At 39.9% G+C, this 554,654-nt stretch overlaps 6 protein-coding genes, 6 long non-coding RNA genes, 1 other non-coding gene and 3 pseudogenes across 90 annotated transcripts, besides 21 other annotated features; 6 read left to right on the top strand and 10 right to left on the bottom strand.

Moving 5' to 3' along the window:
- Positions 1–28,171: 28,171 nt before the first annotated feature.
- On the bottom strand, positions 28,172–188,237 carry CEP350 (centrosomal protein 350). 27 transcript variants are annotated; one of them, XM_047435376.1, is made up of 41 exons: positions 187,629–187,825; positions 156,793–156,878; positions 155,761–155,807; positions 152,426–152,540; positions 150,826–150,985; positions 145,872–146,494; positions 139,760–139,873; positions 136,480–136,593; positions 130,972–131,118; positions 128,542–129,200; positions 127,077–127,198; positions 122,038–123,098; positions 120,199–120,349; positions 118,465–118,628; positions 111,553–111,727; positions 108,965–109,185; positions 105,958–106,121; positions 101,799–101,909; positions 101,245–101,385; positions 99,855–99,991; positions 98,874–98,996; positions 94,342–94,511; positions 90,731–90,823; positions 89,881–90,077; positions 89,113–89,297; positions 88,545–88,632; positions 80,681–80,827; positions 77,775–77,932; positions 69,139–69,261; positions 67,826–68,025; positions 64,373–64,584; positions 62,386–62,530; positions 58,869–59,029; positions 55,330–55,469; positions 52,251–52,333; positions 48,431–50,433; positions 47,117–47,524; positions 46,863–47,009; positions 44,062–44,184; positions 31,852–32,050; positions 28,172–30,610 (listed from the first exon to the last, which is right to left on the bottom strand). In XM_047435376.1, the coding sequence occupies exons 2-40, from the start codon at positions 156,863–156,865 to the stop codon at positions 31,886–31,888; spliced, it is 9,570 nt and encodes a 3,189-aa protein (XP_047291332.1). In that variant the 5' UTR covers positions 156,866–156,878; positions 187,629–187,825; the 3' UTR covers positions 28,172–30,610; positions 31,852–31,885. The 27 variants fall into 27 exon arrangements, with proteins under 27 accessions (XP_047291332.1, XP_047291343.1, XP_047291334.1 ...); XM_047435387.1 differs by lacking the exon at positions 69,139–69,261 and having other exon boundaries at positions 187,629–187,824; XM_047435378.1 differs by lacking the exon at positions 90,731–90,823 and having other exon boundaries at positions 28,172–32,050; positions 62,386–62,557; positions 118,465–118,625; positions 155,761–155,804.
- Positions 68,067–68,267: a silencer, noted in NCBI's record as "peak480 fragment used in MPRA reporter construct". NCBI's record gives its function as "represses an SCP1 promoter by STARR-seq MPRAs in K562 erythroleukemia cells {active_cell/tissue: K562}" and the evidence as "EXISTENCE:reporter gene assay evidence [ECO:0000049][PMID:32103011]".
- On the top strand, positions 142,208–142,609 carry RPS24P5 (ribosomal protein S24 pseudogene 5; annotated as a pseudogene).
- On the bottom strand, positions 173,466–174,452 carry RPSAP16 (ribosomal protein SA pseudogene 16; annotated as a pseudogene).
- Positions 187,803–188,252: a silencer, noted in NCBI's record as "silent region_1591". NCBI's record gives its function as "represses an Ori minimal core promoter by ATAC-STARR-seq in GM12878 lymphoblastoid cells {active_cell/tissue: GM12878}" and the evidence as "EXISTENCE:reporter gene assay evidence [ECO:0000049][PMID:35858748]".
- Positions 187,803–188,541: a biological region, named in NCBI's record as "H3K27ac hESC enhancer GRCh37_chr1:179923641-179924142".
- Positions 188,040–188,541: an enhancer, noted in NCBI's record as "H3K27ac hESC enhancer chr1:179923641-179924142 (GRCh37/hg19 assembly coordinates)". NCBI's record gives its function as "activates a minimal SCP1, AML or CMV promoter by ChIP-STARR-seq in primed H9 embryonic stem cells {active_cell/tissue: H9 hESC(primed)}" and the evidence as "EXISTENCE:reporter gene assay evidence [ECO:0000049][PMID:30033119]".
- LOC101928933 (uncharacterized) lies at positions 190,569–216,876 on the top strand. The gene is made up of 4 exons (XR_241158.4): positions 190,569–190,781; positions 201,166–201,263; positions 216,151–216,252; positions 216,380–216,876. It is a non-coding gene; the product is annotated as an uncharacterized LOC101928933 (long non-coding RNA).
- Positions 190,632–190,741: an enhancer, noted in NCBI's record as "active region_2158". NCBI's record gives its function as "activates an Ori minimal core promoter by ATAC-STARR-seq in GM12878 lymphoblastoid cells {active_cell/tissue: GM12878}" and the evidence as "EXISTENCE:reporter gene assay evidence [ECO:0000049][PMID:35858748]".
- Positions 222,971–260,762, bottom strand: TOR1AIP1 (torsin 1A interacting protein 1). 2 transcript variants are annotated; one of them, NM_001267578.2, is made up of 10 exons: positions 260,070–260,762; positions 258,278–258,355; positions 253,678–253,737; positions 242,880–242,921; positions 241,659–241,745; positions 239,025–239,081; positions 235,183–235,224; positions 234,374–234,442; positions 228,993–229,049; positions 222,971–225,595 (listed from the first exon to the last, which is right to left on the bottom strand). In NM_001267578.2, exons 1-10 carry the CDS (start codon positions 260,542–260,544, stop codon positions 224,808–224,810), a joined length of 1,755 nt encoding a protein of 584 aa, NP_001254507.1. In that variant the 5' UTR covers positions 260,545–260,762; the 3' UTR covers positions 222,971–224,807. The 2 variants fall into 2 exon arrangements, with proteins under 2 accessions (NP_001254507.1, NP_056417.2); NM_015602.4 differs by having other exon boundaries at positions 253,678–253,734.
- Positions 234,009–234,211: a silencer, noted in NCBI's record as "fragment chr1:179877971-179878173 (GRCh37/hg19 assembly coordinates)". NCBI's record gives its function as "represses an EF-1alpha promoter that drives an FKBP-Casp9 reporter gene in an ReSE screen in K562 erythroleukemia cells {active_cell/tissue: K562}" and the evidence as "EXISTENCE:reporter gene assay evidence [ECO:0000049][PMID:32094911]".
- On the bottom strand, positions 242,483–242,785 carry RN7SL230P (RNA, 7SL, cytoplasmic 230, pseudogene; annotated as a pseudogene).
- Positions 259,796–259,895: an enhancer, noted in NCBI's record as "active region_2157". NCBI's record gives its function as "activates an Ori minimal core promoter by ATAC-STARR-seq in GM12878 lymphoblastoid cells {active_cell/tissue: GM12878}" and the evidence as "EXISTENCE:reporter gene assay evidence [ECO:0000049][PMID:35858748]".
- Positions 260,056–260,815: an enhancer, noted in NCBI's record as "active region_2156". NCBI's record gives its function as "activates an Ori minimal core promoter by ATAC-STARR-seq in GM12878 lymphoblastoid cells {active_cell/tissue: GM12878}" and the evidence as "EXISTENCE:reporter gene assay evidence [ECO:0000049][PMID:35858748]".
- Positions 260,056–260,857: a biological region, named in NCBI's record as "NANOG-H3K27ac-H3K4me1 hESC enhancer GRCh37_chr1:179851325-179851862".
- Positions 260,199–260,493: an enhancer, noted in NCBI's record as "tiled region #13766; HepG2 Activating non-DNase unmatched - State 1:Tss, and K562 Activating DNase unmatched - State 1:Tss". NCBI's record gives its function as "activates a minimal TATA promoter and a strong SV40 promoter by Sharpr-MPRA in HepG2 and K562 cells {active_cell/tissue: HepG2 | K562}" and the evidence as "EXISTENCE:reporter gene assay evidence [ECO:0000049][PMID:27701403]".
- Positions 260,320–260,857: an enhancer, noted in NCBI's record as "NANOG-H3K27ac-H3K4me1 hESC enhancer chr1:179851325-179851862 (GRCh37/hg19 assembly coordinates)". NCBI's record gives its function as "activates a minimal SCP1, AML or CMV promoter by ChIP-STARR-seq in naive H9 embryonic stem cells {active_cell/tissue: H9 hESC(naive)}" and the evidence as "EXISTENCE:reporter gene assay evidence [ECO:0000049][PMID:30033119]".
- Positions 260,654–260,731, bottom strand: LOC139427322 (uncharacterized). The gene has a single exon (NM_001436163.1). It carries the CDS (start codon positions 260,729–260,731, stop codon positions 260,654–260,656), a length of 78 nt encoding a protein of 25 aa, NP_001423092.1.
- Positions 260,836–260,945: an enhancer, noted in NCBI's record as "active region_2155". NCBI's record gives its function as "activates an Ori minimal core promoter by ATAC-STARR-seq in GM12878 lymphoblastoid cells {active_cell/tissue: GM12878}" and the evidence as "EXISTENCE:reporter gene assay evidence [ECO:0000049][PMID:35858748]".
- Positions 260,836–261,396: a biological region, named in NCBI's record as "NANOG-H3K27ac-H3K4me1 hESC enhancer GRCh37_chr1:179850786-179851324".
- Positions 260,858–261,396: an enhancer, noted in NCBI's record as "NANOG-H3K27ac-H3K4me1 hESC enhancer chr1:179850786-179851324 (GRCh37/hg19 assembly coordinates)". NCBI's record gives its function as "activates a minimal SCP1, AML or CMV promoter by ChIP-STARR-seq in primed H9 embryonic stem cells {active_cell/tissue: H9 hESC(primed)}" and the evidence as "EXISTENCE:reporter gene assay evidence [ECO:0000049][PMID:30033119]".
- Positions 264,910–265,269: an enhancer, noted in NCBI's record as "active region_2154". NCBI's record gives its function as "activates an Ori minimal core promoter by ATAC-STARR-seq in GM12878 lymphoblastoid cells {active_cell/tissue: GM12878}" and the evidence as "EXISTENCE:reporter gene assay evidence [ECO:0000049][PMID:35858748]".
- TOR1AIP2 (torsin 1A interacting protein 2) lies at positions 265,244–303,071 on the top strand. Of its 12 annotated transcripts, NM_001349935.2 has the most exons (8): positions 265,244–265,354; positions 265,674–265,808; positions 277,193–277,611; positions 286,877–286,989; positions 290,236–290,415; positions 291,684–292,202; positions 295,411–295,512; positions 296,219–303,071. In NM_001349935.2, the coding sequence occupies exons 5-8, from the start codon at positions 290,382–290,384 to the stop codon at positions 296,974–296,976; spliced, it is 1,413 nt and encodes a 470-aa protein (NP_001336864.1). In that variant the 5' UTR covers positions 265,244–265,354; positions 265,674–265,808; positions 277,193–277,611; positions 286,877–286,989; positions 290,236–290,381; the 3' UTR covers positions 296,977–303,071. The 12 variants fall into 12 exon arrangements, with proteins under 12 accessions (NP_001336864.1, NP_001336863.1, NP_001336866.1 ...); NM_001349934.2 differs by lacking the exon at positions 265,674–265,808; NM_001349937.2 differs by lacking the exon at positions 277,193–277,611.
- LINC02818 (long intergenic non-protein coding RNA 2818) lies at positions 306,459–323,221 on the top strand. 2 transcript variants are annotated; one of them, XR_001738312.3, is made up of 3 exons: positions 306,459–307,248; positions 313,232–314,652; positions 322,598–323,221. It is a non-coding gene; the product is annotated as a long intergenic non-protein coding RNA 2818 (long non-coding RNA). The 2 variants fall into 2 exon arrangements; XR_007066758.1 differs by lacking the exons at positions 306,459–307,248; positions 313,232–314,652 and adding an exon at positions 317,446–317,800.
- LOC124904463 (uncharacterized) lies at positions 320,258–321,788 on the bottom strand. Its single transcript, XR_007066759.1, has 2 exons — positions 321,512–321,788; positions 320,258–321,414 (listed from the first exon to the last, which is right to left on the bottom strand). It is a non-coding gene; the product is annotated as an uncharacterized LOC124904463 (long non-coding RNA).
- Positions 323,542–324,527: an enhancer, noted in NCBI's record as "H3K4me1 hESC enhancer chr1:179787655-179788640 (GRCh37/hg19 assembly coordinates)". NCBI's record gives its function as "activates a minimal SCP1, AML or CMV promoter by ChIP-STARR-seq in primed H9 embryonic stem cells {active_cell/tissue: H9 hESC(primed)}" and the evidence as "EXISTENCE:reporter gene assay evidence [ECO:0000049][PMID:30033119]".
- On the top strand, positions 323,629–328,752 carry LOC105371634 (uncharacterized). 8 transcript variants are annotated; one of them, XR_007066756.1, is made up of 5 exons: positions 323,629–324,061; positions 324,958–325,055; positions 325,173–325,679; positions 326,520–328,148; positions 328,453–328,752. It is a non-coding gene; the product is annotated as an uncharacterized LOC105371634 (long non-coding RNA). The 8 variants fall into 8 exon arrangements; XR_007066754.1 differs by having other exon boundaries at positions 324,735–325,055; XR_007066752.1 differs by having other exon boundaries at positions 324,655–325,055.
- Positions 326,849–415,271, bottom strand: FAM163A (family with sequence similarity 163 member A). 21 transcript variants are annotated; one of them, NM_001329714.2, is made up of 7 exons: positions 415,202–415,271; positions 400,535–400,692; positions 335,159–335,249; positions 333,601–333,722; positions 330,916–330,937; positions 329,857–329,971; positions 326,849–329,268 (listed from the first exon to the last, which is right to left on the bottom strand). In NM_001329714.2, exons 6-7 carry the CDS (start codon positions 329,947–329,949, stop codon positions 328,858–328,860), a joined length of 504 nt encoding a protein of 167 aa, NP_001316643.1. In that variant the 5' UTR covers positions 329,950–329,971; positions 330,916–330,937; positions 333,601–333,722; positions 335,159–335,249; positions 400,535–400,692; positions 415,202–415,271; the 3' UTR covers positions 326,849–328,857. The 21 variants fall into 21 exon arrangements, 18 of the variants coding, with proteins under 18 accessions (NP_001316643.1, NP_001316645.1, NP_001380350.1 ...); NM_001329716.2 differs by lacking the exons at positions 400,535–400,692; positions 415,202–415,271 and adding exons at positions 337,389–337,419; positions 412,630–412,859; NM_001393421.1 differs by lacking the exons at positions 400,535–400,692; positions 415,202–415,271 and adding exons at positions 337,274–337,419; positions 399,624–399,756.
- Positions 329,728–329,953: a silencer, noted in NCBI's record as "fragment chr1:179782229-179782454 (GRCh37/hg19 assembly coordinates)". NCBI's record gives its function as "represses an EF-1alpha promoter that drives an FKBP-Casp9 reporter gene in an ReSE screen in K562 erythroleukemia cells {active_cell/tissue: K562}" and the evidence as "EXISTENCE:reporter gene assay evidence [ECO:0000049][PMID:32094911]".
- MIR12116 (microRNA 12116) lies at positions 339,022–339,123 on the bottom strand. Its single transcript, NR_162130.1, has one exon. It is a non-coding gene; the product is annotated as a microRNA 12116 (primary transcript).
- Positions 354,210–354,757: an enhancer, noted in NCBI's record as "OCT4-NANOG-H3K27ac-H3K4me1 hESC enhancer chr1:179757425-179757972 (GRCh37/hg19 assembly coordinates)". NCBI's record gives its function as "activates a minimal SCP1, AML or CMV promoter by ChIP-STARR-seq in naive H9 embryonic stem cells {active_cell/tissue: H9 hESC(naive)}" and the evidence as "EXISTENCE:reporter gene assay evidence [ECO:0000049][PMID:30033119]".
- Positions 397,767–398,459: an enhancer, noted in NCBI's record as "H3K27ac-H3K4me1 hESC enhancer chr1:179713723-179714415 (GRCh37/hg19 assembly coordinates)". NCBI's record gives its function as "activates a minimal SCP1, AML or CMV promoter by ChIP-STARR-seq in primed H9 embryonic stem cells {active_cell/tissue: H9 hESC(primed)}" and the evidence as "EXISTENCE:reporter gene assay evidence [ECO:0000049][PMID:30033119]".
- On the bottom strand, positions 400,350–412,859 carry LOC128071543 (uncharacterized). Its single transcript, NR_138090.2, has 2 exons — positions 412,630–412,859; positions 400,350–400,692 (listed from the first exon to the last, which is right to left on the bottom strand). It is a non-coding gene; the product is annotated as an uncharacterized LOC128071543 (long non-coding RNA).
- On the top strand, positions 412,987–452,506 carry LOC105371635 (uncharacterized). 2 transcript variants are annotated; one of them, XR_922329.3, is made up of 3 exons: positions 412,987–413,039; positions 430,998–431,056; positions 452,462–452,506. It is a non-coding gene; the product is annotated as an uncharacterized LOC105371635 (long non-coding RNA). The 2 variants fall into 2 exon arrangements; XR_922328.2 differs by lacking the exon at positions 452,462–452,506 and adding an exon at positions 440,890–441,013.
- Positions 433,206–433,275: an enhancer, noted in NCBI's record as "active region_2153". NCBI's record gives its function as "activates an Ori minimal core promoter by ATAC-STARR-seq in GM12878 lymphoblastoid cells {active_cell/tissue: GM12878}" and the evidence as "EXISTENCE:reporter gene assay evidence [ECO:0000049][PMID:35858748]".
- On the bottom strand, positions 451,775–551,434 carry TDRD5 (tudor domain containing 5). Of its 11 annotated transcripts, none has more exons than XM_047447750.1 (18): positions 551,222–551,434; positions 550,200–550,445; positions 549,180–549,587; positions 547,229–547,419; positions 524,365–524,448; positions 521,956–522,012; positions 512,127–512,280; positions 508,418–508,590; positions 507,160–507,380; positions 502,996–503,208; positions 502,602–502,668; positions 491,980–492,180; positions 490,850–491,008; positions 488,685–488,846; positions 480,761–480,943; positions 479,556–479,699; positions 473,643–473,853; positions 451,775–452,351 (listed from the first exon to the last, which is right to left on the bottom strand). In XM_047447750.1, the coding sequence occupies exons 2-18, from the start codon at positions 550,429–550,431 to the stop codon at positions 452,104–452,106; spliced, it is 3,108 nt and encodes a 1,035-aa protein (XP_047303706.1). In that variant the 5' UTR covers positions 550,432–550,445; positions 551,222–551,434; the 3' UTR covers positions 451,775–452,103. The 11 variants fall into 11 exon arrangements, with proteins under 11 accessions (XP_047303706.1, XP_005244991.1, NP_001186014.1 ...); XM_005244934.2 differs by lacking the exon at positions 551,222–551,434 and adding an exon at positions 550,888–551,215; NM_001199085.3 differs by lacking the exon at positions 551,222–551,434 and adding an exon at positions 550,922–551,215.
- Positions 544,257–544,316: an enhancer, noted in NCBI's record as "active region_2152". NCBI's record gives its function as "activates an Ori minimal core promoter by ATAC-STARR-seq in GM12878 lymphoblastoid cells {active_cell/tissue: GM12878}" and the evidence as "EXISTENCE:reporter gene assay evidence [ECO:0000049][PMID:35858748]".

The following is a 554,654-nucleotide window of genomic DNA, read 5'->3' as shown; positions in this document are numbered from 1 at the left end:
TTGCACAAAAAAGTATATCATGGTAAAGCGTGAGAAGGTAACAAAGAAGAACTGTGGAGTGCCGGGGGTGCAGTAATAGAGAAGGAGTCAGAGAAGCTTCCCTAGGCTGAGAGCTGAAGTTGGGGGAGTAGGCAGCAGTTAGGCAGGGGAGGGGATTCTTTTTTGAGACAGAATTTTGCTCTGTTGCCCAGGCTGGAGTGCAGTGGTGTGATCTTGGCTCACTGCAACCTCCACCTCCTGGGTTCAAGTGATTCTCCTGCCTCAGCCTCCCAAGTAGCTGGAATTACAGGCGTGTGCCACCACGCCCAGCTAATTTTTGTATTTTTAGTGGAGATGAGGTTTCACCACGTTGGCCAGGCTGGTCTCAAACTCCTGACCTCAAGTGATCTGCCCGCGTCAGCCTCCCAAAGTGCTGAGATTACAGGTGTGAGCCACCACGCTCAGCCAGGAGGGGATTCTTAATGCTTCTGCTGCACTGTCACCAGAGTTCTGTGCCCAACTCAGATCTGAAGTAGGTTTCTAGGACACAGAGAGGCAAAGAGGCTGTCCTAGCCTGTTGGTCCCAGAATTCTTCCTGGTCTCTCCCCTCTAGAGTCTTTCCCAGAGCACCTCAGTCCCTGCTTAAAACTTTCCAGTGACTTTCCATCCACTTAGAAAATTCACATTCTGTGTAGACCTACAGGTACTGCCTGCCTCTCAGACAGGGTCTCCCACTCCCCCTGCCCTGCGCTTCTCACGCCACACCACCAACCTGTGACCGCTGGGGTGGTCTTAAGACTACCATTGGCTTAAGTAGTGTTAACTTGGTAGCCCCTCCCCCATGTCATATTCAAATGCACTATCATCTTTCAATATTTTTTGCTGAATAAACTCTTTGGAAGCAATGTTTAGAATTTTGCTTTGGAAATTAACTTTGAGAAACTCCTTTATTTTATAATTGGCTATGATTTCTCAGCAGTTACTTTGCACATGGAGAAGTTACTACAGAGCCAGAAAGTCTAACCAACAAATTGTGCTCAAATGTAATGCAATTTTTTTATGATTAATACATGTAATAGGTAGTAAGGACTTAATTACATCTAGACCATTTAGATAGACGTTTATTAATATGAATTTTGTGAGATCATTCCCTCTCCTCATCTGCAGGTATGTTCTGAAGGCCTAGGAAAGCCCACTGGCCTGGGTGGTGTGGCCGCCATGCCTACAGGATGTCTCTGCTGGCTCCTGCCTCAGGCCCCCGTCCCCGCTGTTCTTTCTGCCTGCATGCTCTTCTTGTGGCTCCTTGAAACGAGTCAGGGAAGGGGAATGCTAAGTGGCCCACTCCCCTTATTTACTCTGTTACTCAAATAGTTTCCTTGGGCTGCCCTTAACAAAGTACCACAAACTGGGTGACTTCAACAAGGCCAGAAGTTCAAGATGAGTGCTTCAAAAATGTATTTGCTCATAGGTCTGGAGCCAGAAGGCCCAAATCCAAGTGTCTTCAGGGTTGGCTTCTTCTGAGGGCTGCGAGGGAGGGTGTGTTCAGGCCTCCCTGGTAGCTCGGGCTCTCTCTTAGCCTCAGCCATTCCCTAGCTTGCAAACACAAACTCCTGGTGCTTCCCAGCACCTTCCCTCTGTCTCCAAAGTTCTCCTTTGTGTAAAGACACTGTCATATGGGATTAGGACCATCCTAATGACCTCATCTTAACTTGATTACCTCTGTAAAGATCCTATCTCCAAATAAGGTCGCATTTTGAGGTATGGGATGGGGTTAGTATTTCAGTTTTGTTTTTTATTTTTGAGGCAAGGCAGGGTCTTGCTCTGCTGCCCAGGCTAGAGTGCAGTGGTAAGATCATGGCTCACTGCAGCCTTGAATTCCCGGGCTTAAGCAATCCTCCCGCCTCAGCCTCCCAGGTAGCTGGGACTACAGGTGTGCACCACCATGCCCAGCTAATTTTTGTATTTTTTGTAGAGGTGATATTTCACCATGTTGCCCAGGCTGGTCTCAAACTCCTGGGCTCAAGCAATCTACCCACCTTGGCCTCCCAAAGTGCTGGGATTACAGGCATGGAACACCGGGCCCCAGCCTAGGACCACAACATCTTTTGGGGAAGTACGATTCAACTGATAACACGTTTGTTTATTTGATTTTACAATTGGCCTTCTGTTCTGTACCCAAGGATTCAACCAACCATGGACTGCAAATATTCAGGGTGAAAAAATTCCACAAAGTTACAAAAAGTAAAACTTGAATTTGCATGTGGTGATTACTACACTAATTCCACATGAATGAAGTGATGTGGAGGCATTGTAATAGGTACTATAAGCAATCTAGAGATGATTTAAAGTATATGGGAAGATGTGCATACGTTATGTGCAAATACTATGCCATTTTATATCAGGCATTTGAGCATCTGTGGATTTGGGTATCTTCAGGGATCCTGGAACAAATCCCCCATGGATAGAGAGGGACAACTGTATACCTCATTAATTAGGTCTTAGTTCAAATGTTCTCTCCTGAGAGCTTTTTGTCACCAGCCTCTTTAGAATCCCCTTCCTCCTGCATTACTATATCTTTTCCTTAGCAATGTCATTGTAACAAGAAGCCTCTACATTGGTACTTATAAACTTCTAATTCCATGTTCAAATAAATATATTTCCTCCCTACACTGGCTTGAAAAATGTTTATTCTGATTTTCTGTGTGTTGTTTTCTTTGAGCCATGAATTATTGAGAAATAAATTATTTAATTTCCAAATGTTTGGGATTTTCTTAAATATCTTAATGTGATTAATTTCCAATTTAATTGTATTGGGGGTTATTTTATTTTGTTAATTAGTTTATTTTAGAATCAGATTCTCACCCTGTCACCCAGGCAGAGTGCAGTGGCATAATCATAGCTCAGTGTAGCCTCAACCTCATGTGCTTAATTAAGCGATCCTCCTGCCTCAGCCTCCCAAGTAGCTGGGACTACAGCAATGCGCCACTACAACTGGATAATTTTTTTAATTTAGTTTTTGTAGAGATGGGGTCTTGCTGTATCACCTAGGCTGGTCTTGAACTCCTGGCCTCAAGTGATCCTCCCGCCTTGGTCTCCGGAAGCATGGGGATCATGGGCATGAGCCACTGCATCCGGCCTGAAGTTGTATTTTAAAATGTGTATAGTTTTAACTCTTCTCAATTTCTTGAGCTTTGTTTTTGTGGTCCTGCATATGGTCATTCTTGGTAAAGATGCCACACTCACTTTAGAGTGATGTGCATTCTACAGTTGTTGAGTGTTGTGTTCTGTAATTATCAGTTAGGTCAAGGCAATTGACAGTGTTGTCCAACCATCTTGTCTTTACTGACTTGTTCTATCAATTGCTGAGAGAGAGAGAGAGATTAAAAATCTCTTACTGTAATTGTGGGACTGTCTTTTTCTCTTTTGTTGATTTTTTTTTTTTTTTTTGAGACGGAGTCTTGCTCTGTCACCCAGGCTGAAGTGCAGTGGCGCGATCTCAGCTCACTGCAACCTCCACCTCCTGGGTTCAAGCGATTCTCCTGCCTCAGTCTCCCGAGTAGCTGGGACTACAGGCGCCTGCCACCATGCCTGCCTAATTTTTTGTATTTTTAGTAGAGACAGAGTTTCACCATGTTAGCCAGGATGGTCTCGATCTCCTGACCTCCTGACCTCGTGATCTGCCCGCCTCGGCCTCCCAAAGTGCTGGGATTACAGGCATGAGCCACCATGCCTGGCCTTTCTGTTGACTTTTGCTTCATGTATCTTAGTCTCTGTTATGAAGAAGAACGCACATGTTTATAATCGTTATGGCTTCCTGATGAATTGATCCTTCTATCATTACAAACTGCCTGTTTTTATCTGTGGTAGTACTTCTTAACCTTGAATTCTGTTTTATCTGTTATTAATATATCCATTATTTTATCTGTTATTAATATATCTATTGCTGTTATTTATCTGTTATTAATATATCCATTGTATTGCTGCTAAGGAGGATATATATATATGAGGAGGATATATATAAAGGAGGATATGTAAATATGTATACATATATATACCCCACATATATATGTGTATATATACATATATACCCCACTTATATATATATATATACACACACATATATATGTATATATATACATATATACCCCACTTATATATATATACCCACACACATATATATGTGTATATATATACATATATACCCCACTTATATATATATACACACACATATACACACATATATATGTATATATATACATATATACCCCACTTTTATATATATATGTATATATACATATATACCCCACTGCAGTCTTCTCAATCTTTTACAGTTTACATGGCGTAGCTTTTTCTATTCATTTACTTTCAAGTTATTTATGTCTTCATATTAAAAGTATGTCTTTTGAGACAACATGTAGTTGGGTCTTGCTTTTTCATTCATTCTCACAATCTCTGCCTTTTAATTGGAGTATCCAATTAACTAACAATGCAATATTGATATGGTTGGACTTATGTCTTGCTTTGTTATCTTCTGTTTTACTCTCTGTTGTTTGTTTTTCCCTTTCCTGCCTTCTTTTGGACTATGTGAATCTTTTCTAGAATTCCATTTTAATGTATCTATTGGCTTTTTGGTTATGCCTCTGCAATTTTTAGTGGTTACGTTAGGTCATTGGTTCTTACAAGGGGGGCAGTGGACATTTACCCCTCCAGTGGACAGTTGGCAATGTCTGAAGGCATTTTTAGTTGACACAGCTAGGTAGGGTGGCACTACTGACATTTAGTGGGTAGGGGTAGAAGCCAGAGATGCTGATAAACATCCTTCATTGCTCAGGACAGCCCCCCACCACAAAGAATTATCTGGCCAAAATGTGAATAGTGCTGCTATTGAGAGACACTAACTTCTCACAGTCCACTTAGAGTTAATATTATACTTTACATAAACTCTTCACAGTCTATTTAGAGCTAATATTGTACTTCACATAAAATGCAGAAACTTCATAATTGTGTAAGTCCATCTGCTACCCTGCTGCCTCTGTTCTTTATAACAGTGGTTCCTGTTATAAAGAACAGTTCCTGCCTGCTGCATATTTTGTACATAAAGTTTTATTGGAACACTGCCACGGCCATTACTTTTGGTTTTTATATGGCTACAAGTGGCAGAGTTGAGTCTTTGTGACAGAGATTCTATGGCCCCAATCCAAATATTTCCTATCTTGCCCTCTACAGAAAATGTTTGCCAACCCGTGCTTTATATTATAGTTGTCATATCTATTAATTATATCTACTTATAAAACCACCCACAAAAAATATTAGTTTTTAAAATTCAAATTGTAGTCATATATTTTTAAAGAAATTAAGAGGAAAAATAGTCTTTTCTATTTATTTAGATAGTAACCATTTTCAATACCCTTTATTCTTCCTTGAAGATCCAAGTGTTGATCTGGTATTATTTTCCTTTAGCATGAAGAAAAACTTTATAATTTCCTGTAGAGCTCTGATGGCAATGAGTTTTCTCAATTTTGTTTTATCTGAAAATGTCTTTATTTGCCCGCATTCTTGAAGGATATTTTCATTAGCTATAGAATTGAATGTATTTTTTCTTTCAGCACTTTAAGGATGTTTTTATGACTATTGATGAGAAATTAGCAGTCATTCACATATTTGTTCCTTGTATGTAATATGTTGTTTTTCTCTGACCGCTATCTCATTCATTTTGCTTTTCAATAGTTTGACTATGATGTGCTTAGACATGGTCCTGTTCATAATTATTCTGCCTCAGGTTTATTGAGTTTCTTAAATCAATAAATTTATGTCTTTCATCATATTTGGGAAAGGTCCAGCCATTATTTCTTCTAATATTTTTTGTTACATTCTCTCATTCTTTTCCTTCTGTGACTTCAACTGTAAGTATGTTAGACACAGGTTCCACAGGTTCCACAGGTTCCACAGATTCCACAGGTCTCTGAAACCCTTTTCAGATTTTTTCAATTTTGTTTTTCTCTCTGTTCTCAGATTGAGTAAGTTCTATTGACCCAACCTCAAGTTTATGGATTTTTTTCTTGATTCATCATCATTCTGTTAAGCCCATTCCATAATTTTTTCTTTTAGATCTTGTAATTTTTAGTCCTAGAATTTTACTTAATTACTTCTATGATGTCTATAGAAACTCTTGTAGATTCTTCTGAGATTCCCTACTTTTCCATTTATTGCAGGTATGTTTTTTCTTACCTCATCAATCATGCTTATATAGCTGCTTTAAAGTCGTGTTTCCTGATTCCAGGATCTGAGTCATTTTGTGATTCTTTTCCGTTGAGAATAGACTACATTTTCCTGGTTCTTTATATGTCAGATATTCTTGGATTTTTTCTAAGACATTGTCAGTGTTATGCTGTGGAGACTTTGGATTCTGTTGTTTTTTCCAGAGAGTTGGCTTTTTGGTTTGGTTTGGTTTTAGGAACAAGCGAGTTAACTTGGCTGGATGTTAGCTACAAATGCTGTATCTTGGGCAGCAGCTCAAAATCAGTTCACGTCTTCTAGCTCAAGCTGGGCTGGTTTGAATGTGTACCACATATGTGTGATCCAGGGCAGCCAGCAATGTGGGCAGTTTATGCACAGAACTTGAGAATTCCCTTCTCTGACTCTCACTTCTGGGATTCCCTCCTCATTTTCTAAATGGCTTTAGGTGCCCTAAACTGTGTCTCCTGGTCTTCAGGCCAGAAAATATTGCTAATTTCCCACCAAAGTTTTAGCTGCTCTACACACAGTACCAACTGCAGCCTGCCTTCAAATTAACTGTCATAAAAATGGGACACTTTATTTTATATTGTTTCCCTCTTCCAAATGTTGACTCTGCTTCAGAATCTGCCTGCCTTTTTCACTCTCCAGTGTCTGTATGCAGTTTGTGTGTGTGTGTGTGTGTGTGTGTGTGTGTGTGTGTGTGTGTTTTCCAGAGATTATATTTTGTATATGTGAGAGGATGAATTCATAGGAAATTATTTGGTCATAGTGAAAACAGAAGACCAGATTTAAACATTTAAAAAATGTGTTTTTATATAAATAAGACTATAGCAATAAACAGAGCTTGAAATAAAAAAATAAGTTATCCACAATCTTTTTTCAGCTCATCTATAGTCCCTTCCATGTCTTATCTTTATATTCATTTTTAACATTGTTATGACAATGGTACACTTATAATTTTGTATCTTTTTTATATATACCACTTACCAATGGTGTGCTGGAAAATGTTTTAACAACTTGCTCTCTGGGGATGGGGTAAGCCCTAATTGGTAGTGTTTGCCAATTTCTCTCGTGTAAATACTCCCACCATGGCTGATTTCATGCTACTGACATGACATCATGGAATGCAGAGTTGGGAAGAATGCACACAATTGGCTCTCTCAAGCCAGTATGGGCTGAGTCCAGCACACCACTAATTACAGTGGTTGTAAAATATTCTGCCAAATGAGTGGGTAACAGTTTACTCCATTATTTCTACAACATTGAATATTATGGTTATTTTTAATGTTTTATAGTCATAAACGTTTATGCATATCTTTGGTGTTTATCTCTTTTTCCTCAAAAAGTTCATTAGGTCAAAATATATATGAAAAATTTTGTGGTTCATGGTACAAATTGTTGTGGACAAGAGTGGCTTTTTTTCTTTTGAGACAGGGTTTTGTTCTGTCCACCATGCTGGAGTGCAGTGGCATGATCTTAGTTCACTGCAACCTCGACCTCCTGGCTCAAACGATCCTCCTGCCTCAGCCTCCTGAATACCTGGGACTGAAGATGTGTGCCACCATACCCAGCTACTTTTTTTTTTTAATAGAGATGAAGTCTTGCTATGTTGTCCAGGGTGGTCTCAAACTCCTTGGCTCAAGTGATCCTTCCACCTCGGCCTCCCAAAGTGCTGAGATTTACAGGCATTAGTCACTGTGCCCAGCCAAGAGTGACTTTATTTTAAATGCTAATCTACCTGACTAACTTCAAGTCCAGGAACAAAATGTCTAGTTGATGTATTACTCTTTCTGTGGGAATACCTCTTCATTTCAAGTTTTGCTTTTCCTCCAAAGCAACCCTTGATGCTGTTGCAGAAATAGGCTGTGATGCTGGTAGCCACCTACACTTCCCAGAGCACGTATACTTCCAGATACATTATATTCCACATACACTTTCAGAGCACATACACTTTTTCCCCGAGATAGAGGCCCTGGGTTTCGGGGGTTGCAGTACAGAGACCTACGTATCTCGTGGCTGCCCAAGAGCATGCTTCTGTCTTTAAGTTGCCCTAGTAAGTGACCTAAAATCAACAAACTGGATTTGACAGCCTCCTGCTTTGGTTTCTGGACTTCTTTGACACTTGGGCATCACTCTGCGTAAATGGCCCTTTCACGGAACAATTGTAATTTCCAAAAGTATTGTGCCAATTGATATGACCACAGCTCTGTACAAAGGTACCAACAATTTTTTGAAAGGGTGCCAACACCTTTTACCAGGATCCCACTGTAAATATAAAATAAATATTATCAGTGTATTCCTTCTCTTCTCATTTCTGTATTAAGATTCTAACATAAAACTCTGCCAAAGGAACGTTCTGGACTCAACATTATGTTATTCCCCAGCTCCTTTTGGGAAACTTGGCCTTGAACAATGCAACAGTAAGTCCATAGAGCTGCCACATAACCAGCTTATGTCATCTACAAATATCACAAGTGGATAAAGAGCAGAAGTGAAGCGTTTGGCAAAATCCCTTGGAGGGGCTATGTGCTTGTTTCTCTTTATATACCTTATCCAGTTTCTTTCCTATGCCTTTCTCCTCCACTGTTTGAATGTTTCTGTGAGATCAGAAGGAGTTCCATTTCACTTTCATCTCCCTAATAGTTTTTTTTTTTTTTGAGACAGAGTCTTGCTCTGTCGCCCAGGCTGGAGTGCAGTGGCACAATCTCAGCTCACTGCAACCTCTGCCTCCTGGATTCAAGCAATTCTCTGCCTCAGCCTCTTGAGTAGCTGGGATTACAGGCGTGCACCACCACGCCCAGCTATTTTTTGTATTTTTAGTAGAGACAGATTTTCACCATGTTGGCCAGGCTGGTCTCAAACTCCTGACCTCGTGATCCGCCCACCTTGGGCTCCCAAAGTGCTGGGATTACAGGCGTAAGTCACCGCGCCGACCTCATCTCCCTGATAGTTTTATCTCCTACTTTCCATTTCGGGGAAAAATGGCATTTGGGGACTGAGAGGAGGAGGAGAGAAGGTATTTGGAGAGGAGAATGTAGTATCTACTTGTGCTGTTATTTTCCTGATCCTTTTATCTTTGGTGACCAGGATGACATGTTGAACTCAGCATGGCTTTCAGCCAGAGCATACCTGTTTCCCATAGACCTCCGATTGGCAGGGGTTAATCATGAAACAGCCTCTTGGCCATCTAGGGGTGCTCCTTCCCCCGACTGTGAACTGCAAAGAGCAGGACCCCTGGTAAACAAGTGCTTGGTAAATGCTGGCTCCTTCCCTCCTCTTCCCTTTGCTGGGAAGCAGGCAGGCTGGTTGGATCCAGGGAAGCAGTTTCGTATGGTAGAATAAAACATGAGCTTGGAGTCAAGTCAAACTAATTGGATTCCTAGGTCCTCAGCTGACCTGTGTTTGATCCTGGACAAAGTCCTTGAGCTCCCTGACTCCTGCTTTTCACTGGGAGAACACTACCTCTCTTTGGTCACAATGAGGCTTATTGATCTATTTTTGTTTTGTTTTGTTTTGTTTCTAGATGGAGTTTTGCTCTGTTGCCCAGGCTGGAGTATAGTGGCACAATTACAGCTCACTACAGCCTTGACCTCCTAGACTCAAGTGATCCTTCTACCTCAGCCTCTTGAGTAGCTGGGACAACAGCCACAGGCTACCAGCCCTGGCTAATTTAAAATTTTTTTTTGTAGAGATGGGGTCTTGTTATGTTGCCCAGGCTGGTCTTGAACTCCTGGGCTCAAGTAATCCTCCCACCTTGGCTGTCCAAAGTACTGGGATTAGAGGCATGAGCCACCCACCCAGCTTATCTGATTTTTGTAAAGTTGCCCCTTCCCAAATCACCTACACAAAAAGCCCTACGTCACCAAAGAACTTTTACAGGAAACTCACATTGGAAGACTTACTGCTTCTTCTTGGGCTACCCTGGAGGGTGACATTCAGCAAATGGCAGGACAGCATCAGGCCCTGGTTTCCCTTCCTTCATCTAGCCAGATGACAGCTGCAGACACTATGGCTGGAGGAGCACCCCATGGGGACCAAGCCTCTATGTGGATTCATATTACTATTGCCCCAGGAAAGTAAACCCAGGCTGGGAGTCTGTCAGGCCTCTTGGGGACCGGGTGGAGGTGGAAGTTACTGCTTACGCTTACGAAGGAAGCGATCTCAGAAGGCAGAGGCCATTGCTGCGAGCTAGACAGACGCTCTCCCTCTGTGCTCATCTCTAGCTTGCTGGGGATCTCCTCACTGGCCAGGTATTACAGGATGGACTCCATCCATAAGGAAAAAACCATGACTCCCACTCAGACAGCGCCTGACTGTCCATGCAGCACTTGCTGCCTCCTTTGATGGAAGTAGGCAGGGCAAGCATGACTAAGATGATGGTGGTGAAGAGACCAAGGCTATAAAAGCTGCTTGGGTTACCTGCCTAGTGAGTAAGAACATACTCCACAGCCCAACCTGAACCCAGCAGACCACCCCCAGGACCGCGCCAGGAAGGTGAAAGAGGCAGCAGAGGCCAGTTCCTTCCTGGGGCAGCGGGCTCCGCTTCTATCATCAGGTTGCTTCCCAGGCTCCAGGGTGAGCCATTCTATACCCTTTTCTCGCTCCTCAAGCCTCCAGCATGCTTTCTTCCCCCTTGTACATTCACACAAGACCTCACTTCGGTCACTTTGATGACAAAATAGAAGCCATCAGACTGGAACTCCTTTTCCTCCCACCATCAAGCTAGAAGCCACCTCGCGCCCAGACTCATCTTCTGTCTTCCCTCCTGCCCCTTCCTCCCATCAACACCGGCCCCTCCACTTGCACTCTGGATCCCACTTTGCTGCTGGTCCCCCAACCCCACTCGCAAATCTCACTTTTTCTCCCCCACAAGGTCAATTCCTTCAGCAAACAACCTGCTCTCTGTCTCTCACTAAAACAAAGTGGAACTCTTGTATGAACATACACCCTTCTCCAGATACTGCCCCATTTCCTCCCCCCTCTTCAAAACTTGACAAGAGTTGTCTGTCTTCACTGCATCATCACCCTGACCTTCATGGCCTGCCCCACTCCCGTCTGCGTTCTGATCTCACCATTCCACTGAAACTGCTGGTCGAGGTCAGTGGCAGTCTCTGCGTTGCCCCATTCAAAGGTTATGTCTGTCTTCCTCTGACTCAACCTCTCAGCAGCTTGCAACACAGCTGATGGCCCCCTCCTTCTTGAAACACGTTCTTCCTTCAGCTTTTAGTTTAAACCACATACATTCACTGGCTTGCTGCAATAACAGATTACCACAGATTTTGTGGCTTACAACTATGCAAATTTATTATTTTATAGTTCTGTAGTTCAGAAATCCAACATGGGGCTCACTGGGCTAAAATCAGAGTGTTGGCAGAGTTAGATTCTTTGCCAGAGGTTCTAGGGGCAAATCCATTTCCTTAATCATTCAGTTTATTAGAAGAATTCAGTCCTTGCGGCTGAAGGACTGAGGTCCTGTGTCTGGGCTGGCTGTCAGCTGAGGGCCGTTCCCAGTTTCTAGAGGTCACCTGAATTTTTGGCTTCTCCATCTTGAGAGCCGGCAGTGGTGGGTCAATTCTTCCTCGTGTTTTACATCTTCTGAGCCCCTTTCATCATCACACCTCTCTGACTCCCACTGCTGCCTTGTGTATTTGTAAAGAATCGGGTGGTTAGATTGGGCCCACTGAGATAATCCAGGATAATTTCTCCATCCCAAACTCCTTAACCTCAGTTGCACCTGCAAGGTCCCTTTTGTCACCTAAGGTAACATATTCACATGTTCCTCAGATTAGGGTATGGACATTCTGGTGCCCACTGTTGAGCCTACCATGTCATCTGCTTGTTCTCTTCCTACTTCCCCAGCAACTCCTTCTCAGTCTCCTTTACTGGCTCTTAATCATCCCACAGCTCTGAATGTGAGAGGCCCTCAGCCATCAGCCTTCAGCCTTCTTATCTCCTACATGTTCTCTGCAAGCAATCCCATCCGATTTTGTCCCTTGTAAATACCATCTGCAGGCTGGCGTGGTGGCTCATGCCTGTAATCCCAGCACTTTGGAAGCTAAGGTGAGTGGATTGCTTGAGCTCAGGAGTTTGAGACCAGCCTGGGCAACATGGAAAAAGCTGTCTCCACTAAAAATATAAAAAATTAGCCAGGTGTGGTGGTGCATGCCTGTAGTCCCAGCTCCTCAGGAGGCTGAGGTGGGAGGATGGCTTGAGCCCAGAAGATGCCACTGCACTCCAGCCTGGGTGACAGCGAGACTCTTGTCTCAAATAATAATAATAATAACATAAATAAATAAATACATCTGTGAACCACTGCTCCTAAATTTATATTTTTAGCCCTAAATTCACTCTTGAGTTCAAAATTCATGTATCTGACTCAATATTGCCATTGGAATAAATGACTGCCATCTTGAAGTTGACATGTCCTAACTGAAACTGTGGGTTTTCTTTACAAACTCTATTTCTCCCCTAGTCTGGACTCATTCAGTAAAGACATCACACCAGCTTGCTACTCAGGCCCCAGACCTAGGAGTCATGCCAGAGCCCTGTTTATTTTTCTTTTTTTTTTGAGACAGAGTCTCGCTCTGTCGCCCAGGCTGGAGTGCAGTGGTGCGATCTCGGCTCACTCTAACCTCCACTTCCCCAGGCTCAAGCGATTCTCCTGCCTCAGCCTCCCAAATAGCTGGGACTACAGGTGCGTGTCACCACGCCTGGCTAATTTTTGTATTTTAGTAGAGATGGGGTTTCACCTTGTTGGCCAGACTGGTCTCGAACTCCTGACCTCAAGCGATCTGCCCGCCTCGGCCTCCCAAAGTGCCGAGTTTATAGGCGTGAGCCACCGTGCCCGGCCTCATCAGCCGTTTTCTTGAACACCCTCTCCCTGATTCTTACACAGTCAATTCCTCCACATTATTCAGGTCTCAGGTTTTTTGTTATTCGTTGTTTGTTTTCCCCGCTCAGGTCTCAGTTTTACAGTTGTCTCCTGAGAGAGGTCTTGGCAGTCCTCCTGAGAGTAGTTCTTCCCTTCTGCCTGGCCCAGCCTGCACCCCACCTTCCTGCAGAGTCATTCTCTCTTGATTTTCCCTGTTTGATTTCCTTCACTCCCCTTGTCTCCATCTGGAATGATAATGCTTATTTCTTTGTTTCCTTGTTAAATATCTTCCTTCTCACCTCCCACCCTGACTGCTGTGCCAAGAAGGTGCATGAAGGCAAGAATCGCCGTCTGTCTTTCTCACTCCTGTTACCGGGGGCCTAGAAACATGCCTCCCTAGTGCATGTTTTTTGGGTGGATTCGCAGCGAATGCCCCACGTTCCCTCTATCCCACTCCCTTCTGCTCCCTGCTTTCCCACACTTTCTCTTCCTTTACAAGCTCTGGCCTGAGAACGGATGAGTTTTTTATTTTTTTTCCAGCACTCAATCTGTTAACGACTTTGAAGATCCCTGACTAAAACCAAATAATAATTACACTAATTACACTTAATTGTGAGCATTTATATCACACTTACTATTTCCGAGCACCGCCATAAGCACCTTACTCATCCTGAATAGGCACGCTGTTCCTCGGTTATTCCTCACTGTAATCATCTCCATTCACAGAGGAGGAAGGCGAGGCACAGAGAGACTAATGTGCCCAAAGTTCCACAATAAGGAAATGGTGGCAGCAACCTCCCGAGAGCCAGGCCTGACGGGCCTCTGCCAGGGCCCCACGCTTTAGATGGCCTGCTCTGGCCTCTGTCTGGCGGTGCCCTCCCCACAAGGCAAGGAGCCCTCGGAGCCAAGGGGAAGGCTCACTTCCTGCTTGTGGACTACACTTGGGAGCACACACTGTGGAATTCCAGCCCACACAGCCATGAGGCTGCTGCCAGGGCCTCTCCCCAGGCCTGTCTTCCTTTGGGTGCATGCTGCCACCTCAGTGGGCCCAAATGGTGGCCGCAGGGCAGCTCTTTATGAAAAGTGTGGACAGAATTTGAACCAGCAGTCTCACTGTCCACACGTGGCCCCTTTGAAGGTGTGACAGAGCAGGGCGTGGGAAGAGGAGGGCGAGCCATGGGCCTCCCCACACTCCCTCCTCCAGACACAGAACTGTGTGGAGCCCCAGAGTTCTGCATTCACACCTGGCCTTCCAGGTCATTGAGAAGTTTATGTGTCAACGTAGGAGGGTGGAGTGTATTCTCCTTATGTCTGTCGGCTTGACTGACAGCTTTAAAGTATTTTAAATATTTAGACATGTGGTCTGTGGCCTCCTTCCATCCTCCCCTCTGGGCCCACAGATCCTGGGGTGGGTCTGAGTGGCAGAGCTAGGCGTGGACCCAAGAAGCCTGGCCCGGGCTCCCTCCCATGCTGCACCCGGGAAGCCTTTGTGTTCCGAGCCACGCGCCTTCCCAGAGGATGCCCTGCACCTTGGCTGTCCAGTCCTGTCCCCCATTTGCTTCTCCCCTGGGAGCTCAAATATGGGTCATTCCCACCGTATCCAGCAAACTGCACGACGCTCTCTCATGGGAGGCCTGCTCTTGCTGGCATCCTGAGCTGGTCACCAGTGATCCGTAGAGTGGTTCGAAGCGTATGTTTTGGGTTTGAATGCCAGTTCCACCACTTATTAACTGTGACATCAGGCAAATTATGTAAGCTCTTAGCCTATTTTGTGTTCTGTTTTCAAGGATTAAGTGGGAATGTCTACACATTCAGTAAATGTTTGTCATCGTCATGGCACTCCACCATTTGCTCTGCGGTCTGGGGACAATGCCCTGTGGCTCAGCCGTTTCTCCAGGAAGCTGCCTCAGGTGGACGCCAAGCACAGAGCTGGCAGGAGCAGGGACTAAAATAAACAGCCACAGAGTCCCCAGTGGGAAGTCCTAGGCCCTGGGCACAGCTGAGCTGGAAGGGATGAGGTGACCCGTTTTCCCTGCAGTGCTCAAAGTGGGATTCTTATGAGCTGCTGGGAGCCATGCAGTCCTGGAACGTGGCAGGCACGTCACCACCTTGAGGATTCTCTATGTACTTCCCTGCAAAATTCTTCTGCCTGTGACATGTGCCACCTGCCATCTTCCCCTTTGCTAATAATGATTGCACCACACACTCAGACACAAACACACATTCACAGACATGCAAATTGTTTTCAATTCTTTTTTTTTTTTTTTTTTTTTTGAGGTGGAGTCTTGCTCTGTTGCCCAGGCTGGAGTGCAGTGGTGTGATCTCGGCTCACTGCAAGCTCCGCCTCCCGAGTTCACGCCATTCTCCTGCCTCAGCCTCCCGAGTAGCTGGGACTACAGGCGTCCGCCACCATGCCTGGCTAATATTTTTGTATTTTTAGTAGAGATGGGGTTTCACCGTGTTAGCCAGGATGGTCTCGATCTCCTAACCTCGTGATCCACTCGCCTTGGCCTCCCAAAGTGCTGGGATTACAGGCGTGAGCCACCATGCCCGACCTGTTTTCAGTTCTTTTTAATAGCTAAATATAAAGCATCCCTTGACAAGAGTTTAATTTGTCATATTGAGAAATGAAGGCTGCCTTTCAACTCACTATGAAACCTACCTTGAGCAAAGTATTACAGTGGGTGGGGCTAAGGAAGAAAGCAGCAGGGATTTCTAAAGAACAGGATGTTGAGGCTGACATTCTTTTGTTTACCCTATTTGGGAAGAAGTGGGGTCTGAATTCATGTGGCAGAACTGAACCTGCGCCGTCCTAACCTGGGCGCAGTGGCTCTCAGAAGGGCGTGGTCCCAGTGCAGGCTGCAGACCCAGTTGGTTTTCTCTTTTCTCTGCTCCAACACCTGGAAGTCAGGCCTGAGTCATCTGTTTTCAGCAGATACAAGCTTTAGGTCTGAGATGTGAACCTGCTGGGCGTCTGGGGATAGACGTGACAAATGGTTTCCGATCCAGCTCCACCACTTACTAGCTGATGATATTGAGCAAGTTAATTACCCTCCTGGTGCCTCAACCATCTCGTCTATTAAATATGTCTACTAACAGTTTCTGTTTCACAGGGTAATTTGTGGATTAGGTGAACAAATACTTGTAAAACAAGTGACTAGCAAGAGTAAACAGTCATGTTGCTTATCATCGCTATTAACAACGCCAAGAGACCAGGCCAGAGGCTGGGGAAATGCCACCATATTCGCATTTTCAATAGCCCCCAAGTGATCCCGACGCTGGCCTGAGGAGGGTGTGTAATGGGGACGTGAGCCCAGGCTGTGGGGGGCGCCTTGCAGCCCACTAGGGGCTTGGGTTCTATTCTGAACAAATGGGGTGGCATGTAAAGATTCTAGTTTTGCCATGGAGAGTCCTTGGGGTCTTTTCTAGGATGTGGTGGTCTGGCTGGCGACTGAGGGTGTCCACTCAGAAGTGCCAAAGGAGGAGGTGGAACGTGTTCTGAGGCCCGAGGAAGATGTTCCAAGAAATGGAACAATGGACGAATAGAAACATAGGAGTAAAGGCATCTGGAGAGGGCCTGGCTGTGGGAGCCAGACAGACCCAGGTGAGGCCAGGTTGTGTCACTCACAAGCTCTGTGTTCTTGAGCAAGATCCTTAACCTTTTTAACTTCAGTTCCCTCACCTGTAGAATGGGGCTGACCTCAGAAGGTGGTCATGAGGGCTGCATACGATGATATATGTCAAGGGCTCCCACGAGGTAAGCTTGGCGGGCAGCCCTATCTGTTGTGAAGGAATTTTTTTTTTTTTTTTTTTTTTTTGAGGCAAGAGTCCTGCTCTGTCACCCAGGCTGGAGTGCAATGGCGCGATCTCGGCTCACTGCAACCTCTGCCTCCCGGGTTCAAGCGGTTCTCCTGCCTCAGCCTCCCGAGTAGCTGGGATTACAGGTGCATCCCACCACATCTGGCTGATTTTTGTATTTTTAGTAGAGACGGGGTTTCACCATGTTGGCCACGCTGGTCTTGAACTCCTGACCTCAGGTGATCGACCCACCTCGGCTTCCCAAAGTGCTGGGATTACAGGTGTGAGCCACTGTGCCTGGCCTGTTGTGAAGGTTTTTGTTGGGCAGTTGGAGAAGTGAATGTGGCGGCTGTCAGGGTCAGCATTGTCCAGGAGGGAGAGAGGTGGCATGGAGACAGGAGCAGCCCAGGCATGAGTGGGAAGAGAGGATTTCCCGGGCCCACCATTCCTGGGTGAAATGCTCCTCAAGACTTGGCTCCATTTCTGTGCTAACCAAACTTACCACCAATTATTGCTGTGCCTCGGGGGATAGGCAAGGGGAGGGGCGTGGCTGTGGAAAGAGGATGGGGCAATTGGGATTCACTCTGAGTTAGTAAGATGGCTTTCTGGCTCATTCTTCCAATTCACGTGACTTATTCTGACTTCTCCAGAGGGCCTGCTCATCTGTGGGAGCACGGATGTGTTCTGGTTTCTAACCCTATCAGGTTGGGGGGCAGACCCTGGTGGTGGCAAATTGTCCCAAGTAGTTAAGGCCCCTCAGTGAGGCCTCTTGACAGTGGCCAGTGGACCTTACCCCAGCCACCTGCCTCCCACCACTCAGACGTTCTTCCCTGCCAGCACAGCTGTCACTGTGAGGTTGCTGAAGAACTGACAGGAGAAATCATTTGTTAAATGCAGCTTCAAATGTCCATGGTGTAGTCCCATCACACCTCTCCAGCCCCATTGCCCCAGCCTTCCAATCAAAACAGCCTGCCTTTCTGCTTCTGCTCACACCTCCCTCCGCATGAAACACCCTCCTAGGCCTCCTCTTGAAAGGGCTCTTAGTACCATAAGCCACAGTTGTCTTTCCCACCGCGGAAGACCCTGAATCTATAAAAGCCGTGAGGCGGCCCAGCTCCAGTCTTCCTCATCTCCATCAACGGCACACCAGCCACCACGATGCTCAGGCCAAAGTCCTCTTTCCCTCACCACCCATATTCAGTCCACGCTCTCTAAAGACAGCCCATCTCTCCATTCACAGCCAACTCTCTAGCCCAGTTACCATCATCGCCTGCAATAGCTTCTTAATGCATGTTCTGCTTCAACACCTGCCCTATTAAAATCCATTCTGCACTCAACTTGGTCATGTCGCTCTCCTGCTTACGACTCGCCAAGGTGGAATATTGTACCTCGAATAAATCCCAAACCATCCTGTGGCCCATGAGGCCCTGTTGGATCCTGGCGGATCTCAGTGTCTACCACTCTCCCTTGCTCACTGTGCTGTGGCCGCACTGGTCTTCTTTCTATTCCTCGTTCCATCTTAGAGCCTTTGCACTGGCCGTTCCCTTTGCCTGGAATGCTCTTCCATCAGATCTTTTCGCAACGGGCTTCTCATCTTTCAGGTCTTAGCGCCAGTGTTAGCTTCTCAGAAAGGCCTCCCCTGACCTTCTTGTATAAAGTAGCTCCTGGCTGGGCGCGGTGGCTCACGCCTGTAATCCCAGCACTTTGGCAGAATGAGGCGGGCGAATCACGAGGTCAGGAGATCGAGACCATCCTGGCTAACACGGTGAAACCCTGTCTCTACTAAAAATACAAAAAATTAGCTGGGTGTGGTGGCGGGCTCCTGCAGTCCCAGGTACTCGGGAGGCTGAGGCAGGAGAATGGTGTGAACCTGGAAGGCGGAGCTTGCAGTGAGCCGAGATCGCGCCACTGCACTCCAGCCTGAGTGACAAAGCGAGACTCCGTCTCAAAATAAATAAATAAATAAAATAAAGTAGCTCCTGCCCCCCACCCCCTATTTTATATCATCCGTTCTAGGTGCTTCACAGATCTTACCACTGTTCTGTTTATGCAGTGGCTTACTAGCTTATTGTCTGTCTTCCTACACTGGAATGTAAGCTCTTTCAAGACGGATCTTGATTTCTTGTTTTCTTTTGGGATCCACAGTGCATAGACCAGTGCCAGCAAATAGTAGATATCTGTGGAATGAATGAATGAATGAACCCAGCCCTGGATGGGCATTACCTAACGGTGTCCTTTACTTATTAACACGTGTGTGTTTTGTCTACACAGCCTGATCATAAGTCATGCTAGGGCAAGGACTGCCCTCCTGGGAAATTTGAAGACCTTCTGGCCAATGAATGAGGTCAGGAATGATGGCTTCTTCTCTGGTGATTTAGGCTGGAGAAATTGCTCCATTTGGGGGCTGTTTCACATGCAATTGTGCCCAAGGGTGGAAGGATGGAAAAGATGAGTGTTCAAGGCCCTTCTGGTCATAGTAGAACATGCGGAAGGGTGTTGGTGTGATGATGCAACAGGTCGGCAATGACTACTCAGTTACACCTTTATTTATTCATAAACTCATGATTTTGCCAAGAAAGTCAGCAGCTTAGGATACATTTATTCATTGGCAGACACTGCTGGTTGTGAAATTGACAGCTGTTTCCCCACTCTTCTTCTTTACCCAAAGAACCTACCTTCTACTTTTACAGCCCAAAGTTCTAGACACTTGCTCTCTGAGTCTCCCTTATGATTTGTGGTGATCATTCGTGAGCCCCATTCCTGGCCAATGACACATGAAGGCAAGTTTGCCAGGGACTCCTAAAAACATTTTTTTTAATTTAAAAGAATTACTTTTTAAACTTTTTTGCTCTTATGAACACTTTCCTAACACAGTAATTTTAATGTTATTTTTTAAATTGTCCATTTTTAAAAAAATTATTTGATTTATTTTAAAGGTGTAATTTCTCAGAATAATTTTACTCTCTGATGAAAGGAGGGAATAAGGTAACGAGATGTTCCCTCCCTCCCTTCTCACATTGGACCTTGTGTGAGGACGGGACACTGGAGCTGCTGTGGCCACCTGGACCAAGAGAATCAAGGAGGAGCTGACCCAAACCCTGATGCTGCAAAGCCATTGGCCAGCGCTGGCATTGTCCGCCTCTGGAGTCCTTGTTACAAGAGAATTATAAACTCCTGTTGTTGAGACTTTGAGGCAAGTAACTTGTTTCTTACAGTTAAATGCATATTAGCTTGCCCTCAGGTCTTCTCAGTAATTTACTTTTCATAATGGTTATTTCACACATTGAGATCCTTAGCTTTTTCATTTATTTATTTATTTGAGAAGTAAAGAAACAAGAGAACGACTACTCTATAGGCAGAGAAACCCTTAGCTGTTTTTATAAACAAAGAGATAGAAACCGAAATGATCTTGTTTCCATTTGCTGGCCCCTCTTTGAAGAGCAAAACCCTTCAAGGGTTCAGCTTCTTCATTGGAAACCAGCAGATCCTCCCATCTTCTGTTCTGGGTCTCCCCAAATCATAAAAATCCTGCAAATACCTCTTAAACCCTCATGTTATGTATAGTTTGGGAAGTAGAATTAACAAGATAATGATCTCTCAAGTCAGAAGCAGGGATAATACAATCTTGCAGCTCCCAAGGAATTCTTTATTTTTAATTTTTAATTTTTTTGAGGCAGGGTCTCATTCTGAGACCTCATTTGAGGCAGGCTGGAGTGCAGTGGCCTAATCACAGCTCACTGCAGCCTCGATCTTAGCACCCACCAACCCCAGTAGCTGGGGCTACAGGTGCACACTACCAAGCCCAGCTAATTTTTCTTTTTACTTTTAGTAGAGATGAGGTCTTGCTATGTTGCCCAGGACGGTCTTGAATGCCTGAGCTCAAGCAGTCCTCCCACCTTGTCCTCCCAAAGTGCTGGGATTACAGGTGTGAGCCACCACTCCCAGTCAGAATTCTTGAGTAAGTGCCTTTTCTACCCCTTTTCTCTAAGTGAAGAAGTTCAACTTTGAGACTTGCAGTAGGAATTCAAAGTTCTAATTCCATTTGGCTCATCTAATTGTTTGAATTAATTTTCTCAAAACAGTAGCAGTAGCACTGACAGACCAGTTGGGGAAGTTATTTAGATGATAATTATTTTAAAAAATATTTTGACTGTATTTAAAATGGGTCATCACACATACCCGTTTGTGTTGTGGAAACTAAGAATCCTGTAACGCATTTAGAGTTAAAAGACTGGTTTTGATTTCCTGACATGTATTCTTCAGGTGAAAGGATAAGTTGCATAAAACATATTTTCATGTGGTACCCCTTTTTTTTCCTTGAGACAGAGTCTTCCTCACTGCAATCTCTGCCTCCCAGGTTCAAGCGATTTTCCTGTCTCAGCCTCCCGAGTAGCTGGGATTACAGGGGCGTGCCACCACACCAGGCTAATTTTTGTATTTTTTAGTAGAGATGGGGTTTCACCCTGTTGGCCAGGCTGGTCTTGAACTCCTGACCTCAAGTGATCCACCCACTTTGGCCTCCCAGAGTGCTGGGATTACAGGCATGAGCCACCATGCCCAGCCCATGTGGTACTCTTGTTCAAAACAGAGGCGCAAGAAAATGTGATTCATACTCACAAAAGGTGCCAGTATCACAACAACAAAATATACTTTAATAGAAAATAGAGTTACAGGCCGGGTGCGGTTGTTCATGCCTATAATCCCAGCACTTTGGGAGGCTGAGGCAGGCAGATCACATAAGGTCAGGAGTTCGAGACCAGCCTGGCCAATATGATGAAACTCCATCTCTACTAAAAATACAAAATTAGCCAGGCATGGTGGTGGGTGCCTGTAATCCCAGCTACTTGGGAGGCTGAGGCAGGAGAATCGCTTGAACTGGAGGTGGAGGTTGCAGTGAGCCAAGATCGAGCCACTACACTCCAGCCTGGGCGACAAGAGCAAAACTCTGTCTCAAAAAAAAAAAAAAAATTAGAGTTACAGAACCAAGAGAAAGAAATCTTGGCCTCCCTGGTGTAGTTCTACACAGATTGACACACGGAGGCTGCTGGTTAGTGACACAACCTGACAATTCTTTTCCCTATACTGTCTGCCTACACCAAATGCACATCTTTTTCTTTTAATACAAAAAAGCACTAAGAATGCTTGAATTGTGTTAAATATACCACTTAAATTATGCACAACAGCAAAGCTTTTTAATTACTTTGAGTCTAATTTATACTTGAAATAAAAAATATTTTGTTTAAAAAGCCCCAACCCAAATTTAGCTTCTTAATTTCAGCAGATAATAGAATTGGAATAGTTTTTAAATTATAAAAGGGAGTATAATTTTATCTAAATGTGCCCCGTGCAGCACTTAGCAGAGAGGGAAATTAAGACATGTGGAATATGTCCTCTTTGGTGATGCTTTGTTATTTGGGAGAGAATATTAATTTTTATTACCAGATGATACTTGTACATAGCAAAAAAAGGTTTTTACACACACACACACAACATACACATACACACAGACACACACACACACACACACACACACACACACACACACACACACACTGAGTCAATTTCAGCCCCATTCCTCTCATCATCATCCCACTTGCCAAGGGCACACATTGTTAACCATTTCATTTTAACGTCTTTGTTCTGGTGTTCAACTCTGTATTAAATATATATATATGCTGACCAGGCACGGTGGCTCACGTCTGTAATCCCAGCACTTTGGGAGGCTGAAGCAGGCAGATCATCTGAGGTCAGGAGTTCAAGGCCAGCCTGGCCAACATGGTGTAACCCCGTCTCTACTAAAAATACAAAAATTAGCTGGGTGTGGTGTAATCCCAGCTACTTGGGAGGCTGAGGCAGGAGAATCACTTGAACCTGGGAGGCAGAGGTTGCAGTGAGCTGAGATCAGGCCACTACACTACAGTCTGGGCAATAGAGCAAGACTCCCTCTCAAAAATAATAATAATAAATAAATAAAATAAAATAAAAATTAAAAATATATATGCTGACTCTTGAGTTATTAGTTTCAGACTTTAGCTACTGACTTCCTGTATTACTCAAGGTTCCCCAGATAGTAGAACCAGTAGGATTTGCATGTGCGTATACATATATGTGCATTTGTGTGTGTGTGCACATGTAAATTGGCTCATGCAGTTGTGAGGGCTAGCGAGAAGCAAACTTGCAGAGCAGGCTGGCAGGCTGGAGACCCAGGAAAGAGTTGATGTGCAGCTGGAGTCTGCAGGCAGAGGCCCACCACATTGTGGAGGGGAATCTGCTGTATTCAAAATCTACCCATTTAACTGTTAATCTTACCTGAAAAATATCTTCACAGAAACATCTAGACTGATGTTTGACCAAATAGCTGGGTATTGTTGTCTAGCCAAGTTGACACATAAAATTAACCATCACACTTCCTAATAGGGTAGATGCAGACTTAGCTGATACTTCCCTTCCTCTGTCTTCCCAAAGTAGTGACATCACAATATTCGATGTTTACATTATTGTAACTATAAATATTGTTCATTGCTGAGCCAAGAAGCACACCATGGTTGTTCCTTACTTGTATGGTGCTTTGTTTTTCCTTTTATTATTATTATTTTTGAGACAGTCTTGCTCTGTCACTCAGGCTGGAGTGCAGTGGCATGATCTTGGCTCACTGCAACTTCCACCTCCCAGGCTCAAGTGATTCTCCTTTCTCAGCCTCCCGAGTAGTGGGGACTATAGGTGCCCACCACCACGCTCAGCTAATTTTTGTATGTTTTGTAGAGATGGGGTTTCACCATGTTGGCCAGGCTGGTCTCAAATCCTCATTTTTTCATTACTCGCTCTTCTTGGAATCTAATATTAAGTCTTTCCTCACTCTTTTTTCCTCATGTTGTTAAAAAATGAGTATTTGCTCCCCTCTCCTCCTTTCTTGCGGGAGACCTTCCTTCCTGTTCTGGACTGGACTGCTGGCTCTCTAGGCCTGCCAGACAGCGGTCATCCTGGGAATGTCCCTCACCCTCACGCTTTTCCCGGGTTGGATTCCCTGCTTCTGGACCTCCAGTCTTTATGCTTCATGGTTGATGCCCTCTGAGAAAGGATGCATGGGAAGCATGCTTTTCTGAAAGCATGCATTTCTGAAAATGCCCATATTCTACCTTTACACTGGATTCACAGGTTGGCTGAAATAATTTTTACTGTTTTTGAAAATGTTGCTCTATTTTCTTAAGTCTCCAATGCTGCTCTTCAGGGCAGTAATGACATTTTATTCCTAACCTTTTACATGTGGTGTTTTATTTTTCCTCTTTAGAAACTTTTAGGATTTTTTTTTTTTTTTTTTTGAGACAGAGTGGTCTCCATTGCCTAGGCTGGAGTGTAGTGGCGTGATCTTGGTTTGCTACAACCTCCTCCTCCTGAGTTCAAGGGATTCTCCTACTCAGCCTCCTGAGTAGCTGGGATTACAGGCATGCACCACCATGCCTGGCTAATTTTTGTATTTTTAGAAGAGATGGTGTTTCACCATGTTGGTCAGGCTGGTCTCAAACTCCTGACCTCGTGATCCACCTGCCTCAGCCTCCCAAAGTGTTGAGATTACAGGCGTGAGCCACCGTGTCCAGCCGGATAATTTCTTTACCTATGGAGTTGACATTTCATAATGATATGTCCTAGTGTGGGTTTATTTTCATCTATTATGCTGGGTACTCATTAGACCATTTCCAACTGGAAAATCACATATTTAAGTTCTGGAATTTTTTCTTGTATAGTTTTGTGTTTTCTCTATTCTTTTTAGATATCCAGTTAATTTGACATTGGATTTCCTGGATTGGTTCGCTAATTTTATCTATTTTTTGTTGTTGTTTTACTTTCCAGATTTCTTCAACTTTATTTTCAGACTTTCTATTGAATTTTGAATTACGGTTGCCTACTTTTAATTTTCAAGAGTTTAATCATGACTTCTGACTCGTTAATCTTTTAGGGCATCCTAATCCCATTTCATGATGCAATATTATTTCAGCTGAGGATTTTAATTATAGTTTGAAAATCTCTTATGAGGTTTTCTTCTGTGCCATGCAGTTGTTTCACCAGAATCCCTCTTTTTTCTTTTTGATTTGGCCTATTTCATATTGGTGCCTTCCCTCTGAAGTCTGGAGATGGGTGGCTATTTGTTCACATATGAGCGATGTGCTAAAAATGTGATGAGCAACTCAGTGCGCATGGGTGGGGCTTTTTGGCTGGTGGATTTCATGGGAAGGAGATTGGGGGCAAGCCAGCTTTTTCTTTGGAGACCTCTCCAAATGACAGTAACTATAGGCCTTTCCTCTGTGGCCAGTTTTTCCAGAGGAGGGTCCTCCAGTCTCCTTCCTGTGGGAGAGGGTTGTGGCTAAGCCTGGCTGGGTCCCTCACTCCATCCATCAACTTTAACTTCATCCTTATCTTCAGTCTGTTGCCTGACTTCCATGCTTCATTGTGTCTAGAGTCCTCAAGTTCAGGACCTCTGTGGTTTAACTTCTCCAGAGAATTACTCACCTCCTGAGAGCACTGAAGAGAGCACAGGCAGTCACCTGGATCCGCTGGGAGGGGTGGGTACCTGGGTGGTCTAACTGTTCCAATCAGACTTGCCATCAACTTCTCTATTTTCTTCCCTGTTGGGAAAGGCAATCGTGTGCAGCTTCCTGCCCTTGCACAATCACGTGAGAATGGGCCTGGAACACTTCCTTACTGAGAGATAAGAGCACTACAGCCTGTGCGGGGCTTATCTCCATGAGCGGGAATATCTTGTCCTACTGCAGACTCAACGTGTACTCCTTTGTTCTGCTTAAGCTCATGTGTCAATGGTCCTCATACACACCCAGCTTTCTGCCTTTCAGACCCCATGGCGGAGACGGAGGGTCCTTCCACTGCAGCACAAAGTGGGGCACTTGCAGTCACATCGCCTGTGTTCACGGTGGAGCGGATCTACTGCCCTTGTAGGGCTGATGCATTGCAAGGGGCTGAACCTCCTGCACTGTCTCCTCTTGGTGTAAATAAACACTGTGCCACCTGAGCCTGATGTGTGTGTTGTCTGTCCTCAGTGACCTTGAGTCATGCACTGGTCTCTTCCCTGGGAGGCACGTATCTGCCTTTTGACCTTGGCTGCACAGCCTGGACACCCAGCGAATGGTGAAACAATCTCCGTGTTTTGCACCTTTTACTGTGGCAGCCAGTGCCTCCAATTCCTGAGCTTTGCTGGGACTTTGTAGGGCATTAGCTGTTTCTCCTCAGCAGAGTCATGCATGCTTAACCACTGGGATATGTTCTGAGAAATGCATCGTTAGGTGACTTCATTGTTGTGTGAACATCGTAGAATGCACTCACACAAACCTAAATGGTATAGCTTGCTACACACCTACGCTATATGGTGTAGTCTATTGCTCCTAGACTACAAAGCTGTACAGCATGTTACTGTACTGAACGTTGTAGGCAGTTGTAACACAAATGGTAAGAATTTGTGGTATCTAAACAAACTTAAATATAGAAAACAGTAAAATCACAGTATAAAAGATAGAAAATGGAATGTGTATATAGGGCACTTACCATGAATGGAGCTTGCAGGACTGGAGGCTGCTGTGGGTGAGTGGGGAGTGAACATGAATGGCTAGGACATTACTGTATACTTTTATACAACTGGCAGCACAGTAGGTTCGTTTACACCAGCCAGCGTCACCATAATCTCGCGAGTAATGTGTCACACTACAATGTTACAATGGCTATGACCTCCTTAGGTGATAGAACACTTTCAGCTCCATTATACAGAATCTTCCGGGACCACGCTGTACATACGGCCCATTGTTGACCGTTATGTGGGGCGTGACTGGCTTCCCTCCTGGAGACATTCACCACTGTACTTCTCCCAGTGTTGGTCTCATTGTTCTTGGCTCTGCCATGTCAACTGCCATCCTCTTGACTGCCACTTTCATATATTTTGATTCAAGGTTACAGGTATTTGGTCTTTTTTCCAAGATTCTATTTGTTATTACTATTGTACTATTGTGTCCTCAGCACCAACCACAGTATCTGGCACATAGTAGGGACTCAAACACCTGGTTTCTTTTTTCTGAGACAGGTTTCACTCTGTTGCCCAGGCTGGAGTACAGTGGCATGAACACGGCTCACTGCAGCCTTGACCTCCTGGGTTCAAGGGATTCTCTCACCTCAGCCTCCCAAGTAGTTGGGACCACAGGTGTGTGCCACTGTGCCCCGCTAATTAAAAAAAAAGTTTTTTGGAGAGATGGGGCCTCACCCTGTTGCCCAGGCTGGTCTCGAACTTCTGGGCTCAAGGAATCTTCCTGCCTTGGCATCCCAAAGTGCTGGGATTACAGGTGTGAGCCACCATGCCCAGTCTCAACTATCTGTTTTATGAGAGGAAGAATTTCTTAGGACCTACTGTAATTTGGGGCCAATCTTTTTCTGAGAATTTCCGAAATGTTCATGGTTGTGGTAGGGATTAAAGATATAGCAGGGATGGCCATCTGGGGGAAACTAGAGGAATTCAGGTAAGATGATGGTGGTTACCACTTCCGATTTGTCAGACCAGAGACAATTCATTATCTTGAGTGCTGTACACTTCCATCCTTGGATTGTTTTTATTCTTCTATCACTTCAGCTTCATTCTCCTCCAAGCTCATATTTCCAGAAATAAGTTACAGCCTCCACACCTGGGCATCAGCTGGTTGCACTTCTTCTTTGTGGTCCACTTGAGTGTGACTCTTCCATGTGTTATTTTGCAAGGGTTATCAAAATTTAGGTCATTTGGGAGAAATGGCATTTGCCATGAATTAGAAGGAAGAAGCTCATAAAACAGTTATAATTTATCAGAGAACTCTTCCCTGACTCACTCTACCCTTGTTGGGTCCTTTTATTAAGATATTCTCAAATCTTATGTATGCTTCCTGTGCAGCACTTGTTAGAACTTGTCACACAGGTTTTCAAAATATCTTTTGGTGGCTTTCATTAGACATTAAGTTTCTTGAGATCAGGGACCATGTCTGTCTTTTTTGCTATGTTTCCAGCACTCAGCACAGTACTCAGAACACAAAGTTGCTCAGTGGCTATCTGCTGAATCAATGAGTGTGGGAGCAAAGCCCAGGCTGCTCAAATGTATGTGCTGATGGCATTTATGTGCAGGTAAATAGCTCTTATCCACAGCTTACCTGATTGTACTGTCCAAGCATCAGCACCCTATGACTAAATAAGCAATCAGATGTATTTTATGGGGACTAATTTTCTGAAGTTGGCTCAGGAGGGAAAAAATGGAGACCTGACATGAAATTAATTTATAAATCAGTTTATTTACAGATTTTATCTTTCTTAAAGTATATTTCAGTTAACAAATCTATTTACACAGGTATACATGGGAATTCATCCCAGTTATTTTACAGATCGTACTTACAAACCACACCCTTAAGTGTTCGGTGCAAAATTGCACTGGATGTGACTATTGGCTGAAAATGGCCTGATGACCAGGCTATTTACACGCACACAGTAAACGGGTTTATTTTTTCATGTCTGCACAGTACAGTACACACAAGGAGGCTGAACCTCCCAGAGAATGCTTTGCAATGTGTTTGCCAAGAAGGCTTTGCAAAGTCCAGAAGGAAAAGCTATTAAACATAGGTTAATTAAAATGACAGTACCTCCTTTACATCAGTTTACATTTTTTCTTCACATTTTTATAATACAAAGATATTTTATTGAATTGCTGCACAACCAGTTGAAGATGATTTGTAAACATGTAAATTCCTACAATTTGCATTAAATGTCATTGTAGTTTCTATAATTTGCTCTTTGAATTAATGTTTTATTCACTAGTATTCTTAAGGTAGTAAAAGGAAGATGTAAGTTTGTATTTCTTGCAGAAAAGTTATGAGTCTCTAATGCTGTGCTACAGAAATTCTTTTGCGAGTACACACTTTATTCAAGTATTGCAAAAAGCTAAGGCCACTTTTTTTTCAAGACAAGAAACTGAACAAAATTGTTTTTATCAATAGGCCACAACACTCTTATGAGCAATGAAATCTCTTTTGAAAGATAATTTCTCAGAGACCTGTAGTCACAGAAGGAATTTTCTTTTCTTTTAGGTAAAAGAAAAACAAATTACCTTCCTTATTAACTACGTTTGAGCTCTCCCCACTTTTCCCTATGGTAAAAATTCCTGTGTAGACCTGAAGAGGGAATCTATACCCTGTACTTGTTTAACCCAGAGTTAACTACCCTGGATAGCACAAATTGTTTTGGACTCAGAAGTAAATCTGAAGCCTGTATGTTGGTTTACTGCTAAATTCTGATAGTGCTATTCTAAAAGATATTACTGCTGATGCAAAGATATTTTTCTTAGAGGAATTATGAAGGAAGAGTGAAAGAGGATGAGGGTGTAGGGAGAAGGAACAAAGATTAGAAAGAGGGAATATTTAGGTTCTTGATTAAGAGGCAGAGCTGATTTAAAAAGATACCAATATGGAACGAGTGGCTGGGTATCCACATCTATCTTTCTTAATCCTAAGAATAAAGCCATTTCAATTAGATCCAAATAGTTAATAAGAAATCTGCTAATTATGGATTCTTTTTTCTTTTTTTTTGCTACCAAACTACAGATAACCATTTCTAGAAAAGAATAAGACTGATCCATTTCTGCCTCTCATGTGGAGCCTAGGATTCTTCAGATAGTAAAGACAGTTGGAGTCTGTCAGGACAGCTACTGCCACATTCTTGGCAGCATTTCTTACCAGATTGCTGATTCCATGACTTGTATTTTTTTTTTCTTTTTCTGGAGTCATAATTTCAGAAAGAGTAAAGATAAACTTTCTTATTAAAAACTGGTTTTAGGTCCAAATAATGAAGATGTAGAAAAACAACCTACAGTCCCATTATAACATTTTGAAATTCATTTATAAAAAATTTACAGCAGCTGTAAAGTTTCAGTATCGTAAGGACAACGTGATCCTACAAACAGCCAAAGGATGTAGACAAGATGTTTTTCTGTCTTCCAAATAACACAAACTGAAAAGAAAAGCCTTTGCTTTTCCTTGGCCACATAAAACTAGTATTTCCACACTACTGGTTAATAACCCCAAGAAACCTTTGCTTCTCTTAGTCAATTTGCTCATTATGGCTACAAGACTACAGCTCAACATCACAAGCCCAGAAGAAATGCTGGTAAGACATCAATCTGAGCATTTCCCGAGACCCAATCACAACATTTCAGTGCTTTCCTTATTTGTCAAGAGCTATCATACCAGTCATTGTGCAAAATGCAAATATTCCAATGATTATTTCAGTACATTTCTTAAACGACAAGATGAAACCCAAGAGGAATGGGAGTGTGCATAGTGAAATATTTAAGATGCAAAGGCAAGTTTGGAGGGAAGATGCAGAAATAAACGAACGTGCACACTTAAAGATTATACCATCTTTGGGGTTTTTCTAATATACTTTGAAGCTATAACATTCCAGGATATTTGTAAATATGAATCCAGTAGATGTCTTGTATCATGCTTCTAACCAGGACCTTCAATATTAAGGCATTTACATTCACGCCTAAGAGTATCCACATTCTTCTAGATTACTTGAAGAGGGACAGGACTGATGAACGGAAACCAGTCAAGAAGGCAGGGTACTGAGGTCCCAGGAGAGCATCTCTTATGCTCTAATGTAGCAGCTGGAGTCTATAGATTTTTTTTCAGATGCAGGTAATAGTTGTGAGAAGCAATGCTGCAAGAGAGGCAGAGTTAAATTGTACAGTGTTTTTAAATCATTTTATCCCACTGCTGCTATTGCAGGTGATCTGGAAAAGCCCATCTTCGTTTCACTGAATTAAAATGACTTCTTCAATATGTGTATTGGTTTGTTAAAACCACAGGTTCCTGTGCAAAGACTATGAACCATAGAAGCTTCAAGATGGAGGTTTAACTATTACAAGATGAATCTTTCACTTCTGAATAGGGACACACATTTTCAACTTAATAATTTATCTTAAAATAAATTAAAAAATGTTCCATAGCGCAAAACAAGCACACAAACAATAGACAATATCTTTTTGTCTTTGGTGCACACACTCATTTCCTAAATCATTCAAGTAACAGCATCTCTGACTTCTTGGGGAAAGATGGGAGTTGAAGGTTTGCAGGCCAAAATGAATTATTTCCACTTTGCCATGCCTGGATGCCTGAGATGGTCCTGAGTATCTGTGATTCTGGGAGCAGCTGGTAGAGATTCAGAATGAGTAAGACAAGTGCAGGAGTAAACCAAGGGGTAAAAGAACCAGCCCTGCATTGGTCCTTTGAGCCCAGTCTTCAGTAGGGGCATTTCTTTGTTTTCATGCCCACACAGAGAACACTAAACATAATGCAGAGGTTTAAAATTCTTTAGATGGTGCTCAGAAAGCAAGGCTACCACTTATTCCTGTTAGCCTGACAGTCCACTTGGTGCTGCTCAACTACAATAATGGAAGAAAATGGTCTTCAAAAAGAAATGAAATAAACTCCAGAATGTGAAGTTGGCAGACATTATTGAGCTTGCCTATTTTAGAAGTGGTTAAGGGTTTAATACTGTTTAGAGACTATAATGTCCATTTATGACTTCCATGGTATAGACCAGAATTACATTTCAAAAGTGATGTGATGCATTTATCTATACCTCTCTCACTTGACTTCAGACTCAAAGAAGTGATACCCTAGTCTAAACTCAGAGGTAAGTCAGGTGTTTCTGGCCCTCTGGGACCTAGTAGGGGTGTTAGCAAAAGGTGTAGGATTACACTGTGCAACCCTGCCCACTGAAAATAACCCATTAATCCAGTGGATAGTCTCGAAAGGCAAAGGCTGTAATACCAGGTGTACCACATTGTCCTATGAACTCCATACTGGTAGTCTTTAAGAATAAGTACAAGGTCCAGAAGCACTCTTGCTATGATGGCGATGGGTGTACATCAGGAGGCAGAAAGGCCCAGGACTCACATTAGCACTCAGCGTTCGATTTATTTGCAAGATGTCACACAAGTAGCATTCTCCCCTGCTTTTCACTGATCTGATTCAGAACATCAATAGTATCTTTGATCAGGGTCTCAAAGATCCCGTCGGCTAGCTGCATTTTCACACACAACTCATCCTCATCATAGTTCACCCACTGTGCCTCCTCCTCATGGAGCTCCTGAACCTAGGATTTAGAAGACAATAAGGTTAGAAAATTCCTGTCATACAAAAGCTAGAAAATATAATTGCTGACTTTGTAGTCCTATCCATAGGAATACAGCCCAAGGAAATAAACCAGAGAAAAAAGATAATTCATATGATATCAATACCCCTTTTAAAATTGCAAAAAGTTGAAAAAACCTCAATTGCCAAATATCAAAATGACTTCAAAAATAACATTTGACAATATTCAAGTATTTCATATATATTAAAGATTACCAGTATGTTGTCAATGTCAACGTAAGGGAATATGTATTCCATAAGGAATTCCATAACATAAGAGAATAAGGAATTTAATGGGAGGAAAACACAAAATATTAGACAGAAATGTTCCTCTACTTACAATGGAGTTATGTCCAATAAATTCGCAGTAAATTGAAAATATCATTAAGTCAAAAATGCAGTGAATACACCTAACTTACTGAACATATAGCTTAGCCTAGTCCATCTGAAACATGCTCAGAGCATGTATATTGGTCTACAGTCGGGCAGAATCATCTGCATCACAGTCCACAGGAGAGTATCGGTGTTTACCCTCATGATGGTGTGGCTGACTGCAAGCTGTGGCTCGCTGCTGCTGCCCCCATACCACTTATCACTGGCCCAGGAAAAGATCAAAATTCAAAAATCGAAGTACTGTTTCTACTGAATGTGTGTTGCTTTCATACCATCGTGATGTTGAAAAACAGTAAGTCGAACCCTCATTAAGTAGGGGACATCTGTATATGGATTTACAATTATAAAATGCATATATCGAAAGACAATACTGAATGTGACTCTGGGGTATTATAATAAATGAATAACACTTGTTATAAATAAATTTAACCTTAGGGTATTTTTCAAATGTAATATTGCTGAAGTTTATTTTAAAGTCACTGTTATATTAATACAATACTATTTTTGCATTTTAGGATTCTTATTAGGTAAATAAAAACTAATCAAGTAGAAATAACCTCCCCAGATTTATTGCTTGTTTATAATACATGGGAAAAAAACCTACTTTATTCTAAAAGAAACGCATTAGATTGGCTGGGTGCGGTGGCTCACGCCTGTAATCCCAGCACTTCAGGAGGCCTAGGCGGGTGGATCACCTGAGGTCAGAAGTTGGAGATCAGCCTGGCCAACATGGCGAAACCCCATCTCTACTAAAAATACAAAATCTGCCAGGCATGGTGGCACGCGCCTGTAGTCCCAGCTACTAGGGAGGCTGAGGCAGGAGAATCGCTTGAACCCAGGGGGCGGAGGTTGCAGTGGGCCAAGATTGCGCCACTTCACTGTAGCCTGGGCGACAGAGTGAAACTCCGTCTAAAAAACAAACAAACAAACAAAAAAAACACATTAGATTTGCTATACAAAATGACATTGTGAATGGGATGGAGGCCAGATAAGGAAGTGAACCCTGATCTCAAGTTACAAATTCAGCAAAGTTAATTGCAGTGACAGGGGTCTCTAACTAGAAGTCTTACTTGGCAAAAAAGCCAAGTGACAACATGCTCCTGGCTTGCCCTGATCATAGTTTCATCTTTAAAAAAGCAGAGAAAGTGGGCCGAGCGCGGTGGCTCAAGCCTGTAATCCTAGCACTTTGGGAGGCGGAGACGGGTGGATCACGAGGTCAGGAGTTCAAGACCACCCTGACCAATGTGGTGAAACCCCGTTTCTACTAAAAATACAAAAATTAGCCGGGTGTGGTTGTGTGCACCTGTAATCGCAGCTACTCAGAGAGGCTGAGGCAGGAGAATCGCTTGAACCCGGGAGGCGGAGGTTGCAGTGAGCCAAGATTGCGCCACTGCACTCCAGCCTAGGCGACAGAGTGACTCCATCTCAAAAAAAAAAAAAAAGAGAAAGTGAAGAGGGGAACTTGTACTCTGGTTTGCCTTATAAGGAAACGAGAAGACCCTAGCAAAAAAGAGACTACATCATCCTGAAGCTTGAGAGAGTAAGAGAGGGGAAGAACAGTATTGTCCAACATATATCCTTGGCTGGAGTTGACAAATATGTAACAGGGTGGCTGCCACATTCTTTCTCTTTTAGAAAGGTTGTTTGGAGGATATGTAAACATTTATTCCTCTGTTCCCTAATGTACCACCAAAAAGGGTTCTATGGCCAAATAAAGTTTTGGAGAACTCCCTCTGGGAGAGTTACATTGTACTTAAGCCTATGAGACAGAAGCCCACCAGCAGTAAAGAAACTTGTTTAACTCAGCGTTTCCTATATTTATTTGACCACAGAATCATGGGTATCTACGAAATACTTGTCAACCTACCATGGAATTGGTGTTCCTCTCTTATGAAGGATGCTATAATAAACAGCCTAATATAAGACTTCTTGAACTTGTGCTGAGGGATGGTCTAGGTGTGTGCACAAAAAATTTCACATCCCCAATGAATTTGTTATTCAAAGTTGCGCAGCTTTCCTTTCTATAACAGTTCTTTTAGTCCCCCACCCCGCCCCACTTTTTTTTTGAGACAGAGTCTCACTCTGTCACCCAGGCTGGAGTGCAGTGGCGTGATCTCAGCTCACTGTAACCTCCACCTCCCGGGCTCAAGCTATCTAGCCTGCCTTGGCCTTCCAAAGTGCTGGGATTACAGGCATGAGCCATGCTGCCCAGCCTCTCTTGGCCTGTAATATTAAATCTGTTCTTTGAGCAATTTCCTCCACAATAACAAAATTTAGGAAACACTAAGGAAATCTTTTGTGCACTTGCAGTAGAAATATATGCTCATGACATTTTTTATTCTCTCTCTCGGTGTAACCTCAATGCAGCCCCCACTGAAATGTAAGATTTCGGTGTTGGCAAAAGCTTTGTTCCCACTTAAGAACAGGAACTATTTCTCTGTCAGTCAGTAAGAACATGAACTTTTCCATTTCTCTTTGGCCTTTAGAAAGCTCAGAGCCCAATTTGGATCTTCAACTATAACAACTGGGGGATCTCATAGCCTGCAAATTTGCCTCTATTTTTTTTCCTTCTGATCTTCAGAGTCTATTATATTCTATGACTCATTTCCCCGATCCTGCTCCTGAAGATATATGTATGTATATGTAAAAATTAATACATTTAAAATATAAACAGCTTAATTAATTACATCTAAAAGACTAACAGTTTTTTGTTTTGTTTTGTTTTGTTTTGTTTTTTTGGGAGCAGAGGAGGGGACAGGGTATTAGGCTGGTGGAATAGAGAAATGTAGTAAATAGAATGTGGCCCAATTTCAGCAAGCAGATGCCAGGGTCTTTCACTGTATCCTTGTGAACAAGTTGGGAAAAAAGAGACAGGTTAGGTGGATTTACACTTGTTTGAGACGGGAGTCTCGCTCTGTCACCCAGGCTGGAGTGCAGTGGCGCCATCTCGGCTCACTGCAACCTCCACCTCCCGGGTTCAAGTGATCCTCCTGCCTCAGTCTCCCGAGTAGCTGGGATTACAGGCATGCGCCACTATGCCCGGCTAATTTTTGTATTTTCAGAGAGATGGGGTTTCACCATGTTGGCCAGGCTGGTCTCAAACTCCTGACCTCAGGTGATCCATCTGCCCCGGCCTCCCAAAGTGCTAGGATTAGGTGAGCCACCGTGCCTGGCTAATTTACACTTTTTTGATTAAAGGACAGCTCTCAACCTGCAAGGAAGTTTCTGCCTCAAAGACTCGGAGTTTTTCCTCTGTGCTCCCATTCTATCTTCTTCATATTCCATTACAGCAATTATCATGCTAAATTATATACTGTGTATCTGTTTTCCCACTAGGCTGTGAGCTCTTAAAGGGCCATTTCTTTTTATTTATGATTCCCTCATGACTAGGACAGTGCAAATAGAAGGTGCTATATAAATATATGGCATATAGAATAGATAAGTTTTGTGAATGCTGAAAGGCTGTCTTTAGCTCTACTTCATTGTTTTTAGCAATGACCTAGATGAAGGCAGGTACATCAATTTTAGAAATGACACGAAGCTGGGAAATATAATAATTATGTTCAAAGAAAGAATCAAGAAATGTGGTGGTAGCCTGGAACAATGGGCCACATTTAACAAGATGAAGGAATAAATAAGGTTCTGTAATAGGGTCCAAAAAAATCACTACAAAAGCACAGGTTGAGCACAGGTTGGTCTTGGGGTTTTCCTCAGCTCCTGTAAGTACTATAAGTAAGATACAGGTAAAAAAAAAAAAAATCATAAACTGTACTAATCAAAATGTACTATCTAGAAAAAAATAGGTTGAATGACTACTAATTAAATAATACACGAGGCTGGTCGCGGTGATGCATCCCTATAATCCTAGTGATTTGGAAGACCGAGGCAGGAGGATCCCTTGAGCCCAGGAGTCCAAGGCTGCAGTGAGCTACCATCATGCCACTGCACTCCAGCCTGGGTGACAGAACAAGACCTTGTATCTAAAAACAAAAACAAAACCATGAAACATTATAAGGCTAACTCTGAGCACTGTATTTAAAGAGGGACACTGACAGAGCTACAGTTGATGTTGAAGGGACTCAAAACTATATCAGACAACAGGAGACAATACTAATGTTTTATAAGGAGAAAAGACCCGGGTCAAACATGATAGCTATTTCAAAAGGGTGTAGAAAAAATTAAAGTTGTTACGTAAAGCCCCAAAGCTATAGAAGCAAATTGTAATTAATTGTGTGAAAGCCAACTTAGGCTTAATATGAGAAAGACGTAGAGACAGGAGGAACTCAGGAGTGCTGAGTGTCCTTCTCATCAGTTCCCAGGCTATAAAGGAGACTCAATCATTAGCTAGGTGGTCCTACTACAAGATTTGTCATCTTAGGTGCAATTCTACCTACAGTACGGAGATTTTTCAAGGCTACTGTACATAAAGGTTATACAAACGGTGCTCTAATTACTTGCTACTCATTCCACAGCATCTATACTTTGAGAATGTACTGCTAAAAATAGCTCAAATTCTTAGCTAACCTAAGATATAAATTAATCAATGCCTTTGTGAAAGAAAAAGGGGGAGTGAATGAGAACTAGAGGTGAAAGAAAGATTTCTCATTTGGCTAACAGAGGCCTTTATGTCTAAAAAATTATTTGCATTTTATTCACCTCAAATAATGCCTGAAGACACAAATATAGTTAGATTGATTAGGGACATCCTCAGCCCAAGCAACAACTAAAATATACATTTTCTTAAATTGGAAGAAGCAACTGTTTATTATGAAATGTTTAGTAAGATAGTTTATCATGTTACAAATGTTTTAAAAGGGGGTAATTAAGATTTTGATAAAAGAATCACCACAATCAAATGGGATTTATTGCATACACAATCAATAAATATGATACACCACATTAACAAAATGAAGGCTAAAAATCAGAGGATCATTTAAATAAATGCAGAAAAAGCCTTTGATACCCTTTCATGATAAAAACTCTCAACAGATTGGTATAGAGGAAATAATACCTCAGTAGAAAGGCCATGTATGACAAACCCAGAGCTAACATAATTCTCAGAAGTTGTTTTGAACATGTGAAATTTGAGATGTCTAATAGACATCCAAATGGAGATACTGAGTAGGCAAATGGCTATATGCATCTGGAGTCAAGCAAGAGTCCTAGGCTGGAGATATGAATTTGGGAGTGGTGAACATACAGATCGTAGTCAAAGCCATGAGACTGAGAAGGAGTGTAGACAAATAAAGAAGAGGTCCGTGGGCGGATTCCAGGAGCATGCCAACATTTCAAGGTGAGGATGAACCAACAAAGGAGACCAAGGAGCAGCAGCCAGTGAGGGAGCAGAAAGCCAGGTTTCAAGGAAAAGGGAGGGATCAACTGTGTTGAATGCTGCTGATGGGTCAAGTAACACAGGAACTGAGATTTACCACTGGGTTTATTAATCCAAGCAGATTTGGTGGCATGGATGAGGTAAAACCTTGACTGGAGTTTGGTTTCATGAAAGACAGATTAGGGAGTGTAAAAATGGACATATTAAAGGAGTTTTATTGTAAAGGGAAAATTGGAGGGGGAAGTGATGACAAAAGAGTTATTTTAGCTTTAAAGAAATATGAGTTGGTATGCTAATGGAAAAGATTCAGTAGAGAAAATGTATAATGCGGGGGAAGTGACGGCCTATGCTTATTATTAGTCCAAGTGCTTTTGCCTTCAAGAATGCTGTATCAGGTGGCGGATTAAAACTGCTACACCTGAAATAGCTTTAAGTGCAAGGAAAAAGTTACTGTGAATCAATGAAAATAATTATATTAATAATATCTAATATTTTTGAGAGCTCCTTAGATGCCACTTAATACATATTAGATCTTGGTTAATCATCCCAACTCTACGAGGTTGCTACTTTAAAGAGCGGGAGACTGAGAAAGAGAGGTGAGAGAACTCACCCAAAATCACAATGTTAATAAGTGGTAAAGACAAGACTGGACACTTACAAGCTGTTTGATTCCAGAGACCTTGCTCTTAACTGCTTATGCCATTCTCTCCATTTATAAAAGAATCCCCATGAGAGAACTTTGGGGTTTATTACATGCAAAAATACTGAAGGAGGCTCAGGAAGATTCAGAAACTTTTAAAACTAGAGATCCTAAGCAAAATTCCCAATAGTCAAAGCTCTAGAAAAACAATAAAAAAAATCCATTTTATAGGAAAAGGTGACTTCATTTTATCTATAGTATTGGGCTGTCCAAAATATTAACCACTGTCTTCTCCTGCTCTTTTGAACTACAATATCCAAATATTAATTATAGATAAAATTTGAAAAACTCTTGGAATATATCAAAAAACAACAAAAAACAACTCTACAAGAAAACTACAGCTGTCAAGAATCAGTTCCAGCAGAAATGGTAAAGATAATGCCAAAAAAGTCCTCATATAAATATGTAGATGTATTAGATAAAATATAACAAAAATATTTGTATATTTAAAATATATATATTTGTGTATATTTAAAATATATATTTGTATATATTTTGTATATATTTTAAAATATATATTTGTATATATTTTAAAATATATATTTGTATATATTTTAAAATATATATTTGTATATATTTTGTATATATTTTAAAACATATATTTGTATATAAAATATAAATTTGTATATTTAAAAATATAACAAAAGAAATTCTAAGAAAGGAGGGAAAATCCTAAGTAACAAATAGTGATTTAAAAGAGGGGCAAGCGCTATGACTAACTAAGGGAGGAGTTACGAGCCATGGAAAGAGAATTAAGGCCAAAGATGTCTAAAGAAGTTCCATAGAGAATTGGGAAAGCTGGAAGAAGCATCTTTTAAAAGACAATAGCTGAGAATTTTCCAGAACTGAGTAAAGATATGAATCTATAGATTCAATAAGCACAAGGAGTCTAAAGCAGAATAAAAGCAAATCCACATTTAGACATATCCAGAAAAATTACAGAATACACGCACACACACACACAATCTTAAATGGAAAACAGAAAAGACCAATTCCCCATAAAGAACTGTCAGATTTCTCAAAAGCAACGAGAGGTCAGAATGATATAAAAGTTAAAAAAGAAATTACTTAAGCAGATAGGGTAAGGAAGTCCTTGGTAAGGTTTTCCTTTTAATGAAAAGCAGTCCCCAAATGATTTTTTTTTTTCTAACGAAGAGCAGCCTGTAAAATCAAGCTGCAGACACAGACAAACAAGCTGGAAGCTTGCACAAGCGAATGCCGGCAATTGTGCCAATAGAAAAAACTACCTGTGGAATAGGCCTGTTCAAAATGGCAGCTCCATCTTCTCTTCTCTTTGCCACATGCACAGTAAGGAGCAGGCAAGATGGCACTGGCCAAGTAGAAAATCTATTTGCATAATAAGATTAGGGTGGGGTGACCAGCCTTCCCCACACACCAGTAAACATCACACCTGGTGGAACCAATCTGTGGGCCCTATGTAAATCAGATACCACCTCTTAAAGCCTGCCTATAAAATCTGCTGCGGTCCACCGCTTTTCCTTTTTCGGAACACCTCTCTTTCATAAAAGAGAGAGCTGCTCTCCTCTCTCATTTCTTCTGCCTATTAAACTTTCCACTCCTTAACCCACTTCATGTATGTGTGTCTGTGTCGTTAATTTTCTCAGCTCGAGACGACGAACCCTGGGTATTCACCGCAGACAATGATGCTGCTTCAAAATTATAATGAGATATCTTCAAACTGCTTAAGTAAAAAGAGCTATCAACTTAAAATTCTATATACAGCTAAAATATAACTCAAAAGTAAGAGCTGAAATAAAGACATTTTAAAGACTGAGAGTTTACATTAAAGGCCTGAAGTTAATGAAATACTAAGTGTGTACTTTAGGTAGATGCAACCGAGCTCAGAATGAAGGAAAAGGATGCAGAAACAATGCACCTATATTATTTTCTATTCTTTTTTATACTTTAAAAATATTTCATAATTAAACATGTAAAAGACTTAGAAAAATAACCAATAATGGGTGAAAAGTGTAACAAAATCATAGAGCAAAATAAGCTCATTCTTTTAGTAAAAACTTAAAACATGGCTAATAATTCCCATAGCCCTTGTTATAGTCTTGTTAAAATGTGGGGGGTTGGCCAGGTGCGGTGGCTCCCGCCTGTAATCCCAGCACTTTGGGAGGCCGAGACAGGTGGATCACCTGAGGTCAGGAGCTTGAGACCAGCCTGGCCAACATGGTGAAACCCCATCTCTACTAAAAATACAAAAATTAGCCAGGCATGGTGGCATGCGCCTCTAATCCCAGCTACTCCGGAGACTGAGACAGGAGAATTGCTTGAACCCGGGAGGCGGAGGTTGTAGTGAGCCGAGGTGGTGCCACTGCACTCCAGCCTGGGTAACAAAGCGAGACTCTGTCTCAAAAAAAAAAAAAAAAAAATGTCAAGGGTGTTAGGCCTCAGTGGCAGGCCCGCCCTCCTTTCACTCTAATGTTCCCCTACCTTTCTGACTGTGGGTCTTAAGGCCCTCCCATGAGAGGGTCCTACCCAATACCTTGGGGGAAGGAATGCTGATGTCATGAAGCTTTCAGAAAAACCCAAGAGGAAAGAGTTCAGGTAGCTTCTGGATAGCTAAACCTGGAGGTTCCTGGAGGGTGGCAGCCCAGGGAAGGCATGGAAGTTCTGTGCCCCTTTCCCATACTCCACCCTATGCGTCTCTGTATCCTTTGCAATATCCTTCCTAATAAACCAGTAAACCTAAGTAAGTGTTTACTGAGTTCTGTGAGCTACTCCATCAAATTAATTAAACCCAAAGGTGGATCTTGGGAGCCCCAACTTGAAGCTAGTCCATCAGAAGTTCTGGAGGCCTGGACTTGCAACTGGTATGTGTGTGTGGAGGGGGCAGGGGCAGTCTTGGGGACTGAGCACTCACTCTGTGGGATGTGACACTATATCTGGGTAGGGAGTATCAGAACTGATTCAGAGGATACCCAGCTGGTGTCCACTGCTTGGTGTGTGGGGGAAAAGTCCACACACATATGGTCACAGAAGTTTTCTTGTGTGGTGATGATTGTTGTAATGTGAGAGTAGAGGAAGTGGTTTGAGAAAACTTTTACGTGTTATTAAAAAATTGTTTTAAATCTCAATCCCCCTAAAATGTAAAAACATTAGAATCTGCAAATACAAGGTTTACCAAATCTAATTATGGGAGAGGAGACTAGTTCATTTAGCATTTCTTGTTAATAATTAGCTCAAGAAGCTGACAGTATCATTTTGTTAAAAAAAAAAATTAAGAAGAACGAGCTCATGCAAAAAGTTATATAGGTCAGGTCTCTCTGTAGGAAGCTAAAAAATATTTTACAACCAGCAAAGGGGATAGTCACATAATATATACTTTATTATTATTGTTTACCAGTTGCTAAATTGCTTCAATTCTTATGCACAGTACTCCCCTCACCCAAGCTATAATAACCTTACCCCTGCAAAAGAAATATTTTGTTTAGTATTTGAGAATTTCTGATAACTGTTAGAGAGATGTCTGCTTAACTGACCCTGTTTGGCACCTACTGGAAGCCTCTGCTGTCAGGGTACTGATATGGTTTGGCTGTGTCCCCACCTAAATCTCAACTTGAATTGTATCTCCCAGAATTCCCACGTGTGTGGGAGGGACCCAGGGGGAGGTAATTGTATCATGGGAGTCTTTCCCATGCTATTCTCGTGATAGCAATTAAGTCTCACAAGATCTGATGGGTTTATCAGGGGTTTCCACTTTTGCTTCCTCCTCATTTTCTCTTACTGCTGCCATGTATTCATCTTTAAGATCTGAGCTCAAATGTCACTTCCTCAGAGAAGCCTGCCTTGACCATCCTCATTATATCAGCTTCCTGTGGTTTTAACAGCTCCCTATTCTTCCATTTTTATGCATAACTTACACACTTGTGTGTAAACGATATATTAATGGCTGGTTTCTGCCTTCAAACTGGAAATCTATGAAGGTGGGGTCTGTGTCTGTTTTGCTTACTATTGTTAACATCAGTCCTTAATTAGCACAATTTTTGACTCAATGTATATACAGAGGTGATTTATAGGGGATATCATCAATTTAGCTGATAGGTTAGATGAATGCCTCTTAATATGCTTTTTTCTTTAATTCCTAAGAAGTAAAGGAAGTAACAACTTGGAAATTAATAACAATTCAGACTTTAAGACATGATAGAAATAGGAGAACAAATTCACTTTCTTGAGATGTGAAGATCTATGAAGAATTAGTTGATTAAAATCTCGTCTCTTATTTTACTGGGCAAGTCACTTAACATCTTTGAATCTAAATTTCCTCATTTGTAAAACAAAGAATAACATTAGTCCTTCCTACCTCATGTAATTATTGTGAGGATCAAATAAGGCGTAAGACACCTCATTTGTAAAACAAAGGATAACATTAGTTCTTCCTACCTCATGTAATTATCGTGAGGATCAAATAAGGCATAAGACACTGGGCGCGGTGGCTCATGCCTGTAATCCCAGCACTTTGGGAGGCCAAGGCAGGCGGATCACTTGTGGTCAGGAGTTTGAGACCAGCCTGGCCAACATGGCGAAATCCCATCTCTACTAAAAATACAAAAATTAGCTGGACATGGTTGCAGGTGCCTGTAATCCCAGCTACTCGGGAGGTTGAGGCATGAGAATCACTTGAACCTGGGAGGCAGAGGCTGCAGTGAGCAGAGATTGTGCCACCACACTCCAGCCAGGGTGACAGAGCGAGACTGTGTCTCAAAAAAAAAAAAAAAAAAAAAAATCAAATAAGGCATAAGAATGATAAACTATAAAATACTAAGCAAATGTTATCTAGTACAGTTATTACTGAGTAAATGAAACACTAGAGAGGTACATACATGAGAACGGTGATAAATTTAAGTATTACACTTTTTTTCATTATATAAATGTCAATATAGATAAAAGGTCCAGAATTAAAATGTTTAGAGTGAAACCTGAATTTTTCTTTTTTTCTTTTTTGATAAACACTTTCCTAATGTTACAGAAATATATTGCAAAACCAAATAAATCCTATCCAGGGAATGTTCTGGATAATGATAATAGTGATGATGATGAGGTAACAGCTATTATTTACTGAGTTGTATATGAGGAACTATTCTAAGTGCTTTACACATATACTTATTTAATTTTCTTAATAATTTTATCAGGTAAGTACTATTATTGTTACCTTCACTTTGCACAAAAATGTTAGACAAATTTGTCCAAGATTACACATCAAGAGATTTAAACATGGGCAGTCAGGCTCCAGAGTCCACACTGGTCTCTTTTCAATTCACTACCTTAAACTTTGCTTCCATTTGAGTAAATTTCTCAAGTTCTACATAAAATACTATTGATCAAGTTAAATGTTCATCTACTGAGTACAAAAGAAAATAGTTAACAAAACTGAGGGGTAGAAATGCAGCAAGTAAAGGCTTTAAGATTTTAATACCATAGATTTAAGAATAAGTCTATCCCTTTTCCTTTTAGAATCTAACTGCATTCTGAGTTTAAAAGATATGGTCAAAATAAAAACAGTTTGGTTGTATACACTGACCAGGATATGATCCACTCGGTCTCTTTTCTTTCTTCCAAATTTCATCATTTTCTGCCAATCTGTTTTGTGGTTTGGCTCCTTTTTAAGACTGAACAACTTGAGTACTTCACTTGCTATGAAGCTCTGTGGAAACAAGACAAATACACGAAACACAAACAACAGAAATTCCTGAGTTTCATGTGTTTACAATGCAGTAAACAGATTCACGATAAGAATATAATATTTACAATAAAATTATCATACAAATTTCTTCCACTTACAGTTCCACATAGCAATTTGAAGGGAAAAGCATTCCAAATGCTGAGACTTTATTCACTTACGCAACATATAAAAGTAAAACCTAGCTGGGCACGGTGACTCACGTCTGTAATCCCAGCACTCTCTGAAGCCAAGGCAGGAGAATCACTTGAGCCCAGGAGTTTGAGACCAGCCTGAGCAACATAGTGAGAGACCTCATCTCTACAAAAAATATATAAAATTAGCTGGGCATGGTGGTACATGACTGTAGTTCTGGCTACTCAGGAGGGTGAGGTGGGAGAACTGATTGAGCCCAGGAGGTCCAGACTGCAGTGAGCTGAGATTGCACCACTGCACTCCAGCCTAGGTGACAAAGCGAGATCTTATCTAAAAATAACAACAACAACAACAACAACAAAGTAAAACCCACTGATTAATCTGCAAAGAAAAATCACTTTAGAGTTTACTTAAGAACTACCATGCTGGGTGCGGTGGCTCACGCCTGTAATCCCAGCACTTTGAAAGGCCAAGGCGGCGGATCACCTGAGGTCGGGAGTTCGAGACCAGCCTGACCAACATGGAGAAACCCTGTCTCTACTAAAAATACAAAATTAGCTGGGTGAGGTAGCGCATGCCTGTAATCCCAGCTACTCAGGAGGCTGAGGCAGGAGAATCACTTGAATCCAGGAGGCGGAGGTTGCAGTGGGCTGAGATCACGCCATTGTACTCCAGCCTGGGCAACAAGAGTGAAACTCCACCTCAAGAAAAACAAAGAAAAAACAACAACAAAACTACCATTAGCTAACTTCAAGCTGGCAAAACTACTAAAGAAAGCATAAAATAAATCTCTGAATTGGAAAAATCTCAAAGAAATTTTTGGGGACAATGTAATGTGAGAAAAGCAAAAGACTTTGGGATAGTTTATTTTGAAGCACCAAAACTCAAATATGTTAAATTAAAAAATATCAACACTTCAGTATGAGAAGCATAATAATTTTACTACTAACAATATTTGAACTATCACCCTTAAAAACTTTACAAAATGTTATGTCAATATTAAAATTAGTGGGCATTTATTGTATGCTATATTGATGCATGTAGTTTGATTGTTGGTATATATTATATATCTTGTCTTACCTCAACTTAATGTTATTAATAATTTATTTTGTTACTTTTATGGTTGTTCTGTTAAAAAAACAATGTTCTTAACAGGGGAAGGGACACATTTATGAATCAGAATCACCTGGAAAGATTCTCAAAGTACCAACGTGCCCGGAAATTCCATCACTCCCTACCTGTTCACAGACACACATAGCATTCAAGCATTTTCAATTGTGAAAGGGTAGAAGGAATGGAGTATACAATGTGTTTTTAAAAAGCTAGTTACTTTAAGCCAGGGGATGGCCAATTTTTTCTGTAAAAAATCAGACTGTAAATATTTTAGGCTTTGCGGGCCATGTGGTCTTTGTCACAACTATTCAATTCCACTGTTGTAGTTACATGTAGTTGTAACATGTAAACAACTAGGTATGGCTGTGGTCCAACAAAACTTTATTTATAAAAACATACAGGGGCCTGGATTTGGCTTATGGGCCATAGTTTGCCAACCCCTGAGGTAAGCATACATCCCATCTCATAAATATCTGTTGGTGTTCTATAAGTATAAAATATTTTTAAAGGCTTTCTGTGATCAAATAAGTTTGGGAAATACAAGTTTAAAGCTTTGCTACTCAGCGTGGTCCTGGGACCAGCAGGACCAGCAGGACCAGCAGGACCAGCATGACTTGAGAGCTTGTTGGAAATGCAGAATTTCAGGTCCTACTCCAGACCTACTAAATCAGAATCTCCATTTCAACAAGATCCTCAGATCATTCACATGCACATTAAAAGTTGAGAATCACTGCTCTGGAAATATAACCTTTGCCGTAAAGAAACATGTGACTAGGCAGAGCAGATTGCCAGCAATGTGACTTTAAAGTTCATAGTCCTTGTAGCTTCTGGACAAAGGTTTACAAAGGTTTCTTAGATAACAAAATAAATATTTTTACGTATCACATTACTATCCTACATAGTTCAAAACCACATTACCAATTTGAAACCTCCAAAGTCAAAGATAAAGAAGTTAACACCTATGTGTCCAGGGCTGGCATATTGAAAAGACATATATATGACACGTATTCATATGTACTTTTAGAACATTATACCTATCTCTAAAGCCCCCAAAACTTACCTAAAACTCCTATTAGTTGCAATAATTTATCTCCCTAGGTATTTCCTAATTTTTCTTAAATATTATAATTATGTATATAGAGAAAATGACTGGTAAAAGAATTTTTTTTTTTTTTTGCACAAACTTGAGGATTCAGCCCTTTCACTCATTCCAATCCCTCCACTGTTCATGGATTCAGTAAGTCAACAAATCTTTATTGAATACCCACTATGGAACAGGTCCTGAAGACACAAAGGTTAATCATACAGAAGAGCACCTGCTTTTACAACATTTACAGATATGTGTAAATGAACAGCAAGTCAAAAAAGAAGACACTTTATAGTTTGCAGTTTACCTTGATTTCATCAAGGTTATTTGGATTTTTCACTCGTCGGAAATAACTAGAGTTGATTCTACATGGCTTCATCCAGACAGGTTGATTTAAGTTGGGATCCTCAGCAAATATTTCCTCAAAAATCTCTTTTGTTAAATCAAAAACCGCCTTGATAGAGAAAAACAAAACAAAACAAAACAAAATGGCTAAGAATCCAAATTTCAGACAATGGGAGAAAAGTTTAAAAACTAAAATTATCCTTTTATTTCACCTACCTGTTTGTAGACCCTTTTACTAGTGCTTTCTATATCTAGACCTTTACTGGCACAGCCAAGCAGTTTTGTAGGAATACTGATGCTATGAAGATCGTGGCCTAATTCTTTCCATTTCCAAAGTTCTTCTGCTGCATTATGTACAAGAATCTCTACTTCTTCTGCAGTATGGGGGACTGCCAATAATGTTTCACATGGTTGTTGGGTTACTCTTTTAGGTTCTGCCATTAGAGGTACAATGGTTTCTTCTGCCTTATTTTTTTGGATCTTGTGAGAAGAGCTCAAACCAAAGTCTTCATCAAACCAGTCTTGATCATCTCCTAACGCGCTCAGGAACTCCCGGCTGAGTTCAAGTTCAGCAAGTCTCTTAGCAAGTTCTTCCTGCCCACTGGCACCAAATACTGGGCTCTCCTATAGAAATGGAACCATTCAAACAGAGCACCATTTAGGGACCTCATATCATTTTTTTTTAAAAAAAGACAGAGTAAATGCATTATTTATATATCTAATATTTCTCTATAAGTAAGCAGAATAAAAAACAATATGGTGGCTACTAATAAACAATCTAAGAAAAAGTTATCCTGTTCCCTCAATTCTACTTATATAAACCTTGCATATAACTGAATTTTTATAAAATGTTTATTGATTAGGGCTCTCCCCGCTTTTTGTATTATCATTATTCTGTTTCTAAAGAACTGTCTATGGGATATGGAAATGGGATATAAAATTTCTCACCTCTGGTGACCATCTGGCTCAAGTTACTCAAAGTCATTACTTTTGCTCAACTGTCCATGGGCAACATAAACAAGCTGATGGTCTGAGTGCATGTCATAGTGGATCTATTTCATTTTACCAGAATCAACATCACAACTGCTAACCTCTGCAGGCCAACCATGACTGAGTAGATATGTAAACAATTTCACAGGCAAAAAAGAATTGGGTGGTGAGCCACTGGAAAGCTCCATGGAACGAATTTGTTCAGTGAATCTGGAAGGAGATGTAATCTATGGACAGTACAGGGGTTGTCAACTCAGCAGTTTAAATGGATGTTTTAGTTCCCCAAAACCTGCCAGTGCTTGTGACAACCCTATATTGACTACTCATGACATAATAGAGGACAATTACACTTCAGCCAGGAAAAACAGCTACAAGGCCTTTAAAAACCAGTACAGTGATCCTTCTCTAATAAACAACACGTCAAGGGAAAAAAAACCTATCAGGAGTCACAGAATTAAAATGTACTATATAGGCAAGGTAAGTTGCCTTGTTAAAAGTGTCAAAAGGTATACTGATACTTTTTCTAGACGAAATACTCACCGGTCTGGGACACATATCTGGAGAGGAAATCTCTTCTTTTTCATCTTCCAATTCAGAACTTAAGAAGCAACCTGAAATACTTGGCGACTGTTCCTCAACATTTTGGGATAGGTCTTGGGGTGTTACTTTCTTTTGGTCATCACCAAGAAGCTCCTGATTGCTAAGCTGGATTTTCTCATCCCTGGTTTTTTTGATTTGTTGTAGTTGATTGACTGTGTCCTTTACAAAGACTTTTAGTAAACTGTCTGTCAGTAAGCTGATTTTTTCCAGTTGTTGTTTTGACTTTTTTTCCTCATTTAGTGATGACTTCAGCTGGGCTTCCAGTTGGTTTTTTTCTCTTGTTAAAAGATCCAGAAGTGGTGTACAAAGCTTTTCTGAAGCTTCAGCATATAGGTTGTCTTCCTCTTCTGTAAACTGCTGTTGCTTCTCCAATTCTTCGGAAAAGGTATTGTCTAAAGTGTCATCTTCTGCAGCGATGGAAACCTTTTCTGTGGCATCAGAAATGAGGTCTTTGTTTTCCTTTGAAGAAATCTGTGAATCCACTGAAGACTGCTGGTGAACATGGGCTTCAAGTACCCCAGAAATGTCCTGTACATTGTCTGTTTCTATTTTAAGGCTTCTACTTCTATTAACTGAGGCTTCTATATCATTCACACTAGGTAGGGATTTCTCATAAAAATATTCACTGACATCCTTTTCTCTGTCTTTTGGACCCTCTGTATCATTTTGCTCTTGATTATAGCACTGATATCGTTCATCTGAGTAACAGTCTTCATCTTCATTAATGTCTACATAGTCATCAAAGTTTTCTGGAATGTGAGATATTTTTTGAGGAGGAGCAAAAATACCATGCTTTTCTTTGCACTCAAAATATGCAATACCATCATATGTTCCATTGTTATTTCCTTCAGGTTTATCTAACTCCACTCCGGCCCAAAATCCTTTAGCAAAACTAGTCTCACCTTTGAATCGAAGAATTCCTGGCTGAACATTTCCAATCAACACCCTATCACCAATGTGGAAATCAAATAACTCGTCTGCAGTAGGAACTGAAGCCAAGGAAGGGGATTCAGTAACTTGCTGTTCATGCTCCACATCACTGCGCTCCTTACTTTTCATCAGCTCAGTAGGGGACTTGAGTTCCAACAGCCTGTCAGAATGAACATTGCTATGGATAGAAAGGCTTTTCTCACTTAGGCACTCACTGATTTCCTCATTACTACCAAAGCTAGTGGCTCCACTTGTAGAGCTCCTCATTGGCTGTGGCTTATCTCTGCAAGACTGAGAGTCTTTCCTGAGTGACAGCAAAGATGACACCTCAAAATCATCTTTGTACAATTCAGCTGAAATTTCTTTCTTGAAAGAAGACACTTCAAAATCTTCAGAGTATGGTATCTCTTTAGGAGCAAAAAGATGTTCTGACCAAGACAAATCTTTTTCCTTTGTGTTCTTTTGTTCGTGAATGTCTTTTCCTGATTGGATGTTTGGACTATGATTCATATCTTGATCTGACTGTCTCTCTTTCAACATTTCCTCACTTTTATGGAGATTTTCAATAGCTAATCCAACTAGGTCTTTCTGAACATTTTCAGAATCTAAAGGAAGATCTTTCTTTGAAAGAATTTCAGATGAATCTCCCTGTTCTAGGACTAATTTCAGTAAGACATCAGATTTACCTTCTTTAGAAAAGGCATCTTCAATCTTACTCTTCTTCAATTTTGTATACTCTATTTCTTTTATTTCTGATTTTTTACTAGATTCTCCAACCTTGCCATCTGACATATCAAGAATTCTACTAGTGGCATTTAATTCTTTGAGAAGATGTAATGCAGGTACATTTTCTAGAGAATCTCCAGATTCTTCTCTGATTTTCCTTGATGATCTGAGAACTGGAGATGGGGTCTGAAAATCTTCTGTTCGACTGTCCCATTCATTTACTCTCTTTGCATATGCAGATAAAGACCTTTCTGATACTGATCTCTCAGAACCAGACAGTGAAGCATCTTAAAGAAAAAACAAATCACCACATCAAAATTATTTAATCACTATCTTTCAATTTTGTGAACCAAAGTTTAGAGAAAAGCCAAATTTTAGTGAAAAAAACCCCTCTAGTCAATAAATATGACCTGTTTTGGCTACTTTATAAGTTTTTCTTTTAAGAGAATATCATCTGTATCAACATTTAAAATTACTGAAAATTCTAAAGTTTGGAATAATTTCTTAAGCACTGTCTTAACTTATAAAGTGAAGAAAAATGTATCTAAGTTGATGGAACCATTGCTTTGCACATTCATCCTCAAATCATGCAAAAATAGAATTGTATGATGGTTATTACAAACATTTTTCAAACAGGAAACTAGTGAAGGAGAAACAGACTTCCATATATACTTCTAAAAGAATACATTTTCCTAGGAGCTTCAACTAAGCTCTTGAATTAAAAAGAAAATAGATCAACTATTTCTGCAAATATAGCACTTTAAGAGCTAAACGTGCAAAATATGATCAAAGTACAATATAGTGAGCTAACAAACCAAGAGTTAAAAGTTTTAAATTCAAATCGTTTTTTTTTTGTAAGAGCAAGAATCTGCTCTGTCACCTAAGCTGGAGTGCAGTGGTCACAGCTCCCTGTTGCCTTGAACCTGGGCTCAAGCGATCCTTAGCCTCAGCCTCCTAAGTACCTGGGATTATAGGCACGAGCCACTGTGCCTGGCCAAATCTCTATTTGTCACTGATGTTTCTTTGCACCTCAGTTTTATTTTCTCACTGAATTACATTTTTTTTTTTTTTTGAGATAGTGTCTCAATTTGTCACCCAAGCTGGAGTGCAGTGGCTGATCACAACTCGCTGTAGACTCAACTGCTTGGGTGTAAGCGATCTTCCTGCCTCAGCCCTGCAAATAGCTGGGACTATAGGTGTGCACCACCATGCCCAGCTAACTTTGTATGTTTTGTAGAGATGGAGTTTCACCATATTGCCCAGGCTGGTCTCAAACTCCTGAGCTCAAGTGACCTGCCTACTTCAGCCTTTCAAAGTGTGGGGATTATAGGCGTGAGCTGCTGCGCCTAGCCTACATTTTATTTTTAATAATTAACTTTCTTTTGGTTAAACTGAAAAATGTATACAGCTATTTAGCTAAGAAATAGTTAGGCTGAAAATATATATAACCAGATTAAAAATCTGGTTAGGGGAAATTCAGAGATGCAGATGATATACTCAGCTATTTAATCTTTATACTTTGGTTTTTCTCATAAATTTTGGACAATAAAGACTGATTCAGCTGAGTGTGGTGGCTCATGCCCATAATCTCACCACTTTGGCTGAAGTGCTGGTAATGTTCAACCAGGCTGAGGTGGGAGGACTGCGTGAGTCCAAGAGTTCGAGACCAGCCTGGGCAACAACGGTGAGACCCCCCCGTCTCTTAAAAAAAAAAAAAAGATGAGCTGGGCATGGTGGCATGTGCCTGTGATCCTGGTCCTGGCTACTTGGGAGGCTAGGATGGGAGGATTGCTTGAGCCCAGGGGGTCAAGGCTGCAGTAGTAAGCTATGATCATGCCACTGCACTCCAGCTTGGGTGACAGAGTGAGACCCTGTCTCGAACAAAAAAAAAACCCAAAAAACTAAAACAAACAAAAAGGATTCATATAATTTACACATAGCCAATAAATCACTTTAAAATATAAAAGTAACTTTAAAATGTTAAATAATCTACTTAAGAAATTCACTTTTTAATAAAAAAGCTATAGAGGTAGAATTTTGTAGGCCTTTGCATAAATCCTTAGACTATGTAGCTACAAGTTAATTATTTTTTCTAGTTACATACCAACATGTTCAGCAATAGACTCCAGGGATCCTCTGGAACGTTCTGACTCTGTTAGTGATTTCCAATTCTTTGCCGTTTCAGATCTGACGTGTAAAAATTAATGAGCAGAAATAAACATATTACTATAATAACTGGTAACAAAAAGCAGACATTCTTAGACAACTGCTTCTTTCCTCTTCTCTACAGTAGGTATGTCAATCTATGTCACTTTCATCAAGCCTATTTCTTTTTTTTTTTTTTTTTTTTTTTTTGAGACGGAGTCTCGCTCTGTCGCCCAGGCTGGAGTGCAGTGGCGCGATCTCGGCTCACTGCAAGCTCCGCCTCCCGGGTTCACGCCATTCTCCTGCCTCAGCCTCCCGAGTAGCTGGGACTACAGGCGCCCGCCACCACGCCCGGCTAATTTTTTGTATTTTTAGTAGAGGCGGGGTTTCACTGTGTTAGCCAGGATGGTCTCGATCTCCTGATCTCATGATCCGCCCGCCTCTGCCTCCCAAAGGGCTGGGATTACAGGCGTGAGCCACCGCGCCCGGCCTCATCAAGCCTATTTCTAACTCTCATCACTCTCACTAGATGACCTTGCCTTTGTCACTAGATGACAAAAACAGAGGCCAACAGGCATGAACTTTACCTTCAAACTTTTACATGCAAGTTCATCCATATTCACAGCCATCCTAACTGCCTTTCCTCCTGTCTGCAGGAAGAAAATTTGTCTCTCTCTTATTTGTTCAAAGCTATTTGCTCAAACCACCCCATATTACTGTCCTCTCTTATTCTTTATAGATAACAGAAGAGGCTACATTCACTCTATTTTCTTGACTTCATTTGCTAAACTGTAATACTTGGCTTTCACGTCCTACCTTTTTACAATGCCCTAAAATGTTGCTATTTTATCATCTTGAGTACCTGGCTCCCATTTATTCTCTCTGAATGCTATCTCCTCTGGGTGATTTATGGCTTCAACCACTATATATGTGCTTATCCTCCTCATATTTCTAACCCTGATAACTTTCCTCACGGTTTCACTTAAACAACAGGCACTTAAAATTAACACTTAAAACCAAAATCATAAGCCTCCCACAGAAAACCACCTTTTCCATTTAAATTAATGAAACCTTGACCCAATCAACTACCTAAGAGAAACCCGGGAGTCATCTTAGACTTGCTACCCCATCTAGCACTTTAACTTATCAAGTTTACTTTTTTTTTTTTTTTTTGAGATGGAGTCTTGCTCTGTTGCCCAGGCTGGGGTGCAATGGCGTGATCTCGGCTCACTGCAACCTCCACCTCCCGGGTTCAAGCGATGCTCCTGCCTCAGCCTCCTGAGTAGCTGGGATTACAGTCGCACACCACCATGCCCAGCTAATTTTTCTAGTTTTAGTAGAGATGGGGTTTCACCATGTTGGTCAGGCTAGTCTCGAACTCCTGACTTGTGATCCACCTGCCTCAGTCTCCCAAAGTGATGGGATTACAGGCGTGAGCCACCGTGCCTGGCTCAAGTCTACTTTTTAATCCTTCACTATCCTAAAATATGTCTCCTGTTTTCTATTCTTCTTACTACTGCTTACTTGAGGTCTGGCTTAGACTATTTTTCTTCCTGCTTCTAAGCTTACTCTTTTCTATCTTTCCTCTGTATTGTGGTCAGAAAGATCTCTGTAAACACAAACATGACTGTGTCACTCTCTGGTTAAAATCCTTCAGTAGCTTAAGAAAATTACAAACCCATTCAATAGCATATCATGTAGAAATTAAAATGTACACTTCATAATATAATGGAAAAATACATATGTAACAAAAACACACACACAAAATCTGAGCATAAAAAATCCTGGAAGGAAACATATCTAATTGTTGACATTTGCTATTGTGGGATAGTTGGGTATGATATGATTTAAACTTTTTTCTTTTTACTGCTTCCCTAGAAATAGTAACAATAATAATAATAATAGCAGCAGCTAATACACAATGCTTACTGTGTCCTAAGCCCTGTTAAGTCTTTTAACCCTCATAACATGTGTATTAACCAGGTATTATTCTTACCTTTATAAATCCCTATTAAAAAACTGAAGCACAGAGCGGTTAAATAACTTGCCCACAGTTACAGAACCAGCTAGAACTGGAGCCAGGATTCAAATTTAGGTAATGCTAAATTAATTGTAATGAGCCTGCCATACCTCTCTAACAAAAATGTCCCAAAATACTTTTTAAAGAAACCTTCAAAGGCTCCACATTTTCTAAAAGGTAAAACACAAACTGCTAAGAATAAATGAGTACAAGGTTTTCACTATTTGGCTTTTGTTTATTTTTCCTTCTGCTAACTCCAGCAATAACCTATTATGTTCAGCTTCTATGATATGCCAATGTTTTTTTTTTTTTTTGCTTTTAGTCATTCATGAATAACATTTTCTGAAATGACCCCTATTTCTCAATTGAACTGATCTAACCTTTACTTTTTGTTCAAAATTTAAATATGATAACCTGACTTCCTAATACACAATATTATATATTCTAATGTTGCAACTTAGTATCTTCTGTATTTGCTTACTGACTGCATACTATTACATCGCTTGCAGAGAACCGTCATTTACTGAGCTATTCATCCATTTTTGGCCATAAAAATTGTTTCCAATGTTTTATGAATATAAAGAATATAACGAATGTTATTATAAATATATTCATGCAAATAGAGATTTTCAGTACCCCACATTTTCTCAATTTAGACTTCCAGAAATAGGATTACTGGGTCAAAGGTTACAGACTTATTTTTGACTTCTGAAACATAGCCAAACTGTTTTTTTCAAAGGTCTACATCAACTTATGCTACTACTAGCAATGTTGGAAACTACCATTTTCATTGTACCCATCAGACTGCAGGATTAAAAATGTATTTTAAAATCAATACCTTATACATATAATTTTTAATTATAATATGTAACAATTTTAATTTACTGACACTAAAAATAGAAAATAATATTTTTACTTCTGTAATTTCAGTTACTTAAAGGGTAACTTCTACTGAAAATATTCCCTTATTCCTTTTTCAAACAAGGCAGAATACAGACAAGTTATCAAAAATTTCTACCTGTGTAGTGGTGTGAGGGGTTTGATCTTGGGTTTTTCAGAAGCTGAGGAGAGCGTTTTAATCTGAGGCTTGGCTGTTGGTGATGTTTCCAAATCTTGGCTAAGCTCGGCTTCAGTTTTCTTAATAAATTCATCATATGACTAAGTTTAGAAAAACCAGAGGAGTCACTAGGCAGAATTTTTAAAACTTATTTTAAATTATAAAATAGTATATTTTAAGGTAAAATGCTCAAACAGTAAAGAAGATGTAATATAAAAATCTCCCTCCCTGCCCCCCTCAGCATCATTCTCCAGAACTCTATAGTTATTTGTACATCCTTCTCAAAATAATCTATATATAAGCAAGATATATAATTGTAATTCCAGTATCAATTAAGAAATGACATTGCGAATCTACAGAAGTTTAATACTATGAAGCAATAATTCATACCTTGCCACATTAAAAAACTTCTTTGTATTCTCTAAAGAGTGTACTATTACTTTCATGGTATCTTTAAGAAGTTAGTCATTCTGTTCTGAGTTTCAATAGCAGTAAGTTTCTTATGGGCTAAGTACTTAGGGATACAAATTATGAAAAGAGAAAGATATAGTTGACAGTATGATAGTTGAGAATTACAAAAAAAAAGTTTCCTGGTTATTACCCATTCTGTAAACAAAACTTTACTAATTTATAATTTGTATGAAATATAAGGGGATTCCTCCATTTAATATATCATTCCTTAGTTTTCTGGGCTGAAGTCCTTACTTTTACAGCTCTCACTATTTCAGACTAGTGTTTTGTTCAACACTGTATGTCTGGTACGCAATGTCCTATTCACAATGCCTGGTCCAAAGTAGCCTATCAATAAATATTTATAAAATGAACTAATGGATGGATGGATGCTTGTCAACTGCTACGGTTCCCTAAAATCTGGACTGAAATCACTGTTTTACAACTCTCATCATCCATGTTACCTTCGTCTGAATTGTCAACATTTTTTGTTAAAATAACTCCTGGTATTAAACCTACACCACAGCTAGGTGTTCTAGCTCAATAGGTATATATGAGGACTATGACTACTAAGATCTGAAAGCTATACATATATGAGTGCAGTCCATTTATTAAATCTGTGATCAAATAAAATCCAATAGATTTTTATATGAACTGCTATGTATTTTATATATATATATATATATATGCATATCTCATATACTGTAATTTTAAAAGTTAAATACAGAATTTTCTTTTGTCTTTGTTTATGCCATTAAGTAGAATGCTGGAAGAGATGGATCGTATGGCACTCTCTAGAGGGCTCTTTTCTGACTGACATAGCTATTAAGGTACATTTTTGAGCAATACTATTCATTCTAATAGTACTTTATCTCCAACAGTTATTTCAATGACTCCTCATTAGTTGACGTATAAGATGAAATCCAAACTCATCAGTTTGACTTCTACGGTCCTGAATATAATCTGTATTTTTAAATTTTGTTTCCACTTCTTTCCAGCATGAACTCCTCAGTATGGTCATTGTATCTTAATCACTTTTCCTACTCTAACCATTGTGCAAGTTACAATCCCTATTCCATCTCTGTATTGTGTACCTGTTTAAATGTTTATTTTCTCCAGATCTATTAACAGGCCTATTTTCTGTGTGGAAGACAATACAATGGTAAAGCCACAGAATTTAAAATTAGAGCTAGATTAAAATCCTAGTTTCACCATTTATGAGCTCTGTATCCTTGGATAAATCATTAATCTCACTGAAACTCAGTTTCCTTATCTATAAAACAGGGATAATAATACTCACACCTTGTTGTGAGGATTAAATGAAAAATATGTGTAATTAGCTGAGCTCCTGGCACATAAATAGGCATTTGAATATTTGATGATTAAATTAATAACAGTAGGAGAAGCATGTGTTTGCTGTTACACAACAAGGACCAATGGGTGGAAATTAAAAGGACAGAAATTTTGGCTAAATACAACAAAGAGCTCTTCTAATACTTAGAGCACTTAGAGTCTAACAAGGAAACCAATTAGCTTGAAATTTTGAAAATTCCTATTACTGGAAGTGTTCAGGTAGAAGTTGAATGATGTTCTCTGGTGATGAGATGAGAAGGGATTCTTGCAATGAGTAGGAGATTCAATCTGATTCTACAATGAATGTCCTGTTCTAGGAACACCGGGCTGGCAGAATGTGTGTAATAGAGAAACAGAATGTGTGTAACAGAGAAGCAGAATGTGTGTAATAGAAAAGCAGTATGAGGCAGAACATCTAAGAGACTACGCAGACAGTAGAGGCAAGAGGTCATAAGGGCCCCAGCTAGCCTGGAAGCAGTAGGAATGGAAAGGGACAAACAAGAAACTTTATAGAAGAATCCATGAGAACTAGTGACTGAATTGGACAGGAAAGAACAGAATAAGGAAGACATCAAAATCAGGTTCCCAGCCTGGGACAGACTCAGAAAGGCTGCTACGGCTTGGGGGAAAATTCAAGTTAAGAGTTATCAATTAGAAGCTATTCAAATAGCACAAAGAAGTGTACTATTTAATAGGTTGTGTGGCATGAAACACCATTCTGTGAAATAAGGGAAGGGAAGGGGAAAGGGGAAGGGAAAGGGAAAGGGGAAAGGGGAAGGGGAAGGAGGAAAGAAAAGGAGAAAAAAAGGGGACAGGGAAGAGGGAAGGAAGAGGAAAGAGGAAAGGGGGAAGGGAAGCAGCAACAATTCCAAAAGCTAAAATTATTTATCTAATACTTCTCTGCTTACAAGGGTATAGACACCAATCTTTCTTTCAAAGGCCTAATCTTTCTTATTTAGAAAAAAAAAATCTAATACTTTATTTTAATATTTATTTTTTAGAGGTGGAGGTCTTGCTATGTTGCCCAGGCTGGAATGCAGTGGCTATTCACAGGTGCAATCATGGTGCACTACAGCCTCAAACTCCTGGCTTCAAGCAATTCTGCCTCAGCCTCCTGAGTATCTGGGACTTCAGGAACACACCACTATATGTAGCCAATTTTAATATTTAATACTTGTTATTTTAATATTTAAATTTAAAATTTAATGTTTTGGCTGGGCGCAGTGGCTCACACCTGTAATCCTAGCACTTTGGGAGGCCGAGGCAGGGGGATCACGAGGTCAGGAGATCGAGACCATCCTCGCTAACACAGTGAAACACTGTCTCTACTAAATATACAAAAAATTAGCCGGGCGTAGTGGCGGACGCCTGTAGTCCCAGCTACTCAGGGGGCTGAGGCAGGAGAATGGCGTGAACCCAGGGGGCGGATCTTGCAGTGAGCAGAGATCGCGCCACTGCACTCCAGCCTAGGCGACAGAGCGAGATTCCATCTCAAAAATAAATAAATAAAATAAAATTTAATGTTTTAAGCAAGAATGTCCTTGGATACCCTCAGATTTTTTTTAAGAGAATAAAATGTGGCACCACACTAATAATGAAGAATCCTAATCCATTACTTTATTAACAACATTAAAAACATTTTAGACGTCACATACACATTAGCCTTGATACTAAACCCCCTTCTTCCTATGTCTAACCTCTAACTGCTTGATCAGACTGGCTTCTTGGGCTTTCAGTCTTTCCTTTTGCCTTTTTTTCTGTTCCTTCTTCAGCTGGTTCACAACTGATTTTCTTTTCCGCAACTCATCCTTCAGAGCTCTGATCCTACCTTCAATATCACTCTGGTCAGATGTAGTTTCTGAAAGAGATACAAAATCTTTTATTTATAATTTTGACTTAAGAATAATGTTAACTCAGTAACTACTAATAAAAAGCTGTAATGTAATATTCCATTTAAATAAAGCCAATCTAATAATTAAAATATGAGCTTCGGAAGAAGATTTATTACTAAAATGTATCCCTATAATTCCCACCCTCCCCGCCGCCCGCCACATACACTTTATTTTTGGCTTGGTTCCTCCTATTTATTTTCACTTTCTAATTGTACTACTTGAAATTATAAATAAATCTTGAGATACGCTGTCTTGGTAAGACATGCAGCTGGAAGTTGAGAAATTTTTAGATTGATGAAATTTGGATATTCTGCAAGAAATTACTTCTGGTAACAAGATAATCATATTTAACTGTCTTTTGCCTTAGTTATTAATACATAATTTAATAGTTTTTAAGTCATATTAAAATCAAACTAGAGTTTTACCACTTCAAATTGCTTGTGATTCATTCCCTGATGGCTTAATACCACATTAAAAAGAGAGAAGTTATAAAGAAATAGACTCTGCTGTAATCTCTCTTTGAAAGCTCTCAAAATATTTAAAATAACTGAAATGAAGCTAGTTAAATCTTTTCTCTCCAACAGTTCACATACACAAGACGTCTACTCATAGCAACATCATGAAAAAGATATTTCATTATAATGTGTCATACACATGCTATGAAAACAAACAGGTATCATTTAAAGACACTGCTTATTTCACTACACATGGAAATTACATAGGATAGAAATTACTGTTCCTCACACCTCCCTCAATCACACAATGGTGTCATTTCCATATACTAATGTTGAGTGAGACATTTAATAGTCTTACAACAGAAATAATATACACAAATCTTAAGACTTAACATCACATCAAAAACCAGGATTTTATCAGTTACTTCAGATTAAACCGTGTAAGAGCTAGTTATGGAAGTTATTTAAATGCAAAAAGATTACAGTCTTTTTAATAGTGTGGTCTAAATGTCTGAATAAGAAATAATAAAATCTGAGTTCCTGTCACTTCTATGACACTGAGTTAAGACATACTAGGAAAGTTAGGCTTGTTTTATATTAGTGGTGGCATCATACTGAGTCCTTAGCATAGGCAAGGCTCAATATTTACTTATGTGCTTCCAAAATTATTATTATTTTGGTAAGATTTTGTACACCACTACACTCTTACAGGCTTAGTTTCAATTTTGCCCCCAAAATAACTATTTTAAATTAATATTTTTAAAAATTGTATATGCCAGCAGTGATTTTCAATAAAAAATATATTTACCATCTATGGTTGAAGATTTAATAGCAGGTGATGAAAAACCTGGGGTTTTTAGATGAAAGACCTTGGAAAATGTTTATGTTTTTAAGTACTAAAGAAACCAAATGCAGTCCGGGCGCACTGGTTCGTGCCTGTAATCCCAGCATTTTGGTAGGCAAAGGTGGGCAGACTGCTTGAGGTCAGGAGTTTGAGACTACCCTGGGCAGCATGGCAAAACCCCATCTCTACCAAAAATACAAAAATTAGCCAGGTGTGGCAGCATGCGCCTGTAGTCCCAGCTACTCAGGAGGCTGAGGCGGGAGTTTCTGATTATTTGACACACACTGATTATATTAGCTTGGTTGATAAACTCTCCCATCATTTAAGTAAAGGTATTATAACTCTACTACATTAATATCTACCACTTCTACAAATACTGAATATAAATAATGTCATCTTGAATAGGTAGTGAATCTGTAGTTTAGAAACCTCAGAGCTACTTTTCTAAAACCATTTATTCTTACTTAAATAAGTGTCACCAATAAAACAGTATCTTACAAATGTTATTATTAATCCTTGGTGCATAACTCATGCAAGGATGGTTGAAACATTATTCCATTGCTAACAAATGAAAAAGATAATCCAGTATTGGCAAAGAAACTTGAAGAAAGTCACCGGTAAGTAAGAGATCCAGGATAAGAACCCATGTTTCCAAGTATTCAAGTTTATGTCTACTGACATGTTATTCTCTTGGAAGTAATTTTTCACCAACGTACATAAAAGCAAATATATAAAAACATTAGTAAATTTCCACAGAGAAATATGAGACAACTTTCTTCAACTGGCCTGACTCAATGATTCTATTCCTAAGAATCTATTCCACACTGAAATATACAAAAAGAATTTTTATTATACATGATAAACACACACATAAATGATATATGATATCACATACACATGTGAGTCATAATATTTTTACTACACCTTTTCTATGTTTAGATATACAAATACTTAACATTGTGTTACAACTGCATATAGCATTCAGTATAGTAATATACTGTACAGGTATTACAGCCTAGGAGCAAGAGGCTATACCATATGTCCTGAGAGTGCAGTAAGGCTACACAATCTAGGTTTGCCTAAGTTCATTCTACGCAGTTCATATAATGATGAAATTGCTTAATGACACATTTCTCAGAGCATATCCTGGACGTTAAGTGATGCATGACTGCATACATATGTGTGTGTAAATCTTTAAATAAAGATGTTTATTATAGCATTATTTGCAATTGTGAAATATTTAAGAAAATCTAAATAGCCATCACTAGGGAAACAGTTAAATAAATTATGGTACATCTACTCTTTGAAATATTATATAGTTACTCAAAGAAGAAAGAAGAGCTGTAAACATGGGTGTAGGAAAATTCCATGATTTATAATTGTCTGACACATGGAAAACAAAAAGGTACAACACATAATTAATTACCAAAAAAAACCCAAAGAATAACAATTTTCATGTTTCGTTTACTAAATGTTTACTCTCAAAACTAAAACTGAATTCAAAAAGCAGTACAGTGGGCCGGGTGCAGTGGCTCACGCCTGTAATCCCAGCACTTTGGGAGGCCGAGACGGGTGGATCACCTGAGGTCAGAAGTTTGAGACCAGCCTGGCCAACGTGGTGAAACCTCGTCTCTACTAAAAAAAAAAAAATACAAAAATTAGCCAGGCGTGGTGGCGGGTGCCTGTAATCCCAGCTTCTCGGGAGGCTGAGGCAGGAGAATTGCTTGACCCTGGGAGGCGGAGGTTGCAGTGAGACAAGATCGCACCACTGCACTCCAGCCTGAGTGACACAGTGAGACTCTGTCTTAAAAAATAACAAAAAAAGCAATACACTGAATATGCCTAACTCGATATATTCAATATGGCAATATTCAATATGGTATTAATCTTCTTCACAATCCTACATAAACTCACCACTGTCTGTCTACATATGCTTCCTAAGGTCAACAAACTCCTTGAAGCCTTTTAGAGTAAAGGCTGTTCAAATACAACACAAATAAAAACTCCTCATGATTAGTCTTACCTGACTGTGTCATAGATAATGACTCATCTGACCAACTATAACAGTGCTGATGGGACTTGATAGGCAGGTGACATTGTCCTCCAGTCCTATGACTTCCTTTGCTAGACTCCTGCTTTGACACAGATGTGCAGCTTTTGGGAAGTGACTGTTCAAACAGAAAACCAAATGGAAACTATTTTTTGATATAATTGTAAAATTCTATTTAAAATTTGACATACTAGCCATATAAAGATAACATTTACAAAGAATTTAAGATAACTGTTAAGACATAAGTGAAAAAAGTTTACAAATTATTCAACCTGGGAAAGCTGATTTTTAAAAAAAGGTTACAAATTATATAAAGGATAAGACCTCATTTTTTTTTGAAGGCATAGAAAAAAATTATAAAAGAGCATGGTTTAAAAAAGTTTTACAATAAATTAGAAGTGATTATTGTGTCAGTAATATTTACCGCCCCCCTCCATTCTTTTAATTTTAAAAATACTCAGTATGTACTACTTTTACGGAAAGGAGAGAGGAAGGGAAGAAGAAAACAGAGCGTAAGAAGTTTGCCCACAAGAGAACAAAAGACAAAATTTCTATCCTGACATCAGGTGGAAGTGAGATGCCTGATTTGATTCCTAGCTACTATCACTTCCTATCCCTGTGACTTTGGGCAAATTTCCTAGCTTGGGGATTAGAACAGTATCTATTTTATAGGATTCTTGCGAGGGTTAAATGAGATAATCCACGTAAGGCACTTGGTAAGTACTTCGTAAATAAACACTTAATAAATATTAGCTTTTATTATAAAAACCACTTTAAGACATACTAGTTTTGATTTCCTTGATATATTTTCCTGTGAAAAAAGCTCTAATTTTTAATAGCCAGTTTGTGGCTATTCCAAGCCTCATCAATAATGATGCTAGGTAGAATCTAATTGATTTATAAGAGATAATAAACTTTTAAGATTGTATAAAGGCAGTTTGATTGTAAATTCCTCGAAGGTAGAAATTTACGGAATAAAAGATAATGCTATAAGTAAATTATCTATATAAGTCTAATATTATCATATAATAAGAAACCACTAATATAATTATTAAAAGCCTTTAATAACCTAAAAATGCTGATTTCAAGTATGTGCACAAGGACATTGAAATATTTTTTAACATAATATTTAATAGGCTCTTCAATGAATAAAATATGTTTTTCTTCTAGATCTTCTAGGTGCTGTAACACAAATGAACCTGATTGACTTTTCAATGGGGAAACAAAATTAATTCTTTCTATCACAATAAAAATGGAAGACTCCAACAAAGAATATTCCATTCTGAATTTGGGCAGATCTTTTTTTAAACATAAAGAGGCTTTAACAACATCTGTGTATACTTTAGTATACCACAGTATACTAAATATTTAATATTGTTATGCTAATTATTTGCTATATTAAAAAAAAAAAGAGTTAAGTTTCTATCTTGAGTTTTTACCAGCTAGTTTTTTTTTCTATAAAGTACACGATTAAGGACAATGTAGAAAATCTTAGTTTAATAATGGCCATCATCTTAATTTAAAATCAATAACTGTTTCAGAGCTGCCTTTAAGAGGCTAAACCATTACTTTTATTCTATGAGTTATACATAAGTTATTAATTCAGTTACAGTAAAGGTACTCTGGTGTGGTTTAAGATCTTACTGTTTTTGTTATGTGAAAAAACAAATTTCAGAAAGAACTTGTGTTGTTCCTACAAACTGTTTTTCATAAAGACTTTAGAAGTTCCTATTCCCTCAATATTCACAGACTTGATAGCAAATGATTTTATAACCTTCACTAATGCCAAAATTCATATATTTGTAAATGAAAAGCTTTATTTCTATTCAAATGTTATATCCTATATGTTACAAGTATGGTGACAGTTAACACTGTCATTAATTACAATAATATAACTGCTAACATACCTTTCAGTTTTTTTTCTAGAGAATCTTTAAGATATAAATATACATTAACTTACATGTTTACTAGGAGAGGTAGAAGATTCTAGTTCCTGTGAACAAATCATTTCTTCAGTAAGTATACTGTGATCTGGACTCCCTGGCTGCTCCTGTCCTATAGACTCGGATGGTACATATTCAACAGCAGGGCTGCCTAATTCTTCTGGAATGGAGCTTTCACTGTTTAGATGAGAGTACAGAGGTACTGGAGATTCCTCTTCACTTGCTATTTCTAGACAGAGAAGGTGAAAACAAGAAAAAAAAGATACAATCTTGGTCAATGGGAAAATTACACTAATAAACATTGTTTTTAGCATATTATTACTTACTGCATTTTTGTCTCCCACAAACAGGAGAGTCATAGCTTCCACAGATGCACAGATCTATTTCTGGGTTATCTATTTCACAGTCTATTTGTCTCTCTCTGTGCAAATGTTATTATTTTAATCACTACACCTTAGAAGTCTTGATGTATGGTAAAGTAAGTTTCTGCATTTTGTGGTTCTTTAGTAGTGTCTTTGCTTTTTGGTCCTTGTTCTTTCATGTAATTTTTTTTTTTTTAAGATGGCATCCCGTTCTTGTTGCCCAGGGTGGGGTGCAGTAGCATGATCTCGGCTCACTGTAACCTTCGCTTCCCGGGATCAAGTGATTCTGTTGCCTCAGCCTCCCAAGTAGCTGGGATTACAGACACATGCCACCACACCCAGCTAATTTTTGTCTTTTTAGTAGAGATGGGGTTTCACCATGGCGGCCAGGCTGGTCTCCAACTCTGACCTCAGGTGATCCACCCGCCTCGGCCTCCCAAAGTGCTGGGATTACAGGCGTGAGCCACCATGCCCAGCCTCATATAAATTTTTTAATGAGCTTGACAAAGGTTTCCTATGAAGAAACCTTGCTGGGTTTCTGATGTAAATAGTCTTGAATCTACAGATCAGTTTAAGGAGAATTAATATCTTATGACACTGAATCTGTGAATATGGAATAATGTTCCATTTATTTTGGCTTTTTTTTTTTTTTTTTTTTACTTTTTGAGACAGGGTCTTGCTTTGTCACCCAGGCTGGAGTGCAGTGGCACGAACAGGTCACTGCAGCCTCGACCTCCCAGGAACAAGCAATCCTCCTGCCTCTGCCCCCTAAGTAGCTGGGACTACAGGCCTGCGCCACCATGCCCGGCTAATATTTCTGTAGAGGCAGTGTTTGGTCATGTTGCCCAGGCTTGTCATGAACTCTTGAGCTCAAGTGATGTATGTGCCTTGGCCTCCCAAAGTGTTGGGATTATAGGTGTGAGCCACTGTGCCCAGGCTGTTTTGGTTTTAATGTCTCCTAATAAAATTCTAAATTTTTCTATATAAAGATCTTGTACACTTTTTGTTAAATTTATTCCTAAGTACTTCATATTTTTTGTTTCTATTATATATTGTTTCTATTTGTATCTTTTTTAAAAAATATATTTTTCTAATCAATTTTTGCTGATGTATAGATATGCAATTGAATTTTGTATATGAATTTTATAACCAGAAACCTTGCTAAGCTCACTTATTAACTGTAATAATTAACATGTAAATTCTGGATTACCTATGTGTATAGTTTTATTAACTGTAAGTAATGAGAATTTTGCTTCTTCTCACTCCTTATAGCTTTTAATTCTTTTTCTAGCCTTAAATGTACTGTGTAGGACCTCTACACAATGCTGAACAGAGCTAAAAATAAGCCTCCTTGTCTTATCTCCAAATCCAAAAGAACTTTCTATATTTTATCATTAAGTACGGTATCTATTATAGGTTTGGTTTTTTGTTTTTGTTAATACCTTTTATCAGGTAAAGAAAGTTCCTTTCTATGGCTACTATGATCTGAGGTTTATTTATTTTATCACAAATGCTTTTTATTTTTATTGATTCATTTTTTTGAGACAGAGTCTCACTCTGTCACCCAGGTTGGAGTGCAGTGGTATGATCTTAGCTCACTGTAACCTCTGCCTCCTGGGCTCAGGTGACTTTCATGTCTCAGCCTCCTGAGTAGCTGGGACCACAGGTGTGTGCCACCATGCTCAACTAATTTTTTTATTTTTGGTAGAAACGGGGTTTTACCATGTTGCCCAGGCTGGTCTCAAACTCCTGGGTTCAAGTGATCCACCCACCTCAGCCTCCCAAAGTGTTGGGATTACAGGTGTGTCTGGCCCACAAATGCTTTTTAAATTTTATCAAATGTCTTTCTGAATCCATTGAGATGATCAATTTTTCTCCTTTAATCTGGGTAAGGTAATTCACCACATTATCAACTTTTTAATGTGTGCTAATCCTACTCTGTCATTAAGTATTAGGATTTGCATATATAGTTGAACTTGGTGTGCTAATACATAATTCAGGATAGGTAAGATTGGCCTTTCCTTTTCTGATACTGTCCTTTTATGGACATAACATCAAACTTATATACTAGCCTCATAAAATGAGTTGAGAAATGTCTCTTTTTCTATTCTATGGAAAAGTAAAGAACTATAATACCAGGTTTTCCCCCAACTGCCGCCTTTAATCTAGTATACTGGTAAAGATGGATGAGGTCTATGTAAAAAGATGCTTAGTTACTGGGGTACAATTCCTTTACTGGTGAAAGAATCAGGAGGGTTCTCTTATCTTACTGAGTAAGCTTTGGTAAGTTGTATTTTTTAGAAGAATTTAGCCATTTTTTCTAAGTTTTCAAGTTTGTATTGGAATAAAGTTATTACAATTTTTTTTTTTCCTTGAGATACGGAGTCTCGCTGTTGCCAGGCTGGAGTGCAGTGGTACGATGTTGGCTCACTGCGACCTCCACCTCCTGGGTTCAAGCAATTCTCCTGCCTCAGTCTCCCAAGTAGCTGGGATTACAGGTGTGTTCCACCACACCCAGCTAATTTCCTTTGTATTTTAGTAGAGACGGGGTTTCACTGTGTTGTTCAGGCTGGTCTCAAACTCCTGAGCTCAGGCAATCCACCTGCCTCGGACTCCCAAAGTGCTAAGATTACAGGCATGAGCCACCGCGCCTAGCCACAATTTTTTTTTTTCTAATTTCTCCAGCATTTGTGGTTATATCATCTTTCTCATCATTTGCATCACCTCAATCATTTGCATTTTAATTTTATTTTATTTTTAGAGACAGAGTCTCACTCTGTCACCCAGGCTGGAGCACAGTGGGGTTGATCATAGCTCTCTGTAACCTTGATCTCAAGCAAGCCTCTTGCCTCAGTAGCTAGGACTATAGGCATGTACCACCACACCCAGCTAATTTTTTAATTTTTTGTAGAATCAGGGTCTGCTATGTCATCCAGGCTGGTCTTGAACTCCTGGCCTCAGGCGATCCTCTGGCCTTGGCCTTCCAAAGTGTTAGGATTACAGGCGTGAGCCACTGCGCCCAGCCTCGCATTTTTAAAAGTAATGAAATATATCTTTCAATTATGTTAGGCTTTAGTTTGTAGTGTGAACAGAGTTAGTATTTATTACCTTTCTGTTCTGTTCTCTGGTCCTCCAGTTCTTTCTTAGGAGTTTTGGGTTTTATTAATTCTTTGTCCCAGGCAGCCAAAGCTTGTTTTTCCATTTGACGAATTTCTGCTTCTTCTGCATCTAAACGTCGCTTCCACTCTAGGAGCTCCTCTGCATGTTGTCGCCGTTGCATTAATTTTTGCTCCCGCTTTGTCAGAAACCTATGGTCACACCATGAAGAACAGTTTGAGAGAAAAAACCTATATGCAGAGATCACTTTGAGAGCTCTATCACTCACCACCTTATCAACAAGCTGTGCAAAAGCAGAACATTCATACTACTCTTCTCTCTGAAAAAAGCTTGAGATAATAGAAGCTTTCATGAGTCAACTTGTTCAGAAAATGAGGGAATTTATGTTTTACTCATAATGGTTTGTAAAGTTAGCAAAGGAAAGATAACAGTATATTCAGGAAAAAAACCTTCAGAATATCTAGACAACCATAATTGATAATGTTCATATTTAGATATTCATTTTTTGTAGGTTATTCTTTTCCATAACAGAAGATGTAAGGAATGTATTCTGAAGGCTCAGACCAGAAAACACACAAAACCCGAAACAACAAATACCAAAAACAACAATAAAAAACAAACCCCAAAGCCCCAAAACAAGCAAGCAAACAAAAAACATGTTCATGTCCCTTTTTTACTTTTATTTTAAATTTCTGCCTGGCTTTGTTTCAGGTCTAATGAGTTTTGTTTCTTCATTACCTAAGAGATACAATGTCAAGTGGTAAATCTTTTTTTTCATGGAGAGAACACTGAGTACCACAGTCCATGTCTTATGCATATAAACGTAACTATTTATTTACTTGAGTAAAGGGATGCATCAAATTCTCAATTTAACCTGATTTCTGAACTTAAATAGCCAATGATATCTTAGGCCCAGAGGGTTAGGAGAAATTACTGAGTTAGGAAAAATTACTTAGTTTAGAGGCTACTAATAAACCATCTTCAAATGTAGATGCCACAACTAAATAAAATGTGGGCTGCTCACATTACTAGTGTTACATCTATAGTGGTAGCTAACCAAGAAAAATGCGTACATGTATCGCACAAACACTTACTAAAAAGCACAAGAAGAGCTGTCACTCTACTTCTTGAGCCATCATCATGTCAAATTAATGTGGAAACAAAAGGTAAAATTTATGGGACATTTGATAAGAGGCCTCCAGGCTATTAAAAAAAAAGAGAGAGAGAGAGAAAAGCAAACAAAACAAACAAAAAGAACAGAGCATGCTCTATCAAAGAGTGCACTGAAAAAGGTGCAAAGTTACCTGACCAACTGGTTGTAGATATACAGCTGGAATTTGGGATGAAGGTTGGGAAAACAGACACTGAGAGAGGCCCAGTGATGAGACGTAAAGACAGAGAAGAAGTAGTGAACAGGAGAGCAGTGTCTACAAAATAAGGAGGAAGATTTTAAAAACAAGAGATCAAGAGGCAGGAAGAATGAGAAAGGGAAAGCGTAAGAGCTGAGTGAAGAACTTTTAATATGCTTCCTGAAGAACATTATAAGTGACTCAGTTAAAGCAGGCATTACACTCTGTGTGACATTTTTAAAAGTGTATTTTTATAGATCTTACCAATGATTCCTGAATAAACATGCCTTTCTTCTCATATGTTGCTTAACCACCATCTATATTTTCAGTTAAATTTACTTATTTGTAAGTAAAGTAATAAGAAGTACATTGTGGGACTAAATTAGTTTTCAATTAAGCTTTAACAGACAGTACAACAATTATGGCCATGAACCTAGTATATCAGCAACTCTACACACATATGTAATCCTGAGCAAGTGATTTTTAATCTGTACCTCATCATGTATTTTAAAATACTACATTTGCCTTACTTAACCTTACCATCACAATCTAGCTTGAAAATAATACAATTTAGTAAACTGATTTACACAAAAATACCTTGTTCACCTCCACAATATAAAACTTACTGCTAACAGGACCTACTGGAGGTATCTTGCTTTATATCTAACAAAGGCCCACTTAATTAATAATATTGAAATACACTATCCATTCTATAAGATATCAGGATGCATAATTAATAAAGTGAGCTAGTCCCAATAAATAGTCAGTAGAAAAAAAAACCTGATATGGACAGCTCAATCATAAGGTTAAAGGTAAGAAGAACATTCCATTTTACAGTTATAAAAGCAGGAAAAAACATATTTTCTTCTTTTGTAATAATAAATAGATCCGTGCGTGTGTGTATGGATTAAAAAGTCTAGTAGTACCTTTGGAAAGGTTAATTCTCTTTGACAGAGCATGCTCCTGTTCACATGCACATGACAATAACTTGTAGATCAAGGCAACATTTATTGCCTTGGAAGGGCAAGGAGTAATATCAGTATGTCATAGAAGTGAGAAAATCTAGGTATAAATCCAGCCATTCACTTGGATTTGTAAAATTATGTATAATCTTGCCTATGTGTATTTTTAGACAACAGACTATTTTAATGTCTGTTTCCTCACATATAACTTAGTATTTCATTTCCCCTTCACTTACACACACATACACACACGCAAAAACACACATATTCATATCTGGATTGCCTTGATTTTCTGCACTGAAATTCAAGAAAAACAGTTTTGCTAAATTTCAAGTTAAGACATTACAATCTTCCTTGCCATTCTTTATGAACGTACAATAAACTTATTTTGATGCCAATTATCAAAATATTATGCAAAACAAAGGCACTTGGCAAAAGGCTCAAAAAATCTATTCATAACATTCAAATATCACCCACCCTCTTAAGTGTATAACTGCTAAATGCATGCATGACCTAGTACAAAAAGTAAAATAATATTGGAACACGTGAAATAAACTTTAAAAATAGACAATTTAAATTTTTTCTCTAGCCCAACACAGAGACCAATAATTTTCCTCTATTAAAGATTAAGCATATTCCAAAGCTCTAGTTTAGGAATGAGGAACGAAATAACTAATAGAAAATGAAAATAGTTTAAAAAACAGAGTAAGAAAAGTTTAACTTAAAGTTAGAACTTCTTTCCATAAACATGTTCCTTATTAAATATAAATACATCCTTATATAAGGAGTGTAAATATAAATACATTCCTTATAGGAGTGCTCTTTAAACGTTGAATAAAGTTGAGATGAAAGAGCATTACTTCACAATAGAATTAATAATCCTTCAAGATGCTACACAGGAAAGAAATAAAAATTGTGAATGATGGAGACATAAATGCCGACTAATACAAAATGCTTTTGATTGATGTCAAGGCATTTCCCCAACAAGTCCTCTGATGGTAACGGAACACTGGACAAGAATAAGATATACAACAGATTTAGTCTAGTATGGAAATCATTATGTTTCTAAAATGTTTGAACTTAAGGAATTAATGAGTACTTAATTCGCTCTTTTTTTTTTGAGACGGAGTCTTGCTCTGTTGCCCAGGCTGGAGTGCAGTGGCACCATCTCAGTTCACTTCAACCTCCACCTCCCAGGTTCAGCGACTCTCTTGCCTCAGTCTCTGAAGTAGCTGGGGTTAAAGGCACCTGCCACCATGCCCGGCTAATTTTTGTATTTATTTTTTTAGTAGAGACAGGGTTTCACCATGTTGGCCAGGCTGGTCTTGAACTCCTGACCTCAGGTGATCCATCTGCCTTGGCCTCCCAAAGTGCTGGGATTACAGGCCTGAGCCACCGCGCACAGCTTAATTCACTTTTTAAATTTTTTTTTTTTTTTTTTTGAGATGGAGTTTCACTCGTGTTGCCCAGACTAGAGTGCAATGGTGCGACCTCAGCTCACTACAATCTCCGTCTCCCGGGTTCAAGAGATTCTCCTGCCTCAGCCTCTTGAGTAGCTGGGATTACAGGCGCGCATCACCACGCCCGGCTAATTTTTTGGATTTTTAGTAGAGATGGGGTTTTACCATGTGGGCCAGGCTGGTCTTCAACTCCTGACCTCAGGTGATCCACCCTCCTCGGCCTCCCAAAGTAGTGGGATTACAGGTATGAGCCACCGTGCCCGGCTTTATTCACTTTTTTTTTTTTTTTTTTTTTGAGATGGAGTCGTGCTCTGTCGCCAGGCTAGAGTGTAATGGCATGATCTTGGCTCACTGCAACCTCCAACTCCCTGGTTCAAGTGATTCTCCTGCCTCAGCCTCCCAAGTAGCTGGGATTACAGGCACGCGCCGCCATGCCCAGCTAATTTTTGTATTTTTAGTAGAGATGGGGTTTCACCATGTTGGCCAGGTTGGTCTCGATCTCCTGACCTCGTGTTCTGCCCACCTCGGCCTCCCAAAGTGCTGGGATTACAGGCGTGAGCCACGGCACCTGGCCTTAATTCACTTTTAAAGTCACACTTTCACACTCTGAACTTGCTCTGTACAGCTATTCAACTCCAGTAATTAGCCATCTAGCACTTTGCTAATTTCAACAAAATACTATTTAGAAGGATCAGTTTCTAATGAAGATAACTTTAAGTCATCAATTTAGGTTTTAAAAAAATCTATGAGGTTGAAAGCAGATACGCTAACTTAACTTTGACTTTAGCTAGCTGAACTCTGGAGAACAGAGTTCTAGTTTCAGCTCTGCCATTCTGCTGTGTGTGTGTGACCTGAGGAAAGTTACATAAACTCTGTGGGCCTCAATTTCTTCATGTAAAACAAAGGGACTTTATTTTATGGCTTCCCTAAGAGCCCTTCCAATTTTAACATTTTATGACTCTTTCTCCGTTGGAATATTTCCACTTATTTTGTACCTCAAAAGACTGCCAGACCGTGTGACTGCTAGACCATGTGACGTTAAATGAGACCTTTTGTTGCCCACCGAGCTGATATAATTGTCGCCTGCATTCTAACAGATTATAAAATCATTCTATAATTTGAATAAAATTATAAACTAAATTTTAAGTGGAACTCCTAGGTCTAAAAATCCTTTCATTATAAAAGATATCGAAAACAAAATCTTAATACCTTCACAGAAGAAACATTTACAGTTCTATATTTGTTTAGGATGTTACTGTGCTTCCATTATCATTTGTTTCTCCATTGGAATACCAAGGAGTCCATGGATACCCTGGAATTGCATGTAAAGTTGTATATATGTGTGTACATACATTTTTCTGAGGCAAGGTTCCAAAACATTCATCTAATTTACAAGCGAACTCAAGATCCCCAAAAAGTTAAGAATCACTGCTCTATTTGTACTGACCTTGAAGAAAATTATTGCTGCTTTATTAGTGAATCCTTATGCAATGCTATGTATCCCCAAACTAGTGAGACTACCTAGCTAAACTAAAACACTACTTTTTACTCTTCCCAAAACAAAACTTACAAAAACTTAGTACCTTAAATCATTTTATTCCTTCTGGGTTTTTAATTCTATTACTGTTATAATTAAAAATGGAACATAGTGCTTTACATTTTAAAATGGATTCTTTTGAGTACTTTAGCATCTTTAATAATATAAAAACAGGAGGATAAATGAGGATACAGATAGTTCTGACTGAAAAGAAAATGTAGCTTAGGTATGATTTTCTATAGCAAAATCTATTCTATTACTTAAAATTATCTAATAATTTACATACACCTAAGTAAACAAAATAATACAGCACATGATTCCTGACCTAGGAATTCCTGCAGAGAATAAAAACAAAGTATCAGACTATCAGGATTTATTCAGCTACTACACATAGACTAGAATGTTGTCTAAGAAATTTCTATTCAATTTGAGGCAATGCTATTTAACATTATTATTTAAGACAATCTAATTAAAATATCTCCTTTAATGGAATATCAAAAGCCTTCTCTTGAAAATCCTTCATTTTTAAAATTCAGATTAATGGTGAAGATTTCGACATTGATCAGACACTATAATAAGTACTTTTGGACAGAGAAATGTCATAAAATATTTATTTGCTTAACTTTTTGATCAATCATTTAAAACCAAATACATTAATTTTTCTCCTTTAACAGTTTTGTAAGCCAACTGGGAAGTGTAAAAGGAGTATTTAAAATGTTTTGTGACTAAAGGCTTCATCTTTCTATGCTACCTCGGTCTGCAATGAATGACCAAACCAAAAAATAGCTAAATACTTTCTGCCCCTTCTTTTTATGTTTGAAAGTACTTACTAATTCAACAGTATATTTAACTCCCTCAGGAGGCTGAGTGGGGAGGATCACTTGTACTGAGGAGTTTGAATCCAACCCTATCCTGGGCCACATAGTGAGACTCTTAAAAAAGTACACTCATCCATGAAAATGTCCTTGACATATATCATACTGTCAGTAAGAATTTCTCTTTTCTGAACTTCCTTAACAATTGATCTAGATATACTTCTCTATGTGAAGCTGTCCTCATTCTTTTTTCTGTCTACACTCTAAGCTTGAGAACAGGGCTTAAGTCTGATTTATCTTGGTATCCCTCAGCACTTAGCATACTCACACATTAATCAATAAACAATTGCTGAGAGAGTAAGTGTATAATTAATAAATAATATGGAAGAAGAAGCTACTGTTAACAAATGAAAGAAAAAATGCAGTGTCCTATTTTAAGTAATGAAACACTTAAAGATGAAGAAAACTCCATTCTTTCAGTGTTTCACTTGTTCCATAAACAGGAACAGTCAATTGCATGGTGTTTTTTCATGAATATCTGTTTCATGTTTATAGGCAATCCACTTAAATTGTAAATAATATCCCTCACAGTAATAAAACTCAGATTTCACTTAACAATAAAACCAAAAACATTGAGAGCTATTCAGTTCATGGCTTAGATCTACTGTATGTCTTTTGCAAACATGTTTTCATTATTATTAATGTCTTTCACATTTTGAATATTATTTTTTGCTTTTTACTATACTGATAAATGGAAATTATATGACATTTATAAAATGTCTACTCAACAAAGAGGTCAAGAAAAGCCATATGTTAGGAATATAACATATGGTTTTTAATATTCAACAAAGGCATTACTGTCTCAGTAAAATATTAAAAAAGGAAATCTTTCACTATAGCCAAAAATGATATGATCACTTCAGAAAAATATCTGTCATATAATCAGAGTTCAGAAAGTTATAAAATGAAAAGGTTCCCACTAAAAACTAGCTAAACTTACTGAGAAGGACGACTACTCTTTGGTGATTTATAACAATAAAATAGGAATGACTGCCTTTGCAAATCTATGGAACAACTAAGTTCCTAGTCATGAAGTAGCAGAGGTTCAAATGATTTTGTTGTTCACGAAGTAGCAGAGGTTCAAATGATTTTGTTGTTAGGTGTCTACCATAGCGAATGACTATGAAATTAACTGACTTCCTATTTATTGAGCTGACACTCCAACATCATTGAAGGAGATCAAACTATGGTGCTCCGGTAATATAAATGGTATTTAAAAGCTAGTTTTCACATTACTTTGTTTCAGAGACCAAAAAATAGTATATAACAATATTCTTCCTTTCCTATGCACCACCAATTTCGGAAAATACTTTAGTTCATCCTCAGATTTCTTTTTTTTTGAGACTAAGTTTTGTTCTTGTTGCCCAGGCTGGAGTATGGCGGCATGAGCTCAGCTCACTGCAACCTCCCCCTCCCAGGTTCAAGTGATTCTCCTGCCTCAGCCTCCAGAGTAGCTGTGATTACAGGCATGTGTCACCAGGCCTGGCTAATGTTGTATTTTTAGTAGAGATGAGGTTTCACCATGTTGGCCATGGTTGGTCTCGAACTCCTGACCACAGGTGATCTGCCTGCCTCGGCCTCCCAAAATGCTGGGATTACAGGCGTGAGCCACCAGGCCCGGCCTCATCCTCAGATTTCAGCACCATCATTCAAACATTTCTTTGCCACTACTGCCTTTACTCTATTCCTATCACAAACACAATTTCATTGCCTCAAACAGATCAAAAAGTCACTGAATGCTCCAATGCCTATTCTCCTTGACAAATCTCTCAAAAATCAATTGCCATAGTTGTCAAGGAAAGGTAGAGGAATAATACAAAAATTCTAGGTGATTAATATTTTGGAGTCTATGAAAATAATTAACAAAATTTGGAACAAAGTCAATAAATCCAAACTTAAACTTGTTATTTAGGATTTTTAAAATTTTAAATCAAATCTGAAATAAATAAGCATCCCAGAAACTAACTGACCTCAAGGTCAGACTGGAATTAAGTTTTTTCTACAAAGGTGGTTAAATTAGGATATCATTCTTAGAGACTGGCAATGAAGATTTTACTGAAATAGAAGAGCAAGGGATCAATGAAGAAATCACCCTGACACTGTGTTCCCCCAACATTTACCATTCAAAGACATTTGTAGCAGATCTACAATGTCAAATTAGTGATAAAAATCTATGAGAGATTATTCTAATTTTGAATTCAAAGACTGCTGGAACAATACAGTACGCCCATATAGGCTACTGGAAAATTTTATCAGGAAAGGAAGAAAGCATCTTTAATCTAAATTTTAATAAATTCCTACTTGAAGAAGCCTTAATCAGTCTATCCCATGGAAATCATCCAAAAGGAACATTCATTCATATATTTGTCAATATTTGGTTTCACCTCTTATATTTTTAATTTTTAAAAACTGTATTTTCAAGACTTATTTTCATAATCAATTTAGGTATTTTTAAGTTATGAAATGCCGTTCTTGCAATGAAGTGCCAATATAGAACTGCACCTACAGAAAGTAAGGATTTAACTTACAACTCTTGACTGTTGCAAAACAAACTAAATCACAGATTGATTTAACATATAAACATAGAGCATTATTAAATTTGGTGATGTGTGGTATACTGCCAAAGGTTATCAAGTTAAAACTTAAATTCAATCTGCAGTAGTTCAAATTGCGAATTTAAAATGGTAGTCAGCAAAAATTTCTAATGAGTCTCTTCCATATTTAATGGGTTTCGAGGAAGCTAGATATGGGGTGGAGGTTACAGAGGCAAGAATAGAGTCCACAAGCAGCTAATTTTTAACCGTATTTAATTAAATATACACCCCAAAGAGTAAAGTCTCACATAAATTTCATTTTATATGGTCAACAATGATGTACAACTGAGCTATATCTAAGTTGGAGTAGCTTTCTTTAAGAGTCTTTACAAAATAATTCTTAGAACTATTTTAGAAGAATGTTAAGACTTTCAAATCAACATTCCTGGAAAATTTCAGCCTTTCTGCTTTCAGCTAAGGAACTCATACCTACTCACCAGGTTAAAATTTCATCTATTTGAATAAGCCTGAGAGATGCCAGAGAGTCACAGGATGAAACGTCAGGATATACCATTAGTTGCTTCCCCAAATTAGTAGAAAGAAATTTTATTGAAAATTTCTTTAATTTCTATAAAATTAAAATTTTATAGAAATTTTATTGAAAGAAATGCCTTTCTTTCAATAAAAGAAGGGAAAACTTTGTTATGGGTACATGTGCAGATACTTTTTTTTTGGGGGGGGACAGGGTCTAGCTCTGTCACCCTGGCTGGAGTGCAGTGGCACAATCATAGCTCACTGCAGCCTTGATCTCCTAGGCTCAAAGGATCCTCCCACCTCAGCCTCCCACATGGCACCATGCCCAGCTAATTTTTTTTTTTTAAAGACGGGGTCTCACTACGTTGCCCAGGCTGGTCTTGAATTCCTGGGCTCAGATGATCCTCCTGCCTCAGCTTCTCAAAGTGCTGGGATTATAGGTGTGAGCCACCACTCCTAGCCTTGTTTTTCGGTTTTTTAAAGTAAGAAACCTGCTCGTATTAAAATTGTTTTATAAATAAGATCTACAGTTAATTGGCTTCTAGGTTAATCTAACAATTCTGCTAAAATGCTACTGAATCCATAAAATATTTTGTCTCAATCTAATCTAGTGAAGTATTATTACAAATGTTATTTGTTGTACTACTTTCAATGTAACTAAACAAGAGATATTTATAAAAAACAAATACTTTTCATCCATGCGGCTTCTCATTTTCTTCAGTTTCTGCATAATGCTGCTAGTTTCACTGCTGGAGATTGAAATGGGAGAAGGACTGCGGGTCTCCAAGTCAGTTGGACCAGGACTGGTTGCCTTATTATCCTTTGTATCATCATCACTATGAGAGTCCTGCAAACAAAAAGAGGCAAAATTGTATTGGACTTTAATAGGACCTTGAAGCCATCATAATACTGTCAATTCAAAATTAAGTTTATCCACAATACAATGTTTATAACAATAGTTGAAAATAAGATAATAAAGGACAAAATATATCACACACTTAAAAATGGTTAAACTAGTACATTTCATATTATGTATATTTTTACCACCATTTATATATAGAGAGAAAAAGAGAATATCACAACATGTAATAATTTTAAAAAAGAAGAAATGTAAGAAATCCAAAAAAGCTTCTGCTATTAGTAATCTAGTATCTGCACATCCTCTCTGAGATTTCAAAGTTGGACCACTCAAAAGGAATAAAAAAATTAGACTATAACTATATAAAACATGTATGTACAGACACAAAGAATGACTGGAAGATGTAACATTTATTTTAATCATACTAGGGCATGGGTTTTTTCCTTTGAATATTCCTTATGCAAAACAGTGTTTTCAAAAATTAAAAAAGTTTGTAAAGAAAACATTTGGAAACTATTAATCAATACATTATTTCTGATGAGCAAAAAGTAAAACTTTAATTGCTTAGTATGTTTTCCCCACAAACAGTCATTTATTCTCCTAACTTTTCAGGAAGATGGGTAGCAACAGTAATGACTGTTTTTATTTTGTTTAAAAAAAAAAAGTAGAGCCCTTGAGCTTCCCTTTCTTCCTCTTGAACAGTTAAGTCTTATAGTCATTGGATGCGACAGAGCAAGGCGGGCATCTTAGGGGCTGAGGGACACAGGAGGGCAAGAGTGGGGTCTCAGAACCTGAGTAGGATGAAGAGGGCATCCAATGCAGGAGGGTGGCCGGTAAGGGAAATCAGAGCCCAAGAAGGCCAACAAGAATGTCACATGGAAGTGACCCCCACACACAACTGCAAGCCCAAGCACAGTGAGGATGGCCTTACCACAGAGAACTTCCTAGCACAAGAGCCAGAGTCCAAAGAGAGCAAGGAAGAGAGGGTGTGAGGAGATGGGAATAGCCCAACTTGGGGAGTCAGAGCCCAGGTGGAATGAGAAGGGCACCCACTTTCAGGTAGTCTGCAGATTAAGTGGTAGTAATGTATCAATGTTAATTTGTTGGCAACTTACTCTCAGATAACTCAGGATAATAGAATTTTTTGTACTGTTTGACATTTTTCTGTAAGTTTGAGATTTTTTCAAAATTTAAAGTTTACTTTAAAAATCAAAGCAGAGCATATTAGGAATTTTAAAAATTATACTGCTATACAGCCTGGGTTTTCTCACACTATAATGATTTTTTTTTGAGACAGGGTCTTGCTTTATCACCTAGGCTGGAGTGCAGTGGTGTGGTCACAGCTTACTGCAGCTTTGGCCTGCTAGGCTGAAGCAATCCTCCCACCTCAGCCTCGCAAGTAGCTGGGACTATAGGTGTATGCCACCATGTCCAGCTAATTTTTATATTTTTTGTAGAGCTAGGAGTTTCGCCCTGTTGCCCAGGCTGGTCTCAAACTCCTGAGCTCAAGCGATCTGCCCACCTAGGCCTCCCAAAGTGTTGGGATTACAGGTGTTTGAGTTACGGCACCCAGCCCTACATTGACATTTTATAGTACCTTAGAATAGGTCCACTGGACATGGTGGCTCACACCTGTAATCCTAACACTCTGGGAGGCTGAGGCAGATGGATTGCTTGAGCCCAGGAGTTGGAGACCAGCCTGAGCAACATGGCGAAACTCCATCTCTATAAAAAATACAAAAAATTAGCTGAGGGTGGAGGTGCATGCCTATAGTCCCAGCTACTCGGGAGGCTGAGGTGAGAGGATTACCTAACCCCTGGGAGGTCAAGGCTGCTGTGAGCTGTGATTGCACCATTTTATTCCAGTCCAGGTGACAGAGTGAGACCGTGTCTCCAAAAAAAAAAAAAAAAAAAAAGTTTCAAATTTTGTTTTTGTCTAATATCTCCTTTGAATCATGTATCATCATATTAAAGTTGGATAGCTAAAATGAGTATCATGTAAATAGTAAAACAGTCTCCCCCATTAATTCTGAAGAATTTGTTTGGATTGATAAATAAGAGCAAAGCCCTCTGTTCCAATTTAGTTTGTAAGTGAAAAATATTCTAAATTAAACTAATATTGTATAAGAACTATGTGGCCCTTTCAAAATTTGAATATTCCATAGGAAAAAAATAAAACTCTCACTATACATTAGGGCATTGCTACGGTTTGAATGTTTGTCCCCTCTGTAACTCATGTTGAATCTTAATTCTCATTGTAACATTAAGACAGTGGGAAATCAGACTATGGTATTTGAGAGGTAGAACTTTTGAAAGGTAATTAGAAATAGATGATGTCATGAGGGTTGGACTTTAGTGGCTTAATAAGAGAAGAAAGAGGGGATTGAGCTAGCACACTCAGCCCCCTTGTCATGTGATGCCCTGCATCACCGCTTGGGACTCTGCGGAGAGTCCCTACCAGCAAGAAGGCCCTCACCAGATGTGGCACCTTGACCTTGAACTTCTCACCTTCCAGAACTGTTAAGAAAAAATTTTGCTCCTTTATAAATTACCCAGTCTTAGGTATTCAGTTATAGCAACAGAAAATGGACTAAGACTGGCCCATCCATAGAACTTTATCCTAGTTCATTATTGTATCATACTGCTTGAATGAATATTATCTTAGAACATGAGACAGGGTTAGATACCGACAATCAAAATAAGACAGGAAACAAATAATAACTTCATGTAGTTTACCAATTTACTCTCCCCTGCAGACTTCAATTTCTCCTGTAGTTTTATGGTGGTCTGTCGGATCTTTTCTATCTCCTCCTGCTGTTTAAGAATCAGCTGTCTTTCCTTCCGAGCTGCCTTATTGGCTTCTTGAAGACGTTTTATTTCTGCCTAAGGTTTAAAGAGTTAAGAGAGGGATTAAGATTGGGAGAAGACAAGGCCAAAGTAATATTTAAAAAAAAAATCAGCACATATATTAAAAATAAATACATATAGTATTTTATAATAAAAGTAGTAATACTGAAAAGTTTAAAAAATAGTGAGGGAGGAAATAAATCATATATAATCCCACCATTCTAAAATAATTTAATATGATCTCTTAATTTTAAATTATAATTAGATTGATAATTTCATATCCCATTTTAAAACATAACATATATTTTACATTTTTCCATAATGCTACTCAACGTTTACACTTACTAGTTTAATAGCTGCTTATCAAGTAAACTAATTAATGTAACTATTATTCTATTGCTAAACTTTTAGGCCCCTATAATGTTTTACTATCTCAAATAATGCTTTAATGCCCATAGCTGTTTCATACCATGGATTAATTCTTTAGGAGAGATTTCTAAAAGTAAAATAAACAAGTCAAAGACAATGAATCATTTTATGGTTCTTAAAAACAGTTTTTAAAATTGCTTTCAAAAAAGGACTGCCCCTGTCTACAATGCTACCAGAAACATTTAAGACTACATTGTACCAATATCTCTCCACACAGAATACTGTTTTCAGTTGCTATGTGGGCAGAAGATAATACACTTCACTGCTAATAATTGTCAAAATTTAACAGATAATCCTTTTTAAAAAATAAATTTGTTTTAAATCTGTTTTCTTGGCTGGGCATGGTGGCTCACACCTGTAATCCTAGCACTTTGGGAGGCCAAGGCAGGCAGATCACTTGAGCCCAGGAGTTGACTAGCCTAGGCAACATGGTGAAACCCCACCTCTACAAAAGACACAAAAATTAGCCAGGCGTGGTGGCACTCACCTGTGGTCCCAGCCACTTGGGAGGCTGAGGTGGGAGGATCAACCTGAGCCCAGGAGGTCAAGGTTGCAGTGAGCCAAAATCATGCCACTGCACTCCAGCCCAGGAAACAGAGTGAGACCCTGTCTCAATCAATCAATCAATCAATCAATCAATGTTTTCTTATCAATAAAGCATAATAAACACATTAAAATTTGTTAGTTATAATTATTTTAATCATTGAGATTTTTCTGAAACTACCTTAAAATGCAAAAAAGTGCTTTATAAACATCTACATTTCCAAAACACCAAGTTAACAATTGTTAATATTCAGTTATATTTTCTCCTAGTCTTTAATCCTGTAAAGAAATAAAACATTACAGATAAAACTAGTCTGCAATCTTGTGCCCCAACTCCTCAGAGGTAACAACTATCATGGGTTTGGTATCTATCCTTCCAGCACATTCTTTTTAAATTATTCTAAAAATATTTGTGCTTATCTGCAAAAAAAAAGATATACTATTTGGTTTGTATGTTTAAAAATATTTTATAAATATCATATGTATATATTTTAAATCTTGCTTTACTAGATATCACTTTTGATATTTCACCATGCTAATTTACGCCTTTTAATGCTGCATAAAATTACAGTGGAGAACCATATATTTATCTCTTACCCATGTATGGTGGGATTATTTTTATTTTTAAAATTTTTTAGAGTCAAGGTCTTGCTCTGTTGCCCAGGCTGGAGTAGTACAGTGGCTCAATGCAGCCTCAAACTCATGGGCTCAAGTGATCTTCCCACCTTAGCCTCCCAAGTAGCTAGGACTACAAGCACGTGCCACCACGCATAGCTAATTTTTATTTTATTTTATTTTTTTGTAGACACAGGGTCTTGCTATGTTGCCTAGAGTGGTCTCAAACTCCTGGCCTCAAGTGATCTGTCTTTGGCCTCCCAAAGCACTGGGATTATAGGCATGAGCCACTGTGCCCACCCCATATGGTGAGATTTTAAGGTTGTTCTTTATTTTTCACTATTGTACAAACAATGCTGTAAGTGAAGAGCCTTATACATTTTGTCTTCTTGGGCACATTTATAAATTTTTCTGGAGTAGCAGTTCTCAAAGTGTGCTCTATGAAATCCCTGGAAGTCTTGAGACCCTGTTAGGGGACTCTGAGCATCAAACCATTTTTTATAACACTAAATACATTGTTAGCAAATATATTACTTGCTCTTTATTCTCATTCCCTAATGAGTATACAATGATTGTGTACATTTTAAAGAAAGTAACTATATTTTCCAAAACAAAAAATAATTTAGTGAAAAGAATGATATTTTAGAGTTTTGCAAATCTCTTTATTGTCTAGCTTGATTTTTTTTTTAACATTGTGCACTGGTCACTGGGAAAATGTTGGTTCACTAAGTTATGTGGATTTTCTAAATGTTGACACACTTCATTATGCAATATCAAACAGTTATACTCATGAATATCACCATTAATCTCAAAAGAAAAATTATTTTGGGTGGGCAACAGAAATTTTTCAAAATCCTGACTTTTGTGTGAAAGCTTGAATTTTATCATTGGCAACATATATTGTCAGTTATTTATTTGAAGTGACAGGGATACTTTCTTTGTTTTTAAGAAAAACATTTGTCAAACACTCAAATCCGAATTAGCACAGGTTGCCTTGAATCATTCTTTCAAGTAAAAATACTATTCCATGAAAAAAAAAAAAAGGCTCACAATTCAAACAAGTGCACAAATACTTCTTGAATTAATCACTATATTCTGGTATCGAGCAAAGATGTCTGATTATGGATTTCCCGTTTCTGTCACACAGAATACAAAAAAGACATGTACTCAAGAGTTCAAGACAATAAAATTAATAATTCTTACTACTCAATCAGGACATTCTAAATGAAACTTGCTTTTTTTAACTGCAAGTAAGTGGCATGAAGAATAAGAAAATTACCAATACAGTTTGGTGCCACTGACTTGTGATAAAGCACCAGCAGTTTTACTCAGCATTGTTTTCTACTATTTAGTACAAATGTCAACACAGTGAAAAGGGCAAATTCATAACAGAGTATCATTAAGAAAATAGTTTTGACCTTCCAGACCTGTGAAAGGGTCTTAGAGGCCAGAGTTTCACAGAGTACGTTTTGAAACTTCCACTAACTTAGGCCTGAGTTTCTGAACTAAATAATGTATAAATTCACCCAATTCAAGCCTAGAAGAAAAAAGAGACAACTTCTAAGGAATACTTGGGAAACAGGTTTGTCCCTCTTGTAAGAATAATTCATGAAGTTGTACAAATGAACTGTTCACTTTAAAATGGTGAATGGTGTAAGTGAATTATTCACTTTATTAAAATGGTTATTTTTATGTGTTATGAATGTCACTTCAGGGAGGGTAAAACGAATAAGACATAGGAAAATATGGTCTCTCTTTTTTGGATACGGTTGTACCAAATTGCTTAGAGCCAGCCATTTCACTATCAGTCAAAAGAATTCTTACTGCTACAGTTGCAAGAAATATCTTAGCACATATATTCTTACACTTTGGTTTTTTCAACATATAAGGCAACTTTTCAGGGGTAACCAATTGGATCAAAGAGTATATTTTGCATATTTACTTAAAAAATTCTTAAGTATTACAAAAAGAAAAAGTAGTCACTCATATCCCTACGACTGGCATTAAACATATTTAACAGTTTGCACATTTGTTTCAAATATGTTATTATCTATAAATAGATAAATACAGATGAAACCAAACTCCATGCCAATCTCTTCCTCCTTCCTCTCTTCCCCAGAAGTGTATCATTTCTATATGTGGTTTTTTGCTTTTGATGCATGAGTGGTTCCACAGAACATATACTACTAATTGGTTACTTTAAAAAAATTTATATGACTGGTATAATACTGTATATATTCTTTGCATCTTGCTTTTCTATTAAAAAGAACATTATGGTTTTTGATAAATGAAGATCTCATGCTACACTGTCCAATATGACAGCTTCTAGCTACATGTGGCTAGTAGCTACAGTATTGGACAACACAGATAAAGAAAATTACTATCATTTCAGAAATCTCTACAGACAGTGTTGATATCTAACACATTCAGTTTCCTGCAGTATTATACTTTCTTGCAAGAATATGTTTTATTTCATCTATTCTTTTATTGAAGAAATTAAGTTGTTTTCATTTTCCCTTGAACATATGTGAAAGCTTTTTTAGGATATATACCAAGACAGAACTGCTGAGTCATATATTATATATGTCCTCAACTGAACCAGGTAGTGGCAATTGCTCTCAACTCAAAGTGGTTACACCAGTCAACACTCTAACCATCCACACAGAGCCACAGTGACAAAACTAGGAGACTCAGGAGATCTCAAACTCACATTCTCCTCAAAGCAGTTGTCAAGTTCTGAAGTAGCACATAGAGGGCTAAGGAGTTAACCCAGAAAAGTCTCAAAAGCAGGGCAGAAATCCCCAGTCTCTTGTGCTGAGTAAAAAGTATTATCTGGGTTTCCAGTGAATCCCTGGAGAGCCCCAACCTAGGGATAATGCAGACCAGAAGTAGACTGAGGCTTACCAACTCTACAACCTAACCCTAACCCAGCACAATCTTTGAATGAATTAAGATGAACAGTTGATAACTCTAATAAAATAGCAAAAGAAAACTCTCATAAAATAGCAAAAGAAAGGATAAATCCTCTCTGGGGGAAGAGACCATCAGCTGGAGCCTTTGCAGTTATTTATATAACTGTGACTAGTATTCAACAAAAAAATTACTAGGCATGCAAAGAAAAGGGGCCATACGATAGTTTAAAAAAAAAAAAAGAAAACAGACAATAGTAATAATAGAGGCACACATGGCCACATACAAGCAGACAGGGAAGAAACAGCAGTCAAGAACATTAAAATAACTATGGATAATAAGTAGAAAAAGAAAAGTAGGCCAGGCACGGTGGCTCACGCCTGTAATCCCAGCACTTTGGGAAGCCAAGGTGGGTGGATCACCTGAGGTCAGGGGCTCGAGACCAGCCTGGCCAACATGGTGAAACCCCGTCTCTACTAAAAATACAAAAAAATTAGCTGGGTGTGGTGGCAGACGCCTGTAATCCCAGCTACTCAGGAGGCTGAGGCAGGAGAATCACTTGTACCCGAGAGGCAGGGGTTGCAGTGAGCCAAGATCGCGCCATTGCACTCTGGCCTGGGCAGGAAGAGTGAAACTCCATCTCCAAAAAAAAAAAAAAAGAAAGAAAAGTAGATTAAAGGGTAGAGAATTTCAACAGAGTCAAAATCTATTTTAAAAAGAATAAAATTGGGTATTATAGAACGAAAACAAATCGAATTAAGAACTCACTGGATAGACTTAGCAGCACACTGGGCAAAGTAGAGGACATACTAATGAACTCAAAGACAGGTCAATAAAAACTTTCCAAACTGAAGCACAGTGTTTTTAGTTTTTAATTTGTTTTAAGGAATGAAATACAAACAAGACAGAAGAGAGGGATGTGGCAAATGGTCAAAAGGTCTAACCTATGTCTAATTGAAGTCCCTGAAGGAAAGGAGAAAAAGAATGAGGTAGAAGTGACCAGGCACAGTGGCTCACACCTGTAATCCTAGTACTCTGGGAGGCCAACGTGGGGGGATCACTTGAGTCCAGGAGTTCAAGACCAGCCTGGGTAACATGGCGAAACCCCATCTCTACAAAAAATTACCTGGCACTGGTGGCGCACACCTGTGGTCCCAGCTACAGGGGAGGCTTAGGTGAGAGGATTGCTTGAGCCCTAGAGGCAGAGGTTGCAGTGAGCTGAGATCGTGCCACTGTACTCCAGCCTGGGAAACAGAGTGGGACCCTGTCTCAAAAAAAAAAAGGGGGGGGGGGAGGGGCAGAAGCAATACATGAAGAGAGAGTTTCTGAAAAACTGATTAAATAAAAAAACCAATACAAGAAGCTCAGCAAATCCTAAATAGGATAGATACAAAGGAAACCACGCCTACATGCATCATAGTAAAACTACTGAAAAACTGGGTAATTTTTAAATAATCTTAAGAGGAACCTTCAAAAGAACAAGATTAAGATAACTGACCTCTCCACATAAACAATGGAAAGCAGTAAATAATGGAAAATATCTTTAGAAGTGCTGAAAGAAAATAATTTTATGCCTATTAAAAATATCCTTCAAAAATAAAGGTGAAACAAATACATTTTCAAACTAATCAAAACAAAAAACATGTTATTAGCAGGCATGCAATAAAATACCAGATGTATCAAAATGAAAAATTTTATACTTCAAAGGATACTATCAAGAAAGTGAAAAGAAACCCCACAGAATGAGGGATAAATTTATAAATCTTATTTTTATTCTATTTTATAACAGAAAGCTATTGTGTAACATTATAGAAAGTTATTTACTTATTTTAACTAAGAAAAAATTTTAATTTATTTTAAAACCAATTTTTTGGATTAAAAAGACACAACTTATTTTTTAAAAAATAGAATTCAGGCCGGGTAAGGTGGCTCATGCCTGTAATCCCAGCATTTGGGAGGCTGAGGATGGCGGATCGCGAGGTCAGGAGATCAAGACCATCCTGGCTGACATGGTGAAATCCCGTCTCTACTAAAAATACAAAAAAATTAGCCAGGCGCGGTGGTGGGGGCTGTAGTCCCAGCTACTCAGGAGGCTGAGGCAGGAGAATGGCGCCTGGGAGGCGGAGCTTGCAGTGAGCCGAGATAGCGCCACTGCAGTCCAGCCTGGGTAAAAGAGCGAGACTGTCTCAAAAAAAAAAAAAAAAAAAAAAAAGATGGAATTCAGAATTTATTCAAATTCATATTATCTGTAATGTTTCCTGGGATAAACATACAACTAAGTAATAAGCCAATATATAATTCAGATAATTAGCTTCCTAAATCATCTAACACAGTAGCTAGCACCTGACAACAGGTTAATATGGGGAAAAAAACTGGAATCTATTGAATACTTACCAGGCACAGTGAAACCCACTTTACATATGTTACCTCATTTAATCCTCACAACCACTATATGAAGTATAATCCCACTCCTACAGATGAGGAAATTAAGTCTCAGAGAGTTACTTAAACTTTGACCATGATTACACAGTTTCAAGTGACAACGCTGGAATTCAAATAATAGCAACTAATATTTATTGAGCACTTACCATTGTGCCACAGTCTGCTCTAAGTTTATTTTATGTATTAACTCACTTATTTCTTAAAACAACCCTATAAAGTATGTTACTATTATTATCTTCAGTTTACAGATGAGGAAACTGAGACACAGAGAAGTTAAGTAACTTGTTCAAGGTTATGAAACCAGCAACTGGTAAAGTTGGGATTTTAGCCTAGGAAATCTAACTCCAGAGCCTGAATTCTTTACCACTACACCACCATGCTGCCTCTCCAGAATTCAAAACTGAGGTCTTTCTAAGTCCATTAAGCCAAAATATTTATCAATATGTAATTAATATGTCATGAAAGTCTAGGGAAACAATAATTTAAAATTTAATCCAAATAGATTCTTTTACACATATCTTAATTTTTAAAATTTGTATTTCAAAAGAGTATTTTCTTCTACTTACTACATGAAGGTAGAAAGTTTGCCTGTGTATTTTATTAATTTAGGAGTGACACACAATCCTCATTTAGGAGAAATACAGTAGATTACCAAGCAACCCCTATAATTATAGTAGTATGAACATAAACAGTGGAAGTATCAACTAAATCTCATTTAAGGCAATGATAAGGAAAAGAAATCAGGCAAAATAATAGATTCCACAAACTAACTTGCCTTATAAGCTGTCCTAAAGGGGTGCCTTCCCTAACATACCTTTTCTTGCTGCAACCTTAAAAGCAAACCACGCTGTTTCTTCCGGAGCGGGGGCATTTTATCATCCTCTCCTTTGTCTCGTAGATGTCTGCAAATAATATTTTTCATTGAGACAAAGATTTGATTAAATTTCTCTTACCTGAATAATGTCAAGAATTCTTGACTACTAAAAAGTCTACAAACCAATTTAACATTTTCAAATGTGAAAAGCAGTTGCTACATGTAGCCGTAACCATTAATATCCAAATAAGTATTTCACTGAGGTATATGCAAGCCCTAGAATGTGTCCTCTGGAGACAGAAGGACTTGGGGAAGTTTACAATATTGCATCATATGACAACATAAGATTACAGTCAGTTAAGTGATAAAAGGGGAATGCAAAGAAAATGTTACGTGGGTAGGAGGAGGTCTTGAAAGAAATACAAATCAAGTATGACTGCCGTTATTTCTAGCTTGAGAAACTGGGCTGCTCTAATCAAATGAAATGAGGAAACAAAAAAATCTTAAAATATAAAGCATTCCATTTTATGAATGAAGAAATTAGTGAAAACTGCTCAAAAGAACTTACTTTTTTTGATGCTCTAACCAGGCCAATTCAGCCTTAGTCTTCTCCTTCAAGGCCTTTTCACGGAGACGCAGGAGTGAAGACTGGTGAGCTGCCCTCATTTCTTCCTCTTTCATATACTGTCGAACCATCTCCATAGTAAATTTAGAAAAGCTATCTTGTCCTCCTGAGAATGGCATGTTCAGTTCCTAAAGTAGATGGTTTCTTTCTTGTTTATCATCATCTAACCTTTTGGTACTTAATTCCACTAAAAGAGGTATGCATTTACAAAAACAAACTATGTATTTAACAAGGCCACCAACAATGTAAGAGTATATTCTTTAAAAAGGCACATGAGGCAGATTAACATTCATCTGCTAATTTATTCAGCCAATAAAATTTTAATAAACTACTGCAAGCCAATTACTGTCCCAAGGATACAAAGTGGGTAAGAATTTGTTCCTCTTAACCAAGAGGATTACAATTTGGTAAGAACGAATGTAAATTTCTAAATGGAATAAAGTATTAGAAGAGTGAAGCAAGTACAAAAGCTAGAGAGATAATATTGGCTCAGATCCTCAAAGGCCTTATATATCATTCCAAAAAATAAGTTTGTATTGTACTTTGTAAGGAAAGTGAAACCAGATTTCATAGGAAAACTATAAAATAAAACTGATATCTTAGAAAAATCATTCTAGTAGCTGACAAATGAGATAAGTACAAAATGTTTTCTCATATCTTTGAGAGAACATATCCACAACCATTTACCTCCACAGATAAAGTGAAACACACCTTGGCAGTAGACAGTGTAGTTTTTTCTGGAGAAGCTTCTTCATCAGAGTCATCATGATGACCTCTTCTCTTTTCCATGTTAAATCTGCGGTGACTCTCTGAAGGTAGTAATGATCGAAATGATTGTTCTTCTATTTCATCTTCTGTCATGGATTCATCAAATTTCAGAGAATATTCTGTTGCAATAGACGTTGAGTCTAAAAGAATATGGAGAAAGTAGATTTTATCATTATAATTGTTCTCAGTAGGTATTCAATTAATAGCCCTTTGCCTCTTTATGGGACAATCCAACATAAATTCATAAAATTGATCACTAATAAATAGACATGAAATAATAAACAAAATTCATTTGCCTTACAAGCAAGAAAAAGCCTCTAAAAATACCTAGAAATATTAGGTTAAGACATATAAAGATTAATGTTGCAAAAAATTTAGAGAGCTCTTACAAATCAATTAGAAAACCACTAATGCACCTATAGAAAAATGAAAAAAGGCCAGATCAGATGCTTTACAAAGGAAATATAAATAGTAAAAGTGAAAAAAATGTTTAACATTACTATCAATCAAAGAAATGAAGTAAAAATATCTTTTTAAAAAACTCATTAATTCCAAGCTTAATTAGAATATGACAGCTCTTTCAGTTTGGTTCCTGTGTGCCTTTGCCATGGTCCTGCATCCTTTTTTTTATTGAATACTTCTTCCCTTTCTGGTACTACAAGATACTCCAGGCTCAAACTGTATTTTCCCTACAGCCCTAGAATCAGCTATTTCTACAAAGAGCTCTTATTTATTTTATTAAAGAATGATATTTAGAAACCACAATCTAGGGGCCAGGCACAGGGGCTCACACCTGTAATTCCAGCATTTTGGGATGCCAAGGTGGGAGGATCCCTTGAGGCCAGGAGTTCGAGACCAGCCTGGGTGACAGAGCAAGACCCCGTCTCTTAAAAAAAGAAAGAAAGAAAGAATTTGTAGGCACTAGTTGTCCTTGTTACTACAGTTGTATCACTGCTTCTGCACTTGCTCAGTGGACAGAGCTAGGTAATATATGGATGTATATTAATCCATGTATACGTGTGTGCACATAGTTACGCATACAATTACAATTGCTTTTGTACCCATCCAGTCAGCCAGCTAAACATGAATTCGTACTTATGTCTATGATCCAGTACCAGAGTTCATTCTAGTCTTCCTTTCTTGTGTATCTTCCCTTCCAACACTGAGAAACCTGGCTCTGACCATCCAACACTCGTTTACTTATTTGTTCAAACCCAATATATATGTAAAGAACTGTTAACCTGTACCCCTGTGAAAAACTATTATCCAATTAGAGTATAGGTTTATGTACCGTTCCTTTTGTATTAGGCTTATATTAATAGTTTCCACTCAAGACACCATTTTCCAAAGTTACTTACTTAGATCAGCTCTTTCCCCCAACCCCTTCAATGTTGTTATGCCATGTATCTGTAACACAGTTAGATCCATTTATTGCAGGCTGCGTTCCATTTTGGGAACTCCCAATATCCTGATTAATGTGTGTGTATGCATGATTAGTTCACAGATATTAAAATTTACTCATTGTGATACACAGTTTCAAGGTTTTGACAAATACATAGCATCATACAGAACATACATACACACAGAACAACTACTCTATGTAACAGTTCCTTCATCCTAAACGTTGCTCCGTGCATCCTCTTTGCAGTCAACTACTTCCTCTTCCCCCAATGCCTAAAAACCAATTGTTTTCCAACTCTTTAGTTGTGGCTTTTACAGACTGTCATATAAATTGAATCATATTATAATACACAGACTTTTGGGGCCTGCTTTTTCACTTAGTAAAATTCATTTAAAATTCGTCCATGTGTGCTCCCTTCAACAGTTCATCTGGTAGAGCGGAGGTCTGGTAGAGCGGAGGACTGTAAAATTCGTTCATGTTGCTACATGAATCAAAAGATTATTCCTTTTAACAGCTGAATAGTATTTCGTTGTATGGATGTACCAGTTTGTTTATCCATTCCCCTAGTAAAGGACATCTTGGTTGCTTCTAGTTCTTAGCAATTATGAATACGCTGCTATGAACATCAGTATATAGGTTGTTATGTAGACATAAGTTTTCAAATCACTTGGTAAATATCCAGGCATTTGACTGCTGGATTGTATGGTTAAGTCTTACAAGACACTATCTTTCACAGTGACCATATAATTTTCCATTCTCACCAGCAATGTATGCAAGTTCCTGTTGCTCTGCATCCTTGTTACCAATTTGTTATTGTCTGTTTTTCTGATAGCCATTCTAATAAGTGTGTTATGGCATCTTGTAATTTTAATTTTAATTTCTCTAATGATATACGATGTTGAAGACTTTTTCCTGTGTCTATGTGCCATCTGCATATTTTCTTCAATGAAGTATCTGTTCAGATCTTCCGTACATTTGTAAAATTGAGTTGTTTTTCCTATTATTGAGGTTTTTTTGTTTTTTTTTTTTTTTTTGGTTTTTTTGGAGACAGAATCTCACTCTCGTTGCCCAGGTTGGAGTGCAGTGGCACCATCTCGGCTCCCTGCAACCTCCACCTCCCGGGTTCAAGCAATTCTCCTGCTTCAGCCTCCTGAGTAGCTGGGACTACAGGCGCATACCACCATGCCCAGATAATTTTTGTATTTTTAGTAGAGATGGGGTTTCACCATGTTGGCCAGGCTGGTCTTGAACTCCTGACCTCAGGTGATCTGCCTGCCTCAGCCTCCCAAAGTGCTGGGATTTCAGGTATAAGCCACTGCACCCAGCCTTCTATTATTGAGTTTTAAGAGTTCTTTATATATTCTAGATATAAATCCTTTATCAAATATGTGAGCTGCAAATATTTTCTCCCAATCTGTGGCTTTTCATTCTCTTCACAATGTCTTTCACAAAATAGAAGTTTTAAAATTCTGATAAAACACAATTCATCAATTTTTTCTTTCACAGATCACACCTTGAGGTGTTACGTACCTAAGAAGTCATCATGAAACCGAACGTCACCTAGATTTATGTTTTCTTCTACATACGAGGTTAAGGGTTTGGTTTCTTTGGATAGTGGCTGCCCTGTGAATTCTAGCTGTCTTGGCTTCTTTAGATTCCTAACTCCATTTCCTCAACTCAAGAAGACCACTGGGCTCCATGCTCTGCAGTCTGGAAACTCTCTAGGCAGTAAACTGGTAGAACTGTAGCATTCATTTGTTTCCAGTCTCTCATGAATCAACACAATTCAATGCCTGAGGCCCACTGTCTTAAAAATAGTTATTTCATGTTTTGCCTGATATTTTACTTGCTTTAAGAGGGTAAGTAGGCCAGGCGCAGTTGCTCACACCTGTAATCCCAGCACTTTGGGAGGCCAAGGCAGGCGGATCACGAGGTCAGGAGTTCGAGATCAGCCTGACCAACACGGTGAAACCCTGTCTCTACTAAAAATACAAAAATTAGCCAGGTGTTGTGGTGCGTGCCTGTAATCCCAGCTACTCAGGAGGCTGAGGCAGGAGAATCACTTGAACCCAGGAGGCGGAGGTTGCAGTGAGCTGAGATCACGCCACTGCACCCCAGCCTGGTGACAGAACAAGACTCTGTCTCAAAAAAAAAAAAAAAAAAAGGTGTAAGTAAGTCTGGTCCCTGTTGTTCCATCATGGCCAGAAGCAGCAGCAGTCCAAGTAATACTTTTTTGTTTTTGTATTTCTGCTAGTCAAGTAAAGCACAGGGCAAGTAATTCAATATTGTTTAAAGAAATTAAAGTCACTGTTCATGATATTTTAAAATAGTCACTTGACAATTATTTATTCACTGTTATTGGAAGACAGGCACCATGGTAAAGACTTGAGATATGGCACAAACAAGTCACATATCGTTACTGTGTTTCCTTCTAAGGCTTACAAATATTATCTATAATTAAATATGCTTTAATTAGAAACACTATATTATTGAGATAAAGTTTAGTAAATATTAATGAGATAAAGTTAGAAATCTCCTCAGCTAAATATCCAAATACATCACTTTTAATGTCTACATTCCAAAACACTGGAACACAGTTTCAGTCAAGTTGTTTGCCACTTTATTTACTTATTTTTTTTTGAGACAGGTTCTTGCTCTGTCGCCAAAGCTGCAGTGCTATGTCTCAATCATAGCTCACTGTAGACTTGATATCCTAGGCTAAAGTGATCCTCCCATCTTAGCCTCCCACGTACTAGGACCATAGGCTGTGCCACCAAGCCTGGCTAATTTTTAATTTTTTTGTAGCGACAGAGGTCTCCCTATGTTTCCCTGGCTGGTTTCAAACTCCTAGGCTCAAGCAATTCTCCCAGCTCAGCCTCCCAAAGTGCTGGAATTACTGGCATGAGCCACCACATCCAGCTTATTTGCCACTTTATAACAAGGATCACCTTTCCTCTGGTTTCTGAACAAATGATTACACATTTATTTGCAAAGAAAGTTACCTTTTTCATCAGGAAGAGATGGAACACTATCACTTCGTAGAGAATCATCTGCAGCAGTCTGAACCTGTTCATCAATGGAACTCTCTATCTTTTCACCATTAAGTTTCTTCTCATTTTCCTTACAAGATGGAACTGAAGGACTTTCTTGGCGGCTGCTACCACTGCTACTTCTTTTTATGGATACATGGAAACAACAACAACAAAATTAACAAAATAAGGATTATAGCTTCAAAGTAAACTTATTTGGCCAAATGACTGTACTTTATAGTCAAGATAAAAATGAAGAAAGATGTAATATAAAACAGAAAAAGCTAAGTAACATAAGTCTGAGAATATATTGGAAAAGATGAGAAAGATGAGTAGGAGAGAGGAAGGTTTCACTTTTAAATAATAATAATAGGCAGTGTTGTTAGGTTATCACTCCCTTTTTTCCTTTCATTTCAAAATCAAACTTCTGGGAAAGGGAGCTACTACTCACTGTTTCCACTTCTTTACTTTTCATTAACATCACGATTTATCACAATCTGCTTCCACCCCAACTGCTCTACTAAAACTGTTCTAAATAAGCTTAATCTATACTTTGAATTGCCAAATCCAATACATAATTTATTGCTTTGCAATATTAGATGTTGACCATATCTCCTTCTTTAAAAGCTCTACTTGCTAAATAAAATGTAGTAAAATGTTAGAATAATCTGGATGAAAGATATTTGAGGACTTTCTATTATTCTTGCAACTTTTCTATAAGCTTGAAATCATGTCAAAATTAAATGTTAAATAAAAGAGCCCTCCCTTCTTATATCCTATGATTTTACTCTCACCTGCTTTTCCCATCTCTCTAACAAGCTTTCCTTGTTTCTTTCATTTGCTTTAAATTTTTCTGTCTTTCCTTAAAATTGATGGTTCTGTTTTGGTCCTTTTCTTTTCTTTTTTTTTTTTTTTTTTTTTGAGGAGTTTCATTCTGTCGCCCAGGCTGGAGTGCAGTGGCACAATTTGGTTCACTGCAACCTCCACTTCCTGGATTCAAGAGATTCTCCTGCCTCAGCCTCCCGAGTAGCTAGGATTACAGGCATGTGCCACAACACCTGGCTAATTTTTTTTTTGTATTTTTAGTAGAGATGGGGCTTCGCTATGTTGGCCAGGCTGATCTTGAACTCCTAACCTCAGATGATCCACCTGCCTCGGTCTCCCAAAGTGCTGGGATTACAGATGTAAGCCACCATGCTGGCCCTCTTTCTCTTTTATATTACATATTCTCCTTGGGCAATCTTAACCATAACTTCAACTACTATCATTTAGAGTGAGCCTCAAATTTGTATCATTATCTTTGCCCTTCCCTTGATTTTAAGCTTCAAGTATTGAAATGCCATGTGAACTTCTGATTTTGGCTATTCCTCAGCCAACAAACGAAACGTATATTCCCCCAAGCTTTCTCCTCCTTACATTTCTTGGTTTATTCATTCATTACACAAGCCAGGTTAATATACTTAGGATCCTCAGCACATGCTTATTTCCTCTTCCAAAATGCCCTTGCTGCTGTGTCTGCCTAACGACCTATGGAATTCAAGAATCAGTTCAAGTGTTATTTCTAAGAAACTCCATGGATCCCACCCCAACTCTCAAGGAAGCTTTGGTCACTTCTGTCCCTGTGTTCATACTGTTTTTTTGTGTATATTTCTATGACAGTACTTATCAGAATATAATGCAATTGTTTGGTTTAATAAGTTTTTGAAAACATAAATCTTCTAATAAAGCAATAAGGTAAAAGATGTAATGCAGCACACAGTAGGGACTTTCAAGTCAGAAGGACATGGGGTTGAATCCCAATTCTACCAATTAGTAGTTATATGCTAATCATTCACTCAATAAACTTGTAGTAGATTGCCTACTGTGTGCTAGGTACTTTGCTAAGTTCTGGTGATACAAGTATGCATGGTCCCCCCTAAGATGGCTATAACAAAAAAAACAACAAGCATTGGTGAGGACTGTAGAAAAATTTTACGTGGTGGGAAAATAGTATAAAATGCTGCAGTTACTTTGGAAAATAGTTTTGCAATTCTTCAAAAATTTAAACATAGAGCTACCATACATGACCCAGCAATTCCATTCCTAAATATATACTCAAGAGAAATGAAAACATATCCACACAAAAGGTTATATGTGAATGTTCACAGCATTACTTATAATAGTTAAAAAGTGGAAACAACCCAAATGTCCACCAACTGATGAATGGATAAATAAAATGTGGGATATCCAGGCAATAGAATATAATTTGGCCATATAAACAAAGTAGTGATACATGCTACAACATGCATGAAACTTGAAAACATCATGCTAAGTGAAAGAAGTCAGTTACAAAGGGCCACATACTGTAATGATGCCATTTATATAAAAAATCCAGAATAGGCAAATCCATAGAGAACGGAGATAGGAAACAGATTAGTGGTTGCCAGAGGAGGGTATAGGGAGTAACTGCTAATGGTTACTGAGTTTCTTTCTGGGGTGATGAAAACGAAGCCCTCAAAGAGCTTCTAGTCTAGAATGTAACTGACTAACAAAGAAACATGTACACATAGGGTGGTCAAGACTATCACAGCTATACTCACAGTGCTGTAGGAGAACACTTAGGTGAGAGCTAAAGCAGACGGGATAGCACTGATTCTTGAAAGGTAAGTAAAAGTAAACTAAATGAAATGAGATGTGGGATGGTCTAGAAAGAAGGTATATCATATGCAATGGCACAGAAGACAGAGAGCATGGTTCTTCTAGAGAACTGGAAATAGTTAGAATGAGTGGGGTATAGTAAGAGAGGAAATGCCAAGAGATGGGGCTAGAGATGGACCAAAGGCTCAATTATAAAGAAAGTTTTCATGCCAGGCTAAATAATTTAGACCTTAATTTGAATATTCTGAGGGATACTGAAGATTTCAAATAGGTGAATAACCAAATTGGCTAGAAATTTTACAAAAATCACTCTGGTTACCATGTGGCTAATGGAGTGGAGAAAGATTAGAGGATGAGGACAAGTATTAGGAGTTCACCATAGTAATCCAGATGATGGTTTACATGAAGTTTCAGTGAAGGTGTCAGTAAAGGTTAAATGAACATCAGATAGTTTCAGAGACATAATAGCTACTCAATAACTTTTGGTACTTTTCCCACATTTTCATGTCTTTTAGTTTCATGATTTAATTTTTTAAATTGGGGTTTTACTATACTTGACAATGTCAGTATGTTAACTGTAAAAATGCTGGAAAGTAGCCTCTAAAATCTTCTAATCCCAAGATGGAACCATAATTGAAAGCTATAGCCATTCATATCACACCAACTACCAATGACAGCTATTCAATTTTTTTTTTCTTTTGAGATGGAGTCTCACTCTGTCACCCAGGCTGGAGTGCAGTGGTGCGATCTTGGCTCGCTGCAACCTCTGCCTCCCTAGTTCAAGAGATTCTCATGCCTCAGCCTCCTGAGTAGCTGGGATTATGGGCACACGCCACCACGCATGGCTAATTTTTGTTTTTTTAGTAGAGATGGGGCTTTGCCATGTTGGCCAGGCTGGTCTTGAACTCCTAACCTCAGGTGATCTTCCCACCTCGGCCTCCCAAAGTGCTGGAATCACAGGCGTGAGTCACTGTGCCCGGCCTATTCAATATTTTTTATAACAATAAAAATTTGTAACATCAAGAAATATGAATGTCAGCAAGGAAATGTGCAATAAACACAGCCTTTGAAGGCAGATAAATTAAGGTGCAATTCCTTGATGTATCATTATTTATGTGACCTTGAATGGGTTTCTTTTTTTTTTTCCTATAATCAACAATTATTTTATTTTTGGAGTTATGTTTAATTATTCTTTTTTTTTAAATTTTATTATTATTATACTTTAAGTTTTAGGGTACATGTGCACAATGTGCAGGTTTGTTACATATGTATACATGTGCCATGTTGGTGTGCTGCACCCATTAACTCGTCATTTAGCATTAGGTATATCTCCTAATGCTATCCCTCCCCCCTCCCCCCACCCCACAACAGTCCCCGGAGTGTGATGTTTCCCTTCCTGTGTCCATGTGTTCTCATTGTTCAATTCCCACCTATGAGTGAGAACATGCGGTGTTTGGTTTTTTGTCCTTGTGATAGTTTGCTGAGAATGATGGTTTCCAGTTTCATCCATGTCCCTACAAAGGACAGGAACTCATCATTTTTTATGGCTGCATAGTAACATCTCCATGAGCCTCAGTTTTCTAACCTATAAGGATAATACCATCTGCCTTGGAAGGCTGCTGTGAATATTAAATGCAGGAAGAACAATTTATACAATGCTTGTACAATGTAGGTTCTCAAGGAACAGTAGTTACATTATTACATGGACCAACTATTTTGTAAATTGGCTAATTAGGGAAGCCAGCACTTTGAAGGGCACACACTGTTCTATTTAAATAAACAAGATTAAGAAATCAAAGAAAGCAATGTTTAAGCCATTTATCACAATCTACTAAACTGTACTGACAAAGAAATCAAATTGTCTTCACCTTCTATCATGATTCTTGTATCCTGAAGACTCAGAATAACTATCATATGAAGCAGAATACTTCTGATGCTTTGAGTCAAGGGTCCCTTCTTTACTCTGAGAGAGTGAAACAGATGGACTTTTCCTACAAATAAAATAAAAACTGATTAAACATTCAAAGTCTCTAATAACAGAAAGATTTTAAGTATTGCTTAATAGTAATATGAGATAAAATCTTGAACAAATAGATATTATAAAATAACTTACAACACATTAAAGAATATCTTCTGTTTTACTAAGGAAGTAAACACAAATCACTCCTAGTATCAATGAATGTAAACAGAGACTTAAAATCTATGAATTAGAGACAGTCAAAATATGATTAAGAAAACACACACACACACACACACACACACACACACAAATATGGTAATGTCACCCAGTCCCGCCAAAAATAATCTCTTTAATGACTTCATTGCTCCTAGAATAAACTCCAAAATCCTAAGTCTGCAAGGTCCTATACCTTGATCTGATCCCTGCATCATCTCATACCATTTTCTTTGCTCTCTGCCTCCAGCCACAATGGTCTTTATTTCTTTTCTTAAATATGCTATGTTCCTTCTTCCTTCAGGGCCTTTGATCTAGCTATTCTTTACCTCCTTTACATTACTAACTCCTCATCCATTAGATTGCACCACAAGCTTTATTTCCTCAGGAAAGCCTTCTCTGACCTGCTGGCACCCCCAGGCTATTCAAATTCCTGTGTTACATTATCTCTGAGACATGTGTTCCCTTCTTTCATAACACTTAAATCAGTGTATAAGTATTCATTCACTTAACTGAATATTTGAGTAATGTTTATCTTCCCTACTAGACTATGCCCATAACTGTATTCTCAACCAAGAATAATGCCTATAACAACAAATACTCATTACATATTTGCTGAATGAATATTAACCTAACAGACAGTCATTATATATTTGCTGACTGAATGAATATTAACCTATCTGTTTCAGTTCTGGTCCTCAGCTGTTTCACAAAGTCTGGAAGGTGCTGCCGTTGGTGGTCATACAGTATTGCAAGGGGAGCTCCTGAAGCCACGACAGCATCTGAGATATGAGTTCTAGTCAACTCTGCCATCTAAACATGAACACACACAAGAAAGGCAAATGTATTAAAACGTAAGGTCAGAGAACTGAGAAGGAGCATAGTGTCTTGGAAAGAAAGATCACTGACTTGAGAACAAGCAAATTCTGCCACTAATAGATGAAATACTGTGGACAAGTCATTTAGCCTCTTTAAGTCTCAACAGCTTCATCTTATAAAAACAGAGTTAGACTACATGATTTCTACGGTTTCACCCAGCTATAACAATCTATGAATTAGACAGAAAACCTTAAAGCATAACATAAGCAGTAATAAGCCAAAAATTAAATCTTCCTTCAAGAATCAATTTAATTACTACTTCTTTTCTAACTCTTTGCTGACCAACAGGTCAAGTACATTTTCCCTATTCTTAACCACTACTGCAAGTGCTGCATGTACCATCCATTCAGTATTTGTTCAAGCACTACTTTGAGCTATTCCTTTTACTAATGACTTAAAGTGTTTTGAAATCTTTGTTGATGTTGTCTACATTTTAATTTTCTTGAGAAAGGAGACTCAGTTTTATACTAAAATGTACAACTCCACAGTACCCAACATATAGTACATTCATGGATTTCCAATAACTAAGTCATTTTACAAATAGTACTAACTTTTGGTTTAAAAAAATTATAACTGCTAAAATAAAGTGAAACTGTATCAATTATGAATTGTGATATCCTATGTAGAGACAGCAATAAAACTACTTTGGGCTATACCCACGTTATAGAAGAAAAGACAGTAACTAATATCATTCTGGGTAAAAATGAAACATCTTCACCCAAAGCAGATCAGTGGTTCCCCAGGACTGAGATTAGGGACTGGTTGCAAAGAGACATGAGGAAATATGCTATTTCTGGATTGTGGTGATGGTTATAGGGAGATGTGTGTGTGTGTGTGTGTGTGTGTGTGTGTGTGTGAGAGAAAACTCACCAAATTGCATACTTAAAATAGGTACATTTTATTGTTTATAAATTATACATCAATAAAGTTGATATTTTTCTAAAAAGCTTACCAGAGGGCAGAAATTTAGAGCTCTTCATCTTTTTTCTGCCTCTATAACATTCAATCACATGTACAACACACTCCAATCAATGGTGCCTCTTATTTCAATAGGGTATGGCCCCCACTAAAAGTCACTAATTCAAAGTATGCATTTACTAAGATATTAGAAACCCATTACTGAAGATCAAAGTTACTCAGATTGACTAAAAAGAAGTAAAAAGAGAAGTGTTCTCAGTGGCACCTACCTCACAGATTTGACGTGCTGCGTCTGTGGTGAGGCGAGCAGTTTCTGACTGCTGAGCTGCTATTTTACACGTTGCTTCCTGCAGGACTTCAGTTACTTCCCGTTGTGATTGAACCACCTGCTGTAATGATTCTGCATGGACCTTTAAATAAAAGGGGTTTAAAAAAGAAGTTATGTTTTAATCTCCCCTCCTCCTGAATTAATTTTAATTTATAAATTTATTTCATGTCTTATTCATAGTAAAAAACACTTTACTACAATCTGGATTTCATGGTTTAAGTCTTAACTCTACTGTTCACAAGTTACTGTATCTGTGGATAAATAAATACAACGTACCTCAGTTGCCACTTCCCTAAACTGGAAATGAGTCTTGACAATTTATTTCACAAGGTTGTAACAAAAATCGAATTACATGGCATTATCCCATAAAAAGTACTAAAACTTTATTATTTATATATACACTTTTTTCTCCTATATAATTAAAAGAACGCTAAAGTAATTTCTAAGATACAAATTTAGGTTTAAAAAACAAGAACCTGCTGCAAAATAAGTTACCTGAGCTGCTTTGTTTCGGGTTTCTTCTAATTGTCTCTGACTCTCCAGAGCCTCTTGTTCAGCCTTTAGTTTCAAGAGGGCCAAGTCTCTTTCATGGCGTTGCTGTTGTGCCTTCAAAATAATGGTCAAATGTTAATTCTCAGATACGAAACTATTTTAACACAGTGACTATAACACACACAATGCTATCTTACTAATACAAATCATTTGAAGCAACTAATTAGAACCAAAAGGAAAGATAGTAAAAATAATAGTCAACAGCCACTTACCATTTATCAAAATATTTAATGATCACCTCCCATATGCCAAATAATGTAGTAATATAAAAAATTTCCAGGGCATACAGGACTAAGAATTAATACCAAAAAGCCATTTAGAAAGCAAAGGCTATAGCACCCAACTTTTTGGAAGGGATAAAAAATGTCCTATGTGTAAAAATAAAAATAATGCCTCACAAACTCACAATTTTATGATTCTTTCATTTTGACTTTGAAGTAGTAGTTTCATTAAAAAATGATGTCCCCATATAAGGTTTCCTTGTCACCAGGACCCTTTCTTACCACTATCCCACACAATGTTATCTATAAATATATATATATATTTTTTTTTTCATCTCCTTTGAAATACTGCTAAATAATAGAGGTTTTCAAAAGGTGGTAAGGGCTGGGCACAATGGCTCATGTCTGCAATCCCAGCACTTTGGGAGGCCAAGATGGGAGGATCACTTGAGGCCAGGAGTTCAAGATCAGCCTGGTCAACAGAGTGAGACCCCCCCACCTCTATTTTTTTTTTAATTAGAACAAAACAAAAGAAAACAAAAAATGGTGGTAAGGCTGTATGTAAGGCTGTGGTAATGCTCTGCCCAAATCTGGAAACCCAGAATTATAATGTATTTCTAAAGTGGCAGAAAACCTCAGTGCTGACTCAGATTTCAAGGTCAGGATGGCCCTCCACTACAATGGAGTCATTTCCTCAATAAAATGACTATCAACAAAGTTGGCATTAGTCCCTCCCCACCCTCTACCAGGCAACATCTGGAAATGTCCAGAGTTTCTGCTGTCACAATGACTGGACAACACTACTGTTATTTAGTCGGGCAGTGGCGGGGGGAGGGCAGGAATGATGGGATCTCTGCAAAGTATGGGAACAGTCCCACACCAAGAACTGTCTGACGGGTCTTTTGGGAAGAACAAATGGAAAAGGAAACTGAAAAAAAAAAATTTTAGCATCAAAAACCATAAAACATTTGGGAATAAATTTTAAAATGTATAAGACCTCTACAATGAAATACTAATGAGAGAAATATTCAAAGATTTAAATAAATAGAAAAATATATCATGTTCATGAATTAGAAAAGGCAACACTGTTAAGATGTGAATTCTCCCCAGACTGACTAACCTACAGATTCAATACCATTCTAATGAAAATCCTACCAGGCTTTTTGTTGTTGTTGTTGTTGAAACTAACAAACTGATTCTAAAAGTTACACGGAAATGCAAAAAACCTAGAATAGCCAAAATCATCTTTGAAAAAAAGAAACAAAGTTGGAGGAATTATGTCTTGATTTCAAAACTCACTAAAAAGCCATAGTAATAAAGACAATATGGTACTGACATTACAGATAGATGAATAGATTAATGGAAAATGAGTCTAGAAATAGATCTACACATAATTGATCACTTAATCATTGATAAAGGCACCAAGGTAATTTAAGTCTTTTTAATAAAATGGTGCTGGAACAATTGAATATCCATACTAGAGAAAAAGAAACTTTGACTCTCTTCCTCACATCAAATCCAAAAATTAACTTGAGAAGGATTACACACTTAAATATGAAAGATAAAATTATAAAGCTTTTGGAAAAAAACGTAAGAGAATGTTAAGATATCTTAGTATCTTAGGGTAGGATTCCTTTCTTTCCGTTCCCTCCTATCCCTCTCCTCCCTCCCCTCCCTCCCCTCCCTCCCTCCCTCCCTTCCTTCCTTTCTTCCTTTTTTTTTTGAGACAGGGTTTCACTCTGGAGTCCAATGGCACAATCTTGGCTTACTGCAACCTCTGCCTCCCAGACTCAAGCGATTCTCCTGCCTTAGCCAACCGCTACCACCACCCCCCACCCCCCCACCACGCCCAACCCGCCGCAAGTAGCTGGGACTACAGGCATACGCCACGGTGGATGGCTAATTTTTGTATTCATAGTAGAGACGGGATTTCGCCATGTTGCCCCAGCTGGTCTTGGAACTCCTAAGCTTAAGTGAGCTGCCTGCCTTGGCCTCCCAGAAAGTCCTGGGATAACAGGTGTGAGCCACCACAGTCGGCCCAAAGATTTCTTAGAAAATTAAAGGTTCTACCACAAAAGAAAGAAATTAAAACTGGATTTCATCAAAATTTAAAACTTCTATTCCTCAAAAGACACAGTTTAAAAAGTGAAAAGATAAGCCAAGACCTGGAATACAATATTTCCAATACATCTGAAAAGGACTTGTTTCCAGAATATATGAAGAACTCCTATAAAATCAATAATTAAAAAGACAATCCCATAATGAAGGGGGTAAAAGATTTGAACAGATATTCACAAAAGAATGCTCAATAAATACACAAAAAGACAATCAGTCTCATCAGTAATAAGAGAAACGCAAATTACAACCACAATGAGATACTACTTCATACTCAATAGAATGACTGAAATAAAAGACTGATAATACCAAATGATAGCAGGGATACAGACAACTGGCATTCTCCTATATATTACAAGAGTGTAAAATGTTACAACTATTCTGGAAAACTGTATGGCAGTTTCTTATAAAGTTTCATATACTTGACCCAAGCAATTCCACTCCTAGGTACTTATACAAGAAAAATGAAAACATATGTAGTATGCACAGAGTTGTTTAAAAATGTTCATAGCAGGAATATTCACAATAGCTAAAAACTGGAAATAATCTAAATGTACATCAATAGGAAAACTGATAAACAAATTGTGATATTAATGGAATATTACTCACCAAAAAACAAAACAAAACAAAAAACTACTGATAAAACAACATGGATAAATCTTAAATTGGTATTGAATAAAATAAGCTAAACACAGAGTTCAAAGTACACTTCCTTTTATACAAAGTTCTAGAATAGGCAAAAATAAACTATGGTGCCAGAAATCAGAACAGTAATTGCCTTTGGGAAGGGGGAGTAATTGAAAATGGGCATAAGTCAACTTTCTGGGGTAACAATGTAAGGGTTCTATATCTTGATTAGGGTGGTTCTTACATAGGTATATACACTGGTCAAAACTCACCAAAACTGGGCCAGGCGCGGTGGCTCACACCTGTAATCCCAGCACTTTGGGAGGCCGAGGCAGGTGGTTCACGAGGTCAGGAGATTGAGACCATCCTGGCTAACATGGTGAAACCCTGTCTCTAGTAAAAATACAAAAAATTAGCCGGGCACTGTGGCGGGCACCTGTAGTCCCAGCTACTTGGGAGGCTGAGCCAGGAGAATGGCGTGAACCTGGGAAGCGGAGCTTGCAGTGAGCCGAGATCGTGCCACTGCACTCCAGCCTGGGCAACGGTGAGACTCTAACTCAAAAAAATAAATAAATAAATAAACTCATCAAAATTGTACACTTAAAATCTGTGTATTTTATACTATGTGAATAATAACTCAGGGGTTTTTTTGTTGCTGTTGTTGTTTAAAGCATCTCCACTAAGGGAAGAGCGCTTAGACCATCTCTGGATTTTTGTTTGCTAAGGAAAAGTCCACATTATCCTGGCTTTATCAAACACCCGGATCTCAGAAACTTCTCTTTTTGGTACAAATAGAACTTAAAAAAAAAAAAAAAAACCCTCAGTATTCTCTCACCTATCAATGAAAGGAGAAAATATTAAGAATGTTTGACTAGATGATTTTTATACTGTCAACTAAACAAAGCAGAAAACATGGAAAACAAAGTATTTGAGAGAGAATGATTTTATTATTGTTCTGCTGCCAAACACTGTATCTTTTTAGTGTCCCGACAGATTTTTCCCAGGACTATTTATTTATAGGTGCTATATGGCAGACTATTTTTTTCTATTTGACACAGTAGTTTAAGTCATCATTAAGACCATTTTAAATAGCGAAGAAAAAAGAAAAACCACAGAAAGCTAAAAAACTCCAAAAATACCTTTATTATCTGAGCTAGAGACACACTCTCCTGCTGAGCAAGTGAAATGCCTCTAACTCTTTCTACATCTGACAGTTGGCGCACCGACTCCTCAATGGCGTTCAGATAACTGAGTTCTGCTGCCATACGATGATGGAGGCCAGCAGGAGAAAAGCGCTTAGAACCTGGAAGGCATGACAATGGTCAAATGGAAAAGTTAACATGAAATTACACTCAGATTTCTAAAATCTGTCATTTTAAGAGCCAAAATCAACTTTGCTTTCCTTTGTAGAAAAAACTGGGACTCAGTACAGAATACCTTGGAGATACTGCAGGTTCAGTTCCAGACCAAAGGAATAAAGTAAATAACAGAATAAAGCAAGTCACACAAATTTTTTGGTTTACCAGTGCATATAAGAGTTATATTTGCACTATACTGTAGTCTAGTAAGTGTGCAATAGCATTATGTCTAAAAAAAGTACATACTTTAATTTAAAAATACTGTATTGCTAAAAAAATGCTAATGATCATCTTAGCCTTCAGCAAGTCCTAATCTTTTTGCTGGTGGAAGGTCGTACCTCAATGTTGATAGCTACTGACTGATCATGGTGGTTGCTAAAGGTTGGAGTGACTGTGGCAACTTCTTAAAATAAGACAATAATGAAGTTTACTGCATCGATTGACTCTTGCTTTCACAAAAGATTTCTCTGGAGCATGTAATGCTGTTTGGTAGCATTTGACCCACTTTCTGTAGAACCTCTTTCAAAACTGGAGATAATCCTCTCAAACCCTGCCACTGCTTTATCAATTAAAGTTTATGTAATATTTACATAATTACTGTCATTTCACTAGGAGTAGATTCCATCTCAAGAAACCACTTTCTTTGCTCATGCATAAGAAGCAACTACTCATTCATTCAACTTTTGTCATGAGACTGCAGCAATTCAGTAACATCTTCAGGATCCAATTATAATTCTAGTTCTCTTGCTATTTCCACCGTATCTGCAGTTATTTCCTCCACTGAAGTTCTGAACCCCTCAAAGTCATCCACGAGGGCTGGAATCAACTTCTTCCAAGCTCCTGTTAATGCTCATAGTTTGATCTCCTTCCACGAATCACAACTGTTCTTAATGGCATCTAGAACAGTGAATCCTTTCCAGAAGGTGATCAATTTACTTTGCCCAAATCAGCAGAGGAATCACTATCTATGGCAGCTATAGCCTTACACAATGCATTTCTTAAATAATAAGACTTAAAAGTTGAAATTACTACTTGATCCATGGGTACAGAATAGACTTTGTGTTAGGGGACATAAAAACATTAATCTCCTTTTTTATGACCATCAGAGCTCTTGGATGACCAGGTGCATTGTCAATAAGCAGGAATAAATATTTTTTCAAATTCTGAAAAAAACACTTTGAAAAAAATCTTTTATTTTTCTGGGCAGTAGGTCTCAACAGTGGGCTTAGAATACTCAGTAAACCTGAGGGCTGTAAACAGATGTGCTGTCATTCAGGCTTTCTTGTTCCATTAATACAGCACAGGCAGAGTAGATTTAGCTTAATTCTTTAGGACTCTAGGATTTTCAGAATGGTAAATGAGCATTAGCTTCAACTTTAAGTCATCAGCTGTATTAACCCCTAAATAGACAGTCAGCTCATCCTTTGAAGCTTTGAAGCCAGGCACTAACTTCTCTCTAGTTATCAAAGTCCTAGATGACATTTTCTTCCAACATAAGGTTATTTCATCTACGTTGGAAATCTGTTTAGTGTAGCCACTTTCATCAACTATCTTCTGGATAACTTGCTGCAACTTCTACATTAGCACTTGTTGCTTCACCTTGCACTTTTATTTTATAGAGATGGCTTCTTTCTTTAACCTCTGCTAGCTTCCAACTTTTCTTTTGCAGTTTCCTCACCTCTCTAGGGCTTCACAAAATTGAAGAGTATTAGGGTCTTGCTCTAGATTAAGCTTTGGCTTAAAGATGCCACTGGCTTGATCTTCTATCTTGGTCCCTAAAACTTTCTCCATATCAGCAATAAGGCTATTTTGTCTTCTTATCTGTCATTCATGTGATACCTTTCATTTCCTTCAAAAACTTTTCCTTTGCATTCACAACTTGGCTAACTGGCACAAGAGGCCTAGCTTTTGGCATATCTTGGCTTTTGACATCCCTTCGTCACTAAGCTTAATCATCTGTAGCTTCTGATTTAAAGTGAGAGATGTGACTCTTCCTCTCACGTGAATACTTAGAGACCATTGTAGGGTTAGTAATTGGCCTAATTTTAATATTATTGTGTCTCAGGGATAAGGAGGCCAGAGGGAGGGTTGAAGAGGGGAACGGGGTGAGTTGGTGGAGCAGTCAGAACACACACAACATTGATCCACTAAGTCTGCCCTCTTAAACGGACATGGTTGGTGGCACCCAAAACAATTAGTAATACAACAGGAACATCAAAGATCGCTAATCACAGATCACCGTAACAGATATAGTAATAATGGAAAGCCTGAAATATTGAGAGATTTATCAAAATTGTGGACACAGGGACATGAAGTGAGCACATGCTGCTGGAAAAATGGCACTGATGAATTTGTTCAATGCCATGAGCCTTTAATTTGTAAAGAAAAAAAAAAAAAGACAAAAAAACCCCGCAGTATCTGTGAAATGCAATAAAGCCAAGCACAATAAAACAAGGTATGCCTATACAATGTACTTTACTTCTATGTGTGTGCATGCGTACATGTGTGTATACATGCATATACATATAAACAGGAGTGCACATATGGGACATATTTTTCAGATATGTTTTGACTAATGCTGGCTGACAAGATGGGAAAAAAGTCAACATTACTGAACCTCTCGTGCTTTTCAATATTTAATTTCTTGCAGTTTTTAATACTTGAAAAGTAATCATATTCACTTGAAATAATATTTCTCTATGACTCAACTCAAACAAAGAAAAGGAATGTTGAGAGAAAAAAATTTCATATCGTATTCTAAAAATTACAATTGCATGAATCTACTTACCTGGTATTGGAGCCATGTTCTCTGTCGTTGTTCTGCTGGCTGCCGGGTTCAGATCAGTGAGAGGTGCATTAGGCTTAAATCCTGTTATAGTTGGAGGCATTACTGACGACTTAGATCTTTCTGAAGAAGTTCCTGCAACGTCAAACTGCAATGATTTCTGGGAACTTGGTGACAGGGGAGAAGTTGGAGTTTTCTGAGATCTTCCCTTATCTGATGAGACACTAGAAGTTTTGATCCACAAAAACATTAGAGGAAGGAAAAGTACTTTGTAAACCAGCTAAATAATTCAAAAGAACAACATATAAAAAAACTATCAACATTAGCTTTAAAAAGTTGTGATTTAGGCATTTATTCATTAATATAATCACTATGCTGAATGAATGACTATGAATATTCCTCTAATTGCTAGAATTACAGTGGTGAACAAGCAAGGCACAAACCCTGCCCTAAATACAATGGAAAGGGAGTAGCTTGATTAAACTAGCACTGAACTCTTCCCTCTACAGTGTACATATACTATGATTCACTCATTATAGCATGAAGCAAAGTCTTCTAAAATAGACACTCTACAGCAATAAAATTGGAGCCATATATGAGTCTTAAAATACATCTCTGAAAGCGAATAAAATATTTTATGTTAAAAGGTAAGAAAAGACAAAAACTATTCTTTTGTTATACCCTCTTGTTGATCCAAGAATCACAGAAAAAAATTTCACACTATTCATCTCTAAATACTTAATATACTTCATTTCTTTATATCTGCTTTTTAATACTACATCTCTTTCTTGAACTTTCTAATAAGTAACATAACAGTTTGTAACAACTCTTAAGGCATTTAATTCAATACAAGGCACGTTTCTAGCCTTTCTTTGAAAAAGTAAGCTCATTAAAGGTATTATTTCTTGTAACATCAAGCATGTTGCCTTGCACTGAATATTTATTTACTGAATAAATTATTCAAAGATACTCTATAAAGCATTTTAGCACAGTTATATTGCCAATATACTGAAACAAGTTTGCTTTTAGCTTCTAATAAAATGATGAAATAGCTTTCAAAGGTAAAAATTTCTCTTATACCCAGCATAAAAATAGTTGAATAGAAGTAGGCCTGAGAGGCACTCATGTGTTTATTTGACCCTTAATTTTCTATTGATACTTTAGATAAATACTATTTCTAACAGTCTATTTCATGTATGAAACACAAAAAGAATGATCATTTTAACAGATTTCTGTTAAATAATTAAAACACAACATCAAAGAAAACAAAGTACTCTGCACCTCACCTTAGGGTTTTATAAGATGAATTTATATTTGCTATGCAGATAAAATTTAGCTAGACTAGCATTTCTAAAAGTATATTTCCAATAATGTTAATAAGCTTTCCCCAAAAGAAAGCAAAAGAGCTTGGGGACAAAGAGTGACTACAGGCAAATAGGAAAAAAAAAAAAGAGGTTAAACAATTTTTGAAAAATCTGGACTTCTCCTTATCAAAGCCTCAAATTATTTTATCTCTGTGAATCTCCATGGGTAGGGAAGGGGAAATCTAGATTGCAGTATGGGGCATTGATGAAACTTATTTGGCTATGGATCTCATTAAGAAATGTTTAACTTTGTAAATTTCATCAAGTTAAATCATCAGAGTAATTCTTAAGGAAAGGTAAAGTTTTCTAAATTCCAAAATCACTGACAAAGAAAAAAAATTTAATTTTAAACACAGAAATAATGGTATTAATGATGCAAAATTATTTGTAACATGAAAGCACTAAAAATGGTAATCTTTATGTGTCACAGTACTAGAAAAAGCACAAAGTTACTTTAAAAGGAAAAAATAAATCTGTGTCTTCTCAGAGCCTCAATTTCCAAGACAAAACCAGTGCACACATGAAAAGTCATATGGACAAATGAGTAGGAACTGTATAGCTAGCAACAACTGAAGGTTATTTGTAAGCAACGGACTAAGTGCATCGTATACAATATTAGAAAGAAGAGAAAAAACAGTACGCAAGCTCCATAATCAGTAAGAGTGAGATTTCAAAATCTGCCTGAGTGGTCTAGTAAGTTCAGCAGAAAAGTTGAGAGGAAGAAATAAACAATAAGACAATAAGGATGCTAAGTAGCTGTGTTGAAAGAATGGATGAATAGATGAGAATTGACATTTATAGACAAAAGAAATGAGATAGTTTGTGGTAGCCCAGTGAAAACACTTCAAGTAGAGTTATGCACTTAGAATTGATCTATGACCTCACAAAGCACCCTAAGCAGGGTAGCTGCTTAGTCAAAAGATTGAGCCAAGAAAACAATTGTAACAACGGCATTCAGCATAGAAAACTGGGCTGTGCTAGAGGGAGAGAATTCCTGAGAAAGAGGTTGTAACAGTTTAGATGATACATAACCATATTCTAATATACAGATAAAGATTAGAGCTGTGAACAAAGCTATGAAGTCTATTTGTAAAATACAGAATTTTGTAGTAGCTCAGACATGCACAGTTAAGGGGACTGCTGAGTTAAAATTCATTATATGGATTTTTTGAATATCAATTATATATCTTTAATTATATATAAATTACAGTATAAAATATACATTACCTCACAGAATGTCCAGAAAGATCCTCCAAAGTGCTATCTGTATCAAGAGTCTGCTCAAAATCTTTAACAGAAAGTTTGCTGCTGGTCCCAGATTTCTTTCCTTGATGGGAGCCACGTTCTGCTTTTTCCTCATCAAGAAGTGAGTTCTGAACATTTCCAGTGAATGAATCCAACCCTGTAAAGTAAATTTCTTATAAAGCTGATTCCCAATATTAGAAGTTATTGAGAGAGATAATTGATATATAGATTTCAATAAAATAACAAAAAGTATAAATCAGAATATTTAAAATTTGACTTATACTATATTCAAAATCTGTTTTCCATATCTAAAATAAAGCAGTTCATCCTTCTGTCTCTATTTAAGGAAAGTGAAGTTTCTTCCATTAATTCCACTTGCTATTAATAAATCATTCTTAGTGCAATAGTAATAAAAGATAAATATATTAAATAACAATAAAATACTAATCTATCCCTATGAAAAAGTAACCAAAAAGAATTTTTTAAAGGATAAAATCCAGAGCTGGGAGAAAAATCGTACCAACTGCTAATTGAACTACATAATTCTTTTGAAAAAGTCTATGGTAAGAACTATGTAGCCTGATTTATAAAAATATTCACATTCTCTGACTCTCAATAATTTTACTCATAGGAATATATCTTAAGAAGATGACTGAAACAAAAATTATGCATGTTATTCAATGGGTAACTCTGTAACTCAAAGAAATTTAATCTACATTTCTAACAAGAGAATACCTGTCTAAATCACATAGATAATAGTAACCTGAACATTTATATAGGACATTGTAATTCAAATGCACTTCATATATAGTACCTTATTGCTCTTAAACATGTTATGAAATAAGTACTATATCCCAAATTTACTGATGAGGTAACTAGAGATCTATGGGGCTTAATAACTTGCTTCACAAGGTATTCTGCTCTGATCAACAGCAGAAATGACATACACCCAGGCCTCCTGACTCTAGTCTAGTACACTATTCATCTTGATTGTATGTTTAAACAGCAGCATGGGAAAATATTTATTATTACCTTTTAAAAAAAGCAGATTACAAAACTGCATATAAATTTTAATAGTGGCCCAAATTTTAAATATAAAATATATATTTCACATATTATATATATATTATGTTTATATATACACACATATGTATATATATACATATATACACATATATACTTATGTGTATATATACGTTAAAATTTTTGTAAAAATTTATTGTAAAATTACTATATATACTTTAAAATATATATATATATATACAAAAAATTTAAAGTTAAACTTTAAAGATATATATGGTTAAAGAGCAAAAGAAAATACAAAAGTGAAATAAAAAATACCCTTTATACTCGTATTCATAGCAGTATTACTCAAAATAGTCAGAAGATGAAAGCAACCCAAATGTCCGTGAACTGATGAATGGATAAACAAAATGTGGTTTATACATACACGGGAATATTATTCAGCCTTAAAAGGAAGAACATTCTGACACATGCTACAATACAGATGAACCTTGAAGACATTATGCTAAGTGAAATAAGCCAGTCACAAAAGGACAAATATGATTCCACTTACATGACACAGCTAGAATAGGCAAATTCATAGAGAGAAAGTAAAACAGTTGTCACTAGGTGCTGGGAGAAGAGGAGAATGAGAGTTATTATTGAATGGGTATAGATTTTAGTTTGGGATGATGAAAATGTTCTGGAGATAGATAGTGATCATGATGGCAAAACAATGTGAATGTACTTAATGCTAATGAACTGTACAGTTGAAAACGGTTAAATTCCCTAGTGAAATTCATAGAGACAGAAAGTTAGAATGGTGGTTGCCAGAACTGAAGGGACGGAGGAATGGAGAGTTATTGCTGAATGAATACAGAGCTTCAGTACGGGAAACTGAGAAAGTTCTGAAGTTGAGTGGTGGGGATGATTGTACAACAGTATAAACGTGCTTAATGCCACTCAACTGTACACTTAAAACAGAATATTATTAATCAATTAGAAAGGACTCTATAAAGTCTATTTAGGATCCCGAGGCTAGAAGCAAGCTGTTAATACTGATTATTGCTAATTTTTCTACAATAAAGCTGTACTGCTTTCATAGTAAGAACGCTTTATTCACTTAATATTGTTTGTTGACAATAAATACACAACTTAAAATTTTTTCTTGACTTTAAACAACTAGAAATTATAGACAAGATAACATTCTGTGCAAGAAAGGCCTACACTCCAGTCCAGGGACCCATATGAAAAGAAAATGTCCTGACATTAAAAGATTGCCAAGTAAAGCCATATTCCATATCTTAAAGCAAATTTTTTTCCCCTAGGATTACCACTTTAATCTACCAACTACTTTCAACTACACTGGGTAAATTTTTGTACAGAGCAGGCAGACACTCCTTTTCACCACCAGATGGAACATATACAATTAAAATCACACTGATTTTAGAACTTGGGGATGAAGGAGAAACTAAGTTTAAGAAGATGCTGTGGAAAGTGAAATATATCAGGGTTTTTCTGGTATTGCCGGTGAGGATTAGGGAAACTGAAAGCCACAAAATGCTACCTATACTTCATCTTATCTGTTTTAGATGATAATGTTTTAAACCTACATTAAATCATATTATTAATACACATATACTCAATAAATCATGATTTTTTCTTTTTTTTTGAGACAGGTCTAGCTCTGTTGCCCAGGCTGGAGTGCAGTAGCATGATCATGGCTCACTGCAGCCTCAACTTTGGGGACTCAACTGATCCTCCCACCTGAGCCTCTCCAGTAGCTGGAGCTACAGGTGTGCGCCACCACGCCTGGATAATTTTTCTATTTTTTCTAAAGACAGGGCTTCACCATGTTGCCCAGGCTGGTCTCGAACTCCAGGAGTTTGAACTCCTGCATCAAACGATCCACCCACCTCAGCCTCACAAAATGCTGAGATTATAGGAGTGAGCTACCATGCCCAACCTATATCATGATATTTCAAAATTGTGCAGTATATCATACCAGAAGATAGACTGGATTTGGGAGTCAGAAGTCAGAATCTGGGCTTTGCCAATAACAAGTTAGTGACCTTAGGTGAGACACTAACTTAGCAAACGCTAACAATTGCAAAATAAGAATTGAGCAAGATCAGCATTTCCCAAACTGTGTTCAGCTGAATTCTAATGCCATAAAATGATGATTGATGATTCAGTAGTCAAAATACACTTGGAAAATGCTTCATACTACAGCCTCATCCTTATCCTAAAATAAGTAATGCACTAGCATATTACAGTGTTGATGAGTCTTACAGGAAAGAATCTTGTTTCACTCTAAAAGAATTTCCCAAATTTCTGGAACCATGGAGCTCTTTTATTCTCAGAACACTTATGAAACAGTCTATACCACTAAACTTGTATTTCACAAGAAAATACAGTTTCGGAAGTGCTGGTAAAATGATGTCTAAATGTCCTACAAAGACTTTCAGAACACTTCTAAACTGTTTATATTAGGTTAATGATTTAAAAATAATTTCTCCTAGCATTCTCATTGGACGTATAAACTGGCACTAACTTTCTGAAAGGCTATTTGACAAAATGTACCACATTTTAAACATGGCATATTATTTGCCCCATTATCTTATCTCTAGGATTTTCCCCTATAGGAAAAAAACAGACTAATGCATAAAGGTGTATTTACAAGGATATTCAATGCAGTAGTATTTATAATGGAATAAAGAAAAAAGAAAATAACCTAAATATCCAGCAATGGGGAAAGAGTTAAATAAATTATAATATATTCAAATAACAAGCCAGGTGCAGTGGCTCACGCCTATAATCCCAGCACTCTGGGAAGCTAAAACAGGTGGATTGCTTGAGCCCAGGAGTTTGAGACCAGCCTAGATAATATGGCAGAAGCCATCCCTACAAAAAAATAGAAAAATTAGCCAGGTGGGGTGTTGTGTGCCTGTAGTCCCAGCTACTTGGGAGGCTGAGTGGAAGGACTGATGGAGCCCAGGATGTTGAGGCTACGGTGAGCCATAAGCCGTGATCACACCACTGTACTCCAGCCTGGGTGATAGAGTGAGACCCTATCTCAAAAAACAAAACAAAAAAAGCCAAAACAGAATAGTATTCTGTTACTTAATGGGTCTAGAGTTTATTTAGTGGGTAATCCTTACAAATGGTAATCCATATTTACTGACAGAAAAAGATACCCATACCCTACAGACAGAATAAAATTGCATGTAAAATGTGATCCCATACACATAAAATTGCCTATTTGTGTGTGCCTACAAATTGTCTGGAAGGACTCTTGCTAAAAATGTTAACATTTCACGCCCATTAGGATGTCCTATTATCAAAAAAGCAGAAAATATAAAGTGCTGGCATAAATGTAGACAAAATAGAACCCTGTGCATTGCTGGTGGGAAAGTAAAATGGTACAGCTGCTATAGAAAACATTATGGCAGTTCCTCAAAAAATTAAACATGGCATTACCATTTGATCTAGCAATTCTGTATCTGGGTAAAGCAGGGATTCAAATAGGGTATTTGTACACCAATGTTCATAGCAACATCATTCACAATAGCTAAAAGGTGGAAAATACCAAAATGTCCATCAACAGATGAATGGATAAACAAAATATGGCATACACACAGCATGGAGTATTATTCAGCAATAGAAAGAAAGGAAATTCTGATACATGCTGCAACATAGATGAACGGTGAGTCAGATATTATGCTAAGTGAAATAAGCAAGATAAAAAGGACAAATACTCTATTATTCCACTTATATGAAGTACGCAGAGTAGTCAAATTGATAGGGACAGAAAACAGAACAGTGGTTACCAGCGGCTGATGGACAGAAGAATGGAGTTATTATTTAATGGATACAGAGTTCAGTAGGGGAATATGAAAAATTTCTGGAGAAGGACAGTGGTGATGCTTGCAACAATAATGTGAATGTACTTAATGTCACTGAACTGTATATTTGAAAATGGTTAAAATGATAAATTCTATGTCATGTATATTTTACCACAATTAAAATAGGCAGAGGGCAATGGCTTATGCCTACAATCCCAACATTTTGGGAGGCGGAGGCAAAAGGATTGCTTGAGCCCAGGAGTTCGAGACCAGCCTGGGCAACAAAGTGAGGCCCTCGTCTCTGCAAAATAAATAAGATAAAGTGAAATAAATAAAATAAATACTTTTTTTTTTTTTTTGACACAGAGTCTCACTCTGTCGCCCAGGCTGGAGTGCAATGGCGCAGTCTCGGCTCACTGCAACCTCTGCCTCCTGGGTTCAAGCGATTCTCCTGCCTCAGCCTCCCGAGTAGCTGGGATTATAGGCACCCACCAACATGCCTGGCTAATTTTTGTATTTTTAGAGACGGTGTTTCACCATATTGGCCAGGCTGGTTTAAATGTTAACATCCGTTATCTCTAAGAGAAAGAACTAGAGGAGATTTACTTTTAAATATAGGTTTCTATATTCATTGATGTCTTCCTCCTATTCCTGTTCCTTCCACCCCCTGAAGACTTTTAGCTCAATGAGTAGGATTTATTTTATGTATTTTTTATTTTACTTTAAGTTCTGGGATACATGTGCAGAACATGCAGGTTTGTTACAGAGGTATATATGCGCCATGGTGGTTTGCTACACCTATCAACCCATCATCTAGGTTTTAAGCCCCGCATGCATTAGGTATTTGTCCTGATGCTCTCCCTTCCCTTACCCCTAACCCCCCGACAGGTCCCAGTGTGTGATGATCCCCTCCCCGTGTCCATGTGTTCGCATTGTTCAACTCCCACTTATGAGTGAGAACACGCGGTGTTTGGTTTTCTGTTCCTGTGTTAGTCTGCTGAGAATGACAGCTTCCAGCTTCCAGAAAAAACATTTTTGGAAGCAAAATCATTCCCCTAGCTAGACACCATCCTGTGAGTTTACAAAGCCTTTGCCTAATCACTTTGTACAGTGATTATCCATCTCCGTAGGCCTATAGAGCAAATTTAAGCCAAGAGTAGAAATGAGGACATTGAAGGGCATCTCAATCACTCAAAAATATTTACTGAATGCCAATGAGTCAGCTACAGTGCTAGGTACCGGAATGTATACATTATCTCCCTTAATTTCATATAAGCTTAAAAATTACCATATCTATTATTATCTCTATTTTATAGATAAGGACATTTGGGTATTATATTTAATGATACTCAGAGATGTATATACTATAAAGTTTTTTTAAAAAACCAACTGCAAAGCAATTATTTACATTTGTTTTTAAAATAAAGTCATGTGTCCCAGCACTTTGGGAGGCCAAGGCGGGTGGATCACGAGGTCAGGAGATCGAGACCATCCTGGCTAACATGGTGAAACCCCGTCTCTACTAAAAATACAAAAAATTAGCTGGGTGCGGTGGCGGGCGCCTGTAGTCCCAGCTACTCGGGAGGCTGAGGCAGGAGAATGGCATGAACCTGGGAGGCGGAGCTTGCAGTGAGCCAAGATCACGCCACTGCACTCCAGCCTGGGCGACAGAGTGAGACTCCGTCTCAAAAAAAAAAAAAAGTAAATAAATAAAGTCATGTGTGTGTATAATTTTACGTATACATCAAAAATGTTAATAGTAGTTAATCTCTGAACAGAAGTCTCAAAGGAAATTTGTCTTTCTTTGAAGAGTGTTTATCTCTAATTTTTAATTTTTTATCATTGCAAATGTATTCCTTTTGTATTAAGGAAAAGATTCATGATGTTATATATCAAAAGGTATTATTATAATGATAAATAAATATGAAAGCTAATTACATTACCATAAGAAATTCTTCTAACTTCTTATGCAATCAAATCATAACTTTAGATTACTACAACAAAATCATTGGTAAGAGAAAAAGTTACCATGTGGAATTCCACTTACATTCTGTCTTTTCCTTTTTTCCTTTCTTTCCTTTAGAAGAAGTAGATGAACGAGACGATGCAGCAGACTGGGCTCCTGATGAATGCTGGGAGGTAACATCCACAGAGGAAGGATCATAGGCAGACTTTCTGTTAGAATGGTCCTCCTGAGGGCTTAAAGTGCTACTGTCAAAGAATAAATAATAGTAGTTCCAGAAAGAAAAGTCTTACAACACAGCTAAATTAAAGATATTTAAAAATCTATGTAATCACTAGGAGACTATAACTACAATCAAAGATGGCTTAACACTTTATTATTTTTTTTTAACCACCATAAGCCTGGATTGTTCCCTATGGTTCAATTTATTACTAAGAAAAATCAAAGGTAAGTGAAACCAATAAAAACTAATATTTAGAGAAAAATGTATAATGTTGAATACTGGAAAATATGGCCTCAATTTCTATTCAAATTTATAATTTATATATTATAACTATTTCTCCTCTTATATTCTTATGGAGAACAATAACTTAATATGTTCTACCTCTACCTGGAAATAAAATGCATCAAATCATATTGATTGGTGATATTAAATGTCACCATAAATCTTTGAAGGTTTTTATTTAAAAATTTCATATTTTCCTTAGAGCTCAAAACTTAAAACTATGCTTTTTCTCATATAATTTTTATACTTATTCCTATTAATCTATTTAGATTTAACTAATTTGTATAAGATTACCTAATAATTTTACATGGATTACAATTTGTAATATTTGAAAAAGATGATATTAAATATGAATAATTACAGATAAATTTTTATGGCAGCTAAATATAGGGAGAAAATTCTCTCCAACGAAGTCTGATTCACTTACTATGTGACTATGTACAAGTAATTTAACCTCTGCTTCAGTTTGCTGTCTAAAACAGAAATGATAACAGTAATACTTTCCACATCAGGCTATCATAAAAATGAGTTAATACAGGTAAAGTCCCTCAGTCCTTTCAGTGTCTTGCACACTAAGTGCCCAATAATTATCAGATGTTATAATCATTATAATTATTGTTTTTCAAAGCTTTGCAAATTTTTCAATGTTTTCTTGATTATAAAGAAAATTACTTATTACTTGGAACCATGGAGTCATGTATCTATCTGATCTTCCTCAATTCTATCACAGAAAACCATTTCTTAAGCTTTTTATGTTAGTATAGCATGGAATAATTTCCCAATACTCCAATACTGTACTAGGAATTCATGGACTGATTTCATAACCTATACTCTGCTTACTATGTGCCAGGCCCTGTTCTAAGTAAGTGATTTTTTTTTCTTTCTTTTTTTGAGATAGGGTCAGCTTTGTCACCCAGGCTGGAGTGCAGTGGTGCAATCTCGGCTCACTGCAACTTCCACCTCCCAGGTTCAAGCGATTTTCGTGCCTCAGCCTCCCTATATTTCATTTAATACTCATAACAACTCTATGAGGCAGGCAGGTACTATTAATGTCCCCATTTTACAGAGAAGGAAGCAGAAGCATAGGAAGGCTAAGTAATATGTATAAATACAAACAACCAATAACCAGGAGAGCCTGGATTTAAACAAAGGCAGTCTGGATCCAGAGCCCATGCTCTGGATCTCCACTATGATGTGCAGCCTCTATATGTATTTTTAAATGAGCAAAACTTGGCTAATATTCAGACCAGAGTTCTCATTTGTACATTTTTCTCACTCTTCAGAGTTTATTCCATATTGCCAATATATCTTACTGAGGTTCAAGAGTTGATTTTTTTTCTGTCGAAGTCCCAGTCCCTGGAGAGGAGACAAAATCATCTTCATATGAAACACCACTTAGAGGAGTTGCGGTGGCATTCAAAGGCCGTGATGTTGATGTTCCTCTGTCCAACTTGTCTTCAAACCCTGACAAAAGTAATAATTGAAACATGGTTAAAAACGAAAATCAAGAAACTGTAAGAAAAGCATCCCATACATGGAGATTAGCAATATGGGCTTAGGGACATTTTAGTTTCCTTTAATAGTGCCTCTTTTCTATTTACCTTTATATCCAATGATACTTTTTTAAAGCTTTTAATTAGGAAAATTTTAAAACATACAGAAAACAGGGAGACTAGTATAATGAAACCAAAGTATTCATCATCCTGCTTCAACAATGACCAATACATCACCAATCTAGTTTCAAATAAACCTCCTACTACCTTCATCTCCCACCCCCCAGACTATTTTAAAGCAAATTCCAGACAACATTTCATTCTCATTTCATCTCTAAATATTTCAGTTTAACTATAAAATCTTAATGAAAATTTAACAGAATTTAAGAAGAAACAATTTTCTTATTAAAAATGATGTTGATTTAAGCATTTTACTTTCATCAAAAGAAATCAAAATAACTTTCAAATCAAAACAAATTTAAAATTACCACTAATAGAAATGTGGCTAAACAAAAGAAAGCAATAGCATATGAAGGTCTATACAAGACCATTAAGAAATACCTAAATATGAATTCTAGGAAAAAGCAATGTGATACCCAGTTGAGCATAAGAGGAACAGATGAAATCCATTCACTATATAGAGGGGAAATTTCCAATCCGGAAATTCTAAGATAATGTTAGTATAAAATGGGCAGATTCCATATATAGCAGGAAGGATAGAGAAAGGGACTTGAAGGAATTGAGTCTATCATAGAAAAGAAAACTGTGTTGCAGGATTTCAGGTATAAGAAGGGAACTTTAGAAGTTACTGTTTTAGGAATCAAATATATAGCTACATTATTGTTTAAAGTCTGATTGCTATTCAAATTAGTTTTAACAAACAGTAATAGAGTTGTTTTCATATTAGAAATGTTACTACATTTATCCCTCTCAATTCTTGATTGCTATATTCCCAAGAAGTCACAAATCATCACTGTGTTAAGAAACATACTTAGTTTCTTTTCTTTTTTTTTTGAGGAGTCTCGCTCTGTCGCCCAAGCTGGAGTGCAGTGGCATGATCTCAGCTCACTGCAACCTCCGCCTACCAGGTTCAAGCGATTCTCGTGCCTCAGCCTCCCAAGTAGCTGGGATTACAGGTGCATGCCACCACACTCAGCTAAATATTTTTTGTATTTTTAGTAATGGTGGGGTTTCACCATGTTGGCCAGGCTGGTCTTGAACTCCTAACCTCAAGTGATCCGCCCGCCTTGGACTCTGAAAGTCCTGGGATTATAGGCATGAGCCACCGCGCCTGGTTTATACTTAGTTTCTACTGAAGTACATAACTATGGTCACAGAAAATGTAGTATATACGTGATATATATCCAATCCTGAACATCATCTATGAATTTCTCTGAACTAGATAAAAATTTCTAAAGCTACCAGTCTCAACTATTATTTTATGATAATAACAATTTTAAAATGAAATTTTAAAGATTAAATTACTAATACTCTTACTTAAGGCTTGCAGGAAATTTAGAAGATGACTAATACGGACAGTAATAAGTCTCCATTATCCACTCAACGAAAAATGTGTACTAAAGTACATATCTCATACAGAAATTATAAAATAATTCATCTTAATATACAAACAGTACAAGCTATATTTATTTTTCTCACCTTTTCCATATAACTGATAGGATTTTGTAAAAATATTAATGACGCTATGTGGACTTCCCTTTGCCAATTCTTCCCATGGTCCTTTGCTTTGTGTACCACCTATGTGCCCAAAAAGTGGCAAGAATTTTTCAGCTTCTTTCTGAAACTCTTTGATGGGTTCATAACTATTTCTTTCTCCAGGACAAAATTCCTTTTCTTTTAAAATTTCTGCTACTTTCAAAAGGGGCTGTCCATCCTGGTCTCCCTCTTCTTCAGAGAGACTCCCCTCACTAAGAAGAGGCCCTTCACTGACTGAATCTATGCTGGAACCAAGAGATATTTTGGCTTTGTCTTGAGAACAGGCTTGCATATCAGAGCTAGAAGAGTCAGTCTGCCTTTTACATAACTGTGCCAGTAGCCCTTCTGGTTTGGGACCAGGGGATCTCACTCTAAAGCTTGATATGGCACTCTGTGGTCTTATCATCTCAGGAAGCTTTTTAAATTCACTAAGATTGCCTACACCAGGAAGATCATCATCAAAAGTTGCATGAGATACACAGCTTCCCAGCATCTTCTGAATTCTGGCAGAGAAAACATCTTCATTATCATCTTTCACAGGTGGAGTTACAGCCTTGGTCCAAGGTCCATCTTCTTGAGGTGCCTGCTGCACATCATACTCAGTGTTCCATGCTGACCCATAGTTAATGCTGGCCCCAGCTAATTTCTTGGCTTCACTTTCAATTCTGCTGGACAAAGAAGCAGCTGTTGCTTTCAAGGCTTCAATACGATCCAGTTTACTCTTATATTGGCTGGCACTAGGTTTTAACAAGGCATCTGTATAAGCAGCTGGTGAGGTCACATATGGTTGAGGTGTAAAAGTTAATGGCCTTGAAGCCATATTATGATTCTTCCTGGTTGGTAAAATAGATTCAAAATCCTTATGCAAAATTCCTACATGCTCTAAACTCAAGAGATGGGAGAGTAAACTTCCAGCTGTTCCAGCAAAAGGCTGTGGTTGAGAATGGTGAACTTGTGGGCTCAATCTTTCAGGCTGCATCCATGTAGATTCCATCAAGTCTTTTCTGGAAATGAAAGTCACAATATGTTAGTTAACTAAACCACCATTTTAAAAAAGTTTTTTTTTTATCTGATTATAAGAGTAATGAGGATGCACTGCAACAAAAAAAGGACAGATAAAAAATATAAAAAAGATAAAGATCACTCAGCAAAACAATAAAAAAGAGGCACTGTTAATATTTCATTTAGAATTATATCCTTCCAAACATTTTTCTATTTGTACATTATGTTTTGGTGGTATTGTTTGTACAAAAATGGGATTTTACCATATATACTGTTTTGCAAGCTGCTTTTTTCAACTAAGATGCCATATTTTTAAAAAACTATTAAAAAGGCAATAAGATCTTTAAAATTCTATAAACAGAATTCCTTACAATACTGATTATAATTTTTAAAATAACATTACATAAAAGAGAAATGCTTAAAATTGCTAAATATTAATGTAGACATGATATAGATTATTCTAATCAACAAATATTTACTATATGCTGAACACTTATGTTTAACAATGTACATGCTAAATAGGGAGGTTATTATAACCTATTAATACTTGTAAAAAATTAATGAACGTGAAACAATCAAATGCAAAACTATCAGTGCCAACTATAAATATGCAACTATAAATACAAATATACAGGGTAGGGTATCCATTAAGTCTAGAAACAGAATAAAGATGTCCTAAACAACATTATGTGTATTTACCTATATTTCCAGACCATAGACTTCCTCTATATTAAGGGATACTACAGAGAGATTACAGGATGATGTCAACTATTAAGAAGACCCTTAGAGGAACAGGCCAGGAACAGCGGCTGATGCCTGTAATCCCAGCACTTTGGGAGGCCAAAGCAGGCAGATGACTTGAGGCCAAGAGTTTGAGATCAGCCTGGGCAAAATGGCGAAACTCATCTCTACTACAAATACCAAAAAATTAGGTGGGCATGGTGGCATGTGCCTGTAGTCCCAGCTACTTGGGAGGTTAAGGCACAAGTATCGCTTGAACCCGAGAGGTGGAGGACGCATTGGGCCGAGATCGTGCCACTGCACTCCAGCTGGAAGACACAGTAAGACTGTCTCAGAAAAAAAAAAAAAAAAAGAAAGAAAGAGAAGACGAACATGAGGCTTTGTCCTTGGTCTTGTCCATTATTTTAGGATGATGACACAAAGATATGCTTATCAAACTTGCAGATGACAGAAAGCTGGGAGGCATGGCTGACCCAACAAATGACCAAATTATGAGATGAATTTATTTTTATAGGCTGCAATCGTAAACCAAACTAATATGGATAAATGTAAACTTCTGCAATTGGGTTAAAATAAGTCATCTGAAGGGGGGTAACCAGGGTAATAATAAGTTGAAAAGCATGTCATTAGAATGAAGGAAGAAAGACTAGAGCACAGATTCTATGCCTTAGAATATAGGCTATTACAAATGCAAAGTGTGAGGCTATTGGGGCCTAAACTAAGCTGGTAGTAATAGGAATACAAGGGAAGTTATAATATAAAAGATATTGATGAATAAAAATCCAAGAGCTTTAAATTCAAGTATTTAGAATGCCAATTTTATAGCAGGTGATATGTTGATGGTAGAGAAACAGGAGACAAAAATGAATATACTTAATCCAGTTAATCCTGAGCTGGGCATGGTAGCTCACACCTGTAATCCTAGCTACTTGGGAGGCTGAGGCAGAAGAATCAATCACTTGAGGCCAGAAGTTCAAGACCAGCCTGGGCAACATAGCAAGCTCCTCATCTCCAAAAAAATAAAAAACAAAATAAAATTAGCCAGGCGTGGTGGTGCATGCCTATAGTCACAGCTACTTAGGAGGCTGAGGTGGGAGGATCACTTGAGTCCAAGAGGTTGAGGCTGCAGTAAGCTATGATCGTGCCACTGCACTCTAGCCTGTGTGAAAAAGCAAGACCCTGTCTCCAAATTAAAAACAAATAAAAAGGCTTAATCCTTACACTTTAAGATCTCAAGATCTAGCAGGGATGACAAACAAACAGCTAAAATAAGACATCACAAATACTAAAACAAAGATTTAAAAAGTTCAGTAGGGTATAGATGAAGCAGCAATTAACTCTGCTAGCCAAGGAAAGTGTTTGTTAAGCTGGATCTTCAGTTTTCAAGGTGAGATATGAAACCTGGAGTTTTCCAGGTAGTTAACACAATATGCTATAAAGAGTAAGGAAAAGAAATGCCAAATTTTAAGCAAAAAGTAACATGCTTTTAAACATAAAGTTATGCTAAAACTATTAACGGGAATGGGGGAGCTCAGAAGCTGGGTAGCAAGAAAGTGGACGCAATAAGTTAGACATCAGGAGTCAAAGAAGTTGGATATTAAAAGAAAAGTGAGAAACTGGTACAAGGTAGTATGGTCTAACACTAGATTTGTTTGTGTTTGGCTTGCTTTTAATATTGGATAACTTGTTTAGAATTAGAAGGAAATTCAGAGAAAGATAAAAATTGAAGACATTAATATAGCAGGGTATGTCTGACAACAATAGGACTGAGATGAACTAGAGAGTATCACCCATCTAAAAGCATTCAATCCTCTCCAGAGACGACACTTAGAAAAATAAGTAAATAAATAGAAGCATTCAAATTCAAAACAAAAATGTTAAGTTTATTTATACTTAAAGTTTGAAATGTATTTAGAACCTTAAGCAAATCATATGAAACATTTCACTTTTGGGGAGTAGTATGTAGAGTAGTTAAAGCACAGGCTTCTAGAGTCACACTGGCTAAATTAAAACCTATCTCTATCATTAATGTTTTGACCTTTGAGAAAGCTTTCTAGGCCTCAATTACCTCTTCTGTAAAACAGGAATAACAACAGTACCTAACTCAAGGAATTACAAGGATTAAGTAAAATAATATATGCAAAGTACTTAGATCATTGCCTGGAACCTAAGAAACATTAATAAATGTTAGCTATTTTTATTGACAGTATTATTCTAGGGACAATGGGGTAAAAAAAGGACCATATGGGCCAGGCTCGGTGGCTCATGCCTGTAATCCCAGCACTTTGGGAGGCTGAGGTGGGTGGATCACTTGAGGTCAGGAGTTTAAGACCTGCCTGGCCAAGATGGTGAAACAAAGTCTCTACTAAAAATACAAAAATTAGCCAGGTGGTAGTGGCACATGCCTGTAATCCCAGCTACGTGGGAAGTTGAGGCAAGAGAATAGCTTGAGTCTGGGAGGCGGAGGTTGCAGTGAACCAAGACTGTGCCACTGCACTCCAATCTGGGCAAGAGAGTGAAACCCTGTCTCCAAAAAAAAAAAAAAAAAACATAACCCAAAATTGGATAGTGATTTTGATTTCTATTTACGTGTTCTCAAAGAGTTTCAAAATCTTTCCCTTTCCAAAATGGTTATTATTACAAAGTATAATTTATAACCACATAACCTAAACATCACCTTTACTTCCAAACTCACAGTTTTTTTGTTTACTTTATTGCAAACAATATATTACAGCAAAAAAGTATTTTAAGGTAAAATAGTCTGTTGACTATCTGAAATCAAATCAGATCCCTTCCTAGTCCTTATTAATGTGTCCACAAGCATATCCAAAGGTAGCTCTCGAAAGTACAATGGCTAAATTGTTCTTACACATAAGAAATTTTAAATAGCAGTAGACACAAAAACCCGTTTGAAATTAACCAAAAACACTTTAAAATTTCACCATCATTCATTCATCCAACACACTTTTATTGTGTGTTTAGTTCACAGAAGGCAAGAGTGCTTCCAACTGTAAAAGAAACTGACATTTACATTAAAAGGTAAAATTTGAACAATTAGCCTAGGGTATACAGTAAGTACAGATGTGCACTATGCCTAAATTTCAGAAGATATGAACCAATTTGTAAATAAACCTCTCTGCCCTCTTGTTCACAAAAGTCAACAAAATTCTCTGAACATAGACCACTCCGCTAAATTTCATGAAAAGAATCTTAATCATCTTTCATTCTTCCCTTTTTACCTTGCAAGAGGCTGTGGAGGTTCTGAGAGAGACATGTCACTACTGGAAGATGCACTTGGGGGACGTTCCTGTACTTTGTTTTCTTTGTCAGATTCTCCAGATGGCTGATACCCTGGTTTGGCCTAGGAGAAAAGGACATCAAATTTATATGAGTTCTGTCACAAAGATATATTCAGGTAGCACCTAAGTTAAACATTAAGTCACCTCAGCTCTACAAAGATCATAAAATGTAGTGGTTTTTTTTTGTCAAACAAAACCAATTAAAATTTATTTTGTCTTAAAAACAAACATTACTAATAGCAAAACACCATCTAAAATCCAACGGAGAGCCAGGCACTTTGAGAGGTCAAAGTGGGAGGATCACTTGAGTCCAGGTGTTCAAGACCAGTGTGGGCAACACAGTGCGACCCTGTCTCTACAAAAAATAAACAATTTCCGGCCAGGAGCGGTGGCTCACGCCTGTAATCCCAGCACTTTGGGAGGCCGAGGCGGGCGGATCAGGAGGTCAGGAGATCGAGACCATCCTGGCTAACACAGTAAAACCCCGTCTCTAATAAAAATACAAAAAATTAGCCGGGCGAGGTAGCGGGCGCCTGTAGTCCCAGCTACTCAGGAGGCTGAAGTAGGAGAATGGCATGAACCCCGGGGGGCGGAGCCTGCAGTGAGCCGAGATCGCGCCACTGCACTCCAGCCTGGGCGACAGGGAGACTCCGTCTCAAATAAATAAATAAATAAATAAATAAATAAATAAATAAATAAACAATTTCCTAGGCATGGTGGTGCACACCTCCTGCCTCCCCTTCCATCTCTACCTTTTTGCCTCTGCCACCCTTGAGACAGCAACACCAACTCTTCCTCTTCCTCCTCCTCTCAGCCTACTCAACATGAAGATGACGAGGATAAAGACCTTGATGATCCACTTCCACTTAATGAATAGTCAATATATTTTCTCTTCCTTATGATTTTCTTAATAATATTTTCTTTAGCATATTTCATTGCAAGAATACAGTGTATAATATAGACAACATATAAAATATGTGTTAATCAACATTATGTTATAAGGCTTCCAGTCAACAGCTGGCTATTAGTAGTTCAGTTTTTGGAGAATCAAAAGTTATATGTGGATTTTCAACTGCAAAGGGGTTGGCACCCCAACCCCCACATCGTTCAAAGGTCAACTGTACTTGTTCAGTACTACAATGAAAACTATGCAGGGATGTAACTAATAGCAATGATGAGAGGAAAATAAATCAGTAACAATCACTGTAGGAAATTCTTAATTCAGCTTTTATTTTCCATCACATTTATCACATTACTCCTCATATTTAATATATTTCATGAAGGCCATGATTATTATAAGTATTATCTGAGCATACTAGGAATGATGGGTAATTTTTAAATAGTATAGCAAATAAGCATTTCCTAACCATGAATGACTCTCCTTTGTATATGTCACTACTATTACCTGTGTTTCCTGCGTAACATGTTGATGAGATGGCTCTTCAAGCAAGGTCTTTTCTAGTAGCAATTTGGAGTAAGTTTCCTGTAGTCGCCTAGTTGCTGATGGCTCAGAAGGAGGGACATTTTTTACTTTAGTAAAGGCTTCCTTCTGCTTCCGGTAGAGCTCTTGTAATCGTTTGTTTTTCTGTTCTGTAGCCTCCTTTTGAGCCTTCTTCTCTTCATTTTGCTTTCTCTTCCTTTCCTCCTGCTGCCTAACAATGTACTGTCGTACCTCATCTGTGTCATAGTGGCGCCTTTTGGAAATAACAGGGGGATCTTCATTAGCTGTTATTTTGTCAGGTTTTCTTTTTACTGGGCTGTGACTCCTAGGAGCATGTACTGGTGCTGATGACTTCTGGTTCTGTAACTCTACAGTATCTTGCTTTGCAGTGTGAGCTGTAGAATCCAGCTGTAGGTCATCAAGAATGCCACGAATTTCAATAGGTAAAAAGTCCTTATTTAAGGCAGTATTTTCCTCCTGCTTATTATCTGGAAGAGATGAAGCTAGTTTCTTTATATTATTTTCAGACCGAGATTTACTTCTCGAACGTTCTGAGTTTCTTTGAAGATGTCTATGTAAAACGTCCAACCTGGGATCAGATTCTGCTCTTCCAATGTGACCCCCTGCAAAGTATGAACTGTTAGTGATATACCGAAATTCTATACTCATTCCTAAGATTTAACTGCATTAACAAGAAAATTAGAGAATTTCATTTTATCTTACTTAAACTCAAATTCAAATATCTTACAGTCTTCTGAAGAAAATTATAAAAGGAAAGAAAAGCCTCCCTTTTTAGCAGTAAAAGAAGAATCTCAATCTTCTGAAAAACTATATTTCCTTGGTTTGTTTTTAAATACAGTTTGAAATATTTCTGGACAAAAAAGATAGCTCTTATGGTTGTTATGAATATTTAGCATTTCGATTTCTCTCTTATATACATATTTAGTGTTACTATTTCTCTCTCTCCACAACCCCTCAAAAGGCTGTTAAAAAGGTCAACAATCTTTTTAGTGGAAGGCATCCCAATGAGAAGCAAGGAAATGGCAATGCCTTAATAATCATAAAAAATATATTTTTAAAGCTTTGCAAAGACCAGACTGCATATGCCAAATAATAATGGCACTGAAAATATTAGTTTTTCTGAAAATTCTACAACACTGACCCATTTCATAATTACATGAAATGGCACCATGTTCAGGTAAGTTTATCAAAGGATTTCTGAAACTTTATATTTCCTGTTGATATAAGGAAAAGATCAGAATTAGTCTCTCATCTGATCACATTCACATTTTTAAACATCTGTATAACAAATGCTCAAATATTTTTAAAATTTTGTGTATTTTACTCTATTTCCAGAGAAAATGTGCAAAGGTTAGCAAGAAACATATGAAGAATATAATGATTCCTTTTACTAGAATGCTTCTTCTACAGAGCCAGGGATTTGGGTCTATTTTGCTTATTCTGAAGCCCTAGAGATTACAGCAGTGCCTGCTATGTAGTGGGCACTCAGTAAATATTTGTTGAATAAATGTTAAGCCTCTACAACTCTCCAGTGAAGGATGGAAAAACTTAAATATACAGAAAAAAAATAATTTTATCATCAAATTATCTGATAACATGGCTTTAGACTGGGAATACACATGAGCGTATTTACAAGCTAGATAAAAGTGAAGAGGCCCAAATACAAAGTATTGTATATGTACATTGACTTCTATATGCCAAATTATAGTTGCAACTGCATCTTACTGAATCCATTCCAGAAATTCAAATTAAATTGAAACAAATTTGGCTGCTGAAAAGAAAAACTGGCATATGAGTATTTATATTTCACATCCCAAAATTACTGTTCATGAAAAAAGTAGTTATTTGAAATAGCACTCACTCAAGAAACTTTGATAGGAGAAAAACAGTGGACTTGAGGGTCAAACTAAACAGTTCTGCCACCAAATCTGACACCCACTGACTACATAACCCTTGGGAAAAATCACTTCTCTTTCAGAGCCTGTTTCCTAATCTGTCAAATAAAAAAAATCCAACCTTGTGAATGTTTGTCCGTGTTTGCTTGAATATGTTGGGATGAACCAGGTTGGACCTGATTCTCTCTAAGGTCCCTAAAAGTCTAATATGATTTCATTACAATAATGCTTTCATATTCACAATGACAGCTAAATGTAATTAACACAACATAAACAATTTTTCATAAAGATGAACATAACACCTATATGCAGATATTATCCATAACCAAGCCCAATAGAACATTTTTTTCTTTTTTGAGCTACATTCAAAATTATAAAGCAAAGTCCTAACACATTCTTAAGAGTACTTTTTCCTTCTCTAAGTACTTAATAGCAATTTTTAATTGTTTTCTCAACTATTTTAATTATAGCTACTTACCAGATTTAGCAGTTCTTTCTCTTCCACCTCTGTCACTTGATGCTGTTCTTTGCTCTTTTGGCTCCATTCTGGGAGCAGGTCCCAGAATCTTCTTTACTAATTTTTGTCCATCTCGCCAAGAAGATGTACTTATAAGATGACTACTACCTAAAAAAATACATGGCACTGAAATTAAAACTTAAATTTTAATTGTAAGAAGTGTATCTACTCAACCATACAGGTTTTATTATTAATCTTATGTTCATCTGTCAAGGTCAAAAGATTTACAATATAATGATATTTTTAAACCCTAACCTCCCCAAGTCAGTTAACCATTTGTTTATATCTTGATTTACCCACACATCTGAAATAAATGTAAAATGCTTTGAAAGTTAAGTACCAAATAATGATTCCTAAACCTCAAGAACTAAGGCACAAACCAGCCTGGCCAACATGGCAAAACCCTGTCTGTACTAAAAATACAAAAAATTAGCCAGGTGTGTGGAGGGTGCCTATAATCCCAGCTACTAAGGAGGCTGAGACACAAGAATCGCTTGAACCCAGGAAGCAGAGGTTCCAGTGAGCTGAGATCGCACCCCACTGCACTCCAGCCTGGTGACAGAGCAAGACTCCATCTCAAAAAAAGAACTAAGGTAGCAAATTTGACAAAACAAAAATATGTCTTAACATACAACAAGTGTTTGGTTTACCAATATCTAGCACAGTACATGGCACATGATAAAATAATATGTTTGCTTTAAAAAAATGACTTAATCAAAGAACATGTAAAAAATTTGGAGGAAACATATAACAAAGAGTTAACAATGATTACTTTTGAAGGGGATGGTATTACAGGGACTTTCACATAATATTTTACAGATATGTACCAAAAGTACACACTACTTTTCTATGTACAAAACAGTAACATTTAAAAAGTATAATCATTTTAAATGGCCCTCATCATAAAAATTCAAAAAAATGTTTCAATAAATACAGCTGTTTACCAGAAGAAAAAAAGATTTTCATCCACTAGCTTCAGAATGTAACAAATTAAAAATTAAGCAATCATCTCAAAATAGACAGTGACTTAAAAAGAAATGAAAAAAAAAGACTGTTTACAAAATAGAAACTACAAAAAATAAACATAGAATAAAAGTGTTTAAATGCAAAGTAATATAAGAAACAGAGGTCGGGCATGGTGGCTCATGCCTATAATCCCAGCACTTTGAGAGGCTGAGGCAGGAGGAATGCTTGGGGTCAGGAGTTTGAATCCAGCTTGGGAAACATAGCAGGACCCTGTTTCTACAAAGAATTAAGATTAAAAAAAATTAGCTGGGTACAGTGATGCGTGCCTGTAGTCCCAGCTACCCAGGAGGCTGAGGTGGGAGGATCACTTGAACCCAAGAGTTCAAGGATGCAGTCCGCTATGATCATGCCACTGTGCTCCAGCCTGGGACACTGAGTGAGATCCTGTCTCAGAAAAAAAAAAAGAAAGAAAGAAAGAAAAGAAAGGAAGGAAGAAACAGAATGACAATGAAAATAATGTAGTAGCACTTCAAGCCTAATTAAATTATTGTAACATTTTTACATTAATAGTCAATGCTGGTAAAATTATAATAAAATCATTCTGCCTACACATTACTTGCTGAAATATAAGTGGGTATAGTTTCTTTAAAAAAAAAAAAAAAAAAAGCAAACATGGGATTATGTGTCAGGGACCCCAACAGTATTCATGCCCCTTGATCAATGATCCAACAAACAGAAATTTATACAATATAAATAATCTAAAAGAAACAAAAAAATAGATGAAAATGTTGACTGTATCATTTTTATAGTATCGGAAGTAACTAAATACTGAAGAATGGTGAATAGTTACTATTTCTACTAGAATATTGTGTGGCCATTACAAATGACAATTTTCATAAGAAACAACAGAAATGTTCCTGTGAAAAGATGCAAAAACCAATGAAATTTTACATATACAAAAAAATTTAAATAAACAGTGATTACCATAACCTACTATTACAATTTTAAAATGAATGTAAGGAAACATACAAAGTAATACTAGTTCTTTATTTAAGTCTGGATAGTGGTTTTATCTGTTTTCTATTTTCCCAGCTTTCTGTGATGCTATTTTATTGTATTTATAATAAAAGACTTTCCATTTAGAGTTTCTTTAAAAAGGGCTATAATTTATAAGTTTAAACGGAAGTATCATTTTAATAAAAACATCAATTATAAAAAGGTGAGTTTTAATGTGTGCTGTTTACTTTAGAAATGTTTCTGCACCTTGTTATTAACCTTATACAGTTGACCTAAAATATTTAAAGGGTTTTACGTATACTGCTCAATCTATTTATAAGAAACTTGATGTTCTTATGTAAAATGAGAGAACAGGTTTCTCTTCAATTTCAGCCTGATTTTCTGAATCAAAAGCAACCATGAATACACTGGATAGTAATTTATACATGTTGGCATCTGAATATGCTGAGTGGTTATTTCTAAATTCTAACTTTCTGGAACAGTTACACACGGTCATTGGTTAAAAAAAAAGGAATTTCACTACATAAACTATTAATACAGCTTTAGCATATTTAATGACTCTCTATCTAGCTCACTGCCACAGTACATACATGAGAATTAGCCTACCACAAAACTGGATAAATACAATCCAAGATCAGTGTTCATAAGTTTTAGGGGTCCCTGTGCTTCATTTCAAACTATGCTTCTGACAACAGTATTACATAACGCCACATGAAACACAATACTTTTTAAAAATGTAATTATTGCCTGGGTGAGTGGCTCACGCCTATAATCCCAAAACTTTGGGAGGCTAAGGCAGGCGGATCGCTTGAGGCCAGGAGTTCAAGACCATCCTGGCCAACATGGCAAAACCCCATTTCTACTAAAAATACAAAAATTAGCTGGGCGTGGTGGCACATGCCTGTAATCCCAGCTACTCAGGAGGCTGAGGCATGAGAATCACTTGAATCCAGGAGGCGGAGATTACAGTGAGCCAAGATTGTGCCAGTGTACACCAGTGACAGAGCAAGACTCTGTCTCAAAAAATAAAGTAAAATAAAATGTAATTGTTAATGCTCAGATAACTCATGTTTTTGTAACATTTTATTTTTTTATCTGTATATAGCAAGTGTCACTCTATTATGACATCTAAAGTTAACAATGGGTGTCACAAAATGTGTTATCTGCCATTCTACTGATTAGTGTATGACTAGAAAAACAGATGCCTGATCAAAAACCAGTACCCCATCAGTTTTGCCCTGGTGGTCTCATAACATCTTGTGACCTCTTACCGCAGCACTAATCATACTTTATTGTAACAACATATCTACTATTCCCTGACAAGACTATAAGCTCCATGAAGGCAGGGGCTAGATGCATCTTGCTTACCAATGTATTGTCTAAGTTTAGTACAGCACAGTACCTCACATACAGCAAATGTTCAAAATATTAATATTTGTATAATGAATGAATGAATTTAGAATGTCTCCAAATTGAAAGTGACAGGTTCCCAACTTTCTCCATTCTCTTGGCCCAAATTACTTACTGAGAAGAATATGACATTCTAAATAGCCATTTTCAATATAGCCAGAAATAATAATTACTATTATCAGTGGAGTCATAGCTAACAGTTGAGTCTTTATCATGTGCCAGGCATTATAATGAGTGCTTTGGGGTATTAACTCCTAGTTCTCACAACAACCCTGTGGGATAAATACTACTGCTTTCCCATTTTACATATGAGAAAACCAAGGCACACTAAAATTAGCTCATTTACCAAAGGAACAAAGCTAGTTATAAATTTGGGCAATCTGGATGAGGGCCAAAATGTTATGGAACTAGAGAATTATCTTTTTTCCATTCTTGATCTATTCAGACTTCCACCTGACTAATACTGGTTGGAACGCCATAGTTCTGATGTGCAACATTTATTCTCTTTTGAGAATAAGTGAAAGGATTCAGTGACAATCAGAAACAATCCCCTTGTATAGAAAAGTTCACAACATAAAAATTACCTTTAATCTGGTTAACTTATATTAAAAATCATCACAGAAAAAAATTGGAGAGAAGACAGATGTGTTCAGTATGTTGATGAACATATATGGTGAACAAATGGTTTCGTGGATGTATAAAATTATGAAAATGTATCAAACTATACATTCTAAATATGTGCAGTTTATGTCAATTACCCCTTAACACACACACACACACACACACACACACACACACACACACGATACATAAAATGTATTAATTTTTTATATGTGCCAAACAATGAGAACTTTTGGTAACAGTAATATTTAACTTCAAGATGGATTAAAGACTTAAACGTAAGACCTAAAACCATAAAAACCCTAGAAGAAAACCTAGGCAATACCATTCAGGACATAGGCACGGGCAAAGACTTCATGACTAAAACACCAAAAGCATTGGCAACAAAAGCCAAATTTGACAAATAGGATCTAATTAAACTGAAGAGCTTCTGTACAGCAAAAGAAACTATCACCAAAGTGAACAGGCAACCTACAGAATGGGAGAAAAATTTTGCAATCTATCCATCTGACAAAGGGCTAACATCCAGAATCTACAAGGAACTTAAACAAATTTACAAGAAACAAACAACCTCATCAAAAAGTGGGCAAAGTATATGAACAGACACTTCTCAAAAGAACACATTTATGCGGCCAACAAACATGAAAAAAAACCCATCATCACTGGTCATTAGAGAAATGCAAATCAAAACCACAAAGAGATACCATCTCATGCCAGTTAGAATGGTGATCATTAAAAAGTCAGGAAACAACAGATGCTGGAGAGAATGTGGAGAAACAGGAACATCTTTACACTGTTGGTGGGAGTATAAATTAGTTCAACCATTGTGGAAGACAGTGTGGCAATTCCTCAAGAATCTAGAACCAGAAATACCATTTGACTCAGGAATCCCATTATTGGGTATATACCCAAAGGATTGTAAATCATTCTACTATAAAGACACATGCACACATATGTTTATTGCAGCACCACTCACAATAGCAAAGACTTGGAACCAACCCAAATGCCCATCAATGATTGACTGGATTAAGAAAATGTGACACATACATAGCATGGAATACTATGCAGCCATAAAAAAGGATGAGTTCATGTCCTTTGCAGGGAAATGGATGAAGCTGGAAACCATCATTCTCTCAGCAAACTAACACAGGAACAGAAAACCAAACACTGCATGTTCTCACTCATAAGTGGGAGTTGAACAATGAGAACACATGGACACAGGAAGGGGAACATCACACATCGGGGCTTGTTGGGGGCTGGGAGGCAGGAGAGGGATAGCATTAGGAAAAATACCTAATGTAGATGACGGGTTAATGGGTACAGCAAACCACCATGGCACACGTATACCCTGTGTATCAAACCTGCACGTTCTGCACATGTATCCCAAAACTTAAAGTATAATGAAAACATTAATTAAAAACAAAAAAAAAGGATGGACATGTTGAGAAAACTAACCTGTTCTGCATTCTGTACTTGATAACTGTGCTACTTTTTGGACTTTTCGTACTGGCTTGACTACTTTCTTCTCTTTACTTTTTTCAGCAGGTTTCTCCTTTATAGAAATATCATCTGAAAAGCAGAAATATTTACAGCAAATATAACAATGATTTTCATTCCCTCACTTATCCTCCGCCCATAGGAAAAATCTGTATAAAGTATATGCTGCAGGTAGGGAGAAAGAAACCTACACTGAGGCTACTTCTATGGCCCACATAATACCAACATCAACTCCTTTTATGGAAAAAAGGAGTTGGAAAATATATGAAGATTACCACCACTCCAGTATTGGGTTCCAATCCTTTGTTATTTATTTATTCTTCTAAGAAACTCTTGAGAAGTTTACTTAGTTTCACAAATGCTTTCCAAGTCAGGATCATTGCATTTTATAGGATCTCAGAGGTGAGCACTCTCACAGATTCCTATTTCATTTAGAAATTTCTATATAAAAACTTTACGAAATACTCAATATAATATTCTTAAATTAAGGCCTCTTTATGATGATGCTAGTGAAACATGTCAAGGTATTTTATATACACATTATTACTAATTTTTTAAAAATCCAACTTGCAGAAATAAACTGATTACACATGTTAAGCTTAAAAAATTAACTTCAATTACGGATCTGAATGAATGTACTTTAAAATATGTGTAGAGTTCTGCATTCTGGGTAGAGTGGAAATAAGTATAAGTAAAGGCCTTAAAGCAGGACCATACCTAGTATCTAAAAAGAAACCCAGCAAGCAGGTCAGTGTGAGTGGACTGAAAAAAGAGAAGATTAGTAGGAACTACGGTCAGAGACATATAACTAAGGGCTAGATCATGCAGGGCCATCTAGGCCACTGTAAGAATTTCAGGTTTTACTCAAGAATGAGATGGAAGGTTTTGAGAGATTATGAACAAAGGAGCAAAATTAATCTAAATTAATTTTTAGCAAGTTATGACAATAGACTCATTAGAAGAAGAGCAGATAGAGGGAGACCAGTGAGGAGACTACCAGAATAATCCAGATAGGAAACTGATGGTGGCCTCGATCTAGGTGGTGGTAATGGAAGTGGTGAAAGTGATTATATTCTAAGTATATTTCAGACAATATTACATACAAAATATGAGGCGGGGGTGTGATACTCAAGAATGACAAGATTTGGGGGCCTGAACAATTAGAGGGATAGAATTAAATGACATGGAGACACTACCAGAGTAGCAGGTTTAAGGGGTATATCATGACCACATTTATTTAGTTAGTTCCATTTTGGATATATTAAGGTTGAGAAATCTATTATACATCCAAAGGGAGACATGGAAGTAGCAGCTGGATACAAGTGAGTTCAGAGGGGAAGTGTGGGCTAAAGACATTACTTTGGGAATCACTAGCAACAGGGAACATTTAAAGCCCTGAGACTAGACAAATTTGTCCTGTGTGCAGATAGATAAGCTGTAAAAAAAAAGAAAGAAAAATAGAGTGAGTAGAGGGAGGGGGATTGGAGAGAGAGAAAATGAAAGAAAGGGAAGAAAAGGAAGGGGAGAAGGTTAAGAAAAAAAAAAGAAATTTAAAAAAAGAGAGAGAGGGGAAAGAAAGAAAGAAAGAAAGAAAGAAAGAAAGAAAGAAAGAAAGAAAGCAAGCAAGCAAGCAAGCAAGCAAGCAAGCAAGCCAGCCAGCCTGCCTGCCCAAGCTCTGAGGACTGAGGTCAAGGCATCCTGATGATTAGGAAAAAAACAACTGAAAAAGAATAATTAGGTTTAGGAGGAAAACCAGATACTTATAGTATTCTAGATGTCAAGTGAAAATTTCAAAGAAGAAGTGATCAATCATGCTGCTGACAGATCATAACAAATTAGTATTAAATATTGCATTTAGCAATGTGGAAGTCACTGATGATCTTGATAAATAGGGACAAACACCTATAGAAAGGATTTAAGAGAAAGAGAGGAGACAAATTGAAGACAATGAGCATAAGGCAACTTTTTGCAGTTTTGCTGAAAACAAGAAACAAACAGGGCAGCAGCTGGAGAAAAGTAAGGCCAAAAGAGGGGTTCTTTTACAATGACTGATATAACAGCATGTTATCACATAGTATGTTGATGAGCATGACCTGGTAGAGAGGGAAAACTTGATCATGCAAAAGAAAGGCAACAGGGCTGAAGTAACATCCTTAAATACGTCAGAGCAAATGGAATCTAAAACACAAGTAGATGGGTTAGTCTTAGCTAGGAACATCATAGTTCATCTACCGTAACAAGAGAGAAGGCAGAATATCAAAGTCTTTTGACATATTCTACTAGTCTATAATGATACTATCCTATGAGGTATATTGTTATTATCCCTATCTTACAGATGAAAAAACCAATAAAGAGAAGTTATGTAACATAGCTAGTATACTCAACTAATAACTGACAGAGGCAGAACTGGAAGCCTTGAAAGCTGATTCCAAAATCTTGGCTCTTAACTATTACATTATTCTTCCTTTGCACATGAGAAAAAAATTTCTGAATAGAGTGTTGTATAATAATAGCAAGAAAACTGGATCGGACACTTAATGCCACAGAAATGTATTAGTAGAAGCTTTGTGAGGGCTTACTACAAAGACCTCACACTTTAGAATCAGAGTGGGTTTTGAATCTTGGCTTCAATTCTTAATTACTCTATCCAACCCTAGGAAAATGACTCTTTGAGCCTCCATTTCCTCAACTGTAAAAAATAGAAAAGCCCACTCAGCATCTTGCCCAAGCTCATACTATTCGGTAGGTAGTACCATTATTAGTATGACCTTCCTATTACCCTCTCCCAGTCTTCCATGGGTTCCTCCTGTTTCTAATTCCTAACTTATTCCCTTCCTATAATACTTATTTTTCTTTTGGTATCTTGCTCTCATGTAAGTATCTTACCTGCTGCCTGACAAATTACTCACTACTTCAAAGATCTCAGAGGCCTAAGCAGAAGTAAACTTCAACTAAATTCTGCTATGTTTCCTTCAAATCAGGCAGTCCCAACTCTGAAAGTCCCTCAGTTTAAAAATAGCCTAGTTTCTGTCTCATTAACCATGTAAGCTAATTTTAACCCTGGAGCTGAGTCTAGAGGCTAAGAGAGCCTTATGCCTCAAACCACCACAACTTCAGCATGCCATGCAGTTAGAGAAGGAAAATATTGTTAGTTTGGTGACAATTTTATGTGTAAATATTATAAATTAGATAGCATGTATGACAAAATACTCAAAACATAAGAAAGCTCTATTCTCACCTGCAAAGTGAAGTGCTAAATCTCGATACAGTTCTCTACTCATGTTTTGAAACTCAGCCTCCTGCCACACTTTCCCATCAGGTGTTCGAATCTTGGTCTCTGAAGGGTTGAAACCTAATACATACCAGTAACACAGAATATTCTTATCAAAGTTGCTTTATAAGTTTTGTTTGTTATACTTTTTAAAGTGATATATAATCGACATACATAAAATTCACTCTTTTAGTGTTACAATTCAGTGGTTTATAGTATATTCACAAAATTGCACAACTATTGTCATTATCTAATTCCAGAGCATTTAATCACCCTGAAAGAAACCCTGTACCTATTAGCAGTCACTCCTCATATGACCCCCTCCATCCCCTGGCAACTACTAATTCTATCTTTATGGATTTTCCTATTCTGGACCTTTCATATAAGCCAAATCATACAACATGTGTCTTTTGTGTCTTATTTTTATCTCACTTTGCATAATGTTTTCAAGGTTCAACCATCATGTAACATGTATCAGGGCTTTATTCCTTTTTATTGCCAAGTGATAGTCCATTGTATGACTATACCAATACTTTATCCATTCATCAGCTGATAGACATTTGGGTTTTTTCTACTTTTTGGCTATTATTAACAATGCTGCTATGAACATTCTTGTGTAGACATGTTTTAAATTCCCTTGGGTATTATATCTAGAAGTAGAATTCCTGGGTCATACAGTAACTCTATGTTTAACTTATTGAGGAACTACCAAATTTTATTTTATTTATTTTACCTTAGCTATCTTATCTATTTTATTTTATTTCATTTTATTTTATTTTTTGAGATATAGTCTCAATGTGTCACCCAGGCTGGAGTGCAATGGCAAGATCTCAGCTCACTGCAACCTCCACCTCCTGGGTTCAAGCAATTTTCCTGCCTCAGCCTCCCAAGCAGCTGGTGCTACAGGCACACACCACCATTCCTGGATAATTTTTGTATTTTTATTAGAGACGGAGTTTCACCATGTTGGCCAGGTTGGTCTCAAACTCCTGACCTCAAGTGATCCACCCGCCTTGGTCTCCCAAAATGCTGGGATTACAGGCATGAGCCACCGCGCCAAGTCTACCAAACTGTTTTCTAAAGCAGCTGTACCATTTTGCATTCTCACCAGCAATGTATTGGGGTCCTAATTTCTCCACATCCTTGCCAATACTTACTGTATAGCCACCCTAGTGGGTATAAAGTAGTATCTCATTGTGGTTTTGATTCATACTCCCCTAATAACTAATGATACTGAGCAGCTTTTATAAGCTTTTAAAAGAGGAATGTATAATTAGCTACCACATAGTATGTTAACACATACTGTTTAGGAAAAGTAAGCATCAGTGAGATAAAGCAATATACATTCATTCAAAAAGACTAGAAGTGGAGAAGCACTAAATTAAATGATAAAAGAATACCGATCATAAATCATGAATTTCAAAGAGATGAACTACCCTTCTCCAGATTTAGGGAGAGACAATATTATTTATTCTTCTTGTCTTTGAAGACAGGCATTATAATTGCTACCATCTATCTGTTTTTGCTTATGACTGAACAAATGGGCAAGCTGCCGTTTATACGGACAAATTGTGTCCAAAGTGTGGAAAACAGGTCTTTCAAACATACTTTTTCAATTTCTCAAGAAACCTTACACATATGGGATTTCCTAGGAATTACCATTTGATTTTCCACTTCAAATTTATCCCTACTCTTTGGCCGGGCACGGTGGCTTATACCTGGAATCCCAGCACTTTGGGAGGCTGAGGCGAGTGGATCACTTGAGGCCAAGAGTTTGAGACCAGCCTGGCCAACATGGCGAAACCCCATCTCTACCAAAAATACAAAAATTAGCCAGGCATGGTGGTGCATGCCTGTAATCCCAGCTACTCTTTAGGCTGAGGCACGAGAATCACTTGAACCCAGGAGGTGGAGGTTGCAGTGAGCTGAGATTATGCCACTGCACTCCAGCCTGGGCGACAGACTGAGACTCTGTCTCAAAAAATAAAATAAAATAAATTATCACTATTCTTTAAGAAATACACTGAACTTTGTTTTGTCAAAAACAACAAAATAATGAATAAAGATGATAACCAAAGTAGTATAAAGATTTGTATCTTAAGATGGGCTCAACTTATCAAAGAATTAGCAACCCATACATAACTGCACAATTAAATCAATGTAAAGAATAGGCTGGAGTAAAAAACTGGTAGTAGTACTTTGTAAGTATAAGAGAAAATATACTGGTAAATTAATTACATGTCTAATAGTAAATAATCTATTCAGTTATTAGGCACAATAGCCTCAGTTTAATTTCACCCGACATTTGTGGCAAGGAACACACCATTACATCTATATCTATATAAGGGAAAAAATTTATAAACATAGTGTTCAGTTTTGCAAAATATAGTTTGCCATTAAAAAAGTGTGGTGATTCTGCCTGGCTGCCTGAGGACTGACTGCCATCATGAATGACACAATAACTATTTGTACTAGGAAGTTCATGACCAATCAACTACCTCAGGGAGCACAAACAGTCGTAGATGTCCTTCACCCTGGAAAGGGAACAGTACCAAAGACAGAAACTTGGGGAAAACTAGCCCAAATGTACAAAGCCACACCAATGTCATCTTTGTATTTGGATTCAGAACCCATTTTGCTGGTGACAAGATAAATGGCTTCAGCATGATTTCTGATTCCTTGGATTATGCAATGAAAAATGAGACCAAACACAGACTTTCAAGACATGGCCTGTATGAGAGAAAAAAAGACCCCAAGGAAACAGCAAAAGGAACACAAGAACAGAATGAAGAAAGTCAGAGGGACTGCAAAGGCTAAAAACAGGAGTAAAGATTCTGCAATGACTTTATCTGTGATAACTGCAGATTTTTCATGAGGATTAATAAACTGTAAAAACTTTCAAAAAAAAAAAAAAGGAAGTGTGGCAGTTCTATGCAAACGTATTTCTGTCTTTCTCAACTTTTCACCATCACCTAATCCCACCGCTCAACATTTAACCCTCTTTTTCTCCTCTCCTCTTTAGGAAACATTTATCCCTATGAGAGTCTTTCTTTGCATTTGCATCTTATATGTTAACTTTAAGAAGATTTCACTATCTACATCAGTTTCTCTTTCTGTCCCCAAGTCTTTATTTCCATTTCTTTGTCCACTTTTTTTCTTACTGGTTAAATTTATTAAATAGAATAAAAAACTTACTGTGCACTTACTTATGTCCATGACACTGTACTAGGTTCTGAGATAAAATAAGGGTGACCAAGATAGGCTCTTTATCTTCATGGGCATTTATACCAGGAAGAAAAAAATATGCAAACAACCAAATATAGTACAAGAAAGAATCATATAAACACCATTTGTGTTCACCATTTCAAATTTTTAAAGCAGAACCATAGAGCACTTCTTAGGTTTCTTTTTAAAAATAAAAAATCAAGGTGCAAAATGAGTTTAGTATGCTAATAACTGTATAAAAAGAGGAAGAAAATAAATAAATACACAGACACACAATACACACATACTCCTATTTGCTTATGTTTGCAAAAGTTATTTCTGGAAGGATATACAAATTGTTAACACAAGTAACCTCCAGAAAGGGGGCCAAGCACAAGAGTGACAGAACTTTTCAAGGTATACTCATCTTTTGGACTGCGAACAAAATGAATTTATTATGTCTTTAAACAAACAAACTTAAAATGTCACTTTAGAATACAGTATTTTAAGATGCTTTTAATTTATACTACCAAAAAGTTGGCAGAAAAACAGTTTTTCATTGTTGGAAAAAAAAATCCACTGCTTAGGACATCGGAAGCCATATTCTATAATGAGTTCTCAAATGTTTGCTACCTTTTTCAAAGTAACCCCTCCAAAAGTCATATTTATAAAATATTTTAATATAAAAACTAGCACATTAAAAAAATAGTAAAAGGATTATGGGAAATCCAGTCATCAACTCAAAGAAAGTTATATCTAAGATTTTCACTCTCATTCTGTAAAATTGTTTTTAACTTTTAGGTTTTTATAAATTATTACAAAATATGAATTCAAATGGAACATTTTAACTTTTTCTTAGTGGAATAATCATTGGTATTTCAGAACTTTGACTTGTACAAAGAACAAAACTTAAATATGTAATCTATACTTAATGGGTCTGTACTTAATTACAGCAAAGATTTCGGGTAATCACTATCTTGGAACCAACAAAGAATATTTTGACCTCGCCATTTGCTATGTGCTGTGCCAATAGTATGGATGTGATACACGAATGACTAGAAAAAATTAGAGAATTGTGTTGTTATTAATAAAAAATATTATTAATTATAATATTGGACAATGGCAATTCTTCAGTATTCTAAAGTGAATTGATCACAATTTCTCACAAATTAGCTAGAATGAAATGCAAATTATCCAATTTTATCTAATTCACAATGAAGATCACTAGCAAAAACATAGTAAACAATACAAAAAACTAATAATTGGCGAAAACTGTATGCAGTAGATGTGTTTTAGAGAAAAATGACTAAAGATGCCTTAGGACTATAAGAAACTGCAAAACTTGTTAGAGAAAAATTAGAGTTGACACAGAAATACAAAACAAAACTGATTACAATAAAAAAGTGCCCTAGATTGTTAGTTACTTAAAATTAATAGAAGAAACAGGCTGGGTGTGGTGATTCACGCCTGTAATCCCAGCACTTTGGGAGGCTGAGGCAAGCAGATCATCAGAGATCAAGAGTTCAAGACCAGCCTGGCCAACATGTTGAAATCCTGTCTCTACTAAAAATACAAAAATTAGCTGGGCATGGTGGTGGGTGCCTGTAATCCCAGCTACTCGGGAGGCTGAGGCAGAACTGCTTGAATCTGGGAGGCAGAGGTTGCAGTGGGCCGAGATCATGCCACTGCACTCCAGCCTGGGCGACAGAGTGAGACTCTGTCTTAAAAAAAAAAAAAAAAAAAAAAAGAAAATAGAAGAAACAAATTATTATATAATATTTTGATCTGCCTAAGCATGTATACAAAAACTAAAGTTGGAAAAAATACCCACTAAAACATTAAAAAGGCTACTCTGGCAGAAGTTTAAATAACAAAAATCTAACATGAATTAAACTAATCAAGAAATCAGCCCTTCGTTAAAAACTTTACATGGATGACCCTGTGAAAATAATTTCAGGAACATAAAAATAAAAATAGAAAAATAGAAACCCCTTAAAACCACCATATATAAAAACTTGAGTTGGCTTTAAAAAAAAAAAAAGCTCTAAAGAGCACTTTCTAATGAAAATCTACCAATGTTGGCATAAATGTGATTTAAATATTGTTTTCTTAAATATGAGGATGGTAAATCATTCACGTTAAAAGTTGAAGGTTAAAATATCAACAGGATCAATGCCAGTGCCAAAATATTCTGTACTCAAATATTTTCTGGAAATGGAGTTATCTTTTAAATATTACTTTTGAAATAATTCCTAATAACAATCCAAATACAATGGCAGCATAAAGGCATTATTCTTTCAGTTCTTTGAAAATAGTATCAATTATTATTTGTATAACTTAGTAAATGTTCATATAGTGGTTCTCAAACCACAAGAATCCCCTGAAGGACTAATTAAAAATTCCAATTCTGGACCCCAGCCCCAGAAAATCTGACTTAGGACTAGTGTTGGATCTAGGAATCTGTATTTTTAACATGTATGTTGAAATAATTTTTTTTTTTTTTTTTTGAGACCGAGTCTCACTCTGTCGCCCCATGCTGGAGTGCAGTGGTGAGATCTCGGCTCAGTGTAACCTCCGCCTCCCGGGTTCACACCATTCTCCTGCCTCAGCCTCCCGAGCAGTTGGGACTATGGGGGCCCACCACCACGCCTGGCTAATTTTTTTTGTATTTTTAGTAGAGACAGGGTTTCACCATGTTAGCCAGGATGGTCTTGATCTCCCGACCTCATGATCCGCCCACCTCGGCCTCCCTAAGTGCTTATGCAGTCAAGAATAACATCCTGTTCTAAAGGTGATCCTCTCTATTCAAATACACCCTAGGGAGAAAGAAGAACAAAGAAGCAGGGAGAGGAAGATATAAAGACTGATTACAAACCTTTATATGCTGGAGCAGGTGGTGCTGTTGCCACTTTTCTGACTTTTGCTGTTACTGAGTTATCAACATTAACAACCATTACTGGATGGTCAATATGACCCAGCTTCTGGCCCCGGCCATTTGTTTCTTCTGAGTGTTCCCACTGTTTTCTAATCCGTTCCTTAAGTTTTTCCAGTTTGACATCATGTTGTCGCCGCTTTAGAATATCTAATCTTTGGGAATTAGAAGTACTAGTAGAGGATGGAGAAGAGTCAGTTAGTCGTAACGCTTTTGGATCAGTATCATGGGCCATGTTATTCACAGAAAGCTTCAAATTATTCTCACTTCCTTTTGTTCTGTTAGGCATTTCTTCCTCAGTTCTCATAGAAGCTCCCATCCTAATCAAACATTCAGAATTTTGCAATGCATCAATTGCTGGTCGATCATTTAAAAACCTAACAACTGTATCATTGATGACAGATGATTGGGAGCTCTCAAAATCACAGCTCCGTATATTCCGTTCTTCTCGACTGCCTATCATCCAGTTACCGCTCTCAGTCTTTTCTTCATTAACATCTACACAGTATACGTGCTTTGATTCCAGATGGCTGGAACTGAAATTGGAAGGTGCACCATGGATTTCCCTACAATAAAAAATAATAAGCTCTGTGACTATGATTAATAATATATTGTATACTTGAAAATTGCTAAGAGTAGATTTTAAGTGTTCTCACCACAAAAAAATAAGAATGAGGTAATACATGTTAAATAACTTGATTTAGCCATTCCACAAGGTATACATATATCAAAACATTATGCTGTACACTATACATACGTAGTTTCTACTTGTCAATTTTAAAGCTAAATCTTTTTAAAAGCTTTTCATAAAAGTACAAAAACTAGTCAAATTGAAACCAGTCATACAAACTGAGAACTCTAAGCTAGCATTAGAAACCAAAAAATAAAAAACCTAGAAATTCCAGTAAGTTAAAGATTGCAAAATAACCATTAATAATATTATGACTCAAGGCTCAATACCCCCTCTATCAAGTAAAATGGCAAATAATCTAAATAACAATCTGCATATTATAAAATAAGAAATATGAAAAAGATATGTAAAGAGATTTCCTAAGAACTCCAGAAAACAGGATGATAATCTGACTTTGGGTATTCACTTGACATTTGTCAATAAAACGTGTTATTTGCTACTCTATAAAATCTTAAGTACCAGAGAAAAAAGTTCTCAAATAATGGCATTTCATATATGTCACTTCTAAATAAGGAACCAAATTAATAAATAGACTGGGGGTAGAAATAAAGTGGAAGTACAATAAATATTTTCTTCCAAATAAATGTGGTTAGTAATGTTAAATCTGTTAACCACAAAGTACTTTTTGGCAGCTTCAAACTTTGTAAAGCGTATCTAGAAAATCAGGAGTAAGCACAGAAGGCTGGGCAAAGCCAAAGTACCTCTCACAAGTCCATATTCTCTGCTCATAGAAACACTAGCAAAAATCTTCCTCCAGAGACTATTTTTATTTTACATGTCATTCTAATAAGCCTTACTTTAGATTGATTGATTGATTGATTTTTGAGAAGGATTCTCATTCTGTCACCCAGGCTGGAGTGCAGTGGTGCGATCTCGCTCACTGCAACCTCTGCCTCCCGGGTTCAAGCGATTCTCCTGCCTCAGCCTCCCGAGTAGCTGGGATTACAGGTGTGTGCCATGATGCCTGGCTAACTTTTCTATTTTTAGTACAGACAGGGTTTCACCATGTTGGTTGGCCAGGCTGGTCTTGAACTCCTGACCTCAGTTGATCTGCCTGCCTCGGCCTTCCAAAGTGCTGGGATTACAGGTGTGAGCCATTGTGCCTGGCTGAGCCTTATTTTAGGAAAGCACTTTATGAAAAGGGAGGCTAATGAAGACAAATGTTTCAGCAGTGAGAAGAGCACATGAATCATGAAAAAAAAAGTCAAGAAAATTATAAAACCAGACCTAACAACAGGCTGGACCTGAACGTCTGAAACAGCAGCCACTAGCCACATATGGCTATTGAGCACATGATATGTGGCTAATCGAAATTAAGAGCTGCTGTAATGTAAGCTACATACTGGGTTCTAAACATTTAGGAATGTAAAATATCTTTTTTGTGTGTGACTACTAAAAATGTTGAAATTACATGTGTGGCTCACATTAATGGTTCTATTGTATAGCACTGATCTGATCTAGGGCATTTCAGGTAAAAGCATAAAACCCTAAGTACTACAAAGATTCTCAAGGCCACAACAACATAACATAGTAACTGTTTCTACTGAGATCATATGAGCGTGTGCATTTTTCTAAGAAAACAGTCTACAGCTTTTGTCAGATTCTCACTGGGGTCCACAACCCAAAAAACTTTAGATCCTGTTCTGAGTGGTTGATTATTGAAAAAGATGGGATCGCCAGGTGTGGTGGCTCACACCTGTAATCTCAGCACTTGGAGAGACCAAGGTGGGCAGATTGCTTGAGCCCAGGAGTATGAGACCAGCCTGGGCAACACGGCAAAAACCTGTCTCTACAAAAAATACAAAAATTAGCTGGGAGTGGTGGCGCCTGTCTGTAGTCCCAGCTACTCGGGAAGCTGAGGTGGGAGGATGGCTTGAGCCTAGGAGATCAAGGCTGTAGTGAGCTGTGATTGGGCCACTGGACTCCAGCCTGGGCAACAGAGTGAGACACTGTCTCAAAAAAAAAAAAAAAGAAAGAAAGAAAAAAGAAAAGAAAAAAGAAAGAGATAGGGCTGTGAAATGAGTCCTGTAGCTACCATCAGAGACCGAGGCTAAATGTGATTATTTTCACTATATTAACAAGACTGTAACAATTCACAGTTAAAATAATTTAGTTCTAAAATTAGCACACGCAAAAATAAAATAAAACATAAAATGTTAGGTTACGTACCATGTCCCACTCTCAAAAGAGGACAGAAAATTAACACCCCCCCAACAAAAAGTAATTTCATACAGTCTTTCATTCACTCACTCATTAAATATTTACTGAATACATATAAGGATGTTCACTATACAATTCTTTCAACTTTTCTGTAAATTTGAAATTTTTCCTGGTAATATTTTAGGAAAAAATATTTATTTAATATTTAGTACATGCTAGGCATTAAGCTAAGGCCTTGAGAGTAAGATTTACATCCTTAGATAGACTAATGGGCAGATATGGAACCAAAACATAATGCAACCTGAAAATGTTTTAATAGAGGAAGTTACACAGTACTTTGGGAGCAGAGAGGGATGATGAACTAGGTTGGGAAAATGGGAGTGGGGTAGAAACAGATCTGGTCATTTTTCCCACAGAAAGTAATAAGAGTTTTAAGTGAGGAATGGAATCCACCAGGTGGAGGGTATTCCATTCACAGCTATCTTCTGGGTATTTTTTCTTTTCTTAAAAGATACATAATTTACAGGCCAGCCGCAGTGGCTCACAACTGTAATCCAAGCACTTTGGGAGGCCGAGGCAGACAGAACACTTGAGCCCATGAGTTCAAGACCACCCCATGAGTTCAAGACCACCCTGGGCAATATGGTGAAACCCCGCCTCTACCAAAAATACAAAAAAAAATTAGTCGGTCATGGTAGCTAGCGCCTGTAAGCCTCAGCTAGGAAGCTGAGGTGAGAGAATCGCCTGAGTCCAGAAGGTGGAGGTTGCAGTGAGCCATGATTATGCCACTGCACTCCAGCCTGGGCAACAGAGCAAGACCTTGTCTCAAAAACAAAAAACCATAATTTACATACTTTTAAATGTAAAGTAGTATTATTTACAGGAAGAACACTGAACATAAATATAAAGTGAGCAACTCAGTCTCAATTCTGGTAATGATTATGTCTCTAGGCAAGCTGCTTAATATCTGTGTGTTTAGAGATTCTAAACTTCGATTATTCTTCTTCAAACTTTTCCCTTCTTTTTTTTAACTCTGAACTTTACCCAGATTATACCCCTGACCTTCTTTCTATAATTTTTCCAGCACTTCTAGTGCTTCGATACTAGTGATAACTCCCAGATTTATATTCTCAGGCCTGACCATCCCAGATACATTCTTACCCAAATTTTTAAATGCCTACTTAAAATTTCCACCGAGATAATTCAAAATTGCATCAAATGCAACATATTAAACATTGAACTGACAGTCCATCTCCATCTCTCAAGGTATGTAAAATTTAAGAGTACAAACATATACCTAGAACTACCAAGTATCATCATGAAACTTCTTGATTTGTGTTTAAAACACCAAAAAATGCTTACAAATGAAACAAAAAAACAGGCCCAGTGTTTATTACTTATTATAAGAGCATGAATGCACTGAAATCATTAGTAAAGTGTCCCTCAAATACAAAATTCTGTAAGTTTATCAGTTGAATATCTTAAGCTATGTTAACAAAAATGCAAAGCATTTTATATCATCTATGCTATCAAAATTCATACATCAATCTTGAACATCTAAGTTGCTGAAAGCCATTGGCAACAAAATAAAACAATAAATCAACTCACATTCTCAATAAGATAGGAATTTTATGTGACTAATTAATGCTACCCAAAAAAAAAGAAAAAAAGTAAGCAATATAAAGTTCACTATATAAAATAAATGATCTGAGATATTAAGACGAAACAAAAAAGCCACACTTCCAGAGATGGAATAATTTGTTTCTAGGAAACGTATTTATTACAATAAAGGTGGCTTGAGGCAACTATTACTATTTCTTCCCCCTCGAATATTTATCTGCAGAAGAGGCTACTGCAGTCAGTATTTCATGTTTGCACTATCTTTTGTAGCCATCTTTTGTGGAGAATGAAAAAGGTAGTAATATTAGAGTATTATACTATTTCACAACCAGAGTGCTATAAAAAACTCAGAAAACAACGTATACTCTTACTGTAAATATTACAGGCTAAACCTATTTGATACCTTTTTTTTTTCTCAATACTAACCTATAAGAAACCAAAGGTTCACGAAATTCCACACGATTATTTTTCTTCACATTACTCTCCAGGGTGGTGGCCCTGAGAGGACTACGAGATTTCTCTTTTCGTGATTTAGTGGATTTGGAGATTGGAGCATTAACCCAAGAATCATCCAGGTATCTACCATCTGAAGGAAAAGGAAATCTGTGAGAACATATAATATAAAATACAACTGCCTCTGAATTAGGCTGGTATCTTAAAAAAAAAATTAGGTATCTATTATTTCTAATAGTTGGATATTATATAAGTTATCTCTAGTATCTCTAGTTGGATATTATATAAGTACATGAAAAACATTCAGGTTAAATTGTTAAAGTAACTCCATTGATACAGAAATTGTATTCTGAGGAAACAATGCAAAATAAAATTCTACACATAAAATTTATTTTTTGTCATGGCTCTCACTCACTTAAGAGAGAAGTATCATATACAACCTAACAAACTCCCAGGTTAAAAAAAAATGTATATATATATATATATACACACACACACACACACACACACACACACACACACACACATATATATATATACATATCACAGTTTAGGTAGAGAGTACTGACATGGAGGTTTTCACCCACCAATTAAGAAACCACAGAATGGCCTGGCATGGTGGCTCACGCCTGTAATCCCTGCACTTTGGGAGGCCAAGGCAGGCGGATCACGAGGTCAGGAGTTTGAGACCAGCCTGACCAACATGGTGAAACCCCATCTCTTCTAAAAATACAAAAATTAGAAAGGCCCGGTGGCGCGGCTACTCAGGAGAATCGCTTAAACCCAGGACGTAGAGGTTGCAGTGAGTAGAGATCATGCCACTGCACTTCAGCCTGGGCGACAGAGTGAGACTCTGTCTCAAAAAAAAAAAAAAAAAAAAGAAAAGAAAGAAACCACAGAATCAAAATACAAAAGGTAACCCAAGAAAAATTTGCATTGTATCAATTTATGACAGTCACCATATGAAAGAGATTCCATTTATGATTTTAAATCCCAAGAAAAATATACGTTAAGTCAACTAAATTTCATTTCCAAAGTGCTATATATCTGTGAATTAAAAAAAAAAATCAGACATATATAACCTCAAAATGAAACTCTCATCACTAAAAACAAATGAAAACTCATTGTCAAGGGTGATGCAATAGTGCTAAAGTCCCTGGTCAAAAGATGGTGAAAACACCATCTACGGTTACTGAACATGAGGCTGCTTCATAGCTACCAAATATCAAAGGAAAAAAATTAAATGCCAGTGTCTCTGACAAAAAAGCAAACAACACGAGACTGTAAGAAGAAATCAAACTGAAATAAAACTATTACATCAACAACTTATATTTAAGGTAGAGTGTGGTAGCTACACCTATAATCCCAGCACTTTAAAAGGAGTCCAAGATGAGAGGATTACTTAAGGCCAGGAGTTCAAGACAAGCTGGGGCAGCACAGAGAGACTTCGTCTCTACAAAAGATAAAAAAAGATTAGCCAGGTGTGGTGGCACACCCCTGTAGATCTAGCTGTCTGTTTTGTCAAAATTTATATTTAATATATGTATATATTTGGAAGTAACTTCATACATACCTTTTCTACTTATTTTTCGAGTAGCACTTGTAGAAGACTTCTTGGTATCCATGACAGAATCACACACAGCTGTACTTGTAGGGGCTACTTCTAATTTATTTTCAATGTGTCTCAGCTAAAGTTTAAACACCATCATAAGACATAAGTTAATTCTGTAAATAATCCAGCTACCATCAATTTACATGGTTATTTAAAAGTATATTGCCCAATACCTTTTTCCAAAGTAGAAAAAAACTCAGGAATCCTTTCTTATAATATTTGTTTTTCATCATTTTTTACTTTAGCTATAATAACATCTGGCACAATGCTCCCCAAATTTAGACAAGAAAATCAGTAAGATTCTGAAGAATATCAAAGAGTTTCCATTTGACATGTTGATCTATTTTTTAAATTGTTGAGTATTTTCAAAGTAGTAAATTATCTGACTTTTTTTTTTTTGAGACGGTCTCGGTCTGTCGCGCAGGCTGGAGTGCAGTGGCGTGATCTCAGGTCACTGCAACCTCCACCTCACGGGTTCAAGAGATTCTCCCTCAGCCTCCCTAGAGGCTGGGATTACAGGCGTGCGCCACCACGCCGGGCTAATTTTTGTAGTTTTAGTAGAGATGGAGTTTCCACATGTTGGCCAGGCTGGTCTCGATCTCCTGACCCCAGGTGATCCACACACCTCAGCCTCCCAAAGTGCTGGGATTACAGGCGTGAGCCACTATGCCCAGCCAATTATCTGACTTTATATGTGACATACCATTATGCAATATATCCTGTGCATTTTACACGCAAAAATGAGGAAAGAATTATTTACCTGAACCAAAATTTAGGACTATAGGTACTCAAACAGCCACAGTGTTTTACAGTTTTATGTCTATAAAATAAGTTTCACAATAAAGACAAAATTCGCAAGATAGAATTCAGGTTTCACATACACACTCTGCAATATAAGTCAACTTTTGATTATAACCACCAAAGTTCTCAATGACTGAAAAGCATTTTCTCCTAAATGGTAAAGTATTACATGCTTACAACAAAAAACTAGGAAAACAGAAACAATATAAAAAATGAAATTAAAATCAAAATTCCATCACATATAGACATTTTATATAAAATTTTGATATATCTTCCTTCAGATTTTTTTTTTTTTTTTTGAGACAGGGTCTCACTCTGTCACCCAGGCTGGAGTGCAGTGACATGATCTCAGCTAACTGCAACCTCTGCCTCCTGGGCTCAAGCGATCCTCCCACCTCAGCCTCCCAAATAGCTGGGACTACAGATGTACACCACCATGCCCAGCTAATTTTTGTATTTTTTTTTGTAGAGATGGAGTTTAAAATTCAGAATCTGAATTTTAATAAGCTCCCAAATGTCCAGGTTGATCTCGAACTCCTGAGCTCAAGTGATTGACGTGCCTCAGCCTCCCAAAGTGCTGCGATTACAGGCGTGAGACACTGCGCCCAGCCTTCCTTCAGATTTTTGCATCCCAATGTATTTTAAAAATTGGAATAATTTATGATATATTAATAGTTCTACATCAGATTGTCTCCCCTACTTATATTCCTTTATCATCCTTAAATGTTCTTCAAAAACACCCAATAGTTTTGAAAAACAACTATTAACAGTTATTAACTTAGTGCTAAACTCTAAATTAGTTTAGCACTAAGTTAAGCTGGGGGATAAAAACTATTTCTACACTATAGAAAACATAATGCTCAGGTAGAAGAAAGAGAATATATATTGCTATATTTATAGGGCCAAAATATGACTCTGCATTGGGACCAAATCTAGGTTATAACACCTTTTCCAGATTTATTTTCAAACTAGTTCTAAAGATTAGAGGACAGAAAATATCACTGAAATACTTAGTAAAGAAATAGGTGATTCAAAATCAGGTGGCATAGAAAACAAAAAAGGGTATATTAGGAAAGTAATTTGCCCAGAGAGCAAATTAAAAAAAAAAAAGGGTTTCCCTTTGAATGAACTATGCATCACCTGCCAAATTTGGATTCCTAAACTTTAGACAAGATTGGCCAGAACACAAATGGGAACAGGTTGCCCATAGTCATTCTTCTTCAGTGGTAAGAGAAAAAAAACAACCTGTTATTGATACAAAAAAGAAGTAACTCTTTTAACACTGTTATTCAACATAGTACTGGAAGTCCCAGCTAGAGCAATCAGACCACAGAAAGAAATAAAGGGCATCCAAATTGGAAAGGAAGAATAATTCACAGTCTATTCAAGAAGTTGGTTTCCTTCATTTCCTCCCTAACAATGAGCTTTCTACATAGACAAAGCCCTACCTTCATCCTCTGTTTTAAATTTTTTTTTTTTTTTTTTGAGACAGGATCTCACTCTGTCGCCCAGGCTAGAATGCAGTGGTGTGATCATAGCTCACTGCAGTCTTGAGCTCCTGGGCTCAGGTAATCATCCCACCTCAGCCTCCCGAGTGGCTGGGACCACAGGCACATGCCACCACACCCAGCTAATTTTTGTACTTTTGTAGAGACAGGGTTTTGCCATGTTTTACAGGCTGGTCTTGAATGCCTGGGCTCAAAACGATCCTCTCACCTTGGCCTTCCAAAGTGCTGGGATTACAGGATGAGCCACTGCATTCAGTCTAAATTCTCTTTTCCACATACCAAATGAACAAATTTATTAAAGGTGAATAAACAGTACAAATTATTATTATTATTATTATTGAGACAGGGTCTTGCTCTGTCATTCAGGCTAAAGTGCAGTGGCACAATCAAGGGTCACTGCAACCTCGAAGCCTCAACCTCCCTGGGCTCAAGCAATCCTCCTGCCTCAGCCTCCTGAGTAGCAGGGACTACAGGTGCACACCACCAGGCCTGGCTAAATTTTGTTTTTTGGTAGAGACAGGGCTTTGCCATGTTGCCCAGGCTAATCTCAAACTCCTGGGCTCAAGCTATCTACCCACCTCAACCTCCCAAAGTGCTAGGATTACAGGAGTAAGCCACCGCAACCAGCCAATTTTAATAGTTTATATGGCATGATGCTTGTGCTCCTAATTCCTAAAGTAGTATCTTGTTTATGACTTTACCATTTAATAGTTGTCATTTATGTTCATTTTATAATATATTATATATTATATATGATAATACTATAATATTACTATATACTATGTATATAAGTATATACTGTATATAGTATATATATTATATATAGTGTATACATATTTTATATAGTATATATAATAATATATAGTATTATTCTATAGTAATATATAGTATTTAAAGAACAGTATGGAAAACATTTTAATCTATTCAATCATAACAGGAAATTGATTTTAATCCAGAAATAAATAAATGGAAGCTAAAACTACTTACAGCAGCCTTGGTTTGAGAAAGTGCATCCCACGATGTGGTTATATCTGCTGGGAAAAAAAATGATATTTACTTTATCAATCAACCAGAATCTCTGAATTAGACCTCAGAATCTGAATTTTAATAAGCTCCCAAATGCACTCAAAAGTCTGAAAACTACCTTATTAGGCAGAACAATTCCTCAGCAAATGCTTTATTATATTGAGTCAAAATGGGTTTTTATCTATAAGATTATTAAGCCAACATTCCCAACATACGGTTTAAAGGTAAACAGACACTGCTACCATTGGACTGGCATTTCCACTCACACCTGTATCAGACAGCTCCAAAAAAAAGCAGCATCCTCAGTTTACCCCAATGAGCTGAACAAATATAAAATTTTATATTGTACTGTATCTTATAATACAATGTGAAAAAGATTAGAAGCTATTCCAGATTTTGATCTACCAGTAAAAACATAGGTAAAATCCATTCAGTCTTTCAGATAACAACCCTTCAAATAGTTTAAGGTCGTGTATTTTCCATAAGTCATCCTTCTCCAGGATAAGTATTTCCACTTCCTCCAACTACTCTTCATATGACTTGATTTCCAGATCTCTCACAAACCTAATAATCTTCCTCCAGATGTACTCTAGTTTGTCAATCTCCCTCAAAAAATATCAATGCCTTAAAATTACCTCTAATGCATTATTTTAAAAAGAATTCAATGAGACTGTTACTATTATTATCTGTACCCCTATAAGTCTGTAACTATATTGGGGCTATATCATTTATTGAAATTAGGACAGAATTTCTGAAAAATTTTACATATACTGGTTCATTTTAAAAAAGGATTCCTGCTTTACAAAACAGTTTACCATAGGATGCCTTTTAACATGAAGCACCAGGTATATTTAAAATATAAGAGAATTTTAAAATGATTTATCCACTTTCTATAAATCAAAGCATAGGTATAATTTTCATTTATTAGACCAAAATTTAATACACATGACCTAAATGAGGTATTAAGTTCTGTTTAAAAAAACAAAATCATACCTTGAACAGTATCCTTGCTTTGAGAGTTCCTTGGATTTGGTAAAGGCACCTCTTTTGATTTGCTGCTCCTCATCCTGCCAATTTACCTGCAATCACATCAGTATTCACCGAACATCAATCTTATAATATTACTTTTCCTTAGAAAAATAAATCATTAAAAATTATATTATGACTACTTCACACCCATTAGGATGTAAATAGGACAAGCTACTATCAAAAACACACAAAATAATAACAGCTGGCAAAGATTTGCAAAACTAGAACCCGTGTGTGCTGTTCGTGGGAATGTATGACACAATCACTATGGAAAACAGTGTGGCAGTTCCTAAAAAAAGTAAAATTAGAATTACTGTAAGATCCAGCAATTCCACTTCTAGATATATGATATGGTTTGGTTCTGTGTCCCCACCCAAATCTCACCCTGAATTGTAATCTCCATAATCCCCAAGTGTCATAGGCGGGACCAGGTAGAAGTAATTGGATCAGGGGGGCAGTTTCCCCTATGCTGTTCTCATGATAATAAGTGAGTCTCGTGAGATCTAACGGTTTTATAAGCGTCTGGCATTTCCCCTGCTTGCACTAATTCTCTCTCCTGCCACCCTGCAAAGAGGTAGGTGCCTTCTGCCATGATTGTAAGTTTCCTGAGGCCTCCCCAGCCATGCAGAGCTGTAAATCAATTAAACATCTTTTCTTTATAAATTACCCAGTCTTGGATAATTTATAGCAGTGTAAGAATGGACTAATACAGTATACAACCAAAATGCTTGTGGAGGCTCAAGGAACTATTTGTACAACCATGTTCAAAGCAGCATTATTCATAGTAGCTAACGTGGAAGTAGCCCAAATGTCTATCAACAGATGAATGAATAAGCAAAATGACATTTATATATAAAATAGAATATTATTCAGCCTTAAAAGGAAGGAAATCTGATATGTGCTATAACATGAAAGAATCTGGAGGACATTATACTAAGTGAAATAAGCTAATCACAAAAAGACAAATACTGTATGGTGCCACTTACATGAGACAGTCAGAATAGTCAAAAACATAGAGACAGAAAGTAGAATGGTGGTTGTCAGGGGCTGGGAAAAGAGAAGAATGGAGAGTTACTGTTTAATGGGTTTCAGTTTTGCAAAATGAAAAGAAATCTGGAAATGGATGGTGGTGATGGTTGTACAACAATATGAATGTACTTAACACCACTGAACTGTACACTTAAGAAATGGTTGTAATGGTAAATTTTGTTATGTATATGTTACCACAATAAAAAAAGAAAGGAAAAAAATCATATCACAACTCAAAGGGAAAGATCATGATCTGCCCATGGTTAGCTCAGTGATAAGTAATACTGTATTTTCCTATGAATATAGAGGAACTAGTCTTTTATAAAAATCATGTAACAACACAGAAAGTTTGAAAAATATAAGAATAAAAACTCATTACTCCCTAAATCCTAATATAATCATTAATAAGTAATTTTATTACTATCATCACTGTAACTTCAATTTTGTGCCCTACTTTACTTAACTGCTGGACACTTGTGGTGGTTTTAAAATATATCCAAAATTTCTTTGATACTCCTTTCTTCAAAATGTGGAAATTAATTATTCTCCCATTGAGTATGGTGGGACTTAGAGACTTATTTTAAACTAATATCACATGTGGTGAAAGTGACAATATGTGACTTCTGAGACTAGGCTATAAAACGCATTCTCATCTCTCTTTGGATACAGGTGCCATGTCCTAAGAACAGTCAAGCAATCCTATAGATGTCCATGTGGCAAAGAACTGAAGCCGCCTGCCTATAGCTATGTGGGTGAGCTATCCCCTTGCAAGTAGATCCTCCAGACCAAGTCAAATCTTCACAGGACTACAGCTCTACCTGACATCCTGACTGCAACCTTATGAGAGACATTGAGCCAAAATCACCCAGATGAGCTGCTCCCAAATTCCTTACATACAGAAAATGTGAGATCACAAATGCTTGGTGTTTTAAAATGCTTAAATTGGGGTGGGAGGTTATGAGTTAGACAACAAGAGATAACCAATACAATATTATGTCCCATTTTCTCTATTACAAATAACACTGAAATGAACATATTTGTATTTATGAATTTCTGCTTATTTGGTTACCTAGAACAGTATCTGCAAAGTGTGCTAAAACTGAACAAAAGAATGTGAAGAACATGCTGCTCTTGAAATACAATGTCAAATTGTCTTCCAAGAAGGGCCTACCTGTTTCATAAATATCTTAAGATTATCTATTCTTTCTACTTTTGCTGATTTAACAGGAAAAAAATCTATGCTTTAATTTGAATTTGGTAGATGCTAGCAGGATTAAACGTTCTGCTCTATATCTTAACCTTAGTGCTTCATTGGTGAATTATCTTTTCTATCCTTTGCCCACGTACCTACCAGGATCTTAATGTTTTTCTTATCAAGTTAATGAGTTATTTGCCTTACAAATATATTAAACCTGTCATATTTGATAAACATTATTTTCTCCACTTAGTTGTATGCAGAGGCAGTACGGTATGTTGAATATTAAAAACACCAATTTAAATTTAAGAAAAAGAAGGGCTCACCTATTAAGTCCAAATATGTAAAACTAAAAGGTATGGTTAATTTTTAAGGAAGTTAATTTAATCTGATTTATCAGGGTAAATAATCCTGATCCATAAATTTCCTAGAAAACACCTCAAAAATGTTCTAAAAATAGGGCCAGGCACAGTGGCTCAAGCCTGTAATCCCAGCACTTTGGGAGGCTGAGGCAGGTGGATCACCTGAGGTCAGGAGTTCAAGACCAGCCTGGCCAACATGGCGAAACCCTGTCTCTACTAAAAATACAAAAATTAGCCAGGCATGGTGGCGCACATCTGTAAGCCCAGCTACTCAGGAGGCTGAGGCAGAAGAATTGCTTGAACCCAGGAGGCAGAGGTTACAGTGAGCCAAGATCGCACCACTGCACTCCAGCCTGAGCAAGAGAGCGAGACTCCGTCTCAAAAAAAAAAGTTCCAAAACTAGAATTTTTTCATAGATTATAGAATATGGCTCTAAGAAAAGTAAACAAGTTTCCTGAAAATAAAGGAGCATGGTAGAAAAACAACATTTTATCAACCATAAAACTTTAATCTGCCAACACAGTTTAAGAAATTAACTCATTTTGGCTGGGCGCGGTGGCTCACGCCTGTAATCCCAGCACTTTGGGAGGCCGCAGGAGGTGGATCATGAGGTCAAGAGATCAAGACCATCCTGGCCAACACAGTGAAACTCTGTCTCTACTAAAAATACAAAAATTAGCCAGGCATGGTGGCGGGTGCCTGTAATCCCAGCTACTCACGAGGCTGAGGCAGGAGAATCGTTTGAACCAGGGAGTCGGAGGTTGCAGTGAGCCAAGATCGCGCCACAAGACTCCAGCCTTGCAACAGAGCAAGACTCCATCTCAACAACAACAAAAAACTCATTTTCCTTTTGATGAAAATATTTTTAATCTAGCCAACTGAAAAATTAAGTAAACATCAGTTATATTACTAGAATATCTGTCAATGATTAGACAAAAAATTTCTTTGGGCAGATATCTTTTTGCTTTAAAACTAAAATAAGTGCTGAAATATATAGTGATTATCAATTTTCCAATGGAAAGGATATAATAAATAATCAAAAACTACATATGTGTCCACAATCTCTATGTCTTCTTAGCTAACACTAAGGCTGAGACAGTATAAATGAATAAACAAGAGAAAATTTATCTGCTTCAAAATAAATACCCTATTAATGGGCAATCATCTTTAATATAAATTACTAAATATTAAAAGTATGACATTTATGTAAAACTTCATACTGTAGAGTATCCCCCACTAATAATGAGAATGAATTACAACTACATGCAAAAAGATAGTTGAATATCACAAACCTGTTGTGAAGAATGCCAGAAACAAGAGTATATACCATATAGTTCCATTAAATAAAGTATAAAATAGGCAAAAGGAATCTATAGTGCTAGAAGTGAGGATAGTCATCACCCTTGAAGTGGCTAGAGAGGTGGCTGAAATTGGAGCAAGGAAGTGCTTCTGAGGTACTGCTAATATTCATGGATTTGGGTGCTGATTTCAATGGTACGTTCAGTTTAAGAGACTTTATCAACTTGCACATTTATGTGCTTTTTCAATGTATATTATACTTCAAAGGATTTTCAGATAACATGAATTATGCCCTGTTTTAGGTTTATAATTCTAGTTTTTGAGGCTTTTTTAAGAGACAAGGTGTCACTCTGTTACCCAGGCTGGAGTGTAGTAGTGCAATCAAGGCTCACTGCAGCCTCAACCTCCTGGGCTCAGGTGTTCCTCCCACCTCAGCCTCCCAAGTAGCTGAGACTACAGGTACACACCACCATGGCCGGTTAATTTTTTTTTTATTTTTATAGAGATGAGGTCTCACTATGTTGCCCAGGCTGGCCTCAAATTCGTGGGTTCAAGTGATCCTCCCACCTCAGCCTAAAGTGCTGGGATCATGGGTGTGAGCCACCAGATGCAGCCTATAATTATAGTTTTAAATCAGTTTTATGATATCTATTCTCATGAAGCACCTGAATTTGCCAATAATCTATCTTTCAAAATCTTTGGTTATCCCATGCCCTGTAAGTGAATATTTTAAACATAATGTGTTAAAGTTGGTCTGTTCTTTAAGAATACATTTTTTAAATCACCATTTTTGTAGAAACTGAAAATTGAATTAGTGAAAAAAGTGCAATAAAAAACTTACTTATAATAAAATAATCTATCAAAAGGTTTACTATCTTTAAAGTATAAATCTCAATTTGCATAAGGCCTTTTTCCCAACCAGTTTTAAGTGTTTACCAAGTCAAACAGATTATTCAAGATCACTTCTTGCGGAATAATGAAAGCACCTTCCCAGTTAAATGTTTTAGAGATATCATGACAATAACTTTATTCTACAGTCATATGGGAAATTTGGATTTATTTATTTGTTGGACATTTGTGTATTATCTTTTGTCTATTTAATTTGCCAAGAATTAAGAGATGGACAAAAATTCACTGGAAGTACTGAATTTTTGTCCATTTCATATTTCTAAAATATTTAACTTCTAAATAACTTGATATTATTTGGTATATAAAAGTTCATGGTTATGCTGTCAATGGATTTTATATTTCATCAATAAAAAATGACTATGTTTATCCCTAGAGAAATGTGTTTTAGTATTTAATTCTACTTTGCATGCTATTAATAAAAAGCAAACATTGCTTTATTGAATCTGCCCTTTCCTTTTAATTCTCAGCTTTGTGGATCACTTTCTTTTAAACATATATTGTATATAGAAAATAGAATTTTTTAACCCAATGTAATAATATTTGTCTTTTAGGACTAAGAATGAGGAAAGTAATCTTGCATATCAACTGCTTGTGCTAACAATGTTTTTTGAGTACCTACTTTGTGCAAAGCATTGTATGTTATTAAAAAAATTAAAAATAAGAAATGGTCCTTACAGATGAAAAAACTGAGAGGGAGAGAGAGAGAAAGAGAGAGAGAGAAATGGTTCTGACCTCTACAATCTCATAATCTAGTACAAGTATTCTTAACCTAGTAATCCATGAATGAGCTTTTCCTCTAAGATCTGAAACAAGACAAGGATGCCTACTTCCACCACTTTTGTTCAACATAGTTCTGGAAACCTTAGCCACAGTAATTAGGCAAGAGAAAGAAATAAAGGGCATCCAAATTGCAAAGGAGGAAGTCAAATAGTCCCTGTTTTCAGACAATATAATCATACATATAGGAAATCCCAAAGACTCCACCAAAAAAAAATTAGAACTAATAAATGAATTCAGTAAATTTGTAGGATACAAAATCAACATACAAAAATCAGTAGTGATTCTATATATAAATAATGAACTACCTTAAAAAGAAATCAAGAAAGCAATCCCATCCACAGTAAATACAAAAAAAAAGAAAAAAAAAATCTGCCTAGGAATAAGTTTAACCAAGGAGGTAAAAAATCTCAACAAAGGAAACTGTAAAACACTGATGAGAAAAGTTAAAGAAAACACACAAAAAAGAGAAACACCCTGTGTTCATGAACTGGAAAAATTAATATTGTTAAAATGACCATACAACCCAAAGTGATCTACAGGTTCAATACAATCCTTATCAAAATACCAATGGTATTCTTCACAGAAATAGAAAAAACAATCCTGAAATCCATATGGAAACACAAAAGACACCAAATTGCCAAAGCAATCCTGAGCAAAGAAAACAAACCTGGTGGCATCACACTACCAGATTTCAAAATATACTACAAAGCTACAGTAACCAAAACAGCATAGTACTGCCATAAAATCAGACATATAGACCAATGGAACAGAACAGAGAACATCCATGTATTTATAGCCAACTGATTTTTTACAATGGTGCCAAGAACATTCATTGGGGATAGTCTCTTCAATAAATAGTGCTGGGAAAACTGAATCTCCATATGCAGAAGAATGAAAACAGACCCCCATCTCTCACACTACACAAAAATCAACTTGAAAGGGATTAAAGACTTAAATATAAGAACCCAAAACTATAAAATAATTAGAAGAAAACATAAGGGAAACAGTTCAGGGCACTGGTCTAGTAAAAGATTTTATGAACAAGACCCCCAAAAGCACAAGCAACAAAAGCAAAAATTAACAAATGGCATTATATCAACCTAAAAAGCTTCTGCACAGCAAGGGAAACAATCAACAGAATGAAAAAACAACCTAAAAAATTGGAGGAAATATTTGCAAACTACTCACCTGACAGGGAATTGATATCTAGAACATACAAAACTCAAACAACTTAAGAGCAAAAAAAAAAAAAAACACCCCAAATAATCTAATTAAAAATGGGCAAACACAAATGGTCAAGAAACATGTTTTTAAAAAGCTCAACATCACTAAGCATCAGGGAAATGCAAATCAATACCACAATAAGATATCATCTCACTCCAGTTAGAATGGCTATTACCAAAAAGACAACAACAAATGCTAGCGAGGATATACAGAAAAAGGAACTCTTACATACTATTGGTGGGAATGTAAACTAGTATATCCACTATGGAAAACAGTATGGAGATTCCTCATAAAATTACAAATAGAACTGTCATATGATCCAGCAATCCCACTACTGCATATTTATCCAAGGGAAAGAATATCGGTATACTGAAGAGATATCTGCACTTCCATGTTTATAGCAGCATTATTCACAATAACCAAGAAATGGAATCAACCCAAGTGTCCGACAACAGATGAAGAGATGAAGAAAATATGGAACTATATCCTGTCTATAAGAGACTCACTTTAGATCTAATGACAAAAATAGACTGGAGTTAGCAGGCTGAAAAAAGAAACTGCATGTAAACAGTAACCAAATGAGAACACGGGAGGTCACAATTATATTAGGCAAAACACATTTTAAGTCAAAACCATTCACATTTCCATAAAAAAGAAAAGAAAAATATATATGCACAATGGAATACCATTCAGCCTTAAAAAGAAAAAAATTATGTCATTTACAACAACATGGATGAGCCTGGAGGACGTTATGTTAAGTCAATAAGCCAGGAACAGAAAGCTAAACACAGCATGTTCTCACTCCTATGCAGAAGCTCATAGAAGAGCTCTTCTCATAGAAAAGTAGAACAGAGGTTAGTAGGGGCTGGGAGGGGGGTTAAGGGGGCTTAGGAGAGATTTGCTAAAGGATACAAAATTACAGCTAGATAGAAGGAATAAGTTCTAGTGTTCTATAGCACTGTAGAATGGCCACAGTTAACGAGAACATATTGCATATTTTCAAGTTGACAGAAGAGAAGATACTGAATGTCCCCAACACAAACAAGTGATAAATATTTGAGATGATGGATGTGCTAATCACCCTGATCTGATCACTACACATTGTATCAAAACATCACTATTGCCCCATGAATATGTGCAACAATTGTGTCAATTTAAATTTTTTTTTAATTTAAAAGATAAAGTTAAGCATTCTGTTATATAGTAATAAGCTTGTCACAACATTCTACTTTCATAATGGAAGATAGCCAAAGTTCTCTGTACAGTCATGCGCCATGCAATGATGTTTTGGTCAACACAAACCACATATATGACAGTGGTCTCTTAAAACTATATTGGAGCTGAAAAATTTCTATCGCCTAGGATTTACTATACCATACTTTTTATTGTTATTATAGAGTGTGCTCCTGCTATTTACTAAAAATAAAAATACATATTTTATACATATTTTATTTTATAAAATATATTTTTATAGATAAAAATATTTTTAAAGTATAAAAAGTAAAAACATAAAAATTTAAATTGAACAAAAGCTTACAGAATAAGGATATAAACTATTGCTGTACAGCTGTATATTTGTTTTAAGCTAAGAATTATTACAAAAGAGTCAAAAAGTTTTAAAAAATTAAAGTTTATAAAGTAAAAAAAGTTACAGTAAACTAAGGTTATAACTGAAGAAAGATTTTTTAATCAACTTAGTGTAGCCTAAGTGCACAGTGTTTATAAAGTCTACATAGTGTACAGTAATGTCCTAAGCCTTCAGTAGCCTTTTGGACTGCTTTATTTTCTGAGGCTTACTGTCTGCCAGGGTCTAAATTCAAATGATCTTCAATTATCTGCAAATAGCTTTCTTCTTCACATCAAGTGATATAAGAAATAATATAATAAACACCCATGTAGCTACCTCTCGGTTTAAGGAATAAACTATTACCAATTTGGCTGGAGTCCTCTGTGTATACTCTGCTCATACTCATCTCTCTCCCCTCATCCAGAAAGAATAACCTCTAGCCTGAACTCAGTATTTACCATGTTCATCTTCCTTCAACTCTAACATTTTTCAAAAGTCAAAAAGGCCACCTTCCCACTAAGCACAAAACAACTGATCACAAATTATGCCTTCAAAATGTTCCCAAAAAGCTTTGTTAAATGAAGCTGTGTAAATACTAGAGATATCAATCACCCATAGTCCCCTAGTCCTTTTCTCTAGGGAATTACCCCTATCCACTACTGTGATCCACAAAGACCTGCCCCTCACCCCAGCTCTAGCTGACTGGATAAGGCCTAAGGAAGCGACTCAAAAGCATCCTATCCAGTCCCGGAAAAACAGACTGCAGAGTTTTGGAATTGAAAGGATAAGCAACGGAACATGAGCTATAAGGAGCCAAGCTGAAAAATACAATGAAAAACAAAGAGGAAGATCAAAGAAAAACAAATAAAAGTGGCCCCAAAGAAAAGGAAAAAGTGGTCTTGTTCTTGACAATTTTCCAGTTCCCATAATGCTAGTACCTCATTTTCTGCTCTTGCATTCTTTGAGGCCTCTCTGAAGTCTTAGAACAAATTTCCCTTTATTTGAGTTTCCTTACGGGGGAAAAATAAAAGATAAAAACCCACAGAAAAAGAGGATCCAACAAAATAGTATCATTCATTTCAAACCTCTAAATCATGTACTTAGAGAGAAAAAAGCTATTAATGAAAAATATATTTGAAATTCATTTCCTATATTTCATTTCTTGTATTTCTTACATTCATATATTTCTTTTTTTTTTTTTTGAGATGGAGTCTCACTGTCGCCCAGGCTGTAGTGCAGTGGCGCGATCTCGGCTCACTGCAAGCTCCACCTCCCAGGTTCATGCCATTCTCCTGCCTCAGCCTCCCAAGTAGCTGGGACATATATTTCTTAACACATTTTTTGTAGCATACTGGAAATGAATCTCAAATATACTACAAAAAAAGTGTTAAGAAATGTACTGTTTTTAAGAGACAGAATAGAGAAAATACCCCAAAATGAATGACAGTTCCTCTCAGAGATGTGTGCAGGGTTTTCTCTGGTCATCAGAAAATGTTTTCTTTTAAGCCCACTGATAAAATGTTGCTTTTATCTTTCACTTTGTTATGAACAGTCCTTCAACTAAAAAGTCTATGTTTTTTAAACCAAAAATTGGAGTATAGTCTAAAAAGCTATTTTTTTTTCTGATTTACAGGCTTATTCTTATGAAAGTCTTAGAACAATTTAAACATTAAAAAAGAATTGTATCTGTCTAGAAAACCTAGGAAATATGCCTACATTCTAGTAATACAATTTTCCAGTCAACAGGCATACAACACTAAGTTATGAATATTTGGGATCTTAAACTTTCACCTTAAAACTCTCACTACTCTTGGGATTCGTAAAACATATTTCTCCTGTTTCCCTTGCCTCTTGATTGTTTTTTTCTCTTACCTCTCTTAACTCCTGATGGGTTCTCTACTTCTGTCTAATTCATCAATGGTAACATTTCCAAGGCTTTTTCCTGGGCCTCTTGTTCTCTAGCTCCTTCTACCCAGGCAACCTCACGTACTTTCATGGCTTTATTTCCTAAATGTTCTATTTCCTCCTTAGATCTATTTCTGAGCTCTAGATGCAAGTTTTCAGTCTATTAGATGTCTATCACCAAGCACCATTGGCACCTCAAATTTTTCATGTTCAAAACCAAATAAATTCATTATCTATCTTCAAAATTTTCTTCTTGTACTCTTAATAAATTGGATTAACATGCATCCAATTCATCTTTGACATTCCTATCTCTCCCACGTTCCATCATATACTTAGTTATCATATCATTTATACCTTTGTTTCTTTATTATATGTAAAATATGCCTCATACATAAAGCTATTTGTAAAAAAAAAAATTAAGATGTTTCTCTAATTTCTTTCTTTCTTCCCCTTGCCTCTGTTCAAAGCATCATCTTTAGCTTAAATTATGGTAAAAGCTTCCTAAATTATCCTGCTCCTAAATCCATTCTCCATACTGCAATCAAAGTTATCGTTCTAAAACAGAACCTAGCAATTCTGATTTTATAACTCTTCAATGACTATCATTTATGGGACAGAGCTCCAAACTCCTTAGCATGATGGACACTTGGAGACCTTCACAACATTAATTTACAGTCTCATCTTTTTATTTTTTTTTAAGCAAAACTGTATAACTACTTTCCTGTCGAATAGGTATATCTAGAGTACACTTTCTGAATATCCAGAAAATTTCATTATCTCCACATTGTCTTTTCCTAAATTTTATCTGGCAAGAATGCCCTTCAAAGCCAAACTCTAATGTCATCTCCTATAAATCTTTCCCAAACTGGCTCTTAATAAAATTAGTACTTCAATTAGTACTTCTCTGTTTCCTATAGTATTCTCTTCATTTTTTCCTTTTCTTTTTTTTTCTTTTTTAGAGACACGGTCTTGCTCTGTCACCCAGGCTGGAGTACAGTGGTGCAATCATGGCTCACTGTAGCCTGAAACTCGTGGGCTCAAGCGATCCACCTGCCTCAGCCTCCTGTGTTGCTAGGACTACAGGCATGCGCCACCATGTCCAACGAATTTATCTTATTTTTTTAAGAGACAGATCTCTCCTGTTGCTCAGGCTGTTCTTCAAATCCTGGCCTCAAGCAATCCTCCTGCCTTGGCCTCCCAATGCACTGGGAATACAGGCATGAGCTACCATGGTTGGCCTCTGTTCATTTTTCATAGTTCTTGTCATTATATATACATACACACATACATATATCATACATAATTCATTCATTCAATGAACATTCACTGAGCACTTATGGCTCACAATCAAGTAGAGGAGAGACACACATAAACAAATAGTATACAATATAATGAGTGCTGTAATAGAGTTACAAATAGCATATATGTATCAGTCTCCCCACAAGGTTGTGTGGTCCTTAAGGACTGTATCTTCTTACCCATCTAGAGATCAACAGAACCTTCAATGAACAGATGAACAAACGGCAGCATTAGAAGCTGTTATGAGCTCCATTTAAACAGAAAAAAATAGGCCAGGCACAGTGGCTCACGCCTGTAATCCCAGCACTTTGGGAGGCCAAGGCAGGCGGATCACAAGGTCAGGAGATCGAGACCATCCTGGCTAACATGGTGAAACTCTGTCTCTACTAAAAATACCAAAAAATTAGCCAGACGTGGTGGCAGGCACCTGTGGTCCCAGCTACGTGGGAGGCTGAGGCAGGAGAATGGCATGAACCCGAGAGGCAGAGCTTGCAGTGAGCCGAGATCACGCCACTGCACTCCAGTCTGGGCAACAGAGCGAGACTCCATCTCAAAACAAAACAAAACAAACAAACAAACACCAGCAACAACAACAAAAAAAAAACAGAAAAAAATAAAGGAGAATCAAAGGCACAGCTGCCAGTGGAAGGATGAATGGTGAAGAAGGAGGTATGATGGGTCAACAGAAGCGTTAAGAAACATGATCTCAGAAGCAGAAGAGGTAGTTAAAGGGCCAGGCTGCAAAACCACTCATAAGAAAGAAAGAGGAACAATTAACATATTTATCACTACGGCAGTAAATGAGGGGGAGAAAAAGAAATTGAAAAAATAGAAAATGAAAAGAAATGAAAAATAAGGAAATGAAATTCACATACTATTTTGCAAGTAGCCTGTAAGAATACATAGTAAAATAAACTACAAGGAACACACACACAAAATTTGACCCGCTGATAACAGGGCAAAGAAAAGCGCTACAAGTAGTCACATAATAAGCTAAATATATGATGTCATGGAAATAATGGGAGCCGTTTGATAAAGGCATGTCATCATTAATGTGCAATAAATCAGAAAACTGGAGTAAAAGATAATACTACTGCTCTATCACCAAGTAAAAGCCTAATTATGATTACACTAAAAAAAAGTATAAGAAATACATATAAACGTTACTGGATACTCATTTATACACTCACTGACAGGAACAGGGTGATTAACAGTTAAACTGGAACAATGAAAACACTGCCATCTAGATTCACTGAACAGCAGAAACTACTCAGAAGGGAAGACATTTCTCTCAGCTACCCATGCAAAGCAAAGATTGACTACTAGGTCTATGGCTTCAACCTCACAAAAAATGTTAGTGTTTCTTAAAAGGGAATGATGTACATAGATTATTTGCAGGAATTACTAGAGGGGTACCACTGCTGATTATTAGGCTACAACTTAGAAAACATATTTGCCTTGTTAAAAATGTTGTACCTATTGCGGCCGGGAGAGGTGGCTCACGCCTGTAATCCCAGCACTTTGGGAGGCTGAGGCAGATGGATCACGAGGTCAGGAGATCAAGACCATCCTGGCTAACATGGTGAAACCCCGTCTCTACTAAAAATACAAAAAATTAAAGGGGTGTGGTGGTGGGCGCCTGTAGTCCCAGCTACTCGGGAGGCTGAGGCAGGAGAATGGCGTGAACCCCGGAGGCGGAGCTTGCAGTGAGCCGAGATCATGCCACTGCACTCCAGCCTGGCGACAGAATGAGACTCTGTTTCAAAAAAAAAAAAAAAAGTTAAATACACTCAGTGTCCATTTAGACTCTGACTCTTCAAGCAACTCCAATGTGGTTGCCATCCCCATTTCTGAATAACTCTCATTAAAATCACCAAAAACCTCTTCATCTCCAAATCTAATGGGTATTTTCAATCCTCAACCTACTTGACCTCCTGGCAGCTTCATTACAATTGACCACTCTCTAAAAACACTCTTTTCGGCAGGGTGTGGTGGCGTGTGCCTGTAATCCCAGCTACTCAGGAGGCTGAGGCAGGAGAATTGCTTGAACCAGGGAGTCGGAGGTTGCAGTGAGCTGATATTGCACCACTGCACTCCAGCCTGGGTGACAGAGCAAGACTCCCTCTCAAAAAATAAAAAATAAAATAAACAGCACTCTTTTCCCTTGACTTCTATACACTACACTCCATACACACATTTTCCATACATACTCTTTTCCCTTGACTTCTATACACAACACTCCATACATACAATACATACATCTTCCCACTTCTCTAGTTCTCTTTCTCAGTCTCCTTTACTAGCTAGTCTTTCTCCATATGCCTTTTAAACCTTGAAGTTCAGGAGGATTTGACCTTCAGCTTTTTTGCTTCTAACACTATACTCTCTCGCTGGGCGACCTCACTCTTGCAAAAGGCTTTCAAAACCACCTACATGCCAATGACTACCAAAACATCAGATTTTACCTCTAATATCCTAACCCACATATCAAACTGCTTATTTAGAAATCTGAAAGGCACATTAAACTCACCATCTCCAAGAGCCAGCTCATTATCGCACAAAAAACAAACGAGGTATTCCTTATCTCAGTCATCCAGCTGCATAAACCAGAAACAACTACAAGAAAAGGTGACCTCAAGAAGAGATGACCATATGACCTGTAAGGTTCTTTTCTACTCTGAAGTTATAATCTATACTACCAGTTCTCAAAGTATGGTTCAGGGATCTTTGAGGGTCTCTCACACTCTTTCAGGAAGCATCTTTGAAATCAAAACTATTTCCATAATAATATTAAGACTTTGTCTTTTTTTATTCTCATTCTCTTATGAATGTACAATGGAGTTTTCCAAAGGCCACATGACATATGATATCACAGCAGACTGAATGCAAACAGAAGCAGATATGAGAATCCAGATGTCTTCTATTAAACCAGACACTAAAAAGAGTTGAAAAATGTCAAACAATGCCACTCACTGCTTTTTATTGTTGAGATACAGTTAGTTATTTTCCATTTTAAAATGTTAAGCCCAGGTGCAGTGGGTCACACCTGTAATCCCAGCGCTTTGGGAGGCCAAGATAGGAAGATTGCTTGAGTCCAAGAGTTCAAGACCAGCCTGGACAACAAAGTGAGACCCAGTGTCCACAAAAAAAAATTTTTAATTAGCCAGGTGTGGTGGCATGCACCTGTAGTCCCCACTACTCAGGAGATTGAGGTTGGAGGATCACTTGAGCCTTAAACGTCAAGACTGCAGTGAGCTATAATTGCACTACTACACTCCAGCCTGGGCAATGGGGTGAGACCCTGTCTTAAAAACAAAACAAGGCAGGGCGCAGTGGCTCACGCCTATAATCTCAGCACTTTGGGAGGTCGAGGCAGGCAGATCACCTGCAGTCAGGAGTTCGAGACCAGCCTGGCCAACATGGTGAAACCCAGTCTCTACTAAAAATACAAAAATTAGCTGGGTGTGGTGGCATGTGCCTGTAGTCCCAGCTACTTGGGAGGCTAAAGCAGGAGAATTGCTTAAACCCGGGAGGCAGAGGTTGCAATGAGCCGAGATTGCACTGCTGCACTCCAGCCTGAGCGACAGAGCAAGACTCTGTCTCAAAAAAAAAAAAAACAAACAACAACAACAAAAAGTTATTATTTTAACATGTAATAGGTTTATCATTATTTTAAATAAACTAACAAGTACACTGAAAATTTCAAATACAGTAAACATCAACAGATAAATCCCACATGAACAAAATCTTTTTGAGTCTTCCATAAGTCAACTGCATGAGGCAGTCTTATACCAAAACATCTGTGAAACAATGATCTATACCTGTGGTGTGTATACACAAGTAAGATATAAGATGACATTGTGAAATAGCCAATTCTCAATTATCTTCTAACAGCAAATTTTTCTTTCACATGTATTGACAGTGTTTTCATCCAATCACATAGTTTCATTTTGCTCAATATTTATTGGCCTCCTACTAAGTGCCAGGCATTAAGGGACAAAAGATGAAAAAAATGACTTCATTCTGGCTCTTAGAATATTTTCCACACCTTTGCTACATTTCAGTTCTCTGATCTATATCAGATCTATGATAGGTTAAGAAAAAGTTAACTGAAAGGTTAAGAAAAGACAACTCTGCAATATTCCTACTATCTATCCTCAACATAAAATGGACAAATGGTAAATTTAGTAAGGACCAGCAGACAAAAAAGTGGAAAATACTCAGTTATAACTCAGATCTATTACACTGTTCCAAGTAAATTCCAGAATAACCAACAGTCCTATAACATATTCTAATATACCACTAATCTGAGAATTTAGTCTCACCTGTTTCTACTTATAAAATATAAACCTCAAAAACTACTTTTACAAAAACTGAGTGACTTACTGTAATCCAGGAAATCCAGAAGATACTATGTAACATTAGTACTATTTTGGCCTTTGCAGCATAGGAAGTAGAGTAAGGATAAAAGAGAACACAATGTCCCACACTGATGAAATAAAGAGCTAAACTTCGTAAACAAGACACCCATAGTTTTTTATTTTAGGAGAGCTGAGGGCAGCAAACAGGACCAGAAATAACCAAAAGAAGGGGGGAGCCCTAAAAATAGGCCTACACTTTTGCTTACTCACTATCTAGTTATCCTGAGTACTTTTCTAAATTAATTTCAAGGAATATATCTACAAAAAGGTGTCTTACAGTTTGCAAGTCAGGATTATTTTTTGCCTAAAAGTATAAAAGTTTCACTATAAAATTTTCCCTTATACATAAGAAAGTGTTACTATTAGTTAACTCCAAGGAGAGGAAGTGAGGGTCCAGGATAGGAAGTAGATTTTTCAGTGTATATTTTTTTTATTTTTTAGAAGACAGGGTCTCATTGTTGCCCAGGCTAGTCTTGCTGAATTCCTGGGCTCAAGCAACCCTCCCACTTCAGCCTCCCAAGTAGCTGGGATTACAGCACACACCACCACACCCAGCTTCTGTTTCTGAATTCTTTTTTTAAAGCAGACACACTGATCACTTTTTGAGGAAAACTTCAAGGAAAAAAGAAATAATTTGTTTTTGTCTTTTTTAGAAACTGCTGCTTATTTTCCATCAACCCTGTTTCCATGTTGCTTAAGAGTCCATGCAAGAACAGCTTAAGGCCAATTCAGTGCTTATTCCTACCCATTCAGTGGCCTGAGCAGTGGGAGCTGTAGACCAGTCTTCTGAGCACTCCAGTCTTTAGTAGGAAACTGCTGAATAGGCACAGAGGGCACCCGCACGCCCTCAGACCAGTCTGCAACCTCAGGCTGAGTAGTGTTAAACTCCAGAGCTGACACAGTCCATTCACCCTAAAATTCTTCCTTGGTCACAGCGTTTTCAGCAGCAGCCTGCTCTGCTTTTTCAGTCTCTTCAGGATCTCTGTAGAAGTAGAGATCAGGCATGACTTCCCACGGGTGTTCACAGGAAATGGTGGCACACACACACAGAACTTCCCCGGCCAGCACCCACCATATCAAACCCACTGAGTGAGCTTCCTTATTGTTGCACGGGATGGCAATGTCCACACAGCGCAAAGGAGACTCTGTGTTACACAGAGCAATGGTAGGTAGGTTAACCTAAGATGCTTCAGTTTGAGGCTGGTGGTCAAACCACCACAAGCCATGGCTCCCGGAAGGCTGCCTGGATCTGGTTAGTGAAGGTTCCAGGAGTAAAGCAGTCAGCAATTGGAGTGGCTCCAGTGGCAGCAGCAAACTTCAACACAGCCTTCTGGCCAGTATTTCTGCAGAATATGACACTGACATCAGCGGGGTTTTCAAAGGTAACAATGGCACGAGCTGCCAGCAGAAGCTTCTTTCAGGTCCTCTTCAGATTTATGATGTAGATGCCATTACTTTTCCTTTTATAGATGTACTGTTCCATTTGGAAGTCAAGGCTGGTGCCATCTAAGTGGGTTCCTCCTGCAAGGAACTTAAGGACATCAAGGCCTCTGGATATTGTAAAAGTTTCCCTTTAAGTTACAATGGGAATCCAGAACAACACTGTATGCACCCCTCTCTGGGTAGCGTGGAAAGCAAGATAATTTTCAAAAGTCTCCTTCCACGTTCAATAACTTAGTCAACTGAGAGGCTGTTTAAGGAAATGGAAACAATTTTTCTTTCATTGGAAGCCTTTAATGACTCCTTAATGCAGTATACTTGCTTCCTCTTTATGAATCCATCCACAGAATGTTATCAATTCTCTTTACCCCTCTGTACTATTATTTACATATCTGTCTCTTACATAAAACTGCAGAGATGCAGAGATATTTTATTCCTCTTTTTTTTTTTTTTTTTGGAGACAGAGTCTTGCTCTTGTCATCCAGGCGGGAGTGCAGTGGCGCAATCTCGGCTCACTGCAACCTCTACCTCCCGGGATCAAGCGATTCTCTTGCCTCAGCCTCCCTAGTAGCTGGGATTACAGGCACATACCATCATGCCCAGCTAATTTTTATATTTTTAGTAGAGATGGGGTTTCGCCATGTTGGCCAGGCTGGTCTCGATCTCCTGACCTCAGGTGATGCACCCGCCTTGGCCTCCCAGAGTGCTGGGACTATAGGCCTGAGCCACAGCACCTGCTCTTATTCCTCTTTATATCCCTAGTTCACGCACAGTATATAGCCACATTGAGTGCTCCAGACCTGTTTGCCAAATGACAGTACCATTGATAAGTCTCAGAATCCAATTCTTAAATGCAAAAAGGCACAAATACACATATGAAGCCAGGTATTTCATATAACATGAAAAGGTTAGACATTCCTAAGCAGAAAATATCTTACACGGTAACACGTAAAAAAATAAGTATACGTGTGCATACATATTTTATATTTTAAAACAATCTCAAAATTAAAAATAAATTCTTTCATAAAATATTTTCACTTTTAAAATTTAGACATGAAATAATGAATGAAATGAAGCCAGCTGGGCCCGGTGGCTTACACCTGTAATACCAGCACTTTGGGAGGCCGAGGTGGGCGATCACCTGGGGTCAGGAGTTGGAGACCAGCCTGGCCAACATGGTGAAACCCCATCTCTATTAAAAATACAAAAATTGGCTGGACGTGGTGGTGCATGTCTGTAATCCCAGCTACTTGGGAGGCTAAGACAGGAGAACTGCTTGAACCCGGAAGGCGGAGGTTGCAGTGAGCCAAGATCACGCTACTGTACTCCCTCCTGGGCGACAGAGTGAGACTCAGTCTCAAAAAAAGAAAAGAAATGAAACATTAAGTTATAGCCAGTGCTATTACTATTACTTATCACTGATTTTTAGATATAGTTTTTAAAAAGGAGGGTGCCACAATTCCAGAAACAACTTCTACAAGCCCACTAACAACAACAAAAACTATAAATGGCTTTTTAAAAAAATCACCAAAACCCAAACTAATCAAAGATAAATCAGATTTTCTTTGGAAAAATATCCTTCTATTTGTACAAAGGTCTTCTTTACATCATTATTGCTCTATAACATTTAATAACTTATCATACAAAAATAGAGCAACTGTACACATTTTCAGAGATGATCTATTGTATAAAGTATAGTCTAAGAAGCCTCTCTGAACCTATTCTGGTTTGGAAGCTGGCTGATTTATGAACTCTTCTTTGCTCAATCAAATTCTGTTAAATTTAATTTGTCTAAGGTTTTTAATTTTAATAGATGGTGTCAGAAGTGGGATCCAAACTAAAGCTTCTAGCAACTCCCAGGAACACCAAGTGACAAAGCAAGGTACCCACTGGACTCATTTTGTCCACTGCTCTCTCAAAGCAACTGGAGATTGTGGGTAAGTTCTCTCTCAGATTCTGAAGCTCCATCAGTGTGCATTTGAGCTATCAGAGTTTGAGCAAATTTCTGATCCAAACTAGGTTTGGAAGTTACAACAGAAATTGGACTGGGTCCAGGATCCAACTGTATCTAACTGTCTTGGATCTAGTTAGAGGCCTCATATGTCTGGCTGGTTTAGACAGAAATTAGTATAAATGATAATACTGAAGGGGGTACCAATTTCAGCTTTCAGAAATTTGCATAGATTTTTGTGTTCTAGCCCCCTTTGTTTATTTTTCTTGCATGCTTAGGGAGGGAAAAATCATTGGCTAAGTTGATCAAAGGGATCCAAGGACCAAAGCTGCTATTCAAGGTAAAAATGGGATCCTTAATTTCTGAAGACCTGAGTACTACACCTTCCAGCTTATACATGCATTATTATTAGGCCTCAGAAGCAGCAAATGCTTACAAAAATGATGAAATCTTACTAAAGGTAATTTAAAATCACAACGGTACATTCCAAATGAACACTGCACTTTAAGAAGTACATTTGAAAATGAGGGCTCCCAAATCAGTCTCATCTAGGGATGCCTGTTGGTGTGCAGAAGCTTCTAAAAAGATTTCAATATTTTTATTGCTTTTTATAAAAAGACTCTTTATAGAAGGCAAATAAAAAGCTTAAGCAACTAATTGTTAAGAAAAATTAAATCTGCTAATCTTTCAGCTCCGTTACTACTCTTCCCTGAAGGTGAAAAGAAAGTTATCCTAGATAGCGTTTATAAAAGGTAGGTTGCCAGGTAAAGTAAGCTTCCTCCTTTTTCAGATCTATTTTTGCTGAGTCCAGGTACAGAGAAGGCTTTCTTTGCCCTATTCCTTAATGGGCTCCATCCTGAACTTAGTAATTTCAGCTAAGAAATAGTAGCTAGGTTAAAAAGATCACCTGTAGGCCGAGCACAGTGGCTCATGCCTGTAATCCCAGCACTTTGGAAGGCCAAGGAAAGTGGATCACCTGAGGTCAGGAGTTCAAGACCAGCCTGGCCAACATGGTGAAACCCCGTCTCTACTAAAAGTACAAAAAAAAAATTAGCCAGGTGTGGTGGCGGGCACCTGTAATCCCAGCTATTCAATAGGCTGAGACAGGAGTATCGCCTGAACCCAGGAGGCGGAGGTTGCAGTAAGCCGAGATTGCACAACTGCACTCCAGCCTAGGTGACAAGAGTAAGACTCTATCTCAAAAAAAAAAAAAAAAAAAAAAGAAAAGAAAAAGAAAAAAGATCACTTGTCCAATTAAAATAAACCTTTCTGGCATTTAGCTGGCTATTCTGAAATCCTTCTGTAAAAGAAATTTACATCTATAAAGGAGATTTCCATTTGTAAATGTATGTGCCTATATACATTAGAAACAGAACGTCAAAGCATAAAACTAACAAAGAAACTCTGGACTTAGACACTTGACCAAACGGACCTAACAGACTTCTACAGAATACTGTACCCAAAAATCACAGAATATACACTCTCATCTGCACATGGAACATTCTCTAAGATGGACCACAAGCTCAGTCATAAAGCAAGTCTCAATACATTCTTAAAAAATGAAATCATGTCAAGCATATTATCAGACTACAGTAGAATAAAATTAGAAATCAATACCAAAAGGAACTCTCAAAACCACAAATACATGGAAACTAAACAACTTGCTCCTAACTAACTTGGTTAAACAACAAATTAAGGCAGAAATAAAAAAATTCTTTGAAACAAATGAAAATAGAGAAACAAACATACCAAAACCTCTGGGATACAGCAAAAGCAATGTTAAGGAGAAAGTTTACAGCACTAAATGCCTACATCAAAAAGACAGTAAGATATCAAATTGACAACTTAAAGTTGAACTTAAAGGAACCAGAAAAAGAACAAACTAAACCCAAAGCTAGCAGAAAAAAAAGAAGTAACTAAGATCAGAGCAGAACTAAATTAATTGAGACCAAAACAAACAAACAAACAAACAACAACAAAAAAAACATACAAAGGATCAACAGAACAAAGTTAGTTCTTTGAAGGGATAAGCAAGATAGATAAACCTCTAAGTAAATTAAAAAAAAAAAAAGTGAGAAGATCCTAAGAAGCATAATCAGAAATGACAAAGGTGACAGAACTCATACTACAAAAATACAAAAGAGCCTCAGAGACTACTATGAACATCTTTATGTGCACAAACTAGAAAAACCAGAGGAAATGGATAAATTCTTGGAAACACACAACCTCCCAAGATTGAACAAGGAAGAAACTGAAATCCTGAACAGATCATAACAATTTACAAAATTGAATCAGTTATAAAAACAAATCTACAAACCAAAAAAAGACCAGGATCAGATGCATTCACAGCCAAATTATACCAGACAAACAAAGAAGAGCTGGTATCAATCTTACTGAAACTACTCCAAAAAATCAAGATCACACTGAATGGACAAAAGTTAGAAGCATCCCCTCTATGAACTGAAAAAAGACAAGGATGTGCACTCTTACGACTCCTATTCAACATAATACTTTCCATCCTACCCATAGGAATCAGGCAGAAAATTAAAATTTAAAAAAAGGCATCCATATAGGAAAAGAGAAACTCAAATTATCTCTGTTCAACCCTAAGGAGTCCTTCAAAAAACTCCTAGACCTAAGAAAAAGACTTCAGTAAAGTTTCAGGATGCAAAATCAACTTACAACAGTCAGTGGCATTTCTATATGCCAATAATGTTCAAGCTGAGAACCAAATCAAAAATGCAATCCCATCTATAATAGCCACATGAAAAATAAAATACCCAGGAATAAATTTAACCAGGGAGGTGAAAGATTTCTACAAGGAGAACTACAAAACACTGATGAAGGAAATAACAGATGACACAAACAAATGGAAAAACATTCCATGCTCATGGATTGGAAGAATCAAAATTTAAATGACCATACTGCCCAAAACAATCCAAAAATTCTATTCCCATCAAATTAGCAACATCATTTTTCACAAATTAGAAAAAACAATTCTAAAATTCATATGGAACCAAAAAAGAGCCTGAATAGCCAAGCAAAAAGAACACAGCAGGAGGCATCACATTACCCAACTTCAAACTATACTACAAGGATATCCTAACCAAAACAGCATGTTACCAATACAAAAACAGACATCTGTATCAATGTAACAGAATAGAGAACCCAGAAATAAAGCCATACACCTATAACCAGTTGATCTTGAACAAAGCTGACAAAAGCAAAAATGGGGAAAGGACACCTATTCAATAAACAGTGCTAAAAAGAAAAAAAAACCCAAAAAACACACAAAAAAACTGGCTAGCATGTGCAGAAGAATGAAACTGGACCCCCTACCTTTCACCACATACAAAAATTAACTCAAGACGTATTAAAGACTTAAACATAAAACCTCAAACTATAAAGATCCTATTTTAAAAAACCTAGGAAAAACTCTTCTGCACATGGGCCTAGGCAAAGAATTTATGACTAAAACCTCAAAGGCAAATGCAACAAAACAAAAATTCATAAACAAGATTTAATTAAACTAAAAAGCTTCTACATAGCAAAAGAATCAACAAAGTAAAGAGGTAACCTAAAGAATGGGAAAAAAATATTTGCAAACTGTACATCTGACAAAGGACTAGGATCCAGAATCTACAAGGAATCTCAAACAAATGAACAAGAAAAAAAAAATAACTCCATTAAAAAGTGAGCAATGGACATAAACGGATACTTCTCAAAAGAAGACATACAAGTGGCCAACAAACATATGAAAAAAATGCTCAGAATCACTAATCATCAATAAAATACAAATTAAAACCACACTGATACCATCTCACACCAGTCAGAATTGCTATTATTAAAGAGTTAAAAAATAACAGATGACAAGGATGCAGAGAAAAGGGAGTATCATACACTGCTGGTGGGAATGTAAATTAGTTCAACCCCTGTGGAAAAGAGTAGAGGGATTTCTCAAAGAACTTAGAACTATCATTAGACCCAGCATTCCCACTACTGGGTATCTATCCAAAGGAAAAGAAATCATTCTATCAAAAAGACACTGCACTAGTATGTTTATCACAGCACTATTCACAACAGCAAAGTCATTGAATCAAACTAAGTACCTATCAACAGTAGATCAGATAGGCCGGGAGCAGTGGCTCATGCCTGTAATCCCAGCACTTTGGGAGGCCGAGGTGGGCAGATCATGAGGTCAGGAGTTTGAGACCAGCCTGACCAACATAGTGAAACTCCATCTCTACTAAAAATACAAAAATCAGCCAGGCATGGTGGCATGTGCCTGTAATCCCAGCTACTCAGGAGGCTGAGGCAGGAGAATTGCTTGGACCCGGGAGGCGGAAGTTGCAGTGAGCCAAGATCACGTCACTGCGCTCCAGCGTGAGCAACAGAGCGAGACTCTGCCTCAAAAACAAAACAAAACAAACAAACAAACAAAAAACAGTAGATTAGATAAAGAAAATGTGGTACATATACACCGTGGAATACTACGTAGCCATAAAAATGAATGAAATCATGTCCTTTGGAGCAACATGGATGCAGCTGGAGGTCATTATCCTAAGCAAATTAATGCAGAAACAGAAAATCAAATATCACACCTTCTCTCACTTGTAAGTGGGGTCTAAACAATAGGTAAATATAGACATAAAGATGAAAATAAGATACTGTGGATTCCAAAAGTGGGAAAGGGCCGGGCGTGGTGGCTCACGCCTGTAATACCAGTACCTTGGGAGGCCAAGGTGGGCAGACCACTTGAGCTCACAAGTTTGAGACCAGCCTGGCCAACATGGTGAAACCCCATCTCTCCTAAAAATACAAAAAATTAGCCGGGCATGGTGGCTCGTACCTGTAGTCCAAGCTACTCGGGAGGCTGAGGCAGGAGAATCGCTTAAACCTGGGAGGCAGAAGTTGCAATGAGCCTAGATCAAGCCACTGCACTCCAGCCTGGGTGACAGAGACTCCATCTCAAAAAAAAAGGTGGGAAGTGACAGGTAAGGGGTAAAGGTTGAAAAACAACCTACTGGGTACTATGTTCGCTATTTCAGTGATAGGTTCAACAGAAGCCCAAACCTCAGCATGATGCAATATACCCATGTAACGAACCTGCACGTGTATCCCCCACAACCCAAATCTAAAATAAAAGCTAAAGCGTAGTCTAACTTCATTTATAACTAACCAGAGAAACAAACCGTATTAAAGCTGGACGTTAGGAGTCAACCAGCATCATATTATCAAGTGTGTAGTCATGACCCGTTAGTAGATTAAAACAAAACAAAACAATATCGTGGATTGGAGCTAGCATTTTTTTAATGGAACTAAATAGGATTGATTTGCAAATATCAAGTGTATTGAAGGTAGTGAGCGCTTTATTTTATTTTATTTTATTTTTGAGACACAGTCTCTCTGTCGCCCTGGCTGGAGTGCAGTGACGCGATCTCGGCTCACTGCAACCTACACCTCCCAGGTTCAAGTGATTCTCCTGCCTTAGCCTACTGAGTAACTGGGATTACAGGTGCGCGCCACCACGCCGAGCTAATTTTTTTGTATTTTTAGTAGAGATGGTGTTTCACCACGTTGGCCAGGTTGGTCTTGAACTCCTGACCTCAAATGATCTGCCTACCTCGGCCTTCCAAAGTGCTGGCATTATAGGCATGAGCCACCGCGCCTGGCCATGAGGCTGTTTAAAGTAAAACTTTGAAAAGTGAAACTTTTGATTCATTATATGTATACACATACACGTATAACACACATCTATTCTTTTTATTTAAAAAAATAAAAAATAAAGATAAATGTAAAAAATCAACCTTTGGGAGCACAGAACATGGAAAATATATATAGGTGTCCTGGTCAAAAGTTCAAGAGGTTCCTAAACTTTCTCAGTTCACAGACCCCTCAGTATGCCAGTTATTTTTTTCATGGAACCCCTAGGCCAAAAAAATACCTAACAGTTCCATTTACTAAGTAGTTCAGTCCACAACCTAAAAAGTATTTATAGCCTACCAACTTAGTAGCAGATCGAAAAATAAATATGTATAAATTGAAATAAATATTTTTATTACTAAATTACCACAACTACTTAATAGGATGTGTGTACCTACTAGATATTACACAAGTTCTCAAATCTTGAAATCATTTTGGACACCACCACCTTCATTTACTGTTCCAAATTGATTTTTGCATAGTACTTGCTTTTTATCACAGCAAACTCCCAAAACCTAGCGTTTGGAAGACACAGTGTCATCAAAAAAAATGGAACACAATCTCTTGTGTGGTATCTCAAACTGGTAGTTTGAGTAGTGTCCTATAGATGTCAAATATCCCACAGCTATCCAATATTGCTGTTTCCATTAAAATTTCTCAAATAATGCATAGTGTCCAGGTGAGTTACTATGGTGCTCCACAGTACGGCAGGTCCTCCATAACATAGTTTCATTCAATATCATTTCTTCACAATTTTGATGAGAAAAAAATTTTGATTTCCCCACCAGGGCTACCATCTATGTGGAGCCTGCATGTTCTCCCCATGTCTGTGTGGCTTTTCTCCGTATGCTCCAGTTTCCTCCCACATCAGAGAGGTGCACGCATTAGGTGAACTGACATGAATTGGCATGTCTATATGGTCCCAGTCTGAGTGAATGTGGGTGGGTGGGTGGGTGTGTGTGTGTCTGTAAATGCTACCTGCAATGGAATGGCAGCCTATCTTGTGCCCTACTTGCCGGGACAGGCTCCAGCCACCTGCCATCCTGAACTGAAATAAGTGGGTAATTATCTTGTTTTTAGTATTTCTTAAATGTATGCATAGGACCCATTTATTTCAATGTTTAATATTAGAGGTGTTTGGGGTCTTAGAAGTTGCAGTTTCCAAGTACTTATGGACAACATTAAGTGAGGATTTACTTCAGTGCACAGTTTAGGAATACTGGATTTAAGAAACACTGATCTAGCCTACGGGTTTACTTTGTAAAGTAAGAAATAAGACTTAAGGCTACAAAGCTAGGAGAAAAACAAATATATTTATTATAGATTTTCCTAAATTTCAACCTTCTGCCAACAAAAGTTTTTTTGTTTGTTTGTCTGTTTTGAGCCAGAGTCTTCCTCTGTCACCTAGGCTGGAGTGCAGTGGTGCAATCTTGGCTCACTGCAACCTCTGCCACTCAGGTTCAAGCAATTCTCCTGCCTCAGCTTCCCCAGCAGCTGGGATTATAGGAGCCTGCCACCATGCCCAGCTAGTTTTTTACTTTTAGTAGAGATGGGGTTTCCTTATGTTGGCCAGGCTGGTCTGAAGCTCCTAATCTCAGGTGATCTGCCCGCCTCAGCCTCCCAAAGTGCTGGGATTATAGGCATGAGACACCGCACCCAGCCAACAAAAGTTTTGTTTGTTTTGAGATGGAGTCTTGCTCTGTTGCCCAGGCTGGAGTGCAGTGGCAGTCTTGGCTCACTGCAACCTCCACCTCCCTGGTTCAAGCAATTCTCCTGCCTTGGCCTCCCCAGTAGCTGGGATTACAGGCCTGCCACCACGCCTTGCTAGTTTTCGTATTTTTAGTAGAGATGGGTTTCGCCTTGTTGGCCAGGCCGGTCTCGAACTCCTGACCTCAAGTGACCCACTTGCCTCGGCCTCTCTAAGAGCTGGGATTACAGGCGTGAGCCACCAAGTCCCAGCCCTTCCATCAACAAATGTTTTGACACAGGATCTAATTATGAGACACTCTGTTGATGAAATGTGTAGATCTCTAAAAATCACATTCAAAAATACATTTATATCACTATTTAATAGAAGAAAAAATTTACTTCCTTTTTTTAGAAAAAAGTTTCAAAAATTATAAAAGTGATTCTTACAATAAAACCATACAAAAATGTCTAAAGTAAAAAAGAAAAGTCATCCACTCCCTCAGGAATAACATGTTTAATGTCTATCCTTATAGACCTTTTTCTATTCACATGCAAAATGAAAACAAAACTACATTTGTCTATGTGTTTTTTAAATAAATCATATTCTATAGTATAGTGCAACTTATTTTTTCACTTAATTTTATATCATGAACATTCTTCCAAGTCAATACATAATTGTAACAGCAAACACTTATGTGGCGCTTATTAATGCTTATTTAGGGCCTAACTGTTAACTCATTTAATTCTCATGGTACCCCTGTAACATGAGAACTACTAGTATATCCAATTTATAGTTGACTTTAAGTAATTCGCCAAGAGTCACAGCTAGAAAGTAGTGCAGTTAGGTTTTGAATCCAGAAGGTCCACCGCATGGTTCCAGGAGCTGAAGGATATGCTCAGCTGCTGCTCATGAAGTAAATATAGATACCCTGAAACCTGTTAACAACTGCACAGTAATTCACAGCATAAAAATACTAGACTTTTAACTATTAGCCTACCAACAGACATTTAGGACATTTTTAAATTATTTATAAATGTTATTGACATCTTGAAATAATGCTAATATAAACATTCTTATACAATTCCTATGCTGTTAAAATTTATGTAACATAAATTTTAAGCAGGAAATGATTCTATCAAACAATATATATACTTTTAATCTTGATAGGGAATGCCAAATTTCCTTCCAGAAGGTTGCTCCAATGGTATCAATTTATAGTCCCAACTACAGAGGAAAGGGTTCAGATTCATTTTTAAGTTAACACTTTGGATTCATGAAAAAAAAGGCCCATTTTGAGTTTTTAATTAATACTGAATAGACTGCCAAGTTGATCACAATTATGTTCTGATTTTATAATTATCTGACATATTAAACAAATGTAGACTTAGCAGCTGTGCAATGGATTCTTCTCCCAGTTATGAAATCAACTATGCATGAGATATCGCCCCTATACAACCTTCTGTTTTCTTATGTATAAAATATGGGAATTGGACTAGCTGGCCTTGAAGAATTTAAACTCCCAATACTGAGATTAAGAAGTGACTTAAAGTTATTACAAGGCTATAATTATAGTACTAGTATAACAGGTTAGGGTCTTAAAGTTTATATTTTCTTTAAATTACCGTAACCTGTTGCCAGAGCACCTAGGCAAATCATTAAAATAGTAAATGAAGTTTCCACTGTGGCTTATTCCCAGTGGCTTTTTAATCCCAGGCTGTCATTCCCTTGCTACCCAGCAAATCTGAGCATATCTCTGGAATATATTCCCAAGAGTTGAGGTGTGCTTAGGAACTAAGAACTAGTCTTTTGTTTTGTTTTGCATTTAAAATATTATTCTGGGACTATTCTTTAGTCAATTTCTTCAATTAGTATTTATTGACTATGTTACCATATGCTAGGCACTGGGTGCATAATAGTGATTAAAGGATCTCTGCCATCATGGAACTTACAGACCAGATGAGAAAGGCAAAGAATAACTCAAAATAACCACAAGTAAATGTAAAATCACACTTATGATAACAATGAACAACAACAACAACAAATCAATACAGAAAAAAATACTATGCAATCTGATGATTTTTTTACACTATAACACTAAAATTTGCCTCATGTTGCAAAAATAACAATCACAATTATATGCAGAGAATTAACTTTTTAAATCATCAGTTGTCTCAACAATAAAATCATCAAGATATTACTACTTTTCAGTTATGTTACTGATCATGTGGCTTGAATGTTTGTTTTACATAACTAAGAGTATAAATGACTGAAAGAATAAAGATGACAGAACTGAGTATCCAAAGTGAAAGATAATAAATGAACTACACTTTAATAATCTTGTTCAAGCAAAAAGTATATACATAAAGAAGTAAGTGATCCATCATAATTCATGACTTGTCAATAATTAACAAAACGTTATAAAAATACTAATGTTTTTAAAGAACTGACGATCATCAGCATAAGGGGCAAGTGGCATGTAAAAAGGAACAAAAATAGAATAATTTTTTAATATTTTAAAATAACACCAAATGCCAGAGCACCTATATTAATATTTAGTTTAAAATAAAAATAATTCCACATTATCTGCAGAAATGAGAGGCATTCACATAAATGATCTTCCTTGTGTGTCAGTTTCCACGACTGCAAAATAAGGATATCTGCCATACCTACTTCACAAGATCACTGTGAAAACTAAATAAAATAATGTATATAGAAGCACACCAAAAACTGATGTCAGTTATTTTAGACTTCTTTTTTGCTCCCACTATAAATTATAGCAATTTAACAAATAAAATTGATTATAGCAGTACTTCATCTCCTTTCTTCTGCTCATATATGGTAGAAGTGTTATAAAATGGGCAAAAGACTGACAATCAGAAGCAGAAGGAAAAAATCCAAAAACTTTATAATTCATAAATTGATTGCCCCACAGAAGGTTGGCTGTTTAAGTATTAACGCTCTTACATGACACACACACCAATTTATCTCAGAAAATCAAAGAAATATGTTCACATACGTATGAAATTTTTTACATATACAACTTGCCATCTCTACATACACAAAATTTTGCTACTGAGGATGAAGAGATACAGAGATACACATGTATTTATCCACATATACAATGTATTCTAGCTTGAAGTTTATTTTCAGATTACAGTATCTTAAATTTAATGCACTGACAGTTCAAATGATTCAGATTTATTTCATTACATTAAATAAAATTTGTCAATTTAGCACACCGAAACTAATTATTATACGCCCATGGCTTTGAAGCAACTTCCAGCATGGGTCTAACAATCCCTCAAAGTCACAATTCCATGTCATTAGCAGTGCATTTCCTTGTTTAAAAACAATATATTAAACGAAGAAATTTTCAGAATGGAGGGCAACTTTTAGTATTTTATCATTGTTTCTACAGAACTTTTCAGATTGTTACTAGCTCTGCCAAAGATAGTCTTTCTTTTAAAACTCTTCAAATACAGGGCAGGAGGTATCGTTAACATGGCAACAATAACGACTTCCCCAAATTCAAAACAAGGATCACCATCAAAACAAAACAATCAGGTGGAGTACATGGATATTGATCACTATTTCTGACAACCTGTTTTTTCCCATATGAAGGATTTGCTACTGCATTAAAACATTAAAATCTATGCCTATGTGCAACTTTCTATCTGAATATTTAAAATCCAGGCAAATTCCAATTCATATCTTGTGACATTAGCTAAATATTACTTAGCATGTTGAGCTGCATTTAAAAGGCAGAGGAAAATACTGACAACTTCCAAAACATAAAGCCTTTTAAATCTTTCCCCAAATTATCTGTGAATAAACTACCTTCAGCAGCCGCTAGACTAGAGTAGATCAAAGTTTTCCCTATACTTGAGAATGTGATCCCCACTGAAAAGGAACAGAAACTGATCATCCCTGCCACTGGAGCCAGTCCCCGGAATCTCCCCAAATACGCCTGATCGCCAGATGAAGAAGGGACACTTCTCCGGGCAGCAAAGGCTAGAGGTATCTTACCTCTGCAGGCTAGAGGAGGGGTGGAGGAGGCGGGAGGACACTGGCACGTAAGGAAGGAAATTCCGTCTTCAGCAGGCACTGGTGGGACCCGAAACCTAGGTCCCCGAAAAGCCTCAGAACCCAGGGAGGTTCCCCGAGGGGGACGCCAAGCAGGGCCAAGACTCTCCGCGCCCGGCCCCGCCTCTCTTGCCGCCACCGGGGACCCGGGACCGCGGACAGAGACAGTTGAGGCTGAGCGAGACTCCGCGGTCCCAGCCAGGTCCTACAGGAGCTCACCTGAGAGTGTCGCCTCCGCCCTCGGCTACCACGGTGCATCCCGCGGAGCCTGGCGGAGGGTGCAGTGACGCCGCCCCGACCGGCCCCAGGGCTGCCCGGCCTGGCCTCCCCGCTCCGGGGACGCACCGGGTGCCCTCCTCGCACCGGCTCCGGGGATCCGCCGGTCCGCTGGGAAGGAAGACAAGGCGGAAAGGCTGCCTCCCCTCCCTCAGGGCAAGCCACCCCCCGAGCTGCGGCTCCCTGCAGTTCTCTCTGGCGCAGGTCTGGCCCCGCTCCCCGGCCCGGGAGTCACTTCGTCAGGGGCGGCCCAGTCGCCATTACAGCCCAACAACTGACACGGAGGAGGAGCGGCGCCAGCGGCAGCGGCTGTGGCGGCGGCGCGAGGCAGGGCGGGAGCAGTCGGGCCCAGGCAAACCTCGCGAGAACTGTCCCGAGACAGTGCCACAGGCATGCCAACCTTCGGTTAGGGCCATGTTGAGTGTGGCCGAAAGGTGGGAGCGAAATAAAACAAGGAGCAGAACCGCGAAGAAGCCATGTTTGGTGCGTCGAAGTTTAAACTCGTAGGACTTGGGAGGAGCCAAGGTATATCCGCAGAAGAGACCACCCCTGCCCTTTCGCTTTGACGCTCATTGGGCCTTTTGGCTGCGCATTTCACCCCGGGCTGAGAAAACAAGCTGGGGATTCGACAAGAATGAACTCAAAGTCTGGAAACGGCAGCTTCTGAGAGTTTACAATGTTTCACCAACTGTCGTCCAAATAAGTCGTCACCCCTGTCAGAGTAGTTGCAGCTCTGCCGTTACCCACTGCTGTCACTGTGGCCGTTTTATTCGCGAGGGTTACAGTTCTGTTTAGCATGCATCTAATGACTTAAGACTCCACGCAAGTAAAACGGAGTTTCCTCCCATTAAGTATTGGCTTTGCTTTAACAGTGCTTTGAGAGGCTCTCTGTGGCCAACATATCTTCTCATATCTTTGTCCTCGTTTCCCAATCTCCGCGTGGTGAAATCATCTATCAAGACTTGGCTTAAAGGACCTCTCTTCTGCAAATAATGCCATCTTCCGCTAGGTGCTCACTGCACACAGACTCGCCGCCCACCACTTCTGTCCACCTTCTGAACTCCGATAGTTATTTACCCAGAGACTGTTTCTCATCTTTAAGTGTCGTGAAGACTTTAAGATCTGTTTTATCTCTCTATACCCCAAAATGGCCTAGCACAGTAACTAGGACATTGTAGGTGCTCAATAAATGTTTGTCGAATATCAATGACAGCAGGAGGCAGTAAATGGTCCCTCTTTGTAGGGCCTACAGCTGTGCCTGAGTAGGATGTACAGAAGTCCTGCATACGTGTGAAGTGTCTCCAGGAAGCTGCACTGGAGGGGACAGGAAATGTGGGTAATCGTATGGTGCAAGTGGTAGCAAAAAAGACAACATAAGGAAAATGTTATTTAGGTTTTGCCCAGTCTTGCTGTTTAAAGCCCTGTGTTAGATGCTTTTCATGCGCTATTTTACTGAATGTAAACAACCACCTTATTAAATATACTCACTTTTTTAAAACGAAGAAACACGTACTGGCCGGTCACAGTGGCTCACGCCTGTAATCTCAGCACTTTGCGGGGCCGAGGCGGGTGGATCACGAGGTCAGGAGTACAAGACCAGCCTGGCCAAGATGGTGAAACCCCGTCTCTACTAAAAATACAAAAATTAGCCGGGCGTGGTGGCGGGTGCCTGTAATCCCAGCTACTCGGGAGGCGGAGGCAGGAGTATCGCTTGAACCTGCGAGGCGGAGGTTGCAGTGAGCCGGGATCGCACCACTGCACTCCAGCCTGGGCAACAGAGTGAGACTCCATCTCAAAAAAATAAAAAAAAAGAAAGAAAGAAAGAAAAAGAAACAAGTACTGAAAAAGCTAAGTAATTTGCCCAATTTTATACCATCAATAAAAGGGAGCTGTAAGCTTTGGGATCTGCTTTGCCCCAAAGCCTGTTTATACTTTTTCAGCCCCATGCTATCCCCTTGACAACAGAGAAGACACCAAAGTTCTGTCACTGTGCTCAGAGCAGGGTTACCCTGGTATCAGCCTATGCACAATTTCTACTTCTTATACCTTGTGTTGGTCTGTCTTCTCCTCGCCTCCTAAATTCCCCAAGCACATCAATGTCTTTCTTTTCTAATATCCCGTTACTCTTGTGTTTACCCTACAGATTGGCCCTGAATCTATCAAGTTTTGTACTAGTTGCATATAGTTTCATGAGAGTAATTAATCTCTGGAACAAGATTGGAGGTTTACTGTGGAAAGGTTTGTGGCCCTTCCCAGACGTCTCCGCAGTGTTAGGCCGGTAATAGGTATTCAATATGGCTCCCTTGTTTCTCCTACTTTTTAGTAGACACTAAGATTGCATTTTTCTTTATATTCTTTGTTGATTACTGTGGCCTTGACTCTCACCACTCTTTGGATAACTGGATCTTGGCCCTAGACTAAATCTCCAATTACCCGTTACCCATCTTCACATAGATACAGAAGTCACCAGCACCTTCAGCTCCCATATTAAGGTTATCATTTTTCCTCCCTCAGTCTCACAAAGCCAGCTCCTCCTCGTTTCCTCTGTATTTCTGTTCATGGCCGTCACAGAACACTCTTCTGAGAACTAAGAGAACCAAAGTTTCAGAAATATTATATACTCCTCTGTACGCCTTGCTCCCACCCAGTTATGAAGTCTCTAAATACCACTGATGCATATTTCTTATATGTACTTCCCTTTTGTCTGATTGCACCACTGCCTTCCTAATTTAGACTGTCATTTCTACTGCCCAAATGATTATAGTAGTATTTCCACAGTTCAGCTTGAGTTTTGTCTCTATCATGTCTCTACCTGCCAAGGTAAGTAAAAACTTTTCGCCTCAGCCATCAAGGCTTTTCTCAGTATGGCACCAACCTAACTTTCCATCTCCCTTAAGTAAGACAGCACAATAAAGTAGAAAGGGCAGGAATGTGACATCAGAAAGACACTTATTCAAATCTTGGCTCTATCACTTACTTGCCTTATGACCCCTCAAGAACCTCAATCTTCTTGTCTATATCAAGGCTAATGATATCTACCCTGTAGGGTTGTCTTAAAGATTAGAAATAATACCTGTCAAGAGCTTGACGTTAAAAGACAGAAATAAACGGTAGCTAATGTCACGAAATGGGAAGTGATACACTGACTGAGAATGTTACATTCAAGCCACACTGGATCGGAGAAACAACCTGTTCATTCCTACCTCTAGGCCTTTGTTTCCTAACCTGGAACACATATTACCCCAGCTCGCAATTTCTGCCACATTCTCTAAGTGCCAACTGAGAAGCTAACTACTACAGAAAAAAATCCTTGATTGCTCATACTTTCCAGGTGCTCTTCCACCCCTGAACTGTGTGATGCTGTGTCTCCTGCATAGAGCGGTATCTACTATCAGTATTTCTGCATGTATCTTATACATCATGATCATGTTAGATTCTAAGGACCTTTGTCTCCTTCATAGTGGATTAAAAGCATGAATTCTGCACATAGTGAATGACATCATTACATCGCCAAAGCTATATCTATTTCTTAATTCGTTGTCTAGAGATCAATATCAAATTTTGCATTCCCAGGAAAGAAAACATAGCTATTCACCTAGAATTTAAATTCTGGGTTTAAACCTTGGCTGAGGCCGGGTGCGGTGGCTCACCCCTATAATCCCAGCACTTTGGGAGGCCAGGGTGGGTGGATCAGTTGAAGGCAGGAGTTCGACACCAGACTGGCCAACATAATGAAACCCCATCTCTACCAAAAATACGAAAAATTAGCCGGGCATGGTGGTGAACGCCTGTAGTCCCAGCTACTTGGCAGGCTGAGGCATGAGAATCAGTTGAACCCAGGAGGCAGAGGATACAGCGAGCCAAGATTGCACCACTGCATTCTGGCCTGGGTGATGGAGTGAGACTCTGTCTCAAATAAATAAATAAATAAAGCCTGGCTGAGCTACTTACTAGCCATATAACTTTGGTCAGGGTACTTAACCTCTTCGTGACTCAGTTTCCACTTCTGTATAGTGGAGATTGCAATGGTACCTACCTCACTGGGTTGTGTAAGAAAAGAAATAACACATGTAGAGGAATATAAAATGTGTTCAGAATATACAAATATATAGAGACAGAAGGTAGATAAGTGATTGCCTGGGGCAGAGAAGTGGAATAGACATAGGGGAGGGGAGGAGAAATGGGAAATGACTACTAGTGGTTATGGAGTTTCCTTTTATTTTGAGAGGGAGTCTCGCTCTGTCGCCCAGGCTGGAGTGCAATGGCATGATCTCAGCTCACTGCAACTTCTGCCCCCCAGGTTCAAGCGATTCTTCCGCTTCAGCTTCCTGAGTAGCTGGGATTACATGCTATCCGCCATCATGCCCTACGAATTTTTGTATTTTTGTAGAGACGAGGTTTCACCATGTTGTCCAGGCTGGTCTTGAATTCCTGACCTCAGGTAATCTGCCCACCTCAGCCTCCCAAAGTGCTGGGATTACAGGCATGAGCCACTGTGCCTGGCCTTTTTCTTTTCTTCTTACAGAGTTTCGCTCTTGTTGCCCAGGCTGGAGTGCAATGGTGCGATCTCGGCTCACTGCAACCTCTGCCTCCTGGGTTCAAGTTATTCTCCTGCCTCAGCCTCCCATGTAGCTGGGATTACAGGCATGCGCCACCACACCCAGCTAATTTTGTATTTTTAGTAGAGATGGGGTTTCTCCATGTTGGTCACGCTGGTCTCGAACTCCCAACCTCAGGTGATCCGCCTGCCTCAGCCTCCCAAAGTGCTGGGATTACAGGCGTGAGCCACTGTGCCCGGCCCCAGAGTTTCTTTTTTATGCGATGAAAATGTTCTAAAATTGATAGTGGCAACAGTTGCACAACTCTGTGAACATACTAAGACCCATTCAATTGTATGCTTTAAATAGGTGAATTGTATGATATGTGAAGTATATATCCATAAAGCTGTGTTGAAAAAGAAATAACACATGTGAAGGACATATAGTTGGCACATAATAGGTGCTCAAAAATGTTGCTTATTTTTACTATTTTTAATACACTGTATTAGTGCCTTGCATATAATTAGGTATTCAATATTTGTTGAATTAAATTTATTTGTTGAATTTAGATTCTAGGTGAATAGTGATGTTTTCTTTCCTGGGAATGCAAAATTTGATATTAATCTCTAGACAACAAACTAAGAAATGGAAAGATACAGCTTTGGTGCTGTAATGATGTCATTCACTATTTGTAGTTAATTGAATAAAAATATGTGTCAGGATTAACTAAAGGCATTCCTAAGGAAATGTCAAGCCTAGATGCCAAGTCTGATCTGTAATCTTGTCCACCATCTTTTCAATAATAAATTCAACCATAACAAATCTCCCTTTCATTTTAACAAACTATGCAGATACCAAGTTTAGGGGTAGGTTTTCTGGTTACTTTTATTTTTTCTAGAGTTGGTCTTTTGGCTTAGTCTTGTACTTTTCTAGGGGATTTGTTATTCTGCTGGGCAGAATTAAGAAAAAACTGAAATTTATCAAAAATAAATGTCTTTGATAAGAAAATAGGCATAACCATCTATCTTCATGTATATAAATATTTGTGTGTATATATGTGAGTATGTGTACATGAGCATACAGCAAAGGAAATATTGATTATAGAAACCTCTGTGATATCAAATCCAGAATGCAAAAAAAAAAAAATAGGCATATCTACAAAGGCAGCATTTAACCGTATTTGACTACAATTGAAAGTTAAAAATTGAAATTTTTGAGTGAGGTCCGAAAACAAACTGATAGCAGCAACCAGAGTAAGTTGTGAGACAGGAGCACAAGATGCACATTTTAATTATTTTTATTTTTTAGAGTAGGTCTTACTCTGTCACCCAGGCTGGAGTGCAGCGGCACGATCACAGCTCACTGCAGTCTCAACCTCTGGGGCTCAGGTGATCCTCCTACCTCAGTCTCCCCAGTAGCTGGGACTACATGCACAACGCCTGGCAAATTTTTGTATTTTTGCATTTTTGCAGAGACAAGGTCTTGCCATGTTGCCCAGGCTGGTCAGGATGCACTTTTTTTTTCTTTGATACAGAGTCTCGCTCTGTTGCCCAGGCTGGAGTGCAGTGGCGTGATCTCAACTCACTGCAACCTCCGCCTCCCGGGTTCAAGCGATTCTCCTGCCTCAGCCTCCCGAGTAGCTGGAATTACAGGTGCACACCATCACACCTGGCAAATTTTTGTATTATTACTAGAGATAGGGTTTCACCATGTTGGCCAGGCTGGTCTCAAGCTCCTGATCTCAAGTGATGTGCCTGCCTTGACCTCCCAAAGTGCTGGGATTACAGGCATGAACCACTGCGCCCGGTCCTTAAGATGCACATTTTAAGAGGAGATATATGAGACAAAGTATGTGATTCTTGAACCCCCTCATGCAAGACCCTTCCACCTGGTCACTGATATGAAAGGATGGAGAAATTGTAGATTCAAAGGGTTTGACAGGAAGATTTCTTTGGATAGGCAGTGGGGTGCAGAGGTGGCTTCTTCCTTACCTCAAGCTCGTAGTAGGGGCATTGAGAAGACAATATGGAGAGCTTGATGCGTGGGCCAAAATCTGAAAGGCAGAGTAGCCTGTGGCTGGATTCAGGCCTGAAAAAGGCATAGCAACCTTGACAGCAGAGTAGAGGATGGTGGCAGGGAAGGTAAGTGTTGCTGCTCTAAAATGGGAGTTAGGCCAGGTGCAGTGGCTCATGCCTGTAATCCCAACACTTTAGGAGGCCGAGGTGGGCAGATCACTTGAGCCCAGAGTTCGAGACCAGCCTGGGCAACATGATGAAACTTTGTCTCTACAAAAAATTAGCTGGGCTTGGTGGCACAGGACTGTAGTCCCAGCTACTCAAGAGGCTGAGGTGGGGATATCACTTGAGCCGAGGAGGTCGAAGCTGCAGTGAGTCATGATCGTGCCACCACACTCCAGCCTGGGTGACAGAGTGAGACCCTGTCTCAAAAAAAAAAAAAAAAAAAGAATAGGCATTTTCCTAAAGAAAAGAAGAAGAAGGAGGAGGAGTAAATTAAAATCCCAGCACTTTGAAGTCCAAGGTGGATGGATCACCTAAGGTCGGGAGTTCAAGACCAGCCTAGCCAACATGGCAAAACCCTGTCTCTACTAAAAATACAAAAATTAGCTGGGCATGATTGTGGGTGCCTATAATCAGCTACTCAGGAGGCTGAGGCAGGAGAATTGCTTAAACCTAGAAGGTGGAGGTTGCAGTGAGCCAAGATCACACCACTGAACTCTAGCCTGGGCGACAGGGCCAGACTCTGTCTCAAAAAAATAAAATAAAATAAAATGGAAGGGATCCCCCTAAGGAGGCAGCCTACCAGCTTGAGTGGACCCCAGAGAAAGAGGAATATTTGGCTACAGGACACTGGGAGTGGCCACCCAAAGGGGAGGCAATATACACATCCAGAGAGTTGTAGCTGCAGAGGCTGAGCAGGAGAATCCTTAAAGAACCCAGGACCTCTAAGAGAAACAATGGGCTTTACCTATCTACCAAGCCTGGGGTAAAGCCACCTTACAACAGTACCAGTCACGTAAGAATGTTCTTGTATCCCTTACGGCTCTTCCCTGACTCCTCAGTTCCCTGCCTTCCACCCTGGGCAGGGTAGGAATAATAATTAGCAAACCTGAGGAAACGGATATACTCCAGACAGGAAAGGAGAAAAGAAGGACCACGCCTCACTTCATGGAAGGAGGCAGCACTAATGCAGGAAGTCCTAGATCAAAACGGATAGAAGTTGTACCTTTGAGTAAAGATTAAAATGTTGATTCATATACTGGGCTGAATATTTTATTACTAAATTAATACTGTGTTTGCAAGCTAATGTGATATAAGACTTTTATTAACTACAATGGATGAGAAAAGTCATGGGGCTTGCCTGAGTTTTTACGCAGGAGTAAAAGGAATTTCCCCACTTAGGACAGTGAGAGAACAAAATAAAGTTGCTTCTATTATTACACCCCTGAGTCTTGTTTAGTCGCATGCATGAATAATGACCTTTACCAAAGACATAACCTTTACCAAAAGGAAGGATTCTTTTTGTTTGTTTGTTTTGAGACAGGGTCTCACTCTGTTGCCCGGCCTGGGGTGCAGTGGCGCGGTCAGCTAATTTTTGTATTTCTTGTAGAGATGGGGTGTCGCCGTGTTGCCTAGGCTGGTCTTGAACTCCTGGGCTTAAGGGGTCCTCCTGCACTGGTCTCCCAAAGTGTTGGGATTACAGGTGTGAGCCACCACAACTGGCCCAAAAAGAAGGATTCTGAGAGAACCTGAGCCAGCAAAAAGTAATGGTAGAGATAGAAAAGCAGAAAGCCAGTCATAGAAGCATCAATAACATTCCACAGGCAAGAATGAAATGATAAAAGGAGAAAGAAATAGGAAAAAGAGAATTAAAAAGCAATAAGCAAACATGGTTTACCTTTGGAACATTGAATAAAAGGAAGAAATTATAAAGAAAAATTGAAAATTAGCAGCAACAGTCCAGAAAAGTTCAATGCTTATAAAAACCCTAAAAATCATTTTATTTTATTTTATCTTATCTTATCTTACTTTATTTTATTTTATGTTTTTTGAGACAGGGTCTAGCTCTGTCCTCCAGGCTGGAGAGCAGGGGCATGATCTTGGCTCACTGAAACTTCCCAGGCTCAAGCCATCCTCTCATCTAAGCCTCCTGAGTAGCTGGGACTACAGGCATGCGCCACCACACCCACCTAGTTTTTGTATTTTTTGTAGAGATGGGATATCACTTCATTGACCAGGCTTGTCTCAAACTCCTGAGCTTAAGTGGTCCACCCACCTCAGCCTCTCAAAGTGCTGGGATTACAGGCATGAGCCATTGCATCTGGCCTTATATTTTTTTGACACAGGGTTTCACTCTATGGGCCAGGCTGGAGTGGTATGACCACAGCTCACTGTAACCTCAGACTCCTTGGGCTCAAGTGATCCTCCCATCTCAGCCTCCTGAATGGCTGGGACCACAGGTACATGCCACCACACCTGGCTAATTTTTACATTTTTAGTAGAGACCAGGTCACATTGCCCAGGCTGGCCTTAAACTCTGGGCCCAAGCCATCCTTCCACCTCCACCTTCGATAGTGCTAGAATTATAGGCATGAGTGGCCACCATGCCCAGCCTAAAAACCAGTTTCTGAAAAATGGCAAGATGCTTTATATCATTAGCAATCAAGGAAAGACAAAATAAAACCATAATGAGAAGTCATTTGATACTTTTGTCAGAGTTTAAGCCAAACTTTATATCCAGATTTGCAAAAATTAAAAGGTCTGATGTTATTACATGTTGGCAAAGATGTGAAACAGTGGGAGTTTTTATTCACTTCTGAGGGCTGTGTAAGTTGGTACAATGATTTTATAAAACATTTTGGAAATATGCAGTAAAACTGAAGATATGACCATGACCCAACAATTTCATTCAAAATAGTCCACATTCTCAAACTCTTTGTTACTAGACCAATAAGATAAAGAACTCATGCAAGGATGTAAATCAACTATGTCACTAAATATACTATTTAGGGATGAGCTGACTTTTTTTTTTTTTTTGAGACGGAGTCTCACTCTGTCCCCCAGGCTGGAGTGCAGTGGCGGGATCTCGGCTCACTGCAACCTCCGCCCTCCGGGTTCACGCCATTCTCCTGCCTCAGCCTCCCCAGTAGCTGGGACTACAGGCGCCCGCCACCACGCCCAGCTAATTTTTTGTATTTTTAGTAGAGATGGGGTTTCACCGTGTTAGCCAGGATGGTCTCGATCTCCTGACCTCGTGATCTGCCCGCCTCGGCGTCCCAAAGTGCTGGGATTACAGGCGTGAGCCACCGTGCCCAGCCAAGCTGACTTTTTTTAGATAAGACTTCCTTAATGAAGGAGACAGTATGATGATATATATTTTTACACAAGCTTCTTATCTCACTGCAGACTTGGATTAAATGGTTCGCCGCCGTAAGAAACTCACCCAGGTGCACAAGGAGACAAGTACAAGGAATTTTACAGAAGCATCGTTTATAATAGCAAAAATAGGAAATAACATGTCCATCAATAAAAGAATGGGTAGTAAACTGAGGAATATTCATACAATGAAAGACCAAGAAACAGTGAAAATAAATTTAAGGATGTATCACACAAATATAATTTTTAAAAAGCAGATTGCAGGCCAGACGCGGTGGCTCACGCCTGTAATCCCACAACTTTGGGAGGCTGAGGTGGGTGGATCATCTGAGATCGGGAGTTTGAGACCAGCCTCACCAACATGGAGAAACCCTATCTCTACCAAAAATACAAAAAATTAGCTAGGCATGGTGGTGCATGCCTATAATCCCAGCTACTCGGGAGGCTGAGACAGGAGAATCACTTGAACCCAGGAGGCCGAGGTTGTGCTGAGCCGAGATCGCACCATTGCACTCCAGCCTGGGCAACAAGAGCAAAACTCCATCTCAAAAAAACAAAAAAATTAGCTGGGTGTGGTGGTGGGCGCCTGTAGTCCCAGCTACTCGGGAGGCTGAGGCAGGAGAATCGCTTGAACCCGGGAGGCGGAGGTGGCAGTGAGCCGAGATCATGCCACTGCACTCCAGCCTGGCGACAGAGCGAGACTCCGTCTCAAAAAATAAAAATAAAAAGGTTGCAGATAGATATATATAGTATGATGCCACTTCCATAAAGCTTAAAAGCATGCACAGTACTGGTATAGATTATTTAGGAACACATACAAATGTAGTAAAAGATTTTTAAGTGCTGAGGAATAAAAAATACTAAATTCAGAAAAGTGATTACCTCCTGAGGGAGCAGAAGAGATTAATATGTGGTAGGGGTGAACATAGGAAGCTTCAACTATGTTGGTAACATTTGATTTCTTAAGCTAGGTGTGGATACACAGATGATTGTATTATTATCTTTGTAGCTTTTTTATTTTCAAAATATTAAATAATAAATTTTTAAAATAAAAATAAATAATAGAAATTTTAATATACTAGTGGGGAATGGGAGAAAGAACAGCCAAGAAGGAGGCATAAAGGTTACAAGAAAATAACTTCACACAGTTGAAATGATATCCTACTGATTTGAGGCTTAAGAAACTTTTCCTCTTTGTAACCCTGGACAGACAAATACAGTTGTTATTTTTATCGAAGTTTAAGCCAAAATTTAAGAAAAAACAGCAGCAACTACCTTGAAGGTAAATTAGCAGCAGTTCCAGTAAGAAGTAACTACCCCTAGGGAACGGTAGGGCAGAATCAACTCTACCCATCCTGGCTCTAAGCTACTTTTTCTTTTATTTATTTATTTATTTATTTATTTTTGGATTTATTTTTATTTTATTTTTTTATTATACTTTAAGTTTTAGGGTACATGTACACATTGTGCAGGTTAGTTACATATGTATACATGTACCATGCTGGTGCGCTGCACCCACTAACTTGTCATCTAGCATTAAGTATATCTCCCAATGCTATCCCTCCCCCCTCCCCCCACCCCACAACAGTCCCCAGAGTGTGATATTCCCCTTCCTGTGTCCATGTGATCTCATTGTTCAATTCCCACCTATGAGTGAGAATATGCAGTGTTTGGTTTTTTGTTCTTGCGATAGTTTACTGAGAATGATGATTTCCAATTTCATCCATGTCCCTACAAAGGACGTGAACTCATCATTTTTTATGGCTGCATAGTATTCCATGGTGTATATGTGCCACATTTTCTTAATCCAGTCTATCATTGTTGGACATTTGGGTTGGTTCCAAGTCTTTGCTATTGTGAATAATGCCGCAATAAACATATGTGTGCATGTGTCTTTATAGCAGCAGGATTTATAGTCCTTTGGGTATATACCCAGTAATGGGATGGCTGGGTCAAATGGTATTTCTAGTTCTAGATCCCTGAGGAATCGCCACACTGACTTCCACAATGGTTGAACTAGTTTACAGTCCCGCCAACAGTGTAAAAGTGTTCCTATTTCTCCACATCCTCTCCAGCACCTGTGGTTTCCTGACTTTTTAATGATTGCCATTCTAACTGGTGTGAGATGGTATCTCATTGTGGTTTTGATTTGCATTTCTCTGATGGCCAGTGATGATGAGCATTTTTTCATGTGTTTTTTGGCTGCATAAGCTAAGGTACTTTTTCAAACCAGCCAAGAGATGTCATCTTCTTGCCTCAACCCATCCCCACCTCTACCTAAATTCCTACCAGGGAAAGAGGCGTGGAAAAGCAGAACAGCTGGTTCTAAGTAAAAAGAGACTCGAAGATGATGCTAACATTGTCCAAATTGGGATTCACTCAAGCCAAACAATTACATTGTCTTCGATGGCAATTTCGTTAATTGCATTCTCATTACATGTTCTTTTATAAAACAGTTTTCTAGCCTTAAGGGACACATGAAAACTTCTTAGTTTTACGTTGAACTTACTTTGTGTGACTTTAAGAAAAAAATCAAGATATTAAAATTTAGGAGAATTACGGCTGGGTGCAATGGCTCACACCTGTAATCCCAGCACTTTGGGAGGCTGAGGTGGGTGGATCACCTGAGGCCAGGAATTCGAGACCAGCCTGGGCAACATGGTGAACTCCTGTCTCTACTAAAAATGCAAAAATTAGCTGGGCCTGGTGGTTCCCAGCTGAGGCACGAGAATTGCATGAACCCGGGAGGCAGAGGTTGCAGTGAGCTGAGATTGCACCATGCACTCCAGCCTAGGCGACAAAGTGAGACACTGTCTCAAAAATAAATAAATAAATAAATAAATAAAATTTAGGGGAATTAAAAACTGGAAATTAAGTTTTTCAAGTATACATCTCTCTAATAATAAAATAACCACTTAAAGTGAAAAAAGGAAAAAAAAAGAATGATTAACTAGTAGATCCACTCTAAAAGTAGAGCATCAAGCATTAGTAACTCTAAATAAATAGAAAATATGTTTTAGAATTTGAAAACATTAGTGAGGCAGATGGTATCTTCCAAAGATGGTTGCACCAATATATTTCATCCCACATGTTTTTCTTATAATGTGATGTTGACATTTCTGCATTGAGAGATGGGGTCTGAGTTCCCTCTTCTTGAGTCTGGGTGGGCATTTGTAATGGCCTCAACCAATAGAAGACATCATAAATGGTACAATGTGACCTCAGAAGTTAAGTCATAAAAAATTCAGATTCTGCTCTGTTTTCTCTTTCTAGGGACAAATGCTTTTGGAATCCTGATCTGACATGAAAAAAGTTCACCTGAAGCTGCCATCCTGGAAGACTATGAGATGGAGATGCCCAAGAAGCCCCAGGTATTCCTAATCCCAATTGTTTAAGTCTTTCCAGTGTTAACCACCAGACATGTGATGGATTAAGGACTCCAGATTATTCCAGTTCCCAGCTGTCTTAGTCAGGGTTCTCCGGAGAAGTTATCACATGATTACAGAGGCTGGCAAGTCTGACGTCTGCAGGGTAGACCAGCAAGTCAGAGACCCATGGAAGTTGATGTTGCAGCTCAAGTCCAAAGGCAATCTGCTGGCAGAATCCTCTCTTCTGTTTCCTCAGTGTGTTTTTACTTAAGAAACTGATTGGATGAGCCCCACCCACATTATGGAGGGTAATTTACTTTACTTAAAGTTTACTTATTTAAATGTTAATCTCGTTTAAAAAATACCTTCAAAGCAACATCCACACTGGTGTTTAACCAAGTATCTGGGTCCTATGACCTTGCTAAATTGACACATAAAATTAACCATTACACCAACCATTAAGCTACCCCAGCTAACACCAACTGGAACAGCAACAAGCCGCTCCACCAAGTACGCCCAAATTGTAGAATTGTGAGCATAATAAATATTGTTATTTTAATCCACTAGCTTTCAGGATAATTTGTTATTCAGCATTAGTAGCTAGAAGTTATATTTGTAAACCATAGTCTATTTGTATATACATTTGTTGTTTCATTCCTTTTTTTTGAGACGGAGTCTCGCTCTGTCACCCAGGCTGGAGTGTAGTGGCGTCATCTTGGCTCACTGCAAACTCCGCCTCCCTGGTTCAAGTGATTCTCCTGCCTCAGCCTCCCAAGTAGCTGGGATTACAGGCACCTACCACCATGGCCAGCTAATTTTTTTTTTTTTTGTGTGTGACAGAGTTTCCACTCTTGTTGCCCAGGCTGGAGTGCAATGGCGCGATCTCGGCTCACTGCAACCTCCACCTCCCAGGTTCAAGTGATTCTTCTGCCTCAGCCTCCCACGTAGCTGGGATTACAGGCACCTGCCACCAGGCCCAGCTAATTTTATGTATTTTTAGTAGAGACAGGGTTTCACCATGTTGGCCAGGCTGGTCTCAAACTACTGACCTCAGGTGTTCCACCCCTCTCGGCCTCCCAAAGTCCTGAGATTACAGGCATGAGCCACCGCATCTAGCCTCATTCACTTTTATTTTCACATTTGTTTTGGGCAGGAAGGACATTAAAACATAATCACTAAAATTGGGAGCCAGTCAGAATGGAGCAGAATCAGAGGCCCTCCTTATTGGACTGGGTGTAAGCTCCTTGGTTGTTAGATTTTGGAAATCAGCAGCTATTTACCAATCACTGTGGAATTATGTTAATATTTAAATAACAAAACCAGTGCAGGCTAGGTATCAGCTAAGCATGAGGTATGATACCTTATTGCAGTGTTTTCAGTGGGCTTTAGCCCATTTATTTGATCATCCTAATAGCCTTAGAAGAAAAACACAGCAAGACTTTGCCTTTGGTGAGAATGCACTGGACAACCTAAGCAGAGTCTGTTTTTCACTGGGCAGATCTCCAGGTATGAGTCTATCTCAACAACATTGTGTTTGTCTCATGATGGATGCTACTCAGCCCTGAGACCGCAACTCAACTCAAAGGAATTGCCCTGAGATTTTGAGACTCTGTGGGAGGGCACATGATGGAACCTGTTGCTGATCAGATACCTAAAACACAAAACACATAAAAAATCATGTAGAATGTACCTTAAAGTTCTTTGAGTATTCAGCCATTTGGAGTGACAGATAAAATACCAGTAAGGAAACAATGTTTGTCTACCACACAGAAAAAGAGAAACTTGAAATTTGGGCTCATCAGTGGCTCAGAATCTCACTCTTCTAAATATGAAGTTAACCTGACCATTGTGAAAAGCCATAGCTTGGAACAGAAGAAACTCTAATTAAACAGAGTCTAGTAAAATTAAAACAGGGCCCTTTACCTCATTGACTTTACTTACAATCTCTTCTTGGTAAATATGAAAACAGATGGGTTCTGCTTTATTGCTAGGTAACAGTGTATTGCTATCTATGAAAGTCAAGGCATCACTCCAGGGAAAAGATCAGAGAGATCTTCAATCTACCTTGTGCCTAAATGAATTTAGCAACAAACAAGCCTAAATAAGCACAAATTCATTTTGGATGGTCTGGGAATTTATTTCATGACTTTAAAAAAGATGTTAAAATCGACACCCCAAATAATCTATAATTATAATTAACATTGATTTTGCACAAACCAGTTGCTGAGAATGAAATTCTTGTGATAAAATAGCTCAGGGTTTATAAGGGCTTAAAACTTTCATAGTTCAGTAGCAGGGTATTGTTGATCTAACCTACATCTGATTGCAAACCTTGTACTCACAATGACTTGCCCTGTGACTCTAGAATAACGAATTTAATCCCTGTGGACTTAGTATTAGCAGGAATTCTAATTTTAAGGTATGTATCTTTTTTTGAAGTATAGGATACATCTTGAAGATTTAGTGGAACTATAGGACAAACAGCTAAATCACCACCTTGTTTGAGTTATTGGTTCATAGTGGTTGGGAAAGGTAACTAGGATTTAGGAAGTACATGCTGTAATATGTAAAGATGACAAAAAAGAATAAAGATGCCCTTCACAAAGTTAGTTATTCACAATCAAAAATAAAACAACTTGTTTAATGCAGTGCTGTGCATTTAGCTGACAGTTAATAAAAACTCATTGAATGGACGGGTGAATTAATTCATCCATCAGTGAGATAAGCTAGGAGGAACTAGCTGGAAATCCAAGGCAGAACAAATCCACTTCTTAAGTATCTGGTTGTTCAGAACAAAGTAGTTTTGGGGATTAAATTACATGTCTGGAATATTGCTTCAGATCCACGTTTCACTTTTGTTGGCTAATCTCTCCTTAAGATTAGTAGTGAAGTGCTCTTGGAATAAAGCCAAGCAATGGAGTTAGTTTCTTCCTCCTTTATTTCTGGTAAGGTCAAAAGCAAACTGGGATTTAGCAAACCTGAGGCTGGCTTTAAACAAACAAACAAACAAACAAAGACTTAGAATCATAGACTCATTTACTGTAGCAATTGTGAGACAGAAACAATGGGTATATCTTAAAAGCATTATTTAAAAAAAGCATTGTTGAGTAAAAAAAAATGAAGTTGCTTAAATGATGTTTGTAGTCTGACATTTACATAAATAAAAGCCAAAATAATTCAATGTATATGTACAAATCTATAACATATATAAAAATGGTAAATTCTGGTGGTGGGGAGATGAGGCCAATTTTGATCCATTTAATTGCTATGATTTGCTTCCATTTTGTTAATGTCTTCAACAAGATTTGTGAATCAGACAGCCAATATATTTAAATCTAACTACTAAGTCTTTCCTATTTCTCTAAATTAAGTTTTATACCAGTTAAGAAAAAGAGTACTTCTGAAATGTGTTATTTGGGAATGTTTTTAAGCTTTAAAAATTATGTTTTCCTACATTTAATCTTTACAAACCTTCAAAGATTAGTTTCTTTCAATGTTGAGTATCTTCTTTAATATATTCCCAATGGGGGCTTCCTTGAAGTAGTGTAGCTAACAGGCATGGTAATCACTTTAACTATACAAAGGCAATGCCTTATTCTTAGAACACTCTTAAAAAGAAGAGTGTCTCTCTTAAGAGCATCTCTCTGTTTTGATGCTGATTTATAGCCTAATAATACAAATGAAATATGCAATGGGACATCTTATAGCAAGACAGCTGCAATTTTTTAAAAAGCTGAAGGATATGTCAGAATGAGGTTATATGTAATCAAACCAGGTTATATTTTACAAGGGATGAATCACCCTATTTACAGGCAGTGGAAAGTTTTAAACTTTTGACAGGAGATTTTCTGTGGTCCTTCCAAAAACAGAAAAAGGCAGCTGGGTGCCCAGCCTGGAAGAAGACCCTCAGGTTTTAGTGAGACTCACTGACTACTAAAAACACTCCTGGAATCCCAGGACTGAGTGCACCCACCTGTTGAAAAAGGAATGAGAATCTGTGAGCATTTGGTTACAAATCCTACTGCATTAACAGAAAGCCCACAAAATATTATAAAGGGGAAAAAGCAGCTGAAAAACTGTCAGGCAGAAATAAGAGTAATAATGAAGTGGTAGCTGGTTTTGGAAATATATGTGATTACATGTATTATTAAGCAGGAATTGAAAAACATTCTAACATACACTGATCATGTATTAAATGTGTATATATTCTAATTTTCATTATATATATAAATGGTTATAACATATGTATTCTATATAACACATATATGACAAACACTTGTATAACCTCTAATAACCTCAATACTTTCATATATTTTGTCTTGTTTAATTCTTATCAAACTCTATGATATATTACCATCAGTCCTCTTTCACAGATAAGGAAATTTATTGGAAAGGTGAAATGATTTGCTTATGGTCACAAGGTTGGAGAAGTGGTATAGCTAGAATTTGAACCTCCCTTTTCTGAATCCAGAATGTATAACTATTCCATTACACCACGTGGCTGTGCAAAGCCATTCTAAGAAAGACTGCCTGCATGTCCTATAAACTTCCATGTACAAAAATCAAGGACTTGCCTTGAACCCTTGAACTGGGCCAAACTGTACACTGCCAACCACAACATCCTGGAAAATATTGATGTTGTCCCATAGATCCCATATACTTTGTTCATTCCTTTTCATTTCTTTTTTCTACTCTGACTATATTTTCAAATAGTCTGTCTTCAAGCTCACTGATTCTTCTGTTCGATCAATTCTGCTGTTGATGCTTTCTATTGCATTTTTCATCTATTGTAATTTGTAGTTCCAGGATTCCCGCTTAATTTTTGTGTTTATTGTTTCAATCTCTTTGTTAAACTTCACTGATACATTTCTGAATGGATTCTCAATGTTTTCTTGAAGTTCATTGAACTTCCTTAAAACAGCTATTTTGAATTTTTTGTCGGAGAATTACACATCTCCATCACTTTAGGGTCAATCTCTGGCACCTTATTTTGTCTGTTTGGTGAGGTCATATTTCCCTGAATGCTCTTGATGCCTATGTAGATGCAATGATGTCTGCACATTGAAGTATTAGGTATTTATTTCAGTCTTCACGGTCTGGCTTTATCTGTGCCTGTTCTTCTTCAGAGGTCCTTCCAGGGATTCTAAGCAGACTGACTGATATGTTCCCTTAGGCTGTGATTACTGCAGCTGTCCCAGCACTAGAAGAGACTCTGAGCCCAGGCTTGCCATTAGTCTCATGAGGACTCCAAGGTTGATGGGGCTTTCCAGATGGACCTGGAGAAGATCCAAGGAGGGTACTGGGACTGTGTGGGAACACTGACAAGGGACCTGGATCCAGAAGACTATGTCCCAGTGGCCCAGCAGATCTTTGCATAGACAAGATGAGTCCCCAGTTGCAGTGAAAGAGGCCATTTCCCCATAGCATTTTGACTTGGGGAACTCCAGGGCCCTTATCAGTTTCTGTTAGTCCCTTCAGCTCTCATTCACTTAATTGGCTGAAATTTTCTTGGAAGCCCACAAAGCTCGAATTTCTTTCTTCCAAAAGGGGGAAATGCAATTACTACTGGAAAAAAACTACTATAGAGGGAACCCTCAAGGAACTCACTGTACTTTCCATCTCTATATTTTCAGTTCTTGAAAACAAGGAGAAAGTATCACCTAGTGAAACATTTCAAGACCTACTAACCTCTCTACTCTGAAAACTTATGGTCCAAATGCACCACAGATATTGACTGTTTTCATTCAGCACAACCAATTAACATACAAATAGATGAAACAAAAAGACTTCCAAACATTAAACAATTTGATTCCCTTATACTAGGAAGCCATTCAGGGAATCAAACCAATTTTTGAGGACTACCTCAAGCAGGGACTAATTATTCCATGCACTAGCCCAGGTAATACCCCCATTCTATGAGTACAAAAACCTAATAACCAGGGATGGAGATCTGTCCTGGACTTAGAAGCCATCAATAACATTTTAATACTCCATTATCTTGTTGTACCTAGCCTGCATACATTACTATCCGCCATACCACCAGGTAGTCAGGTTTTCACTGTGATTGACCTCTGCAGTGCTTTTTTTTCTTTTTTCTTTTTTTTTTTTAATCATCCTTGTTGATCCAGCTAGCCAGTATCTTTTTGCCTTAACACGGAAAGGACAACAATATACCTGGACAGTAATGCCTCTGGGGTATGCTGATAGTCCCAAATACTTCTCCCAAGTCTTAAAAACAGACATAGCAGATTTGGCACTTCCTTTGCATTCTGTTCTCATAAAATATGTGGATGACTTATTACTTTGTTCCTTTACCTTAAAGGCTTCCATAGAGGACAGCCACTGTCTATTAAAGAAAGTAGCCACTAAAAGCCATAAAGCTTCAAAAGAGAAGCTACAACTTTCTCTCTCACAAGTGAAATATTTAGGACATCTAATTTCAGGACAGGGTCTTTTGCTCGATCCCCAAAGAATAAAATCAATCTTGGGCCGGGCGTGGTGGCTCATGCCTCTAATCCCAGCACTTTGGGAGGCCGAGGTAGGCAGATCACAAGGTCAGGTGATCAAGACCATCTTGGCTAACACAGTGAAACCACGTCTCTACTAAAACAACAACAACAACAAAAAAAATTTACCTGGGCATGGTGTCATGTGCCTGTAGTCCCAGCTACTCAGGAGGCTGAGGCAGGAGAATTGCTTGAGCCTGGGAGGAGGAGGTTGCAGGGAGCCGACATTGCGCCACTGCACTCCAGCCTGGGTGACAGAGTGAGACTCTATCTCCAAAAAAAAAATCAATCTTGGCTTTTCCTGTTCCCATGACCAAAAGACAACTCTCTGAGTTCTTGAGATTAACAGAGCACTAGATAATGAATCTCAAATTTCTCTGCCATGGCTCAGATTCTGTATTACCTCCTAAAAACGGGCCACTTTGAACCCCTACAGTGGCCTGAGAAGCCTTCTCCTCTTTTGAAAATACTGAGGAGAATCTTCTTGGGCCCCCTGCATTAGGGCATTCTAGAGTCTCCCCCTTTCCGTTTTTGTTCATGAACAAAATGAAAATGGCTTAGGGGTTTTTACCTGAAGGCATGGAGACCATCAGTCCCCTCAAATATTATAGCCAACAGGTCCTGGGGCAACATGACTCCTATCCTATATGTGAGCTATCATAGCCACTGCAAATTTATTAAGTGCGATCAAATAATTAATGATAGGATCTCCATTAATTTCAATCCATACCTCCAACGACTCACTGCTAGCAGACTCACTTCTTATAGATCCTATTATTATCATCCCTCTAATGTAACTATTGATTGCTGTAACTCTTTGAATCCTGCCACCTTATCTCTTCTTCCTTCTGACGAGACACCACATGACTATATAACACTAACCCCCAGAAAAAACCTATAGGAAGTCCCCATTCCAAATGCTGAATTTGTCTGGTTTACTGATGGATTCTACCTTGAAATACCTCAGGGAAATGTCAAGCTGGCTATGCTGTTGTCTCACTGTCTGAAACCATTGAAAGTGGTTCCCTACCCAAGACTACTTCTGCACAGCAGACAGAACTCTTTGCTCTCTCCTAAGTATCCTGGCAATTAATAAGACTGCAAATACCTATACTGATAGACACTGTGCTTCTGGGGTCAAACGTGATTTTGTTATGCTCTGGAAACAAAGATTTTCTGAACTCTACTGGCCAAAAGATTAAAAAAAACAGTGACTATGTCCTGAAATTACTTGATGCTACCTAAAAACCTAAATCTTTAGCAATAATTAAAATTCCATGACACACAAAAAAAAAACTGATTCTAAAGAAGGTAAAGGAAATGACTTGACTGACAGAGCTGCAAAAGCTGCAGCTTCTATGAACCAACCACCCAAACTCAATACTCCTTCAGATCCTCTAATGGCCAATGCAATATAATCAAGACCTGTATCCACAATGCATGACAGCCCCCAAATTGAAAAAAAGATAGGAAAACTGAAGAATGTTTTCATGACTCTAAAACCAGCTGTGATGGTTAACATTAATATTAGGTGTCAACTTGATTGAATTGAAAGATGCTTAGGTAGCTGGTAAAGTATTGTTTTTGAGTGTGTTTGTGAGGGTGTCGCCAGAGGAGACTGACATTTGAGTAGGTAGACTGGGAGAGGAAGACCCACCCTCAATGTAGGTGGGCACCATCCAGTTGGCTGCCAGCATGGCTAGAACAAAGCAGGTGGAAAAAAGTGGGATAAGCTGGCTTGCTGAGTCTTCTGGGTTTCATCTTTCTCCCATGATGGATGCTTCCCTCTGTTCCCCCTGCCCTTGGACATCAGACTTCAGGTTCTTTGGCCTTTGGATTCTTGGACTTACACCAGTGGTTTTCTGGTGGCTCTTGGACCTTTGGCCACAGACTGAAGGCTGCACTGTCAGCTTCTTTGCTTTTGAGGCTTTTGGACTCAGACTGAGCCACTACTGGCTTCTTTCTTCCCCAGCTTGCACACGGCCTGTAGTGGGACTTCGACTTGTGATTGTGTGAGCCAGTTCTTCCTAATAAACTCCCTTTCATACATCCTCTGGAGAACCATGAGTAATACACCAGCCTATAGCATGGGCTCCATAAGAGATCAGTCTTGCCAGGGGGCCTCCAAGATCAAATTTTAGATTATATTAATCACTTAACCCATTGGGGATAAAATGATAATATTATTGGAAACCCTCCCCAAAGGTTGCTTCTCAAGTTTAGCAAAGTTTAGCAAAGATCCCAAGTCTGTCCCAAATACAACCCTAGAAAACATATTCATAGTTCCATAGGGTGTTTTCCTTTAGCTTCAGGATCTTTTGAGATATGACAGATGGATTTTATCTAGCTACTACCATCTCAATGATATAAATTTGTTTTGGTTATGATTTATATGTTTTCCCACTGGGTGGAAGCCTTTCCCCATTGCAGACTAACAGCCTAAGCAGTAAGTTAAATCTTATTAGGAAAAAATAATCCCCATATGGGGTGTACCCTCAGAACTGTACAGTGACGAAGGCACTCATTTTGCTAGGCAGAATATAAAATCAATATGTAAAATTTTGCCTATTCTGCATTTCCACTGTGGCCACCACTGACAGTCCTCTTGATTAGTGGAACATACTGATGGAACAATTAAGACTCAATCGGCGCCAGGCACGGTGGCTCACGCCTGTAATCCCAGCACTTTGGGAGGTCGAGGCGGGCAGATCATGAGATCAGGAGATCGAGACCATCCTGGCTAACACAGTGAAACCCTGTCTCTACTAAAAATACAAAAAAAAAAAAAAAAAAGATTAGCCGGGCGTGGTGGCGGGCACCTGTGGTCCCAGCTACTCAGGAGGCTGAGGCAGGAGAATGGCGTGAACCGAGGAGGTGGAGCTTGCAGTGAGCCAAGATTGTGCCACTGCACTCCAGCCTGGGCGACAGAGCGAGACTCCGTCTCAAAAAAAAAAAAAAAGGACTCAATTGGCAAAATTAGTTGAATCTTTCAGTCTGTACTGGCCAAAAGTTTTGCCCTTGGTGCTGTTTAATCTTAGACCTACCCCTTTTGGAAAACATTGGTTATCCCCATTTGAGATAATTACTGGAAGACCCATGCACTTTATGAATCAAATCTAATCAAAGGTCACGTGCTCACCTACTGTAAGGAACTGGTCCAGGTGTTATAAAAAAATTTGTTTTTCAAGGCTAAGTCTCCTGAACGGACATCTCAATCTGATGGTTATCTGAAATTAAAATTTACCAGGAACCACTCTGCTGCTCAGTCTTGGAATAAGAAGCAGGCAACGTGAGAAGCTGACAGCTGGCCCAAGTGTCTGGCCCCTGCCTGTATAAGACTCCAAAATATTACTCACTCTTTATTACCCTTGTTCTAATTTTTATCCTAATTATAGAACTACTTTATCTGTCATTGAAAGTCTACAAGGACCACAACAACATGTGCCAATCCTTGTACTTCTGCCAAAATAAATTTCTTTTCTTTCTTTTTTTTTTTTTTTAGACAGAATCTCACTCTTTCGCCTAGGCTGGAGTGCAGTGGCATAATCACAGCTTACTGCAGCCTTGAACTGGGCTCCAGCAATCCTCCTGCCTCAGCTTCTTGAGGAGTTGAGACTACAGGTGCACACCACCACACCTGGCTAACTTTTAAACCTTTTGTAGAGACAGGGTCTCACTATGTTGCCCAGGCTGGTCTCAAACTCCTGAGCTCAATCTGCCTGCCTCGGCCTCCCAAAGTGCTGGGATTACAGGCGTTCACCATCATGCTCAACCTTTAAAATGGGTTTTCCTAAATAATTTAAACCTCACATGAATACCTTTTCAAACCTGGGAGAACTTATTTTTAAATCACCTCTTAAATTTTTCCCCCCAAAAAGCAACAATGGCTTACAACAAAAATATTTCACTGAATTGTTTACAGAAGATAATCCATTTTCTAAGTATATTAACAAAATTTACAATTTATTAATTTTAATAAAAATTCATACATGTCTTTTGGTATCTAGAAAGCTGACCTAGTGATTCAAACAGAAAAGATTAGATTCCTGAAATACACTTCTGATTCTATCACTGACTCATTGTGCAGGCTTAAGCAAGTTATCTAATCTCCTGGTATCTTAGTTTCTGCACCTATAAAATGGAGGTAATAATATTTGCTATAAGATAACATCAGCTATGCACTTGAAGAACCTCAGATGGAAGGCGCCAGAAATATGTTGCTATCTGCAGCATGACCTCATACTGTCTGAGAAATGGACCTTACCAGGCTTGTTGATTATCCCAGCACCTTACTTCCAAACTTCTCCTGTTCAACTTACTTTTTTACTTTATTCGTTTCTATTTACCGGGTACTCTTTATGTATTTTAATTTCATTGGCTGTTTTTATTGTTTTGAGGAGAATTGATACTTTGAAGAAACCATGAAACTAAAACTTTAATTTTTTTGTTTAAATTATTATGTTTAAAATTTGAAACAAATTTTTTAAAGCACTTAACTTTCCAATTATGGGAGATGGCTGTAGCTATGAGAGTTATATTAGCCTTATCCATTCATTCCTCTTGTTTACTTAGAGTTTATTTCACATTAATGTTAGCATGCACATATTTACATTACTCCCTGTATACTTTACAAAAGCTTTAAGGCAGATGTTGAGACTGCTATAAATTTGGATGTTTGTGTTCCTTTTCTGCAGGAACGAGATAACAGGTGATATAAGGGCAAAGGGTTCATTGCTTAGAGCTAAATCTAAGCTTAACCTATAGTCCAACCAGCTAATACATGTAGATCTCCTTTGGGCAAACTGCAAAGGTCAAAGGGCCACCTTGGGAATAACCAGATGACTTAAAAAAACAGAACTGCTGATTCAATAACAAAACTTAGAGGTAAAGCCAGAGATAGGAAGTTGGCTGCATTTTCTGAACACAAAAGTACTTCGTTCCCTCTCTCTGCCAACTTGCTTATTCAAGGCTAATGAAAATATTTCAGAGGAGCAAACCTTTGGTCTTTGGAACTTGCCTGTTAACAATAGAAAGCTTAATTCTTTGGAACTATTTCCAAAGGAAAAGATTTCATTGGAATTTGCTCACTCAGATCTTATATTTCAAGCAGCAAGTATTACACTACTCCAACACAGTTTGAGATGCCTGTTGAATGTTGGACAGATCATGGACTATAAGTGATTCTCTTTCAGAGGCTATATCAAGCAAAATATTCTGGGCTTTACATTATATTAAGCTATTACAAACTTTGCCAATTTTATAGAATCAGCATTGACAGAGACTTTAAATATCATCTAGTTCAATTTCCTTTTTTTTTTTTTTTTTTTTTTGAGACGGAGTCTCACTCTGTCGCCAGGCTGGAGTGCAGTGGCGTGATCTTGGCTCACTGCAACCTCTGCCTCCTGGGTTCAAGTGATTCTCCTGCCTCAGCCTCCTGAGTAGCTGGGACTGCAGGTGCGTGCCACCACGCCTGGCTAATTTTTTTTAACTTTAGTAGATATGGGGTTTCACCATGTTGGCCAGGCTGGTCTCGAACTCCTGACCTCGTGATCCGCCCGCCTCAGCCTACCAAAGTGCTGGGATTACAGGCGTGAGCCACCACGCCCTGCCCAACTTACTTTCAAATTAGGACATCAGAACCATAATAGGCCTTTGTTATTAGAGAGCATTCTACCTAACAGAGTTCCAAACATTATTGTCAGGTTTTTATCTCTATAAAGAGGTGTAAATTTCACTAGATAATCCGGTGATTCTATGGGCCAGGCAGTATGTTTCCTCAACATACATGCATTATGTGTTTTTTTTGTTAGTGTAAGTATGGACTTTATTTTTTTTAAAGTCTTTTGAGGACTACAAATTACAAAGTAAAAGCAGATCACTACATAGAAATCTAGTGAATACATTTTGCCTGTGCATGAAAACTTTATCAAAGTTATTCATTTAACAAATTCACCCCATTCACAATATTCAGCTATAATGTTCTTTTAAAGGTTACTATACCTTTATTTAAAATTATGTTACGTTATTCCCTCAAAATGAACTTTTAAACGACAAACTTTTGGCTCATAAGAATGGCACCTTCAAAAGGGATGACTTCCACTCAGTCTCTGGTGGCATTATTCCAGGCTAGTTTCTTTCACCAGTTAAAAACCTTCAAAATGTTCACTTTTAACACAGTCTTTCCATAAAAAATATGGCTACATTCCACCACCACCTCCCCAAGCATCGTATGCTTATATTATTTAATGCCATTTTTGCTCCTTAAGAAGTGGATACTGCCTGAGTATGGTGGCTCACGCCTGTAATTCCAGCACTTTGGGAGGCCGAGGCGGGTGGATCACTTGAGTCCAGGAGTTCTAGACCAGCCTGGGTGACACAGCGAATCCATCTCTACAAAAATTAGCTGGGTGTGGTGGTGTGTGCCTGTAGTCCCAGCTACTCAGAAGGTTGAGGTGGGAGGATTGCCTGAGCCCGGGAGGCGGAGGTTGCAGTGAGCCAAGATCATGCCACTGCACTCCAGCCTCAGTAACAGAGAAAGACCCCATCTCAAAAAAAAAAAAAAAAGTGGACATTATGATGGAATACAATGTAGAATTGTAGAATGATGGTTAAGAATGCAGATTCTGGAGTCAGACTGAGTTCAAATCCTAGCTCCATCAGTTACTAACAGTAGTTCTGGGTCTGTGTTTCCTCATTGGTAACAGAAAGATAGTAATAGCACCTACTTCAAATATTATGAAAATTAAATGATATAGTATATGTATGGTGCCTAGCATGGTGCCTGGCACATATTAAATGGTCAATAAACGTTACTGACTTAATTATTTACAGACTACACTAAGCTTACAGTGTGACATAGGTTGGGTTTTCTGAGAAGCAGACTCAGAGTACAAGGTATTTAGTAGGGAGTGCCTTGGTATCAACACCCATGGAAAGGAGGAAAAGGAAGGAGAGGGGAGAGGAAAAAGTCATGCTATAATACAGGCCCCATAGCTTCAGCCAACCCCATAGGGAAGCTCTGGAGTGCAAATGGCCCACCATAGTTGCACTGTGTGGGGCTGAGAAGGCCAAGCCTTTGTATCCCGTGTCATTAGAGTGCACCACTCTCCCCCTCCCCAACGTAGTCTTCAGCAAGGTGGTTTTCTGCAGCTGAGGCAAGCTGTGAAGTGGTTGAGAGTGAAGGCTGTCCACTGAACACACTCCCAGCAGATGGCAAAACAAATTACTCCTTGAAAGGAGATCCAGGTTGCACATCTCCGTGTTCAACACGGGATAGTCTGTGCAGCACTTGGAAAATATCAACAAATTATAGTTACTTCAAGAAAAGAAAGTGAGGTTGATTAAGTATGGGAGTAGGATGGTGAAGATGAATGGGAAGAATAAACCATGGAGAGAAAGAGCTATTTGCATGTGATCAAAAAGCTTTCTTGAAAAAAAATTAATTAAAAAATAAAAAAAAAACCTTTTAAATTTTATAACTAGAGATGGGGTCCCACTATGTTGCCCAGGCTGGTCTTAAACTCCTGGGCTTAAGTGATCCTCCCACCTCATCCTACCAACGTGCTGGGATTATAGGCATGAGCCACTGTACCCAGCCAGGAAAGCTTTCTTATTCTTTATAGTACCCCTGATTTGGGGCAAGGGTGGATTCTGATAACTGTAAGGCCTTTTGTTTAATAAACTTTGTGATGGGTTGGGGCTTGTAATGGAGGTATAAGATGGGAAGAAAGCCCAAGTTATTCGTATGACAAGGGTCACCTAAGAGGCTGGAAGTAGGAGCCATCACAGTTGATGCCACACAGGAAAAGGGGAGAGAACTGTTGGTGGTTAAGAATTTTGGTAAATGAGGCCGGGTGCGGTGGCTCACACCTGTAATCCCAGCACTTTGGGAGGCCAAGGCGGGTGGATCACCTGAGGTCAGGAGTTCGAGACCAGCCTGGCCAACATGGTGAAACCCCGTCTCTACTAGAGATACAAAAATCAGCCAGTGTGGTGGCCCAGGCCTCTAATCCCAGCTACTCGGGAGGCCCAGGCAGGAGACTTGCTTGAACCTGGGCGGCGGAGGTTGCAGTGAGCCGAGATCGCACTGCTGCACTCCAGCCTGGGTGCCAGAGCAAGACTCTGTCTCAATAAAAAAAAAAAAGATAGTAGTTACATTATTTTCCCCATTTTTAGACAAGGAAACTGAAGCATAAAGAGCATAAGTTGCTAGTGTCATTCAGTGAGAAAGGCATGGAGCTGGGATTTGGCCCTAGGCAGTCAAACTCCAGACCGTAGGGCCTGTACTCTTAATCATACTCTCCCTCATTACAGTAAGGATAAGGATGCTTCTGTTTTCTGTGGGATGTGTTTTTTGTGTACTATCAACAATTTTTCCTCTGTAGGAAATTGCCAGTGCTCTGGATGCAAATGGATTTTTCCTTAGGAATTCAGAGTTGCTGAGTTTTGCATCAAGACTGAAAGAGGCCAAAAAGAGAAGCTGTGTGGTAAGCAGGGGCAGTTAACCAATCCCTGGGGTACATGTAAGCATTTTGAAAAAGATTAACTGTGAGTCAACATTGCAGTAAATTTAGTTATAAAATCATGATTATGTATGCAAATATGTGTCAACAGGTAGGACTGTGTGATGACTCATCCTACTCAAAATTCTCTAGACTCGGTTTGTGCAATATTGGATTCTACAATGCTGAGCAAGGGAAGAAAAGTGTTTAAAGGAGAGCCACAAATAAGAATATATAGGTTGAATATAAACTTTATAGAGCCTGAATAGATTGGAATGGAATAGATGGAGGCTTCACACTCCTTCCCACATGCATTGTCCTATGCATCTCTTCATCTGGTGTTCATCGGTATCCTTTGTAATATCCTTTATAATAAGCTAGTAAATGTGAGTACAGTCATGTGTCACTTAATGAAGGAGATACATTTTGAGAACTGTGTTGTCACCAGGCGTGGTGGCTCTTGCCTGTAATCTCAACACTTTGGCAGGCTGTGGTGAGAGACTTGCTTGAGCCCAGGAGTTTGAGACCAGCCTAGGCAAAATAGTGAGACTCCATCTCTATAATAAATAAATAAAAATAAAAAAGACGATTGCACTGTTAGGCAATTTTGTTATTGTGCAAACATCTTAAGAGTGTCCTTCCACATAGCTAGAGGGTATAGCCTACTACACACATAGGCTATATGGTATATCCTGTTGTCTAGGCTGCAAGCCTGTACAGCATGTTCCTGTACTGAATACTGTAGGGAATTGTAACACAATGGCAAGTGCAGTTAACAATGGAACAACTAGAGGATTAGGGGTTTGACACCCACACAGTCAAAAATCCATGTATAACTTTTGACTTCCCCAAAACTTTACTAATAGCCTCCTGCTAACTGGAAGACTTACCAGTAACATAAACAGTTGATTAACACATTTATTATATACTGTCTTCTTATAATAAAGCTAGAGAAAGTAAAATATTAAGAAAATCCTAAGGAAAACATATTTACCGTACTGTACTGTAATTATCAATACTGTAAATTTAGGGTTAGTTAAATGCCCCTCCATTTCCAAAATGAGTCAGCTGTCTGAAATGGCAGGCAACTGCAGCTACAGACCTCAATCAAAGTACTTATCAAGCAATTCAACTTTTTCTCGTAGTGTCATTTTTTTCTCTGCTTCTTGGGAGCATTTCTAGCATCACTGGTGGCACTTTGTATGGGGCTCATGGTGTTATTCAAGGTTTAGGGTATTGCATTAAACATGATGAAAAACGCGAGAAGTGTGAGAGATCACTTTTTACTGCAATACGCAATTTACTAGAGCCAAGAACTGCTTGTGTGGAGATGATTAGCTCACAGGGTGTTTTATGTGGATACTCTCAACCCTTGAGTTCTGCTGTAATAGCAACAGGAGGTGGTTACAAACTTATTTCAGTGGAACAGTAGGTACTACAGTTAATTTTACGCAGTTGTTTGTTTTAATTAGTTAATTAGACAATTTTTGTTCTTTCCATAGCTTTAGTGGTACAAGTGGTTTTTTGTTACATGGAAGAATTGTATCCTGGTGAAATCTGGACTTTTAGTATAGCCATCACCTGAAGAGCACACATTGTACCCACTAGCTAATTTTTCATCAGTTACGGTTTAACAGTGCATTTTTAGATTTTTAAATATTTATCTAGACTGCAAATGGTACAATGTATGGTGTGTGTTTGTGTGTATAGGTTTTGATAAATTTTAACTTTTTTAAATAGATTTATGTATGGTAGTAAATGATAGACTAGTATCTACATGTATTTTATGTACTCTTCACATACCTTTATTTTTTTTGATATTTCTAGTCTATGAGGTTCATCTGGTTTTTCAAATTGTTGCAAATCTCCAAAAAATTTTCCAATACATTTATTGAAAAAAAATCCATGTATAAATGGACCCACACAGTTCAAACCCAAGTTGTTCAAGGATTGACTATTTGTCTATCTAAACATACCTAAACATAGAAAAGGTACAGTAAAAATACAGTATTATAATCTTATGGGATCACCATTGTCTATGCAGGCTGACATTGAAATGTCATTATGTACAGCATGACTGTATAGTGTTTCCGAGTTCTGTGAGCCTCTCTAGCAAACTAATGGAGCTCAAGAAGGGGTTATGGGAACCCTAACTTATAGCTAGTTGGTTAGGACCCTTGGTCACCATCTGGGGCTTCTGATTGTCATCTGAAGTGGGAGCCATCTTGTGGCACTGAGCCTTCAACCTATGGTATCTGATGCTATCTCCAGGTAGTGTAAGAAGTGAATTGAATTAGAGGACACCCAGCTGGTGTCTGCTGCAAAATTGCTTATTTGCTTAATGCGTGGGGAACCCCCCTCCACACACATCTGGAGTCAGAAGGGTGTTGTGAGATTAAAGTGGGAGAAACTGAATTTGTTTATTCCTATATTCAGAATGGGGTCCTTGAGAACATCATAGTGGTAAGCATAGATGTTCTAAAGTCAGACTGCCTGGGTTCATCTCTCTGCTCCACCACTTCGAGAGTTACTTTAGCTCACTGTGCTTCAGTTTCCTATTAAGTTGGGATAATAATACCATCTCATAGAGTAACTTAAGAATTAAATCAGTTAATATACATAAAGCACTTGGAAGTGTTTGAAGCATTAATAAACACTCAATAGCTAATAAAAAATAGAAAAGGGTGAGGAACAACTTAATACATATTCAAATATATATTATAGATCTTTTCCATATTTGTTGTAGGGAAAATAAGAGGAAGTGTATTTAAGCTCTGAGAGATCTGGATTTTATCAAATTAAAAAAAAAGAGGGACTAGATAAAACATTTACCCATTAAGAAACATAATTAACTACTCAGGGTGAATATTTCTATAGAGGGCTGTATAGCATGCAGTAGATTCTGTAATTGAGTTTAGCCTAAGAATGGTATTCTCTAAAAGTGGGAAAACAATCCCTAGAAAATCAAGTTTGATCTAGTACATGGCCACCTACCACCTCACTTGCCCAAGAAACATACTGAAAACTAAAGCTTGGTGTTCTATTGAGGGAATTACAGCAAATTAACAAGTGCTGATGTATGTTAAAATAGTACCCGAAGTTTTGACAACTATCTTCCTGGTTTAGCCTAGAGAAACAGAAGCAATGGGAAGAAATCACATTTGTAGTAGACCCATGACCAGGACTCAGATTTTAAAACTTAAAATGTTTCCATTACCTTGAATTTCCCTTCGTTGGGTTTTTTAAAAAGCTAAAATGAAATGCCATTAATGACATAGCATGGCATTACATATAGAAGGTCTTTATATAGTTGAAGAAGTATTCAGTTGTCCTTTAACATATCAGCCCACTTCTTGGCCTGACCTCAGGACACAGCCCTACCACAACCCAAACTCCTGGTCCCTGTTAAAAGGGTGACCTAGGAAGCTATGCTTTATCATATATTCTTCTCAGGAATCCTTCATACACTGAATTGAGCCATTAATGTCATCTTTTTGGCATTTAAGTCACAAAGGGGAAGTTGCTAATTGGGTAGCAGCAATAGAGAGACAGAGGGAATGGCTGCTGGTCTCCAAATGAAAACAGTCTTCACAGTTCCTGTATTTTCCTTTTCCTGGAGTCTGAGATGTATATTCTTGCAATCTTCACCCCAGCCCTCTTTTGCTCATTTCCTGGTTGGACAGGGTTTTTATTCTCTACAATCAATTTCTGACCAAATATGTGTGGCTCTACTTCAAACTAAAAGTCAACATATTGACATGCAGAGATAGGAATTTAGTCTATCACTTTATGCTTAGTATCTGGGGAGAAGATATATGAGCTAAACAGAAGAAAGAGAAATTTTCAGCACTTCTACAGTCAATCAAATCTGGTCAGTTCTAATTCTCGAATATTTTTCTTATCCATCTTGTTCGTACATCCATAGCCATCTTTTATCTGAATTATAATACCCTCTTAGGCAACAGAAAAAGATGGAAGAATACTTGCTAGCTATTTTTAGAAAATGCAAATGCCAAATATCACTGTGGAAAGACCTCACAGCTTCCCAGTCTTTTCCCTTGATATTCCACCTTTCCCTTGAGGACCTGTAATGATCACTGTCTCTATCAGAGAAGTGCATTTCCCTTCCACGGCGTAGATTGGTCCTCTTTGTTTTTCCTTATTCATAGCATTGCTAAACCCAGATGAGTTATATACAACTTTTAGATAGGGCTTAGGCGTAATGGGGGATGGGGGTGGGGAAAGCAAATAAAACACTAAGATGCAACTTACCTAGCTATAATTAGGTATGGCTTGCTCTTTTTATTCAATAAATATTTGAGCATTCTGTGATTGCCACGGTGCATATATTGATGACACATCACTGCTTGCAAGATGCATGTGGTAGCAGGGGTATGCTAATGCTGCCACAGGGTAATAAAGGATAAATCAGAGTGTGGAGCACCTCAGTCACTTTAAAATGCGCAGGAAAGTCTGTGTTCTCTCCTTTTATCTGGAAGATTCACCAGTCATTTGAGCCCTTTGAAGTGACTCATTCAACCCCCAAAATGGTTTGGCTGGACACTACCCAGTTTTGGATAAAAGGACAGGAGCTGGCTTCAGCTAGCAGTTTGCAGAGGTTTTCTTTCATCAGGGGTATCATTGGTTATCTTGTAATGCTTGCGATGAATTTTTCCAGCCTCTAATTCACCCAACCCAGGAACTCCTCACGCTGCTGGGTTTTGTAACAATAAAGGTCTTATTGTTTAAGCTACCAAAAAAAGAAAAAGAAAAAAGAAAGAAAGAAAGAAAGAAAGAAAAAAAACAGGAGGCACCTAAAATAGTATCTGGGGGAAGGGAATTATGAAAGATTTCACTGAAGTGCTGCCCTAAGAAAACGAAGACTTTAAGGACAAATAAAAATTAGCAGAACATGAGATTGGAGAAAGCGAGAGGGCAGGAAATGAAGTATTCCAAGAGTCTAAGAATGTGCAAAAGACAAGTGAATGATGTGTTTAGGAAATTGCAAGTAGTTCATTATGTCTGGGGTGTAGAGTACAAAGGGGTTCTTCTGTTTATGCTCAGGTGACAGGAACTAGTTTCTCTACCACCCACAAGGGTCCTTAAACACACAAGGAATTCTCAGAATCCAGGCCAGAAAGAGGGCATTCAAGGGAGGAATTTCCTCCTTTTCCAGTCAATGGCAGCCTTCTCAGCTTGGTTTTCCAGGCTCAGGAACCCCATCTTTGGTGGTTAATGCCAATAAAATCCTCTTCCTTAGGGAAAAACACTATCCTCTTATACCACAAAATTTTACTACATGATCTTGATAAGGACAAAATAGCAGAATAATGCATTATCTTTACGTATTTAATGTAACTGCTTGTTTACACTGCCAAAAGAAAGGCTACTTTCCATAAACTTGAGATCATAGGGAAACTGGATATTATACTTTTAGCTTAGGCGTTAACTAATGGTACAAAGTATGTAAACCCCTATCACTTCTAAATGGCAGTTCACTGAATGAAAATCAGTTTACTTCCAATTTTTGTTTTGAGGATTAGAGGTTTAGAAAACATCTTTAAATATTAAAAAGTCATTAAAACAAGGGAAGCAAATTAAGTTTCAAATTAAGTTACTGTGGTTTTCCTGGGCCACTGTTGTCAGCCAGTTACAATGTGCTCCATTTCTCTAGACCCTAGCTCCTATTCTGAAGCTGGTATCTTACTTAAATTTTCCTTTCTAGGCCAGGCTCCGCGGCTCATGCCTGTAATCCCAGCACTTTGGGAGGCCAAGGCAGGTGGATCACCTGAGGTCAGGAGTTCAAGACCAGCCTGGCCAACATGGTGAAACTCCGTCTCTACTAAAAATACAAAAAATTAGCCGGGCATGGTGGTGTGAACCTGTAATCCCAGCTACTCGGGAGGCTGAGGCAGAAGAATCACTTGAACATGGGAGGCGGAGGTTGCAGTGAGCCGAGATTGCGCCACTGCACTCCAGCCTGGGCAAGAGTGAGATTGTCTCAAAAATAAAAAAAATAAAAAATAAAAAAAATAAAAAATAAATTTTCCCTTCTAAAAGGATCACAGTAACATGAATAGCAAATAGAACATTTTAGGCAGCAATTATCTAAAACGTGGATGCTCTTGAGCATGCATTCTCAATGGGGGTGAAAATTGGTTCATTGGGGACAAAAAAAAATTCTATTTTGTATAAAGCAAAAAACATTTACAGTCCATAAACAGATACATAGTATATATCTGGTGTTGAAATATCATGGGGAAGGGGTGACTAAGAAAAAAATCTAAAAAAGTTCTTCAGGGAGGTGATAAAGAAAAGGTTAAGAAGCCAGGTGTAGTGACTTATGCCTGTAATCCCAGCTACTTAGGAGGCTTAGGCAGGAGGACTGCTTGAGGCCAAGAGTTCAAAAACAGCCTGGGCAATATAGCGAGATCCCATGTCTACTTAAAAAAAAAAAAAAGAAAAGCTGCTGTGGAGATTCTTTTGCTAAGTCAGGAATATCTAACTTAACTGTATTTTTAAAAACCCTAAGTGCCGAGATAAAATGGAAAGTTACGGCTATTCCACTTCTAACCAATGTACTTGCAAATGGCTCCAGTTCTTTGATTTTTGTTTCTCCTAGCCAGAGTTGCTACAATTGTTCAAGGAAAATACTTGGATTTCTTTTTTTAAAGATGATAAATCATTAAGTTTATAACACATAGAGAGTATAAACCAAGAAAGTAAATTTATTTAAATTACTAAAATAGCTTTTAAAGTCATTTACAGATCAGCTGCTATAATTATTTTTCCTGAAAGACATAGGTAACATATTACTTTTAAATTACTTGGGTCAATGAAACATTTAATAAAAACATTTGTTTCTCTATATAATACGTATGTATAAAATAAGCCTTTTCAAAAACTCTGGTTTTCATAATCCTCTATAAATCAGATGATCTGACTTCTAAGAGGAACAAATTACAGTAAGGGGTATACATTTATGAATACTGGTAGTACTAGAGGAAAGACGTTAAACCACTCTACTACCACTTGTGGAACTCTCAAAGGGTAAATGACAAAGCCAATGACTGACTCTAAAAACAATATTTACATTTAATGGTTTGTAGACAATAAAAAAACAAGGTGGATAGATCTAGAATTGTAACATTTTAAGAAAACCATAGCATTTGACAGATGAGAAAGCTCAATTATAGATGCAAAGTTATAACTAAACTACTATAGTAGTAAAGAAATACATTTCACACCCTTCATATAAATTCACTATCTTGGCTTGAGGCACTCCATAAAATGTATCACGTGCATAGTAAATCTTTATATTTGCTATGGCGTTGCACTAGAGGACTTGGACTGCAACAAGTGGATGCGCGGAAAATGAAATCTTCTTCAATAGCCCAGGACAGCTGGTTAACAAATGGTTTGTCAATTCCTGAAACTCATTTCTTAATTCAAAACAAAAGCTTCAGGGTGTGTCCAAAATAAACTGTTACGAATTGACCTACTTTTTTTTTTTTGAGACGGAGTTTCATTTTTGTTGCCCAGACTGGAGGGCAATAAGCATGGTCTCGGCTTACTGCAACCTCCGCCTCCCGGGTTCAAGCAATTCTCCTGCCTCAGCCTCCCAAGTAGCTGGGATTTCAGGCATGCACCACCACGCCCAGCTAATTTTTGTATTTTTAGTAGAGACGGGGTTTCACCATGTTGGCCAGGCTGGTCTTGAACTTCTGACCTCAGGTGATCCACCTGCCTTGGCCTGACCTACTCTTAAGACTCAAGTGAACAAATATATTAAATTTTGCAATATACATGAAGAATCCTTGGGACAGCCAAGAATTTTTCTTCAAGGAAGGAAAAAGGAGATGTAAAAAACAAATCCCAACGGAATCCACCAAGATTAACAGTTCATATACCTATGTTTGACTAAACTACATCTCAGTGGATTACTGTAACATTTCCTCCCTTCAGCTTCCCCATTAATTTTCCTTCCTTGCCTTGTTCTTTCCATTTTCCAAAAAACAAAAGAAAAAAATTCCAAACACACACCTAGATGACCTTTCATTACTTATGTTCCTATAGGCAGAAGCTAAGGAACTCACACCTAAATGGTATAAAAGGGAACATAATGGGAAAATCCCTGGTTACATTTAGGGAGCAATCTTACTAATAACTCAGGAAACTTAGTGAGAAATCTAAGTTAAAAAATCAGGAAGGTTCATAAGAAAGGACACAAATCCCTCTCACTGGTCATACCATAACTGTAATAACTCAGCCCAGAATCAAAACAGATTCTCTAAGGAACTGCATATAATCTGCACTCCTAAGATACCTTTAACAGAGCTCTCAATGGAAACTGAAATGATTCTCTCATATCACAGATAATTAGGTTGAATGAATGATTTATATGTTCCATGTTTATGTAAGCACTTAACTTCTTTAAAAAGAAACTAGTTCTTTCAAAAAGAGCTCTGAATTCTGTCTCTGGTTAGAAAGTGTGAACAATTCTCAGAACTTGGGACATGATTTTTCTTCTCTCTCACTTCTTATAAGCAGATGCCCCTTTTCAGGGCATTTTCAGGTTGCACAGGCAGAACTAAGTGAGAAATACGGCTCCAGAGGCCATTCAGTTTGTCTGGGTCCATATGATTGTAGGAGTTGGGTGTGTTAGAATTGGTGAACTTGACTTTAAGAAAATCTCTTACTTTTTCTTCAACTTCCTTTAGGCCTAGACTTGTTCCAAGTGTCTCTTCCTCCAATAAGACAGTCAGGACTAAGGCTACATCTTTGAAGGCCGCGTTTTCATGGTCACAATATTTGTAGAAGATCAAAGTAGAGCCTGCGGGAAATGACTCAAAGCGGTGTACCACAGCTGCATTCTGGCCATTCTTAAATCCATTGCTCAGTTCTTGGTCTACCTCTAGTTTGACAGTATCACTGTCTTGAGTAGCTTTATCTGTCCCATCAATCCGGATGGCACGGACACTACGAAAAGAAGAATAGGCATCAGCAATTTGTTCACTCAGACACCTAAGTGCTTCTTCAGCATCTCGGGCAGCAGTGAGCAGTAAGATAGCAGGCTGAGACCGAGGATGGGAGCTATTAAGATGTTTTTCCAGGAATGTTTGGCTCCTTTTCCACAGCTTCTCATCTTGACCTTGGTACTTATTCTTAAGTTGATTCATCTGGTTCTGGAACTCTTGAACAGCAGTGGTTTCTACCTCAGGAGTACTAAAGAACCAAAAACTCCCAGAGGCAAGAGCAGCTATCAGAGGAAGTAGCCACCACCGGTTCCTCTTGACAAAAGATGCATTTTGGGGTTGTCCAGTCACTTCTACTCAGACAAAAAAGAAATGACAGATATAAATACCACTTTCTTAGATTCAGGGGCAAGTGACTTTTAAAATCAATATCAGTCTTTATAAACATTAGGTAAAAGAGGAAGGACTTTAAAGAAGAAAGCTGATAATTTTCTTAATAAAATAATTTATCACATTCTCAAGAAAATCTTACATGCATAGGCTTTGAATTATGTGTACAAATATGCATATGTCTCTTCAATATAAAAATAAGTCTTTGAGGAAAAAAGTTTTTAAACATATGAAATGGCATAAACAAGTCAGAAAAATAATAGTTTATAAAGCGAAGTTATTATTTTCACTGCTAATAGTTGGGAGAATAGACTATTAAAATACAATTTATAAAATATTTTTTTAATTTAGTAACTCAGCATTCACATGGCTAATTATTCAAGGTGAAATATTTCTGAAGTACATAAAGGGATAAAGAAAAGGATGCAGGCTGGAAGTGGTGGCTCATGCCTGTAGTCCCAGCACTTTGGGAGGCCGAGGAGGGAGGATCACGAGGTCAGGAGATCGAGACTGTGAAACCCCGTCTCTACTGAAAATACAAAAAACTAGCTGGGTGTGGTGGCACACACCTGTAGTCCAGCTACTTGGGAGGCTGAGGCAGGAGAATCACTTGAACACGGGAGGCGGAGGTTGCAGTGAGCCGAGATCACGCCACTGCACTCCAGCCTGGGTGACAGAGAGAGATTCCATCTCAAAAAAAAAAAAAAAAAAAAAGAAAAGGATGCAATATAAATGAACATCTTCTACGTGTTATAATAGCTAGCTGTCCCTTTAGATTAATTTCACTGATGCCTTTTGTGGTATGCAAGTTAACACTGGTAAAATTTAGTTTGTGACTCATCCCTAGTTACTATTGGCAATAATAATAGGATTAATTTATATTTATCTAGTGCTTTTCGGTTTATAAAGTACTTTCTCATATTCTACTTCATTTATTCAGTTGATAGTAACAATAATACTTTTACATCTTTTACTTATTGACTGTTTCAGGCTATTAATTTTAGTAGGGACCTTTTAGAGCAGCAATTCTCAAGGCGTGGTCTGTGGGGTACCTCAAGACCCTATTTTGTGGGGAGGGGGGTCCATGAAGTTAAAGCTATTCTTCTAACACTAAGATGTTATTTGACTTTCACCTTGTGTTGACATTTGCACTGATGACGCAAAAGCTATGGTGAGAAAAACTTCTGATGCCTTAGCATGAGTTACAGGGCAGTGGCACCAAACTGTACGAGTGTAGTCATTGTTATTTTTCACTGCCATGCATTCAAGATTTAACAAAGGGACATTCTTTTACTTAAGAATGTCCTTTATGAAGCAGTTAATTATTTATCTTATTAAATCTGAATCCTTGAGTACATATGTCAATATTCTTTCTGAACAAATGGAAGGTATGCACAAAGCACTTCTGCTGCATCATACAGTACCATGGTTGTCTCAAGGAAAAGAATTTTGTGCAAATGAATTACAAGGCGAATTAGCACATTTTTCATGGAATACTATTTTTTACTTGAAAGAACAAGTAACAAACTACAGTCAGACTTGTGTATTTGGCAGATATTTGCTTTCAAGTGAAAATTAGGATTTTAGAATCCTAAATCTGCCACCATGAGCTTGACAACTCCCAATATTGTACTTTAACACTTTCTTTTTTTTTTCTGAGATGGAGTCTCGCTCTGTGGCCCAGGATGACATGAAGTGGTGCGATCTTGGCTCACTGCAACCTCTGCCTCCCAGGTTCAAGTGATTCTCCTGCCTCAGCCTCCTAAGTAGCTGGGATTACAGGTGCGTGCCACCATTCCCAGCTAATGTTTTTGTATTTCTAGTAGAGACAGGGTTTTGCCATGTTGGCCAGGCTGGTCTTGAACTCCTGACCTCAGGTGATCCATCCGCCTGGGCCTCCCAAAATGTTGGGATTACAGGCATGGGCCACGAACCCCACCCTTTAACACTTTTTTAAAGTCTTGAGATTGGCAGTGATGTTAACAAATGTGATATTTTTTATTACATTCCTAATGTGTCAATGTTTGGAAAATCTGCATTCCTCAGTGAACCAATGTTTTCCAAATGACCAGTGCATGATACTCCATTCAAAGTATAAGAAAGACCAATGACTTTTAATGTAATAGAGTACTAAAAGCTCAGTAAGATGGTTTTAGATATCCTATTTCAAGTAACATTTAAGAAACTACCACTTGTTGAGTTTTGGAGAGTTCAAAAAAGAATAGCCACAATTATCTGAAGAGGCTATTAAAATTTTTCATATCTGTATAAAAGCTGGATTTTTTGTAGATACTTCAACAAAAATAATATATTGTAACAGACTGCATACAGAAGCATATATGATAATCCAAATCCATTTTTTAAAGCTAGGCATTAAAGAGATTAGAAAAAATGCAAAGCAATCTGATCTGTTACTCTTCTTGCTAAATTATTTTAAAATAAATTAATACATATTTTAAAAAATGTTTCAACTTTAATTTCCTGGTACATATGGATAGACATAACCCATATTTTCAACAAAAAGCTCTTTGAGGTTCTTAATAACTTTACTAGTGTAAAGCGGTACCAAGAACAAAAAATTTCAGAATCATCATTAATCTATTTTCTTTTTTTTTTTTTTTTGAGACAGAGTCTCGCTCTGTTGCCAGGCTGGAGTGCAGTGGCACAATCTCGGCTCACTGCAACCTCCGCTTCCTGGGTTCAAGTGATTCTCCTGCCTCAGCCTCCTGAGTAGGTGGGACAACAGGCGTGTGCCACCACGCCCAGCTAATTTTTGTATTTTTAGTAGAGATGGGGTTTCACCATGTTGGCCAGGATGGTTTCGATCTCTTGATCTCATGATCCGCCTGCCTTGGCCTCCCAAAGTGCTGAGATTACAGGCATGAGCCACCACGCTCAGCCCATTAAGTTATTTTCTTAGTACTCTTTCAGGACAATAAGACTTGGAGAACTAAAGAAACTTGCCACAAGGCTGTAAAGGAGGTAAGTGGTCCAATCTAGTTCAAATACAGGTTTGCAGACTCCGAAAGCCATTGTAATCCCATAAAGTCATGCTCTGGCTAACTTTCTTTCAATTCAGCATGGTTTTCTCAGTTAACAGTATTAGTAGCTTTACTTATTTTAGCTATTATTTTTGGTCTTATAGACAGTTAAGTGAAGAGCAATACCAGATGTTGTCTCATAAAGTTTGTCTATAAAGAATTTCACTGCTAGTAGAATATATACTTTTTCCTCTCAAGTGCTTAAAATGTGATTCTTCAAATAGCATCGAGTCATACTGCTGTCAAAAAACATTTTTAAACAATTATGGAATACCAATTTTACAGAAATATTTAATAAAAACTGAATACATAAACTTACGTCGGCTGGAGGTTGATGGTGACTGGTTTCCAAGCTCTGATTTCAGAATGCTGTCATCTAATGGTGAGAGTAATAAAATAAGACTATCAACTTATGCTTCATAATTTGAGTATTTATTTCTAGTAGACAAAGAAGATACAAATTCCACCAGGAAAAAAAGAAGACAGAGATCAGCCAGAAGCAGAAGAAAAAGTAGAATATCTGAGTGCCGATTAGACTGAGAGCTCCTTGAAACACATGACCTATTTCTTTCATAGCTTTTCACAGCATATGGTGGGGTCTAGTACAAAGCACACAATAATTAGTTTTGAGAGAAAGTTTGGAAGTATTTGACCCATTAAGTATCTAATGGGATTGGTGAAACTTCCGGGATAAAAAGGACAAAGAAACTAAGCACACCATAATAAAATGAAACATATTATACCATCTGAAAAACTGCCATATATTGAACTCTTGCCTGGTGAAGATGCTGTAAAGAGGGGGAAAATAAGGACAAAATGTGGATTACAGACTACTGAGCTGTCTGGATAAGGTGTTTTAATATAAAAATCTTAATCCTCACTATTTTCTACCTCAAACTGATTCAGTATTTCCTCTGGGGATTCTGACCATTTCAAATACTAGTAGTATTTTAAAATCACATTTAAAAACTTCTCATCATTTCTGTTAATAGACAAGTAATAAAGTAATTCTGTTTTAGGCTTGTGGTTAAACAATAGAGCTCAAAAATAATTTTCTCTCAACTCTGTCAAATTTCTACTTTCATCTAAATCTATTTAGAAAATAAATTAAGCCGGGCACAGTGGTTCATGCCTGTAATTCCGACAAATCAAGAGGCTGAGGTGACAGGACAGCTTGAGCACAGGAGTTTAAGGCCAGCCTGGGCAACATTGTGAGACCCCATCTCTAAAAAAAAAAAAAAAAATTAAAAACAAGAAAAGAAATTAAAAATGATCCTAACCCTTCCCTTTCCCTTCCATCTTTCTTAGCATACCAGCAGGTTTTAAAATCTAAGAGAGGAAATGGAAGGACAGGCTTCAGAAGGTGGAGAGGCTGAGTTATCTCATTTGTATGACCTATATTACCAGTATTGCCGTCTATCACTTGCCTGGAGTTTTATAACTTTTGTATATATAAATGAACTTCCTGGTGGATCTTCTTAGCGTTATATCAACAACTTTCATTTGAGAAACACTGGAATAACTGGAGGAATAATATTAGCCCTGCTAAGATTCAGAAATAGCCTTATTTTTGATCATATGACAAAAAACTCCATAATGATGTAGTAAGACAAAATGACAGCAACTGTAAGAGGAATACTGTTTTTCAATTACTAGTTTAGCTTAGGATATTTCATTATTTAGAAGCTTCTAAGTTAGGTTATCGAAGTTACAACTAAAATAACAATAAAAATACCTAACCACATGAAACCCAAATCCATCAGATAATGTTTATTTTGAATACTTCACTCCATGGTTGCAAAGATCAAATGAGATAATATATACAAAAATGCTGTGAAGTGCAATTCTATGATGTTAATGATGAAGGACAGCTAAATAATAATTATGTACCATATATAATATTTATATAATTCATATAACACAAACACATACACAGCAGGGTATATACTGCCAAGGCAGGACATTGTCCAAAGTATAACTGCTATCCTTTTTATCAACATTACTAGAGATGCTAACAACAATTCTAAAAAACATCTTTTTAAAAGAAAAAACTCAGCTGGGCGCAGTGGCTCAAGCCTGTAATCCCAACACTTTGGGAGGTCGAGGTGGGTGGATCACCTGAGGTCAGGAGTTTGAGACCAGCCTGGCCAACATGGTGAAACCCTGTCTCTACTAAAATACAAAAATTAGCTGGGTGTATTGGTGCACCACCAGCTACTTGGGAAGCTGAGGCATGAATGAGAATCGCTTGAACCCAGGAGGCAGAGGTTGCAGTGAGCTGAGATCACGCCACTGCACTCCAGCCTAGGCAACAGAGCAAGACCGTTTCAAAAAAAAGAAAAAAGAAAAAAGAAAAAAAAAAGAAAAAAAAGAAAAAAGAAAAAAAAAAAGAAAAAAAGAAAAAGAAAAAACTCAAGCTTTTCTAGTCTAAAGAGTATGGTGATAATCAATCACTCTACAACCATCAAGAGTAGAGGGCACAAATCCTCCATAGTTGCTATTGATTCTACAGAAAACATTAACAATAAATAAGCCCTGATAATTATGAGATTTTAGACTTTAAAAAATTGTGTTTACACATATAAGCTCATTACAATAATCTAGTTATAGGCACTACTGTCTCTAAAGGCAAGAAAATTGAGGTTCACAAAGGTTAAGTGATTTTACCAAGATTACTCAATTAGTAAGTGGAAGAGCTAGGACTGGAGCTCAAGAGCTTTAACTCCAAATTGTCTTCTTTTCTCTATCTAAATTTCTGAGACAGGTTCCAAAACATTTATATTAGTTCTCTGACCTCTCCATGCACATATATTCTTCTCTATAATCATTGTTTTATCACCTGGCAAACAGGAAAAAGTAAAGACAGTGGTTCCATCTTTCCTAAAAGGTTTGGATGCAGGCAGAAGCCTGAACTGGGACCTGTCTACAGGAAACTGTTGCTAACGTCGGGTGACAATGTTCCATGGGGTAGAATCTATAGCCTAAGGTTCTTGAACACTCAGCTCTAAAAATGACTTTTTTTTCCTCACCAAAGCGGGCAGAAATATATAGTTAAAGAATGAGAGATAAAATGTGGAATGCTAGGAAAACATTTTTTTAATATTCTTGAAGAGGAATCTATTATATAACAGTGTTTGAAAAATCACTGTAGTCTTCCACTTCCATTGAAAATATTTTCTTCTTGCTCATCGTTCTATCTTAAAGTCCTCATGTGGTTGAAAGTCTAAAAGATCCTATTACATGCACACTTCTGGTGTGTTACTGTTACATAACTCTGAAAGCTCAATGTGGTTATCTATATATGGTAGGTGGTTAGCAACCAATGTATAATTCTGTAAGCCATAATAAACATAGTAACTTAAGACAAAGTAGAAATGCAAACAGATAAAATACTAAAAATTAGCTATCAATTTAGCAACTAAAAAGATCTATTTCTGCATTTCTATTAGATGTTCAATATAATTATGTTTCCTTCTCTATTGCAGTGTCTTATTAGAGGAAAAAATTATGCAAAGATTTTCTGATAAGTATGTACTAACTTCACTTATCTGGAAGTCATTTATCTGATATTAATTACTCAGAATGTACAGTTAAGAACTAAGAAATGACACAAGATGCCTCTGAGCTTTTCACATTATATACACTAAAACTCATGCATTTTTACATCCAAGAGTATCTCTTGGGTCTTCAAATTTAATTTTAATGTTTGATCCTGGTTATAAACATAATTCTAATAAGCTGAATAATTAATGTTTGGTTTCCTAACTATAATAGGTCAGGAAGAGCAAATTATAAGAGGAAATGGTTTTCTAATAGCAGGCACATAATCACAGCAATAAGAAATGACAACCAACAGTAAGACAAGGGCAAAAAGTTATTTCGGTTCTAGACTGCTTAAGAACTCACTTACATGTGGGCTAAAAACGTCACTGCTGAGAAAAAATGAATTATGACCACTCCTACTTTACTGATGGAAAAGCAGAGCCACGCATGTCATTTGGTCCAATTACAGTTAATCATCCCATGAGCAAGAGATATAAGATGTGGATTTTTACATTACCTAAATAAAAGTAAGAGAATACCTGATGACCTCAAGACCTATTGTGGTTAGATGAGTAAAGTAGGGAGGTTAAAGGTCACTTAAGGCAGAGAATATGCATGGACTTTAAAAAAATATGGTCGAGATTTAACGTGGACGCATTTCCATAGAAATTATAGAAAGTGAGTTCAAAGTACGATGGTTTTATCACATCAATTTATAGTATTCCTTAAATTCTGTGACATTTAATCCATCCAAAACCTAAACATGAGGCTGGGTGTGGTGGCTCATGCCTGTAATCCCAACACTTTGGGAGGCTGAAGCAGGCGGATCACTTGAGGTCAGCAGTTCAAGACCAACCTGGCCAACATGGCGAAACCCCGTCTCTACTAAAAGTACAAATATTAGCTGGGCATGGTGGCGCATGCATGCAAGTCCCAGCTACTTAGGAGGCTAAGGCACAAGAATGACCTGAATGTGGGAGGCGGAGGCTGCAGTGAGCTGAGATTGTGCCACTGCACTCCAACCTGGGCGACAGAGGGAGACTTCATCTCAAAAAAAACCCAAAACAAAACAAAACACCCCCAAAAACCCAGAAAGGCTGGGCGCAGTGGCTCAAGCCTGTAATCCCAGCATTCAGGGAGGCCAAGGCAGGCAGATCATGAGGTCAGGAGTTCAAGACCAGCCTGACCAATATGGTGAAACCCTGTCTCTACTAAAAATATAAAAATTAGCCAGGCGTGTAACAATACAAAAATTAGCTGGGTGTGGTGGTACGCGCCTGTAGTCCTGGCTACTTGGGAGGCTGAGGCAGGAGAATTGCTTGAACCCGGGAGGCAGAGGTTGCAGTGAACTGAGGTTGCACCACTGTACTCCAGCCTGGGCAACACAGCAAGACTCCATCTCAAAAACAAAACAAAACAAAACAAAACAAAACAAAACAAAACAAAAAACAGAAAAAAAACCCTAAACATGAAAATATAACTTGTGCATTTCAGCCTTTATTATGTAAAATTATGAGTATACAAAGCTGTTCCAAAATCTGCTAAAAGCAAAAAATAAGTATTGTCAAAAGAGTAGAATTTCATTATTGTATACAGACTGTATTGCTGCTATAACTGACAGCTTGTTAAAATCCATCAATCTCTGGTTTTCTCTTTTTTTTTCTTTTTTTCAGATGGAGTCTCGCTCTGTCGCCCAGGCTGGAGTGCAGTGGTGCAATCTTGGCTCACTGCAAGCTCCGCCTCCTGGGTTCACACCATTCTCCTGCTTCAGCCTCCCGAGTAGCCTCCCGCCGCCACGCCCAGCTAATTTTTCTTTTTTAAATATTTTTAGTAGAGACGAGGTTTCACCGTGTTAGCCAGGATGGTCTCGATCTCCTGACCTCGTGATCCACCCACCTCGGCCTCCCAAAGTGCTGGGATTACAGGCGTGAGCCACCGCACCTGGCCAATCTCTGGTTTTCTCACGCCACTATTTACATTCTACACCCAGCCCATGTGCTGCCAGTCCAAGAAATTACTAAACTAGTAATCATAGCTGTACTTTATTAGTGAAATCACAAACAACCTAAATGTTTATCTGAAGAACTAAATATTTTTGTCAAGAAAAACATAGCAAATACACAAGATTATTTCAATAACAGAGATTTATCTACTTACTTTGCATCCTGGTCCTTATTCTTGCAGTTTGTGGGGCCCATTCCTGGGGAGTTTTTTGATATCCTGAGCCTGAAGCAAATACATATATCAAAAGATAATTTCCCATACTTTGAAAGTTTATACCATATTCCAGTGTTATAAAATTAATCTATCAGAAAGACAAAATAAAGTAGGGGAAGAAAACAATAAAAGCAATAGTTTTATAAGTAAAAGATAATTTCAAAGGATCGTATCAGTGAGGATGAACCACTTCCTACAGCAAAGCAGGTAGCAAATAAATATATTATCACATAATACAAATTACTTGTGGTAAAATAGCCCTGAACACATTTCCATATCACAGAGTAATTATTATAGGTAGTACCAATCCGTGGTGAATTAAAAAGGTAAAGAGGGGTAAAATGACTTAAAATCTTATTACAACTTTTGTTGGGAGAATAAGGCAAGGTTAGAATTGATTGACTGAGGCTGGGTGCGGTGGCTCACACCTGTAATTCCAGCACTTTGGGAGGCCGAGGCAGGTGGATCATGAGGTCAGGAGATCAAGACCATCCTGGCTAACACAGTGAAACACCGTCTCTACTAAAAATACAAAAAATTAGCCGGGCGTGGTGGCGGGCGCCTGTAGTCCCAGCTACTTGGGAGGCGGAGGCAGGAGAATCGCGTGAACCCAGGAGGTGGAGCTTGCAATGAGCCCAGATTGCACTCCAGCCTGGGCGACAGAGCAAGACATCGTCTCAAAAAAAAAAAAAAAAAAAAAGAGAAAAGAATTGATTGGCTGAAAAAAGAGCAGACAACCAACTACTTACTTAGCACTGAAGGTTGCTTATCATGAGCTGTGAAGTTTTGACCTGAAACAGAAAACAGGGATAAGGTCATAGAATACTTGAAAATAACAACAAAAAAGATGTTGCACAGACATTTTGCTTGTTTACTGTGGATACTAAAAACAAACAACAGACAAAAAACATTCTCTCATCAATTCCAAGCATATAAATATATAAAGTATATATATATAAAAAACATACATATACTATATATATACATATATATACATATATATATATATATATATATATAAAGTGTGTGTGTATTTCTTTCCCCCTCATTTCTAAACTTCAAAATGTTTAGGAATTGGGCAACAATAAGGAGTTAGTTTAGGATCAGTACCATCAAAATAAAAACTACATATAGTCATATATATCAAGTATAATTTTGTTTAATTCTTTTTTTTTTTTTTTTTTTGAGACAGGGTCTGACTCTGTCACCCAGGCTGGAATGCAGTGGCACAATCTCAGCTCACTGCAACCTCCGCTTCCCAGGTTCAAGATATTCTCCTGCCTCACCTTCCCAAGTACTTGGGATTACAGGTGTGCACCACCATGCCTGACCAAATTTTTTGTCTTTTTAGTAGAGACAGGGTTTCCCCATGTTGGCCAGGCTGGTCTCAAACTCCTGACCAGGGTTTCACCATGTTGGCCAGGCTGGTCTCAAATTCCTGACCTCAAATGCTCTGCCTGCCTCGCCCTCCCAAAGTGCTGGGATTACAGGCATGAGCCACCATGCCCAGCCAATTTTGCTTAATTCTTATGTGGTAGATGCTATTACTGTTCGTATTTTATAAATAAGGGAAAATCAGCTGGATGCGGTGGCTCATGCCTGTAATCCTAGCACTTTGGGAGGCCAAGGCAGGTGGATCATGAGGTCAGGAGATCGAGACCATCCTGGCTAACACGGTGAAACCCCGTCTCTACTAAATATATAAAAAATTAGCCAGGCGTGGTGGTGGGCGCCTGTAGTCCCAGCTACTCGGGAGGCTGAGGCAGAAGAAGGGCGTGAACCTGGGAGGCGGAGCTTGCAGTGAGCTGAGATCACACCACTGCACTCCTGCCTGGGCGACAGAGCGAGACTCTGTCTCAAAAAAAAAAAAGGGGGGGGGGGAACCAAAATTGGTAATTTTTCCAAAATTATATATCTAAAAGTAGTTGGGCTGAGATACAAATCCAGGCAGTCCATATCATATACCACATACCATACCATAAAGAAATGGTATGTACTATCTATGCAGATTTATGGACATTGCAAAGTAGCTATGAAGTAAAACATGCTACTTCAGGTTTTGAGGTGGTATTTAAGGATAACTGTAAAATGACACAATGGGATGACTAAAAAATGACATTACAATTATAACAAGGTAAATTTTCAAATCTGCCCTGAGAAAATGAGTTACTCTTTGATGATAAATACAAGTATCGATTTACATTTATTTATTTTCAACTTTTTCTGAATACAAACATGTGCTAGCTGTTTAAAAAAAGGGGCCATTCTAGAAATGCTTAATTTAAAAATTCATGAATATCTATCTGTTAAGTATCTACTATGTGCAAAACATTGAACATAGAAATATTATGGTAAATAAGACAGATATTCTCTCAGCTTTGTTTTCAGCCTATACTAAAAATATACTTTTAAAAAAGTGGATACATACGTTTTAATATTTTCATCAAATTCTAAGACATACTTTTTAAAAAATGCCCTTTGATCTACAGATATATCTTTTAATTAATGGTATGGCATAGTTTAACTGGATGGTTTTTCTTTCTCATTGATACATAAAATCAATAGTATCTTAAAGTCAATGAAATATATCTTGATCAACTTTTCATTAGGATACAATGAACTAACTCATTTTTCATTTCTAAATAGTATTTCTTTTTTTTTGAGATGGAGTCTTGCCCTGTCACCCAGGCTGGAGTGCAGTGGTGCAATCCCAGTTCACTGCCGCCGTTGCCTGTTGGGTTCAAGCGATTCTCCTGCCTCAGCCTCCCAAGTAGCTGGGATTACAGGCACCTATCACCATACGTGGTTAATTTTTGTATTTTTAGCAGAGACGGGGTTTCACCATGTTGGCCAGGCTGGTCTCAAACTCCTGGCCTCAAGTGATCCACCTGCCTTGGCCTCCCACAGTGCTGGGATTACAGGTGTGAGCCACCGTCCCCAGACTAAATAGTATCTCACTGCATGGGTATAATATCATTTATACGGGTAGATACATTTAAGAGTTTCCAAAGATCAAAGATTTGGAGTAAAATAGGGCAAATACATAAAATAATTCGAAGAGTAATTTTCCACAACTGATTTTTTCCCAGCAGCTAATTCATTTTATGTCTCATTTTATAGTCACAAACCCAGAACCTATTAAAAATTAAAATAAAAAATATAAAATTGAATTCTAGAAATACAATGATTTTAAAAAAGATTTCCAAAGGCTTTTTCTTTTTTTCTTTTTTCTTGAGACAGGGTCTCACTCTGTCGCCCAGGCTGGAGTGCAGTGACACAATCTCGGCTCACGGCAAGCTCCGCACTGCCCCCTCAGGTTCACGCCATTCTTCTGCCTCAGCCTCCCGAGTAGCTGGGACTACAGGCACGCGCCACCACGCCCAGCTAATTTTTATATTTTTAGTAGAGACGGGGTTTCACCATGTTGGCCAGGATGGTCTCGGTCTCTTGACCTAGTGATCCGCCTGCCTTGGTCTCCCAAAGTGCTGGGATTACAGGCATGAGCCACCACGCCTGGCCTTCCAAAAGTTTTTTCTTAAGAAAAGAAAGTAATGTGGAAGAAAAAAAAAGTTCTTGAAGATTTTTACATACAAAGATATTTTTGGTTGATTAATAACTAACTCAGATTTTGGGAGACTTGATTTAAAAATGTCAAAAGAAAAAAACAGTAGTAACAAAATAATAAAGGTGGCTGGGCGCAATGGTTCACACCTGCAATCCCAGCATTTTGGGAGGCTGATGTGGGAGGAATGCTTGTGCCCAAAAGTTTGAGACCAGCCTGAGCAAGATAGTGAGACTCTGTCTCTACAAAAAATTTAAAAATTAGCTGGGCATGGTAGCACGTGCCTGTAGTCTTAGCTACTCAGGAAACTGAGGCAGGAGGATCCCTTGAGCCCAGGAGTTCGAGGCTACAGTGAACCATGACGGCACCACTACACTTGCCTGGGTAACAGAGTGAAAACCTGTCTCAAAAAAAGAAAAAAGAAAATAATAAAGTTAAAAAAATGTCACCAATGATTCTTAAGCAAATCATTATTAGCATTTTGGTATATGACTTTCCAATCTTTTTTTGTTATACTTTCTCAATATTTGATCACAAAAATTTTCAGTTGTAAGACTGAAATGAATATTTATATACCCATAACCAAGCTTGCCATTAACTTTTTATTACATGTGCTTTATCACTTATTTATTCATCCTTCCAAACTTTTACAACAGAGTTGAAATTGTACTAATATAAAATTTTATGTCCTTATTAGAATAAGTGCATATAAATAGGCTCAAACTACTACATTAGTCTGTTAAAATAAAAGCAATCAACCCATTTATACTGCTAGCAAAGACATTCAACAAATCACAGGAAGTAGTAGTTTTTTGTTTGTTTTTTAAGTTCAAATTCAGGTTTGGGTATAGAGAATAATAACTCAATAAGCAAGGTCAAGTGGTAGAGAGATATCGGATAAGTTTTTTTTTAGCATTCATTATTCCTCTTGTTCAATATTTACGTTAAATTTCAAAAGAGGATCTTCAAAAATAGGAACATCATTTGACCAAGCTCACAGGAAGACACTGTAAACACAGCTTTACTTACTTTGTGATGACTGCCAAAATGATTCTATATATTGACTAGATGATCTGGTGGTTTTATCTAAAAAATAAAAAACAGTACACTATAAATAATATCCAACTTTTAGACTGTACATTTTACAAGACAACAGTGAGAAATTAATAAAAAGAGCAAAAATATTCGGGTAACTCCCAGGTGGTTAAAAACGTGGATGCATAATTTATTTAAAAAATTTCTAGGCTGGGTGCAGTGGCTCTTGCCTATAATCCCAGCACATTGGGAGGCTGAGGCAAGCGGATCACCTGAGGTCAGGAGATTGAGACCATCCTGGCCAACGTGGTGAAACCCCGTCTCCACTAAAAATACAAAAATTATCTGGGCGTGGTGGCGCGTGCCTGTAATCCAAGCTACTCGGGAGGCCTTAGGGCAGGAGAACTGCTTGAACCAGGGAGACAGAGGTGCAGCGAGCCGAGATCGCACCACTGTACTCCAGCCTGAACAAGAGAGTGAGACTCTGTCTCAAAAAAAAAAAAAAGGTTAAAAAAGTTTCTAAAGAGTCATGTCACATCTAAAATATTAGCTAATAACCACTTAAAAAATTGTTATGATACAGAACATGCCCCAAGGTAATGACATAATAAAACCTTTGAGTTGCGGAAAATTTTCAAAGTTTACAACAGTGGAGCATCTTGAAATCATTAATATCCATTTTTGCTTTAAATTTTTATTGCAAGTGGGCAATATTTTTGTATACTCTTTTTCTTTCTTTCTTCTTCTTCTTTTTTTTTAAGAGATGGAGTCTCACGTTACTGCCCAGGCTGGTCATGAACTGAAGGGATCCTCCTGCCTCAGCCTCCTCAGTATCTGGGACTATAGGTACCTATCACCATGCCTTGCTTTCAGTCTACTCTTCTTAAAAACATTTTTTCCCAAATAAAAGTAGAATTTATAACTAAATTAGTTTAAAAGTGATCAGGTTGCTGTTTTGGAAACAGACACATTGATACAAAAAGGTGAAGTGCCCATATTTTTTTTTTTTTTGAGATGGAGTCTCGCTCTGTTGCCCAGGCTGAAGTGCGATCGCGCAATCACAGGACCTGAGGTTTATGTACTTCCAAATAGTTATGCTGGTAGCAATGGCAGCAAACTATTGGCTATATAAATGGCTTAATTAACCTCTAATTTTTAGAGCTTCATGTAATATGTATGAACACTAATAACAGCACTTAGTGTTTACTATGTGCCAGGTAAGTGCTTTGCATATATGAATTAATTTAACCCCCACAACAATCCAGATGACAAGACTGAGGAACACAGAAGTTAAATAACTCTCTAAAGGCAAACAGCTAAAAAGTGAAGGAATGGAACCCAGAAATTCTAGCTAGACACTACCAGCGTGTTACAAATCTCCATTTCTGTATCAAGAATTCATAGGAAAAATGAGGAAGGGTGGGAAACACACAGAATACCAAATGCCCAACAACCAGCGTATAATGCCAGGCACGGTGGCCCACACCTATAATCTCAGCACTTTGGGAGGCTGAGGCAGGAGAATTGCTTAAGCCTGGGAGGTCGAGGCTGCAGTGAGCCATGATCGCATCACTGCACTCAAACCTGGGTGACAGAGAGAGATCCTGTCTCAAAAAAATAAAAACAAAAACCAAACCAGCTTATGTACTTATTTTTAAAGTGAAATGATGAGGTAAAGAATAGGAATTACAGGTCAGGCGTCGTGGCTCAGGCCTGTAATCTCAGCACTTTGGGAGGCAGAGGCAGGTGGATCACCTGAGGTCAGGAGTTTAAGACCAGCCTGGCCAACATGGTGAAATCTCATCTCTATTAAAAATACAAAAATTAGCCAGATGTGGTGGTGCGCACCTGTAATCCCACCTGCTTGGGGGGCTGAGGCAGGAGAATCACTTGAACCCAGGAGGCAGAGGCTGCAGTGAGCCGACATTGCGCCACTGCACTCCAGCATGGGTGACAGAGTGAGACTCTGCCTTAAAAAAAAAAAAAAAAAAAAAAAAGAATTGGAATTACAGAAATTTTAAGGAGGTGGTGAAGGGAAAGTGCAGGACTAAAGTATAAAATTACTCATTATTTACAGAGTTTACAAATTTGTTTAGCATTATCTTTTTTGGGGGGGAGGGTCTTGTTCAACATTATCTTAAGCCTCAAACTGGTATTTTTCTCTCTTTAGTCAACTCTTTCATTGAATAAACTTAAATTCACATAAACAATCAGAACTTGTTAATTAATAATTTGGTTTGAATTTGAAAATCCAGAGATAAAGCTAGTTATATAATTAAATGAAAACTTCCTAAAAGTAACACTCCAGATAGTGTTGTCAGTCCCAATGGCAATGTGATTAGTTTCTCTATAAAATTCAAAAAACAACAAGTAACTCTTCTTTTGAGCACAAAAATATCTTATTTTCCACAAATATCAAAAAAAGCTAAAAGTGATTTGTTTAGATATCATGACATAGTATTAATCGGATGAACACGAAATCAGTAATTTTAATAAATATTTAAAGAAAAATTCACGACTTTTTATAAAGTATTAATAAAAATTTGAAAGTTTTTTTTAAAAAGCAAATTCATGGAATACCAAAGATAGTTCTATGAGAAGAGTCATATGTATATAAAGCAATATTACCTCCAGATTCATCAGAATCCCTGGATCTGGCCTTAACAGTAGTGACACTGCTGTGAGAGCTGTCTTGATCATCTTCTTCAGTTTCTCCTAAAGAGAAGTAAACAATATACTAATATAGTCTATTTTAATGCTCAGAAGATCTGAATTTAAAAAAACCAAGCAAATAATTTAACATTAAAAGAAGCCTTTTAAGTTATCAGATATAGAACTACTGTTTGTTTATCATGCTTATTATTTTGAATCCCAAAGTTCCAAAGGAACTAAAATTTATCTCAATTTGTGTCCTCTGGGGCACATAATACTTTCCTAAACAAATATTCAGAGTAATATCTAAAAAACTATAAGGCTTTAATGTAGAGTCAAAAATGAACAGATGAGCGTTAAACAGTGGAAAAAGTTTATGGGGAGGAAAACTACATATAATTAGTGTGTAGTTAAATTCAGATGTGTATTTGTGTGTGTGTGTTGGTGGTAGAGGGGTAGTGTACACACACCTGCACACAAACATTCTATTATGCAGGTGACCACCCTCAGATTATGCTGAGCTTCAACAAAAACTAAATTTTATTCCTGTACTTTTCAAACATAAACTGGTTATGAGAATTTGGAAAACTGATTACTTTAATACCATAATAGAAAATATTATCTTTGCTTAAAATGAACCCAAATAGACAAAAGATGCTTAAAATGTAAGGCTGTCATCACTCATTCTATCTGTCCTATTATTTCTGCCCAGTTAACAGTTCAGATAAGCATGAATTTTTTTTCTTGAAGAAAAACACATTATTTTCTGTTCTAACTTCTTTTTGTTTTTTTTTTTTTTAAGAGATGGGCTCTCACTAGGTTGCCCAGGCTGGAGTGCAGTGGCCATTCACAGTTGCAATCCCACTACTGATCAGCACGGGAGTTTTGACCTGGTCCGTTTCTGAACTGAATGGATTCACCCCTCTTTAGGCAACATGGTGGTCCCCCGCTCCCGGGAGGTCACCATATTGAAGCCAAACTTAGTGCAGACACCTGATCGGCATAGTGCACTACAGACAGCCCAGAACTCCTGGACTTAAGTGATCTTCCTGCCTCAGCCTCCCGAGTAGCTGAGACTACAGGCATGTGCCACAGTCCCCGGCTCTGTTCCCACTTCTTAAATATCTATCAGAATGGCTTCTAATGTAAAGAAAAAGACTTAAAGTATATATTATATGATATTTACAAGTAAAATACCTTCTTCAGAGAAATTGACCTTCTGTTGGACACTGGTGGCTTCTAGAAGAAAAAAGCATACATCAAATATTAAACATATAACATCAAAAGTTAAAGCTTAGGAATAAACAAAAGCTTAGGAAAAAAGTTAAAGCTTAGGAATAAATAAAAGAGCATCTCGTTTAGGAAAATGAACATGAGGACACATTAAATAAATTCTTTTTCTGTTAAATCACTAAGAATTGGCCGGGTGCAGTGGCTCACGCCTATAATCCCGGCACTTTGGGAGGCCGAGGTGGGTGGATCACTTGAGGTCAGGAGTTTGAGACCAGCCTGGTCAACATGGTGAAACCCTGTCTCCACTAAAAATACAAAAATCAGCCAGGAGTGGTGGTGTGTGCCTGTAATCCCAGCTACTCGGGAGGCTGAGGCAGGAGAATAGTTTGAACCTGGGAAGCAGAGGTTGCAGTGAGCCGAGATCGCGCCACTGTATACCAGCCTGGGCGACAGAGCAAGACTCTGTCTCAAACAGAAAAAGGAAATGAAGTGTTTAATTTTCCTTCAGTCACAGGTCTATTTTTACTCTAAAATGTAACCTTTGTATGCAAAAAAAACATTAAATTCTACATTGACAAATATTCTAGTGTGTATAGGTTTGCTATATTCTCATTCTCTTATTTGCCAAATCCCCTATACTCCCTTTAAAAACCAACTACACTAACTGGACTGATAACCCAGTTCTTTCGAGCATTGGTGTATCCAAAGAGGAAGAAAGGTAAAGAAACTTCTAGTTCTGGCGGGTCCATGTATGTCACTGTTTTCCAGTGCAAAAGAGAATTTGAACAAAAATAAACAAGCAAAACACATCAAATAAACTTGGAACATAGTATTTTTACATGGGCTATTCTGAAACTTAAAAAAAAAAAAAATAGTGAGATGTACCCAAATGCAGGTATTTCACAATTGGGTTAAAATATCGCTGAAGGATCATATGTAGAGAAGTAGCATGATTTAGACTTCTTCAACAAAGCTGAGAAAATTTCAGCTTTTATCTCTACTGATTTTAACCTCAATTTGCTTATTAAAAGGGACAATAGTATTATAGAAAGCAACTGCTAACACATTATACGGTGAATTTGAAAATATTTATTTTAAATCCATTTAATTAGATTAGTATAATACTAGTCAAGCTTTGAGTTCCACTGAAAATACTTCCTCTTGACAGTGGCAAGTGCAAATCAGTATCTGAAATATATTTGCCAACATTTTTTTATTTAAAAAAAAAAACTAACCCAGAGAAAACTGCTGATAACACCATGTTACTCTTAAAGAGCTAGACTCTGGTGTATTAAGTACTATTTTGCTCTAGGTTTCTTAGGAACACTGTCCTTTCTTTTTCTCTTTTTTGAGGGAGAAAAAGGAAAAGTCAAACGAAAAAAATTTTTTTTAAGATTTTAATTTAAAACAAGAGATGGGGTTTTACATCATGACCAGGCTGGTCTCAAACTCCTGGCCTCAAGCAATCCTCCCATCTCCTAGCCTGTAATCCCAGCACTTTGGTCTCTTAAAGTACTGAGACTGTAATACAGGCATGAGCTCCACAGCTGGCCAAAAATTTTTAATTAATATTTCCATTCCTACAAAAAGGTATTGTTCTCTTTTTGAAGTTTTATTATCTAAGTGCATAATTATTATAGTACTTCATATTTTTGTATAGCAGTTTTACTTTATTCATTTATGTAACTATTCACATAGCATGCAAATACAAGATGCTTTCTTAAGAATCAATAATCATATTTTTGTTATTATCTTAAAATGCTAAGTCCTTAATATTTGCATGATGCTATTTGATTTTCAAAAAACCCTTCATGAATGTCATCTGATTCCCATCTCATCATAAGGGAAGATTTTCATAAGTAAGGTTCATAGATATCAAGTGACTTGTCTAAGGGTATAGGTCTAATTTAATAATAAAAAAAGCCAGAAGACCGCAGGTTCTTCTGACTTCCAGTCTATTACAATCCTACCACCTCATCAGTCTTGTTCATAACAGCACATAGTAAACACTCAATAATTTTTTTTTTTTTGAGACATGGTTTGGTTCTGTCGTCCAGGCTGGAGTGCAGTGGTGTGATCTTGGCTCACTGCAACCCCTCCCTCCCAGGCTCAAGCCATCCTTCCACCTCAGCCTCCTGAGTAGTTGGGACTACAGGCACATGTCACCACACCCTGCTAATATTTATACTTTTTGTAGAGACAAGGTTTTGTTTGCCATGTTGCCCAGGCTGGTCTCGAACTCTTGAGCTCAAGTAATCTGCCTGCCTCAGCCTCCCAAAGTGCTGGCATTACAGGTATGAGCCACTGCACTTGGCCAATTTTTTGAATAGATGAATAAAGAAACGGCTGACAGCTGAACTTTTCCTAATATGAGAGGTTCCAATAAACTTCTAAGTGTAATTCATGTAATACAGTAGGCTTTACTAAGGTCCCATTTATATTTCAGTGTTATGTTTTACATAGTTACTCTAAAAATTATATGGTAGACAAAACCTCTTTAACTAGGGCTGAATAGATTTTAGAATCTATAATAATGGAAAGGATATGTTGGAGATTTACATTCATTTGTTGAGCTATCAGAATAGTACAGTACAGTACACAGTACAGTAGTATGACTAATACAGTAATCCCTTTTTTCGATAGGTATGTTTTATCTGTATACATTTGAAGATATGTTTTATTTCTGTACACATTTGAAGTTCCAGGTCAATTTGTCTAGAGCCAATTCATTTAACAGTCATTTCTCCATATACCAAGTTGCCTAAAATTCAATCTTTTTTCTGCTTATCTATGTGTTATCTAATTAGCATGGAGAGATGGTTTAATAATTATTTTTTAGCCAGCTTACATAAGGGAGCTCCCCATTTGATTTTAATACTTCTAACATGTTATTATATTTGAAGTATCTAATAAATCATGGATTCTATCCATTTTTCAACACTTTTCAGACTTCTGGATTTAATCTAGTGACTAAAGATCCTTTTTTAGAATTCTATGTTCCTAACAATAAATATTTATCAATAGTATTCAAAACAAGAATAACTAGTTATGCAATGCTATCTTGATCCCATCACTAAAAACAAAAAAAGTACTATTTTGTGTTTTATAATCCAATAATATCTATGAATTAGATCTTAAATAATAATAATCCCCGTAGATTTGACAATCAATCATTATTGAATCAGGTTATCTACTGTCTTGGCTACAGATACATTTTAAAACAAGGTTTTCATTCTGGTAAACAAAGCTCAAGAAACCCAAGCCTGCTATGATTTCGAATGTCATTCTAAACATTATTTAACGTCTCAGATAAAGAATTATGGCTAGTGTGAGAGTATTGTCTGTAATATAAAAGACTTTAATTTCTCATATTGCATGCTCTCTAAAGGTAAAATGTCTATTATAAAGCAAACTGTAGTATTTGCAAGTCTCCGTCCTCATTCTGCCTGCTATTCATCCCTCAAAATTCAATCCAAATGTCATTTCCAACTCATAAAACCGCCTCAACCTCTTCCACTGAGTAGGGTGCTTCTCGTCTAGGATCCCGCAGACATATGTCACTATTTCAGCACTTAAAAAAAAAAAAGATTTGTAAACTTGTTTTTCTCTTCCATTACATCACGTACATCTAAGAGGTAGGAAAAAAAAAAAACCTGAATGGCTATTTATGATCCTAGCACTTAGGTCGGTCACTGACATAAAGAAGGTGTTTAAAAATGTTTGGCTGGGCATGGTGGCTCATGCCTTGTAATCCCAGCACTTTGAGGCGGAGGTTGCAGTGAGCCGAGATCACGCTCCTGCACTCCAGCCTGGGTGACAGAGTGAGACCCTGTCTCAAAAAAAATAAAAATAAAAAAAGTTTGTTCCATGAATAAAATAGATTTTATGATTATAGAATAAAGATGTTAAGTCCAGATTTTTGCTAATATTTCTCATACTATGATTAACGTTACTTAGCAACTTAAAAAGTCTGAAATTAGTGCTTAATAATTAGATACCTGCAAGGTTTTAAACATTCCACCTTTTTACCCAAGCTGCAAAGAATGGAAATAAATATTTAAGTGCGATCTGATGATGAATCAGTAGCCATGACTACATAAGCTTTAATTTCATTTCCCTCTTTTGTTTTTCACCTACCTCTATTTTAAACTTGGCTGCTACATGTCGAAAGTTAAAGCATTAGATTTTGTTTTTTGTTTTTGTTTTTTTTTTTGAGACAGAGTCTCACTCTGTCACCCAGGCTGGAGTGCAGTGGTGCAATGTCGGCTCACTGCAACCTCTGCCTCCCGGGTTCAAGTGATTCTCCCGGGTTCAAGTGATTCTCCTGCCTCAGTTTCCCGAGTAGCTGGGACTACAGGCTTGTGCCACCATGCCCGGCTAATTTTTGTATTTTTAGTAGAGACGGGGTTTCGCCATGTTGGCCAGGCTGGTCTTGAACTCCTGATCTCAGGTGATCCACCTGCTTCGGCCTCCCGAAGTGCTGGGATTACAGGTGTGAGACACCGTGCCCGGCCTCTTTTTTCTGAGACAAGGTCTCTTTTTGTCGCCTAGGCTGGAGTGCAGTGGCACAATCTCTGCTCACTGAAACCTCTGTGTCTTGGGTTCAAGTGATCCTCCAGACTCAGCCTCCCAAGTAACTGGGAATATAGGCACGTGCCACCACACCCAGCTAACAGTTGCATTTTTTTGTAGAGACGAGGTTTCGCCACATTGCCCAGGCTAAATTCCTGGGTTCAAGCGATCCACCTGCCTTGGCCTCCCAAACAGCTAGGATTACAAGCATGAGCCACCATGCCTGGCCTTAAAAAAATACTTTTTTAAAAAAGGTATTACTCTTCCCAATGTTCATACAGAAGCTTTGAGAATTAAAATCATATTTTGAGCAAAAAATCCTTAATATTAAAACATTATTAAAGAAATCATAAAGGCTGTGGCTTTAGCAAATATATAGACAAATGGTAATAATTAAACATGCTGTTTAAGAAGGTGTTATATTTTCCAGTAACCTCAACCAATTAGGAAAAGCTACTTTCAGAAGTCCGAGGTCTTTATGTTTAAGATAGATCACTTAACAGTCATCGCCTCTAGTGAAAACCAAGCATTAATTGTGCCACTTTGTTTACTTTCTTTTACTTGGCCAGTTTTTAAGGAATTCAAACCTTAGGTATAACCCGGCCTTTTACAACTTATAAAATTCCCTAGTTATTTTGAAAGCCCAGGTGCCAAAGCATCTACATTTCTCCTGTAGATTTTGCTATTCCTAGAAATTTGTGGGAGGTACTTGGTGTGAGGAGCAAAGGCCACTCAAGAAAACATAAACTTGGCTTACTTTGTGTTTTGTCTGGGGACAAAGACATGAAAATATAAATAAGACTACTGTGCTTTCTCAAAGGAATACTGGATAGAACACAGGAGTCATTGCTTCCTTCCTTTCTTTTTTTTTTTGAGATGGAGTCTTGCTCTTGTTGCCGACAGTGGAGTGCGATGGCACGATCTCGGCTCACTACAACCTCCACCTCCCAGGTTCAAGCGATTCTCCTGCCTGCCTCCCAAGTGGCTGGGATTACAGGTGCCTGCCACCACAATTGGCTAATTTTTTGTAATTTTAGTAGAGATAGGGTTTCACCATGTTGGCCAGGCTAGTCTTGAACTCCTGACCTCAGGTGATCCGTCCACCTCAGCCTCCCAAAGTGCTGGGATTACAGGCATGAGCCACCAGGCCCAGCTTGTTTCCTTTCTTCTTGTGCTCTGGGTACAACCTAGTATGGAGTGTTGTAATAAATATATGTTCGAGCAAGTATATAACTCCTGAATTTACTCTGACAACAAACAAATGACCATTTGCGTGATTTGTCGTCTTTATTCTTTTTTTTTTTTTTTTGAGACAGAGTCTCGCTCTGTCGCCCAGGCTGGAGTGCGGTGGCGGGATCTCGGCTCACTGCAAGCTCTGCCTTCCGGGTTCACGCCATTCTCCTGCCTCAGCCTCCCAAGTAGCTGGGACTACAGGTGCCCGCCACTGCGCCCAGCTACTTTTTTGTATTTTTAGTAGAGATGGGGTTTCACCATGGTCTCAATCTCCTGACCTCGTGATCCGCCCGCCTCTGCCTCCCAAAGTGCTGGGATTACAGGTGTGAGCCACCGTGCCCGGCCTTGTTGTCTTTATTCTTGCCATCAGTATAAATCAGGGGTCAGCAAACTTTTTTTATAAAGGACTAAATAGTAGATATTTTAAGCTTTGTGAGTCACATAAGGTCTCTGTTACATGCTTTGTCTTTTTCAGCAGTGTAAAAATTCCTTCTTAGTTCATGGGCTGATTAAAAAGATTGTAGGCCAATTTCACCCAGAAGCGGTAGCTTGCTAACCCCTGGTACAGATAGTTTTAAGACTATCTGCTGGGCATGGTGGCTCATGCCTGTAAATCCCAGCACTTTGGGAGGCCAAGGAAGGTGGATCATTTGAGGTCAGGAGTTCAGGACCAACCTGGCAAACATGGTGAAATGCTGCCTCTGCTAAAAATACAAAAATTAGCCAGGCATGGTGTCATGTGCCTGTAATCCCAGCTACTTGGGAGGCTGAGGCAGGAGAATCGCTTAAGCCTGGGAGGTGGAGGTTGCAGTGAGCTGAGATCGCACCACTACAGTCCAGCGTGGGTGACAGATTGAGACTCTGTCTCAAAAAAGAAAAAAAAGACTATTTGATGCCAATCACGCTTTTGAGAACAGAGTCAAGAGTGGGGCAGCAGGAAAGAGCAAAGAATAGTCTGGTGGTATCACTAGTATTCAAGCTCCACGAATGGCCATTTCATAAACTCCAAGGTGTACTAACATTACTATAAAGGAATTGAAAAATGTCACTTTTTTTTTTTTGTTTGTTTGTTTGTTTGTTTTTGGAGACCAAATCTCGCTCTGTCGCCCAGGCTGCAGTGCAATGGCGCAATCTCGGCTCACTGCAACCTCCACCTCCCCGGTTCAGGCAATTCTCCCTGCCTCAGCCTCCCAAGTAGCTGGGATTACAGGTGCCCACCACCATGCCCGACTAATTTTTTGTATTTTTAGTAGAGACAGGGTTTCACTATGTTGGCCGGGCTGGTCTCAAACTCCTGACCTCAGGTGATCCACCCGCCTCGGCCTCCCAAAGTGCTGGGATTATAGGCATGGGCCACCGCACCCAGCCTCATTCTTTCTACTAAACCCACAGAAAATTACTTTAAAATGAAAATCTCTTTTTTAAATTTACAATCACACAAAAAAATGAATTTAAATAATATGACATAATTTCAGACAATAAAAAACAAAGTTTTTATTACAAGGTGCTTATAAAAATGCTCTAGCAAAGAGTGTTAGGTTATTTCAGTTCCAAGTTCTCTTTTTTAAAAAGTTTTTTTTTTTTTTTTTGAGACGGAGTCTCGCTCTGTCCCCCAGGCTGGAGTGCAGTGGCGCAATCCTGGCTCACTGCAAGCACCACCTCCCAACTTCACGCCATTCTCCTGCCTCAGCCTCCCAAGTAGCTGGGACTACAGGCACCCGCCACGATGCCCGGCTAATTTTTTGTACTTTTTAGTAGAGACGGGGTTTCACCATGTTAGCCAGGATGATCTCGATCTCCTGACCTTGTGATCTGCCCGCCTTGGCCTCCCAAAGAAGTTTTTTTTTTTGTTTGAGACAGAGTTTTACTCTTTTTGCCCAGGCTGGAGTGCAATGGCGTGATTGCGGCTCACTGCAACCTCTGCATCCTGGGTATAAGTGATTCTCCTGCCTCAGACTCTCAAGCAGCTGGGGTTACAGTGCACAGCACCACCACGCCTGGCTAATTTTGTACTTTTAGTAGAGACGGGGTTTTGCCATGCCAGCCAGGCTGGTCTTGAACTCCTGACCTCAGGTGATCTGCCCACCTCAGCCTCCCAAAGTGCTGGGATTATAGGCGTGAGCCACCACACCCAGCCTAAAAAGCTTTTTTAAGTCTCTAAAGAAGTGGCCTGAACTTAAGTGAAAGATGAATTAGAGGAAGGTACAATGATTTATAAAGAAAAATGAAGCGTTTCCCTTTTGGCTCATCTTCAAATTTAGAAAATAATTAAAATGTAAAAAAAACTAAGTCTAACAACATTCAATGTAGATTCATTTAAAACCACAAATCATGGTATGTCATGTCCTATAGCCAGGCAGACACTGAAATGAATTAAAACCCGTTCAACGAACGTATTACAGCAAAGGACACTGAACTCGCCGTGAACAACGTATCGAATTCACTTTCTAAATGAAGAAAGGGCCAGGTGTGGTGGCTCACGCCTACAATCCCAAAACTCTGGGAGGCCGAGGCAGGTGGATTGCTTGAGGTCAGGAGTTCGAGACCAGCCTGACCAACATGGTGAAACCCCATCTCTACTAAATATACAAAAATTAGCTGGGTGTCATGGTGGTCATCTGTAATCCCAGCTGCTTGAAAGGCTGAGGCAGGAGAATCACTTGAACCAGGGAGGCAGAAGTTGCAGTGGGCCAAGATCACGCCATTGCACTCCAGCCTCGGTGATAGAGCAAGAGCCTGTCTCGAGAAAATAAAAATAAATAAATAAATAAAAATAAAAAATAAAAATAAAAATCAAGGAGAAAGGCCGGGCGTGGTGGCTCATGCCTGTAATCCCAGCACTTTGGGAGGCCAAGTGGGGTAGATCACAAGGTCAGGGAGTTTGAAACCAGCCTGGCCAACATGGTGAAACCCTGTCTCTACTAAAAATACAAAACAAGTAGCTGGGCGTGGTGGTGGGCACCTGTAATCCCAGCTACTTGGGAGGCTGAGGCAGGAGAATTGCTTGAACCTGGGAGGCAGACGTTGCAGTGAGCCGAGATCGCACCACGGTACTACAGCCTGGGTGACAGAGCAAGGCTCTGTCTCAGAAAAACAAAAACAAAAAATAAATCAAGAGAAAAACCTTAATTGGTAAGTTGTTATCTCCTTTTTCCTAATAGTGTGAATTTAATGAAGACTAGCAGGACTAAATTGATTACATGTTTTTATATGAATTTAAGCAATAATATAGGCATAATTATAGACAACAAAAACCAAGGCTGTTTATGGGAGGTCCTAGTCATAGGGACTGGGTCCCCACAAACTGACATAATAAATTAGTATTCTCAAGCCAATGACTAGATATATATACTCTTGTATTCTATTAATCTGGACCCTCAAAGAGACCTTGTAAGAATTAGAGATAGGGTTGGGCGCAGTTGTGCATGCCAATAATCCCAGCACTTTGGGAGGCCAAAGCGGGTGGATTGCTAGAGCCCAGGAATTCGAGACTAGCCTGGGCAACATGGTGAAACCCCATCTCTATAAAAAACACAGGAATCAGCCAGGCATGGTGATGCATGACTGTAGTTCCAGCTACTCCAGAGGCTGAAGTAGGAGGCTCAGTTGAGCCTCCAGAGTAGCTGGGACTACAATAGGAGGAGGAGGCTGCAGTGAGCCAAGATCACGCCACCGCACTCCAGCCTGGGTGAGAGTGAGACCCTGCCTGGAAAAAAAAAAGAATAGAAATAAACGAACATAATTCACTCATTTTAGTATTTCTATTTGTTTTGTATGTCGAATCTGCAAGAGACATAGCAAGAGAATGATTAGGGTTGAAAAGGAAATGCATCATATGGTTCTTTACCACAGGTTCATTAACAAAACCTTAGTAGATCTTTACCACTGGAATACTTAAAAGGATAGTCAACTATCTATCGAAATAAATCAACATCATTCTTTGATAAAGAGAATGGGAAGGTACAGAAGCCTAATATAAAGATAAATACATTTCCTTTTTAGTTCCCATGATAAAGCATCTTTAAGAGCCAAAAAAACAAGGAAAATGAAGTAAAAGTAGACTGCTTGGAGTGTCTTTACTAGTTTTCTTCATAGTCATGAAATCAATTTCAGGGCAATACTTTTAATCGTTTTAGTCAAAAAGATAACTGAGGGAGGGACATTTTGTCGTTCTGTGCCACAGAGCTCCAGCTTGAATTTTTTGTTAGCAGTATACTGGAAGAATAAAGTCCCTGACCATAGTTTAAAATCATCATAAAGAATCACAGGAATATATAAGAAACAATCTCTTTAAAAAAGGAAGCTTTTTATATATGAATATAGAAATATCTCTGTATATATGTTAAGTAAAAATAAACAAGAAAGTGCAGAAAAGTAAGCCAGGTGCCGTGGCTCATGCCTGTAATCCCAGCACTCTGGGAGGCTGAGGTGGGTGGATCACTTACCCAGGCGTTTGAGATCATGTGGGTAACATGGCAAAACCCCATCTCTACAAAAGATACAAAAATCAGCCAGGCGTGGTGGTGGATGCATAGTCTCAGCTACTTGGCAGGCTAAGGCAGGAGGACTGCTTGAGCCAGAGAGATTGAGACTGCAGTCAGCCCTGGTTGTGCCACTGCACTCCAGCCTGGATGACAGAGCGAGATCTTGTCTCAAATTAAAAAAAAAAAAAAAGACAGAAATGAGAGTTTATAAAGCCAAAATTTGTATTATAAAAAGGACAAGATAATTTCATCCATGAATTTCTGTAAATCTCCAAAAAATATAAACTGACAACATTGGTTGCTTTTGATGAAGAGAGACTGGCTGGCTGAATGACAGAGGGGACAGGGAGATTTTTTAATGTATATTTACAGTAACTTTTAAGTTCTGAATCATATGAATACATGTACAACCATATTTAAAAATAAAACTGTATTTATAACAAAGGTAAACCAACAGACAAACAATCTCTTACCATATCTTGGGTATCTTAGAGGGGGTCGACGTAACCTGATTACAAGATCTTCACTCACTGCTAATATAGGAAGAGAAAACATTTAAAAATATATAAAATGTGAAACATACTAGCTTTATTACATGATCATCCCTTATTTATTCAACAAAGGTTTACAGAGCTTTTATTTACGCTAGAGAAGTAGAGACAAGCTTTCTAAGTGACAACTGTTGCGAACTAGTGATGATAGTGAACTAGAGACAAGTTTCCTGCCATATAAAATTTATAGTCTTGATGGAGAAATTTGCATTTTTTCTCAGCAAACCGTAGCTGTAGGAAGGAAAGAAATACTAAATAAAATTCTTCTAAATTGCTCAATTAAGAACCAAAATCTGTATTATGGTACCAACTCAATTATCTATTCCATTTGTGACTGACCCTCATTGTGGATTATTTATGGAATATTTTAATTTTAGGGTTAACATCCTGAGATTCAATACGCTCATTCTATTTAACCTTGTGTTGAAGAAATGCAAATTAATTTTAAATAAAAACATTAATGTGGGCCAGGGTTTATTTTAGACCATCTATAGTTCAATGGCATAGGGATAGCGGAGAAGCCGATCCTATTAAAATGTTAATTTTAGTCTAGAAAACCACCTATAAAAGTATGTTTTCTCCAAGTACCTCACATAACATGTTCTAAAACCAAATATTTATCAAAATTTGGATTCTATTATGTTTTGTTTCATTCATCTGTATAAAAAAGCATTATGTCTTAGCTCTGAGTTGCAAAAAACACATTCTGGAACTTTGATGATCCCCTTAAATATTCCAGCTCTAAAATTCTATGAAATATCTATCTCAGTATTTCACACATCAAGTATTTAGAACTTATATCGATATCTTTAAAAAATAAATCTTGCCAGCCTAGGCAACATACTGAGACCCTGTCTGGGCATAGTGGTGTGTGCCTGTAATCCCAGCTATTTGGGAGGCGAAGGCAGGAGGATGATAGCTTGAGTCCAGGAGTTTGTGGCTGCAGTATAACTGCACTGCACGCCAGCCTGGGTGACAGTGAGACCCTGTCTCTTTAAAACAAAAACAAAAACCCTGCACACATGATAATAAAGGCAAATTTTAGTTCCTGTTACTCCACATATTACAACTACCTTCCTCTTTTTCTTCTCTATACTTCTAGCCTTTTCAGGTTTAATTAAAACCTAAAATCTGTTTTTGGTTTGTCTGCTTTTACTAAGCTATGTTTAATCAAACTGACTCTACAGACATCAATCACTACTTCAGTTCCCATCTTTTCATTTAAGAAGCATTTCCTGCATGTGCTACTATATACATATCCCATAGCCAAGTAAAGTACTTGAAAGACACAGGGTACCAGAGAGAGGTATGAGAGAACAAAATATCAAGTACCCTTCTTTGGTAGGAGGCTTCCTCACTTGTCTGCTTTTGTTCACCACTGCACCCTCAAATCAAAGCATGGAGACTGGCCCAAAGTAGGTGCTCAATAATTATCTGGAGAATGAATGCTCTAACTACAGCAGCTAGAGAAGCAAATGTTCATGATAAAATAGTAAGCATTTAAGAACAACTATCTGATTGTTTAGCTAGAAACCACACTAGTAGAACAAAAATACCCATTTAACTTCTGGAAAAGTAAATAGAATTTGTCCTAATATATTTTTGGATTATAAAATTAGTGTCATAATTTCCAGAAAGAAATGAATCTGGCCATAGGAGAATAACTGTTATGTAGGTATATATAACCTGAATTGATTAAACAACCTAACGGCTATTTTAAGTGAAAACAACTCAATTATGGAATTTCAAACAATGAGAAGATTTCAAACTATATTCCTGTTCTGAATTAATCAACATTTTCAAGTCTTCCAATAACAAGATAACCAAATGATGTAGATATTTTTACTATGTTGTTTTATAAGGTGGTCCTTTGGTTTAGGTATTTTTTTTTTTTAGACGGACTCTGGCTCCATCACCCAGGCTGGAGTGCAGTGGCATGATCTCGGCTCACTGCAACCTCCGCCTCCCGCGTTCAAGCGATTCTCCTGCCTCAGCCTCCCGAGTAGCTGGGATTACAGGTGCCCACCACCACGCCTGGCTAGTTTTTGTATTTTTAGTAGAGATGGGGTTTTCACCATATTGGCCAGGCTGGTCTCGAACTCCTGACCTCGTGATCTGCCCACCTTGGCCTCCCAAAGTGCTGGGATTACAGGCGTGAGCCACCATGCCGGGCCTAGGTCTTTATTCGTAAGGGCATCTTTGCATAATTTTCTGTCAGACCACACCGGTAGCCTTATATACAATTATAGCACTATTTTGAATATCAAAGTTAAACTGAATGTCTATCATTCTATGAGGAAGAAGGGCTTATCTTTACCTTAAACTTGTACTTAAAGCAGTCCTCCATCAAAGAGTGACTCCATTTAAATAATTTCTCTTAGACTTTATAAGCATTTAATAATTCCCTAAACTCTCCTTTCATTAAGAGGCATGGGATGGGAATATGCCAAGTATTAGATGTAGTATAAAAGCACCTTTTAGAGGAAGAAAACCCTGAGTATCTCAAACCTCTCAAAGACAGACATACTCTTATTTCTAGTAATACTGAAGGCACAGTATGCTATTGATACAGTCCAGGTAATCTATGTGCAGATTCCATTTAATCTGTCATTTATATTGGTAAACATTTTCAATTTCTATTTATAGCATAAGCTTCTTGAGAAAAAGGATACACTTAAGCAAAATTGTATGAACTTCACATCTCTTGTAAAGGGCTATGAGAAAAAAAAAACCTCACTTGCATGTTTTACCGGGTACAAAGTGATTTCAAATGTACTATCTCATTTCTTCAGAGGCCCTGTGAGTTATGCAGGGCAAATAACACAGGTAAAGGCCTAAGGCTCAAGATGAGTGAGTAACTTCACTGAGGTCCAATGCTCTTGCCACAACCTCATGCAGCCATGGTGTACCTCATTAGCAGTTCTTAAATATGAGCCTAATATAAACTCCAAAAAGACTATTCAAGACATTCTATTACTTAATAGTTTTATAATGGTCCGGAGGCTAGCACTCAGTAGTCTTCATTATACCAATTTACTTAACTCCATAATTTTTATAAATTACTCTAGATTTAAAATTAGACATTTTTGCTTTCCCAGGTATACAATAAAATCTACTGCAAATAAATTCAAGATTATGGTTTTCCAAAATGGCCCAGAAAATCTGATTATATCATCATTATTCAAAGCATTTTTCTAAGATAGTTTATAATCTTAACACAGTAACATAGACTATTCAAGGAATATAGGACAGGCCAGGCGTGGTGGCTGATGCCTATAATCCCAGCACTTTGAGAGGCCAAGGCGGGTGGATCACCTGAGGTCAGGAGTTCGAGACCAGCTTGGCCAACATGGTGAAAACCTATGTCTACTAAAAATACAAAAATTAGCCAGGTGTGGTGTCAGGCGCCTGTAATCCCAGCTACTCAGGAGGCTATGGCAGGAGAATTGTTTGAACCTGGGAGGTGGAGGTTGCAGTGAGTGGAGATGGCACCACTGCACTCCAGCCTGAGCAACAGAGCGAGACTTTGTCTCAAAAAAGAAAAAAGAAAAAAAAATTAGCATGAAGGTGTTTTTATTTGAAACTCAACTTGAACCAGACATACTTATTCTAAGTTTAGAATACAATAGCTCACATTATAAAGCATAATCTTATTAGAAACAGGTAAATAAGTCAGGATCTGGGTACTAAAAACCAAGGATTATCAGTTTTAACAGCTATGATTGTTTATTATTGTGAGACTTTCCTAATATCAAAAAAAGCAAATTGAAAATTAAATGGAACTAAAACCCAAAGCATTAATAACTGGACTTGATCCCTTCTCCAGCTTTTTAAAATATTTTAATCAGCTTTTAAAACTTAAGTGAACTATTAAATGTAGCCTACTTCCATGTTACATTGATTCTGACAATTTTTTTAAACACTTTAACATCTTTGAAATTGGGATGCATCATATAATTATGGCATATTACTACAAATTACCAAAAAATTGGCAGCATTTTCCCTTGCTAGGTGGTACATAAAACAATGATGGTGTTTCTTATAGTCGATAGCATCTTAAGATTTGATAAACCACAGTATTAAACTGAAAAGACTGATCACACTGTGTCAAGATTTTACCATGAAGAAAAGTTAATCCATTTTAAACACAGGGCAGTATAACATATTCATTCATTTGACATTGAACAAATTTTACTGAGTAGCTAGTTATGACATGAGAGAATGATAGTGAGGCACTTGGGGGGAAAGTAAAAGGGCTCTGGAGAAGACAAACCTGGGTTTGAATTTTGGCTCAGTCACATATGTGATCTTACAGAATTGTCTTAGCTTCTCTGTGTTTCAGTTTTCTCTTCTATGAAATTGGTATAATACCTATCTTACAAGGTTATATGGGTGGCTGGTACTCTTGAGTACTCACGTGTCTGCCCTTGTCTTTTCTTTACACATACTTACATTGTTTAATTCAATGAACATTTAAAAAGTTGGTAGGTAAGGAGAAAAACAAAAAGTTAACTATTCTTACCTGGAGCCTCTTGTATGCTCCTGACAGTTTTCTTTGAGATCGTTTGGCTTAAATCAGTTTGGGAAGATGCTTCATCCTCTAAAAAACAGACATAACAAGAGTTAAAATTCAGAATATATGACCTGGGAGATCATGGCACAGATTATGCATTTTTGTAACAATACATAAGCAAAAATTCAAGAAATTCGTTTCTTTAGAAACAGGTGGTTAGGTTTACCAAAACTTAGGAAATATACCAGTCAGAACTCCTCTTGAGACAGAATACAATGAATTCAACAGAATATAATAATATTTGCCATTGTTGTTTTACAAAAATATATTACTTCAGAAAATCAAAAAGATGGGGTAGAGAGTCACAAATGATGTGGAAGAAAGCAGAAGAGTGAAAAATGTTTAGATCCTTAAAGATTTAATAAAATAGGGGTAAATTCTTTACTTGTTAAAAAAAAGTTAGCCTGTATAACTGCACTAGGCTCTGTGGAACTCAATACAATGTAACATATTTTTTGCCTACCATGTACAAAGCATTCTTCCAGGTACTGAAAAATACTGAATTAAACCAAGTACTTAAATTACTATCAAATATATTATAGGCTCCTTGTCTGCAAAAACTTTGTAATCTTAAAAGAGATAAAACTAACACATATATGGGCTAAACTGTCTTCAGTTGCTACACCCAAAAATAACTGACATAACTTTAACATAAAGTTTCCAAAATCAAGTCTTCAAATCTGTCAGTACCTTCACGAGTCAGCAGGTAAACTTGCAGCCTATCACCGTGCTCTAAGCTGAAAACCCACTCCTCCGCCTATCAATAGTCTACCACAAACTATGTCATCCCATTGTGACTCAGGTCCGCTGATTTTTACCTCACAGGTGCCTTACATGGGATTAACATGAAACTTCATCTGTGACTCAGTGTTAGGTCCTAAAATGGGGGGGGCAGGGTGGGAGAGGATAGATTAAGGAAACTGATTCACCTATGACTTACCTAACACTATACACTCACTTTGTCAGCATCCCTTTTGTCCATTTAGACGAAAACTCTAATTAATAGTCTTGTTTTTCAGGTTACTTTGTCAGTCTGATTTGCCAGACTACTTGAGGTTACAGTGACGGCCACCAAAGTGGCAGATTTTTGGCAGGGACCACCACACTGGAGAAACAGCAATCAGCTCAAGTTATCAAACACTGGGGAACATCAGTTCAGGAAAAATGAGTTACCCCATTTCGGTGAAAGTATTGGGTGAGGTCTCAAATCAATTCACTAAACTCAGCAATCCCTCGAAATGCCCACTCACAAAATTTCTCCTTCCTCTCTGCCCACCTGGGTGAGGAGGGAAAAAGACTGAAAGGTTAGATCCTCAGCTGGGGACTCTGGCCCGCGAGCGTTAAAGAAGGAAATGGAAGTGGTTTCTGTAGAAACATCCGCAGGGTAGAGGGAACCGAAATGAAACCGACCCTGCAGTAATTCGCTGTCCCCTCGTGAAGGCCTGCAGAAAAAGGCAGCTCTGACTCCCCTAAATTGATGCCCGATGTTGGGCAGAGCGCCCCAGCCCTGCCCGGGTCGCTCCACACGACCATCTTTCCACTCCTCCGGTCGGCGCTTCCTTCCCCGCTGCGGGTCAGGGTGGCCCTTGCACGGCGGCACAAGTCCAGAGGGGGCTGAGGAATACCCTTTAGCCAATCCCAGTACTTAGTACCCAGGCGGGCATGAGCTCCACCGAGGCGCGCGCCCGCCCCCGCGCGTTCCCTGGCTCGCGGCTGGGACTGTTACCTCCGCGGTCCTCACCTTCAGAGGAATGAGAGTCCCGCAGCCCTCTCCTGGTCATAACAGGAGACGGCTGTAGCGGAGGCTGCTCTGAGTGCTGCTGCTGAAGGCGGGTAGTCCTTCGCGTCTTCATTTCCTCGGTTTCCTGGGGTCGCGGCTGCCTCCGCTGCCTAGACCGAAGGTAGTACGCGCTTTCTCTCACTTCCTCTTTCGCAGAATCGGACCGGAACTCTTCTAGCCGGGTTCGTTTTCCCACCGGGGACCTTTCTTTGGCCACCAGGGGCTCGAAGTCGCCGTACACTTCTGGCGGCTCGTCCGAGAACCTCACTTCCCGCCGGCCCTGGCGCGACGGAGGAGTTCTGTACGCAGGCGCATCGCTGCTGCCGCCATTTTGAGGGGCGAGCCGGCCCCTTCCCTCTCGGATGGGGGCCCTGGGGGTGACGTACACACCCCATCCTTCCCGCACCGCCTCTGCCCGCCGCCCGTCGCCCGCCATAGTTGTTGACGTAGCTTTAGTCGATCGCGAAGATGGCTTTATGGACCCTAGGTTCTCCTGCCGGTGGTGGCGATGGCTTCTCGGGGGTGTTGGGCGGTGGCCGCTGTGGTCAGGGAGGCAGTTGCGAGTCGCTGGGGCCGCCGCCTGCGTCGTCGCTGCTGTGTAGCAAACCTGCCTCTGGGCCCATGGTGTGTCTTGAGGGCTGTGAGAGAGGCAGTGCCTGAGCTGGGTCAGCTGCTGTGGATCGCTCCCGCCTCCTGGCTGGAGGCACCAAAGAGGAGGAGAAGGGGGAGGAGGACGTCTCTGCCATCGCCCTTAAGTAAAGGAGGGGTGGGGGCGATAGAAGGATGGCAGGGCAACTTGCCTGTCCTAAGTCTAGCCGCTCGTGGCAAGTGTTGACTGCGTGTAGGAGACTCCCGTCCTATCTCCCAGTACCAAGTCTCGGGGAAAAGGAGTGCGACGAGGGTGGAGAAGACCCAAGTTTCGCTTCTCGGCCCCAGGCTGTTGCGCAGTTTCCCTGGAATCTTTTTGATCGACTGCTACGTTGACCATGTCCTTCCCAGTGTCCTTAGCAGGAGTGATGGCCAGAGAGAGAACTTTTGCACATGCCATGTTTTCGTGGCAAAAATTTTAGTTTCAAGTACCTTATGAGGGCGGTTACCTAGTTTTGAATTTTGTCACTTGTTGAGGGTGTACAAAATCCTATCTAGAGTCATACTCGTTGGATGTATTTTCTTTTCCGAAATGTACCCATAGGACACATAACCTTATTCCTGGTCTTTAATATTTCTCGGTTTTATACCAAGCAGCAGTGTTCGGAAGACCATGTTAGTGCTACATTGTGCACAGTGAGAAATGAACAAGTTTTTTAATTAAAGACAGCACTGTAATTTTAAGTTGTGATCCATTATTTTTACTTTTATTCTGGATGTGACGTGATACTCTACATTTGATTTAGAATGCTTTATGGACTTTATGGAATAAGAAAGCATGGTAAAATCTATTTGTTTCACCTCCTTATACAAATGTTTACAGATGTGGCTAATCTGCAAATACCTAACCAAATTTAGACACATTCAGAGAAGGTCGATTAAGTTCGTGTAAAGTCTGAATAATTATTGAAAGAAAGCTTAAATTGCCTTCAAATATACAACTGCTTGTAGGGCTTTGTATGATTGGAGTGAATAGATTTAAAAAATTGTAATTTGGATACCAGTTACAATGAGCGATTCTGAAAAGTTTGAAGGTGTTTGTTTATTCTTCCAAGTAATCACCTTAAAATGTTTTTGAGCAACTCATTTGTTGCTCAAACTTGGCACAAATTTCAACTACTTAAGTCGTAATGTGTACTATGTTTTTATTTTATTTTTATTTTTATTTTATTTTTTTTGAGACGGAGTCTTGCTCTGTCACCCAGGCTGGAGTCCAGTGGCGCGATCTCGGCTCACTGCAACCTCTGCCTCCCGGATTCACGCCATTCTCCTGCTTCAGCCTCCCCAGCAGCTGGGACTACAGGCGCATGCCGCCACGCCCGGCTAATTTTTTTGTATTTTTAGTAGAGACAGGGTTTCACCGTGTTAGCCAGGATGGTCTCGATCTCCTGACCTCGTGATCCGCCTCTCGGCCTCCCAAAGTGCTGGGATTACAGGCGTGAGCCACCCTGCCCGACTGTGTACTATGTTTTTACTAATATTGTCCATAAATTTGGCCACAGGCAGGAGGAATTACAGTTTTAGAGTGAGATAAGGTTTGGCCTGTTAGGAGCTTAGTTTACTGTAGCTTTATGTACAATATAGCTTTTAAAAACTGCAGTAACAAAAGAGAGACTTCTTTCTTTCTTTTCTGTCTCTCTTTCTTCTTTCTTCTTGTCTTTTAAGGAAAAATGAAAAGGATACTCTTCCTTGTCAGTCTGGATTAGATGGTATATTTCGGAAATTAGCTAGATTTACTCTTCCAACAAAATGCTCAAAAGTATTGATATGGTAATACGTGGCTTTTATTTATGTTTTAAGCAGGGCTTTCTCTTTAAAGTGGCTATTACATTACTCATTAGTAACACAATAGTATAAGTTCCTTAATAGATTTAATTATTAAATATAAATTTTATAGTAATATATTGAGTTCATATTATGAACATTAAAGTCTCCTTGAAACATTTTACCAAGACAGATGACTATGTAGAAACTGGGATACTAGCTTATAAAACTTGGATACAGGCTTGTAAAACTTAGGTTTGAGGGACAAATTAAAAAAGAGACAAGAGATTCTACATATTGAACAATCAGAGGAGAGGTTCTGCATATTATTGAATAATCAGAATATGCATATTTTGTAATTAAAACTGCTTGTAAAGGCTTAGGAATGGCCTTTCAACTAAATTAATGAGACACTTACTGTAAAATTAGAGGTATGGTAACTTTAATGCTAACACACACACACACACACACACACACACACACATATATATATGCATCGGATTTTCCCTCTCATCTAGGTTGTAAGCATAAGGAAACCTACCTCTACTGTGACTGCCTCCTTCACCTAGAAACCTTACAGATACGAAACTTTCATCACTAGCTCTGAGGCAAAGCTAAACTGTTATGAAACTAGATACTCTGCTGTAGCTATTATCCAGACTATAAGAGTGGCTGAAAAGAGGTGACATTACAGTGACAGTAGAGTCATAGCCAATATTATAAGGGATGCGCTGGGCCACTAAAAAAGGATGCCTCAGCTCTGGATATTAAAGTTACTTTGGGAATTTGAGAAATCTGGAGGAATTCAGTGACCCAAAAAAGAAGACCGGTAAGAAAAGAAATGATTAAAACAAAGAATACACTTAATAATTCATTTACTTATCAAACGTGTGCCAGCAATGAGGAAGACTATCTTTAGGGAATTTGTCATTTATTGGGAACGACAGAAACACGAAAAATTACAATTCAGATTAAATGGCATTAATTCACACACTTAACTATTAGGGCTAGGTCTGGAAATCCTGTGCTCTTGAGACTGGGTTCCTAAATCAGTTATTTTATTTCATTTTTAATTAATTTATTTATTTAGAGACGGAGTCTCGCTCTTTCGCCTAGGCTGGAGTGCAGTGGTGCAATCTCGGCTTACTGCAGCCTCCCCCAACTCCAGGTTCAAGTGATCCTCCTGCCTCAGCCTCCCGAGTAGCTGGGATTACAGGTGCCTGCCACCATGCCCAGCTAATTTTTGTATTTTTAGTAGACATGGATTTTGCCATGTTGGCAAGGCTGGTCTTGAACTCCTGACCTCAGGTGATCCATCCGCCTTGGCCTTCCAAAGTGCTGGGATTACAGGTGTGAGCCACCACGCCTGGCCAAAATAATTATTTTAAATGAAACATTTTAGAACAATAAATTTTTTGTACAGGAACTTTTTGCTTTAGGGTAAGCAGAAGTTCATTTATTTAAAGAGATAAATCTATCCGTTGTGACTTAGTAGTACAAATGAAGTAGGCAAACAATTTTAATAAGGAAAAGATGATTAAAATATTAAACAGGAGGAAGTTAATTAAAGACATAGTAGCTGGCTCCATTTATTCCCCAGTCTTACAAATGATAGAAAAATATTTTAATGACAATACAAATGAAAATTCCTGGAAATGTTATACTGAAATTAATTAAACACAATAAAGTGAATGGAATATAGTATTCTTTTTGTTGAATTAGGACTTGCAGTTAATTATTAAACACCATCCAAGAGTGTTACCAAATCCTGTCACTTCTGCCAAGAGAGGGTGATTGAGAAGTGAAGGCACCAAAAATCACATTAAATGAGGAATTATTAATTCAATAAATACTTGAGCTACTGTGTAGTAGGCAGTCCCTGTTCTCTGTGCTGGGGATACAGCAGTGAACAAAATAGACTAAAAGACAAAAAATGTTTCCTGCCTTCTTGGAGATTATATTCTATGGGAGGAGTCGGGCAAAAATCAAAATAAGTAAAATAGTGTGTTGGTCAGGACTGTTATGGGAAAAAAAAGAGGAAAGGGGAAGGGAGTTTTACATGAATAGATTTCTTCTTGAAATTTGGTTAGATTTGTCCTGAATTGCTGTAGGTCAAGAACAGGAATTTTAGACTTACTTCATTTTTCCCCCAACAAATTGTATGTTCTTGGGTAAATTGCTCGCCATCTCTTAATTTTCACATTTATAAAATTAGTAGATCAAAACAGCTATTTTTTGTCACTACTGTCATTTAACAGAAATGCTGCATACGTCATCTAATCTACTAATAACAAACTTATGAGGTAAGTAACGTTGTCCCCATTTGACACACGAGCAAACTGAGGTTTAGATTAGGCAACTCATTGGATTACATGCTCCTCTTAATGGCACAGAGGGTGTGTTCCAGGACATGGTGCTTGCCATTATCATTTGGTACTGCTGCTCACTGTGTTGGTCCTATGAGTTTCTTCAGTCTATGAATTTCAGGTCAGGGTGGTCGACGTCTTACAGAGATGCCTGTAATCCTGTCAGCATGAGATTGCATGGGACCTCTGCGGTTTGGTCGCGCATTTACCGCGCCTGTCGCTGGGTCAGACGACCTGGCAGTAGAGGGTGAAGGATGGAGAAGGCAGAAGGCAGGGCACGGAGACTACTAGTCCCAGGATTCCACGGGCGCCTTCCGGCGGAAAGTGTTTGTCATATGGGCGGGGACCCTGGACGACATTCGGGCCGCGGCGGCCGCTGGGTGCAGCCGAGCGGTGTGGAGCGGAGAGAATACTCGAAGGGCTCTCCTGATACTAACAGTTTTACGATTTAAAACTTCGCCAGAATTTGTAAGTAAACAAAATGACTATGCAGCTTTTCCATGTTTTAGTATTGAAACTGATATCTTGAATTTTTGAAAAGGACTTTCAGAAACGGTCCCTCCCCACCCCCACCTTCGTACCGCACAAATGGTATTTTTATTTTTATTGTTTTTGAGACAGGTACTTGCCCTGTCACCGAGGCTAGAGTACAGTGGCGTGATCATAGCTCACCACAGCCTCATACTTCTGGGCTCAAGGGATCCTCCCGCCTCAGCCTCCCAAGTAGCTGGAACTACAGGCCCGCACCACCATGCCCTACTAATTACTTTATTTTTTATTTTTATAGCGACAGGGTCTCACTGTATTGCCCAGGTTGGTCTCGAACTCCTGGCTTCAAGCGATTCTCCCACCTCAGCCTCCCAAAGTGCTGGGATTACAGGCGTGAGCCACCACGCCTGGCCTCACTCAAACAGTAAACGAGGTAGGTTGGGGGTATATTTTTGTTTTGGGATAAAAAGAAACTGAATCTTATAAATATTAAATGGGTTAAGATGTGAGTAAATTTTTGGGTTTAGACTTTAAGGTGAGAAGCCGAATTATTTTAGGGTTCGAAATGTGAGTGGGAAATTTGCCTACTAGTGTAGGCGGCGATTACTCCATTCCCAACATGCCTAGGTTCTCGACATTCATAATCTTAATCCTGAAAAGATAATACTTAAAAAAAAAAAAAATTGGTGCTAAAAAGGGCAAAGTTGAAGTTTTAGTAAGACCTCCTACCATTTTGCTTACATATTATATATGTACCATTCTCCCAATTGTATTTAATACCTGATGAAAAAGTTTGTGCCTTTTCCTTCTTTTAACAAATTTCATAGTACTCTCTACTTTATGAGTAATGCTTAATTATCAGACTTTATACTGTTACACAGATCCAGAAATGAGTTACATAGATTAAACATACTGGCTTTGTTTTACCTGTCTTTAGGTTTTAACACATTTTATTTTGGATCTGTATGAGAGATCCTTTCTTTGTTTTAAGCTGTGGCAGTTATCCATGTTTTTTGAGCTTTTTTTTTTGAGCACAAGATGAGGATATAAAAGGCCAGTGGAAACATTTAATAAAAAAAGGAACTTCATGGTAGAGTAACTACAGATGTTTTTGGAAGACTTTGTGTGGATTAGAATAGTTTGAAAAACTAACATTTGTTATGAAAACTGAGTGCCTGTCTTCAGTAATGTTTATTATGCTGAACGTGCAGTCCACAACTTGATTACCTGTTTTTCTGCTGGTTTGTTACGCAACCTTGCGTGACTCATTTAAGAACTATTTTATCTAGTTTCTTTCCTAATGTAGAGGTAATGCTAGCTTGAGAGCTTCAATAATTTATAAATAAATTAACTTCAGAATGTAGCTAATTATTTGAGGATTATTGGGTGTTTTAATAATGTATTGTATCTTGTATATAACTTATTTTTGCCTAAGAAGTAATTTCTGTATTCCATTCATTTCCATGGAACACAGAAGTCAAAATTCTATTCCAGGAAAGTCCACACTTCTTTGAAGTGCCACTTGAATTTCCTGAAGGAATGTTTGCTTCAAAAAGCCTTGTCTGCTTTATCACTTTGAGGTTGTTCACTAAGTCAACTGTGAAGGCCCATAAACTTGGAGATTCGACAACTTCCAAAAAAATTTAAAGAATGAAGAATTGGCTGTTTTATTTACCATTTAGAATTTTGATTGTGTTAAAATTTCATTAATATTTCTACATCATATGAACTACTGGATTAAACTGTGTCCTACAAGAAGGAATTCATAGGGCGATCATATATTACCATAAATTTTGCACAGAAATCAAGCACTTGGGAATAAGGAAGCGTGTCCCTAACATTGGTAATGAGCATAGACTGGAGTCATAGCTGGGTTTGAATTCCTATTTTGTTACTGTGTGGGCTGTTTTCCTCTTTACTAATATTTAAAGGAGCTGGCACATGATTTTTTTTTTTTTGGTGCCATGGCTCTGGTATGAACTGTGCACATAATTTTGGTAATCGAAATTTCTGGGAAGAAAATTCACCTATAACTCCACTACCTCAACAAATCAAATTGTTTGATTTTTAGAGATTTTCCTTCAGCCCTTGACCATGAGTATCTATCATGTAAATGTAATGACATTTTTGGAAAAAGTCAAATTTTGAAACATTGGTGTCTTCTGGGGTTTTAATTATATAAATGAAGCTGTCTGGTTTTGCCTTTAATAGTTCAAATAATAATTATTTACGGTTTTTGAGGACTTCTTTTGTGCCCCTGTGGTTGCCAGTATTGCACATTATCTCATTTGATCTTCACACTGCCTCTTTCATCTAAGTACTATTATTCCATTTTGTAATTAAGAAAACCAAGGAAAAAATTAGCCAGGGGCTGGGTGCAGTGGCTCACGCCTATAGTCCCAGCACTTTGGGAGGCCAAGGTGGGTGGATCACTTGAGGTCAGGAGTTTGAGACCAACCTGGCCAACATGGTGAAACCCTGTCCCTACTAAAAATACAAAGAAATTAGCTGGGCGTGGTGGCGGGCACCTGTAATCCCAGCTTCTCGGGAGGCTTGAGGCAGGAGAATCATTTGAACCTGGGAGGCGGAGGTTACAGTGAGCTGAGTACGCGCCATTGCACTCCAGCCTGGGCGACAGAGCGAGACTCCATCTCAAAAACAAAACAAAAAACAAAGAAAACCAAGGGCATAGAGAGAGAGAGAGAAACACCAAGTCAGAAGCTGGAGCAGTCATTCAGGTCTAGGCAGTCTGACCTTAGAGGATAGTGCTATATTGGGTTCTATATTTGTAGATTTGCTTTATGGATGTTAGGTCATATTTGTAGATTGGACTTGATCCTGGAGGCTGACTTATAACTTTCTTTGTATAAAAGTAACAGTATTTACAGTTTTTTGTTTGTTTCTTTTTTGAGATAGGATCTCTCTCTCTTATCCAGGCTGGAGTGCAGTGGCACAATCACGGCTCACTGCATCCTTGACCTCCCAGTCTCAAGTGATCCTCCTACCTCAGCCTTCCAAGTAGCTGAGACTACAGGCACACACCACCATACCTGACTAATTTTTGTATTTTTTGTATGAACAAGGTCTCGATATGTTGCCTAGGCTGGTCTCTGAACCGTTGGGCTCAAGCAGTCCTCTCCTGCCTGAACCTCCTAAAAGGCTGGGATTATAGGCATGAGCCACCATACCTGACTACAGTATATTTTGAAGTACTGTATAAAGGTACTTTATAACTATTTTTTCTTTTCTTTTTCTTTTGAGACAAGGACTTGCTGTGTTGCCCAGGCTGGAGTATAGTGGCACTATCATGGCTTACTGCAAACTTGAACTCCTGAGCTCAAGCGATCCTCCCACCTCAGTCTCCCAAATAACTGAGACTGCAGGCACACACTGCCACACCCAGCTACTTTATAGTGAACACCAGAGTCATCTGGCAAATCTGTTAAAACATAAATTCCTGTAGGAGGCTCTCAGAGATTCTGGTCTAGTGGGTCTAGGTTGGGGCCTGAATTTGTACTTTTAGCAAGCTCCCAGGTAATGCTAGTGATTCCCAGCTAGTGAGTTTAATATAGTAAGGAAACAAACACTTGTTGTCCATATTGTTGACTTGATAGTTATACCCCAGTAGCACTGAGCATTCAGATCTTGGTTTTTAAAGGAACTAGGACTTTTTAGAGAAGTGGCTGATTTAGTGCGGGAGCAGAGAAAATACAAGATGAGCCTGAAAAATCTTATGGTGCTTGAAAGTAAGGAAATGCTACAAAAAGTTAGGGACCTTGTCGAAAGGACCCAAGAGCCAACTTGAAGGAGTTCCTGGTATCCAGGTTGGAACAATTTGAGCAATAAAATGAATAATGATAGTATTGGACTTTAACCCATAAAATAAAATGAGTTCATACTGATATTGCTGAGTGAATAAATAAGTAGGGGAGAAGGGACAACTCTAACAGAAGAATTCCATTTAATAAACATAGAAGGAAAGAAGGAAATACAAAACCACCATTAGGGAAACAGTACCATAGTAGTTGTTGCAGACAAAATCCAGTTAGAGGAAAATCAGAATATTTACATAGTCTCAAAGTATCTCTCCCAGGATAATTATTAACTACAAAGAAAAAATAGTAATCCGACAGTGGAGGTACTATGTTAACAAAGTGATCAAGGTTAACATCACCAGTAATGAGACAAGGACATCATGAACCCAAAGAGGCAGTGAGAAGGACACAGCGGCATTTCTGTGACGTTTGTTATTCTTGCCAAAAATGCATAATCTTTTTATCTTTCTAATCATGATAAAATATTGTAAAACTCTAAACTGAGGAACATTCTACAAAATAACTGGCCAGGTCAGGTGCAGAGGCTCATGTCTGTAATCCCAGCATTTTGGGAAGCCAAGGCAAGAGGATCGCTTGAGCCCAGGAGTTCGAGACCAGCCTAGGCAACATAGCAAGACCACGTGTCTATTTTTAAAAACAAAAAACACCGAACCCAAAATAACTGACCAGTATTCTTCAAAAGTGTCAAGGTCACAAAGACAAGAAAGGGTCACAAATGACAGGTAAAGACTGAGGAACTGTCATAGACTAGACACTAAGGAAAAATAACAACTAAAAGAAATCGTGAAATCTGAATATGGCCTCTAGTTAATTGAATTGTGCCAATGTTGATTTCTTGTTTTCGATAACTATGCTTTAATTATGTAAGATGCTAGATGAAGGATATAATGGAACTGTGTGCTATTTTTGCAACTTTTCTGTAAGTCTAAAATTAGTTCAAAATAAAAAGTTTAATAAAAATATGTTGACTTGAAGTAGATACTAAAAGTGATTAGGGAAGTTGAACTAAACCTGGCAGTCAGTTGTGCCACCCACTGTCAGAAATCTTAGCAAACTCTTAGATCCTTCGTGCATAGCTTAATACCTCTACGTGGTCAACCGAAACTAGAGATACAAGTCAAAGGAGTTGGGAGGGAGTATGAAAAAGGGTAAGTAGGAAAGGAAGGCTTTCTGCACTCAGAAAATATCTGTAGAATTTGATCTGCGCCAGGCATTCAATTCCTGTGTAAAAAACAATTCCCTAAGGAAGTAGAGTGCTTTTTGTTCCGAGGCTAGTACTTTTTCAAACTTCTTTCAAAAATCTAGAATAAGTCACCAGTTAGTGAAAATACAGAGAAACGAAAAATTGTGAAAATAATAATGCTGGGATATTATGACAGTGGATATGGTACAGAGGAGTGGGCAAGACTTAGAAATTTAGTTTTAGACAGACAATAAATAGCTAGCACAAGTTATAGAAATACCTAAGCTTGGCACCAGATCTGACTGTTGAAAGTTGTGTATTAGCCTTAAAGGTTTGGCTGCTGGTGTTTTGAAGTGAAATTGTAGACAGAATTTGGACCATGGGCTTTTGGAGCATTAGAGCAACATAGATAGAAATGTACCAGTAGGTTTCCAAACCAGTTGTTCTCCTTTATGGCCATGCCCCTCAAAAAGTATGGTAGCAATGCATACACACCTGTTTCGTTTGTCAGTTCCTGGGGCAAGAGAGAGGAGAACATTCTGCAGCTATTTTCTAACCTTGGGTAATATTTTTTATTTGGCTTCTCTGTTCTAAAGAGGGAACAGTGTGTGTACTAAATAGTACTGAAGATTGTCATCCATATGCCTTCTCTCAGTGATCTCAAGATTGCCAAATTAAAAGTAGTTTCTCACAAAACAAGTTGACTTTTTTCCAGGAGCATTTTATTTTCAACAAAAAATTATTTTAGATTATATGAATTCAAAAAGAAGAATGATTCCTTTTTTCATACTCCTTAATCTCTCATTATCTAAGGTAGTTGTGAAATAGGAAACTCTTAAGATTTCACTTTGTGTATGAAACTTATTGGAGAAACCATCTCATACAAAAAAAGTTATGATTATTGATTAGCCTTGACTGTAGTACCCCCTAGAAGAAAATATTTAAAATGGGAATTCAAGAGAGTTTAAAGCATTTATACTTTTTCTATGTGCCTATCTTGATTTTATGTATCATATGAGGAATTGGTTGAGGCTGAAGTCTAAGGGATAAATTGCCTGGAAAAGTCATTCCAATCCAGACTCAGTCTGAAACTTAATTATTATGCTACCACAAAAAAGAATAAGGGAATTTTTATCTATTGAAGGCAGATTTGAACTTACTAACATACATTCAGGAAATAGCAAAGAACAAGATAGACTATTTAGAGAAGTTAATTAAAAAGTTGCCATGGTTAGTTGATGTAAATTTCAGTGGATTAAATAGAACTACATTTTCTATTTTGGTGTGAAAGTACTATTTTCTTTTCTAAATTTTCTTTTAATAAAGTTTCAGGAAGGATCTTAAATTTATTTTAGTTTACATACACAAAACCCCTGATTTGTATTTTCTTTTGTATAGCATTTGTGCAGTAGAGAAGCTCCTCAAATTTTGTTTTTTTGCTCACTGTTTTTAGTGAAGGAGGTTTGAAAATACAAGCATCCCAGCTTTTGCTGTGGGCCTCCCTAAATTTCCTGTGATCTCTACAGGGGATCTTTTTATATCCCTCTAAGAGCCCTTAGCCTACAGGGGATCTTTTTATATCCCTCTAAGAGCCCTTAGCCTTCACCTAAATCACTGGTTCCAGTCTGGATTCCCTAGACATCTAGAAGTCCTGAATGATTTTCTTTCTGTATCCATAGTACTTGGCATTGGGCCTAGCACATGGTGCGCTCCTCAAATAAGTGAAACAATTATGTTTAACAATCATAAAGTAATGGTAGTTCTCAAGGTATTTTTATTTAGCATTTCTAAAAACCTAATGATAGTCATATACTTACCTTAAATCAGCTGCTTAGGACTTAAGCTAATGAAGTTGAGAAAGGAAGCCAGTTTTAGGATATCCAGATCTTTCCAACTCTGTGTTATAGGGATATAAAGTATTTTGTCTAATTTAAAATAATGGAAGTTTTTAAACCAAGGCTAGTAGCATTAGTTTTTTGTTTTATTAGAACTTCTGTTTGGCAGATCTACATATCCGATTACTAAAAATGAGAAAACGAAATTATTACAAGACTGCAGATTGTTTGGACATCTTTCCAAAATGGAGGAGGAGGGGTGGGATTGGAAAAAAGTTACCTTTGATAGCAAAATGGTTAGGAACCATAGTGCCTAATGGTCCTGAATCATTTCAGATTCCTCTAGGAGTTTAAAAGGATGTACCATCTTTTTGGAAAAAAATGCACATGTGTATGTAAAAAAAATTTTTTTTTTTTTGGAAATGGAGTCTCACTCTGTCCCCCAGGCTGGAGTGCAGTGGCGCGATCTTGGCTCACTGCAAGCTCCGCCTCCTGGGTTCACGCCATTCTCCTGCCTCAGCCTCCTGAGTAGCTGGGACTACAGGCGCCCGCCACCACGGCTGGCTAATTTTTTTGTATTTTTAGTAGAGACAGGGTTTCACCATGTGTTAGCCAGGATGGTCTCCATCTCCTGACCTCGTGATCCACCCGCCTTGGCCTCCCAAAGTGCTGGGATTACAGGCGTAAACCACCGTGCCCAGCCGTAAAGATTTTTACATGTAATTTCAGAGGATTCAGGACTCCTGGAAGTTTATCCTGTATTTTTTGGTGTGGAAGTGAAAAATTATGAGGGGTGATTTCTCCCACCGCCAATATTTATTCATAGTGGAAGAGTATCCTTTGGCTTTGTGAGCAGATTAAATGAGTTAATACGAATAAAGTGTTTAGAACAGAAAATAGCACTCCATAAGTGTTAGCTACTAAGTGTTATTATCTGACAGAGGGTTACTGTATACTGTTTAATATCCTGCCAAATAAAGTTTTCTGAGTTGTATATTGCTTGGAGGAACTGTGCCTTTTTCTAATTTGTACAAAGGCGTCATGTGAAATAGCAACTTCCCTACACAGAAATTCATGCCTTCAGAGAGTATGCTAAGATAAACCCTCTTTTGTACAACCATTAGGTAGGCTTCTTTTACCTTATTTCTATGAAGAGATGGTTGCTTAAAATTTTGTGAGGAAAACAAAGATCCATATCCTTCTATATTGCTCTTCTTTATCCCAATGTAAGTTACCTGCTTTGCCTCTGAGCAGATTAACTGCTACTGGTCTTGTCCACAGTGTGAAAGTTTGGTTTTGCTTATTAACCTCTTTCTCTTTTAAACATTATAAAATATTGAATAGAGATGCTGTAAGCTATTAGGATTTATGATACAGTGGGTATTCTTGTACCTTCACCCAGTTAAAGAAAACAAAATTACAATTATCTTTGAAATTCTTTGAATGCCCTCCATCCCCCACCCTTCCCTCTCCCATCAGAGGTAATAATTATCCTCAGGTTTGGACTTAATACTTCTTTTTTTTTTTTTAAAGCTTTATTGCAGCCGGGCACGGTGGCTTACGCCTGTAATCCCAGCACTTTGGGAGGCTGAGGCGGGCGGATCACCTGAGGTTCGGAGTTCGAGACCAGCCTGACCAACATGGAGAAACCCCGTTTCTACTAAAAATACACAGTTGGGCTGGGGTGGTGGCTCATGCCTATAATACCAGCACTTTGGGAGGCTGAGGCGGGCAGATCACCTGAGGTTGGGAGTTCAAGACCAACCTGACCAACATGGAGAAACCCCGTCTCTCCTAAAAATACAAAAGTAGCCGGGCATGGTGGTGCATACCTGTAATCCCAGCTACTCGGGAGGTTGAAGCAAGAGAATCACTTGAACTCAGGAGGCGGAGGTTGCAGTGAGCCAAGATTGCACCATTGCCCTCCAGCCTGAGCAACAAGAGTGAAACTCCGTCTCAAAAAAATATCCCTAAACAACACATTAATTTTATATCCTTTTGAAACTTTATGTAAGTGGAAAGTTTATATAAGAATGTGTGCATGTGTTTATTTTTTTCCTTGTGCTACTTGCATTTTTTTTTTAAGCTCAACATTCTTGAGTTTCATCTGTGTTTAGAATGACAGTATCCTATTGTACAGCAATACCTTAATTTATTCATTCTCCCGTTCGTGGCCATTGTGGCTGTTATTTTGCTATTACACAGTGCTACCATGAATATTTTTATTCATGTTTTTAAATGTACAGGTGCAGTTTCTCTAGGGTATGTGCCTAAGAGTGCAACTGCTGAGTTATAGGAAATGCACATCTTCAGTTTTACTAGGTAATGCCAATTCCAAAAGTGATTGTACAGATTTATAGTCTTGTCATTAGACTATAAGAATTCAAGTTACATTTTATTTTTGTCATTTATTCATTCCAGAAATATTTATTGGACACTATAGCAGTAAATAGAAAGGTAAAATGTCCTGCTTTCAGGGAGTTTATATTTTAGTGGAGAAAAATAGCCAAAATAAATAATATAGCAAAATGGTACCTGTTTTATGTGAAAAAAATAAAGCAAGCCTAGTAGTACTTGTTATTGCATTGCTGATAGAGCCATATGGGGGGATTTGAGGCTAAGGGGATGGGATATAACCAAGAAGTCCTGTGTTTCAGGTGGTGATTGACATGAACAGAGATATAGGTATGAGATTGGTCCTGATGCTTTCAAGCAGATAATTGAAGCTGTATTGAAGCTGTGAGTGTTGGGGTGGGGATAGGGGTTAGGAATCTTGCCAGGAGCATTTTCCCAGGCCCCTCTCTTCACTCCTACTCATCCAGTAGCTCTAAGGCTAAAGAATGAGTGAGGAAGCTGGTAATGGGTGGTATTATTTTGAGCATTTGGAGTTCTGGGGCCCCCTGGTGGCTCTTGCCTACAGAGGTTTAAAGGACCAGGAGAGGAGGGAAGACTTGTCTGAAACATATGGAACGGTGGAGTTCTCTTGATGCAGGAATACTTGGAATTCTAGTGCTTGTTTGATTCTTGAAGTTGTAAAACTGAAGGTTGGGGAATGGATGGAATTATTCTGAGCACTTGGAGCTTTAGGGCTTTCTCTTGACTCCTACCAATAGAGTCCTCTGGGAGGAGTGGTTTTTGCTATAGTATGTGGAACCCCCTTTGTCAGTTTTTGTAGTGTGGTAGATGTGAAATAGTATCTTGCTGACACTACAATAGTATCTTGTTGCATTTACTTGATTTCACTCTAAAAATGTAAAATCTGATCAATTAAATGTCAGACTTTTAATTTTTTATCTTTTGTGTTTATCCACCATTGTGGGAGTTTTATTCGTCATCTCTCTGTACCATGACTAGAGACCCAAGATTTAATTCAGTAGCTGAAGCTTTCACTGGTAGCTCTTGTCAGCAGACCCTCAGGGAAATCTATTATGCCCTGTGCTATCAGCACCAAGTATCTAGTCATTGAGTCGGAAACCAAGCCTTTTGTCCACTCTGCCTGAGGAACTGAATTAGTAGCCCTCACCCGTACATTGTTACCTAACCTCAGAAAACACATCAGTATGTCTACTTGACTCTATTTCACCCGCTCTGGGACTTCCATCAAAATATGGGCCCCATGTTGTCGTAGCACTATCAGAGCCTCTTCATTCGCCTTTTAAATTTACCATTTTAAAATCTGAGAATCACAGCTATTACTTCTGTAAGGAGAGTGCTTTGGCTTACCACAACTAAGGCTATAATTCCTTCTATTTTTCAGGCCAGATCTTTATATTTTAACTCATGCCCTCCCCAGCGTCTCTTATTACTCTCATAGGATCAAGTCTCAGAATTTACAAAAAGAACATTGGAGAAAGGCATGGTATATATAGTATTCTGATTCTGTGATACCCTCTAGGTGGCCTTCTAGTTGCTCCATACATCCTACTGTCCCACCTTATTTACATGCTACATCCAGTGTCATGAAGGAATGCAAAGATGATGATAACATCTGCAAATTCCAACTTATTTACTATGCATTTTCCAAGAATAGCTCAGGACTATTGCTCAGGGCTGTGCCTTACTTGCCTTCTCAGAATGACACGGTGTATAAACCAATAAAACTAGGTGGTGGGCACCCGGGCACGGTGGCTCACTCCTGTAATCCCGGCACTTTGGGAAACCAAGGTGGGCGGATCACCTGAGGTCGGGAGTTCGAGACCAGCCTGACCAACATGGAGAAAGCCCGTCTCTACTAAAAATACAAAATTAGCCGGGCATGGTGGCACATACCTGTAATACTTGGGAGGCTGAAGCAGGAGAATCGCTTGAACCCAGGAGGCGGAGATTGCAGTAAGCCAAGATTGTGCCATTGCACTCCAGCCTGGGCAACAAGAATGAAACTCTGTCTCAAAAAGAAAAAAAAACAAACAAGAATAACAAACAACTAGATGGTGAGCAATTAGACTTGCCCCTCTTGATTTTTGACTTTTTTTTAGCCTTCAAAAGGATTTCATTCAACTTTCTATGGTTAGCTTTTAAGAATATTATCTAAAAACTGTGTAAGCTTTTTTTTTTTTTGGATGGATTGAAACCTATTATGGAAAGGCTGTCATCATTAATGTTATCCCATACATTATGGGGATACCATATGTGGCACCCATTTCACAGAAGAGACGTACAAGAGATCGCTAAGTTTTACCAGGTTAGACGTGATTATACAGACCTTATTATTCCCAAGGCACACATGGAGTAAAGAAGAAATATAGTCCTAAGAAATTAAGCTAGTCCTAGTATAAATGATCCAGAATTCTTCCTAGTGCCAACATATCAGTTGGTTTGAACCCATGTTAAATAGTCATGGGAAAACCCATGAGACATTTCTTATCTGCCTTAACTAACCTGAATAATTTCCAAATGCATGTTTCTAATAATAATGTGAACAACTGCAAAACCCATGAGTCGTCTGAAGTTTTATCATTTACAGGTATGTGACGCATTCCCAGACTCTTCAGCCAACTGAGCATCAGCTTCTTCACAGCAATTGGGTCCTGATTAATGTCCTCCCAAGACAGACTTCATTGGATCCACGATCAAGAGGACTCTGCCAGGTTTTTCTGACCCCTCTACATTGCTATAAAGTGCCAAGGCCTTAAGACTTGGGTACGTGTGTTACAACGGCAAGAGTGCCAGCGCCAACAAAAGACCCATTGGACCTGTCAGCTCCTCTGTTTCACCAAGCAGACACAATAACCTTACCAACAAAGCAGAGTAAGCCAAGTGCCTCTGTGTGACACCACCAGCAGCTGATGACGCATAAGAAAAATATAACTAATTTAGACTAGAGCCCTATCTCTTCTTGAGAAGCTGGGATTTGAAGGAGCTATCCTGAGATCTGTACTGCTAGTAAGTGACTGATAACATTATAAACTGGATCGGTCCCTGAGTTCAGAGACTGAGTTGCAATTGAGTGAAAAATAGACAACGAAATCTTGAAGAATTGCACGGAGGTGCAAGCCAAGTTTATTTGGCTCTCCAAATAATATTGGTTGAACTAAGAAATTGGTAAACGAAACCTGTAATAGGACTGGTGTTTGGGCGTCTCTCTCTGTCACTGTTGTCTCTTGCTGTCACATTGCTGTCTGTGTTGTCTTTCTAGGTCCAGATGTTTTCAGATAATTCACATTGCCCTGATTGTGGACAACAGTGGTTCCCTAGTTTAGAACTAGGCCACTGGTTGTACCAAACTGAACTTGTTGAAAATGAATGTTACCAGGTATTCTTAGACCGTATTAACAGAGCTGATTATTGTCCTGAGTGTTATCCTGATAATCCTGCTAATAGAAGCCTTGTTCTTCCTTGGTCTTTCCCACTTGAGTGGGCTCCCCAGAATCTCACCAGATGGACCTTTGAGAAAGCTTGCCATCCATTTCTTCTGGGTCCTCCACTGGTTAGAAAAAGAATACATGACTCTCGAGTAGCTGGTTTTAACCCTGCATTACAGTTAATCTTGACCAGAACAGATAAAACCTTAAACAAAAAACTGGGCCAAAACAAATAGCTTCTATAATAGTCAAAATTGTCAAGTCTAGAGGCTTTTGTGTAGGTAGCCCAAGGAAGATGGAAAAATAATTCATTTCTAAGTCTGACCCAGATTGTCACTACTTTGGGAACTGCTTAAATTGTTGGATCTGCTTCCGTGGCCTATACATATTTTATTCACATGAATTTAGTTAGTATTCCAGCCAGCCTGTTCATCTAGACTGAGGCTAATCTGTTCATCTAGACTGAGGCTAATCCGTATTTCCTATAAACTGTTTTGGAACTAACTTACCACTCCTAAAAAAATTTCTGCAACCTAATGAGTGTCATATGACAAAGTAGTCCTAGAGGGGAAGTCCTATACTGTGTGCTTCATAGTGGTATTTCTAATGATAACTTTTGTGGGAAAGCAGCCTCGTTATAGCTGGATCCTAGATTAGTCCAGTGAATTTTAATAAGAAATTACACTGTTGTAAACTCACCTCTTATGCATTGGTCAGTGATGAGATATATATATAAATAGATAGATAGATAAAATTTGCTCTTATATAGCCATTTATTCATCATTGGCCCTGTTTGGCCCATCCTCAGTGTGGCTGTGAGATTATTGATAACTGGTCACTGTCAGATAAATCACATTCTATTAGGAAACACCTATATAGGTTATGCAGAAACATGCAGAAATGCCACCTGTCCATACTTACGTGGCTTTACATAAACAAAAGACTGTCTTGTCTTTGTGGTGACTGAATTTACAACGTCCTCCCCTGGAAATGGAAAAGTACCTATCAGGAGATGTATGACAAAAGAAATTATCAAGCCTGACTTCATATATATTATGAACAGTCTAGAGGAAGCATCTTTCTTAGAACTAAGGAGGTCTGCTGAACATTGGCCACATTCTGGACTTTCATGAAAATCATGGACCCAGAGTTGGGGTTAAGCCACTTAGAAAAAGCTGTTGAAAACATCTCAAAGGCCACTGAACAATTTTTAAATTACACTTAACATGCCAGGTATCTAGGTATCTAGTGCTTTTAGCAATATTATCAATATTATCAAGGTCCCAGCTTCTTTGTGTCCTTCCCCCTTGCGATCCTCTTTTTTTTTTTTTTTTTTTTTGCTTTTTAAAAAATAGTGACAGAGTCTTGCTGTATGACCCAGGCTGGTCTCCAACTCCTAGGCTCAAGCCATCCTCCCACCTCGGTCTCCCAAGGTGCTGGGATTACAGGCGTGAGCCACCCTACCCGGCCTAGGATCCATGTTTGCTTTTTATCGTTAGGTTTTTTTTTCTCAATGAGTACAATATGACTTCTTGTTGTAACAGACATTTTAATCCCTAGGAAAGGCTGGAAGTAGAGAGCAAAAGGCTTTCTTTCAAGTCAGTGTTTTATTTGGGAATCAAGTCTTTCCCAAAAATCCCTAGCAAATTTCTTCTTACATCTCATTAGAAAGTACCAGTTTACAAGGGAGCCTGGGAAACCTTGGCAAAGGGGAATAGGGTTAGCATTGCCTGGGTAGGCCACATTGCCTCCATTGAAGAAATCAGGGCTTTTTTTTTTTTTTTTTTTTTTTTGAGACAGAGTCTCACTCTGTCGCCCAGGCTGGAGTGCAGTGGCAGTCTTGGTTCACTGCAACCTCTGCCTTCCGGGTTCAAGCAATTCTCCTGCCTCAGCCTCCCGAGTAGCTGGGACTACAGGTGTGCGCCACCACACTTGGCTAATTTTTGTATTTTTAGTAGAGATGGGGTTTCACCATTGTTGGCCAGGATGGTCTTGATCTCTTGATCTCATGATCCACCCGCCTTGGCCTCCCAAAGTGCTGGGATTACAGGCATGAGCCACTGTGCCCAGCCCTTTTTTTTTTTTTTTTTTGACGGAGTCTCGCTCTCTTGCCCAGGATGGAGTGTAGTGGCACGATCTCGGCTTACTGTAACCTCCACCTCCTAGGTTCAAGCAATTCTCCTGCCTCAGCCTCCTGAGTAGTGGGGATTACAGGTGCCCGCCACCATGTCTGGCTAATTTTTGTGTTTTTAGTAGAGACGGGGTTTCACCATGTTGGCCAGGCTGGTCTTGAACTCCTGACCTCAGATGATCCACCTGCCCTGACCTCCGACAGTGCTGGGATTACAGGCATAGCCACCGTGCCTGACCAGGGCTCTTTTAGCAAGGAAAACGTGAGGAATGAATGGCTGTTGGTGTGCAACAAATCATACTTGCTACATGTTGTGAAACCTGAAGTTATTTGTTAGTCTGTATGAAGAATGTACCCCAGAGATGCACCCTGTATCTGCCTTATGTCTCTTACAATGGAGGTTCTCTCCTGTTATATTGCTGAATAAACTATGTGAACTGCTAAATTGACTGAAGACTAGTTAGTTTATCACTAACTCTTTAATGAAGAATTTCACTATCCTACAACTCCTCCTAAAAAGTGAAAATTTACTTTGAGAGAGTGCTTTCGAGAATAGTATTATGATCAGTATTATTGCCCCTAAATTTTTTAATTATTAGAGAATGCTTATGTTACAAGGACATATACTAAGAAACATTCTACAAATGTGAAAATTTAAATATCAGCAAAATAGAGAAAAGGTTTTTGTTTTTGTTTTAGTCAATATCTCCATTAAATAGTAAGATCAGATTAAAAGGATTTATATCATTGATTTCTCAAATCAATACCTAAGCAGTACCTGTGAGAGCTTGTTTAAAAATGGAGATTTCTTGGTCTGCTTTAGAAATTTTGATTCCTCAGGTTGCTTGTAGGGCCCAGGAATCTGCATATTATAAATAACACCTCATGCCGGGTGCCATGGCATGTACCTGTTACCACAGCTACTTCAGAGGTTGAGGCAGCAGGATCACTTGAGCCCAGGAGTTCAAGACCAGCCTGGGCAAGATAGTCAGACCACTGTCTCTTTCAAGAAAAAAAAACAACATAAAAGATATAAATAGTACCTTTGGAGATTCTGATGCAGGTGCTCTCTAGACCATACTTTGAGAAATGCTGTAGTAATATGTCCATAGTGTTTACTTATCTGGCTTAAAAGGATGGGAGCAGAATACTCATAGTACTGCAAGATAGTACCATTTATTTGGTAATACTGGCTATGTAAAAAGAGATTTCATGTCAGACTGAAGATCACTGTTAATAATTTAGGTCATAACTCAGCCACATTTTTCTCATTAATTAAACTAATCAGGAATGTTTCAGTCTTCTTCACAAACAGTTTTGTTCAGTGTCATTATAAACTATGTGAATATATGGGCAAGAAAAATGAATCAAAAATATTAATTTTAATATTAAGAGGGTTACTTTGCCTTCAAACATCACATACCTGTTATATGATAAGCTGTCAGAAATCAACATCATGTAGTAGAGCTCATAAAATTGAGCAAAGGAGAAAATTGAGGAAGCCTTTGAACAAAGCTTTTCACCTTAGGTCTTTCTAGTATGTCTTCATATGGCTTAAAATATTGCAGGTTATTCTAGAATACTCCATAGTTGATATGAATAATGAATTTTATTAAAATATAAATGCTGTGTTGGTAAAATTAATTGTAATGACAAATGATCTGGAGGGTTATCCAGTGTTTTAAATAGTGTGAGCTACACTCGTCTCTATTTTTATAGTGTGGAAGAGTTGGTAATATTGCTTATATGTTATGGTAGCATTTCTAAAATGACCATTATAACTACTCCCTGTTATTTTATGGCAGTCCAGGGAGTGAAAAGGTTAATGGAAACATGCAAGGGCAGACCGGAAAGAAAATACATCCACCAAAGAGGTGGCTGTTGGGGGATATGAGTGAGTGAGGTAAGATTCATCTCTGAGTTACAGGTGAAGGAAGCCCAGGCAAACAGGAAGGCAGAAATGAGTCCATGGCATCCAAAGAATATGTGGCAGTCCACATGTCATAGCTGTCTGTAAAAGTGAGATGAGCCGCAGCCCGTTCATCTCTCCAGTCTCCCTGGCAACCCTGAGTCTCCATGGAATTTTGGGGACACAGCTTGAAAATTGCTTTTTATAGAGGCAAAATAATGGCCTTGCAGCCAGCTGGGTTTCTATTCTAATTCTGATACTATTAAATGACCTTAGGCATTTTAACCTCTCTGTATCTAGTTTCTTCATCTGTGAAAAAGGTTGTGTAATAATACCTACCTCATACTGTTGTGAGGTTTAAGTGCAATAACATATACCAAACATATGGCACATACTAAATCTTTAGGATGAGGAAAGATGTAGGGCAAGAAAGCAAAAGCAGAAGTTAGAACTGGGGAATAAGGTAGAGTCTTACTTGTTTTGTTTTGTTTTTTTGAGACAGAGTCTCGTTCTGTCACCTAGGCTGGAGTGCAGTGGCGCCATCATGGCTCACTGCAGCCTTGACCTTCTGGGCTCAAGTGATCCTCCCACTTCAGCCCCCTAAGTAGCTGTGACTACAGGCTTGCACCACCATGCCCAGCTAATTTTTTTATTTTTGTAGAGATGGAGTATCGCCATGTTGCCCAAGCTGGTCTTGAGCTCCTGGCCTCAAGCGATCCTCTCACCTGGGCCTCCCAAAGTGCTGGGATTATAGGCATGAGCCGCCGTGTCCACCGAGTCTTAGTTTTAGAACTAAGCCAATTGTTTGAACTGATGGCTGAATTATTATAAACTTATTGGCTGGTGGCTCACTGTAATTCCAGCACTTTGGGAGGCTGAGGCAGGAGGATGGCTTGAGCCCAGGAGTTCAAAACAAGCCTGAGCAACATAGTGAGACCCCCAACTCTACAAAAAAGTTTTAAAAAGAAAAAAATTAGCTGGATGTGGTGGTATGTGCCTGTAGTCCCAGCTACTCAGGAGGCTGAGGTGGGAGGATCACTTGAGCCTCAGTGAGCTATGAGCTTGAGGCTGCAGTGAGCTATGATGGTACTACTGCCCTCCAGCCTGGGCAACAGAGTAAGGCCCTTTATCTAAAAACAAAAACAAAAAACTTCTTAAATCTCTCCTGATGAAGGACAGGATTGGTTTGGGGATGAGGTTGAGCCTGTAGTATAAGTCAGATGGTCTTGGGTGTAAAGATTAAAAGGCCTGGAGGGATGGATGACCGAAGGCAGATTTTTGTCACAATGTTTAGGCCCATTTTATAATCTTAATTATGGTAGATATAATTGCTGTATGACTTTTATCACCTGAGACTTTCCACAACACTGAAATAAACAAATTCCTGAAGTGGTAGTTCCCTGAAAAGGAAAAAGAAGAAATAGAGAAAAGTTGAAGGATATGTACAAATTCACTCAGGTCATATGTACTGGAGTCACAATTCAAACCTAGATGTAAGTTTTCCAGAGTCAGGGTGCTTGTGGTATGCTTAATACAAGCTTTTAAAAGTGTCATGGTTAGGTCCCACAGCTAGACTACCTGAGTTCAAATCCTAACTGCCCTCAGTAGTCACGTGTTCTTGGGTAACGTTCTTAACTTTTCTGTATCTCAGTTTCCTCATCTCTAAAATAGTAGGAATATTAATAGTCTACACCTCATAAGATTGTTGTGAAGATTAAACGAGTTAATAAAGTGCTGTGAATGATGCCTGGCACAAAGAAGGCACTCAATAAATAGTAGTTCTTATAGTTGTTGTATATGCTTTATTTGTTACTCGTTTTCATAGCAGGATTGTAACTACTTGTTTCAGGGCCAAGATACCAGTTTCTTTTTATCCCTAGAGCCTAAAATGGCATCATTCACTAAAATAAAATTGTGTTTAAAAATAAAGATATATACTTAATTCTACCCCAACTGTCATACATTTGTCATGATGGCATTTATATCTAAACTACCATCCTGGAATGGCTGATTCTTTTGTGCTCTTCTTGGCTGCTAAACTTCTAATTTCCTTCTCCATTTAAAAAATGGTCTTAGTACTTCCTGATACCTACCCTGCCTCCCCTCCCCAGGTTTTCCCCAGGTCACCATCCCTTCCCCTCTTTTTCACTGGTCGCCATGGCAATGCTAGCAATTTGCAGGATGGAGTGGAGGATGGGTAAGGTCCTTTTGCTCTCCCAGCTCTGATTTTGTTCTCACAGGCAGCTTTTCCGTGTCCTGTCTCTTCTCAGCTGGTTGTGACAAAATGTCTAGGAGGCTATGGTGGAAGCGTACTCCGTAATGTAAGGTCATTGCATGTAGGCTGAAAGAGTTTCCATTATAGGTCTTTCCTTTTGATACTTAATTTTTTTTTACAGAGACTGATTTATTTTATTACTCATTTAAAAAGGCAGTAACTACATCAAACATACAGAAAAGTGCAGAGAATAATATAGTAAGACCTTTGCCCAGATCTAAAATATATGAACATTTTATCCCATTTACCTCAGATGTTTTTATTTTTTTAAGGAAACTTTATGTGTACAGTTGACACCCTCTCTTATTCCTTGCAGAAGCAAGCACTAAATGGAAGTTGATATGTATCCTTTCCATTTATGTATTTATGTTTTGTTATAAATTTATATATGTTAATAATGCTGTACATTATTCTCTGTACATGTACATGCTGTAACATATCACTCTGTAGTGACAAAAAATGGAATACTTTCAAACCTTCATTAGTATCAAATATATATACATACACAAACATATATATGTATGTACATATATTTATTTTGTTTGTTTTTTTCCCCCGAGACAGGGTCACTCAGGCTGGATTGCAGTGGTGTGATCTTAGCTCCCTGCAGCCTTGAACTCCTGGGCTCAAAGGATCGTCCTCCTTAGCCTCCTGAGTAGCTGGGATTACAGGCGTGTGACACCATACCTGGCTAATTTTTAAATTTTTTTTGTAGAGACATCATCTCATTATGTTGCCCAGACTGATCTTGAACTTCTGGACTCAAGCAATCCTCCTGCCTTGGCCTCTCGAAGTGTTGTGAAGGTTAAATGAGTTAATACATAAAGTGATCTGAATGCTGCCTGACACAAAGAAAGCACTCAATAAATAGTAACTTTTATAGTTGTGTATGCTTTATATGTTACTACTTGTTTTCATAGCAGAATTGTAACATCCTGGCTTACATGCATGAGCCATCATACCTGGCCCAAATTTATAAACATGTAATATGTATTGAATTGTAGTTAGCCTTATAGCACTTAATATTGTATGTTGGAATCTTCTAAACTTGGTTATGTAAAAAGTCATTTGGTATACCACACAATGTCACCTACCAGGTAGTCAAAGCATTTACCATTTTACGGTGAGATGAAGTAGAAAGGATACATCTTAGAAGACAGAGCACAAGGCAGCCACATTTACAGAGGAAGCAGTTGAGGCAAATCTGTGTCCCAAGCAGTTGAGGCAAATCTGTGTCCCTCTTAGAAAAGTCCCAGGAAATAGAAATTAAGCAAGGCATCCCTCAGCCGGCCGTCTAGTAGGTTCTCCATAAATGGAGAATAAAACCTTACAGCCTTCACCTGTTACAAGCCTTGATGGAGACAACTAAAGCAAAATGATACAAGTTTTGCTGCAGATTTCAGCGTCACAAGGAAGTGGAAATGACTGTCAGCAATGAGACTACATTTTATTTAAGTAGAAATATGAATCATTATAACCGCCACGTATAGAGCACTGAACACCAACATTTCGTAATTGAACTTGCAAGGGATTCACTCAGAGTGAATGTCTTTTGTTGCCATATGAAGCACACAGGTCTCATCAGTTCCTTGTAGAAGATACTATCAAAAGCATCTATTTTGGGGCATGCTTATGGAGTGGTTTTCCCTACAGCTGTAGAAAGTCTCCAGCTACTGCATTTTCCTTCAGGATGAGGCTCTGCCTCACTTCCATTATGCAGTCCAGAGGTTCCTAATGAACACATACCCTGATAGGGATCAGACACTGTTCAAAAGATTGACCTGCTTGGCTGGGCGCAGTGGCTCATGCCTGTAATCCCCACCACTTTGTGAGGCTGAGGCGGGCAGATCACTTGAGGCCAGGAGTTTGAGACCAACCTGGGCAACATGGTGAGATGCTGTGTGTACTAAAAATACAAAAATTAGCTGGGCACGGTGGTGCGCAGCTGTAGTCCCAGCTATGAAGGCTGAGGCACGAGAATCGCTTGAACCTGGAAGTTGGAGGTTGCGGTGAGCCAAGATTACACCACTTCACTCCAGCCTATGCGAAGAGTGAGATTCTATCTTGGGGGGGAAAAAAAGATTGACCTGCCTCTGAAACAGTGGCCTCCAGATCTCTCAGATACCCTGCCATGTGACCTTTTCTGAGGATTTGTCAAGAACTTCCTTGTTTGTCCCACTTCTTGTACTGTAAGGGAAATGCCATTTCAACTATGAACAGTGATGATATGTTACAAAAGGTCTGAATGAAGTGGGGTGTAGGATCTGTGTGTGCTTTGTGACAGGAAAGGTGTATGTCAAGCATTTGTAAGATAATAGAAATATCTGTGATGGCACCTTTGCAGATTCTTTTGGACTGCAACCTAGTAACCAAGTAATACATTTTTGAAAACCTTCAGTTCTGTTTGTTTGCAATAAGGTTTATTGAGGATAATCTATGTCACATACAATTAATGTACAGATTTTAAGTTTGATAACAAATGGAACCACCACCTCAGTAAAGATATTAAACATTTTTTTTTCTTTTTTGAGACGGAGTTTTGCTCTGTCGCCCAGGCTGGAGTGAAGTGGTGTGATCTTGCCTCACTGCAACCTCTGCCTCCCAGGCTCAAGTGATCCTCCCACCTCAGCAGCTGGGACTACAGGTATGCACCACCACGCCTGGCTAGTTTTTGTATTTTTTTTTTGTAGAGATGAGGTTTCACCATGTTGTCCAGGCTGGTCTTAAACTCCTAAGCTCAACCGATCTGTCTGCCTTGGCCTCTGAAAGTGCTGGTATTACAGGTGTGAGCCACTGTGCCTGGTCAGCAGTACTTCACTGCTATAATTTTACAACTTTTAAAGATAACCTAATTTATTTTAATTGCTATGCATAATATTACATTGTAAGAATATGACAATTTTTTAAACCCACTTTCTTATTAATGAACATTTAGATTTTCTAATTTTTTCCTCATTTTAAACAATACAGCAATGGACATTTTGGGGCGTATTAATGAGATTCTCTATTATACGTCTAAAAATGGAGTTGCTGATTTGTAGAGTGTGTGCCTTAATTTTCCTTGCCATATTTCTCTCTAAAGTTGTAGTAACAGGTTTACTTCATTGCCATTAGGGGTTTAAGAGCTCTCTGTATCTCTAAATCCTCATCAACATTTGATATTGCCTGACTTTTTACCAGTCTGCTGGTGTGAAATGTTATCTCACCATTAATTTATTTTTTGTATTTCTTTGACTGTTTTTTAATATTCATTAGGTTTTCATATTTCCTCTTTGTTGAACTGCTTATTCATCCCTTTACCCACTTTTCATAGCATTATTTGTCTTTTACTGATTTGTGGAATTCTTTATGTGTTCTCAATATTAATTCCTTACTGGTTTTATGTGTTGCAGATGTTTTTCTAGTCAGAGACTTACCTTTTAATTTTGATACCTTGTGTAGAAATTAAAATTTTTTAATAGGGTCACATTTGTCAAATTTTCCTTTCTGGTTTGTGTATTGTATATCTTATTTAAGAAACCCTTGCAGTTATAAAGATATTTGATATTCTCAAAGTTTAAAAGTTTTGCTGTTTACATTTAGGTCTTTAATCTGGAGTTGATTTTTATATGAATAGGAGACAGAAATCTAATTTTTCCCCCTATTTGAATAGTCAGTTGTCCCCACGCTATTTATTCACTAATTCATTATTTCCCTTTTGTGAATTGGCCAATTTCCTTATGTATGTATGCATATATTTCTTGACTCTCTATTCTGTATACTGTTTGTCTATTCGTGTGCTAGTGTTCCATTGCTTTTATTACTTTAAGTTTTTTGTTTGTTTGTTTGTTTTTGACAGAGTCTTGCTGTGTCACCCAGGCTGGAATACAGTGGTGCAATCTGGGCTCACTGCAACCTCTGCCTCCCGGGTTCAAACGATTCTCTTGCCTCAGCCTCCTGAGTAGCTGGGATTACAGGCATGCGCCACCATGCCCGGCTAATTTTTGTATTTTTAGTAGAGATGGGGTTTCAGCATGTTGGTCAGGCTGGTCTCGAACTCCTGACCCTTGGGTGATCTGCCCGCCTCAGCCTCCCAAAGTGCAGGGATTACAGGCATGAGCCACCGTGCCCACCCTATTTTTAAGTTTAAAGAAGTTTTGATATCTGGTAAAGATTGCCCCCCTTCTTTAGAATTATGCTGACTCTTCTTGATCCTTTGCTGCTCTTTGTGAATTTTAGGACCCACTTTTCCATTTCACTAGAAACCAACAATAATCAAAAAACTTGAGATTTTGTTTCAAATTGCATTAAATTTGTAGATTAATTTGGAGAAAATTGGCATCAATGGTTTTGAGTCTTATTTGTCTATGCATGATATTTTTTTTTCTGTTTACTTATCTCTTTTTTATAGACTTCAATAAAGGTCTATATTTTTCTCTCTAAAGTTGTGTTTTAAAGAAACAGCTTTATTGAGGTATAATTTACATACCATAAAATTCACCACTGTCTAAAGATCTTACATATCTCTTGTTGGATTTATTACTAGGTATCTTTTAGTTTTTATTCTAGGTTCCTTAAGGTTATTGTGAGTAGCATCATTCCTTTTGAAAATTTTTGTTATTGGTACATAGGAAACTTTTAGCCTATTTTCTTGGTTTTGGCTGGCAGGAAAAATTTTTTTAACAAAACTTAAAAAGGACTGGGGACTTTTTATTTTCTGTCATGAGCTAGGATAGGAGAGAAAACTTCATTCCAACATATGATGGCTTGAAAGCCCAATCCCAGGAGCTTGAAGAAGATAAAAGAGCTGACAAGGAACCCTCTGAACACTTCGCTAAGTGTTCACAGTGGCAGAAAGAAAATCTGTCCCTAACTCTTCTCTTCCCTTCCAATTTATCTATGGCATCACTCTTTATTTATACATTCATTTATTTTTTCATAAGCTTTTAAGTTAAAATATGGAGTTCTTACTATACACTAGGCACCGTGTAGGCATTGGGGATCAAAGTTTTTAATGTGTAAATTTAAATTTTACAAAAGAGTACTGAGAAAAACATAAAGACGGCCAGTTGGCTAGCCTTCCAGCTAGGCTGTCAAAAAACTATAACACTTCACACAGGTTTTTCTTATATATTTTTGTATTTAAGCCTCATAGATATCATTATTCTCATTTTCATAGGGAATAAATATTAAGTAACTTTATTGATCAATTTGTTTTTGACAAAAAAAAGAACTATAAAATATGACTGTTTTTATTGCTTATAAAGTGCCTTTGATTTTGATTCCTTTTGTGTAAACCTTAATAATTTTCTTTGTCTGTCTTTGAGCATTGCATAAAAAGGCATTGTATAAAGGAATATCTGTCTCCATATTTTACAAAAGAATACTTCGAGAAAACCACTTCAAAGTCAGTCCAAATGTGTAGTGGTACACCTCAAAGCAGCCATCTCAGTTTGTGGGAACCTCCTGTGCATTGTTACTTTTTAATATAAGTGAAAGCTCCTGATAGGCAGACTATGAGAAAATTATCTGGGACAGAAATTGAAGACATCCAGGAAATCTGCAGTGATTGTTTCAGCAATGACTTAAATTTCTACTCTTAGATTTATTTTTTATTTTAATTCAAGCTAGTCTGTTGAAGATTCTGGTCACTTGATCTTACTTTTTATACTCTTTCAACTATGCTGGAATATATTAGATTATGAAATTCATGAAAGATTAATAATCTGGAGCTTTTTTCAGTAGTCTAGGATTTGGAATATGATTCTCATGAAAGGAAATTTTCTTCACGAAAAAAGTTTCACAGAGGAAATAGTACTCAAGCTACACATATTTAATAAATAAAGCTGATACTTGCATTTCTCCCTTGTATGGATAAAAAGTCATTTAATTTTTTTTCATTTTGTTTTAGTCACTGTATATATGCCTTATTTCCTGGGTCCATGGGAAGCATGAGTCTGTTGGGACTTGGGACAAGAAGAAAACAAGACATCTTCACAAGGAAAACCAAGTACTAAAAAAAGTATCCTCCCAACTCTGAAGAGATAGAACACAAACATGGCCGACAGTGGACTTAGGGAACCTCAAGAGGGTAAGACTGATTTGTCTGGCACTGAGGTTGCTGCTGTAGGAAACCAGGGGTGTGCAGAGAGAGAAAATCTCTGATGACTAAAATCTGAGGTTTTGAAGTAAAAAAGCTAATTCAGTGGGTTCATTTGTTTTGATTATACTTATTCTTTCAAATTTACTGAATTTTACTATAATGCGAGACCCTAATTATAATATAAGGAAGATAAATGTTTTAGAGACTCCAATAGTAAGGACTTATAGTAATGGAAAAATACAATGCTTCTTTAAAAAATGATGGTAGACAAATCTTTAGAGTTATATATATCCTGTGATGTGCTATATTTAGAAGGTATCTTTCTTCTTCCTCTTCTTCTCCTTTTTTTTTTTTTTATGTTACCCAGGCTGGAGTGCAGTGGCGTGATCTCAGCTCACTGCAACCTCCGCCTCCCGGGCTCGAGTGATTCTCATGCTTCAGCCTCCAGAATAGCTGAGATTACAGGCGCCTGCCACCACACCCAGTGAATTTTTGTATTTTTAGTAGAGACGGGGTTTCACCATGTTGCCAGGCTGGTCTTGAACTCCTGACCTCAGGTGATTCACCTGCCTTGGCCTCCCAAAGTGCTGGGATTACATGCATGAGCCACCACATCTGGCCATTCTTACTTTTATTAAAGAAACAAAGTCTTTTGGAATTTCCCACGTGCTGGGTTTTGCTGATTATATTCTTGAGGCATAATTTAATGTATTCCTGTATCCCTATATTTCTTGGAAACTGGTTGCTCTAGAAACTTACCAGATTTAAGTTTAGTTGTTTGGCAAAAATACTTCCCAAGTGGTCTAGAGTACTTCTTACTGCATTGTATTAGAAAGTAAATGATATCTGTTTGGGTTTCCCTGTTTTCATGATGTGAAGATTGGTCGCTGGGTTCAGCAGTTGTCAGTCTGGCTCATCCACTATAAAAGTCCCTATCAGCCTTTTGCATAAGGTTTTGCTACCATTGATGAGCATTGCCTTTCATTAGGGAAGAGGATATATTTAATATAGCCAAAAGTTTGTTCTGTCATATAATTTGTTTTATATTAGTGTCATTTTATATTTATTAACATGATAAGATTTTTTTTGTTGTTGTTTTAATTGCCTTTAGTGGGAGCCAAGAGAAATAATGTTTAGGAAGTGTCTTGTAAACCATGAAAATCTATGTAAATATTATTATTAAACAGGGACCTTGTTAAAATATAAATTTATGGGGAATTTTTTCCAATAAAAATTATAAACTTTTATCTCAATAGACTCTCAAAAGGATTTGGAAAATGATCCATCAGTAAATTCTCAGGCGCAGGAGACCACAATCATAGCAAGTAATGCTGAAGAAGCTGAGATCCTACACTCTGCCTGTGGTCTTAGCAAAGACCACCAAGAGGTAGAGACAGAAGGTCCAGAAAGTGCAGATACAGGTGATAAATCAGAAAGTCCAGATGAAGCAAATGTGGGGAAACATCCAAAGGATAAAACAGAAGATGAGAACAAGCAGAGTTTTCTGGATGGCGGAAAAGGGCATCACCTCCCTTCAGAAAATCTGGGTAAAGAACCCTTGGATCCAGATCCCAGCCATTCTCCAAGTGACAAGGTAGGAAGAGCAGATGCACACTTAGGGAGCAGCTCTGTGGCCCTCCCTAAGGAAGCGAGTGACGGAACTGGAGCATCTCAGGAACCACCTACTACAGACTCCCAGGAGGCCCAGAGTCCTGGTCATTCCAGTGCAGGGCAAGAGGGTGAGGATACACTGAGGAGGCGACTGCTGGCCCCAGGTAAGAGAACCCCCTGAACTACTCTCCTGTTTTGTACTGCTCTGTTAACTGAGAACACAGCAGAAGTCAGAGGCCTTCTTTCCAGAGAACTTTTGTCATCTTTCATAGGAGTAAGGCCTTTGGGCCTTGCCCAAGCTCACACCAAGCCATGACTGAGTTGATTTTAGAATGAGGTTTCTCATCTAGGCTAGCTCATTCCACTATATTAAGTTGCTTCCTACACATAAACTGCATTTCTAAGCATGTTTTTATTAACTGTTTATATTAATGTGATATGACAAAAAGGGGCATGACTTTTAAAAAATTCGCTTCTGGTTTTTTATTTCTTATGAGAATATTTCGACTTACAATTTTTAAAATCTTTTACTTTTTGGGAAACTAAATGTTACATAAATCAAGAGATGGGTATATTTAAAAATGAGCATTAATGGGACAGTATCCTTAACTCAGTCATGTTTCAGTTTTATAGGACTTTGAGTAAGACAGTTAGTTTCTCTATACGTGGTTTTTTCTGCCTATATGTTAAGAGGAACAAGCATGTCTTCCCTTATGAAGCTAAGCGTTGCAGTGTGCTAAATCCTTAACTGGAACTGGAGGTGTGAATTCTAGTTGTGGCCCTACCACTTGCTGACTTGGGAGACCTTGGGAAAATCTTCCCTTCCTGGTGCTTCAATTTCCTGTTTGTAAAATGAAGAAGTTGGACAAGATGATATCCAAACATTCTTCTAACTTTCACCTTCTGTGATTGTCTGTGTGGGTTTGTATTTTATAAGCACTCTGAAGAGCTCAGTCTGAAATGCCCATTTGCCAGTGCAAAAGAATATAAAATATAAGATGTTCTGTTCATCAGGGACTTCAGCAAGGGCTAGTAATTCATGTTTCACTGCAAATCAATGACTAATCTCAAATATATGTTTTATTTATTAATCATTAGAATAATCTGTAACTTCAGTGAAGGCAAGGACTGTGTCCTCTCATTCATTGTGTATCTCTGGCACCTGGCACATAGAAACACCTTTATGAATTTTGTCAAATGAATGAATGTGATCTGTAAGGACCATGACCTGCGTCAGAATTTCACTGTTATAAACTAGGTGCAATTACTTACACCTCTAGTCCCAGTTACTTGGGAAGCTGAGTTGGGAGGATTGCTTGAGCCCAGGAGTTCAAGCCTGCAGTGTGCTATGATCACCCCTGTGAATAGCCACTGCATTCTAGCTAGCCTGGGCAATCTAGTGAGATCCCATCTCTTAAAAAAAAATTCACTGTTAGGCAGGTTCACTGTGAGTAGAAAAAATATTGTTTAAAAAAATCTAGTTTAGGCCAAGGGTGGTGGCTCACTCCTGTGATCCTAGCACTTTGGGAGGCCAAGGCTGGTGGATCACTTGAGGCCAGGAAGACCAGCCTGGGCAACATGGCAAAAACCCATCTCTACAGAAAACACAAAAACAGCTGCATGCACCTATAGTCCTCAGGAGGCTGAGGTGGGAGGATTGCTTGAGCCCAGGAGGTTGAAGCTGTGGTGAGCCGAAATTTCAGCACTACACTCCAGCCTTGTTGACAGAGTGAGACCCTGTCTTTAAAAAAAAAAATGCAGTTTATGTATGGAAAGCAATTTAATATAGTTGAATGAGGTTATCTATACTCTAAGAGATGAGAAACTTTGTTTTCATCTCAACTTAGCTATATCTCTTTTTTTTTGTTTTTTTGAGATGGAGTCTCACTCTTTTGCCCAGGCCGGACTGCAGTGGCGCTGTCTCGGCTCACTGCAAGCTCCGCCTCCCGGATTCACGCCATTCTCCTGCCTCAGCCTCCCGAGTAGCTGGGACTACAGGCACCCGCCACCGTGCCCAACTAATTTTTTTTTTTTGTATTTTTAGTAGAGACGGGATTTCACCGTATTAGCCAGGATGGTCTCGATCTCCTGACCTTGTGATCCGCCCGCCTCGGCCTCCCAAAGTGCTGGGATTACAGGCGTGAGCCACTGCGCCCAGCCAGCTACATCTCTTTATGTGACCTTGGGCAAGATCTTTAATATCCCTGGACCTTTTTTCATGATAGGTTAAGTAATGGGGCCGGAGTAGGTGTCCATTATAGATCCTTTCAGTTCTTAGATTCTATGATATGATATTTTAAGAACCTACTCTTTGGGGTGATAGGAACAATCCTTTATAAGTGAAGATGATCCTACTCATCTATGCTAATAGAAGTACCTGGCTGGGGTTAAGCACAAATTTAGATTCTAGTGTGATTTAGCTTAGAGTGCTAAAAATTGTTGCCCTTCTTTTCACCCACATATTTTAAGCTTGGCATGCCCTCCCTACATCTGGATTTTTACATATTTCGTGAATTTTCTTCACCTTATATTCCTTGCTTTGTATATCTCCTTCACTAAGAGTTTCAAATTTGCTTCTGTAAGCTATTTTGCAACTGTACACTAATCTCTCCTATCTTAGAACTTAGTGCCTCTGTTATTTTTATATTCGGGGTCTTGAGGAACCATGTGAAACTCGAACACTGGAATTAGAGCACAATTACCCTGTGAAGTTGAATCTTGTGTACAGCCAACATTTCTTAAATCCCTTCTTGATTTTATACATTTTGCTGAATTACATTTTAGGTAAGTTTGGCCGCACTATTTAAATGTCTTTGTCTTTGATATAAGAGGCAGTAAGGAATTGTGAATATAGCAACATTATCCTTGAATGAATTTCACAGTATTTCATTTTATCCTTCTAAGTAGAATAAAAGTAATAGTCTTAAAGAAAAGACAGGAAAAATGTTAACTTTGGTTTTTTTTTTTTTTTTTTCTGAGATGGAGTCTTGCTCTGTCCCCCAGGCTGGAGTGCAGTGGCACGATGTCGGCTCACTGCAACCTCCACCTCCCAGGTTCAAGCGATTCTCCTGCCTCAGCCTCCCACGTAGCTGGGATTACAGGCGCCCGCCATCATGCCCGATAATTTTTGTATTTTTAGTAGAGACAGGGTTTCACCTTGTTGGCCATGCTGGTCTCAAACTCCTGACCCCAAGTGAGCCACCTGTTTCAGCCTCCCAAAGTGCTGGGATTACAGGCATGAGCCACCGTACCTGGCCAAGGTATAGAAAGCCTTTTAGTCAAATCATTCTTTGGTTTGGTGAGAGATATAAAGGTATACATACTGTCATTAGTGTACTGCCTAAAAATAATATTGATTCTTTTCCTCTCCAGAGGCTGGAAGTCATCCACAACAAACACAAAAATTGGAAGAAATTAAAGAGAATGCACAGGACACCATGAGACAGATTAATAAAAAGGGTTTTTGGAGCTATGGTGAGAACAAACCTGGTTTTACTGCAGTGTTGATTCACTTTCAGAAATCCTCAGTGAAAATGCCTAGAAAACTAGCAGATTTAAACAGTTTTAACATTGTGTTTATATATACTTATTTAATGATTGGTAGTGAGACATAGTAAAATAGTACACTAGAGTTTTAGGGATTTTTCCCTTACGGGTGCTGGCTGATATTTTGCTGTGCTTAACAAAATGGAATTTCTCACAATAGGAAAGGCTTTTCCTAAACAAGAAACAAAAACTGCCTTTCTAATTAGAGAATATTAATTTTTCAAGTGCACTTTAAAGTTATGACTCCTAAAAAAATGGTCGGCTATAGGTAGTAGGTGCATTGAGAAGATGAAAAAAAATCTTGATCACTCATGTCTAAATTACATCATTAGTTATAATAACAAATACATAGACTCAGCTTTTACCTTTTATTTTTAAAAATTTTTTACCGAGTACTTAACTCTTCCACGTAGCTTTTATCTTTTAACAGATATATCTTCAAATAATTAAATCTGAGAAGAGATTAGAGAAAAGGTACTTCTGGTGGATTGAAAGTTTAAACAATTTATGCAAAAGAAACTTATTGCTCCTAGTAAAACCTGCTGGTATCTCTGCCTCATTTCAGTTTACCACAGGCTTTGTTTCTGGCTCGTGTTCTCTGTAATTTTCTATTCCTTTTTCATTCTTTTGACAGGCCCTGTGATTCTTGTCGTCCTGGTTGTGGCTGTTGTGGCAAGTTCTGTGAATAGCTACTATTCCTCTCCAGCCCAGCAAGTGCCCAAAAATCCAGCTTTGGAGGCCTTTTTGGCCCAGTTTAGCCAATTGGAAGATAAATTTCCAGGCCAGAGTTCCTTCCTGTGGCAGAGAGGACGGAAGTTTCTCCAGAAGCACCTCAATGCTTCCAACCCCACTGAGCCAGCCACCATCATATTTACAGCAGCTCGGGAGGGAAGAGAGACCCTGAAGTGCCTGAGCCACCATGTTGCAGATGCCTACACCTCTTCCCAGAAAGTCTCTCCCATTCAGATTGATGGGGCTGGAAGGACCTGGCAGGACAGTGACACGGTCAAGCTGTTGGTTGACCTGGAGCTGAGCTATGGGTTTGAGAATGGCCAGAAGGCTGCTGTGGTACACCACTTCGAATCCTTCCCTGCCGGCTCCACTTTGATCTTCTATAAGTATTGTGATCATGAGAATGCTGCCTTTAAAGATGTGGCCCTGGTCCTGACTGTTCTGCTAGAGGAGGAAACATTAGAAGCAAGTGTAGGCCCAAGGGAAACGGAAGAAAAAGTGAGAGACTTACTCTGGGCCAAGTTTACCAACTCTGACACTCCCACCTCCTTCAACCACATGGACTCAGACAAATTGAGTGGGCTGTGGAGCCGAATTTCACACCTGGTACTGCCAGTCCAGCCAGTGAGTAGCATAGAAGAACAGGGGTGCCTTTTCTAAAGCTAAGCACAGAGTTGGTTACAGAAGGTATATGTTTATGAAAAAGTTTGTTTAAAGACCTTCCATTTATATGGAAGGAGGTTGATAAAATAGCTTGAGGAAATAGCCTGAAAAACAAAGATGAGCTTATTTTAGAAACAAGTTTTTATTTTTTATTCCTTGTAAAATCTTTCTAATCTAAGCCTTGACAAAGCTAAAAATTAACCTGACTTTTTTTCTTTGGACCAAATCAGGTTTGAAATATCGATGATATATATGAGAATTTTTTTTAAATTCTAAAATATAGCAACATTGCACAGGAAGATACTCTTACTTCTTAGAGTAACTACAGAGTGATTTTTTTTTTTTCTTGAGTGAGACTCTGAAGAACCTTTTCGATAATGTTTGGACTTGGACTAAAGCAATTAGAATTATGAAGCAATGATAACCTTTAGAAAATTTTTCTATCACATGTTGAATATTTTCAAACCTTACTTTAATAATCTAAAGTTACGGGATTATATCTTATATTAATTTTGCAGTTTTGAGTAGTATGATAAAAGAAATAAGAATTCAAACCATTAAGTACCTACCTAAATACTACATGTAAGGCACTGTGCTTTTATTTCATTCAGCTGAGGTATAAGCAGCTGTACTCAAATGTTCTTAAAAATGAGAACCAGTGGGGAAATTGTTTATAATCATTGGAAATGAAGAAATTCCAATTGGCTATATCTTTACTTCAGCTTTTCTTGAACAATTTACAGCATTGATTTTCAAACTGTGTCTACTGGCACCCTTCCCCTTTGTATCAGAGCAGTTCTGCTTTTAACTGTTTTATATGTTGGGGTTCTCTATGAGATTTCATTGGAACAAAGAGTTTCACTGATATTCGAGTTTGAAAACCATTGATTAAGTGAAAAAACATCTTAGAAGATAGGAAATATGTTTAAAAAATGAATGTATTAAATCTTATGAGTAGGAAGATGAAATACAGGTTTATTGTATAGATACATTATTTATGAAGGATAAAGATCTATACATGAACAGCAGAATGTATAAGCTAGCATTTACTAGCATGTCTCTGATGCTTTTGTTCATTTCTGTTAATCGTCATTTCTGTCCCCTCTGCATGGAATTTTATACTTGTCTAGGGTAAGAGTTTGTAGACTCTTTCAGCAGAACAGATTTTAATAACCAATTTATTTGTTTTATTTTAAAAATTTATTTTTGAATAACCAATTTAATAGTAAATTTTATATGAACATTTGGCATAACTTTACCAGTTTATTTCTATGCAGTGATGGAACATTATGTAATGCAGCTCATTTCTTGACCAACTAGTTATAGAAGTACCATTAGGTTAAAAATTAGAGAAATCTAAGAGATGTTATACTTAGTGAGAGGAAGCAGAAATGGTGGGTAGATTCTCAGAGGTTTTGATGTTCAGTACTGACGGACCATGTTCTGTGATTGTAAGAAAGATTGAAAACAGTTTGTATGGAGATAGAGTTGATTAGCATTTGAGCTCTGAAAGCAGAACTCTAGTAAAATGATCTCGACCTAACAAAGGGTCTGTTCCATTATATAGACTATTACCATAATCCTGGATTATTTCAACTGGGTTTTGGCCTCTCCATTATATGAGATCATATGTATATAGCTAAGAAGTCTGATTAAAGTATGGAAAGATTTTAGGAAACACTAAGAAGATACAGGGATCTTTACTGATACCTAAAAAGATTACAATTGAGTAATTGCTCAATTGAGTGTAGGGGCATACCTGAAGGAAGAATTTGCATTTGGGACTTCGAAGGAAGCTTCCAAGAGATTTGGGAAGAGACCTGAACAAAAAGTTAAAGCATGGTGAATGTGATATCACTGTCAATCCAGTATAAAAGCAGAGGAAGTTGAAGGAAAATCTGTATCCCATATGCACATTTTTTCTGTCTTTTTAGATCTTAGATGCTAGCGTTACATCCACAAAACCAGTGTTGCCTTGTATAACTATTATATTGGCCTGCTGACCTGTGCTACCTCAGATCTGTCAAGGAACCAGTATGTCGCATATTCTTGTTTCTTCATTCAGTTGAATATGGTTTTTCATCATTTCTCTTCAAAATAATTTAGAAAAATAAATTTCTAAAGTCATAATTTTTAATTTAGCCTTTTTAAAAACATTTTCCCTTCCATGTATAGTGCAATCAATTGAGGGTGTTGTCAGTTTTCTGTCTGCTATTTCAAAAGTCTTTTTTTTTTTTTTTTTTTTTTGAGATGGAGTCTCACTCTGACTCCCAGGCTGCAGTGCTGTGGCTTGATCATAGCTCACTGTAGCTTTAAACTCCTGGGCTCAAGCAATCCTCCCACCTTAGCCTCCTGAGTAGCCGGGACTACAAGTGCAGACTACCACACCACTCTACCACACTATTTTGTATAGAGACAGGGTCTTACTGTGTTGCCTAGGCTGGTCTTGAACTCCTGGCCTCAAGTGATCCTCCCACCTCAGCGTCCCAAAGTGTTTGGATTACAGATGTGACCCAATGCACCCAACCAAACTTCTTTTTTTTTTTTTTTTTTTTTTGAGAGAAGGTCTTGCTCTGTCACCCAGGCTGGAATGCAGTGCAGTGGCACAATCTCATCTCACTGTAACCTACACCTCCTGGGTTCAAGTGATTCTTGTGCCTCAGCCTCCCAAGTAGCTGGGATTACAGGCATGCACCACAATGCCCAGCTAATTATTGTATTTTTAATAGAGACGAGGTTTTGCTATGTTGTCCAGGTTGGTCTCGAACTCCTGGCCTCAATTGATCCGCCTGCCTTGGTCTTTCAAAGTGCTAGGATTATAGGCACGAGCCACTGCACCTGGCCTCAAAAATCATTTTTAAAAGAAGCAGTATATTAGCTCTGGGTCTTCTCATGACTAAAATGACTATTTTTAAACATAAGACCATATTTTATAAATGTACAGATAATTCAAATCTATTATCTAATGTATTAGGTTAATTTCTATTTGTTCTATACTTTTTTTTTTTTTTTTTTTTTTGAGATGGAGTCTTGCTCTGTTGCCCAGGCTGGAGTGCAGTGGTGCAATCTTGGCTCACTGCAAGCTCCGCCTCCTGGGTTCATGCCATTCTCCTGCCTCGGCCTTCCAAGTAGCTGGGACTACAGGTGCCCGCCCCGACACCTGGCTAATTTTTAAAAAAATATTTTTAGTAGAGACAGGGTTTCACCGTGTTAGCCAGGATGGTCTCGATCTCCTGACCTCGTGATCCGCCCGCTTTGGCCTCCCAAAGTGCTGGGATTACAGGCGTGAGCCACCGCACCCGGCCTATTGACATTTTTTAAGGTTTCAGATTTTCTTTTGTGTGTCTAGTAATTCGTCTTTTATTGTCAAAGATAATTTGCTTATTTGACTTAGAAAAATGATTTGTGGGCATACAATATTGTATGTGGTACCTAAACGTTGCCATTTAGTTACTCTTACAGAACAACTTTCATTACACTGTATATTAATATAAATTACTTCTTGAGTAATCCCAGAATTGTAGAACCAATTGGTAGAATCAGAAACTGTCTTTGGACTTGAGGTTTTTCTTCCCTTAGGGTAAATTTTAGGTTTTCTGGTTAGTTTCCAGGAGTTGGCGGACAAGTTCATATCACTAAAGGTGTTCATATCACTAAAATAGTAATGCTAATTTGTTTCATATTTCTATTTTAAAAAGCAATCAATAAAGACATTTCAATACATTTCATTTGGAAGCCCCCAAGTGTATGGTGGTTAATAAGGCTCAGCATGCTGGTAACCCACCATTCTCTTAGCTAGTGACTCCACTAAATAGTGCTAGCCGCTGAGATGGTTTTGACCCTTTAACAGCCTTTTTTTTTTTTTGAGACAGAGTTTCACTCTTGTTATCCAGGCTGGGGTGCAATGGTGCGATATCTCGGCTCACTGCAACCACTGCCTCCCAGGTTCAAGCGATTCTCCTGCCTCAGCCTGCCAAGTAGCTGGATTACAGGCACGTGCCATCACGCCCAGCTAATTTTTGTATTTTTGGTAGAGACGGGGTTTCCCCACGTTGACCAGGCTGGTCTCGAACTCCTCACCTCAAGTGATCCACCCGCCTCGGCCTCCCAAAGTGCTGGGATTACAGGCGTGAGCCACCGCGACTGGCCTACACAGCTTTTAATTGCTTGATTTATACTTTATTAAAGAGAGGAAGCACAATGAGCAGTGATACTAAAATATAACTAATATGGCATGTGAAAGTGATCATTATTCAGATGATCTTCACCAACACTGCATTTGCATATATCTGACCAAACTTTATGCGACATAGGCAGGTCTCTGGCACTTCAAAAATGAATGTTAAATAGAAAATAATAAATAATAGCTGATTAGGGTAATCATTTATTTAATCAGAATAAAGATTATATCCATAAAATTTACTTGCAGAGAAGTACTTTCTTTTTGTTTTAAAGACAGGGTCTCACTCTGTCACCCAAGCTATGGTGCAGTGGCACAATCACAGCTCACTGCAGCCTGGACCTCCTGGCCTCAAGGGGATGATCCTCCTACTTCAGGAATTATGCCACCATGCCCGGCTAGTTGAGAAGTACTTTCAAATAGCAACATGAAGCCTTTCCTTTACCATTTGAAAATAAAACATAGTTGTAAACATAAACCAGTATGTCTTTGTAAAGCCAATAATATATCATTTTATAGGAGCATTGTCTTCTTGTGTTTTTCAAGTTGACTATGTAGTTCAATGTCAGTCTCCATTTTAATATCTTGTTTGTTTATCAGCCTGAGCATATTTCATTTTAAAATGTATTTGTTGAGAAGTCATGGTGGTTTTTTGTTTTTCACAAGTCAAGTAGCTTGAACACTATCACTTGTCCAATGGGAAAGTTGATGCTTATCTTTATGGCAAATGCTTGGTTGAATAATATATTTGCAAAGATGTTAATTCTACAGAGAGCTAAATAAAGTTAAGATACCTGTAAAACAGTTTCTCCAGATGACTTTAAAATAAGCCTTATTTTTGTAAATTTATGTTAAATTTTAGGTGTTAAGTTGTGAAATACCTAATGATGTGGGCCTAAATTTGCCTCATTCAGACTGAGACAGGGCTGTTAAAATTCATTTCTAGCTAATAAACTGTGCTATAACTTCTTTATTATTATTATTATTATTATTATTATAGTTTAAGTTCTGGGATACATGTGGAGAACATGCAGGTTTGTTAACATAGGTATACACGTGCCATGGTGGTTTGCTGCACCCATCAACCCGTCATCTACATTAGGTATTTCTCCTAATGCTATCCCTCCCCCAGCCCCCCACCCCCTGACAGGCCCCAGTGTGTGATGTTCCCTGCCCTGTGTCCAAGTGTTTTCTTTGTTCAATTCCCACCTATGAGTGAGAACATGCGATGTTTGGTAAACTGTGCTATAACTTCTGTATCTCTATAGGCCAATCCAAATGGCCTGAGAACATAATCAGTATCCCCTAATCTGCAAAAAGGTAAATACCTTAGTCTTCAGTACCTTTCCTTCCAGTATTATCTGCATTATCTGTGCCCGCTTGCTGTGATGTCTTGAAAAGCCCATAAATTGGTTCTTATTTTGGCAAATGGTCTCCTGCTTTTCCTCACTGAGGCTTATAAACTAAATTTGCCTTTGGCTAAGCGCAGTTACATGAACCAAAAAGAACATTTTAGACTTGGGAAGCAACAGGCTGAGTCACATTGTATGGGGCAGAGTTGGCCAAGCCCCCGGCAGTCACAGCCCTACTCTCTGTGTTCCTTCTAGGCCTGAGGACGCATCAACACAAAGCTCCAGGCAGTTGCTCCTGGTTCATCAGAGAGCACAGGAAATTTAAATCTATTTGCCTTTCCTGTCATAAAAGAAACAGCACACTGACTTTCAAACTCAATTGCATTTTGCTTATTTGTGCTTAACAAAAAATATGTGTGCTTTGCCAATACTAACGTCCCACTTCTCTGCACTCCCTTTCTGTATAACAGGGATTGCTTTTGTATTTGTTTCTTATAGATGCTGATGATGTGCCTTATTCAGATTAGTTGGCCATTACCAGAATAAAGAATAAATCTGAATTTTTTTCAGCGGACTGATTCTTGATTAAATTTCCCAAAATAGCAGGTTTATAGAAATGGGCATGTGGTGATTAATGGTGGGAAAGGAAACTGCCCTCATATGGCAGTAAGCTGAGGAGCTAGAGAATCCTGTGAGGGTTGTCAGGTGGCATTTTGTGGCCATCAGTGAAATGGTATAGGGCAGACCCTGCCTAGAATCTGTTGCAGCTCTTGGGTAGCATTCTTCGAGTGCTATTCCTACTTAACGAAGCTTTCCTGAGTATGGGAGAAACATTGGGGTTGTAAGTAGATCCCTGGGAATTGCTGCTATCCCAGGGTGTGCTGTTGTGAGTGTGTGTGTGTGTGTTTTGAGACAAAGTCTTGCTCTGTTGCCCAGGCTGGAGTGCAGTGGTGCAATCTCCCCTCGCTGCAACCTCCGCCTCCCAGGCTCAAGCAATTCTCCTGTCTCAGCCTCCCAAGTAGCTGGGACTATAGGCACAGGCCACAGTGCTGGGCTAAATTTTTCTATTTTTAGTAGAGAAAGGGTTTCATCATGTTGTCCAGGCTGGTCTCAAACCCCTGAGCTCAGGTGATCTGCCTGCCTCGGCCTCCCAAAGTGCTGGGATTACAGGCGTGAACCACCACACCCAGCCTGTGAATGTGGTTTTTTTTTTTTTTTTTTCGAGACGGAGTCTTGCTCTGTCGCCCAGGCTGGAGTGCAGTGGCGCGATCTCGGCTCACTGCAACCTCCACCTCCCGGGTTCATGCCATTCTCCTGCCTCAGCCTCCCGAGCAGCTGGGACTACAGGTGCCCGCCACCACGCCCAGCTAATTTTTTTGTATTTTTAGTAGAGACGGGGTTTCACCGTATTAGCCAGGATGGTCTCGATTTCCTGACCTTGTGATCCACCCACCTCGGCCTCCCAAAGTGCTGGGATTACAGGCGTGAGCCACCGCGCCCGGCCGAATGTGTTTTTTAAGTGTGGATATCCCTTACCTTATGTGTTGGGAGTGGGGGAGGTGGGGGTGTGTTCAGAATTTCTGCCTTAAGATGTTGCCAAACCAGAATTACAGAGCAGAAGCACCTGAATACCCATCTCAGCCCCTCACCCACCTTCTCCCAGCTTCCTGCTCGGCCCACCCCCATCCATACCCAACTAAAACCAAAGGTCTTATTAACACATTTTATAGAAACATTTTCTAACAAATCTGAATTGAATTTTGAAAATCTGAAAGACTTGTTTTTGCAGTTTAGAAAAATAGGAACTTTGGGAGTTACCATATCTTAACATATGAGCTTTCACTGAAAAGAGCTAAAGTCAAGCGATAAGATGAGCCTGAAGGCAAAGAACACAGAATTTCCTAATACTCATTCCACAAACGTCAACAGTAGATTAGCAGCAACGAGATTTTCTTAATGCATAAACTCACCACTAGAGGATATTACATACTAGTGTTCTACCGTACACTAGAACAGGCCTCAATACTGATTAATAAGGGAGTGAGTGGCTATGAATTATTTAGTTGCTGTAGGAATTGTCATTTTAAACAGGATACAATAAAAATGATTTTAAGTCTGAAGTTGCAATTCGAGTCATAGAATGTTTGGTGCAGAAGCAGCTCCATCAAGCTAAACAGAAAAGATCTTAGCTATTGGTCCAAGGTATTATCTACTTTAAGAAAAGGAAATGAGTAGGCAGATCGTATTATGTATATGTTTAGGGCACTCATTACTGTGGAATCTGCCCACATGACTTTAGGGCTCACAGAAGGCCCCCATACACACACTAAAAATGAGACACTAGCCAGGCGTGGTGGCTCACGCCAGTAATCCCAGCACTTTGGGAGGCTGAGGTTTGTGGATCCTTTGAGCCCAGGAGTTTGACACCAGCCTGGCCAGCATGGTAAATCCCTGTCTCTAAAACAAATGCAAAAATTCGCTGAATGTGGTGGCACATGCCTGTAAGTCCCAGCTACTCAGAAGGCTGAGGTGGGAGGATCACCTGACCCTGGGGAGGTGGAGGCTGCAGTGAGCCATGATTGCACCACTGCACTCCAGCCTGGGTGACCGAGTGAGACCCTGTCTTAAAAAAAAGGCCAGGCGCAGTGGCTCATGCCTGTAATCCCAGCACTTTGGGAGGCTGATGTGGGCTGAGCATGAGGTCAGGAGTTCAAGACCAGCCTGGCCAACATGGTGAAACCCCTGCCTCTACTGAAAATACAAAAAGCCAGCCGTGGTGGTGGGTGCCTGTAATCCCAGCTACTCTGGAGGCTGAGGCAGGAGAATTGCTTCAACCCAGGAGATGGAGGTTGCAGTGAGCCGAGATGGCGCCACTGAACCCCAGCCTGGGCAACAAAGCAAGACTCCGTCTCAGGAAAAAAAAAAAGACACTTTGTCTTTTTGACCTATATCTGACACTTTCTAGGATCACTAATTCTTAAGTATACAAATCAATGTTTAAGATAAACCATTAATTCAGTAACATCTTTTATTATCATACTGAGAGGTGACAGCGTGCTGGCAGCCCTCGCAGCCCTCGCTCGCTCTCGGCGCCTCGTCTGCCTGGGCTCCCACTTTGGTGGCACTTGAGGAGCCCTTCAGCCCACCACTGCACTGTGGGAGCCCCTTTCTGGGCTGGCGGAGGCCAGAGCTGGCTCCCTCAGCTTGCAGGGAGGTGTGGAGGGAGAGGCGCGAGCGGGAACTGGGGCTGTGCGCGACAGTTGCTGGCCAGCTGGAGTTCCGGGTGGGCGTGGGCTTGGCGGGCCCCGCACTCGGAGCAGCCGGGCGGCCCTGCCGGCCCCAGGCAATGAGGGGCTTAGCACCCGGGCCAGCGGCTGCGGACGGTGTACTGGGTCCCCCAGCAGTGCCGGCCCACTGGCGCTGCACTCGATTTCTTGCCAGGCCTTAGCTCCCTCCCCGTGGGGCAGGGCTTGGGACCTTCAGCCTGCCATGCCTGAGCCTCCCCCACTCCGTGGGCTCCTGTGCTGCCTGAGCCTCCCCCACTCCGTGGGCTCCTGTGCTGCCTGAGCCTCCCCAACGAGTGCTGCCCTCTGCTCCACGGCGCCCAGTCCCATCAACCACGCAAGGGCTGAGGAGTGCGGGCGCACGGCGTGGGACTGGCAGGCGGCTCCACCTGCGGCCCCGGTGGGGGCTCTACTGGGTGAAGCCAGTTGGGCTCCTGACTCTGGTGGGGGACTTGGAGAACCTTTATGTCAAGCTAGGGGATTGTAAATACACCAATCAGCACTCTGTATCTAGCTCAAGGTTTGTAAACACACCAATCGGCACCCTGTGTCTAGCTCAGGGTTTGTGAATGCACCAATCCACACTCTGTATCTAGCTACTCCAGTGGGGACGTGGAGAACCTTTTTGTCTAGCTCAGGGATTGTAAATGCACCAATCAGCCCCCTGTCAAAACAGACCGCTGGGCTCTCTGTAAAATGGACCAATCAGCAGGATGTAGGTGGGGCCAGATAAGAGAAAAGCAGGCTTCCCGAGCCACCAGTGGCAACCCGTTCGGGTCCCCTTCCACACTGTGGAAGCTTTGTTCTTTCGCTCTTTGCAATAAATCTTGCTGCTGCTCACTCTTTAGGTCCACACTGCCTTTATGAGCTGTAACACTCACTGCAAAGGTCTGCAGCTTCACTCCTGAAGCCAGCAAGACCATGAACCCACGGGGAGGAAGGAACAACTCCAGACGCGCTGCCTTAAGAGCTGTAACACTCACTGCGAAGGTCTGCAGCTTCACTCCTAAGCCAGCGAGACCACGAACCCACCAGAAGGAAGAAACTCCGAACACATGCGAACATCAGAAGGAACAAACTCCGGACGCGCTGCCTTTAAGAACTGTAACGCTCACCGCGAGGGTCCGCGTCTTCATTCTTGAAGTCGGTGAGACCGAGAACCCTCCAATTGCAGACACAATATTACATGAGATGCCGTTTGAAGCTTTCACCTGGAGTTGGCACATCTCTGAAACTCCAAACACATAACAATAATAGGTAAAATATTTCAAGGAAAATTTTAGAAGACAGAGCTAGGCTCAAAAACAAGATGCATCTTTGAGGATCAGAAACAGAATAAAAACTCCCAAGTGGTGAGCAGGGCTGAAGTCGCAGGCCTACTGGACCCTGCATTTGAAGTCAGACAGGCTGCTGGCGGCTTGGAGCTACGAGTTCTCCACGTGAGGCTCACCAGGTTATGTATACAAATTGCTTGTTAGAAGCCCTGCAATATTGGTATTGTTATCTGCAAATATTCAGTGATTAGTTTTCACACAGCCTTTAAAAAAACATCTTGTTTGAATGTCTTATATAAAGTATGCTACAAGTCAGTTTCATAATTTTTTTTTTAGAGATGAGCTCTATGTTGCTCAGGCTGGACTCAAATTCGTGGGCTCAAGTGATCCTCCTGCCTCAGCCTCCTGAATAGCTGGAACTACAGGAGCACAGCCCTGAGCCTAATTTTTTTTTTTTTTTTTTTTTTTTTTTTTGAGACAGAGTCTCGCTCTGTTGCCCAACTAGAGTGCAGTGGCACCATCTCAGCTCACTGCAACTTCCGCCTCCCAGGTTCAAGCGATTCTGCCACCTCAGCCTCCCGAGTAGCTGGGACTACAGACGCATGCCACCATGCCTGGCTAATTTTTTGTATTTTTAGTAGAGACGGGGTTTCACTGTGTTAGCCAGGATGATCTCGATCTCCTGACCTTGTGATCTGCCCGTCTCAGCCTCCCAAAGTACTGGGATTACAGGCCTGGGGCTCTGCATCTGGACAAAGTTGACATTTTTAATACATCTTTACAAAATGTGAAGAATTCCTAATAGGACTTTTTTTTTTTTTTTAAGACTCATAGCCTAAACAAAGTTAAATACAGTTTTTAAAGACTATTCTGTTAAAAGTACCCTAAATAATCATATGAAGATGATAATTATGTCTAATTTTTTGTCTGCTTTGTATTATTTACATTTTAATATGTGGTGTTTGTTTGAAAAATAATCTAATATTTTTCTAAATATATCTCAATGTTAATGACTGCCAATTTATTTCCTTATTTTCAGGTTCATAATAATTTTTGTACATAAACTTTCTTGATCATAAATTATTGCAGCATTTTATTCTTGCAGTAATAACTGTTTATTAAATTGAATGGTAGATTTTTAATGCACACAAGGTGATTTCCACTTCAAGTTACATTATAGACTGCATTTATATATTTGAAAGTGAATATTCAAATTTAACAAATCAATGACATGCTTCATTTGAATTGCTATAACTGTTCAAACATAGTTGATTGAGAATCCATCTTTTCCTCACTGATTTGAAATGCCACTTTGTCACATACTGGATTCTCATATGTATTTGTGCTTATTTTCTGAATGTTCTATGCTGATCCATTGACCTGGCTGATTAGGCATAAGTACCACACAGTTTTAATTATTGTGGCTTTAATATCTGGTGGTGGCTCATTTTTTTTTTCTGAATTTTTCTAGCATTATTACTTATTCTTTCAAATGAACTTTAAAATCACCTTGTCTAAAAAGTAAATATTTTTCATAGGATTGCATTAATTTTTCTAGTGATCTGGTGGGAAATTGGCATCTTCATGACATTAAGTCTGCATATCCAAGAAGCAAGCAAACTCTGTTCTGGGTAGCTTTGTTTTTATGATTTTACTATGGCTGGAAGCAGCTAGAAAGTGTTGTGTCTCAAATCTAAAAACCCACATCTGGTGAAGTTCTAAGTTTGTTTAAAATACCAATTCTTTTTCATAGTCAAATATGAAAGATGAGAATGGATTATCTCTGCTTCCCCTATTCCCTCCAGCACTGTGAGATTTCCTTCCATTTTCTGGAAACAAGGAATCTTTATTCATCTTTGGAACGACTCAATTCACTGAGGACCCTCGCGGAGATAAACAGTGCCTGAGTTGCTTCCTAACTGCCATGGTTTTCTGTGAAAGGAAACCCCTCTCTACTGGATTATCTTACAAATGATGTTGAATAATAGAAGATCTGTGAAAATATTTATTCCTAGAATGAGAATATAAACACCCTCATACCAAAGCCACTGGTGGTCCTTAGTTCTTCTCCAAGTATTCCTAATTCTGTAATCCTTTTGTCTCCCGACTTTTTTGCTTTCTGTAATCTTGGGTATGAGGCTACACATTCAATTTGCAAATATTTACCGAATACCCACATGTGCCAACAACTGAGTTGAACATCAGCTATCCTAATGACATACGGAGAAAAAAGCCCCTCGTATGGTTTGGGTGAATATTTCCTTCCACCCCAAGGTTTGTAACCTTTGAATAGGATCCTCCCTCTTTTATCTATGGGAAATAGGACTAAGAATATATAGTTTGGGAGGATGTCCTTTTTTGCTGACAATAGGGTATCCATAAGCAATATGCTGTTCAAAGTCTCCAAGTGGATCAACATTTTGAGACTTTGTAGCAGCATGCTTCGAAGAGGATACAGGAGGAGAAACCAGCCCTGCATTAGAAATAATTAATCCACTAGGCCCTATGGGTCATTATCTGCTACTCATTGCAGCAGATAATGATATTCCCAGCTGTGATTTGGGCTGGTTGTCCCCTGACAAATTTTCATGCACAGAACCCAGGTCAAAACCCAGGTAGAAAGAAAATGCAAACATGCCTCTCATCTGAGGGGGTGACCCTTTCAGGCCCAATGGGGATGCAGCAGCTGTTTTGCAGAAGGGTCTTGAAGAGATGAAGAGCTGTAGTCTGATGGGGAGTAAAAACTGGGTGAAGACCATGAGCAGGGTTTTTCTTTTTTCTTTCTTTCTTTTTTTAGACAGAGTCTAGCTCCGTCACCTGGGCTGGAGTGCAGTGGGACGAACACAGTTCACTGCAGCTTCGACCTCCCAGGCTCAAGCAATCCTCCCCCCTCAGTCTCTGGAATAGCTGGAACCACAGGCATGCACCACCGTGCCTGGCTAATTTTAAATTTTTTTTGGCCTGGCGTGGTGGCTCACGCCTGTAATCCCAGTACTTTGGGAGGCCAAGGCAGGTGGATTGCCTGAGGTCAAGAGTTCAAGACCAGCCTGGCCAACATACTGAAACCCCGTCTTTACTAAAAATACAAAAAATTAGCTAGGGGTGGTCGTGGGCGCCTGTAATGCAAGCTACTCAGGAGGCTGAAGCAGGATAATCACTTGAACTCAGGAGGCGGAGGTTGCAGTGACCCAAGATTGCACCATTGCACTCCAGCCTGGGCAACAAGAGCGAAACTGTCTCCAAAAAAAAAAAAAAAAATTTTTTTTTTTTTTGTAGAGATGCGGTTTCACTACTTTGCTCAGGCTGGAGTGGCTATTTTTCAGACAGCATTTAGTCCCCATCATTTTGCCTTACCTTACTTCCTGGTGGGCAGCATTGCATGTAAGTTTTTGTCACACAAAACACTAAATAAAGACTAGAGAGATGGCTTGTTCTGGTGCATAGACAACCTTTTGCAGAGGAAGGATGAGAACCTGTAGATTTACGTAGTTGTTTTGATTAACTCTCCATCCACCAGTCCCAGCTGGTAGCATCAATGAGCAGGAATTTTCACAGTCATCTGGAGAAAACACACCATATTAAAAAGCAAACCAATTTGTTTTATGGGGGAAGGGGTTCACAGATGCATTTGGGAAAAATTAGCAAATGGTCCCTTGCTTACCATCTTCACTCTTTTCTTTTTCATCCCGAACATCAAAGTCGTTCAGTGGTTTTGAGATCACATGTTCCACTTAATGTTTAAAGCAGGTGCCAATAGGAGGAGTAGAAACATCCCTGTGAGGAAAACCACAACTATGCCTTGTTATTTGAAATTTGCTCTAGTTTCACATTCTTAAAATGTTAAAAACTGGAGTGAGAACTGGCTTGTTTGCTGAGGTGATGCTGAAGCATGACGGTGGCCCAGTGAGCTGTGGCTATCTGGGAGGTGAAGGTAGTTTTGTTGAGTGGTGCCTGCTGGGTTTGATTCACTACGACGGCCACCTGCAGCTGCCCCGCCAAGGGGTGCCAGATTCCACCTTCTCCTCATCCTCAACACTGCCTTGGGCTGGCTGTGATCTGGCCTCATGGCTGCAACCACGACAGTGCTGTGACAGGGCTTTGGCTCTGTTAGCCATGTGGGGTACAGATCCAAGTGCCCCTGTGGCCAAAGCCTGCTACATTTATCCAGCTCCTGTAAACACACTTTCTTGTAGAATCACAAAGATGTAGGAAGTCCTGCATCTTCCATCTGCTTCTTTCCCATCCTGTAGCCACTCCTGGGTCTCCTGTTTTAGTCCCTGTGTGGTTCCAGTGTCTAAGAAATGAACGCATGGGAGTTATAACCCCTTTTTAAGTATCTTCTGCCTACGTATCTTGCGTAGCTCAGTCTTTTTCTTCCCTTTTACAACGAGGTAGCAGGTGCTTGAGTTTCTGAGAGGAATGAGAAGGGCAAATGCAAACCCCTTCCCTTGAGCCTTTGCAGCTGGTTGACTCAATAATAGTTGCTGAGTGCCCATGGGTCAGGCTCTTCCAGGGCTGGCTTTGCTCTGTAATGAACACCTTGCACTCCAGGATTGTTTGATTATCCTTCAAAACTGGACACACCCTTTCCTGTCAGATGGTTTCTGTGGTCATGCATTGAGGTGGAGGTGGATGTGATGACCTCTGACGGTCCTTCTAGCCCTAGAACTCTGTAATTCTAATGGTCAGGAGCATATCTTAGCATCTGTCTTCTTTCTCCTCTTATTGCTTTCATTTACCACATTATTTCTGTCTACCTTCTCAAGACTGTAGCCTTTCACCTAGCACATCCTCTGTATATCTGCATCCATCTCTGGTTGAATTTCAGTTTGTAACCACCAGACCAGTCTTATCTGGCCCTACTCTGTGGATAACAGAACGGCCAGTTATTTTGCAGACACAGAGCTAAGAAGTTGCAACTTACGCAGCCAGGGCATGCACAGAAAAGAAAACTTCGACCTCAAATGACACTGGGAACTAAAGTCTTTTCCCCAACCATGGAACTAAACGTTTGGGACTTATGTGGAACCTGAACACTGGAACATTTTCAAAAGTGGGGGGTCAGTTGTCTAGGAATTTCTGGTGATAAGACCCCTCCCCATGCCTTACCAAAAGTCGTCTCATTTGAAGTCCTTCCAATCAAATCCTGCCCTGCCAGCACTTTCACATACCAACCAGTCCTTCCTAACCCATAAAACTTGCCCCAAAACCCAGATATGGGAGGCAGATTTGAGTTTTGCCTGCTGTCCCCTTAGCAGTTGACCTCAGAACAAAGCCTTTCTTTTCTTTTCTTTTTTTTTTCTGAGATGGAGTCTCACTCTGTCGCCCACGCTGTAGTGCAGTGGTGTGCTTTCGGCTCACTGCAACCTCCACTTCCCGAGTTCAAGTGATTCTCCTGCCTTAGCCTCCTGAGTAGCTGGGATTACAGGCACCTGCCACCACGCCCAGCTAATTTTTTGTATTTTTAGTAGAGACGGAGTTTCACTATGTTGGCCAGTCTGGTCTTGAACTCCTGACCTCGTGATCCACCCACCTTGGCCTCCCAAAGTGCTGGGAATACAGGCATGAGCCACCGTGCCCGGCCAGCCTTTCTTTTCTCAAAGCCCAAAGCCATAGTATTGGCTTCTCTGTGTGTCGGGCAGTAAGCCCATTGCTTGGTAGCAAGTCTGTCTTCACTGTCTAAAAAATGCTTTGATCAATAGCTCCCTGCCCCTCCTCTAGTGATCTAGACCCATCCGTAGTAATTTCACTCTTTTCCCGAGGACAAAGTCTGGTGGGAAAGAAACACTGAGGCTAACATCAGCTTCCTAAAGTCATGATTCCACATTTGGCAGGCAGATGGACCCACCAGTCTCTGATTATGGCCAGTCTTTGAACACCTGACTCCACTTTCTACCTGCAGTCTCCACTGTAGCTTATTTTAGTCTCAAGCAAGTAAATACCTGGGAAGGTTTAGTAGCTCACCTGTGAAAATACATGTTAATTTTCCACCCTGGAATTTAATAAGCTCCTTGAGGGCAGGGGTGGCATTTTCATTTTTATTTCTCTAACACCTGACACAAACGTTTGGTGTCTAGTTTAGGTCCTCAATAAATGTTAGTTGAATAAACAGTTTTCTCTCTGTTAACTCTCCTCTCTAATGGCAGTTTTTTCAAAATCCAGGCACGGATTGGGCTTACTGCACACTTCAGCGTAGGAGCACGTCGGTTCACCATTAGAGTAACGGATCTCAGGGGTCAAAGTTGTGGACTCAATCGTAGAGGAAACCACTGGGCTCACCAAGAGAATGATCGTTTCCGGCCCCTTTCTACATAACTTCATGCAACACGGAGACTCCTGAAAGTTGTAGATGAGTTGGATTTCTGAAAATCAAGTTGTTTCGTCTTTATTGAAATGTCCTAGCTTCATTTGACTGGACTTGGGTCACTAATAGGTTTCTTACACTTTGGCTTTGAGTTTCTTTGCCTAGAGGCCTGTAAGTCAAGAAAGTCTAGGAAACAAAAGGGGGCATGAAATAGTAACATGGAATGACTGAAAGGGTCATTTTGCAGATGGGGAAACCAAGGGGCTAAGTGACTGCCTAAGGCCACAGGTTACAGTGTAGACCTGAGCCCAGAACCTAGATCCTGGGCCCAAGGCCACTGGTCTTTCCACTGTGGGGAAACCTTAGTGAGCCAGGGAAGTACAGTATTTACAAGAACCTACCATTGAACTATCTGGGGGTGTGGGAAATGGCTGTTTGCCTCCATATGAGGCTTTCTCAGCATTCTTGTTTTACAGAGTACACCACCTCATCTCCCCGCTTGGAGGTGCATATTGTCTACGGCACCCATAACTGCAGGACTGGCAGCCTGGGAAGGGCCATGCCGGGGGCTGATGGAAGCCCTCACTCTGGCGCTCCCTTGCACCTCCCACCCACATGATGCAGAGGTCCGTTGTGCTCTATCCCAGAATCCAAACTGCACCCCGTGTCCCCGCCAGTCCAAGTACTATCAGATATGTCAGCAGCAGGGAAATGCCACTTCCAGGTTTCCAGCTGGGCCTGAGGGGCTTTGTGGAGTCAGTAGCAGAGGAGGCAGGGTGAGCAGAGCCGCTGGGCAGGCACAGCCCAGAAGCAGGGCCTGATGTGCAGCTGGAAGTAGAGGGATTGGCCCTGGAGTCTCCACTGGCTGGGCTGGGAATGGTTCTAGACACTGGTCTCAGGCTGGACAGATGCGTGTTTGTTCCCCATGCTCCTGCGCAAGGGGCAGAGCTACAGTTGCTACTGATGTACCAAGAGGCTGACTGTCCTCAGTGTGTCCACTCCAGGAGAGAACCATGGCCTCATGTGCTTGCAGCCCTGCCTGGCCACTCAGGGTGCTTTACGTTGCTGCAGTGCTCTTGGTTTCATGCCACTGCCTTTGGGAGACAGCAGTGTCTGTGGATACCTCTCTGGACCTGGATACCCAGGTCAGTCAGCAGCTCCTGAAAAACCTGCACCTGAAAAAGTCCCAGCCCTGACCTCCAGACTGCTGCCAGTGGCTCTAGAATCCTACCTTTCACAGCTGGACATGGAAGCAAGAAGGGTGGTGGCACCATATTGGGTAAGTTGGCTTTGGGGAGTTTCAGTCTGGAAGAATCTATAAATGACCAGCTAGTTTTGTTAGGTTGGTCCCGATTGCTGTGTAATTCCCAAAAGGGAAGAAGCTCAGAGAAGCAGGGAGAAAGAAACTGAAAACTCAGATGCTACCAAAGGAGTGTGGCTTTGGTTGTTCAATACTTCGTGCTCCAGATCATGAAGCTGATGAGGAAAGCCCTGGCAGGTCTCCGAGTGCTCTGAGGTACAGGTCCGAGCAGACGCCCCAGCTCCAAGTCCTCAAATTACCCCGTTTGTTGCAAATGGACTGTGGAATCATTTTCCCCAGGAGTTCAAACTACAATCTTACTAAACCTCTGCCATCATCATGTGCTTGGGTGTAAATGAAGCCCCAGTATTTAATCCTCTTAAAGCTTGTAACCTAACAGGATGTGGAGGAATTGAACTCTGGGACACTGTTGGTGGGATCGCAAAATGTTGCAGCTGCTGTGGCAAACGGGATGGGGATGGTGGTTCCTCAAAAAATTACAAATAGTATTACCACATGATCCAGCAACTCTACTTCTAGGGACAGAAGTAGAATTCCCAAAAGAATGGAAAGCATGGTCTCAACAACAATGTATTTCTTTTCTTTTTTTTTTTTTTTGAGATGGGATTTCCCTCTTGTCTCCCCGGCTGGAGTGCAATGGCGCAATCTCCTCTCACTGCAATTTCCGCCTCCTGGGTTCAAGCGAGTCTCCTGCCTCAGCCTCACAAGTAGCTGGGATTACAGGTGCCCACCACCACGCCCGGCTAATTTTTGTATTGTTGGTAGAGACTGGGTTTCACCATGTTGGCCAGGCTGGTCTCGAACTCCTGACTTCAGGTGATCTGCCCACCTCAGGCTCCCAAAGTGCTGAGATTACAGGCATGAGCCACTGCGCCTGGCTCTCAATGATGTATTTCTACACCCATGTTCATAGCAGTGTTATTCACAGTAACTAAAATGTGGAGGCAACCCATTTATCCATCCACAGATGAATGGATAAGTAAAGTATAGCATACATACAATGACATATTATTCAGCCTTAAAAGGAGGGAAATTCCGACCTGCCACATGAGATGAGCCTTGAGAACGTTATGCTGAGTGAAATAAGCCATTCACAAAAAGACAAATACCGTATGATTCCACTTATGTGAGGCACTTAGAGTGGGCAAAATCATAAAGGCAGAAAGTTAGAATGGTGGTTGCCTGGGGCTGGGGGTTGAGGGAATGGGGAGCTTTTGTTTTATGGGTATAGAGTTTCAGTTTTGCAAGATGAAGAGTCACGGCAGTGGATGGTGGTGACGGTCACACATTATGAATGTGCTTGATACCACTGAACTGCTGCCCACTTAATGGTGAAGGTGATAAGCTTTATATGTGTATTTTACCACAGTGAAAGACATTGAAAAGAAAAAAAAAAACCCTCCAGCCTATGAAAGACAGGAGTGCATCTGGTTCCTTCAGCTGGCTTTGGCTGGCTGTAAAGCGTGTGCAAGGCCTGTGTTGGGTGCTGGGGCCAGTGCAGTGGGGAATCCAGCCTCAAGGAACAACCTGTCCGCAAGGGAAAATATAGGGCATGCCAGATACCAGCAATCCAGCAACACGCGGGGAGGTGGAGAGAGGATGTTTTGCTTATCCAGAAAAGGGAGTGATTGCTTCCAGGGGCCTCAGGGGAATAAATCATAGAATCCTGGACAAGGTTTGAAGGACAGGTAGGATTTGGGTGGGTGGAGGAGGGTGCATGGGGTCAGAATTGTAACCGAAAACTCATTCCAGGTGGATAGAGAAAATTTCTAGTGTTGTTGTTTTTAAACTATTTGGGGGACTGGCACAGACCCTTTTTGAATACCTGATGGGCTCACATTTCTGTCGAATCCCAGCGGGTTCCTAGACCTCAGGATCATTTAAATGGATCCGTTTGGGTGGGGTTCAGGGCCAAGGTCTGGCGATGCCAGGAGTGTATGCCTGGTTTGTTCCCTCACCCCTACTCCTGTGGTCAGTGCTCCGCTTGCTGGGACATCCTGGGACCACGAGGAGATGGCCCAGTGCAGCAAGGCCTGGAGAGAAGGCTGTGGGGTCTACCCCAGTGAACAGCTTCTGCCTGGGGACCTGTGAGTGGTCTGCCCCGAGGCTTCTGCCATCCATCTCCTCAGCTGGCACAGCCCAGGACCTCAGTGTGCTCACAGCCTGGGAGGAAGGAGGCCAGGCCAGGCCGCATAAGGCTGAGCCGCCCACCCCACCACTGTTTCCTTTGCCCTGCGCCTTCCCCCTCCCAGGTGTCTCACTGCCTTCTCTCCACTTTGGTCTCCTCTAGCCCTGCTTCGCTCACGTCTCTCCACTGTCTAGATCCCCTTTCTTTTCATCTTAAAATCTGCTGCCTGCGTGAACCGCCCCAACGTGTCCCCCAGGACAGGCTGTGAAGCTGCATTCCAATCCCTTTATATTTGGAGTTCCTTGAAGTCAGTGTTTGCTTAGGAGATTTCAACTTGGGGAAAGAGAAGGGATGACCCCTCATCATCCTGCCTACCTACAGATTTACTGAGCCCCATCCTCCCGACAAGATGAACCTACTTCCAGGCCTTGCTGACATACAAAAATTGAACATATCTGTTAAAAATAATTCAAACATGAATGGTTCCAGAGTTTCTGCTTGGAGTGATGAAAAATCTTTGGAGGCCGGGCTCGGTGGCTCATGCCTGTAATCCCAGGACTTTAGGAGGCAGTGAGCCGAGATCACACTACTGCACTCCAGCCTGGGCGACAGAGTGAGACTCCATCTCAAAAAAATAAAAAACAAAAACAAAAAAAATTCATACAATATGAACGAACCTGTGCCAGCTGCCACTGTTTTTCACTCTAGCCTTCTGCCCTTGACCTTGTGGGGAGAAAATTGCTCAGCAGTTGGAGCATAGCAGGCCCTTTGCCTGTTGAAAGCCCCCAGAGAGGCTCAAAGGGAGCCAAGTCCCTGTTCCAGAGCAGGAAGGCATGGCATGTCCTGTCCTAAGACACGCAGGATGTGCTGAAGGCCGCTCTCCACTAACAAGGCATCCTTCAGGGCTCAATGATCACAGCAGATACCTCCGTCGTCTTGCCCCTGCGGGAGAATACGCAGAATGCACTCAATTCTCAGGTGGGGTTTTGTATAATTGTACTCGGAAAAATTTCTTTTTGAAATGCAGACTGACAAAAACCAAAATAACAAGGAGGCATGAATTGAAAAGCCTCATTTCTGCCTCTGTGTCTTCTATTCCTTGCTCCCTCCCAATAGGAAACTATTTTTATTAGTTTTTGTGTGTGTGTCCTCCCAGTTTTTCTTTACTTCCATTTTATATTATAACTTGCATCTTTTGTAAAATTCTCAATTCTTAATTTTTCTCTTTTAGGTTCCTCCTATTCATTCTCACCAGCTCATGACTCCTCCTCTGATGGGGACATGAGGGGCCAGGCAGGGTGGGAGGGAGGCAGAGTTAAGAGAAGGGCGGGGGAGCTGGTGGGAACCCGAGTATCCAGGGGCCTGGGGTTTGGAGTCTTCTAATCATTCTGGAGCCCTTTAGTTTGGGGAAAGAGTTCAGAGGACTTGAATTTCAAAATGTCTCATTAGACCCAGAACAAACATCCTGTTGGGGGAGTGAGTGGTTCTTTGCTAGTTTTAGGAATAAGGATCTAATTCCCAATGGATGGAAAAACTCTGGGTCAAGGCAAAGCCCAGGAGGGCGGTCCCTGCAGGGATGGGTGAGAGTGGATGCAGACCTGGCTTGTACCCAAGGCCTGCACCTGAGTCCCAGACACGCTCAGGTGCCTGTGGCCAGGGCCGGGGGAGCCACGTCGTCTTCTGTCTACACCTGGATGGGAAGGCAACCTCACATGCCTAGTGCAATCTGGCCACCCAGCCTCTGGCCATCCACCCCTGTGGAGACCGGAACTGTCCTCTCCCCTGAGAGTTCAGGGTTGCCTCATCTATCAGCTGTGGCTGGGTTCCCTCTGTTGGTGTGGGGAGAGGGGGGAGTTGTTGACAGGATAGAGAGGAAGTGGGAGGCCAAGCAGTTCCCTGGAGGCCTAGGAGAGGCTCCCTGCAGGGACTAGCCACCCTTGGCAAATGATATCCTGGGAGCGAGGCACCTGGGATTGTGGAGGGGGATTTTCTGCAGGGGTGGCTTCTGCCTTGCTTAGGGCACGGCCCTGGCTGGATGTCCATTTCCTAAGCTTCAGGAAGAGTTCAGGGCTGCCCAACAAATGAGTTTAGAAGCAGAAATGTTATCCTTATGAATAATCCCAGGTGTCTTTATGCTGAATGTATTGGAACATGTTTGTTGGACAATAATTTCACATATTTGGAGAAGGTTGAGCTTTTTATAGCCTGAATGGAGCTGCTTTAGAAGATCTTGCCTTTCAGGGACTAGGAACATGAAGATGACCTCCTGGCTGGGCATGGTGGCTTTGGGAGGCCGAGGAGGGAGGATCACTCGAGGGTAGGAGTTTGAGACCAGCCTGGGCAACATAGTGAGAATATGTCTCTACAAAAAATTAGCTGAGCATGGTGGCACGCATCTGTAATCCCAGCTACTAGGGAGGCTGAGGTGAGAGGATTGCTTGAGTCCAGGAGTTCAAGGTTACACTGAGCTATGATCACACCACTGCACGCCAGTCTGGAGGACAGAGTGAGACCCTGTCTCAATAAAATAAATAAAAATAAATTTTAAAAAGATGGCCTCCATCCTTCCTCTCATCTTCCTCCCATCCCTCTCTCCAGGGCTCTGCCTGCCTGAGAATTCCTGCTTTGGGCCAGGCACGGTGTGGTTCATGCCTGTAATCCCAGCACTTTGGGAGGCCAAGGCAGGTGGAACACCTGAGGTCAGGAGTTTGAGGGGAGGGGCTGAGTGCAGGTGTGGGCATCGGTGCAGTGGCGAGAAGGGGAGAGCCCAGAGGGAACCTTCCTTCCTGATGCCTAAGTAGCCCCTGTGGGGGGCCCTGCTGCCTCCAGATTTGGTTCTGTCTGTACATCCTACTGTAACAGCCAGAGAAATCTAACATCGCTGACTCCATCTTGCTTCTAACCTCATAAGCCAACTGCCTTTGCTCATCCCTACATGCAGGCCAAGCTAATCACAAAAAGCCTGACCAACATGGTGAAACTCCAACTCTACTAAAATACAAAATTAGCTAGGTGTGGTGGGGGAGGTGCCTGTAATCCCAGCTACTTGGAAGGCTGAGGCAGGAGAATCGCTCTAACCTGGGAGGCGGAGGCTGCAGTGAGCCGAGATCACGCCATTGCACTCCAGCCTGGGTGACAGAGTGACATTCCATCTCAATAAATAAATAAATAAATAAATAAATAAATAACCAACAAAAAAAGATTCCTGCCTGGGAAGAGTTAGAGATACCCCTCCCTGGGGTCTGAGCCATGGCCTCCTTAGCTGACTGTTTGGTGGCTAACAGCATACGCTGCTTACCTGGAGAAGGCCTGTCCCTTTGGTTGGGCCCCTGTGCTTGAGGGAAGAGTTCAGAAGATTTTGTGAGGGTGTCAGGCCTCTGTTCAAGCTCAAGTTGTTCAGTTGGATCTAGAATAAAAACTCTCATGACTAAAGTATTAAGGAGCATACTTACAGCTTTTATTTCTTCTAGCAGAAATAGTACTTCTAAAAAGTACGCTTCACTCCCCCTAAGAAAAGGGTCAAGGGGAAAAGGCAAAGGTGCTGAGAGCTGCTTTGAAGAAGCCCTGCTCCACTGGCACCCATGGAAGGGCCCAGAAGAGATGAAGGCAGGTGCATGCAGGTGGTTGGGGGAGCTTGGTGGCGCTTGGTGGCTGTTCAAATCTTGCCGGTCATCCTCCTCCAAGGCTGTCAGTAGAGGTTTGATACTGTTTTATAGAACTGGCAGAATTCAGTCCCCAGAGTTTTATTTCCCTTATTTCAGTTGCCTAGAACCAGGAAAGCTACCTCAGCTCATGTTGAAGTGGAGATAAGTCTGTTCATATGACATTCCCCCAAACAACTTAGAATTACATAGAAGACTTGCCTAAATCACACAGTAAGTAGTGTGACAAAACCAGCACAGATGGTTCCCAGCTTACAATGGTTTCACTTACAAGTTTTTGACTTTATGATGGTGCAAAAACAGTACATGTTCAGTAGAAACCACATTTGGAGCACCCATACAACCATTCTGTTTCTCACTTTCAGTACGTTTTCAATAAATTACATGAGATAGTCATGAGTTTGTCATAAAATAGGCTTTGTGTTAGATGATTTTCCCAACTGTAGGCTAACGTCAGTGTTCTAAGCATGTTTAAGGTAGGCTAAGCTGTGATGTTTGGTAGGTTAGCTATATCAGTTTTTGACTTATGATATTTTCAGCTTAGGATGGGCTTATTGGGACGTAGCCCCATTGTAAGTAAAGCAGCATCTGTGTCTGTCAAATGAAGAGGGGTGCAGCAGGGCTGCAGAGTCAGCTGAACCATTTGTAAGCTGAATAGAGAAAGATAACCTTAATTTTATTTCTTGAAAGTTTATATCCATGGGATGTAAGCGACTATCTGATGGTTAGGGGAATGGAGCCCCCTGTGACCCACAGGTTTGGGTGTGCAGCTGTGCCATCGTCCCTCTTGCTTCTCCGTGGAGCCCGGCAGGACACGAGGGAGGAGGATTCAGAGCAGAAGGAAGGCAGGTCCCTTAGAGCCGGTACTGGCAGGAGCGACAGGCGTGTGGCAGGTCCAGTCCTCCAGGTGGTTCTCCTTTGGTTTCCTAACTGTGAAGATGCAGATGGTGTTCTGCCTGAGCCCGTTTCCTTCCCTCCCTCCTGCACATCTGGGCTTCCTCTCTCCTGCCCTTCCTTCCCCTCTCACCTGCTCAGTGATATCTGGAGTCCCTGCCCACTTCTGGTAGTAGGAAAGCCAGAATGTGTGGCAGGTTCTGGGAGAAGCCCAGTGGAGCCAGGGATGGATGGGCCGAAGAATTTGGGCTCAAGAGGAAGAGCTGGGGGTCTTCTGACTCCTTTCGGAACCAGCTTTCAAACCCAAGACTTGAACTCGAAAGCTAGTGAAACAAGAAGCGCAGCCAGGTGTGGTGGCTCACACCTGTAAACCCAGCACTTTGGGAGGCCAAGGCGGGTGGATCACCTGAGGTCAGGAGTTTGGGACCAGCCTGGCCAGTATGGTGAAACCCTGTTTCTACTAAAAATACAAAAATTAGCCAGGCATGGTGGCAGGTGCCTGTAATCCGAGCTACTCGGGAGGCTGAGGCAGGAGAATCACTTGAACTCCAGAGGCGGAGGTTGCAGTGAGCTGGGATTGCGCCAGTGCACCCCCAGCCTGGGTGACAGAGTGAGTCTCTGTCTCCAAGCAGAGATCTGTGCTCTTAGTTGAAATATGAATGCTCTCCTTCATTCGTTCAGTTTATTGGGGCACATATGAGGCCAAAATGCAGTCATAGGTTGCTGGGAGCATGGGTCCCTCAGTGAGTCACAGGCAGAGTTACTGGCAGAGGTGGGAGGTTCCACACAGAGAGAGAGGTGGACCTGGCAGTAGTGGCACAGGCTGGCCCCAGCTGGCCCCTCTCTCCACCTCCCAACGGCCATCCGTCCTTCATCGCCCGGCAGCTCACTGGGTGGAGAACCAAGTAGTACGAGGGAGGAGGGACTGAGTGCAGGTGTGGACATTGGTGCAGTGGGGAGAATGGGAGAGCCCAGAGGGAACCTTCCTTCCTGTTGCCTAAGTAGCCCCTGTGGGGGGCCCTGCTGCCTCCAGATTCGGTTCTGTCTGTATATCCTACTGTAACAGCCAGAGAAATCTAACATCGCTGACTCCATCTTGCTTCTAACCTCATAAGCCAACTGCCTTTGCTCATCCCTAGACACAGGCCAAGCTAACCACGAAAAGCATTTTGATTACAGTTTAACGCTAGTACTAATGACCACCTCTCTTTTGAAACAGACTCCTGAGGAGATGAGGAAGTGTGCACTCAAGTAACAGTGCTGTCTGAAAGACTTAGAGCAACAAGGTGGATCTGACAAGCAGTTGACCATGAACAAAGAAGTTTTGCAACCTCCTTGGACCCCTGATGACAGCCAGATGTCTGTGGCCTCCAGTCACCTCCAGACCTTCACCCCCTGCATGGTCCCTCTTCCTCTAATATGAAAGAAGCCTAAAAAAATCTATCAATCTAAGTTGGTTCTGGCTGGGCACGGTGGCTCATGCCCGTAATCCCATCACTTTGGGAGGCTTAGGCAGGAGGATCACGAGGTCAGGAGTTCGAGACCAGCCTGGCCAAGAGACCAGCCTGTGGTGAAACCCCATCTCTACTAAAAATACAAAAATTAGCTGGGAGTGGTGGCGGGCACCTGTAATCCCAGCTACTCGGGAGGCCTAGGCAGGAGAATTGCTTGAACCCAGGAGGTGGAGGTTGCAGTGAGCTGAAGATTGTGCCATTGCACTTCAGCCTGGACAACAGAGTGAGACTCCGACTCACAAAAAAAAAAAAAAATGTTCTTTAGGACATTGGTCCTCCATCTTCTCAGTTGGAAGCTCCCAGAAATAAAGTCATCTTCCTTACCCCAACACCTTCTCTCAACTTATTGGCTGTCATGTTGTGAGTGGTAGAGTTTGGACTTGGCTATACTGCTAATGATAGTGGCTACCACATGTGCCATTATCATTAATGTGAGGTGTCACATTGGGACCATAATGCCCACTGTATCCATTAAAATTAAGTGAGGTGTCAGCTCACTTAATTTTTTTTTGAGATGGTGTCTCACTATGTAGCCCAAGCTGGAGTGCAGTAGTGCAGTCTTGGCTCACTGCAACCTCCGCCTCCGGGACTCAAGTGATTCTTGGTGCCTCAGCCTCCCAAGTAGCTGGGACTACAGATGCCTGTCACCTCGTCCGGCTAATTTTTTGTGTTTTAGTAGAGACAGGATTTCACCATGTTGCCCAGGGTGGTCTCGAACTTCTGAGCTCAGGCGATCTGCCCACCTCTGCCTCCCAAAGTGCTGGGATTACAGGTGTGAGCCACCGCACCCAGTCAGCTCACTTAATTTTCATGGAATACAGTGGGCATTATGATCCCAATTTTACAAGTGAGAAAACTGAGAAGGAGAGAGGTCCCCAAAGTTGCCTAAAGTCACACAGTAAGTGGTAGAGTCAGGATTCCAGCTGAAGTCTGCTTCCAAATCCCACCTTCTAACCGCTGCCACTAGACTGCTGTGTCTGCTGGGGTGTTAGGTCACAGGAGAAAAGAGATAATGGCTTTGTGACCCGGGAGCTCCGCCTTCACCTCCTCCTGCCATCCTCAGCATGAGCCAGCTGCATGAGGGGTGCTGTGTGCTGGGCTGGAGGATGGAGCCATGTGCCACTCCCTCCGAGGCACGCTGTGAAGGTGCAAGTGGTGTGTTCTGAGAGGTTGTGCACTACTTGGTTCTCCACCCAGCGAGCTGACAGGCCGGCGATGAAGGAAGGATGGCCGTTGGGAGGGGGAACTGGTGGAGAGAGGGGCCAGCTGGGGAGGAGGGTGGAGGAGTAGCTTGAGTCAGACTGCGGGGGAGGTACTGGCCGTCCTTGTCACTGTTCTTTAGAAAATGCCTCCGTCAGTGCCTGAGGTTCAAGGAGTGTAGGCCGTTTTCTTTCTGAGTTCCGAGCAAATCGAGCTGGGGGACTCCGGGGTATGCTGCCCTATCCCAGGAGTCTCAGTCTTAGGTAGTTTGGCGATCTTCTCCTGTAAATAATCAATAGTCCCTGAACAGCACTTGTAAATTTGAGCGTAGAAAACTGGGTGAGATGTTTTTATGGTGAAAGAAGCTTCTCCTTGAAGTCCCTGCAGAAGCCCCAGGGGCAGAGTGACATGGACAGGTTTTGGGGATGTGGGCTGAATGATGCCATTATGGGGCTGCTGGAATCTGGGGTGCCAGAGCTGTTGGTTGGAAAGCCCCCGGGTATGAGGGCAATGTGCCACTTTGACGACAGCCTCTGCCTCCAACTTTTTTGGGCCTGAACAGTGCGGAGGATGAAAACTTCTCACCCAGCTTTCTACATTCAAGTTTACAAGTGCTGCTCAGGACCCACTGATTATTTCCAGGGGAAGATCACCAAACCGCCTAAGGCCGAGACTCCCAGGATAGCGCAGCATGCCCCGGAGTCCCCCAGCTCGATTTGCTCAGAACTCAGAAAGAAAACAGCCCACACTCCTTGAACTTCAGGCACTGATGGAGGCATTTTCCAAAGAACAGTGACAAGGACGGCCAGCACCTCTCTTGCATTCCTCAGTCTGACTCAAGCTGCTCTTCCACCCTCCTCCCCAGCTGGAGCTGAGGCTGAAGGCAGTTGAGGGCCACCAGGGAGAAGAGCTGGGTCAGGGCCGTGACTTGCCAGCAAGCATGAGGCCAAGCAGATGTGCCGGGTGAGAGGCTGGAGGCCGAGTCCGGGCTGGCTGCCCTGCGGCGGCAAAGGAGATGGCTGGAGGTTGGGATGGATGCAATGATGAGTGTGCCTCAGGGTCTGGTTTCTGATTCCATAGAACAGCTGTGGTGACAGAGCTGTGGCCAACTGCTCCCTGGGCCGAGGGTGAAGGAAGCTGTGCTCCCACTGGTGCTAGGGAAGGCTGCTGCAGGGCTGGAGGCCTGGGTGCTGGACTGCTGGGGCAGGCTGCCTGCTGTACCCCCAAGCTGCAGTCAGGGCTCGCCCTGAGGCCCTGAGGTGGAGAGAGAGCAGCTGTCTCGTACACACCCATGTGCACAAGTGCAGGCACACACACACACACACACACACACACAAAAGACGTTCTCACTTCATCCCCGAATTCTCCCTCCTACACACAAAGCTAGTTCCCAGTTCTCCAGTCCCCCTCCATCCCTCTCCACTTCTGTAGTCTCTGCTGGGCTGCACTGGGGATCTGGTCCCAATTCCCCTCTCTTCCCTTGCTGCCCCTGTAACAAAGGGCTGGCCATGTGACATGATCTCCTCAGGCTTCAGAGAAGTGATTTTACCCTGAGCTACACAGGCAGGAAGACCACCAGCCTGGAAGGTGTGTGTGCAGGGTTGGGAAGAGGGGAAGGGCAGGTAGCAGGGGCCGAGGCCTGGGTTGCCCCACAGGGAAACTCACTATCCTCAGCAGGGCCCTTCAGCCACTTTCCCAACAAACAGCAAATCTCCGCCGATTGAACTCTGACTGAGGCAATGGGGGCATGCCAGGCAACAAGGTGGAGGTTTGCTACCGTGGGAGCAGGGAGAGCGTGGAACACAGACGCTCTGGGTGTTGAAGAGGAGGCTTCACCCTTAAATCCACACCAACAGCCCCCTTCACTTCCCCCGGTGAAGAACGAAGGACCCTGTGGGATTTCTACTTCAAATCTCTCATTTATTCCGACATCCACTCGGTTATGACTCCAAGTTATCAAAGATGCAAGACAAGAAGTCTAGAGCAGGAGTGGTGAAGTGGAGGTGGAGAAAGACGGCGGAGAGGGCTGTGTTCCTGGCCCCTCCTTCTCTTCCAATTTAGGGCACCGTTTGAAAAGTGTACAAGTAGTGTCCCTTAGCACAGACTAGACAGCAGAAAAGGACAGTGCAGTTGAGTGGGGGAAGCTTCCTTTTCCACAGGGTGGGGCCCTGCGGCTGCAGCGGGCAGGCAGGCAATCTCGAGCCTGGTTGGAGACCGTGCCCTGAGCAGCGTGGGCTATGTGGGGAAGAGCTGGGGCCCACCATCTCTCCAGCACCCCAAACCCAGATTCTGATTTGTGGGGCTAGCAGGGCTTAGCTAGGAAAGCGGTAGGAGGGAGGGGATTGCACAGGACGCTTGTACTCAGGGACCCCATCAATCAGGGGCAAGAAGTGGGTGATGGTTAACTGGGTCTTGATTTTTACAAAGGCAGGACGTACGAATGATGTTATTTCTGGCAAGGAGGACACGGCTGCTGTGGTTGATTGGCTGTGGAATTCCAGGGGAGCAAGGCACTAGGAAGTGGGGAACGCTGCCAGGCCCAGCAGCTCATCAGGAGCTTGCACTTGGCCCAGTTAGGGCTGGCCGTGGGACGGGCTTGTTGAAGCTGCTGCCGCCATAAGCTGCCCCTCTGCACCAGGAGACAGATCCCATTACCCCACCTACAGCTGCTTCCTGGTACAAGAGAAGAGTTACCATTTGAAATGACTCCACAGGAGAGTCTGACAAACATGTTTGCTTTTCACTGACAATTAAAATTGTTTTGCTGCTAATCTTGTTTTATTGTGGTCTTTCATCCATCAGCAAGCATCCCTGCACGCAAGATCAGAGTTGGGTAAATACATCCAGACCCTGCCAGGATTAGGGCAAGAGGGAGTGCTCTGGGCCGGCAGATCTTTTTCGGAAATTCTCACTTCTTGGAGCACTAAAGGGTTGTTAGTCTATCTGGGCAAGCCTCGTTTCCCTGGAGAAAATGGAGTCTCAGAGATTAGTGACTGGTCCTAGAGCTAATGAGTGACCAAAGTGTGACCAGAGCCCAGGTCTGCTTCTCAACCCAGGGCACTTTGATTCCAGATTGAGATGTAAGGTGACAGGTGCCTTAATAGTGGCGCAAAAGATGTGCATTCCCCTCTTCCTCCCTCCCCGCTCCCTGCTCCCCCAGCGGCACCCTGACCTTCCTCAAATGCAGAATCAAGATTTCAGCAGGGGGGCCAGCCCTTTCCCTGCCCCACCCTCCTCGAATTCAGTGACTCAGGAGTGGGAAGGGGGTTAGCTATGCCCTTAGAAGGGGGCCAGCTTCTGCAGAGGCCACTGGAAAACTCATCAGGATTCTCACTCACAAAGCCACTGCCACATTCTAAGTAGGAAGTCGGAGTTGGAAATGAGGCTGGTGTGAGACACAATAAATGGCTCATCGCCAGGAAACTGGGGAGTAGGGCGGCCAAGGGAGGGCGGCGAGCGTGGAATCCCAAGGCTAAGTCACGTCCCTCCCATCCTCAGGACTGGGCTGTTGCTCTGGTGAGATGAATGAAGATCCTGCTCCACGGCGTCACAGGTGGATGCTTACATAGAATGCCGGGCTCTGGGGGACTTGACGTGGTTTCAGCCGCTGCAGCATCGCCCCACAGAGATTCTGTGCTCTTCCTGTTCACCAGCCCGCTGTCTGCCATGGGGATTGGTCACGTGTTAACCACCTTTCGTTCAAGCTGTTTCGGGATCAGACTTTTCCTTCTCTGGTACATGGGAGACCTTTCCTCTCTGCAGCTCCTGAATGTACAAAGCCCCTGGTGCCTACCCGTGGTTACTGTGTGTGTGTGTGTGTGTGTGTGTGTGTGTGTGTGTCTGTGCGCGCGCGCGCGCGTGCGTACACCTGGGAACGGTTATGCACACCCTCACAGGACTGCATCCACACAAGCTACTCGGCGTGGTGGGCTGGGCCGAGAGACAGTCAGCTGGTCTCTTTGCTAAGCTACCAGAAGTCGGCTAACAAAATGAAAAAACTTCTCCAGCAGGGGGCGCTGGTTCCTAAGTCAGAGAAAGGATTTCGGGGAACACAAGGTTAGACACTTTCTGGTGCAGTCCCCACAAGCCACCTTAGGCTTTAAAGTCAACTTGACACGTCCCACGAGGAAGGGGGCAGGTGAGATGTGATACGTTCAGGAATCAACGACCCTACGGGAGCAGCTACAGTGACAGCAGTAGCTATGGTAACCAACGTACAAAGCTGGGCTGTGAACTAGCTGTTGGAGTCGTTTCAGCAAGCGCGTCCTGAAGCAGTGCCGTTGACGCCCCGCCCCTCGCTTCTCCAATGCTGGAATTGTAGCTCTCACTTCTCTCCTTGCCCTCTGTCCCCTTTTCCTAGGCACGGATGCTTCATCTCCCGAGGACCCGGGAGGCCTCCTGAGCCTTTGCTGAGCTTTCCCTGGTGCTCCTTTTTGCAGTCCAGCGAATCCAGGGGACTGGGGCACACTGCAAGGGGTTGTGGTGGTGCTGGGGCTGCCAGAGGAGTGTCCCAACCAAGAAACTGGCGAAGCTGCAGACTCGACCTAGCAGTCCCCCACCTCTGGCCCACAGAGTTGGAGCCAGGCCCTGTCTTGGTTCTCAATGCACTCAAAAGCTTAAATCCTAGTAAACCCTCCACTGCGGAGCGAGAAAAGCCAAAGAAACAGAAACAACCCATGTGGGGCTGTTGGAGGGTCATTCATCACCCCCATGGCCCCCGCCAGGGCAGCAGTGTGGGTGTGTGTGCGGGTCGGGGTGGAAGGATTTACACGTCTGTACTAATAGCCCTTGGATTGGTGAAGGCCTCACGCCCAGAGCCTGGCCAGGTCACCGGGTAACTCTGGGGTGCTGCCAATTTGAGGGATGGGGGTCCCCCCTCTTTGTAGTATGTGGGAGCAAAGGAGAGCCTCTCGCCTCCACCCCCATTGGGCACCATGTCAGCCGTCCGTATGTAAAAGGGGGAGCTGTATGGGGAGCAGGTAGTGCAGTGGCTCGCGGCCACCCCACAGGGCTGGCTGCAGGGCTCGCTGGTGAGAGGCGCCAGGCTGCCTCTGCCGTCCAGGGCTTGGGAGCTGCAGGCATTGCAGGTGGGGCCTCTGGGATGCGTGGGAAGGTCGTGCTCCCGCTCCTCCTCCTCGTCTGCAACCTCGGTTCCGCTCTTCTTGCAGCAGTAATACTGTGCGGAAGGGCAGAGGGATGCCTGAGAGGGTGAATGCTCCCCCCGCCCCATGCATTTTTGAGCGTGCACAGGTGCCCCTGTCCCCTGCTCCATGGAGAACCTAGTGCCAGGCACTGAACCCCAGGGGCCTGCTCCACAAGTTTCTAATCCCAGCTTTGCAAGGCCAGTACTGCTTTCCTTTTCCCCTCCCACCACTCCTCGCAGTAACTCCAGGCTGTAGTTGAGCGGGGCAGGGACACACACATCATATTGAGGACAGGGCTGGAGCTGCTGGCGGCAGCTTTCAGAGCCTCCCCAGAATGGTGCTCTTCCCATGCTCCTGAAATCTCAGAGGTGCAGGAGACACAACCCAATGACCCCGTATCTTTCCAGCACACTTTCTGTGTGCTCTGAGTGGGCAGGCTGGGGGGCACTTAGCTCCCTTCCGACCAGCCCCAACTCCCATCCTCCTTGACTTACGCCTGCTACATTCCATAGCTTTGGGCTCTGTGGGCCCTGAAGTCGGCCTCCAGTTTCTGCCCCCATAATGAAAAAGAGGTTTGCTGGTGGCCTGGCAGCCTCTGGCTACGGGTCCCGGGGACTGACCTGGAGCCTGCAGTAGCACAGGACGGCAATGATGCAGAGGAGGATCACCGTAGCTAGGATTCCGCCAGTGATCACAACCGTTCCCGCTGTCATCCGCCCGGCGCCCCATCAAACTCTGCAAAGATGTGCGGAGGGCTGAGGACCAGCTGTGGCTGCAGCCCTGGGCTGGGCCGGGGGGAGTCTTCCTGGAACTGCCCCGAGGCTGGGGCAGGGGGCCTGAGAGCAGCAGGTGCCGGGAGGGCCAGGCCCCAGGGGTTTCCTGAAGGCTGAGGACGACTGTGGCTCCAGACTGGGCCAGCCTAAGTGGGCGAAGTTGAGTACCCAGTTTCAAAAAGTTCTCACGATCTTTCCCCTTTGGTGCTCTTCTCGCCTTTCCTCTCCCGTCACACCCTTCTTAGCTCCCGCTTCTGCGTGGCTGCAGACACAGAGGAACAGCTGCCGCTGATTGCGGGGCTCCTCCCTGTGTGGCATCATGCTAAGCACCCCCACGCATCTTACTACATCCTCGCGATAACCCTTCGGGGCAGTTATTAGCTATCCCTACCGCACGCATGCTGAACGGGGCTGCGAATAATTTGGCTGCGATTCCACCCAGCCCGTTCATCCCAAAGGCTGTGCTCTTGATCCCCGCCCTCTTGGCACACACCCCAGTGGTCCCTGAGCCTTTGGCCCGGGCTGGCGGGGAAAGGGCCACATCTCGAAAACACCAGGTGGCTCTTCTCTGGCTCAAACCAGCACTTCTTTTGGGGGTATCTCTCTTCTCCTTCAAACCCTCCTGGAAAACAAAGGCAAGGCGAGCCCAGAGGGAGTGGTGTGTGGCATTCTGGGCCCTGGAAGGCTGTGGCCAAGCTGGGGAGACTGGTCCTGGCTTCTGAGGCTGAATGAACAGGACAGAGGCAAGCTCTGGGCATGAGGCTGTCATGGCTTCAGACAGATTCTCCTTTTAGGTCAGTGAATGGGGATTTCTGAGCCTCCCAGGTGCATTGGGACCAAGGGGCAGGAGGGTGGGGAATGGGAAGTTGGCATCTTGGAGATGGAAAAATGACTACGATCACTTACATTCAGTAAAGGGAACGGCGACCTGCAAGACAACAGAAAGGACAGAGATGTTGGAAGAAGAGAGTTACTCACTGAAAAAGGCCAGAAGGGTTAGATGATTCCCAGACAACCCTCATTTTGCTTTCTTCGCTGTGTGGCATATCATCAGTGAGCCCACAGACCCCAAGTCCAGGTCTCCAGCTGGGTCTCCAGCTGCTAGTAGATAGACATTTCAGTGGATGTCCCAGTGGTCATCTCAAACTCAGTTATGACAGGTTAAAGTCACCACCCTGCTCTCCAAATGGACTCCTCTCCTCCGACCTGTCTGGAGGCTCTGTTGGTGGCTCCACCAGAGCTGTCCCGAAGGGCTTTGCAAATTGTTTATTACTCAAAGGGCAAGTGGGGGCTAGAACCCAACTGCACTGTGCTCACAAAGCTATGCACCCTGGTGTGTTCACCAGGTAAAAGGGGGTGCCTTTATCTCTTTACCCAAAGATATCACATGTCCACCACTGTCCTCTTAGAGGGCTGCACCTGCCCGGCAGTGTGGCTCCAAATCCACTCCCGCTCTGTGGACCAGCAGCGTGGGCATCACCTGGGAGCACCATTAGAAAGATAGCATCTCAGGCCCCCCACAGGCCTAATGAGTCAGAGTTTGCATTTTAACAAGGTCCCAATTGAGTAGGTTGCACATTAGAGTTTGACAAGCCCATGGGACGTTCCCCTAGCTGCCCAGAATTTAAACTCCTCAAATTCTTCTTTGGCTACCCCAGTCTTCTGTCCCCCACACCAGTGAAGACTCATCACCTCTCAAGCTGCACTGGCACAATGGTTTCCTAACAAACCTTCCCAGTTTTGTCTCTGAGTACCCTTCCTGCCACCAGCTGTTAAGCCTTCCTTCATACCCCTGGGCCTTTCTGTGACTCTCATGCACCACATTGCCTGCAGGATACATTTATCTGCCCATAAACTTTTAGAGACAGCTTCAAAGACATTGCCATCCCCCACGTTCCTGCACACTTACCCTATTTATCTTTCCCTCCTCACCTCCCTTTCTTCCGCTTACGTGATCCACTGCCCCATCATGCAGTCCCACTGTTCTTTTTTTTGGAGACAGAGTCTCACTCTGTCCCTCAGTCTGGAGTGCAGTGGCACAATCTTGGCTCACTGCAACCTCTGCCTGCTGGGTTCCAGTGATTCTCGTGCCTCAGCCTCCCGAGTAGCTGGGATTATAGACGTGCAACCCCACACCGGGCTAATTTTTGTATTTTCAGTAGAAACGGGGCTTCACCATGTTGGCCAGGCTGGTCTCAAACTCCTGACCACCCACCAAGGTGGGTGATCCACCCGCCTTGGCCTCCCAAAGTGCTGGGATTACAAGTGTGAGCCATAGTCCTACAGTTCTTAAGCAGCTTATTGCCTAGTGATGAAAAGATACGGGGCAAACCTTAGGATACAGTGTGAGACTCGCAGCCACAGAATTGCAGACTAGAGTTGCGGAACCTAGAGTGGGGCAGCTACTGACTGAGGGGAGATGCTCCACTGCAGGTGTTGTATTGAGCTGAATCCTAAAAGCTGAGTGAAAGCTTATCCAGTAGACAAGGTGGGGAGGGCAGAATGAACAGTCCAGGGGTGTGAGAAAACAGTTCCAGGAACTGCGAGGGATCTGGCGAGGCTGGGACAGGCCAGGGCAGGCATGCAGCTGCAGAGGCTGCAACCCGGTCAAGGAATCCAGATGAACTCTCTTGGAGACCCTGGGGGTTTCCTGACGGGGCTTTTGACAGGGGAGCGTGTGGCCTTTCTTTTTCCATCTGTTTAAATCCTGCCCATCCTTCAAGGTTCTGAGAAGCCTCCCCTGACTGCCCCAGCCCTGAAGCTCTCTCACTTCTGGGCTCCTATTGCAATGCCCTTCATGGTTTGCTCTTCAAATCCCGCTTGGTGGGATGAGAGTCAACTTTTCATGTGGGAACATCTTGACTCCTCCACTATATTATAAGTCCTCTGGGATCAAGGGTTGTGTCTTACACGGTCTCCTATCCCCTGCAGCCTTATACACCATGCCTGACACATACCGGGTACTTAATAAAAGCTCACTGTTTAGCTTGTCACAGCCCTGGCAGTTATGACTCTGACAGACCACCAGGGGGCAGCAAGCTGTACCTCTCAGCTCAATCCCATCTGCAGACTTGAGCGTCACTGTTCGAGACCACTTTGATTTTGCCCAGGTGCATGGCGGGCCATGCTTCAGGGGTTTCTTGGGGCATCTGGAGGCGGGGTCAGATGAATCTCAGCGTGGGGAAGGCTTAGGCACTTTCACTACAGCACCACTTCATCCCCTCACCACTTCCCTGCATATTCGTCGCTGAGGGCTGCTTATGGACAGAGAGGTCTAGGAGTGACCTGAAGCTGGGGAGGCAGCAGTGATCCACCCCACAGACAGGCTTGGACTAGTGTTCCAGGATGTGCCAAGCCTATTTTAGGAGACAGGGAATTATGGAGAAGCTGTATAAGAACAGTGCCCTCCCTCCTCCCTGCCCCTGTGCTGGACCACCCCTCTTTCAGGACCACGCAGGCTGTGCACGGCAATGGCCTGGACATCGGGGGCATGGCAGTGTGGGCAGAGCTGGGGTTCTCAAGGCCCAGGTTCGAGGATCACCTGTGCCACTGAGCAGCTACCCCATATTGGAAAATGACCTTCTTTCTCACTTGTAAAGCAAAGATGAACAAAACGCTCAGCTCTCACATTCCTCTCACGTCTCCCTTGCCAGTAGGATTGCGAGGAATCGTAACCAAGGCTTGCCTCTCTTCCTCTGAATTCTCAAGTGTGACTGTGAGGAAAGAGGGGGATGGGTGTGAGAGCTCTTTGTGAACTAGAAAAGACCCCACAAACATGGTTTTGGGGGGCCTCGACATGTTGTGGCTGTTTAGGTCTGGCCTTAAAATCATAAGCCAGGAAGGGACATGTACAGGGTATGAGATGAACTAATCAGCTCTCAACCAGTTTCCCTGAAGCCCCAGTACTAATGGAAAAAAAAAATTTTTTTTTGAGACAGGGTCTTGCTCTGTCACCCAGGATGGAGTGTAGTGCTGCAATCTCGGCTCACTGCAGCCTCAACTTCCAGGGCCCAAGCGATCCTCCCACCTCAGCCTCCCAAGTAGCTGGGACCAAAGGCATGTGCTACCACGGCTGGCTAATTTCTGTACTAATGGTACAGTTTAGCATTTAAATTCCCACATTCAGTGGCTCTCTATGATTTCAGGAGGGCTCATTGTCTCTTTGCAACTAGATGCAAATGCTGGCAATATCTCCTTACACCCAAACAGCAGCCTACAGTTTACAAAGTGCTCCATTTATGCTCTCTTATGGCAGGCAGGCTCTGAGATGGCCCAAGTGGTCACTGCCTCCTGGCAGTCATGCCCTTGTGTACTCCCCTCCCCTGAGTATGGGTGTGGCCTGTAACTTGCTTTAACCAATCGAAAACAGCATGGGTAATGGGATGTCACTTCTGTGAATAGATTATATAAGATTCAGACTATTCTCTTGCTAGCCATTCTCTCTGATAGTTTTGATACTGAAAGTTGCCATGTTGGGGAAGAAACCTAGGGTGGCCTCTGGCCAATTCCTGGCTGGGGACTGAGGCCCTCAATCCAGCCTCCCAAAAGGAACTGAACAGCCACATACATGAGAGATGAAGTGGATCCTTCTCCAGTTGACCTTTGGGATGAATTGACAACCCCAGCTGAGACCTTGAGGCAGCGGGTCAACCAGCCATGTCTGGACTCCTGACCCACAGAAACTGATAATCACTGTGTGTTGTTTTAAGCTGCTGAGTTTGTGGTAGTTTGTGACGCAGCAAAAGATAACGAATACATTCTTGAATCTTACAAAAGCCCCAGCAATGCTGGAGGAGAAGCGAGACCATTAAGTCATTTGCCTAAAGTCATAGGATAACAAGTGCCTGAGTCAGGGCCCACGGGCCAGTGCTGTGGAGTTTCTAACACACCAGCTGCCTCCTGAGGTGTCCTGAGGACAGGAGAAAGAGGTCCCTATGTTCCCACCCAGGTCTCAGCAGGTCTAGGGCAGAATGACTCAGTGGTGGCCAAGTCAGGGAATGGGGGTAGCCAAAGAGGACAAACCTGCTGTCCACTAAAGAATCCTAAGGGCCTTCCCTCTGTGACCAGGACTTGCTGAAGCTCCTTCCCCACTGGTGGCCCAGACACCCTCTCCCAGAGGAAAAGGGAGTGGCCCGTGCCTTACACTTACGTGAAACAGCTGGAGCAGCGGTGACTCAGTCACGCGGGCTACACCTGAGCAGACAGCAGTTGGGGGTGCGTCTGGCCAAGGGCATCAGTCCCTGCCAGAGAAGAGAAGGAAAGGCTCATGAGAGCTGGACAGGGAGGCTGAGGACAGACAGGCTCCTGCTGGCCCCCAGTTGTGACCCCAGCTTCTAGAGTGGAAGTCTCTCCAGGGGTTTGCTTCTTGAGGTAAACCTCCACAGCTGCCTTGGTTTCCGAGGCCCCAGCCTAAGAACCTGAGGACAGACCTGTAAGGTTACACCTATCCCAGCTTTGTCTCCTTCCCTCTGTGCTGCTGCTGGAAGCCTGTGCCCAGGGCAGCGGCAGGATGCTGGGCACATGTCTGGGAGGTGACGGCGAGTGGGGCAGGGCGCTCGGCTGGCTTTCTCCTGCTCCACTGGAGGATCTGGATCTGTGCTCAGTGGATGTGTCCTTGTTGCCTGCATGACTGACCCTGCTCTTAACATACCTCTTTCCCAGCCCCTTTCCCACGGTTTCCCGGGCCTATTTTTCCCAGTGCCCGGGCTGCACACTTCCTTCCCCTACTCCAATATCCTGACTTCTATCAGGCCAAAGATGGTGACTGGACAGCCAGATGAGCAAGTTCAGGCTGCTGCGCTGATGGTGGAGGGGGAGGCAGGGCCCTCCCGAGACATCCAGGAATCCAGGGTAGGCTAATTTTTGGGGGTCTCTTTACATTGTTTCATTTGTTTATTCATTTAACCAATCAGTCTAACCCAGGACAGTGTTGACCTTTCTTTTTTTTTTTTTCTGAGACACAGTCTTGCTCTGTCACTCAGGGTGGAGTGCCACTGCAACCTCGGCCTCCCGGGTTCAAGCTATTCTCCCGCCTCAGCCTCCCAAGTAGCTGGTACTACAGGCACATGCCACCGTGCCCAGCTATTTTGTGTTTTTAGTAGAGATAGAGTTTCACCACATTGGCCAGGCTGGTCTCAAACTCTTGACCCTAAGTGACCCTCCTGCCTTGGCCTCCCAAAGTGCTGGGATTACAGGCTTGAACCACTATGCCCGGCCAGGACAGTGTTGATCTTTAAATAACCACTCAACATTATTCGGAAGAGTCTGGACCCTACACTGAGAGAAGGAGGGAGAGGAGGGATGCCCTGTAGGGGTGATGCTCAGCCCTGGCTCAGAGGAAAGGCCCCCCCTGGGTGGGGGATGTTTGTATTGGGGAGGAAACCCAGCCATTAACCACATCCACAGAGCCACCTTCCCAAGGGGACAGGGCTAACCACCTCCAGGTTCTCACCCTCGGCCAGAAACTGGAGGTCAAAGGACAGACATTAGCATGATGCCTCACGGACTGGGGCTGTCTGAGCCCAGCAGCTCTCAGGGGCAGAGCCCTGGGGAAAGCTGAGAAGGAGGCAGAGTGACTGCGTGACAGAACAGCCCTGTCCCCGTATCACCTCTCTCCTAGATCTAGGCCTTCCTACACTCTCCCAGCTCCTGCCTTGGACATTCTGGGCACTTAGGCTTTCTTTTCTCCAAGATGTTCTCATTCACATTAACCTGTGATGTAGAGTTTAATGCGACTGGGTATCACAGTGGGGCTCTTGCTGCACGAGTTCTGACAGGGCAAAGGATAGAAATCAGAAGGTGAAAGTGAGCCTGGGGCAGGGCCCTCTGCCCCTGGCTGTGCACAGACTGTACAATGGGAATGTAAAAGCATCTGTCTCAGGATCCGTGGATGCTTTCACCCACTTTATAAAATACATATAGGACCATAACTTGGTGAAGGTTTGCTGAGGAGATTTCCATGGTGAGAGGTGTTGCTGAGCTATGTATCCCAAGGGAGGAGAGCTCTGGGGCTGGCTGTCTTGAGTCAATATTGTGTAAGTGTCAACAGGGAGAAGACCTGAACTGAAGAGGCTGCAGGCGGCCTCCAGATGCCCAGAGGCTGAGCAAGGGGTTGCAAAAGACTCCTGGAAGAGAGATGCAGTGCTTGAGTGGGTGAAGGGAACTTCGGAAGAGAGGGGTCCAGCCCAGCAGGGAACCCCAGGAGAGCCCACAAAAACATTTCCAAAAGCAGGAGCCAGTTTTAAGTTTCTCTAAGCTCTCTAACCAGTAAGAACCCCGAATTTCGATCCCGGCCAGTGGTAAAACAGCAGCTCCTGGGCGGGTGGTAGGGAAGAGAGAACAGGGCGGTGTAGACAGCAGAGGGACGTGTGGGGGCCCACCTCAGGTGCTTCCAGCTTGAGCAGAGAGAAACTGGAAGAAAGGAGAAAAACAATGCGGTCAGAGTAAGAGCGTTTCATTACTCATGATTATTATGCATTCCTTTTTTTTTTTTTGAGACGGAGTTTTGGGAGTTTTGCTCTGTTGCGCAGGCTGGAGTGAAGTGGCACAATCTCGGCTCACTGCAACCTCCGCCCCACCAGGTTAAAGCGATTAATGCTGGCTTTAAGGCAGGATGCCTCAGCCTCTCAAGTAGCTCAGATTATAGGCGCCCGCCACCACCCCCGGCTAATTTTTGTATTTTTAGTAGAAATGGGGTTTCACCATGTTGTCCAGGCTGGTCTCAAACTCCTGACCTCAGGTGACCCACCTGCCTCAGCCTCCCAAAGTACTAGGATTACAGGCGTGAGCCAGCATGCCCGGCCTATGATGCATTCTAATGTCTGAGTGGACTGTATCTATAACTTACAGTAACTATAAGGCTATCACCGAAGACTGGATGAAAAAGCAATGGGATTGGGCCAAGTTTTTTTTCTAGGGGCAGGGGAAGATTTCTCCCACTGAATACATTTTAAAGTAAAGGGACATTTGAAGAAAAAAAATTAAAGTTGCTTTTTGAGCATAAATCACACAAAGTGCTTGTTACTTACAGAAAAATGATCCATGGAAATGTAAGGACTCCTGTGTCTTTTTAAAAAACTTTTATTTTAGGTTTGGGGATACAAGTGCAGGTTTGTCACACAGGTCAACTCATGTCATGGGGGTTTGTTGTGCAGATTATTTCATCACCCAGGTATTAAGCCTAGTGCCCAATAGTTATTTTTTTCTGTCCCCTCCCTCCTCTCACCCTCCACCCTTAATTAGGCCCCAGTATGCATTATTCCCTCTCTGTGTTCATGGGTTCTCATCATTTAGCTCCCACTTATATGTGAGAACATGTGGTCTTTGGCTTTCTGTGCCTGTGTGAGTTTGCTAAGAATAATGGCCTCCAGCTCCATCCATGTTCCCGCAAAAGACAAGATCTTGTTCTTCTTTATGGCTGCATAGTATTCCATGGTGTATATGTACCACATTTTCTTTATCCAGTCTGTCACTGATGAGCATTTAGGTTGATTCCATGTCTTTGCTATTGTAAACAGTGCTGCAGTGAGCACATGTGTGCATGTGTCTTTACGATAGAATGATTTACAATATCTTCATTTTCCAGGTGATGAAACCAAGTTCAAACAGGACAAATGACTTGTTTAACACACACAGCAAGGCAGAGATGGCATTGTAGAGGTCCCAGGACAGAGCCCTTCCATTTGATATTGTCTCTCCTTCCAGAAGATATGCATTTATTTCATCAGGAGCCAGGGTGTCCCCTGAAGTAGGGTTTCTCAAACTGGCTTGAGGTTAACAATTACCTGAGCCATGTATTAAAAAATGGAGACTCCAGAGTTACTGAAGCAGCATCTACAGGGTGGGGCCCAGGAATCTATATTCTTAGCAGATGTGAGCCTTACCATCTGGCCCTTTGGAAAATGATGCAAGAAGAAACTTCTCTGGGAGAATTTCAATCTGGAGGCAGCAGGGGAGGGGAGTGATCTTGCAGAGCCTGTGGCATCATCTGGTGCCCATGACAAGACAAGAGTGGCTCTGGGTTCTTCTTAGGCTTCCCCCTCCTCCTGCCGCCTGGCCTGGAGGCAAGCAGGCCAGGGGGCAGGAGGAGGGGGAAGCCTAAGAAGAACCAAAGGCATGTGGCATTAGCCTGGGTGGGGATGGAGCCAATAAAGTGGTCAGAATGGGGGGCCTGGCTGGGTGCGGTGGCTCATGCCTGTAATCCTAACACTTTGGGAGGCCGAGGCGGGTGGATCATGAGGTCAGGAGTTTGAGACCAGCCTGGTCAAGATGGTGAAATCCTGTCTCTATTAAAAACACAAAAATTAGCCGGGCGTGGTAGCACGTGCCTGTAATCCCAGCTACTCAGGAGGCTGAGGCAGGAGAATTGCTTGAACCCGGGAGGTGGAGGTTGCAGTGAGCTGAGATGGCGCCATTGCACTCCAGCCTGGGCAACAAGAGCAAAACTCTGTCTTAAAATAAAAAATAAAAAAAAAATGGGGGCCTTAAAGGCCATTTGTCTAGTAGAGGCTGGAGTTGGGCACTAAAAGCCACCCTGATAGAATGTGCTGGGAAATGGGTCTCTCACTCCCCACGATACCAGGGGTCTCTGCTGTATCTGAAGGTTCCCTGTTCTCAGTGACTTCAGCCTCACTGAAACAGGGTCACCTCGCCTCACTGCCTGGATGAATGCTGGCAGGAAACGCCAGCTGCGGCTGGCACCAGCACATGTAATTAACCATCGACTGCCCCCTGCTCCTTGCTCAGCCCCCTTAGGAGCACAAGTTAATTGAGTGGGGCCTAAGCACCAGCTGATCTCAATTTCTCTGATGCAATTAAGCCTTCTCTAATCATTTATTAACTTATGAAATTGACACAGCAGGTTAGCAGTCCCAGAGAAGAAGTTTTTTTCCCTGTTACCTGTCTTCCTGGACGGCAATCCTCAGGCAAGGCTGGAAGAAGGAAATGGGGAAGGGGTTCCCTTTACTTTGATTGTATATATGCCCATTACAAAGTCCTGACCCCCAGGATGAGGATTTGAAGAACTGGTGACTACATGGGTTCTCTTACCCTAGATGGGTAACTACAGCAGCAAAGAGATGTGCACTGTTTGAGAAGGGGTCTCTCTAGGAGATACAAGACTCTTGCAAATCATCAAGAAAAGACCCCCAAGAACCCCAATATAACAGTAGGCAATGGCAGGTGGTTTACCCTAAAGGCTCACAAAAAAGAGATGCACCAACTCATTATTAATTCAAGAAATACAAGCTGAAGCCACAATGAGCTATCACTTTTTACCTTTGGATTGGCAAAAGTCAGGAGCAGGATAATGCCAAGCATTGGTGCAGATGTGGGTATACAGGAGCACTGGTGGTGGGTGTAGCTGGGGCAGCCACTGAGGGAGTGACCTGGTACCACTTAGTCATAGCAAGTACACACATGGCCCATGAAACAGCAATTCTGCTCCTGGTTTGATGTCCCTGAAATTTCTTAACACAGCCATAAGGTGTCACATGTGAAGATGTTTGTTACCGTTGCTGGGCTGTTTATGATGGCGGGGACTTGGAGGCAACCTCAGTGATCATCACTGAGGAGTGGACCCGTAAACTCAGGTAGATGCTATCACGGAGGATATGCACCTGCTGAAAGCAGAGGACCAGATGTGGCACTGCAACACACAGCAACAAGGAGAAAGCTTAGCACAGTGCTAAGAGAAACAGCGAAACAAAACAAAACAACCAAGCATGAGAGGCATAAGAATTCTGCTCACATGCATTTAAACTACAAGCACACAGATCCACAATCCACATGTTCAAGAACACATACCAAAAAATGAATACACATTATGGCTGCCTATGGAAGAAGGTAAATGAAAGTGAGAGTGAGAATAAACATCAATAAGATGTGACAGATCTTGCACAGACCAATGATCATGATACTGTGCTATGATCTGAAGAATATAGTTAACTTAGTCTTCTGCATCTGAAGTCCAAGTCAAACAAAAAGAGAAAAGAAAGGAGGCTTTCACTTCCCCCAGGGAGCCTTCCAGGATTGACTAAATGCTGCACATTTTTGTTTGGCCTTCCTAAGGCCTATTTGTCCTCTGGTATTGGCATTTATTGATACACAGGTATCCTGTGGGTATATTTTGCTTTCTCCTTTACAGTTTAGACCATTTGGGGGCACAGACTTGGAATCACGCGTCTTTGTTAAGCTCCACTCCGGCCGCCTGCCTGGTATCTGCACATTCTGGATGCTGGAATGACCAGGTCTAAGGGGGAAGTTGCTTTGCACAGAGTGCTGTCCCCACACAGAGCCTTCCATCCTGCTGTGCTCTGTTGTGCACAGTGGAAAAAGCACTAGGCCAGGAGTTCCAAGACTTGAGTTTAAACCCTATTTTCTGCACTTATTACCTAGGTGACTTTGGACAATTAATGATCTCCTTGAGGCTCATCTGCAAAACGGAGATAAATAATACACCTTTCTCTACAGGGTGAGGATTACCTGGGAAAATGGGGGGAGGGTGATCTTTAAAATCACACTGCCTTCTAAAGAGGGCTGATGTTGTTCCAAGAGCCTCAGGGTCCCTGCAGTTAGCCCTCTGAGCTGCTCACAGGAGAGACGTCTCCATGCTCACTCATCCCTGGGTGAGTCTGGCTGTGCTGAGGTTTGGGAGTGGGGCTTGGAGAGCTGTGTGGGTATGGGGTGGTGGTCAGATCAGGGACGATGGGGTGAGGAAGAGAGATGAGCCCTGAAAACCAGCTGAGGCTCAGGGGTTCCACTGGGTCTCCCTGCCAGTTAAAAATCCCAGCAGTCAGGCACTGCACAAGGCTTCCAGGAATTGGGAGGTGTCTTATTTAATTCCAAGTGTTTGTGTTGGTGTCTCCTCAATGTGAGTGATATTTTTCTTCTCTGTGGCAATCCAATATACATCCAGATGTGCCTATCTGGGTGCATATCCATAGTATACAGAAGACACTCACAGCAAGAAGAATTCAGTGGAGGGAGGAGTTTGGAGCCAGGGGTGACCATGAGAACAGCAGTCCTCAGAACAGAGTTTGGGTTTCCGCTGAGCCCTATAATGGGGGCTTGAGCAAGTCCTATGTAGATCCTGCAGAACGTGTGACCCCAGCTCATATTTGAGTTATGCCTGAGCTAATGCATGTGAAAATGAGTTTGTTATTCCTCTTCTCTTCCGTTCCATCCTTGATGGGCTGCTCAGAACAGAACATGAACCTCAGGCTCCTGATCATGACCTTGACTGGACCTTGTCTGGCTGGGCCTTTGTGTCTCAGCATCCTTGTGGAAACTCTGTTATTCCCCTCATTTATCCTTCATCTACTACTTACTGAGCGCTAAGGAAAATGCCTGGCATGGAGCCCAGCACCAGGGACACAAGATGAGAGGCAGAGTCCCCTCAAGGAGCTCACAGGAGGGGACGCGGAGAGAAAACATGGCCTGTCCTCTGGTTTCAGGACCCCCAGTGTCCAGTCCACCTGTGGAAGGCCTGGGGGTGACTCTGCAGTCTCTGTCAGACCACCATGGTCTAACATGGCTTGGAGTGCACAGACACCCCAGAGTAGGCATATCCATCAGGCTTGTTCAGTGCTTGGGGTTACAAATAAATATTTGCTGCAGATAAACAGAGGTGCTCTGCTCCTCCCAGCCAAGGGCTGTCTCAGAGGTGCTGCCTACATCCTGGATGCCTGTCAAGGGCAAGGCTGAGCGTACCCCTTCCCTGATTCGGGTGACACAAAACAGGCTGCTCTGCATGTTTTTTTCAGCAAAAACTGTGCTGATAATGGAAGAAGAGTAAGCACAGGTGTGTCGGAACCCCTGCACTGGCAGAGCCTGAGAACCTGGCTGTGGGCCCCTTGGGCTGGGGAGGGGCTGTGACTTTGGTCTAAAGCCCCACAGCACACTGTTTCATGTCTGCCTTACTCACCAGTGAATCTTTAGCCCTAGAACATAGTAGATGCTCAATACATACCTGTCGAATGCAGGAACTAGTGTATAGAGCATGCCATGTTTATTGGAAGTCTTCCTTGCCACCATCCCCCACACTGTCCACATGTCTCTGCTGCAGAGTGTCACACAGCACCTCAAGCTCCACCTGCCCCAGCTCCCAGACTTTTCTGATCCTTCCAGGCCTCTCTTCCTGAGAACCTCAGTTTTGCCTATAGTCCATATGACACAATTGGGACTTAGTTATGTGTCATTTTACACGAGTGTGGGCAATTTTATACAGACAATGCTAGTCTCTGGAGCTCCTGAAGTTCTGATCACAGGTCTGTCTGCTCTGCTTCAGAGAGGCCAGTGCTGAGGCCAGTAAACCTGTTAAGGGTTTGGTTCACATTGGACTTGGTTTTGTTTGTTTCTGCCTTTCCTAACAATGTTCATTAACAGTTTAGAGAGTTTTCCTATGCTTCATCTTGTTTGTCTCCTAGGCATGGCAGATTTTGATTTCTCTTACTTTACAGAAAATATTAAGTTTAGGAAGGCCAAGTGATTTGGCCACAGTCACATGACTATTTCCGGGACAGCCTGCTGCCACTCTTCTTCCATGACCAGAGTCGTTCTTGCTATGCACGGAACGTGCCGAGCGGCCCATCTCCATGCCACCCTGGCTCTTCTAACCCCAGAGTCAGTGCTCTTTCCTGGCCTACCAAAGCAGCCTGAATTGTTGGCCATTCACAGGAGGCATGAGGACACCATGGCATAGCCCAGTGTCATGGGATAGGGCTTCACATTTCACAAGTCTGTTGTGTTGCACTTTATGGCTTGGATTTCTCCCTATCTGTCCTTGATTGTTTAGAGGGTGTTCTGAGATTCCCTATGCAGCAGGCCTGCAGCTCAGTGCCTGCTAAACAGACTTGCTAGGAAAGGCAGAAGCATCTATAGGGCTTGTTTCACTTCTTTCAGCAGTGAAACACTTGTTTCACTTGTTTCACTTTCTTCCAGCAGACTGGAAGAAATCCAGTAAGAACACAGGCCACTGAAGGGACAGAGAGCTTGATTTCTGAGGCAGATGGAGATAAGGAGGGTCATTGCATTAGGCTGACAAGAGGGCCAGAGGGAGCTAGCTGTAAAGACTGGCCATGGAGCCCAGAGTCCTCACACTCAGGGTGGCAGGAAGCGGGAGGCTTGCAAAGGGGTTTCCAAGAGGGGCAGGATTGAACTAGGTTGATTAAATTATACCAAAGAAACTTTAGACCAGGTCCAAGATGAATCTCACAGAAGGATATACACAAGTGCAACAGGGAGATTTGGAAGCTGTGTCCACCCACATCGTGCAGGGAGGCTTGGGGAACATTTTTGAGCTGCTCTCCTCTCCTTTCCTCCATCCCAGAGGGCCTGGCCTATTTATCCCGCCAGTCGGATCTGACTGGGCCAGACTAAGGCTTGTCTAGAGTGGGACAAGGCAGCTTCTGGGGTAGGAGACCTTAAAAAGCATGTCAGGGTAAATCCAGAATCCTCAATCACATCAGACAAATATTCTAAGATGGGCAAAAGTGCCCCGAGGAGGACTGTGAAAAGCCCAGGGGCAGGTGATAAGGTGAAAGCGGCAGTAGGCCTGCTGAGTATGCGCGTGGTGGCAGGGCTGCACTGAAGCCACTGGAGGGGCCATCCAGAGGCAGCTCCTGAAACAAGAGGAGACACCAGGGGAACCCCACGGGGCAAGCCCCGTGTGAGACACAGTGGAGCCTGCAAAGGAAGGATCCCACTGGATCAGAATAAAACAATGCCCTCAGCCACACGGATGGGAACTTCCACCCTCACTTAGAGAGCTGGAATGGAACATTCACATCTAAACACATGCCTTATATTCTTTTTTTTTTGAGATGGAGTCTGGCCCAGGCTGGAGTACAGTGGCGTGATCTCAGCTCACTGCAACCTCCACTTCCCAGGCTCAAGCGTTTCTTGTGTATCAGCCACCCGAGTAGCTGGGATTACAGGTACCTGCCACCATGCCTGGCTAGTTTTTGTATTTTTAGTAGAGACGGAGTTTCGCCATGTTAGCCAGGCTGGTTTCAAACTCCTGAGCTCAGACAATCTACCTGCCTCGGTCTCCCAAAGTGCTGAGATTACAGGTGTGAGCCACTGCGCCCGGCCATGCCTTATATTCTTAATAGTTATACACACACATGCTCAAGTCAACCGCACATCAACACATATGGTTCCTATTCCACATAGGGGTTTAGTAATTCTCAACTCATTCTTTGGGTGTCTTTGTGAAGGTCCAAGTAAACCTTCTAGAAGTTGGCCTTGTTGACTATTAGAATCAGTATTCTGAGAGAGCAAAACTAAGGAAACAGCAACCTCTGCTTAGATTTTTTTAATTCACAGATAAAAATTATATATATATAGATAAAGATGATGTAAAACATGACATTTTAATATAGGTACACATTGTAGAATGGCTAAATCAAGCTAGTTATATGCATGACCTCACATACTTTGTTTTTTAAGGTAAGAACACTTAAAATGTACTCTCTTGGCAATTTTCAAGTATATAATATATTGCTGGGAACTGTAGTCCCCAGCCTGCACAATAGAGGTCTTGAACTTATGCCGCCTGTCTTGACAAGTCTTATTTCCCTTTTTTTTGAGACAGAGTTTTTCTCTTGTTGCCTGGGCTGGCGTGAGTGCAGTGGCGTGATCTTGGCTCACTGCAACCTCTGCCTCCCAGGTTCAAGCGATTCTCCTGCCTCAGCCTCCCAAGTAGCTGGGATTACAAGCATGTGCCACCATGCTCAGCTAATTTTTTGTATTTTTAGTAGAGACGAGGTTTCACCATGTTGGCCAGGCTGGTCTCGAACTCCTGACTTCAAGTGAGCTGCCCGCCTCGGCCTCCCACAGTGCTGGGACCACAGGTGTGAGCCGTCGCACCTGGCAAATCTTATTTCTATCTGAGAAACACACTCTGACTTCTCTGCAGGGGGCAGTCCTGCGACGGCTCTGAGAGCTGAATCATTATCACTTTGCACCCTGTAGCTGGGGTGAGGCAGGATGTGCTGATTCTAAACTGCAGCTTCTCACTCTTCCCCAGAAGTGGAGGTGAAAGTGGGCAGGAGCCCCCGTGTCATACACAGGCCTGTGAGCTAAAGGGGTGAGAACTGCATGTGGTGGCTAACCCATGGGGGAAGACTCCAGAATGGATGATCCAGGTAAGCCTGCTGTCCTAGAGAACAGTTTAGGAATGTTAGCAAGAGGGCAACTTCTCAAGTCTTCTATGTAACAGAAAAACACAGTAGGTTAAGATACAGTGTCTACAGCCTTTCCCTTCTTCTGCTTTCTGCTAAACGGTGTCCACCAGCTCATCTTGTGGGCTGTGCAGACTTGGGGTAAAAGGTAAGTTGGGAGGTACCATGCTGTTTGGGTTTATATGTTAGAAAGGTCAGAGTAGCCAACCTGGATGTACTTAGACAATGAGAGAAGAGGGGGAGATATCAAAGAGCCAGCATGACAGGCGTGTGAGAAGCATCCTGGAGAACCTGCAGGAGGAGGAGACTTTGGGGGCAGCTGCCATCTGTGCAAGATAGAGGGAGAGGTGGAGATGGGGAAAAAGATTTTTTAAAGTTTTAACAATATGTTATGAATGAAATTCCTCCATTTGGAATTTTCCCCAAATCTTCAATAAACATTTTAATCGCTTTCAAAATATGTGACATCAGATTTGAGTCTCTTTAAATGTGACACCTTGAAGAGATGGAGCCCACAGGGTAACTTTTTTTTTCTTTTGTGAGTTGTAATTATAAATGAGAATGACTTGTCCAAAGAAAGTAGGAATTCAGTTGGAAGTATCAGTAACTCTCAGAGATAGAAATACGCCAATTTAGGTAAAGTTGAGAAGAAATAGATAGATTAGCATTGATGTACATCCCAAACCTTAAGTTTGTGTGTGTGTGTGTGTGTGTGTGTGTGTGTATTATTGAATGTTTCTCTGGAGAAGGGGTACATAGCTTTCGTCAGATATCAGGGAGTTCTGTGACTGCAGAAAAGTCAAGGGCAACAGAATAAGATGATGAATAGAAAGGAAGTAACAGAGGAAGGGAATGGCTAAGGAGACACAGTTGTAAAATAATAATAATAATAATAATAGAGAAAGACTCCTGTCATAGGATCTATAGGCAGAGAAAGGAAGAATAATAAAATGTAAATCAGTTATGAATGGCCAACGCAGGAACTCATTTCCATAAAACCAAGCCAAACTTGGGGAGAGGGGTTAGAAAAAGACAAAAGGAGATAGTGATTTGGTGGGAAACACGAATGATAAACACTCTTCAGAATGTTTCTATTTGGTGGCCTCTCTGGAACCAGCTGCTATTGAGCCCGATTCAGCCTGTGGTCAAGGCCATAGCACTAGCACTGTTGCTGGGACTGTGTCTTAGCCTATTTTCTGCTGTTATAACAGCATATAAGAGACTACGTCATTTATGTAGAACAGAAGCTTATTTCGCTCATGGTTCTGAAGACGGGGGAGTCCAAGAGCATGGCACCAGCATCTGGTGGGGGTCATCCGATGGCAGAAGGTGAGTGAGCAAGGGAGTGTGGGAGAGCAAGTGAAAATGCAGGCCAATTTATCCTTTTATCAGGAGCCCATTCCCACAATAACAATATGAATCCCTTTACAAAGGCACAGCCCTCATGGCCTAAAGGCCTCTTAAAGACCCTACCTCTTAAAACCGTTACAACGGCAATTAAATTTCCAGCACATGAACTTTTGGGGGACACATTCAAGCCACAGATGAGTGTAAACTGGCAGAGGTGATTTGAGGGCGATTTGATAGTATGTACCAGAATCAGAAAGATACCTCCACTTTGCCTCAGCCTCCTGAATAGCTGGGGTTATAGGCATGAGCCATCATGCCCGGCTGTTTTATAATGATGTGTCATAAATTGCTTTTTATCCTCTTTAGGAATCCTCTTTAGATTAATCCTTGCTTTTCAGTAATTCTAGTCACTCTGATAGCCCTCTCCCATCCCCCTTCTTACCACCTTGCCAAGAGTTTGTCGTGTGCATATTTCTCTCTGGGGTTGCTGCTGGCAGGTGGTGGTGGTTAGAGTTCTGTGGTGAGTATGTGGGAAGGAGCCCAGGCCTTGGAGTTGGGAGGCCGAGATTAGATTCATGGCTCAGTGGGACTTTGGATAAGTCACTCAGCCTCTTTGAATTCCCATTTCCTTATCTTCATGCCCTTCCTCCCTTGCACTGTTACACGATTGCATAAATGCCTCCCCTTCAGCATTTCCTCATGACCCAGGGTTCACTCCCATGTAATATCTGTCTGAGCGCCTTGCCAGATGTAAACTCCTCTGATGCAGGGACCCAGCTTCTTTATCTCTGTATCTCCCAGAGCACCTAGCAAAGGACTCCAAACATAGTGCATACTCACATTTGTTAAATCAAAGCCAGACATTAAAAAGCACCACATAAGCCCTCACAAAAGCAGAGGATTACTGTCTTTTTAAAATTAGTGTTGTTATAATGATTTTTGGTTTGCCTAGTTTCATGTTATTGTCAGAATTTCTCAAAGTGTGTCTATCCACCGCATGCCACAGAGATGCCAGGATGCTAGTTTAAAATCCAGATTCCAGGGAATCCCAAGACACCTGTGGGTGCATCCTGGTAATGTGCATTTTAAGTAGGGTGATTATTCAATTTATTGCCTAACTGGGACACTTGAGTGAATGGGGGTACTATTAATAGTTATGCTGGGACAACTGGCATAAACCAGGACAGTCACACTCATTTCAAGTATTTCTTTGGACACTGAAGTGTGAGAACTGCTGCCCAATGCTCTAATTTTTTGGTGGTAAGAACCAGTTGTCTTCTCCCCTTTAACTCCTTAAACTGTGCAGCAAAGACAGGCCCCTGAATTGATGGGCTAGGGAGGCAGCTATGGTGCTGCCATTAGGCTGAGCAGAGGCACAAGGTGGCCAAGAGTGTGAGAGTAAGGGCAGCCGCTGCCCTGTGCAAGTCCTGGCCTGGAGTGTCCTCCTGCTACCTTGGAAGATGCTGGCTGTGGCCACTGTGAATGAAGCTGTAAGGGACTGGTGCTGATGTCTTCTCCAGCTGTCTTTCAAGGACCAGGCCCTCTTCACTCACAGATGAGACTTTAAGGGGACAGCAATAACACAAATAATGTCCCATACTCAACAGTGAGGGAGAATACCTGTAAGTCAGAGAGCCCTGGGCCGGCAACAGCCACCCAGCATGTGGTGGCACTCTGCAACCTGGCCAAATGCCCACTGCATCACTGAGGACAGCAACGGGGCCTCCAGATCCTGTGGCAGGGCTGTTGCTTTCTTTCAAGAGAACTTGTCTTCTGTTCATTTTGCTTTTTCTTTTAATTCACAATCATGGAAAAGCACCCAGTTCTATCAAAGCCAATTCTAAGACTTTTGAACCAAAGGGAGCTATGACATTACACCTGAAATATGAGTTCCAGACCTATCTCACCAGGATCCCTTGAGCTTTAATAAGACACCCTCTAGAGCTGGGGTTTCACTGCCCCCTAATAGCACTAAACCAGCGGTCCATGGAATCCCTGCATGAGCACGTACGCTTTTCTCATTTCTGTGCTTCATGCTTTCACCACGCACATACTTTTCCCATGAGACAAGCCCATATGTCACTAGGTAGATAGATGATGAGCCTTCTGATTTGCAGTAAAACTCATAGACTCTTAGAATTTTGGAAAGTATAACCTGCTTTCAAATAAGGTTTTAATTATGCTCTGGCTAAAGAACTGGTTGTGGTGACATATGTGACATGTAGACATATGAGTATGGCCTGCCACTGGGACACACAGAGAAGGGACCGTATCCAGAGAGGGCGTGGGAACACTCACAGCCATGCAGGTGAGCAATGGTTGAAGAAACTGGGGATGTTGAGCCTGCCTAAGAGAAGTTGTCAGAGAAAGGATGGGGGATAGGCTATGATATCTTTGTCAGATATCTAAAGACCTGTCACTTGAAGGAAAGATTCATTTTATTTTGTATCTCTGTTCCACAAAACTACATGATTCCATGCCTTTTTTTTTTCATGATATTCTCTTCCCCACTAATCCCTCTCAGATGCTACTTTCTTTATGCACCCTTTCTGGGGCAAAACCAGCTGTCCCCTCTTTCAGGATGCCAGCTCCTGTCACACTGTATTTTATTATATATATATATATATTTTATTATCTGTCTCATCCACTAGAGTATGGGTCCCTTGAGTGCAGGAGCTGGGCACACTTTTCTATCTCAGCACCAAATACAAAGTAGCCCTTTCGTGCATGTTTACAGAATGAATGAATGAAGAAATGACTTTTTGGTAGGGGTGTTTTAGTATGAGCTCTGTGAGGTGATGGAGATCATCAGCTCCATTTTATTGATAGGTAACTAATGGAGGCACACAGAGAAGAGGTGATTTGTCTAAGGTAACACAACTAGTAAGTGGAGGCGCAGACACTAGTTCTCAGGTCTTCCTATGTAAAACTCCAGCCTTTCTGCCATGAGAACAAGTGTGAACGTAAACAGGTAACATTAATAATCAAGTCACTATTTATTGGCACTAATTACATCCCTCGTCACTGAGACTGGGCCTTCTGTTTAAGATATGGAGACCAAAGTCCAGGAGCAGTGGTTCATGCCTATAATCCCACCACTTTGGGAGGCTAAGCGGGGGTGGATTTGTTGAGCACAGGAGTTTGAGATCAGCCTGGTCAACATAAAGAGACCCAATCTCCACACACACACACACACACACACACACACACACACACACACACAATCAGATATGGTGGCATGTGTCTGTAGTCCCAGCTACTCAGGAGGCTGAGGCAGGAGGATTGCTTGAGCCCAGAAGTCTGAGGCTGCAGTGATCCATGATCTTGCCACTGCACTCTAGCTGAGGCAACAGAGCTGGGGAATTATTATTTCCATTTTACAGATGAAGAAACTGAAGATCAGAGAGATTGAGAAACTTGCTCAAGGTCACACATCTAGTAAGTGGCAGTCAGGATTTGGAGCCTGGTCTCCATGAGTCAAAGTTCATTCATCTCTATACTCCATTGCCTGGCAGAGTGAGCCTTCAACTTAATACTACTAAATGCTGTTTCTGGAACAGGAAGACATCGGAATAAAGGACCGCTGCTAGCAGTGAGAAAACTGCAGAGACGAATGAGCTAGTACTTCAGGAGGCAGTTCGACCAGCATCCAATCATAATTGGAAGTGATTAAGCTTTTGGTGGGACGGCAAGCTTGGCTAGGTGGTTGGAATGAATGACTTTTACGGTTCCTTCAACTCAAGATCTTGCTATCCTAACATTTGTAGGGGTGAGGGCAAAAATATAAATGGAGGCCACAGATGATATGTCTAAATATTTAAAAGTTAAAAATCCAGTTAGCAACTGTTAAATGAAAACGCGTTCCATCCTCGAACACCTGGAAGATCAGCTCCATGCTGAAATGTGGCGGCATGGGAAGAGCTGGCTTAGTTGCCAGCCTGCAGCCTATTCCCCTTCTTTTTCCACCCTAGACTGTACCCCTTAGGAGCCTCATGTACATGCAGTGTGAACACCCCAGCTCTAATTGTACAGGTTCCATCCCCTGTCCCCAAAGAACTGCCTCCTGGCCATGCTGCAGGCACAGGGTATGCATACCCTTGGAAGGAGAGAGCAGGGGGAAGAGGCCTGCATGGGCCCGGGAAGCAGCTTTGGGTTGTTTGGACAGCGCAAGGATATGGTCTAGAAGGGAGGGCACAGGCTTGCTCTCCATGGAGGATGTGGTACGGCCTGAGGAGGGCCAGCATAGGGGCCTCTCGTGCCTGGGTCCTTAGACCCAGTCGGCAGTGTTACTGCCGACACTGAAGTCTCATAACGTTAGGTTCCTTGGGCCTTTCCTTTCTCTTGGACGTTTATATTATCTTGAGATAATATATTATCTGAGATTAAGACTAACAGCCTCTGTCTGGGACAAAGACACCTAGGCTGGATGATTGAGCTGGGCTTCAGGGGAGCTTTGCTGGACTGTTAGACTTTGGGTACAGTGGGCCTAAAAGGGACTATTGCTGGAGAAATGCAGGCCAAATAACTGATGGGAGCTCTAGTTTGTTTCCTTTCGTGTTCTGTTCTTTTCTCCCTGGTTGGCTGCCTATCCATCATCCCTTACTTAAGAATATTCCGGGTTTTGGAGGAATTTCCCTCTTTTATCCCACAACTTTCTTCTACTTAGTCTCTTCTGTGTCCTCATTCTCTAATGTTCTAAAGGCCACTATATTCCCAGGTCTGTCCAGTCTGAGCTGGAGCTGCCTTCTCCCACCTTGACAGTGGACCTTTTGTGGAGTGAGTATCTTCAACTGTGTCTTCAAAGTTGACAGGCAGATCACCTGAGGTCAGGAGTGATCTGACCTAATCCTAAAATCCTAATCTCAGTGAGTGCTGACTGCCATCCATCCAGATCAGTGGAAGGGTGAGTTTGATCTCTTAGGGGAGACAAAGCTATAGAGGCCAGGTCTGCCTCACTTGCCGAACCAACTCGTCGTTTATCCAGCCTGTATCTGCAGGTGGGTTGGAGGGGCTGCTCAGTGCTGGGTTAAAAGTGTGAATTCTAGAGACTGTCAGCCAGACCTGGGTTGAAATACTGGCTCCCCTCCTTATAAGCTGTGTAAACTGGGCAAATCACCTCATCACTTTGGGCCTCAGTTTCCCATCTCCAAAATCTGTAATATGGGGAGACTAGTAAATACATTCTAGGGCCATTAGGAGACTTAATGAGAAAGTTGACAAAAAACCTCTTAGTTTTGCAGTGGCAAGCCCATAACAGCAGCTCAAAAAAAAAAAAAAAAAAAAAAAAAGGAAGTCAGCTGTTATTAATACTTCCCACTCCTGTTAATAGTATCCCTCCAGTCTCTAGGCTTGGAGCCATGGCATTATCTTTGACACTGCTTTCTGTACCTACTGCTACCATCTGGGTTGAGGGTCATACTTCAAACAGTCCCTTTCCTACCAATCTCTTCTCCTTTCCATCTTTTCTGTATGTTGCTGTATTCACTTTCCTAAACCATTCTTTGGTCATGTCCTTTCCCTCTTCTAAAACATTCTGGGGGTTGCTATTGCCCACTACATAAAACACAGCCTCACCTGTTCAGCCCTCCTAAATGTAGCCCTAGTCCTACTCTTCTGCCATGATTTCCCACAACCCAAAATATGGTTGCTTTATTTGTGGATTTTGGTAAATATCTTGGGTTCCAAATTCAGTTTGTACCATTTTTTTTAGTTGTGTAACCCTGGACAAGGCTTTAATTGCCTTTGAGTGCCTGTGTTCTCATCCTGGGTAATATTACTCGATTAGTTAATGACTTTGCCTTCCTCCCAGACCAGTTTCCATGTGATAGCACCCTACCAATGTTAAGTCTTTCACCACTGCAGCTCATGCCCAGGACATTCTCCACCCTTCTCTTTTAAGAGATACCTCAAGGTCTACATCCTCCTGGTTGGATGATAGGATCCAAGATTCAATGATGTTCTAAAATAAGGAAAAGAAGGGGAAGGAAGAGTGGTAGAAGAGGAGGAAAAATAAGAATCTGATCCCTGCCGGGGGCGGTGGCTCACGCCTGTAATCCCGGCACTTTGGGAGGCCAAGGTGGGCAGATCACCTGAGGTCAGGAGTTCAAGACCAACCTGGCCAACAAGGTGAAACCCCATCTCTACTAAAAATGCAAAAATTAGCTGGGTGTGGTGGCAGGTGCCTGTAATCCCAGATACTTGGGAGGCTGAGGCAGGAGAATCATTTGAACCTGGGAGGTGGAGGTTGCAGTGAGCTGAGATAGCACCACTGCACTCCAGCATGGGTGACGGAGTGAGACCCCATCTCAAAAAAGAAAAAAAAATCTAGTCTCCTCTCTGCTCCCCTGGGAATGCACTGAAGATTTTGAGATTAAATAACCACAAATTTTACTTATTTCAAGTTGTGTTTTTAATGGCTGACCAGAGTGATCTTTGGGCTCATAGAAGAGAGTCTGGTGGCAGACATGCCCACTGGGAGGCCTGCTCCATGTCAGCATGGGCTGGAGAGTGGAGGCTGACATGTACTAAATGAAGAGACTGTTTAAGGGAACACTGGTGGGCAAGCAAGGGCTCAGCCCTGGGCACAGCACCACAGTGCACATAGACGGCGGCAATTCTCTGCGCCAGGTAAACACCCCACCTGGTGAGTGAGGCAGGCTGGAGGGTTGGACCTTGCACTGGAAGGTAGTCACAGCCAGGGTGCCTTGTTTGCAGACTTCTTGAGCCCCCTTTTTGTGACCTCTTTCCTCCGCAAAGCTGCAACCCTGCATTTCTATATTCCTGCATAATGCCATACCAGATATATAACATGCATCACATCATTCAATGTTGCAAGATCCCTGGGATATAGATATTATTTTCCCCGCTTTGGAGACAGTAAAACTGAGGCTCAGAAATTTAAATTACTGTCCAAACCCATGCCACTGGTAAGAGGCAGGGCTAGGATCCGCAAACCCGAAAGCTCCACTTCACATTGAGTTTATCTGGACTCAGCCCATTAGTGATCTATACCGGTTCTCACAGGCTTTGTCATGTAAAAGAAAGCAGCAGGGCCAGTGGAAGAGCAGGTCCTGTTCAGAGCAGGCTTTCCCTGTGAGCTTCAGGGTGAGGAATCTTCCCTAGGAGGAAGTAAATGGGCTCCAGATGGTTAACAAATGCAGTCTGGGAGTAACAGTTTTATTTCAAACAAGAGAAATATCGTTCGGATTTACCAAAGCTATGAACAGGTGAGTGGGTGGTGGGAAAGAGAGAGGATTATTCAGTTTCAGAATGATTTCCCTTGGCTGGAGAAGAATTCTCTTGGCTTGACTGGAGACTAGAGGAGCAGGGAAATAGATGCAGAAGGAAACTGAAGTCAAACCTGCCACTGATTACACATTGTGAGAAGTGATTAGGTGGTGGTTGACAAAATTACCTTTATAGAGAAAATCCTGAAAAACACATCACTCATATTTGCATAGCATTTCACAGCTTACAAAGCCCATATATTAACTTGTTGTCTCCTAGAATCTCTGAGCTGGAGGGCACCTGGACCAGCAGTTTCCAAGCCTGGTTGACATCCAGGTCGCTTTGTAACGGTCCCCAGATTTCACCCAGACCCAGGGTGTCTCTATGGGTGGGAGGCTGGGGGGTTAAATGTGCCCCTGGGGCTTCCCATGGTGATCTGGATTTGGGCACTGCCAATCTCCACCAGGACAACTGCCACCACCTCTCACTTCGGCCCTGCAGTGGGTTCTTCACTGAGCTCCAGTCCTCCCATATCCAGGCCCTTCTCCATTCTGCCACCAGACAGAAGTTCCCTAAAACACATGGAGTCAGGTCCCGCCCCTGCTCCTGGACAGGAGAAAGGCTGGCACTTTGGGGGAGCTGTAGAGCGGTGTGTCTAGACCTCATGCTCAGGCCCTGGCTACTCCTCACGCAAGGCTCCTCCTCTGTGAAGTGTTTCCTGATTTCACCCCTGCCTGTGGAGCAGGTGCTGTAGATCTTCTAATATTATAGCAATGCTCTCAGGGTCATGTCGTTATTTGATTACAGAACCATTTATCTGCACAAAACTGTGCGCGAGGGAACCTTCGGGGCAGGGGCTATGCCTTGTTCATTTCTGTATCCCTGGAGCACATGGTAGGATCTCTATAAACACCAGCTGAATGAACACATTGCATGCTGGCACCTTGAGCTATCATTGATGTGCATTTTAGATCAAGCAGGTCTCAGGAATAGATGTGTTTAGGGTGAGCTCTCCTTGCTCAAAGGCCTAATAGCCCAGCTAAATAGCTCTCTATTTACTACAAATTAAGAGGAGCCTCGGGCTAAAGAGATTGCTTAGGAACTGGAAGACTCTGCTTTGGGTCTGATACCACTTGTTCCATGACCACTTAATGTTTTCGAAATAATCTCATTTCAAACATTATTAATAATACTGCTTTGTATGTTAAAGGATGTCACGGTTTGCTAATGGACTTTAATTCATCCTCTACATCTCTGATGGGTAGGAAGGTCTCCCTCCCTTTTCCTGGCAGCAGGCCTGATGCGGCCAGGGTGCAGGCAGAGCTGGTGGCAAGGAGCCAGTGGAGAACTCTGGCACCCTGCTTTGTCAGCCAGCTCATTCCACTGCCAGACCCTCGGGAAAGGGCCTCGGCTCCTGGGTCCTGAAATACACACAGATACTTAAGGATGAGGACAGAGGCCTTGGGCTGAGACACGCCAGGGGCTAGACAGGTTACAGGTCACTTTGGAAATGCTCAGGATTTGAGTCCTGAGGTCTGAATTTAAATCCTGGTTTTCCTTGAGACTTTGAGAAAGTTATTCAATCTCTCTGAACCTTGATACTTTCATTTGTTAATGGGTATAATACTTGTGTCTTCCTTACTGGGTTGTCTTGAGGATTCAATGGGCACAATTATGTCAGAGGGCTTAGCAGGTGGCTAAGTGCTACACACACGTGGCTGGTATTACCCCTTAAGGCTGAGCCCTGGGGAACCCTCTTCGCTGCTGGGCAGAGGCTTTGGTGGGGAAGTAGAAGAGCCCAGCTCTGCTCCTAGGTCCATAACCTGTGTTCGTTTTACTTTGTGCATGGCACTCAGGCCTGCAGCCCAGATTGGTGGCTGGCCCTAAGACTCTTTCTCTGGGGTTGAATAGGACATCCAACTTATGCCTGGCTCTGAATCTACCCTGGGGAGACCTGAGACCCTGCTGCTGTCACTGTTGCCATCCTGAGGGTGAGGGAGCTCAGAAAAGCCTAGCCAGGGCTGGTGGGAAGGAGCATCCACTCCAGGTTAGGGCCTGTGTGGCTCTGGGAGCCTTTTGTGATGTGTTAGTAGGTACTAAGTGGCTATTTGGATTAAAACAAAATAACATCTTTTTAAATCCAACAACTTGGTCAAGATTAAAAAGTATTAATTACTAGCCCCTTTTTGGCAAGGGAGTGGGGAAATGGCCACCAGTATACACTAGTAGAACCTCCCCAGAAGGTGATTTGGCAACATACACCAGTCTTAAAGATCAAGGGCTCAGCAATTCCACTTCAAGCATTTCCCCAAAGGAAATAATTATGGTTATGTGAAGAGATGTCAACTCGATGTTCACTGCAGCATTATATATGAAGGGAAATCTGTAAGGAATCAAATTCCTTAACAACGGGGGAAGCTAAATACACTATGGCACATGTAGAATACCATGGAAAAATAATATTATCAAATATTGCTGAGCAAACAGGCTACAAAACAGTATTAGTAAATGACACTCTTTAAATATGTTTCTGAAAGCAAAACAAATGTGTACATATAGCCTATTAAAAAGCCTGGAATAATATATCCTAAAGTGCTAACCATTTTTTTAAGGGGTGGAATTATGGATTATTTCTCCATTGTGTTTTTCAGTGTTTTAAAGGTTTTGCCTCGAACTCATACATCACTTATACATTGTGAAGAGATCATTTTTATGACCCCCTCCCCACTCCCCCAAAACAAAAACAACAAACCAAAACCAAAGCTGGAGTGTGGGCTGGGCTGCTGGAGGCTCAGAATTCCCAGCTACACCCAAGAGAGCAGGCTACAGAACGAAAACCCAGGGAATGCCTTTTTGATCTCCGTCTTCATGTTCTCTCATTTTATCAAAGAAAACCTCAGTTGGAAGATGTGGGTGTACAGGAGATAATGTGCTTCAGAGACTTCCACTCACAGTTTAGAAATGCCTGTATTTATAGCTTGTGCAGTGACCTTTCTAGTCGACCACAATTTATGGTTTCTTAATTGGTTTTCTGGAAACAAGCAGTGGTAACTTATATACCAGGCAAGGGAGGAGCAAATCTAATCAGTTGCCAGGGTGAGGAATGGGGGGTGGGAGTTGTGGACCAGGGGAGGCTGGATGTGTTCTCTTCACAACAGCCTTCCTGACGCACTGAATTACTGCGCCTTTAATTGATCTGGTGAATCACAGTGAGATGTTGGAGAAGCTGGGCTCTAAATGAATAATCTCTTCATGTTCTATATTTATTTGTCCTCCCACAGTGACGTCCATGGCCAAATTCTAAGGTTGGCCAGCTTTTCTTTGACATTTGGGACTACCTGCCGGGTAGCCAGGCAACAGAAGAGTCCAGTTTACCCAAGATAATTGAAGGGACAGAGATGAGGAGGATTAAAGTTACTTGTTAAGTCAGTGAAATAAAGTCATCACAAGGAAAGGAACTGGAAGGAATACTCCACACCCCCAGCATCTAGATTTTATACACTGCGACATGTCACAATTCTAGGCTATCTTCTACCTGAAAGAAATGAGTATGCTTTTTCTTTTCGGGGCATATAATAGGAATTCAGCAAATGTTAGTCTATTTTTCCTTCTGTGCTTCATGTGCGCAGGTTTTGTGCTTTCTCAAGATAAGCCCCTCAAGGGAAGATGCTATACTGTTTTCTCTGGGTCTGTTGTGTATGTATATAGGGCAATGCTGGACCAAGCAGGAAGGGACTATTGAAGGTTACACTGGAGACATGCCTGCCATGTGCCAGGCACTGCGTTAACTGTGAATTTAGTTCACCCTCACAACAGATTCTGTAATGCAGAATTGTCTTTATTTTCAGAGGATACAACAGGTTCAGAGAGGTTAAATTAACTTGTCTAGTAAGTAACTTTTCTCCAACATCCAGTAAGTTACAGAGCTGGTATGTGAACTTACACAGCGTGGCTTTGCATCTTACACTCTTACCTCCTCCACCACTGCTCTCAAAGAGGAGGCAGGTTTGGCCCAAGGTCGGGGCATAGGCAAGTTGAGCTGTGGCCAGGTTATTCCTGGTGAAGGCAGGAGGTTCTGGAAGGCCCAAGATGATAATGTGTGGAGGGCAGATTTGTTATCAATTACGCCCAACCCTGAATTGCACCCTAGCCTTCCAGGAAGCCTCCACCTGATCTGGTCACAACAGACCACAGCCAACCTATGCAGAAGGATCAGACTCTTGATGGCCTCAGAGGCAGCAGGAATCTCACCTGTATCTCTCTCCCTTGGGACTTCTATTCCAAATGTGCCCCTGGCCAGTGTTTGAACAAATTTCTGAGCCAGCTAGGTATAATCGGGAAAATGTTCCTTATAGCCAACTAGTGTATCCCATCAGGAAATACAATTTATTTTAGTTTCTCTTTTTTACTAAATTATATAAATTTATATAAAATTATACAATTTATATATATAATTATATAATATTTGGGAATTATATATTATATAATAAATTATATAATATATATATAATAAATTATATAATATATATATAATATTTGGGCTCAATTATATAAAATTTGGGAAGTATAAAAAAGTGCCAAGTGTGTGGCAGTCCTACATAGTGGCTGACGGTTAATACAAACAGGATCAGATTCTGGATTTGCTACTTAATATCTATGTAGCCATGGGTCAACTTTTAAACCTTTCCATACCTCACTTTTCTTATATACTAAGTAAGATTATCTTTTTCTATTCATTCTATTATTTCATCAGGATGTCATGGGGTAGGAAAAATAAAAAAAAGGTGTTGATCAGCTATTTTAAGTTAAAATACTTTTTAATGCACATTTAAAAAATAAACATTGTCAAACTATTTTCCCAAACGGTTTTACAAAATTTCACTGCCACCTAGCAACACAGGAGTTGTACCACAATGTTATCAACATAAGGTCATTGTTAGGATGGGTCATTAAACCCAATAAATGTTAGTTATTAACAGTAATCAACTCCCTTTCCAGAAGCAGCAACAGTTAAGTCTTTCCCCATGTTTCTACTCAGTCTTTTCCACATATTTTATTCTTCAGATAGTTGAGACTATGCTGTCTGTACAGTTTGGCATTCTGCATTTTGAATGAATGAATGAATGGCTTTTTCCTTTTTTTTTTTTTTTAAGACGGAGTTTCACTCTTGTCGCCCAGGTTGGAGTGCAATGGCACGATCTCGGCTCACTGCAACCTCTATCTCTGGGTTCAAGCAATTCTCATGCCTCAGCCTCCCAAGTAGCTGGGATTACAGGCATGCACCACCACACCGGGCTAATTTTGTACATGAATGAATGAATGGCTTTCAAACCATCCAAGTGGTTTGGGATACAAGTTGCTGGAAATGCACACAGGCTGAGGACAGAGGGGCCAACTGTGACCACGGTTTGAAGAAACGGCACCAGCCAGGGGTGGGAGGTCTGGATTGCAATGCTGACATTGCCTCTAAGAGTTGGATATTCTCAGACAAGTTTTCTCAGCTTCTCTAGGAAACAGTTGCCTCCTCTGTAACATGAAAGCGCGGACTCAGGACATTTAATGATTGCTCTGGCTCTAATGTTCTTTATTCTCAAACCAAGAAGGTGCCTGGCAGGGTGGCTTAGAACTTTGGGTTCTAGAAAGGGAAGGAGATGGCAGCAGCTTCAGGGTGCCTGGGAAGGATGATGGGCACAAGAAACTGTTCAGAACCCTGGCCAACGGCCTCTGAGAATCCAGATTCTGCGAGCAAAGCCCACCAGGCCAGCCTTACCAGTACCAGAGGAGTCTCCATCCCGTCCTGCTTGCACAAGCTTTCCCGCCCGCCAAATGAGAAGATGCTCCTGTGCTGCCCGGACCACATCACCAGGCCTCACTGTGTCCCTGCCGACCGGCCCTTCTGGTCCCCTTCTCCCCTTCCCCATCTCTGCCCCCACAGCCTTACATTAGTGTCCGTCTCATCCCCTCTACATTGGCTAATTCAATGAGTCCCAGGTCTGTTAAATTAAGCCCACTGCTGCCCCTGCCAGAATCCTCTAACAGCTCTAATTGGAAAAACAGCCTCAGCCTCTGCCTATCAAAGCTGATTATATCCATGCGCACAGAGGCCTGGTCCTTGTCCGGCATGCTCACTCCACCCGGCCCGTGAGATCATTTCGCCTGTTCCCCAGGGCTGTCTGCCAGCTGCAAAGGAGTCAGCCTGGTAGAGGCGCCTTCTCCACGTCAAGGAGCAGCAGCTGGCCTCCCAAGCCGGCCCTGATAGCATAAACAAGTTTGTGCTCATCACAGGGAACTGGAAAACAACTTGTGCTCGAAGCAAGACGTCTTTTTTTTTTTTTTTTTTTTTTTTGATACGGATTCTTGCTCTGTTGCCCAGGCTAGAGTGCAGCAGCACGATCTTGGCTCACTGTGACCTCCGCCTCCTGGGCTCAAGCGATTCTCCTGCCTCAGCCTCCCGAGTAGCTGGGATTACAGTCACCCGCCACCATGCCCAGCTAATTTTTGTATTTTTAGTAGAGACGGGGTTTCACCATGTTGGCCAGGCTGGTCTTGAACTCCTGAACTAGTGATCCTCCCGCCTGGGCCTCCCAAAGTGCTGGGATTACAGGCATGAGCCACCGCGCCTGGCCAAGACGTCATTTTTAACTAACCTGCATTTACCACCCTCATCCCTGCAATCCCAGCGGAGTCTCTCACACTGGAGGGAAGGATTTACTCCAAGTAAAGGTACACTTGCCCCAGGAAGCCATCCCAAGAGAGTATAGTCCAAGTATGTACTAATTCCCAGGTGCCTGCTCATTTGAGCCCCTTTCTCGGGGGTCAGAGCAGTCAACCAACCGAGAACTCTGTGAGGATCTAATACGTGCCCCATGCTATACTGCAGCTAGATGTGGGAGAAGGGGAGATCAGAGAGAAGTGGAATCATGCCTCCACATAAACCAGTGGGTTTTAAAAATATTTTTTGAGGTAAAATTCATATAAGATTCACACTGTCACCATCTGAAAGTGTACAATTCAGTAGTTCTTAGGATAATCACCATATTGTTGAACCATCACCACTATCAGATTCCAGAATATTTTCATCACCCTAAAAAGAAACTCTGTTCCTAGTAGGTAGTCAGGCCCCATGCTCCTCTCTCATCCAGGCCTGGGCAACCACGAATCTACTTTCACTCTCGGTTAAGCCCCTCATTTTAAAGCCATCGTGTATGCTTGCATTTCTCCCCTCGTCTCTACGGTTTTCATAACTGAGTACCACCAGACCTTTGCATGGAGCACATTAGATGCTTTTACTTCTGAGATCTCAAAACACTTAAACACTGCAGTTTCCTTGGTTCTTGCCACATATTATAATCAGCAAATGCCCTCTGTCCTGTCAACACCAAAATGATGAGAACACTCTGATTCTGTGATGAAAGTCTGGTAATACAGCTCTGGTCTAGCTGATGTAACTAGGTAGCATTAGAAGTTTAGCCAATGTCAAGAACCTTATTTTGTCAGGAAGAATGAGGCATTTTAGGCAAACATAAGAAAGCACAAAGACAGTTAATGCAAACTGTCTTGGGGCAGGTACCTGTGTAGGAATCACACAAACTTTAGCAAGTATCAAAATCACCTGGAGGACCTGTTAAAATGTGCATTGCCGGCCCCACCCAAGTTTCTGATTCAGCAGGTCTGGGGTGAGTCTTGAGAATGTGCATTTCTAACAAGTTCCCAGGTGATGCTGATGTTGCTCATCTGGGGACCACACTTCGAGAACCACTGGCATATTGACTAATGGTCACAGCAAGGAAGAACGATCACCGAGCTTATGCGTTTGGCTTTGTTTCAATTTCACTTCTTTAGGCTAACTGATAAGGTTAAAGTCTTGTCTTGATGATGGTCACTGGCAAATAACACTGTTGTATTTCTACAAGTATGTTTTATGTTCAAAATTTTCCATTTCACACTTGGGAGCCAAGATCAGTAATTCCTTAATGTGCTTGCAACAGGGCATAATCAAGTAATAAATAATTTCCTTTCTGAAGAGAAGTGTGATTGTGGATTATTTTATCCTGTCAGTTATGGTCAATCTTTGAGATCTTTACCCATAACATAAATATACATTTGCATAGTCCTGTGCCTTTTGGCCCATTATCTAGAGGGCTCTCTCCCTTGAATATGTGTCATAGTATTCACATGAACCTGCCTGGCCACAAGTGCCCATATCTTGTACTCCAGGGACAGAGCCAAGAGTCAGACTTTGGGTCACAGCCAGGGCATTCTTCAGAGCATGCAATCTTTGTGAAAACAACCATTTATAGTTTTATAGTGTTTTCATATTGTCTAACATAAAGCTCAAAACAACCTTCTCACATAAACTGGGCTGGTATTTCAAATCTATTTAGCACATACATAAACTGTGGCTTGGTTTACTGAGGTGATTTGCCCAAGATGTTCCAGTTAGTGGTGAAGCCAGGCCTCTAACCAACATATCCTCCACTTTATCATTCACGTGGATTCCCAGAGTTAAAGCTCCACTGATCTTTATGAATGCCCTGAGAGTGCCACTTGAAAACAACATAAATCTGTTTATCTACAGTAAGATAGTAAAAAGCCCATATGAGCCGATAAACAGGAAATAGGAATGCACATTACCATTTGGTTTTTAGTCTCAAATGTCTAGAAAGCCAAGATCATGCTCCCTGGAACAACTGTCTATTCATTCAATGGAAACAGCATCTTGTCACTGCCTGAGCTCTTTCTCTGAGACCCATAAATGGGGTCCCACTGGGACTTTTAAGGCTTTCAGGAGGGAGCAGGTCTCTATGCTGGCCAAGAGTCACCCACAGTCCCAAATCCCACCAGCTCTCATTAAAGTATCAGGGGCCAGGGAGGCTCTTCCAAGGCCTGCTTTAACCACAAACTGAAGGCATGATCCTGACTGCTGCAGCCTGCTTCATTCATATCCCCCTGAGCCCTGGTCTAAGCCAACTCCCTCTTCAAAAAGGCTGAAATCCAACCTATTCCTTCTACTCCTGCTACCACAGACTACTGCCAGGATAAAATATTTTATTTTGATATGACTTTTGTTGATCCTTTTCTAATAATATAAATATTGGTAAAGATAAAAGTGTAAGGAAAAGAAAAACTACCCAGATTCTTAACACCCAAATTAATCACCGTTAATATTTTCCATCATTTTTTGATATGAATGTACACTGAGAGCATTTAATTTTGTAGTAACTTTCTAAAACATAACTAGGTTTCTGTCCTGCCTAAACCTTTTGAAGGCTCCTCCAGCCTCTGAGATGACATCTAAATATTCCCTGCCTTGCTGCGTCAGCCTTCCCTCTCCTTATGAACCTCCCTCCCAAACCCTGTGAGTCTAGCTCGGAGCCTCTATTAGGTCTGTGTCTGTCTGTCTGGCTATGCTCCACAGTGTTTGAAGAAACATTGTTACTAGGTGGGTTGCACCCAGCCCCACTACAAGCCCCTTGGCACCTATTTCCTTATACTCTTCCCCCACCCCTCACGCCTTATACATATACGTCAACTGCACACCACTGCAGGCCTTTGAGTTTGCAGCCTGAGTGTCTAGCTATACTGATCCGTGTACCTTTCCCCACACCTGCCTATAAGCCTTTGCTCAAGAGATTGCCCTTGCTTGGAATGCTACTATCTTTCCTACTACTGCTTGTGAGGAAATCCAGATCCAATTCTCATTTTTTTCAGGTCCCATGGTCTGTAAAACGTCTTCCTTCCCTCTGCTCCTGGGGCATGCGATGCTCTACTCCACTCCTTTGCATGAACTGCAGACTCACATAAGCACATGTTCCCTCACCCTCTGGAATTCCTAGTGGCTCGGGATCACCCCATTTGGCCTTTTATTCCATAAAATGCTGTTCACAAGTAGGTGCTTGGGGTCGGTGGAACTGAAACTGATCACAGCTGTGTAAGGCCTTGGGCTCACCCATTTTCACCTGATCAGCACCTGGGGTGCTGTCTCTTCCTTGGAGTCAGGGATATGGGGTGTAAGGAGGCTGCTCTGGCCTCCTCGTGATCTTACCTAGGCCAGCCCTGGGTTCTACGTTCAGAGTTCATGGCAGGAAGACATCTATATTCACAACTGTTAAGATGGGAAAATGATTTGTTACATCTTACCCCAACCTAAAGAGGATTTTAGGTGCTTCAGAAATACAGGTGGTTCCCAACTTATAATTTTTTGACTTTATAATGGATTTGTCAAGGTATGACATGCATTTTCAACTGATGACAGGCTTATGGGAACATAACACCATCATAGTCCAGGAGCATCTGTACACTCAGTAGGATAAAAATGGAATGAAGATCGCAGGGAGGATAGCATAGCAACATGCAGCCAGTCAGTCATGAGGTTGGTCTGCAGAACTGCAGGACGTGAGCTGCAGATTTAACTCTGAGCTTCTTAGCAACCAACGTGAAAAGAGAAATACAGTCAGTTAAACCAAATCACAGTGTGGAGGAGCTTAGTTTTTCTTTCCACTAAGCCTTGAGAGGAATTTCTCCTGAGGATCCTCTTAAAGGGGAGGCTGAGAGCTATAGGGGAAAGTTGTTACTACACCATTACATATTTAAAAAGCAGCTTCTTACTGTATCTCCCAGGGGAGTCTGAGGACTAACACCCAGGTACGGCTCTTTGAAAGGAGTGTACCAGGAAGCAGCAGTGTTCAAACCTTCAGTTTTCTGGCAGGTGACCTTGATCTGGAGCTTGGGGCATCTGCAGCAGCACATCAGAACCGCTGCCCAGAGTCCAGGAGGTCTGAGAGGCTCTTCGGGTCTGTGGGGGGTGGCACACGAAGGCTGATCTCACGGAGCTCCTGGCCTCCTTGTCTAACTCACCCACAGCATTTCTGCCTTTTTATGTTTTTACATGTTAGAATTTGGGGTCAGCTGTTTGACAAAAGAGTTTTGCATCAAAAACTGAAGTTTAAAAACCTGTCATGAGTAATATTTCTCTTCAGTGAGCTTTTGACAAGCATTTGCTGACATAAATTCATGTTTAAAGTTTTTGGGCAAAAATTTAAGAAGATTACCATTCTTAGGTGTATACCCAGAAGATAGGTACTCAAACAAATACAGGTACCTGCATGTTCAGAGCAGCACTATTCACAACAGCAAAAAGGTGGAAACAGTGTTCATGGATGGAGGAATGGATCAAAAATTGTGAGAGGTTCATACAATCCGATGCTACTCAGTCATGAAAAGGAATGGCATTCTGATGCATGCTACAACATGGACAAACCTCCAAGACAGGTTAAGTGAAAAGAGCCATTCACAAAAGTTCACATATTGCATAATTCCATTGGCGTAAAATTTCCAGAATAGTCCAATGCATAGACAGGGTACAGCTTGGGGAGAACTGCTTAATAGGTAAATATAATAGGGTTTGATTTTGGAATGATGGCAATGTGACACTAAATAGAGGTAGTGGTTGTACAACACCATGAATGTGCTAACTGCCATTGAACTGAACACTTTGAAATGGTGCTTTTATGATATATGAATTTCACTTCGATACATTAAACAGATTTAAATTAAACAGATTAAACAGGGAAAATCATCCATATTGCCAATTAAAGACCATTTCGCAATTTGACAGTCGACCAGGCAGAGGGTAGGCCTGGCATCCTATGGAAATGAAGGGGCTTTCTCAGGGCCGATACACACACACTTACCTCCTTATCAGGCAGGGCTGAGGGGATAAGTGGCCATAAGTGAATGCTACGGCAGTAAAGTTGTAGGTGGTTTCTCTCTCTGTTTTTTTTTTTTTTGAAATGGAGTCTTGCTCTTTCGTCCTGGCTGGAGTGCAGTGGTGTGATCTCGGCTCACTGCAACCTCCATCTTCCAGGTTTAAGCGATTCTCCTGCCTCAGCCTCCTGAGTAGCTGGTATTACAGGTGTGCACCACCATGCCCAGCTAATTTTTGTATTTTTAGTAGAGACGGGGTTTCCATGTTGGTCAGGTCTTGAACTCCTGGCCTCAAATGATCAGCTCACCTCGGCCACCCAACAAAGTGCCGGTATTACAGGTGTGAGCCACTGCACCTGGCCAGTAGGTGGTTTCTCTTTCATGTGATTCCTGGCCACGATTTACACTGCTCTTATCTCTTCAGCACCTGGCACAGAATAAGCTGTCCAAGAAATGCTGACTCGTTGACTAGACCAGCACCAAGTGTAGGCCTCTTATTTTGAATCTATGATGCACCTATTTCCCAAACCCTCATATGTAACAATCTCCCTAATGCCACCCAACCCCCACCCCATCTGATCAATTCATTCAGGCTTGTCTGCTGTTGAATTTATAGCAAAGAATTAATAGGAATAAATCTTTTCCGCCAAGGACCCTGGGGAATATTCTGAGGGTAGTAAAATTCAGCCTCACCTCAACAGAGTTACTTCACAAGCTCACACTTATCTTTGTCCTGTTCTTCACTGCTAGAATAAAGGTCGGCCCCAGCTCTTTTCCTGAGAGTCCTCAAAGTATTCTGCGGGCATCTGTCCACACTCATAAGACAATATATTCTTTTATTTTTTCATCCATCTATCCTACTGATATTTATTGAATACTGAATGTGAGTGTTGATCATATGCCAGGCACTGTGCCAGGCTATAACTGGGGCTAAAATTAGACAAAACAAGCAAGGCTCCCCTGAATAGGAATCTACAGACACTAGCCACAATTATAAGTGTGCTGGGCTTTGACAGGGGATATTGCGATTGAGGCAGGAGAATAGGGTCTGGAGGAAAGGAACCTAAGGCCATTTCACGCTGACTTCTTAGAACTAAATTGAAAGGAAAACCCTAACTTCCCATGCCTAAGTAACAAAAGGACCAGAGGCTACTCCCTTTGCAAATCCCCACCTTTTCTGCGTGGCAGATAGAAACTGGCTGTCTGCAACCAATCAGACTGATTGTAGACTAAGTCTTCGTTTGCATAGAAGTGCAACTTTGTAACTTCACCTTAGCCTCTGATTGGTTGCTTTTTGCAACCAATTGGATGTTTGCACAGGAGTATGACCTCTGTAATTTCACTTCAGCCTCTGATTGGTTGCTTTCGGCAACCAATCAGACCGTTTGTAGGCCACCACTTCATTTACATGAGGTGAGAGCCAAGTGGCCAATGGGGAGCCTCTGGGGGTATTTGGACCCAAGAAAATTCTGCACCCAGGCCCTTGAGCTGCTGCTGGCTGCTTGGGCCAACTCCCACAATGTGGAGTGTACTTTCATTTTCAATAAATCGTTGCTTTCGTTCTTTTGTTGCTTCATTCTTTCCTTGCTTTGCCGTGCGTTTTGTCCAATTCTTTGTTCAAAACGTCAAGAACCTGGACAATTTGCAGTCAAGACCTGCTACCGGTAACACTATGGGAATGTTTTTCAGTGGAACAGACGGGCCTGGGGGCTCAGGGAAACTCTCCCTAGCCTTGAGAGATTCACTCAGCCAGAACTAAAAATGAGGTCAGTGGGGACAGCATGGAGATGAGTTCGTCCAGGGTCTGCGGGTGGAAACAGGCTGTCCTGGCCGTGACTTCTGCCTGGACTGAAAGATGCTCACCCCACAGGGAACCAGGAGGATCAGTGTCGCTTCCATCAGCTCAGCCCACCGGTCAAAGCTCAGTGAATTCTCACCTGCTCTTCTGCTCTAGCTGCTTCCCTGCTGTACTCAGCCCTTACCTTCAACTCCCTCAGCACTCCTCCTCCAGTCTCCCACTCTCTGTATCACTGGGGATCATTCTCAGCTGCTAGGAGCTTGTGGATGCCTTTGAGAACCTGACGAAGGCTATGGACAGTCTTCCCGGAGAAAAAAGCACATAGGGAATTCTGCCTACAAGTTTAGAAAATTCATGAAACCCCTAAAGCTCATCCTTGGAGCCCACCACTTCCCTGGGCATCCATGGGCTCAGGACTGGGAAGGCCGGACCTGTAACCCCAGAAGCCTCTCACACTCCATCAGGCCTGGCTGCCTGCAGCACACCTCAGCTGGTAGCACCTGCCCTGCAATGTGCCTGTCCCTCCTCAGGGCAACCGAGAGTCTCAGAGAGCTGTTGTGGGAAAGCCTCAGGCAGAGTTCTGGCTGAGCAGAAGCTCCTGACAAGTGGTTTAATTCCTTCCCATGGGGGCACAGTGAGGTTCAGCAAGGCTGCCCAGGGGTGAGAAAGCAGCTGGTGCTGGCTGATGCCTTAAGGAAGAGAGCTCCAGAACATGGACAAAGATGACAGGATGGAGTACTTTAAAAACCACTTGGAAATATGCTTCAGTACTTCCTGCTCTCACTGCAGTCACTACAGCAACCTGCAGGTCTCAAAAGTCCCTCTTTGCTCACTGCCCCTTTCAATTAGACAAAGTCATTTTCATTCTCTGTTTAGTGGGCAACATGCCTGCGAATACCGGTGCTTTCTCAGAACGGAGGCTTCTGAAGGTAAAAGATGTCCGTTTCATTGGCTCTCTTCAGGGCCATATGGGTGAAGAGGCAAGTGCTTCATAAATACCAGCCATAGCTTTGGGGCCTGCTCTCTAGAGGCCGATGCTTTAATGCAGACAGCACTAACCCGGCAAGGTATGGACTGCTTGGGAAGCACCTTACTGCTAGGTCATGAAGGCCTTAATTATGCTAAGAACCTTGGACTGCTTACAGCGGGGAATGGGTTAGGTTTACAGCAGAGACACTAGTTGCTTATGACACCTCCCCTTCATTATTTTTGCTTCTTCAATGTTTTGTTTTGAGACAGTTGTAGATTTACATGCAGTTGTAAGAAATAATACAGATCCCATATACTCCTCACCCAGTTTCCCCCAATGGTAACATCTTGCAAAACTATAGTGCAATATCACACCAGGAAATTGACACCGATACAATCTAGTGACATTTGGATTTCTCCAGTTTTACATGAACATATGCATGTGTGCACGCTTATCTGTGCATGTGTATATTTAGCTCTATGCAGTTCTATCACTTGCGTAGATTTGTGACCACCACCACAGTCAAGATACAAAACAGTTCTATCATAAGGATCCCTGGTGCTATCCTTTGGTAGCCACAGTCACTTCCTTCTCTACCCACCCCCTGACAACTATCAATCTATTTTCCATTTCTATAATTTTGTTATTTCAAGAATGGTATATAAATTGGATCATACAGTGCTATATGTAAAATTTTGAAAGAACTTCAATTTTTAGCTGAGTATATTGCCACCCAGAACAAAAAACTACTTCTCAGCTTCCCTTGTATCTAGTATGGCCATGTGACCAAATTCTGATGAACTAGATTTAAGTGGAAGTGTTATTTGGGTCTCTTGGGAAGGCTGCTTAAACGTGGGGAGCTGACTCAGCTGGAAGAGTCCTCCTTTTGGCTCTTGTGCTTTTTCTCCTGGTCTGTATTAGGATATGATGGCTGGAGTTCTAGCAGCCATCTAGAGCCAAGAGGTAACTAACCTTAGTGATAGAGCAAGCCATGTTCTAGGAGTTGAAACAGAAAGCTAGGGCCCTGGGTTCCTAATGACACCATGGAGCTGTTAGATCAGCCCTGCACTGTCCATGGCCAAACTCCTTTTAAGTGAGAGAGAAGTAGATTTTTATTGTTAGCTGTTATAGCCAATTAAACCCTATCCTAACTACAACAAAGTGTCTTAGGTCTTTAAGCAGAGAAGAAACTTGCTCAGAGCAATGCTTCAGGGCAGTGGTTCTCAAACGTTAGTATGCATTGAATTACCAACAGATTGCTGGGCCCCACCTACAGAGTTTCTGAATCAGCAGATTTGGAATGGGGCCTGAGAATGTGCATTTCTGACAAGTCTCCCAGTGATGCTGATGCTGCTGGTCTACTTTAAGAACTTTAAATGGACTCGGCAGCAGAGTAGACAATGGTCTGGAGACATAAAGACTGAAAAAGATGATCTGGAGGACTGGGGAGGTAACAAAATGCCAGCACAGTAAGACCTAAACCAAGGGTGAGGGTTGGAGGAACTCAAAGGAGATGGATGTGAGAGCCTGTGGGACAGCAGGGACAGGACCTCTGGGCTGACCAGATGTGTGAGCAGAGGAAAGGAAGGTGGCAGAGGTGGCTATGGGTTTTTAAGCCTGGGGATCAGAGAATGCCAGGACTGTTAACAGAAAGTCCGGAGGAGTTGCTATTTAGAGGGCAGCAGCTTGACTTTGACCTTGATATTCAGTGAAATTGAAATGCAAAATAAGAGCAGGAGAGATGTTCAGGCTAGAGACTGTGACCTGGGAGCTGCCACCTGGAGGGGTCATTTGGAGCAGCTGAATAGATGGTGTGGCCAGAGAACAGAATCTCAAAAAACTGACCTGCAGAGAGGTTAGGAAGATGGGGACATGCCAGCAGATGAGTCAAAGAGCAGATAATCAGAAGCCCAGGCAGGCTGAGGGGTGCCAGGGAGCCTGAGGAGAGCATCTGAGAGCAGAGGATGGCCAGCGGCATCCAGGGCAGCAGAGAGGCCAAGCAGATGACTGAGGATTTGTGATTAGATGGGCATGGGGGGATTTGGCAAGACTGATGTCAGTAACAGCAGTGGAGCTGGGGGATGTGGAGCTGTGATGATGTGGAGGCGGTGAACCGTCTCTGGGGAGGAAAGGGAGCAGAGAGCCAGGATGTGAGCTATGAGGCTCATGGGGCAGGAAGGAGCTTTAGAAGAGACAGATATCCAAGCACAGGTGTAGACGGAAGCAAAGAGCCCAGGATGAGGGGACAGACCAAAGATACAAGAAAAAATGGGGCAGTGCTGGCACAAGGGCCTGAATGAGGAAAGAGAGGGTGAGGTAGACGCACAGGCCAGAGAGGCACTTCAGAGACAAAACAGGAAAAAGAGGGTAGGATGGAAACTCTGCAAAGGAGAGAACAAAAATGACAGCAGCTCTCACAGGGCGCCTCAGTGAGGCCCAGAGGTCAGACAGGTAAAGCTGATGGGCCTGGACCATCTGTGGGCGGGACAGACCCCAGTGCTGGGTGGGACTCTGTGGGTGCAGAGCTGGTGGGGCTGCCAGCGGAGGGGATGCACAGGGGGAGCCGGCACTCTGTCTTGGAACCTCCACTGGGGGCTGAAGCTGTGGACGGCTGGGCAGCTCCCTTGACAATGGGGGAGTGTTCAGAAGGCACTGTCCTGGTCCCGCATGGGGTGGGGTGGTAGTGGCAGGGTTAGAAGATCTAACAGCAGAGTGTGCTTGAGATCATACCGGAAAAAGCAGGCCCTGTCAGCAGAGGGCAGCAGGATAGATTCTGCAGCAACTGGAAAACTTCCTTCAGTGATAATCAGACCAGGGAACATTTGTGGGATGACTTTGAAGGCACAGGGATATCTGCGGACTTGAGGATACTGTGACCTGCTTGTTGCAATACATATTTCTGTACTTTTTCCTTTCTTGCAAATCAAATATATTCAGTCAGCTCAAAAAGAAATTTACTGAACCCCTGTAATAAGGGGGCTAAGTCCTATGATGGGGGCGTTTCCAGGTGAGCACAGAGAAGGAACACCAACCTGACTTGGGGAGAGGAGGTCAAGGGATGCTTCTTGGAGGAAGCGAGGTTCAGCTGAGGCCTGTGGGGTGCGCAAGTCATCCAGACCAAGGCAGGAGGGAGAGTGTTCCAGGCAGAGGGGGCAGCATGTTCAAAGGCCTGGAAATGAGAAAGAGCATGGTGCTTTTGAGGAACTGAAAGAATTTCAGGGTGGCTGGGGCACAGGGATAGAGAAGGCTGGAGATGAAAAATGAGACTGGACAGGCAAAGAGAGGCCAGGTGCCCCCAAGACTCTGGCACTGCTAAAGTTCAGCCTTCATTCCAAGAGCAATGGGAAGGCTTTCTTGTTTTAAGTACACGGGGATGAGTGACACGATCAGAAGAACAGATGGGAAGTTCAGGAAGCCAGGCTAAGAGTGCTGAGTGGGAGGCCAATTAGGAAGTATTGCAATAACCCAGGTAAGAGATGATAGCAGCTTGAACTAGGGTAGTGGCCATGGCCATGAATGAGCAAATATGAGGTATTTAGGAGGCAAATTCAATCACAGCATTGGTTGGATATAGAAAAAGGGAAGAATTAGGGATGAAAGAGGCCAGGCGCGGTGGCTCACACCTGTAATCCCAGCACTTTGAGAGGCCAAGGCAGGCAGATCACGAGGTCAGGAGATTGAGACAATCCTGGCTAACACGGTGAAACCCCGTGTCTACTAAAAATACAAAAAAGTAGCCAGGCGTGGTGGCAGGCGCCTGTAGTCCCAGCTACTCGGGAGGATGAGGCAGGAGAACGGTGTGAACCTGGGAGGCGGAGCTTGCAGTGAGCCGAGATCACGCCACTGCACTCCAGCCTGGGTGACAGAGCAAGACTGTCTCAAAAAAAAAAAAAAAAAAAAAAAAAGAATTAGGGATGAAAGAGTAAATGAATACTTAAAACAAATGAACAAAACAATGTATTTACTTTGTGATGTGGCCAAACTGTTTATAAGTAAGAAAGCTGGTGACTGCCAATTGCCTCTGGTGGAGAAGCACTCTAGGTCCAGGTTCAGGATGGAAGGCCTGATCCCAGAGCACGGCCTGCTCCATGGACAAAGCTCAGCTCCTCATGCCACTGCCACCTCTGCCACGGGGCTACATACATCTGCTGGTGCCGTTCCCGCAGCCTGCAGGGATTTTTGTTGGTGTTTACATTGCCTGCCCAATGGCTGTGTTACTTTATTTTCCAGAGCTTACAATTGATAATAGTCAAAACTCCTCCTATTTCAGCAATAATCTGCTGAGTTCTTGAAGAGTGGGAGGCAGGTGTGACCTATCCAAATGTAAGATGAAAAGAGTTTTTTAAGATTCAAACATTTTTATTTTGGAAGACCTCTGTAATCCCAGAACTTTGGGAGGCCAAGGCAGGAGGACCATTTGAGCCCAGGAGTTCAAGACCAACCTGGACAGTGTAGTGAGATCCCATCTCTACAAAAAAAAAAAATTGAAAAAATTAGCCAGGCATGGTGGCATGCAACTGTGGTCTCAGCTACTCAGGAGGCTATGGTAGGAGAATCATTTAAGCCCAGGAGTTTGAGGCTGCAGTGAGTCATGATCACTCCACTGCACTCCAACCTGGGTGAGAGAGCGAGATCTTGTCTCAAAGTAAATAAGTAAATAAATAAATAAAAAATTTCAAACATATTCAAAAGTAGAGAGAATGGTATAATGAGCCCCCAGCCTAGTTTCATCCATACTTTCCAATAATGATTTTGAAGCATATCCTAGACATCATGTTTAATTTATAATCACTTCAGTATGCATCTCTAAAAGTCTTTTTAAAAAGCATATAACACAATACCATTAATGCGCTGAAACAAATGAACAATAATTCCTTAGTATCTTTAAAAATCCAGTGTCCAGGCCGGGTGCAGTGGCTCACGCCTGTAATCCCAGCACTTTGGGAGGCTGAGACAGGCGGATCATGAGGTCAGGAGATCGAGACCATCCTGGCCAACATGGTGAAACCCCGTCTCTACTAAAAATACAAAAATTAGCTGGGCATGGTGCCGTGCACTTGTAATCCCAGCTACTTGGGAGGCTGAGGCAGGAGAATCACTTGAACCCAGGAGGTTGAGGTTGCAGTGAGCCAAGATCATACCACTGTACTTCAGCCTGGCGACAGAGTGAGACTCCGCCTCAAAAAAAAAAAAAATCCAGTGTCCATATACATAAGACACTTGACCACACCAAAGCCAAAGCTGGATGTTCTCACAGGTGTACAGTGATCAGGACTAGCCCAGCCACCATCACTTGCCCCTGCAGCCTCTAGTAATCTTGGAGAGCCTATTTTCACTAACACCATGTTAGACCAGAGCCCCTAAATGCTGTTGCCAGAATCCAGGAGAGAATAATAAAAATCTGTACAAACAGACATCTTATTGGCTGTGTGGTCTTGAGCAATTATTGCCACACTTATTGGCTGTGTGGTCTTGGTCTTATTGACTGTGTGGTCTTTGTTTATGTGGGTGATGAGTTGCAAAATAAAGGGTTAAAAAAAACTTCTGAGGAAGTGACCCAAATGTCTATCAACAGATAAACAGTTAAAGAGATGTGGTATATCCATACAATGGAATATTATGCAGCCTTAAGAAGGAAATCCTGTCATATGCTACAGCACGGACAGACATTATGCTAAATGAAATAAGCCATTCACAAAAGAACAAATACCATATGATTCCACTCATATGACGTATCTAAAGTACTCAAAATCATACAAACAAAGTAGAAAATGTGGTGGCCAAGGACTGAGGGAAGGGGAGAGGGGAGATTAGTGTTTAATGGTTACAGAGTTTTAATTTTTCAAGATGAAAATTATCTAGAGATCTGTTGCCCAACTATATACTATACTTAACACTACTTAACACTTACGAATGGTTAAGAGGGGAAATTAATTGTTGTGTGCTTTTTTTAACCACAATAAATTTTTTAAAAAAACTTCTGAGGTCCCTTCTGGCTATAGGAATTAGAGGGCCATCGTAAAATTCTGGGATGCTGTTACATTGACCTGTGTTGGGAGGGCATTGGAGCACCAGGATTCTCCTTCTGTGGGGAGAGGGATGGGAGAGAAGCTGCACCTGGAGCAGCAGGCTGCAGGTAGGGGGTGCCAGGGCCTGGACAGGCTCTGTAAGGTAGGAGTGGGGGACAGGGGTTTTTTTCTCACCAAGAGAAACAAAAGAAAGTGGAAGCCTTTATCAAGGGCTGAGTTGTCCTCAGGGAACATTCCAGGGAAAAAAGGAGAAGGCTCCCAGTTGGCTGAGAGCAGCCATGCGGGGGGATGTGAAGTGACAGATACAAATGTGTAGTATACTGGCAGCCGTGTGGGAGATTAAAAGTGCACAATGCTGAGAGCTGGCAGTGGAGGGGAGGGAGCTGGGGAAGGCTGAGTCCCTGAACATCTTCCCAGGGCACTCGGTCTGCAGAGTGCTTTTAGCGCTCATTATCATAGGCCATTTTTCAAATTAGCACAAGCCTGGCCTAAGGGAAGCCAGGCAACAGTGAGCAGGATTGGACTCGAACATGTCCAGCCCCTTCTCTGTGACCTCTTCTGGGAAGGTTTCTCTGGAATCTGAGCATGCCAGAGAGTGGAAGGCAGATTCACTGTACTAGACGGTCATATTGTCTTGGTGCCTGATATCATCTCTGAGGGAAGACACTGGGAGAACGATGGCAGGGAGGACTCCTGTTTGTAGCTTCGAAAAAGGAGTAAAGGCCGGGGGCGGTGGTTCATGTCTGTAATCCTAGCAATTTGGGAGGCTGAGATGGGCAGATCACCTGAGGTCAGGAGCTCGAGACCAGCCTGGCCAACATGGTGAAACCCTGTCTCTACTAAAAAGATAAAAATTAGCCGAGCGTGGTGGCATGTGCCTGTAATCCCAGCTACTTGGGAGGCTGAAGCAGGAGAATCGCTTGAACCCGGGAGGCAGAGGTTGCAGTGAGCCAAGATTGTGCCATTGCACTCCAGCCTGGGCGACAAGAGTAAAACTACGTCTCCAAACCGAAAAAAAAAAAAGAAAGAAAAGTAAAAAGGAGTGAAGTGCATCTCAAATGTGAGGGGCCATTGGGTGTAAAGAGAAAGTTCTGTCTATGCTGTGGGGTGTAAGGAGAAAGTTCCCTTTGGTTCTCTGAAGTTTCACTGAAAAATCAACTCGAAAAAGGCAGATTAATTGGAGGAAAGGCATACACATTTATTTAACATGTGTATCTGGGAGCCTTCAGAATGAAGACCCAAAGATACAAGGGGAAATTGTTCATTTTTACGCTTAGGTTCAACAAAGTATGGGCAGCTGTGTAGAAATATGATTGGACACAAAGGGTCTGATCTAATGTGAATAGACTGAGTGGGGAAACCCAGCCAGGCCTGTGGGTCTGGATTCTTCTTGGCCCCTCTGAGCATGAAGTCCTTCCTCTGGGTGTGGAGCAGGGCCCTCTCTGGAATGGGGGGTCTCATGACCTACAGTCAAACAAGGTGGGTCAGATAATTTCTTTATGGGAAAGCGGAGGGCAAGTTAGGTTAATATTTTTAGGTTTCATAGTTGGCTTTGGGGAAAAGGGGTTCTGGTTTCTATGACCTGTCTTGGGGAAGAGAGATTCTAGTTCCTATGGCTGGACTTGGGGCAAAATGGGACTGAGAGACAGGAATGTAGGGGAAAGTCAGAGAAAAACTTGTGCTTCTGAGGCCTTCATCTTGGGGTATTGTTTTCTGAGCCTGAACAAGGCTTATTTCTGGAACCCAGATTGTTTGGGACAGTTTTGTCCATTCATCCATCATGGAGCTGTAAGAGCCCTTCCAAGGTGGCTGAGAAAGTATCAGATCCCTCCTAGGCAAGGTCACTCTCTGTGAGGGAGTTTTTGGGTAGGGAGCCTGGAGGCCCAGCTTTGGGGACTTCTGTCATTTCAGGCCAGCCATTCTGAACCTCCTGTAGTCACACTGACCATGTGTCATTCCCAGGCACTGGGGGGCACTACACCCTTTGTCCACCATTCAAGAGAGCAAAACCATGGATGTGAGAGAGAAAGACTATCTAAGCAATAGTCTCGAACCAGCTCTGATATTTAAAATCAGCAAAAAAAAAAAAAAAAAAAAAATTCCCAAAGCTCAATTCCTTAACCAGTTGTTATTAACTTTACCTACAATACTCACCACAGATCTCAGCATCAGCCCCACAGACCTTTCATGCCCCGATGGCTTCACCACTCTCTAAGCTGCTCCCCTCAAACACTCTAAGCATATCTAAGCAACTCCCACCCCTGTCCCCAGCACTAATTCTATTTTAGGGTCCTCAGCTGGGCAAGAATATTACCGTCTTTTACTTAGACTCCCACAGGCTGACACATGATGTGGCCTGGCCACATGTTTGTGGCCCATGGAGTGGTCCCAAACCGGCAGTATCTTTGGGAGCTTATTAGAAATGCAAAATTGTGGGCCCCACCTCAGACCTGCTGAATCAGAATCCACATTTAACAAAATTTAACAAGATGCCCAGGTGCTGTGTGTGCATGTTCAAGTCTGAGAGTACTGCACTTGGAGATCACATCCCACCCGCCTGCCATCCCTCAATCCTGCCAACAAGTGAAGTGGGGTGACATCCACTTTGACACAGAGCAAACCAGCCTCCACCAGCGGCAGCCATGGGGCGAGGAAGAAAGGGAAGAGGTGGACGAGGAAGGGGGTTGCTACAACGTGTGGAGTGCATTTAAATTGGGGGGCACTGAGATGAAATCTAAGGAGGCAGCCCATCAGTTCTGAGATCCCGCGATCTCTGTGATTCATCAACAGGCAGATGCTGACAAAGTAATCATGGCTAACAATTACTGAGCTCTTCTTATAAGACAGGCACTATTTTAAGTAAAAGAGCATTTCACGTATGGCTTTATATAATTCACACAGCAACCTCCTGAGGTACAGATTGTCACTACCCCCTTTTTACAAATGAGGCAACTGAGGCACAGAGAGGTCAAGTGATTTGCCCCAGGTGACAGGGATGTGTTGCAGAGCTGGGACTTGTACCCTAGCATGTGCCCAGAGCCCATGCTCTTAACGAACATGTGAGACCACCTCCAGAAATGCTCTCCCCCAACAGCCGTTTCTCTGAAGCAGTTACATACCTCTAGGGCGAACAACCATCCTGGTTTGCCGAGGACCGAGGGGATTCTGTGGATTTCAAACTTTTAGTCATAAAATGGGGAGAGTCCTTGACAAGTTGATTACCCTATCAATACCTCATCTACCATGGAAGGGTAACAGAAGGAAAGTAAATTAAATTTAATAGGAAATCTTTGAGAGTACAGAATTTGAGCTGCTGGAGCACTGAATGAGAGGTTGCACAACCTGTTTCCATTTGAAGAACCCCAAAGTCTATCCACGAGACTTTGAACAAGCTTCACTCCCCAATCATGGCTCAGTTTCTCTGTTCCTCAAAATGGGTATATTCTTATCTGCCTCGTCGTTCCCGCCCCTTCTGCCCAGATGTCATGAGAATAAACCAGAGCCTGTTGCTAGTGGATGCAACACCACCAACGTCCTGAGACAAAGTGGGCAGATAAAAATACTGGCTAGTGTTTCCCTTGTCAAGGTCACCCACACCCACACAGGTGTTCCCATCATCTATTTTCTGCAGTGCTGCCAGCCAGTTCTGTGACACTTGTTTCTTTTGAGCCCTGGGAAGAGTGCTTGATTGGTTCAGCTCTCTATTTCACCTGAGAGTTGTTATGATTCCCCAAATAAAATACAAAGAGCATGCACTCTCTCTCTCTGTCTCTCTTTGTGTGTGTGTAGTCTTTGAGAAATAATATTTAAAAGCAGTTCCCCATCCGAGTTGGATGGGACTGGCAAAGAAGCAGTGGAAGGAATTCAAGGGGAGGAATTCAGACTCCTCCACACACCCAGCTAAGTCCTCTAGGAGAGAAACTCTCCTCAGCCAAGGGAAGGCACTTGTCTTGTACCCATTGCACAAGTCCAAGCATTAGGATTTCTCTGCCATTTTGGGGAGGAGGTCTGGCCTTCAGTTTCTGCATCTGTAAAATGGGACTTGCTATAACCTACCACCAGAAACCCTGTGTCTCCTCTCAGGCTGAGCTTATAGTCCTCCAAAGTCTCCTATGCCCTTTCTCAGAAATCAGCTAAATCTTCAGGTCTTTCCTGATTAACCTTATTAGACTTCTGATTAAAGAATTACACATCCTTAGAGCAGGAAAGTAGGAAAAAGCAGAGTGCATCCCAGCTGCCTTCATTTTTCAGAAGAAACTAGCCAGTCTGGTGTTTTTCAGCCCCTTTGCTCACAACAAGTTTTTTACAATTATTTCGATGGCACTGCTCTGTAATGCTACAGTCAGTGCATATTCTCTGTCCAAGGAAGCTGTTGTAGGAGACCAGAACGTGCCATGCCAAAATATGCCTCTTTGGCATAAGGATGATTTTGAGCTGATTATTTTGAGAAACAACAGATACAGGAGAAGCTCTGAAAAGAGAGTAGAAGTTACCCTTTTGTAAGGGAAAGTTACATCTATAAAGGAAATCACCATTTGTAAGGGTGTCTGTAGCAGGAAGAGAAGCATGGCTAAATCACGAGAAGGTCTTACTAATGGAGCAGGCTTACATCTGCATAACAGACTTTATTCTGATAATTTGCCTGGTCATCTCCCCATAACTGGCCTCCCCCACACCCTTCTTTCTTTTGCCTTTAGCTGAAGATGGTGTTTAAGCCTGAATTCTAAGCTGCCTCTTTGAGATTTACTTATTTTTTCCCTAAGTATCTCCCATGTAGAGATGAAGTATACATGTTGACAAATTTCTATTTGTTTTTCTCCTGTCGATTTGTCTTTTGTTACAGAGAGTCCCAGCTATGAACTCTGAAAAGCAGAAGGAAAATTATTTTTTCCTCCCCTACCCTGGGAACTCCTGGAAGATAAGGACCATCATCATGTCGCCTGAAGTATTTCTCTCCTAGGCCCCCACAGTGTGTGTTCACAATGGCCTCATTCCCCTTGCTGGCTAATGCAGAGCTGGAAGAAGGTATATTCAAGCCTTTTCTTGCACAGCAAGGAGGATGACTAAGGAGCTAAGAGATGTGAGCCGAAGCCTCCCTCAGTGTCTATTTGCTGACCCAATAACCCATCTTGAGCATTCCTGAAGTTGGTGAAAACCAGCTCTTCACTTGATATAATCTTGAATAAAAAAAGAAAGCATTTCCCTCAAATGTGCCCCAAGAAGCTGTGCCATTTGGGCCTCCTTCTCCTCTGTGTCCCTAGACCATGGGTGAGGCAGGCAAATTGCTAGGACAGGGAAGGACCTTGTAAGCAATCTGCAAATGAAAACAGCAGACATCTAGCCTTGTGCATAGGAGCGCAACCAGGTGAACACCTCTCCTCTCCCAAACCGTGACAGGACTGACTGACCCACATACCCAGCATGATCCCAATTCTCTGCAGCCCTGGAAAAAAGACTCTCCTGATGTTTACTCCCATTACAGGCATCTACTTATAAATCTTGGGTAGAAAACAGAAAGAACCATTGAATTCTTGCCACATTCATTTGTAGCAGCTATCTATGAGATAGGTTTCTAACATGATTATCTCTCCCTGCCTTGATACGATTATATGACCTTTTAAAATCATTCTTTCTTTTGTCCATTCATCCATCCATCCATTCAACAAGAGCATTTGGTATCTGCTTCCTGCCAAAATCAATGGGACATTTTCCAAGCTTTAAAATTCCTGGCCGTTAAGCAGCACCCTTTCAGTAGGGAAGTGGAGGAGTGGGGGGTGTTCAGTGCAGAAACGATGTTAAAACACAAGCTCTGTGATTCACCAGCAATTCCTTCTCTCTGAGTCTCCGTTTCAACAGCTCTAAAATGGGAATAATTCCTCCCAGAACTGCTGTGAGGTAAAAGGGAAGAATGTGTTTAGAGCTATACTCAATAGCTGATGCAAAAAAAAAAGGCATTCAATCATTATTAGCTTAAAGGAAGTGACCCAAAAATCCAGTTTGCTGCTCAATACTCGATTATCCTAACACCTCACCGACCCCAGTCAACATTCTCTCCCACATTCATTTTGCCTCTTAGGACAGTGTTCTTGGAGTTTCAATCCTTCGTTGAGCCGGCCCTGTCTTTATTCTGACTGATGGACTATACTATTTTGAGAATGTGATCTGTATCAAAGTCAGCTGGGAAGCTCTTGGAGCTTCTGGGAGGATGGATACATAAAGTCCAGTTAATAAATAAAGACACAGACATCAAGGCTACCGGCTGTCGTAGTAACAAGACTTTATGCTTTCCTGGCTCCTGTCATCTTCGGGACTGAAAGCACTTAATGAATTAGTCTCGCTTGCAGTCCTCCTGGAGAAAAAGACTGCTGTGTCTACAATGTGCAGTCACGGTCACCAGCCAGAGGTCAATCGCTCTTGTGAACATTGCCAACCAGATCCCTAGAGCAGCTTTGTTTGTTGTTTGCTTCTTATCATAAAAGTAATACTTGTGTATTAGAAAAATGTTAAATTACGTAAAAGATAAAAACTAAAATTTGCTATAACTCTGTCCACTTGGAGATAAGCATAGCTAACATTTTGCGATACCCTCATACACACAAAATGCACATACACTTACCAGGATTATACCATGTATGTGCTGTTTTAAAATTAATATATCATGACTATTTTTTCATGTAAAATATGTTTCTACATCATTTAAATGGCTACTGGTTTGCTAAACAAATCCCCTATTATGAAACATTTCAGTTGATATGAATTATGTTAATTGTGAGAACAATCTTGTGCTTTCTCCTTTTAGGAGTTAGGGAGCAGCATGAGTGTGGGCACATGGCGTAGAAGAGAGTGGCAGGTTTGCAAAAGTAAACGTCACTTGGTGTGCCAGGAGTGGGGTGGGAAGAGGACATTCCACAGCCAGATTGCGGGGGTCCTTGTGGGACATACAAGAAGAGATGAACCTTGAGAGGTCTTAAGCAGTTGTAGACTTTAGGAAAGTGCCCCTGGTAGCAAGGGTGGATGTATTGGAGAAGACCAGACAGTGCTGGAGGCCCCACACTTCCCCTCTGCTCCTGCCTTTGCCACTTCATCAGCTGTTCCTGGAGCCTCTGGCTGCATTTGCTGACATGATCTGGCCCTTGTCACCTGCTCCAGTCTCCTCTCTCACCTGTCTCTGGACTTGATGCTTCTGCCCTGCCATGCTGTTGGGATCCTCTGGATCTTTACTGGGTTGTGCTGGGCCTGGCATGCCCATTCTCCCCCACTTTACTTAGTTAGCTAATTAAAGAAAATCAGTTTAGGTGTCACCTTCTCAGTTTTCCTGGATCTCCCCTTCCCCTGAGTTAGATTAGCTTCCCTTCCATGACTTCAACACCTCATGCGTATAGAATCACGGCACCTCTATACTTGGTTATCATTTGTGTCTGTCTCTAATATTGATAGATTTTGGGCTCCCTGGGTCAGCCTTACACATTGGGCATACAATGGGCACTCAATAAATGCTACTGAATAAAGTAAAGGTGGTCCCAGAACTAGTACTTCCAACCCCTGGGCATGACCAATATATGTGAGGCATCAGAAACAAGCAAGGCAAATTCCAAATCCATCCATAACCGTCCAACTCCTCTGGCATGCTCCAGGCTACCCTCAGACTCTCGCCTGGACCGCCATAACCATCTTCCAACTGGCTGCCACTCAGCAGACAGATGATCTTTATAAAACATGAATCTGCACCCATCATTTTCCTACTGAAAACACTGCACGAACATTTGGATTACTCTTAGAATATCATGCTTTACAAAGACCTAAAAAATCAGGCGGGGCGTGGTGGCTCATGCCTGTAATGTCAGCACTTTGGGAGGCCAAGGCAGGTGGATCACCTGAGGTCAGGAGTTCAAGACCAGCCTGGCCAACGTGGTGAAACCCCATCTCTACTAAAAATACAAAAATTAGCTGGGTGTGGTGGCACGTGCCTGTAATTCCAGCTACTCGGGAGGCTGAGGCAGGAGAATCACTTGAACCTGGGAGGCAGAGGTTGCAGTGAGACAACATTGTGCCGCCGCACTCCAGCCTGGGTGACAGAGTGAGAATCTGTCTCAAAAAAAAAAAGGGGATCTAGTTCCTGCCTACCTCCCCAGTCCCACCTTGCACCTCCCTTCCCTTTGGTCCCTATCTGCAGCCTATGAGCCCTCTTTCTGTTCTTCAAACAGCCAAAGCCCTTCCTGGTCTTGGGATGGTCTCTTGCCAGGAATGCTTGGTCCCTTGTCCCTCATGTGACTGGCTCCTTCTTGTCCCTTAGGCCTTGGATTAAGTGTCCCTTCATCCACGTGACCTTGCTTCATAGTTGAACCCAAAGTCAGTCTCCCTTCATTCTCGCTCATGGTAGCCTGCTTGTTTTCTCCAGAGCATCTTTATATTGTTCAACAGTATTTTTATTTTTGTGATCATTTGTTTGATAATACTGTTTATCCTCTCAATGTGATGGGAGTGGGGAGGTGATTTTGCCCCCATAAGGGCACAATTGGCAATGTCTGAACACATTTTTGGCTGTTAAAACTGGGAAGTAAACTATTAGTCTCTAGGGGCAGAGGCCAGGGATGCTCCTGAACATTCTACAATCCACAAGAAAACTCCTCGTGACAAAGAATTGTTGGCCCAAAATGTCAACGGTGACAAGATTGAGAAACCCTACTCTACACTATACATTCTGCAAAGGCAGGTGAACACTTGTTCACTAGTGTATCTCCAGCACCTGGCCCAACATCTGAGACACAGTAAGTGCTTAATATGCAGCTGAATGGAAAAATCGATGCATGGATGCAGGGGTGCTATTAAAACTATTTAACAACTAGTAGGGCATATCATGATCAATCAGAAATGCCAACCATAGTGCTGGAGCTGGGGTGAGGAGGCCATGCTGTGCTAGCCATTATCTCTTTGGTTGCTAGACTGTGGGGAAGTCTGGGGGTCCTAAGGAAGGGGCTGAGGCAGCCCCAGGGGTGGAGGATTCAAGGAACTCCAGGAAGTAGTTATTTACCATCTGATGAGAAAGTATGTAAAAATTTTAACAATCTGCATGGCCCTACCAGTGCATACCTGCTAAAAGTCAGTCCTGGACGGAGGAACAGAGGGACAGGAACACTAATGAAGCAGCTAGGGAGTGGAAGAAGGAAATGGTCTAGAAAGGAGCTGCTTTTTGTGTCTGTGTGGACAAAGAAGCTCTGTGCCCTTCACCTCTACACAAATTTGCCAACTAAGAGAAGGTATGAAGTATGCTAGAAGTATGAGCAGACATAAAGCTGGGGCAGAGAGAAAGGTGATGGAGTAGGGGTGGGGCGTTCACCCTTTTTTTCTTTCTGTTGTTTTTCTCAGCATGTTCTCTGAGCACGGCTTTGCTAATAGAGACAGAAAGAAAAAGAAAGGTACCAGAAGAGTTCTTGTCCAGCCTACTTACTTTACCCCATATGACCTTTTCAACTAACAAGGCATCAGGAATCCAATAATAATATCAACATTGATAAGTCTATATGACTTTGTGCTTAGAGATTCTCCCACAGCATGTTCCTGAACATCTCATTGGTTTTACCGCCTCCTCTGTGTGAGGAAGTCACCACCCGATTCTGCCTAGCAGCCAGCTACGCAGTTCTGTTAGCAGAATCTGGAAGCTGGAGAGGATGCTGGCTTTTAATATACCCTCGAGATATTCTCAACATGTGTAGGACTTGTTCCCATGGATTTTCTGCCACTGCCTGAACTTAACAGCTCCAAAAACATCCTTAGCATCTTCCCCCAAACAATTCCCATTTCTGTCAATGCAGTCATCATTGTTCAGTTGTCTAGGCTCAAACACTTGAATCCTTTAGTTCAGAATACTTCCATTTCCCTTTGGGACTATTCTAAACCTTTGTTCTTTTCACACCTCCACCTGATCCCCATCCTCTTCACTGTTTTTCGTTTTGTTTTGTTTTGTTTTGAGACAGTCTCGCTTTGTCGCTCAGGCTGGAGTGCAGTGGCGCAATCTCGGCTCACTGCAACCTCCACCTCCTGGGCTCAAGTGATTCTCCTGCCTCAGCCTCCTGAGTAGCTGGGATTACAGGCATGTGCCACCACGCCTGGCTAATTTTTGTATTTTTAATAGAGATGGAGTTTCACCATGTTGGCCAGTCTGGTCTCGAACTCCTGGGCTCAAGAGATCCACCCACCTGGGCCTCCTAAGGTGCTGGGGTTACAGGCATGAGCCACTGCACCCAGCCAATCCTCTTCACTCTTAGCAAACAACCTTGTCTACATCATGGAGGGCACTGATGCCATCAGGGGTAAATGATTTAAGCTTCCTACCCCCATCTCCAGCCTAATATGAAATATCCAGGATTACCCCAACTCATTCTCTCCACTCCATGTCTAAAGGCCAAAAGATTCCTCCTGCTGCTCAATCCAGCCTCCCATTTGTAATCTAATCCTGCTTTCTTCTCCTTTCAGACCACGTTCCACTTAGTACTCCCTCTGCCTGTGCTTTCCCCTCTCCCCATCTCCACTCTACCTTTCGGTCCAAGGACATGGTCAAGCTTCTTCTACTCTTAAAAAACAACCCATTGCTTCTCCTCACATCCCACTCATAGCTACTATCCCAACTATCTCTCTTTTCCTTCCCAACAAAGCTACTAGGAATAAAAGTCTATACTTGCTGTGTCCACACCTTCACAGCAATTATCCAGCTTTTGCTGCAGTTCTCTGTACCAATCACAGCAACATTTCTCTAATGTTTGCGTAAACTTGCTGTCTCTACTTCCTTGCAATTTGTTTATTCTGAATTCACAGAAATCTGGCCTCCAACTCCTACTCGCTATTCTGAAACTGCTTCTGAAAAAGGTCTTCAGTGACCCCCGTACTGCCCCTCCCAAACACTCTTCTGCTGACTAGACACTCCTACTGGAAACTTGTTATCCCTAACTTTTCTCCTCTTCAACCATTCATGACACTACTTCTCCTGGTTCAGGCCTTACTTCCTGTTCCCTCCCTGACTCCTGACTCCACACTTCCCCCACCATGAGCTTCCACACATTTCTGTCCCTGCCTCACCATGCCTGCCTTAGGCACTCACCTGCTTATGGATGATTCCCAAAGCTAGATCTCTGGATTCAACCTTCCTTGAATTTCAGACCTGCACTGCCAGTTGACTCCTAGACGTTGTATTCTTAGATATCCCAAAGGAACCTCCAAATCAAATGGTCTAAAACAGATCTTTGCATTTACCTGCTCTTTCCCCCAGAGTACTTTTCCTCCTGTATTTCTACTGTTTAATTAATGGCACCACCATCCATCCTGTCCTCAAGCCCCGTAACTTGTGAGTTACAAGTCCTAGACATGTCCTCTTTCTCTCCCCTCACATCCAATCAATCTCCAGGTCCTGCACATTTTCTCTCTTAAGTGTTTCTAGAACTTGTCTCTTCCTCTATAGACATTGTCTATATTTAGACAAAAATACCATTGTCTCCATTTGGCTCCTCATTACCTCTTGACTAGATAGTTACGATACATTTACCTTCTTTCCTGACTGTCTGTACTCAACCCTAACCCTTAAACTACACAAGGCATTACTGCCTTCTGCTGTTCCAGATGGACCAGTCTGGCTTTTCTGGTAAGACTTTGAGATCTTTGATGGCATGGATCACATCTAGTATTTTGCTGAATCCTCCAATGTGCTCAGCACAGTACTGGGCCTAGAGTAGATGCCCAAAAGGAAAATGAGGCAGCAATGAGACACATCTGCTAAGAGAAGGTTGGTGTTGAACTATCAGCACCTGGGGTAAAGGGTGCTGCTCACCTAATTCCTTTGCCACAGTGAGAGCCTATCCTCAGTGTCAGCAAGACTTCAGCAGAGAGGTGGGGAATGGTCCTCTGAGGGGCCTGGGAAAGGGACCCCACCAAAGACATTATCATGGATTGCGGGGTCACCATGAGGACTCAGCTAAGTTCGGAGACCTTGAATCCATGGGCACTCATCTGTAAGGTTGTATGTGGTCCTCAAGCAGTTCTCAGTGGCCTGGCATCTTGGAAATAGGCCCTACCTGTTTTGTGGTGGTTGCTTCCCCTGGGAAATAAGAAGAAACAGTTCAAATCTTTCATGAATCAATTCTGTTTTCCTGAATTAGAGTGTTCTATTTCCATTATCTTGCAAAAATCCTCATTCCTTTGAGGCCTGTGCCATGTGATTATTCTTCACTCTAACCCCGATCCCACTGCCAACTCTTCTCCACTCACTGAGAACTTTAGCATTTGTTTCCCCTTCATCAAAAATTCTGCCATCATCCTGGAAAGTTTCAACATGCACAAAGATGGCCTCTGTGACATCCTAGCCACAACATTTAAAAATCTCCGTAATGCCAGTGGCTTTTCCTTTCATTTCACTCACCCACTACCATGGCCCCACCTTGGACCCTTATCACTGAAACTGTTTCTGGTCAACCCTCACCTGGACCACCCTCACAGTCTCCTGACCAATCATTCTGCCCCCAATCACAGTGAATCTTGGTTATAACCCCATCCTCCATCCCCATTCTACCCCACTTCTACACTCAAACTATTCTTCACTGACCACTAGAGTGGGAGAATTCTTTAGAGTGACCTTTCTTTTTTTTTTTTTTTTGAGGCAGAGTCTTGCTCTGTAGTCCAGGCTAGAGTGCGGTGGCACGATCTCCACTCACTGCAACCTCCGCCTCCTGGGTTCAAGCAATTCTCGTGCCTCAGCCTCCCAAGCAGCTGGGATTACAGGTGTCTGCCACCACACCCAGCTAATTTTTGTATTTTTAGTAGAGATGGGGTTTCACCATGTTGGCCAGGCTGGTCTCAAACTCCTGGGCTCAAGTGATCTGCCCGCCTTGGCCTTCCAAAGAACTGGGATTACAGGCATGAGCCACGGCGCCCAGCCTAGAGTGATCTTTCTAACATGTAAACCAGAAGGTGTTATGCCTCTGTTAAAAAGTCTACAGTGGTTCCACATCTACAAGGTCAAGTCAGGGTCCTTAGCCCAGCAGGCAGTACACCAGGCTACTGTTTAGCCTCTCATCGCCATAACCTGCCATTTTATGTTCTGACATCACTGAATACAGACAGCTCCCAGTTCCCCTTGCCATCTCTTGAAGCCTCTTGGCCCTCCCTCTGCCTGGAAAGGTCATTTTCCTGCTTCTCTGTAAAGATGTTCATTTCATCTTTACGTCTTTCATCCAGCTCAAATACTAGCTTCTCTGAGGAGCCTTCCCTGCTTGGTCTGGGCAGTTATGCACTTTCTCCTGCACTTCCAGCACTTTCTGATACAGCCATTGCAACATTTATCTTATCAGATTAATATCATGAGGGCTGGAACCATTCCTCTTCATCTGTGTGTCTCAGTCCCGGGTGCAGGCCTGGTGCAAAGCTGGCTTCTGTAGACATTATGAAAGGATTGGAGGAATGAGTTCCAAAGTCTTCTGTATATAAGCAAGGTCAGAAGAGATTGAGCTCTTAAATTACTTAAACCTCTTCTCCCTTTTCCCTGGCTTAGTGCCCTGCCTGTATGATTAAATCCCCTAACAGAATCTACCCTGGCTTAGCACCACATACAAATCCTTCAGCACTGAGTCATGGAAAGGCTTCCAAGTGCTTAGAAAAAAAAAGAGACTGGTGCTTCAGAGATGGGAAGTAAGACAAGTGATAGATACAGAGATGTCCTTCCGCTTCTGAGGTATCACCCGCCTGGGAGAATTGGTGAATATTTTATATTAACATCAATCATGTGGTCAGCACTCTGCTAGCCACCGACAGTGAAGATAAAAGTTAAAACAACAGCATACCTTTGTTAATCACTTTCTATGTACCATCTACAACTTTGTGGGGTAGGTATCATGGTTATTCCTATTTTTTAGGTAAGAAAATGGGCTCAATATCACACAGTTAATAAGTGCTCCAATATTATCATCTTTCTCTACTGTCCTCACCCTTTCTCTCTTCACCGAGTCTTTCTCCTAGTGCTCATCACACGCACTCTAAAATAAACTTCTTCCTCCATCCTGCCTCGCCTTCTATTTACATTTCAACTTCCTTCTTTTCATCAGATGGTAACATTCTTGCCTTCCCACCACCATATACACACCTATTGACATCTGCCCTTATCCTATCCTTCTCTCCAGTTACCCCAGGAGAGTGGTCCCTCTTTCTCCTAAGACCAGTCCCTCCACTGCAGTTTGATGCTGTCCACCCATTTTCTCAGGAAACTACACTATGAATTAACCTTCCTTTCATCTATAATAACATTTCCATTAAACTGTGCCCTTTCCATTGGCTTTTCAAAAAATTATGGTAAGAATACTTAACATGAGACCTACCCTCTTAACAGATTTTGAAGTGCACAATACAGTATTATCCATAAACACAATGTTGTACAGCAGATCCCTCACATAACTGAAATTTTATACCCATTGATTACCAACTCCCCCTTCTCCCTAGCCCTGGGCAATCACCAGTCTACTCTCTGTTTCTGTGGTGACTATTTTAGATGCCTCATGTAAGTGGAATGATACAGTATTTGTCTTTCTGTGGCTGGCTTATTTTACTTAGTATAATGTCTTCAAGGTTCATCTGTGTTGCAAATAGCAGGAATTCCTTCTTTTTAAAGGCTGAATAATGTTCCTCTTTATGTATACACCACATTAAATCCACTATGCATGGATTTTTTAAAAATGTGGTGTATACATAGAGTGGATATGGTTGTTTCCATCTTGGCTATTGTGGATAATGCTGCAAGAAATATGGGAGTACTAATATATTTTCAAGATTCTTATTTTAATTCTTTTGGATAAATACCCAGTAGTGAGATTGATGGATCATATGGTAGTTTTATTTTTAATTTTTTGAGAAACCTCCATATTGCTCTCCACAGTGACTGCACCATTTTACATCCCCCCCACAAACAGTGCACAAGAGTTTCAGTTTCTCCACATCTTCACCAACTCTTATTGCTTTATACTTTGATAACTGCCATCCCAACAGGTGTAAGATAATATCTCATTGTGGTTTTGATTTACATTTCTCTGAAAATTAGTGATTTGGGGCATCTTTTCCTATGCTGTTGTCCATTTGTATATCTTCTTTGAAGAAATATCTATCAAAGTCTTTAGCCCATTTTAAAAATGGCTTGTGTTTTGCTATTGAATTTTATGACTTCCTTATATATTTTGGAAATTAACCCCTGATCAGATGTACAGTTTGCAAATATTTCCTCCCATCCCATAGGCTGCCTTTTCACTCTATTGATTTTTTTTTTTTTTTTTTGGCTGTACAAAAGCTTTTATGGTTTTGTAATCCCACATGTCCATTTTTGCTTTTGTGGCCTGTGATTTTCATATCCATGAAATCATTACCAAGACTAATGTGATGAAGCTTTCCCCTATGTTTTCTTCTGAAAGTTTTACAGTTTCAGTTCTTATGTTCAAGTTTTTAATCCATTTTGAATTGATTTTTTGTGTATGATGTAAGATTGGGGCCCAATTTTATTCTTTTGTATGGGGATATCCAGTTTTGCTAACACTATTTGTTGAAGAGACTATCCTTTCCACTTTGCGTATTCTTGGCACTCTTGTCAAACATCAGTTGACCGTATCATGTGTGGATTTATTTGTGAACTCTCTATTCTGTTCCATTAATCTATGTGTCTTTATACCAGTACCATACTGTTTTAATTACTGTAGTTTTATAATATAGTTTGAAATCAGGCAGTATGATGCCTCTAGCTTTCCCTTCTTTTTCAAGATTTTGGCTATTTGGGGTCTTTTGTGGTTCCATATGAATTTTAGGGCTTTTTATTTCTGTGAAAAATGCTGTTGGGATTTTGATAGGGATTGCATTGTATCTGCCAATCACTTTGGATAGTATGGACATTATAAAAATATTAAATCTTCCAATCTATGAACACAGGATGTCTTTCCATTTGTTTATGTCTTCTTTAATTTCTTCCAGGCCTTGTTCTTGATCTTAGAGGAAAAGCTTTCAGTTTTTCATCATTGAGTATGATGTAGCTATGTTCTCCACACTGGCTTTTTTTTCTTTTTCTTCTTTTTTGAGTCTGCTTGCTAGAGAATACACTGGCTTTTACAGGTCCTCAATTCTGTCATTAAAACAGAACAAAATCACCCTCTTTCTCCCTGACTTTCACAGCAAACCTCTGGAAAGACTTATTTATACGTGCAGCCTCCATTTCTCATCTTCCATTTTCTCCTCCACCAATTACATCTGGCTTTTGCCCTCCACGTCACTGACCTCTTGCTTAAACCACCTATGATCTCTTTTCCTAAGGCCAATGGACCTTTTTAGGTCCTCATCTTAATTCACTCCTCAGCAGCACCTATGCTTTCTCTTTTCGTCTTCAGGAAATGCTCTGCCCTTGGCTTTCATGACATTTCTCCCTCTTGGTTTTTCTCTGATCTCTCTGGTTCATCCTTCTCTGTCTCCTTTTCAGGACCACCCTCTTCTACTTGAGGTTTAATTCCAAGCCTTCTCTTCGAAGCCCACCCTCTCTCCCTAGGCACTCTCATCCATGCCATGGTTTCAATTACCCCTAGATGTTGATGACTAACAGAGGCATAGCTCCTACCTGGACCTCTCCTCTGAACTCCTGCCTGTATATCCACCTGTTCTCTTGACCCATCCACTCAGATGGTTCAAAGTCTCCTGGCTGAGACTCACTCACAATGTTTGCCCCAAAGCCTGGTTCTTTACCACTGTTTCCTGTCTTAGGAAATGGCATCACCAACCACTGGTACAAAGCTGGAAGTCTGGAACTCATCCTCCACACCCTTCTCTCCCAACTCTCACATCCAAACCATCACTTCCTCTCCATTTTACCATCTCGAATTTCTCACATCTATGTCTCTCCACCACCACTACAAACTTTCCAGTCTAAACAACTGTCACTTTTTGCCTGGACTACATCAGGAGTCTGCTAACAGGTTTCCCTGGATCTTCTCATGACCACCTCAAATAAACTGTTCAATTATACAGCCAAAGTGACCTTTTTGAAATAGAAAATCTGTCATCCTACTGCTCAAGTACTTCAGTGACTACCCCTTGCTTTAGAATCAACCTCAAAATCCTTAATGTGGCTGATAAGATGAGGTATGTTTAACCCTTTCCTACCTCTTCCGCTCATGTTGTATGATTTCCCCTCTCATTCTCTGAACCCTAATTCTACTGGCCTCAAAATGCCATATTCTTTCTAGCCATGGTCTCTGCCCATTCCAGGAATATCCTCTCCCATCTCCCAAAGTCACCTCACCTCCTTAGCTCCTACTCATTCTTCAGGTTTTAGCTCAATCATCACTTCCTCAGGATGACTTCCAGCTCCTTCCTGAATGGCCCCAGGCCTTCTGATAAACACTCTTAGAATACCATGCACCTCCACTTTATAGCTTTTATCACAGTGTTACTTTATATTTGTTTTGTGACAAATTTGTTTCCCCTGAATGACTTCAAGCTTCATGAGGGTAGGGTTTTGACTGTCTCCTCCTATCCCCCTGCCTCCAACATTGTATCTCCAGTGACATTCAGTAAACACTTGCTGACATCTTGACAATGCAATCCTCACTTTTCAGCCCCAGCCCCCTCTAGCTTCTGGCCTCACTACTCTACTGATATTGTCCTTGATAAGTCATCAACAACCTTCTGATTGCCAAAACTGCGCTTCTGTGGAGCCCTGGTGTTCTACCAGCTGGATTGAGGGTTTCCTGCATTAAAACAGAATCCTGGTAGTCTTTCCCCAATTCACAGACAATAAATAAGCTGATAGAATATTCTCAATGTAAAGCTTCTGTTCATAAAGTTTTCTTAACACTTGGCACCTGTGCTCTTCGATTTAACTCAAAATTGTATTTTCAGTTATTTTTATTTTTATTTTTTTGACAGAGTTTCACTCTGTTGCCCAGGCTGGAGCGCAGTGGCATGATCTCGGCTCACTGCAACCTCTACCTCCCAGGTTCAAGCGATTCTCCTGCCTCAGCCTCCCAAGTAGCTGGGATTACAGGCACATGCCACCATGCCTGGCTAATTTTTTGTATATTTAGTAGAGGTGGGGTTTCAGTTTCACCATGTTGGCCAGACTGGTCTCGAACTCCTGACCTCAAGCAATCCGCCTGCCTTGGCCTCCCAAAGTACTGGGATTATAGGCGTAGGCCACCGCGCCTGGCCTATTTTTAGTTATTTTAATATATGAATAATTCATGGTATTCTCCAAAAAGCCCCACAGTTTCCATGGGTTTTATGACATAAACAAGTTTTTGAGACCCACTGGCCAAATCCAGAGAAATATTTTTTAGTCCTCTGATTTGTCTTCTTGTTGGTGTCTGCTACTGCTTATCATGCTGTTTATTCATTATAGCCACCATTATTTATTGAGCACACACTAGGTTTTCCCACAGCCCCTTATCCCTGCTTTTATGATGGTTACCACCTTCTTCTGTGATCTCTTCCATGTACTGTGAGTCCCTGGGGAGTATAGAGACCATGCTTTTCCTTTTTTCTCTCTCTCCATCATCAGCCCTCCACTTGGTCCAGGCACAAAGATCATGTTTTTGGAATGCAAGAGTAGATGAATGAGAGAATAAACAAACAAATAAAATGCTGAGGCAGAACTCGAATCCTCATCACCAGCACTCTTACTCCAGTGTTCTGCTACCTTCCCACTGAAATAGTCACAGTGACACAGTAGCTGGATATTTAAATACAACAGAAATGTTGATTTCACATGCCTGTTGTCAATACCTGTTGATTTTACCACACACATGAAAAATCATAGTTGACTATTTTATGGGGATATAAACGTTTCATGTTACAAGTAATTAAAAATGACACGTATTATGTCTGTGGCAGAAGTTAGGTAAATGACGAATTACTAAGGCTTTTTAAAACACTCTGTATTCTACTGTAACCCTGTGTCTTTGCCCAACCTGTTGTCTGAGTTCCACCCTTTCTCCTGAGCTTATGTATCAAAATCACTACTTTACCTTCAAGGCCCAGTTCAAAAATCACCTTCTCCAAGACGGACTTAATAATTTATCAGAGTTCCTTGGGCCAGTCTCTGCTTCACTTTAGCCCTGTGCACCTGACAGCATGTCACTTGCTCCTCTACTTAGTGTTTGCTTCTTTAGTCTGCAGAGTACTGCTGGTGATGTGAATGTTCCTCTCCCGCACTGCCCGTGGGCAACCTGAACCTGGGGGCCATGCCTTGCTCATCCTTCTGTGTTCTCAGGGCTTTGACAACAGACATTTTCTGAATTTGATGTGGTTAAACTGGTCCTCCACTACTTGTATACTATGTAAACATCTTTATTTTTGGCCTAAGGTGATTTTTTTTAAAAACTAATAGGGCTCCCTGACTTTACCTCTCCTTGCTGGGTTCTGGCAGCCCTACCTGAGAGCCCAACCCAGCTTCTTGCTCCCACCACTGTGGGCAACAGCAGCACAAGAAAAAGCAGCTGCCTTGTGCGTTCCAGAATTTATTTGGGGAAAATTAGAGCTGTTTCCTTTTGAAGTGGAAACGGAGTCAGAGGTGAGCCCTGGCTAATGAGAGGGAGGAGGTTTGCAATGAGAGAGGCTCTCAGGTCTCAGGCTGTTTTTTCCAAACAACAGACAGACTCCCAGCACAGACTTGGGGCTTAGTGGCCACCTTGCTGACCTTTCTCCTTGGGTGCAGACACAGGGCCTCACAAGCTCATCTTCACAGCCTTCCACACCACTGGTGTCTGGACCAAAGCAATGAGAAGCTGCCCTCCTCCTAGTCCTCTTCCTCCTCCCCCTCCCCCTCCCCCTCCTCCCCCTTTCCCTAGGAACATCACATGCACAGTCTACTCAGCCCCAGCCCTAATGCACACACAGAAACAGAAATAAGAGAAATGGAAATCCAAACCCAGAACACTGACTGCTTTGTTTCTGAACTGTGCCTTGTACAAATCTATCCATACTGCAGAAATTTCAACTGATCCATCAAAGCATGCAATGCTCAGCCACATACTGTTATAACCCAAAACCAGGTCTGTAAGCACCCATGTGATGCAGTTGCGCCTGTGCTGCAGCTTACTGCGTAGAGAATGGAAAAGTCAGTGAAGGGAGAGCAGAAAGACATGCTGCTTGATACCAAAGAGCCTGGGCTCTCACATATACCCGAGATAAAGAGATTCAATGAAATAGTGTAGGCTTAGCAGAGTGACTGAAACATAGAAAGCTCTCAATGAAGGCTTTCCACCTAATGGTGTTGGAGGACCCATCTTTTGTGGCTGGAAGCAAGTCCTTCTTCCATTGTTTCTGCTATTCAACAGCCTGTCCCATCACCCACCCCAAAAAGAAAGGCAGTACCTAATATCTCCCCCATCCCCTTTGTGTATCCATCGGCTTCCAGGCTGAGGGATCAGCAAAAATGGGTGCTTGGAAGTAGGGGGAACTGAGCCGGGCATCTGTGCTGATAAGAAATGCTCAAAGGGGCATGTAGGACACACTGATTGATGCAGTGACAACTGCGCCAATAATCTTCCTTCTTTCTCTGGGGCAATACAGCCCTAGACTCTAGGATAATGTCAAACCTTTTTTTTTTTTTTCCAAGCATCTCTCTCTTCACCTTTTTGAGGTCCAAATGCAACACCAGAAATAGCCCTCCTACGTATCTTTTGCCCTTTCTGATGTCCAGTCACAGTGTTCCTCTTGCTCCTTTACCCAATCCTATCCAGTCGCTGACACTTTATCCTGTACAAGGGAACATTAGGGCAATAGAGAAAGGGGTGGTTTCTATTTCTGCAGATTGTTTTCAAGGCTGGATGATCATAACTTGCCTACCCAGCTCAGAGAGCCTGCTGTCCAAAGACACCTCTCCCCAGCTTTCCAAGTACAACTCTGTATATTTCAAAGGAATACTGGATGGCCCAGATACTATGGGCACTGTGCAGTCTCACAGCCCTTTGGCTTTTAATCCAAAGGGAACCTCTCAAGCAACCAAAAGGGGGTGGGGTACGTCACCCCACAATGTTAAGCTGGAAAAGTGTTTGAGGGAACATACCAGGCACAGGACGGACAAAGAGAATTTTAAAATAGTTAACGTATTCCCATGGTTCAGAATTCAAAAGGTACAAAAGGGTTTACAGGCCACTTTTCCTGGAGGTAACAGGTATGATTAGGTTTTGTGTCTATAGTTATACACAGACAAGCAAATACCCTAAGACTCTCCTTCCTCTTGTATAACACGAGCAGCAGCATATTATAAACACTCCAGGCATGTTGTTTTTTCCACTTAGCCATATATCTTGGAAATCATTCCATATCAGTTATATAGTAAACTTACTAATTCTTTTTTCCATGAATGAATAGGACGCTATTTGACTCTCTGGAAGTACCATAAGACACTTAACAAGTCCCCCTTTGATAAGCATGTAAGTTGTTCTTTCACAGTTCGAACAGTGCTATAATGTACATATATCTTTGTGCCCATATGCAAGTTTAACAACAAGTTCAATTCCTAAAAATGGAATCACTAGGTCAGATGGCATGGGCGTTTATAATTTTGACAAGTGTTTCCAAAAATGCCCTCCAAAGTTGTACCAATTTACTCTCCCAGCAGCAATATATGAAAGTACCTGTTTTTCTACAACCTCATCAACGGTTTATCTCTTTGATGTTTGCTAGTTGAAAGATTTGTACTTAATAAGAAATTAGTCCTTTGTGTAGGAGTTAAACCCTTGAGTGACAGAGAGAAGGAAGTGCTGGCTGTTTACCAGGCCAGCACTTTCTGAAGTCTAGAGTCTAATGGGGTTATAAATATCTCTTGGATCTACAAGTAAGAGTCTTTATTCACGACAATTCTGGATTTCCAGCTACCACATGTGTGTCTGTTCTTAATTGGAAGAAAGTGGCCCCGAGGAAGGAGTAGTGACTTTGGAACCAAAGAGACCTGGGCTTCAAGCTCTGCTCTGCCATTAACTAGCTTTATGATCTTGGCAAATCGTTTACCCTACCCCCAAACTCAGTTTCATCACACGAAAAATGGGGAAATAATAGTAATTTTGCAAAACCTTGTGTCTGGCACATAGCAGGTACTTAATAAATGTTAGCAACTTTCATTAATGTTAATAATCACCAGGCCAGATTCTAAACCCCAGGGCACTTTTCACAATGGACAGACCCTGGAATGGCCCTACCAGAGTCAAATGACTTTTTTGTTAAGTGGCCACCCAGAAGATTCCCAACTTCTCCTCTCATCCACCTCAGCCTTGTAAAGTTTGCAGATCAGGAAAATCCCAGCGTGGGCCTCTGGGTGAGGACTGGACTGTGCTGGGGCCAGGCTCCCCTGTTACCAGCTGATGTTTGCACTCAGGCTGAAGCACTCCCTGAACTAAGCCGGGGTCATTTCCAGTTACAGACGGCAAGCTAGAGAAAAAACAGAGATTCTTGGGCCAAACAGGGGGACCTGCTCTCATCTGCACGAGCCCATCTCACCTTGCCTTTCCAGAACAGTATGCCTGATGAGGTCACTGAATGCAGATCTCTAGCCCTGGCAGGGCCGCTGCCGATCTGCCTGATGCCCCAGCAGGACCCTCCGAGAGCCACACATTACTTCCCCTCTGGACGCCAGCATGACCCTGTCTGTACCTGCTGGTTTAGATTCTCTTAGGCATGGGAACTGAAACCTCCCTAGAGAAGGCTAAGAAAATCTGTTTTCAGAGCATGTACCTTTACTGTTCCTTCCCCGGGGTCCACCTCTTTCAGGGTCTGAACGTCTGTTACATGCAAGTATTTCATTAGGGCAGAAGGAAAGCTGCCTTTCCCCTCAGGACACAGACTCCAGCGAATCTTAGGCAAAGCGAACATGCGGGATTGAAGCCCGCAGTTATTGTTTGTCTCCCACACGACATAAAACATGTGTCTGGCTCAGCTGCTAGAGGACCAAGCAGGACACAGACGCAACTGCGCAGACGTCGGTCCTGCCAGCCACGCTGCGGCCCCCTCGGAATCTCAGGATGGGGCCCCCTGGGCGCCCTGGGGGAGGGCCCAGGTGGGCGAAATGACAGGAGAAAGTGCCTGCGGGCCTCCGCCTGCAGGTTGGATGACTGCGTCCCCGTCACGTCAAACTTGCCAGGACTAGCAAACTTCCAGGGCCCCACAGTTCCACTCAGAGGAAAGGAACCCCCAGTGTGACAGGAAAACACGGCTGGTGTGTGTCGGCCAAAGGGCGCTGACCGAGGGAACAGATCTGCACCCCTGACTTCCCTCGCGGCCTTCGGAGCCGCAGAGAACCAGGATGCCACCCACCCAGGGCCCCGGCGCGCGGCTCTCGGCCTCTACCCGCCCCACCCAGGCCAGGCCGGGTGGCGGGGTCCCAGCAGCCCAATGCGGGCCTCGTCCCCACACTGCCTTCTGCTTGCCCGCTCTGCTCTCTGCTTGGCCAGGCCCCCCTCTGGGCCGCGGGGCGGAGGCTTCCGTGTGGCCGGCGCCTTGAGCGCGCAGGGCCCTCTGGAATCGGAGTGCGGTCGCCCGCTCTGGGGCCTCGGGAGCAAGGACACCGCGGCCCCACGGGCACGTCCGGCTTCTCCGTCCTACCCCCGCTGTCCTGGCCCCAGACTCGCTGGCCGAGACGCCGGCTCCCACAGGCCCTGCCGCCTGCATGCCCACGCCGCGCCGCGAAGGCACTTCGCCCTCTTTATTTTGTAAAACTTCGGAAAAATCACCAGCAAACCGAGCCCCGGTCTCAAGGCTGCCCACAGTTGCCGGCACGAATCCGGACTCACTGACCGACGGCGGCGCATTGGCCCAGCAGACCCCGCCGGTCGGCCCCCACCCTACCCGGGTCCCCTGCCCCGGCCTCATGCTCCCCGGGTGGCGGCGGGCGCGAGGCGCAGCAGCAGCAGCGGCGTCCGCGTGAGGTCCGGCCCGGCTGAAAGCGCAGAGAAGCGGGTCGCTGCAGACACGCTGAGTAGAGCGCCTTCGGCACGGCCCGGGGGCAGGGACCCGGCAAGTCCGGCCCCGAGGCGCGAGCACCGCCACCCGCGGTCTGGCCACGAGGCCGGAGATGCCCCCGAGTCGCCGCGCCCCTCGGAGCGAGAGGCCCCTGGCGCGGAGAGGGAGAGCCAGGGCGCAGACCCAGACCCAGTGGGGAACTGCTACGCTGAAGGCGGCGCGGTGGGCAGAGGGAGGCAGCCGGGGCGCGCTTACCCGGGTGTTGAGGCGCCCTCGAAAGTACGCGGTGGCCAGACACATCCCCGCGCGGAGCCCGAGCCCGGCGGCTCCTCAGCCCGCCCGCGCCCCGCCCCGCCCCTCCGCTCGCTCCCCTGCACGATGAGGCCCCGACCCGTTACCGCGGCTGAGCAGCTCCGCTCGGGCAGCGACTCCCGCGTTCGGCTCCCACGGGGTCGCAGCGCGTCCTTCCGGGCGCCAGCGGCTGGGGCGGCACACGTGAGGCTCCGCGGCCTCCCCGGCGCTCCGAGGACTGCCCTGCTCCGGGCGTGGAGCCTCATCGCCCCTCCAGGTGGCCAGGGCTGGGGGCAGGTACCGCGCGACCTGATTGGCGCTGGCCGGAGTCCGGGGAGAATCCCCCGCCAGAGAGGCTGATGCACGCGGGCCAAGTGAAGCCACGCAGTCAAACAGCGCAACGGGCGCCTTCCAAACACCCCTGCTTAGCTCCGCTGCCTTTTTGCCTAAGAAATGTAAACGCGGGAGGCGGGCGCCCTGGGAACGCCTCAGTACAGGGGACTTTGCGCCCTACAGATCGGGTCCAGGACGGAAAATTCGGAGAGCATGAGAATCTTAGGGACCAGGGTGTGTCGCTATCCACTGGAAAGAGACTGCCTCGAGAGCCTCCCGAAGGGCTCCTCTGTGTTCCTATTTCCGGCCCGCACTGTGCCCTGGAAATCCAGGGACACCTGGATGTCCCCGCCGCTGAGGGGTACCCGGGCCTCGTGGCAGGGCGGGATCAGATCAGTCAGGGTGTGATTAGAGCTGTGACGGTGAAGTCTGGCAGGAAGAGGCAGGAAGGGAGAGAAGCAATGCCTCGACACGAGGAGAAACCTGAATGGTGCGCTAGATTTCTTGTCTGAAATCACCTTCTTTTAATGTCTTAAAACTCTAGGAGTTGCTTATGTGCTGTAGCCCAGCCAATAAGTTCTGACATCAGTAATTCAGAGGGTCTGCTGAGAGAACATGACGGCCTGAGAGGGGATAAGCTGTCACTTCTCCGCACTTCCGAAGCATCTCTATATGGAACGTTTACCTGTTCCGGTCTGATCATCTTTCTCTTGATCCTGCTTTCCGATCTTGATTGGACTGAAGACAGCGAGGACAGAGGGGTGGGGTCAACCCGGTTAATGCTCGAGGAGGGAGCGTTCCCACTACATCAACAGTTTTCCTCTCTTCTTAGGCAGGTTAGTTCTGGGGATTCAAGGCAAAGGTGATCAGGGAATCCATTTGAAAAACAAAAACAGAAAACTCCAAAACATTTAAAAACTGTGGACCCTCAGCCTAGGTCCAACTTCTAAAGAAGGGGAGTAAGAAATTTAGCACCTGGAGCAACCTTATTATTCCTAATACACTGTTAAAAAACAAAAATCCCAAGGCAAGCCACCACCTCATCATTCCAGCAAGTCTACTGTTGTTGCAGCACACTCCACTTTTTACTCTAACTCTACTCACAGGTTTTACATTTTGAGCTCAGATTTTCATGTGCCGTCTTTTCTCAGCACAGTTAAGGCTCGTGCCTACATTCTTCCTCATCTCAAAGGCAAAACAATGAAATATGAAGAGGACGTGTGATTTTGTTATAAACTGTAACACAGAAAAGTGAAAACAACGTACCTTCATAGCCTAATGAATCATAAACCAAACACCACCCAGGTCATTGCTACCACCCCAGAGGTTCCCCTGCTCCACCAATTCCCTTCCACAAGTCCTTCCCTTCCCCCTAAAGCAACTATCCTGACTTTATGGTAATTACTTCCTTACGTATCTTTATAGTTTCTACCAATTTGTAATGTATCCCTAACCACTACAGTTTAGTTTTGCTTGGTTTTGAACTTTCTATAAATTGAATAATATTGCATGCATATTTTTGTGTGTGCCTGGCCTCTTCTTCCATTTGGTTGTAAGAGTCATCTACTTTTGTGGCATGTAGTTGTAGTTCATTCATTTTCATTGCTACTTAATATTCCCTTGTATGGACATATCACAATTTCTTTGTCCATTCTGGCACTTTAGATATTTGGGTTTTTCCCATTGGGGCTATTACAAGTGCTATTGCTAATGACATTTTTGTGTATATCTCCTGGTATGCAAGTGCAATCTTTAGGATGTATACCTTGGGGTGAAATTACTGGACTATAGGGTATGCATATATTTAGTTTTATTAGATCATGCCAAATTGTTTTCCAAAGTGGCCACAAAATTTAGACTCCCATCAGAGATGTACGGTAATTGCCATTGCTCCGCATCCTTGCCAAAATATAATATTATTAGACTTCTTATGTTTTGCCAGTCTGGCGGAGATGTAATGGTGTCTCACTGTGATCTTCGTTTCATATCCCTAATTACCAATGAAATTGGGCACTTCTACATATGTTTATAGGCTACTTGAGTTTTCTGTTTTCTGAGTGCCTGTTCAAATGTTTGCCCATTTTTTTGAGCTGACTTTTTCTTATTGATTCATAAAAGCTGTTTATAAAGTCTAGCTGCTACCATGCCTTGGTCAGTTAGAGACTGCAAGTATCTTCTACTCATTTAATGGTATCTTTTGATCAAGAGTCGCTTTTTAAATTAGAACTTTCATTTTGAGATAATTGTAGATTTGTAGGCAATTGTAAGAAATAATACAGAGAGATTGCAAGTACCCTTCACCCAGTTTCCCTCATTGGTAATATCTTGCAAAAACTATAGTAAAATATCATAATTAGGATATTGACATTGACACAGTCAAGATACACAACATTTCCACCACCGCAAGATCCCTCATATTGCCCTTTCGTAGCCACACCTGTTTCCCCTGTGCATCCTTCCCCATCTCTAATCTCTTGAAACCACTTACCTGTTTCCCATTTCCAAAATGTAAAATGGTACATTTTGTGATTTCAAGAATGTTATTTAAATGAAATCATTTGTATCCTTTCGTATCAATATATGTAACCTTTTGAATTTTTTCCCACGCAGCAACCTGAGTTGCAGGTTGTTGTATCAGTATTTTGTTCCTTTTTCTTGTAGTATTTCATGGTATGCATGTACCACCAGCTTGTTTAACCATTCACTTAATGAAGGACATTTAGGGTTTTTTCCCCAGTTTCAGGGGTATTACAAATTAAGTTGGCTGAGGTGGGAGGATTGCTTGAGCCCAGTAGTTCCAGACTGGCTAGGCAACATAGTGAGACCCTGTCTCTACATAAAAAAATGAAAAATTAGCTGGGTGTGGCTGCACACACCTGAAGTCCCAGCTACACAAGAGGCTAAAGGGGGAGGATCCCTTGAACCCAGGAGTTGGAGGCTGCAGTAAGCTAGGATTGAACCACCGCACTTCAGCTTGGGAGAACAGAGCAAGACGTCTCAACAACAACAACAACAACAACAACAAAAACCAAATAAAGTTGCCACAAACATTTGTTTACAGGTTTACAAGTGAGCATACATTTTCATATCTCTGGGATAAATGCCCAGGAGAACTATTTCTAGTTTGTAAGGTAAATGCCCAGGGCAACTATTGCTAGATCGTATGGTAGTCACATGCTTAGTTGTTAAAGAGACTGCCAGCCTGTTTTCTAGAGCAATTGTACCATTTTACATCCCAACAAGGAACATATGAATGATCCAGCTTCTCCACAACCTTGGCAGGATTTGGTGTTGTCAATATTTTAAAACTTTCACCCATTCTTATACATGTATAATGATGTGTCATTGTGATTTTAAATTCCATTCCTCTAATGACTACTGATGTCAGACGTCTTCAGGGGCTCGTGCTTACTTGCCATCCTTATTTCCACCTATATGCAATCTTTGGTGAAATCTCTGTTTACGTCTTTTGGTCATTTGCTAATTGGATTGTTTTGTCTTTTTGACTGTTGAATTTTCAGAGTTCTCTATATAGTCTAGATAAGGGGTGTCCAGTCTTTTGGCTTCTCTGGGCCACATTGGAAGAAGAAGAATTGCCTTGGGCCACATATAAAATATAAAATAAAAAACACTAACAACAGCTGATGAGCTAAAAAAAAAATCACAAAACAATTCTCATAATGTTTTAAGAAAGTTTAAAAATTTGTGTTGGGCCGCATTCAAAACCATCCTGGGAGGCTTGTGGCCAGTGGGCCATGAGTTGGACAACCTTGGTCTAGATCCTGGTCCTTTTTCAGATCTGTGGCTTGCAAGTATTTTCCCCCAGTCTTTTCATCCTCTTTACATGCACTTTGTAGAGAAATTTTTAAATTTTGATAAGGTCTAATTTTACTATTTTTTCTATTATGGAGCATGTTGTTGGTGTCAAGACTAAGAACTTTCTGGCTAGCCCTAAACCCCAAAGGTTTTCTCCAATTTTTTTTTTTTCTGTTTCATGTTCTGTTGGTAATCCATCATAAGTTAATTTTTGTATAAGATGTGAGGGCTAGGTTGAGCAGCTCCTTCTCCTTCTCCTTCTTCTCCTTCTTCTTCTTGCCTAATAAGGTCCAGTTGCTCTGGCATCATTTGTTAACCATTTAATTGCTTTTGCACCTTTGTCAAGAATCAGCTGGGCATAGTTGTGTGGGTTTATTTTTGGATTCTCTATTCCATTCCATTGATCTATGTGTCTATCCCTCCACCAATACCATACAGTCTTGATTACTGAAGCTATATAATAAATCTTGAAACTGGGTAGTCTGATTCTGCCCACTTTATTCCTTCTATTCAAAATTGTTTTAGCTCTTCTAGTTCCTTTGCCTTTCTGTTTAAATATTAGAATAATCTCCTCTATATCTATTAATACAAAAATTCTCATTGATATTTTGATATAAATTAGGGAGAAAGCATTCAGTCTTTCATGATTAATTATAGATTAGCTATAGGTATCTAATTTGCCTTCTATTTGTATTTTTCTGAGAATTTTGTCATAAATGGGTGTTGAATTTTGTCAAATGCTTTTACATTAGTTTGTATAGCCATGTGATTTTTTCTTTTTTTAGCCTTTTAATATGGTGGATTGCATTGATTTTTGAAAGTTGAACCAGCTTTGCATTCCTGGAATAAAGCCTACTTGGTCAAAGTGTATAAATCTTTTCACATATTGCTAAATTCTTGGTTTTTAGATTTTTTAAACACAGCTTTATTGAGGTATAATTGATACAAAAAACTACATATTTTTGTGATATTTTTGCTTTTATTATTATTTTAAATTGACATGTAATAATTGTACATATTCATGGAGTACAATGTGATACTTTGATACAAGTATATAATGTGCAATGATCAAATCAGGGTAATTAGCAAATACATCACCTCACACATTTATCATTTCTTTGTGTTGGGAACATTCAAAATCCACTCTTCTAGCTATTTGAAAATATACAATTAATTCTCACCCTAAAGTGCTACAGAGCACTAGAATTTATGCCTTCTACTTAGCTGTACTTTTGTATCTGTTAACCAGCCTTTGGTCATCCCCTCTCCCTATTCCCCTTCCCTTCCTCTCCACTTCTATGATACCAACTTTTATAGATTCCACATGTGCCAAGAACATGCAGATTTATCACTCTGTGCCTGGCTTATTTAACTTAACCTAATGTCCTCCAAGCTCATCCATGTAAACTGCACCTATTTAACGTATTCAATCTAATGAGTTTGGACATACTGCGAAACCATCACTACAAATCAAGGTGATACACATAGGCATCACCTCTAAAAGTTTCCTTGCATCTCTTCGCTTTTTAAGGATTTTTTTTTTTTTTGAGACAGAGTCTCACTGTGTTGCCCAGGCTGGAGTGTAGTGGTGCGATCTCCACTCTCTGCAAGCTCTGCCTCCCAGGTTCATGCCATTCTCCTGCCTCAGCCTCCCGAGTAGCTGGGACTACAGGCGCCTGCCACCACGCCCAGCTAATTTTTTGTATTTTTAGTAGAGACGGAGTTTCACCGTGTTAGCCACGATGGTCTTGATCTCCTGACCTTGTGATCTGCCCGCCTCGGCCTCCCAAAGTGCTGGGATTACAGGTGTGAGCCACCGCGCCCAGCTGCTTTTTGGTCTTTTTTGATGGGGCGTTCGTTGTTGTAAGAACACTTAACATGAGATCTACCCTCTGAACAAACTTCTAAGTGCACAGTCCAGCATTGTTAACTATAGGCATTATGTTGTATGGCAGATCTCTGGAATTTATTCATCTTGTATAACTGAAACTGTATAGCCATTGAACAACAACTCTTCATTTCCTCCTTTCTCCCAGCTACTTGGAAACCACTATTTATTTTCTGCTTCTGTGAGTTACTATTTTAGATACCTTATGTAAGTGGAATTATGCAATATTTTTCCTCTTCTAACAGGCTTATTTTCACTTAGCATCATCTCCTTCAGGTTCATCCATGTTGTCACAAATAGCAGGATTTCCTTCTTTTATAAGGGTGATAATATTTCCTTGTATTTATATACAATACATTTTTCTCCTTACATGTCAGTGGACATTTGGGTTGTTTTGATACCTTGGCTATTGTGATAATGCTGCAATGAACATGGGAGTGCAGGTATCTCTTTGAGATACTGATTTTTTAGATATATATCAGAAGTGGGATTACTGGATCATATGGTTTTCAATTTTAAATTTTTTGAGGAAAAAATTTAAAATTTGAGGAAATGTCATATTATTTACCGCAGCAGCTGTACCATTTTACATTCCAACCAACAGTGTACAAAGGTTCCAATTTCTCCACAGCAATGCCAATACTTGTTACCTTTTGACTTTTTTTTTCTTTTTTCTTTTTTTTTGAGACTGAGTCTTGCTTTGTCACCCAGGCTAGAGTGCAGTGGTGCAATCTCTGCTCACTGCAACCTCTGCCTCCTGGGTTCAAGTGATTCTTCTGCCTCAGCCTCCCAAGTAGCTGGGATTACAGGCTGCCACCGCGCCTGGCTAATTTTTTTTTTGTATTTTTAGTAGAGATGGGGTTTCACCATCTTGGCCAAGTTGGTCTCGAACTCCTGACTTCGTGATCCACCCGCCTTGGCCTTCCAAAGTGCTGGGATTACAGGAGTAAGCCACCATGCCTGGCCCACCTTTTGACTTTTTGAGAACAGCACCACCCTAACAGGTTTGAGATGATATCTCAATATAGTTCTGATTTGCATTTCTCCCATGATTAGTGTGTTGAACACTTTTTTATATACCATTTGGCCATTTGTATGCCTTCTTTGGAGAAATGTTTATTCAGGTTCTTTGTCCATTTTTAGTTGGGTTATTTTTTTTTTTTGTCACTGAGTTGTATTAATTTCTTGTATAGTTCAGATATTAACCCTTATCAAATATATGGTTTGTAAATATTTTCTCTTTCCAAGGTTACCTTTTCATGCCACTGATTGTTTTCTTCGCTGTGTAGAAGCTTTTTCGTTTAATGTAGTCCTACTTGTCTGTTCTTGCTTTTGTGACCTTTGCTTTTGGTGTCACATCCAAGAAATCATTGCCAAAACCAGTATCAGGAAGATTTTTCCCTACGTTTTCTTCTAGGAGTTTTATAGTTTCAGGTCTTACACTTCAGCCTTTAATTCATTTTGAGTTAACATTTTGTGTATGGTGTAAGATAATGGGTTCAATTTCATTATTTTACATGTGGCTATCCACTTTTCCCAGCCCCATTTATTGAAGAGACTCTCCTTTTCCCATTGTATAGACTTGGTACTTTCGCTAAAGATCAGTTGACAGCGAGTCACCAAATCCAGCCCATGCAAGTGCGAGTGCTGCTCCACTTCCCATCCACCCTGTCTTAGAATGTAGCTCTTTCGGCTGGGGGCGGTGGCTCACGCCTGTTATCCCAGCACTTTGGGAGGCCGAGGTGGGCTGATCACGAGGTCAGGAGATGGAGATCATCCTGGCTAACACGGTGAAACCCCGTCTCTACTATAAATACAAAAAATTAGCCGGGCTTGGTGGCGGGCGCCTGTAGTCCCAGCTACTCAGGAGGCTGAGACAGGAGAATGGCGTGAACCCGGGAGGCAGAGCTTGCGGTGAGTGGAGATCACACCACTGCACTCCAGCCTGGGCGACACAACGAGACTCCGTCTCAAAAAAAAAAAAAAAAAAAAAAAAAAGAATGTAACTCCTTTACGGTTCCAACTCAAAGCAGAAGGTGGTTTAGCAACATCCATACCTTTGGTGAGCCATGAACTCCAACTTTTGACCTCTAACCAGGATTGCCAAATAATCCCAGTGACACTGAATACAAGGCTCATTTCTTCTGATTTCTGCCTTTTCTTGGGGCTTAAAACTAGTAACTTCTTATTAACGTATTAGCTCTTTGATGCTTTTAAGAAGATTTTAAACATATTTTATCCAATCTTTTTAGTTATCTTTAGCTTGCCCTTCAGGAGTATGGGTCTGAATTATTTAATCTACCTTTTTCAGAAACAAAATCAGTTGCTTGTCTGTTATTGTTATTGTTTAATCTGGGGGGACTTATTTTGAGTGAAAACTGCCTTTTTACTAAAGATTTACAGAGCTACATCAAGGAAAAACGTAATTACCCACCCCTTTGTCAGGTGCATTCTAGCTCAGTAAGTTCTAATATAAACTTTTTTTGTTTTAACTTTTAATATAAACTCAAAGGACCATTCAGACAGAGGCCACATCACATAACAGGAATGGCCTAAAACTCAAATGTCAACCTAGTCTCCCTGGCCAATTGAAACAGCTCTTCCTCTCTTACCTAATGAGGCCAGTCCTTTCTTCCAATGTATTTTATGTTGGCAGTATAATTGGTGGGGGTGGGATTCTTTTTACTTGAAGACAGGTTCATCTGGTGGAAGCTTCCTGAAATACTGCAATGGACTGAATGTTTATGTTTATGTACCCCCTACCTAAATTCTATGTTGAAATTCTAACCCCCAAGGTGATGGTATTTGGAGGTGGGGCCTTTGGCAGGTGATTAGGTGAATGGGATTAGCACCCTTAAAATAGAGACCCCCGAGGAGCTCATTAGTCCCATCCAGCACGTGAGGACACAGCAAGAAGGAATCATCCATGAATCAGGAAGTGGGCCTCCACCAGAAACGGAGCCTGCTGCTACCTTGATTTAGGACTTCCCAGCTTATGGAACGGTGAGAAATAAATTTCTATGTTTTTATTGATTGGTATTATTATGGCAGCCTGAACAGACTAAGACAGATATAAAAAAAAGGAGTATTCGTTTAATTTCTTCCATTTGGCCAAGTCTGCCATCTGGCATTCAAGTTTTTCTTTTTAAAGATGTCAAGTACTGTTTAGTCAATGATTAAGATGACAGCTTTCTCTAGTCAGGAGCCAGATTATTAAGCCTGGCTCAGTGGTGTTCTCCTATATAGGTCTACAGTCTCTTATTTACAACTTGAATTTCAAAAATTTCTGACAGTCAAAGTTTAAAAAAGATCTGTTGAGTGCAACATTTGAGCTGAGTTGATCTGATTTTGTGGCCAATTTGAAACTAAAGTGAGGCTATCTAAGCCTTTATTCACCTCACTTGGTGTCAATATTTATTCATTTTGCTGCAAAAACATTGATGCGTTTGCTGCTCCAGACACTATTGGGGTGTGTTGTGCTAATAAACAGGAACACACCAATTTACCTTTCTAAAATTAGGGGTAAATTGATTTTCAAAAAATCGTTCTCCATGAGGCAAGAGGAAAACTGTTATTCCTGGGATAGGAGGAACAAGGAGGAAGATAAGACGACAGTGGATACAGGGATATGGGGAGAAGACTTTGAGCATCATCATGTCACCCCTTCCTGTGACCTTCTCCCAAGCCTTCAGCAAAGTTTCTCTACTAACAGCATGCATTCTGGTGAGTGAATTTGTGGATGTGTGGGACCAGGTGGAGGGAGTTGTCTTTGTGCCTGTTTTGAAGTGGGTCAGAAGAGAGGTAGCACGTGTGGATACAGGAGCACAGAGACAGAAATTTGAGTGCTGAGTTCTGAGAACTCCCATAAATTATGGGGGATGAGGGGAGCGTCACTGTCTCACAAGGCCTTGGAATTAGGATTCTGTTAAGGTATCATCAATTATATAAGGAACAGAGCATGCTACCTCTGTGAGGGTCTTAATTTTATCTTGTATTTATTTAGCTTTACATGTTTTTCATAATTTCCTCCCTTTCCTGGTCTCCCTAATACAAGTGAAGCATCTATCCTCTCTTGAGACAAGATTTTGTGTTTTATAGTCATTTCTTGGGAACCAGGAATTATTTAATTTGCATTTCAAATAATCATACTGCAAAAACAGATAATATGGTCAATAGGCAAATGATTAAAATGATTAACAGCTTGAACCTTATAATCAGACAAACTGGGTTTGGATCCTTTCTCAGGGAAGTTAATCTTTCTAAGCCTTAGTACCTCAGTTGCAAAAAGGGAAATAAATACTCCCTATGTATTAAGGTTGTACATGTGGGGGATGCTAGGCACCATGCCCTAAGCATAGTGAGAATGCAATACATGATAGCTTTAAAAAATATTGAGAGTTGTCCTGGTCCCTGCCGCCTCGGTATGTGCTTCATATTCACATTACCAGCCAAGAATCCCTTTTTACTTTCACTCTGTAGGTGGCCTTTCTGAGCAGGTCTCTGTCCACATCCTCTCTTATGGCTCCTGTCACCTGCCCTCATCTCCAGAACCGCTGATGCATGAGACTAACAATCATGTAAACAATCTTTTTTTTTTTTTTTTTTTTTTTTTTGAGGCAGAGTCTCACTCTGTTGCCCAGGCTGGAGTGTAGTGGTGCGATCTCAGCTCACTGCAACCTCCACCTCCCGGGTTCAAGCGATTCTCCTGCCTCAGCCTCCTGTGCAGCTGGGACTACAAGCACGCACCACCACGCCTGGCTAATTTTTGTATTTTTAGTAGAGACAGGGTTTCGCCATGTTGCCCAGGTTGGTCTCCGCCCCTGAGCTCAAGTGATTCACCTGCCTCATCCTCCTAAAGTGCTGGAATTGCAGGTGTGAGCCACCGCATCCTGCCTAAACAATCATTTATAACCAGCACAGCTGCTCTCAAGATCCAATGTGGTCAGTCTCTTATCTTGGGAGGGTATGAATATTACTCATTAAAAAACAATGTGCTGGCTGGGCATGGTGTACTTTGTCATGACTGAGTTAAAGTAATTGGTACAGCAAACTGAGGGTCAAAAAACATGTGTGGTTCTGTGGGGACATAGTAACAGTGCCCACACTGAAAAAAGCTTTGCCCAGCACCAAAGAGCTTTAGCGCATCTACGTTTCCATATAAAACAAAGTTCACATCCAATTTCTGTTTTGGCATGGGTCACCAGAAGATATTTAAGGATGAATCTGTTCTTGAACAAAAAGTCACAAAACAGCTATGGGGTAATGTAGTAAATGAGAAAGGAGCAATTTCTTATTCAGATTTGAAACCTCTGTAAGTGATTCCTGCAATTGCTGTAAAACCTTAAGTCGAAGAAGAATGATTTAACAAAATAGAATTTGTTGGCCTTTGGTCTGTTTTTAGCTACCGGAAATAGGCAAGCTTCCATATTTAACTTTCTCAGCACAATACCATATTCGACAATTAATTCACATGGTTGCGACCTTCTGTGGGTTTATGAGACCTGGGATTATTAGCCCATTTTACACATGGGGATAGAGTATATAGCTGGCTGACTCAAGATTATGCAAAAATATCTGAATAGACCTAGAACTTGGTTGTTGGCACTGTGGTCTCACTTTGCTTTCAAGGATGTAATATTTGCCCTCTACAATGATGTAATATTTGCCTTTTACAATGATGTAATATTTGCCTTTTGCAAATATGACTTTAATGTATTTATAAACAGGTAAATGGGCACGAGGGAGAAAAATGGTATTCTAGTAATAAACAGGCTACATGAAGACACAAGGGAGTTATGAGGGGTTGTTCCAAACCCTGCAGTTTGGCAATGCTTAGTCTTGCTGGGACGGCCTCAGTCCCGAGCATTATTTATTTAGCTCAAGGTGGGCATCACAAGTCAACATTTTCTTCCTATACTGGAAGTTATCGTTAAAAATCTATCACATAAATTTACTTGTTGATTCATATTTCATGCCTTATGGAGCAAACTGCTCTATTTCCTGTGGAAATTTCATTCCGGTTGCTTTCAGTACTGTTATGATCGCTATCTAGAGAAGAACGCTAAATCCTTGTACTGAATTCAGTATTGCTCTCTGAGGCTCTCACATCAGAAATGGTTTGTTCGCTGTCATCTGGCCATTTACAGCTACTTCACTTCTTCCTCTGCTACTCCACATCCAAACTCACATTTGTAGCTTTTCATGGTATATTACCTCATAAATCTATATACCTTCTCTCTTCCCAGGTCATCCTGTCTCAATTTGTTTTAACCCTCCAATATGAAATATATTTGTCCCCTGACTGTATACTCAATACTAGAAAAATCTTTGCTTAAACCTAACGAAGAAAGCACAATTAACCTTTTCAAAAAATGTATCAGGTTTGTATCACCAAAAACTAATTGTAGGTGCTGATATATAACTTTCTCTTTTGCAAATTCATTTTAATTCCAAATTAAATACAAATTATTAAATAAAAAATAAATAAAAATTCCAAAGTAAGTACCTGGCTCAGCAGAGAAACCTCTGTGTAAACCTTGGGCTTTCCTAAAAGAAAAAGCGTTTACTCTAACAATTAGCTGTGGGCACCAGATAGAATTGGCACTCATATTCTTTCCTGTTGTTTTCCCTACCAACACTGATTTTGAGCTTTGTATGCCATCTATTTATTGTTGTTGCTCATGTAGTTTTCAAGATTTGCTGAATGCAAATTAGTGCCTTTTTTCACAAAAAGAACCTTAAGAAAAAAGCTATTTTGTACATAAAAGAGTGCTTTTTTGCATATAAAAAGTTTTAAGAAAAGAGCTTTAAGAGCTCACAAAAAATATATAGATTCTGGTTTTAGATCCAGCACAATAACTTGCATAGCTGAGCAGTTAGTATTTTCTACCGATGACAACAAAGGCGTTAATTTCAGCTACAGAGACATAAACACCTCCTTCTGAGTCTTCCCATGGACTAGTTTCTACTTTATATCAAATGCAGAGAAAGGGGGTGTCACTTAGGGGGCCTTTACTTTCCAAGAAACTTACTGCCAGTCCTCTAAGGCAAGAGTCTAAGTGTTGCTTCTGACTCACCAAAGCTACAAAAGAGGCCAGATGTGAAGGCTGTAACATCTGTCACCCCATGATCACCAGGATTGGTCTGAGTAACTTTGCTTCCTTGGGTGGGGATCGGGGGTTCTCCTCCTTCTGCACCGTCCTACGTTCCCAGAAAGAGGAAATCATTTCTTAGCCTTCATCTTCTGCTGTTTTAAATCACTGTATGGATGCCAGCACGTGGCATTCGGATGGCTTCCCCTAATGGCACTCAGTGCTTGCAAGTGGGAGGATAAATGCCCCTGTGTGATGTGTAAGGTGACTGTGACATCAGGATAGTGAATTAGGATGGGGCTCTTTGTGATACCTAACCTGTCTTTCTTTTTGATTACCTATCTCAAACGCTGTCCTCATTTTGGCCAGGACTGATGGAAGGCCAGATCCCAAAGGTAGGAGGCTGATGCTCAAATCTCCTAATGGAGCTTGACAGCAGCAGGATTAAAAGCACAAGTGCAGCACCCAGAAAGCAGTGCAGGAAGGCATATGCATCCTCGCTATGCCCATTCTCATGCTATCAGCTCTTTCTTTTAGAGAGCTGAACCATAAAGATAAATCTTTTCATAGAAACAGAAGTTTAAAAAAAATACAAATGATGAAAGGGCTTTGGAGAGTGGGAAAAGAGGACAGAAGTAAACTTCGCTGTGGTATTTCTAGGGGCCAGGAGCTGGTCTTGTCTGTAGAATAAATCCCTTTGGGGAAGCAGAGATATCAGTATGCAAAGGACAAAATGACAATTGCAGTAATGCTACTCTGATAGCTAGATTCATTTGTAAAACCAGGCCAACTCTGAAAGCAGCTACTGACTTATTCTCTTAGAACAAGTAACAACTGTTACAGGCAACTAGGAGCCTTCTCAGAATGGCCCAGCTAGGTGACTTTCCTCTGACATCCTTAGCATTGTACCTCTTGGGTCTACATTTCCACATTTGGCACTGAATTATTGTTGCTTTGCTCTGTTATTGAACTGTTTCACCTGAGTATCCCTTGCTTCCCCAGTGAAACTCTAAGATCCTTGAGGGTAGAACAATGTATTAAAACTAATTTAAAAATATTTACAGAGTGTCTATATTATGTACCTAACTGGAGGGAATTCAAATAAGTGTAAGGGGCTCACAATTATAGTTGGCAAAATAAAACACATACATAGAACACCTATATGGCAATGCAAGGCAATGACTGTTGAAGTCACAAATACATAGGATATATTATCAATATACACCAAGTTTCTTTGGAAAGAGAGACTATTCTAAAGAAACAACAAGGGAAGACTTTGAGAGGCAAGAAGTCCAAGAAGAGAAGCCTCAGTATGCTCCCTTTCAGCTGGCAGGAAGAAAAACAAAAGGGTCCGTTCTGATCCTGTGTCCTTGAAGAGGAGAGAAATGTTGTCTTTCCAGACCAATAGCTAATCAACCAGCTACAAACAGATGCACGTACTGAGAAGCTGGGGTTAACTGACGCTTTAACAGGGCTTATATGCTGCACATATGCCCAGGTCTTGACACAAACATGTATCGATGTCTCGGGGAGTGAGCTGGCACTCTGAGGAAAGGCACTACAGTGACTTCAGGACAAAAACCATTTAGTCATCTTTGCCTTCCGCTAGTTTACCTTGATTGTAGATTAAACCAATAGCTTTATTATTTTGCCACTGTGGCTAATCTTTGGTGGTTTAAGTGCTCCTAAATAGTGAAAACTGGGGAAATGTGTCTATTTGGCAGACACTGAGCAAATGAAAGACCAAAAACAAACAAATCACAAACCCACAAACATCAACCCTCCCAAATTATCACAGGGAGATATGGAGATGCCAGAAAACCCATCTGGAGACCACGAATTCACTGGGTGCTCTTACATCTGTGCTATAATCAAAATGAAGCTGCAACAGGAGCTGCAGAGAGAAAAAGGAGAAAGATCACTTACTGCCTGATGTTATGTGCCTGGCAGCACCCCCAAAGCACTCTTTCAGGCTGAAATGAGCTGTCATCTCACCGCATCCTGCCAGCACCAAATGCACTCTGACAGGCCACTTAAAACACAAAACCCTTCCATTTACAATTCCTGAAAAAGTAACTTTTATCTGTAGTGGCCAAAGATACAGTCATTCACAACTGTGGATGACCCTCTGAGTCACCATGTACGTTCCCAGGACTCAAATAAGATAATCACAGTTTGAAAACATTTTTAGGAAAAAATGAACTTTGAATGGACATACAAGGGACTAAGGATAGGAAACATAATATTAAGAATAGGGATGTGCTTACTATGTGACAGGCACTGGGCTCAGCATGTCAGAGGGGCTATTTCATTTAACCTGTGCAACAATATTCCAGCTACTGTCTCCTTTTTCTGCCCACTCACAGCAAAATCTCTGGAGTTGTCTAACATCATCTCATTTCCCATTGATTATTCCACCCATTATAATCAAGCTCCTATCTTTACCCTCCATTCTTAAAGTCACCAACTTTCTTATGTTGGCAAATCTATTAATAGTAGACACATCCCTACATCTTACTCCATCCTTAATATTTTGTCAGTGTTTGACACCACTCACTGTGTTTTTCTTGGGAGCTTCTCTTCTCTATGCTTCCAAAACACCACACAGTTAGTTCAAGATTATGTCAGTGTTCTCATGGTGCTTCTAGAATAATATCCTAACTCCCCATTGTGACCTAGAAGCCTGATGTGATGTAGCTTCTGTCTGCTACCACCACCTTCTCGTCCCCGGCCACCATCTCTGTTGATCACTTCATGGTGGCCATGTAAGCCTCCTTTCTGTTCCTCAGACAATCCAATCTCAGGACCTTTGCAGCTGCTGTTCACGCTACCTGGAAAGCTCTTCTTCCATGCCACCCTTATAGAGTGGGTTCTTCTTAATCTTCAGACTTCAAGTTAATGTCACTTCCCTAGAGTGGCCTTTCTTGACCACACCATCCAAAGTGTCCCCTTACCACCCCTACCTACAGTTATGCTCTCCACCCGCATGTTTCTTTCAGAGCACTTATTAACTTTAAATATCTGTGCCACCTGTTTGTTTGTTTGTCTGTCTCCCTTACTAGGCTGTAAGCTGCACAGCCATGGGAGTTTGTCTAGATTTATTGCATGTCTCCAGTGCCTAATAGTGAGTTAGCACATAGGAGGAGTTCAATAATTACCAGTTAAATTAACGCATGTTACTTTAACCCCATATTATGCTGAGAAAGCTGAGGTTCAGAGATTGCACATTTCTAAGTTTTTGAGCTAAGATTTAATCCCAAGTTTTCAGAGTCCACACTCTTAAAACCATTACCTAGTAGTATTCCAGGGCAGTCTTGCTACTAGGACTTAGTTACAGCTTCAGAGGAAAAAAAATCACATTTCTTTATTTTATAGGGTTTTATAAGGTTTGACAGAAGTGACTTTTAAGGTTTGTCATAGTATCTGTTTGATATCTGAATCTCCTTCATTCAGTCAACAAACGTGGCCCCTGTAGGCTCCATGAAAGTGAATACTGTGTCTGTACCCTAGACTCTGGGTGTGTTCCTGGCACATGATAACCCTTTTAATAATTATTTATTGAAGAAAACATTTATTGACATTTATCAGGCATTCTGCTTAGCACAGGAAAGAAAAACCTGTTTGAGAATATTCCCCTGGCATCCAAGAGCTCATATTTGCTGTTTCTCAAAGAGTAGTCCCAGAACCACCAGCATCAGTACCACTTGGTGTGCTTGCTGAAATTCAGATTTCCTGGATTCAACCTAAGGCCTAATAAAAATCAGCTTTCTGCCTGATGCTTATGCATTCTGAGCTTTGAGATCCACTCCTCTCTAGGGAGGCAGTCATTTAAACAGCCTTCTCCAATAAAGCATGATCAGTTTTCAAAAAGGGTAGCATGGAATCTGGTGGAACCAAAAAGAACACAAAATCCAGACAGATGAGGTAGAGTTGGTAGCAGTTTCCTGGAGATGATGCCCTAAGCTGAATTAGCCAGAGGAAGGGGAAGAGGAAAGCCACTTTAGGCAAAGGGAGCAGCTTATTCAAAAGCAAGGGGGGTTGTTCTCAGAGGATAGGTTGTGAGGGTGAGTGGAAAGAGAAGTAGAACAAATGGGACTTGGAGCTGGATTGTGAAGGGCCTTCCCTGTATATTTTGCAGAGGAACTTGGACTTACTCTTGAAAGCAATGGAATCATTAATTTGTAGTGGCACCAGTTTGCATAGAGTATGATTTTTCCCCAATAGTATGTGGTATCTTGCCTGTATGAATGGTGAAGGCAGATTCACATCAATCCAGGATTATGTTTTGACCCATGGGTAGAGAAAAAGACAAAAAGAATAAGGAATTCAGAGCTGACCAGAGTGGTTAGAATGGCTGGAGAGAAAATGAAGGGAAATGCAGGAAAAGCTGCTGAGAGAAGTCAGAAAGGTGAAAGGACCCACATATGGATGGGTGAAGACGTGTGGTGGTGATAAGGGAGCTAAAGAGCCAGAAGAATGGGAAGTTGTTGTTAGAAAGCAGGATGCTTGAGTTTCATATTTCAGAAATTGAATAGCTCCTGATGACAATGAAAACCAGAATGTAGCCGGGGGCACAAGGGGATGGAGTGAAGACGAAAATCACTGGAATCAAGGTGAAGACACTGCAAAGCTAAGTCGCTGGATGGGTCTTCAACATGAACAGTTTAGTCATCCAAGACAACAGTGTAAATTGGGTCAGAAAGAAAGACTACAAGTCAGGAGCAAAGTCTTTGCCAACTAATTTTTTACAAATTTCCCATTCCCGATGTTCCATTGCTCATGAATTTTTCTATTCTCATTTAACAAATATTTGAATGCATATTCTTTTTCTTTAACCACTTCTCCCTTGGCATGGTCAGGAACTTAGTCAGCGATTAAGATGGCATTATATAAATGGCACTGGGAATCTGGATACATAAAAAATATTAAGTTGGGGCTGGGTGCAGTGGCTCATGCCTGTGATCCCCGTACTTTGGGAGGCTGAGGTAGGTGGATCACCTGAGGTCAGGAGTTCAAGAGCAGCCTGGCCAACATGGTGAAACCCCGTCTGTACTAAAAATACAAAATTAGCCAGGTATGGCGATGCATACCTGTAATTCCAGCTACCCGGGAGGCTGAAGCAGGAGAATTGCTTGAACCTGGGAGATGGAGGCTGCAGTGAGCTGAGATAGGGCCATTGCTCTCCAGCCTGGGCAACAAAAGCGAAACTGCATCTCAAAAAAAAAAAAAAAGAAGGTTGGATTCCTAACTTATTTCTTAGTAAGAATAAATCTCACATAGATCAAAGATTTAGACTTAAAAATAAATATCTTTTTCTTATAATTTTGGAGTTCAGTAGGACTTTTAAGCATAACTCCAAACTCAGAAGCCATATAGGAAGAGGTCAATAGACTATGTGGACTCACATAATCGACTCCGAAAATATACAAACCACACAATAGACAACAAGACTACATATGCTGCATAAGTTTATAAAATCTGATACATGTAAAAGTACAAACACATGCAACAAATTTGGAAAATATTTACAATATATATAACAAAACTCTAAATTATTAATGTATAGAGCTTATACATATTAAAGAAAAAGACCAATAACAATAGAAAAATAGGCAGATGTACAGAAAGTACACAGAAAAGGAAACATGAATGAATTTTAAACATAAAATAATGCCAAACCTCATTTGTAACAAGATAAATGCAAATTAAGGCCCTGAGACACAATTTTTCACCTGTCAGACTGAGAAATATTAAAGTCTGCTTAACACTGAGTGGATGAGGCAGAAACAGGGACTCTAATATATGTTTGGGGTTATAAATTGGTATAAATTAGGAACAATTTGGTAATAGCTTTCAAAATTAAAAATGTTTATACTATTTGAGCTAACAAGTCCATTTCTAGTAATTTATTCTGCAGACACACTAGCACCTCTGTACAAAGATGTTCATTAAAGCATTGTTTGCAATAGAAAAACACTGGAAACAGACAATGTTTACTAGTAGAGGATTAGAAGTAAATTATGGTGTAGCAATAAAAGACAACACTATACAGCAGTCAAAATGAGAAAGTCTGTAAATGTGTACTTAGATATACTGTTAAGTTTTTTTTAAAACAAGATGCAAAACACTACATAGAGCATGTTGTTATTTGCTATATATATAAATACATAAATAGGGCCAGGTGCAGTGGCTCACGCCTGTAATCCCAGCACTTTGGGAAGCCAAGGTGGGCAGATCATGAGGTCAGGAGATCAAGACCATGCTGGCCAACATGGTGAAACCCCATCTCTACTAAAATACAAAAAAGTTAGCCAGGGGTGGTGGCGGGTGCCTGTAATCTCAGCTACTCGGGAGGCTGAGGCAGGGAAATCACTTGAACCCAGGAGGCGAAGGTTGCCGTGAGCTGAGATCATGCCACTGTGCTCCAGCCTGGTGGCAGAGTAAGACTCTGTCTCAAAAAAAAATCTCTCTCTATATATATATCTATATAGATAGCTATATAGATATATATATGCCAGATGTGGTGGCTCACGCCTGTAATCTCAGCACTTTGGGAGGCTGAGGCGGATGAATCGCCTGAGGTCAGGTATTCGAGACCAGCCTGGCCAACATGGTGAAACCCTGTCTCTACTAAAAATACAAAAATTAGCGAGCATTGTGGCACATGCCTGTAATCTCAGCTACTCAGGAGGCTGAGGCAGGAGAATCACTTGTACCCAGGAGGTGGAGGTTGCAGCGAGATGAGATAGCGCCACTGCACTCCAGCCTGGGCGACAGAGCAAGACTCTGTCTCAAAAAAAAAAAAAATTAAAAAAAGATGTATATATACCTATTCATATCTATATGTGTGTGTGTGTGTGTGTGTGTGTGTGTGTGTGTAGATCCTCTGAAAGGATGTTAAAATGGAAGGAGTATCCCTGCTTCTACCTAAGGCCAAGCCCTCCTCTTGTGCCCTGTTCCTATCCCCTCTTACCTTCTCAAGGACTTTATTTTTGAAATGATCTTCTTTCTTTCCTGAATTAATTTCTTTTTCTTTTAGATTATTTCATGTGCATATAAACATGCCTTAATATAATACATTTTAAGAAAAACTCCCCTTGATGCACATTTCCCATTACCTGGGCTCTGCTGCTTCTCTCACATATTTTTAAATCAATATTCCTCCAGCGGATTAGTTGTAATTTTTATATCCCCTCCTCAGCCCATTTCAATTGAGCTTTTGATTGTACCAGTTCACTGAAACAATTGGCAAGGTCACCAATCACCATTACTTGGCGGGCCAATAGTCAACACTTTGTTGCTATCTCACTTGACCTTTCTACAGCATTTGACGTGGCTGACAACTCCCTCATTCTTGAAATCCTCATCTTTTCTAAGTTTTATGAAACCATACTCATCTGGTTTTTCTCCTACCTCAAAGCTGCTCCTTCTCAGGCTATTTTATTTTTGTCATACCCAAAGCTATTTTGTTTCTCTTCATGCTAGAATGTAAGCTCATTGAGGACAGGGACTCTATTTTGTTCATGGCTTTATCCTCAGGACCTAGAACAGTGCCTGGCAACATTCCCCCTGGGATAAGAAATTTGATGACTAGGCCGGGCGCAGTGGCTCACATCTACAATCCCAGCACTTTAGGAGGCCAAGACGGGCAGATCACCTGAGGTTGGGAGTTCAAGACCAGCCTGACCAACATGGAGAAACCCTGTCTCTACTAAAAATACAAAATTAGCCAGTAGTGGTGGTGCATGCCTGTAATCCCAGCTACTTGGGAGGCTGAGGGAGGAGAATCGCTTGAACCTGTGAGGTGGACGTTGTGGTGAGCTAAGATCACGCCATTGCACTCCAGCCTGGGCAACAAGAGTGAAACTCTGTGTCAAAAAAAAAAATTCGATGATTAAAGAAAATGGATGGATAGAGACTTTTTTCTATAGGACCCCTTTGAATCTTTTATGTTTTGTACAACTTGTACATATTAGCTATAAAAATAATAATTACACAAAATTCCTCAAACATTGAATTTTACAATATGGGAAGTTGAAGAATCTTGAGAGTCATTCAGTCCTCTTCTCTACCGTTTACAGGGCCATGCCAAAAAAGTCTCACTCTGTAACCCAGGCTGGAGTGCAGTGGCAGGGTTTTGGCTCACTGCAACCTCCACCTCCCAGTTCAAGCGATTATCCTGCCTCAGCCTTCCAAGTAGCTGGGACTACGGGTGTGTGCCACCAGGCCCAGCTAAATTTTTTTGTATTTTTAGTAGAGACAGCGTTTCACCACATTGCCCAGACCGGTCTTGGACTCCTGGCTTCAACTGATCTGTTCACCTCGGCCTCCCAAACTGCCAGGATTATAGGCATGAGCCACCGCACCCAGCCAGGAAGTGATTTTTATAGGTCCCCTTTGGCTTTGGTTTTCTTCCCATCTCACCCAAACCCAGATGTATTATCAGTTGTTTCATTAGACATTGTCAGTAGCTATTCATGATTCTAAGAAAATGTTTTACTTGTGAAAAATGGGATCTTTCATCAACCCTATAGTCATGCAGCGAGATTCCTTGATGTTGATTGTCCTTGGAAACTGGGAGACAGTTCAGGTTTTATAAAACCTGGCCTGGGTTCTTGGCCACAGATGCAAACTTATCTATAATTAAGCAGCCGATAACTTCGCAGGGAAGAAAGGTGATTTGTGAGCTCAATGTGATTCGTGAGCCCAAGACAGATTTAGGATGGTATATGCCTGTTTCTCTGCTAAAATATCAGACATGGCCTCTTGTAGGTCTGAACCAAATGGTGGGAGTCATTACTGAGGTAAGAAGATCATAAATCATGGAAACAGATTGAGGCACTCCTCAGGGTTCTTGTCACAAGTCATTCTTCTTTTTCTGGGACCTACTGTTCTTGGGACAACTCTGGAGAGTTCGTGTCCTAATACTTGCCAAGACTGAGGTTGTGAGCAAGAGAGTTACATAATGCTATTGAGTGATTAAGGAGATATCTGATTTTCACTAGAATTCACATTTCCTTTCAGATTACCCAATATTAATCCTTATTTAAATTCTTTTTATTTTTTACATATTCCATGGCTACTGTTAGGGAAAACTAGTAATTTCTAAAGGCTTAGGGGTTCAGACATAAATTGATATAGTGACGGGAAAGTAAATAACGTTTATTGACTACCTCCTACATGCCTGACACATTTGAGATTTTGGCATGAGTTTGGGAAAAGAAGCATCAGTGACCAATATACTTTGTAAATATTCTCCATGAAATATGAGAGGTAGACAGCAATTATTCTTAGAATATGGCAGATCAATCTTGGTATAGAATCAAATGACTTACAATGAAAGGCATCTGGATTTCCTAATTCTGGTATCTAATGTTATATTCTAACAACTAGAAAGTCCTAAACATCTAAAGCAGAGATATATACCATTTTCATCACCACAGAAAGAAACTCCATACAAATTAGTAGCCTCTCCCTGTTCGCCTCTCCCACCAGCTGCTGAAAATCACTAATTGACTTTGTGTCTGTATGCATTTACCCATTCTGTATATTTCATATGAATGCAATCATCCAATATGTAGCCTTTTGTGTCTGGCTTCTTTCACTTACCATAGTTGCAAGGTTCATCCATGTTGTAGCATGAATCAGTACTTTATTCCTTTTTATGGATAAATAATATTCCATTGTATGGATATACCCCATTTTGTTTATCCATCGATCAGTTGTCATGAGTCAGTAATTTGGGTTGTTTCCACTTTTTGGCTATTACAAATAATGCTTTTATGAGCAATCATTTACAAGTTTTTGTAAGAAGTTAACTTTTCATTTCTCTTGGTATATAGCTAGGAGTGAAATTTCTGGGTCATATGGTAATTCCATATTTAGTTAGACTGTTTTCCAAAGTGACTATATCATTTTACATTCTCACCAGCAGTGTATGAGGGTTCCAGTTTCTCCACATCCTCACCAACACTTATTAGCTGTCTATTACAGCCAGGCTAGTGAGTGTGGGGTAAAGTATTAGGTTGTGGTTTTGCTTTGTATTTGCCTGATGACTAATAATGTTCAGCACCTTTTCATGTGTTTGTGGGACATTTGTTTATCTCTTTTGGAGAAATGTCTATTCATATTATTTGTCCATTTTAATGGAGCTATTTGTCTTTTTATTGAGTTATAAGAGTTCTTTATATATTTTATATGCAAGTTCCTTATCATATATATGACTTGCAAAAATTCTCTCCCATTCTGTGGGCTGTCTTTTCACTTTCTTGAAGGTATCTTTTTGAAGCATGAAAGTTACTAATTTAGGTGAAGTCCAATTTATGTATTTTTTCTTTTGAAGTCCTAATTTTTCTTTTGTTGCCTGCATTTTTGGTGTCATAACCAAGAAATAATTGTCAAATCCAAAATCACAAAGATTTATGCTCACTTTTTTCCCTAAGAGTTGTACAGTTTCAGCTCTTAAGTTATTGATCAATTTTTAGTTAATTTTACATATAGTGTGTGATAGGGTCCAACTTCCTTCTTTTGCATGTGTCTATCCATTTGTTTCAGAACCATTTGTTGAAAAAATGACCCTTTTCCCATGAATAATCTTGATACCCTTGTCAAAAATTAATTGTAAATGTATGGGTTTACTTCTAGACCATTAATTCTATTCCATTGTTTTATATGTCTATCTCTATACAAGTACCACACAGTCTTGATTACAGTAGATTTATAGAGAGTTTTGAAATCTGAAAGTATGAGTCCTCTAACTTTGTTCCTTTTTTGTTCTTTCCAAGATTGTTTTGGCTATTTAGTGTCCCTTGTATTTACATATGAAATTTAGGATCAGCTTGTCAATTTCCACAAAAAGCCAGCTGGGATTTTGATAAGGATTGCATTGAATGTGTAGATCAATTTGAAAAGTATTGGCATCTTAACATGCTACAAAGCTTGCTCTTCTTACCAGGTTTCAGCTATTTTTCTTGACTAAACATTCTTTGGATTGCTGCAAGTCTTTGGCTAAGTTTCAGAGTTCTGAAAAAGTTGATTCTGTCAATTTTGCTGCTGTTTTTATTGCCTTTATGGAGGAAAGGATTTTTGAAGATCTTTACTCTGCCAATTTCCCAGATGGCTTTAGGTCCTGGGCTGATCAGTTGTTTCCTTCTCAATCTTAAATAACCAGTTGTGACTGATGCTTCCTCAAGAGATCAACTGATTTGTCTTTCCACTGCATGCCTAAGAAAATACCAACTTTAGCAAAGGAAAATGATGTATCTGTTAAGAAAAGGAGCTTCAATTCATTGTAAGTGATTAATTGGAATTGTGAAAATGGAAATCTTCTGTTTCCAAAAGGTCGAAAGGAGATAAATGTAGTTCAATATTTATCCCACATGAACAGCTTTCCTAGGAATGTGGGGAAATTTTCATGAACTCTGCACACTTAAATGTATGTACAGAATAAGATATAGCTGAAACATTGGGTACATATGGACGTAAAGATGGGAAAAATAGACACTGGAGACTCCAAAAGGGGAGGGAAGAGGGAAAGCTTGAAAAACTACCTGTTGGTTCACTATCTGGGAGACAGGTTCAGTTGAAGTCCAGACTTTAGCATCACGTAACATATTCATGTAACAAACCTGTACATGTACCCCCCAATCTAAAATAGAAAAGGAAAGTAAGATATTGCTGGAGAGGCCAAATGCCAATGGATACTGTTCTCTGAATAGACCCAAGATACACATATAAAATTGCTGTTTAGAATTTTAGTATTATTTATTTGTTTTCATACAAATATATTGTGGAGACAGGACATGGAAAAGAGTTGCATTTTCTGAGTGAGATCTTTGGACTCTTTCTTTTTCAAGGGGAGATACTCTGATTCTCTCTATCCCCTATGTCTTGCTTTAGGCCTTCATTACTTCTGCATGGATTATGGACTATTGCAATAACCTCTTAACTAGTCTTCCTGTTTCCAATCTTGCCTCCTTCAAGTCTATACTTCATATTTGCTGTCAAAATACATCTTTATAAAGTGCATTTGAAATCCTTCAATGGCTCCCTATTAAACTCAAAAATCTCAACTCCTTTGTATGGCCTGCAAGGCCCATTTTCACTTGGCTTCTGCATGCTTGGGTAGCCTTATTTCTCTATCATCTTATTTGCACCCAGTGATCCAATCATATTTACCTATTTGGAACATTGTGTTCCTGGTCCCCACATCTCTATGCCTCTGCACATGTGGGTCCTCTTTTCTTGGTACACATCCACTATCCATCTTGTTTAATCTATGCACTCGTCTGTCAATTTATGTGCAATGAATGAAGTGAAGAAGAAATGAACTCCTTTTAAATATCTATACACTAATTAAAAATTACTCAGTTTAAACACACATCAAAAATTTTGGATATTGTGGTGGTCAAATTCAGCAGAAAGTGCCGTAAGCACAGTGTTGCACTACTTCCATCAGGATGGAAGATGATTCCCTGTCAGGTATAGCTAAAGCAATCTAGATAAAGAAGAGCAAAGCTGCAAGCATCACACTTTCTAAATTGTCACATGATGCTACATGGTTCTGGTGTTCTCAAATTAATCTTTGCAAATGTATATGCTTTCTGAGAGAATTTTTAAATCACAAAGAAAAACATAAACTAACACCACCATAAAGCCTCCAGATGATGCAGAGAAAAACTATCCCAGTTAGTGTACATGGGTGGCAGAACAATAGTTGAGATCACTGCCTAGAAGAGAGTGCTGAGTCTAGAACATAATTGCAAATCATTCTTTTCCTTACTATGGAAAAACAGAGGGTAATGTGGTTGAAGGGGGTTGGGTAATATCAGTAAATTAGTAACTTTTATTCACCAAAAAACTTTTAGAACTAATAAATTCATTAAAGTCAAAAAATACAAAATCAACATAAAAATAATGAATTATCTGAAAAAGAAATAATGAAAACAATCCCGTTTATTATAGCATCAAAAAGAATAAGATAGGAACAAATTTAATCAGGAGGTGGAAGATCTGTATACTGAAAACTGTAAAACATTGATGAAAGGAATTGAAAACACAAATAAATGGAAAGATATCCCATGTTATGGATTGGAAGACTTAATACTGCAAAAATGTCCATACTACCCAAAGTGATCTACAGATTTAACATAATCTTCATCAAAATTCCAATGACGTTTTTCACAAAAATAGAAAATAAATTCTAAAATGTATATGGAACCACAAAAGACCCCAAATAGCTAAAGAAATCTAGATAAAGAAGAGCAAAGCTGGAAGCATCACAGTTCCTGATTTTGAATTATATTACAAAGCTACAGGAATCAAAACAGTATGGAATTGGCACAAAAACAAACACATAGATCAGTGGAACAGAATAGACAGCTCAAAAATAAAGCCATACATATACAGTCAACTAATCTTTGACAAAGGTGCCAAGGATACACAATGAGAAAAGGATAGCCTTTTCAATAAATGGTGTTGGGAAAACTGAATAGCTAAGTGCAAAAGAATAAAATTGGAGCCTTATCTTACACTATACACAAGAGTCAACACAAAATGGATTAAAGACTTAAATGTAAGACTTGAAACTGTAAAACTCCTAGAAGAAGACATAGGGAAAAATCTTGACACTGATCTTGGCAATGATTTATTGGATGTGACACCAAAAGCACAGGTCACAAAAGTAAAAATAGACAAGTATGACTACATTAAACTAAAAAGCTTCTGCACATTAAAGGAAACAATCAGTGGCATGAAAAGGCAACTTTTGGAAAGAGAGAAAATATTTGCAAGCCATATATTTGATAGGGGCAATATCCAAAATATATAGGAATTAACATAATAGCAAAAAAATAAAAAATAAAAATAAAAAATAAAAAAATGAGCAAAAGACCACAATAGACATTTTTCCTAAGAAGACATACAAATGGCCGACAATATATGAAAAGATGCTCAACATCACTAATCATCAAGCAAATGCAAAACAAAACCATTATCACCTTATACTTGTTAGGATGGCCATTATTTGTCAAAAAGACAAATATCAAATTATCAGAAAGACAAAAGACAAATGGTTAATGTTGATGAGGATGTGGAGAAAAAGGGACCCTGGTACACTGTTGTAGAAATGTAAAATGGTGCAGTCAAATGTAAAATAGAAAACAATATGGAGATCCCTCAAAAAATTAAAAATAGAACTACCATATGATCCAGCAATCCCACTTCTGGATGTATATCCAAAGGAGATGAAATCAGTATCATGTAGAAATATGTGCATGCCCATATTTGCAGCATTATTCACAAGAGCCAAGATGTGGAAACAGGTTGGTGATGTTAGCAAGATGGTAGAATAGATCTCCTGGCATCACTTCCCCCACAACAATACAAAGAGAAACCATCTAAAGAAGAATACCACTATGAATTCACCAGAACTCAGGGGAGAAGCAATGAAACCTCCTGGGCCCACAGAGTTGAGAGAAGCTGCAACTGGTAAGAGAAATGGTCATTTCAGAATGAGCTAGCCACTCCCCAAGCTGGCATAATGCCACTCACAGAGAATTTCCCTAGACTTACAGTTTCTGAAGTGAGAGGAGGGAATTGGAGGTGGACAATGGATCTCCTCACCAGTCTGGGAATTTTCACAGGAAGTTGACTGTGGTCTCACCCTGCAGGAACCACTAGGGGTAATAGGAGAGTTGAATCACTGGGGTGAATTGGAGCCAAAGAAGAAGGCATTGATGACAATGACTGATCCATGGATCTTAGAGGTTATTCTGTGCTCTGGACAGCAGGGACACCACATTCAAGAGACTGGCTTGCCCCATAGCACTGCAAGGGGCACAATTCATGAGAAGGCCCAAATTCCTGGCTGAATTTTTTACAAAGCCCAAGTGCTTATGTGGAGCCTTTCTCTGGCTTGGAAACAACTAAAAGATCAGGATTAAGTTCCAGTGCCTATTTAAGTAAGCCTTCTCCAGACTAGGAAATAATAGGGTAGCAATATAGTTCCAGGGCAATGTTTGAGTTCTGATGTTTGCTGTTAGTATTCCCCAGATGAAGAAATAATGAAAGAGCAGTGAGTTAGTTCCATTGCAGTGTTTTCATTCTGGTGCTCACTTTAAGTCCTCCCCAGAACAGGAAGCAATGTTGACCAGTGCTTAAGTTCTGATACTAAGTAGTAAAACTCTAATACCACCTAAGAATACCTGCAAAACCTGAAAAAAGTGGCTATCTCTTCAAATGCACAGGTGTTGATATAAAGCTGCAAAGACTGTGAAAATTCAGGGAAATATGACACCACCAAGAGAAATGAACAAAGCTCCAGCAATAGACCCAGAAGAATTGTGGATCTGTGAAATGTCTCACAGAGAGTCAGAATAATCCTCTTTAAAAAGTTCAGGGAATCATAAGAAATACAAGAAAAGACAGAAACTAAATGAAATTTGGAAAACAATCCAAGAACAAAATGAGAAATTTTACAGATAAATAGAAACAATTTTTAAATATCAAATGGAAATACTGGAAATAAATAATACAATAGCTAAACTGAAAAACTCATTAGAAAGCTTCAACAGCAGGCTTCATCCAACAGAGGAAAGAATTAGCAAGCATGGATACAGAACACATGAAATTATCTAATTAGAAGAGCAAAAAGAATTTTAAAAAAGAGTGAAGAAGGCCTAGGGGAATTATGGGACACTGTCAAGAGAACTAACCTTCACATAATAGAAATTCCCAAAGGAGATGAGAGAGGAAAAAGGCCTAGAAGGCATCTTTAGGGAAATAATGGCTGAAAATGTTCCAAATCTGGAGAAAGACAACAGCATCCAGGTATAGGAATCTCAGAGGTCACCAATCAAATTCAAAACAGGAATTCCTCAAGGCACATCATAATCAAATTAGTAAAAATCAAAGACAAAAAAAGAACACTCAAGACATTTAGAAAAAGGAAACATATCACATTCCATAGAGTCCCAATACAGCGTTCAGCAGATTTCTCCACAGAAACTCTGCAAGCCAGGAGACATGGGATACTATATTCAAAGTGCTGAAGGGAAAATACTGCCAACCAAGAATACTGTACCCAGTAAAGCTATCCTTCAAATAGGATGCAGAGAGACTTTTCCAGACAAACAAAAACTGAGGGAATTAATCTACATAGGACCTGCCTTACAAGAAATGCTAAAGGGAGTTGCTCAACCTGAAAGAAATAGATGCAAATGTGAAATGAGAAAACACCTAATGTAAATGACGAGTTAATGGGTGCAGCACACTAACATGGCACATGTATACATATGTAACAAACCTGCACATTGTGCACACGTACCCTAGAACTTAAAGTATAATAATAATAAAATATACATATATATAAGAAAAGGGTGATAATAATGATGATAACACAAGCCACCATCAATAAAGTACCTTTTTTTGAGATTAAAAAAAAAACCTGAAGGTATTAAACTCCTGGTAAAAGAAAGCAAACAGATAAATTCAGAATACTTTAATATTGTAATTGTGGAAATAAACCACTTATATCTTAAGTATGAAGACTAAAAGACAAAAATATTAAGATATGGAGACAACCTAAGTGTCCATCAACAGATGAATAGGTAAAAAATTGTGGCAGATAGCTAGCTGGCTATGTGTTTGTGTATGTATGTGTGTGGTTACTAATCTTTTGCAAGATCCAAATATTTTTCCCATTCTGTAGGTTGCCTTTTCATTCTATTGGTTGTGTCCTTTGATAGAGTTTCAAATTTGGGGGTAGTCCAATTTATCTGTTTACATTTGTTGCCTGTGCATTTGGTGTCATATCCAAAAACCATTATCAAACTCAATGTCATGAAGCTTTCCCACTACATTTTTTTCCTAACAGTTTTATGATTTTAGGTGTTACCTTTAGGCCTTTGATCTATTTTGAGGTGTATTTGTATATGGTATAAGGCAAGGGACCAACTCCATATTTTTGCATGTGGATATTCAGTTTTCCCAGCACCATAAGTTGAAAAGACTGTCCTTTCCCCATTAGATGGTCTTGGCACCCTTGTTGAAGATTCAATCACCATATAATTGGACATTTATTTCTGCCATCTCTATTCTATTCATTGGTCTATATGTATTTCTTTACACTAGTCCCACACTATTTTGATTACTGTAGCTCTGTAGTGGGTTTAAAATTTGGAAATGAGACTTCCAACTTTGTCTTTCTTTTTCAAGTTATTTTTGGCTGTTCAGAGCCCCTCAAGTTTCCATGTGAATTTAAAAACCTAATCCTTATACAAAAAAATGGTGAGCTAATTTCAAAGTTTTATTTAACTCTTTAATGATGAACTCTTTAATGATGAAACCAGTAGGATGGCCAAGTAGGTTCCAAAAAGAGTTTGAGAAACTGAGATTTTTATAATGAGGGGGAAAAAAGGAATTCTGCAATAAATTTGCTAGTTACATATTGTCGTATAGGAAAAATATACCCACCCACCCCCCCTTTTTCTTAACCAATGTAAAGAACCTTTTCTACCAATATAAAGAAGATGATCCATGGGTCTTCTTTACACTGGTAGAAACAAAAATCACCTTATAAATTTTACAGACTTGTAAAATGTTTGAGTCATGATCAGTTGTGTAAATAAAGTAGGCTCATTAGAAAATGTTGTTAGCATGACATAAAAAGTCATATAATCATCTTTTATCTACAAGTTTTAGGTAATTTTCCTTTAACTTATTTTATTTTATTTTATTTTTTAAGACAGAATCTCACTCTGTCACCAAGGCTGGAATGCAGTGGCAAGATTTTGGTTCACTTCAACCTCTGCCTCACAGGTTCAAGCGATTCTCATGCCTCAGCCACTGGAATAGCTGGGATTACAGGCATGCGCTACTACGCCCAGCTAATTTTTGTATTTTTAGTAGAGATGGGGTTTTACCATGTTGGCCAGGCTGGTCTCGAACTCTTGACCTCAAGTGATCTGCCTGCCTCAGCCTCCCAATGTGTTGGGATTACAGGCATGAGCCACTGCGCCTGGCCCCTTTAACTTATTTTTTACTTTTTTCCCCACCAACTGGGAATAATATCTCCCACATTTCCTTTTTTTCTTTTGTGCTTTTGAAATACCATTTATATGCTTTGGAAATACCTTCCATACACTAAAACTAGAGACAGGTATATGACCTTTAAAATCCAGCACAGGTTTTTTTTGAGAAATCTTCCTCCAATATACCCTTCTCTCCAACCCTAGAGTGAGTGAAGTGTTCTGTGCTCCCAATGTTCCCTGTACGTGCTCCATAATGGCACTTATCACAGCCTGTCGTAGTTGCTTATTTTAAGTTTCTTCTGCCCTGTCCCACCAAACTGTGAGATCCCTGAAGACAGGAACAGTCTTTCATCTTCAGCATCGAGCCTGATGCCTGGCACACGGTAAGTCCTCAACAAGTATTTGTTAATTAAATGAAGAAGTTGAGCTTTAGCCATCCAGAATCAATTGTCTAGATGTCTGTTCACATTTGGTTCTAGTGTCTCTTCTTACAGCCTCTTCATAAGTTTAAAATGGATCCTTTAAATTTGTGAGGAGCTAGAGACTTATCTTGGAAGAACTCTAACAACCATCTTTCATTTTATATGTGATTAAATTATACATTGTTAAAGTGATGAAATTTAACATCTTTTCATAGTTTAAAAATGCTATGTCCTATTGACATATATGAGGAGTTAGAAATGAGGGACCTACTGACTGGTATTTGTCTGGAAAAGGGAGGATTAAGAAGTGCAGTTGTCTCATTTACTAGAAGGGTCAATGTAATGTTTTGTCCTTGGCAAAAATCTCAAGATTTTAGTTAATTCTCATATTACTTTGAGAAATAGAATAGAATCTAAGAAGGTTCTATTTGGTTCTGGTCATTCAGAGCCTCATTTTCTTATTTATTGCCTCTCCAAAAGGCAAGCACTCCAGGAAGTTATCTAAACTATTATAGTCACTAGTTTATTCCTTTTCAATTGGTTTTGTCACATTCCCTTGCTAGATAGCAATATTTTTTGGGTATTTGTTTTGTTTTTTGAGATGGAGTCTCACTCGCTTACAGCTGGGATAATAATGTTTACTGCACTGCACTCCAGGCTGGAGTGCAGTGGCGTGATCTCAGCTCACTGCAACCTCCGCCTCCTGAGTTCAAGTGGTTCTCCTGCCTCAGCCTCCTGAGTAGCTGGGACTACAGGCACACGCCACGACACCCAGCTAATTTTTGTGTTTTTTAGTAGAGACACAGTTTCACCATAATGGCTAGGCTGGTTTCGAACTCCCGACCTCGTGATCCGCCTGCCTTAGCCTCCCAAAGTGCTGGGAAGACTGAGGAATAATTTCAGACTCTAAAATGTGGAATGGGTCAGTGTCACCTAGCAAGGTCCTTGGGTGGGTTGTGATAGGGGAGGGCAGGGCAGGGGGACTTTGTGGCCACTCATGGGGCAGAACCAAATAATGGTCAGAGGGAAAAGAGCTGAAAATGAAAATTGGAGAATGTTGAGGATCAGTATGGCTCACTTCCCAGTTTTGCCAGGCCAGCTCTGCCTGACGAGATCTGCCAGGTCTATCTATGATTTTCCTCTAGAATGTTGGGTGTCATCCAAGGTGTCCTGAGTTCTAGCATCTGGTCATTTTTTACAAGAAGAAAGAACAAGCTCTTGCTGTGGGCATTTAGTTAATGCCAGGGCCGACTTTTTACCCCTCTATGCCTGGTCACAGTTGCACTAGGGAGCTACCCTCTTTAGTAAAGGATGAGCTCTTTTAGTCAATTTAATACCCTGGAGACAGGAGGTGACACAGCCTGTGTCAAACAGGCCCCCAGTAAATTTTCATTGAATTAGAAAATGACAGCTCTGTAATTTGGTGACTAGGGACATGCTGGAGGCCCACCTGGAATGAAAGGGGAAAGGGAGAAGAGAAAAGGGCATTGCAAACCATGCTCCCCTCAAGATACTTCTTTCTCCATTTTCTATTGTGTGTGTTTTAGCCATGTTAATACTACACCTCTGTAACCTGCCCTAGACTTTTCCAGCTAGCAATTGCATATTAAGATGGTATTAGGCTGGTGCAAAAGTAATTGAGGTTTTTGTCATTGAAAGTAATAGCAAAAACCGCAATTACTTTTGCACCAACATAATAATATCTTTAATCAGTAATTCCAGACCCTAATAGTGCAGAAATAAGGTGGGTCAAAAATTTACACAAGGCTGTTGAGTAAACATTATTATCCCAGCTGTAATGATTTTTTTTTTTCTCCTGGGACTTTCCAGGGGAAATGATTTTCAGCAGCAAATCTGCTTCTCTGCTCCACCTTCCTGTTGGCGTCAATGGAGACTGACGCCAACAAGCTTCCTGCGCTTTAATTCATCTCTGCTGAGCTACTGCATTGGGGTCATAGAGAGGTTACAGCAGATGTTCTTCTCACTGCTCCTGCTTAACATTCACTTTGGTTTTCTCTTGGGGGTTACCAAAGTAGGAAATAACCTGGGGGGAGATGATAGGATATAAGGGCTTGTGGCCCTTGCGGTGATTCTGGGCAGTCAGGCCCAATTCTTTTTCATTTTATCAATCAGGCAAGAACCTCAAGCTCATTGCCTGGTCCTCCTAGGTAGCATTATCTTGTTTATCCTTGTATTCTTGGAGGTCAGCACAGGAACTGGCACATAGAAAATACACACTTTTTTGTTGTTAAATAGAGGGCAATACTGAGGGTGTGGGGAATGTGGCAATTGCCTGGGCAGAGAGCTGTGGACAGTTCTGTGCCTTGAACCAGACTGTCCCACAACAAAAGGACCACTCCAGCTGAGGTGTGAGCACATTCTCCACCTCTGCCCGTAATCTCCTCTCCAGGCTGTGCACTCTCAGTTTGTTCAGATATTTATCGTAAGTTGAAACAGAGGGAATATATAATGCAATGGAAAGGAGCAAAAGCCTTTGAAATCATTCATTCACAATAAACAAACAATTATTGTGTACAGAGGTGCTATTGTTCTAGCCTCTTGGGATATGATAATGCACGAAATGGACAAAAATACCTGCCCGGTGGAGTTTAGATTCTGGTTGGTGGAGACCTACAGTTCACAATAAAAAGAATGAGTCATGTTAGAAGTCAGGTGCTATGGAAAAAAGTGGAGCAGGATTAGGGGCATTGGGAGCACAGCGTTGAGAAGTCATTTTAGAAATTACCTCTTTGAGAAGACGCAGATGCTGGAGGAAGAACAGCCAAGGCAAGAGCCCAAAGTGAGGAGCTATGCACTGGAAGAAAGTGAGGAGGCCAGTGTGGGGGAGTGCAGTGAATAAGGGGGAGATCATGGGAGATGAGGTCAAGGAGGTAACGGGGGGCATATGTAGAGCTGGTGGATATGCCTGGCAGATTTAGCAGATAAAAATTTGCAATCTCAGCTAAATTTGAATTTCAGATAATAATTTTAAAAATACAGATATGCCTCAAATATTGCATGAAACCATACTTAAACTAGAAAGTTATTAGCTGTTTACCTGAAATCCGTATTTAACTGGGCATCCTGCATTGTCTTTGGCAACACCGCTGTGGACCATTGTAAGGACTCTGAGTAAGACTGGGAGCCCTCAGGGGGCCTTGGGCAGAGGAGGGATGCCAGCTGCCTTGGAGCTTGAAAGGGCCCCTCTGGCTGCTTTGTGGAGAGCAGAGTGAGAGAGCACTGTGGACAGCAGGGAAGCCAGACAAGGCTGCGAAGTGGTCCAGGCTCAGTACAGTAACTCTGACCTGGTGGTGGAGGTAGGGTTGGTGAGAAGCCGGCAGATTCCAGACACATTTTGGAAGCATAGCCAACAGGATTTCCTATAGATGTAGATGGTAGTTAAAGCCAGGAGACTGGGGGAATTCCCAAGAGAATGAGGCCTGGTGCCCTGCAGCATTAAGAGGCCAGGAAAAAGAGGAGGAGGCACAAAAGATGCTAAGGCTTTGACCAATGAGTACGAGGAAACCCTAGAGAATGAGATGTGCTGGGAGGACAGAAAGTGTCAGGGAGGAGGATTGTCAAGTGTATCAAATGCTACTGATAAGTCAGATGGGATGACTGAGGGCTGACTAGTGGATTCAGCATGGAGTTGCTGGAGACCTTGACAGGAGCAGTTTTGGTGGAGTGGTGTAGGTGGAACTGGAATTGGTTTAATAGGTAATCGGAGAAGTATAAGAAGATAATATGGGCAACTCTTTGGCGAAATCTGACTTATTTAAGGTCCTACCACTTACTAGCGTGATTCTTGGTAAATAATTTTCTGATCCTCAAGTTTTTCCTCTTGTAAAAAAAAGAATAGTAACAAGGATGCTGTAAATATTAAATATGTAAAAGTTTTGGCATATAATGAGCATTTAGTAATTGGATATTAAGATTATTGTAATACAATATTAATTTCTGACATGATGTTGGCAAAATGCATTTCTGTGCCTTGATTTCCTTATCTGTAAAATGGGAGTAATAACACCACCTACCCCATGGTGCTGTTGCAAGGATTACATGATGTAATCTATATAAAAGCACACAGAATAAACAGCTTGTGGCACATATGAACTCCATAAAACTCTTATTATCCGATCAGTTCTCTTGTGAATGCTGGTCTATCTTCTTTGTAAACGTTTTGCTTCCTAGAAGCCAACAGAGGTGTAGAACTTATCAAACTACTCCCTTGTCTTATATACTATCCTTGTGTTAATGTGATTTAAACTTTAGTTGGCAGCAGCCTCTGCTGTTTTGCAATTTGTAAAGTCCTCTGTAAGTGATGGTTATTAGAGCTGACTCCTGATGTGAGTTAAAACCAGGCTCTGACCACAGAATTTGCTTGTCTTCATTTGAGAGTGAAGTCACAAGGGTTAATCAGTTTTCCATCTCACCGAGAATCTGGTGAGCAAATAGTCATATTACAGGATGCAGAATTCCTACAGGCATTCTTGTTTTTGTTTTTTGAGATGGAGTTTCACTCTTGTTGCCCATGCTGGAGTGCAATGGCGCGATCTCGGCTCACCACAACCTCTGCCTCCCAGGTTGAAGTGGTTCTCCTGCCTCAGCCTCCCGAGTACCTGGGATTACAGGCATGCACCTCCACACCTGGCTAATTTTGTATTTTTAGTAGAGATGGGGTTTCTCCAGGTTGGTCAGGCTGGTCTTGAACTCCCAACCTCAGGTGATCTGCCCACCTCGGCCTCCCAAAATGCTGGGATTACAGGCATGAGCCACTGCGCCCGGCCTCCTGCAGGCATTCTTAATCATTTTTGAGAATCTGAGCAAGCCAAGAACCTTCCCCCAGAAAGGCAGACAAACACAAAACTTAATGCCCTGGAATTAAAAAAATCATTTTAAAGACTAAAAAATGTGCCAAAATTGTAAAAATTTTCTATTTTTTCCTATAGCAGTAATTTATAAAGGAGGTGAAAACACATCTGCATGGAAAGGCCAAAATAAAGATGGCAAAGTGATTTTTTTTTCTTAAAACTTTTTCAATGCAGCAAGATAGAATCAGTACTTGTAGCTTCTGAAAGAGATTAGGGGTTGTTGGTGTTTCCCCACCACCTTCAAAGAATAGATAACTATACAGTATTAAAGTTTAAGTTCTGTAAAAAGGGAGTGCTCTGTGGCCATTTCCTGGAGGGTAAAATTAGAAAGGGAAATTTTAATCTGTGGGAAGATCACACATTAAGAACCTATTTCCAATGAATTCATGTTCTAGGTCACTTAACTTGTTTTTTTTTTTCTTCCAAGTAAAAAGAGGGGTTGGATGAAGTTAGCTCTTAGCTCCATTTTTAACTCTAAAACCTGCGATGAAACACACAAGGGAAGGATTTTTAGCAGCTGGCCTGGCAACAGAACTCCTGTCCTAGAGCGCCACCTAGCAGCAAGGAAAAAGCAAAACCCTCTAAAGAATAATTAATTTGACTTTAGAACAAAACAATTTTTTAAAAATCCAGCTTTGGTGAAGTAGTCCCCTCACCAAGTCTACTCTGAGGAGTAATTCAGGTAGAGAAATCCTGGGCTTATCATCTCCAAGTTGAAAACTCGAATGAGGTTTTCACACACTACTTTGCCCTGGCTCTCCGTTTTAGCAGCTGCTGCTGAAAGCTCAGCTATCCGGGCAGTATTACCAACTAACCCTCGGCCAATGCCCTTATGACACCAAACACTCCTTATGACACCCTGACACTCCTAAAGACTCATTTCAAAGACAACAGCAAATTCAGTTTTGTTAAGATTTCACAAAGGTTCCAATGATATCAGTTTATCTTGCCCAATCAATGTCATGGCATGAACAAACAAAAGAAGAGTTGCCACCGGCTTCACTGTTGGGAAGGTTGTTTCGACTCTCCCCACGTTGCCATCCGTTTGGCCAGTATTGTGAGAGGGGAAAAAAGCCATCACAATTCAAGTATTGTTCATGATATGGCCCACATTACATTTTTTACAATATTTGGTAGGAAAATACCACTATGGGAGATAAAAGAATATAGAACTTACATAGTGGATAATCAAATTCAGATGAGTTACAGTAACCTATTGCTACTCTATTTCACTTATTAAAAATAAAATTACTTTCTAACATAGGAGTTCTCAGCTTCTTATGCCCATGCTCGCATGTCTGAGGGATAAAACCCTTGGATATGTCACAGTGGCTGTCACTTTCATTTGGGAAGAAAGAATTGCAATTCATGGCATACAGGGCGGTCTTTGGTATGTCTGAAGAACAAAGAGAAGGTTGGGGGTTTTATAAAAAAGAGAAATGTGGCCAGGTGCAGTGGCTCACGCCTGTAATCCCAGCACTTTGGGAGGCCGAGGCGGGCGGATCAAGAGATCGAGACCATCCTGGTCAACATGGTGAAACCCCGTCTCTACTAAAAATACAAAAATTAGCTGGGCATGGTGGCGGGCGCCTGTAATCCCAGCTACTCGGGAGGCTGAGGCAGGAGAATCGCTTGAACCCGGGAGGCGGGGGTTGCAGTGAGCCGAGATTGCGCCACTGCACTCCAGCCTGGTGACAGAGCTAGACTCCGTCTCAAAAATAAATAAATAAATAAACAAATAAAAATAAATAAGAGAAACGTTACATACTGCTCTTTGAGAAAGTTCTTTGGCACTAATAAGGTTCTAGGGAGCTGCAAGTTTTGATTAGTGAGTGATGGCAGTAGATAAAATTAGTCATAAAATTGCAGCAAATCATTTTAGCAACTATTTGATGAAATGGGTTTCAGATTACAGCACGCAGCTTCAGCAGCCAGGTGTGCAGAGAATTACATTTTTGGAGCAACGTTTTGGGTCCTGAGTTCTTTTCCCTCATGGCTTCTCAACTGTTTCATGTGGGTGTGACAAGAATGGCCCAATTCATATGATCAGCTTTCACAGAAGGACTGAAGAAATGGGGCGGGGAGGAGGGGCAGTGTGAATAGATTGATGAAGTTCTCTCTTCATCCAGGCAGTGTGCTCCTCCAACTCCTTCCCTTGAGAATCACCACTTTAAAGTTTTAGTAAGAAAGGTCAGGACATATGTTTGTTTCTTGTATGTAGTTGGTGTTACCCTCCCGCATGGTAGTTCTCAGCTCTTGTTGCTCATTAGAATCAATCACGTAGGAGCCACTAAATCAGTCTTTAGGAGATATGTTCCAAGCAGAGGAAGTTTTTGAAAGCTCCTCCAGGGGATGAAAGTGCAAGGCCAAGCTTGCAAACTGCTGCTGTGCCTGCTGCATTGGCAATGCTTATTTTAATGCATTTTATTCTTCAGTGTGAATCCATGATTTAATCTTTGTTATCTAATAGAAACAAAGTTGGTGGTACTTTCCTTGCTCATTTCTTTAGTTGTAATATTATTTTTTAAAATCACATTTTCTCACACTATGCCACATTCAAAACAAAACAAAAATCTCATGATTTTAATATTCAGAGTCAATATATACTTAAAAAGGATTAATGGAAGAAAAGCCACCACAAAATACAAAGACATTTCTTGGTAAGTGGAGCAAATTCTTTGGTTTCTTTCATTTTTCTTTTGTCCCTGGAGTTCATTATTTGGCACAACACATAGCCAGTGCTCACACCAGCACACACACACTCTCTCTCTCTGACACACACACACGTCCCTTGATTTAGCTACAAACTTTTAAGACCACCAGAAGGTCCACAGAATGAAGTTGAAGTTCAAGATAAATATTAACTCTAAAGGGCAGCTTTAAATGAATTTCTTTTGACTTGTGTTTACCTGTTGCACTGGGGTTTGTGGTGTTAGAAAAATTTTCTGGAAAATAAACCATGAAGTCAGAGGTGAGCCTCAGAGAATGAGGAACAATAAATTAAAAGGAGCCAATTTGGTAAATCAGTGTTTTCTGGGGAGAGTAAGAGGCTGTTGCTGAAAAGCAGAAAATGTCAAATTGCTTTTCTGGGGGGACAGTTTCCTTCACAAACCCAGCCAGAAAAATGATCAAATATGGTTTCTGCAGAAGAGTAACCTTAACAAAATACTTCCTGCCTTTCTACTCAGAACTCTTATCTGGAGGACGTGCTTTTCATCCAATTCTAAATGCAAAGTTTAAATGGGATGTTTGCTCATGTTTGATTAGGCTCTTCCCAATAAGTCTTCTGTTTTATAGATATTCAGAACACAGCATTGCAGAAAAAAGATCAAGATTTCAATGGCCTTAATTTATATCCTATTCCCTGTCCTATCTACTCATTCTATCACTCAGTAAAATTTACCGAGCATCTACCACGTGCCAGGAAAGACATGGAAGTGGCTTAGCCTAGGGTGACAGCAGGTCTACAGAGAAAGAGGGACTAATGAGATAATGAGGAGGTAGAATTTGACAGGCCTTGAATGTGAGGCATGTCATCCAAAACCACCAGGATGGCTAAATAGTAAAAAGGAGAGCTTTATTGGTGGTATCAGTTTGCAAACAGGGAAGAGATAGTCTCCAGCATGGATGAAGGTTCTTCCTCTTCTAAGAGGCGAAGAGAGGTTGAGTTTGATAGCTCACTGGGCTGTAACACATAATAGTCATACACATTCAGCAGGACTGGCAGAAAAGCTATACATATTTATGAAGGGGAGGGGCCGAGCACATGCCCAGTGGATAGACGTATGTGTAACACACATCTCATGTTCACTCTAGAGTGGGCTTTTAACATTAAAATGTGGTAGAATTTGGCTCTTTACATTAAAAGGTGAACTACAGAACACAGAGTTTGTGTACAGCCTCTATCAGCTGGCTGAAACTGGCTTAGAGTCGGCAGGTGTGCTTATCAGAAAAGAATGTTTGTAGGGCTGGAAATCAGTTAGGAGGAGTCTGATAGCTCCTATTGTTAGAGGGTTTAGCAAGAGTGTAGTTTTCCTTGTCACCTAGGCATTCAGGAAGGTATCATGTCAACTGAGCCCTGAACCCTTGACCCGTAGGTAACTTTTGTTTTTTTAACCTTAGTGTCTGTCTTAGTTGATAAAGGGGCATTTTTATTTTTATTATTTATTATTTTTTTATTTTTTATTTTTGTCTCTCAGATCACAGGATGAAGGGCTGGGAGTAGCCAGAAGGAGTCTATTCCTAGTTCATATCTAGGCGAGGAACACAGGGCAGAGGTGGGGCTTGAGCAAGAGGGAGATTTTTCTGAACTTCTATTCAAGAAAGTCTGGGCCAGCCACGGTGGCTCATGCCTGTAATCCCAGGACTTTGGGAGGCCGAGGTGGGAGGATTGCTTGAGGTCAGAAGTTCAAGACCAGCCTGGGCAACATAGCTAGACCCTGTTCCTAATAAAAATTAAAAAAACAGAAAATTAGCCAGGCATGGTAGCATGCACCTGAAGTCCCAGCTACTCTAAGGCTGAGGTGGGAGGGTTATTTGAGCCCAGGAGTTTGAGGCTGCAGTGAGCTATGAGTGCACCACTGCACTCCAGCCTGGGTAACAGACCAAGACCCTGTCTCTAAAAAGAAAGTTAATGACTCCATAAAAGTTGGAGATCACTTGTCCCTAGCATATAGAAACTTGAAAAGTCTTAGACATTATACTCATGTCAAACAGGGTATCATGAAGAGGAAATACATGGGGATATTCTTTGTCTAACAGTCAGTATCCTAAGTGGTACATACCATCTTATTTAACTGAAAGGTGTTTTCATATATATGGTATCAGAAGAGATTCTCTATCAGAGTAACAACACTGCAGTAATGCATGCTTTTGTCAGGGAACCATTTGCTCTAGTAAGTAATGAATTGAACTTGTTTACAGCTTCTACTTATGGTCCAGTGGAATGACAGATGAAGGAAAAGTTTGGAATTTCAGAACCATCTGGAAATGTTCTGCTCTAGGCAGAAGAGCTGGACTGCAGCAAAGGCTCTGAATGTGGAATCAATAAACCAAGGAGGCAGCTGAATGAGCACTGAGTTATAGTTGCAAGACAGAATTAGGTTTGGTATTTGGTGTGTGGAACAGATTCAAAAGAGAATTTAAGAACCTAGATGATGACTTAGGGTTTGACACGTTGCTATACAAAAGATAAATAATTCTTTGAAATGTAGCTGTCAGGTACTTAAGAAGTGGCTCCAACATTAATGAATTTCCAATTTCATGGAATTATCTAAAATATAAGAAAGGCTGACTAGGCCAGTACTTTGAAAATAAAGAGGTCATGCCAAAAATGAAGACAAATGGTTTAGTCAAGAATCAAATCTGTTTTCTAACTACATAAATTTTGCATTTTACTCAAGTCCTTTACATATTTAAATGAAATGTTCATTCCTATAGAATCAACAACACTAATTTACAAACACCGAGACATTTTTGAAAAAACAAATTCCAACTTCATAAGTATTTAAATCAAACAAAATGTTGTTACATACGTAAGTATTTAAATCAAACCAAATGGTAATCTTTAACCAAAGATTAAAGATTAAGCTAATCATTTCTTGATTCCAACAACTTCCCATTAGTTCTGTAACAAAAGTTTAGAGGGCAGAGATGGAGTTATACATTTGGCTTCATCATCAGATTATTTATTTAAATTGCACCAAGAAGTTAAAATCAAGTAAATATTATTTATTATATCTTTTCCATAAATTAAAAAATTTTAATGGAAACATACAACAAAGTTTAGGCCAAATAGAAAGCTAAAAGCATTTCCTGAAAATGAAGCTTAAAAAACCAAGAAAATTTAGTCGTGAATAAATTCTCTATTCAGTTTTGAGGTACAGTCACTCAATTTCACATGAAAAGTGGCACACAAGTCAATTATGATACTAAATATTAAAGAATTCCCTGAGTAGTTACAACATCTTCTGTCCACAGTTAAAACAAGTATCTAAGGGATTCTGGTTTCAAGAGGCCAGTGGGACCTAAAACTTGCTAGAATGACTGGTGACTGTCCAAATGAAACAAACGCCACTTGTTAGGAATGGGGCTAAATTCAAAGTACATAGATTTAGTTCATACAGCTATGCTCCTTGATTGGAATCTTGGAAAAGGTCAAGCTTTGAATGGGCTTCAGGAAATGAAATATATTCAACATCTTAGTGACAGCTCCTGCAGAATTATAAATAAGGCATATAGTGAATGCTATCCATTGGACTGTATATGAGATTATGAAAAGATATCAAAAATGTTAGAAATGCCTATTAGCATAAATGTTAATAGAAAGCTTCAGAAAGATTTCTCTGTAAGAAGTTGGTTTCTCATTCCTTATGCTAGCCTATCCCTTTTTCAGATTCTTCAGCTGTAGAACTGGCCCACTATTTAAGTATCCACATTCAAGGATATGACCAAGCCTGCCAATTAGTCCCTTGCCCCACCACCACCAACAAGCACCTTTCTTATGGACTGATCTATCAAAGCTGTGTCTTCTGGCATCAAATCATTTCAAGTACACAAGATGGAGCTGCAATATTTCCTGTGGAAAGGGCACTGAGCTAGGAATCAGCAGATATGATAATTCAAACTGTGTGACCATAGGCAAGTTGATCTTTTTTTTTTTTAATTTAAGTTCTGGGATACATGTGCAGAATGTGCAGGCTTGTTACATAGGTGTACATGTGCCGTGGTGGTTTGCTGCACCCATCAACCCGTCATCTACATTAGGTATATCTCCTGATGCTATCCCTCCCCTAACCCCCCACCCCTCGACAGGCCCCCGTGTGTGATGTTCCCCTCCCTGTGTCCATGTGTTCTCATTGTTCAACTCCCACTTTTGAGTGAGAACATGCAGTGTTTGGTTTTCTGTTCCTGTGTTAGTTTGCTGAGAACGATGGTTTCCAGCTTCATCCATGTCCCTGCAAAGGACCTAACTCATCATTTTTTATGACTGCATAGTATTCCATGGTGTATATGTGCCACATTTTCTTTATCCAGCCTATCATTGATGGGCATTTGGGTTGGTTCCAAGGCTTTGCTATTGTGAATAGTGCTGCAATAAACATACATGTGCATGTGTCTTCATAGTAGAATGATTTATAATCCTTTGGGTATATACCCAGTAATGAGATTGCTGGGTCAAATGGTATTTCTGGTTCTAGATCCTTGAGGAATCACCACACTGTCTTCCACAATGTTGAACTAATTTACACTGCAACCAACAGTGTAAAAGCATTACTGTTTCTCCACATCCTCTCCAGCATCCGTTGTTCCCTTTTTAATGATCACCATTCTAACTGGTGTGAGATGGTATCTCATTGTGGTTTTTATCTGCATTTCTCTAACGACCAGTGATGATGAGCTTTTGTACATATGTTTGTTGGCTGCATAAATGTCTTCTTTTGAGAAGTGTCTGCTCATATCCTTCACCCACTTTTTGATGGGGTTCTTTCTTGTAAATTTGTTTAAGTTCCTTGTAGATTCTGGATATTAGCCCTTTGTCAGGTGGATAGATTGCAAAATTTTTCTCCCATCTGTAGGTTGCCTGTTCACTCTGATGATAGTTTCTTTTGCTGTGCAGAAGCTCTTTAATTAGATCCCATTTGTCAATTTTGGCTTTTGTTGCCATTGCTTTTGGTGTTTTAGTCATGAAGTCTTTGCCCATGCCTATGTCCTGAATGGTATTGCCTAGGTTTTCTTCTAGGATTTTTATGGTTTTAGGTCTTACATCTAAGTCTTTAATCCATCTTGAGTTAATTTTTGTATAAGATACAAGGAAGGGGTCCAGTTTCAGTTTTCTGCATATGGCTAGCCAGTTTTCCCAACACCATTTATTAAATACTGAATCCTTTCTCCATTGCTTTTGTCAGGTTTGTCAAAGATCAGATGGTTGTAGCTGTGTGGCATTATTTCTGAGGCCTCTGTTCTGTTCCATTGGTCTATATATCTGTTTTGGTAGCAGTACCATGCTGTTTTGGTTACTGTAGCCTTGTAGTATAGTTTGAAGTCAGGTAGTGTGATGCCTCCAGCTTTGTTCTTTTGGCTCAGGATTGTCTTGGCTATAAGGGCTCTTTTTTGGTTCTATATAAAATTTAAAGTAGTTTTTTATAATTCGTGAAGAAAGTCAATGGTAGCTTGATGGGGATAGCATTGAATCTATAAATTACTTTGGGCAGTATGGCCATTTTCACAACATTGATTCTTCCTATCCACGAGCATGGAATATTTTTCCATTTGTGTCCTCTCCTATTTCCTTGAGCAGTGGTTTGTAGCTCTCCTTGAAGAGGTCTTTCACATCCCTTCTAAGTTGTATTCCTAGGTATTTTATTTTCTTTGTAGCAATTATGAATGGGGGTTCACTCATGATTTGACTATTATTGATGTATAGGAATGTGTGATTTTTGCACATTGATTTTGTATCCTGAGACTTTGCTGAAGTTGCTGATCAGCTTAAGGAGATTTTGGGCTGAGATGATGGGGTTTTCTAAATGTACAATCATGTCATCTGCAAACAGACAATTTGACTTGCCCTCTTCCTATCTGAATACCCTTTCTTTCTTTCTCTTGCCTGATTGCCCTGGCCAGAACTTCCAATACTATGTTGAATAGGAGTGGTGAGAGAGGGCACCCTTGTCTTGTGCCAGTTTTCAAAGGGAATGCTTCCAGCTTTTGCCCATTGAGTGTGATATTGGCTATGGGTTTGTCATAAATAGCTCTTATTATTTTGAGGTATATTCCCTCAATACCTAGTTATTATGAAAATACCTAGTGTTTTAACATGAAGGGATGTTGAATTTATCAAAGGCCTTTTCTGCATCTATTGAGATAATCATGTGGTTTTTATCATTGGTTCTGTTTATGTGATGGATTATGTTTATTGATTTGCATATGTTGAACCTGCCTTGCATCCCAGGGATGAAGCCAACTTGATCTTGGTGGATAAGCTTTTTGATATGCTGCTGGATTTGGTTTGCCAGTATTTTATTGAGGATTTTTGCATTGATGTTTGTCAGAGATATTGGCCTGAAATTTTCTTTTTTGGTGGGTCTCTGCCAGGTTTTGGTATCAGGATGATGCTGGCCTCATAAAATGAGTTAGGAAGGAGTCCCTCTTTTTCTATTGTTTGGAATAATTTCAGAAGGAATGTACCAGTTCCTCTTTGTACCTCTGGTAGAATTTGGCTGTGAATCCATCTGGTCCTGGGCTATTTTTGGTTGGTAAGCTATTAATTACTGCCTCAATTTCAGAACCTGTTATTGGTCTATTCAGGGATTCAACTTCTTCCTGGTTTAGTCTTGGGAGGGTGTATGTGTCCAGGAATTTATCCATTTCTTCTAGATTTTCTAGTTTATCTGCATAGAGGTGTTTATAGTATTCTCTGATGGTAGTTTGTATTTCTGTGGGATCAGTGGTGATATCCCCTTTATCATTTTTGCATCTATTTGATTCTTCTCTCTTATTATGGCTAGTGGTCTTCTATTTTGTTGATCTTTTCAGAAAACCAGCTCCTAGATTCATTGATTTTTTGAAGGGTTTTTTGTGTCTCTATCTCCTCCTTCAGTTCTGCTCTGATCTTAATTATTTCTTGTCTTCTGCTAGCTTTTGAATTTATTTGCTCTTGCTTGTCTAGTTCTTTTAATTGTGATGTTAGGGTGTCAATTTTAGATGTTTCGCACTTTCTCCTGTGGGCATTTAGTGCTATAAATTTCCTTCTAAACACTGCTTTAGCTGTGTCCCAGAGATTCTGGTATGTTGTGTCTTTGTTCTCATTGGTTTCATAGAACTTATTTATTTCTGCCTTCATTTCATTATTTACCCAGTTGTCATTCAGGAACAGGTTGTTCAGTTTCCACATAGTTGTGCGGTTCAGAGTGAGTTTCTTAATCCTGAGTTCTAATTTGATTGCCCTGTGGTCTGAGAGACTGTTATGATTTCCGTTCTTTTGCATTTGCTGAGGAGTGTTTTACTTCCAATTATGTGGTCAATTTTGGAATAAGTGTGATGTGGTGCTGAGAAGAATGTATATTCTGTTGATTTGGGGTGGAGAGTTCTGTGGATGTCTATTAGGTCCACTTGGTCCAGAGCTGAGTTCAAGTCCTGAATATCTTTGTTAATTTTCTGTCTCGTTGATCAAATATTGACAGTGGGGTGTTCAAGTCTCCCACTATTATTGTGTGGGAGTCTAAGTGTCTCTGTAGGTCTCTAAGAACTTGCTCTATGAATCTGGGTGCCCCTGTATTGTGTGCATATATATTGAGGATAGTTAGCTCTTCTTGTTGCATTGATCCCTTTACCATTATGTAATGCCTTTCTTTTTTTTTGATCTTTGTTGGTTTAGAGTCTGTTTTATCAGAGACTAGGATTGCAACCCCTGCTTTTTTTTTTGCTCTCCATTTGCTTGGTAAATATTCCTCTATCCCTTTATTTTGAGCTTATGTGTGTCTTTGCACATTAGATGGGTCTCATGAATACAGCACACTGATGGGTCTTGACTCTTTATCCAATTTGCCAGTCTGTGTCTTTTAATTGGGGCATTTAGCCCATTTACATTTAAGGTTAATATTGTTATGTGTGAATTTGATCCGTCATTATGATGCTAGCTGATTATTTTGCCCATTAGTTGATGCAGTTTCTTCATAGTGTCGATGGTTTTTACAATTTGGTATGTTTTTGCAGTGGCTGGTACCAGTTTTTCCTTTCCATATTTAGTATTTCCCTCAGGAGCTCTTGTAAGGCAGGCCTGGTGGTGACAAAATCTCTCAACATTTGCTTGTCTGTAAAGGATTTTATTTCTCCTTCTCTTATGAAGCTTACTTTGGCTGGATATGAAATTCTGGGTTGAAAGTTCTTTTCTTTAAGAATGTTGAATATTGGCTCCCACTCTCTTCTGGCTTGTAGGGTTTCTGCAGAGAGATCCGCTTATAGTCTGATGGGTTTCCCTTTGTGGGTAACCCCGCCTTTCTCCCTGGCTGCCTTTTTTTCCTTCATTTCAACTGTGGTGAATATGACAATTATGTGTCTTGGGGTTGCTTTTCTCAAGGAGAATCTTTGTTGTGTTCTCTGTATTTCCTGAATTTGAATGTTGGCCTGTCTTGCTTAGGTGGGGGAAGTTCTCCTGGATAATATCCTGCAGAGTGTTTTCCAACTTGGTTCCATTCTCCCTGTCACTGTCCAGTATACCAATCAAACATAGGTTTGGTCTTTTCACATAGTCCCATATTTCTCGGAGGCTTTGTTCATTCCTTTTCATTTTTCTCTAATCTTGTCTTCTTTATTTCATTAAGTTGATCTTCAATCTCTGATATCCTTTCTTCTGCTTGATCGATTTGGCTACTGATACTTGTATATGCTTCACAAAGTTCTCGTGCTGTGTTTTTCAGCTCCATCAGGTCATTTATGTTCTTCTCTAAACTGGTTATTCTAGTTAGCAATTTGTCTAACCTTTTTTCAAGGTTCTTTGCTTCCTTGCATGGGATTACAACATGCTCCTTTAGTTCAGAGGAGTTTGTTACTACCCACCTTCTGAAGCCTACTTCTGTCAATTCATCAAACTCATTCTCCATCCAGTTTTGTTCCCTTGCTGGAGAGGAGTTGAGATCTTTTGGAGGAGAAGAGGCATTCTGGTGTTTGGAATTTTCAGCCTTTTCAAGCTGGTTTTTCCTCATCTTTGTGGATTTATCTACCTTTGATCTTTGATGCCGGTCACCTTCGGATGGGGTTTTTGTGTGGATATCCTTTTTGTTGATGTTGATGCTATTCCTTTCTGTTTGTTAGTTTTCCTTCTAACAGTCAGGACCCTCTGCTGCAGATCTGCTGGAGGTCTACTCCAGACCCTTTTTGCCTGGATATCACCAGTGTAGGCTGCAGAACAGCAAAGATTGCTGCCTGTTCCTTCCTCTGGAAGCTTCATCCCAGAGGGGCACCCACCAGATGCCAGCCAGAGTTCTCCCGCATGGGGTGTCTGTCGACCCCTGCTGGGAGGTGTTTCCCAGTCAGGAGGCATGGGGGTTAGGGACCCACCTGAGGCGGCAGTCTGTCCCTTAGCAGGGCTCGAGTGCTGTGCTGGGAGATCCACTGCTCTCTTCAGAGCCGGCAGGCAGGAACGTTTAAGCCTGCTGAAGCTGCGCCCACAGCTCCCCCTTCCTCCAGGTGCTCTCTCCCAGGGAGATGGGCGTTTTCTCTATAAGCCCCTGGCTGGGGCTGCTGCCTTTCTTTCAGAGATGCCCTGCCCAGTGAGGAGGAATCTAGAGAGGCAGTCTGGCTACAGCAGCTTTGCTGAGCTGCAGTGGGCTCCAACAAGTTCTAACTTCCTGGTGGCTTTGTTTACACTGTGAGCAGAAAACCACCTACTCGAGCCTCAGTAATGGCAGACACCCCTCCCCCTACCAAGCTTGAGTGTCCCAGGTCGAGCTCAGACTGCTGTGCTGGCAGCGATAATTTCAAGCCAGTGGATCTTAGCCTGCTGGGCTCCGTGGGGGTGGGATCTGCTGAGCTAGGCCACTGGGCTCCCTGGCTTCAGCCCCCTTTCCAGGGAAGTGAACGGTTCTGTCTTGCTGGCATTCCAAGCACCACTGGGGTATGAAAAAAAACTCCTGCAGCTAGCTGTCTGCCCAAATGGCTGCCCAGTTTTGTGCTTGAAACCCAGGACCCTGGTGGTATAAGCACCCAAGGGAATCTCCTGGTCTGTGGGCTGTGAAGACCATGGGCAAAGTGTAGTACCTGGGCTAGAATGCACCATTCCTCATGGCACAGTCCCTCACAGCTTCCCTTGGCTAGGGGAGGGATCCCCAACCCCTTGCATTTCTTGGGTGAGGCAATGCCCTCCCCTGCTTCGGCTCACCCTCAGTGGGCTGCATCCACTGTCTAACCAGTCTCAATGAGATGATCCTGGTACCTCAGTTGGAAATGCAGAAATCACCCACCTTCTGTGTTGATGTTGCTGGGAGCTGCAGACTGGAGCTGTTCCTATTCAGCCATCTTGCCAGCCACCCCGGCTGCTGTCAAGTTGATCTTTCTAGACTTCAAATTTCCTCATGTTAAGTTCCCTTCTAGATCAAAATTCTGTAATTCTAAGTCTCTAGGTTAGACATAGGCTGATTGTGGGCAGAAGCCTCTAGTTACTCCCCATGCCTTGAAATGGGCAACTGACATCTCAAACCTGAAGTTTAGAGGGGAAAGGCTGCTTGCTGCTGGAATGGCTCCTCTTTTGGTATCTCATGGGTTGTTTTTTTTTTTTTTTTTTTTTTTTTTGAGACGGAGTTTTGCTCTGTCGCCTAGGCTGGAATGCAGTGGTGCGATCTCGGCTCACTGCAACCTCAGCCTCCTGGGTTCAAATGATTCTCATGCCTCAGCCTCCTAAGTAGTTGGGACTAACAGGTACATGCCACCAAGTCCAGCTAATTTTTGTATTTTTAGTAGAGACAGGGTTTCACCATGTTGGCCAGGCTGGTCTCGAACTCCTGGCCTTAAGCGATCCACCCACCTAAGCCTCCCAAAGTACTAGGATTACAGGCATGAGCCACTCCCCACCCCAGGCTTTTGGGGTATTTTTGGATGGGAGATGGGTAGTATTGGCTACAAGCCACTGGAGGTAAAACCAGAGTCGCTTTTAGTAAAGCCAGTCCCTCTTCCATCCCTAAGGAGTTTAGCACCAGGATTTTCCTTTATGTTCTCACTCATTTCCTTTCACATACCTCAGGCTCCCATTTCCCATTCAACATTCACTGGGGACCTCCATTACTGCAAACAGGTCTTGAATACCAAAAATGTTGGGGGTGGGGCAGGGAACTGTTCAAAGTATAGATGTCAGCCCATCTTTTGACAATAAAATAAAATTAACTCTAAAACACATAGCATCTACATATCTTTTGTACATTTCTTTCTTATCACTGTTCCTGCCCATATACAGAAATCTACTCATTTTCAAATGATGTATCTACTTTGATTCTTTGCTGATAGTTTAGTTTAGTTTAGTTTACTAGACAAAGCCCACATTTTTGGGAGACAGTATAATAAGTAAACAGATTGACAGGGTGGCTATCCTAGTCAAAGCCAAGTAGTCAACATTACAAGCCTCTGAAAGGCTCTTTCTTCACACCAACTGAAATAAGGTATTAATCATTAATTACTAAATAGGCTTCTTTCAAAGTGTGTTGACACTCATTTGAAAGAAGTTTGAGATAGTTTTGTCTAAATGATTCTCTATCCAGCCACAGGCAAATGAGATTCTGAAACAGCCTTAGCACAGTTATTTCATAATCCCCATCCAGTTTGCAAGGTGTAAAATTAGTCCCTATCAGATTATGAAACCAACTATCAAACTTGCAAAAAGGCTACCCAGCTTTGGCAGACTTCCTTCTGGTATCTGAGTGCTATTATAGAGAGGGTTACAGTTTGGCTTACTAAATGTGTATTTCCATCAACCCTTACGACATACTGCTTCTACCAGAGTCATCTTGCCCCAAACCCAGTTTAGTGTTCACCTGGAAAAGTAAAATATAATATCAGATTTGGCTTCTTCTTTAAAGGAAGAATCAAAAGTGCCATCACTTCACAATGAATTTTCTTCTTTTGAAACATATTTTGTCTAATTATCTAAAATTATATGAAAAACTGCTCCACCGGTTCATACCAATTAAGCATCATATATATATATATATATATATATATATATATATATAATATTTAACCATCACATTATATTTAACTGTCCACTGACCCTCCATATCTAACTCTCCACCTGCCTTCTCCAATAAAGATGTCTGATAGAAAATCACAAAAGCCCAAAACTCTTTCATCAGTTGGATTAACTATCAGTGATGTTTCCAGATTACTTTTGTCTTTTTTTGTCAGTTAGTGTATCCTTACATTATTCTTATAGATATATTGGAATTATAGGTGAATCTGAGCTTTTAAATTGTACGACATTTAAACATGTTTTCTCTAAGGCTTTTAAACAGAAAATGATCAGTAAAGACTTTTGGTTTACCTTTGTCTCATGATAATACTCTGAATGTATTTCTGTATTTACCCCCCTCCTACTCCCTTCCTTAGTGGATATTTTGCTAATTAAGTAGTTGGGAAGGAAAGAGGAGAAATTCCTTATTGTAGAAAAAGAGAGAGGAACCAGGAGACCAGCTCTGTCATTTAATGCCAAAAAAAGGAGGCCTTAGAAGAGCAGCTATGTGGGTGAGAACCTTGTTACATGAAGCATGCTATTTACATCTCTTTCTCAGATTTTACTTCTAAGAAATGATTCTGTTTTGGGGGTTAATTCTGTGAGTAAAATATTTTTAAAATCTGGGTATAAGTCTGGTAAAAAAAATTAACTAGCATTACTCACATTTTAAAATTTCACCTTCAGTCTTTTTTGATGATCTATACTATGAGCTCAACAGACTACCATTATCACATTTCACAGAATCTGACCTCAGAGAACATCATGTTATATAAATGCTTAAACAATGCCACTGTTGAACGATTGCTACATTAAGGCTCTTGGGAACTGTGATAATTATAGAGATGGCTCAGCTACATTTCAGAAATTGCCTTTACTGCAAACAGCTTAATTTTTTTGAAATGTAAAAGTATTCGTATGACCAAAGCTTCAGGGTGTAGATTTTCTTATTGATCCCAATATTTCAAAGACATAATGGTGCTCTATGATATAGAAGACTTCAAGTTAGAAAGCAGCCTTAAGAGTCAGACATCTTTTTTTTCTGGAGATAGGAATGTGAGACTATTTTGTCTTGCCAAATATAGATCACAAACATTAGTTTTTCAATTTTCATTTATCAGTCATGATAATGTACAAGAAAAACAAACACAAAAAAACAAATTCCTTTAAACTACATTAAAAACAAAGGTGAACAAAATGACACAGAATAAAATCAAGAAAAATCAAGATTAACAGTAAATATCAATACTTACTTACACATCAAAGTAGACTGTTAGCATAATAAAGCTAACATATAGTCACAGAAAGACAAAAGTATCAATGATCAAGATACTATTTTGCTTCAATAACTCCTCATTTTGGCCTGGGAGTTCATCAAAGCCTAAGCGGCTGGATTCTGTTTTTCTCCCTCCTCCCTCCCTCCCTCATGCTTCCATCCTTTTCACACTGGGGTACCAGTGTAGGAGGCTCCTGGATGTAGCTAACCGTGCGGCAGCACCTAAGGCAGCAGTGGCTGTACTTCGAGGAATGTAGAGCTTCTGAGAAATCTGGCACTCATAAGACAAAATCAAAGACAGCTGGTCTACAGATTCTTGACGCTTGTCTTTGTACAATGTAATAGCACGGCTGCTAGAAAAATCTTCATTCTTTAGGATCTCTGGTGAGCTTTCCACTGGAAAAGAAAGAGTACACAAACATCTTTTCAAGGGGTACTCATACTCACTGCCTCCTCTCCCCCATTCTAGTTCTATACTAATATGTGTTACAATCATTTTCTGTTAGGTAGCGACAATTACCAATGGCTAATCAGAGAAGATGAGACTTAGAAACCAGTCAACAAATGGAAAGGAAATGGGGAATCATGAATTGAGATAAAATAAATCTTGTCAGGATGAAGGTAAGTGAGAGAGGGAAAATATACCATGAACAACGAAGGGATGCCTTATTTCTAGGAATGTCATAAAAATAAATTGGATATAACGGAAATCCCAAAGAGCCCATAAGTGCTTCTATTTCCTTCCAGCACTAAGCTAAATGGTGTCCCACAGGCATTCTATTGCCACAGTTGTTCCAATTCCAAGTCTGTGCCAGGGTAAAAATAAAACCATCCTAGACTGTGGTTGCTAAGAAGTCCCCCAAACCAGTTATCAGCCATAAAATAAATGCCGAGAGGTTCTAAGATGGCTGAATAGGAACAGCTCCAGTCTACAGCTCCCAGTGTGAGCAACGCAGAAGATGGGTGATTTCTGCATTTCCAACTGAGGTGCTGGGTTCATCTCACTGGGGCTTGTTGGACAGTGGGTGCAGGACAGTGGGGGCAGCCCACAGAGCATGAGCCGAAGCAGGGTGAGGCATCGCCTCACCGGGGAAGCGCAAGGGGTCGGGGAATTCCCTTTCCTAGCCAAGGGAAGCCGTGACAGATGGCACCTGGAAAATCGGGTCACTCCTACCCTAATACTGCACTTTTCCAACACTCGTAGCAAATGGCACACCAGGAGGTTTATATCCCATGCCTGGCTTGGAGGGTCCCACGCCCACGGAGCCTCACTCACTGCTAGCACAGCAGTCTGAGATTGAACTGCAAGGTGGCAGTGAGGCTGGGGGAGGGGTGCCCGCCATTGCTGAGGTTTGAGTAGGTAACCAAAGTAGCCAGGAAGCTCGAATTGAGTGGAGCCCACCACAGCTCAAGGAGGCCTGCCTGCCTCTGTAGACTCCACCTCTGGGAGCAGGGCATAGCTGAACAAAAGGCAGCAGAAACTTCTGCAGACTTAAACGTCCCTGGCTGACAGCTTTGAAGAGAGTAGTGGTTCTCCCAGTGTGGAGTTTGAAATCTGAGAACGGACAGACTGCCTCCTGAAGTGGGTCCCTGACCCCTGAATAGCCTAACTGGGAGTCACCTCCCAGTAGGGGCCAATTGACACCTCATACAGCCAGGTGCCCTTCTGAGATGAAGCTTTCAGAGGAAGGATCAGGCAGCAACATTTGCCGTTCTGCAATATTTGCTGTTCTGCAGCCTCTGCTGGTGATACCCAGGCAAACAGGGTGTGGAGTGGACCTCCAGCAAACTCCAACAGACCTGCAGCTGAGGGTCCTGACTGTTAGAAGGAAAACTAACAAACAGAAAGGACATCCACACCAAAACCCCATCTGTACATCACCATCATCAAAGACCAAAGGTAGATAAAACTACAAAGATGGGGAGAAACCAGAGCAGAAAAGCTGAAAATTCTAAAAATCAGAGCTCCTCTTCTCCTCCAAAGGAACGCAGCTCCTCACCAGCAATGGAACAAAGCTGGATGGAGAATGACTTTGACGAGTTGAGAGAAGATGGCTTCAGATGATCGGTAATAACAAACTTCTCTGAGCTAAAGGAGGATGTTCGAACCCATAGCAAAGAAGCTAAAAACCTTGAAAAAAGATTAGATGAATGGCTAACTAGAATAAACATCATAGAGAAGACCTTAAAGACTTGATGGAGCTGAAAACCATGGTATGAGAACTGCGTGATGCATGCACAAGCTTCAGTAGCTGATTCGATCAACTGGAAGAAAGGGTATCAGTGACTGAAGATCAAATGAATGAAATGAAGCAAGAAGAGAAGTTTAGAGAAAAAAGAGTAAAAAGAAATGAACAAAGCCTCCAAGAAATATGGGACTATGTGAAAAGACCAAATCTACGTCTGATTGGTGTACCTGAAAGTGATGGGGAGAATGGAACCAAGTTGGAAAACACTCTGCAGGATATTATCCAGGAGAACTTCCCCAACCTAGCAAGGCAGGCCAACATTCAAATTCAGGAAACACAGAGAACACCACAAAGATACTCCTTGAGAAGAGCAACTCCAAGAAACATAATTGTCAGATTCACCAAAGTTGAAATTAAGGAAAAAATGTTAAACGCAGCCAGAGAGAAAGGTCAGGTTACCCACAAAGGGAAGGCCATCAGACTAACAGCGTATCTCTCTGCACAAACTCTACAAACCAGAAGAGAGTGGGGGATAATATTCAACATTCTTAAAGAAAAGAATTTTCAACCCAGAATTTCATATCCAGCCAAACTAAGCTTCATAAGTGAAGGAGAAATAAAATCCTTTACAGACAAGCAAATGCTGAGAGATTTTGTCACCACCAGGCCTGCTTTACAACAGCTCCTGAAGGAAGCACTAAACATGGAAAGGAACAACTGGTACCAGCCACTGCAAAAACGTGCCAAATTGTAAAGACCATCAATGCTAGGAAGAAACTGCATCAACTAACGGGCAAAATAACCAGCTAACATCATAATGACAGGATCAAATTCACACATAACAATATTAACCTTAAATGTAAATGGGCTAAATGCTCCAATTAAAAGACACAGACTAGCAAATTGGATAAAGAATAAAGACTCATCAGTGTGCTGTATTCATGAGACCCATCTCATGTGCAGAGACACACATAGGCTCAAAATAAAGGGATGGAGGAAGAACTACCAAGCAAATGGAAAAAAAAAAAAAAGCAGGGGTTGCAATCCTAGTCTCTGATAAAACAGACTTTAAACCAACAAAGATCAAAAGAGACAAAGAAGGCCATTACATAATGGTAAAGGGATCAATTCAACAAGAAGAGCTAACTATCCTAAATATATATGCACCCAATACAGGAGCACCCAGATTCATAAAGCAAGTCCTTAGAGACCTACAAAGAGACTTAGACTCCCACACAATAATAATGGGAGACTTTAACACCCCACTGTCAACATTAGACAGATCAATGAGACAGAAAGTTAACAAGGATATCCAGGAATTGAACTCAGCTCTGCAACAAGCAGACCTAATAGACATCTACAGAACTCTCCACTCCAAATCAACAGAATGTATGTTCTTCTCAGCACCACATCACACTTATTCCAAAATTGATCACACAGTTGGAAGTAAAGCACTCCTCAGCAAAGGTAAAAGAATAGAAATTATAACAAACTGTGCCTCAGACCACAGTGCAATCAAATTAGAACTCAGGATTAAGAAACTCACTCAAAACCGCTCAACTACATGGAAACTGAACAACTTGCTCCTGAATGACTACTGGGTACATAACAAAATGAAGGCAGAAATAAAGATGTTCTTTGAAACCAATGAGAACAAAGACACAACATACCAGAATCTCTGGGACACATTTAAAGCAGTGTGTAGAGGGAAATTTATAGCACTAAATGCCCACAAGAGAAACCAGGAAAGATCTAAAATTGACACCCTAACATCACAATTAAAAGAACTAGAGAAGCAAGAGCAAACACATTCAAAAGCTAGCAGGAGACAGGAAGTAACTAAGATCAGAGCAGAACTGAAGGAGATAGAGACACAAAAAACCCTTCAAAAAATCAATGAATCCAGGAGCTGGTTTTTTGAAAAGATTAACAAAGGAGATAGAACACTAGCAAGACTAATAAAGAACAAAAGAGAGAAGAATCAAATAGATGCAATAAAAAATGATAAAGGGGCTATCACCACTGATCCCACAGAAATACAAACTACCATCAGAGAATACTGTAAATACCTCTGTGCAAATAAACTAGAAAATCTAGAAGAAATGGATAAATTCCTGGACACATACACCCTCCCAAGACTAAGCCAGGAAGAAGTTGAATCCCTGTATAGACCAATAACAGGCTCTGAAACTGAGGCAATAATTAATAGCCTACCAACCAAAAAAAGTCCAGGACCAGTCAGATTCACAGCCGAATTCTACCAGAGGTACAAAGAGGAGCTGGTACCATTCCTTCTGAAACTATTTCAATCAATAGAAAAAGAGGGAATCCTCCCCAACTCATTTTATGAAGCCAGCATCATCCTGATACCAAAGCCTGGCAGAGACACAACAAAAAAAGAGAATTTTAGACCAATATCCCTGATGAACATGGATGCAAAATCCTCAATAAAATACTGGCAAACCAAATCCAGCAGCACATCAAAAAGCTTATCCACCATGATCAAGTGGGCTTCATCCCTGGAATGCAAGGCTGGTTCAACATATGCAAATCAATAAACGTAATTCCTCATATACACAGAACCAAAGACAAAAACCAAGTGATTATCTCAATAGATGCAGAAAAGGCCTTTGACAAAATTCAACAGCCCTTCATGCTAAAAACTCTCAATAAATTAGGTATTGATGGGATGTATCTCAAAATAATAAGAGCTATTTATGATAAACCCACAGCCAATATCATACTGAATGGGCAAAAACTGGAAGCATTCCCTTTGAAAACTGCCACAAGACAGGGATGCCCTCTCTCACCACTCCTATTCAACATAGTATTGGAAGTTCTGGCCAGGGCAATCAGGCAGGAGAAAGAAAGAAAGGGTATTCAGTTAGGAAAAGAGGAAGTCAAATTGTCCCTGTTTGCAGATGACAAGATTGGATATTTAGAAAACCCCATCATCTTAGCTCAAAATCTCCTTAAGTTGATAAGCAACTTCAGCAAAGTCTCAGGATACAAAATCAATGTGCAAAAATCACAAGCATTACTATACACCAATAACAGACAAACAGAGAGCCAAATCATGAGTGAACTCCCATTCACAATTGCTTCAGAGAGAATAAAATACCTAGGAATCCAATTTACAAGGGATGTGAAGGACCTCTTCAAGGAGAACTACAAACCACTGCTCAACAAAATAAAAGAAGATACAAGCAAATGGAAGAACAATCCATGCTCATGGATAGGAAGAATCAATATCATGAAAACGGCCATACTGCCCAAGGTAATTTATAGAGTCAATGCCATCCCCATCAAACTACCAATGACCTTCTTCACAGAATTGGAAAACACTACTTTAAAGTTCATATGGAACCAAAACAGAGCCCGCATTGCCAAGACAATCCTAAGCCAAAAGAACAAAGCTGGAGGCTTCACGCTACCTGACTTCAAACTATACCAAGGCTACAATAACCAAAACAGCGTGGTACTGGTACCAAAACAGAGATATAGACCAATGGAACAGAACAGAGGCCTCAGAAATAATACCACACATCTATAACCATCTGATCTTAGACAAACCTGACACAAACAAGAAATGGGGAAAGGATTCCCTATTTAATAAATGGTGCTGGGAAAACTGGCTAGCCATATGTAGAAAGCTGAAACTGGATCCCTTCCTTACACCTTATACAAAAACTAATTCAAGATGGATTAAAGACTTAAATATTTGACCTAAAACCATAAAAACCCTAGAAGAAAACCTAGGCAATACCATTCAGGGCATAGGCATGGGCAAGGACTTCATGTCTAAAACACCAAAGCAACGGCAACAAAAGCCAAAATTGACAAATGGGATCTAACTAAACTAAAGAGCTTCTGCACAGCAAAAGAGACTACCATTAGAGTGAACAGGCAACCTACAGAATGGGAGAAAATTTTTGCAATCTACCCATCTGACAAAGGGCTAATATCCAGAGTCTACAAAGAACTTAAATAAATTTACAAGAAAAAATCAACCCCATCAAAAAGTGGGCAAAGCATATGAATAGACACTTCTCAAAAGAAGACATCTATGCAGCCAACAGACACATGAAAAAATGTTCAGCATCACTGGCCGTCAGAGAAACGCAAATCAAAACCACAATGAGATAATATCTCATACCAGTTAGAATGGCGATCATTCAAAAGTCAGGAAACAGCAGCTGCTGGAGAGGATTTGGAGAAATAGGAACACTTTTTCACTGCTGGTGGGACTGTAAACTAGTTCAACCATTGTGGAAGACAGTGTGGCGATTCCTCAAGGATCTAGAACTAGAAATACCATTTGACCCAGTCATCCCATCACTGGGTATATACCCAAAGGATTATAAATCCTGCTGCTATAAAGAAACATGCACATGTATGTTTATTGCAGCACTATTCACAATAGCAAAGACTTGGAACCAACCCAAATGTCCATCAATGATAGACTGGATTAAGAAAATGTGGCACATATACACCATGGAATACTATGCAGCCATAAAAAAGGATGAGTTCATGTCCTTTGTAGGGACATGGATGAAGCTGGAAACCATCATTCTGAGCAAACTATTGCAAGGATAGAAAACCAAACACCACATGTTCTCACTCATAGGTGGGAATTGAACAATGAGAACATTTGGACACAGGATGGGGAACATCACACACCGGGGCCTGTTGTGGGGTGTGGGGAGCAGGGAGGGATAGCATTAGGAGATATACCTAATGTAAATGACGAGTTAATGGGTGTAGCACAACAACACGGCACATGTATACATATGTAACAAACCTGCACGCTGTGCACATGTACCCTAAAACTTAAAGTATAATAAAAAAAATGAAATAAAAGCTGAAGTAATTAGTTTTAATGAAGAAGAAATAAGAATTTAAATAAAATGACTGGAAATGCGATGCTTGAAATTTCCTAATAGCCAAGGAAGGGGATGCTAAGCACTCTGAGATGTGTACTCGTAGCTGGTCTATAAACCGCTTATTACCTGCCTACAATGAAAGAAGGCCCTTTTTCTGGCATCTAAACCAACACATTGCTTCCTTCAAGAAAGTCCTGCTTAAAAAAAAAATTCAGGTGAGCTAAGCAACGTGTTCAGCAACGTAGCTGCTTGAATACTCTGGAACAAACTCCTTACAGTATAGTCCACTGCTGGAAACCCTTCAAATTGGCACCAGTATGTAGACCACATTTTGAATAGCACTGTTCTAGATCTTAAAAACATAGATTTCAAAAAATTCAGAGAAAAAGGAGGCATAATCCATTATTTTATTCATCTTTGCATTTTTAGCATCTAGCAGAGTAACATGTAGTATATGTTCTACACTTTTGTGATGAGTTATGTTCGAGGAGGATTTGACAGCGTATTCTAAAAAGTGAAATTCTGATCATAAAACTATAGTGTCTATTAGAGAGGAAAAAGAATAATTTTTAATTAAATAATGTGATTTTACAGGAAGTCTTAGGTGAGCTCGGATATCAAAAGGTATGAAAAGCAGGAACACGTGACCAAAGATTTAAGAGTAGCAAAATTTCTGCTTTCAGTCATGGTGTTTTTCAACGAGAATATTTACTCTCTTGCCTTACACAACTGGAAAACTGGACAAAATGTATGAAACAACAGCTTTCAGACATTGAACAAGCATCCCAGGACAGTGACCTCTGAGAGAAGGCAAACTGTAAGTGCTTTTGCTCACTGCCCGAAAAGAATTTTCAGGCTGTAGTATGAGAAGGAGGAATCCAGACTGAACCAGGTAGTCTTACTGAGTTGAGAAAACAGAGTTCAGAACTCAGAAAGGCCAGTCATCTAAAATTTGTGGATATAAAGTACCAGAGAGGAGGCAGCTGCAGAGAGAGAGAGAGAAGAAACTGAGGATCTGCTGAGAGGTCTCCTTGAATCTTGGAATGAGTAGTCATCTGACTCCTGGGTGTGTCAGCAAACTACCAAGGCCAGGGAAAAACTACCAGAAAGCAGCAGGCAGAATAATCATTAGATCTTACGTTGGGACAAAACAGTTTGTGTTCTCACCAGCCATAATGGAAAGACATCCTAACACATGCAACATCAAGTCCATCAATAATCTCAGAAGGTATTAGGTATTGCCTAAATAGCAGAGCCAAACCAGACCTAGACCACAGGCTTTTCCAGACCAGCCTAATAAACCTAAAAGGAACACTGAAAGAAAAAAAAAAAGGGAAATTAAACTGCATCTCCCCACCCCCCAAAAAAGACAGGAAGAAAAGGAGAAAGGGAAGAAATTAAGCCAACACACATATACACCATGGAATACTATGCAGCCATAAAAAAGAATGAGTTCATGTTCTTTGCAGGGACATGGATGAAGCTGGAAACCATCATTCTCAGCTAACACAGGAACAGAAAGCCAAACACCACATGTTCTCACTGAGAAGTGGGAGGTAAACAATAAGAACATGGGCACAGAGAGGGGAACATCACACATTGGGGCCTGTTGGTGGGTGGGGGGCAAGGGAAGGGATAGCATTAAGACAAATACCTAATGTAGATGACAGGTTGATGGGTGCAGTAAACCACCATGGCACGTGTATACCTATGTAACAAACCTGCACATTCTGCTCATGTATCCCAGAACTTAAGTATAGTAATAATAAAAAAAGAAATTAAGCCAACAATGTAAAATTCACAGTGTCTGGCATTCAATAAAAAATTACCAGAGACAAAGAATGTATATGACCTGTAATCAGGAGAAAAAAAATCAATATAAACAGATTCAGAAATGACACAGATAGAATTCAAAAGTTATATATATGATAGAATCATAAGACATGGATATTAAAACAGTTGTTTAAAGAGCACTTCTCCAAGTGTACCAGTCTTGTCCAGTTTCTAATTCAGTGTGTTTTTCTTTTTTTTTTTTTTTAAGACAGAGTCTCACTCTGTCTTAAAAAAAAAAAAAAAAAAAAGAAAAAGAAAAACACACTGAATTAGAAACTGAACAAGACTAGTACACTTGGAGACATAGTAGTAGAAACAAACTCAAATGAGACACAGTAAAGACTGAGAGTAAGAAATGTATCAGTGAGCAACAGAACAACATCCAATGGTCTACCAAACCTGTAACTACAGTTACAAGAAAACGGGGCGAAGGGTGACAGAAAAAAAATTAATTTTTTTTTGGTCCTGTGGACCAAATCCAACACAGCTACTCTCATTCATTTACCTGTTGTCTGTGGCTGTTTTCACGCTATAACAGCAGAGTTGAATAATTGCCACAGATCATATGGCCTACGAAGCTGAAAAGATTTATTTTTTGGCTCTTTACAGAAAAAGTTTGCTGAACCCCAATTTATACACTGGAATGAAGAACACTGTAATGGAAAATATGTGACTAAACATAAAAGACATTTCTCATTTTTAATTTCTTTATAAGATAATTGACTATAAAGCAAAAATAGCAAGAACTGGATATTTTTGATATCCAATCCAAGAATTGGATTGTGGGGTTTACGATGTATTTAAAAAGTAAAACGACAATAGCTAAAAGGCTGGCATGGGAAAAAGGAAAAGTTTTAATATTATACATAAAGTGATATCATTTGAAGGAGACAATTTAAAGATATATACAACATTTTGTCTGTACAAAAATTTTTTAAAAAACTAGCCAGGTGTGCTGGTGTGCAACTGTGATCCTAGCTGCTTGAGAGACTGAAGCAGGAAGATCACTTGAACCCAGGCGGTTGAGCCTGCAATGAGTGGTGATTGCAGCAATGTGTTCCAATCTGGGCAGCAGAGTGAGACCCCATTTCAAAAACATAAAAATGTAGATAGATAGATAAAATTTTGTAAACACGTGGTGCGGTTTTGCATTTTTATCAATCTTGACAATCTCTTCTTTTAATTGGAATCTTTGGACAACTTAAGGTGACAATTGATATGCTTGGGTTAAAATACATTATTTTGCTATTTGTTTTTTGTTTGTCCATTTGGTCATATGCCCTTTTTTCTCTTTTCCTACCTTTAAAGTGAGGTTTTTTTAATTCCATCTTTATCTCCTTTATTGGCTTGGTAGTTTTGTTCTTTTTTAGTGGTTGCTTTAACATAGTACAGACAGGGTCTCACTGTGTTGCACAGGCAGATCTCAAACTCCTGGGGTCAAGTGACCCTCCTGCCTTGGTCTCTCAAAATGCTGGGATTACAGGCGTGAGCCACAGCACCTAGCCAAGAAACCTATTTTAAGTATAAAGATACAGACAGGTTAAAAGTGAAAGGATGGCAATAATATGCCCTGCAAATGCAAATCAAAAGAAATTTGGAGTGTCTTTATTCATATCAACTAAATAGATTTCAAAGCAAAGAATATTATGAAGGATAAAGAGTAAATTAATAATGATAAATGGATTGATTCATCCAGAGAGCATAACAACCCTAATTAACAGAGCTTCAAAGTTCTTGAAGCAAAACCTGTTCAAACTGAAAAAAGAAAAAGACAAATCAACAACTATATTAGAGTTCAACAATTATCCCTCAATAATTGATTGAAAAATTAGAAAACTAGTAAGGATACAGACGATTCAAACAACACTATTCATCACCTTGACTTGATATTATGAAATACTTTGCCTATCATCAGACTATATACATCGTTCTAAAGTACAGGTAAAGCATTTACAAAAATAGAGCATACTGTAGGCTATAAAAGTGTCAAAAATGTTAAAGAATTAAAATTTATGTTACTTGATCACAATAAATTAAATTAGAAATAAACAATAGAAAGACATCTGGAAAACCCCCAAGTATGTGGAAATTAAACAACATAATTCTAGATAACCAATAGGTCAAGAAGAAAATTCACAAGGGAAATTATATTTTGAAATGAATGAAAATGAAAATGCAACATATCAAAATTCATGGAATGCAGCAAAAGCAGGGTTTAGAGGGAAAATTGTATCACTAAACATATATTTAGGAAAAACTGTAAAATGAATGATCTAAGGTTTCAATTTGAAAAACTAGAAAAAGAGAAAAATTAAGCCCAAAGTAATCAAATGGAAGGGAAAAGAAAGAACATAAATCAATAAAATAGAACACAGATAAACAGGAAAATCAATGGAACCAAAAATCTGGTTATTTGAGAAGCTCAATAAAATTGATAAACCTCTAGATCGGGGGGAAAAACCTCTAGATGGGGGGAAAAAGATGGCACAAATTACTAATATCTACAGATATTAAAATAAGGGAATAATATGAAAATTTATGTTAATAAATTTTACAGTTTAGATGAAATGGATAAATTCCTTGAAAGACAAAACTACCAAAGTTTACTTGAGAAGAAATTGATCATCAATAACCTTGTATCTATTAAAGACATTAGCTTAAAATACCTTCCTTCAAAGAAAACTCTAGGTCCAGAGGTCCTCATTATTGAATTCTACCAAACATTTAAGGAAGAAATAATATCAATTCCACACAAATTCTTCCAGACAATATTAATAGAAGAGGAGGAAACACTTCCCAACTTATTTTATGACAGCATCATTATCTGGATACCAAAACCAGACAAAGACATTATAAAAAAAGAAAACTATAGACAAATATCCCTCATGAACATGGCCATAAAAATCCTTAACAATATTTTAACAAATAGAGTCTAACATTCTATAAAATGGATAGTATATCATGACCACGAGGGCATTATCCCAGGAATGTAAGGTTGGTTTAATATTTGAAAATCGATATAATTCACCATCCCATAAACAGTCAATTAAAACAAGCAACAGCATAACCATCTCAATAGACGCAGAATAAGCATTTGATAAGATTCAACACCGATTCATAATAAAAACTATCAGAAATCTAGGAATAAATTGGAACTTTCTTAGCCTACCAACAGCATCTACAAAAAGGCTACAGCTAACATTACACTTTATTTGTAATAAGATAAAATGCTTCCTATAAGATCAACAACAATGCAAGGATGTCACTCTGGCCTCTCCTATTCAACTCTATAATGGAAGTCCTAACCAGTACAAGGAAAAGGAAAAATGGCAAACAATTTCACAAGTAGTAAACTGATTTTTTTCCCCCACATATGAAATGTCTATACAGAAAATCCCAAAAGAGCTATTAGAACAAATGAGTTTAGCAAGGTCACGGAATATATGAAAACCAACTATATTTCTATATACCAGTAATAAAAAAAATTGAATTTAAAATGCCATTTATTCAACAGTATAAAAATATTACTTAGGGATAAATTTAACAAAAGATGAAAAACACCTATGCACCTGAAAACTACAAAATATCATTGCTAGAAATTAAAGAAGAATAAATGTTTAAATATAGTCGATTAAGATGGCGGATAGGAGGCAGGACTACTCTATAGCTCCTGCCTGGACGGACAAAGTGGCATGTGGAGACTCACATCATGAACTTATGTTCCTGTGGTAGTTCTTGGAGCAAATAGGGAAAGCTGAGAGGATCCACAGACCCTTTGAAGAAACTGGATCACCCCTGAAGTTTCCCTGAGATGCTGAAAAACTGTGAGTCTGCTTGCTTTCTCAACGGGGAGGCTCATGGTCTGGGGCAAATTCTCAGCCCTGGTCACCAGCTGCCTAGAAATAGACTCGGTGCTGTTGAGGGAGCCACGGTGGGAGTGAGACTAGCCTTTAGAACTGCAAGCTACCCTGGGAGCGGAGTGAGGCCCGTGACTGCCGGCTTTCCCCCACTTCCCTGGCAACCTGTATGACTCAGCAGAGGCAGCCATAATCCCCCTGGGGGTGTAATTCCACTGGACTGGGAACCACACCCCCACCCCCATAGCAGCCGCAGCAAGCCCTTCCCAAGGAGGGGCTAAGCTCAGACACACCTGTCCCTGCCCCCACCTGGTTGGTGATCTTTCTCTACCTGTCTTGGTAGCCAAAGACAAAGGTCATAATCTCTTGGGAGCTCTATGGCCCTGCTCACTGCCTGAGAAACCTGAGTACTTAACCAGGTATGCCTAGGGCAAGTTTGCATCCTCCCTATAGGGCCACAGCTGATGTACTTTTGAAAGCACCACCTCCTGGCTGGAGGTCAACCAACACAAAGCCAGTGTACTAAACAAAAACACAACCAAGGACCCTCAAAGAGTCCACTTCACTTCCCTGCTACCTCCACCAGAGCAGGTGCTGGTATCTATGGCTGCAAGACCTGAAGATGGATCACATCACAAGACTCTTTGCAGACTCTCCCCAGTACCAGCCCAGAGCCCAGTAGCTCCACTTACTGGCTAAACCCAGAAGAGCAAAAACAATCACCACAGTTCAGTTCTCAGGAAGCCCCAATCCTAGGGGAAAGAAGAGAACACCACATCAAGGGAGCATCCCGTGGGACAAAAGAATCTGAACAGCAGCCCTTGAATCCCAGATCTCCCCTCTTATATACTCTACTCAAATAAGAAGGAACCAGAAAAATCATTCTGGTAATATGACAAAATAAGGTTCTTTAACACCCCTAAAAGATCACACCAGCTCACCAGCAATGGATTCAAACCAAGATGAAATCTCTGAATTGCCAGAAAAAGATTTCAGAAGGTTGATTATCAAGCTAATCAAGGAGGCACCAGAGAAAGGTGAAGTCCAGCTTAAAGAAATCAAAAACATGATACAGGATATGAAAGAAAAATTCTTCAGTGAAATAGAAAGCATTAATAAAAAACAATCACAACTTCTGGAAATCAAGGACACACTTAGAGAAATGCAAAATGCACTGGAAAGGCTCAGCAATAGAATCGAACAAGCAGAAGAAAGAACTTCAGAGCTCAAAGACAAGGCTTTTGAATTAACCTGATCCATCAAACACAAAGAAAAAATAATTTAAAAAAATGAACAACGCCTCCAAGAAGTTTGGGACTAGGTTAAACATCCAAACCTAAGAATAGCTGGTGTTCCTGAAGAAGAAGAGAAATCTAAAAGTATGGAAAACATATTTGAGGGAATAATCAAGGAAAACTTCCCTGGTCTTGCTAGAGATCTAGATATCCAAATACAAGCAGCTCAAAGAACACCTGGGAAATTCATTGCAAAAAGATAACTGCCTAGGCATACAGTCATCAAGTTATTTAAAGTCAAGACCAAGGAAAGACTCTTAAGAGCTGTGAGGCAAAAGCATCAGGTAACCTACAAAGGAAAATCTATCAGATTAACAGCAGATTTCTCAGCAGAAATCTATAAGCTAGAAGGGACTGGGGTCCTATTTCTAGCCTCCTTAAACAAAACAATTATTAGCCAAGAATTTTGTAGCCAGCAAAACTAAGCTTCATAAATGAAGGAAAGATAGTCTTTTCCAAACAAACAAATGCTGAGAGACTTCGCCACTACCAAGACAGCACAGGAACTGCTAAAGGAGCACTAAATCTTGAAACACATCCTCAAAATACACCAAAATAGAACTTCCTTTAAAGCATAAATCTCACAGGACCTACGTAACAATAACACAATGAAAAAAACAAGGTATTCAGGCAACAAATAGCATGATGAATAGAATAGTACCTCACATCTCAATACTAACATTGAATGTAAATGGCCTCAATGCTCCACTTAAAAGATACAGAACTGCAGAATGGATAAGAATTCACCAACCAAGTTTCTGCTGCCTTCAGGAGACTTGCCTAACACATAAGGACTCACAGAAACTTAAGGTAAAGAGATGGAAAAAGATATTCCATGCAAATGAACACCAAAAGCTAGCAGGAGTAGCTATTCTTATATCAGACAAAATAAACTTTAAAGCAGCTGCAGTTAAAAAAGACAAAGAGGGACATTATATAATGATAAAAGGACTAGTCCAACAGGAAAACATAGCAATTCTAAATATACATGCACCTAACACTGGAGCTCCCAAATTTATAAAACAATTACTACTAGACCTAAGAAATGAGATATCGACGGCAACACAATAGCAGTGGGGGACTTTAATACTCGACTGACAGCACTAGACAGAAAGTCAACAAAGAAACAGTGGACTTAAACTATACCCTACAACAAATGGATTTAACAGATATTTATAGAACATTCTACCCCACAAAATGCAGAATATATATTCTATTCATCAACACATGGAACATTCTCTTAGACCACATGATAGGCCACAAAACAAGCCTCAGTAAATTTAAGGAAATTGAAGTTATATCAAGTACTCTCTCAGACCATAGTAGAATAAAATTGGGTATCAACTCCAAGAGGAACACTCAAAACCATGCAAATAGATGGAAATTAAATAACCTGCTCCTGAATGATCATTGGGTCAACAATGAAATCTAGATGGGGATTTAAAAATTCTTTGAGGGCCGGGCGCGGTGGCTCACGCCTGTAATCCCAGCACTTTGGGAGGCCGAGGCGGGCGGATCACGAGGTCAGGAGATCGAGACCATCCTGGCTAACACGGTGAAACCCCGTCTCTACTAAAAATACAAAAAATTAGCCGGGCGTGGTGGTGGGCGCCTGTAATCCCAGCTACTCGGGAGGCTGAGGCAGGAGAATGGCATGAACCCAAGAGGCGGAGCTTGCAGTGAGCCGGGATAGCGCCACTGCAGTCCAGCTTGGGCGAAAGAGTGAGACTCCGTCTCAAAAAAAAAAAAAAAAAAAAAAAATAATAATAATAATAATAAAAATTCTTTGAACTGAATGATACAATCTATCAAAACCTCTGGAATACAGCAGAAGTGGTGCTTAGAGGAAAGTTCATAGCATTAAATGCCTATATCAAAAAGTCTATAAGAGCACAAATAAACAATCTAAGGTTATACCTCACAGAATTGGAGAAACAATGACAATCCAAACCCAAACTCAGCAGAAGAAAGGAAATAACCAGGATCAGAGGAGAACTAAATGAAATTGAAACAATAAAAGGTACAAAAGATAAGTGAAACAAAAAGTTGGTTCTTTGAAAAGATAAAAATTGAAAGACCATTAGTGAGATTAACTAAGAAAAGAAGAGAGAGGATCCAAATAAACTCAATTAGAAATGAAATGGGAGATGTTACAACTGATACCACAGAAACACAAAAGATTATTCAAGGCTACTTTTAACACCTTTACAAACGTAAACTAGAAAACCTAGAAGAGATGGATAAATTTCTGGAAATATACAACTGTCCTAGATTAAACCAGGATGATACAGAATCTCTGATCAGACCAATAACAAGCAGTGAGATTGAAATGGTAATAAAAAAAACTGTCAACAAAAAAAGTCCAGGACCAGATGGATTCACAGCTGAATTCTATCACACATTTAAAGAAGAATTGGTACCAATCCTATTGACAGTATTCCAAAAGATAAAGAGGAAATCCTCTCTAAATCATTCTGTGAAGCCAGTATCACCCTAATACCAAAACCGGGAAAGGACATAACAACAACAAAAAAAAACTACAGACCAATATCCCTGATGAACACAGATGCAAAAATCCTCAACAAAATACTAGTGAACTGAATCCAGTAACATACTGAAAAGATAATCCACCATGGTCAGAGGGGTTTCATACCAGGGATGCAGGGATGGTTTAACATAAGTCAATAAATGTGATACACCACATAAATAGAATTAAAAACAAAAATCACTTGATCACCTCAATAGATGCAGAAAAAGCATTTGACAAAATCCAGCATCCCTTTATGATTAAACCCTCAGCAAAATCGGCATATAGGGACATACCTTAAGGTAATAAAATCCATCTATGACAAACTCACAGCCAACATTACACTGAATGGGGAAAAGTTGAAAGCATTCCCCCTGAGAAATGGAACAGACAAGGATGCCCACTTTCACCACTTCTATTCAACATGGTACTGGAAGTCCTAGCCAGAGCAATCAGACAAGAGAAAGAAATAAAGGGCACCCAAATCGGTAAAGAGGAAGTCAAACTGTCACTGTTTGCTGATATGATTGTATACCTAGAAAACCCTAACGACTCATCCAAAAAGCTCCTAGAACTGGTAAATGAATTCAGCAAAGTTTCAGGATACAAAATTAATGTACACAATCAGTAGCTCTGCTATACATCAACAGTGACCAAGCTGAGAATCAAATCAAGAACTTGTGAAAGGAAAATATCTTGCACCCCCAAAATCACTAAGGAAAACTCAAGCTGGAAACTGCTTAGGGCAAACCTGCCTCCCATTCTACTCAAAGTCACTCCTCTGCCCACTGAGATAGATGCATATCTGATTTGCCTCCTTTGGAAAGGCTAATCAGAAACTCAAAAGAATGTAACCATTTGTGAATCACCCATCTGTGACCTGGAAGCTCCCTCCCTGCTTCTTGCCTTTGCTTCAAGTTGTTCCATCTTCCAGACCGAACCAATGCACTTCTTACATATATTGATTGATGTCTCATGTCTCCCTAAATGTATAAAACCAAGCTGTGCCCTGACCACCTTGGGCACATGTCATCAGGACTTCTTGAGGCTCTGTCACAGGCACATCCTCAACCTTGGCAAAATAAATTTTCTAAATTAACTGAGACCTGTCTCAGATTTTCTGAGTTCACAAACTCAACCCCTTTCACAATAGCTGCAATAAAAATAGAATACTTAGGAATATAGCTAACCAAGACGTGAAAGACTTCTATATGGAGAAAAACAAAACACTGCTGAAAGAAATCATAGATGACACAAACAAATGGAAACACATCTCATGCTCGTGGATGGGTAGAATCAATATTGTGAAAATGATCATACTGCCAAAAGCAATCCACAAATTCAGATCAATTCCCATCAAAATACTACCATCATTCATCACAGAACTAGAAAAAACAATCTTAAAATTCATATGGAACCAAAAAAGAGCCCACATAGCCAAAACAAGACTAAGCAAAAAGAACAAATCTGGAGACATCACATTACCTGACTTCAAACTATACTATAAGGCCATAGTTACCAAAACAGCATGGTACCGGCATAAAGATAGGCACATAGACCAATGGAACAGAATAGGGAACCCAAAAACAAAGCCAAATACTTACAGCCAACTGATTTTTGACAAAGCAAACAAAAACATAAAGTGGGGAAAGGACACCCTATTCAACAAATGGTGCTAGGATAATTGGCAAGCCACATGTAGAAAAATGAAATTAGATCCTCATCTCTCACCCTATATAAAAATCAACTCAAGATGGATCAAAGACTTAAATCTAAGACCTGAAACCTTAAAAATTCTAGAGTATAACATTGGAAAAACCCTTCTAGACATTGGCTTAGGCAAATAATTCATGATCAAGAACCCAGAAGCAAATTCAACAAAAACAAACATAAATAAATGGGACTTAATTAAACTAAAAAGCTTCTGTACAGCAAAAGAAATAATCAGCAGAGTTAACAAGACAACCCACAGAATGGGAGAAAATCTTCACAATCTATACATCCAACAAAGGACTAATATCCAAAAATCTACAAAGAACTCAGCAAGAAAAAATGAAACAATCCCAAAGGACTTGAATAGACAATTCCCAAAAGAAGATATACAAATGGTCAACAAGCATATGGAAAAATGCTCAACATCACTAATTATCAGGGAAATGCAAATTAAAACCACAATGTGATACCACCTCACTTCTGCAAGAATACCCATAATCAAAAAAATAAAAAAATAATAGATGTTGGCATGCATGCGGTGGAAAGGGAATGCTTTTATGCTATTGGTAAGAATATAAACTATTACAACCACTATGGAAAACAGTGTGGAGATTCCTTAAAGAGCTAAGATCTACCATTTGATCCAGCAATCCCACTACTAGGTATCTACCTAGAGGAAAAGAAGTCATTATACGAAAAAGATACTTGCACACACATTTATAGCAGCACAATTTGTAATGGTAAAAACATGGAACCAGCTCAAATGCCCATCAATCAATGAGTGGATAAAGAAAATGTGATACACACACACACACACACACACACACACACACACACACACACACCATGGAATATTTCTCAGCCATAAAAAGGAACGAAATAATGGCATATGCAGCAACCTGGATGGAATTCGAGACTATTATTCTAAGTGAAGTAATTCAGGAATGGAAAACCAAATATCGTATGTTCTCAGTCATAGGTGGGAGCTAAGCTATGAGGACGCAAAGGCATAAAAATGATACATTGGACTTTGGGGACTCAAGAGAAAGGGTGGGGGGTTTCGAGGGATAAAAAACTACACATTGGGTACAGTGTATACACTCAGGTGATGAGTGCACCGAAATCTCAGAAATCATCACTAAAGAACTTTCAAGTAACCAAACACCACCTGTTCCCCAAAAACCTATTGAAGTAAATTTTTTAAATTTTAAAAATCATATAATTTGTCCTAGGTTTTTACAAAATATTTTATGAAAATTATACATAAGAAGTACAGTATAACTGAACAACTTACATTCTAATGAAAACTTTGTTGCAAAACAAAAAATGTAGTATGTGGATAGACTTAATATTGTTAAGATGAGAATTCTCCTCAAATTGATCTACAAACTTAAATTTAAAAAATCAGATCAAAATCTTAGCAGGCTTTGTGCAGATACTGACAAGCTAATTCTAAAATTTATGTGAAAATCAAAGGACCTATAATAGCAAAACAACTTGAGAAAAAGAAAGTTGGAGGACTAACATTATGTGATTTCAAGACTTATTATAAAGCCATGGTAATTAAGATAGTAGTACAAAAACAGACATATAGACCAAGAGGACAAAATGGAAATTTTAGAAACAGATCCTCACAAATACAGCCTATTGACTTTTGGCAAAGGTGTCAAGGCAATTTACTGGAGATAGTCTTTTCAACAAATGGTGCTGGAACAAATGGACATTCAGATGCAAACAAAATAAACATTGATCCTCACATCATACCCTATACAAATATTAACTTGAATTGGATCTCAGACTTAAAACTACAAAAATTTTATAAGAAAATGTAGGAGAAAATCTTAGTTATTTGAGTTAAAGATTTCTAAACAAGATACACAAAGCTCAAATTGTAAAGAGAAAAAAATCAATAAACTGGACTTGAAAACTTTTGCTCTTCCAAAGATACTAAAAGGCAAGCCACAGACTGGAGGAATATTTATACCTGACAAAGAATGTGTATACAGAACAAAGAACTTCTACAGGTAGGTAAGAAGATAACCCAATTTAAAAAGTAAATAAATACTTGAACAGGCACTTAGCTAAAGAAGATATATGAATGGCAAATAAGCACACAAAAAAGATGGTGAACATTGTGGTAAACAGGAAAATGCAAATTAAAACTACAATAATATACCACTACATACCCAACAGACTGGCAAAATTTAAAAAGATCGACAATAACATCTACTGGCAAGGATGTGGAGTGCTTGGAACTTTTATTCCTTGCTGGTGGGACTGCAAATTGGTGCAATCACTTTAGAAAATTTTGGCAGTTTCTAAAAAGTTAAACATGCAGTTACTGTATGACCTAGCAAATCGACTCCTATGTGTGTGTACATATATAATTTTTTTTTTTTTTTTGAGACGGAGTCTCACTCTGTCACCCAGGCTGGAGTGTAGTGGCACGATCTCGGCTCACTGCAACCTCTGCCGCCTGGGTTCAAGCAATTCTCCTGCCTCAGCCTCCCCCAAGTAGCTGGGATTACAGGCTCCTGACACTGTGTCTGGCTAATTTTTGTATTTTTAGTACAGATGGGGTTTCATCATCTTGGCCAGGCTGGTCTTGAACTCCTGACCTCGTGATCCACCCACCTCAGCCTCCCAAAGTGCTGGGATTACAGGCGTGAGCCATCGTGCCCAGCCTCTTATGTATATCTTTAATAGAAATAAAAACATACGTCTACAGAAAGAGCTATGTGCAAATGTTCATAGCAGCTTTATTCATAATGGTCAAATTCTGGAAACAACATAGGTGTCCATTAACTGGTAAACAGGTAAATTGTGGTATATCCATGTAACTGAATACTATTCAGCAAATAAATAGGAGCAACTTTTTGATACTGGCACAACATAAACGAAACTCTAAAATATTACCATAAGTGAAAGAAGCCAGCCAGACATAAAAACTACACATAATTCCATTTATATGAAATTCTAGAAAAGGGAAAGTGACATGCCAGAGGCAAGTAGGCAATGGGACTGACTGCAAAGGGGCACAAGGAAACTTTTCAGGCTGATGGAAATGTTATCATGATTATGGCTGTGATGACGAGACTATCAATTTGTCGAAACTCAAAGAACTATACACTTGACAACCAGCAAATTTTACTCTATATAAATGGGACGCCCCACCCCTCCGGCAAAAAAACAAAAGTGCAGAAAAAAAGAAGAGTGGCAAAGTTAAAGGAACAATTGAGCCCAAACATAAAACAAGGACTTAACACAAATGCTAACGTCAGTAATGTTTCAAGGTATATTTTGCAAGGGATAAATGAAGGTTTGTTTTAGCAACATGGCAAACCATCATGTTTGTCAACTGTGAGCATGCACAAGTACACACAAACATACCAGAACCAGAGGGCTTTTCTGCGGAATCATCCACTGCAGTTGTTGAACAGGGTGCTGCTGTGGAAAGCTGAATTTGCTTTGGCTGAGTCTGACTGTTGTTGGGTTCAGACTGGCTCCCGTCTGCTGACTGCTCTGACTGGGTAAGAGAGGTACAGAATTCTTCCAATTTGGGCAGTGTGGAAGAATCTGAAGAACCATTTATGTCTAGTTGCTGCAGAATGGGAAAAATGGGGCAAAAACATGAAAAGTGTTAGTATAAGAATAATTAAGCCCTATTTCCTTACTTATAAGCAAAATACAAATATTTCCATATTATAATAAATAAATAAAACTACTCACTTTCAAGAACCTAGATACTCTCAGCCGGGCGCGGTGGCTCACGCCTGTAATCCTAGCACTTTGGGAGGCCGAGGCGGGCGGATCACGAGGTCAGGAGATCGAGACCATCCTGGCCAACATGGTGAAACCCCGTCTCTACTAAAAACACAAAAAAAATTAGCTGGGCGTGGTGGCAGGCGCCTGTAGTCCCAGCTACTCAGGAAGCTGAGGCAGGAGAATGGCGTGAACCTGGGAGGCGCAGGTTGCAGTGAGCCGAGGTTGCGCCACCGCACTCCAGCCTGGGCGACAGAGCGAGACTCCATCACAAAAAAAAAAAAAAAAAAAGAACCTAGATACTCTCTAGAAAAAGCAAGTCCTTCTCTATCCTAATGAACATAAATTCAATTCAAGAAACATTTATGGAACACATCCCATAAGCAAACAGGGCACTGAGTGCTACCATACACAGGCTGGGAAAGAGGGGCAGGGCACGAGAGAAGTGATGTTCACTGAGCACCCCGTGTCGGGCACAGTGCTAGGTTATCTGCATGTGTTTCTTCATTTGAACATCAGAACAGGTGTCCTAGGTAGGTGATACTACGTCTTCTTTCACTTAGCATAATGCTTTTACAGAGTGGTTAAGTTATCCAATGTCCATCAGTAAATGGCAGGGTGCAGATTTGAACTTAAGCCAGTCTATGTTCTCTGTGCTCTACCACACCACCTCCCAGTCAGACAGGATCCCTGTCCCTAAGGGGCACTCAGTCCTCAGTCAGGGAAACTGTGTGTGTGCAGCTAGCCATGAAAGGAGGCAAGAGCTGCATGCTCCTCAGAAGGGACAAAAAGGCCAGGGTTTGAGAGAAAAAGATGAACTTCCAAACTGAGATTGAACTTGAGCTTAAATGAAGGGAGTGCCAAATTTTAACCATTATGAATTAGACCCCATTTCCTACCATATAGTCATTGCTGAAGTAAGTGTACTCTATGGTCATTTAATAGCATTGATCTTTGGTGATGTCAACTGGCATTAACATGAGTAAAGAGGACCCCATCAGACCAAGCTGTAACAAGCTGAACTAAGTGGTTTATCGTCTGGGATCTGCCTAGAGCAAACTGAAACAATAATTGTACAAACAGATGTAGGCTTGTTTTTCTGGCTCATATGCATCACACATTTAATATCAGCAAATGTTCCTTCTGTGGCAAAAATCTATAGCTGCTCACTTTCAAAGATGGCTGGCATGAATGTGGCTTATATAATTATATAATATATAAATGCCTGTGTGTATAACCTTTCTTGGTTGCAAAAAAGAAATTCTAAAACTCCAGATAGCTATACTGGGCCATACAAGATGTTATTTCAGGAAACCAAAGACCTGGACTCAAATTTTTGCATAGTTTATGCAATTCACATGTATACTTGAACTACCTTTTAAGTTTATCTTCACTTAAAATGAGGCTGAGAATGAGTGAATTCTTTCAATAAGCTGCAATAATAAGTAAATCAATATTAATATCATAAATTTTTTAAGCTGGGGAGATTACTAGTTCAAATCAGTCTTCACAGGTGGACAAGCTCAGGGCACAAAAGGTAACTTGTTTAAACTTGCTAGTCAGTGGTAAAGACTAGGCCCTAGATTATAGCACTCACAGACCAGTGCTTTTTACATTATGCCCTACTGCCTATGTTTAGCTGTTTAATAGATAATATACAGAAACATTTTTAAAAAGCTATATCTTCTTTCTTGACAAATATGATTTAAGAAAGATGCACTGTTGACACATATTTAAATGCATCCTGATAGCTTTCACTCTGAATTTCACTTTAAATTTGTATCACATCTGAAAGCAAGTATGTGTAGTAAATTTAAGCAATTAGTTGAAAATAAGTCTTCCCCTTCTAACAGTAACCTAGAGCCTTACTACTCAAAAGTGGTGTTCACTCATCAGCAGCATCAGCATTAGTTGGAAGCTTGCTAGACATGAAGAGCTTTGGTCCCTACCCCAGATATGCTGGATAAGAATCTGCATTTTAACAAGATTCCCAGGTGACCTGTATACACATTATAGTTTGAGAAGCACTGCTCTACCAGATTTATTCTTCTGTAGTTATAAATGACTGACTCCCTCACAGTTGTTTGGAAATACACCAAGATGGAACTACAGGTTAGTCTCAACAAACATGTTCATGATTTATGAAACATGAACAAATGCCCCAAATCACTTCACATCCACTAGAATGGCTATAATAAAAAAGACATGATTACAATTGTTGGCAAGAACAGCAAATGTTGACATGGACAAACTGGAGTACTCTTAAATTGTTGGTAGGAATGTAAAATGGCACCACTGCTCTGGAAAATATCCTGGTAGTTCCTCAAAATGTTAAACATAGGGTTGCCATATGCTTATCTAGTTACATACTAAGATAAATGAAAACATGGGAAGGAGTAAGAAAACGGCATAGGGCAGAACTCTGGGAGACACCACAGGGAGCAAGCCTACAAATTACGTCGGGAGGTAGGAGGAAAAAAGATCATGGCATCACAAAACCCAAAGGAAGATTATGTTTCAAGAAGGAACACAAGATTACTTTCAAATATTGCTGAGCAATCAGGTACTGTAAGGTTAAAACATGCCAACCTAATTTAGCAACATGGGAATAGATGGTGACTTGAAGGATAATCACTGTAGTATTGTTTAAAGTCACATGAAATCTTAAAAATAGATATTCATCAGAACTATTTAAATCAGTGTGGCATATCCATACTCTGCAGGAGTTTAAAGCAATGAGGTAGGTTTGTAAGTATTGAAATGGAAAGGTGCTGAACAGTATGTGTATCATGTTCTCATGTATGTGTTTAGTTTCTAGGAAGGATACACAAGAAACTGCTTATGATGGGAGTTGGATTAGAAGAGGCAAGGATATCTTATTTCCGTAACTTTCAGAACTACTTGAATTTTAAAATCCTGCATATGTAGTACTTTCATAATTTTCAAAAGCAAAACATGTTTGTCTACATAGGGGATGAAAAACAAGTGTGGTAGCTAGAGAGGACTTTGGGATTAAAAAAATTTGGAATGTTTAAATTTTGTTTAGACGGAAGGTACACTAACATGTTTAAATGCTTATGAGAACACTCCAGTAGAAAGAGGCTGAAGATACAGACAGCAGGAGAGGACTGTATCCTAAGCATACTTCCAGTCCCAAGCCTTTTGAATAAGGGATATTCAACCTGCATGGTAAGTACAGGTTGCTTTAGAATAGGAATAGAAAAAGGGGTAGAAAAAGAAAACTTTCTTAAGAAATATACCTTAAGGAGTTCATTATGATACAGTAAAGATTTTACCTTTGTAACTTCTCTTCGTGGGGTATAAATTAATAGTATAAAACTACATGACAGAAAAAGTTTGAGGACTCAGATTTCCTGACTTCAAAACTTATTAAATAGCTAGAGTAATCAAGACAATGTGACGCTGGTATAGGAACAGACACATAGAGAATAGGATTAAGAATCCAGAAATAAACCCTATCTTTATGTCAGCTGATTTTCAATAAGGATGCCAAGACAATTCATGGGGAAAGAATCATCGTTTCAACAACTAGTGCTGGTACAGCTGAATGTCCACATGCAAAAGAATAAAGATGGACTCTATCTCACACCATAACAAATTAACTCAAAATGGATCAAAGGCCTAAATGTAAGAGCTAAAATTATAAAATGCTTAGGTGAAAACACAAGTGTAAATCTTTGTAACTTTTGGTCAGACAATGGCTTATTAGGGGAGACCAAGAGCTCAAGCAACCAAATAAAAAAATCGATTGGATTTTATTAAAAACAAACTTTTGTGCTGCAATGGACACCATTAAGTGAAAAAGAAAAACAGAAGAGTAGAAAATTTGAAAATAATATATCTCATAAGGGACTTGTAATATGATATTTTCTTATATCTGAATAACAAAAGACAACCTACTTTTAAAATGGGCAAAGGATCTGAATATCTTGTCAGAGAAGATAAATCACCAATAAGCACATGAAAAGACACCCAACATCATTAGCCATCAGGGATATGGAAAGAAAACCCTTCATATCCACTAGCATGGCCATAATCAAAAGAACAGGCAATAAGTGTTGGTGAAGATATGGAGAACTGGAACCCTCATACACTGCTGGGGGGTACATAAAATGTTGCAGCCACTTTGAATGACAGTATGCCAATTCCACAAAATGTTAAAAGCAGAATTACCATACGATCCAGAAACTCCACTCCTAGTTATATATCTAAGAAAAACTAAAACATGTTCACAGAAAACCTTGTACTTGAACATTCTTAGCAGCATAATAGCCAAAATGTGAAAGCAGCCCAAATTCCCACCAACTGATGAATGGATAAATAAGATGTGGTATATCATAGAAGGGAATATTATTCAGCCATAGAAAGGAATAAAGTACTGGTTCATACTACAACAAGGATGAATTTTGAAGACATTATTAATGCTAGGTGAAAGAAGACAATCACAGAAAACCACATACTGTGTGCCATTTAACAGACAAATCTGTAGAGACAGAAAGCAGATTAGTAAGTAGCTGCCTAAGGCTGTGAGAGGACAGGGAAGGAGTATGACTGCTAATGGTCATGGGTGGTTTTTTTTGAGAGCGTGATGAAAATATTCTAAAATAGACTGTAGTGATAGCTGCACAGCTGTGTATCCTAAAAACATTGAATTGTGCATTTTAAATAGTGAATTATAATGGTATATCAATTATATTCCAATAAAGCTGTATTTAAAAAAAAAGACAAGAGAAACAAAATATAAAAGCCTACTTTATCCTGAAACTAAATTCATGCATTAAGTAAGCTACATTTCTGGAAGAGACCATTCTATGAAATACAGAATGACTTTATCATTCTCATACAAAAGTAACCACAGTCTGAAGGAAATGTGTCACTTAGAAGGTTCATCTTCCCTAGATCTGCTTTTGAACAAGTCTTCTAGACTTAAGCTCTTTATTTTCAATGTAACACACCAAAGTAAAGAGGCCTGGCAGCCAAATTTCGTGATTCACAGACATTGTCCTGCTGCTTTCAGGATGCTCGTAATATATTCAGGAAACCTGAAACAATTAGATTCTATGCCAGGATTACTGCTTTCTGCCAAAGCAATGTGAATGAAGAAACCAGTCTAGACTATGCGACAAATATAGAGCTTAAAATTATGACTAAGTTACAGGAAAATCCCAATTTTCTGTATCTCTAAGAGAGGTTTAATCATTTTTAAAATTCTAGGCTCAGGATTCTCTTCTGAAGCAATAAGTAATTATGTTTTCATTTTAAAATCAACATATATTTTATGTATATGTATTCTACAACTGCTGAGAGAGGTCATTAACCACAAGTATTCTGGGGTGCAAATCCACTCATAACTCTAGTACAAAGCCCAGAAAGTCAAATTTATCATCAACAGTAACAGCTACAGCAAGCTGTTAAGAGACAGGCAATATCAAAATATGTAAATTGAGACAATTTTGCTTTCTAAAAATGAAAGGACTTCCTTATGCAAACCTGTCCCAATAACCTGCATTAGACATTTACCTTTTGAGTCCTGTTTGTGCCAGTATTTTTTTCCTGAGCACCCAGTACTTCTGGCTTATGAACTTCTACTTTCGTTCCATTTACAAGGCCTGAAGGCTGCCAAGAATCATCCCATGTATCTTTAGGGGTAGAAAAACACCAGTCCTATAATGAAAAAATGGCAACAACAGACTGAGATAAAGTGCAACATGACCCAAAAAGAGGATAACTTGGGCAAGATAAATGCAAGAAAGCAATACATATTTTTAAAAAAGGTATTTATTAACTTTCTATATCAGTTTGACTTTCCTCCTTGCTTTATTGGTCCATACCCAGTATCTTGAACTCTGAACACATGGATCTCAAAAATAAATACAACTCTGTTTGTAGTCTTTCCTTTAATATCTTTTTCATGGCTAGATGATTTTTTTCATGATCACCTAGTACTTAAATAGCACAAACATGAAGGAGCAACATAATTTCAGATACTTATTCTTATAGCCAGTGGAAAATAAATTTCAAATATATATAGTTAGGCCTAATATTAGCAAATATGCTGACTCCAGAAATCCAGGGGTTATATTACAAGGCTAAAGCAACAACAGTAGAATTAGAGAAAATGGTTTCTTTCATTTATTTATAGATCCTAAGGGCCTTGACTAGGGGCCAATGATAAAACAAAAATCACAATGATTAAAAGGGCAGATATGCAAAAATTGGCCTATGGTTTATTGTCCCATGATGAATCCTCTGTCCCACTACATGTCACTGCCATTTTTTAAAATCATGTATTCTTTGAATTATGGCCTGATAAATACTTTTGAATTCCAGAATATATAGCTTTCTTGGACCTAGACAATTAAATTTAAATTTCCTTTTCTCAGTACTGATTTGCTTTCTTTTCCTATTTTTTTTTAGATAGGGTCTTACTCTGTCACCCAAGCTGGTGGAATGTAGTGGCATGATCTTGGCTCACTGCAACCTCCAGCTCCCAGGCTCAAGCACTGATCCTCCTACCTCAACCTTCCAAGTAGCTGGGAGAGCAAGTGCACACCACCACACCTGGCTATTTTTAGTAGAGACAGGGTCTCACCATGTTGCCCAGGCTGGTCATGAACTCCTGAGCTCAACTGATCCACCCACCTTGGCCTCCCAAACTGCTAGGATTACAGGCTTGAGCCGCAGTGCCCGGCCTGATTTGCTTTCTATTTTTCCAAGGATCTAACCTTCTGTGGCATTTCTTTACATGATGAATACTGATTCTTTCCACCAAGGCTTGCAGTAAATAGATGGGAGGCAGCATCACCTCCTTTTCCCATCTTAGCCTGTAGAGGTAACCAGTTCTCATCCCAAATATCATCACCTATGGTCACTGACTCCAGGCATGGCATTCCAGTGGGGATCTCATCCTAAAATGTAACAGAAGACAAAGAAAAACTATCATTTATAGTTCCTATATGAGCACATAAAATTTAGGTTTTATAGTTTTTTCCTGACTCCAGGTAAAGATGACAGTTTGAATTCACAATTTATTAATTTCCCTTCTGAAATGCCACCAAAATAATAAAGAGATTTAGGATATAATCTTTATAGTCAAAGAGAACAGAAGAGGAGAAAGCACCATCTACTTTCTGGGTACAGGAAAGCAGACAAGTGACAACCGATTAAGCAGTCCTGAGAAAGTGGAATCCTGAGCTTGTAGTGAAAAAATTGAGAAGCAACCCAAATCTATACAATATATACCTCAAAAACTCAGAAATTTGTACTAAAAGGTTTTTGGAATTGAGGGGGTAAAATGGGAATGAAAACAAGCACACTGGCTGAAAGTCTGTGTAAGCAGGACTTAGATCTCCAGATACTCTCCCCTATTCCAAGAACTCAGGCAACTACATCTCTTCTATCTGTCAGAAGACCAGAAATATTCTGGAGGGTAAAACTGAGGATGGAGCAATCATAATAAAAAATTATTAAGGAATCAAATGAAAGTTTTTATAATGAATATTGAGATCCCTGGCTGTCTTTTCAATAGCAGAACAGAAATGAAAGAATGCATGAACTTGAAGACAGATCCCTAGAAATGATAAAATCTAAACAAAAGAGAAAAAAAGATTGGGGGGAAAAAAACAAAAAAAACAACCAAACAAAAAACTCAAAACAGAGCCTCAGGGACTGTGGAACAATACCAAAAGATATAACATTTGTGTCATCAGAGTCTCACAAGGAGAACAGAAAGAATATAATGCAGAAAAATAATTTGAAGAAATATGGCTGAAAACATCCAAAATTTGGTGAAAGACATAAATCTACAGATTCAAGAAGTTCACCAAAACCCAAACTGGATAAACCTAAAGAAATCCATGCCCAGACAGGTTCTACTCAAGTTGCTGAAAACTAAAGACAAAGAACTATCTTGAATGTAGCCAAAGAAAAATAACACATTACTTATAAAGGAAGAACAATTTCAATTACTGTGGATTTTGCATCAGAAACCATGAAGGGCAGAAAGGAGAAGAATGAAACTGTTAAAGTGCTAAAAGAGAAGAAATGGGAACCCAGGTTTCTATATACAGCCAAAATATCCTTCAAGAATGAAGTAATAAATATATTCTCAATAAAGAAAACAGAATTCATGGTCAGCATACCTACTCAAAAATAATTGTTAAAGGAAGTTCTTTGGACAGAAAGGAGATATCAGAAGGAAACTTGGAATATCAGAAAAAGAAAGACCAACAGAAATGATAAATATCTGGGTATATATAACAACTATTCTCTTGAACTTTTAAAGAATATTCTTGAAGATGGAAAGCAAAAACTAACATCATAAATTATATGCAGGTGTAATATATAAGACAAGGATGGCATAAAGGAAAAAGGAAGGGGTAAAAAGATCTAAATAGTAGGGTAAGACACTGACATTCCAAAGTGGTAAAATGCTGACTAAGTACATTGTAAAAGTCAAGAATGACAAGTGTAATTCCTAAAGCAACCACTAAAAACACTATACAAATAGATATAATAAAAACACAGTACTTTGGGAAGTCAAGGTGGGCGGATCATGAGGTCAGGAGATTGAGACCATCCTGGATAACACGGTGAAACCCCGTCTCTACTGAAAATAAAAAAAAATTAGCCAGGTGTGCTGGTGGGTGCCTGGAGTCCCAGCTACTCGGGAGGCTGAGGCAGGAGAATGGCGTGAACCTGAGAGGCAGAGCTTGCAGTGAGCCGAGATTGTGCCACTGCACTCCAGCCTGGGCAACAGAGCAAGACTCTGTCTCAAAAAAAAAAAAAAAAAAAAAAAAAACCATAGTAGATAAAATGGAATACTAAAAAATGTTCAAATAACCTAAGAGAAGGCAAGAAAGAGGAGGCAGATGAATGAAAATCAGGGGAACAAACAGAAAAATAAAATGGCAGATCTAAAATAAAAACATATATATAATCACATTAAACATAAATAGTCCAAACCATACTAATTAAAATTCAGATTGTCAGAGTGGATTAAAAAATAATCAAACAAGGCTGAGCACAGTGGCTCATGCCTGTAATCCCAGCACTTTGGGAGGCCAAGGTGGGCAGATCATCTGAGGTCGGGAGTTCAAGACCAGCCTGACCAACATGGAGAAATCCCATCTCTATTAAAAATACAAAATTAGCCGGGCATGGGGCGCACACCTGTAATCCCAGCTACTCAGGAGGCTGAGGCAGGAGAATTGCTTGAACCCAAGAGGTGGAGGTTGTGGTGAGCTGAGATCATGCCATTGCACTCCAGCCTGGGAAACAAGAGCAAAACTCCGTCTCAAAAAAATAAATTAAATAAATAAATAAATAATCAAACTATATGCTGTCTCAAGAAACTTACTTCAAATATAATGACACAGGTAGGTTAGAAGGATGGAAAAAAATATACCAGGCAAGCGCGCGCACACACACACACACACACACACACACACACACACACACACGAAAACTGGAATGGCTATACTGATATCAGTGCATTATGTACACTTCAGTGCAAAAAAAGTAATTGTGAATAAAGACATTTCATAATGATAAAAGGGTCAATTCACCAAGACATGTAAGAATCCTAAATGGATAACACCTAACAATAGAGCTTCAAAATGCACAACAGAAAAACTGACAGAATGAAAGGAGAAATAGACAAAATCCAAGATTACAGTTACAGACTTCAGTGTTCTTCTCAGTAATCAACAAAATCGGTAGATAGCAAGGATCAGAAGAACTGAACAATACCACTAATCAATTGGATCTGACATTTATAGAAACTCCACCAAACAACAGAATACATGTTTTTTTCAAAGACACATGGACATTTACCAAGCTAGACCACATCCTGTGTTGACAAAACAAACCTTAACAAATTTAAAGAACTGAAATCATACTGTGTTCTAAGACCATACTATACTGGAAAGACGTAACAGGAAGTTAACATGAAAATTTCCAAACACTTGGAAATTAAACAACACACTTCCAAATAATTCATGGGTGAAAGATAATATCTCAAAATAAACTATAAAATATTTGAACTGAATGAAAATGAAAATACAATATGTTCAAATTTGTGAAATGCAGCTAAAGTGATATGTAGAGACTCATAGCATCAATGCTTATATTAGAAAAGAAAGGTCTCAAATCAATAAAGTAAACTTCCATCTTAAAGAAATAGAAAAAGAAAGCAAAAATAAACCCAAAGAAAATAAAAGAAAGAAATCAACGAACTTGAAAACAGAAAGACAAGAGATAAAACCAGTGACACCAAAAGCTTATTCTCTAGGAATGGGAAGTTCAATAAAATGGATAAATCTCTAGTAAGACTAATGAAAAGGGGAGAAGACAAACTGCCAATATCAGAAATGTAATAGGAGATTATCATTGCAGACCCTGCAGATAACAAAAGGATAATAAGGGAATACTATAAACAATGTTATACATATAGTTGACAACTTAGATGAAGTGAACCAATTCCTCATTTGATAACTTAAATGAGTCACTTCCTCAAAAACCACAAAATACCAAGACTAAGATAAAATAGCTGATTTGAATAATCTTATATCTACTAAAGCAATTGATTTTATAATTTAAATTCTTCTGGAAAAAAGTCTCCAGGCCCAGATAGTTTTATAAGGTAATATCAAACATTTTAAAAATTAACTTCTCTCCCTGAAAAATAACCTGATTTTATGTAACCTTTTCCAGAAAATAGATGAGCGAATACTTCCAACTCATTTTATTAGGACAGTATCAACCTGTACAAAGTGTACATCAATAAACAAATAAAGAAAACGTGGTATATATACACAATGTAACAATATTCAACCTTTAAAAAGAAGGAAATCTTGTAATTTGTGACAAAATGGATGAACCAGGAGGACATTATGTTACATGAAAGAAGCCAGATACAGAAAGAGGAATAACACATGATCTCACTTACATGTGGAATCTAAAAAAGCAGAGTGAAATAGTAGTTACCAGAGGCTAGGAGGTGGAGGGATTGGGCAGATGTTGGTCAAAGGACACAAAATTTCAGTAGACAGGAGGAGTAAGTTCAAGAGATCTGCTATACATCTTGGTAACTACAGTTAATAGTGACATATTGTATACTTAAAAATTGCCAGGAGAGTAGATTTTAAGTGTTTTCACCACAAAAAAATAACAAATATGTGAGGTAATGCATATGCTAAATAGCTTGACTTATACATGCTACAGTGTATACATATATTGAAACATGTTGTACACCATATATGCAATTTTACTTAATTAAAAAAACTAAGAAAATAAAGATCCACACAAACAACAAAAATAAATAAAAAGGAAATACAATTCTACATAATCTTTCCCAGAAAACAGCAAAGCGGGCAATATATTCAGATTTATTTTATGAGGCCAGGATTATCCAGTATAAAAACCAAAGACAATACAAGAAAACTACAGACCAATATCTCATGAAAACAGATATCCATTTGCATGTACTAACGCAGACAACATTACTGATACAGAAAATCACAAAAGAAACCAACAAAACACCCCCTAGAATGGATAAGTGAAGTTAGGTAGTTCAAAAAAACACCAATTTCTATATACTAGCAATTAAAATACAAAAACTGGGGAAAACATTTATAATAGCTCTCAAAATAAGTGAAATACTTAGGTATAAAATTAACAGAACATGTACAGATCCTGTATACTGAAAATTATAACACTGTTGAAGAAATAAAAGAAAACCTAAATAAATGGGGAGATACACCATGTTCATGGACTAAAGCATCAACTTTCCTCAAAATTATCTATATATATAACACAACTCCAATCAAAATCTCAGGTATAGATAAGCTGATTCTAAAATTTACAAGGAAAGAAAAAGGAACCAAAATATTAAAAACAATTTTGAAAAAGTATAAAATAGGAGGAATCATACTACCTGATTTTTTCTTTTTCTTGAGACAGAGTTTTGCTCTTGTCGTCCAGGCTGGAGTGCAATGGTGTGATCCCAGCTCACTGCAACCTCCCTCTGTCTTCCGGGTTCAAGCAATTCTCCTGTCTCAGTCTCCTAAGTAGCTGGGATTACAGGTGCCCACCACCACACTCGGCTAGTTTTTGTATTGTTTAGTAGAGACAGGGTTTTGCCATGTTGGCCAGGCTGGTCCTGAACTCCAGACCTCAGGTAATCCACCCACCTTGGCCTCCCAAAGTGCTAGGATTATAGGCATGAGCCACTGCGCCCAGCCCATACTACCTGATTTTAAGAGGTACTATGTAAGTCTACAGTAATCAAGACAATGTGGTAGTGATGAAGAGACAAACATATAGGTCACTGGAGAAGAATATAGAGTCTAGAAATAGACTTACAGAAATATGGACAATTGATTTTTGATAAGGCTTCAAAGACAATTCAATGGAGATAGGATAGTCTTGTCAACAAAGGATGCTGGATCAGTTGGACATCCACATGTAACAAAATGAAACCTAACCTAAATTTCATGCCTTATACTAAAATTAACTCAAGATGTCTTGATACTGGAAACACTGTCCATAATAGAAAACAAGTTGATACGTTAGGTTTTTTCAAAATTAAAAACTTCTGTATGAAAGACACTATCAAGAGAATGAAAAGACAAGCTACAAGTGAGAAAATATTTTTGAAAATCACATTATTTGACAAAGAACTAGTATCCTGAATATATAAAGAACTCTCAAAACTCAAGAGTAAGAAAACAACCCAATCAAAAAAATGGGAAAAAGACTTCAACAGAAATTTCACCAAGAATTGTGTATAGATGACAACTAAGCACATGAAAAGATGTTCAACATCATTAATCACTGGAATTTAAAATCATGCTGTGATACTACTACACACCTATTAAAATGGCTAAAGCAAAATTACTGACAATGTCAAGTGCTGACAAGAAAATGGAGCAACTGGAACTCATATATTATTGCTGGTGAAAATTCAAAATGGTACAGCCACTCTGGAAAAAAGTTTGACATACACTTATCACATGACCCAGCAATCTTACTCCTGGGTATTTACCGTAGATAAATGAAGCTTATGTTCACACAAAAACCTGTACATGAATATTTATAGCAGCTCTATTCATAAATACCCCAAACTAGAAACAACCCAAATGTCCTTCAATGGGTGAATGGGTATACAAACTGTGGTGTATTTATCCTATAAAATACTATTCAGCAATCGAAAAGAACATATTATTGATACATGCAAGAGCATGGATGAATCTCAAAGGTACAGAAATATACTGAATGAAAGAAGCCAGTCTCCAAAGGTTACATACTATATGATTCTACTTACATGACAGTCCTGAAAAGGTAAAACTAGAGTGACAGAAAACAGACCCCAGACCAGTTGCTAGGGGTTAGGGATGTGGGGAGACTGTGATTACAAAGCAGTAGCACAAGGGAGTTATTTTAGATGATGGAGCTGTTCTGCATCCCAATTGCAGTGTTGGTTACACAAATCTACACATTTATTAAAGTTGATAGAATAGTACACCAAAACAGTCAATTTTACTATGTGTTAATTTATAAAAGGAAAGAAATATTAACATGAAAAAAAGTTATGCAAGGGAAAAAAAGGTGTAACAGTGTACTATAATACTTGGCCAAGCCGTGAAGAGCATTTACATAGTCACAGTAATGTAAACATTGAATAGTGATCTGATGGAAAGTTTGATATACTATATCAGTAACATGGTAGGGGGAAGGGACAAAAAGGTTATGTTTGTGTGTGGTGGTGGTAAGGCGATGAAAGAGAACTAAGCCCTCATCTTTCACAGTGGGAAATCCACAGATACTTAAAACTGAAAAATCAGGAAATAACAAATAACAACATGAGGATGTTATTTAATGAAAGAAACAGAAGTAAATTCCAAAAGCAGCTAAAAGAGATAAACGTGGGTGCTCTGGGAAACAGGAAATATAGGGGAAGGAGTCATGGGGGATCTTAAGTTTTGTGTACATAAACATTTGATTAAAATAAAAATACATCCTCCAAAAAAGTTGTAAACATTTTTCCCAATGGGTTTTTCGTAATATAATTTCTCAATACTAGTTTCTAGCTACTGTATAATTCTTGAAGACCACCCCAAGTCACAGGATATTAACTAACACATCAAAGCCAGATACCTTTTTTTATGATCAAGGTTATATTGCTACAACTTTAGTCTTGGTTACTATGAACACATTTTTTTACTTATTTTACTTTATTTTTTTGAGACAGAGTCTCACTCTATCACCCAGGCTGGAGTACAGTGGCACGATCTCAGCTCACTGCCACCTCCACCTCCTGGGATCAGGCATTCTCAAGCCCCAGCCTCCTGAGTAGCTGGGATTACAGGCACATGCCACTATGGCTGGCTAATTTTTTTTGGTACATTTTGTAGAGACAAGGTATCATCATGTTGACCACGCTGGTCTTGAACTCCTGACCTCAAGTGATCCGCCCACCTCAGCCTCCCAAAGTGCTGGGATTACAGGTGTGAACCATTGCACTTGGCCTAAGAATTTGTAATACTAAAAGCAGTGGGGTTTAAACAGAGTTTATTCCAGTCCTCTTCACTTATGAATTCAGTGTATTATATTAATTACATATTCAAAGACTATCTTTCCTTCTCCTACCTCATTTTCTTCCTTCAGATCGTTTGGTTCTGGGTTGGACCACTTTGGATCTTCTTCAAAGCTCTTATTACAGGTTTTCAAAGACTCAAATTCAGAATCCTTTAATGGCTCCTTTGACTCAGATTTAAGATGACTTAAAGACTTTTCATCATTAATATCTTGCTAGTAGATATGAAAGAGAATTCCTTTATTTTAAATATTAATGCTGTTTCCAAAATCTACATGCCTATACATTTTGGGGGGAAGTTTTTGCTATGGTTCACACAAATGCTACATTATTTTATAGCTTTATCCATGATCCTAGGTCTTCCCATCCTGCTACCCTAGTTCCGGCCAATGAACATTTATTGAACCCTTATCATGAAATGTCTACAAGACAGCTCTGTGAATACAAAGATGAATGCAACAGATTCTGGCTCCAAAGGAACTAAAAAATGTTGTGGAAAGACCTAGAATCAGTCTTCCAAGTACAACCATCATAAAGATATGACAAAAATATGATTGATAGAAGAGGACATCTGAGAAGATGCAATGAAGAAGATAACACTTGAAAGATGAGTAGGAATTCACAAGGAACTGGGTGTAGAGGTGTAGGTGTGTGTGTAGCATATGGGAGTCTTAATATGTCAAAGTACAGACTAGGGTGGAATAGTAGAGTTTTAAGCCCTTTCTCTTTTGCAGAAAAGATGGTTCTTATTTCATTTCCAGAATAAAACTATGATTATTTGAAGACACCAACAGAGTGATAGGATATTCTAAAAATATTAAAGGTTGAATTCAATTTACTATTTAAGAATGAAGAAAAAGAATTCTCCTAGTCCAGTAATAATGACTAAGAAAAATTCAGGCTTTGGAAAGTGTTATGGGCATACAAGCTTCATTAATTTTAACATTAACTAGAAATCTAAAAATCTTTATATTGTTTTGAACATGCAGTAGGAAACATCGGTACATATTTTTCATAATAGGTAATCTCCCAGTAGTCAAAATGGCCTTTATCTTTTCTAATAATTAGTAAATGTCTACTTAAAAAATCATCTCTATAATTTTATTTTAAAAGTCAGATATACAAAACACACTAAACAAAATAATATTTTTACATTTTATTCAAAGAAAATAAAAAGACATTGTATCAATAAAACAAAACATTTTTGGCCCTCAAATTAAACACATCCTGTATTCTTAGCCCAGTATCTGTTGTCGTGAGGAATATAAGACTTGGAGGACATGGTTTATTTGTTCAAGAAATATTAAGTCCTCACTATATGCTTCACTTGCCTTTTACACATTGAGTATCCCTTATCCAAAATGCTTGGGACCAAAAGTGTTTCAGATTTTGGATAATTTTGGATTTTGAAACATTTGCATATACATGAGATATCCTGGGGATAAGACCCAAGTCTAACATGGAATTCATTTATGTTGCATATATACATTATATGCATAGCTTGAAGGTAATTTTATATAATATTTTAAATAATTTTGTGCATGAAACAAAGTTTGGACTGCATTTTGACTGCAACCTGTCATATGAGGTTAGGTGTGGAACTTTCCACTTGTGATATCATGTCAGGACTCAAAAATTTTGAGATTTTGGAGCATTTCAGGTTTTGGATTTGTGCATTAGAGATGTACAACCTGTCTTTATAATGTAGATATGAAAGTATAAACCTGGTAATTTGCTGTAAAGATTAAATTAGTTAACACATGTGAATGCTTTTAACAGTGCCTGCCATGTGGTACAAGTTCGATAAATAATGCTGTTGTTCTTATTACTGTGGGCTGGAAAAAATACATAATAACATTACAATATTATTATTACTGGGAAGGGAGGAGTTGCTGAAAGTTTACAGGGAAAGTAAGAAACGAGAATACCTGAAGAACCTGTGTACTGCAGAGGGAAGAAGAATAGCATTCAGAGGCAGTGTAGTGAAGTCACAACTGCACAAAGGCAGCAATGGAATTTACTATATGAGAGCAACTGTTCAGGAAGAGGCATGACTGAAGCAAACACTTAAGCCAGCAAATAAAGAGACAAATTGTTAAGATCACTGTGCAAAATTTCCAAACTTTCCAAAATTTGGAAAGCCTTGGTTTCTTCATCTAAAAAAATGAGGATTACAGTAATAAAAAGAATTATAATAGTATTTGCAAAAATCTCTTACCAAGATACGTAACTCACTCTCTTTTGACTGTGGACTTATCTTTCGGTCTTCATTAAAATAGTGCTGCTGGGAAGGATAACCCAGTTCTGTCAAGACAATGTCCTCTGGCCCTCCACTGGATGTCGTGTATAAAGCTAAAGGGTTGAGCTCACTGAAACCCTAAGATTAAAAAAAGAAAAGGGATGGTTTAATTTACATGACCAACAGAAAAAGGGCGAGAAAGCACTTAATAACTTTCAAATGCTATGGAAGTATATTATCTTCCAAATTTTATTTATTTATTTCGAGATGGAGTCTCGCTCTGTTGCCCAGGCTGGAGTGCAGTGGTCCAATCTCGGCTCACTGCAACCTCTGCCTCCCAGATTCGAGCAATTCTCCTGCCTCAGCCTCCTGAGTAGCTGGGACTACAGGCACGTGCCATCACGCCTGACTAATTTTTTGTATTTTTAGTGGAGACGAGGTTTCACTGTGTTAGCCAGGATGGTCTCGATCTCCTGACCTCGTGATCCACCCACCTTGGCCTCCCAAAGTACTGGGATTACAGGCGTGAGCCACCACGCCCAGCCTATCTTCCAAATTTTAACAGTTAAAAATGTGTCCATTATTGACAGTTTTTGCTAGTTACAAAAATTATCAACATACAGTGAAACAGATACTATCAATAATTGCAAAATAGGAGTGTTATTCTTCTCTAGGACAGTTTCAGATAACTTTTTATTTTATTATTATTATTTGAGACAGAGTCTTCGCCCTGTTGCCCAGGCTGGAGTGCAGTAGCACCATCTCGGCTCACTGCAACCTCCACCTCCCAGGTTCAAGCAATTCTCTGCCTCAGCCTCCCAAGTAGCTGGGATTACAGGTGACAGCCACCGTGCCTGGCCAGATAACTACTTTTTAAATTAATTATTTAAAATAGAAGTATTCACATTTCAAAGGACAATTAGTCAAATGCAGTTTTTCTGTGGTCATCTGAAAATTAAGAGTGCTCTGCATTAAAAAGCCAGGAATCTCGTGGATGTCTCTAATTGGTTAAAGAATAAACCAAATAAACTTCTTTATTAAATTATCTTATACCTTGACGTGGTGAAATTAAACAAAATATATTACAAAATACATCCAGACTGCTCCACCTTAGAAGAGATATTTTCTCGGCATACAATAGCATGGCCCTCTGTTCTCAAGACATGATGGAAATAGACATCTTCGTTTGAGGATGTGTCACACAAAAAAATGTTAAGGATTCCATCTACATATTCATCCACTACCCCCACTAATGGCTTCAAACCGCACAACTTCTGGAACTGCAAAATAGCTTTCGATGTCCAGTGTTCCTGAAATATGATCAAGATATTGGATTCAGGTGATAGATCTAAACATGAATTATAATAACCATATACAACAATGAATTCTGATGAACTAGAGATTTAAGTGGAAATAAAACCATAAAAGTACTAGAATAACACATAGGAGGATATATATGATTTGGGGATGAGAAAAGTCAGAATAAAGGAAAAATGATAAAAAATGTAATTACTGAAAAAATTTAAATAATTATGTGATGTGCAACTTCCATTTTCAGAAATTGTGAGTTAGATTATTAGACCAACCCTCCCACAGAAAACAACTAAAAATTCTAGGTAAAAGAATTATGAAATATATCCAAAAGGTATCAAAGAACTGACAAGCTTGAACAAATTATCAGGCCAAAATTGAAGGGAAAATGGGAACTACTTCTTTTGTCTTAAGGGTATCTGCTAATCCAGGCAATTTGAACTTTTTTTTTTTTTTTTTTTTTTTGAGACAGAGTCTTGCTCTGTTGCCCAGGCTGGAGTGCAATGGCGTGATCTCGGCTCACTGTGACCTCCACCTCTCAGGTTCAAGCGATTCTCCTGCCTCAGCCTCCTGAGTAGCTGGGATTACAGGTGCGTGCCACTACACCCAGCTGATTTCTGTATTTTTAGTAGAGACGGGGTTTCACCATGTTGGCCAGGCTGGTCTTGAGCTCCTGACTTCAGGTGATCCACCTGCCTTGGCCTCCCAAGGTTCTAGGATTACAGGCGTGAGCCACCAGATGGTCTAACAGGACAAACGAGACAGACATCAAAGCCAGGGTGCACCCATGGTGGAGAGTTTACAGGAGAACTTTCCTTCATTAAACTGAGTCCCTAAGGAGATACACTCTCAGGGTAAGGGAGGAAGAAAATAAATTATCCTTCACATAGATTTGCAGCTCAGTTTTCACATTACCAGGGTGGTCTACACATCCTCAAGTTGTTAATTTAAATTAATATGGTCCCAGACTGGTAATATTTCCAGATATCTGGCAGAAGCACATGTAAATCCTCTCTGGAGGTAGACAACCTCAGCCTTTATTATTCAACCATTCTTACAGTTAATTTTTCAAAGACAACGAGCAGTACATAGGCAAAGATAAAAAATATACAAAGAAACAATGAATCAAAAAAGAACAGAAACAATATAACAAATCCTCAATTTTAGATATTTTAATTTCTAGACAAATTATAAAACAACTAAACTTACTATGCTTAAAGCCACAAAACCCAAACAAAAACCAGTTTAGCAGAAATTAGCAATCTATAAAAATTGATCTAGCAGAACTAAGAAGTTTTAGAAGGTAAAAACATAATAACCCAAATTAAAAACCTCATAGGTTAATTCAGTAACAGATCAGATATAATTAAAGAGTAAATTGGTAAAGTGTGAGGTATTTTGAAAAAAATTTCCCAGAATGCAGCATGGAAAGACAGACAGATGTAAAATACGATAGAAAGGTTAAGAGAAATGGAAGAAAAACTGAGAAGTTTTAACACTTTTAATAATGGTCCCAGAAAAAAAGCAGCAGAGATAAGAAGAATACAAATATAAATATGGGAAATAGGCAATAATTGAAGAGATAATGGTTGGGAATTTGCAAGATTAAAAAAAAGTAACAAACACAAAAGAAGTCTGATGAACCATAAAGTAGCATAAATAATAAATTCACACATAAACACACCACACCAATACTGAAGAACAGGAGCGACTAATAGAAAATTTTAAAAACACCTAGAGACAGAAAGGACACTACCTTCAAAGGAACATCTATTAAACTGACAGCTGACTTCTCAGAAAACGATAAGGGAAACCAGAAGCCAGTAATGATATCTTCAATGTGCTAAAGATACTAACTGCTAACCTAGAATTCTATACTTAGTAAATCCATGTTTCTACAATAAGTGAAAAATAAATGATATTTTCAGATAAACACAACTTTGCTACCAGCTGACCCTCATTAAATAAAATCCTAAGGATACACAGTTCAAATGAAGGAAAATGGGTCCTGACGAAGGGTTTGACTGAAGAATGAAGAGCAGAGAAACTTGTAATCTAAATTGACATTATTTTTTTTATTGTTTTTTAGTATTTAATACTCTTTTAATCTTGGTCCACGTCTCATTTAGATAGATAAAATGACTTCCTGCATATTTAAGTTCAACAGTAGGAAGTTTGACTAAAAAACTCCAGAAGATTTTGATTTCTAAGTTTAAAATTTTTTTTTGTTTTTTTTTTCCTCAGGGTGGTTTGTTTCTTTTTTTTTTTATTATTATACTTTAAGTTTTAGGGTACATGTGCACAATGTGCAGGTTAGTTACATATGTATACATGTGCCATGCTGGTGCGCCGCATCCACTAACTCGTCATCTAGCATTAGGTATATCTCCCAATGCTATCCCTCCCCCCCCCCACCCCACAACAGTCCCCAGAGTGTGATGTTCCCCTTCCTGTGTCCATGTGTTCTCATTGTTCAATTCCCATCTATGAGTGAGAATATGCGGTGTTTGGTTTTCTGTTCTTGCGATAGTTTACTGAGAATGATGATTTCCAATTTCATCCATGTCCCTACAAAGGACATGAACTCATCATTTTTTATGGCTGCATAGTATTCCATGGTGTATATGTGCCACATTTTCTTAATCCAGTCTATCGTTGTTGGACATTTGGGTTGGTTCCAAGTCTTTGCTATTGTGAATAATGCCGCAATAAACATACGTGTGCATGTGTCTTTATAGCAGCATGATTTATAGTCCTTTGGGTATATACCCAGTAATGGGATGGCTGCGTCAAATGGTATTTCTAGTTCTAGATCCCTGAGGAATCGCCACACTGACTTCCACAATGGTTGAACTAGTTAACAGTCCCACCAACAGTGTAAAAGTGTACCTATTTCTCCACATCCTCTCCAGCACCTGTTGTTTCCTGACTTTTTAATGATTGCCATTCTAACTGGTGTGAGATGGTATCTCATTGTGGTTTTGATTTGCATTTCTCTGATGGCCAGTGATGATGAGCATTTTTTCATATGTTTTTTGGCTGCATAAATGTCTTCTTTTGAGAAGTGTCTGTTCATGTCCTTTGCCCACTTTTTGATGGGGTTGTTTGTTTTTTTCTTGTAAATTTGTTTGAGTTCATTGTAGATTCTGGATATTAGCCCTTTGTCAGATGAGTAGGTGGCGAAAATTTTCTCCCATTTTGTAGGTTGCCTGTTCACTCTGATGGTAGTTTCTTTTGCTGTGCAGAAGCTCTTTAATTAGATCCCATTTGTCAATTTTGGCTTTTGTTGCCATTGCTTTTGGTGTTTTAGACATGAAGTCCTTGCCCATGCCTATGTCCTGAATGGTAATGCCTAGGTTTTCTTGTAGGGTTTTTATGGTTTTAGGTCTAACGTTTAAGTCTTTAATCCACCTTGAATTGATTTTTGTTTAAGGTGTAAGGAAGGGATCCAGTTTCAGCTTTCTACATATGGCTAGCCAGTTTTCCCAGCACCATTTATTAAATAGGGAATCCTTTCCCCATTGCTTGTTTTTCTCAGGTTCGTCAAAGATCAGATAGTTGTAGATATGCGGCATTATTTCTGAGGGCTCTGTTCTGTTCCATTGATCTATATCTCTGTTTTGGTACCAGTACCATGCTGTTTTGGTTACTGTAGCCTTGTAGTATAGTTTGAAGTCAGGTAGTGTGATGCCTCCAGCTTTGTTCTTTTGGCTCAGGATTGACTTGGCGATGCGGGCTCTTTTTTGGTTCCATATGAACTTTAAAGTAGTTTTTTCCAATTCTGTGAAGAAAGTCATTGGTAGCTTGATGGAGATGGCATTGAATCTGTAAATTACCTTGGGCAGTATGGCCATTTTCATGATATTGATTCTTCCTACCCATGAGCATGGAATGTTCTTCCATTTGTTTGTATCCTCTTTTATTTCCTTGAGCAGTGGTTTGTAGTTCTCCTTGAAGAGGTCCTTCACATCCCTTGTAAGTTGGATTCCTAGGTATTTTATTCTCTTTGAAGCAATTGTGGATGGGAGTTCACTCATGATTTGGCTCTCTGTCTGTTGTTGGTGTATAAGAATGCTTGTGATTTTTGTACATTGATTTTGTATCCTGAGACTTTGCTGAAGTTGCTCATCAGCTTAAGGAGATTTTGGGCTGAGACAGTGGGGTTTTCTAGATATACTATCATGTCATCTGCAGACAGGGACGATTTGACTTCCTCTTTTCCTAATTGAATACCCTCTATTTCCTTCTCCTGCCTAATTGCCCTGGCCGGAACTTCCAACACTATGTTGAATAGGAGTGGTGAGACAGGGCATCCCTGTCTTGTGCCAGTTTTCAAAGGGAATGCTTCCAGTTTTTGCCCATTCAGTATGATATTGGCTGTGGGTTTGTCATAGATAGCTCTTATTATTTTGAGATACATCCCATCAATACCTAATTTATTGAGAGTTTTTAGCATGAAGGTTGTTGAATTTTGTCAAAGGCCTTTTCTGCATCTACTGAGATAATCATGTGGTTTTTGTAAATTGACATTATTTTATGCAATTTCTTGAGGGGTTAAAAATAACATTACACAACAAAAACAGGTTAGAAGAGGAGGGTAAAGGAGTTAAAGTGCTCTAATGTCCTTGCATTGTTATGCATGTTGTATTTCCTAGAGTAATCATTAAAATAATAGTGTATTTCTTAGTGAATTATTTTAAAGATCTCTTCAAAATAAGGCATGCATGGTGAGAAAAAGAATAGGTAGACCATATAGTATACACAAAATAAAGTGTAAGAGTTAAACCCAGATAATTCAATTATTACAATAAGTGTAATCAGCCTAAACATTCTGGGTGAAAGACAAAAGGTCTTAGCCTGGATTAAAAAAATACAACTATATAGTTCATAAAAGACATATCTAAATATAAAGATAGAGAAGGGTTCAAAGTAGAATGACAGTTTAAAAACACACCAGGATATTAAATAGAAAATGATAGTTATATTAACATCAGACAAAAGAAGTTTTTTTTTGCATTAGTAGAAATAAAGAGGTTAACTTCATAATGATAAAACATTCAGTCTGCCAGGAAGATATAACAATTTTGGTATTGTATATGTACCTAATAATATAGCCTCAATTGTATACAAAATAAAAACTGACTGAACTATAGGAAGAAATACACAAAAGAATAATCATAGACAAAAGCCACACTTCTTTCAATAATTACAGAAAAGCAATACAGAAAAATCAGAACGAATAAGAGTTTCACACAATAAAGTTGACCTTATGGACATATATAAAATATTACACACAAGAACTGCAGAATATACACTTTTTAAGAAGACACCACCATTTACAAAAAGTGACACTATACTGGACCATCTATCAGCCTCTGCATATTTAAAGGGCTGACGGATACTATCTAGAGGATGATCTCTGACCACAGTGTATTTAAACTAGAAATCAACTACAAAAGGACAAATTAGGAAAATGTTTATGGCCGGGCGCGGTGGCTCACGCCTGTAATCCCAGCACTTTGGGAGGCCGAGGCGGGCGGATCACGAGGTCAGGAGATCGAGACCATCCCGGCTAAAACGGTGAAACCCCGTCTCTACTAAAAATACAAAAAATTAGCCGGGCGTAGTGGCGGGCGCCTGTAGTCCCAGCTACTTGGGAGGCTGAGGCAGGAGAATGGCGTGAACCCGGGAGGCGGAGCTTGCAGTGAGCCGAGATCCCGCCACTGCACTCCAGCCTGGGCGACAGAGCGAGACTCCGTCTCAAAAAAAAAAAAAAAAAAAAAAAAAAAGAAAAATGTTTATAAACTGAGAAACTTCTAAATAATCCATGAATCAAACAAGAAAGCAAAATATAAATTACAAAATATTTTTTAACTGAACAATAATAAAACTACTACACAGTTAAACTTATGAGATCCACCTAAAGGTTAGAAATAACCTAAGCTTGCACATCAAGAAGTTAGGGAAAGAACAGCAAAATAAACCCAAAGAAAGTAGAATTAAGGAAATAGTAAAAATAAGACAGAAATAAACAAAATAGAAAAAAAATGTTTATAATAGAAACAAGAAAGCCAAACTTGGTTCTTTGAAAAAACTATTCAAAATGGCAAATACCTGTCTCTTTAGATCCTTAAAAAAGATACAAATACATATTTGGAATGTAAAAGGACATATCACTACAGATGTCAACATCAAAAGGACAAAAAAAATTATGGGCAATTTACGCCAAAAACAAAATTTTAAATGACATCAAAAATGTCAAGAAGGAATAAAAAGTGAAGATTCTACTATAAATACTACATTTTAATTTTTTGTTGGGGTGGTAAAAGTTGAAACAAAATATTAAGATTAAAAAATTAGTCAAAATTTACAAAATGAGTATTACATATAAACAAGTATATATTAGGTTAAAAATTAAACTTTTGAATAATTTCATGATTTGTAGCCTTTATACTCCTGTAGTTATTACAGCTTAAACTGCACTAAGACTTTGGGATAAATATATATTACATCAACATATGCTATAAACTCCAACATACAGTATTACCAATTTAGTTTTGAAAGTTCTATGTCTTTTAAAGGAATTCAGAGAATAAAATTAAAAATAATAGTCTTTCATATTTGCCCACATATTAACCATTTTCCATAATCATCATTCTTTCCTGTAGATCTGCATTACCATTTGGTTTCACTTCAGAACTGGAAGAACTTCCTTCAGTATTTGTTGTTCAAGATTGCCAGTGACAAGCTCAGTTTTTACATTTTGAAAATGTCTCCGTTTCTTCATTTTGATAGATATTTTCACTAGATATAGAATTCCAGCTTGACTTCTTTTTCTCTTTCAGACTTCAATGTTGTTCCTTTCAATGGGCAGTTAGTTATTATTTATATTATTGTTTCCTGTATTTTCCCCCTTCTTGCTGCTTTCAGGATTTTCTCCTTTTGCTTTAGATTTCAGCAGTTTGATTATCATGTGCCTAGGTATGGTTTTCTTTGTATTTATTCTGCTTGGAGTTTGTTGATATTCTTGACTCTGAATATTGACCTCTTTCACCACACTGTGGAAATTTTTGGCCTTCCTTTTTTCCATCCTATTCTCTCTCTCAACTCTCTTTCTGGGACTCCAATTACATACCTGTTGGGGTACCCGATATTGAGCCATAGACTTCCTTAAGTCTCTGTCCATTTTCACTTTAATTATTTTTTATGCTCTTCTTCACATTGGATAATTCTTTTGATCTGTTTTTAAAGTTCATAGACTCCTCCACTGTCTCCAAATCTGCTATTAAGCCTATGCTGAAACTTTTCATTTATTTCACTTTACGACTCTAGAATTTCCATTTATTTTAAATAGTTTCTTTCTGCAGAAATTCCTTCTCTGTTCCTTATGATGAGTAAATCTCTCAGTCCTTGAACATATTCACAATAGCTGCTTTAAAGTCTTTGTCTGCTAACTCCAATGTCTGGGACATCTCAATGTCAGTTTCTACCAACTACGTTTTTCCTTGAGTATATGTCACATTTTCCTGTTTTTTTTTCTCCCATGTCTAGTGATTTTTAGTTGAATAGTAAACATTATCAATGTTTTAGAGCTTCTGGATTCTGTTATGCTCTTCTCAAGAGTGATTTGTTTTAACTGGCAGTTAAAACTGTCTGGATCCAAACTCTAAACTGTCTCTTCTGCAGTCTGTAGCAACAGAAATCTCTGTTCAGTTACCTCAAATGCCAACTGTTGATTTTTTCACTAGGGCTACTGAGTTCCCCAACACTTAAGAAAGTTCAGTAGTCACCCAAGGATTTGGGCAGATCATATATAATGATTTGGGAACTCATCCATTCTGTGGTTCCCTACCTTCAAGTATTTCCACCCTAACTTCTAGCTGTTCTGCCATTTCCAAACAATGTCTTATAATTCTTTAGGACAGCAAGACTGCAGATTCTCAGAAAAGAAGCTTGAAAAGTCCCATTGCCATTTAACTTTTGCTTTTTTGCCTGCTTCTGATTTTGCTAATGGGCATAATAGTCTGTTGCTATTATGCTATTACCAAATGTGTTATTTTTGCAATCAGAAAAAAAGACACAGAAATAAAGTGAGAGATTCATTTAGTTAAAAACCTAGTTATTGAGCATTTACCAGGCACAAAGCCATTACTCTGGGCACTGGAGATTCAGTGGTGAACAAGATAATTTCCCTGATTTCAGGGGCTCACACTGTCATGCACAAACAAACAAGACAATATCAGATAGTGATAAAGCATTATGAAGATAAAACAAGGTGACAATGAATGACTGAAGGGTGCATTTTTAATTGTCAGGTCAAAGAAGTCCTTTTTGAGGAAATAACATTTGGACTTAAATTTGAATGACAAGAAGGACAATCGTGAGATTACTGTGAATAAGCTATTCCAGTTATTAGAATGTGCAAAAGCCCTAAGGCCAGAAGTAGTTTAGAAAGGAAGAAAGGAGGGCTGGGCATGGTGGCTCATACCTGTAATCCCAGCACTTTGGGAGGCCGAGGTGGGCGGATCACTTGAGGCCAAGAGATAGAGACCAGCCTGGCCAACATGGTGAAACCCCACCTCTACAAAAATAAAAAAATTAGCCGGGCATGGTGGCACATGCCTATAATCCCAGCTACTCAGGAGGCTGAGGCAGGAGAATTGCTTGAACCAGGGAGGTGGAGGTTGGAGTGAGCCGAGATTGCACCACTGCACTCCAGCCTGGGCAATGAAGGAAGACTCCGTCTCCAAAAAAAAAAAGAAAAGAAAAAAAGAAAGTAAGAAGGGAAAAGAAAAAGAAGAGAACAAAAAATGGAAGCTATCTGGCTGATATGAAAGTAATGAACACTGGCTACAACTGAGTCACAAATTTAGTCCTGTGCTTCCTGATGGCAAAATAGTAAAAAGAAACTTATCGGAAATAAAATGCCCCCAAGAAAACAACCTTGAATACAGGCTTCCACCAAAAAACATATTTTGCGTACATTGTTTCTAACAGTCAAAAATCAGAATCAGTTTGAATGTCAAACAATAAAGAAACGGTTAAGCAGGCGATGATGCACATTTACCTAACAGATTACACTATGAATCCATTAAAATTGAGAACTTAATAACATATAAAAGTACTTATGCTATAATGCTAAGCAAAAGAGCAGAATACAAAATATTACGATTACTATTTTAAGTAATGCTGAAAACCACACCAAAAAACCCTCGCTCCCAACATCCAATAAAATAAACTGGAAGAAACATACACCAAATTTCTAAACTGTGTATGTTTGAGTGGTGGAATTATAGGTAATTTTTTTTCTTTTTCTTTCTTCTTTTTTTTTTCTGAGACGGAGTTTCGCTCTTTGTTGCCCTGGCTGGAGTGCAGCGGCGCAATCTCAGCTCACTGCAACCTCCGCCTCCCGGGTTCAAGCAATTATCCTGTCTCAGCCTCCTGAGTAGCTAAGATTACAGGCGCCCACCACCACGCCTGGCTATTTTTTGTATTTTTAGTAGATATGGGGTTTCACCATGTTGGCCAGGCTGGTCTTGAATTCCTGACCTCAGGTGATCCGCCCGCCTTGGCTTCCCAAAGTGCTGGGATTACAGGCGTTAGTTTTTCTTTCTTCTTTACAAAATTTTTCAGATAAAAAATATTTTTAAAATAATCCATTTATATGTGAGCAACTGATAAGTTATTTAGATTAAGCAGACAAATATGGCATAATAAATGTGTAGGTATGAGCTAGTAAGAGTTCTGAAGGAAAAATAAAAAGTTAGGTACATAAAATAATTATAATTATATAAATGCACCTACATACATGAAAATGCCTCCTGCTCCATTCCACCTCAAAGCTCTGCCACAATGTTGCTAGAGAATTATCTTGAAAACATGTTATCTGTCAGTGGCAGTTTCCTATTTACATCCTTTAATTGCTCCCCAGCCTCTAAAGGACGACAATGTTCAGTCTTCTAAACGTGGGTCTTCACATTAGGCTCCTATTTCTTTGACATTTTCTACCATGCACCCGCTGTAGCTCATCCTATATTCTGTAGCCAAACAGAACTACTTAAAATTTCTCCCCTTTGAGATGTTTCATGCTACCCTCCCTTTGCTTGGAATGCCTTTCTTTTTTCATCATCTTCCTAATCTTCCTTCAAAGTGCCACTCAAATGCCTCCCTGATTACCCTGGGCAGAAACAAGCAATCTTCCTTTTGCACCTCTACCATTCATTCTTGAAACCTCTCCTATAGCAAATTTTATATGGCATAACAATTTTTGTCTACATGTCTATTTTCCATACTCTATACACTGACTTCTTTGAAGGCTGGTTCTACGTTTTATCTTCATATCCTGAGCATGTGAAACTGTTATTGGCACATAATAGGCACTCAAGTGTTTGCTGATTAAATGGGAGACAAGCAAACATACCTCTACTGGTCTCACCCAAGCCAAAGAACAAGGGATAGCCTGAGCTGGAAGCTTTGTGTAGCAGCACCTGCAATAGATAATCAAATATGTAAGTTCAATCTTCCTGCTATATATAAATGCACCTCTTAGCATGACCCAAAAAATCACTTTCTTAATAAGAGACTAAAACGTAATCTCATCGTCCATTCAAAATTCAGTGTCATGTAAAAGATAACACAAGAGTTACAATCCATCTGTGAAATGAAATGACCCAGTTGTCAAATATGCACTAAGAAGAAGGAAGGAAGGATTGGAGGGAGGAAGGCAAGAGAAAAGAGAGATCCCAACCCCACAGAGCTTCAACACTGTGATTCAAAATTTAATTCATCCATTGTTCTAATTCAATTCAACTCACTTGAGGAACCTCAGGGAGGACTTCTGAACAATTCCAATATTTCCAAAGTCTGGGTAGAACACTTCAACTTCCTGTTTCTCAAGGACTCGATGGATAATGACCCGATACCACCACTTATCCTCAGAAATCCTTACACAACAGAGATGTCCCGGCTGAATAAAACATTCTGGCATGACATATCGATCAGAAACCAGCTGATTAGAATAACAGCGCCTGTGGAATTCCATAATACAGAGAAATCCATAGGGGAAGAAAAAATTAAAGATAATTTTTATCAATGTATCAAGCCAGAAAGTCTTGGCAAAAAGCAAAGAAAAGAAAATTGACTTTGTCAAATTGTTAATGCTCATTAATACCAATTAATTGTTTTCTCTTATCTGAATCCCATCTCTTCATCAACAAACTTCTTCAAAGAGAAACACACACTCATTTTCTGATCTCACATTCTCTGCTGGATAGAATGTACCCCATCTTCATTCCCCAGTACTGCCTAGGATAAATTAGTTTTAAGACATCAGTGACCTGATAGCTCCCAAATCCAGCAGCCTCTCTCCTCAGCCTTCAATACACATTATCTTGCTGCAGCGTTACCCTATCCTGTTTCAAACCCTTTCCTAGTTTCTCAAACACAATTCTCTACTTCTTTGTCAATAGTTATTTTTTTTATTGGCTCTGTATTGCCTTAAATGTTGAGATTCACTTATCTTTAGGAAGTATAACATAATATAAGCTTAGGAACCAATAACCTGGGTCCAAATCCTGACTCCATCATTTACCAGCTCTGTGACAATCTTTCTGCGCTTCAGTTTCCTTGTTTAGGATGGGGATGATAAAAATAAAACATTTATTAAAACATCTGAAAGTTTAGGACAGTGTACACATATACTAAGCACTCAAATATTAGCTATTGTTCTTGCTATATACTGTCTCACCCATTTTCATGTCTTATACCACACTACTGATCAATTGTTAATTCTCAATCTATCTCTAGAAGACCCTGCATCCTTTCTGCACTTCAAAACTCGAATATTTCCAACTATATGGAAGACATGCCAGTTGTTCCTCAATGCCCATTCTCCTCTTTCCCTTTTCTCTAGCAACAGAGTCCCCCAAATTTTAACTGGGTAAATGGTCATTCAGGTTTCCCAAGCTCTCCTGCATCTAGGTGTGGCTATGTGAATACTAAATTTTGGCCAGTGGGATACAAGAAAAAGTGTACATAGTTAAAATGAATATATTTAATGTGTATTTTACCCACAGTTTTAAGAGTGAAAATTCTGGGTTGTGTCTTTCAATAGAACAGGTATATCTCCCATCCCCCACTTCTTTTTCCCCTTCCCAGTAGCTGGCAGGATGACTGGGTGGTGGTAGTGGTCAGCCACACCCAAGACCACGTGAACAGGGACAACACACTATTCTGGAGCAGCAAGATTCTATAACTGTGTCCCCCTCCCACCACGGAACTATCATATCAGAATGTATTGTGTATATTTGGACTATTCTGGGAAGAAGAAATAAACTTTTATCTTCTTTAAGCTACTATGATAAAGTTATATCTAACAGTGGCTAAACCTAATCCTAACTCATACCATCTAGTCAACATTGCCAGTGACTCTCATGGTCAACTTAGAGACACTACAGGTGAACTTCTACTAATAAGTTTTCACCCCAGCTCAAACCTGCCCAGTCTCTAAAGCAAACAGTTTTCATCATCTCCTTCTCTTTCTTATTCTTCTCAACACCCTTCTTGTCACCTGGCAATTTTCATTTTCCCAATTTATCTCTTCCTTTCTAGTCTCACTCTCATCAAGACTAGTCCACTAATAGATCTTCATCCCTTCACTCCAATGGCTTTCTTAAAACCATCAGTGCTTCCCCAGAATAAGAGAAAACATCTTCCCATGGTATTCAGAATCTAGCTTTTTCTTAGTCTTCCAGCATCACATCAGTCACTCTCTCCCCCTTCCTGACTCCTGCAACCTCACCTGGTGCTAACGTCACTTCCTTATTGTTGTTCCCAGCGCACGCCACTTACTCCTTTGTTAATGTTGGCCTTGGTTCCAGTGACTGGACCTGATTATACCCACTCATAACCTCCTTGACTCGCAAATTCTTGTCTTTGAGGCCTAGCTCAATTATCTCTTTTGTGAAGCTTTCCTCAACCTTGCCCAGGCAGAACGACTCCCTTTTATAATATCCCATGTATCTCCTATCTTCTTAAGCTAATCACAGTATTCGCAAAGGCAAAGGACCATGTCTTACTTATCCTTGTAGCACAAGTGCCTCAACATTCTGACACGAAGCACACAGTAGTTACAGTATTTTTTTTTTTTCCCCCAGACAGGGCCTTACTCTGTTGCCCAGGCTGGAGTGCAGTAGCACAATCATGACTCACTGCAGCTTCAACCTCCTCGGGAGCTGGGACTACAGGCATGCACCATCATGCCCAGCTAATTTTTAATTCTTTTGTAGATACAGGGTCTCACTATGTTGCCCAGATGAATCTTGAACTTCTGGGCTCAAGCGATCCTCCCACCTTGGCTTCCCAAAGTGCTAAGTTTACAGGCATGAACCACACTGTACCCAGTCTATAGTATTAATAATAATAGCAGCTAACATTTGGGCTATGCTCCAAGTACTTTAATTTTTAGAACTCTGTGAAGTAGGTACTATCATTATCTCATTTTGGAGATAATACAACTAGGCCCAGAGAAGTAAAGTAACTTCAAGGTCAGAGAGCCAGTGAGTGTGCTTTTAAAACACGTACAAATGTCCCATGGGCATACTGGAATGGAATATATATTTTTACCAAGTGATTATGTGACTTACATTATGCCAGGTGTCCTGGAGTAGAAGCATACATACTATTGTCAAATTAAAAACATGGAATGTTTTTTGAGATACAAAATAAAATGAAATAAATTATTCTTCTATGACAACAATTTATAAATCAGACATTGTTGTTCATGAATAAATCTAAAGTGGTTGAAAATGTCCATATTTTACATGGTGTTTGCTAACAAAGGACAATTTTTAGTAGAGAAAAGAGATAATATAAGTTAGTAGTTCTCAAAGTATAGTCCACAAACATGATTTTTACCTGGAAGACGAACTAGCCATTTCTTTCATATCAGTTTTGCTTGAAAGAACCACTAGCAAGCTGACTTGGGTATTTGACATTTTTCAAAAATGAAGCAAGCTTGTCACTTCAAGGAAAACAACTCACAGTACATGTTGTCAATGACAAAAATCAAACTTTCGAGTAAAAGGATTTTGGAAATGTTGCATTCACCACTGTGAGCTTGACAGCTTCCCAATACTAAATACTTTTCTGAGATCAGTGATGATATTAATGTGATATTTTTATACTGCATAATGAAATGTGTCAACATTTGGAAGATCTGCATAATTCAGCAAACTAGTTATTTTCCAAATGACCAACACATGATGTTATAAAGTTGTATGATCCATTCAGGGATAGTTTGAATCCATGCTTAGAAGCAGCTTTGTGCTTGCTTTAATATTCTGCTATTGCCATCTTGAAATTAGTAATTTTTAAACAGGGAGCACTGCATTTTAATTTTGCACCAGGGCCAGCAATTACACTGCCAGTCTTAGATCCATTCAAATTGTAGAGGCAGACCAGTGGATTTTAACATAATAGACTATAAAAAGTTCAAATTCCAAATAACATTTGAGAAACTACCATTTCTCAAGTTTTAGCATACTATCAAAAAAGAATATTCACAATTTTCTGAAAAAGCTGTTAAAATACTTTTTCCCAGACTACACATTGGTATGAGGCCAGATGTCTTCAGATACTTCAACCAAAACAACATATCTCAACAGATTAAATGCAGAAGCAAATATGAAAAATCAACTTTCTTCTATTAAGCCAGATATTAAAGAGATCTACAAAAGGATAAAACAATGCCACCCTTCTAAATTTTTAAACAAAAAGTTATTTTCATAAAAATGTTACTTATATTAACACGAGAATTATTTTAATATTAAAATTTTACAGTTTTAATTTCTATACAATAAATACTGATAAAAAAAAGCTCTCTTGGGTCTTTAATTTTTAAGAGTCCTGAAACCGAAATGTTTGAGAACTGTTGATTTAAGAGACATGTGAAAAACACATTGAAAACAACAGACTCCTACCGCATTTCAATCATCATGTCTTCGAGTAACTCTGACGAATCCCTGCTATAGATCCGGATGTAGAATTGACTAGGAGAGATGATATACTCCACAAAGACCCCTATGAGGGAACTGGTGTCTAATGGTGGGAGTCTGCATAATTTCTTGTTCGGCACAGCGTCTGGCGGGATGTCATGATTTGCCATTGCCAAGTTGAGCTCTGATTTGTTTGTTTCTACTTGCTATAAGTTAGAAAAAAAAAATTAAAAATCTCTTGGTGACATTTCAAACCCCATGGCATGTTTCTCAAAGCACATTTCATGAATCACCTTTATCAGAATCACTTGGGAAATTATAAAAATACAGATTCTTGAACTCTAGCCCAGACTTACTGATTCAGAATGCCTGGGAATGGGGCCCACAATTATGCATTTAAATAAATTCCCTGGGTGATTCTTACCTATGTTAAAATATGAAAACTACTACCTTATGACATTAGGTATAGAGTTTAAAAGCGTTACACAATTGCTCTATACAAAATTGAAAATATGATACTTCAAACATCCAGGCTGAACCAAGGTGGATTCTTATCCTACTCATATCAGCAGTCAAAGGTAACTTTAGTAGGTTAAATTTCAGACTAGTCTTCCAATCAAAAGCAGGATTTCTCAAATACTCTCATTCTGAAACATACTGTTTTCCTCTAGGCCTTCCTTCTATTTTCCTCCAGAAAATACAGCAAGCTCTCCAAACAAAACTTTTTCCTTCCATGAAAGAAGCCAGGTAGAAAGGGTAGAAGGGAAAAAGAGCAAGCAATGATTCCTTAATAACAACAAAATAAGTAATGGGAGACAAGAACACAAAAAGGGTGAACTGTGTGTGGAGATGCAAGAAAAGAAAAAAAATAAAAGCACCCTATAATTGAGGATGAGTGTAGAGGCAATTTGCAGCAGCGTTGAGGCACACAGCCAAAACGAAGCCTCTCAAGTTTTCCCTCTAAAGCCCCTGTGGGTTTTCAAGACATCATGAGAGATCTGTCAACTCTCAAAACCATTTGAAAACTTTAAAATGAGCCTTGAGGAAAAGCTAGTTATATAAAAGACTGAAAACCAGAAAGAATGCTATATGACATAACTTCAATACAAAGATGATTTCTTCTAATAAATGATATATCCAGAAATAAGACTTTTCTAAAAAGAATTTTGGTTTAAAGAAACACACATTCATTTACTTTCCATAATGCTGAATCTCCAGTGCACAGTCTTTAAACCTCACTCACCAGCTGTAAAGGCTTTACCACCAGATTAGGCTTCTTGCAAATCTTCTGTTGTGGCTCTTTTTGTTTTTTTGAAGGGCAATTCCATACAGTCTCTTTGACAGCAGCAGTAGACAATGAATTTCTAGGTGGACTGGAGACACAAGCTTTGGCTTCTATTTTCTTATCTGACTGAACTAAACACAAATTTCCGACTGATGAAACAACTCCATCTCAAATGGCCAATAGAGCAGCCTATGCATATTTGTTAAAATAGCTATACAACCATTACTAAGCACCTTCAACACACCAGGTGCTAGAAAGACAATGATAAATGAGAGATACAAACCTGTCCTTGCAGACCTTTCAGTGTGGCAAAATATAAGGGAAGTTCTAGGTGGGAACAAATCTTAAATTATTTGTGCTAGGGGGAGGGAGGCTTGTGATCTGATAAGGTTTCTTTTTTTTGTTTTTTTGTTTTTTGAGATGAAGTCTTGCTCTATTGCCCAGACTGGAGTGCAGTGGTGCGATCTCGGCTCACTGCAAGTTCCGCCTCCTGGGTTCACACCATTCTCCTGCCTCAGCCTCCCGAGTAGCTGGGACTACAGGCACCCGCCACCATGCCGGGCTAATTTCTTGTATTTTTAGTAGAGACAGGGTTTCACTGTGTTAGCCAGGATGGTCTCTATCTCCTGACCTCGTGATCTGCCCGCCTCGGCCTCCCAAAGTGCTGGGATTACAGGTGTGAGCCACCGCGCCCAGCCAAGGTTTCTTAAACTTTAGTTAAAGACTTAATTTTTTTCAGCATCTTGATTTCAATTTACTTCTTGTTCAAATTAAACAGGGAATATTCTTTGTTGCTTAACGTAGACTGTATGTAACTACTTAATATTCCATAATACGATTCCTTAATTCTTAGGAAATTTTCAAGTTAATCATGTATTTTGTTCAAATTTACATGTGTATGATAACTACAAGAGGTTGGCACATTAAAACAGACTCCAGGCTGGGTTCAGTGGCTCACACCTGTAATCCCAGCACTTTGGGAGGCCGAGGCGGGTGGATCACAAGGTCAGGAGTTCAAGACCAGCCTGGCCAATATGATGAAACCCCATCTCTACTAAAAATACAAAAATTAGCCAGGCATGGTGGCAGGCGCCTGTAGTCCCAGCTACTTGGGAGGCCGAGGCAGGAGAATCACTTGAACCTGGGAGGCGGAGGTTGCAGTGAGCCAAGATCACACCATTGCACTCCAGCCTGGGTGACAGAGCGAGACTCCATCTCAAAAAAAAAAAAGATTCCAGACAGACCTACAAGCATGGTGGCTCCTAAAAAATGAAGTCATAAGTACACAAAGATGTAGGTACAAGAATATTTGTCACTGTATTTTTTTGTGATGGTGAAAAAATGGGAACAATCCTAATGTCCATCAGTAGGAGACTGGTTAAGTACATTATTATTATATATAACTTCAAATGATGAAATGAGCTTGTTTGTACTAATATGAAAAAACACCCATAGTATATGAAGTGTAAGAAATGAGGATTTGCATAATACAGATGTCCACAGTGGTTTGACTTTCTTATGGTATGAAAGTGATACACATTCATTAGAAACCATACTTCAAGTACCCATACAACACTGTTTTTCACTTTCAGTATAGTATTCAATAAATTGCAGGTGATGTTCAACACTTTAGTATAAAATAGGCTTTGTATTAGATGATTTTGCCCAACTGTAGGCTAATGTAAGTGTTCTGAGCATGTCTAAGGTAGGCTAGGCCAAGGTATGATGTTCAGTAGGCTAGGTATATTAAATGTATTGTCTACTTATGATGGGTTTATTGGGATAGAACCCCATCATAAGTTGAGGAAAATTTGTATTTATATACTACTGTTTTGTGTAGGAAAAATTATACAGGTGGTAATTAGCTATACCATATAGAAGAGGTCCAAAAATAAACACACTAAAACTATTAATGCTAGTTACCTCTGTATTGTTGGAATTGTTTAAACAAGCATGTGCAGCTTTTGTGATTAAAAAAAAAGATCTATCTATGTCTTACATATTCATTGGAAAAAGTCTTGGAGGCTATATAAACATTCTAACAGTATTATTTTGGGGGGGTGGATAAAATAATAGAAAATGTTCTCTCTCTACTCATCTGTGCTGTTTATATATATTCAGAATGAACATGAGTTACTTTAATAATCAGAAAAATCAATAAAGGTAGTTACATTTTGAAAAAAAAAAAACAAAACCTGTCCATCATAACCACTCATTCAAGCTTATAAAAATACAAGTACCATACTGCAATCTAGTTTTGCGAGGTGTTGCCATTGGAGAAACTAGGTAAAAGGTACATGGTATCATAGTGTATTATTTCTTACAACTCCATGTGAATCTAAAATTATCTTAATAAAAACTTCAAAAGAAAAAGAAGGTCACGGCCGGGAGTGGTGTCTCACGCCTGTAATCCCAGCACTTTGGGAGGCTGAGGCGGGTGGATCACGAGGTCAGGAGATTGAGACCATCCTGGGTAACATGGTGAAACCCCATCTCTACTAAAAATACAAAAAATTAGCTGGGCGTGGTGGCAGGTGCCTGTAATCCCAGCTACTCAGGAGGCTGAGGCAGGAGAATGGCATGAACCCGCGAGGCGGAGGTTGCAGTGAGCCAAGATCACGCCACTGCACTCCAGCCTGGGGGACAGCGTAAGAATCTATCTCAAAAAAAAAAAAGAAAAGAAAAAGAAGGTCCCTCACCACCACCCACCCCACAAAAAAAAAAAAAAAAAAAAAATCAAGTGCCCTAAATGCAATGTGGTATTATCCTGGAGTGGATACACAAACAGAAAAAAGACATTCTTGGAAAAACTGGTAAAATCAGAATAAAGCCTGGAGTTTAGTTACTAGCAATGTACTAATGTTAATTTCTTAGTTTTGATAAATGTATCATGGTAAATAAGGCATTAATATTGGAAGAAACTGGGTGAAAGGTTTTTGGGAACTCTGTACTACCTTTATGATTTTTCTGTAACACTAACATTATCCTAAAATTAAAAGTTTATTTTAAAAAATACAAGTGCTGGGTCCCAACGCACACCCATTTATTCTGCATCTCCATATATTTCTAAAAAGCTTTTGATGCACGGCCTGAGTTAAGAACCACTGCACTATCAGACCACCATTTTAGGAACTTTATTTCCTTCAGAATTATCAAAAATCTAGACAATGAAGAAAGCAAGAAAAATTTTTATTTTGAGACAGAGTCTCGCTCTGTCACCCAGGCTGGAGTGCAGTGGCTTGATCTCGGCTCCCGGCAAGCTCCGCCTCCCGGGTTCATGCCATTCTCCTGCCTCAGCCTCCTGAGTAGCTGGGACTACAGGCGCCCACCACCACGCCTGGCTAGTTTTTTTGTATTTTTAGTAGAGACGGGGTTTCACTGTGTTAGCCAGGATGGTCTCAATCGCCTGACCTCGTGATCCGCCCACCTCGGCCTCCCAAAGTGCTGGGATTATAGGCATGAGCCACTGCACCCGGCCCAAGAAAGCAAAATTTTAAAATTCAGATTATTTTTATTAACAATACAGATTAACCTTATTACAACAAATACCACCAGAAAGGAGGTCATTTTATAAAACATTTCATGGCTAGGCATTATTTCATGTTTTCTCTTTGTCCTCATAAGGACAATAAAAATGAGGTTTGCATCATACTGTGGTTCCACTCACCAGGTGGTAGAGGCTTCTTATCCGCATCAAACACTAGTAAGTCTTGGTGTCCTTTCCTGAACTCAACATGGAGAATGTCACTAAGAGCTCCAACAAGTTCTGTCACATTTAAGAAGCCTAATTTTTTTGGTGATAGTTGCTCTTTAAAAATTACCTGTCACAAGAAAATAGAAATTACATGAAACAGCATTAGATAACAGATATATAACATATATAGTTGTCCTTGGACAACCAAACTAAATCTTAAAGGGTCAATGAACTCAAGTATTACAGAGTAAAGGCTCACTTCCATACCAGCATAAAACAAACCAAGTGACCAATAATCCCTTACTATAAAACTTCTGGGTCAATGTCAAGTTCCTTTTAAAGCATGTGGTAAACTAAAGTAAAAGTTAGGGTGGGCACTTTTCACTTCTCATTTTTAACAATGTCTGAATATAAAGCAAAAGTGTTTAAAAAAACAAGAGGAGAATGCACAAATTACAACAGTCGTAATAAAACTATTGGTATTTCTCTATTTTCCAATAAAGATAATATTCGATATCACTTCCGACATGTACAGAAATTGTTCAAAAATATTTCCTTAAATTTTGTTTATTATTTCACCTTAGAAGTTGGAATAAAGGCCAGGCACGGTGGCTCACGCCTGTAATCCCAGCACTTTGGGAGGCCGAGGCAGGTGGATCACGACATCAGGAGATCGAAACCATCCTGGCTAACACGGTGAAACCCCATCTCTACTAACAATACAAAAAATTAGCCAGGCGTGGTGATGGGCACCTGTAGTCCCAGCTACTCGTGAGGCTGAGGCCGGAGAATGGCATGAACCCGGAGAATGGCATGAACCCAGGAGGTGGAGCTTGCAGTGAGCCAAGATCGCACCACTGCATTCCAGCCTGGGTGACAGAGCAAGACTCCGTCTCAAAAAAAAAAAAAAAAAGTTGGAATAAATGAGCAGCTATCTATCGGTGTATTTCCCATAGCATACAGTTTGATTTTCTTGCCTTAGAAAAGAAGAAAAGTCATACCAAATGAAGACAGAAGACAATATATATGGGATAGACACATAAAATACATTCCTTAAACAGAAAACATTTCATATGTCTTAAAAGGACCGTCTATCATGTTATTTATTCCATAGTCAAAAGCATCACCAACATTGTTTTAGTTTCACTCATTTATATTAACTGTATCTCACATAAATTCTTAAAACATTGAAAAAAAACTACTCCAAAGGGTTAAAAGTGAAATGTTCTCCCAAAGCTGCCTTCAGTCTTCATATTTTGCATCTATTGTAGGTATTATTCTAAGACAGACAATAAATATGTTGCATTTATTGTATGTATTATCCTAAGATGATAAATTTGCTTATTTCTGAGCCTAAAAAACAAAACCTGCTACATCTAAAGAGACTTTTTTGTTGTTGAGTGACTTCTATCTTCATTCTTTGCATGCATTTTATACTGAAAAACTCAATTAGTGTATTTTTCCCTTCTTAATCTATCGTGCAAATTATCTTTTTAATACTAATGTTAATGCTTTCAGTGGAAGACCTTCTAATATGTATTCTCATCTTGGCTCTTCAGGTAGTCTCCCATTTGAATTTTAATACATTATTCTCAATCCTTTTGGTTTTTAAAGTGAATAAGCTTCAGTTTCCTCAATTTATGTTGTGAATTTATTTTTGAGTTTTATATTGGGTTGTTATCTGCTAAATTGGTCATGAAAATGTAAGCTGCCATCTTCCAGCTTTCTCCTCCGCACCAAGAGAAACAAGCAGATGAGAAATAGTGCTCATCTGGATTTCTCAATCACTTTGACTTGACAGCTCTTATTCAGAAATGACATTTTCCTTTAGAATTTATCTGTATTTTGGTAAACTGTGATGATGCTGAGTGATCTGATTATTAAAAGGCAGGATGTGAGTTTAATCAGGAACTATTTTAAAAATAAACACTTCAGTTAAATTGGCAAAAACAACAACAACAACAACAACAACAAATTCCTCAGTCACCTAGCAATCACTTCCCTGGAAGTAACCATTATTGCCAGTTCCTTGTTAAAATGTTCCAGAAATTATCAAAACTCAAATATGATTCAACATAATAGATTACATATACTAGGTACATCTTGCTTTTTTCAATTATTATCTCAGTACACAAAACACAGTTGAGTTTTGCTAGCTGATCCTGAGACTCAGTTTCTTTTAAAAGGTTAGTCAATTTACTAATATGTCAGATATATTTTATCCTAATTCCTTTGTTATGCTTTCTGCTTTATTGGCTCCCAACTATGAACAATGAAGAAACTGATGGGCTGGGAAAAGTGGCTCATGTCTGTTATCCCAGCACTTTGGGAGGCTGAGGCAGGAGGGACTGCTTGAGGCCAGGAGTTAGAGACCAGCCTGGGCAATATAATGAGACTCTGCCTCTACAACTTAAAAAAAAAAAAAAACTTAGCTGGACATGGTAGCATGTGCCTGTAATCCCAGCTACTTGGGAGGCTGAGGCTGCAGTGAGCTATGATTGTACCACTGCACTCCAGCTTGGGGAACAGCAAGACCCCGTCTTAAAAAAAAAAAAAAAAAAAAAAAAAAGAAAAGAAAAGAAAAGAAATAAATAAATTGATATATTTCTACTCCCACCCTCCTTACTTTCCTTCCACCTTCAACGAAATTTTAATTATCCTTTTCTTAGAGTTTAGATTTATGCCTTAAAATATGTGTATATATCCTGTTTACATGATTTTGTTTTCTCAAAGTCTGACAATCTTGCAGTACAAACACTTTATTTCCTGCAAATTAGCATAATGAATATCCCCACAGGCTTGATCAGATTTATGTTTGATCTCTTTGACAATACTATAAGTTATGCTATGTTCTAAAGAGGGGCACGTAATATCTGGTTGTCTCTTTTTTGGTGTTGTTAAGAGCCATTATTAGTCAATTCCTAGATCCATTACTTTGAGGGTTTTAACAGCAGCATTCTGTCAATTCCTTTTCATTATTTAGTTGGAACACTCTATAGATGTATGCTTTCCCTCCTGCTCTTTGCTTATCCAGCTGTATCAATTCATTTAGGAATGCCAAGATAAGTGATTGGCTCTCTTTATTTACCATTTTTAAAGAAAGTGAACTAGTTCCATCATCCTCTATGTTGAGTCATCAGTTTTTTTAGTATCGTATAAACTCACAGAATTAAATATATTTGATAGGCTTCAAAATATTGCAATTATTATCCTTATTGTAGCCTGAAATAATTCTTCAAGTGAATTCCTAAGCTCTAATGTGAACCTAGTTTTTAATAGCTTCCTTGCTGGTCTGGTACGACAAGATGTTCCAAACTCAATTTATATAACTAGGATATCCTTGTATACACAATTTGAATTATCTAATTATTCATTTGCTTTACATCAAATTATACAACAATGGTCTCAGAATACTACCACCAATATAATCAAAACAAAATAATTTTGCATATGTTCACCCTTTCTTCTTCCACTATTTTGTGTAACTGTACTTTGTCTACATTAGCAGAGTACATTGCCACGAAACACTATATTCTCTCCCCCCAACCCTCATTTGATCTTAGTTGTATAAATGGTATTCACTTTCAGTCCTTTTATCAATGTCTCTCTAGTGTGATTTTGGTTTTCTGATGTTCATTCTCCAGTAGATTCCTCAGGAAGGGCTCATGGGAACAAGAGTTCTTGAATTCTTGCATGGTGGTAATAGCTTGTCTGGCTCTCTGCAATTGAAAGTCAGTTTTGCTAGCTAAAGAATCTTTGGCTCATGTTTTGAGTATATAAGTCACTCCCTTTTCATCTAGCTTAAAACATTGCTGTGAAAATGTCTAATAATTTAACTTTTGTTTCCTTTATAAGTCACTTGCTGTTTTTCTTTAAATGCCCAGAAAAATTTTTTTCTTTTAAGTCCAGAAATTTGATATTGGTCATTCTGAGTTGATATTGTCAGATATGCAGTGTGCTCTTCAAAACACATAGCCTCAAATCTTCCATTTCAGTAAGGTTTACTTGAATTCTAGTTTTCAGGCTTCATTCTGTTTCCTTCTTTGGCTTTATTATTCATGTTGGCTCTTCTTTGCCTGTTTAATACCTGTCATTTTCTCTTGAATCATCTTTATCTTTCCTTTTTTTCCTAAGATTTTCTTATGTAAAATTTCAAACACAGAAAAAGTTGAAAGAATTGGATACTGAACTCTACCACTATAGAGTTGCTATGTCATCTGTGTATCCAACCATCTACCAACCCATCTTATCTTTTATATACATTTCAAAGTGACCTGTACACATCAGTAGCCTTTACCCCAAAATAGGCCAGCACGTACAGCATTAACTAGAAATCAGTATCTGTTCACTTTTAGGTAAAATTTACACGCAGTGAAATGCACACAACTTAAGTTTACCAGTCAGTTAGCCCTGATAAATGCAGAACTGTGTAACCCAAACCCCTACTCAAGATACAGAACACTTCCATTACCTCAGCAAGTTCTCCCTTTCCCAGTCACCCCTAGAGACAAACTTTTTTTCCACCATAGATTATCTTTGGCTATTGTATTATTTAATATAAAAGACATTCTACAGTATGCTGCTGTATGAGACTTACTTCCACAGCAACTATTTTTCAGATTCATCCACACTGGTTCATGTATCAGCTGTTTACTTCTTTTTTTTCTTTTTATTATTATTATTATACTTTAAGTTTTAGGGTACATGTGCACATTGTGCAGGTTAGTTACATATGTATACATGTGCCATGCTGGTGCGCTGCACCCACTAACTCGTCATCTAGCATTAGGTATATCTCCCAATGCTATCCCTCCCCCCTGCCCCACCCCACAACAGGCCCCAGAGTGTGATGTTCCCCTTCCTGTGTCCATGTGTTCTCATTGTTCAATTCCCACCTATGAGTGAGAATATGCGGTGTTTGGTTTTTTGTTCTTGCGATGGTTTACTGAGAATGATGATTTCCAATTTCATCCATGTCCCTACAAAGGACATGAACTCATCATTTTTTATGGCTGCATAGTATTCCATGGTGTATATGTGCCACATTTTCTTAATCCAGTCTATCATTGTTGGACATATGTGGAATAGTATTTTGTTGTACAAACGTACCACAATCTCTTCATTAATTCCCTTATTGATGAATAGTAGGCTTATTTCCAGTTTTGGGAGGCTATAATGTATAAAGCTGTTATGAATACTATCATATAAGTCTTTGAGGACACAGAGTTTGAATAAATATCTGGGAGTATAATTCTGGGTCAAAGGATAAATACACACTTACAAGAAATTGTAAGAACATTTTCCACAGTAGTTGTACCATTTTATACTTGCACCAAAAATGTGAGTTTATCATATGTTTATCAGTCACTCATATCTGCATTTGTGAAGTTGGGCCATTTACAAAAAGAATTGTTTGGCTTTCTATTATGGAGCTATAGACTCGTCTTTATGTATTCTGAATATAAGTCCTTTGTTAGATGTATGATTGTAAATATTTCTTCCCAGTCTGTGGTCTGCCTATTCAATTTTAAATGGGGTCTCCTAAATAGAAGCTAATTTTGATGAAGTCTCATTATCAGTTTTCTTTTAACTGATTACTGCTTCTGTGTCCTAAGAAAGCTTTGCCTGTCCAGGTCATTAATATATTTTAATTCACCTGGAAGTTTTAGACCTTTAATTTTTTCATTTAGGTCTATGATACATCTTGAAATAATTTTTGTACATGGTGTCGGGTTGGGGTTGGGATTCTTTTTTTTTTTTTTTGTATTCAGTTGTATCTTGCATTCAGTTGTTCCAGCATCATTTGTTGAAAATATTTTTTCAAACTCCTGGCTTTAAGTAATCTTTCCATATCAGCCTGCCAAAGTGCTGAGGTTACAGGCATGAGCCACCATGCCCAGAGCTGAAAATACTGTCTTATCCCTTTTGAATTCCTTTGGCACCTCTCTCAAAAATCACTTCAGTGTATATGGGTGGATCTCCTATGCATGCACTGTAAGGCCAAATTCATGGATTTGTTAGTATCTACGAATAGCCCGCAAGAATTATGATGGGGACTATATTGAATCCATACATTAATGTTATCATGTTCATATAATGTTATCAATAATGAGTCTTCTCACCCATGAGTATCTTACACCTCTCCATTTATTAGTCTTCAACTTCTCAACAATGTTTATTAGTTTTCGGTGTACATGATTTATGTTTCTTTTGTTAAACTTATTTCCAAGTAATTTGACGATATAATAAACAGAATTTAATTTCATTCTCCAATAGTTTGCTACTTACATATGAAAATACATTGATTTCCGTATACTAACCTTGTATTTTGACCTAATAAGTTAGTTCTAGTAGCTTTTTCATGGATTCCTTAGTATATTCTATATGAACAATCATGTTTTCTACAAATAAAGTTTTACGTTTTTTCTTTTAGGTTTTCATGCCTTTTATTTCCTTATTACATTGGTTAGAACTTGCAATACAATGTTGAATAGAAGCAGTATGACTGGATATACTTACCTTGTTCCAGATTTTAAGGGGGAATTGTTCAGTGTTTCACCATTGAGTATGACAAGTATATTAATAGGTTTTCACAAATGCACTTTATCCAAATGAGGAATTTCTTTTCTATTCCTAGTTTTCTGAGAGTTTTAATTGTGGATGGGTATTAAATTTTGGTAATTCTTTTTCTGCATCTACCAAAATAATCACATGGCTTTTCTTCCTTGTTATTCTATTAAAATGGTGAATTGCCTTAATTCCTTTTGAAATGTTACTCCAACCTTGCATTCTTAGGATAAACCCCTCTTGTTCAGGGATTGCTGAATTCAATTTACTACTGTTTTGTAATAGACTTTTGTGTCCACGTTACGAGAAACATGTTCTAATTGGTTTTTTGTAATGTCTATGTCAAGCTTTAGTAGCAGGACAATGTATTTATAGAATGAGTTGGGGAGGCCAGGTGTGGTGGCTCATGCCTGTAATCTCAGCACTTTGGGAGGCTGAGATAGAAGGACTGCTTTAGGGCAGGAGTTAAATACCTGCCTGGGTAACATGGTGAGACCCTGTCTCTAAAAAAAAATTTTTTTTTTAATTGGCTGGGCATGGCACCACATGTCTGTAGTCCCAGCTACTCAGGAGGCTGAGGCAGGAGGATTACTTGAGCCCAGGAGTTCAAGGCTGCAGTAACCCAAGATCATGCCACTGTACTCCAGCCTGGGTGACAGTGAGACTCTCTCTTAAAAGGAAAAAAAAAAAAAAAAAAAAAAGAATGAGTTGGAGAATATTCTCTGCTATTTTAAGAAACAATCTGTATATGACTAATATAATTTCTTCCTTAAATGTTTTAACAGAATTCACCAGCAAAACCAATATACATCCTTTTCAGTCCTACTGTACCACTTCAAATAAAATATAAGAATCTTGCAACCCTATAGTTCCAGGTACTGCCCCTCCACTCATTATGCAGTAGTTTTCATATGCATTACATTTTCATGTTATAAACCCAATTATTTAATGCTGTAATTTTTGCTTTAAACAGTCATATATTTTAACTGATCAAAAAAGGCAGTCTTTCACATATGCCCAGATATTTACTACATCCTTTATTCAATCCTTCCTAAAGATTAAAGTTCCAATCTGGCATTATTTCCTTCAGCCTGAAGAACATTATTTAGCATTCTTATAGTACCAGTCTGCTTCCAATTCTGATTACCTGAAAATGTCTATCTCATCATCTTCATTCTTGATATTATCACTGGATATAAAATATTGGGTTAACAGTACTTTTCTTTTGAGTACATTAAAGATGTCATTCCATTGTCTTCTAGCATTGCTTCAAGAGGTCAGCCATCATTTGTATCACTGTTCTCCTGTATGAAGTGTGTTATTTTTAGTCTGGCTGCTTTCAGAATTTTCTACTTATATTTGGTTTTCTGCATTTTTACTATGATGTGCCTATGTGAGGTTTTCTCTGTATTACTTGTTTGGGGTTTTCTGGGCTTCTTAGATTTATAAACTTCTTTCACAAGATTTGGGAAATTTGGGCCATTATTTTTTCAAATATATTTCTGCTGTGCTTTCTTAGGCTCCAATTATATTAATAGATACATTAGGCCATTTGGTTTTATTCCACAGGTCTCAGGTCACTCAAGTTCTATTTTGTTTCTCTGTTCTTCAAATTGGATAATTTCTATTGATCTGTCTTGAAGTTTACTAAAGCTTTCTTCTGCCATTTCCAATTTGTTGTTAGTGAATTTTTTACTTCAGATATTTTAAGTTATGAAAATAACTTGGTTTTTATAGTTTCTTTTTCTGCACTGAAATATCTTATCTCCTCATTTACTCTGAATACTTATTCCTTTATATCCTTTAATGTGGTTGTAAGAGTTACTTTAAAACCTTTTTTGCTAACTTCAATATCTGCATCATCTCAGAATTTCCATTGATCACCTTTTCTTTGTCAAGGGGTCACATTTTCTTGTTTCTTACTGTGTCTAGTAATTTTGGTTTGTGTTCCAGGCATCATGATAGATGTATTGTAGAGAATCTGGAATCTTTTATGCTCTTTTGGAGATTATTGTTTGATTCATTTTAAATTTGGCTGAACATAAACCCAAAATCTGCCACCCTTTGATGGGCAACAGCTGAAATATCTTCAGTTCTTTTAGCCTTAAAAGAACAGAGGCTGCTCTATGTCTGCCCCAAGCATGTGCAGTTAAAGGTCAGGCAGAGATCTGAGCAGAGCTTATGTGCCAGGCACTGTTCTAAGTGCCTTATTTTTAAGTCATTTAAACTTCACAAAACTCTATAAAGTAGGTATTATCTTGACCTAACATACTGTCTATAAGATAGCACACAGAATTATATATCTTAACAATTATGCTATACTATCTCACAATATCTATGTTTTTACCTATAAATATACTATAGTTTTCATGGCACAGTAGTTAAGAGTTAGGATTCTGAAGCCAGACTGCCCAGGTTAAAATCTTGGCTCCATCTATTACTGGATGTTGATGCTTAGGCAAGTTACTTCTCTGTGCCTCTATTTGTTGTGAAAACAAAATGAACATATGCCAATATGAAAGATGCTCTGGATAGAGCCTGGCACACAGTTAACATATGTATAGGACTTATCTTTTTAAAAACTGGATATATGGCATTATCTGAATTATTCTGAAACTTGATTTTTTTCACTCAACATTATGGTTTTAAAAATGATCCACGTTGCAGAGCAGATTTATTTTATACTACTACATACAATTCCATTGTATAAATGTCAATCTCTATCCATTATCCTACTGATGTCCATTTGTTTCTCATTTGTTCCTGTGTTGTGCTGTGTACTTCTTTACAGGTCTTCATGCGTACATGTGCAAGAGTTTCTCTAGAGTGCAAATGTAAAAGTGGAACTACTGGATCCCTGAGGGTGCATACCTTCAACTTTACTTGATAATGCCAAAATGCTCCCTAAGAGCATTTTGTCCCACAAGCAGTGTATGAAGTATTCTGCTTCTCTGCATTCCCACTGACACTTGGTATAACACTGTCAAACATTAATGGGATAATCTTTATTATAATAATATTATAACAATAAGTGGTAAAAATATCCTTCCTATGCATAATCAAGTATTTGTTAAAGATCATATTCTCAAGTCTTATAATATACTAAAATGCAAAACAAAATGTTTCCGTTTTAGAGCATAGACCTGGAGAATCCAAGGAGTAGCCACAAAATTCCATCTATCACAAGAAATATAAGCCATAAAAAATTAGGGTTGGGGAAAAGCAAAACACTTACCTCATACTCTCCAAGCAGTTTAGAAATAAACAAACCCTCTGGGAACTTAGATACAACCTAACAAATAGAAAGTGAAATACAATATAGACACACTGAAATGCTGAGTGACACAATATTAAAATAATATAAACAAATAACAACAAAGGCAAAAGTAACATTATTAAATGAATTTTAGTCATATTAAATTGTTTTTTTTTGAAAATGAGTTTCCAGTTTTAAAAAACATTAGAACAAAAAGAGACTGTGATTTCCAACATTTCCAGAGTTGAGAAATGATTATTACATGCTACTGCAATACCACAACTCTCCAGAAATTCCTGCACTTCTTTAAGCTCAGCTAACACATTTAGCTTCAGCTCACATAAAACATCCTATAGCACAGTTTCAAGCATTTTAATTGTTAGAAAAGAAATGCAATAAACATTAGAAAAAACTTTGGAAAATACAGTTAAGCAAAAATAAAAGATCTGTTAAGAGCATTATTGTCCATACGTACATCAAAATATCTATTTAATATTAAAACAAGGTCAATATTTCTATAGCCAGCTTTTAAATATCATACCAAAGACATCTTTCCATGTCAGTAAAAACATAAACATTTTCACTGGCTACAGATTTTTCAAAATATTAAAGACACCTAAATGTATTTGATCTTCTATTTTGTTTCTTATTTTTCATCCCAAATATTGTAATGATTATCCTCATGCTTGAGTTCTGCATACTAGTTCAATGATTTTTAGAATAATTTCCTAAAGGTAGACTTACTCTATCCCAATAAAGTACAAAAATCTTTGTTTTCTAAATTTTTCCAGATATATTTTATACAAAATTCTAATCAAGCTTCAGAAAAATCTAAAGTAAAAATTATTTCAAAATCCTGTGACCCAGAGACAGCCATTGCTACATTTAGAGAAACACCCTTTCAGAAACTCCTTTATGTGTGCACATGTTATTCATGGTTTTATATCAAAGAACAATTCTGAACACACTATTCTATAAAACCTGTTTTTAAAGTACAACAATAAGTCAAGGAGAAACTTCCATGTAAACTGAGAGAGACATATATAAACTTTCTCATAAGCTACATGACATCCCTAGTTTGGAGAATATCCAATATTGATACATAACCAATCCTTTAAAATTAATGCCTAATTTTTCTCCAATTTTTGGTACCACAAAAAAATCATATTCACTCTTGTAATCCCAGCCTTTGGGAGGCTGAAGTGGGGGAATGCCTAAGGCCAGGAGTTCAAGACAGGCCTGGGCAACAGAGCAAGACCCTGTCTCTACAAATTTTTTTTAATTAGCTGGGTGTGGTGGCATGCACCTCTAGTCCCAGCTACTCGGGAGGCTGATGTGAGAGGATTGCTTGAGCCCAGAGTTGATGGTTGCAGTGAGCTATGATTGCACCACGGCATTCCAGCCTGGGTGACAGAGCAAGACCTTGTCTCTTAAAAAAAAAAAAAGTCATATTGAATGTCCTTTAACAAGTAATTATTGGACACTTGCTCAAGTGTCTAAACAAAAAAACAGGGCCTGAATGCATCAAGGTTTTTGCATCTCTCCTAGTAAAATCATGACAGTTGAAATGGAATAATATAAGGCAGTACAAGCTGTAATAGCACCTTGATTACTCAAAGCAGGATTAACAGCTCCCACAAAAAATTTAAGTGTACATAACTCTTTGGCTCAATACATAACACCAAAGAGTTTTCACTTGTTAGTAAGGTAAAACAAATAAGACTAATGACATAAACAGGCAATTCACATAAAAAATATATGTGACTAATAAGCACATGAAAAGATGCTTAATGTAAAAATCAAAAGATAAACTAAAACAACGTGATGGGATAGTAACACCTGTCAGTGGGAGTATAAATCTGTTCAAGCATTTTAGAGGGCAATTTAGTAATATTTATAATCAAAACATAAGATGCCTCTGACTAGCAATTCCACTTCTAGAAAAATGTCCATGGACATTAACTGGAGAACTTTTTCCACAGTCAAAGATAAAAACACCAAAACTTTAATCAATCATGGATCTCTACATGAAACAGGGTACATCAATGTAATGGGATAACACACATTGGAACAATATTTAATGTACATTTATAAAATTGGTATTTGGAAAGATCTTGAACTGTTTGTCAACAGTGATCTATTGGGATGAGGGGAAGAAGGAAAGGAAGAGAGAACTTATGGAAGAACTTATTTACTAAATAGTTTTATGTTAAAAATTTTTAGGAGTACGTATTTTGTTTCTTTTTCTTAGTCTAAAAGAATTGTTGCTTAGTTTGCAGTATATTAAAGATTAGATGTAAATTAATACTTGCAGACAAACTCAACCACAAATGATATATAAATTTATAAATCAATTATTATTGTCTCCCAGAAACAGAAATTACTTACAAATTTTATCTTATGTTTTAGTTCTGAACTGATAGTTCCTCCAGGTCCAATCTGTGCAATAACTGATTTGAATGTGTTCTCCAGCTATGAAAAAAGAAAAAAAAAGTCAAGTCACAGTCCCCCTGACCAAAGAAAGTCAAAGGTAGATCTAAGCAATATGTAAAGAAAAAATCTATAAAAGGAGACATATTGCAATTAAATAGACAAAATACTGTTCTTAAGAGGAACTGTAGCATTTCATACCATACAAAATACACTTAGAGTAGATAGAATCATTATGAAACTAAATGCTGAGGAATTTTCTAGGCTAACAAACATTCTCTAACAATTATTCTAGAGTCTATTACTCAATCCCATACTCTTACCCAGAAAGAATTTTTGTTACTAATTTTCTCCTATTTATAAAAGTACTCCATGTTTATTGAAAACATACTTAATGAATGCCTAATGCAGGGAAGAGATGGGATGGTGGAACGTCCCTGGACGGTGGGACAACTGGCCCTAAAGGACAGGAAGGAAAAGTTTTTCTGTTGTAATAGAAGCAAAGAGAGTGGGGGAAAAGGTAAGGGTACAAAGAAAGGCTCTGTGAATGTGGAGTCAGAAGGTACAGAGAGTTAAAATCTGATAGCTCCTGCATTCTCTGAGTTCAGAAGCAAGGCCCACTCCTGAAAGTAAAAGGAAAGAGGAGGGAGGTCAGACATTTGAGAAAGTAGAAAAGGTGGGAAAATAAAGTTAAGGAAATATTGGATGATAATCTAAACTTAGCAGGTAGGAAGTCAGGACAGGAGGAATCTGAGTTAAGACAGTAGAGTCTGAGGATTTTAGTAGAGAGAAGTCAATGGCATACAGAGGCCCCACTAAAATAAAATGATCATGCATGGGAATAATTGAGAAGTAAGCTGGAAGGACAGGAGGATGTGATCAGAAAGTAGCAGGGAGAACATCCATTTAGCCAAGGTCCAGTGAACAGCCACAGCAGGAGAACTAAAGCAGAGTGAAAGATTGTAGAGTTTTGTTCAATCGACATTAAAGTAGATAACTGAATGTAAAAAAAAAAAGTTAAGTCACAAAGATATAAAGAAAAATACCAATTACCTAAAATCCTACCACCCAGACACAATCACTATTAATACTTTTTCCTTCTAAACTGTTTCTTTTGGTCTTTCTTCTCTTACTTGGCCTGACATTACTTACAAACTGTGTAACCTTTTAGGTCTCAGTTTCTTCACCTGAAAAATGAAGATAATCTCCATCTCTCACAAGGCTGACAAGAAAACTAAATGTGATGAGGCACGAAGAGTGCATAACATAATGCCTGGCACATGGTGTGAGCATGACCCTTGCCTGCTCCTCTGGCAAGCAGCGCTTACATGGCAGGATTCTCCCTCTGGAACTGACTACTCTTCTTTTCATCCAATACCATTGGCACAGCATTCAGCAGAAGCCCCTCCAAGTTTTGGCAAGTACATGGCTCCCTATCAAGTTTATGAGGGTTTTCCCCTATTTTCACATTTTCTTGGGCATTTCCATGGGTCTGGGAAGGAGAGGATTAGATACCTATGATTATATCGTTAGCTTTAACAAAAGGTACCTAGCCCTTAGTCTTAGATTCTTTACATTTCTTCTGTAGTTGCCATGAGATAATTTCCTAAAGCTCTCCCAGTGAACAGTAAGATAATCTTTCTAAATATAACTGATCTTTCCATCCGAAGGTTCCTCCCATTTGCAGATTCAATAACAATAATGTATTAAATTATCACTGTGCTAGGTGTTTCAGGGACAAAAAAAGATTACCTTTGATGGTGTAATTCCTCTCAGGGCACTTAAAATTAAGTAGGGAAGTGAGATCAACGCATAAACATCTATAACCTAAGGCTGTAAGTGCCAGAAGGCTTCCTTTTATAAGGATCTTGCAGGATGGAGAGAATTCTGCAGACAGACATGGTAGAGAGAACATTGAAGGTAGAAGGAACTTCATAAAGAAAATTGAATAAAATAGTTTGCCTAAGGCATTAGGGAAATAGTGAAAGAAAAACTAGAAAGGTGGATTAATGTCCTATTACAGAATACCTTAAATGCCAAGCTAAGGAGTTTTTCTTGGTTATACAAGCAAAAACAGAGATACTGATACTAGAGATTTTTAGCAAGGGAGACAGATTATCAGAACTGTAATCTGGCAACAGAAAATTAGATTGGATGGGTGGACAACCAGTTAGGAAACCACTGCAACTCTCTAGGCAAGAGTTTTAACTGGGGTGCTGGGAGAGAATAGAAAAAGAAGGGATATGACAAAGGTGGAATCCAGAGAAATTAGGAAAGACAATGGAGAGGAAGGAATCACTGATTCTACAGGGATGAATGATGAGACCAGAGAAACAGCCTCAAGGACCTCAAGTTCTATGTAGGAAACAAAAGTACCGTGGAACAAAGAGGTAGGCTTTTGTTGTTTTTTAATCAATTATAAAAGCTTGGAAAACTGGGAGGTAAATGGCAGGATGGTGATTACAGACTTGATGTGTCTCTCTGGATCATGGCTTATGACAAAGGTCAGCAAATTATGGCCTCTTTTTGTGCTTCCCATAAGCTAAGAATGGTTATATTTTTAAATGGCTGTGGGAAAAGGTATTATTTGTGACATGTGAAAATTATATGAAATTCAAATTTCAGTGTCCATAGTTTTATTAGAACACAGCCATATTCACTCATTCATATATTGCCTATGGCTGCCCTAGTGCTATAAGGACAATGTTTAGTAAAAGCAGAGAATATTTAGCCTGCAAAGCCTCAAATATTTACTATGTAATCTGTTAGAGAACATATTTGCCAATCTCAGGTTTAAGATAGCAAAATGATGAGCTTTTAGCTAGGAATAGAATGCTTCTGAAAAAAGTTAAAAAAAAAAAAAAGTTTACCTCAAGCAAAATGTCTAAATTAAGGTGACTTTAAACTGAATGCAGTGGAGATTTTTTAAAGCCCAGGAAAAGTTAGGGATATCTATAATTATAGAGGGCAGAAGTTATAATGTGGAATGGAAAAGTAAGATTGGGAGGTAATCAGTGATTTCAACAACGCTTTTAGTGTCAGATGCTATACATCAAACATGAAGAATGGGGAATAAACCAAGCGAATGAGATAGAACTAGAAAATGAAGATGGAAAGTGATAAAATATGCTATATTCAGATAGGAGCTTATAGGACCTCAGAAGAGAAAGAGCTTTCAATCAAAAAGATATACTCTTCAGAAAAATGAATCAAAACATGAATAGGCAATAAAATAGAAGACTAAGTAGCAAATTAAAGCATAAAGTTCAACCTCAAATACATACACGTTAACAGAGACAGTTATTTGCCCATCAAATTATAAAATTTTAAAAATACCCACTTACTCATTCAACAAATAGGTATTGAGATCATACTATGTGCTGTACACCGTATTAAGTGCTGGATATACAGAGGTAAATAAGCTAGATATGGTCCCTGTCCTCATGGAACTTGCAGAGATAGACCTGAATCGATCATATATATATGTAATTACAATTATTATAATGAAAAAACCCAGAGTCCACATGATCTTACTTATATGGGAAGTGCATAAAAGTCAAACTTGTAGACACAGAGTAAAATCGTGGTTACCAGACACTGAGGGGTGGGAGGATTGAGAAGACATTGGCCAAAGGACACAAACTTTCAGTTAGGAGGAGTAAGTTCAAAAGATCTATTGTGTATCATGTTGACTACACTTAACAATATATTGTGTATTTGAAAATTAAGAGTAAATTTTAAGTGTTCTCATCACAAAAAATGACAAGTATGTGAGGTAATACATGTCAAACAGCTTGATTTAGCCATTCCACAATGTATACATACATCGAAACATCAAGTTGTGCACCATATATAAAATTTTTACTCATCAATTAAAAATATTTTTAAACCCCCCCTCCCCCGAGTGTCACAAAAGGATAATACACCTGAAGGTATCAGAAAGGAAATGCAGGTGGGTGGGGAGGGATCTCTGAAGGAAACTCCATTTGTACTGAGTACCAGCAAAGGTACAAGGAAAGGAGCACACACACAATCTATGTGAGTGTCAACTGAAACAATTCTTATGGATGACAACCTAGCCACATACAAGATAAGCCATAAAAGTAAACATTCCTTTCAATCAATGATGGCTCTTCTAGAAATTTATCCTGTGGAGTAACAGAGATGTGTGCATACTTGAGCAAGATTTTCATCATAAGGTTATTTTTAATAGCAAAAACTGAAAATAGAGCAAATGCCCAACTTAGGCTACAAGTCAAATTATGGCACATTCATATCATCATTTAAAATTATGGCACATTCACACCATCATTTAAAATCATGGCACATTGATACCATCATTTAAAATTATGTTGCATTAGAATATTTAGTAATGTGGCACATTCGCAATGCATAAGAGGAAAAAAAGCAGGTCACAAACTAAGAACCAGAATGATTTTAATTTTTTAAGTCAAATTTTCATGTGATAAGAGTACACAGGTGATCTTTATTTTCTTTTGTGCTTTTCTGTATTTCAAGTTTTCTGTAATCAATCTATATTACTTTTGTAATAAAAAAATTTAAAAACAGACACCTGGATAATTTAGAAACATTATCTAATGATGAAAGCACTTTGGAAAGAGGATGCACATGGCTAAAAGCAGAAAGAAACAGAAGTCACATCTCAGATGAATATACTTCAGACCTTTTGGCCATATGGGAAAACATTAATACATTTCTTACAAAGATCACAAAACTGGCACAGAAACATACAGCACCAATGCTTTCAGCTGCTTAAATATTTGTTAGGTATATGCTATAGTATAGATGTATCCCTCTCTACTCCCCACTCCCCAAATCCCTAAGTTGAAATCCTAACCCCCAAGGTGATAGTATTAGGAGGTGGAGCCTTTGGGAGCTGATTAGATCATGAGGGAAAGGCCCCCATGAATGGGATTAGTGCCCCTATTAGAGAGGCCTTGGCGAGATCCCTTGCCCCTTTTGCATTGTGGGGACACAATGAAAGACCTCTATCTATGAATGAGGAAGAAGGATCTCACTGGACACCTTATATGCCAGAGCCATGATCTTTGACTTCAAGATGTTGAAAAATCCATGCTTCCAAGAATGTTGAAAAATAAATATTTGTTGTTTACAAGCCACCCAGTTTGCGGTAGCTTGTTATAGCAGCCAGAACTAAGACCCTATAAATAGGATTATGTAGGGTCTGACTTATTTGACTAAAGCCAGGCAGTATGGAATTTGATTTGCCATACTAAATACTTCATCTGAACTTGTGGGAAAACAGCTACAGAAAAGCTACTCTAAGTTGGCCAGAGAATATAACCCCCAGAGAACTGCATTAATTAACCCACTGAATAGCTCCTTCTGATAATTGTTAATATATCCAATTATTTATGAAGGATACTCTTGAACTACAGTTGAGTCAGGTTATCAGGTGAAATAAAATGTTTCACCTCTTATATGCAATGCCAAGCAAAGCATCTAATTCATGTAAAAACTATCAATTGTTTAGGTGCAAATTAAAAGTTAGGTGCAAACTAAGACCACCCTGATTTCATTTAGATGAGAAGATATTTATTTATAAGTCCAAGTTTATCTACCTTAATCTCATGGTGAATGTTACAATAAGGTCTTGAATCTGTAAGACAGAGGGGGCAGGGAATAGGTAGAATGGGGTACTCTTTTTTTTTTTTTTTTTTTTTGAGACAAAGTCTCACTCTGTCACCCAGGCTGCAGTGCAATGGCACAGTCTCGGCTCACTGCAACCTCTGCCTCCTGGGTTCAAGAGATTCTCCTACCTCAGCCTCCTGAGTAGCTGGGACTACAGGCATGTGCCACCACACCCCAGCTAATTCTTGTATTTTTAGTAGACATGGGGTTTCACCATGTTGCCCAGGCTGGTCTTGAACTCCTGACCTCAAATGATCCACCCACCTCCGCCTCCCAAAGTGCTAGGATTACAGGCATGAGCCACTGCACCTGGCAGGATGATGTACTCTTAAATGGTATTAAGACTAGAGATCCTAGAAATGCCAGATCTCTGTTCCTTGACAAATTGCTACTCTTAAAGGTAAATACCTATTAATAGAAAGCAACGTAATCTGTGGTCTAGAACTACACACAATGCAGAAAATTCTGATGACCTGGGCTGGACACAGCATCTGAGGCTTCACCCACTAGAAAATATAGCTAAATTCATATGCTATTCACCCATTAAAATGTTCATTTCTCCTCTAAATTCCCTCTCAAGAAGTCAAAATAAAGAAAATTGAACGCCTTTCAAAAGAGGCTTTAAACTGTTCTAACACATTGCTTTGTGAAATAAAGCAATGGGCAGGGGTGGGATACAAAAGGCCAAGCCAGCCTGTTTCTCTTGCAAGAGGAAAGTGAAGACATTCTGATCCTCATTTTACAAAGGAAAAACTTTTTTTTCTTCATTTTAATAATATTTTCTTGTGACAAAAATGATGCATGTTCACTTTGGAAGAACAAAAGATACAGATGATCAAAAAGAAAAAAGTTTACACTTTAATTTTGTAATATATTTTTCTATGCACATAAAAACACAAACTTGTAGAGTTTTGAGGGAACACCTAACAAACTAATAGATCTACAGTTTTGAAGAAATGGAAAGTTGCACTTTTTGTAAATAGGATTATGTGAGGTCTGATAATTTTGTAGTGTTTGTCCTACCATAAATTAAAATACATAGTTTGGGAATTAGAACCCACACCCCCTCTCAGAACAAGATTTAAATTGTTCTGGTGGCAAAAACTTCAACTGGAAGTGAAATGTGGTTATTAGGCTGCATCTATGAGGAATTATTAGAGCTGCAAAACTCAGGATGAAACTCAAAGAAAAGATAGAAGAAAGTGTATCTGCATCTCTCTCACTCCTCAACTTGGAGCCATGCCATGAGCAAATGTCCTCAACTCTGCATTCGTTATTGCCTGGCTCTCACAGTTAAAAGGCAGAGTCTTCCTGCTAAATTCTATAGAGTGGGAAGTTTCTGAAAAAAGAAATATACATTATAATTAATTTTTTTTGGAACTTTTAGTCAGCACAATAAATTTAGAAAATGGAAATAAGAACTTTAAATACTGAAAAGGGCACAGCAAATCTACTGTTCATAAATGGTAGGGTAGTCTACTTGGAAAACCTATGGGAAAACTATTGAAACAACCAAGTTTGCTAAGGTAGTTTCAAAATAATATTTAATAGTCAATTTCTTTCTTTCTGAACCATGAACACTTAGAGTTCCAGTCTTAATGGCAAAAACAGTATCACAACTAGCCAGGCATGATGGCTCATACCTATAATCCCAGCACTTTGGGAGGCCGAGGCAGACATTCAAGGTCAGGAATTCGAGACCAACCTGGCCAACATGATGAAACCCCATCTCTACCAAAAAATACCAAAATTAGCCAAGTATGGTGGCAACCCCTGTAATTCCAGCTACTTGGATGGCTGAGGCAGCAGAATAGCTTGAACCCAGGAGGTTGCAGTGAGCTGAGATCACACCACTGCATTCCAGTCTGGGTGACAGAGCAAGGCTCCATCAAAAAAAAAAAAAGTATCACAACATACAATATCTAAGAATACAATTTCGAGAAATGTGCCAAACTCTAATAAAGAAAACTAAATATCTGCAATGAAAGGCATAAGATTAATACTTGAATAAATAGACAACTACAACATGTCAATGAATGAATACACTTAATGAAATGCATGAAGTCTCTTCAAAAATTTTAAACTTAATTCTAAGAAATCTCATTGAAATTTTGGAACTTACAAAAACAATTCTAAACTTTCAGGAAAAAAATAGAAAAAAAGTCTGAAAGGAGACTAACCAGGGGAGACCCGTCTTAAAAAACATTAAAATGAATTTAAAAGTAACTTAAAAGTAATAAAAATGGCTGACTAAAAAAAATCAACTTTGTCAGTAACCAAAAATGGATGTGAAACAATCAGACTCTATGTTTAGCTTTTTGATGAGAAAAAATTTTTGTACTTAACCATCTTTCAAGGATTGACATTTGAGTTAATAACCACACAGAATCCTAAGAGTTATATAATTAGAAAGTATGGAAAAAAAAGACACTACCACACTCTGAGTTGAAACATATATTGATACTTTTCTGGAGGTCAATTTAACAAAAGCCATTTTAAAAAATGAAGACTTTCTTTGATGAAAAGAATGAGAAATAACTGAACAATTCATGATAATCTTTCTGAATTTCAAAGAAAAAGAATTTGACAAGCATGCAGTTAGCCAGCTTACCTACAAAGGAAGAAAAACAGGCTGGTTTCAGGCTTCTTTGGCACAGGAAATGTCAAAAGAAATCAAAATAATCTAAAAATAGGAAAATTACTAAGAAAGCAACATAAATGAACACTCTTTCTTGGTAGTAAGACTATAACTCTTTTTAGGCTGAGTTTTCTGTATTAAGAATTACTTTCACCATTTAAAATAAAAGTTATGGCTCCCACTCTCCTGCCATAAATAACTAGAAAATTGGGAAAATGTATGAAACAACAATTTAGAGCTGTTGAATAACAATGCAGAACTGAGAGGTGAGCCTTGAACCCACCCCTCCTACACCCTGCCCACCTTACAGTCTGGAGAGCTTTCAGGATATGGTGTAGGAAGAAGTAACAGAAACAGCCTGGCAGTCTAGATGAATTGAGGAGACAGATTCTGAGATGATGAGGATGCTAAAATTTGCAGGATTGAATATGGAAAAGGAGGAGTGACACAGAAATAGCTCTAGAGATCTGCAGAGGAACTCCCTTAAGTTTCTAGATGAGTACTGATTTGCGCAAGTGGAGAGAAGTTCTTTGAGGCTGGAGAAACAAACAAGAAGCAACAGGCTGAACAATACTCCAAACTCACACAGGGCTAGGAACAGTAGGAGTACTTCGTAATACATTGAGTCAATCCTTAGAAAGGTAATGCTTCAGTGGTGGGGCTAAATTAGCCCTAGATTGAAGGCTGTTCTGGACCTGCAGGTCTTGGTCTGCTCAGGCTGCCATAACAAAATACCATAGACTGGGTGGCTTAAATGACAGAATTTTTCTTACAGTTCTGGAGGCTGGGAAGTCCAAGATTAAGGCATAGGTTGAACATCACAAATCCAAAAATCTGAAATTTGAAATGCTCCCAAATCCCAATCTTTCAATGCCAACACGATGCCACAAGTGGAAAATCCCATACCTGACTTTATGTGATGAGTCACAGTCAAAACACAGTCAAGACTTTGTTTCATGCACAAAATTATCTAAAATATTGTATAAAATTGCCTTCAGCTTATGTGTATAAGGTATATATGAAACATATATGAATTTCATATTTAGACTGGGATCCCATCTCCAAGATATCTCATTATGTACATGCAAATATTCAGATAAGGGATACTCAACCAAGCATTTCAGATAAGGGATATTTGACCTGTACTACCCAATTTGGTTCCTGGTGAGCACTCTCTTTGATGGCCACCTTCTTGCTGTGTACTTATATGGCCTTTTCTCAGGGTGTTCCCGTGGAGAGAGCAAACTCTCTAGTGTCTCTTCTTATAAGCTATTCATCCCATCATAAGGACCCCACCTTCATAACCTAATCTAACTTTAATTACTTCCTAAAGACCCCATCTCCTAATATCATCATATTGGAGGCTGGGGCTTAAATATATAAATATAGGGAGAACATAATTAAGTCTATAATACCCACTCTAATACAGCTTAAAAGAAAAACTCAAAATGATCAAATTGAGTCAAAGTAATTTATATGTAAAGCCCAACAATGAAATATTCACAATGGTCTAGCATCCAGTCAGAAGTTACCAGCCATGTGAAGTGGTAGAATATGATCATGTTAGGGAAAAAAATCAATAGGAAAAAAAAAACAGAAATGGCACAGATAATAAAACTAGACAAGCCCTCTAAAACAGTTATTACAAACCTTATACATATGCTTATGTCCATAAAGAAATTATTAACATAATGAATAGAAGAAATGAGTATATTAAAAAGACCCACGTGGAATACCTGAAGATTAAAAATGCAACATCTGAATGAAAAATAATCTGGATGGAATTAGGTTACATTCTGGAGAAAAGATTAACCAGTTTGAAGACAGCAATTGAAACTATATAAAATGAAGCACACAGTGGGGAAAAAAGAGAATTGTAATGAAAGAGTGTCAGTGACCTGCAAGAAAATAACAAGCAGTCTAAAATAGATGTGATTGTACTCCAAAAGAGGAGAGAAAAATATTTGAAGACAAAATTTCTAGATTTCATGAAAATTATAAACCCACATACAAGAAGCTCAATGATATAAGAAGCTCAATGAATCTCATGCAGAAAAAAAATAAAGAAAAGTACAACAAGGGATACTACAATCAAACTGTGGAAAACCAAACAAAGAGAAAATCCTGAAAGCATCAGAGGGAAAAAACACATTATGTACAGAACAAAGATAAGAATTATTACAGACATTGTCAGAAACTACGAAGACAAAAAAATGGAATAACATCTCTGAAGCACTAAAAGGGGGCAAAAACTATCACACCAGATAGAATTCTATACCTGGAAAAATAATATTTCAAAATGAAAATGACAAATAGACTTTTTCAGATGAATAAAAGCTAAGAATATACACCACTAGCAGATTTATCTTACAGGATATGTTAAAATTTTCCAAGCAGAAAGAAAATTATACTGGAGAGAAATTTAAACAGAAAGAATTGGAGAGCATCAGAAATAAGTGTAAGTAAACAAGTTTTTTTCATTTTTAATCTCTTAAAATTTGACTTTTATGTTTTTAATATTTTAGTATTAAAATAAATATTTCTATTTACCTTAAACATTTTCTAAGCAAAAATAACAATGTATTAAGAGGTATATAAAATGAGAACTAAAATGTATCACAATAAGAGCACAAAGGATGGAAGAGGGGAAATGTAAATTTACTGTCCCGAGGTTCTTACATTTTATATGAAATGTTATAATATTATATGCAGGTCAATTGTGATAAGTTAAAAATATAGGTTGAAAACCCTAAGGCATCCACTAAAAATATAAAACAGAAAAATATAGATAATAAAAAAGATAAAGTGGAATCCTAAAAAAAACACTTAACCAGGTACAAGGCAAAGAGTGTTCCCTCCCACTGCTTTGCAACATCTTGCTGGAGTCCTAGCAAATGCAGTAAGTCAAGAAAAGGAAATGAAACAAACAGACTGGGAAGGAAGAAATAAAACTGTCCTTTATTCACAGATCACATCATCTATGTAGAAAATAGGACAGAATTTTTTAAAAACTCCTGGAACTAATTAGCAATTATAGCAAGGTTGCAGGATGCAAGGTTAATGTACAAAAGTCAATCATTTTCCTATATTCCAGTAATAAGTGAAATTTGAAATTTAAAAAATACTATTTACATTAGCACTCCCCCAAATATAATACTTAAGTATAAATCTAAAAAAATATGTACAAGATCTGTATGAGGAATACTACAAAACTCTGATGAAAGATATCAAAGAAGAAATAAACGGATAATTATTCCATGTTCATGGATAGAAAAACTCAATATTGTCCAGATGTTAGCTCTTCCCAACTTGATTTATAGATTCTATTCAATCCCAAACAAAATCTCAGCAAGTAATTTTGTGAATATCAACAAACTGATTCTGAAGTTTATATAGGAGGCAAAAGATCCAGAATAGCCAACAAAATATTGAAGAATAAAGCCAGAGGATTGACACTACCCAACTTCAAGACTTATTGAAAAAGCTACAGTAACCAAATAGTGTGGTACTGGTGAAAGAACAAATAGACCAGTGGAACAGACTAGAGAACCTAGACATAGACTCACATAAATACAGTGAACTGATCTTTGATAAAGGAGCAAAAGCAACCAATGAATCAAACATAGTCTTTTCACAAATGGTACTAGAATTGAACATCCACTTGCAAAAAAACCCACAAAAACGACCCCACACACACATATCTAGACCTTACACCCTTCACAAACATTAACTTAAAATGGATCATAGACCTAAATGTGAAATTCAAAACTATAAAACTCTTTGAAGATAACATAAGATAACACTAGCTGACTTTGGATAAGGCGATGAGTTTCTAGAAACAACACCAAAGGCACAATACATGAAAGAAATAATTGATTGCCTGGTCTTAAGATTAAAAACTACTTCTCTGTAAGACAAGTCAAAAGATTGAGAAATAAGCCACAGAATAGAAGAAAATATTTGCAAGACACATCTGATAAAAGACTATTATTAAAAACAAAACAAAACAAAGAACTCTTAAAACTCAGCAATAAGAAACAATCCAATTTTTAAAAAATGGGCAAAATACCTGAACAGACCTCTCACTAAAGAAGATATACCAGATGGCAAGTAAGCATATGAAAAGATGTTCAATATCATGTCATGAGGGGATTTCAAATTAAAACAGCAATAAAATATCACTATACAGTATTAGAATGGCCAAAATCTAAAACACTAGCAACACCAAATGCTGACCAGCAATGGGGAACAACAGAAACATTCACTCATCACTGGTGAGAATGCAAAATGGTACCACCACTTTGGAAGGCAGTTTAGCAGTTTCCTATAAAAACAAACATATCTTTATCTGACAATTTAGCAACTGTACTCCTTAGTATTTACCCAAATGAATTGAAAACTGCTATCCACACAAAAAACCCACACACGTTTATAGCAACTTTATGAGGAAACAAGCAAGACGTCCTTCAGTACAAGTGGATAAACTGTGGTACCAGACAATGGAATATTACTCAGTGCCAAGAAGAAATGCATTATAAAGCCATGAAAAGACATAAAGGAACCTTAAATGCATATTACTAAGTGAAAGAACCCAATCTGAAAGGCTACATGCTGTAGAAGTCCAACTATATGACTCTCTGGAAAAAGCAAAACTATAGTGACAGTAAAAAGATCAGTGGTTACCATGGGATTAAGAGACGAGACAGATGAACAGGCGCAAGCACAGAGGACTTTTAGGGGAGTGCAACTATTCAGTATGACACTACAATAGTGGATATATGTCATTACATATTTGTCAAAACCTGCAGAATGTACAACACCAAGAGCAAACCCTCCTACCCCCCACCTCCTCCTGAACAGGTGCTGGTATTCACGGCTGAGAGACCTCATTGTTGCAAGATGAATGCAACAAATAGCAGGATTAATGCAATAGTACCTCACATCTCAAAACTAACATCGAATGCAAATGGCCTAAATGCTCCACTTAAAAGATACAGAACTGCAGAATGGATAAGAATTCCACAACCAACTATCTGCTGCCTTCAGGAGACTCACCTAACACATAAGGACTCACATAACTTAAAGTAAAGGGGTGGAAAAGGCATTTCATGCAAATGGACACCAAAAGCAAGCAAGGGTAAGTATTCTTATATCAGACAAAACAAACTTTAAAGCAACAGCAGTTAAAAGAGACAAAGAGGGACATTATATAATGGTAAAGGGCCTTGTCCAACAGGAAAATATCACAATCCTAAACATATATGCACCTAACACTGGAGCTCCCAAATTTATAAAACAATTACTAATAGACCTAAGAAATGAGATAGACAGCAACACAATAATAGTGGAGGACCTCAATACTCCACTGACAGCAGTAGACAGGTCATCAAGACAGAAAGTTAAAGACACAATGGATTTAAACTATACCTAGGAACAAATGGACTTAACAGATATATACAGAACATTTCATCCAACAACTGCAGAATACACATTTTATTTAACAGGGCATGGAACTTTCTCCAAGATAGACCATATAATAGGCCATAAAACGAGCCTCAATACATTTAAGAAAATTGAAATTATATCAAGCACTTTTTCAGACAACAGAGGAATAAAACTGGAAATCAACTCCAAAAGGAACCTTAAAAACCATGCAAATACATGGAAAATTACCTGCTCCTGAATGATCATTGGGTCAAAAATGAAATCAAGATGGAAATTAAAAAATTCTTCAAACTCAATGACAATAATGACACGGTCTATCAAAAACTCTGGGATACAGCAAAGGTGGTGCTAAGAGGAAACTTCATAGCCCTAAACGCCTACATCAAAAAGGCTGAAAGAGCACAAACTGACATTCTAAGGTCATACCTCAAGGAACTAGAGAAACAAAAACAAACCAAACCCAAACCCAGCAGAAGAAAGGAAATAACCAAGATCAGAGCAGAACTAAATGAAATTAACAACAACAAAAAAATACAAAAGATACATGAAGCAAAAAGCTGGTTCTTTGAAAAGATAAATAAAATTAATAGACCATTAGAAAAATAAACCAAGAAGAGAAGAGAGAAAATCCAAATAACCTCATCAAGAAATGAAACAGGAGATATTATAACTGACACCACTGAGATACAAAAGATTATTCAAGGCTACTACAAACACCTTTATGCACATAAACTAGAAAACCTAGAAGACATGGATAAATTCCTGGAAAAATACAACCTGCCTAGCTTAAGTCAGGAAGAATTGGATACCCTGAACAGCCAATAATAAACAGTGAAATTGAAATGGTAATTTAAAAATTACCAACAAAAAAAAGTCCAGGAGAAGACAGATTCACAGCAGAATTCTAATAGACATTCAAAGAAGAATTGGTACCAATCCTTTTGACACTATTCCACAAGCTAGAGAAAGAGGGAAGCCTCCCTAATTCATTCTATAAAACCAGCATCACCCTAATACCAAAATCATGAAAGGACATAACAAAAAAAGAAAACTACAGATCGATATCCCTGATAAACATAGATGCTAAAATCCTTAACAAAAATACTAGCTAACCAAATGCAACAACATATCAAAAAGATAATCCACCATGATCAAGTGAGTTTCATACCAGGGAGGCAGGGATGGTTTAACATATGCAAGTCAATAAATGTGATACACCACATAAACAGAATTAAAAACAAAAATCACATGATCAACTCAATAGATGCAGAAAAAGCATTCAACAAAATCCAGCATTGCTTTATGATTAAAACTCTCAGCAAAATCGGTACACAAGGGACATAGCTCAATGTAATAAAAGCCATCTATGACAAACCCACAGCCAACATAATACTGGATGGGTAAAGTTGAAAGCATTCCCTCTGAGAGCTGGAAGATGACAAAGATGCCCACTCTCACCACTCCTCTTCAACATAGTACTGAAAGTCCTAGCCAGAGCAATCAGACAAGAAAAATAAATAAAGGACATCCAAATCAGTAAAGAGAAAGTCAAATTGTCATTGTTTGCTGACAATATGATCATTTACCTTGAAAACCCTAAAGACTCCTCCAGAAAGATCCTAGAGCTGATAAAAGAGTTAAGCAAAGTTTCCAGATACAAGATTAATGTACACAAATCAGTAGCCCTTCTATACACCAAAAGTGACCAAGCGGAGAGTCAAATCAAGAACTCAACCCCTTCACAATAGCTGCAAAAATAACAAAATACTTAGGAATATACCTAACCGAGGAGGCAAAAGACCTCTACAAGGAAAACTACAAAACACTGCTGAAAGAAATTATAGATGAAACAAACAAATGGAAACACATCCCATGCTCATGGATGGATAGAATCAATATTGTGAAAATGACCATACTGCCAAAAGCAACCTACAAATTCAACGGAATCCCCATCATAATATCACTATCATTCTTCACAGAATTAGAAAAAACAATTCTAAAATTCATATGGAACCAAAAAAGAGCCCGCATAGCCAAAGCAAGACTAAGCAAAAAGAACAAATCTGGAAGCATAACACTACCTTATTTCAAACTATACTATAAGGCTATAGTCAACAAAAAAGCATGCTACTGGTATAAAAATAAGCACATAGACCAATGGAACAGAATAGAGAACCCAGAAATAAACCCAAATACTTACAGCCAACTGATCTTTGACAAAACAAACAAAAATATAAAGTGGGGAAAGGACACCCTTTTAAACAAATGGTGCTGGGATAATTGGCTAGCCGCATGTAGGAGAATGAAACTGGATCCTCATCTCTCACCTTACACAAAAATCAACTCAAGATGGATTAAGGACTTAAACCTAAGACCTGAAACTATAAAAATTCTAGAAGATAACATTGGAAAAACCCTTCTAGACATTGGCTTAGGCAAGGATTTCATGACCAAAAACCCATCAGTAAGAAAAAAAACAAGCAATCCCATCAAGAAGTGGGCTAAGGACATGAATTGACAATTCTCAAAAGAAGATATACAAATGGCCAACAAACATATGAAGAAATGCTCAACATCACTAATGATCAGGGAAATGCAAATCAAAACCACAATGAGATACTACCTTACTCCTGCAAGAATGGCCATCATCAAAAAATCAAAAAACAGATGTTGGCATGAATGCGGTTAACAGGGAACACTTCTATGCTGCTGGTGGGAATGTAAACTAGTATAGCTGCTAAGGAAAACACTGTGGAGATTCCTTAAAGAACTAAAAGTAGGCCAGGTACGGTGGCTTATGCCTGTAATCCCAGCACTTTGGGAGGCCGAGGTGGGTGGACTGCCTGAGCTCAGGAGTTCACAACCAGCCTGGACAACATGGTGAAACCCCATATCTACTAAAATACAAAAAATTACCTGGGCGTGATGGCGTGTGCCTGTAGTCCCAGCTACTCGGGAGGCTGAGACAGGAGAACTGCTTGAACCCAGGAGATGGAGGCTGCAGTGAGCCAAGATTGTGCCACTGCACTCCAGCCTGGGCGACAGAGCAAGACTCCATCTCAAAAGGAACTGAAAGTAGAACTACCAGTTGATCCAGCAATCCCACTACTGGGTATCTACCCAGAGGAATCATTATACGAAAAAGATACTTGCAGATGCACATTTATAGCAGCACAAATTGCAATTGCAAAATCATGGAACCAACCCAAATGCCCATCAATCAACAAGTGAATAAAGAAACTATGGTATCTATATACAATGGAATACTACTCAGCCATAAAAAAGGAATGAATCAGTGGCATTTGCTGTGACCTTGATGAGACTGGAGACTATTATTCTGAGTGAAGTAACTCAGGAATGGAAAACTAAACATCATGTTTTCACTGATATGTGGGAACTAAGCTATGAGGACGCCTAGGCATAAGAATGATACAAAGACTTTGGGGACATGAGGGGAAGGGTAGGAAGGGGGTGAGGGATAAAAGACTACAAATAGGGTGCAGTGTATACTGCTTGGGTGATGGGGGCACCAAAATATCACAAATTACCACTAAAGAATTTACTCATGTAACCAAATACCACCTGTACCTCAACCACCTGTGGAAAATAATAAAACAAACAAACAAAAACCCAAAAAACAAAATAGCCAAACCATAAACCAACTGAACTAAAAGGTAAAATAGACAAATCTATAATTATGTTTGAAAATTTCAATACTCCTCCCTCAGTAGTTCATTAAAAAAGTTAAAAAGAAATCAATGACATAACTGACTTAATTGACATTTATAGAATATTATACTCAAATATAGCAAAATACATATTCTTTTGAAGTGAATTATGAAACATTTACCTAGATAAACATATTCTGAGCCATATGAGTCTCAATAAATATATAAGGAATGAAATCTATGTTGTTGGACCACAATGAAATTCGAACAGAAACATCTCTGAAAAAAATCCCCAAATATTTGGATATTAAACAACACACTTCTAAATAATCCATGATACAAAGAAAAAACCAAAAGGGAGATTAGTAAATTTTGACCTGAAAATGAGTTTTCCTATCAAATTTGAATTTCATATCAAAGTTTGGGAGATGTAGCTATAGCAATACTTAGAAGAAATTTATAACCTTAAATGTTTACATTAAAAAGGGAGCAAAATCAATGACCAAACTTCTACCTTAAGAGCAAAGAGGAAATTAACCCAAAGTAAACAGAAGTTACAAAACAATGAGAACAGAAATCAATGAAATAAAAAGTGGAAAAATAAAAAAAATTATCAAAACTAAAAACTTGTTCTTTGAAAAATACAGCCATGCATCTTTTAACAATGGGGATACATTCTGAGAAATGCATTATTAGGTGATTTCATTGTTGTACAAACATAGAATGTACGTAACACAGACCTAGATGGTATAACCTTACTACACACCTAGGATATATGGTACAGCTTATTGCTCCTAGGCTACAAACCTGTACAGCATGTTACTGTACTGAATACTATAGGTAACTGTAACACAGTAGCATTTGTGTATCTAAACACAAGAGGTACAGTAAAAATACAGTATAAAAGATAAAATGGCACATCTGTATAAAGTACTTACCATAAATGGAGCTTGCAGGGTTGTACGTTGCTCTGGGTGAGTGGGTGGTGAATGTGTAGGCCTAGGACATTATTGTACACTACTGTAGACTTTATAAACATCATACACTTAGGCTATACTAAATTTATCTTGTCATGTGGTAAGGTGTTCAGGGACAATAATATGCATGGAGCTGTCATCACCTATGATAACAATGCCTTCCTTCTGGAATACTTCCTGAAGGAAATGCCTGAAGCTGTTTTACAATTAATTTTTTTAGTAAGGAGTGCACTCTAAAATAATGGTACAAAGTACAGTAAAAACACAAACCCATAACATGGTTGTTGATTGTCATTATCAACTATTATGTATTGTACATAATTGTGCTATATATATGACTGTCACCACAAATGTAAGTGTTGCATTGCACTATGTTGTTACAACAGCTACATCACCACCAGGTGGCAGGAATTTTCCAGTTCTGTTATAATTTTGTGGAACTACTGTTGCACATGCAGTCTTGTTGACACAAGTGTCATTATGTGGTGCATGACTGTGTATAAGTGAATAAATCTTTAGTGAGACTGATATGTGTATGAGAGAGATAGAGACAGATAAAGAGCAAGCATCACAGACCCTAAAGACCTTAAAATGTTACTGGGAGAACATTATGAACAACTTTATTTCAATAAATTTGACAACCTAGATGAAATGGACAGCACCTCGAAAGACAAGGTACCAAGGCTCATTTAAAAAAAAAAAAAGAAAGCATAAAATACAAAATAGCCCTATATCTGTTAAAGAAACTGAATTTGTTGTTTAAAACCTTTCTGCAAAGAAAGCTCCAATTTGGTTCACTGATAAATCCTATGAAATATTTAAGAAAAACAAATACCAATGCTACACAAACTCTTTCAGAATAAAGAGGTGGAAAAAAACTTCCCAACTCCTTTCACAAGAGGCCTGTATTAAAATGATTCCAAAACCAGATAAAAGCATTACAAGAAAACTACAGAATATATCTTATAAACATAAATGCAAAACCCTTAAAATATTAGCAAACTGAAGGTAGCAACATATAAAAAGGATACTATATGATGACCAAGCAGGATTCATCCAGAAATATAAGGTTGGCTGAATATAAAACCAAGAAAAGAAATTTTTAAAAAACAAAAGTCCTATAATAATTTCAATGTATGGAGAAAGAACATGACAAAATTCAACATACATTCAGGAAAAAAATTCTGAGAAACTAGGAATAGGAGGGAATTTTCTCAACCTGATAAAAGGCATCTAAAAAGCTACAGTTAATATCATAATTATGAAAGACTGAATATTTTCCCCATATAGTTAGGAACAAGTCAAGATTTTCCACTCTCACATTTATATAATATTATATAATACTAGAGAGCCTACACTGTGTGGTAAGGGTTGGAGGAAAGGCAGATAGATTGAAAAGGAGGAAGTAAAACTGTCTTTACTCTCAGATGGCATGACGGTCTATGCAGAAAATCCAAACTCTACAAAATAGCTGCTAGAATGATTTGAATTACAGAACTGAGTTTATCAAGTACCATGACTCAAGGTCACAGGATACAAGGTCAACATACCCAAAAAAAAAAAAACCAATTGATTTTCTATTAGCAATGATTAGAAATTTTAAATACCATTTATAATAGCTAAAAAATATGAAAGGTGTAAAGGATAAGTTTAACAAAATATGCGCAAGCTTTATGCATTGAAAACTATAAAACATTGCTGAGAGAATGTAAAGACCTAAATAAATGAAGATATACCATGCTTTTGAATCAGCAGACTTGATACTGTTAAGATGTCATTTTCCCCCCAAACATATCTATAGATCCAATGTGATTCTAATGAAGATCACAATCTTATTTATTTCTGGCAGAAACTGACAAGTTGATTTGTATCAAATTAAATGTATCTGCAAATGCAAACCTAGAATATCCAAAGCACTTTTGAAAAATAACAAAGTTGCAAGACTTAACTACAGTCATGGGCTGCATTATGACTTATGGTCAACAATAGACCACCTGTATGATGGTGGTCCCACAAGATTATAATACTGTATTTTTTCTGTACCTTTTCTATGTTTAGATACACAAATACCCCGTTGTGTTACAACTGCCTACAGCATTCAGTCCAATAACATGCTATAATGGTTTGTAGCCTATGAGCAATAGGCTATACCATATAGCCTAGGTGTGTAGTAGGCTATATACCACCTAGGTTTATGTAACTGCATTCTATGATGATCATACAATGATAAAATCACCTAACAACACACTTCTCAGATCATATCCCTGTCATTGACACAGGACTATATATGACAAAGATATTATAAAGCTACAGGAATAAAGATAGTACAGTATTGGCAAAAACAGAAATGTAGATAAATGGACCTGAACAGAGTCTCAAAATAGAACTACACATGTGTGAGGTGAATGGAGGTGCCAAATTAATAAGGAATAACTGTCTATATGCAGAAAACTTTGATCCATGCCTGGTACCTTAGGCAAATCTGGCTTGAAATGGATAATATACCTAAATATAAGAACTGAAAACATAAAACTTCAAGAAAAACGTAGGAGAAAAACTTGTAACTTCGATTAAAATCCATTAGATAGGCAAGAATAAAAGAAAAATATGGGCCAGGCGTGGTGGCTCACATCTGCAATCCCAGCACTTTGGGAAGCTGAGGCAGGCAGATCCTGAGGTCAGGAGTTCAAGACCGGCCTGACCAACATGGTGAAACCCTGTCTCTAATAAAAATACAAAAATTAGCCAGGTGTGGTGGCTGACGCCTGTAATCCCAGCTACTCAGGAGGCTGAGGCAGGAGAATCACTTGAGCCCGGGAGACGGAAGTTGCAGTGAGCCGAGATCGCACCATTGCACTCCAGCCTGGGTGACAAGGTGAGACTCCCTATCAAAAAAAAAAAAAAAAAGAAAAAAAGAAAAGAAAGAAAAATATGAATAAATTAGACTGTATCAAAATTAAAGACTTTTCCACAACAGACAGGATTAAGGAAATGAAGAAGCAAACATCGGCCAGGAGAAAATATTTACAAAACACGCCTCTGATAAGGACTTACATCTAGAATATGTAAATTTTTCCAATTCAATACAATGACAACACAGTTTTATAAAATGGGCAAAATATTTGAATAGACACTTCAAAAAGGAAATACAAATGGCAAACACGCATGTGAAAAGATGCTCAACATTATCATTAGATTATTATGATCCAACTTAAAACCATGAGATAGCACTACACACCCACTCAAATGGCTAATATTTTTAAAACTGACAATCCCAAATGTTAACAAAGATGTGTAACAACTACAACTCTCATACATATCTAATGGGAAAGGAAAGTCATACAGCCACTTTGGAAAACAATGGTAATTTCTTATCAACATACACTTACTATATGATGCAGTAATCCAACCCCCAGGTATTTACACAAGAGAAATGAACTATGGCCATACAAGATGTATGCAAATAATGACAGTGGCTTTATAAGTAAAGGACCAAAGAGGAAATAACCCAAATGTCATCTAATGGGGAAGGTATAACAAATTTACGTGTATCTGTATAATGGACTAACACTAAACAAGAAAAAGGAACAAATTACTGATATATACATCTTGGATAAACCTCAGAAGTATTCTACTAAGTTAAAGAAGCCAAACACAAAAGATTAGATATTGTTTGATTCCATTTATATGAAATTCCTGGAAAGCCAAAATCATAGAAAGCAGTGGTTGTCTGTGGCTGCAGTTGGGGAAAGAAACTACAAAGTGGCATGAAGGAGCTTTTTTGGGGATGATGGAAATGTTCTGTTTTTTATTTTGATGGTGATTGTATAATTATATATTAATCAAAACTCGAACTGTGCACTTAAAATGAGTAAATTTTACTACATGTAAATTATGTTACTAAAGCTAATTTTAGTAGAAATCAGGCATTTTCATGTTTTGAACTTAATTTCCACGTGCTCATTCTGAGCTCTAACTTAAGTTGTTAACATGATGATTTAGTCAGGCATTTATTGGTTATATTCTAATAGTTTTTATTCAAAGTCCTTCAGCATTACAGTCACAGAAAAATACCAGGATTATTATGCTCAGGGACAGCCATTCAGAAGATATTTGTGAGGTAAATTGCAAATATGCTTCTGTAACTTTGGTGAGGAACTGGAACTAGAGATACAGATTTGGGAGTTGGGAGTCATTTGCAGAAAATAGTGGAAACTGTGGAGTTGATAAAATTGTACTCTTCTTTCACTCCACTTCTCACTTCTTACTAATCTACAGAACCATAGGAAATGCTTAGTCAAATTTGAAATAAGTGAATGACTTCAGTTTTTAAAAGGTCAACTTTTCCATCAGATCAAAGTGTTAACACCACTGAATTTAAAAACATCGTATATTTATATCTCCAAATTCTTATCTCTCACCTGGTTTAATTTTTCAGTGTGATTCAGTCTTGAAGTCTCCACTACATTTAACTTGGAAGTCTTTTCCATGCTCATTATTTGCTTCGGTGGTTCCATGTTTGAAGTGGGTTGTGAAAAGCATGGCTTTGCTACCGGAAAGCCTGTGGAGTATGACCCTTGTTTCATTCTAAATGGCTGGGTAAAAATTTTACCTTTTGTGAGTAATAGAAGAAGAAAGAAAAATTGTCACTAGCAACTTCTATTTCATTTTCCGGTGGCTACATACAGAGGCTACTGTGAGCTAACTGCCTTCAACTTAGAAGCAAAAATTAAGAAAAGAAAGCTGACATTTTTACATCAAGCCAAAACTTACATATAGTGTAAGTTATTAGTCATCCATAGAGGAAGACAGAGATCATTAAGTGTTACCAAAAGCTTGGGGCTATCTAAAAGTCCACTTAAGGTCACCTGAATCTAATTATAGAGAGGTGGGATTCAATATGTAAAAAGCTGTATCCCATTTAGGAGACAAAAAAGTCTCCAAGGAGCCTGCTTAGCACTATGCTTTTCAAACTGGATAACCACTAGTAGTAGTACCACAGTTCTGGGAGGATGAAAAGCTACAGAATAAAATATAAAATATAAATTCTTCAAGATTTGTAGGAAGGGGGAATACCACTGGAGAGGTGTATTCTGTTGCATGACATGAAAGATACATCACCAGACTTCACCACAGCCTAGCTCTTCCTTTACCCTAAGGTCAAGTTCACCAAAAAAAAACAAAAACAAAAAACAAAAAAACAACAGTTGACTTCAAGATATCCTGATGACAGAAGTAGGAACCATGGATGGAGAACATGAACAAAATCACTGGAAAGGAATATTCACCCCCCACTATTCAATAAATTGGTAAAGTGCTTTCTACAACTCAATCTCTTGCAAGTGTAATAGTATGAGTTAGTCTTCCCAAGTTTTAGGACTTCAAGAATACTGATAAAGTTGAGGGCTAGACTTGAAACACTTAGTGGCCTCCAGAGCCTTCCCTATCCAAGTATATCCTCATATCCTCAAACTACATCACCTACCACAGTGTAAATATTGGTTTATAAACTTGTGACACATCCTCTTGGTTCACCTATGTTAATCTAAATGCAGAAGTTGGAGAAAAAGAAAATCACTGAAATAAGCATAGAATTCTCCCAAGTAGGCTCCGCCTATGCTCAGTGTGTAAACTGTACATTGTCAAGGGAGATACTACCCAGATGGTCACACTGGTCTCTTGAGCCTTTAATAGACACAGCATTTGGGCAGAAATTCACTGGATGGGCAGCAATAAGAGCTGGGTATCTAACTCTAGCTGTACCACTTTTCCAGCCATGTGACTTTAGAAAAGCCATTTAATTTTCCTTAGCTTTGATCTCCCTATCTATAAGACACAGTTACTTACCCTACCTAGTATGGTAATGAGAATGCAAGGTAAAATGCTATACAGATAAGGTGGTTATTATTACACCACAAAAGTTACCAAAGTGTCTCCTAGGATAAGCCCCAGTGATGGCAAAGATTAGAAGGGTTAAGGCTAATAATTTAAGTATTTTAACTTTTCATTTTCCATATAGCTTATTTATATGAACACATTCATGTAAAGTTCATTTACAGTGTTCTAGAGAGAGCTGATCTTGTAGTTTTTAAAATAATAATAGCTACCACTTATTATCAGCTTACTAAATGCCAGAGATTTTACAGAACTCACCTCATGTAAGGTCCTCAACACAACCCTGAGAGGGAAATACTGTTATTTCTATTTTAAAGATGAGGAAAACTAAGGCTTAAGTAGATTGAACAGTTCGCCTGAGACCACTCAGCTGGCAAGTAGTAGAGCCAGGCTTCAACTCTAACGAACTCATAGACCTTAGTGATTACACACCCCTCTATGTGCCATGACTGCTCCAACATTTGCTCACATGCGTACCTGCTGGACATCCTCTCGGCTTTTCCTCTGTTACACTCTTCTTTAGCATCAACAAAGAACCTGCTCTGGTCTGCTCTACAGAAATGACATCTGAAGCCGCATTAAGCACTTCAAACATAGAGAGAAATCCATATTGCATGTATTGGAATGATCGTCCAAATCTTTTGGCAAATGCCTTTTCAAAATCAGAAAGAAGAACAGGAGATAACGCCAACAGGTCCTTCAACTCACTCTTCACAACAGCTGGAAGAATAGGGGCAACCCTTCCTCGGTAAGGTACTCGCCGATGAGATCTCGGTCCAGAATAAATACTAGGTCTTCCCTTATGCATTGAGTTTCGAAGCTTATGGCTGCTCCTCTGTTTTGCAACTAAGCTTGCTATTCCTTTGGTAGATTCATCTGGAATGGCTGAGACGTGAAAAATAGAAATCATATTTAGGAGGAAAACTTACTCCCTTCTTTATCCTTAGTATCTGTGTTTATACAGTTTTTAACTCTCCAAGGAGCTGTTTATCCAGGCAGCACGATAAACAGTAACTCTTGGTTCCTCGATTTCTTGCATTTTGGGCAACAGCTTGCTAGCTCTCCTGCCAGCTGAAGAAAAGTTAACTCAATGTATTATCATTACAACTAATTGACCCCTGACAGATTTTTTGAAACTCTTGGGATGAACTGCAAACTTCCCTACAATAGTTTTTTCTTGTGCTTCACGAAATTTAAAACATGTTTTTATAATTAAGAAGTCCTTTTTTTGTTTCTCTCGACTTAAGGTGCAAGAACCTGAAATCATATGTAAAAATGTAGCTTTTGTGAGTGCACGATTGTTTGGGGGAATGGTTTGTTAATTTTGCAGAGGTTCCAATTTTGCCCACAACCTCAAAAGCACCTATGAGTCTCCCTCCCCCACCAAATTAAAATCCACTGGCTGGGATGCATAATAACTGCAGAACTAGAATAATTATTTACTAAGCAATTGTTTTTATTACAAAGTTTATAGACCTTCAAAAATCTTAAACCTACCTTTCAGTATTACAGTACCACCTGCACCGGGGCAGACACGAACAACATCAGGCATGTCCAATACCAGCTCCATAGTGGACCGATACCCAAGGATTCGGAGTGGTAGATGGTTGCCAACCATCAAAAGGTACTCCTTCTCCAACTCCTGTGGGCTCAAACCATCTTTGGTGGAAATGAGAAGTGACCTTATTTCCTTCCGCAGACATTCCTGTATACGCTCTTGTTCAGACATTGTGCCCTACAGGACTGAAGACAGAAACGCAGCTGAGGAAAAGGGGGCAAACCCACGAAAAAAGATTTAAAAAAAAACCAATAGTGGGATACAAATAACTGAGACTCCAGTTTTAAGGGTAATAAGGCAGAAGTAGTAGTATGAGGGTGCCCTGCGGCTTGCGCGTGGCCGGGCGATTCAAGCCCTGAATCTCCACCTGCGTTGATTAAGCTACAGGTGTCAAGAACTCTGCCCCTGGCCATGCGGAGGCGTTAACTGGGGTTCCTGTCGGGTGTTGGACTCCAACGCAAACTTCCCATCCGAAGCCTTCAGGGGCTCCTCGGGAACCAGGACTAGGAACTAAGGCCAACGCAATGCCGCCTCCGCCCTGCAGGGCGAGGGCCCCACGAAAAAAGGCGCTCCCGCCGCACACCTCTGGCACCCCAAGCCGAGGGGGCGCTCCCCGCTCCCTCTTACCTGAAGGTACCACCAATCTTCGCCCGCCCCCTACCTGGTCTAGGGTTGGGGTCCCTGCCCCACCCCCAACGTCTCTCGGTGACCCTCACGGGAGCGGGGCGTGGCCCTTCCACCTGCCCTGGCGGCTCTCTGCAACCTGAGGTGGAAAGGAAGGCAGGAGGCGCCAGGTGAGGCGCCCTTCTCGGCCCGGCACCGCCCTGCTGCCAGTCACCCGTCTTGCCCCCACCGCGCCCTGACGCCAGCGCTGCTGGTGCGGGCCGAGTAGAGATTAGGGGGCCCTCTCCGAATCGGCGCAGGAAGGTAGCTGCGACGGCGGCCCCGCGCGCCTGCGCACCAGCGCCCCCTGACCAGCAGGCCTCTCCCGGGGCGCCGCGTTCCAGCCCCGAGGGCACGTGGCAGGTGGGACGGTTGGGCAGGATTAGCCGCTCCGGGGTCAGGTGTGAGGTCCGCCCCAGTCTCAGGAGCCGCTGGGCCCGGCTGCAGAGGCTGGCCGCCTTCCAGGATCCCAGGCGCCTACGTCCTCCGACGCGGTGGGAAGACGCGAGGTGGGGCTGCAGCCCTTGAACCAATCCAACCACCTCCAGAGCTAGGGCCGGGCCTGACGCAGGGAGGGGAAGCGGGCCGCGTGGGCCTCAGAATCACCTGTGGGGCTATGTAAGAGGCGAAAAGGATGCACAGGTCTGATAAGCAGAGATTCTCATTCAATAGGTCTGGGTTTATTTGAGGAAAATCACAGACAGAAAATTCTGATTCTTGGCTGAGAATCCCTGCAGAGCTAAAGGCAACTCTGGCTCCCTGATGAAGGAATGGGTGGGGCTAGGAGACCTTTTTAAATGAGCGGACAACATTCTAGGTGCCACTAGAGATTTATTTGGATGTATAGTTGGTTTGGTAGAATGAGCCAGATTTATAAAGTCCTTGAAAACCAGAAAACAGTAGTTTAAGAGATATAGAATAGGGAGGGGCATTGTATAATATAAAGACTTGTACCTTAAAATGTACAGTCTAATTAAAGAAACAAGACAAACCAAAATAACCAAAGAATTTGAATCAACAAAGAGGCTTAAGCACACACAATGACCTTATCTTCCTTCTTTTTTTTTTCTTATAAAATGTAAGGTTTAATATATGACAGCAAGGAGCACCCCGGAGGCTGCCAGCGCATGTGACTTCGTGTTTCTGTGCTACATGAGACTAGTGTCCTCATCTTCCATCGTGACAACCCTTCTCTCTCCCCCAACCCTCTCCCCCGCCCACAGTGCCAACAGGCTCTGGGCAAAGCTGCCCCGTTTTCTTTTAACCTAAGGGATGCCATGGTTTGGCTGACTATGTTTGACTACCACCACTGAAGGCAGCTGATGTCTCAAGCAGCTGGATACTGTGGCGATGGGAATCAGACGAGGTACTAGCATGGAGGGCGGGGGTGCAGGGTCAAGGTCGTCTGGGTTCTCAGGAGCCAGTCTGTGCCACAGAACCATCGGCAGCTGCCTTCGTAAGGCACCTCGGTCTGGCATTCGGAAAACCACCCTGTCTTGCCAGAGCCCCTTGGTCTTGGTTAGCAAAAACTGTATCTGATCTAAATCATGCTTTCAATCAGAAGAAATCACATTCCTTCTTTTCCCTTTCTAATATATTCCAATGTGTCTATTTTTTCTCAATTTTAACAAGCAAATTGTACCACCATCTTATTCTGAGATGCTCCTTTTTAAAAGCTGTAGATCACATTAATGGAAGTGTTTACTGCTGGGAATATTTTCCATGTACAATGATTTGTAACCCTCTTATCTCAACTAGTTGCACATTATTAGTTCACATCCAGTTCAATTTATAAATTAAGAAAGGTGCCTTTTGTCTGTACAAAAATCAATGCATATTTATGAACTTCTTTTATTCAAATATATTTTCACACATCTTATCTAAATACATAAAATGCAGAAGTCCGTGTGAGTTTGGCAGTGTGGCCCAGGAGGGCCTGAGACTAACACATCCACCTTGGCAAAAGGACAGACAATGTCTCTTATGGTTGGAAAAAATAGCCTTTTGTGTGTTTATTTGGTTTACAAAATATACTCAAAATGCTATTATTAGCTGAATTTGTGATTTCCTTTTGAATTTCTGAGTTATTCTTATTTATTTTTCCCATTTTGTTTTTGCACCAAGGAGACCGCAGTCAAAAAGAAAGTTACTCAGCAACTGATTTCCTCTCTTTGGACTGAAAAATTAAACAGATACTAAATTATGACAGTGAATTTAGAAAGGAGGGCTCCAAGGGCTTGAAAGAACATATCTGGGATGATATGATGCTTCTAAGAGTACTGCAATCACATTGTGGCGATCACCGGAGCATGCCGCATAACTACCTCCTTGGCTAATCTGCTGTCTTCTTGGTGATGACTAATCCTCTTCTATTAAACAGCAGTAATGCTGGAAGAACTCAACTGTACAAGTGTAATGAAGCCAGTATTCTCCCTGGACAGATTAGCTACAACTGACTTGACACATACCATCATAAGGGCTTCAAACCTGACAAACTCTGTGCTTGCTTCTGATTTATGCCATCAAGCTCCTCAGAGAAGGGATGGAATCCAAGTGTTCCGCTTGGTAGTACTGATGTGCTTAACTGCCAGTTAAGGAAAGTTGCCCCTCCCCCTCACATCCCCGCCCCTTGTGCCACCAGAACAAGGGTCCTGCGCCGTGTGCTATCATCAAAGAGCCGAGGCCTGTCGCTCTCTCCTGCTTGTGGTTTAGGGAAATTTGAGCAAAGGAACTGCTTCTACAGTCTCCCAGCTGCCTCTTCACCCCTTGAGGATGTCCAGGTTTTGTGATTTTGTGTGGGGTGGGAGTGGGTGGGTGGGAGGGAGGCGACCACCAGGAAGAGTGAGGGGATGTGATGGGACTCACGTGCTGCGACTTCCAAGTGAGTATGCTGCGAGGCTGCCGCGTCCCAGGTGTGGCTGGCGGGCAGGCAGGCACGGCTGTTCCTCAGATGATGGTGGGCACCCTCCTGCTGCTGCTTTTCTGGTTATTGTTTCTCCTGGACAGGTTAGGGGTGGCCATGAGCACTCAGTGCTCGTTGGGCAGCCATACTCCAGGGCACATTGATGCATTCCTGCCTCGAGGCCTGCCAGGTGTAGGCCAGCACTGTGTTCCCATGGGCATCTTGGGCCATGACGTCCACCCGGTACCAGATCAGGAGCTGCACCAGGACCACACTTCCCTTGTGGCAGGCCAGATGCAGTGCAGTGCGGCCATCTCTGTCTCCCTCCCCAAAGGTTTCTTTCACCTTGTCCCAGGAGCTGTGCACCAGCAGCAGGATGGCCATCTGCCGGTCTTCGTCTGCGGTGGCCCGAAGCGGGTGCTGGCCCAGGGACAGCTCCGTGCAGGGTAGCGGGGCCAGGAAGAGCTTCTGCTCGTAGTTGGCATGGATCCATTGTTCCTTCTCTTTCCTTGTGGAGTCTACTAAGGGTTTCATCCGCCCCTGGCTGCTCTCTTCCCAGACGCTGTTGAATATCTCGTTCCCAATGGATGACATCATCTTGATAAGCTCAACTGGCCAGTCATCCAGGTCCAGAGATCAGACTCGGGAAAGGTGGGTGCCAAGATTCCAATGGATTCCTAAGCACTTGATGCACGTGAGCACTCCCAAGTTCAAACTGGCCCAGTTAGGATTCTGGGTCTCGCAGTTCACACAGTGGGAGTTCCGTGCATGTGTCAGATTGACTGCAGGGCCATGGCCTCACTCTGGTTCATCAGCTGGGACTTGTTCT

The sequence above is a fragment of the Homo sapiens genome, chromosome 1, assembly GCF_000001405.40.
Source record: "Homo sapiens chromosome 1, GRCh38.p14 Primary Assembly".
NCBI lineage: Eukaryota > Metazoa > Chordata > Mammalia > Primates > Hominidae > Homo > Homo sapiens.
The sequence above is the reverse complement of the archived record's forward strand: the minus strand, read 5'-3'. Positions and strand labels throughout refer to the sequence as shown.

Coding starts and splice junctions, on each gene's coding strand:
- TDRD5 (XM_047447750.1), bottom strand. CDS start 550,431: ATGTCTGAACAAGAGCGTATACAGGAATGTCTGCGGAAGGAAATAAGG. Junction 507,381..508,417: donor TGGTAAAGCCTTTACAGCTG/GTGAGTGAGGTT, acceptor TCTAACTTATAG/CAAGTAGAAACAAACAAATC. Junction 473,854..479,555: donor GCACAAACAGGACTCAAAAG/GTAAATGTCTAA, acceptor CCCATTCTGCAG/CAACTAGACATAAATGGTTC.
- LOC139427322 (NM_001436163.1), bottom strand. CDS start 260,731: ATGGGCCCAGAGGCAGGTTTGCTACACAGCAGCGACGACGCAGGCGGC.
- CEP350 (XM_047435376.1), bottom strand. CDS start 156,865: ATGAGGAGCAGCAAATCAAAAGAGGTGCCTTTACCAAATCCAAGGAAC. Junction 152,541..155,760: donor TTTCTCAAACCAAGGCTGCT/GTAAGTAGTTTT, acceptor TTTAAACTTTAG/CTGAGACACATTGAAAATAA. Junction 80,828..88,544: donor TAAGGTTGCAGCAAGAAAAG/GTATGTTAGGGA, acceptor TTTAAACCTTAG/GCAGAAATAAAACGTCTTCA.
- TOR1AIP1 (NM_001267578.2), bottom strand. CDS start 260,544: ATGGCGGGCGACGGGCGGCGGGCAGAGGCGGTGCGGGAAGGATGGGGT. Junction 235,225..239,024: donor ATTTTGGCAGTCATCACAAA/GTAAGTAAAGCT, acceptor TTTCTGTTTCAG/GTCAAAACTTCACAGCTCAT. Junction 234,443..235,182: donor TAAGCAACCTTCAGTGCTAA/GTAAGTAGTTGG, acceptor TATTTGCTTCAG/GCTCAGGATATCAAAAAACT.
- FAM163A (NM_001329714.2), bottom strand. CDS start 329,949: ATGACAGCGGGAACGGTTGTGATCACTGGCGGAATCCTAGCTACGGTG. Junction 329,269..329,856: donor TGTGCTACTGCAGGCTCCAG/GTCAGTCCCCGG, acceptor CCTTCCGCACAG/TATTACTGCTGCAAGAAGAG.
- TOR1AIP2 (NM_001349936.2), top strand. CDS start 290,382: ATGGCCGACAGTGGACTTAGGGAACCTCAAGAGG. Junction 290,416..291,683: donor ACTTAGGGAACCTCAAGAGG/GTAAGACTGATT, acceptor TTATCTCAATAG/ACTCTCAAAAGGATTTGGAA. Junction 292,203..295,410: donor GAGGCGACTGCTGGCCCCAG/GTAAGAGAACCC, acceptor TTTCCTCTCCAG/AGGCTGGAAGTCATCCACAA.